The 565189-nt window shown below is 37.9% G+C and overlaps 5 protein-coding genes and 1 non-coding gene across 9 annotated transcripts; 2 read left to right on the top strand and 4 right to left on the bottom strand.

The window, feature by feature from the left end:
- Positions 1 to 22026: 22026 nt before the first annotated feature.
- NIT2 (nitrilase family member 2) lies at positions 22027 to 38319 on the bottom strand. Of its 2 annotated transcripts, XM_004771932.3 has the most exons (10): positions 38222 to 38319; positions 36000 to 36118; positions 34389 to 34509; positions 33105 to 33193; positions 29726 to 29819; positions 29079 to 29153; positions 27707 to 27785; positions 26151 to 26249; positions 24029 to 24084; positions 22027 to 23699 (listed from the first exon to the last, which is right to left on the bottom strand). In XM_004771932.3, the coding sequence occupies exons 1-10, from the start codon at positions 38247 to 38249 to the stop codon at positions 23608 to 23610; spliced, it is 852 nt and encodes a 283-aa protein (XP_004771989.1). In that variant the 5' UTR covers positions 38250 to 38319; the 3' UTR covers positions 22027 to 23607. The 2 variants fall into 2 exon arrangements, with proteins under 2 accessions (XP_004771989.1, XP_004771990.1); XM_004771933.3 differs by lacking the exon at positions 29079 to 29153.
- A 5380-nt stretch (positions 38320 to 43699) lies between these two features.
- On the bottom strand, positions 43700 to 107662 carry TBC1D23 (TBC1 domain family member 23). 2 transcript variants are annotated; one of them, XM_004771930.3, is made up of 19 exons: positions 107396 to 107661; positions 86103 to 86214; positions 84637 to 84742; positions 83477 to 83681; positions 79282 to 79405; positions 76296 to 76420; positions 76158 to 76204; positions 75253 to 75356; positions 73806 to 73928; positions 72365 to 72457; positions 70058 to 70228; positions 60994 to 61036; positions 58953 to 59062; positions 55444 to 55583; positions 53965 to 54009; positions 50392 to 50480; positions 48159 to 48294; positions 46206 to 46400; positions 43700 to 45363 (listed from the first exon to the last, which is right to left on the bottom strand). In XM_004771930.3, the coding sequence occupies exons 1-19, from the start codon at positions 107446 to 107448 to the stop codon at positions 45282 to 45284; spliced, it is 2103 nt and encodes a 700-aa protein (XP_004771987.1). In that variant the 5' UTR covers positions 107449 to 107661; the 3' UTR covers positions 43700 to 45281. The 2 variants fall into 2 exon arrangements, with proteins under 2 accessions (XP_004771987.1, XP_004771988.1); XM_004771931.3 differs by lacking the exon at positions 53965 to 54009 and having other exon boundaries at positions 107396 to 107662.
- A 34157-nt stretch (positions 107663 to 141819) lies between these two features.
- On the bottom strand, positions 141820 to 168342 carry LOC101686923 (cell cycle control protein 50C-like). Its single transcript, XM_004771927.3, has 8 exons — positions 167140 to 168342; positions 165224 to 165422; positions 161292 to 161402; positions 154524 to 154625; positions 153376 to 153463; positions 152818 to 152958; positions 146985 to 147194; positions 141820 to 144342 (listed from the first exon to the last, which is right to left on the bottom strand). Exons 2-8 carry the CDS (start codon positions 165413 to 165415, stop codon positions 144152 to 144154), a joined length of 1035 nt encoding a protein of 344 aa, XP_004771984.1. The 5' UTR covers positions 165416 to 165422; positions 167140 to 168342; the 3' UTR covers positions 141820 to 144151.
- Positions 168343 to 168467: 125 nt separating this feature from the next.
- CMSS1 (cms1 ribosomal small subunit homolog) lies at positions 168468 to 551718 on the bottom strand. 2 transcript variants are annotated; one of them, XM_004771920.3, is made up of 10 exons: positions 551496 to 551717; positions 204254 to 204339; positions 188748 to 188819; positions 186846 to 186975; positions 182368 to 182427; positions 181122 to 181224; positions 177900 to 177960; positions 177378 to 177465; positions 171065 to 171153; positions 168468 to 168774 (listed from the first exon to the last, which is right to left on the bottom strand). In XM_004771920.3, exons 1-10 carry the CDS (start codon positions 551557 to 551559, stop codon positions 168691 to 168693), a joined length of 837 nt encoding a protein of 278 aa, XP_004771977.1. In that variant the 5' UTR covers positions 551560 to 551717; the 3' UTR covers positions 168468 to 168690. The 2 variants fall into 2 exon arrangements, with proteins under 2 accessions (XP_004771977.1, XP_044944194.1); XM_045088259.1 differs by lacking the exon at positions 182368 to 182427 and having other exon boundaries at positions 551496 to 551718.
- FILIP1L (filamin A interacting protein 1 like) lies at positions 237590 to 544892 on the top strand. The gene is given in 6 exon segments (XM_045088258.1): positions 237590 to 238024; positions 431507 to 431759; positions 432473 to 432646; positions 436782 to 436960; positions 521604 to 524376; positions 540974 to 544892. Coding segments are annotated over 5 exon segments (3561 nt in total). The 5' UTR covers positions 237590 to 238024; positions 431507 to 431516; the 3' UTR covers positions 541166 to 544892.
- Positions 332945 to 333052, top strand: LOC123394584. Its single transcript, XR_006609343.1, has one exon. It is a non-coding gene; the product is annotated as a U6 spliceosomal RNA (small nuclear RNA).
- Positions 551719 to 565189: the final 13471 nt, after the last annotated feature.

The following is a 565189-nucleotide window of genomic DNA, read 5'->3' as shown; positions in this document are numbered from 1 at the left end:
TCAAAACAACAAGCAGCTGTTTTGGTTTTAAAACAATTCAGATAGAATACCAGTCCTCTGGAAACTCAAAATTGTAGTTTAAACTGTCCCGGTATATCTCAGCTGTCCTCATCTTAAGGCTATTTACAGGCAGGAAAACCATATAGTTAACAAAACTGGGAAACTTTTGAGTATAAAAGTATTTAAGTTATGAGGCACCTGGGTGGCTCAGTGGGTTAAGCGCTGCCTTCGGCTCAGGTCATGATCTCAGGGTCCTGGGATTAAGGCCCGCATCGGGCTCTCTGCTCAGCGGGGAGCCTGCTTCCCTCTCTCTCTCTCTGCCTGTCTACTTGTGATCTCTGTCAAATAAATAAAATCTTAAAAAAAAAAAAAAAACTACAGCTAACATACTCAAATGATGAAGAATTCATAGCTTTTCCTCTAAGATAAACAAGACAAGGATATCCACTCAACACTCTTGTGTGTCCAGCACATTATAGGAGGCCTAGCCACAGCAATAAGAAAAAGAAGAAACATCCAAATTGAAAAGTAAAATTTAGACTTTTTGTGGATGGCACAATCCTATATACAAAAAACCCCACCCAGACTCCTCTGAAAAATGACTAGAACTGATAAATGAATTTGATAAAACTGGGATACAGAGTCAACATACAGAAATGTTGTATACACTAAATTAAGTAGCAGAAAGATAAATTAACAAAAAACAACCTCATTTACAGTTGGATCAAAGAGAATAAAATAGGATTAACCTTAACCAAGCAGGTGAGAGACATCTGCTCTGAAAACTATAAAACGATGAAGGAAACAAAATGGCACAAATATTCCATCCTCATGGAATGGAAGAACCAATCTTGTTAAAATGTGCATACTACCCAGGGCAATCTACAGATTAAATGCAATGCCTATCAAAATACCAACATTTTTCACAAAAGTAGAATAATTGTAAAATTTGTATAGAACCCAAAAAGACTGAACAGCTACAGCAATCATAACAAAATTGGAGATGTATCACAATCCCAGACTTCAAATTATACTATACAGCTGCAGCCATTAAAACAAGACAGTACTGGCACAAAAAGTCAAATAGATCAATGGAACAGACTAGAAACCAGAAACCAGAACCAAATTCACCCTTACACAGCCATTTCAGTTACAATGGAGTCAAGAGGATACAACATGGGAAAAACAGTCTCTTCAATAAATGGTGCAGAGGAAACTGGACATCTACATGCAAAAGAATGAAACTAGGCCACTTTCTAATACCATACACAAAAAGAAACTCAAAATGGATTAAAAATGAGACCTGAAATCAAAGAACTCACAGAAGAAAACAGGCAGTAATTTCTTGGACATCAGCTATCACATTTTTCCAGATCTGTCTCTTCAGTCAAGGGAGACAAAGGCAAAATTAAACTATTGGGACTACATCAAAATAAGCTTTTCCACCGCAGCAATATCTTCCTAGGAACATCGCCAAAGGCAAGGGAAGCAAGGGCAAAAATGAACTATTGGGATTTTATCAAGATCAAAAGCTTTTGCACAGCAGAGGAAACAGTTAATAAAACCAAAAGACAACGGACAGAATGGGAGAAGATATTTGCAAACGACATATCAGATAAAGGACTAGTGTCCAAAATCTATAAAGAACTTAGCAAACTCAACACCCAAAGAACAAATAATCCAATCAAGAAATGGGCAGAGGATGGGGCGCCTGGGTGGCTCAGTGGGTTAAGCCGCTGCCTTCGGCTCAGGTCATGATCTCAGGGTCCTGGGATCAAGTCCCACATCAGGCTCTCTGCTCAGCAGGGAGCCTGTTTCCCTCTCTCTATCTGCCTGCCTCTCCGTCTACTTGTGATTTCTGTCAAATAAATAAATAAAATCTTAAAAAAAAAAAAAAAAGAAATGGGCAGAGGACATGAACAGACATTTCTGCAAAGAAGACATCCAGATGGTCAACAAACACATGAAAAAGTGCTCCATATCACTCGGCATCAGGGAAATACAAATCAAAACCACAATGAGATATCACCTCACACCAGTCAGAATGGCTAAAATCAACAAGTCAGGAAATGACAGATGCTGGTGAGGATGCGGAGAAAGGGGAACCCTCCTACACTGTTGGTGGGAATGCAAGCTGGTGCAACCGCTCTGGAAAACAGCATGGAGGTTCCTCAAAATGTTGAAAATAGAACTGCCCTATGACCCAGCAATTGCACTACTGGGTATTTACCCTAAAGATACAAACGTAGTGATCCGAAGGGGCACGTGCACCCAAATGTTTATAGCAGCAATGTCCACAACAGCCAAACTATGGAAAGAACCTAGATGTCCATCAACAGATGAATGGATCAAGAAGATGTGGTATATATACACAATGGAATACTATGCAGCCATCAAAAGAAACGAAATCTTTCCATTTGCGACAACGTGGATGGAACTAGAGCGTATCATGCTTAGTAAAATAAGTCAGGCGGAGAAAGACAACTATCATATGATCTCCCTGATATGAGGAAGTGGTGATGCAACATGGGGGCTTAAGTGGGTAGGAGAAGAATAAATGAAACAAGATGGAATTAGGAGGGAGACAAACCATAAGTGACTCTTAATCTCACAAAACAAACTGAGGGTTGCTGGGGGGAAGGGGGTGGGAGAATAGGGGTGGTATTATGGACATTGGGGAGGGTATGTGCTTTGGTGAGTGCTGTGAAGTGTGCAAACCTGGCGATTCACAGACCTGTACCCCTGGGGATAGAAATATATATTTATAAAAAATAAAAAATTAAAAATTTTAAAAATTAAAAAAGAAAATACTCAAAGGACCCAAACAGACACTTTTCCAAAGACAACATACAGATAGCCAACAGACTCGTGAAAAGATGCTCAACCTTACTAATCAGGAAAATGCAAGTCAAAACCACACCTCGTACCTGTCAGAATGGCTAAAATCAAAAAAAGGAAATAAAAAGTTTTGGCAAAGATGTTGGGGGGAAAAAGTCACCCTGCCCTGTTGGGAAACTGTGTGTAGCCACTGTGGAAAACAGTATGGAGTTTTCTCAAAAAATTAGAATTACCATATGATCCAGTAATTTCACTCCTGGATATTTACCAAAGAATACAAAAACTAATTTGAAAAAATATATACATCTCTATGCTTATTGAAGCATTATTTATAATAGCCAAATTATGGAAGCATAATTTATTCAAGATAAATGAATAAAGAAAATGTGTATATATATATAGTGGAATATTACTGAGCTATAAAAAATGAAAGCACACCTTTTGTAACAACATGGATACATCTAGAGGCTATAATGCTAAATGAAAGAAGTTAGAAAAGGAAAAATACCGTAAGGTTGCACTCATTAAGAATTTAAGAAACAACAAAGAAAAAAGAGACCCAAAAGCTGACCCTAACTATAGAGAAATAGTTATCAGAGGGAAGGTGGGAATTGGGGGGTGGGAAGAGATGGGTAAAATAGATGAAGAGGATTAAGAGTACACTTACCATGATGAGCACTGAATAATGTACAGAATTGTTGAATCACTATATTTACACCTGAAAGTAACACTGTATGCTGATACTGAAACTAAAAGATTTTTTTTAAAAAGATGCAGTATATATATGTGTATGTACATGTATATATGTAATTCCACAGAATGGAATATTACTCAGCCATAAAAAATGAAATCTTGCTATTTGCAACAATATGAATAGACCTAGAGGATACAAGCCTACGTGAAATTAGAAACACAAATAGCATGATTTCTCATATGTGGAATTTAAGGAAAAGAGATAAGAGTTAAACAAAACAAAACAAAAATTAATGATTTCCAGAGGGGAGCTGGGTATTGGATGAGTGAAATAAAAGGGATTAAGACTACACTTAGCTTGATGAGGTCTGACAAATGTATAAAACTGTTGGATTACGGGACACCTGGGTGGCTTAGTGGGTTAAGCCTCTGCCTTCAGCTCAGGTCATGATCTCGGGGTCCTGGGATAAAGACCCGCATCGGGCTCTCTGCCCAACAGGAAGCCTGCTTCCTCCTCTCTCTGCCTGCCTCTCTGCCTGTGATTTCTGTCTGTCAAATAAATAAATAAATAAATAAGTTTTTTAAAAAACTGTTGAATCACTATATTGCACATCTGAAACTAATAAAGAAAAAGTTGAGATGTCACTGCCAGTACATAGAAGAAACATCAAAAGGAAGACACTATTTCCAAACATTTTAAAAAGTATTAAAAAAAAAAAAACAGGTGATATGAAAATAACTATGTTCTGGTTTATTTTAAGGTGACAGTGCACAAATTCTATTGGGGAGGGGGCATTGAAAGCTATTATTCTTAGACCATTCTAGATGGTCTTCATGCTAGAGTTCATTCAAGATCCTGCTGATCACTGGGACAGAAATCGTGGTGCCTAGCCCCAACAAAAGGAAGGGAGGGAGTTAAAAGTGGGAATAGGTTAAGGAACAACATGACTACTGCCTTTGAGAGCTCAGACAGCTTAATTTTTCCAGTTCTTTTGTTGGCACTAGAAGAAAACAGGACTCTGTGCAAGGGTTGTCCTAGAGGCCATGGGAGGGCTCAGCAGAGAAAGCTCATGGAGCAAATGTGGAGGAAGAAGACCATGACTAAAATGGACTCCTGGGCATCATTTTGGAGGATGGAAAGTTTAAAGCAAAGGGGACTAGATAGAACAGATGAGTTCTCCACAGAGATATCCCCATCATCGAAATTATAAATGAACTGCTACATTAAACATCTTGTACCCAATTTTATTTCAGCATGTCTGCTTTATATCAAGAACTGTGAAGGATCTAAGATTTTACCATTCTTGCAAACAATTTGCCATTCTTATAAATTAGTTTCACGAATGATGGCAAAAGACTTGAGATCCTAGGTCAGAGACAATGGACTTAATTACTTAAGAATGGCAAGCAACATGAGCTTCATGTTTGCTTTGCTTCCCTTGTACCCCAAATACTATGGAGATGACCTGAAGTAATCTAGATGGATGCTGCACAGGCAGTGGGATAGTGTCACACATGAAAAACTCAGAGCTTAAGAAAGAATCTTAATGAGCTGACTGCAAGCAAATATGTCTGACTTTGGGGGAAACATTTTTCTTACACTGGTTTATGAACAAACCTGTCCTATTCTCCAGAAAGAGACATTCTCTACCTTCCCAAACCGTTCACTATACAAACTTTTTTGAAAGGACACTCTGGAAGAAAAGCTATCAATGCCTCTGTTCACAAGGCAGAAACTTAGAGGCTCACCAAGAAATGACTGCCTATCTGTACATGTTTTTACCTTTAATTCATCTCAAGCTTTATCCTTCACCAATTATAATATCTATCTTGGACAATAGCATGGTGCAGGGAAAAGTATAACTGGCCTCAGCATGAAGTGACCTAAGTTCTAACAATGCTTTTCACTGTGTGATCTTAAGTAAATAATTGTCCTATCCGGCTCTAAATTATGCAAAGCTACATCATGTCCCAGATCTTACCCAATTAGAATCCCTTAGGGTAAAGAAAAGATTCCAGAAAATGTAGAAGTCATTTAGCCAGAAAACTTGTACATATATTAGTGCAATCTGTAGGAATAAAGTCACTCCAATTTAACATGTTTTTACTGAGCACCCATCACAATGAGGACTAGCCATAAAAAGATAAACATAAAGGCTTTGAGGAGCTCCAAAACTAAGATGACAAAATTGGTGCAATAAAGCTCAATACAATGTGGGATGGAAACACATACAACAGTAGTGAATTCTGCTAGAACTTGAGGGATAAACAGATTTAGGTAAAGATTCTTGCTAGAAAATGGGGGAAACCACCAGAATTTAAAAATAAAACCAAAGTGAAGACACATTATGAGTATGAGATGGAAATAAGCCACCCAAATTAAAAGAGTCCAGCAAGATGAAACTGTTGTTTTTATTTTAACTGGTGAGGAGATGCCAATAGTATACTCTCAGCATATATTTGCGATTTCAGGGCACCTGGGTGGATCAGTTGGTTAGGTGTCTGCCTTCGGCTCAGGTTATGACCCCAGGGCCCTGGACTGAGTCCTGTATCAGGCTCCCTGCTCAGTGGGGAGCCTGCTTCTCCCTCTGCCCCTGTCTCTCATGAATAAAAAAATAAAATATTTATTTTTAAAAAGACTGCTTATAGATGAGATTACTTCAGGAGAAAATAAAAAGGGCTAAAAATAATGGGAAACATCAACATCTAAAGAACAAACAAGTTGGCAATGAAAAGTTGTTAGACCACTAACCACACACAGTAAGACCAAGGTCACAATGACGGTGTTAGGTTTCAAAGAGGTCAAACGGACAGGTCTACAAATAGATTATCAGTAATCTTTGCTGAAGAAGTGTCATTGGAATGGTAAAGGCAATCTCTGGCTACCAGGCTCTGAAAAGTAACTGAAAGACAAGAATGGACTAGTGAGCAGAAATTACTCCTTTAAGAAATGGGGTAAAAAAAAGTTCTAAACTAGGTGAACCCAAGGAAGTACATTCCAAGACATAATTAAAATGGCAAAGGTTGGGGCACCTGGATGACTCAGTTTGTTAAGTATCTGCCTTCAGTTTAGGTAATGATCCCTGGGTCCCTACTTGCACAACAGGGAGCTTGCGTCTTTCTCCTCTTCCCTCTGTTTACAGCTCCCCCTGCCTATTCTCTGTGTCAAATAAATAAAAATCTAAAAAAAAAAAAAAAAAAAAGGAAACCCCATAAGGCTATCAACTGATTTTTTCAGCAGAAACTTAGCAGACCAGAAGAGAGTAGTAGTATGATACATTCAAAGAGCTAAAGGGAATAACGTATAACCAAGAATATTCTAGTAGGCAAGGCTATCATTCAGTACAGAAGGAGAGATAGTTTCCTGACATAAGTAAAAGGAATTCATCACCACTAAACCGACCTTACAAGAAATGTTAAAGGGACTTGGGGTGGGGGGGGGAGGCAAGCATAAATAGAAAAGTAAGAAAATTATGAAGAAAGATGTAAAATATGACAACATACACACAAAATGTGGAGGAGGGAATAGAAAAGAAGAATGTGTCAAACTTAAATGACCGAGTTAATGTAATTTGTTATATATTTAGGATCCTATATATGAACCTAATGGTAACCATTAACCCAAAACCTGTAATAGATACACAAAAATAAAGTCAAGCCTAAGAGTACAGAAAGTCATCAATCACAAGAGAGCAAGAAAAGAAACAAAGAACTACAAAAACAATTAGAAACAACAAAATGGCAACAAGTACATACCTATCAATGTATACATTAAATGTAAATGGTCTATATACTCCAATCAAAAGACACAGGGTAGGGGAATGGATGGAGAAAATAAAATCCACCTATATGCTGTCTACAAGAGACATGTCAGATCTAAAGACATATATAGACTAAAAGTGAATGGACAGCACAAGATATACCATGCAAACAGAAGTGAAATAAAGAAAGCCAGGGTAGCAATAGTTAGACAAAATAGACTTTAAAACAGACTGTAACAAGAGGGACACTTGGATGGCTCACCTGATTAAGCATCTGCCTTTGTCTCAAATCATAATCCCAAGGTCCTGGGACTGAGCCCTTTGGCAGGCTCCAGGCTTAGCCTGCTTCTCCCTCTTTCCCTCTGCATCCCTCTCACCACCCCCACTTGTGCATGTGAACTCTCTCTCACAAATAAATAAAATCTTTAAAAAATAAAAATAAAACAAAGACTATAACAAGAGACAAAGACCACTACATAATGATAAAGGGATGAATCTGACAAGAGTACATAACAGTTGTAAATATGTATGCACCCAACACCAGAGTACCTAAATACATAAAGCAAATATTAAAGGATATAAAGGAAGAAAATGATAGTAATACAATAACAGTAGGGGACTTTAACACCCTACCTGCATCAATGGATAGATCATCTGGCAAAAAATCAATAAGGAAACTGTATCTTTTCAGTGACACATTAAACCAGATGAACTTAACAGACATACATAGAACATCCCAACCAAAACAACAGAATACACATTATTTTCAAGTGTACATAGAACATTCTCCAGGACAGATTATGTTAGGCCACAAAACAAATCTCAATAAACTCAAGAAGACTAAAAGCATATAATACCTTATTTCTAACCACAACAATATGAAACAAAAATCACAAGAAAAAAAAATGGAAAAAAAAAAAAACAAACATGGAAGCTAAACAACATGCTACTAAAGAACCAATGGGTTACAAAGAGAGAGGAAATAAAAAAACTACATGTGGACAAATGAAAATGAACCTACAGTAGTCCAAAATCCTTGGGATGTAGCAAAAGCAGGACTAAGAAAGAAACTTATAGCAATATAGGCCTACCTCAAAGAATAAGAAAAATCTCAAATTAACAATCTAAACATATACCTAAAAGAACTAAAAAAAGAAGAAAATCAAAACCCAAGATTAATAGAAGGAATGAAATAATACAGATCAAAGCAGAAAGAAATGAAATAGACTGGAGGGCGGGGAGAGAACAACAACAACAAAATATTCATCAAACCAAGTCAGTTCTTTGAAAAAATAAAACTGATAAATCTTCAACCATATTCAGGAAAAAGAGAGAGAGAGAAGACAAAAATAAATAAAATTGGAAATGAAAGAGAAGTAACAAGTCAACATCACAGAAACACAAAGGATTACAATGCTAGGAAATATTATATACCAGTAAACTGGACAACCTAGAAGAAATGGGTAAATTCCTGGAAACATGTATTCCTCAAAAACTGAATCAGAAAAAAAAAAAAAAAAAAAAAAAACAGAAAATCTGAACAATTATTCGTAATAAAACTGAATTGGTAATCAAACTCCTAACAAAGTCCAGGACCAGATGGATTCACAGGTGAATTCTACCAAACATTTAAAGAAGAGATAATAGCTATTCTCTCAAACTATTCCAAAAATAGAAGAGGAAGAAAAGCTTCCAAACAGTCTACAATGCCAGCACTGCCCTTGTAAGAAAACCAGACAAAGACACTACTAAGAAAGAAAATTACAGGCCAATATCTCTGATGATCATAGATGCAAAAATCCTCAACAAAATATTAACAAACTGTATTCAACAATACATTAAAAGGATCATTCATTGCAATCAAATGGGATTTACTCCAGGGATGCAAAGATGGTTCTCTATTTGAAAATGAATCAACATCATACACCAAATGAATAAAATGAAGGATAAGAATCATATGATCATCTCAGATGCAGAAAAAGCATTTGACAAAATTAAACATTCATGATACAACCTTTCAGCAAAGTAGGTTTTCAGGGGACATATCTCAACATAATAAAGGTCATATGTGGGAAAATACAAAAACAAAACAAACAACCCTACAGCTGAATCTATAGCTGACATCTTATTCAATGGTGAGAAACTGGGAGCTTTTCCTCTAAGATCAGGAATGAGACAAGGATATCCCATATTCTTACTGCTTTTACTCAATGTGGTACTGGAAGTCTTAGCCACAGTAATTAGACAAGGAAAAGGAACAAATGACATCCACATTGGAAAGGAAAAAGTTAAAACGTCACTATTTCCAGATGACATACTGTGCACTGGAAACCCTAAAGACTCCACCAAGAAAAAAACATTAAGAAATAATGAATACAAAATTAACACAGAAATCAGCTGCATTTCTTTACACTAATAATGAAGTAGCAGAAAGAGAAATTATGAAGACAATACCATTTACAATTGCATAAGAAAGAAAACACCCAGGAATAAATTTAACCAAGGAGGTGAAAGACAGGTTCTCTGAAAACCACAAAAAAAAAAAAAAAAATTGATGAAAGAAACTGAAAATGACACAAATGCAAAGACATTCCATGCTTGTGACTGGAAGAACCAATCTTGTTAAAATGTCCATACTACCCAAAGCAATCTACAGATTCAGTGCAATCCCTATTAAAATACCAACAGCATTTTTCACAGAACTTGAATACTAAAATTTGTATGGAACCACAAAAGACCTTGATTAGCCAAAGCAACCTTGAAAAAGAACAACAAAGCTGAAGGTATTACAATCTCAGATCTCAAGACATATTACAAAGCTATATTAATCAAAACAATATGGCACTGGCACCAAAAAAGATCAATGGAACAGAATAAACATCCCAGAAATAAAACCATGTTTATGTGGTCAATTAATCTATGACAAAAGAAGCAAGAACATACTCTAGGCAAAAGATAGTCTCTTTAATAAATAAATGGTGCTGGGAAAACTGTACAGCAACAAGCAAAAGAATAATACTGGACCACTTTCTTAAACCATACACAAAAATTAAGCTCCAAATGGATTAAAGACCTAAATATGAGACCTGAAACCACAAAGTCCTAGAAGAAAATACTGGCAGTAATTTTGCTGACATCAGCCATAGCAACATTTTCCTAGATTTGTCTCCTCAGTCAATGGAAACAAAAGCAAAATTAAACTACTGAGATTACATCAAAATAAAAAAGCTTTTGCACAGCGAAGGATACCACCAAAAAAAAAAAGGGGGGGGTAGGGGGCAACCTACTGAATGGGAGAAGATATTCACCCATTTCAGCAAAGTGGTATATCAGATATATCTGATAAGGGGTAATATCCAAAATATATAAAGAACTCATACAACTCAGCCCCCCAAAACAAATAAGCCAATTAAAATGGGCAAAGGACCTGAAGAGACATTTTTCCAAAGACAGACAGATGGCCGATGAAGACATGTTCAACATCACTAATCAGCCGGAAAATGCAAACCAAAACCACAATGAGATACTATCTTATACCTGTAAAATTGGTAGAATCAAGAACACAAGAAATAACAAGTGTTGGTGAGGATGTGGAGAAAAAGGGACCACTTGTGTGTTACTGGTGGGAATGCAAAATTAGTGCAGCCACTGTGAAAAACAGTATAGAGTTTCCTCAAACAAATTAAAAATAGAATGCCTTTATAATCCAGTAATTCCACTACTGGGTACTTAGCCCTCTGCAAAAGCAAAAAACAAAAAAACACAACCATGAAAACACAAATTCAAAGTTACATGCACCTCTACATTTATTCAGCATTTACAATACCCCCAAATTGGAAGCAACCCCAGTGAACATCCACAGAGGAATGCATAAAGAAGATGTGATCTATGTATACAATGGAATACCAGTCAGCCATAAAATGGGTAAGAGCCTGCCATCTGTGACAACATGGAAGGACCTAGAGGGTATCGTGCTAAATAAATCAGAGAAAGGCAAATACCATACGATTTTACTTATACATTGAGCCTAAAAAAGCAAATGAATAAAGAAAAAGCAGAAAGAAACCCATAAAGAACTGATGGTTGTATGGGTGTGAGAGAGCAAAATGGATGAAAGGGTAGGAGATACAGACTTCCACTTACAGAATGAGTAAGTCATAAGGATGAAAGGTACAGTGTGGGCAATATAGTCATTGATATTATATCAGCATTGTATGGCAACAGATGACTGCCGCACTTGTGGTGAGCATAGCATAATGTAGAGACTTACTGAATCACTATGTTTTACACCTGAGTTAATGTAACACTGTGATAGATAGACAAATTAATAAAAAGAAATGTGGTGAAAAAAATAGGACTACTTTACAGGATGGTATGGTTTTAAGGGAGAAACTTTGAGAATGAATCTACAGACACAGCCGTAATAACACGAGCATAAAGGAACACATTTATAAGGTTTTAAATATTTCAGGAAGAGCTAGGAACCAGAGCACTTAAAATATTACTACAACTTGCCCACTGTGCTCCATTCTTCCAGATGCTTGTTCACTTGGTGAATTATGAACCAGCTATGAAGTAATTATTGAACAAGAAGTAATCTCTTCCTTGCCTGATTGAGTTTTGGTTATTTGATGATAGATCTGGAGCTTAAGATGGTTGTTGTTGTTGTTGTTGTTGTTACTGTTGTTGTTTTAAGTAATCTCTACACCCGAAATGGGGTTTGAATTCACAACCCCAAGATCAAGATTTACACATTTCACTAACTGAGCCAGCCAGGCATTCCCCTAATTTAACTTTTTAATTCTTGATTTTAACAAACCACTTTATTCTAAAGCGCATTCTCTCTTCCAATAACTAGCTTTTACTTATTCTTCAATCTTTGCTCAAGAAGAAACAGAGCTGAATGAAAATAATAATTTAACAAGAAATATGTAACTATAACACAAAAGTGGTTATAAGGCATAACAGAGAAAAGCCCATATGAAACCTGCTGCACTGGCAATATTTTTGGCCAGTGCACACATCACAAAACACACAGCTTTTTCCTTGCCATCCCCTGGCTTCACAAGACCCATTCACCATCAAAACACACCCCACAGTGCCTAGGAGGTAGCACAAAAGACTTAAAACTACTGCCGGTAGACAAAACACTGATCCTGAAACCTAAACTCTTGTCTAAACCCTTTTTCATTTGGTAGACCTTGCACAGACCTAACTTTTGGTGGCTACACGAAATCCTTCCCTAAACAACTACTGGATGTCACAATCTACCAGTTAGTTTAAACCCTGTAATGTTAGTAATTTACTCATTTGCAAGCAATGCAAAACCATTATCTGTTAGCTCTCCACTTTAAATAGGCCAGTGTTTAGTGGCACTTTCATAACTACCTGCCATATCCGGACTTATTTCAACAAAAGACATCATTACTGTAAGGGAGTCACTTCAATTAGTTAAACCTGCTGCCTTATTTGAACTGCAGGAGAAAGATTGTGACATGTAATGGCAAATTTCAAAGTATAATGCAAAAAAGTATCACTGCCTAAGTCAACAAGAAGTGAGGGACTACAGGTGAATGACCTTTGATCAAAACATTTTCATGGCCTTGAATGCAGTATTCTACTGTTTCAAGTGGACCAAATCCAAGGGTCATTTTGATCAAATATCACTTTTTTAAAAGTGGAATCAGGGGGGACATTACCACATACTATTTAAGAATAAAATGTTACATACTAATGTAGATGCCCACTTCACTCATTCATTTTACAGTCTTCGATGCATCAGAAGGCAAGATCACCCAAAACACCACCAAAAGGACAAGACAACATGCACTTAATGAAATACAAAAATAAGTCTAGCATCCATGTGCTTTATCTGTTATAGGAATGCTACATAAAGCTAAAGTATCTTTCCTTTTATAGCGAGGATGGCTTGTCCATTGGTTTTTAAACTATTCTGAACTGTTCTTCGAAGGAAATAGCATAAAGAATTGTCTGGGGACTAAGCAGGAATTCAAGGTAGAGGGCTCCTAGGCTTGCCACACCCACATCAGTCAGCTCATTCAGATGTGGGGTTTACTGCAAGATTATCTACCAAAAAATAGTTTCATACTAAAATGATGAAGTTTAAATATTTACTGTGGGCCTACTAGGATACAGAGCAATGACTCTCAAAATCTAGTCCATGGTTACCTGAAAGTTCCACCATCCTTTAAAAGGATCTGTGAGGTTTAAAGTATTTTTATAAAATACTAAGAAGTTATTTGGGAACTTCTAGTTGTAGCCAAGATGGGAATTATAGGGATCAGATTTACCCTTCCATCTAAAATAAATGGAAAAAAAAGGACCCCATATGAAACAGTATTTTTCAGACATCAGACCTCAGGACAGTGATCCAAGAGAAGGTAAAAAAAAAAAAAAAAAAAAAGACAAATCCTATAATTGCCCTAGCTTGACTTTCCAGTTTGCAGCACGGAGAATGGGAACACAGTGGAAAGTTAACAGTCTCCCTGAGTTGAGAAGACTAAGTTGAAAACCCTGGGAAGCCAAGATGGTAAGAATTCACATGGCAGAGGTACTGGGGAGGAGAGAGTTGCATACAGAGGAAGCTCAAGAGATCTATAAAGGGCTGTGCTCGCATCCTCAGCTGAAGTACTGATAGCATATGGATATAAGGAAACCACCTAAAGCATGGGCAGGAACCACCTGACAGTGACAAAGAAAAGACAGCCACTGATACATCAGACAAGGATAAAGAAAAAAACACACCAAAACACAGAAAGTAGCCAAAAGGAAATACACAGAAAAAATACCAGGGTGGTGTGCAGCAGGGAGGACAACAATAGTATCCTTATTGGGAAATTTTCAAGCAGCCTGATGCATATGTAATTAGGGAAGGGTTCATAACACTTTAAGAAATCCTACCCGAAAGACACAAAGAAATGGAAAAATGTTCCATGCTCATGGATTAGAAGAACAAATATTGTGAAAATGTCTATGCTACCTAAAGCAATCTACACATTTAATGCAATCCCTATCAAAATACCATCCATTTGTTTTCAGTGAGATGGAACAAATAATCCTAAAATTTATATGGAACCAGAAAAAGCCTTGAATAGCCAAAAGAATATTGAAAAAGAAAACCAAAGTTGGTGGCATCACAATTCCAAACTTCAAGCTCTATTACAAAGCTGTCATCATCAAGACAGCATGGTACTGACACAAAAACAGACACATAGATCAATGGAACAGAATAGAGAGCCCAGAAATAGACCCTCAACTCTATGGTCAACTAATCTTTGACAAAGCAGGAAAGAATGTCCAATGGAAAAAAGCTTCTTCAACAAATGTTGTTGGGAAAATTGGACAGCCACATGCAGAAAAATGAAACTGGACCATTTCCTTACGCCACATATGAAAATAGACTCAAAATGGATGAAGGACCTCAATGTGAGAAACGAATCCATCAAAATCCTTGAGGAGAACACAGGCAGCAACCTCTTCCACCTCAGCCGCAGCAACTTCTTCCCAGAAACATCGCCAAAGGCAAGGGAAGCAAGGGCAAAAATGAACTACTGGGATTTCATCAAGATCAAAAGCTTTTGCACAGCAAAGGAAACAGATAACAAAACCAAAAGACAACTGACAGAATGGGAAAAGATATTTGCAAACAACATAACAGATAAAGGGCTAGTATCCAAAATCTATAAAGAACTTAGCAAATTCAACACCCAAAGAACAAATAATCCAATCAAGAAATGGGCAGAGGACATGAACAGACATTTCTTCAAAGCAGACATCCAGATGGCCAACAGACACATGAAAAAGTGCTCCATATCACTCGGCATCAGGGAAATACAAATCAAAACCACAATGAGGTACCACATCACACCAGTCAGAATGGCTAAAATTAACAAGTCAGGAAATGACAGATGATGGCGAGGATGTGGAGAAAGGGGAACCCTCCTCCACTGTTGGTGGGAATGCAAGCTGGTGCAGCCACTCTGGAAAACAGCATGGAGGTTCCTCAAAAAGTTGAAAAATAGAGCTACCTTACGACCCAGCAATTGCACTACTGGGTATTTACCCGAAGGATACAAATGTAGTGATCCGAAGGGGCATGTGCACCTGAATGTTTATAGCAGCAATGTCCACAATAGCCAAACTATGGAAAGAACCTAGATGTCCATCAACAGATGAATGGATAAAGACGTGGCATATATATGAATACTATGCAGTCATCAAAATAAATGAAATCTTGCCATTTGCAATGAAATGGATGGAACTAGAGGGTATTGTGCATAGCGAAATAAGTCAATTGGAGAAAGACAACTATCATATGATCTCCCTGATATGAGGAAGTGAGATGCAACGTAGGGGGTTTGAGGGGTAGGAAAAGAGTAAATGAAACAAGATGGTATGGGGAGGGGAGACAAACCATAAGAGACTCTTAATCTCACAAAACAAACTGAGGGGAGCCAGGGGGAGGGGGTAGGGAGAGGGTGGTGGGGTTATGGACATTGGGGAGGGTATGTGCTATGGTGAGTGCTGTGAAGTGTGTAAACCTGGTGGTTCACAGACCTGTACCCCTGGGGCTAATAATACATTATATGTTTATACAAAAAAAAAAAAAAGAAATCCTACCTGATGTTCTCAATTTGATGAAAATTATAAAACCAAGGATGCACAAATCACAAAGAACTCCAAAGCATAAGACACATGAAAAAAAAAAAAAATACCCGCACTAAAGCACATCATAATCAAGTTCTATGAAATTAATGATGAAGAGAAAATCTTAAAAGCATGCATAGGAAAAACAGACATTACAGAAAGGGACAAAGGATAATAATGACAGTACACTTTGCCTCTAGAATGCAAGCCAGAATATAGTAGAGCAGCATATTTAAAGTATTCAAAGGAAAGAAAAAAAGGGAATTCTATAATGAGTAAAAATATATTTTAAAAAGTGAAAGCAATATAAAAACTTTTCAGATATACAAACGTTGAAAGAATAAATCACCAGGAGACCTACACTACCTAAAATGTTCAAAGAAGTGTTTCAGACAGAAAAAACAAAGGATCTACTCTAATGAAGAGTACCAGAAATGGTAACTATGTTGGCTACAAAAGATGTTTATCCATATTTTTCTTTTTTTTAACTTGTTCTTTATCTATCTTTAAAAGATTACTGGGTGTTTAAGACAAAAATAGCAATGTATTGTGGGGTTCATACACATGCTGAAGTACAGTGTATAACAATACAAAGGAAGGAATAAAATGAAGTATACTACTTTAAGATTCTTACATGTCAACTGGCATACTACTTGAAGACTAACTGTGACATTAAGAGTATATACCATAAACCATAAAGCAACAAGTAAAATAACACAATAATTATAATTTATAATCCGACAAAGGAGACAAAATCTATCACAGAACAATATTTAGTTAATCCAAGAGAAAGAACAGGAAGATAAAGGAAACAAAGAACAAATGGGATAAATACAAAATAAAAGGATGGTAGATTTAAATCAGCCATATCAATAATCACAATGAACATAAATAGCCTAAACACCCAATTAAAAGAAATATTGTCCAACTACATAAAAAGGCATGACCCAGCTATGTTGCTTAACAGAAACCCACTTTAAGCATGAAGACACATGGGGCACTTGGGTGGCTCAGTTGGTTAAGCATCTGATTCGATTTCAGTTCCCATCACAGTCTCAGGATCACGGGATTAAGCCCCACATAGGGATCCATGCTGAGTGTGGAGCCTGCTTGAGATTCTCTCTCACGCCCCTCCCCCAGACTATTCACTCTTTTTCTCTAAAATAAATAAATGAAACAACAAACACGAAGACACAAAGAAGTTAAAATTGAAAGGAAAAATTGAAAAACATAAATCATGTTAATCCTAATCAAAAGAAAGATGGGCATTATTAATATCAGACAAAGTTACTTCAGGGCAAAAACATACTTTTGTTTCATAATGGAAAAAAGGTCAGTTCAGTGAGATGATATAACAGCCCTAAATGTTTATGCACCTAATAAGAGAGCTTCAAAAAATATGAAGCAAAAACTGATAGACATATGATAGAAAAATCCACAATTATAATCAGAGGTACCAACAATTATTTAATTATTTGAAAAATTAGAAAATCAGTACTGATACCTAAAATATTATCACTCAATATGACCTAATTGACATTTATAGAATATCTAAGAGCAAAATATACATTCTTTTCAACTGCACAGGGAACATAGTATATACTAAGATAGAGCATACTCAGGCCCATAAACAGTCTCAATAAATTTAATATGATTCAGCTTATACAAGGTATGTTGTATCACATACCTTGTGATAGGATCACAGAAGACAACAAAGAGAAGTTAGGATTTAAACTGAATGACAATGAAAACACAACATATCAAAGGTAGGAAATTCAATTAAAGCAATCCCAGGCCATTTATAGCACTAAACACCAATCCTGGAAAGAAGGAAGTCTCCAATCAAAGATCCTTAAGTACACATGTCAAAAATCTAGAAAAAATAAGAGCAAATGAAATCCAAAATAAGCAGAAAATATAAATGAGCAGAAAGCAACAAAATCAAATCTAAAAAAGAGATTTAAAAAGAAAATCAATGGAATTTAAAAATGGTTCTATGAAAAGATCAATAAAGCTGATAAAGCTCCAACCAGAATAATCAAAATTAAGAGACAAGATGCAAATTACCACACAGTTCTCTCAGACCAATGAAGAGGGAAAAAAACTTCCCAAGTCATTTTTTTAAATGTTTTAAAGACTTATTTTTTTTATTTGAGAGAGCATATGGGGGAAAGGGACAGAGAGGAAAGAGAGAGTCCCAAGCAGACTCCCTGCGTAGAGCCGCATATGCAGCCCAATCTCCTGATCCTGAGATCACAGCCTGGGCCAAAACCAAGAGTCAGATGCCCAGCCAACTGCACTACCCAGGCACCTTACTTTCCAAGTCATTTTAGGAGGCCAGCAGTCCCTGGTATCTAAGCCAGAAAGAGGTATTACAAGGAAACTACAGACCAAACTCCCTTATGAACATAGATGCAAAAATTCTTCAAATGTTAGAAATCAAACCCAACAATAATTCATTATGGTCAAGTGAAGTTTATCCCAAGGATGGAAGGCTGGTTTTACAACTACAAAATCAATCAGTGTAACTCACAATATAAACAGCCTAAAGAAGAAAAAAGACATTTGTCTCAATAAAGACTGAAAAGGAATCTAAAAAAATCCAGATAAAAACTGGATTCTATCCTGATAAAAACTCTCACCAGACTAGGAATAAAAAGGAATTTTCCCAACCTGATAGAGGGCATCTATGAAAGGCCAAATTTTTTTCTCTAAAATCAGGACCAACACAACTTACAACTACTCACTACTTCTATTCAACACTATTCTGAAACTTCAAGCCAATGCCACAGGCCAGAAATGGATGAACTAATGAATGAACAAAGAGGAACCAGACTGGAAAGGAAAAAGCCTATTTATTTTACAAAAGGCCTTTATTTGCAGACATGATCATCTATGTAAAAAAATCATATGGAATTTACACCCAAAAAACTGCTTGAGTGAGTTCAGTGAGGTTGCAAGATATAAGATCGAATACAGGAATAAAATTTATTTTTACCAGCGGTGAAAAATTAGAAATTAAAGTTTACAAAACAAGACTACTGCATCAAAAAATCTGTAGTCTCTATGGATAAAGCTGACAAAAGAGAAGTTTGGGTTTTTTTTTTTTTAATTTTATTTATTTATTTGACAGAGACAATGAGAGAGGTAACACAAGCAGTGGGAGTGGGAGAGGGAGAAGCAGGCTTCCTGCTAAATAGGATACCCGATGTGGGGCTCATCCCAGGACCCTGGGATCACGACCTGAGCCAAAGGCAGATGCTTAAGGACTGAGCCACCCAGGTGCCCTGACAAAAGATACATATTACCTTACAGAAGCAAACAAACATTCCTAAGAGAAATTAAAGGCCTAAGTAACTGAGGACATAGGTCATGTTCACAGGTTTGATATTAAGAGGTCAATTTTCCACCAAACAGCTCTGTAGCTTCAATGCAATCCCAATCAAGATTCCAGGAGACTTTTTTTTTTCTGTAGAAATTTACAGACTGATTCTGAAATGTATATGGAAATACAAAGAGCTTAGAAGTTGGAGGACTAATACCATCAGACTTTAATATTTATTTTAAAGCTAAAATAACCAACATAGTTAAGTTACTTTGTAAAAATAGATGAATAGATTGATGAAACAGGAGAATACAGAGGTAGATCGAGATATATATAGCCAACTCATTTTTCATAAAAGTGCCAAGGCAGGGCGCCTGGGTGGCTCAGTTGGTTAAGCATCTGCCTTCAGCAGCTCAGGTCATGATCAAGTCCCACATTGGGCTCCCAGCTCTGTGGGGAGTCTGCTTCTCCCTCTGACCTTCTCCCCTTTCATGCTCTTTCTCACTCTCTCTCTCTCTCAAATAATTTTTTAAAAAGTACCAAGGCAATTCAATGGGAATAAGGTAAGCTTTTCAAGAAATGGTGCTGGAAAAAATAAAAGAATCTTTTTTTTTTTTTTAAAGATTTTATTTTTTTATTTTAGAAAGAGAGAGAGACGGTCCAAGTCCCTACTCCATTGTGTCGGGTATACTTGGGCCCAAGCTTAAGCTTGTCGAATAAATCCTCATGTGATTGCATAGGTGTTGGCTCCTTGGTGGTCTCTCAGATGTGTAAACTTGGCCATTACATCTGGAGGTTCCACCGAGATCTGGGAGACTCCCAGAACACCAACCCAGAGGGTCTTGCGCCCACTGGACACTATTGGAAACATTGGTTATTTTACCAAGACTTTGACTGGAATGTCATATTTGAAAAGACTCAGATATGACCAGACAGCTTAAAGGAACTAAGGTTGACTTTATGAAACCTGGAGCTTTATGAAACCTTGCTTAAAGAGTTCCCAGCAGCCTCACCAGGTATTGACCTAAGCTGAGGGCCCTCACGAGACTGGGCCACCCCCGGACCCCCGCATCAATATCGGCCAGGTGACTGGGTGTACGTCCAGAGATACCAACACCAGACACTTCAACCACACTGTAAGGGACCCTACATCGTGATCCTGACCACTCCCACTGCTCTCAAGGTTGACGGGATTACTGCCTGGGTCCACTACACCCACATCCAACCAGCTGACCCACACGCTGTTCTCAAGGACTTTGTCCCAGAATGGAAAAGTCAGCCCGACAAGGACAACCCCCTAAAGCTAAGACTGCACCGTTCTCACTTACCCCACTAATGTTGCTTACTTTTGTCAAAGACAGAGTCAGTACAGTTCAGCTCATGGTACTCAGACAGCAATACCAACCACCAGACCTTGTTGCTGAGACCAGCCTGGACCCATGATTGGGTCCTTCCTTAGGTTCCTCTGAGAGGGGGAAATGTGGAAGCTGAGAAAAACTAAGGCCATCCCACCTCAGGTTTAGCCTTAGCATAAGTACAGCCTTCTTAGCTCTGGCAGCCATCTCAGATCCCTGTGCCCAAGGGCTGAACTTTCCCCTACTTTACTTTAGTTCTAAGGGCCCCCACTCTGCTTTAGTAACAAGAACCCCCACCCTGTTTTGGTTCCAAGACCCCCACACTGCTTTAGTAACAGGAAGCCCCACACTGCTTTGGTACCAGAAACCCCCACCCTGCTTTAGTAACAGGAACCCACAAATACCCCTGCCTTTAACTAAGCTCAGGGTCCAAGTCCCTACTGCGCTATGTCGGGTATACTTGGGCCCAAGCTTAAGCTTGTCGAATAAACCCTCGTGTGATTGCAAAAAAAAAAAAAGAGAGAGAGAGAGAGACAGCACCAGTGAGAGGGGCAGAGGGAGAGAATCTCATGTAGACTCCAGGCTGAGTGCAAAGCCTGACATAGGGCTCAATCCCTACCCTGAGAGCATGACCTGAGCTGAACCCTAGAGTTGGAGGCTCAACCACCTGTACCACCCAGGTACCTTAAAAAGTATCCTGACTCTTACCTTACACCATATATAGAAAACCAACCATTCTGAATGGATCCAAGACCTCAATAGAAGAGCTAAAACGATAAAACTTCCACAAAAAAACACAGGATAAAGTCAGTGACATCAGGTTTGGCAATTTCTTAAATGCAACATAAAGACAAACTTTAAAAGAAGAAAAAGCAATTAACTGGCCTTCAGGGTAATTAAAAACTACTGCTTTGAACTACTTTTTAAAAAATGAAAAGACTTTTTTTTTTCTCAGATTTGGAGAACCTATTTGCAAAACATAGTATCTGATTTTTATCCTGAGCATAGAAAGAACTCTTACTAATCAGTAAGAGGATAAATAACCCAACACAAATATGGGAGCAAGCTATGAAGAGACACCACACCAAAAGGGATATACAGACAGCAAACCACATGAAAAGATGCTCAGCATCAGTAGTTATTAGGGGATTACAAAATGAAAAAACCACAATGAAATAACATCACACACACATTAAAATGGCAAAACTTAAACAGTCCTCATTACCAAATATTGCTGAGGATGTGGAGCAGCTGGGACAGTGACAGACCAAGGTGACGAAGTTAAATGGGACAGTCACTTGGAAATACAGTTTGGCCATGAAATACACATAGGACCCCGCCGCTCCACTCCTAGATACCTACTCAAGAAAAATGAACAACTCATACAAAACGTTTTTAGCAGCTTTATTTCTGAGACCCAAAAACTATCCCATTACAGTGTATCCGTATAGCAGACTGCCACTGAGCAACACAAAAGAAATGAGTGATACACACAGGGATGAGTCTGCAAACATGATGAGTGAAAGAAGACACAAAGTATACACATGGTGTGATTCCACTTAGTAATTACAGAAAATTCAAACTCACCTACAGTGATGCATCTAGTCAGGGGAGTATCTAGACAGGACCATACAAGAGCACAAGAAAACTGCTGAGGATTGGGGGAGGCTGGGAGGAGTGAGGGTTGCATATTACCTTGATTAGAGTGGTTTCATGGATGTATACATGTGTCAACTTCTACCGAATAATACATGTAATTTTAAAATGTCATTTCCCTTTTTCACTCCTGTGTTACTCTGAGTATACAATGCTGGCTTCCAAAGGTTAAATGACAATGGTGTCGTCATTCTCACAGCTAATAAAATGTGTGCTCATGCATTCTTTTGTTTTAAATTTTTGTTTTATTTTCCAGGATGGTAAATATATATGGAAACAGTGGTGTGCGAGAGCAGGACTGCCCCAGCTCACAAGTGCGAACTGTGCTTTTATTTCCAGCTCTGTTTAGAGGTGTTGTACTGATAGTCTGAACCTTGGCCATGGGGCAAAAGTATTAACACCATGGAAACTGGCAAATGCTACTGCAAAATCAGGGCCTTTCGGGGACAACTGGTTGTTAAAACATTTACCAGCCCAACATATAACATAAAAATAAAGTGCATTGGAATTCTTAACTTTTAACTGTGGAAAAGGATACTGAAAAACCCTCGGCTAAACATCTGCCTTTGTCAAGCTAGAAGGTGTTACTAGGGAGGAAAACAAAAAGATTTTCAGGCACTCACCCCGTCAAGAAAATCTTTTGCAGAGGTTTATCTTTAGCTGCCTTGACCAAATGCCACCACTGCCATTCTCCCGTAGGATTCACAGTTGACACAACCCTTCCCCTAAGACCAGGAGGGTCTGGGCGTGATTCATGAGCTCCTTCTTGAATTTGAAGAAAGAACCCCCAGGCAGCTAGGAAGGACTGGGGCTGCCATCTCCTCCAGCAAACACCAAGGTTCCATTGCCTGGCTCCCCACGGCTGCGCACAGACTAAAAACGTAACTTGAACATCCTCCTCGGAAAAGGACTAGCACTAGACCAAGGTTTCTCCATAACAGACTCCCAACCCCAGCAATGAGGTAAGAGGCGTGAGTGACACATACGTATTTGTACCACGTGAGTCAACCTGGATACCAAGGTCTGGTACTGTTACCAACTACTAGGAGGCACCGTAGTCTGGAAGGGGTCCAGCCATCCTCTCCTCCTTCCTCGCTCAATGCCAGAGCCCGAGTCCTTTTTAACTATTTAATCTGGTGTGAAAAGTACCCTGTGCTGATGCTCCACCGTCTCATTAGAGTGTTCCCAGGAAGGGAAAAAGCTGAATTTAAAAACAAACAAACGAACAAAAAACTCTGAAGAATTCAGCAGGGAGAGGATTACGTTGCAGAAACATATCCTCCTGTTCCATGACATGTTAGAAACATAAACCTTAGGGCTTTTTTGCCTCCACTGCATAGAGGTCTGATCGTTTCTGGCTAAAAATAGGGATTTGCTGGCGTATTTCAGCCAACTTCTTCAGGTCTGCAAAAACAGGAAAGTGTACCATTACTAAGATGTAACTCCCCACTAACCAATGAGAATTTCTTCCCCAAACAGTATAAAAACCACCAGAGTCTCAGCAGATAACTCAATAATATCAGCCTTGTTCAGAGGCCCAGGTGGCCTGGCACAGCCCCTGGAGTCATTTCAAACCAAACCAAGAAATCCCAAGCTGAGCTACAGCCCCCAGGGTCTGGCCGGAGAACCACAGATAAAAGAAAAGGAGGCCCAAGGGAGCCCCTCCAGGGTCCGGCAGCTTCAGAGCTACTAAATCACCTCCCACGGACCTAGCTGTGCCCTGCAAATCTCACCTATGTCCGAACACACAATGGTCTCTCCGGTGCCAGCTTTGGCAAGGACGTCCCCCCTGAAAGAGATTGAGGAGGGAGTGAGTGAGAGAGGCTGATGCTTGTGGGCCCCAGGGGTAGGAAATGGAAGGGTAAGACAAGACGGGAGGGGCATAAATTCCTGCTCTACCATTCAGGTAGCTGCCGTGGCCTTGTGGAGAGTCATCTGCTATCTCTGTTCCCTAACCTATAAAGTGGAAGTAAGAGGTCTGTGAGGACCTAGAGGATTATGCAGTTGGTTTTGTAAACAGCCAGTGGCTAGGAAATGGGAGCTATTCCACGGTTATACACCTCCAGAAGCAGAGCTCCCTATAAACAATGGGAAGCTGTCTCATCCTTCCTGAGTGCAGCAGCAAGCCTTTTGGGAGGGTGGTCTGGCCCTCCACACCTACCAAGGCCAGGGACAGAGGCTGGGTCTGAGCAGAGCCCAGCAAGGCCTGGGTCTCTGGTCTCGTGGTTGTGGTCGCTCGTTAGCCCATCACTGGGTTTCAGTATCTGAAGGAAAGAAGTGGTGGGGAAACCATACCCCAACAGGAGAGGAACCCCATGCTTAAAAATAGCAATCCTCCTCCCTAAATCTGGGGAAAGCCTGATCTGGAAAACCTACTAGTCCTGAGTCTCTTGGCCCAAAGCAGGACTTCAAAGATATCTAGTGAAATGAAATTTCTCCAATAAAGTAATCTGACCTAACAATCTGACACAGTGACTGGTTCCGTCTCCCAGATGGCCACAAATCCATTTCTGGCACAAATGAGCTACAAATATCATCATTAATGCCATTTAACTTAATTCTTCTTTATTCTTTTCTATTTCTCCCCCCATTTGCTCTGGCATTCAAAGATCTCTCTTTGGGTTAACCCCAGGCACCCATCCTGATGACTATATAAGCCAGAGGGCCCCCAAATCCTACAGACAGATTTCTGAAAAGGAACAAAGATAAATCTTGTAGACTTCACACGTCAGAAGCAGCCAGCTTGATCAGTCACAAAGTTCCTCGGGAGAACGAGCAGGGGAGGAGAGCAGCCCAAGAGGCCAGGAAGCCTATCACTAACATCTGGACAGAGAAACTCAAACCAAGCTGGAGGAAATCTTCAAGCCAAGTTTATCATTCCAGCCTGCCAGTGCCTCCCCAATCCTAATGTGCCTGAGGCTCCCTGGTCATACTTCCAAGGCCTTCCCCATCACACACTTCAATCTTTGGGTCCTGTAAAATCAGAAGAGGGAATTTCAGGGATCCCACAGTAATAGATAATCCTTCTCAGCCTTGTTGTTGGTATATTTACCCTGAAATTAGAGAAATACACATCTCTGTGTGTGTGTGTAATCATACAAATATGTGAGAAGTGGCATGGCATAAGTCCAAGTTCTGAAGTCAGGAGTCCTGAGTCTAAACTCCAGTCCCAGCCACTGTGTCCCGCGAACTTCAATTCTGCCACTATAAATGGAGCTTAATTTAGGAAAAGCCTCCGTGAGTTCACACGGAGACCACGAGTGTGAAAGCACTATGAGGACCACACAACTACAGACCTTGAGGTCCGGACAGTGACAAATGACATGCCTGCGCAGCTGGGCAGACTTTCTTGCTGGTTTCCCTAGGACGATGCTTTTCCCTCTCACAGAGGTCAAAGTCCGAGTTTTCCTTAATTGAATTCATCCTCCTCCATCCTCTATTCATCAGGCAGGGAGCAAAACCCTCACCCTGTAACGAATTCCTGCTCTAGAACCAGTCACCCAGCCTAAATTTTAACCAAAGGCCAAGAGTCTGGAAGCCCTTTTTATTAAAATCACGCACCCATCTGTGCTGCCCTGTTGCCCCCATGTGAGCCAAGTCTGACTGACAGCAAAAGCCACTCAGAAACTCAGAGGAGGGCCAAGGTCAAGCACTCAATCAGGACAGCAGGACCATTTCTTTCTCACATGGTTTTCAGGCGGCAGTGTCTCTCAAAGACGAGGCGCAGACCTGGCGGGCAGTGAGGATATGGGGGCGGGGGGAGGAGCAGGGCTGGTCAGGAATCAGAAAACCCCCCAACCAGAGTGCCGCCTCCCTTAAGCTCCTGGTGAGCGTGTCCCTGCTTAACCAACTCACCAAGGACTCACAATAGTGCTGTGTCCCCAGGCAACATACGAGGCCTGATCATCCCGGGCAGGAGATGCTGTGGCCACATACACCTGATTATCAACAGCCCTGTGGTCAACAGATAAAAAAAGAGGTAATTCATACCTTATAGACCAGCAACATCTTTCTATTCCAAAAGTACAGATCCTTCTTTTAAAAACTAGGACAGGACAGGCTGGCTCAGACATGGAACGAAACAACCAAAGCCATGAAACCTCTTCCTCTTCAGAAAGTATGTATCTTAATGCATAAACCAGTTCTCAGCTGGGGGGTGATTTTGCCCAGTGGAGACATCTGCCAATGTCCGAAGACACTGACTTTGACCTTCATACTTTCACGATAGGGGTTGCTACTGGCACCTGGTAGGTGGAGACCAGGGATGCTGCTAAACATCCTACCATGCATGGGACACCCCCACAGCAAAGAACAGTCTAGTCCAAAATGTCAATACCACCACAGTCGAGACCCTGGCCTGAGCCAAAACATATACCTGAAAAAGAGCAAGTCAAGGTGGCCAGAGATAATGGACTGGCCTTGCTGGGGCCATATGCCTTGCTGGGCCGCATGGCACTTCCAGGCCTCAATGCCTGAAGTCCCACCAGCTCAAATTAGATAATAATTTCTGGTGGCGGCCTGGGTACATCAGGCCACCTCACCTGGGAGCACTCCGGGCTCAAACAGATCCAGGTCGGGCCATTCCAATGTCTCTCAAGCTTTTGTTGCTTTCTACAAGACTGCATTAACTAATATACATGGTACCAGATACCCCACCCCATCTTCCATCAATCACCCAGCCAAACACCTCTGCTGCCTCCTGATAAATATATCATTTATATATATACATATATATCACCATCATTTATAGACAGTGAGAATAGCGGCTCCATCTGAGCAAACAAGGAAAGGGTTGATGGAAGAAACAAAAGAGATCTGGAAATGTTCTGTGTTGACCTTGGTCTCAGGTGAATACATGTGTAAAAATTCACTGACCTACAGACTTAAAATTTGTGTATCTTTCTCTAAGGACATTATACCTCAATTAGCAAAATTGTAATAAAGAAAACCAGCACTTTTGACCAGTATTTCATTTCAGTTTTCAGCACACGTTCAGACACACACAGTCACACTCCTCTTCCCTTCCATGTTACACTCACCTCTGCTATCTGCCCTTTTCCGCTCACTCCCCAACCTTATGGGTCTCAGGATACAGCTACTCTGACATGCCAAAGACACTATACAATGGCTTGGACTTACAGATTAGAAAAAACAAGAGCCTGTAACAAGTGTTGTGGCAGAGTATTCCAGGATGGGCAGAATGGTGTAAATGTTGGGGCAAGATAAGCACCCCTATCTGAACAGCACCGTCAATGGGGTGATTCATCTCTTCTGACTGCATTTAGATGTCCAAGCGTGCTGGGTCAGGGGCAGCATTCTGCATCAGAAAGGCTGGTACTCCCACCAAACTGGAAATCTTTGCACAAAACAACACCAAGACACCTGAAGGTCTGCCCAAGATGCTTTCTTACCGGCCTCGTTGAAGCAACTCCCAGTGGGCTGGTCCAGTGGTCATATTAAAAGCTCCGGGATATACCAACAGCTGGCAGCCTTGGGAGAGAAAGGCCAGAGAAGAGTGGGTCCAGGTCAACACCCCACCACACTAGCTCCCCATTTTGTTCCTTAGCCGGGGGGGGGACCAAACTCAAACTTTCCCAAGCCTAATAAGAGGTCCACCAAGCCAGACACTGTCAGGAGTATTAAGCTATGGCTCTGAATTCATTTAGAGACACACACATGCTTACACATACATACAAAAAGGGTGGTACTGATGACCCAAACCATGGTATGGTTAAAAAATATGTATCATTCAAATTTCTCACAGCACCATATGGTCAGCTCCACATGGCCAAGAACCACATTTTTTTTAAAAGATTTTATTTATTTATTTGACAGAGAGAGACAGAGTGAGAGAGGGAACACAAGCAGGGGGAGTGGGAGAGGGAGAAGCAGGCTCCCCACCGAGCAGAGAGTCCGATGCAGGGCTGGATCCCAGGACACTGGGATCATGACCTGAGCTGAAAGCAGACGCTTAACGACTAAGCCACCCAGGTTCCCACAAGGACCACATTTTGTAATGCTTTTCAAATGAAACGGAGGGCAGAGTGGGTGTTCTAATGCTTACTGAGAGAGCTTGAGAGTGTCTGCCAACATAGAGCCCACGCTCTTCCATCTTTTTTGCTGAGCAGGCCATCAAAATATTTGCACCCACTCTGCTTTGATAGGTGAAAGTCAAGTCCAATCAGAGTAGCCTGGACAGTCTAGTAGGGATGCTCACATTTGTTGAGTACATACGAGGAGCTAAGTTCTCCCTCCTTAATCTCCACACCATAGCTATGAAAAACTGAGATCCACACTGCCCTAAAAATTAAATAATTTACCCAAAGTATCATGTCAATTAAGAAGAGTTGGAACCAGAACCCAGATCTTCTGACTTGGTCAGTATTCTTGCAGGCCAGCAGGACACTTCTCTGGACTGGAAGGTCACAGACTACATTTCTACTGTACCCAACAGCTAGGATTACTGAGTGTGAAATCCAGGACAGACACCATAGACCACCATAGTGGTATCCAAGTGACTCTTTCCAAACACAGTAGCAAGAAGGGCTCAACGAACAGAGCAATTTAGGAGCACGGTTCCTGCCTTAGCTGCACGGTGTGCTGAAATACAATCTCCGAAAAACCGTACTGCCCACATGCAGCAAAAGTCTCAGCAGCCGGACAGGGTGGAGAGATGAAGACCTCTTCTCTAGTTTTTCTGCCTAGGGCTCTCTCGAACCACAGAGACCAAGGCAGAATCCCATCGCTAAGCACCTCTACCACACAGCCATGCGGCCATCTCACCTCTCTGTGCGTAGACTTGTGCAAGCTCTGCAAAGCGCATGTCGTAGCAGATGCCCAGGCCCACTCTGCAGTAAGCTGTTTTTCAGACAGAAAATGCACAAATGAGAAGTCAACTTCTTGCAACATGGCGTGGCAGAGTAAAGCCTCTGTCTAAGATCACCAAACACTGATGGCAATCCATGAACCCAGGGCCATGGATGGAGAGACTGCATAAGCTTAGTCCTGCTTGGATCTCACCTCATAAAGACATCATTTATCTTAGATTAGAAATGAGAAATTCATCCTGACTGAACGCTTAGTATCTATGTGGGAAGTGTTCAATCACAGCCTAAGAGGTAAACTCTGGGAGCAATCATGCTGTGACCAAACCATAGAGCAAAATCCAGTCAAACCCTTAGTTTTCCAGTCAGCCTACCCTTTCTAGATCTCTGACTGGTCTCTGCCCATCTCCCTCTGGTCTTGCAGTCAGGGTGTGTAAAGAAGTAGGGGGGGGGTGCGGACCATAAGAGGGAGAAAAAAGGAACACATGATCGTCTTTTTTTTTTCCATTTTATTTTATTTTATTTCTTTTCAGTGTTCCAGCATTCACTGCACATGATCATCTTCTACTGATACTACTAAAACAGGTGAACAGGTCTGGTACTTACGAGTATCAAATGTGGAGAAACTATCACCGGGACTCAGTGTTTCAGATTCTTGAAATGTAATTTTCCCAGGCACATCAATGTCAAACAGATGGAGCTGCACCACAAGTAACGAATTTGGTTACCTCTACTCCAGCAGGGCTCGTGGCAGTCATGACAAACATCTTTCCATGGCCAAAAGCTGGGAAGCTCTGAGATCAACCACGCAAATAGCAACCCCCACCTGCCCACAACCCACCCCACAAGCTGACATATTATCAAAATGAGTTCTAATACGCAAAATGGGAAAATCATGCTATAGTTATGACACTTCTTTCCTAGGTGGTGTGCAAGCTGAGGTCTAGGTTTCTTTTGGGAAGCAATTAGCATGTTATTCTTTTACTCAGTGTAAATGCTCAATGAAGTCATCACAGAATCATAATCAACCTGACAAACTGACAGGAGAGGTAGAGAGCAGGACAGTAATTAAAATAGGTAAAATTCTCCAAATTAAATACAGCAATATATAAAAAGAGTAACACATCACTTCGAAATTGGGTTTATTCAAGGAAAGCAAATGTTTAACATTAGGAAATCAATCAACGTAATTTACCACGCTAACAAAATGAAGGAGAAAAGTCATAGGATCATCTTAAGAGGGACACAGTGAGCATTTGGTAAACTTCTACATTCATTCTTACTCTAAAAACAAAAGAAAAAATCTGCTAGGAAGGGAACTACCTTAATCTGATAGAGTATCTGGAAAAAAAAAAAAAAAAGGAAGGACCATCATACTTAACGGTGAAATATTAAAAGCCTTTCCACACTGAGATCAGGAACAAGACAAGGACACTGGGTGAATTTCCTGTTTAGACCCTTTCAGCTGGAAGCAACGTCCCTGCTGTTGCTAGAAGTGGTGGTAAAAATCACCTATAACCATACTGGCCCAAGGAACCAGAGGACAGAGCTTCACAGCAGCTCGGAAGTGAGGGAGAAATCCTGAAAAGGAGAAAGCCAAAGAGGAAGAGCCCTAAATTCTACATATAAAAATCTGTCCAAGTCTCTGGCTGAGTACTGAATTAAAGATGTGCAGGGCTGACTCCAAGCAGTCCAGCTTAAGCTAAACAACTTAGAACAGAGTAGCCAAAGTTGCTGCCCACTCCCAAAGGAAAAAAAGTAGGGTGTTTGAGTACAAGCAAGTTAACTACTTACTAAAACAAAAAAATACATTTTTCAGGTAATAGAAGCTGGAATCTCAACAATATATAATCCAATATGCAACTCAAAATCACTAGACAAAGAAACTAGAAATGTTACCGAACTTTAAGGAAAAGGCAATCAATGAAGCAGACCCCAGCAAGACCCAGATATGATAATTACCAAAAGCAACTACGAAAACTAAGCTTAAGGGTCTAAAGAAAAATACACTCTTGATGAATGGACATACAGGAAATATCAGTAGAAAAATAAGTTTATGTGACTTTATGTGAAATTTTGTGTTTATGTGAAATTTTAAAAGATTTCACTGGGTTGGCATAGAGGAGACTGGGGCTTACAGAAGAAAGATTCTGTGAACTTGAAAACAGATCAATGCAACGTGTCCACACTTTAGAATACTCAAAGAGAGAAAAAAGGTAGGAAAACAAAACAAGAAGAAACGAGTCTTGGCGACCTGGTTTAGTGGAACAGTATCAAAACTGAAGTCCAGTATGAGAATGGAACAAAAAATTATTTATCAAAATAATACCCCTAATATAATGAAAGAGTTATAAAGAAGCACAAAACAGGACACATATAAAGAAAACCATATCTAGGCAGGCACATCAGAGTCCAAACACTGAGAACTAAGGATTATGAAAAAAATTTTGAAGGCAGACAGAAAAAAACAAAAATTACATACAGGAGAATAATACAAATCACCACATATCAGAAAAATTTTAAAAGGAGGCTAGAAGATACCTGGAAAATGTCACTCAAATTGCTAGGAGACAAAAGAACAGTGTCAACCCAGAATTCTATTCCACCGAAAAGATCTCTCAAGAATGAAGACAAAATAAAAAACTAAGGGAATTCGTATCTAGTACAACCTCACTACAAAAATTCTAAAGAAGGTCTTTCTGTTTGAAGGCAAAGGTACCAACCAGATAGAACTATGCTCTAAGGGTGGGGGATGGTGGGGGGTAGGGAAGGAAAACATGAAACAAGATGGTACTGGGGTGGAAGACAGACCATAAGAGACTCTTAATCTCAGGAAACAAACTGAGGGTTGCTGGAGGGGGAGGTAGGGATAGGGTGGCTGGGCTATGGACATTGGAAAAGGTGTGTGCTATGGTGAGTGCTGTAAAATGTGTAAGCCTGATGATTCACAGACCTGTACCCCTGGGGCAAATAATACATTATATGTTAATAAAAAAAAGAAAGATAGATAAATAGATAGATATCAGAAAGGTAAACATTCCAATAAACAAAATATTTTTATTTCTTTAAGATACACAAAACTACTTAAAAATTGTGTTTTTACAATCTATGTAGATGCAACATGTATATCAACTCTAACAGAGAAAATGGGGTGGGGAAGGGAATGACCTATACAATTGGGAAGCTCTTAAATTTCACAATGAAGCAGTATAATAGTAATTCTAAGGAGACTGTAAAAAGCTAGGGTACATGTTGTAATCCTTAGGGCAACACTTAAAAAAAGTAAAGAGGTATATAGCTAAAAGCCAAGAGATAAAATGGAATTCTAAAAAACACTCAACTAAGCCAAAAGAATGCAACAGGAACAAAAGGAAAAAAAGAAAAAGAAAAATGTCTAATGGCTAAATCCGACCATATCAATGATTATATTAAATAGAAGTGAAGTAAGCACTCCAGCTAAAAGGCAGAGGTTGTCAGAATGAAGACAATAACAAGACCCAAATGTAGGCTATCTATAGGAGAACCATGTTAAATATAAAAACAAATACAGATTGAAAATAAGGAATTAGAAAAGGATGTATTATAAAACACTAAGTATAAGAAGCCTAGAGTGGCCAAAGGAATATCAGAGATAAACTTTAAGACAAAGAGTATTATGAGGGGGAAAAAACGGATTTTATAATGCCAAAAGGATCAATTTACCAGGAATATTTAACAATCCTGAATGTATATGCATTTACTACAGCAAAGATGTCAGCTTTCCCAACAAGATCTCACTATATTCAATGCAATTCTAATCAAAATTCCTGTAGATTTTAGACTTGGCTCAGTCTAAAATTTGTATCAAAATATCAATAGCCAAGATTCGACAAGTTGACTGTCAATTCATCTAATGCCCCATGTGTGTACAATATGGTGAGAGGGACTAGGGAACTTTACAGCAAATTCTCAATCAGTTATGCGACTTGACACATTCCCTGCTTACCTTTCTGTATTTTACCAGTAAAGTTCCATCAGGCCCAAACACGGTGCAGGTGTTATATAATTTCCCAGCATCCTCTTCAGGAATAGAACCTTTCATTGAGAGGAGAAACACACAGGCAAAGATTCTAAATAAAGCATTCTTTTACGATCACCAGACCAGCACTTGATAAACAGTCACTTGGGTCCAACAATAAAGTATACTATCTTCTAAGGGTTATTAAATGGGTTTTTTTTCTTTGTGAGGATGATCTTTCAGAGATAAACTCCAGACTACAGAGGAAGTATAATAAAGTCAGCCGCCAAAGGCAGGTTTCAAAAATAACCAAACTGTTTCTGAATTCTGCTTTGACCTTGGCCCTACACCCCATCTCTAACACTAGAGCAACACGGAGGAGTCACTGTTGTGCAACCTGAATCCACCAGGTCCTGAAACATAACTGTATCCAAAAGGCCTCGAAATGGGAATGTAAGCTGGGCCTGCCTTCAAGGAATGTAGTTCCTGCATTTCCCTTTTCTTGCTTTGTCTTTTCTTCACCTCTCATTCATTCTAATTCTTAATATAACAGAATAATTTTGCTATATTTATTACATAGTTTTACTGTATTCTTTCTTTAAGCAAACAGAACATTTTAAAATGTATTTCAAAACCACTAATATAAAGCTACCTTGATGTGTATGGCCTCTTTGTGAAAAAACAATTTCTTAACTTTGTATTAGTACAATGAAAGACACTCCAATATGGTTTTTCTTTCCACATTTCCACTTGCCCCTGTATCTGCATTGCTTCTCCAGGGAAAAACCATCCTCATCAGTTTGGTGTGTCCTTATACAACACTTACTCTGTGCTACATATGTAAAGACACACGGAAACACATAACCTCTTGTGTGAGGGATTCATCTGAATGAGTACCTGTTCACATCATATTGAACTTTCTTCTTCCATGTAATGGTATATCCGGAACGTTTTTTCACATTATTATGTAAAATCCACCTCATTATTTTCTTTTCTCTCTTTCCCTCTTTTCCTGAATATTATTTATTTGAGAGAGAGAGTACAGAGAAAGAGGGAGAAGCAGGCTTCCCACTAAGCAGAGAGCCCGATGCGGAGCTCAACCCCAGGACCCCGAGATCATGACCTAAGCAGAAGGAGCCACCCACGTGCTCCCACCTCATTCTTTTCAATGCTAAATTACACGCCTTGCATTTCATGGTTTAAATGTAACAACAGAAATTATTCAGATGCTTTCAATGTTTAGGCCATTATACCGTGAGGGTAGGAAGTTACCTCCAATGAGATAAATGCCGCACTCCTTTGCTACTTCAGAAAGCTTCTGTGTGGATTCACCAGGAATTTTTTCCGCATATTCAGGAAAATATTTCGTGCCATATGGAGAATTAAAGCATTCCTAGAATAATGTTGGAGGAGAAAAAGGGGGGAAAAAACACAAAAATATCCAACTCACTTTAAAGTTCTGCTTTAAGAAAGCAGAGCTGCCTCTTGTAGCTCTGCTCTCAAAGGGGTAAAATACAACTGATAAGAAAAAGAACAATATCCCTGAGATAAAGAGCCTGTGGCCATAAGCAGAACTCCTGAGCTGGCTCAGGTGGGGCCAGCAGATACAAGTCCAGTGTGCTCCCTCGAGTCCTTGTCAATCTAGCAGATCTGCCTCTTCCTCAGCGTCTACAGAACAAGATCCCACCCTTGCGCACCCAGGCCCCGTGACAGCTCGGCTCAATCGCAGGACTGTGGCTGTCAGAATGAATCCACAGGCTCAGAATTATCATCTGTAGAATGAGCGGTTTCTGACTCCCTTCCAGCACTATCATGCTGATTCTGCGAAATCTCATTCCCCAGAATATGTCTTTCTTCCACGGCTCTGTGATAATGGAAAAGCAGACACCAGACTTTGACTTTCCTTCATTCATTTGCATCCACGGGCACTGTGCACCGCGCACGGTGCTAGGAAACTCAAACCAGAGGACAGCCGGCTTATACAAGCCACGTGTGAGAGAGGGCACAGGCAGAATACAAGCGCTTTCACTCCAGCCCCCAGCAACTGAAACCAACAGGAGACCATGGTCAGGATACCGATACAGGGAGGTCCCAGAAATGTGGCTGTAAGGCAGGCCGGATTCACATTAAGATCTCGTGTTCCCTTGTTAAAGATTCCTACCCACTGGCCACATCTTTCATGGACTGGAGCCTAAAGTACGAATGGTCCTGTAAATTCTCTAGTTGACTGAAGCAGGGTTTACAAAGGGCTACTTCCTCCCCAGAGTGGGAGCAGGGGAGCAGGAGAGCAGATGAGGGGGCTGCCTGGAGTAGTTCTGCCTCGGATCCTAGCGGTCCTTAGCCACAAGATGCAGTACCACAGGCCCCAACCTGTGTGGGCCCCTTCTCTGGGGCTCACCCTCCACCTACTGACAAACAAATGGGCTGCATCCTTTCCCTGGCTCTGTTCTGAAAGCCATCACCTGGAAACACACGCAGGGTCTTACAGGCTTGCTCCAGGCTCCCACATTTAGGGAGGTGCTGCAGGCTTCCTCTGTGTCTCTAACAATTTCCAGTTTTCTACAAATGTGGGAGGCTTAGCACCAAACTCTATCATGGTCATGTAAAGACTTCATTTCACAAGGAAAGAGGGTAAATATCCAAGGCACTGACCTTTAAGTAAGTCTTACAACCTCCCAGGATTCTGGAAAGAGGAGATGACCCTAAAGTTAAAGACCTGTAACCATGCTGGCACATTATATCACAAAGACCATTGCTAGGGTCATCTTCCATACAAACACGGAAGGACCCCCGGACCCAAGAGCACCACCAGCGCTAGCAGGCAGGATTCTACTCGGTCCAGAGTGTCCAGAAAGAGGTGGCCACCTCCGCCTCCATACTTACTGGCAGAGAAACGATCTTGGCTCCTTGTGCTGCTGCCTCCTGGACGAGGCCGCAAGCTCGAGTGACATTATCTGATTTGACGGAAGAAACCTGAAGCTGGATGAGGGCCAAGCGGAAAGCTGAGGATGAAAAGAGAAAACCCTCAGAAGATCTGACTGCCGAATCAGAGCAATTCTCAACCGGAGGGCAATTCTGACCCCAAGGGACGTGTGGCAACGGAGACATTTTTGATGGTCACAACTGTTGGGGTGCTACTCAGGGACGTGGCTCAACATGCCACAGGCCATAAGACAGTCTTTCACAATAATTATCCAAGCTGAAACGTGACTGATGCCAAGGCTGAGAAACCCTGGGACAGAGCAGCCCCCACCCGGGCCACGTCCCCACCGGGGCCCCCCAGAGCCTCAAGTTGCGGAGGTAAAGCCAGCTTCTCACATACTAATGAGAACATGGCTTGAAGGAAGGAGGCTGAGTTTGAACATGGAATTATCCCTGTTTGACCTTGGGAATCAACCTACCCCTGGTCCAAGTATCAAGCCCATCTCACTGCAGGTGAAATCCCTTGGATATCACCCATTCCCCATGAAGTAGGGCAGTGGGCCCATGGGAAGGAGAGGCGCCGGTCTCTGCTTCCCTAGCACCAGCTGGGGCCTGGTGTCACCAGCTGGCCAGGTGCAGGAGGGATGGGGGGTGGGGAGTCTGGCAGCCAATGAGCAGCACCTGTGCTTAGTCACAGGCCGGGCCTCCGGGCACCTGTGAGATTTTGCACTCACTGAATATTCCTGTGCCCCAAGGAGCACAACAGTAAGTAGCAAATAAGAAGCACCAGGAGAGGCTGAGAGAGAGACTACAGAAGGAAAAGTCAGCAGTGTTTTTTCCTGCTACGTGAGTAAGGGGCTCCACATTTACCTCGAGACTGAGTCCCACGGATTATGTGGCCAACAAGAAATGCTGTCAGCCAAGGAGGTCAGGGGCTCTTCCAGGCTTCTTAACCTCCTTGAGGTAATAGCTACAGCCTACATGAGCTCTCCCTATATTCTTTAGAGTTCTCTTGTAGCTCTTAAGAATAATCACCTACTGGTTAATCATTCTTTATAATAAAATTTTCCCCGTTCAGGGGTGCCTGGGTGGCTCAGTGGGTTAAAGCCTCTGCCTTCGGCTCAGGTCATGATCTCAGGGTCATGGGATCGAGCCCCGCATTGGTCTCTCTGCTCAGCAGGGAGCCTGCTTCCTCCTCTCCCTGCCTGCCTCTCTGCCTACTTGTGATCTCTGTCAAATAAATAAAATCTTTAAAAAAAAAAAAAAATCCAGGTCTCCAGACAATGAGTCCAGAGCATTTCAAAGCCTCCCAGAAAAGAATCTGGCAGAGCCTGGGGACAGAGATCGCTACAAACGTGCCCCTGGGGCCGACCCAGGATAGAGATGTGTAAGTAACATGTAATACCTAACCTGAAAGCTCAATGTCCAGATACAGAAACAGTCCGTCCCGTTTTCTTGATCAGAAGAGAGCACTGTCCACTGGCTGTGGGGGTGTACACCAGGGGGCAAGTTAACCAGTCCTCTTACCACACAGCCCAAACAAAAGAAAACACACGCTTCATTTTCCAGGGTTCCAACCGCAATCAGGGTTGATGTCTTTGCAAAACGCAAGTCCAAAAATCAGTCTGGGAGGAGAGTGAAAGCCACCCCGCTGGAGAGTCGCACTTTCTGATGCAAAACCAAAGAGCCTCCAAGAATCCCACCAGGCAGAGGTTCCCACACTTGAAGTATCGTAATCACCGAAGGCTTTACTGAGAGTGCAGTCCTCGAGTTGGGGCCGGGAAAGCGGGGTGCGGAACTTGGATTTGAAGTGAGCACCCGTCTACGCGCCTTTTCCCGCGCCGGGGAACTTGCAGGGGGCGGCCCCCGAACGCACCTAGAAGCACGGGACGCAGGAGCCCAGCGAGGAGGAAAGCGCGGGCCCTGCTGGCCGGGAGGCCTGGCGCTCCCGCGGCCGCCCGGCCCTCCCGGAAGCCTCGAGTCCCCGGGAGTGCGCCGGGCCGCGGTCCGCCGCCGCCAAGCCGCCCGAGCCTCCGGCCCCGAGAACGCCGGGCCGGGGAAGGCCTGGAGCGCGGCGGGGACACGGAGCGGCGGCGAGCGGCTGAGCCCGGGAGACCCGCCGCCGGCTCCGCCACCTAGGTGTCCCTCCCCTAGGGCTGAGCTCCGGCCGCCGCGCTACTTACTGGCCATCGCTCTCCCAGGTAGCACCATCGGTAGCGCGGCCCGAGAGGAGGTCTCTGAAGCGGGAGCGGCTACACGGCTTGGGGCGGGGCAGAGCCGCGCGCAGGAGGGGGCGGGGCCCTAGGCTCCGTCCACGCCCCGCCTCCGGCTCCGCCCAGAGCATGTCCGCTTCCTCGCTCACCTCAAACACCTGTGAGTCCTCCGCTGTTTTGCACTAAGATGAAGCAACGAGAAACGACTAATGACATCCCAATCCGGAAAGGGGAATGCCTCAAAAGCCAAAGGGCCCAAGGGGGGCGATCTAAGTTGGGGTGGTATTTAACAATCGGCCTCTCCGATGGTCAGCAAAAAGACCGAACCTCTTGCCGGCTAGATGACCTCTGGCCGGGAATAACACTCTATTTGGTGATTGCCTTGGGCTACTTGAACCTGTCGCTGTGAGGGGGATGGAATTACCTAGGTTGCTTTAATCACTCAAGACATCTGCGGGCTCTGACCACAAGGCTGCTCCGTCATGGGGGAGGGAGAAAAAGAAAAACAGTTCAAATACTGTACCCTTTAAAGTTCAGTCGTCTTGAAGAGGGAAAGCTAGGTTCTTGTCTCAGGGAATCCGAGAATGAGTCTCGCAGACAGTAGAGTGAGTAAAGCGATAGAAGTTTATTAAGCAAGGATACAGGGAAAAAAGCATTTAGGAGTGAGAGGGGTCCCGACAGCACTGCCAAAGAGAGCCTTCACTGATAGTCTTTGATTTAGAACTGGCCAGGCACCTTGTGGCCTTATTCTTGTGATGTCTTGGTTTGAGTAATGACTAGTGATAACATCTTTAAAAGCTTCTTTTTTAGGGTCTGGTTATTTTTTGTTGGTCACAGATGACTATTTTAAGGCACTCCCCCTCCCCCTCACTCCTAGGGCAGGGTGGTTTGGTTTGTTCCTTATCTCTGGTTCCTTTACACCTCAGCATTTTGGGGATTTCTGTGAGCCTGATCCCATAGCCCCCTACCTATCTCTCCCTACCCAGCCCTGCCTGCATCTTACTCTGTTACTGAAATACACTGATACTGTTAGGACTTTTGCATTTATATTTATTAGGATTGCTTTTTGATTTTTTAAAAGGATTTATTTATTTGAGAGAGTGAGCGTGGGGGCTGGAGGGACAGAGGGAGAGGAAGAAGCAGACTCCTTGCTGAGCAGGATTCCTGAGAACATGACCTGAGCCAAAGGCAAAGGCTTAACTGACTGAGCTATCTACTCACCCCAGATTGCTCTTTGAATTTTGTGTTTCATGTGTTTCTGTTGTTGTTGTTAGGTTTGGGGATCAAAAATCGTAAGACAAATAAAAGCTTGCTATCCTTTCCCCCCCCCCCTTTTTTCTTGCTATCCTTTTCAATGCTCTGGAGTAGTTTATTGAAGTAGATCCTAGTTTGTTTGGATCCTAGTTTTTAAAAGGATACTCAAAACATTTTTGGAATAGAAACATTAAAGTATGAACTGGATATTTGATACCTTAATGACTTTTGTTATTGTGCCAATGTCTTTTCGCTGAGAAGATGCATGCTGAAATATTTAGGGGTAAAGTGTCAGAAAGTCTGACTGGAAAATGGTAGACAAACAAAACGTGTTTATATACCAAATGTGGCAAATTTATTAAATCTAAGAGGAGAACATATAGCTGTTCATGGTACTATTTTAAGACCTTCTAAGTTTTAAACTATAAAATTTCAAATTATAAAACGTTCATAATAAAAAGTTGGGGGAAAATAATAGTAATTATGGTTTTTTTTTTGAAGATTTAACAGACTAGCTGGGCCTGGCTTTACAGCAGGAAGATAATAACCTTTTAATTTCTGCTATGTTTATTACCCTATTAAGGTTCCTGAGTCAATATTGGCCACTTATCTGCCCAAAAAAGGTCACCCATTTCATTTAGATTTGTAAGTTCATTGGCATAAAGCTGTATCTGACAGTAGTACCAAACATGGCTGGACATGTTATTAGAGCATATAGGTGGAGATGCCCACTAGGCAGTTGGCCATAAGCCTCAAACTCAGATGTTCAGGCTGGAGACTGATTTAGGAGACACCAGCAATTTAAACTAGGACAAAGTTCTGAGTATGGATGACAACATGTGAGTGGACTGTGAAAAGCACAGGCCTAAGTAGGGCCTAGTAAGGAGCCACCTAAGAGGTAAGAGAAGCAGGAGAGGGATATCCAGACCAAGAGTCTGTGGGTGCTGTGTTCCCTACATCGCATTCAGGGAAGCTAGTGACGGGTTCTAGAAAAGGGAACAGTTAAGAAATACGAAAACTGTTTTTGAGCATTCCTTTAGAACTTTCTGGGCATAAGGGAAAGCTAGTCACTGGGTTCCAGTTCTGGCTCTGCCACTGATGGAGGGTAAGGCAAATCACCTCATTCTCAAGAACTTTTCATCATCTGTAGCACAAAAGATTCACAGGCAAAAGAAGAGGCTGGAGGACCGAGTTTGTGCAGTCTTTCCTGTCACATCTTCACCCCCTGTGAACCACAGCACCTCTGCCTTCATGTTTCCATGTTCCTTTCATCTGACATTTGAAAAACAGCCAAAGAATAAAAGCACTACACTAAGTAGATCCAGAGCCCAGCTCAAAATCTGGCATTGCCAATCAAGTCTCACAACTCTACTGATCATTTTCCAAGCTGATACTGGTTAGATTTCTATTTTTACTCCAGAGGAGCTTTTCCGGCATCCCCAGCTGCCTGGAAGTCATCTCTATTTATATGTCTTGACATCAGTTTAAACTCAACTGTCCAAAACTAATTTTATCATCTCTATAAGATCTTCTCCCAGCTTTGCTCTTAAATATAGGCACCACATTTGTGCTGTCTTCCAATTCTCCCAGTTCCCCATGTCCTCCCTTCAAAAACTGAAATCACCCCTGTATCTTTCAAGTCTTTTATTGTCCACCTCTGGTTAAGGACAGGGCCCTTTCTGACTCTCCTAAAATACCCCTTGATTGCTGCCTCCTTTTCTGTCCCTGTGGCCATGGCTAGGCTTTCCTCATTTGGAGGCGACTGCTTTAGGCAACTTAACTGGTCTCTTTTCCCTCAGCACCTTATCCTCCAATTACTCTTTGTAGTATTAGGGAAGTTAGTCTAGGAGACATAAAGTGAAATTCTGAGTGGTGATTTATATATACAACAGTGAGGACATAAAGTTCAATTCTGGGGGGTGAGGTAGATATCCAATAGACTAACAGTTACAATAGTCACTAACAGTTACAATAATTAAGTTACTAATACAACTAATAGTTACAATAACTAATAGAGATGAAGGGCTGAAGGAAAATGTACGATAATACAAAAATCAAAAGATCCAACTTGACAATTATCTTATTGGATTTAGAGCTTGGCACAAATTTCCAACAAGTGATGAATGGATAGGGGCACCTGGGTGGCTCAGTCGATTAGCCATCTGCCTTCGGCTCACATCATCTCAGGTCCTGGGATTGAGCCTGCATCAGGCTCCCTGCTAAGCAGGGGGCCTGCTTCTCCCTCTGCTCTTCCCCCCCTGGCCCGTACTCAATCTCTAATAAATAAATAAAATCTTTTTAAAAAGTGATGGATAAATAAAACATGATACATCCATAATGGAATATTCTTCAGCCATAAAAAGGAACAAAATTCTGGTACATACTACAACATGGAGGAAGCTTGAAAATATTATTCAAAGTGAAAGAAGCCAGACATAAGACATTGTATGATTCCTTTTATCATGAAATGTCCAGAACAGGCAAATCCATAGAGACAGAAAGGAAACGAGTGGCTGCCAAGGGCTGGAGGGAAAAAGGAAAAAGGAGAGTATGGATCTTTTTTTTTTAAGCTTTTATTTGAGAGAGAAAAGAAAGAGAGTACATGAATGAAAGCACACAAGTAGGGGAGGGATGGGAAGAGGGGCAGAGGGAGGGAGAAAAACAGATGCCCCCCCACCCCGACCCCCCTGAGCAGGGAGCCAACTCACGCTAGATCCCAGGACCCTGGGATCATGGCCTGAGCCAAAGGCAGGTGCTTCACCACTGAACCAACTGAGCCACCCAGACATCCCAGGTATGGATCTTTTTTGAGCAATGAAATGTTCTGAAGTAAAATAGTTGTGATGGTTGCACAAGTCTGTAAATATATTAAAAACCGCTTTGTTGACCTTCAAAAGGTGAACTTTATGGTATATGGATTATAGTTCAACAAATTATTTATTTTTAAAATGTTTATTTATGAGAGGTAGGGAGAGAGAGAGAGGCAGAGAGCGAGCAAGCAAAAGAGCGGGGAGCGACAGGCAGAGGAAGAAGGCACCCCACTGAGCAAGGAGCCTAATTCAGGGCTCAATCTGAGGACCCTGAGATTATTACCTGAGCTGAAGGCAGATGCTCAACCAACTGAGCCACCCAGGTGCCCCCAATAGATTTTTTAATTCAAAATGTTAAGGGTAGAGTTGAACCATTACTTTCATCACACAACCCACAGAGTTGGGTTTTCCCCAAGACAAACTGTCAATTTTAAAGAGATATGCCAATCTATGGCTGGTTAGTTTAGTATGTTAGATTATTATATGAGCTCAGGTCATGATCCTAGAGTCCTGGGGTTGAGTCCCGCATGGGAGGTGGGGCGTTCCTGATCAGTGGGGGTCTGCTTCTCCCTCTGACCTTCCCCTCTCATGGTTGCTCACTCTCATTATCTCCCAAATAAATAAAATCTTTTTATTTTAAAGCTTTTATTTATTAGACAGAGAGATCACAAGTAGGCAGAGCAGCAGGGGGCAGAAGCAGGCTCCCCGCTGAGCAGAGAACCTGATGCGGGTCTCGATCCCAGGACCCTGAGATCATGACCTGAGCCAAAGGCAGAGGCCCAACCTCCTGAGCCACCCGGGTGCCCCATAAATAAAATCTTTTAAAAAAATATATCATAGGGCGCCTGGGAGGCTCAGTATGTTGAGTAGACTGCCTTCGGCTCAGGTCTTTCAGCCTTCGTTTTCTAATCTTGAAAATACAGAAAATACTAACAACTTCATCATGTTGCAAACTCTGCAATCCTTGAGAGTCCATAGAGGTGGATATCCCAGAGTGAATTCTAGTTCTGTAATTAGTGGGTCTGTTAAGTTAAGATGAGCTACATAAGTGCCTAATACAATCAGTGACATGTGTTTTCATTTGATATTTATGACTAGTAACCGCAGGGTTACTGCAGATGAGGAAACTAAAGTTTAGGGAAGTTACATTGGTCAAGGCAGAAATTTATTACATGTCAATTTAATGTCATTAAACCACCTCTTTCCTCCTTCCCCATACAGATGAGCTGAAATAGAAATCTAATACTTTCAATCCTAAAACTTAAACATTAAATTCCACTGAAAGGATAGCCATCAATTTTCTAATTTTGTGTTACGGACAGAGATTTACAAATGGGGAGCGGGAGGGGAGAAAAACGTCAAAAAAGAGTCATTAAGAACAAAGTTATGAGCAAACTGTACTGGTTTATTTACAATTGTAATTTATAAACAGTAACACAAACATCTTTACATTAATATTATGAAAAAAGTCCCATGGCTGAAATGGGCAAAAAATGGAGACTTCAGGGCATTTCTAAAGGGGGCGGGTGCCAAAGAAAATAAGAAAAATGCAATACAACCGTCGTGGGTAGAGTTATAAATATCAAGTACTGCACCAGGTGCAATTTCATGCAAATGTCTTCAACCACTCAAGTAAACGGTTTTTATTTAGATATTAGAATAAAATATCTTGAACTATGTTGCCTGTTATTCACTTGATTTCCAATAACTGGCTATAAATAGAGTACATCTAAATATTTCTCCTATCAACCCCTTAGAGATAATCCATTATATTTTAGGACATGGTAAATTGTTAGGATTTGCTAGTTCCCATAAAGATTTTATAAGGAGTCATTCCATAGCCCCAAACATGTTCCCAGATTTTCTCTCACCAAATGTGTCTAATATAGACCTCAATAAATTAAACTGAGAAAGCTGCAAAATGAAGCAGATCACTTTTTAGTTTTGTCATATTAAAAAATAAAAATAGTTTCAAACCACCAGAACTTTAGCAAGAGAAGACAAAAACCAAAGAAGAGGAAAAAAATTTGGAAAGAGATGATAAAACAACTGTACTTTATATAGCTCTCTTATTATTTGGCTTTCATTTAAGTGGACACTAATGTGGTCACAGACCATAACCTCAGTAAGGATAAATCAATGTGTGTACAATACCCTTCTGAAATATCCTAAATCAAATATTCCACTTGTAATAAAGACCAATGACATTTTTATAGGTACAATTCTTGTCCCCAAAATGTTTATTTTAATCTTAGTATGCCTACCTACTTATTATTATACTTTTAACTGCTCCTTAGAAACCATTAGGATGAAGTTTATTATGTGAAGCACCCAGTGTTCAAATCATTAGCTAATGATGCAAAAAATGATTTAGATACTGATGCTTCACATTTCACTAACTGGACTGCATTTCTGAGTTGGCTGGAATCTTCATCCACTTCACTGAAAAGATTTCACTTTTTTTAAGGACAGAAACAGCAAGCTGTTAATCTATGTAATACTCTCAGTTTCTGATACTGCTCGGTGGATAAACTAAATGTAGCAATTAAAGGGGTCTCTTCAGCTAATTCTATCTCTAATTTTCATTGAAGACATTGCAAGTATATATGTGTATGGGTCTTTTTAAATCTGAAAGTGATACATGTTCCCTTTTTAAAACACAGTTCTTCAAAACAGAACTGCATTCTGTACCCTTAGTTCATAAGGGCGTAGGGTCAGTTACTTCAAAGTCATTTAATAACTGACCTTTATAAATCATTTTACAAAACTGAAAATGCAAAAGAAAATTTAAGAAAAATTTTAACTGTTCAGAAATTGATTATAATAATTCACACATACTTAGACCTGCAATTCAAGCACCCCCATGAGCAAATGAAAGGTCCTCAGTTAGTATTCAATCAGGAAAATATGTCCTTGTTTCTTTCTCTTGGTTGCCTTAATTTCTTTTGAAGTAATTCTCTTTTATATTAACTTTCCAAAGCATCCAAAACTTTCATGATCTGTTGTTTTATGGCTTTGGTAGCATCTCCTGCATTTGGAATCAAATACCTGGGGGGGGGGGAAGAATATACATATGTATTAATATAAATTGCTTTCATTCCAGGACTCAGTTTAGATGTCACTTCCAGTGGGAAGCCTTCCTAACCTACAAAGCAAGCAGACACATCCTCATATTTACCATAACTTATCCAATACACACTCGAAAGCACATTTTGAAAGAAAGAAAATCTAAATGTCAAAGCTACATGGTTTTTCATATAGTGTACAGCCACATGTAATGAACCACGCATCAGGAGTCAGGAAGGCTATATTTGGTCTGATCACAAGCTAGGTGTGAAGATCTGCAAGTCATTCAACTCCTCTGGGGTTCACATTTTTAAAAGATTACAAAGATGGTTTAATTTTGAGATCAGTGTGGTCCTACAGCTCTTGGTGCCAGTACACGAACTCTTTGTCACTGGTCCACATTAAGACAAGAAGGAATTTATACCAGATTGTAAATTAAATATACAACACAGGACAATGCTTACTTTGCTGACACATTTTCAAAGCAAGAATTTTTTTGATGAAAGAAAACAGAAACACTGACTTATATTCTAAAACAAGCTTCCTACCTGTTTACAAACCAGCATTTAGTGCAGCAATGGTACAGATTATTTAAAGGCCCTTCAGTCAAAAAGTTTATGAAATTAGCTATGGCACTCACTGGAACCACGTGCTGATTAGCCACAAATGACTAAAGATACAGAAGGAAAAAATCAGCAAAGAATGCTGATAAAAGTGGCTCTAGTATGCTAGTCCACCACCTACTCCCCAAACAGAGAAACAAACTATGTTTAATAATGAACTAATTCAACAATTCAGATAACATCATCCTAAGAAAATCTTACCTTTCGATTGCCAAGATTTCTATTCCTGAAGCACTGCTGTTTCCATACTTGAAGGTAATTAGCTCAGGGTGTTTTTTTTTAGATGTAATTTTAACTACAGAATTTAGTGCTTGTCGAGACTGTATATAAGCCAATCCTTTCCGTGAAAGAATCTCCCTTAAACAGTACATGTGTGTTGCAGTAACCAACAGATGACTTGAGAGGGGAAAAAAACATTAAAAAACAAGAAGAATTTTAAAGAAATGTCATGCAAAACAGCTGTTAACACAATAAAAAATATTCAATCTAGATGAAATTACTTTTGAATTAAAGAATACAGACAAAGGATCACCTAAGAACAAAAAGGTACCCAGTAACATTTTTAAATTCCTTTTAATGGTATGAAAAATTAGTATTTTATTAACAGAAAATCCTGTTAACTATATAAAAGCAAGTTTTATATTTTATATAATAAAAACTACAATACAATTAGAAATCATTAAAATAATATTTTTAGAATCTACTCTGCATGATATATGGAAGACAATACTTTTCAAACTTTCCCAGAGTTACTATCTATACTCATAAACTCTTCTCACTCACTATACTACAGTATATACTCTACACTGAAGACCACTAAGCAGTAGTTGGGCTGCCTTACATGTTTTATAATATTCTGTAAGTGGATCTTGAACATAGAATGGGCATAGAATTATTGTGTCTCAGCTTGTGTCCCCCTCTTTGTGTCTCAGTTCATTTATTATAGGGATATACTCATACGCTTTTGTGTAATACAATAAGACTAGCATCAGATAAGTCCAGAATGCAGGACATTCTGCAGAATAAATGGCCTAGCCTCAGGATTCATTCATCATAGAGCAAAGGGGAGGTGCTGATAAGGGTAGTGGTACTGTTGGACATGGCATGAGACTAAAGCGATTAATGGCAAATGCAATGTGTAGACCATGACTAGATCCTGGATTGGGAAGAAAAAAAACCAGAGACTATAAAAGGTGCTGTGGGGGAACTCTGAAAAATCTGAGTGTGAACTAACTGTATGTTGAATGATGCTCATTTTAAGGTTTTTGAAGAGTTATAATGCTCATATTCTTGGGTGACTTATGCTGAAGCATTTAGAGTAAAGTGTCATATCTGTAAGATTCTTCTGAATGGCTTGACAAAAGAGAACTGTGTATATTCTTGTGCCTATATATAGATAAAAAATGGAAAGATGGGGTAGTACAAATAGAAATTAAAATCCAATGAACCTAAGAGAAGAATCCTATTCCACCACCTATTCCCCCAGATAGAGAAAACAAACTATAAAGATGTTCAATGTACTGTTCCTTCAACTTTTTTGCTTAAAATTTTCAAAATAAAAAATACGTAAGAAATACTTTTTTTTTTAAAGATTTTATTTATGTATTTGACAGATAGAGACAAGTAGGCAGAGAGGCAGGAAGAGAGAGAGAGAGAGAGAGAGAGAGAGAGAGAGGAGGAAGCAGGCTCCCTGCTGAGCAGAGAGCCCGATGCGGGGCTCGATCCCAGGGTCCTGGGATCATGACCTGAGCTGAAGGCAGAGGCTTTAACCCACTGAGACACCCAGGCGCCCCCGTAAGAAATATTCTTAAAATCAAGACATGTAGAGGTGCCTAGGTGGCTCAGCCAGTAAAGTGTAAGCTTTAGGCTCAGGTCATAATCTCCGGGTCCTGGGATCAAGCCCTGTACTGGGCTCCCTGCTCGGTGGGGAGCCTGCTTTTCCCTCTCCCGCTGCACCTTCCCCACTTGTACACTCTCTCTCTCAAATAAATTCTTTTAAAAAAAAGAAAAGAAAAATAAAAATAAGAACATATAATACAAGTTGACAAAGTGAAATTATATCTTATACTTGCATAAAGAAAATTTCTTTTGCAGGTGTTTTTTTATTAACTAAATTTAATTTTATTTCAGCAGAAGGCATTTCTTAAAAAGTACCTAGGAAACATGTGTCCACTTTCTTTAACTTCTTTACAAGGAAAATGATGCTTGACATCTGGCTTGTTGATCCAAGTCTGGATGTTTACAACCTCTTTTCTGTCATCATCTGACATTGAAGAGCTATCAATTTCATCTACAGAGAATTAAAAGTGGGAATTACCAATTTTATAAATGAGACATTTCTTAAGAGCCTGAAAAAGATTTCAATATTTTAAACATATATTTTGAAAAACAAAACAATTCTAATCCTGCTACTGTATTTCCTTATGCCACTGGCATAATACAGAAATACTATTTTCAAACATTAGGCCACATAGTAAGAAAGTCAGATGAAAATACTAAGAATACACTTGTAACACTGTGTGTCAACTATACGTGAATAAAAAATAAATAATGTAAATAAATTTTTAAAAGACAACTATCTGAGGAATTTCAAAACTTTTGCTTTATGTAACATGACTCTAATCTATGTCTAGACCCTAGAGAGATGGCTGAATTGTCCAATAATAAGCACCTATCTTGAGGGCAAAGATGGCAGAGTTCCTTTTCTCTTGCTGGTTTCAATTTTAAGAAAAACAACAAGAAAATCCATCCTGGGATAAATAAATAAAAATCTCTTTAGTCTTTTATCCTTTTTCATGCAGAATTTTAAGACATTCTAATTATTTTTTTCTAATTTAACAAAGGGGAATTATAGTCACTAGTGTTAATAATTACAAATGTTCCTCCCTTTTAAAGAAATACTTCAAAATATAAAGAGACATAATAAAAAAGGAAATTTCATATATCTATACACTTTCAGCCTAAATAAAAAGTAGAACCCTTATATGTATCTCCCCATTCTCATTCCTCTCCCTTGTTCACTAAGAAACAGTGACTATTGATTATGGTTCCATTCTTGCCTTTAATCATACATGAATATCCTCAAACAATATACAGTAGTGTTTTGCACTTTAAGTAACATTTATATAAATAGCAGACTGTTTGACTGTATTCTTCCACAACTGCTTCTTCACTCCCAACACTGTAAAATTTATCCATGTTGATACATAGAGCCCCAGTTTTCTCATTTTCATTACTGTACAACTTCCCTAATAAAAATATATGTGCAAATACATGACACATGAAATTATACCATAATTTATTCATCCATATACCTCTCAGAGGAATGAAAATAGTTCAAATGAAAACTGTTAACAAAAGAAGAAATATTCAGGGAGAGCTAGAGACTGATAAAATAACAAGAAGATAGCAACAAAAAGAGAGGCAAGAATAAAAAGAAACAATTAGAAATAGCACACAGAAAATTTCATTTACCTTAATGTAAGTTTTTGGGAGGGGATTTTACAATATTTATTAAACTTGTCAAATGTGGTTCCCTATAATCTAACAATCTTCCTGCTCAGAATATACCCTCTGTATATACTTACAAAAGTTCAGATAGCTCTATGTATAAAAATATCTGTTGTCATTTGAGACAAAAAAAAAGGAAAACTATCATGTGAATTGTGAGAAAAATGATTAAATAGATTATGGTATGCTTACAATGGTGGAATATGGGCTAAGATGGAAAATACGCAACATGTATTACTAAACAGAAAAAGCAAGACGAAATTTGGGAGGTTTTTTCCTCTTATTTTGTACGTTTACTGTTTTATTTTTCCTAACCACTACACATATTAATATTAATATGATTACTTAACCACCGTAATCTTGGCAGCAGTATTATGAACCGAGGTAATAAATTATTTTTAAAATAAAAAGGCAACCACCAAGAATGATACATTTTCCTGGCACAATATCCCCATCTTGTGGCCCTTTAGGATACTGCCTCCAATTCTCTTTCCAGATGTCTCAATTTTGGAATTCTCTGATTTTTGACGCACAACTCTCAATCTCCTAGGTGGATGGATTAATGAGATTTAAATCAAATCCCATGGACTTGAATACTATTTCAACACTGATAATTCCCAGATCATCATTAGTTTATTAGACCTCCTCTCTCTTGGGCTAAGGACTCCTATAATCCACTGCCTACACATCATTTCTGCTTGAATTCTAACAGGCGTAACTTAAGATGTCTAAAACCAAACTCTTAGTAGAAAAACTACAGACTCTCCAATCTAGAGAATTTTTTTTTGAAAGCCGTTGTTGGCTAGCCCCAGAATGCTCTCTCTAATCACTGCTAGTGCCTGCGAAAAGCATCTACAGATAAGTGTTATTACTACACCTGTGTCGTATTCTTCTTCATCCCCAATGCTGAAAACAGGCTTTACACCACGGTAAGGCTTGCCCACTCTGTCACTGCTGCTCACATGCCTATATTCAAAGAATTTTAGAAGGCAAATCATCACTTAAGTAGTTACCAAAGATTTTCACCAAGTATCATATGAATATTTAAATAAAATGTACATATTCTTTGTCCTTAGCCCCCATATATCATGCTATTTAGAATAGTTATGTTAGGGAAACTCTAACAAGGTAAGGAAAATATGTTAGCAAAAGTGGCATTGTGTCTTAATAGACTGAACACTTTCGATCTGTAAAACTAAAAAAAAAAAAAAAAAAAAGTTAATATTTATATTAAAACCTTAGATAAGTCATTTAACCTCTCTGTGATTCTGTTTTCATATCTCCAAAACAGTAATAACAACAATATCTACCCTTCAGGGTTACTGTGAGAATTTAATCAGTTAATATTTTGTAAAGCTCTTAGAATAATGCCTGGCATATAGCACGTCTGTTAGAGAAAACAGATTATGGAACCAAATATTCAAATTCCAGGAAAGTGTGAAGTCTTCCTCATATGGGAGTAAATACCTTGGGGTTTTTCCTCCCATTTTTTTTTTAATCACAGTTTCAGTTGGACAACATTGTGATTCAACAATTCTATACATTACCCAATGCTCACATTATAATACTCCCATTCTTTTATTACTGTTACTTTTGTAAGAGAAACATGCTACTTCTTTTATACAAATGTATATAAACCATAAAAATTAATCTTTCTTTTTTAAGTAGCAGAAGCATAAAGAACAAGTAAACTCAAATTTGATTAGTTCTGCAACAAGTATGACCTCTGTCTTTTTAATATAAAAATTTATACCTCAGTACTTTTTAGGTAATCTCAAACAAACCAAAAAGAAAAATTAAAATATTTCAACAAAGTACATGCTTCTGGGGAAAAAGCATTATGTTATTTGTAAGATAAATGTTCCATCAAGATTACCTATGATAAAAGAAAAACTGCCTTTTTTTGAGTCATATATCAAGAGGTAGTCCAATATGGAAAAAATTCAAGTTACATGTCTTTAATCAATCTTAAAATTCAATTTTTCCAGAATATAGAGATTAAATCTGTATTTTAAATAATTTAATACAGATCTTGAATAAAAAATCTTATCATGACCCAATTTTATTGAAATAGGCTTAAACCTATTTCTCCCAAAATAACTTTCTTCAACAGAAACCTCATTAGAAAAATCAATTGATAGCTGAACATATAACATTCTTTGGTAATTATAAATTAATCATACATAGTAGTTTAAATTAAATCATAAAATCATTTGATTTTAGGTTAAAACATATCTAATATAAAATTATCCATTATCCATTAAACTATGCTCATTAGAGAAAATGAAATAAGTAAACAACTATGAAACATAGATTGAGTTTTCTTGTAAAAGACAAAGACAATATAGCTTTGTCTAAATATACTTTAGTGCCATCTAGGTTATAAAATTGTATGAGATTATTATTGGTTCTTTCCTGATAGTAAAACATAATTAAACAGACATAACACAGAAACAAAGATGTTTACAGTAGATGCTTGATCCAGAAGGCAAGTATAAATAAAGCAAAAATCAAAAATAAATAGGAGGGGGTGGAGCCTGGCTGACTCAATCAGTAGATGTGACTGGATCTCAGGGTTTCAAGTTTAAGCCCCACCTTGGATATAGAATCTACTAAAAATTTAAAAAAAAAAAGTTTTAAAGCTATTCATTACTTTTCTAGATTTATAATACAATGCATTTTTTATAAAATCTATAAAGATTACTGAAATAGTTCTTAACAAACTGGCTAAAAATTAATGGAATTCAATGGCTGGACTCTTTAAAAAGCAGTATACTATACATTTTTAGCTGAAGTAATAACAAAAACATCTGTAATATAGTATGGCCAGGTTTCAATTTATTTACTGTGCTCAGAAGAAACCCAGTTCTTTCTAACTTTCACTAAATTCTGTTTTTGAAATAGATATATTTGTCTGTAGAACAAGAAGATTATTTAAATTTTTAAAAACTTAAGAATTTGGAAGAAAACTTGGTAGTTAAAATTAGACTAATTCAATGGTCCTATAATAAGAGAAGGTAGAAAGGTGATTCACAGAATAGCTTATAATTTTAAAAGAAGCAACTACCTTTAAAAGTCTCAGATAAAACTGTAATAGAAGCTCTAAAACTGGCACTGCCAGGAACACTCACAGTAAATAAAAACTCTTTCCAACAAGTTAGGAGTAAACTACTGCTTTTAAAAATGCTACTTCTAGATACCGAAAACATTAAAATGACAAAAAAAAAAAAAGTCAATTCCATTATTCCAAAGCTTAACTTATATTTAAAATACAACTAGAGGGGTGCCTGGGTGGTTCAGTCAGTTGGGATGCTGACTCTTGATTACAGCTCAGGTCATGGTCTCAGGGTTCTGTGATCAAGCCCTGAGTCAGGCTCTGCACTCAGTTGGGAGTCTGCTTGAGGATTCTCTCCCTCCCCCACCACCTCATTCCCCTCACTCGTATGCTCTAAAATAAATCAATAAATAAAAAGAAACTAGAGTTTCTTTTAAAATGTCCATAGATATTGCTGTAATTGATACTCTAAACTGCAGAAAAATTCTGTGGGTATAAAAACTGTAAAGCCATATAAAAGTATGAAGTTAATAAAGTTCTTCTGTGCATCCTAACTGAAGATCCAGTAGATATTTTAACTTTACACTTGCATCTTACTGGGGCAGAGAAGAGATGCATTTATACATTAACATGTACCCCATGAACTAATTTCTTTCATGGAAAACCAAAGAACTGTGGTTCTTCAGAACTGATTTATATATGCTTATTCACCAACCTAAATACACATATCTAATTTTAAAAATATTTTTTAAAAAGATTGTAAAATTACATAACAAGGGGCACCTGGGTGGCTCAGTGGGTTAAAGCCTCCACCTTTGGCTCAGGTCATGATCCCGGGGGTCCTGGCCCTACATTGGGCTCTCTGCTCAGCAGGGAGCCTGCTTCCTCCTCTCTCTCTCTCTGCCTGCCTCTCTTGCCTACTTGTAATCTCTGTGAAATAAATAAGTAAATCTTTTGAAAAAATTACATAACAAACCTGAACTAATAATTTTGAATCATGACATGTGCCTTCTCTCAGTAATATTCTCTAGTGTTAGGGCAGGAGATGGAAGCATATGATTTCCAAAGCTACCACCCTGCTCACTCTGAGACTAAGTATTTTCTTTGTTTCACCTTCCTCTCTTTCAGAATAAAAGTTCATGGATTTGAATGTACTTGATTTTTATCTGAGGAATGGGACATACAAAGCAGCATGCAAGGAAAAAAAAAATGATCAAGCAAAAAACAAATACAGCTCAATCAAAATCACACACTCCTAAAAGCAGAGTAAGAAAAGTTTAGCATTTTAAACAGCTGCATGAAATTTTAGCTAACAGTGGGAGGCTTATAGAAAGCATGAGGCATGCTAAAAAGGAAAAGGATGGTCCCAGAAAGCTGCTCTACTCATTGGCTTACCGCTCTGTACATGCTCTGTCTGGCCAAGGAAGATTGAAAGACATTCTATAGCAAATTGAGGCAGAGGACAGAACAAAATGATTATTAAAAACACAATGGATTTAAAACAAAATATAGTATAATCACTTTTTCTAGCCCTGAGCATACATTATAAAGAAAACGTTTTGATCATCCCAAGTACAAAGAAAAATAAAGAAAAACTAGTTTCAAAGGATTTTTTTAAAACAAAAACAAGTCTTTTCAAGTTATCATTATCAGTTATCATTAGTTCATTTAAAAAAAAGTTTATATGTTCATGCTATAAAATTTTAGCAATAGTACTCTAGTTCAGAATGCACTAACTTTAAAGTAAAAAAGTTACAGGCTTTTGCGAACAATTTTAACGAGCAAAAAAGACTCTTAGGCTTGATAAGTATTATAAAATTAAATATTAAATATTATTTATCAGTGGACCATTTTAGACAGGCACAGTTTTTTTGGATTTGTGAAAATAACCTATTCACTTCTTTGCTATTAAAGGAAACAATGTACTTTTGTATGCATATGTGCTATAATTAAAAAGTGGCAAATAATAAATTTCTGACATTCATTTCTTAAAGTCAAACACTTCAACTTTCCTAGGACACTGCATGGAAGACATGAGACTGAAATGAAATAACACACTTTCCAGATTAGGCTTGCTTAGCAACAAATTCTGTGTTGGAATTATTAGGTTAGTTTTGAACTGCAGGAACAAGAAAAATCAACCAGACTACTATTGGAGGAAAAAACACTGAGGACTCTACAGTTCCAGTAAGAAGCATTAAAACACACATTCAGAAGCTTATCATTTGTTAGCTACACCCTTCATTTGTAACTCATGGGAAAACAGGGTCACTTATAGTCTGTGAACACAAATCTATGAAGATCTAAACACTTAAACTAAGAAAATGGGTTTCTGGGATGCCTGGTAGGCTCAGTTGGTAGAGCAGCTAATTCTCAACACTGGGGCTGTTGAGCTTGAGCTCCACGTTGGCTGTAGAGATTACTTAAAAAATAATTAATTTTAAAAAAAGAAAGAAAGAAAATGGGTTTTTGCTTTACTTGACATGACCAAATTTTCTAGGTTAGAAATTCCTAGAGAAGAGGAAGCTCCTCTTTTGAGATTACTGCATTTAGCAGATAGTTCTCATCCATCTGACATGTAGGAAACAGTCATGAAGTGTAATACATACAATAGCATCTTAATATTTTTTTAATGAACCGCATAAAGGGGCAGTACCATTATCTGAGTTTCATTCTGATCAGGAGAGAGAAATAGTAATAGTCAAATTTCACAGCAATAAAGAACGTCTCTGTCATTATAATGAAAACTGAAATTATCTAATTAAAAAATATACTTTATGATTCTTCTAGAACACATTCAATTCAACTAGAACTTACTGTAAGACACATTTCTTTAGTTACCCATCATAAACTCATACCATATAAGCAACTCACCGATCCACAGGAGTTGATGTATTCTCAATAAAACTGATAACTTTTTCCCTGACATTAACAGACTTCGTCTTCAAAGCAACAGTCATTTTATTTACCAATGATTTCATTCCTCTATCATTTGAGCCATTAGAAGATTCACCCTGAAAACAAAAACAAAAAAACAAAAACAAAAAAACCTTACTAATAAATTAACTGCTCTCCTAATGATTAGCAGAGACATTACTGCTAAAGGTTATCTAGATGGTATGGACTAAACTGTGTCCATATGTTAAAGTTCATTCTAGTACACCTCAGAAAATGTATGCAGAGATAGAGCCTTTAAAAGCAAATTAAGGTTAAACGAGGTCATATATAAATCAGTATGACTAGCATCCTTATAGGAAGAGGGGGAGACATCAGGGATGTACAAACACAGAAAAAAGGCCATGTGCACCCAGACAGACAAGAAGGCAGTCATATGCAACCCAGAGAGAGAAGCCTGAGGAGTAATAAAATCCGCCAATCCTTTGATCCTAGACCTGCAGCCTCCAGAACTGTAAGAAAATTAACTTCTTTTAAAATTAACTTCTTTTAAGTTTAAGCGAACTACTTGGTTGTATTTTGTTATGACAGCCCCAACAGACTGATACACTAGACAAAACAATTTTAGGGACAGGAATGAGAAATAGAAAAATGAGGCTATATGTTGCATATAAAGTGTGTAAAGTCTGAAACTACCTTCATTATTCAGTAAGAAATAAAATTACTGACCTTTTCTTAACTTCAATTACACCATAAAAATAATCAAAAGTACAATCAGGATATCATTCATGTGGCTAAATTTTTAAACATCTATTCCTTATAAATTTTTGCTGTTTAAATATTTTCACTTAGGCCTTTAATTTCTCAAGAAAAATTATTTTTATGTACCTAATGTAATAAGTGTGAGTGTAATTCTTAAACTGTTTAACGAAATTGCTCCATATTCCCTAAAGGGCTAGTTGGCAAGAGATATCAGAATTATGCCCATCTTTTGTCTGTTAATTACTCTTTAGAACTTAAGAAAGGAAATAGTTAGAAAGTGCACTAGGATTTAGGTATTATTAGATGGAAAATTATACAGATTTAAAAAAAAAAAGAAATGCTTTTAAATAAGCATTTAAATTTTTTTAAGTTTTTCTTTTAATTACAGTTAGTTAATATATAGTATAAAATAGTGAGGCGCCTGGGTGGCATAGTCAGTTAAGTGTCTACCTTCAGCTCAGGTCATGATCCCAAGGTCCTGGGATGAGCCCTGTGTCACCATCATTGGGCTCCTCTGCTCAGTGGGAAACCTATTTCTCCTTCTCCCTATGCCCTTCCCCCTCCCTCAAATATATATATATATATATATACATTTGAAGGAAATACTTCAAAATACGAAAATATAAATAGCAGTTATTTTTCTTTATACTTTTCAAATTTACAGATGTTGTGAAAATAAACATGCGTCATTTCAATTTTTAAGAGAAAGAAGTCATTAAATAACACAAAAACCATATTTCTATTTCCATATCCAAATTTGAAACCAAACTAAACTGATGAAGGAAATTAAATTCTTTGGTACTTTTTAATATACTATATAACATCTTTAAGAGGGTAAGTGCTATGGTGAGTGCTGTGAATTGTATAAGACTGATGATTCACAGAACTGTACCCCTGAAACAAATAATATATTATGTTAATTAAAAAAAAATTTTTTTTAAGTTTCTTTAGAGGTCTCAATCATTATTTTTCATATCTGAAAACAGGAACTTGAACAGAATTACTATCCAACACTATGGATGGCAATATAAATTAAAATAATGTTTTTTTGGTGGGAGCCTGGGTGGCTCAGTCAGTTAAGCATTTGCCTTCAGCTCAGGTCATGACCTCAGGGTCCTGGGATCCAGCCCTGCACTGGACTCCCTGATCAGTGGGGAGTCTGCTTCTCTCTCTCCCTCTGCCCTTTTCCCTTCCCCACCTCATGCTCATGCTCACTCTCTTTCTCTCTCTCCCAAATAACTAGATAAAATCTTCCAAAAAAAAAAAAAATTATGTTTTTTAAAGGCCAATCTGATGACAATGTAGAATTCTAAGAATTCTGATATATAATCTTCTGGTCGAGTTATTCTATTCCTAGGACTAAATAATCATGGCATATGTAAATATACTACTACAAAAATTAGTTATAATAGTGTTTATAACACAAAAAGACTAAAAGCAACATAAATATTCAAAAACAGGGGACTAACTGAATAAATTATAATACAGCCATTCAGTGGAACACTATTTAGTTATTCAAAATAAAAACAGAAAATGTTTATTAAATAAATGGTGATCTCACGTGAAGAGCTCTTAGATACCTAGAGGATTACTCTAAGACACATTTCTTTAGTTACCCATCATAAATTCATACCATATAAGCAACAAATTTGTTGAAAACAAATTTCAGAGGTTTATCTGCTAATAATTTGACAATAATATGATTTGACCTATATGGCTAAAGATAAATGGTAATTAATCAGATATAATTTTATAATAACTGCTATTAAATATGCGACACATACAACACAATACATACACCTGCACATTTAATCCTCACAACACCATGAAGAAAGTTGTGTTATTATCATCTCAACTGCACTGATAGAGAAACCAGAGCTGAAAAGATCTTGCTGGAGATCATGAAGAATGTAAGTTCTGGAGATAAAACCTGAACATCAAGTTAAGTCAGACTGATAAACCTAAGCTAGTAATAATCATAACCTGTATTGCAGTTTCCTTTTATTTCTGTTTTAAAGAATGATCATTAGGTAAATGTGAACTATTACTGAAAATATGTAATGACATCTAATTCAATTGACATAAAATATTTTTGAAAGAGCACAAAGACTTACTGTGCAAATATTTCTGAAGAAGCACAGAAAAGTGAAAAGTAAATTTACCCACTACAGGAAAACCTTGTAGTAGTAACATACATCTTTATAACTAAAAATCAAATATAATGGGATTCGCAATCAGTTCTTATCTCCTTCTGACCAGCCCATTCTCAAATGTGGGTGGACTGAAGTTATAATCATGTAAATTTGTGTTGGGGAGGGGTACAAATATGGTCTGCAGGAGATGTGACCATAAGCCTCAGTATTCTTTTGGCTCACATTAATTGGGAGAGTCCTAGAACCAGATCACTTGGGAGTCCCAGCTAGTCACAGGACTCAGTATTATCTCCACCAATATCTAAGCTGAGGCAGAAAATGGTCACTACATGATAACATACTACATCTGGATAGGGAGAAATCTGAATTCAGCAGGTGGATCTCCAGAACTCTAGCTAGTTTAGATGTGCAGGCCTGTTCCATCCTTACATTAACCCTGCAATAACGACTCCTCTAAACTCTACGTGTTTGAAATATTTTGACCCCATTTCTATTATGGTGAGGGTTTAACACTTAGTCACCTTTTCTGGGCATTCACCCAAATCTGGTGACATATTCTACATATACACTTACATCAATAGAAGAATTGATACTGCTCCTTGAGCCTGAGGTACTAGCAATCCAATGGCCATATCCATTTTCTGGTCCATCCACATTTATGTCTGCCAGGTGCTGCTGCAGTGCTTAAGATAAACAAGAAGGAAAAAAAAGAACAGGTCACATACCAACCCCTCTTTAGAAAGATTCTTTACCAGAGAATTTAATAAACATATCATAGCTGAATGAAAGAGGATCCAAAGATTTAATTACAGGTACTTTTTTCTGTACCTCAGGAAAGGAATGAAGGACTCTAAGCTACAGAAAGCCTTCCTTCTCTCCTTCTAAAGCCCTCTGTACAACTACAATTTTTCATAATTGACCTTAAAGATGGCAGTAACTATATACAGACTTGATGTTTTCCTCTTTGGAATGGAATCTTTTAAGTATTAAGAGATAATCTCAGCAACAATTTTATGACATAAAGGATGAAAAGAAAACCTATGGTAGCTTTTGTTCTATCACAGACATCTAATTAATCTTTCCCACAGTAAAGAATGCATTAATTGCTATGGAGAGATTCTTGAAAAAGAAATAATCCATAATTAGAAAAAAACTTCTAAAACCTAAACTATACTATAAAAGACTGCATCTCAGGGAGGCTGGTGGCTCAGTTGATAAGCATCAGCCTCTGACTCAGGTCATGATCTCAGGATCCTGGAACTGAGGTCCGGCCATCAGGCTTCCTGCTCAGTGGGGAAGAAATCTGCTGCTTCCTCTGCCCCTCATCCTGCTTTCATGTGCTCTCTTTTTCTCTTAAATAAATAACAATTTTTTTTAAGAAAAATAAGACTGCTTTTCAGATACTTTTGATAATAAGCTTAATAACCAAGTTCTGTATTTTGCTGTCAAAATTCCTAATAAATCACACTGGGGCTAAGGCCAGTACTTGCTTAACACTACTTATTAAAATACCCCTTTTTTAGATCACTCTGTGTGTAAACCCCAAAGGATGCTAGTTATCAGGCCATGATATGTAGGAAATCATCATAATCCTTGCTAGTATCACAACAGATCAAAGGAAAGAGACCCTAACCTATCATATTCCAAGTTATAACACAAGATTAGGTCAAAAGTTAATCCTTATGAGGCTCTCATGATTCAAGCTCATGACTCTACTATTCAACAAATACTAATTTGATTTTACTATTAAAGGCTCTTTATTTCTTAACTGAAATATATTTGACCTATAACAATGTATAAAATTCAAAGTATACAACATGTTTGGTTTATATATTATAATATGATTTCCATTTCAGCAATAGTTAGCACCTCTATCCATCATATTATTACCCTTTCTTTTTCATGGTGGCAATAATTAAGATTTAGTCTTTTGGCAAGTTTATTTTAATACAGTACTACTGTCTATGTTCACTATACTTACAGTACTCCAGGACTTATTTATCTACCGGTCACAAGGTTGTATCTTTAAATAACATCAACTGTAAAAAAGACAGGCTTTTACCCTGACTTAATCCTTCACAAATTCTCAAATCTCTGCCTGCAGAGATTTGGCAATTATTTTACTATCCTGGATTACCAAATATTAGTCTGAAGATTTGAAAATGTCAGTTTATTTCCTTTATTCCATTCCATTCCATATTTTTTTAAGCTATTAATTTCAAGTAGCTCAAAAATGAAATAAAAACATAACAAAAAGGAGAGTATGAAAAGTATTCCTCCTACCTTTGTTTCCCAGTCCTATCCATTTCACCTTCTCCATAAAGACAAATCATGTAGACAGTTTTTCTCACATCTTTATAAAATTACTTTTTACAAATACAAGCTTGTTAAACATATCTACTGAAATAAACTTCCATTAAATATTTGCTCATTTAAAGTGTCTATCGTGTTTGTCTGTTATCTGTATGTCCTGCTTGCCTTGCCTTTTCTGAAAATACAGAATGACTTAAGAGAGAGTTTATTCACTAATTAATTTGGTCACTACAAATCAGGTCTGGTGATAGAACTGCCTCTGAAAAGCGGAGGCAAAGCGATTAATAAATTAAAAACTTACCCATAAATCCTCCACTGGCGATGCTCACATATTCTTTGTTTTTCTGTAACAAAAAACCAAAACTTAAATTATTCCAAAATGCAATTTAATTAAAACCTCTCATAGTCCTATAAACATTTACAAATGTAATATGAAGTTATACATTAGATTTCTGGACTTTTTTTCTTTAACATTTTGGAAGCTGACAAAAAGATAAACATACATTTAACTTAAATATTTTAAGGTCTGGTGTTAAGATGGAAAGAAGGGGACAACTTCATAGCTACTACCAAGACTATGATTTTATTTGTATTCTAGTTCCAATAATATAATAAAGAGTCAAACCAAAACCACTTAAATTATATTTTTGGATATAATTAGCAAAGTTTTTAAAAGCTTTTAAAATGTGTTGTGTCCTTCATAAAAGAGAAATAAAGAATATTAGAGCTAATTATGAATAAGAAATAATAGAATGTTACCATTTTACAAACTACTATAAAAATTAATGGATCTAGGGGCACCTGGGTAGCTCAGTGGGTTAAAGCCTCTGTCTTCAGCTCAAGTCATGATCCCAGGGTCCTGGGATCGAGCCCTGCATTGGGCTCTCTGCTCAGTGGAGAGCCTGCTTCTCCCCCCCCCCCCTGCCTACTTGTGATTTCTATCATATAAACAAATAAAATCTTTTTTAAAAAATTAATGGATCTAATAAACAATGGCAAAGAAAGAATACGACATAAAGAAAAAAGAGATCAGGGCGCCTGGGTTGCTCAGTTAAGCACCTGCCTTCAGCTCAGGTCATGATCCCAGGGTCCTGGGATCGAGCCCCACGTCAGGTTCCCTACTCAGCAGGGAGTCTGCTTCTCACTCTCCCTCTGCTCCTCCCCCTGCTTGTGTTCTCTCTCTGGAATAAGTAAAATCTTAAAAAGAAAAAAAAAAAAAAAAAGAGGGGGAGAGAGAGAGAGATATCTGGGCAGTATGTCCCTCCCGAGGAAAACTCATACCACCCAGGATTTCCTGTCCCTGACCAAGTCTCTAGATCTAATTACCAACTTAGAGGGAATACCAAGGACAGAACCTGCAAATGCAGCAGTAAAACCTGAATGTGAGGGGAGGAGTCAAGATGGCGGAGAAGTAGCAAGCTGAGACTGCTTCAGCTAGCCGGAGATCAGCTAGATAGCTTATCTAAAGATTGCAAACACCTGAAAATCCATCGGCAGATCGAAGAGAAGAAGAACAGCAATTCTGGAAACAGAAAAACAACCACTTTCTGAAAGGTAGGACCGGCGGAGAAGTGAATCCAAAGCGACGGGAAGATAGACCCCGGGGGGAGGGGCCGGCTCCCGGCAAGCGGCGGAGCAGCCGCACAAAATCAGGACTTTTAAAAGTCTGTTCCGCTGAGGGACATCGCTCCAGAGGCTAAACCGGGGCGAAGCCCACGCGGGGTCAGCGTGGCCTCAGGTCCCGCAGGGTCACAGAAGGATCGGGGGTGTCTGAGTGTCGCAGAGCTTGCGGGTATTGGAACGGGAAAGCCGGCTACAGAGACAGAGCCGACAGTAAGCTCGCAGCTCCGTGTTACCTTGAACAGGTCACAGGCTCGGTGAGCTCGGAGCGCGGCCGGAGGTCAGGCAGACGGGAGTAACTGGGCGCGGTTCTCTGAGGGCGCACTGAGGAGTGGGGCCCTGGGCTCTCGGCTCCTCCGGGCCGGAGACCAGGAGGCTGCCATTTGTATTCCCGTCCTCTGGAACTCTACGGAAAGCGCTCAGGGAACAAAAGCTCCTGAAAGCAAACCCGAGCGGATTACTCACCCCGGCCCCGGGTAAGGGCGGTGTAATTCCGCCTGGGGCAAAGACACTTGAGAATCACTACAACAGGCCCCTCCCCCAGAAGATCAACAAGAAATCCAGCCGAGACCAAGTTCACCTACCAAGGAGTGCGGTTTCAATACCAAGGAGAGCAGCAGAATTCCAGAGGAGGAAAAAGCCAAGCACGGAACTCATGGCTTTTTTCCTGTGATTATTTTTAGTCTTGCAGTTAATTTAATTTTTTCTTTTTCATTTTTTTTTTTTTTTCTCGCCTTCGGGTAAAATTTTTTTTTTAACTGTTACCTTTTTCTTTTTTAATGATTTTTTACTAGTTTATCTAATATATATATATATATATATATTTTACATTTTTCTTAGGTGTTTTCTTTTTTTAAAAAATTCTTTTCTTTTTTTTTTTTTTCTTTTTTCTTTCTTCCTTTTTGAACCTCTTTTTATCCCCTTTCTCCCCACTCACGATTTTGGATCTCTTCTAATTTGGTTAAAGCATATTTTCCTGGGGTTGTTGCCACCCTTTTAGTATTTTACTTGCCCCTTCATTTACTCTTATCTGGACAAAATGACAAGACGTAAAAATTCAACACAAAAAAAAGAACAAGAGGCAGTACCGAAGGCTAGGGACCTAATCAATACAGACATCGGTAATATGTCAGATCTAGAGTTCAGAATGACAATTCTCAAGGTTCTAGCCGGGCTCGAAAAAGGCATGGAAGATATTAGAGAAACCCCCTCGAGAGATATAAAAGCCCTTTCTGGAGAAATAAAAGAACTAAAATCTAACCAAGTTGAAATCAAAAAAGCTATTAATGAGGTGCAATCAAAAATGGAGGCTCTCACTGCTAGGATAAATGAGGCAGAAGAAAGAATTAGTGATATAGAAGACCAAATGACAGAGAATAAAGAAGCTGATCAAAAGAGGGACAAACAGCTACTGGACCACGAGGGGAGAATTCGAGAGATAAGTGACACCATAAGACGAAACAACATTAGAATAATTGGGATTCCAGAAGAAGAAGAAAGTGAGAGGGGAGCAGAAGGTATACTGGAGAGAATTATTGGGGAGAATTTCCCCAATATGGCAAAGGGAACGAGCATCAAAATTCAGGAGGTTCAGAGAATGCCCCTCAAAATCAATAAGAATAGGCCCACACCCCGTCACCTAATAGTAAAATTTACAAGTCTCAATGACAAAGAGAAAATCCTGAAAGCAGCCCGGGAAAAGAAGTCTGTAACATACAATGGTAAAAATATTAGATTGGCAGCTGACTTATCCACAGAGACCTGGCAGGCCAGAAAGAGCTGGCATGATATTTTCAGAGCACTAAACGAGAAAAACATGCAGCCAAGAATACTATATCCAGCTAGGCTATCATTGAAAATAGAAGGAGAGATCAAAAGCTTCCAGGACAAACAACAACTGAAAGAATTTGCAAATACAAAACCAGCTCTACAGGAAATATTGAAAGGGGTCCTCTAAGCAAAGAGAGAGCCTACAAGTGGTAGATCAGAAAGGAACAGAGACCATATACAGTAACAGTCACCTTACAGGCAATACAATGGCACTAAATTCATATCTCTCAATAGTTACCCTGAATGTGAATGGGCTAAATGCCCCTGTCAAAAGACACAGGGTATCAGAATGGATAAAAAAACAAAACCCCATCTATATGTTGCCTCCAAGAAACACATTTTAAGCCCGAAGACACCTCCAGATTTAAAGTGAGGGGGTGGAAAAGAATTTACCATGCTAATGGACATCAGAAGAAAGCAGGAGTGGCAATCCTTATATCAGATCAATTAGATTTTAAGCCAAAGACTATAATAAGAGATGAGGAAGGACACTATATCATACTCAAAGGGTCTGTCCAACAAGAAGATTTAACAATTTTAAATATCTATGCCCCCAATGTGGGAGCAGCCAACTATATAAACCAATTAATAACAAAATCAAAGAAACACATCAACAATAATACAATAATAGTAGGGGACTTTAACACTCCCCTCACTGAAATGGACAGTCATCCAAGCAAAAGATCAGCAAGGAAATATAGGCCTTAAATGACACACTGGACCAGATGGACATCACAGATATATTCAGAATATTTCATCCCAAAGCAACAGAATACACATTCTTCTCTAGTGCACATGGAACATTCTCCAGAATAGATCACATCCTCGGTCCTAAATCAGGACTCAACCGGTATCAAAAGATTGGGATCATTCCCTGCATATTTTCAGACCACAATGCTCTAAAGCTAGAACTCAACCACAAAAGGAAGTTTGGAAAGAACCCAAATACATGGAGACTAAACAGTATCCTTCTAAAGAATGAATGGGTCAACCGGGAAATTAAAGAAGAATTGAAAAAAATCATGGAAACAAATGATAATGAAAATACAACGGTTCAAAATCTGTGGGACACAACAAAGGCAGTCCTGAGAGGAAAATATATAGCGGTACAAGCCTTTCTCAAGAAACAAGAAAGGTCTCAGGTACACAACCTAACCCTACACCTAAAGGAGCTGGAGAAAGAACAAGAAAGAAACCCTAAGCCCAGCAGGAGAAGAGAAATCATAAAGATTAGAGCAGAAATCAATGAAATAGAAACCAAAAAAACAACAGAACAAATCAACGAAACTAGGAGCTGGTTCTTTGAAAGAATTAATAAAATTGATAAACCCCTGGCCCGACTTATCAAAAAGAAAAGAGAAAGGACCCAAATAAATAAAATCATGAATGAAAGAGGAGAGATCACAACTAACACCAAAGAAATAGAAACTATTATAAGAACATACTATGAGCAACTCTACGGCAATAAATTTGACAATCTGGAAGAAATGGATGCATTCCTAGAAACATATAAACTACCACAACTGAACCAGGAAGAAATAGAAAGCCTGAACAGACCCATAACCAGTAAGGAGATTGAAACAGTCATTAAAAATCTCCAAACAAACAAAAGCCCAGGGCCAGACGGCTTCCCGGGGGAATTCTACCAAACATTTAAAGAAGAACTAATTCCTATTCTCCTGAAACTGTTCCAAAAAATAGAAATGGAAGGAAAACTTCCAAACTCATTTTATGAGGCCAGCATCACCTTGATCCCAAAACCAGACAAGGATCCCACCAAAAAAGAGAGCTATAGACCGATATCCTTGATGAACACAGATGCGAAAATACTCAACAAAATACTAGCCAATAGGATTCAACAGTACATTAAAAAGATTATTCACCACGACCAAGTGGGATTTATTCCAGGGCTGCAAGGTTGGTTCAACATCCGCAAATCAGTCAATGTGATACAACACATCAATAAAAGTAAGAACAAGAACCATATGATACTCTCAATAGATGCTGAAAAAGCATTTGACAAAGTACAACATCCCTTCCTGATCAAAACTCTTCAAAGTGTAGGGATAGAGGGCACATACCTCAATATCATCAAAGCCATCTATGAAAAACCCACCGCAAATATCATTCTCAATGGAGAAAAACTGAAAGCTTTTCCGCTAAGGTCAGGAACACGGCAGGGATGTCCATTATCACCACTGCTATTCAACATCGTACTAGAGGTCCTAGCCTCAGCAATCAGACAACAAAAGGAAATTAAAGGCATCCAAATCGGCAAAGAAGAAGTCAAATTATCACTCTTCGCAGATGATATGATACTATATGTGGAAAACCCAAAAGACTCCACTCCAAAACTGCTAGAACTTATACAGGAATTCAGTAAAGTGTCAGGATATAAAATCAATGCACAGAAATCAGTTGCATTTCTCTACACCAACAGCAAGACAGAAGAAAGAGATATTAAGGAGTCAATCCCATTTACAATTGCATCCAAAACCATAAGATACCTAGGAATAAACCTAACCAAAGAGACACAGAATCTATACTCAGAAAACTATAAAGTACTCATGAAAGAAATTGAGGAAGACACAAAGAAATGGAAAAATGTTCCATGCTCCTGGATTGGAAGAATAAATATTGTGAAAATGTCTATGCTACCTAAAGCAATCTACACATTTAATGCAATCCCTATCAAAGTACCATCCATCTTTTTCAAAGAAATGGAACAAATAATTCTAAAATTTATATGGAACCAGAAAAGACCTCGAATAGCCAAAGGGATATTGAAAAAGAAAGCCAACGTTGGTGGCATCACAATTCCGGACTTCAAGCTCTATTACAAAGCTGTCATCATCAAGACAGCATGGTACTGGCACAAAAACAGACACATAGATCAATGGAACAGAATAGAGAGCCCAGAAATAGACCCTCAACTCTATGGTCAACTAATCTTCGACAAAGCAGGAAAGAATGTCCAATGGAAAAAAGACAGCCTTTTCAATAAATGGTGCTGGGAAAATTGGACAGCCACATGCAGAAAAATGAAATTGGGCCATTTCCTTACACCACACACAAAAATAGACTCAAAATGGATGAAGGACCTCAATGTACGAAAGGAAAGGAATCCATCAAAATCCTTGAGGAGAACACGGGCAGCAACCTCTTCAACCTCTGCCGCAGCAACATCTTCCTAGGAACAACGCAAAAGGCAAGGGAAGCAAGGGAAAAAATGAACTACTGGGATTTCATCAAGATCAAAAGCTTTTGCACAGCAAAGGAAACAGTTAACAAAATCAAAAGACAACTGACAGAATGGGAGAAGATATTTGCAAACGACATATCAGATAAAGGACTAGTGTCCAGAATGTATAAAGAACTTACCAAACTCAACACCCAAAGAACAAATAATCCAATCAAGAAATGAGCAGAAGACATGAACAGACATTTCTGCAAAGAAGACATCCAGATGGCGAACAGACACATGAAAAAGTGCTCCATATCACTCGGCATCAGGGAAATACAAATCAAAACCACAATGAGATATCACCTCACACCAGTCAGAATGGCTAAAATCAACAAGTTAGGAAATGACAGATGCTGGCGAGGAGGCGGAGAAAGGGGAACCCTCCTACACTGTTGGTGGGAATGCAAGCTGGTGCAGCCACTCTGGAAAACAGCATGGAGGTTCCTCAAAATGTTGAAAATAGAACTGCCCTATGACCCAGCAATTGCACTATTGGGTATTTACCCTAAAGATACAAATGTAGTGATCCAAAGGGACACATGCACCCGAATGTTTATAGCAGCAATGTCCACAATAGCCAAACTATGGAAAGAACCTAGATGTCCATCAACAGATGAATGGATCAAGAAGATGTGGTATATATACACAATGGAATACTATGCAGCCATCAAAAGAAATGAAATCTTGCCATTTGCGACAACATGGATGGAACTAGAGCGTATCATGCTTAGCGAAATAAGTCAAGCAGAGAAAGACAACTATCATATGATCTCCCTGATATGAGGAAGTGGTGATGCAACATGGAGGCTTAAGTGGGTAGAAGAATAAATGAAACAAGATGGGATTGGGAGGGAGACAAACCATAAGTGACTCTTAATCTCACAAAACAAACTGAGGGTTGCCGGGGGGAGGGGGTTGGGGAGAAGGGGGTGGGATTATGGACATTGGGGAGGGTATGTGATTTGGTGAGTGCTGTGAAGTGTGTAAACCTGGTGATTCACAGACCTGTACCCCTGGGGATAAAAATATATGTTTATAAAAAATAAAAAATTTAAAAAAAAAAAAAAAAACCTGAATGTGAGAAACTCTCTGTAAGATAAAGCAACCGGTTTTTCCAACAAACCAGCATGATTTTGGGGTCCTGGGATTAAGACCCATATCAGGCTCCCCCTGCTCTGTGGGGAACCTGCTTCTCCCTCTCCCTCTGCCTGCCATTCCCCCGCTTGTACTGTCAAATAAATAAAATCGTAAAAAAAAAATGTTAACCAAGTGCAACATCTTGTCTTGGGTCCTGGGAAAATCAGGGAAACATGAACAAGAGTTAGATTTTTAATAATAAAGTGTAAAAATGTATGTCAGTATAAAGAGTGTATAGGGTTCAATTCTACCTACTTTTGAATTTGCTTGAAATTTTCCATAATAAAAGTTAGGGAAAAAATTTCTAAAACCACATCAAGAACTTGAGTTATAAAAAAGAAGTTCACAGTATTTTCAAATTCTTGCCATGTGACAGGTCTTACAATATACAGTTTATACCAGAATATTTTAAAAATAGGCTAATTAAACTTGTAAGTAAAATGTCTGAGTTGCTATTTTTGTTTTTGTGTAAATTTCGAAAGATCTCTCCATTAATAAGGTATAAAATTATCTTATCATCTCCTTCCCCCAAATACCGTGGTTCCTTTGCTGATTTTTGTCTTTTGAGGATTCCTTCTTTTAGACTTATTTTCTCAAACCAAATTCCCAGTAAAATACAACATGAACAGAACAGGATCCAAACTGAGTGGCTAATGCAACTAGCCTATGGTCTTCCTGATTCCATAGTTCAGGGTCATAAAAAATGAAGACTTTAATGTTTAAGCTATCAAAGAATACCTAATAAACAACTATTTTTATAAAGAAAGAGCCATCACTGAGTAAAGCTTTGTAGAGAAGATAGAGGAACAGGTTACATAAAATCACTAATACAAATTAGCTGTGCTGAAGACAACGTTCGAACACAAAAAGGAAAGGTGGCTGTATGTAATAAATATATATATATATTCTGTTTCACAGTAAAGATACTAAAATGAAATACATAGTTACTGTTTCAAATACTAGAGAATGAACAGACATAAAGAACAGCACAACAGAATAATCCAGAAATAGATCCTGATGCACTGAGGAATTCAGTGTATTAAAAAGGTGGTATTTCAAATTGATAAGCACAACTGGGTAGCTTTCTGGAAAAAAAAAAACATTTTTTTATTCCTACTTCACTTATTATATGAAAATAAATTCCATATGATTCAAGATCTTTTTTTTTTAAGATTTTATTTATTTATTTGACAGGCAGAAATCACAAGTAGGCAGAGAGGCAGTCAGAGAAAGAGGAGGAAGCAGCCCGATGTGGGGCTCGATCCCAGGACCCTGGCATCTTGACCTGAGCCGAAGGCAGAGGCTTCAACCCACTGAGCCACCCAGCCGCCCCTATGATTCAACATCTTAACACAAAAAATAAATCACACAAGCATGTAAGAAGACATGCAAGACACAAAACCTATAAGCTGTAAAGAAAAACTACGTAAAAATTTGACAATGCAGAGAACAGTACAAAATTACCCATAACAACTTCTTAAAGGTGATAGCAATAGCAATAACCAAACAAAACTGAAAAAATTTGTCAGCATACCTGTAAAAAGTGTGCCAGGACCATGTTCATATACATGTCTTCTTCCTCTCTACCACTGCCCATAAAACAGAGGTGCTCCCCACCAGCAATGGAGCCGGACTCGATGGACTGCTTCTGTGCTTCCAGCAAAGATTTTACCGACTGTGCAAACTCAGATGGATTCTGGAGCATCTAGACAATTTTTTAAAAACTAAAAATGTGGCAAAACGGTATTGGACAAACATTTCCAAATTTGAAATATTCTTCCAGGAAAAAAAAAATTTTAAATAGCTACCAGAAAAACAAAGGAATAAAGGCTCTTATAAATAAAAATGCTGGGATAAGAGAAAAGAAATGTATATAAAGGTACCTATAATACACTAGAACAAAAGTTGAAGATTCACAGAAAGACTAAACATGCAAAGAAAATATTCTAAGAAAAAATGGTTTTGTTGTTTCTTAAACAAGCTATGGTGTCATTAGGTATGATAACAAGAAAAGTTTAACAGTGAGTGGAAGGGTCCATAACTAAAAACAATACATTAAAATAAGATATATTTTTTAGTTTCCACTTATATGGCGAATGATGTATTTCTTAGAAGATAGTCAGAAATAGAAACCATTTTTATTAGCTACTCTAAGTTCTAGAGACAAGAGGATGAAAAATATTAATCTCTTTTCCTCAAGGAAATAAATGTAACAATAACCATAAAAATCTGTTAAAACTCTTATAATAGGGCTATATAAAAAGCACAGTGAAAATCCAACAGAAAAATGGACAAACCAAAGAAAAGCAATTTGTAAAGCAAAATACAAATAAACAGTACACTTATAAAAAGATGCTCAACATCACTTATAATTACCACTGTTTTTTACGTGCCATTCTTGTAAAGTAAAATATAATTGGTAATGTTCTATAATACAACAGCATGGAACATTCTCACCTACAGCTGTAAAGTGTAAGCTGGTTCAGTCTCTTAAAAGGATGATAAAGCATTAATATTTTACTACACCCTTCAAACCAATGGTTCTACTTTTGGAAGCCTATTTTACAGAAATATTTGCACACATATATGTTCACAAAACATATATAAGTATCTAACTACAGCATTGTTTACTACAAGAAAACTGAAAATAACCCAAATACATATCGACTGGGCAATAAATGACGGTATATTTGTACCGTGGTTCACTATACAGTCATTGCCTGTCTGGCTCAGTCATTGTGTGTAACTCGATCGTGCGGTCGTGAGTTTGAGCCCCATGTTGGGCATAGAGCTTACTTTAAAATGTGGGGATATTAAAAGAACTTACTTAAATGGAAAGATCTCTAAGAAATAGTCTGCTGAAAAAGCAAGTGAACTGTTAAGTGAAACATCAAATGAAAAAAATGTAAACAAGAAATATATAAATACATATTAAAAGGCCTGGAAGATTAAACAAGCCAGTAATAATTAACTCTAGAGATATTCTTTTGAGTTTTTGAAGAAAAAAATAGAATATTCATGCATCACTTGAGCAAAATTTTAAAAAAAGCATAAATGAAGGACCATCTAACTCCTCCTAGACAAATCAAGGATGAGAAAGGCTCAGGGTTCACTTTCAGGATGCAAACCAAGCTTGATCACCTTCCTTACTTAAAGCACTCAAACCCATCATTGTCACCTTTTTCAGATGAGATGGGAAGAAGGGCAAAACACACAGTTAGCAAAAAGGGTTACACCTCTTTCGGTCTTCTCCATCCCTGCGGCTCTTATAACCCAGAACGGTTTAAGTGATGTCTATCTCTCTCTTAAGTATTTCTGACAATATTTAATATTTATTTCATCTACTCTTTTAATTAAAGTGACCCTTGAAAAGCAATTTTAACAAGTGAGCACTGATAGGCCAGATACTACTCATTAAATATTAGTTTATTATATGTGTAAATATTCATAATGAGAAAAAGGCTTATAATAAAAAGTTTTAAAACAATAACCCAATTATAGTAAGAGCTTATATTTATAGAGTACTTACTAGATGCAAGGCGCTATGCTAAGTGCTACATCAAACGACTCACAGTAAGAAGTTCAGAATTTACTGACGTAACAATGGTAGGCAACAGCAAGCCACAGTTAACTGCTTGCATCTACCCTTTCTCATACCCAGAGTGACCTGGTAAAAAGGAAACCTGAAAACAATACTTTTGTTATAAAGGCAGAGACCCCTCTTCAAGCAGAAAGAAAATGTCCCCAATCTGGTACATGTATATTTATTCATGAACTAAAGAATAAAAAACCTATTTATTCTCTTACTCCATAAAAAATTTTAACTAGCATTTATACTAACCAGATCTGAATCTAAGTGGAAAGCAGTTGATAAGTGCCCAGCATTATACTGTTCTGCAGGACGGCAATCCACGACAAAGAACCGGACTCCTTCCTAGGAGGAAAACGACATTTGACATACTGAAATTTACCATGAGGGTCACATTTTACACAATATAATGTTACAATTAGCCAAAGGAGAGGAAACAGGTTTAAAAAAAGAAAAAAACAAACAGATCTCACAGAATTAGGACCCAGTTAGAAGCGATGCAACAGAATAACCTCAAGATCTTAAATGACTATATTCATTTTCAACAGTTAAAACACTTTATATATACTGTTCTTGACTTGGAAGTCTTAAAATATGTAGCAGAAGAATGTCAGTTTGAGCTATAAAACTGTATCAGAATTTAACATTTTAATGTGTATCATGTTACATATATATTTAAAAACTACATAGTTATAAACAAAGATCTAGATACAATTACTATTTCTGCAAATAAATCCACAAGTTGGCAGCAATTCAATTCATGTAAGAACTAAACATCTTGGGGATGAGAGGAAGTTCTGCAATGCTGCAATGCCAGTATGACCTGAAGAAACTCACAGAAGGATCTTTAAACTGGATTATAGGTTTTCATTTGTTTTTAATACTAGTTCTAATACGAGGTACCTGGATGGCTCAGTCAGTTAAGCGTCTGCCTTTGGCTCAGGTCATGATTTTGGGGTCCTGGAATTGGGCCCCACATCAGGCTCCCTGCTCAGCAGGGAATCTGCTTCTCCCTCTGTCCCTTCCCCACTCGTACTCACTCACTCTCTCTCTCAAATAAATATAACCTTTAAAAACAAAAATACTAGTTCTAATAGGAAAAACATGTAAATGTTTGTTTTTAAAAAGATGTATTATAAAATGCCTGCCCTTCCATGTCCCTTCTTCCTCCCTCCATCTCAAAAATACACAAAAACAGCCCATGGTTAACTGTTGCACTACTAGTAATAAAGAACATATACTGAAAAAACTGGCTCATGAGATTTTTATGAAGATAGTAGCAGACAGAAAATTATGGTATATTCTCAATTTTCCTTTGTTATATGCTCTATGGCATTAGACCACCTAGTTCAATTAGCTGTATAATTACAAGAATTTAACCATTATATGCTAAATTCACCTTTTTAAGTACTTTATACAGTACTCAGCTGCTTTGTTAAAATACGAAAAAAGATTTGGCAATTTACAATTGCCAAAGAGTAATTGCCCAGAATCGTAACTGACAACTAAAATAACACACAAGCCGGCAGTTTTAAAATGAGCACACAGATTAAACACATTCATCATTCAAAAAAGCAAAACAGCTACATGGTTTCAGTAAATTATTTTTGTGGGAAGCCACAAACAGGGTGAAAATGCTGGTTCCTTGCATTTAAAAGGGGCATTCCTCTGACAAACTATGGGTTTTATTTACCCCTTGAAGCTGATTTGCTTGAAGGATCTCTGACACGGAGATGGCCAGACAAAGAGCCTGACTCAGATCTGCATCATCATCCTTAATTCCCAACAGAGTACTACCAAATAGATGGTGATTATCCTGTTTGAAGAGAAATGTTTAAAATATCACAAAGAAAAACAAAATTAATCTTTCTTCCAAAAAATATTCTTAATAAACCATAATGAAAGGTAAAATAAATACGTTTAGCACTCCTGAGTCATGTGACTTTTAAAACTTAGCACTGTATCATCTCAAATATTGATGCAAAGGCTACAAGGCTATATACAAAGTCCCTGTCACAGTTCACACAAAATAAAAGACTATGAAAAAATAAAACATTCTACACAGCTATTTTCTATAATATGAACTCTAAACACTGAATTTTTTAAAAAATGGTTATGACTTTCCATACTTTAACATAATAAAAGGCAAAAATTATATAATACACTAATCTACAGCCTGATTTAACTAGCAATTGCGAGTGTATATTATTTATTATGTCTGAAGAATAAAAGCTGTTCCTCTTAAGTCTGAAAAGGAGTAAGACTTCTTTTTCATCCAGCATCCTAACCACTACCCTATCATCTGACTTGTCTGACATTGTTAGGAATGAGGTGGTCTACATAAGGCAATTATTAAAACAGCTGAAATTATCCCTAGAAATGAACCTCTTTTTTAATTAGTTTCAGGGGAAATGTTTTTAAAAGATTTCTCTTGTCTGCTTTCTGAAACATTACACTGAACATAATTTAACCTCATCTTGATGTTTCAGTGACATGACCACCAACTAGTAATCATTATCACTGAATGCCTTAAAAAAATAAATAAAAGACAATAATGCTCTCATAGGCACCTGAAGTAAAACAAACCCATTTACTTTATAAATGGTACTTCTGTGCCTCCTCCACTATTAGCTTTTGCTTCTTGGAGTTTTACTTTCTAGGAACTCACACCATCATGTTTCTAAACTGGGTGTCCCGTCACTTTAAAGCACTTGAGAAAGGTTCTAAGTCTCTATGCAGCTAAGTTACCCCTTTTGTTCACGAGACAGCTCTGCATCATTAAAACTGCACAAAGCTGAACTCCAGATAAAGGAGACATAAATATACATCCTCCATCAGATTTTGGAAATTTTTTAAGTCAAGAAAGCACTAATAAGAACTACCTCAATTTTCTCATGATCAAAAATAATAATCAAAGAAAAAATTAAATAATTGCTAGCATATTGTTATACTATCTTTCTAAATTTTTCTGTTCCTCTAGTAGGAAGAGTATTTACAGTGAAAAATCACATAAAACTGCAATACATAAAAAGAAAGAAAAGAGTGACAAGCTAGAGGATTTTAACTGAAGTGGACACAACACAAACAATAAAACAATGTACTAAGTATGAAATACTGAAGCTGGTAATTTCATTTTCTACCTTCCTAAAAGACGCTGGTGTTTTACTGCAATAATACTGAGCCAGAGAGAAAAGATCTTCTATATCTTCTAGATTCAAACTGGATGGAGTGTTTTCCAAGAACTCTGAAAAACGATTATAGATATGAGAATATTTAAAACATTGTGATTACTACAATCATGAACATTATTTACATATTAAAGCTAGAGTATTTTCAACATAATAAAAACTACATAAATGGAATCTTAACAGTGATGCCTTTAAAACTGTTTGAGGAGAACCAGAGTTCCCAAAAGAGCTAAACTGTTAATGCAATTCTGCTGTTAATGAAAGATAGGTTCAAGTAATCAAATCAAATTCATTAGCCTGGATGGCAGTATTGTTATTTAACACATACTAAGTGCCACAGCCCCTGGAAATAAAAAAGAACTAAGAAATAGTTCCTGACTAAGGAACTCTGTCTTGTGTAATAATAAATTGTTATAATGTAGGAAGATAAACACTGTAATACAAATAGTACAAAGTGGCAGCAACATAGAGAGGAAGTAACTTAATCTGTGTGAGTGCTAGAATAGGGAGAACCAAAAAGAATCAAATTTCCACAATGGAAATAATTGTGAAATCTGAGTACTCAAAGGTAAATTAAGAAAGAAAGAGGGGAAGAAGGGAAAGAGAGGAGGGCATCTGAAAATGAACAATGAAACCAAAATACCAGTATATGAAAGGGAACTGAAAGAGTGAAAAAACATGGAAGAAATGAAAGAGGATGGCAAAATTGAAGGAAAATAGTCCTTAAGGTTTGCACCTACAGTGTGTATGAGTTGAATGAAACCTCAGAGTTCTGTAGACTAATCTTTTAAAGATGAACCTGAGTTTTAGAAAATAAAGTGATTTGAAATATTTTCTCTACAGTAAGTGATGCTTACGGATAACTTCTTCTTTGCTGTCTGACTCCTGTGCTAAAATAACTTCTCTGTAAAAGAAAAACAAATGAATTTGAGTTAAATATTAACAGAGCACCTTGAGAATACAAAGGAGAAAAATCTAAGCAACAGCATACTTACTTTGCATTAACAAGGATTATTAACATTAAGAAATAAATAAAAAATGGATCTGCTTGTTGTAGATATCCATCCCATATTGCCTGAGTGACTTCAATGGAACAGTAACATGCAAAAAGGCTTCCAAGCTGTAATCAGGAAATGAAATGAGACATAAACCACTGGAAATGACCTGTTCTTTTCAAAGTATGAAAGCATATGTGTAAGTAACATTATATCAAATTATCTGCACCTGAGACATAATGTGTAGCTTAATTTTACTGTATATAATGCAAAGATAGAATATGTGGATTCAAGGCACAATGAAGCCACTTACTAGCTGTGTGAATTAAGGCACTTTACTTAACCTCTAAAACTTCCATTTCTACTTCTTTAAAAAAAAAAAAAGGACTACTGCTACCTTTCTTCTACCATTGTTGGGAAGAGAGAGATAATTAACCTAGAGTAACTAAAGTAACTAGGACCTATCTGCCATAGCATAATAACTAACATAACTAGAACTATAAGAGTAACTAGCACAATTATTACTATACTTAACTTATAAGGTAACTGTAAGGATCAAACATGGTTTTAAGAACACAGAGAAAAGTTTTAATAACAATATAATGGTGAATTGCTGCCAAAGCTTACTTGTCCATTATTTGAAATAGGTGAGACAAATTTGTATCAATGTTTCAGGAGCTCTCTGGTTTTCTATTTCAAATAAAAGAGTTGTTTAAGTTTCTCTAAAGCCTGTGTTTTAAATTGCATAAACTCAGTGATATTTTTAAAGTTCGATTTTCATTACATACAGAAACAGTTCCATCTAGAGGTTTAAATTCAAAACATTTTTAATGGCTAATGGGAACATAAACATTAGTGCATATTTCAGTAATAACCTACTGTCACATATCCTTTATTAGCTATCACTTATTTTAAATAGTCTCATAACGGGTCTTCAAAGTTGCTATTTTTATCCCCAGTTTATAGGTGAAGAAATAGACTGGTATTAAATAACCTTCCCAAGCTCATGGAGGTGGCAAGTGGTGGTATTTGCACTAGAAAAATGACCTGATATTCCACAGCCAGCTAACTGCCATTATACTTGACCACAAAGTTTTCAAAGTATATAATGATACTAATGTTTTTTGTTCTTTTAAAAATTACTATTATAAATAAGATTACTATTACAAATACCAAAGATATAAATACGAACAGAATCACAGTATATGATTACTGTTAAACTCATGTAGGCAAACTACAGCTGTCCCTGCACTGCTCACAGTTACAGGTTCTCAATGAGATTTAGGAATTAGTTTTGACAGTTTCACCTCATGATTTAAAAAAAAAAAAAAAGGACTCCGTTCCATAAACATGATACTAGTAACAAAAACAAACTATTTGGTGCACACACTGAAGACAGAACAGCTATTTCAGTACTTCATTAAAAATCTGCTACCAGCTCTGAGGACTAATTTAGAGATCTGACAACAGAAATGGCAGAAGTGACAGGAGAGACCTCTGTTACAGATATCAGAATGCTCAAAAGAAATAGTTTTTTACTTCAACACAAATAAGTACATTGAAAGGCAATACATGTATCTCAGAGAAATCATAATTTTACAGGTATTTTATTATTTTAACTCAAAGCGACAAGACTGGCTAAGAACTAAAGAGTGGGCTGCTGTAGTCTGAGTTTTAATATGCTAGATTGAAACCAGTTAGAATTCTCAAAGTACCATTTCTTGATTTACTTATTATTATTATAATTCCCATTATTATTATTCCCATTTTACAGATAAAGAAATTGAGGCTCAGATGTATTATTATTATTCCCATTTTACAGATAAAGAAATTGAGGCTCAGAGGCTAAGTGTCTTAAATCACACAGTAAGTGGCAGAAAGAAATCCTTTCTGAAGAAAAGTTAGGTTAAGACATGATCAAGGAATATGTTTAATTTTTGAATATACATTCTTCTAGCACCCAATCACTGTTTTAGAAAAATGATCAAGTTAATCTAGAAGAGAGTTTCACAAAGCATAGTCTAAGGAGTCCTAGAAGTCCCCAAGAGTATTTACAGGGGAGTCCATGAGGTCAAAACTATTTTCATAATAATCATAAACTTTAATTGCCTTTTTCATACTCATTCTCTCACAAATAACAATACTTTTCCAGAGGTTACACCAACTGTAGTATCATCCCAGAATGAATAAAGAAGCAGATATGAGAATCTACCTACCTGTGATCTAGCCAGATACTGAGATTCACAAAAATATAAATAATGCCACCATTCTCACTAATTTTCTTTTGGAAAATACAGTTATTTAGCATTAGAAAAACAGGCCATTTATGTTAATATGTAATAGATTTACCACTATTTCTAAATGAATTAATATTTTAAATTTCTTAGTTTTAATTTCTAACCAACATAATCCATATAAACTATGGATCCTCAATAGATATTGAGTATAAGAGGTCCTGACACCAAAAGGTCTGAAAACCACTGACCTAGAATTAAAAAACTTCCCACTGAAAATAAAACAAAGAATAACAGAGCTGAGACGTACTTTATATTTTTATACTGATCATTTGATAATCTTAAGACATTTTCCTTATGATTAGATATCAATTCTTATACACAGCATCAAAAATTTAATCACACAAAGTTTTAAAGTAAACTGATACATATCACATATTTACATATATTCCATGCATATATTTGCACATATTGCATTCATCTATTCACACTGTATATAGCACATACATATGTAATATATGTGAGATGTATATAAAACAACAAAAGGTTAAACTTCATTTTAAACACTCTGAACACAGTTAAGAGCTAAAAAAGAAATTTTTGAAGTGCCAAAAATTTTACTCCTTTGGTTTAAGTAGCAAAGGTCTGTAATTTAGTACTTTTCTTTCTCCTCCTTGGGAAAAGAAAAAAACCTAACTATAGTTTAATAGAAAGCTATTTTTCATTAAGTGTTCCTACTTTCACTTTATTACCCAGTTGAGTGCATAGGAGTCTGGAGTAATTTTCTTTGTATCAAGAAAAGAACAAAGTTCAGGCTCATGGTACTGGATGAGTAATCGGAAAAGATGAAATGGTCTTCCCTTCAGAGAACAATCCCTAAAAGAGAAGAGAAGCAAGATGTTCAGATTAATGGGTCAGAAATGTCATATTAGTAACCAGTCCTCCTGCAATACCCACCTCCTCCCCTCACCCCCAAAACACCTGACCATCACAGCATTCATAACAAGTCTATCTGATACAATCAGGTTCAGAACACCTAATATACTTGACTTGACAGAAAATTTGTAGAAACAGCAGGTCTACAGCCAACTCAAGGGAGACTCTCTCCAGGTAAGCCCAGGTAGCACTCAAATGGAAGAACTGCGGGGACCACTAAAAAACAGCAGGACCATTTAAGTTATTCTGATAAGTTCTGGATCCCAAAAGGATATCTGTAGAGTTCCAAATTAGTCCAGCCCTCTTCTTCCCTACCAAGTAAGAGGAAACTCCTATAAAGGCTTCAGGTTAGCTCCACAGTTAACATACTCAATGTAGGGATGGCCTTTAACAAAGGCAAAAGTGGGAAATGGCCACAGATGAACAAAATACTGGACCAGAGCATTAGAAGTTGTTGAAGTGGCCTGGGTACTAGTGATCATAATGAACTCCAAGAGGTACAAAACACTTAACGGAGCAAGTGTACTACTTCTCTCCTTCTTCCCTTCCTAATGAATCAATAAAAATGTAAGCAACTCAAACTACAGGCCATCTCAATAAAAGTCAGTATTTATTGAGAAAATACCATGTGCCAGACACTGTAACAGGCATTCTACAAAGTTATCTGATTTTATCCTTACAAAGCAACCCTATGAAATAGTTACAAGTTTTTCCCTCATTTTACAGATGAGAAAACTGAGGCTTAGTTGTGGGTAAGGAGCTTACCCAAGGTCACATAGTTAAGAAGTCAGCTAAGACAACACAGAAACTGCGTTAAACTACCATGCCATACTACTCTTCACTATACATAATTTGGTATCTCAGCAAGTGGCATTTTGGTATGGGTACAGTCTCTAAAAAAAAAAAACCTGAATTGTAAAGAAATTGAAATAAAGTAAATGCCATCATGTGAAAAAGCTAATGAAATGAAGGTCACAGTTTTGACATAAAAGCATTCTGATAAAGAATGCTGTCAAATGCTATTTAAGTGGGAATATTGAAAAATAATTTCAATAAAACCAAGATCTTAGAAGAATGCCAGGATTTGGAATGAACTTCTATCTATCATTTTTTGATACTGTAAATGACAGAGAAGTTTTGTTAGAGAAAGCCCTAGGTTATTAATTCAGATGCCCAGAGACAGAACTGAATTCAAACTGGCAAGATTTCCCCCTCCTTTGTCTGAATACTCTCCCCATTCTATAAATGCAAGGCAATTGACTGCTAAGGCAAAACACAGAAACAGTTGTGTAAGGACATAAAAATGTAGAAACAACTGCCAGTTTGTGCCTCTAGCAGGACCTCTCAGGGAGGCAGCCATTGCAACAGCATCTATTCATTTAATAGCTGTGTATTGTTACTGCAAAGCACTGTGCTTGACAGGATTCTACACAAGTTAGACTGAATCTGTAATAAGAAGATATATTACAGTGGAGTTCTTCTAGCAGCATTTTGTGGGGCTGTGTTCTATCCAGGGGCATTAATGCTAACCCTAGCTGGAGTGCTATATTACAGTTGAAACTCAACAGAAAGTAACTGGAGGAACCTAACAAGACAGTGTATTACATGGTTCAATGTAAATCCATCTCCCCCAATATTACTACCTATCACCACCAATATCCCCTAGAGAAAAAGTTGGAACATCATGTCCCTTGCTATCACTAGCTTTGTTACACTGAATGGTGGTAAAATATAAGCTAAAATATAAGCAATTGAGAGACTTAGCATGACTCACAAATATGAATTCCAGGCTCAGCTCTACCATGACTGTAGTAGGCCTGTCTCTTGGCATCTCTGGGACTATTTTCTTACATGAAGGACTATGGCTTCAAGGTAGCCCAGAGGTTCTCTACCCTGCTGTACATTAGAACACCTGGGGAGTTTTTAAAAAACATGCCTGGGCTCTATTTCGTCTGTTCACAGTTAAAACTTCAAGGACCCACATGTTTTCAAAGTTCTTTGGCTAAACAGACATTTCCCCAAAGAAGATATACAAACTGCCAATAAGCGCATGAAAGGTGCTTAACATCATTGACTATCAGGGCAATGCAAAGCAAAACCATAAAGAGATACCAATTCGCACTCATTAGTTTAGGTACAATAATTTTTTTTACATGTTGACAGGGATGAGGAAAAACTGGGATCTTCATTCACTACTGATGGGAACGTAAAATGATACAGTTGTGGAAAAGGCTGGCAATTCCTCAAAAGGTAAAACATAAAATCACCATATAATTCAGCAATTCCACTTCTCAGTATATACCCTAGAGAAATGAATTATGCGTCCACACAAAATCCTGTACACAAATATTCACAACAGCATATTCATAAGAGCCAAAAAGTAAAAATAATCCAAATGTCCATTCACTGTTGTAAATAAAGTATGTAAATAAACAAAATAACTAAATAAAATGTGGTACATGTGGTAAAATGTGGTATAAATCCACAAAGACAGAAAGATTGGTGGTTGCCTACAGATAAGAGTATTGGAAGAAAATGGAGAGCTGACTACTAAAAGGAATGAGGTTCCTTCCTGGAGTGATGAAAATGTTCTAAAAATGATTGTGGTTAGGGTGGCACAACTCTGTGACTATACTAAAAACCAATGTATTGTACACACTAAATAGATGCATTTTATATGTATGTAATATATTAAACTATTAAAGAAAAAATTCTTCAGTTGATTCTAACAAGCAATCAGGGTGAATAACTGTGTTAGTTAAAGCACAGGAGTTCATCCAAATTTAGGTTCAAATCTTGACTCAAACATATACCAGAAGTGTAATCCTGTGTAGGTCTTTAATCTCTTTCTTTGCCTCAGTTTTTGTAGTTGTAAATCAGGATACCCACCCTTTAGTGGCCATTGTTTAAATGAGAAAACACACAAAGCACTTGCATTTAGTATAATGCATATCACAGAAAGCAATAAAAAATAGTAGTTATTTAACTACCAAGCTCCAGAATGGTAGATATCTACTTTGGTTACATTTTGCAGTCAGTTGAGAAGCGCTGAGAAAACAATGATGCTTGGGTGCCCTCCTCAGAGATTTGATAATCAGGTACAAAAAACAAGCATCAGGATTTTTCAGAGCCCCTTCAATGATTCCAATGTGCATCCAAGGTTCACTATGCAGCCAAACCACTGATCAAAAGTTCCTTTTGGCTGTGAATTCCTGACTACCTGAGCCATAGCACTAGGAACTACAAGAATTCTTTCTGGCCTCATGAGTGCAGCCCCTGTATTCCCTCCCCACCCTCCCTACCTGCCCCCCACACCAACACTACTACAACCATCTAAACAACTACAGCCTAAGTGTCACTTGCCCAAGAAGGCCATCTCTGACCTCCAGGGCAAATTAGGTCACTCCTATTAAATATTCCCATAGCATTCTAGAGGCACCTGGGTAGGGGTTAAGTCGGTTAAATGTCCAACTCTTGATTTCGTCTCCTGTCATGTTCTCAGGGTTGTTGAGATCAAGCCCTGTGTCAGGCTCCACGCCCAGTGTGGAGATTCTCTCTCTCCCTCTGCCCCTCCCACTGGAAAAAAAAATTCCCATAGCATTCTATATTTCATCTTCCTAATACTCAGCATACTTCTAATCACTTGTTTAATACCTGCTTATCTAAGATTACATTCTAAGCTGTAATGGCAGCACCTCACTTAAGGAAGCACTCCAAAATTTTTACTTTCCATGTTGCCATTATAATGTTATTTTTATTTTAAGGAAAGAAATTAAAATAGGGATATTACAAAAAAATTGGCATAAACTCTACAAGCATAAATTCTTAAAATTCATAAATTTTAAAAATGTCTACAACCACAAAAATAAAGTCTAATAACCATTAAGACTCAAAACAACCCTAAAAATTATTTGAACCTCTTTACCACCAAAGTAAATCTTACAACTTTAATTCAAAGCAAACTAGACTTTTATTCATTTTTAAAACTAGGATAACTAAATCACATTTTACCTGGGAATGTACTTATTCATGATAGCATAAAAGCAGTTGTATAAATCACTGCGAGGCAGTTGAAGATGCACCAATGGTTTCAGCAGATGTATCCAGCTAAGAGACGTGCTGTATTTAATGTTACGTGATTTACAGTAAAAGGTAATTACAGATTCAATATCCAAAAGTAATTCTGTTGCCTTCTCTTCTGGCACTGGAAGCTGTTCTAGAAAATAAGTGTCAAAAATAAGTTACGAAGGTCCTGTCAGAGACTCCATTACTGCACATAACACTTGTTTACAAACATACGATACTATCTTAGTATACCTAGCGTGTGACAAGGACAAAATAAAACTACATGAAAGTACATGTTTCCTTATATTTATCCAGTATTTACTAGCTATTCAGTATTTACTAACTCAATAATACTTGACCTATGTATATGTTGAACATAAGAATAAATAATCTGAAGTAGAGAGATAAGAAAGATAGGCTTAACCCATATTCCAGGAAAGCAAAAAGGTTTTTTCGAAGCAACAGATTAGCATCTACCCCATAATGGGCAGCTGCCTCTATAACTTTGTCATGGAAGGTCATCCATTCTCTACCACCAAATTCCCTTTCCTTTGCACACACCAGCAATGTTTCTGTTGTGGTTAGTACACCAAAGCCTATCTAATCAAAGCTTAACTAAAATGTGATGAAAAAAGTAACAGAAAGACACCAAAAACTGTAGATAAATTTAAAATATACACTAAATTCATTTACTCATGAAAAAGACCTTGTGGAGTGATTAGAAACCTTTCACCCATGACTTACAATAGCTTTTTCACAGCAGATCATTACCTATGATGTATAGATAAACTTGTGGAATGCAGACCCCTTTAACGTGGAGACTATAGACAATTATACAGATCTTTACACAAACACACAAAAAAACCCAGTTTTAAAACTGTAAAGGTACCTGAAGAACTATTTTTAAAAAACTCTGGAAATTGGACTCTCTTTCTTAAAAATACTAGACATTATTTCATGAGAATTTCAAAAGATGTTCTATTTAGCAGTCCTTCACAAACACAACATACCCCAATTATAACAAGATGATTCTAACAGAGTTACTCCTCTACCTCAAAATAGTATTTTCAAAATTTTCACTGTTTGAAAACAATTATTAAACTTACCAATAAACTCAAGACAATCTTTGTGAATAGCATTCTGTTCTGGCAAGTCTAAAATACCATCCCATGATGCCAAACTATCACCTTTTCCTGCAACATTTAGAGCAATCTGGAAGAAAGATAAAAGCAACTAGCTTCATATGCCATTTTTCATTCTTCGAAAAAATGCTGTAATAATGGAAAGTCCTGAATTTAGAAATAATAATGCATACTTCTAAGATTACAAAGTAATGTATTTATGCTCCAACAAATGCTGATCCTTGATCCCTTAAGTCATACCACAATGAACACACTTATTTTAAGTGTGTGCATTAAATTTTACTACTTCATATCAATCCAATGAATAACCTTTATTTCAAGCAAACATCATCAATGCTATAGATTGAATGTTTGTGTCCCTTGCCCTCAAAATTCATTGTTGAAACCTAATCCCCAATATGATGTTATAAAGAAGTGAGGCCTTAGGGAGGTGATTAGGTCATGAGGGTGGAGCCCTCATAATAGAATTAGTGTCCTTATAAGAGACCCCAGAAAGAGCCCCTGTTCCTTCAGACATGTGAGGACACATTAAGGATTCACTATGTTTTTGTGTTTTTTTCAGTTTAATGGTATTATGTTTATTTTAAAAGAGTCTTTACCTTCTAGACTTTCATAGTAAAGTGCTTCAGTGTGCTACCAAGGATTTGCTACCAGCAGGTGGAGTGGGGAGGAAAAGATGGAGATACTAATCAAACAAGATAGGCCAAATGTTAATAAAGCTAAGTGACAGGTCATGGGGGTTCATTAGACAAGTCTCTACTTTTGTGTTTTAAATTTCTATAATAAAGCATTCAGAATTTTATATACAGTTATAATTCCATTTCTGTTACATACATATGTGCAGAGAATAAAATATAAAAAGATATATACCAAGACATAATTATGTGTTTCACCTATAGGTGATAGCAGATGATTTTCATCTTATCCTATGCTTTGTATATTTTAACAAAGGTGAATATTTCTTTTGCAATCAACAAAATCTTAATTTAAATATTTTTAAAAATGGTAATACACATACATTGGAGAACAGCTGAAGAGAAAAATAAAGCAAAGTAAAATATCCTGTAATTCTAACACCCAGAAAGACCTATATACCCTCCCCATCTTGTCTTTAACGTAGCTAAGGTAATTCCAGCTGCAATTATAAATCCTATTTTACTCATTGGCTGCACTGTCCCATTTCATTTAACAATCTTCATAAACATCATTTCTAATAACTACAAAAGAAAAACATTGCCTTCCAAAACCTGAATTATTAAATAACCAAACATGACAGAAATACACATTTCAGTAAGCTGTTCTGTTCGATAAATTATCAAGATGCAGCATGCTCATAAGATAATAAAGTTTTCTACAACTTAAACAAGTGAACATAAAAATTCTCAAATGTTATTCTTAAGTGATTACATTTTGTTTTAGTTTCCAGTTACCTTCCAAACTTTGGCCCTCAGATCAGCAGGCAATGGTCTCCCTTGAATTATGTTTCTCAAAGTTTCAAGATCGCAACCTCCTGCTTCCAGAGCTTCTTCAAGATCTTTTTCCCTAAAAAAACAAGTCCTTAATAGATCAATTTTACTTCTTATTTTTTCTTATTCAAGATTCATTTATAAGCTTGGCCTGTTAAAGGTTGTGTCTACTAAAAGAAGGTTCTCAGCAGCCAAATCATAATGCCAAGGCATACAAGGCATTTTATCCGCTTGAAAGGGAATCTCAGGTTTCATGCAATTTACTCTTGTTTTGCATTTATTTCTAACAAGCTTAGTTATGTTTTCTAAGATTGAAGAAATTTAAAAAGAGAAAACAGGGCAAGCAAGCTGACAGCACTGAAGAAAAGTCACAGTAATAGCACTACTCGTGGTAGTAGTCATGACTAACAGTTTATATAGCACTATCTTTGTACCAGGCAGTTCCAAACTCTTATGCCTGCGTTTTTCTAATTCTCACAACAACCCCATGAAGTAACCACAATCATCACTGGCCTCAGTTTACATATGCAGAAGGTGAGGAAAAGAGGAGCTATACAGCTTATGACCATTTATCAAGTAAATACTAGAGCCAAGACTCAAACTTCAGTAGTCAGGTTCTAGAATTTATATACCTAATATTATGCTAAATAGTGGCAAGGAGGAGAAATCATAAAATTCTGCCAACAATTCAAAGCACTACAATATGGGAACACTCAGCACGTAAGTTATACAAATATAACACCTAGAGGAGTGCCTGGCTTAGAGCGTCCAATTAATGTTAGAGGAATAAAAAAGCTCTAATGGCATCACTGCCTTACATATTAAAGCAAAACAATACAACATCATCAAGTAAATCATCAAGCAGTTATGCTCAGTCTACTACATTTAAAGAGAAAATTAAACACAAAATAAATTTTGTTTGTATATAGTTAAAAAGAATACACTTTTTTAAAAACTTTCACAAATGGGGGCGCCTGGGTGGCTCAGTGGGTTAAGCCTCTGCCTTCGGCTCAGGTCATGATCCCAGGGTCCTGGGATCAAGCCCCACATCGGGCTCTCTGCTCCGTGGGGAGCCTCTGTCTCTGCCTGCCTCTCTGCCTACTTGTGATCTGTCAAATAAACAAAATCTTTAAAAAAAAAAAAAAAACTTTCACAAATGTTATGAATTGATTTTTAGCCATGAAATAGCCACTTAAAATAACTAATTCCCTCAGAATTCTCAAAAGCTGAAGTTTCATTCTTTATAATTTAAATATTCAATACATTAAAAAAATCTATACAAATAAAAATCCACAATTCAACTAGGTAATTTCTAAAATTCTTGAAAGCAGCCAAAAAGATAGTATCCTACTATCATCAGGAAACCAAGATTTTATCAAATTTTTGTGTTGGTGGTTTTGAGAAAAATAATTTACTCCCATTTCACATCCTCTCAGTAAGACCATGTAAATCTCCCCTACTGATAGGATTCCAAAAATCTTAGTTTAAATGTATAAATTTAAACTAAGAGAATATAAGAGAGAGAATATAAGCAAGGGGAGCAGCAGGCAGAAGGAGAAAGAGAAGCAGACTCCCCAATGAGCAGGGATCCCAATACAGGACTTGATCCCAGGACCTTGGGATCATGACCTGAGCTAAAGGCAGATGCTTAATTGACTGAGCTAGCCGGGCACCCCAAGAAGTGTTAAGTTTACTAAAGTGCTGCCCTGTTAAGAGGAAGGAATTAAATGAAAATGTAATCACTTAGGCTCATATTCAACACAAATGTAGTGATCAAACTTGAGAGTTTTCTTAACAAAGCTACTACAAATTCATAAGGATAAGAAACTAACAAGTAACCAAGCAAGAAACATTTTGTTCTTTTGCTATATAGTCACCAAAGTGTTGGAGGAGAAAGTGAGGGAAAGAGATTTCAAGTCCGTTGTTGAGAAATGGTTCAGGCCTATAGCTGATGAAAAATGGGTTTTATCTATTATCTTCTGGCCAAAATGTATGAGAGAGCCTGTTAGAATCTGGAAGACTGTTTGCAACCATGAAAAAAAGAAAATGAGTAAATGTTGTATTTTTTTAAATGCTATATTTTTAATGATAAGTATATAAATGAACTGAAAACACCAATGCATGAGATAGAACTCTTCTACCAAATAAATGAAGAATTAGAATTTTTCCATTTTTCAGTGCAAAAACCCTTGGTTTCTTTATGAAGAAACTGTGCCAAATCCCTTACTATTCCAGACAACAAAGTCAGTATTGTGGGACAAAATGCCCACCCCTCAACATTTTTAAATCATAACAATGTACAAGCATATCCCTGTTGATACAGCTGCTGTTGGATTCTTTGATGCTGCTCCCAGGGAACCACAAACGTGGTCTCTAGTAGTACAACCATGAGCAAGAAGCCAGAAGATGCTCCAAACTAAGTAGTAAAAGGAATGTCTCACAAATTAAGTAATTAAAAGTAACATTATCTCCTGAACAAGGTATTCAAAAAGTTCAGTTATTGTACCTTCAACATTACAAATGCACTTCTAAAGCAGGAAAACAGGTGAAAACAGTGAAGTTAAATAATTCATATAAGGCTCAAGTTCCTATCAAAAGATAGAAACTCTATGGCACTTAGCTCTTAAACAAAATTTTCCTTCCCCAAACCCAAGTTTCCTTCTATTTTTGACTATGCAATACCTAACATTCAAAAGCAAGACACCTGTCTGGTGGAGTATAATTGGGTGGGTTACAGTTTTTTAAATCTTCTTTGGTGACGGTGGCTTCTTACTGACTTCACAAACTAAAGACTGGTAGAAATGTACTGCACACTCAGGCAGGTCCTAAAATAGAAAAAGTACAGGCCTTGTCCATTCACCCTAGTTAAGTCTGAAAAATAATTGTCAATTTTGCTCAGAAGGTTCATGGCAAAGTAAATTCAAAGCTTCGGGTTTGCAAAGTAAGAGAAATGAATCTCTTCCCAGATCTCTTTTGTGACACTAAAACCGTATCTGTTAGAATAATACTATAGATTACTGCTGATGATCGATCAATGACATATTTTTAAAACCTAAATAAAACATAATAGAATATCCCCTCACCTAGATTTTGTTCTGGCAAAACAAACAAACAAACAAACAAACAAAAAAAGCCAGAATATCCCCACACCACAGATTTTGTTCTGTGGCAAAAATCACCTAATCTAAGCATTGTAACCCACACATTGTTTTAGAATTATAGCAAGGAAACAATGTGACTACATTCATATGAAGTTAGTTTAATGCTTATTCAAGCTAGCAACTGGGTAAGACTTTTCTTCTTCAGTCAAATGGGAACTTCTAGCATAAGGAAGTATTTGGACAATGAAAGTTAAGAAGACATGGTGGTGCAAGGGGGGGGAAATATGAATTTTCAAGCACTACCAAATTAAACATGGATTTTAAATGCTTCTAGGATTAATAAATTCAATTTGAAATTCTGTACATAATTATGAATATGTACATAATTATGAATAAGCCATAAAACAAATCCATATGAAAGTTTAACTTTTTTTTTTAAGGAGTTTATTTATTTGACAGAGAGACAGCGGGAGTGAGAACACAATCAGGGAGAGTGAGAAAAGGAGAAGCAGGATTCCCGTGGAGCAGAGAGCCCAATGCAGGGCTTGATCCCAGAAGCCTGGGATCATGACCTGAGCCAAAGGCAGACACTTAATGACTGAGGCCCCCAGGCGCCCCAGAAATTATAATTTTTTTAAAAGATTTTTTTGTTTATTTACTTGACAGAGATCACAAGTAGGCAGAGAGGCAGGTAGAGAAAGAGGGGGAAGCAGGCTCCCCACTGAGCAGAGAGCCTGATGTGGGGCTCGATCCCAGGACTCTGGGATCATGACCTGAGCCGAAGGCAGAGGCTTTAACCCACTGAGCCACCCAGGTACCCCTGAAATTATAATTTTTAAAAGCAACTAGATTATATATGCTGTGTTCCTAAAAGTTTAGAGTCACAGAAAACCTGCCATGGTGTGTGTGGAGGGGGGCTGTATATTACACTTTTCTAAATATTTCACTTATTTATTTGATAGAGAGAGCACAAGCAGGGGGTGATGGGGCAGGGGAAAGGGAGAGGAAGGCTCCCCACTTCATGGGGAACCTGATGCAGGGCTTGATTCCAGGATCCTGATCTCTTGACCTGAGCTGAAGTAAGACACTTAACTAACAGCCTCCAAGGCGCCCCTACACTATTCTCTAAATTGTTTTTCCCCTAACCATATTCTAAAAGCTTCTCTTCCCTATAATTTCAAAAACTGATGAAATACTTTAATTAGACATACTCCAAACAAGAGATGAAAACACGACTTAGTTCATCTCTCCTTTTTTAAATGTATACCTTTCTGCATTCAAACTCCATATCCATTATCAGCCACTCTCCACTCCTCCCACCCTGCTCCCAGCCTCTGACAACCACTGATTTACTTTGTCTCAAGACATTTACCTACTCTGGACATTTTATTTTTTAAAGTTTATTCATTTTTAAGTAATTTCTACACCCAACATGGGGCCCTATGAGCATGACCCCAAGATCAAGAGTTGCACGCTATGCTCTCTCAATTAAGCCAGCCAGTGCTCCAATTCTGGACATCTTATATATGGAATCTTATTTATGTCGTCTTTGTGTCTGGTTTATTTCACTTACCATGTTTTCAAATTCTATGTTTTAGCATGTATCAGAACGTGATTTTTATTGCCAAATAATATTGCACTGCATGTATATACATTTTACTGTTTCTTTTTGTGCACGTACGCACGCGAGAGAGAACACAAGCACACAAGACTGAGCATGCACACAGTGGGGTAGCTGGGGCAGGGGGAGGCCAGAAGGAGAGGGGGAAAAAATCCCAAACAAGCTCCACGCCTAGCTTGGGGCTTGATCTCAAGACCCTGAAAGCAAGACCTGAGCCAAAATCAAGAGTTTGACACTTAACTGATGGAGCCACCCAGGCACCCCTCTACTACATTTTATTTATCCATTCATCAGTTAATGGGTATTAGAGTTGTTTTTAACTTTTTGGCTTTATGCCCCATCATTTCTCCTCCCTCTTTCACCCCTACCCCTCCACAGAGACACTCTCGCTATCCTCCCCACTTCCTGCCTAATATCCAAATCTTTACCTTAATTTAACCTTTCCAAGGCATCTGACAACTCTTCTTCCTTCAAAAAAAATAAATAAATAAACAAATGACCTATAAGTCATGAAAAGACATTCACATCTTTAGCCATTAGGGAAGTTCATTCCAATTGTAGTATATGTGCTGCCGAAGTGAGCACACCATTAAGGAAGTTCAAATCAAAACCATAATGAGATACCCATTTCACATTCACAAGATGTGAACATACAATGGCTAATATCAAAAGGACACATTAAATTTCATACCCATTAAGATGGCCAGTATCAAAAAAAGGACAAGGATGTGGAGAAATTACAATCCTTGTGCAGTGCTGGTGGGAATGTAAAATGGAATAGCCAGTATGGAAAAAGTCTGGCAGTTACTGAAAACTTACAGAGAATTACCATATAATCTAGCAATTCCACTTCTGGGTATATATCCAAAAGAACTAAAAACAAGGACTCAAACAGTTATATGTACATCCACATTCATATCAGCATTATTCACAATAGCCAAAAGTGGTAACAAGCCAAATGTCTACCAATGGATGGGTAAACAAAATGTGGTATATAGGGGAGCCTGGGTGGCTCAGTGGGTAGAGCCTCTGCCTTCAGCTCAGGTCATGATCCCAGGGTCCTGGAATTGAGCCCCGCATCAGGCTCTCTGCTCAGCAGGAAGCCTGCTTCCTCCTCTCTCTCTGCCAGCCTCTCTGCCTACTTGTGATCTCTGTCAAATAAATAAAATCTTTAAAAAAAAAAAAAAGTGGTATATACATACAATGAAACTATTACTCAACCTTAAAAAGGAAGGAAATTCTGACTGACAGTACAACTTGGATGAACTCTGAAGACAAGTGATAAGTGAAATAAACTAGTCACAAAAAAGTAAATAGTATATGATTATATTTATATTAGGTACCTAAAATATTCAAATTCATAGAGATAGAAAATGTAAGTTACCAAGGATAGAGGTAGGAGAGGTGAATAGGAAGTTATTGTTTATTAGTTACAAAGCATCTGTCTGGAATGATGAAAAATCCTGGAAATGGAGAGTGGTGAGTGATGGCTGTACCTAACTGTGAATGTACTTAATGTTACTGAATCGCACATGTTAAAATGGTAAAACTTAATGTTATAAATGTTATATATATTTTACATTTTATAAGTTTTACAAATAAAACTTAATTGTTATATATTATATAAATATATATGATTTTATGTTTTAATATATTTTAAATATATATATTTAATGTTTTATAAATATATTTAAAAAGACAACAAAAAACTTGTACATCAGTGCTTATAAAGGTATTATTTATAATAGCCAAAAGGTAGAAGGAATCCAAAAGTCCATCACCTGATGAATAAATAGAATATAACATATTCATACAATGGAATATTACTCAGCAACAAAAGGAATGAACTATTGATACATATAACATGTTGATAAAAACTGAAAACATGCTAAGTGAAAGAAATCAGACACAAAGGCTACATACTATGATTCCACTCACAGGAAATGTCTAAAGCAGGCAAATGTACAGACAGAATCAGTGGTTGTCAAGGGTCTGGAGTGACAAGGAATTAGAGAGACTGCTGATGGGTAGGGGGTTTCTTTTAGGGGTAATAAAAATAGTCTAAACTTAGAGCATGGTGATGACTGCCTGACACTATGAATACACTGAAACCACAGAACTGCATATATACTTCAAATGGCTAAATTTTAAGGTACATAAATTATATGTCAATAAAAACATTACAAAAGAAGTAACTGGATCAAGGCGTTTTAATTTAGGGCTTTCAAATGAAGCTACTGTGTCAAACCCTCATTTACCATTTCAATGAAGGAATTTATCATATGAAGGATTCAAGCCACACCTTAGGTTAAGGGGTAAGAACTTCCTTGCCTCTTCAATTCCTCAAGTTAACAGCAGTTCATTTAACTACCATTGTGGGAAAGGAACAAACTCCTAAACGTCGTCGACAGGGCAGCTCAATAGCAAGACCACCAAGAAACTGAGAATATAAAGTCCTTCAGGAAACATATTACAGAGAAAATAATATAAAATTTAAAATCAGAAAATGTGACATCAGATTCTATACACTTAACAGCTATGTGACCTAGAATACAAACTTACTATTCACCTATAAGATGGGGATAGTATCAGATAGTACCAGTACCATGAAGCAAGAGGTAGGAAGTATTCACACAGCATATGAATTATCTTCTGTTCTACCAGTGTATCCCTCCCACTCCTCTTTCCATTCCATCTTAATGCCTACAGCTTGCTTGAATCTGTCCTTTTCAACTCTCTCTTTCTGGATAGTCTCCATAGGCAATGAAGCCTTCACTGTAGTTGTCAGACAGTAGTTGCTCACATGAACCATTTACGGGTACATATGACACAAATCCTGAGACAAATGAAACAATAATAAAACGAAGAAAAGAGAAAACATGTACGTAGGAACACTAAGTCACTCTTCACTTAGTTAAGGATAAATATTTAAAGGCAATAGTAACACTCAATAAATGTTTTTTTAAAGAAATAGAAGGCATTCATACAAAATAATGAAAAAGCCCTAGAATTAAGCAATTAGTAATCATTCCCAGCAACTTACTGATAGTATGATTTCTCATAGCCTATTCAACTTCAGAATAATACTCCTGTCACCTGAGCATATTGAGATAAATTTCTAACTTTAGACAGGATGTTCTCTGAATGGAAAAAAAAAATTTTTTTAACCCATTAAGCCTCTCAGTCTACCAAGTAAACCAAATCAACTTCACCAGTTTTCCAAATCCTTAAAATCTAATCCTTTTTTTTTTTTTAGATTTTATTTATTTATTTGACAGAGATCACAAGTAGACAGAGAGGCAGACAGAAGAGAGATGGGGAAGCAGGCTCCCTGCTGAGCAGAGAGCCCTATGCTGGGCTCCATTCCAGGTCCCCGGGATCATGACCTGAACCAAAGGCAGAGGCTTTAACCCACTGATCCACCCAGGCGCCCCCAAATCTAATCCTTTTTGAAAGACCTGAATGTGAGACAGGAATCCATCAAAATCCTAGAAAACACAGGCAGCAACCTCTTCGACCTTAGCCACAGCAACTGCTTCCTAGACATGTCTCCAAAGCCAAGGAAAACAAAAGCAAAACTGAACTATTGGGACTTCAACAAGATAAAAAGCTTCTGAACAGCAAAGGAAACAGTCAACCAGACTACAAAGGCAACTTAGAGAATGGGAGAAGGTATTTGCAAATGATGTAGCATCCAAAATCTATACAGAACCTACCAAACTCAACACCCAAAAAAAAAAAAAAAAAAAAACCAATCTGGTCAAGAAATGGGCAGAAGGGGCACCTGGGTGGCTCAGTGGGTTAAGCCGCTGCCTTTAGCTCAGGTCATGATCCCAGAGTTCTGGGATCGAGTCCCACATTGGGCTCTCTGCTCAGCGGAGAGCCTGCTTCCTCCTCTCTCTCTCTGCCTGCCTCTCTGCCTACATGCAATCTCTCTCTGTCAAATAAATAAATAAAATCTTTAAAAAAAAAAAAAAAAAAATGGGCAGAAGACATGAACAGACTTTTCTCCAAAGAAGACATACAAATGGCCAATAGACACATAAAGAAATGCTCTATATCACTTGGCATCAGGAAAATACAAATCAAAACCACAACGAGATACCATCTCACACTAGTCAGAATGGTTAAAATTAACAAGACAGGAAACAACAAATGTTGGCGAGGATGTGAAGAAAGAGGAACCCCCTACACTGTTGGTGGGAGTGCAAGCTGGTGCAGCCACTATGGAAACCAGTATGGAGGTTCCTTAAGACATTCAAAATAGAACTACCCTATAAACCAGCAATTGCACTAATAGGTATTTACCCCAAAGATACAAATGTAGTGATCTCAAAGGGCACCTGTACTGCAAAGTTCATAACAGCAATGTCCACAATAGCCAAGCTGTGAAAAGAGCTGAGATGTCCATCAACAAATGAATGGATAAAGATGTAGTGTATACATACATACACATACCACACACACACACACACACACACACATATGTGTGTATATGTATATATACACATACACAATGGAATATTACTGAGCCATCAGAAAGGATAAATACTTACCATTTACATCAACATGGATGGAACTGAAAGGTATTATGCTGAGTGAAATAAGTCAATCAGAGAAAGACAATTATCATATGGTTTCACTCATATGTGGAATATAAGAAACACTGTAGAGGATCATAGGGGAAGGTAGGGAAAACTGAATAGAAAGAAGTCAGAGGGGGAGAAAAACCATGAGACTCTGTACAGGAAACAAACAAGGTTGCTGGAGGGGTAGCACGTCAGGGATGGGGTAACTGGGTGATGGGCATTAAGAAGGGCACATGATGTGATGAGCATCGGATGTTATATGCAACTGATGAATCACTGAACACTAGATCTGAAACTAATGATGTACTATTGTTGGCTAGCTGAAATTAAATTTTTAAAAAATCTAATCCACTATAAAAAAAGATCACATGGGACCTAGAATATATGTTAATCACCTAAAGTTCAAAGAGAAACCATAGAGAAAAAACAATTACCAATTTTTTATTAAAAATTTTTAATTTTTAAGTTAATTTGGTACCTTAAAGTGGTCGGGGTCTAAGATACATTATTTCACTAAAAATAAAAATTTTAAAGCTGCGCTATTAAGGTAATCATACAAGCCCAAAGCCTGCTATGTAAACATATTAAACATGTTATTTCTACTGCATTGGCTATTACTCAAACTTCTGCGTCTGCTAGCAGTATTAAACAGAGCCAAGAGATAAAATGGACTCAAAACTTACAGCACTCAAAAATATAAAGAACAATACAGACTGTGATTATTGTTTCCTCAAATATTTCCACATTCACTTATTTAACAGGTCCTATGCATGACCTACTCCCTTTTGAAGTTCTCTTTTCCCCCTCCTTTTCCAGTTCAACTCCTTGCAAACAGTAGTCACCACTCACCTCTACTTAATCTCATTCACTCAAATCCCACCCTTACACTGTAATTGCTCAAAAAAGTCATTAATCATCTAATTCAGTCCTTGTCCTCTTTACATACTCTGCAAAGTTAGATTCTCTCCTTAAAACATTCTCCTTAAGTTTCCGATATTTCCCTATACTTCTCTAACCCTTGCTGTGAATTTTCCTTCCCTGCCCAAAGTACTCTTTTATTCATACCTTCAATAAATATATATAAAGCACCACCACCTGCTAGCCACTATGTGAGGAACTGGAGGCAATGAACAAAAAGTCATGCTCTCATGTAGCCTATACACTAGCTGGCAATTCCAAGTTTTATTTTAAGTCCTGTTATCTGAAACCTGCTCAAAAATGGTGGGAGCAGCTCCTTCTGAAGTGCAGCCTATTTTGATTTGTCCAGAATGTAAATCACTAAGAGCACAGATTAAACCATGACAGGCCAGCCTGCCCACATATATATTACATCCAGGCACAAGCCTCTGATCAATTACTGAAAACTCAAAAATGATCAGCTAACTAGTTCTAAGTACCAGCAGATTGTGTAACAGATTGTGTCAAGCTGCACATGTGAAGTTGTGGTTCCATGACTTACTTTGTGCCTCCTTATTTCTGGTTATGTCTTAATGTCCAGGTCCTGACACATCAGCATCAAAAGCTTGGTCTGAACTTACTTTGCTACTATTGCTAGCAAACTGGTTACAAATTACTACCACACCAATACTCTTTAATTAGTTCCTGAAAATTTTGTGTGCTATTTGATAGAAATGGAAGTAAGACAACTTTGTTACACATTCACTCCTACAGTAGATATGAATGAAGTTCAATAACCACTATATGTACTGTGTACCTTATTTTTATTTTATTTATTTATATATTTTTAAAGTAAGCTCTATGCGGGGCTTGATCTCATGACTCCAAGATCAAGAGTCCCATTCTCTACCAACTCAGCCACCCAGGAGCCCCATGTGTAACTTACTTTTAAATACCAACCTTGAACCATCAGAACTTTTGTTTTAAAAAATGGTTTATTTTATTTACCTATTTATTTTGAGAGAGAGGGGGCAAGCAAGCTGGTGAGTGGGGTTGGGGGACGCAAAGGAAGAGGGAGAGAGAGAATCACAAGCAGGCTCCACAGCCAACATGGAGCTTGACGTGGGGCTCCATCTCACGACCCTGACCTGAGCCCAAATCAAGCATTAGATGCTTAACTAACTGGACCACCCAAGTGCCCCTCAAACCATCAAAACTTTCTAACAACAAACAGTATGAGACATATTAAGAAATTACCATGTTACCTTACAGTCTGTGAGAACACAATATGGTTAATTGTGAAATCTTGATGTTATCTGGATTTTTGTCAGAATTAAACACACTTATTACAGCATTTTAACAAGATGTATATTTGAATGCCAAGAGAAGAAAAATCCCCTTCACCAGTTTTAGGGGGAAAAAAATACATATATATCAGTGAAACTTTGTGTCAGGATCAGATCCACAAAAGCAGCTTTGGGAGATCCCCTTACCAAATGATACATCCTCTCAGAATTTATATTTAAGCAGGATTTTATGCTAAGTAAAAAAAAGTATAAAGTTAGTCCTCTACTCTTAACAAGCCAAACAAACATGGTATCTACATTATTTCAGCAGTCTGCAAAAGGCAAAGGAGACAGAGATCATAGAACTCTCCTCTATCAACTGCTAAAATTAACTAACTACAAATGGAACAGATGCTTTAATCTTCACTTATTTTTTATCCATAATCCATGCAGATCAAATCTCACCAATGCTACCAAAGGGGTGCGCCCCTTCTGCTACAAAAAAAACTCGGGAATTTTTGCCTAAGCAAAAGAAAAAAAAAAAGCAGCTTAAGCAGCTCCTCTTAACTTTATGTATAATGTTGCAATGCATTTGCTGTAAGACTTTGCTTGCAAAATGAAAGAATATCTTCTTTACTAATGGGAAGTTGACTTTAAAGAGTGCTCCAAACCCTTTCCTCTTTCATGCTTCCTCAAAATAAAAAGTTCCTAATAAACTGTTCTTTTCTATACATAAGAGGTTACTTTCCATTACTTCTTTTTTTCAAGATTTATTTATTTATTTTTGAGAGAGAGAGGAAAACAACTGCATAATCAGTTGGGGGAGAAAGAAACAGACTCACTGCTGAGTGCAGAACCTGATGGATGTGGGGCTCCATCTCAGGAACCTAAGATCATGACTTGAGCTGAAATCAAGAGCCAGATGCTCAACCAACTGAGCCTTCCAGGCACCCCGACTTTCTAGCATTTTTATTGCACAAAGAAATGCACCAGGTTTCCCCCACCCCACCAAAGCAGTAGTTTATTTGGAAAATAGAGTATGCCCTTTACCAAAGAGAAAGAATGGGATGAAAACATAAGTCAACATAAAACAGCACATTACTTATTTCTATCACAAATTTCCAATTTATCTAAAATGTAATGAGAAATGAAATACTACCAATAATCCTGTCCTTGAAACCATCATATTAGAAAATAAAGGAACACTACTGCAAATGAGGTGATAAAACTGCATGTCTTTCCAAGGGCACCCTGCCAGAAGAGATTAGTTTGGCAAAGAAATACACAATAGATTTTTTTTTTAAGATTTTATTTTATTTGACAGACAGAGATCGTAAGTAGGCAGAGCAGCAGGCAGAGAGAGAGGGGGAAGCAGGCTCCCCACTGAGTAGAGAACCCCGGAAGCGGGGCTCTATCCCAAGACCCTGAGATCATGACCTGAGCCAAAGGCAGATGCTTAACCCACTGAGCCACCCAGGTGCCCCACACAATAGATTTTTTTAACTTGCATTGCAATCATCAATAATTTATTTGATTAAAGAGAATCTCATATCAGCGAATCTTATATCAGTGGTTAAGTCTAAATAGAATCTATAAAATAAAGCTCAAGAATTGCTAGTATTTAATTGCACCGCCGTATGAGATAAATATATTCTTCTATGGGTCACCTTAGTACTTCAAAACGGGCCAGAAACTCCTGAAAAGAGGGGAAAAAAAGGAAACTCCTGAAAGGGAAAAGTAACCCAAGAGAGTTATCTTAAAACCAAGTTTCTTGGGGCACCTGGATGGCTCAGTCGGTTGACCATTTGCCTTCAGCTCAGGTCCTGATCCCAAGGTCCTGCGATGAAGCTCTTCATCAGGCTTCCTGCTCAGCAGGAGGGAGGATCATCTGCTTCTCCCTCTCCCTCTGCTCCTAATTACCCTCCTCAAGGGCTCCCCTGCTCTCAAATAAATAAAATCTTTAAAAAGAAAAAAGAACCAAAACTCAAGTTTGTTTCTCCAATATCCCTAAATAAAACAAAAGAAAAATTACTAAGCTGATGAATTTACTTAACTGTATAATTACTTCTATTTTCTAAGTATCATTATTATGTTTTCACAGACTGTAAATAAAAATTCTATTTTATACATAATATAGGTATACATATTACTCATATAACATATTTAAGATAATTATACAAATACATTTAAATATATTTAAATACACTTCAGATATGTACATATTATCTAAATATAAATATATAAGCATAATATCTCAAGATCAAAAACTAATCTATTTATTTTTGGCTAGGGTATGAGAATATATTATGAAAACTAAAGAGGTTTAAAGCTATAGTATAGGGGCGCCTGGGTGGCTCAGTGGGTTAAGCCTCTACCTTCGGCTCAGGTCATGATCCCAGGGGCCTGGGATCGAGTCCCGCATCAGGCTCTCTGCTCAGCAGGGAGCCTGCTTCTCCTCATCTCTCTCTCTGTCTGTCTCTCTGCCTATTTGTGATCTCTCTCTCTGTCAAATAAATAAATAAAATCTTTAAAAAAAAAAAAAAGCTATAGTATATAATGCTCTGTATCACATCCCACCATATCAGTCCTGAACTGTCCCTTCTTGTGCATGTAAGACAGACAAAGTGGTATACAGCTTATGCATATCCTTATAGCTTTACAGGTGCCACAGATAAATACATATGTTCAAAAATGCACATGTTAGACTACTGTGTCTTTCAAATCACAGATTGAGTATAGGACTAGCATATCTTAATTTTTATTTACTTTTATTTTTTTTAAGTAGGCTCCACACCCAGAGTAGAGCCCAACACAGACAGGGCTTGAACTCACATCCCTGAGATCAAGACCTGAGCTGATACCAAGAGTCAGACATCTAACCTACTGAGCCACCCTTGTACTCCAGGACTACCATATTTTTAATTGGGTTCTCTCTAGGTGTCTGTTCAAGTATATGTGAAATACATAATATTTACGCAATCAACTTTAGAAAGGGCACAGGGCTGAAAGAGACAAAATTTTAAGTCCCAGATTTTCCACTAACTAGGTTTGTCATCTGACCATCCCAAGCCTGTCTTCTCATCTCTAACCAGAAAACTACAATAATTCATAACTTCCCCTTCTCAAGGAAATGTTGTAAAAACCAAACAAGATAACAAATACAAGCATTACATTGATATAAAGTCCTATAAAAACATATAGTACTTTCTTATATTCTGCTAGAATTATTAAATATCACCACAGCAAGTTTTTATATTTTATGTAACATAACGTATGTTTTATGTATGTTTTTTAGTTTTATGTAACAACTGCTTTAAAGCAAGAAAAGCACACACTACAGCATTTCTATCCAACTATGAAATGCTGTATTGGCTTAAGGATAAGAAAAAACTCCTTTAACCCTCAAGAAAAAGAGAGGAAACTTGAAACACATGATTTAATTATTTAATTACTGATCATTTTCTCAGCTCAGGTCAAAGGTCAGACAGACTTAAAATTTCAGGAAATGGGTTTTTTCAGGAAATAGGTTTTTTTTTTTTTTTAAGATTTTATTTATTTGACAGAGATCACAAGCAGGCAAAGAGAGAGAGGAGGAAGCAGACTCTTTGCTAAGCAGTAAGCCCAATGTGGGGCTCAATCCCTGGACCCTGAAATCATGACCTGAGCCGAAGGCAGTGGCTTAAACCATGAGCCACCCAGGCACCCCAGAAAATAGGGTTTTTTTAAACTGGCTCTTAACTTACTGCTCTTACATTTCCACAAGAAACAACTTGCTCTTGTAAGTCTAACATGAGGGACTGATTTATTTTCCATTCATAATTCTCAATACCTAATTTATTTTCCATTCATAATTCTCAATACCTAAGTAAGTTACTTCAAGCACTGTCCCCTTTCAAGCTATATAATCCTATTCAAGCAAGTCAGAACAATGCAACTTCTGGCTTCTGGTTTTAAATCTGTCTCAAATTTTTTCTAAAACACCACATAGCAGCTTGAATATAACCAGAATTTAGTTAATGTCTGCTGAATGCCTTGCTAAACTCTGGCTTTCTTTTTGATACAAAGGGAAGTCACTGTTTTTAGTTTATTCCAAGTAGAATTCATATTTTAACGTAAGCAGCAGAAATGATTTGCCACACATAGTTTATCAATTCTGTTCAGAAGACACCTACTCATAAGTTCGCTGTGTATTGCAGCACACTTAACAGGGTACTCCTGAATTACCTGACTTGCCTCTAAGATCGGGAATATACCTGTACTGTTTTCAATAAGTACAAATAAAGGAAAGTAAACCAATTGAATACTTTTTTTTTTTTTTTTTGGCATGCAAAAACCAGGTACTACAATCCAAAGGAGTAAAATCCTAGAAGTGAATTATTATTTAGGAATTACCTTTAAAAACGTAAAATATGGGGGCGCCTGGGTGGCTCAGTGGGTTAAAGCCTCTGCCTTCAGTTCAGGTCATGATTCCAGGGTCCTGGGATCGAGCCCCACATCAGGCTCTCTGCTCAGCAGGGAGCCTGCTTCCCTTCCTCTCTCTCTGCCTGCCTCTCTGCCTACTTGTAATCTGTCAAATAACTAAATAAAATCTTTAAAAAAAAAAGTAAAATATGAATTATAAGAAAAACATTAATGTAAATACTATAAACAAAATAAGTCTTTTTAATTTCTTTTTTTAACATCTTCTTAATTTCTAATCATTGTCTGCATTCTACTTAGTTTACAAAATCAAATAGTTGTCACTTAAAAACCCCTAATTCAAAACAATAAGTTTTATTTTCCTTTTCATTTTTTTCGTTATCTGTAAGGTAATATATCCAGTCTGCCCAGAACCACAAGCTGTCAATATTCCTCTAAAACAACAAGTTCCGGGACGCCTGGGTGGCTCAGTGGGTTGAGCCGCTGTCTTTGGCTCGGGTCGTGATCCCGGGGTCCTGGGATCAAGTCCCGCATCAGGCTCTCTGCTCCGCGGGGAGCCTACGTCCCTCTCTGCCGGCCTCTTTGTCTACTTGTGATCTCTCTCTCTGTCAAATAAATAAATAAATAAATAAATAAAATAAAAATAAAACAAGTTCCATTCTCTTTCATATTAAATGTATTTCTTTACTGATTGTATCATTTCTGAAATTGCAATCACCTACTCCTTAAATCTCTCCTCATATTTCAATGCTTATGAATTGGGAAGCACTGAGAACACTATTTACAAAGTGCACAGAACTTTGAAAAAGACCCTATTATTCCCAAGACAATTCTATTCACATTTCAAATGAAAAATAAAAGCTTTACGAACTGCTACTTTTACAATTTTAAGAAAAGTTTAGCAATAATTTAAAAAGTTTAGCAATAAATTAAAATCATGACTTTAAAGTATATACTCCACAAAAATTTTAAACTGAACGTAGAATACCAACAATTGTAAAATTAAAATCTACAGAAAAAACATTTTTTAAATTATGACTTTAGATGTTTAGGCCTTATGTTGGGAAGAAAGCCTCAGAAAATGAGAAACTTTTGTTCAAATTCAAGGCTGACTACTTCAATATCGAGAAGATAATTATCAACCTTTGAATTGTAAAATTAAATACTTGTTTGATTTTTACAAAGCAGTAGCTTGTTTAAATTTAAATAATTTCAAACTCATGGGCACCTGGCTGGCTCAGACAGTAGCACATGATACTCTTGATTTCACGGTCATGAGCTCAAGATCCACAGTAGTAGAGTTGACTTAATAGAAAAAAAAAAACTTGCTATAAACATTTTTAAAAGATTTCTCCAGACCCTCTGAGTTTGTGTGGCTGCAGTTTCAGAAAGTTAGAGAGCTATTTTCTAGTATCTTTGGTTTTTCATAAAAGGTGAGTGTACAAGCAATTACACAGTTCAAAAAAACAATGGAGTTAGAAAATGTATATGAAATGATAGGTTGGTATGTTATTGCACATGATTTTACAAAAGTCACTCAGACAATAAACATCCACTGAGCCACCTGCTATCAGTCACAGCCCTTGAGAAGTTCACTATGTAAACAGCAATGATAAATCATATTAATGAGATAAATTACAGCATAATGTGTTATGTGAAAAAATAGAACTGAAATATATAGAGATAAATTCCTCTGGCTAACTCATTTCAAGTTATACATCATCTAGAATCTTGCTAAAGAATATGGTCCATGAACCAGCAAAACTGCCATCATCTAGAAGCTAACCAGTCAGAAATACAAAATCTCAGGTCCCAAGCAAATCTACTGAATCTACATTTTAACATGATCCCCAGGTAACTGTAATGCACATTTAAATTTTGAGAAGCAATGGCGTGGAATATAACTGAAAATACATGGGTAAGTGTTATCTTGTACTTTTAAGATCTTTGGGCTCCATCCTCAACCTTTTTACAAATGTACACACGGTTTAACACGGTTAGCTACCCAGTATCACAGATTAAGAACAAACTGAGAAATACTACTAAGAAAGAAAAGAAAACAGAAAAAACTAACAAAAAGCAATCTCAAAAAGAGATGGTTGTATGGGGCCATTCATTTAATGTAGCAACTATCTACCCATTCTGCCTAGATAGGTCTCACTGTATTACAAAAGTATAATAGTAATTTATATTCTTTTTTTTAGATTTTTTTTTTTTTTAATTTACTCATTTGACAGAGATCACAAGTAGGCAGAGAGGCAGGCAGAGGTGGGGGAAGGGTGCGGGAAGCAGGCTCCCTGCTGAGCAGAGAGCCCAATGCGGAGTTTGATCCCAAGACCCTGGGATCATGATCTGAGCCAAAGGCAGAGGCTTAACCCACTGAGCCACCCAGGCACCCCAGTAATTGATAATCTTAAATGTGCCTCCTCTAACTAGACCACAAATTCCTTGAGGACAGGGACCTAGTTTTTTTCTTATACACTTAACTCTGTAAACTGAATGACCCTAAGTCACTGAGCTAAGTTTAGGTTAGGCAATGAGATATATAACACATTTCAGGAAATATTACAATAAAAATGTGACTTGGAGCTCCTGGGTAGCTCAACCAGATTAGCATGTGACTCTTGATTTCAGCTCAAGTCATTATCTCAGGGTCATAAGATAGGAACCCCACGAGAAGCCTGGTTAAGATAAAGGCTCTTTGCCTCTCCCTCTGCCCCTCTACCAACCCCCCCCCACAACACACACAAACACACACACACTCTCTCTCTCAAAAAAAAAAAAAAAAAGTGACTTTTTTTGGGGAAGAGTAAACCCTCCCCATTCCATAACAATCCATTTACCAGTCTAAGAACAGAGGCTTTCCAAATCTATGACTCCAAATCCAAATGTCTTCTCTGACTATATTCAAACTCACTCCGAGGGGACATCCCGGAGTGGAGTAAGCAGAGAAAAGAGAGAAAGATTACATGAGAATGGAAGGAGAGCAGAAATCAAGGAACACCTCGGGGTTCCTCCATTCATGAAAATAAAAACAACAAAAACTAAAAGCCACACAAAAGGTACAGTAGCCCTAGAAGAGAACAAATACTACCTTTAACAACCATTAATTCCATGTTCCTTGCCTCTGTGAATCAGACTCATACTCACAATCCTCCTAAGAACTTCTCAAAGATATTTTAACTCTAGAAACATTTCTCATGGTGAGTGAGCTGAATAAAGTCAGTTTATGATATAAAAGATTAACACTTCCAAGACAACAAATTTCATGACGTTCTAGTCCTCACTCTCCAAACAATCATTAGTTTTCTTGCCTATGTCCATGCTCACACTATTACCCCACTCAGAGGCCCTTCCCATCTGTTACTCTGAATGTACTATCCAATGTTAGCCACTAGCTATGTGTAGCTATTTAACATCTGCACTGTGGCTAGATCCAATTGAGATATAGGCTAAAAGAAAAATACATGTTGAATTTTGAAGGCTTATTACCAAAAAAGATATAAAATTATCTAATTGGTTTCTTCCAACAATGATATACTGAAATAGTATTTTAGATATAATAAAATAATTTCAACTGTTTTTGTTGTTGTTGTTATCATTATTTAATTTTTAATGTGGCTACTAGAAAATTTAAATTAGAGGGCACCTGGCTAGCTCAGTTGGTGGAACATGTGTCTTTTGATCTCAGGTTCTGAGTTTAAGCCCCAGGCTGGGTGTAGAGATTACTTAAAAAGTTTAAAAAAAGGGGCGCCTGGGTGGCTCAGTGGGTTAAAGCCTCCGCCTTCAGCTCAGGTCATGATCCCAGGATCCTGGGATCGAGCCCCACATCGGGCTCTCTGCTCGGTGGGGAGCCTTTTCCTCCTCTCTCTCTGCCTGCCTCTCTGCCTACTTGTGATCTCTCTCTGTGTCAAATAATTTTTTTAAAAAAAAGCAAAAAAAAAAAAAAACTTAGAAAAGAAAAATTTAAATTACATATGTGGCTCACATTCTATTTCTATTGGACAACACCAGTCTAAATCCTGTTGATTCTTCAAGGCCTAATTCTAATACCTTTGCTTCCATGAAGCTTTCTCCAATAACTGCAAATAGAAGTGGCTTCTGTCCCCCCCTGAAATCCCGTAACATTTTCACTCACATTCCCAAAGAGCTGGATCAACTTTACCTTGTTATTGAGTGTAACTGTCACAGCTCTAATATAAGCAAATTGAAAAAAGAAACTAAATGTATGCACCGGTAAGTTTTCCTCCTACACCTTGGAGAGTACATGCATGCACTAAGGTAATACTGGATGTCTGCTAGTTGAAAGTTGAATTTCTCAGTTATTATCTATCCCTTTCAATGATTTCCATCTCAGGATTAAAATCCGTGTCTAAAATGTCTTGCATAAACTTTAGGAAAACAGCTTTATTAGATGAGCTGTATACATGTCACATGATGAAAAAGCAAATCTAAAACTATCTAATACATGCGGTCAACATACTTAAATACAAAAATTCAAAAAGCCTCTAAAGGTTTCATCTTTTTTTTATGATATTAATGTCCCTAAAAATATTTTGTAAAGATCCACTATTTCAAAAAGAGGAGCCCTTCCCAAAGATTAACGACACTGGGTGACAAACTCCACTACTACTGCAGGTCCCTCCCCGCTCCCCAACTCTGGGTATAAGTCAGGTAAGCATGCAAAGGCTTGGGAGCACCTAGAGCAATGTCCAGAAAGCATCCAAAGCTGTAAAGACTGAGCTGTGAGGAAAGTGACCAGAAGAAAAAAGACGACTTGTGTGAGACGAATAGTGGGAACTGCTGAAACGCAAAACAAGAAATAAACGCTAGAATAAAAAAAAAAAAAAAAAAAAAAAAACAGCTCAACTCTGTGGGAAGGATCTTCCCTGAATATGTCTCTCAACCTCTAGGCAAAGGCTGCGGTGGTCATTTCAAGGGTCCTGTCTTCAAATGGTATTCTAGTGCCTCACATCTGTATCCGCGAAACTTCCTTCCGAACCAACCTACTCTAACTCCCAAGGGCCACGTATTCCGGCCAAACCCAGCCCTGAAGCCACCCTCTCCAGCACGTTTTGGAAACCGATGAACGAAAGCGGAGGACCGAACTGAGGCCCAGTACCCGGGTGACACCCTCTCCCTTGGAATCGGGCCTTAGCCCCTCTGTCTTGACGGAATTGGCTGAAAGAACCCGGCCGGCAGAGGGGGCGGGGCACGGCAGTGGACTTTGTCTAGGAAGGGTCTTCCCGTTCCATGCTGGAGCCTGCTGGTGTCTCCCGGACGGGCAGGACGGTGAAAAGGAAGAATAGAAGGGCAATAAGAATCAGCCCTGGGCTTCACTCACCAGCCGTCACCGCTTGACGTTGGCTCTGGCAGGACCTCTTCTCCTTCCGCCATTGCTGTTGACGTCCACGTCACTTTGCCGAAAAGTGGACCCGGCGCCGGGACCGACTCGGAGACCCAACGTCGTAAAAGATCCTCGGAAGTCTGAGACTGAGCTTCTGGAGAGGAAAAGAAAAAGGGAGGAGGGAAGAGACGGGAGGAACGCAACGTCACGACAACCCCACCGCGAAAGCCAGCTTGGGGGAGGAGACTTGGTCAAAGCTGTTGCCCTCTCAAAGACTACGTGTCCCAGGATGCCCCGGGGGCCCGGACGGAATGCGAGCGCCGGGAGAGTAGGCGGAGCTGGGTGAGGGAGCGTGACCTGGTAAAAGGCTCTGGGAGCGTCGCCTGTTAGCGTCCGTTTGGCTTCTTCGTTACCTCTTGGCGTCCTACTTAGCAAAGTCAGAACTGGGAACCTTAACTGGTGGAAAGAATAGGAGAGGGGGGAATGCCACAGGGAAGGTGGAAGGTAGGAGGATAGCCACTTTTCAGTCATTTCCGACTGTAACAACTGGGTTTGTGGAGAGTTGGGTCTGAGGAAAGGTCACGCCCACTCCTGTTTGTGGGGCGCGGTCAAAAGTACAAATGGAGGCCACGTACTTTCTGCCTGAATAAAGTTGTTTGAAAACAAGCGCTAAAAACAAAGGAAATATGCTCCCGCCTACCCCCTTGACACATATCTTCTTAATAACCTGGAAGATTAAAAATCCAAATTTAGATTTCAGAATTCCTGGAGTTCCGAACAGAACTGCCACGTTTCTTCTCTTCCCACCCTGCTTCTTTTCCTCTTCGCAAGTATGGGCACCTTGGCCTCCACATCCAAGCTCGGGCCACATCACTGACATCGAAGCACCAGCCTCTTGTCTCCCCTTGTCCATAACTGGCGTGCACAAGCGCAGGAGGATGAACCTAGGGAAATGCTTTTACAAGCCCTGAAACCAAAACAAAGGGAAGTAGAAAGGCATGTAGCAATATGAATAAATGGACAAAACAGATTGCGGAAGGTTAGGTAAGGTATGGTGTCGTTTCTATTTGGTGTTAAAAATGGGCAATACAATACACTGTTTGATGAATAGGTGCATATGTGCTTTTTAAAAATGAAGGGGAAAGATAGAAAAACTGGAATGGCATTTCTCATACAGCCAGACATTAGTTAAAGCAGTGAAAACATTTTATTCAGAAACTACTGACAGTAGGAGAAAGAGAGGAGCTCCATTCCAATTGGTGCAGAGGTGATTAGAGGTTTAAAAGGGAGAATGAGGGAGTAGGGAGAGTGGGAGCTCATTAGAGTCAGAGAAGTGAAAAATTACAAAGGGTTAGCCAGTGTGATTGTGATTATGCCCGCTGGGTCTGCTAGTTGGCAGTTTTTGAAGTTAGGATTCTATCCTCCCACAGAGGCTGGGAGATAAGGCCCTATCATTCCAGATGATGACATTTCAAAGAAATGACTCTTAGGTCCTTGAGAAGGACACTTTTAAGTTGTAAGAGAAACATATTCACAGTTGTAAGCCCTTTCTAATAAATGCTCCAAGAAAGAGAGGTCAGCAACATATCAGGATTGGCTAGAACGAAGAGTGAATTCCGGCGGTTGAACTTTCTCAATCAGGCATTTTAATGAGGAGCTGGATTTCTGTGGGAGGCCTGGAGTCCTCCTAGGGACATGGTGTTAAGTTGCTAGAAACTATGCTAGAGTTTGGTCAAGTCTCTTAGTGCAGCAGTTTGGACAAGTTGTTATCTAAGAAAAGTTCTGCAGTTCTCAGAATTACATTTAGGGGAATGGGAAGAAATGGCTTCAGTTATATTTTTAATATTTTGTTTCTTAAGAGCTGAGAAGTGTAGTACAGAAGGTTTTCAATGTTCTTTAAAGAGTCTAGACTCTGGTATACAGAATTTTTCATAATTTTAAACCTATTTGACTAAAATAAGCATTAACAACCAAGAACATGTTTACTCTCTTCCCAAAAGGGGGATGATGCAGAGCCACAGGTTACTATACCCACTTCCAAGCCCAGGATCTTTGCGTGATGTTCAATCCTTCTGTGGGGAAGATTTCTTTTAACATGGAATGAGGGTTTTGATAACAACCATCAAAAAGAATAAAAGGCATGCATCCAGGTCAATTTACCATCCTAACCTCAAGACTTACATACACTGTATCCCTTCAACTGTTGGTGGGTTTTCAGAAGCTTTTCTAAAATGGTTTTAAAAATGATCACGTTGGGGGAGCCTGGGTGGCTCAGTGGGTTGGACCTCTGCCTTCAGCTCGGGTAGTGGTCTCAGGGTCCTTGGATGAGCCCCACATCGGGCTCTCTGCTCGGCAGGGAGCCTGCTTCCTCCTCTCTCTCTGCCTGCATCTCCGCCTACTTGTGATCTCTGTCAAGTAAATAAATAAAATCTTAAAAAAAAAATGATTATGTTGGGGTGCCCAGGTGGCTCAGTTGGTTAAGTGTCTGCCTCTGGCTCAGGTCCTGATTGCCAGGGTCCTGGGATCCAGCCCCCAACCCCCAAATCAGGATCTCCCTCTGCCACTCCCCCTGCTTGTGCTTTCTCTTTCTCTCTCTGTCAAATAACTAAATAAATTTTTTTTAAATGTTTCAACTTATTTTTTTAAAAACTATTATATCAGTGACTTGACATGCTATTGTTTACTGGTTAAGGCATTTCTAATCCTCAATTGTAATATTCGTGTTCGTATAATTAAATCAGTGATTGCTTTATACTCTGGTAAAAGTATTATTTCATTAAAAATATCTCACTTGACGTTTCGAGCACTTCTTCACTTTGTAGAAGTAAAGTCAAAACTTCTGACTTCCTCTCTTTTTAATAGGGCCGGAGTCAGCTTCATGAGCATGCAACCTAGGCAACAGCACAAGACCCTGTGCTTAGAAGGGCCCTGCACTTGGTTTAGTGCTCTGCTATTGCCATCTGGAAGCTCCTAATGATTTAGAAACAGGAGGTCTCTTGTTTTCTTTTTGTATAGGGCCTCCCACAAATTCTGTAGCCAGTCCTAGATGGGGTTAATATGATATGAATATATAACCCATTGGGAACAAGATCTCACTTGAAATTGGCTAATGATAATATTTTCGTTTGTTCTTTACTCATCAGCCTGTTCTGTGTTCTGCTGAGTTCACTCTGAGTTCATGATACTCACCAAGATGATGACATCCTCTTCCTTCAGTGTTAATTCTAGAAATCTGATTGTTAGGTGAAGTCCTTGAAACTTGGTATGCCTTTGGTTCCTCTTTCTTGAGCAGGTTCTACTTGTTTACTTTCCACAGTGTATGGTGTTTCCTCATGTTTTGCTTGTTTACATCCAAGCTACAGTTCCGATAGATCTAGGTTGGTAGGTGATTCCTCTGGCCACAAAGCCCTTTGTCCTCTTTATCTTGCTCTGGATCAGGGTCATCCACACTTTACCCTTACCTTGTCTCATCTTCTGGAAGGACAAAAACCACACTGGGTTGTTGAACTCCAAGCTGCTGAGTTATTACTGACCCTTGCTGATGGGTTTCTTACCATAAGCCCTTCTTCTTTCTCTGGATCTTGTTTGTCCACATTTTCCCCAATACACTTCACTTCCTGAGATGACAAAGACCATGCTATGGCCACAGAGCATTTCCTAGCAGCTGCATATTTTTACAGGTGTAACTTCTGAGTATTTTGTGCTTTAAGAAATCTCATTGTCCTGCCATTTACCTCAATTGTTATGACTTTTATTTTTATTTTTTTAAGATTGTATTTATTTATTTGACAGAGAGAGACACAGCAAGAAAGGGAACACAACCAGGGGAAGTGGGAGAGGGAGAAGCAGGCTTTCCAATAAGGAAGGACCTCGATGCGGGGCTCAATGTGTGAAGCTTGATCCCAGGACCCTGGGATCATGACCTGAGCAAGGCAGACGCTTGATGACTGAGCCACCCACTCACCACTGTTACATGCCTTTAAAATATACCATGGGATTACAAGTAGATCTCTCCTTTAAAACAACAACAACAAAAAAAACTTTTCAACAGCTAGAGAAGAAATCATCTGTCTGTATTTTCTTACATTTCTCTTTTTTCCTAATTTTAAGAGGATTTCATCAATAATACTAGGAACTCTTTCTGTTTTTGTACTTCTCTGTATCCCTCTGGAGCAGAGGGAGTTGGAATCTCTTTTTGTATAGACCTGATGCCGTGCTAAGGTGATGCTGATAGGGGTGACCATCTGGAACTGTGCAGAGTGCAGGCATTCTGAGATGCGTGTCCAACAAAGCCACACCCAGTCATCCACACAGGGTGTGTTTGTGCATCTAATTGTATCCTCACACCCAAATAAGTATAGAATTATGCCATATTATCCTTGGACAAAATCAAGTTGCAATTTTCATGAAGGAAAATTTAAGTCTCTTTTTTTTTTAAGTCTCTTGGTTTTAAATGAAACTATAAAGAAACAAATATTTTTCATCTATTATTTGCCGTTCTATGCCATAGAATTATATAATTTACATTTTATTATATGTACTTAATGCCATAGAATTATATAATTTATATTTTATTATATATACTTAATTCATCCTTGACACATAGTTTATTCTCAATAAACAAACAAGTATGTTACTATTCTAAATAAACAAATTCTCATTTATTTGTTAAATGAACTAAAGGGTTCCTTTTTTTTTTTTTTTTTAAGTATTTTTGAATGGAAGAAGTCATTCACCTATATAACTGATTGGGATTGAGGCAGGTAGAGATTGTGAACTCATTTGTGTGGCCAGTTGTTATGTTAGTGTAGTAGAGTTTATTTCACTTTTCACTATGATATTATTATAACATTTCTTTTAAGAAAAGAGGAATGAGGCTAGCTCGATTCATATTTGAGTAATCTATTCTTGATTTTCATGTATTCCTTGGTGTAGAGGAAGACCTAATACATTGTATTAATCTATTGCTACATTAAAACACCCCTAAACTCTGAGTCCTAAAACTCATTGTCTCACAATTTCTGTGGGTCAGGAATTTAGAAGCAGGTTAGTGGAAGTTCTGGGTCAGGGTCTCTTGAAGTTAATCAGGTTTGCAGTTACAAAGTCATCTGAAGACTTCACTGGGGCTGGAGGATCTACTTCCATGGTGGCTCATTAACATGTCTGACAACTTGGTGTTGACTATTGGTGGGAGTCCCAGGGTATTCTCCAAATAATTCTTTCCATGGGGTAATTGAATGTCCTCTCAACATGGAGCCTGGCTTCCCCTGGAGTGAGAGTTTGAGAGAGACCAAGATTGAAGCCACAGTATTTTTTATGACCTAGCCTCAAAAGTCACACACCCGTTATTTCTGCAATATCCTGCTGGTGATAGAGGTCAGCTCTGTTCAACCAATATCCAACTGGTTACACAAACAGAGCTGTGTAACCAATATCGAGTTGGTTAAACAGGTCAGCTACAAAAAATCTTGAATACCCAAAGGCAAGCATCGCTGAGAGCCGTCTTAGAATCTGTCACTTGAGGTAGTATTAAATCCTGTACATCATCACTGTCCAACCAAGTTGCCCCTGAAATCCCTGCCCCTATCATCTCAGCTCTCCTTGAGCTACTCCTCCTTTGAATCTGTGAGGGACTATTAAGAGGCCCCCTCCTGTGGGCCCTGAGTCATACAGCATCTTGTACTCTTTCACTCTGAGAATGATAACCACTTAGGTTTCTTTGTAGCCTCCATTACACCAAATGTAAGGCTGAAAGTAGAGATGGTGTCCAAAAGTTCCTGTTGAATATCAAAATATTGATTTCTGTTTCAAAATACTGATTTTTGAGTTTCAGAATTCCAAACTTTCCCGGGAATTTTTCTTTTTATCTTACAAGGACAGATGTCTTCACAATTATCAAAATTACTTCAGTTATTTGTAACTTTAAAATCCCATTAGGACCTGCATTCCAAGATTTTTTAAACTACTGTAGCTTAACAATTTAATGATGAACAAAACAAATTAATACCCATTTACAGATGACAAGTCTACAGTTGGCAATAATTTCAACATCTGCTTTTAATTCACTTAAAAGTGTTAAGCAAACAGTGATTAAAAAAAAAAAAAAGACCTGGAGACTATAGGATTTCTTCATTATTCTTCTAGTAGTTGTCTTTGCTAAACAAAGTTGACTCTTAATAGGTTATGCAGATGGACCCAAAGTAAACATTTTGATGGGGATTGACCCATTCCTGGGTCTGGAATGGTTATGTTTTAATGTGGGAACCTATCTCACACTTTCCTCGTTCCAACTTTATTCTCAAATATTCCAGACAAAGGGCTCTTATTAGGGTTGAGTCACTGCTGGTTGGAAATAGGAACGGTAAACAATATGTTAGCTGCAACTAGCTTAAATATTAAAAACATTGCTTTTGGTGAGTTCACACATACAATCTATATACAGTATTCTTAGAGAATGGCTGTGCTATTCTATATGTGTGATCTGTCTCCATTTACCTCATACTCTTGTACTAACTCTTTTTTTTAGGTGTATGTCTTACCAAATATAATAGCAAGGAACCATCTAGTGTAATTGAAAGTAGTTACATGATATATGCTTTTAACAATATGTGTAAAAAATACAGATAGGTTACATTTTCTATGAATCCGTTATTTCCAGGCTGATTTTTCCAGTACCCATGGTAAGTTGTACATTTAATCACTGTCATTTCTACATGCCCAATTCACTTAAGAAGAATACAAAGTTAAATAAAAAGAAATTTTAGGAGGTAATGATATGAAAATGACCACAAATACAAAATCACTTTTAAACATTTAAATTAAAAAATTTCTTTCTATAATTTTTCCTCACACTTTTATTTTGAATAGTATCAACTACATCTCCGTTGTTAATTCCTACCTACAACCTGGTAACTCCTATATCTGTATTTTTGCCCTAGCCTTTCTTTTGTACTATCTGTAAATCTAGCCACCTACTAGGAGCTTATACTTGGGTGACCAGCAAATACTCCAAACTCAACAATTCTAAAACCAGCTCATCATGTCTACCTTCCTAGGCCTTGCCATTTCTTTACAGGTGATTGGTTTTATCATATTTCCAGTCATCTACGCCAGAAACTTGGGAATTATTTTAGCTTCTTTCCTTCTTCCTTTCCATAAGTCATCAGGGTTAATTGATTTTTTTTCTTCCCTAAACATATTTTGGGTTGAGTCCTCCTTCTTCATCCTTGCCGCTTTTGTTCCTTGTTATGTTTTATGTGAAGATTCCTTAATTAGCCTCTACCTTCTTCCAGTTTCCCCCAAACAGTCAATAGCTTCTACACCAGGAGTTCAAGCTGGCAGCATTCAGACTGGATTTATTTAGCAGCTTTCATTTTGTTGTAATTTTTTTTTCAAGATGTCTTGTAGTATTTTATTGCCAAAGTTTGATATTTTTTTAAGATTTTATTTTTAAGTAATCTCCACACCTTATGCGGGGCTCAACTCACAACCCTGAGATCAGGGGTCACATGTTCTACTGACTGAGCCAGCTAAGTGTCCCTGTTATTATTTTTAATCACTTGGATGTCTTTTTAGTTCCCCTATGACTCCCTCATCACTTTAGACCATACCCCAATTTACACACTTGTTTTTGCTTTTTCAATTTACACACTTAATTGTTTCGTCCTCACAAGTATTTGAATTTGTGCCTCTTGTTGCATATTTTCTAAGATGGAAATGTACCTCAGATCCTTTGGTTGCTCACCATCCACTCTAAAGAGTGTTCAAATACTTTACAATGATACAGTCCTCTCATAATTGCAAGTACAGTATTTACTTTCTTTTCTTATAACATATACAACAGTCACTCCATAAAGCCTCAGGGATACTCTGCTGCTCTGTGACTTTATGTCTTTGTTAAAAGCTTATTTCCTCTTGTTAGTTTCTACTAACTTCGCTCAGCTGGTTACGCCTCGCCTTAACACTCAGCAACATTTCCTCTGTTACTCTTTCGCTCAAGCAGAATTATTCATTTCTGCTTTTTGCTACCCCTCCCCTTAAATACACCTCAATCACTGCATTTACACACTTTAATTATGTATTTGTATATTTGTTTTCTCCAGTAGAGATGAGATCCTTGAGAAGAGTTTAATACGTTTACGTTTCCAGTGCCTGGTATAGTACAACACATAGCTGTAATTTGCTGTATGAATAAATGAATGAGTGGAGAGTATATAACATTATTACTGCAAACACATACAGAGCGTTTACTGTGTGGCAAGTATTGTTCTGAGCACTTCCACTAATTCATTTAATCCTCCTAGCCGCCCTATGAATTAGCAGTGAATGAATATGAAGTCTGAATTTAAATTAAATAGGCAAGTGGTTTTCTATCTTCCCAATTTAAGAAGCACTTTAGAAGTAGAAATGATTGTTGTGTTTGTATTAAATAAGAAAATAAGTTAATGAAGATACAAAAAAGATGAAGAAGGAAGGCATTACTTCAGGGTCCTTATTATATGTCACAATTAGGTGTGATTGCTCTGTTGGATGTTCCTGTTTCAGCTTAATGAAATTCGTCCAGAGTGAGGCAAATCTTAAACCACCATTTTTAGCCTGAAACAAAGAATTTCTTCCTGATATAAAAATATTATTATTTTAAAAATTATTGACTTGTACGATTATTGACTTGTTATATTTTATGATAATTTGTCCGCAGAGACAAAGCCTATATTCCTGCATAAGTAAGATGCTTAAATTTTGCCTAGTCATAGTTTACAGAGTCCAATGAGGCTCTACATAATCTGCAACCCTAACATTCCCTTCATCTGGAAAGCTCTTTCCCCAGATATCTTTTGAGTTCACCTGGACAGATAGTGTTCAAGTAGGCCAAAATAAAGGGAAACATCTTCAGGGTTGGAGTGACCTAATCAAAGGCAGAAAACCACCAGGCACGTTGGTGGTTGGAAGACTAGGCCAGTGATGGTACAGACAACTCAGCCAGGATTTGGTAGGGAATGGAGAGGCAGACACTTAACCGACTGAGCCACCCAGGCACCCATCATTTATTTATTATTAAATAAAACTAAAGAGTTGGGAGGAAAAACAGTTGCAGAATTGTGTCTGATACTTCTTTTGCTTTTTCCAAAAAAAATGGAGATGACCATTTGAATATGCACATGGAAAAGTCTAAACGAATAAGTAGAATTATTTATTTTTTGTTTTTAAAAGATTTTTATTTATTTATTTGACAGAGAGAGTGAGAGAGAGCACAAGCAGAGGGAGTGGCAGGCAGAGAGAGGGAGAAGAAGACTCTCTGCTGAACAGGGATCCCAACGTGGGGCTTGATCCCAGGACCCTGGGATCATGACCTGAGTTGAAGGCAGCTGCTTAACCTACTGAGCCTTGCAGGCATCCCACAGCAAAGTTTATTGATCAATAGTAAAGTGATAGTACAAAGCTCCCAAAGAGGGAGGAGACCCAAGAGGATTGCCCTAAATGAATATGATCACGTTTAATAGGAATAAAGGTTTGGAATTTTAGAAAAAGCACCTAGAGATTTTCTTTTTTTATTTTTTTTAAGATTTTATTTATTTATTTGACAGAGATCACAAGTAGGCAGAGAGGCAGGCAGAGAGAGAGGAGGAAGCAGGCTCCCTGCTGAGCAGAGAGCCTGATGCGGGACTCGATTCCAGGACCCTGAGATCACGACCCGAGCTGAAGGCAGCGGCTTAACCCACTGAGCCACCCAGGCGCCCCCACCTAGAGATTTTCTTAAGGAGGTCAGCAGTTCTTAAGGAGAATCAGTCACTGATACTGAAGGTAAGATCATAAAAGTAGATCAAAGCAGGGCTCCTGGGTGATGCCCTGTGTTAAGCATGTGATTCTTGGTTTCAGTCCAGGTGGTGATCTCAGGGTCATGAGAGTGAGCCTGCATCGGGCTCTGTGGTCAGTGTGGAGTCGGCTTGGAGTTCTGACTCCCTCTCCCTCTGCCTGTCCCCTCTCCCACTCTTGCTCTTTTTCTCTCTCTCTCTCAAATAAATGAATGAATCTTAAAAAAGAAAGAAAGAAAAGTAGATCAAAGCAAACAGGAAAACGTGCAATGGACTTAATGCATGAGATAAAGTGGGATGTGGTATATTGGAATATGAAAACTAATGGACAAGGCCCTGACTGCTTTGGCATCTCATGAACATTCTAGTCCCCTCTCATACCACATTCTCCTCCCCATCACACGGGCTTCCTCTGCCTTCCTTTAACAAACCTTCAACACATGGGCTGTCTCACAACAGCCTGAGCTGTCTCTGCCTTGAAAAATACCCCCACCCCAGCACACACAGACCCCAGCATGTGTACACCAACTCTTTCTTCACATCTCAGTTCAAATGTCACTGCTCGGAGAATTAATAGGGCAGTGTTTTGGAATATGGCAGGCCCCTTTAATTCTACATGTCTCTATACACTATATGTGATTTGAATGGGAGGATTAAGAATTAAAAATGGGACAGGTACGAAAGCAGAGGGTGAGGTGTACTTGAATAATATTCATGTTTTGAAACATTTTTTCCTGCTCTATATTGGCTTTGTCTACCTGCTTCTTCTACCTCTAAGTTCCCTTGTGATTTTTCGAAGATGTTTCCTATGCAGGGAGGTAAGGGAATCCTGAGATGAGTAGCCTGGGAATGCCTTCCGCATTATTGTACCATTTCCTCTGGACAAGTTCCTTTCTGTGGTCATTTCTTTTTTCTATAAATTTTATTTATTTATTTGAGAGATGGAGATCACAAGTAGGCAGAGAAGCAGGCAGAGAGCGAGGAGGAAACAGGCTCCCTGCTGAGCAGAGAGCCCGATGTGGGGCTCGATCCCAGGACCCTGGGATCATGACCTGAGCTGAAGGCAGAGGCTTTAACTCATTGAGCACCCGGGGACCCCTCTGTGGTCATTTATTGAGACTTGAGTATATACCCAGTTTTGTCTGAGACCCTGGGTGGAATGAGCTTATCTAACTCCACTCTTCCTGCTTTTAACTCTTCAATTCTCTTATTCAGGGCAAGCTCAGCCCACACAATCTTCTGAACACTGGAATAACGCGGATAGTTTAACAAAAACCATACACAACAATGTGGGAACTTCAGCCCCAGGGATTCTGACTCTGCTGGTCTAGGGTCACACCCAAGCACAGTGGTATCATAGAAGTTCCTCGGGTGATGCTAATGTGCAGGCAGCATGGCTCAGTGGGTTAAGCCTCTGCCTTTTAGTTCAGGTCATGATCCTAGAGTCCTGGGATCGAGCCCCACATCGGGCTCTCTGCTCAGCGGGAGGGGGGGGCCTGCTCCCCTCCTCTCTCTCTGCCTACTTGTGATTTCTGTCTGTCAAATAAACAAATAAAATCTTTAAAAAAATAAAAAGAACCACCAGTTTAGATTAATCCTGAAACAGCTCTGCTTGGAGAACTGGAAAACACCTGACTTCTGGAGATCAAAGCCTGAATCGTTCCAGTGGCACTGGTCTCCCAGATGGGGTCAGACCTGCTTCATTTGAAAAGCTAGAGGCTGAAGGCAGAAAGCCTAAAAGGTGATAGTGAAGGCATCTTCCCTGGATTAAGGCTGATGACTTTAGACCAGAGCACTTGCTTATAGGAAATAATTTGATTATTTGTACAGCTGGAATTAAGGTCATTGATCACTGGTCATGGAGGAGAGGAGATGATTAAATGCCCTTGGAGACATATGCTAACTTTCAGATTCTGCTCTCTGCCACTCCTATGTCTCAAGACTTTAAGAACAAGGAAATGTTATTATTTACTTATTTATTTATTTATTAGGAAATGTTATTTTAGGAGTTTAATGCACAGGGCACCTGAAGCCCTGGAAGGTTATGATTTATTTGTTGGCACAGTCCAGCTCTCACTGCCCATGAGATTTATTTGTTGGCACAGTCCAGAGGTTACCACCAGTTGAAACTGTAAAGCAGGACAACCAATTCCCAGGCCTGGCTCAGCCACTAATCAGATAGATGTAGCCTGCTAAAATCACCTCTGCGCTCAGGGCTTTGGTTTCCACACATCAGGTAAATCGAAGGTCTAAGAGATCTACCTAAGCCACTTTCAGCTTTAACAAGTGTCACTAGGTGGCACTCATGTAACTTCAATGGGACCGGTCGGTGCAACTTGGTCACCAGGTGCCTGTCCCTTCAAAGACCCAGGGACGCGTGAGGTGGGACTTGGGAAATGATGCAGTTTTAGGAAGATTGCTTGGGCCTCCTTTCATCAAGAAGAGCTTTTGATTCTGTGGATGCCTGTTGCATTTTACCAGCTGCTTTCACTAATGTATCTCTGATTCCATATTCCTTTTTTCAATCATTTCAAATTTTAAAATGTGTCTTATTTCTGTGGCTTAGCTCCATTTGTAACATTGTCCAGACACGCATGCTGCTGTGACATAAAAGCAAGTGGTATCACCTTAGCAAGTACTTCGTTCTCCCAGTCATGTGACCCTGCACAAGTCACTTCTAGGAAAGAGATCCTACACTTCCTACAGAAGTTCCCAACACTGAACTTCAAGCAAATGGGAATCTTTTTTTTTTTCTTTAAAGATTTTATCTGTTTATTTAACACAGAGAGAGACAGTGAGAGGGAACACAAGCAGGGGGAGTGGGAGAGGAAGAAGCAGTTCCCGCTGAGCAGGGAGCCTGATGCGGGGCTGGATCCCAGTATTCTGGAATCATGACCTGAGCAGAAGGATTGAGCCACCCAGGCACTCCAGCAAATGGGAATCTGACCTGTGATGAATCACCACTGGACAGGGTCACCTAGATATGTTTCTTGTTCAAAACCTTGCCATCCGCAGCTCGTTTGTCCTGGTGTTTCCAGGAGGTTCATTCCAGTCCAGGTCCACTTCAAGAATCCAGTCTGGTTCAACCTGGCTTCCGAACCTGACCTCAGAGGTAGGGCAGTTGGGGGTCTCCATGACCAGGATACTATCCAAAAGGTGTTACTTTCTTCATTTCTTCAAAAGCCATCCCAGTCACCTTTCAGATGCTTTCCCTCCATCAAGGACCACCGTGGTAGTATATAAGGATTCAGCAAAAAAATAAATATGGGGGAACTGAGTTTGGGATCTAACTCTGTGAGATCTGAAATTTAAGAAGTTACATATTGTTAATTCATTTAGGAATAAGAGGTGGATTTCAGTGACTTCATCACCTGTCAATATAAGAGACCTTGGAATTGTACGTACTTCCTGGGTTGAAGTATAGTCACAACTTCCAGGGTATAATGAGGTGTTAAGATTAGGGTGAGGGAATGAATGTACATACATGTACACACCAGTAGAAGATGGAAAAGGTTTAAAGCCCAAATACACCAGTGGCATTATGGGTGACCTTTATTGTCATCTGTATATGTCTCCATATTTCTATATTTGTTTTGAGTTTTATTGTTTCCAAATTCAAAAGAAAGAAGAAAAAAATAAATGGTCAGAATTCAACAAAGGAACCGTTATTTGTAAATTACTCTGCTTATGGTAAAAGAGCTAGTGTGGTTTCAAAGGGTGTTGTACTACTTTCTTTGGATATGGAAATTACTGGACTCTGGTCTGTTTCACTGATGGCAAAAAAACACCTGAAAAACTCTTAATAAGATCCTCATAAATATACACAAAAGGAAACCTTAAAATGAGAGTGGGTTAGAAATAATTTTTAAAAATAATGTATAATTTTCTTCTTTAATCAAAATGTACTACTATAAGTATGGAATTTTTTTCTTCACAATGTTTTACATTTCAACCTCATGCTAAATCTACAAAGTTGGGCAGAGGCTCAGTTGTGGCCTCCTTTAGCATTTTTTTATTGCCACTTTTTATTCTCAATATCTCCAAGGTAAAGAGCACCGGGCTTAGAAAAGACTTGGAGGAAATTAGGGCACGACTTTGGCACAGCCTAGCAGCATAAGCACAGTCAGTTTATTTAAGTGTTCTGGGTTACAGTTTTTACATTTGTAAAGCAAGCATGGGTGCTCTTACTACCTCTAACACCTCAGCTGTTGTAAGGACAAAATAAGAATATATGCGACAATGGGGCACCTGGGTGGCTCAGCCTCTGTCTTCAGCTCAGGTCATGATCTCAGGGTTTGCTCAGCGGGGAGCCTGCTTCCCCCTTTCTTCTCTCTGCCTGCCTCTCTGCCTACTTGTGATCTCGGTCTGTCAAATAAATAATTAAAAAAATAAGAAGAATATATGCAACAAGACTTAAAAGTTTATAGATGGGTTCTTTTGGCAACAGATGGTAAGATGGAGTTAGGAGTACAGAAGGTTATCAGGGGGGAGTGACACCTGTAGAAGGAAAGGGGAGTGAGCAGGACTGAGCAGGTCGGAATGCACTGCTTCCTTTGCTAACCCAACAAGGAGCAGCAGAGCGATGGTGGTCAGTCCAAGGAGTGCCTGTTGGATGGGAATGGCTAGTTCCTTGTACCACTGCCCTGCTCAGCCACTGTTTGGGGGACACCCAAAGAAGAATGTGAATGTGAAGAGTGTGGACTCCGCTTCAATGCAGAGCAGATCTTGAAGGAGCTAACAGCGGAGGCACACATTTTGAAATTCAGTATTCCTTTCTTGAAAAGGAAGACCTGAGTAGTGGATCTTATGTCCGCCACAACTGGTCCCCCTTATGACTCTACCTGGGACCACCACTTGAGACGGCGAAGAGGTTATACCTTGAGATTACGAGTTCCCTTCCCCTGACCACAAACTTCTGTTCTTTGACACTGTACACACGCTCTCTGAGCGCTGGGCGTGCTCCTCCTGCCCTCCCTTGCCCCTGTTCTTCTAACTCCTCCTCTCTTGACAGTCACATCTTTCTGATCTCTCTTGCCTCTGTAGCAAAATTCATCAGCTTGGTCTCAAGACCTTGCATTTTATTGTTGCCTTCTCTTGCTCGTGCAAGAGTCTTTCATGCTTGTCAGACTGTCTTTCATGCTTGTCAGACTGATTTCCAATTTTGAGTCACTCTATAATCTGCTATCTTCCAAAACATGAGTGATAAATCTTATTGGAGAAATGCATGTAAATCTACTGAATGATAAACTACACTTCCGTGACAGCCAATTTAATCAAGGCATTTACTGAAGCAATACTTTTATCCAGTTCTTATTGTCTCTCTTTGCACTTATCTAATTTTCAGGAGATAATTGACATTTATCCAATACTTTCTTGCGCCACAGATAGCTCTGTATTTGAAACACTGACTTCCATTCTTCTCCCTCCAAGTTTTATATGGCTGGGTGATACAACTCTGACTCCTGTTCAATACCCAGAGTAGTACCATAAACTTATTTGGCTCTAAAAAAAATTGTTGAATGAATAAGTAATTGAATGAAGAAAAACTAAATTTTTTATATGCCTATTGCATACTAGGGCCAGTATCAAATATTTTATGCATGTCATCTCATTGAATCCTCACAGCATTACTATTTTGTAGGTTTTGTTTGTTTGTTTTTTAAAATTTTATTTATTTATTTATTTATTTATTTATTTATTTGTCAGAGAGAGAGCACGCACAAGCGGGCAGAGTGGCAGGAAGAGGTAGAGAGAGAAGCAGGCTCCCTGCCGAGCACAGAGCCTGATGCAGAACTCGATCCCAGGACTCTGGGCTAAAGGCAGAGGCTTAACCAACTGAGCCACCCAGGCATCCCCCATTTTGTAGGTTTTAATAGTCTTGTTTTATAGATTTATTTGTTGCCTGTCTCTCGTCACGAAGTGTAAGTCCTCGAGGGCAAAATCGTGTCTGATTAATTTCTGTAGCTTTGTAGTTCTACTTCCCAAGCAATGCCTGATACATAGATGATGCTCAGTGTAAGTTAGATAAGGGATGAGATAAGTGACAAAACCAACAAATGACAGGTCAGTGTCAAGGCTCAAACCCAAGTCTGTTCAACTCTAAGCCTGTATACTTTGTGGCTATGTCATGTGGCTCTGTGTGTATTAAATGTTGTCAACTGCCCAAGGCCTCACGATAATTTTAAGAATAAAATTTGAATCAGAAGAAAATGATCTTTCATACCATACTCCAGTCAAAATCATGAACATAATTACAGTTGTCACTTGCTTTATTTACTTCTAAAGAATATACCTAATATTGTAGGAAGGATAATTGGCTGGTTCATGAATTTTCTGTTTCCTCTTCAAACATCTGCTTATAATTGTCTTCTTACCTTAATGCGAGGTCATCCGTGGTTCAATAAATGGTACTGTGTTTGAGCATCATTTGGGTGTCAGTTGAATTCCATAGCCTTGTCTCTCTCACCATGAGAAAGATATTAGCCAAAGTTTGCATATGCCAAAAGTGAAGACAAAATTATAAAGCATGAATTAAATAAATGACATTTAGCAGAAAATTATAATTAAGTTTTTAGCTAATTTTCCTTTCTGCTAGAATTTTGCTTTTAGTTCAACAATACCATTTCACAGTCGTGTACACTATGGGGCAAGCCCCAGAAAGCTTCTGGACAGTTTGTAGTTCCTAGTGGCATGCAAATCTTTAAACTGTATATTGAAATTGAACAATAGAGTAGAGATTCTAGATTTCTATTTCCACTACCACTTAATAAAGGAACCAAATAACTGTGAATGCATTTTAGAGATTAATGAGAGCTTCATTCATAAAGCATTTTAGGAACCTTTCAGTGTAAATGCGAACTATTTTTAAATCTTGTGATTCCATAATGAAAATGTTTTCCTGAACAATTTGGACTGCTAATAATTCTAATGGTTTCCCTATTTTAAGTACCTTTCAAAAATACCCACAGCATGTCTTTTAGAAATAGATGGGCAAAGAAAGAAAAAGAAAAAGTAATAGATGGGAAAGTATTAACCAAATGGAAGCATATATTGAAAGGTTTCTGCTAAAACAATGAAACCAAAATAATCTGTAAAATGAGGGAGTTGAACTAAATGATCTCGAAGGCTGCTTTCAGTTTAAGGGGAAAGAAAACCTATGACTCTAACTCTGAAAAAGCTTAGCCAAAGTTAAAGCCTGACTACAATTCACATGTCTTGTTTTTCATGCCTTATATGATAAATTCTGGCTCATTAATGTAACTCATATCTGGAGGGAAGTTAGCAACCTATGTGAACTCATCCACTTGTTTTTATTAACTTATCATTTCATCTACATGTTTAATAAAATGGTCATAATATAACAAGAACTTCCAGTTAAAGGAAGAGGCATTTTCAGAAATGTGTTTTCCTTTTTTTTTTTTTTTTCCAAAGTGGTGACAGAATTTCAAAACCCAGTTTTATATTCCACAGTTATAATTTTATGTCATATTTCTATGAAAAAAAAGAGCTGCTATTGCAGCACCTCTCCCAATCATAATAATATCTTACATTCATATCATGCTTTATAGTTTAACAAACTTATTTTTTCAGTTTTTAAATTTCCTATCACATTCACCTCATTGTCTCCTCAAAACTTTCTCATCACTTCTTGAGCACCTTGTCTCCTGGTCACCTCATCCTCCATCTTTGATCACCTCAGTGGCCCTGAGGAGAGAGTTTGGCAGATATTCTCATTCAGAGATGAGGAAAGCAAAACTCAGGGAGATGAGGTAACCATCTGGTGGGTGATGAGGCCTCAGATTACAATTTATATTATGTCTGTAAAGTTAATTTGAGTAAAGTTTTTGAATGAAAAGGAATCATTTTGGTAACTGAAAACAGATATAAAGCCTGACACATAGCTAAACAAGTATTTGTTGAACTAATAAATGGACTTTAAATTTTTAATAGGACCTCATTTTTAGAAACTACAATTCTTTGGCGAAACAATAAGGCAGCTTATAGCAAGAACCATAGGAATGTATGTTGGATACCCTTTGATCCAGGAATAATACTTCAAAAATTTTTTCATAAAGAAAAAGGGAACCCTCTTACACAGTTGGTGGGAATGCAACGTGGTGTAGCCACTCTGGAAAACAGTATAGAGGTTCCTCAAGATAGTAAAAATAGAGCTACTGTATGACTCAGCAATCACGCTATTAAGTATTTACCCCAAAGATGCAAATGTAGTTATCCAAAGGATCCAAACTATAAACCAGTGTTCATAGTAGCAAAGTCCACAATAGCCAAACTATGGAAAGAGCTGAGATATCCATCAACAGATGAATGGATAAAGAAATGGAATATTACTCAGACATTAGAAAGGATGGATACTTAACAATTGATATCAATGTGGATGGAACTGGAGGGTATTATGCTGAGTGAAATAAGTCAGAGGAAAACAATTATATGGTTTCACTCATATGTGAAGAATATAAGAAACAGTGCAGAGGATCATAGGGAAAGGGAGGGAACACTGAAAGGGAAGAATTCAGAGGAGACAAGCCATGGAGTCTCTTAACTATAGGAAACAAACAGAGGGCCGCTGGAGGGGAGGTGGGTGGTGGAATGGCGTAATTGGGTGATGGACATTAATGAGGGTGTGATGTGATGAGCACTGGGTGTTATATGCAACTGATGAATTGCTGAACTCTACATCTGAAACTAATGATGTACTATCCGTATAATTATTAATACTATTGTAAAGCTCTCTTTACTTCCTATAAAGGGGGGGAAAGGCACAGTTATCACAAGGCACAACATTTCTTCACCTATAATATAATAAAGAACTGTTTTAGCTCTGGCCAACAAAGTGAAAAGTAACTTAAGTAACTTGAAAGTGTCATTTATTTTTTCTTTACCTCACTTTTTTTTCATTTATAGAGACATGATAATACCTTAACAATTTACTAGGATTTGGGTATCAATTGAGATTAACCATAAAATCTCACTGGAGTCTACTGTAGAGAAAAGTGCACATTGTAGAAGTATACAGCTTGATGAATCTTTACCAACTAAACATGCTCATGTAATAAACATACAAGAGGGGAGGCAGATGTTACCTTAAAGACATCCTTCATACTCCTTCAAGTCACTGTTCCTCTGCCAAAAGAGTATTCACAATCCTGACCTCTAATACTATACATTTTGCCCGGGCTTGAACTTTATATAAAAGGACTCATACACTATGTACTCCTTGACACCTGACTTGTTCTGCTCACCAGTGTATCAGTGAGATTCATCCACATTGTGTGCAGTTATGGGTCATTCCTTTTCTTTGCTGTATGGTATTCAGTTTTATGAAAATATTATAATTTATTTATATATTTTCTGTTGATGGACATGTGGGTGGTTTTCACTTCTGACTTTATGAACTGGAAAACAAATATATTCATTTTTCTTGAGTATATATCTAGAATTGTGATTGCTAGGCCATAGCTTATATGTATGCTTGGTTTTAATAGATAAGCTAAACAATGATTCAGAAATAGTTGATCCAGTTAACACTCCCACAAGTAATTTATAAACATCTTATTGCCACACATCTTTTGGTGTTTAATTTACATAAAATAATTTCTTAAGCCATAAATCTCCTTCAAATCCAAGATGTTGGGGCACCTGGGTCCCTCAGTCGGTTAAGCAGCTGTCTTGGTCTCGGGTCGTGATCCCAGGGTCCTGCGACCCACCCCTGTAGCGGGCTCCCCCACTCAGCAGAGAGCCTGCTTCGCCCTCTCCCTGCCGCTTGGCCTACTTGTGCGCGCGCTCTCTCTCTCTCTCTCTCTCTGTCAAATAAATAAATAAATAAAGTTTTTTAAAACCCACACACACACACACAAATGTGAGGTGTTTCCAAGCTTTATTTTGCTAGCTTGTCTTGTTCCAAAGTAACTTAAGGTGACTCGAAAGTAACACTGTGAACATCTCCTTATTACTCACAGCTTCTTCCTGGACTGGTACTGCTCTCTGCACAGCCTTAATTAAGCTTTGCCTTTGTTCTGCCAAATAAAAGCAAGCTCAATGACCAAACTGAATTAAGCTTCACTAATTTTACTTGAGTGTTTCTCAGAAATGCTAATTATACCCCTTAATTCTATCGACAACAGACTAATTTCTCCTAATTTGGAAAACACAGAGAAGCTAAACTTTATACCACAGGCCAGAAAAATTTAGCACACAGCATTACTTGAAATGTAAACCCAATTTCCCATGCAAAGTCAATAACTCAAACACTAAGAACAGAATTCATCTGATTTCTTTTATGTCCACTGTCTGGACTCTGGGATCACGACCTGAGCTGAAGGCAGAGGCTTTAAACAACTGAGCCATCCAGGCGCCCCACACCTGCAGTTTTTTAAAAAAGATTTTATTTATTCATTTGAGAGAGAGAGAGACAAGCAAGAGGAGAGGCAATATTTTTACCTGCATTTTACTAGATTTATACTACTTTTTTTAAAAAAAGATTTTACTTATTTATTTGACAGACAGAGATCACAAGCAGGTAGAGAGGCAGGCAGAGAGAGGAGGAAGCAGGCTCCCTGCTAAGAAGGGAGCCTGGCGCGGGGCTTGATCCCTGGACCTTGGGATCATGACCTGAGCTGAAGGCAGACCCACTGAGCCACCCGGGCGCCCCAGATTCATACTACTTTTATTTTAAATATTTTTGCTGGCTGAAAAAATAATTCAAACATTACAGAAGTGAATAAAGGAAATTATTAGTTCTTCCCACAGCTCCTCCCACCACCACCCACCTCTGTCACAATGCCTGTCCTCAAGGGAAACTGCTCAACAGATTGCTATAAAAACACCACAAACTTTGAAGCCTACATACACATAACATGTATTTTTAAATATTTCAATAAAAATTATATCATCCTGTTGTATTTCTTTTTTTTAAGATTTTTATTTATTTATTTGATAGTGAGAGAGATCACAAGTAGGCAGAGAGGCAGGCATAGGGTGGGGGGGAAGCAGAGTCCCTGCTGAGCAGAGAGCCCTATGTGGGGCTCGATCCCAGGACCCTGGGATCATGACCTGAGCCAAAGGCAGAGGCTTTAACCCACTGAGCCACCCAGGCACCCCTTTCCTATCGTATTTCTTAAATATCTACTTAACCATATGTCACATGTGGTACCTCTGGAGCCACCTCATTTTCTTGAGCAGCAATATAATATTCCTTTGTTTGGCTATAATGTAATCTATTTAACCCCTCATAAAGAATATTTTTATTGTCGGGGCGCGTAGGTGGCTCAGTGAGTTAAAGCCTCTGCCTTCGGCTCAGGTCATGATCGCAGTGTCCTGGAATAGAGCCCTGCATCAGGCTCTCTGCTCAGCAGGGTGCCTGCTTCCCTTCCTCTCTGTGCCTGCCTCTCTGCCTACTTGTGATCTGTCTGACAAATAAATAAAATCTAAAAAAAAAAAAAAAAAGAATATTTTTATTGTTTCTAATTCTTTAATTCTATACATATGCTGCAATAAAGATATTTGTTCATATTAAAAAACAAAAAAGAGGAAAGGCAAAGGGAGAAGGAGAAGTGGACTCCCTGTCGATCTGGGAGCTCCACGTGGGGCTCGATCCCAGGACCCAGAGATCATGACCCTAGCCAAAGGCAGCCGCTCAACCATCTGAGCCACCCAGGCTCCCCTACAACTCCACTTCTTATGAAGTTTTTATAAAATACCTTCTGTGTGCCTGACACTGAGAACATGAGAACACAGAGGTAAAGAAGAGTCTTTAAACAGTTCGCAGTCTCTTGAAGGAGTCAGGTACACATCTGACTAAACCAGATGTGTACACACATCTAAACCAGCAATATGTACACACGAAAGGATCTTACTTTGTTACACAAGTGGGTGGAGGTCAAATGAACAAGATAGTTTATTCTCCCTCCTACTGTACTTCCATTTACATTGTTATCTCGGTCTTAGGTAACAATTATAGTAATTTATTCAAGTGGAAAGAAAATCACAATCTGGCAAATACAGTTGACTCTTGAACAACATGGGCTTAACTGAATGCCTCCACTTATAAAGCAGATTTTTTTTAAGTTTTTTTTTTTTTTAAGATTTTATTTATTTGACAGAGATCACAAGTAGGCAGAAAGGCAGGCAGAGAGAGAGGAGGAAGCAGGCTCCCCGCCAAGCAGAGAGCCCTATGCAGGGCTCCATCCCAGGACCCCGGGATCATGACCTGAGCCGAAGACAGAGGCCCCAGTCCACTAAGCGACTCAGGCGCCCCTAAAGCAGATTTTTTTACAGTATTTACTCTGAGTGTAATTTCTCTTCCTTCTTTTTTTAATAACATTTTCTTTTCTCTAACTTATTTTATTGAAAAATATGTGTTAGGGGTGCCTGGGTGGCTCGGTGCGTTAAAGCCTCTGCCTTTAGCTCAGGTCATGATCTCAGGCTCTCTGCTCAGCAGGGAACGTGCTTCCCCCTCTCTCTCTCTGCCTGCCTCTCTGCCTATTTGTGATCTCTCTCTGTCAAATAAATAAATAAATAAATAAAAACTTTTAAAAAATGTGTTAATTTACTATTTTATTGGTAAGGGTTTTAATAAACAGTAGGCTATTAGTAATTCAGTTTCAAGGTTGTCAAAAGTTATACACAGGTTTTTGACTGGATGGGGTGGAGGAAGGTTGTCCCTCATAACCTCCACACTGTTCAAGGGTCAAATTTGTAGGAATGTAACATCTGTGATGGAAAATGTTCATCTTTCATATTCTTGTTTCTTTGTTTTGGTTTAGGGTTTTTTTTTGTGGGGTGGGAGGGTAGTGTGCTTTCACAGTTATTCCTGGAAATCACTTGACTCAAAACTCATGAGCTGCCTTCCACTGGGTCATTTCTAGTTGATGCGGGATGAGATGCTTCTCCAAGCAGGTTGTTCATCAGCCTCACTGTGTCCACCCCACACTTTCCATCTCCAACCTCCTTATTCAAAGACTTGTTACATATATTTGATAAGAATTTAGCGGACATTTTCTCTTTATTACTCCATATGTGCAAAAATAAAATAGGATACCAACAATTAAACTGTTAGGAGATTGGTACAGTGTACAATAATGGTTCCCAAAGCTTAAAGTGCATCGGTATCCTGAAATATTCTCAGCGCAGATTTCCAGGTCTGACTCTAAGAGACTTTGACTCAACAGTCTGGCCCAGGGCCCAGGAATCTGCATTTAACCTATCGATGCTGATGGAGATGACTTTTGGACCTTATTTTGAGAAACCTCACTTTGGTTCCCATTTAACAATGATGAAAATGCTTTCCACACCTGAGAGGATGCAAATCTGTCTGGCCCTGTCTTCACGCACATAGCTACTATGTGCTACCCCCCCATCTCTCTCTTTTTAATTAATAGACTTTGTTTTTTAGAGAAATTTTAGATTTACAGAAAAATTCAGCATAAGTTCAGAAAGTTCCCATAGGCCTCCTAAAAATACCCTGTGCTCTATCTATTCATTCTACCATCCCTTTCTCAAATCCTTGGCACTTACTGATTTTTTTTTTTTATTATTCTGTCAGCATTTGATATTGTCAGTGTTTGGATTTTAGCCATTCAAAGAAGTAAGTAGTGGCATCTCATCATTGTTTTAATTTGCAATTCCCTAACGACATATCGATATTGAGCATCCTTTCATATGCCTACTAGCCATCTGTATATGTAATTACTAATATCATCTACTCCCAGTCTGTATAAATATCTTTATTGGGCTGATGTCTCTTAATTCTTTCCAGTCCCAGGTTGCTGTCGGCTTTAGACTGTTCCCAGTAGACATCTTGTTCCTTATATCCTCTTTATTCTTATACTTCATTAGAACTAAAGGCCCCGGATTTTTCAAACAATACACCAGTTCCTCTAGAGACTTTGACTTGGGCTGCTGACAAAGAAATCTTTATTAAATCCTTGAAAATAATATTATTCAAGAGACACACAAGGGAAGTAAGTGATGAGAAGAGGAGGTGCTATTATGAAAGTGGCCCCAGGACATTAGGTTTATCACAAAATCCTTTCCATGAGTCAGTTCATCTTTTCCATTTTAGTTTTAGGAAGGATATTTGACCCCATGGAATTAGGAGTCCTTTCCTACTTTTGCCAAACTCCCAACACCAACGAATATTAGGTGAAACCTTATCCAAATTTGGGGCTCTGTGGACCACAGAGGACCCTCTCCCTGAGTTATTGCTCCTGAAACTTTCACACAGCTGTCTCTGGAGAGCACAGAATGGAGGCCAAGTTTCTTGGATGAGCTGCAGTCAGTTTTCCAAGGATGTGGTTGATCCCAGAAAGTGCACAGCTAATTTATAAGAGACTAGGAAGAAGGCAGCTGCCTTGAGAATAACATATTGAGGATTTTGGAGGTCAAGAACTGACCTCAGTCCATATGGGAAACTTTCACTAGTGTGAACTGAAGAAGCTTGCATGAATCTATAGGCCATCTAAAATCTCTGACAATGCTGTTTTATGTTTTAGAATGAGGTCAAAGATGAAAATCTTGAAATACAGACTTTGTCTCCACATTGGCTGGGAGATTGATGGTATCTGAGCCATCTGGAAGGACGTTGGGGAATCAGAAACTCATTCTTTATGCTGGTGCTGCTCCTGATCCTTGGATTTAACTATTATTTTCAGTTTAACAGAGTCCAATAGGTCTATATATTTTAATCCTATAGGAGAATTTTTCCATAGTCTTTGAGTCTCTAGAAGCCAATAAATCACATTAAGAGGCCCAGAATGTCTGTCTTCCTTTCTTTTTAGTGCCTCTACAAGATCATGCATTGTCTCATAGGATTGGTATGTGACAGATTCTATTTTAGGTCTTCCGATGATTCCTTCAGTCTTTCTTGAGAATCAGAGTTCAAAAGAATCCATGCAACTGGAAGTCACCCCCAGACCCCTGAATCTCACAGTCCTGGTTTCAAAGAGATCAGTGTCTTCTTAAGGGCCATGTGGAGGCTCCAGTGTATTTCCCAGGAGAATGCATTCCTTGTATTAAGAAGTTATCTACAGAACATCTTAAAGAGTTCTATTCGCTGATGTAGTGACATAAGAAGACTGTGGCTGAAGGACTTTCTGAGTGGTTAAATAATGGGACTGTTTCAGTGAACCCAGTAAACCCTGGTTAATAAAATTCCCCATTGATGTGGAGACTATTCATTTCCAGTGAAACTAGCAAGACAGGAATCTCACACAAGCATGCTGTCCTAACTTGTTGGAAGATCCTGCAGCTGAAATCTACAGCCACCATCACTCCATCTCTTTTTGATATTCAGCTTGTTCAAATGCTTAGCACACACGTAAAAGCTGCTCAAAAAGGGTTTTCAGGATCTGTCATTCTAAATTCCAAGCATGGTACACTGACTCTGAGATTTTTTTGGTTGTAGTGTAAAATATACATAATATGAATTTTACCTTTGAAACCATTTTTAAGTGTATAGTTCAGTGCTATTAAGTATGTTCATAGTGTTTTGTGACCATCTCCACCATCCATCTCCAGAACTCCCCCATCTCTAGCTCCGGTTACTGTTCTACTCTCCATCTCCGAGTTTGATGACTCTAGGTGTCTCTTATAAGTGGAATCATACAACATTTGTTCTTTTGTGACTGGCTTATTTGATGGAGCATAATGTCTTCTAGGTTTATCCATATTGTAGCATGTGTTAGAATTACATTGCTTTTAAGGCTATTATAATATACACAATTATGTATTATAGTGTTCTATAGTGTATTATTATAGTCTCTCTCTCTCTCTCTCTCTCTCTCTCTGTGTGTGTGTGTGTGTATTATTGCTGGATCATATTGTAATTGTACTTCTATATTCTTGAAAAATCACCATACCATTTTCCACATCAGCTGCACCATTTTACATCTCCACCAGCAATGAGTTCAACTTTTTTTCACATCCTTGCCATCTCATATTATTTTTGTTTGCTTGTTTGTTTGTTTTGGGATAATAGTCAACCTCATGGGTATGAAGTGATCTCTCTCTCTCTGCAGTTATGATTTGAATTCCCCAATGACTAGATAATGATCATCTTTCCTGTGTTTAGTGGTCGTTGTGTATCTTCTTTGGAGATGTCTATTTGAGTCCTTTGCCCATTTTAAATTGGATTTTTTACTGTTGAGTTGTAGCCTTTAAAAATATATTCTGGATATTAATCCCTTATCAGATATAAAAATTGTGACAATTTTCTCCCATTCTGGGGGTCATCTTTTCAATCTGTTCATAGTCTTTTTATGCAAAACAGTTCTTATTTTTGATAAAGTCCAATTTATCTATTTTTTTTCTTGCCTGTGCTTTTGGTGTCATATCTAAGAAATCATTGTCAAATCCAATGTCCTGAAGTTTTTCTCCAATGTCTTCTTCCAAGAGTTTTACAGTTTTAGCTCAAACTTCTAGGTCTTTGATCCATTTTTTTATATATATATGATTTTCGTGTGTGGTAAAAGGTAAAGTGTACAAATTTCCTTTTTCTTTCTTTTTTTTTTGTACAGGGAGATTTAGTTTTTCTAACACCATTAGTTGAAAAGACTGTCCTTTCCCCCATTGAATGGTCTTAGCACTCTTACTGAAAATCATTTGAGCATACAGAGAGTCAAGCTTACGACTTTTCAGTTTTACAATGGCATGAAAGCATTTAGTAGGAATCAGACTTTGAATTTAGAATTTTGATCTTTTTCCAGGCTAGCAATATGCTGTGCAATACTATCATGATGTTGAGCAGTAGCAGTGAGCCAGAACTCCCACCAGCCACATGATCACAAGGGTAAACAACTGATACACCTGTAACTGTTCTGTGCCCATACATCCATTGCTTTTTCACTTTCAGTACAGTATTCAATAAATTAGACGATATATTTAACATTTTCTTATAAAATATGTTTTATGTCAGATGATTTTGTTCGACTGAAAGCTAATATAAGTGTTCTGAGCATGTTTAATGTATTTGGTGGGTTAGGTATATTAAATGTGTTTTTGACTTGTGTTATTTTTAACTTACAATGGGTTTAATTGGACATAACCCCATCAAAAGTTGAGGAAAATCTGTATCTGTGAGGGCTTATTTCTGGATTCTCTATTCTATTCTATTGGTCTATATGTCTATCTTTTTGACAGTATCATGGTGTTTTGATTGCCATAGCAGTGTAGTAGGTTTTGAAATGAGGAATGTGAGATTTCCAACTTTGTTCTTCTTTTTCCAGATTGTTTTATCTATTTGGGGTCCCTTGAGATTCCATATGAATTTTAGGATGATTTTCTACTTCTGCAAAAAAAAAAGAGTGGATATTTTCATAAGAATTACATTACATCTGTAAACAATTTTGGGTAACATTGACGTCTTAAAAGTATTAAGCCTTCTAATGAACATGGGTGCCTTTCCCTTTATTGATGTCTTTAATTTCTCTCAGCAACATTTTGTAGTTTTCAGTGTATAAATCTTTCACCTTTTTGGTTAAGTTTATTCCTAAGTATTTTATTCTTTTTGATGCTATTGTAAATTGAATTGGTTTCTTAATTTTGGATTGTTCATAGAATATATAGAAACACTACTGAGGGGCGCCTGGGTGGCACAGTCGGTTAAGCGTCCAACTCTTGATTTCAGCTCAGGTTGTGATCTCAGGATTGTGAGACTGAGCCCTCCATTGAGCTCCACACTCAGTGCAGAGTCTGCTTGGAACTGTCCCTTTCCCTCTGTCCCTTCCCTGCTCAAATAAATAAATCTTAAACAAACAAACAAAAAACCCCCACACAACTGATTTTTATTGTTGATTTTGTATTCTGTGTGTGTGTGTGTGTGTGAAATTTTTAGGATTTCCTACATAAAATATCTTGCCACTTGTGATCAGAGATAGTTTTATTTCTTCCTTTCCACTCTGTATGCCATTTACTTCTTTTTCTTTCTTTCTTTCTTGCCTAATTGCTCTGGCTAGAACTCCCAATACTGTGTTGAATAGAAGTGGTGAATTTCATAGTGGACATCCTTATCTTGTCTCTGATCTTAGAGGGAAAAGTTTCACTTTTTCACCATTGAGTATGATGTTAGTTGTGGGTTTTTCATATATGGCTTTTATTATGTTGAGGTAATTTCTATTCATTCCTAGCATGCTGCATGTTTTATTATGAAAGGTGTTACATTTTGTCAAGTGCTTTTTAGGCATCAATTGAGATCTTGGACCCTGAGATATTGTAATCTGGGAAGTGGTTCTGATTCTCAGCCCAAAAGATATTGGGAGAGGCCTCAGCAAATAAGAAATTATAGTTTTATTTCATAGATTGTTCTCTTTCATACTTCTTAGGAAAGCCAACCACTATTTTTAGATATAACAGTCAGATACAGATATTCCCTTTCCTTCACCTGGCTACCATTTTCTTAAGCCCAGCAATAACTAACTATAGCATCCCCTCTTTCTTGCTAACAATTAGAAGAAGAAGTAAATTAGAAGAAGAAGTAAATCAATTTAGACTTATCTATGACTGTCTAGAAGTCATTTTTATGGGATGGATTTGGTTTTTAAATTCTCATACTGTAAAACTGACTTTTTTTAGGAGTGTACACTTCTATGAATAAACACATGTGCAGATTCATGTGACTTCTACCACGATCAGGATGCTGAATAGTTCCATTACATTTTGCATTCTATCCCTTTATTGTCACTTCCTCTCCCTGTCTTAAATTCCTGGCAACCACTAATCTTTGTCATTACTATCATTTTGTCTTTTTGAGAATGTCATAGAGTGTGTAACATGTTATATCTGTGAGTAGTAGCTTAAGTGTGACTGACAACTTTTTTAGCAATCATTTTGAACATCAGAATTATCTCAAAACATGAGCCTGGTATCATCAGCATCATGGTAGGAGACTATTATCATAGATTCAGTATGTTTTATCAGTCTCCCAGAGCACCAGCCTCTGAACTTCCAGCAGTCTGCTGAGAAGAATGTTAGCCAAATCGTCAGAGTAATGGTTGAGGACTGGGACCAATCTTTTAGCAACTGGGTCACAAGAAAAATAGGAAGGGAAGTACCATCTGTGGTACATGGTCATTTTATGGACTACTACATGCTCTCTTCCACATTTGAAGGACAGTGAGGAAAAAATGTATTAAGCTGAAAACTGTGGGACTGATTTCCAACAGATTATAAAGCAATTATGTTCTGTTTCCACTGTGATGGCCAGTAAATTAACTTTTTGGTCTGTTAGATGAAACACATCTAGTACAGTAAAATGGAAATAGTCATATTTTATCTATTATCATGCTTTTGGCTGAAAGTAACAGGATATCCAGCTAAAAGTGGCTGGAATAATAAAGGGTTTTCTTATCTCACATAAAAAGTTCTCTAGAGGTAAGTGGTTCCAGGCCACTGAATCAGTGGTCTCAACAATGTCTTGAAGAATCCAGTTCTTTCCATCCTTCATTCTACTATCCTCAGTTTGAAAAATTTGGGCCCTGGGGAGTTTTTTCTTCTTGGTTGCAAGATGGCATCATGTCCTCCTACAACTGCATTCGTAAGTAGAAAGCAAGCAGAAGGGAAGGTGACAAATCTCTTCTGATGTGTGCTTCTTTTTTTGTTTTGGAGGAAAATCTTTTCCCAAATCTCCCCAACAGCTTTCTCTTAAGTCCTATACCCAGAACTGGGTCCCTTGGTTATTCCTACCTGAAGGCAAAATATGTATCTAGCATTTTTATATTTATCACGTGATGTGGGCTTTGACAGGAAGAAGATGAAGGGAAAGGGAAATAACTTCTGGAAGGGTAAAAGATCTGCCTCTTCCCATTGTTGTGAAGATTAAATGCAGTAATGTGAGTATGCGCATCTAATTGGACTGGGCACATTAAGGGCTCTCCACTCTCATTTCTTTGTTTTGTTTCCCCCTTTCTTCCCCTTCAGGTTTCCTTCCTCAGTCTCCACCTTTAAAAGTAAAGTGGAAATCCAGAACCTGTACTCACCTTTCCTAAACAAAGGCACTGCTCGTCTCTTTCACCCCAACCTACTTTTTGGATTTCTGCAGTTCTAGAGTCCACAAACTTTTTGGAATTTCCCTGAGCTCTCAAGAAAGTTCCTGACCTCAGACTGAGGAGTACATTTTTTATGGCCAGCCCATGGATGTTGATTATAAAAAAAGAAACTAAAATGTCAACTATGTTTCAACTAAAAAATAAACGGAGAAGTCTTTAGAGAACAAAAAAGAAAAACACAACAGAGTGTAAGTTATTTCTGCAGCACTAGTCTGCATGAAAAATCATCTGTTTCAATGGAGTGAAGCTCTTTTGAGAAAAGAGCAAAAGGCACCCTGATGCCTATCTGGTCCGAATGCTGGCTCTGTGAGCCCCGTAAGATGTTTCTTGCCATTGGAGCAATGACTTGAGTTTTTCCATTCCAACTGTGGCGAAAATGAATAAGAAAACTGGATCCTGCTTCTGCAAGCAGGATACAGACTCTACACTAATCAAAAAAGGAAGATTCATTATAAAACGATACTTTACTATCCAGATTCTGAATCATTTCATGGACTGCCACAGGATTAGAATGGGGATATTGTAGAAGCTCAAACCTTTGAAAGGAAGTTTTTTTTTTTTTTTTTTTTTTTTTTTCCTAAATGAGCTCCTCTTGCTGCTCTCTGATTCACTGCAATCCGGATCTCACAAGTTCACCTCTTTCTCTTTTAATCATATTCCAAGGTAGTTACTTTAAGGGAGCATGGGCACGGTGTGGGGTTACAGATAAAACAGGGGCTGGGGCTCAACTGAAAATGCATGACGTGAGAAGTGCCAGTGAAATGCTGGCGCTGTAAACAGGGAAGAGGAAAGTAACGTTTCTAGAAACCGGGTTAGTAGCAATAAAGACTTACAAGGGCCGTGCGCCATTTGCCAAACCGAGGTTGATTTAGCAACGGATTCGTGAACCAGTCCTGATGAGAGGTACTCAGAGCTGAGCACCTCAATGACGTCCCTGGCTCCAAGATGCGTTTCCCTGTTGTGCTCATTGGTGAAGCCCACTGAAACCTTCTGCATTGCTGTCACTCATGAACATTCATAGACAAAAAATGTTGACAACTACTGACCACGCTGCTGTGGGATTCTGCTGGACACAGTGCAAAGGAAAACCACCAGCAGCTGTCTGAAGCTGGGCTTCTTTTATTAATGTTTGGTTAATAGAGCCTTTACCATGAAACAAACCAGATGAAAACCAAGCCTTCATTAGGAAGGCTTAGCACAGGCTGTGACAGATTATGTTGTGACCAAGTCAGGAGGTTTTCATTAGCTTGCACACTGCTCTGTGCCCAGCATGGACTTAGGTGCTCCGGGATCATATAGAGGGAGTTGGAAAGGGAGCATGACCTCTCTTCCTTCCAGGAGGCAGACTGACATTCAGGAAACTGAAAGAATCCTATGTAAGGTGAGTGTGGGATTCATGCTGAATTGTGTGGGACAGGTATGAGAAGGTTCAAAAGGACACAAACATCCATGTGAGCTGAGCCCCTTGAGAGCAAGAGCCCCAGCAGGCTCATTTTGGTATCTCCAGCATTGTGAATTTGTCATACAAAGTAGGGGTTTAATTGATGAATTTCAAATAAAGTTCAACTCTATATTTTTATTTACCCATAATTTCAATCCTACCCATTTTTTTCCCCTTTTAATTCCATTTATTTGTCAGAAAGAGAGAGCACAAGCAAGGGGAGTGGCAGGTAGAGGGGAGAAGTGGGCTCCCCACTGAGCAAGGAGCTGTGCATGGGATCCTGGGATCAAGACCTGAGCCAAAGACAGTCGCAGATGCTTAACCAACTGAGACACAGGGCAGCCCAGTTCTACCCAATTTTATACTTGCTGTCTCTGCCTACACACTTAGAATATACACCTAAATTAAAGCGCCTCAAAACACCAATGAGGTTTCTAAACAGTCACACTCAGACACGCACAAACACACGCATTCACGTATAAACTCTCATTGATACTCATTTTTATTCTTGTCTCTCTTGATCTCGTGCTCACTTTTTCTCACTCCAGAACTGTTTCCAGAAGTTGGAGAAAGAGTTGAGTAGCACCTAGTTTTTCCAAGCCTTCACCTACCAGTTCACAAAAGCACAAGAATGAAGAATTAGAACAGTGGAGGACGAAGACAAGAGCATGATGATGGGGGAGAGAAGAGAAAGATTAGGAGAGAAAGAAAACCAGAAAAATCAAGCTTCCTATTGTGAGTAGGGAATTAATTGTAAATGATGATACTTTTACCCTAACAAAGAGAAGGAGGATGGCTCCCAGATTTTATAGCAGGGTGAGCGTCTTGCAAAGACTGACTGCTTTGGGCTTATTGACTTGTGGAGAAGCAGAAAAAAGGAAGTACACTCACATCTCCATTCTGTCATAAATTCCAGTGACTCATAGTTCTTGAATAGTTTAGTTTCTTGCATATATACTTAGATTTTGTATAGGTCTTTCCCACTGAGCCAACTCTCGTATAAAATGAGATGAGTAGTACTTTTTTGGGAAAAGAGTCTATTACTTAGTGAATGCAGATGCCTTCTGTGGTGATTGATTTTATGGGTCAGGTTCATTGGGCCATGGTATATTTGATCAAACATTATTCTGGATGTTTCTGGAAGGGTGTTTTTGGATGAGACTTAACATTTAAATTGGTAGATCGACAAGTAATCTGCGACAAAGGAGGCAGGAATAGACAACAAAGAAAAAATAGTCTCTTCAATAAGCGCTGCTGGGAAAACTGGACAGCTACATGCAAAAGAATGAAACTGGACCACTTTCTAACACCATACATACACATGCAGTCACATACACACATACTTTAAAATGGATTAAAGACCTAAATGTGAGACCTGAAACCATAAAACCCTAGAAGAGAACACAGGCAGTAATTTTTTTGGCATTGGCAGTAGCGACATTTTTCTAGATATGATTCTTAAAAAGCAAAAGTAAAAAACAAACTATTGGGGACTATATCAAATAAAAAGCTTTTACACAGGAAAGGTAACCATCAACAAGATGAAAAGGAAACCATCAACAAGACAAAAAAGGCCACCTACTGAATGGGAGAAGAGATTTGCAAATGATATATTCTTAAGGGGTTAACATTCAAAAGATATAAAGAATTTAAACAACTTAACATATTAAAAAATGGGTTACAGGGGCGCCTGGGTGGCTCAGTGGGTTAAAGCCTCTGCCTTTGGCTCAGGTCATGATCCCAGGATTCTGGGATCGAGCCCCACATCCGGCTCTCTGCTCAGCAGGGAGCCTGCTTCCCCCTCTCTGCCTGCCTCTCCGCCTACTTGTGATCTCTCTCTGTCAAATAAATAAATAAAATCTTAAAAAAAAAAAAACATGGGCTGCAAATGACATGTCAGATAAAGGGTTGGAATCCAAAAATCTATAAAGAACTCATCAAACTCAATACCCAAAACCCAAATAATCCAGTTAAGAAACGGGCCAAGGACAAGAATAAACGTTTTTCCAAAGCAGACATCCAGAAGGCTAACAGCCACATGAAAATATGCTCAGTGTTATTCATCAGAGTGACAACCAGAGCAATACAAATCAAAACCATAATGAGGTACTACCTCAGACTTATCAGAATAGCTAAAATTAAGAAGTCAGGGAACAAAGATGTCGGTGAGGCTGCAGAAATAACATATGATCCAGTAATTCTAATACTGGGTATTTACCCAAAGAAAGCAAAAACACTAATTTGAAAGATATCTGCACCCCAATGTTTATTGCAGCATTATTTATAATAGCTAAGATATGGGTGCAACCTAAGTGTCCAATGATAGAGGAATGAATAAAAAAGATGTGGTATAAAGCTATACATATATAATTACTCAGCCATTAAAAAAGAATGAGATCTTGCCATTTGCAACAACTTGGATGGACTTAGAGGATATCAAGCTAAGTGAAATAAGTCAGACTGAGAAAGACAAATATGATATGATCTCACTCATATGTGGAACCTAAAAAACAAAATAAATGAATAAACAAAGAGCAGAATCAGACCTATAAATACAGAAACAGATGGTTGCCAGAGGGAAGGTGACGGGTGGATGGGCAAAATGATGAGGGGGAGTGGGAGATACAGGTTTCCAGTTATGGAATGAACAGGTCATGGAAATAAAAGGCACGGCCTAGGGAATACAGTCAATGATATTGTAATAGTGCTGTATGGTGACGGACGGCAGCTGCACTTGCAGTGAGCATAGTATGACATACGGAGATGCTGACTCACTATGCTGTACAGCGTAAGTAACACTGTGTGTTGACTATTCAAATAAAAAAAAGTTTTTTAAGTGGCATGAATGGACAATAAAATTTGAATACTTACAACATATATAATACTTTTTGTTTGCTTATTTATTTTTGAATATATTCATCTAATATCTGGTTAATATAAAACAATATTCCTCCCAAAATTTTTTTTAAAGATTTTTTTATTTTTTCAGTAATGTGTACACCCAGAGTGGGGCCTGAACTCACAACCCCAAGATCAAGAGGTGCATGTTCCCCTCGCAGAGCCAGCCAGGTGCAACCAACCCCCTCAAAATTTAATTTAAAAAAACTGACTAAGCAGACTGCCCTCTATAATGAGAGTGGTTTCATCCAATCAACTGAAAGCCTGAAGATAGAAAAAGGTGGCTAACCTCTCTTGAGCAAAAGGGAGTTCTCCAGCACAGACTTCAGGATTCATTTGCAACACTGACTCTTCCTGGTTTCTCCAGCAGACTGTCTTTCCACTTGTGCGCATGCACACACACAGTTCTGTTTCTCTGGAAAACCTTGACAAATACAGCATTCTCTATGCTGATAAACAAACTTGAGATGCAGCAAACGTGTTCATGCCTTTCTCCAATCAGCCCCATAACTGAGAAGGTGAGAGTCCAGCCTGGTCCAGGTGTGAGCTCTGTTCTTTCTTAGCTGTCTGCCCTGGAGAGTTCACCTAAACTTGAGAAACAATCGCCCAGGAGACAAGAACAGTGCCAACCCCTTGTATATTAGTTTTCTATGACTGCCGTAATAAATTACCACACACTCAATGCTTAAAACAACATAAATTTATTCTCCTACAGTTCTGGGGGTCAGAAGTCTCAAATCAAGATATCAGCCGTACTTCTGGAGGCTTCAGGGGAGGAGGTCTCTTGCTTTTCTCAGCTTCTAGAGGCTGCTTATGTTCTTTGGATCACAATGCCTTCCTTGTATCACTCCAAACTCTTGTTTCCACTGCCACATCCCTGTTACTCTTCTGATCTCCTGCTTCTCTTATAAGTATCCACACAATTACATTGGGCCCACCCAGGTAACCCAGGATAATCTTCCCACACAATACTCTTAGTTTAATTAAAGTCTCTTAGTTTAATGCAAAGTCTCTTTTGACATCTAAGGTAACATTCACTGGTTCTGGGATTGGGCTGTGGCTATCTTTGGGGTGGGAGGTAAGACATTATTTGGCCCACCACACCTTGATACCAGAGGTCACTGGTTACAGATGAAAGGTTAGATGTGGGGGGAGGGTGATTCTGAGATTTCAGCATTGGGATTTGAAATTTGGTCTTTTTGGAAAAGTACTCAAGTATTCAGTGAATGCAGAAAGTTGCAACAAAGAAATGCTTTCTTGGCTGCTAAAGAGACAAATACATGTTTGTACTGTATTTTTCTTTAAAAAATGAAAATTCTTCTAGAGACATCATAAAGATTCTTCCATCTTAAAAAAGAAATATTAAATGATTTTTAAAGGACAGTATTCAGATCTATGTACACAAATCTGTGGGGACTCTTCGCCTGGCAGCTTTACCAAGTACTTTGTTCAGTTTCCTTTAAGTTACCTTTATCAGGAATTTGAACTTTTTTTTAAATAAAGATTTAGTTATTTGCCAGAGAGACAGAGAGAGAGAGTGTGTGTGTGTGAGAGAGAGAGAGGGAGCATTGCACAAGACCAGGGTGTGGGGTAGTGAGACAAGCAGACTTCCTGCTGAGCAAGGAACCCAGTGCAGGACTCTATCCCTGGACTTCTGGGATCATGACCTGAGCTGAAGGCAGATGCTTAACCGACTGAACCACCCAGGCATCCCAGGAATTCAAACATCTTAAGATGGACCCTGAAAAGCTCCCTCAACACATGTGATTCAAGTATTATAAATACATGTCATCATTTGCATTCCAGAATATGTCATCCCAATATAAGTTTGAGACTTGTTTTGTGCCCTTAAATGATGAATACAACTTTTGAGAGAATCAGTAACTTTCAGTGCTTCCCTCTTGGCTACATGAATAACTTCAGGGAAACCTCTGGCCTTTCTTTTTGGTGAATTGCTGTATTGTGCGTGTTCCAGACACTCCACAATCTTTGCTTGGTATATTCTTAGCAAAGAAAACTTAACTTTGAAACCATAGAAACTGAATAAATCAGTTTTCAAAAATCATCCTGATGGCTCAATTCGATGTTCAACAATTGTTAAAAAGTCTATAATTTCAACCAGGCAATGAAGACTCACGGTCTGAGCCTGATTGAGGTTAAAGGATTCATCTAATTTTGAGGACCCCAGGCTTAATGATGGCACTCTCTCCTAGGCATTCACCTACCTCCAGGTACATAGCCTTTAAATAAATACCCGAGACTTGGTTTAGAACTCAAGGATGATTTATCTTCTCCATTCTAAGGACATTTTACTATACATAACTATGCCTTTTCCTCTTCCTCCTCCTCTTCCTCCCTGTCTTCCTCCTCTTCTTCACTGTGAATCTCTCATTATTTACCTATCTGGGATTGTACTTGGTCGGTCAATCCAGTTCCCCCTAATGAAATATCTCAGTCATTTTGAGCCTAGTCACAAATCTTTGGCTCTGTTAGTTACTTCACTGTCCATTTCTTTGTTTTCTGCTTTTCTTCTTAAAACTTGACTTTATTGCTGGGTGAAGAACATTTTCCTGTCTTTCAGCATCAAGTGAATTGCCATCATGGAAAAGAAGGCCAACCATGTCACTGCTCCTGTCACTGTGTAGGCAAGACCTAAGAAAAGGTTACTGCCTCCACTCCATGTCAAGGTGGAAAGAACAACTGATTTTTCTCCTCTAAACCTGGTTACTGGAAAATCTAAGACAAGAAGACCTGTTAAGGATTATTTCAACACTTCTCAGCTCTACCACTGTATATCCTAAATATATTAGGCTGAACCATATAAAATTGTTGTGTTTGTAGGTTTAAAAAATGGTTGAATATTGAACTTCATGTTGTCTAATCTTTACCAATGTTGTATCTTCCTGGAATGAAATTAAGCAAAAACAAGCTTTCTCTCTACATAGTTGTAATCTATAAAAGAGATTCTGACACAAATAGATCAGACTGACTTACAGACAACTAAAAAAATGGACAAATATATTTAATTTCCTTTGGCAGACCCAAGGAAATGAAAAGAATACAGATGTGCTTTACAGCAAACCTAAATTTTTGTTTGTGAATCAGGAGACCCAGGGTAGTCCTTCATAACTAAAGTTTGAATTCCTACCTTGTAGAAAATTCTTCAAAATTAGTGAAGAATAAAAATAATGAGATAGATGGCAAAACATTTTTGGTGGGAAAGCTAAAGGTGGTGCATTCATTTGGGTTTTGAAAAGGCAAACATCCCTCATTGCTGGGGAGAATATGTTTGAAGTGGGTTTGCTATCGTTAGCATTTTAATGATGTCATTTTGATTATGCATGTGGCCTGAGGTTTTTAAACATCTGGTGCCTTTTGTAAACCAAACTAATAAACAAATAAAGGCTTCTCATAGCAACGGCACAGAACTGCAGCATTTCCCAGCAAAGCTCTTAAAAGGCCTCAAATCACTTGGCAACATGCGATTTAAAGGCACAAGGAAACTGGTTAGGAAACAAGTTCTCTCTCTCGTTCTTTTCCATCAAAATCCCTCACTGTCACCAGGTCCCTGCATGCCACCTTGACCCAGCTGTGTGTTTTCTCTTCTTTCAGTTCCATTAAGAAGGTCTTTTTCTCAGACACAGAACATCTTTTTCCCCTTAGGAGTGGCATAGGTGTCTGCTGCAGCTATGATTTAGTCCTTCTGCTTGCGTGGCAGCAAGGCCGTGAGGCAGGCTGGGTACTACTCACACCAGGGCTCTGCTTGGGAGGTGCAAGTGTAGGGCTGAAGCTCAGGGTCCAGGTTCTGCCTGCAAGATTTAGACTCAAGAGTCATCAGCATTAAAATAGGACTGTGAATGAAGTCACTCAAGAAGAGCTTGACTCCAGAGAAGAAACAGTGTCTCCTCTGTTTGGAATATGGAGTCCCTTATGTTTCCCTCAACTCAAAACCCCTGGGCATGCATGGTGAGGACAGCAGTAAACGATGGGCTTCTTTCTTCCTGTTTTGTGACGGCAACTCTACCTGCTTTACTGATACGGGAATCATAGACAAAGTTGGGATCAGAAGGTCTAATTTGGGAGACCACTGTCAAGCACCTTTCAATCTCAAATTGGGGGGCGGTGGCTTGCTGAAATCCTATTAAAAAGGTAATATTCTATGGTTTACTCTTAGATCTGTATGTATAAGGCTGCATAAGAGAAACAGGTCTGTGGCGTTCATTTTTATTTAGGGAGAAATGAAAATGAAGGAACTGAAGGCAAACCATACTCATCAGTGAACAAAAAGGAGGCAACAAGCTGAGAAGCAGAGAGGGTATCACATCAGTGGTGCATCTCTGACTGAGGAATGTCTCCCCACACCCTCCACCTCCCTGTCCCCACCTGGTCAGAATGGAGATGTCCCACACTCTAGGATAGGAAAAAAAAAAACGTGGAGTGGGGAACTAGAGCTCATATAGTCATTCACTTCTTCTAAACGATTTCTCATTCAAGCTCCCCGAGATGTAAAGAAACTACTAAGGCGGTAGACAGTTTTGTGGTAAGATCCTCTGGCCTGCTGGGAGTCCCATGAACAACTCCTACTCAGTGGCCCTGAGATTGTGTATAAATATATAATTTTTTTTAAAGATAATGTTTGGCTCTCATTTTGAAGTTAAATCTTTTTGTCTTTAAGTCAAGAGTTACATTTGTACTTTTGAATTAAGTGAAAACATTCAGAATCCCACATTAAAGCCTGTGTCTCCTAACTTGGACCTTATGTCCTTAACCAAGGCACTGACTCCTACCAGCTGGCTCGGTATCAAAGACAGAAGAACACAGTGTTTTCAGAGCAGAACTTAGAGCACACATCACGTGGGATGGATGGACTGCACCTGCATCTTGAGTCCAGGGCTCCTTTGGTCTATACTTTTGTTTAGATTAAAAGGTTCTACAGTGTCTCTCAATTTTCATTATTTTTAGCATATATTCTAAATTTACTGCTTACCAAATCACTCTCTCTCATTTCCCTGGTCTTCTACCTTATCCCATCCCTCTCTGTTACACGTCTCTAGGTCCACTGTATTTAATCTTTTGGGGGAATAGAAATAGTCCTTCCTTATTTACCTATCCCTACTTACCTGATAGTGCTATTAACTGTTATTCCTAAAAAAAATTTCTTTTAAAAGTACATATTTGATTATATATAAAGTGGAGACTAACAGTTCTATGGTGACAAGTGACAGCACTACCAATTAGAGAACTATATATTTCTTCTTTGTATACACAGATTAGATTGTAGAATCGAAAAGTACAAAACAAAATAATTCAACAACTAGTACCTAGACCAATGCTGATTTTTCTTGATCTTCAGGAAGAAGAGTGGTATAAAAGGATACTATATGTAATGTTAAAACTATAGTTACCAGCAGGCAAGCCTTCAGTAAAGTACTGTATGCGATTGAGTCGACGGTACAGTTTTTTGAAAGTGGGAAAGGCGGCTGCCCGCATCCACACAATGAAGTCATCATTGAGGAAGCCATTGTTTTCTGGATCCTCTTGATCTAGTTCATAGACAGGCTTCGCCCAGGATGGAGGCTTTGTGGTCCCTGTGGGAAGAAATCACTGACATGTTTGACAGAAATCATCTACACCCTTCAGTTTTCCTTAGAATAGAGAGGATGAAATAGTTTTGCTTTCTTGAGAAAAGAGAAGTAATAATTAAGACTTTAAAAAAAGTGTGTATGTATAAGCTACCTAAGTATGCAAACTTTAAAAAATAGTGGACTATAAAAACTCTAAGGAAATGTAGGGGAAATAGTGATGATTTGTCATAGGGTTACAATAGAACAGAATATCAAATTATATGTCTATTATTTGTTCAACTACATTAAATGCATATAAAGCACTGAAAAAATAGACCAAAAGGATAATCGTGGTTATATTCAGGGATAGCATCACAGGGACTGTCGTCATTTTCTTTAGCTTCACTAGCAATTTAAAGACAGGAAATTAAAACAAGATGTGATCATTTCATCTAAAGCTTGGGTAACAGGTGAAGAAAACAAATGACAACAACTGATGATGCAGCGGAACGAGGAACTCTTGCTCAGAGCAGATAATGTGCAGACTGAAAACATCACTGGCAATCTAGGAATATGCATCAGAAATTTCAATATATTTTGCATATGTTTTGGCCTAGAAATTCTACTTCTAGAAATTTATTCTAAGGAAATAATCATGTATGTGCATGAAGACTCTGTTAAATAGATATTTTCTGCTGCAAAGTGCTTAGAGCTCAAAGCTGGAAGTAAAGAGGATGAACTGATAAAGAGAAGGCAGAGAACAAAGATGTTACGAGCCTGTTTTTTTTTCCCAAAGATTTTATTTATTTATTTGACAGAGAGAAGGAGATCACAAGTAGGCAGAGAGGCAGGCAGATACTGAGGGGGAAACAGGCTCCCTGCCAAGCAGAAAGCCCAACGTGGGGCTCGATCCCAGGACCCTGTGAGCATGACCTGAGCCAAAGGCAGTGGCTTAACCCACTGAACCACCCAGGTGTCCCAATTACAAGCCTGTTCTAAAGCCAGGAGGCCTAGTAGATTTGGGTGTTGTAGGACTGTTGGAAGCACAGGATGGAAGGCCAGTGCCAGGAAATGAGTCTATTGAGTTTACTCTCCTTCTCATACTTCCCACTTTAGCATGGTGGGCTTGTCTGTCTCTTCCACTATACAGCATGCTCCTCACTATAGTGTCCTTTTTTCACTGGCATTTAGTCTAGTGCCTGGCACAGAGCAGGCATTCAACAAATGCTTGCTAAAGGAAAGAGTGACAGAAGATAATAAAATCCATATTGAATTTTAAAGAATTAGTCAATAAGAGAAAATTGCTTAATGAACTTTTTCATTCTAGAAAATTGGTTCTAGTAATTGCAGAATCCAAATGCAAAAGAGGAAACCACTCTTTCTCAACTCGATTGACTAAACTGTTTTCTTTTAAAAGAAACCTGTCCTGTTTTCTAAGCACGGGACTTGTAAAACCAAGTGCTCAGTTTGGTTCTACTAATCTGCTTAAGTATGTTTGTACACTTAAAACTTCCTCTGGAAAAAATTCCTTTGCTGAAGAAACTTCCTCTGCAAATATTGTGGAGCTCAACTATTTTGGCCCTTCCCAAAATTTCAATCATTGTTGCTAGAAGAATTTTGATGAAAACTGAAATTGCCTCTGGTACCTCCACCGTGGACCTCACCCTGTCATGAGCTCATGTCCCAAGGTAATATGTCCTATAAGAAACTGACCTTCATCACCCGGGGAGCTTGTTAAAAATGTAACTTTAAGCCTGCTTTTCCTTACCAACCCCTGATCCCAGTTCATCCCATTTCCAGAGAGTATGAGAAGTGTGATCTAAGAGGCACCAACTTGCTTCCTTTTCCAAGTTGGGTCATTCGTATTTATCCATTTATTCAACAACAAGCATTTCTGGATTGGTCACTATGTATCAAGCACCAGAGATAAAAAACTTCCTAATTTCCTCAAGGAATTCACAGGCTGAAGAGGGATGACAAGTATTCAAATAGATAATTACAGGATAATGTGGTAACTTTTACAGTAAAGGTAAAAACGAAGTGGAGCAGGAGATGAGAGAACACCAAAGACTCTTTGTGTTGCAGGCCAAGGTTATGTGGCAAGACAAAATAAGAGAATTTTGCCAAGTTCCTTTCAAAAACTAGGGATTCAATTATAGATACAGTGATCATACGTGCCAGTTGTCTAAGATAGTCCAGCATATGTCTTTTGTCTGTTATCCCACCTGACTTAGCATTTATCCCAAACAAATAATGTACATATAATTTCATCCTTCCACCTTCCAGCCATTGTCTTAGCTAATAGTGTGCGAAATACCCATGTGCAGTGAATGGAATGCTTACTTTAACATGTGATTAATGAAAGATAACCAGAGATCCTTTCAATCAAAACATAGTATATTCCTGTGACGCCTCCCAGCTGCTTGACACTCCAGCTAGTTAGGTCATGGCCTCTGTGTTGACCAATGAGACACACGAAGCTGCCAGCCTACAACTCAGTGGGATCAGTGGGAAATTATAGGTTATGTTATACACACATGACATAGTGTGGGAGATAGATGCTGAATGTCTTGCTGGGTGTACATTTGAACCCTGTTGCAACTGTGGTTTTATCACTTATTATAGGGTACAAATGTATAACTATTTTATTGTTTGGTATCAGTTTTTATTTGCTAGGAAGTCCTTTTAGCTGTAAAGAGCTAAAAAATAAAGCATGTATGTTTAATGTAAAATTAAGTACAGTTTCTTGAGAAAGTTGATAAATGTGAAACTTGCAGTGCTGGTTGACAATTACCACACAAAGGAACCATTGTGATGTCAATGACCAACTGAAAATTAAAAGACATGAGTCTCCTGAAAAACATCAACATCTACTTCAGAGGTTTGTGGTTATTTTTAGAAGTATATCCGACAATGCTTTGCCTCAGGTAGCTACAGAAGGTCCATTTCTTTGTCATTATGTGAGCATGACTTTTCATTTAGATCAACTGAGCTTCCCTTTAGTTTTTTTTTTTTTTTTGGTGGGGGCTAAACAAAGGAAAGCTTTAATGTGTTGCCTCCATTTGTTCTTTCGTATAAAAAGAAATTTGTACACAAATAAATGAGTCCACTTTCACATCAGTGTCTTCAAATGCTTCAAAATAGAAAAATCAGTTAATTATAATAATTGTTTGATTTTTTTGGTGTGACTTTTCATGCAATCATAGCAAAGCTTTTTGATACTCAGTCTTGAAAGATTAAAAATTCTAACATAATAAATATTGCTATAAATTCAGCTAAAAAATGAAAAATCAAGTGTAAGTTTTTGGTTTTGCGGTGACAGCATAAACACAAATTTGGTGGAGCACAACATCAGAATAAAGATAATGTTCTTGATAAATCGAGAAATGTACAGATCAATGTACTTTAACTTGGTTGTGGTAGATACATAATGTGTCACTATATCCAAACAAGCTACAGTATTTTACTAATTAAAAGAAGAGCTGAGGTTGTGCAAATTAAATATTTTTGTATATTCACAGAGAAACTGAACTGTAAAATTTTTACAATAAGATGGATGATAATTAAAAGAAACACTTCAGGATGGTAGTATATGTGGTCCATCTTTGCTACGCATCATCAACCAGAAATGCTTGAGCCTTTGAAGAACTAGTTTGTATATGAAATGATGTGTCCTATAATTATCCTAAATTTTTTTGGTAAATGAGCCTCTAACTTTGGGTTGAATTTTAGTCAAAGTAATTTAAAGATTTTAAATGAAGTATCCAAAATATGGAATGCCAAAAAACTTAGTTTTTGATTTAGTGAATTGTAATTATTGAAAGACAGTTTTGCAAACAAGAAGATATTAAAATTTACCCCCATGAAAACAATGGAATAACTGAACATGTTATATAATGAGAGTTCAAAATGTGGACCAATTTAATTTTTAATTCTACAATCATACTTCACAATGTTTCAATTCAGGTAAAAGCTCTTTTCATGGAGCTCCTATTTTTAACTGGATTAAATTTTTTCTTTAGGGTGCCTGGGTGGCTCATTTGGTTAAGTGCCTGCCTTCGGCTCAGCTCCTAGAGTCCTGGGATTGAGTCCCACATCAGGGTCCCTGCTCAGTTGGGAGTCTTCTTCTCCCTCTTCGTCTTCCCCTCACCCTTGCTCATGCTCTCTCTCTTTCTCTCGCTCAGTCTCTCTCAAATAAATAAATAAAATTGTCAAAAATTTTTCTCTACCAGAATGAAACGATATTAAGATTTTATAGCATCTAAATTTAGGAACACACTTAGAAAGATAAGAGATAGAAAAAAATGTGAGGTAAAAAGACAGTGCCTATGAAAATATTTAGGTTATAATACTAGCATATTTCAATATAAAAAAATGAAAATGAAAATATCCTCCATTTAGTAAAATTGGCTATGAGCATAATAGGTACCTCAGCACCTATAGCTACCTTCTCAGTTAAGAAAATAATTAGAGTTAAAAGAGAAGAATCAATTAAAAGGGCCAACAGTATCAAATTGATTAACCATAAAGTTTTTTTTTTTTTAAAGATTTTATTTATTTATTTGACAGACAGAGATCACAGGTAGGCAGAGAGGCAGGCAGAGAGAGAGGAAGGGAAGCAGGCCCCCTGCCAAGCAGAGAGCCGGACGCGGGACTCGATCCCTCGACCCCGAGATCACGACCTGAGCCGAAGGCAGCGGCTTAACCCACTGAGCCACCCAGGCGCCCCAACCATAAAGTTTAACTTCAAAAAAGACTGCAGATAATTCTGTAAAATAATTAAAAATATTTTAATAAATTTTAAAAAATAATAAAAAGAATAAACTCATTAGAAAAATACAGGGGCATGTAATGAAGACAAATATGGCCAAGAAACTGATTAAAATTATGTGACTGTATATCCAGAATAGTAATTCTGCTTAGGTTATCTTTTAATGTTTTAATAATAAAGTCATTTTTTTAGTTGGCTTAGTATACACAGATATGTTATTTTAATTTTTGAAATAGTTGCCTTTTAAAGTAGTTTGTAAGGGCACCTGGGTGGCTCAGTGGGTTAAAGCCTCTGCCTTCAGCTGAGGTCATGATCCCAGGGATTGAGCCCTGCATCAGGCTCTCTGCTCAGTGGGGAGCCTGCTTCCTCCTCTCTCTCTGCCTGCCTCTCTGCCTACTTGTGATCTCTATCTGTCAAATAAATAAATAAAAATCTTTAAAAATAAATAAATAAATAAATAAATAAATAAATAAAGTAGTTTGTAATGGAATTATTGTATAGGTTCATCAATATGGTAATGTCAATTTACTGATTAATAAATTCAAATTTAAAATAAATATTTAACTTTAGTTTTTCTAGTGCTCCCTTTTCACTCTCAAAAGTGCACGAGCTTAGACAACAAATTACATGGTCACCCTAATTACAAATAAAGCAACAATTTTCTTAAAACATTGCTTTTTTCCTAATGTCAACTGAAAGGAACCAGGGCACCCATCATTTCATGTTTCTGATAGGTACGTGATGGAGATGTCCACAGGGAGGGGAAGTCAGAGCAAAGGGGAAGTCAGCAAAAAAAGTAAAGAAGGAGGTATCTTAAACATTTCCTCACACATAAAAACTTGAGAAAAGAAGATTTAGCTAATATATGGGTCTTACCTGCAAATGCGATAGAAAGATTTTTGGATCTTGGATTCTGAAATTTGACATACTTATCTGTCCACCATGTAATTCCACTTCTTAGCATTGGGACTTCAATAGGTATAGAGGAATTCAGGTTGTATGAAAGAATAATGGTATCTGTAAGGAAATTAAAAACTGTGCTAGAGATGCAAGCAAGCATTTTTGCTCCACTTCAAAGTACAAAACCAGACACAGCTGAAAAGTAAACTAGGGTTTTAGCAGACTCTCAACATGCCTACATGTAATAGATGTTGGAATTAGAAAACTATTCTCTTTCTTGCCAAGGCCCCAATTATTGGAAAATACTCTAAAGCTCCATTGAGCTCATGTTCCCTAACTACTTCAGATCTCTGGTAAGGGAGAAGTTATTTGCAAATGAAATACGATAAGTCAGTGGATAGTGTATACACAATTTCTTTTCTTTTCTTTTTTCTTATTTTGAAATGCTACTCAGTTGCAGAGGTGATCTTCTGGACATTTAGGTTATTACTGCTTATGAAAAGGCACACCATGGAGACAGGAAAAGTCACCTACCATTGAATATGCTGTTGGCAATAGCACCACAAGGAGCGATTGGAGTCCCATCATGGGACCTGCTAAATGGAGCACAGGTTCCAACATCCTGGAAGCAAGATGATACAGTAAAAAGAAATGCTTTGGTAAACTCTCTTAGAATGTTAAAAGTGAGAACACTGGCAATGTAAATTAACCCACACTAATAACAAGATTGTGGACTGCTACCTGTTTTTCCCAGATTTCTGGCTGATGTAGACTAGGAAATTTTTGAGTTTTGGAGGTTTTGTGTGTATGTGTGTGTGTGTGTGTGTGTATGTTCGTGTGTGTGTGTGTGTGTGTGTGTTGTGTATATTTTTTTCCTTATTAACAATATATAACATACCAAATACATCTGCAGGAAGGAACTTACTTTGTGGGCTCAGCTAAATATCACACTAAGGCTACACCCAGAATATATTATTAAATCTTTTTTTTATTGAAGTGTAATTCATATTCTGAAAATGATACAAATTGTAGTGAGTCTATATATTAGGTGACTTATCACAGGGGATCCATCCACCTAACTACCACAATAGATTTTTAAAAGAGTGGTGGCCAAAAAAAAATCATCTGATTATCACTTTCATATAATAATCTCATTATGGAAAAGGTTTCCTTCTAGGGTTTTTGTTGTTGTTTGTTTGTTTTTGCTAGCATGCTGAGTATCATTTATCAAGAATAAAAATTTATACTTCTAAGAGTGAAAGGGTATTTAATTAAACCAAAGGCTCTTAATCAATCAAGTAGAGCTTGATTTCCTTAATTTCCTTAACCTTGGGTGGAGTGAAGTCCCGAATTACAGGAAGGACAATGGTAGATATACAGGGAACTGGACTGAGACCAAACACTCAAGGTTACTATCAAAATGGCTGGTGCATGAAAGGATAACCATTTAACTGGACAAGATTCGTACTACTGTTCTGAAGAGGGAAACTACTCCTCTCATTAGCAGATATATAGAATACCCAGCCCATTCATTTTATGCAAAAATGAAATGAACATTCTGTTTTATAAAGCTTTAGATTTTTAGTTTATTTTCTGATAACCTCTTTTAGACTTAAAGACCCACCAGGTTTTTGTTGTTTTTGTTTTTTTTTAAGTATTTACTAAATTAACTAAAGCCTAACCTTTAAGTCTGTACCCATCAGTTGGCTATTACTTCTGGACAGAATATATCGATAGAGATTCTGATAGAAGCCGTACAGTTTGTAGTACATATAAACATTACCCTGTAAAAGGAGAAAAGCAAGAAGAATTAACTGGAATATTAATAAACATGGACACAATTTTTAGAATAAAAATTATCACAGAAAGAACGAATAGGAACTGGAAGTTTCTTTATATCAAGCAGAAACCCAAGAAATTATTTTTTTAAAAATTGGTGTTGGAAAATCCTTGTCTACACAGAATTATTAAAATCACCAAATAACTTATTTCCAATGTTTTTGTAAGGGCTGCTGTGCTTCCGCCGTGAAAAAATCTTAAACCCAGATTTTGTATTCTCAATATATAAAATTGATGCTACAGATTCCATTATTTTCTAACAATACCAGGAAAAATGCTTTGCCCAGGGGTTGTGGTAGGCATCAAAGTCAATTATTTCAAACGAAATCCTTGAACATATTTGAAGTTGGGGCCATCCGGGTGCATGTGAAAGGCATGAGATTGCTCCTTGTAGTTTGGCTCTGGGGTCTTTGTCTTTTTATCCCCAGAATCTAGCACAGTACCTGGCACACAGTGCTTGCTCAAGAAATGGTGAACCATTTGTTATGGACCAAAAAAAAAAAAGAGGGAATAGAATAATTCATGGATCTGAAAGAAAGGTGATTTTCACCTTGGCAATAAGTCACCCTGTTGCCATGAGAGATGGTCCTTTTCATCTATGCTACCCTATGAGGCTGTCTAGTCATAGGCTACCATCATGCTTACCTTTACGGTGACATAGCAACATTCTCCAGGCAGACTTGATACAGATCTTACTAAACAGCACATATAATGCAAATGGAAATGCCCAATGTGGCTGTTTATAATTAATATATGACCTACCTCCAAAATAATGAAGGCCTGCATCCAAAAAGATGAAGGCCTTTATTAAGTGCTCCCCATATGTTAGCCGTTATATTCCGTGCCAGAAATACAAATGTATTCTTTTATAATCTCTGGGGTCAATTGATTCGCGTATACCATGAAAAACTGGCACTTTGAAAAGGCTTCTGGTCTCCCCCTAAGGACATGTAAGAGGATGAATATGGAAAATGTGAGCTGGTACTCAGGGCAGGCTGGAAATAAAGGCCATGGTAAGTGTGACCATTTACAGAAAACAACAAAGGCTTAAGAACTTAGTCACTTGTAAGAGAAAAGTGTCTGGAATACCAACAAGGAGAGATGTTGGGTCATGACAAAGAGGCAGGCTGCAACATCATAAACAAGAGACCCTGGGTGTGAAGGCATAGCGGGAATGACTGATTACATTTCCTCACCCAACAAGGGAACCTCTACTGCTGACCCATAACTACAGAAAATATGAAACCCACAGAGTGGAATTTACCGTACATTTTCTTGGAGGCTAAAAAGAGAATTTCATTTACCCAAAGTGATACATTCACATAAATTACAAAATAAACAGGCAGAGCACACTCACACCACACCAGGGACAGAAGTGTTTTAATAACCTTTTTTTTTCAGTGATTCTTTGTCCCAAATTTAGCTTAACAAGGCCTCCCAGAGCATCATCTTTTTTATTGGTCCTAGAGGCACAAGGCACTCTATGGTGTTTCTTCTCTTTAAATTCAGTGGCACTCTTGTGCAGGATTCCTAGTTTAAGGCAGTCTTGTGTGAACTCATTGCCTAGCATGTGTGCTGTGTGCTAACTGGTGAACCGAAGGCTCTGTGGTTGCACTAACTAGTTTGGCTGGATTTTTATGAGAAAGTCTTTGCCTGAAAGGAATGGTTAGCAGCTGGTAACATTTATTTGACTTTAAGGTTTCAAAGTACACAGACAGATGGAAACTGAAACCCTTAAGATTCGATCTTTTGGATTTTTTCTTTAAAAATGTAAGTACTCTGAGCCTCCAACTCTGTCACACCTTGATTTCAGACTTTTGACTTCCAGAACTGTGAGAGATTAGTTTTCTATTGTTTTTAGCACCCCGTGCTTTCCGGCCAAAATTAGGCAACACTAATTTTCTTTTTCAGTTGAAGTATAGTTGATACACAATGTTACATTAGCTTCAGGTGTACTACATAGTGATTTGACAAAGTCTAGACATTCATTATGCTGTGCTAACCACAAGTGTAGGTACTGTCTACACTAACAGTAACTCAGGATGGTGAGTTGAGGAAGGCAAGAAAGGGCATACCTATAAAGAACTAGAATTTTGACCTATAAGGACACACACATAAAACCTCCCTCACTGACTTTATGCAGATATTATTTATAATCCTAGTACAACTCAGTAATTCTCTTATAGTTTATATCTCACTTACTCACAAAATTGCTTAGCCCTAGCCATAATCAATCTGGATGTATTCAGAATATTACTAATGCCAACATGTTTTCATTTGGGATCAAGAGAGAAATAAGAAAAAGGTCACATAAAACCAAAGCTTCCTAGAACATAAAGCCATATAATTTAGCACTTGATCTTTCCTCTGTTCATTTACTCTTCCAACATTTTCTGAGCACCTACTACATAAATATACTGTGTTATGCACTGTGGAGGAAGCAGAGATTCATATGTTCATTCAACAAACATTAATTGAGCACCTACACTGTGCCAGGCATTGTCACAGGTGCTTGGGACACGATAATGAGAGATAGACAATAAACAATACATATCATAGACTATTAATTTATTTGGCAAATTAGAAGGTGATACGTACTATGGAAAAATTGAAATCACAGCAAGTTAACAAGGATCGGGAGTAGTACAAGAGTGGGGTGAATAGACAGTTTGTAGTGTGAAATAGGATTGCCACAGTAGGCCTTATTGAAGTGAAGGTTGGACCAAGCCCTGAAGGAGATAGGGCAGTTGGCCAAGTGAATATCCGGTACAGGGGGCAAGGCAAGAGAACACATGACTAGTTGAATGAGTGAGGATTCCAGTGTGGTAGGAGTGGGGTTGGGGGAATAGAATGAAGGTTTAGGTCAGAGAGGAAATAAGAAGCCAAATCATGCAAAGCCTTGAAGGGACTTAAGCTTTTTCACTGAATGGAAAGAGGAGACATTGCAGGGGTTTCTTTCTTTTTTTTTTTTTTTTAAGTTTATTTATTTGTTAGTAATCTACTCTCAGTGTGGGGCTTCAACCCATGACCCAGAAATCAGGAGTTGCATGCTCTTCCAACTGAGCCAGCTGGGTGCCCCCACTTCAGGGATTTTTGAGTAAAAGAATAACATACGACTTCGACTTTAAAAAGCTCACCCTGGGGGTGCCTGGGTGGCACAGTTGGTTGAGCAGCAGACTCTTGGTTTCTGCTCAGGTCGTGATCTCAGGGTCGTGAGATTGAGCCCTGTGTTGGGCTCTGTGCTTGGTGCAGAATCTGCTTGAGAGTCTCTCTCCCTCTGCCTCTCCCTTCTCTCTCTCTCAAATAAATAAATCAATCTTAAAAAAGAAAAACTCACTCTGGTTGCTATGTTGAGACATGGATAGAAGCAGGGAGACCTGCTAGGAGGCTATTTCAGAAATCTAAGGGAGAGGTGAATATAGCATGGAGCTGGGTGGTAGTGCACGAAGTGAGAGAAGTGGACAGACCCTGGATATATTTTGAAGGTAGAGCCAACAGGATGGATTGGATGTGAAAGAATAAAAGGAATGACAATGACTACTAGACTGTTGGCCTGAGCACTGGAAGGATGGAGTTGTTTTGTTTTGTTTTAAAGATTTTCTTTACTGATTTGACAGAGAGAGAGAGAGGGAACACAAACAGGGGCCACAGGAGAGGGAGAAGCAGGCTTCCCATTAAGCAGGGAGCCCAGTGATGCAGGGCTCGATCCCAGGACCCCAGGATCACGACCTGAGCTGAAAGCAGATGCTCAATGACTGAGCCACCCAGGTGCCCCTAGGACGATGGAGTTGTTTCCAACTGAGATTGAGAAGTCTTTGGATGGACTGGGTTTTTTGGTAGGGGCAGGGAGTGGTGCAGTGGATAAGGGAGAAGTGGAAACCAGGAATTCAGGTTTGGAAATGCTGAGCTTCAGATATCTATTAGATATCCACATGATATTAGGAAGGCAGCTGGACATACAAGTATGGATTGGGAAGAGATGTTTAAGCTAGAGATATAAAATGATATTGGCAGTAGATGGCATCTAAAGTCTGGAGGTAGATGACATTTTCAAAAAAAGTGAACACAGTTAGAGAGAAGACTAAAGACTAGGACTAAAGTGCTGCCTATCTCAACGTAAGGAGTTTGGGGTAAACAGGAAGAACAGCAAAGGAACCAAAGAGGCAATCGGGGGCTAGGAGGAAAACCAAGACAGTACAGTATCTTGAAAGCTAAGAGGATGAGGGAGTGATCACCTGTGTCCAGTGAGTGACAAGGCACTAAGGTCTGACTGCTGAAACCTGACTGAGTAGATTTAAGAGAAAGTGAGAAGAGAGGAACTACTGCCAAGATAGACAACTCATTTGAGATTTCCTGCTAATGGGAAATAAGAAATGGACAAATAGCTGGCAGGGAAATTGGGAGAACAGAAGAGTGGTTTGTTTGAAGAGAACTGAAGTAATATGTCTGTAAGCTGGGAATGATTGAGTAGAAAGAAAAGCTGATGATATAGGAGAGGACGGAACTGTTAATTTAAGACCTTATAAGGGCAAGAAAAGAAGGCATCTCAGGACAGGTGGAGATAAGCCTGCAGATAGGAACAGGGATAGTTGACCTGGTAAAGGAAGGGCGTGGGGAAGGTTGAGCGTGTAGCGCATGCACTTTCGAGTAGGTAGTTGTGGTGCAACATGTAAAGCATGGTCTCTATCCTCAGGGAGGTTCCTATAAGTAGAGGAAGTGAAGCCACAGGATATCATTCTACAACTGATTATAATAAGTTCATCGGAAGAATGGAAATTGCTCCCAGGATATGAATGTGGGCAAATTGTTGCTGGAGAAAGGAGTGAAAAGGAGGGTCAAGGAATGCCCAGGGATGTTAGGGTTTTAAAACAAGTGGCAGTGAGTGGGGAGACTTTCTAGGCAAAACAATAGCAGAAACAGAGAGAGTCATATTGTGGGAAAGCAAGTTGGTCTGCTGGCTAGAGTACAAGGTCTCCTTCTTCCTCTCTCTTTTTATGAAAAGGTAGCTGGCCCTCAGGTGGTTGAAGAGCAACCCGAAAGAGTGCTTTTTTGGGGGGGCGCAGAGGATGGTGAACTTATGTTGCAAACAACAGCTGGTTTAACGTAGGGGAAGCCAACGGCAAGTAGGTAGCTCTGATACTGGACCAGGAGGCCCGAACTGAGGCCATGCCAAAGAAAACAAAGAGGGCAGGGTGGTTGCAGAGATGGATTGAAGAACAGTGTCCACCCATCAGAGGCTTAGATGAAAAAGGAGTTGGCAGGGTAAAGTCAAAGAGGAAAGTTTGGAGTCTCGGTGATGGGATCTTTACCAGCAAGGGAAGTAAGGAGGGTTTTCCAGGAGATGATGATGAGTCTCATTTGGGGCCAGCCGAGTCGGAGGTGGAAGCAGGGTCTTGAGGTGGGAAGCTCAAGGGGAACGCTCAGTGGGATGCTCAAGAGAGAGCCTGCCTATACTTAGATTCAGCCCAGGCAGAGTCATCTGAAAGGGAGAGAGGGCGATCGACCAAGTCAGAGAGGAGGACACTGTGGGGGGAGAGGTGTGGAGTCTAGAGGACAGGACAGGATCTTGAGGAGTTGAAGGGAACACAGTTTTTCATTTATTTGGTTGTCTTGACTACCAGGTAAAATCGTGGAGGCTCTGAAAAGATGCCTCTGGGGTCTCCCACTATAGGGACAGTAACTGAGGGATGACCCCAGCTATCACTGCTCTGAAATCATCCTGCGTTTGCACCAAGGCCATGCTGTCCCTGGTGCTCTCAATGGCTGAGCGTGGCAGGGATACTGAGGCAGACTCCGTCAGGGATTCTCTGTTGGCCTTGCCGAAAGTTCCTAAAGAATACACTGGAGTCCAATACCTTTCTCCCTAACTTCCTTCCTTCCTTCTCTGCTTCCCCTTTCTTCACAGGGTCAGAGCTGTGCTGTGATCTAACAGCTCTTCCAGCCTCCTCTGGCTCTCTCCCCATTTTCCCTCACAGGCAGTTCCCCCAGTAAATCTCTTGCATGTCTAATCCTGTCTTGGCAACTGCTTCTCAGAGGACCTGGACTAACATAAGACTTTAATCAGCCCAAGGGCAGGGACTTCTTTTAATACTTCTTTCACATTTCTCACAGTGCCTCACAGCCAGGCCAAGAGTTGCCTTAGGGATTAGGCAATTGCAAATGTAGAATGACTTGAGGGGGTGGGGAAAGGGAGGATGGGGGAGAATCCCAGCAGGTGTGTGACCCCTGAGACTAACCTTGTCCAAGTCACTTAACCTCTCAGCCCATTAATTTTCTCACTATAAAATGGGTGGTTAGGTTCAATGGTCTCCCCTTGTGTTGACATTTGGAATAGAATCTGATTGATATTAAGAATTATGTTACGAAGTGGGGTAGGTAAAGAGTCTGGAAACTTAGAAACAAAGGAGAAGAATAACATTCCAAAATAAAAAAGTTGGGGGGAGAGTCGTGCATGAACTCGACACTTTGTAAGGTCCCTCACCAGCACTCTGTTTCATTTTTTGTATTTTCGGTTTTGGAAAGCTCTTGGTGGAAATCATGAACTTACTGCCAAGTGTGAAATGGGAATAGATCAGTGTACAGCTAATTGAAGACTCTTGAATTTCACTTACCTGCATTGTCTCTGAAAGGTAAAAGGGAATAGAGCAGGTGCATTCTTTGTCAAAATTAGTGGCATCTTCTCGCAGTTTTGCACAATTTCCACAGATTTTTGTGTATTTAATCTATCAGGCAGGCAAAAGAACAATTATTAATTAAAAATTACACGAGTTCATATTTTAAAAATCAAGTCCTGAGTCCACCTATGTCTTCACGCTCTGTGTCAAGGGCATGGACTCTGGGACATGAATGAAGGATAATCTCCACTGCTGGGCACAAAGTGTTTCCAGAGATGCTTGGAAGGAGTGGGCCCTTCTACAGACTTTCATTTTCAGACCTGGCAGTATTTTGCCACTGACCTGGAATTCAGTGTTTCTATTGTACATTTATGCAACTGTTGAGATGTATGCTTGTGTCTCCATCATAAAGAGGTGTCATTAGGAAAGTATTAGACAATGACTCACAAGAACTGGGTCTACAGCCTGAGGCTAATCAGCTTTATGGGGAAGTCACTTCACTGTTTTTCCATTCTATTGTATGGAAAATATTTATACTAATGAATTTTTCTACATAACATCTAGAGGAAGTTATTAAAAAGGACCAAACACAGAAAAAGAAGGGCTTCCAAAATGTAGGGTTATTGATATATGTGGAATAATTCTGATTTTAAAATGTTGTCATATTGTGTTTTTTAAAAGTTAAATTCTGTTTAAAATCGTATTGTGGACTTGTTAAAAAAGGGTGCTGTGTTCCAAACGAGCAAATCCCATGAGCTCTGGTTAAGAGCCTCAGTTATGTAAAAATATAGCTGGAAGAAGCTTAAGGAAGGAAGGCTCACAGAGGCTGTGCACTTCCCCTTCTGCTCTTTCCTCACTGTGCTGAAGAATAATTAGATTATGGGAATGGGGAAGAGCAGAAAAGCAAGGAAGTGGCCTTCTCCTTGATAAACTGCCAATGGGATGTAGGATTCTTTGGGAGGGAATACTAACAAGAAAGATAGCATTTTTTAATCCTTGCAAACCACTGGGAGTTTTGAAGCCAAAGAGCCAAAGTGTTAGCACTACATTAAAGATTAGCCAAAAAGCTACTTAATTGTATGTAGATCCTTATATTTGTTATTATTTTATATATGTATGTATGTATGTATGTGTTTTTAAGTCATTCTTTAAAAACACAACAAGGCGTGAGCTATTATTTTGGAAAATATTGATGTGCTGTGTGTGAAACTGCATTCTAAATTTTAAAAAGCTTTAAAGAATAGGGCTGTACCATAACTGACCCCATACTAAACTGTGACTGAGGAAACTAGGGTTCAGTTCGGTCAATCTTTGACTTTGATTTAAATATTTAATCTCAGGGCCCACATTTTATTGATCAGCATCATTCTGTCTAGCAATTAATTGATCTGTGAGCTTGCTGTTGTAGTATTCATTCTACTCCATGGATTCCTGTTGGATTTCTATTAATGCAGAATGAGGAAAAAAAATGTGTTTCATGAACAAGTGATCAATGAGTAGATGATACCTAAGGTTGTTTTTTTTTTTTTTAGATTTTATTTATTTATTTACTTATCTACCGATTTGACAGTGAAAGCAGGAACACAAGCAGAAGGAGGTGTAGGAGGAAGAAGCAGGCTTCCCGCATAGCAGGGAGCTCCATGTGGGGCTCGATCCCAGGACCCTGGGATGACCACCCCAGCCAAAGGCAGACGCTTAATGACTGAGCCACCCAGTCACCCCTCTAAGGTGTTTTCTAGTTCTAAGTTTTATGTGGCAGCCAAACTACAGAACCAGCCCAAGTGTCCATAGACGGATGCATGGATAAAGAAGAGGTGAGATATAAATATAATGGAATATTACTCAGCCATCAAAAGAATGGCAGCTTGCCATTTGCAATGATGTGGATAGAGCTCGAAAGTATTTCTTAAAAATTCTATGTATTTATTTATTTATTCATAAAGAGTGAGGAGGGAGGGACAGAGGAAGAGGGACAGAGAATCTCAAGCATCTCTACTGAGCTCAGAGCCTGATGCAGGGCTTGATTTCACACACCTGTGATCATGATGTGAGTGGAAATCAAGAGTCAGACACTTAACTGACTGAGCCACTCAGGCACCCCTGGAGCTACAGAGTATTATACTAAATGAACTATGTCAGTTAGAGAAAGACAAATACCATATGATTTCACTCATAAGTGGAATTTAAGGAACAAAGCAAATGTGCAAAGGAAAAAAAAAGAAACAAAAAAACAGACTCCTATTAAGAAACTGGTGGTTACCAGAGGGGAGAAGGGCGGAGGGATGGGTGAAATAGGCGACTAAAGATGGAAAAAATAATAAAATCAATAAATACTTATTTATGAGGAAAACATATCTATGATCTACTCTCGTGAATGACTTTGTAAACCTATAGCTCTAAAATGACAGGAAAGATCACAATCTGTTTGCTCCTCATAGAAATTTGGAGAGGCAGGAACAATTATTCTTGCTCAAAGGGAACTGGAATAAAGTCACTTCATCCTTGTAGCCCAAGGCAAAGTGAGAAGAGGAAAACCACTTAGAACTCTTCTACTAGGTCTGTGCTTGATCACACCGGCCTGAGGTATGCACTTCATCTTATCACCCAGTATAATGAAATACGTCCATGTGCAAAAGAGGATCTCACTATCACAGTGGTTTCTGGCTTTCTTGTATAAAAGCAACATGTCCTATCCTAAGTGACTAGGAAAAAGGTCAATTTGAAAATATCCTTAACATGATAAAAATCATTCGTGGAAAGCTGTTTGCAGAGTGGCTAGTGAACTGTGGAGTGAGGTTCCCTTCAAATGCACGAGGTGACATCATTTAGCAATGGCTGCCTCTTAATGAAGGCTGCACTTCACAGTGAGTGAGGGTGGATAACTAGAAGGGAAGAAGCAAGGGAAGGGGGGGAGGGAAATCAGAAAGAAAGGTGTTGGTGAAGAAGAAAATAGAAAAAGCAAATGGGATGAGCTGTTTGTGGAAAAGGCAGTTTAATTTTCTCTTGCCATTTTTCATCTGCTATTTGGTGGACCCTGGTCATTTAAATCTCACACTGGAAGACTCAGAAGGACCTAGGGCCATTTAATTCCTGGGGAGATAAACCGCTGAGAGTTGGTAGCAGAAAATATAAGTGGAAAGGCATTAGAGCAGCGTGGTTTGGTAAGAGGAGTGGGACATGACATGGTGGTTTCCTCTTTAAAGCCCTGTTTGCCCTGATCCATTCTTCCACTAAGTTTGGGCCCATTATGTACTGGGCAGTGTGCAAGGAAGGGGTTGTGGATGTGGTGAACAAGGCAGCCATGGCTGAGCTCTTTGCTCTTACCACACACGGCCTTAACTACTCTATCATTAGCTCACTGAGGGCAGGAACCAACTCTTACTTATCTTACTCATGTGCAAACTCTCAGTCTCCAGCAGAATTTAGTTAATATTTCTAAGTATCCTTAAGAGGCCAGAAAGATTTGGGTTCTTGGCTTTCCTAGATTAAAATAATGATCTCAGAGGGAGTTCATGTGCAAAGGGAAAGACACAATGCTTGAAAGTGGGACAAAATTGAAGACCTCTTTGTCTCTTTACTTTTTTATCCATATGATTCACAGGCATCTGGCAGTCATTTGACCCTGCCTCTCCTTCTCCTACCTCTAACAATCCTTGGTCAGTTCTCCAGCCAGCTTAAAAAGCTTCTGGGTTTGCCAGGCTCCTGTAAATGATTGGCTGAGCAGACCAGCATGAGAGTGAGTGTACTTAAGAGGAAGTAGGAATGAATAAAGCCAACACACAGGCAGCCACCATCTGCACTAGTTAACTGAAAAAGGAATGTTCTAGTCTCATTTATCGAGGGGCCGTGTTCTCAAACTGACCACTCATTTATAGTCCCCAAACTGAAAATTCCTAGAATCTACATTAACAATGTAAGATGGGACAAACCTCTATTTCCTTGATACTCTTTGCAGACAATATAAGAATGATGCCGACACCAAGGCAGAATACTCCTGTTGCAAAAAAGCCAGAGAGGACTCCAGTGGCTGTGAGCTGTAGCCGGTAGGCAGGCAATTGCTGCTGCTTCAGGGCAGAGTTGTCTGGCAATCGGGACTGACTTTCCTCAGATGTCCTCTTCATTTTGGCCCTGCAGGTGACTGAGGTATACTTTCCAGGCATTTAAAACATTATTACACATAGTGATACTGCATAATGCTCATACAAAATGAAGAATTACATGAAGTTTCCTTTTAGTTGCATCTACTTCCCAGAATTATTCCTTAACAGAACCTGATATTCAGCAGGATATAACACAGCTCTCTTCAATCAGCCATTGGTATATTTTACTTTAGGCTCAAAAAGCGTGTGCTAAATGCCATGCCCAGGAGGAACAGTCCCCAGCAGGGTCTGCACAGACCAACAACCAGTGACATTGGGAAGTAGTTATAATGGGCTATTTCTGGGATGTGGTGACTAATTCAGGGCAAGCCCTTCCTGAAGGGGAAGCATGGATTTATCTTTGAGAACTTGCCTAAAGCCTTGGAGATTAATACAAAAAATAAAAGTTAGGGCTATCAGCTTTTTTCCAAATGTGGCTGCTTCTAACATAAATATAAACTAAGTTGGAAGAATGCTCTCAGATTACAGCTAACTTTGCTACTTGTGATAATGAGGAAGAGGGAAGCAAACTGGGATTGTGGAACACAGATGTCTAATCTCAGCAGCTGCCAATTTTTTCATCCATAAGAAAGACTCCAGTAGAAAGTGTTCATTAAAAACATCTCCTCCTAAACTTTTTCCAAGCATGTGCTTTAGAGTAGCTCAAATGAGGCAAGAGAAAGGAAGAGGAAGATAGACACTCAATTAAAAGTTCAGTATTGCAATATGGTATTATTGGTTTGGTTTGGGGTTTTTCTCATTTATCAGAAATCCCTTAACATTTCATTGGGCTGTTAATAATTTCTTTTCTTTAAGATGTATTTAAGGTACAAATTTAGGATTTAAAAAAAAAGACAACTTCCTAATCTTCCTTTTTTTATTAATATTAGGCAGAGAAGCCATGCTGGATTATTTTTATTTTTATTTCATTTTATTTTTTAAGGGGAGGCAGAAAGAGAGGGAGAGAAAGGATCTTAAGCAGGTTCCACACCCAGCAAGGAGCCTGATGCTGGGCTTGATATCATAACCCTGAGATCATGACCTGAACCAAAATCAATCAGATGCTTAACTGGCTGAGTCACCCAGGTACCCTTGGACTATTTTTATATTAAAGAAGGCAACAACTTTGGCAGGTGTACCTAGTTTAAAAGAACACAAAATAAATGCAAAAACTCATACTAGATGGAATCCAATTCAGACTCGAAGCTTTCCACTTGCAAAACTGAGAAAAGCAAATGCCGGGGGAAATTTTCAGCATATCACTTGAATCTGGCTTGGAGACGGTGGCAGGTATGGCTGCTGGTATCAGCTTTGTGAGAAGATGGCAGTGAACACTTCTAATTCACATCTATTTGTTTTACTAAACAAACACGGACAAGAACTTAAAGGCAGCAACAGCTTACAAGATTAGATTAGATTAGATACGCATGGTTGGCCTACAAAATAATCAGGTACGTTTGCCACCTAGGAATTTGATCCAACATTGCGTGGGATTATACTACATAGATAACACCTAGCAAAAGGGCATTACAGTAACAAATCTGTAAGAACAGAATTTCTGAAGCTTTTTATAAAACAACAAAACCAAACTAACCCAAATCTCAAAGTAGGAGAAACTTTCATGTAGTATATTAGTCAGGGTTCTCCAGAGAGACAAAACTAATTGGAGGTACGTAAAGAGATTTTATTAGAAGGAATTGGCTCACGTTGTTATGGAGGCTGGCAAGTCCAAAATCTGCCAAGTTGATGTCTTGATTTGAGTCTAATGGCCAAAAGGTGCTGTAAAATCAGGAAGAGCCGAGGTCCCAGTTTGAAGACTATCAATAGGAAGAGCCAATGTTTCAGTTGGAATCAGAATTCTTATTTGTGTGGGGGGGGTGGTTTGTGGAGGGTGTGTGGGGGTGAGCAGTGTCCACCTTTTGTCCTATTTAGGCTTTCAACTAACAGGAAGAGGCCCACCCACAAGAGGGAGGGCAATCTGCTTTACTCAAGTCCTCCCCTTAAAATGTCTACCTCATCTAAAAACACCCTCATAGAAACACTCAGAATAATTTTTGTTTGACTGTCTGGGCTACCTGTGCCCAGCTGACATATAAAGTTAACCATCACAGGTATTAAGTGAATACATTTCTGAGGTAACATTCCTAAGAGAGCCAGATCTCACTTTACAGGCACTTTTATATTTACATATTTCTCTTCTAAATAAATATACTTCAAGGATACAGATATACTTCATATACTCTGTTTTTCAAGTTCCTAGAACTGGGTTTCCTTACCCTCAGCACTACTGATTAATATTGTGGGCCAGATAGTTTGTTATTGTGGGGGCTGTCCCCTAGGATGGTAAGATGTTGAGCAGTACCCTCGGCCAAAGGATACTACCTACTAAGTAACAGCCAGTCCCAACTCCCCACTAGATGCTAGCAGTATCCTCAGAGTTGTGACAATCAAACACATCTCCAGACATAGCAAATGGCTCCTGGGTGGGGGGCGGGGCGCAGGGAGGCAAAATTGTCCCTGGTTGAAGATCCACAGTTCTAGATTGATATGGATATGACAACTTACTAGCAGTTGTTATATTGTGGTATCATGAGAAATTTCAGAGTGTGATTTTTTTTAAGTCTTTGCTTTCATTTCTCTCTAATGTTGTGTAGTAGCTTTCCCAGGTATTACCAGACATTTTCTGTAAATCTGAGATTATTTTAAAATAAGGTACAAAACAATTAAGATAGTTGTAGTTATATTGTTATCTTCCATATATTTGCCAAGTGCCACATACACCCACAACTCTTTCTATCAGCACTACTGCACCCTTCACACTAGTACCAGGCTTCAGTTTAGGAGTCTGTTCCACGAGTACTGTCATATGGAAGCCTCAACAATCCTAGGAGGGATGGTTCCCATTTTGCAGCTCTTGAAACCAAGGCTCAGAGAGGAAAGTGGCTTGGTTAAAGTTGCGCAGATGCTCTTTCCCTTCTGCAAAGTAACATGAGAGGTCAGCTGGTGAAAGAAAAACTGTCTGCTTAACAAAAAATCATACACAAGCTGGTGATACTTTATTATACAGAGAAGTTGGCAAAGGATAGTTCCATTTCTGTCAAAGAATCTCCACCAAAAATTTCTAGTGATTCATGGGGTGATCCAGTTAACATAATAAAACAATAGCTGATATTTACTGAGTCCTTGCAATATTCCAGAGCTACTAAATGAGATGCAAATCCCACCATAAAAACTGGAATTTTCATTAGGACCCAGACTTAGAAAAGGCCGAGCTTCAAAGATTCAGACTTGCATAGACTGAGGACTCCCATTTCCAGAAGTTCAAAAACCTCCTTTCTTATCTAAATGAGAGAAAAGGAAAAAAAAAAGAAAAAGAAAAGGTTAAGATCAAGAAAAGATGGTCTTGGTGAATAAATTCAACCAACTGGACTTCCTAATATTTGTGTAGCTGTTATAGCCAGCATCAGGGGGGGTAAAAATCTTAACCTGTGTTTTATTCAGAATTGAAATATTTACTTAAGTAAAGGAAGAGGTACTTAATAAAACATCCATTTCATTAAAGGGCCCTTTTGTAACCATTCAAAATAAAATCTCATAAAAAAATCTTATATAGGGGCGCCTGAGTGACTCAGTGGGTTGGGCCTCTGCCTTCAGCTCAGATCATGATCTCAGGGTCCTGGGATGGAGCCCCACATCGGGCTCTCTGTTCAGCAGGGAGCCTGCTTCCTCCTCCCTCTGCCTATCTGCCTACTTGTGATCTCTCTGTCAAATAAATAAATAAAATCTTAAAAAAAAAATCTTATACAAAGGTTTTCAGAATACCCAAAGTATGGTGAGATCGCACACATATTTCAAAATAGAATAGCAGATAATGATGACATCAACATAATACAAATAACTGGGTGACAAGGTTTTTTCTTTGGCACAATTCCTCCTTATCATTAAATTTAGAAAACTTTCAGTGGATTACTCAGGTTTCACATTATAACTGAAATAATCAGATATAGACTTAAGTTCCTAACATCAAATTTGCGAACTGGTTTTAAAAAACCAGTCACAGGGTACCTGCCTGGCTCAGTGGGTTAAAGCCTCTGCCTTCAGCTCAGGTTATGATCTCAGGGTCCTAGGATCGAGCCCCGAATCGGGCTCTCTGCTCAGCAGGGAGCCTGCTTCTCCCCACCTCTCTGTCTGCCTCTCTGTCTACTTGTGATCTCTGCCTGTCAAATAAATAAATAAAATCTTCAAAAAATAAAAAATCAACATTAAAATAAAAAACCAGTCAGTTCAGAGCATAGGTGTGTGTGTGTGCGTGTGCGCACACATATTTGTGTATGTGTGTAGGAAACTGAAAAAATTGTCTTTTAACCTGTACAGATTTCTGAAGTAACTCACTGATCAATCATGATCAGGTTCGTCATTCTGGGGATATAGTTTTAAGTGATAAGTTAATTTATTCAGCATGTTTGGAGGATTAGTTCCAAATCTCTTTGATAGTCGCTGCCATGATTAATTAGGTTGATGACTGGCAGCCATTTTTATTATTGGATAAATCTTTTTCTCTCTCCAACAGATGCCTTTTTTTTTCTTAAAGACTTTATTTATTTGATAGACAGAGATCACAAGTAGGCAAGAGGCAGGCAGAGAGAGAAGAGGCGGGAAGCAGGCTCCCTGCCAAGCAGAGAGCCCAATGAGGCACTCAATCCCAGGACCCTGGGATCATGACCTGAGCAGAAGGCAAAGGCTTAACCCACTGAGCCACCCAGGCGCCTCTGTAACAGATACTTCTAAACATTGGGCTAGATTGAAAAATTGTCCCATGATACACAGTAGGTGGCAAGTCAATTTTTCACATTTTGATGATAATGGATTACTTTTATTTATTTATTTTTAAGATTTTATTTATTTGACAGAGAGAGAGAGAGATCACAAGTAGGGAGAGAAGCAGGTAGAGAGAGAGGGGGAAACAGGCTCCTCACTGAGCAGAGAGCCTGATGTGGGCCTTGATCCCAGGACCCTGAGATCATGACCTGAGCTGAAGGCAGAGGCTTTAACCCACTGCACCCAGATGCCCCTGGATTACTTTTATAATATAGAATGAGCTAATGCTGTGGCCACAAAGGCACTTAATCAGTTTTAATACACCGAGACATCAAAGTAATTTCCCCACTAAAACAAAAACAAAATAGCACTCTCTATTAAGTGAGTTTTGGGGCATGGGAGATGCAGGCCACAAGGCAAGTTTGTGCCTCTACTCCCTCACACATTTTTAAGGATGAAAGACAAAGATGACTATGTCTCTCTAAAGCAAAACACACAAAAATGTGCCAAGTCCTCCAGATCTTCCTGTTTCTCAAAGGTACAATATAGATGTGGTCCCCAGTGGGGCAGAGGCCCCTGGTCATATAAAGAAGAAACAAAGCTGATTCCTATAAAACAAAGGGAAAGGATACAGTTAGGTTTAAGCGGGTGAGATAGACTCTGTAATTGCAGTTACTTCAGAGTTAAAAGATAGAATTCATTTCAATGGCCAGAATGTGCTTGCTCCCCATGTCAAAGATTTTATTACTATGTCTGAACTCAAGTTCAAGTTGAAGAAAAAAAGATTAAAAACAATTGCTGGTTACACAGTACCTCGGGAATGTCCATCATTCTCCTCAACTTCTGATCTCTCCAGTTCCAGTCAAAAACGAGAAACTTTAAGGGGTTCAAATTAAGGCCACCTGAAAGAAACATAGAGAGAGTTGCTACAGCAAACACCTCATGACATAAGCTTATTCAAATGACTTTTTAGTCTCCTGGTTGCTTTTTGCCTCATTTGCTGTCCTCTCCCCCAGCAACTAATCTCTGCACACTGAAGGAGGTGGCCCTGGCTGATAGAAAACAAATACAGCACTCAGATTGCTTTCCTTACAATCTTATCACTGTTTCTGAGGGAAGCAGAGAAGCTGCTAAGCTTGTCAATTGCTCAAGTGCAGGCCAAGAAACAATCCCAAACCTCCATTTCAGGAAGCCCCAGAGGGTGAAGTCTCATTCCTGACAGGAATTTGGTAAGATGGATCCTGCAGCCTGGGTAGTGGCCTTTCAGAGGAGTTGAGTCCAATGCAGTGTGAATGACTGTGAGGAGGCGAATGGACAGAAGGATGAGGGTGGGGTTCAGGGGTTAATTTTAGACAGAAAAGGAAGTAAATATGAATAGGCTTTATTCAAAGTCTGTGATCATTTGAGAAGACTAGTAAACCACTTAAGGACTCCATTTCTACTATCTTCCTCTGTATCTAGAGATAATTACCGAATGAGGGCTGGAGGAGACCTCAGAGTCTGTCCCTCAGAGGTCTCAGAGTTTGGCACAGTTTTTCCCACTCCCCATGTTCTTTCCATTGCCCCAAGCTGTTTCATGTTACATGTGGAAACATAACTGAAGCCTTCCTTTACTCTGCAGCGCTTCCCCCTCAACTCTTCTCTGTGATTATTTCAATATTTCCCCTTCTGCTCCAAAGACTTTTCTTCTTATAATTCCTCTTACTTATTTAAATATTTTATTTATTTACTTATTTGAGAGAGCGAGAACACACAGGGACCTGAGTGGTGGGGAGGGGCACAGGCAGAGAGAGACTCTCAGGCAGTCTCTGCACTGAGTGTTCCCTGACCTGCTTCAGTCCTACCACCCTGAGATCATGACCTGAGCTGAAATTAAAAATTGGATGCTTAACTGACTGAGTCATCCAGGTGCCCCCATAATGCCTCTTATTTAAAATTCTCTCTGTGAGGTACTCAGTGGAGACTGAGTCTGGGATCAAGCCCCATATCAGGCTCCCTGCTCAGTGGGGAATCGGCTTCTTCCTCTGCCCTCCACCCCACTCTCTTGATTTCTCTTACTCTCTCTCTCTCTCAAATAAACAAATAAAATCTTAAAAAAAATACAATTCTCTCTGCAAAATTAAAAATGATAACTTGAGGGGCACCTGGGTGGCTCAGTGGGTTAAAGCCTCTGCCTTTGGCTCAGGTCATGATCCCAGGTCCTGGGATTGAGCCCCACATCGGGCTCTCTGCTCAGCAGGGAGCCTGCTTCTCTTGTGATCCCTGTCTGTCATATAAATAAATAAAATCTTAAAAAAAAAAAGATAACTTGAGAAGGACAATGGATTGGTAGTCTTCCCTTAAAAATAACTTACTATTGGTGGGAGAACACACAGATACAGCCTTTCAGGAAGGCACTTGAGCATTATATAATTGGAGCTTTAAAATGCTTACTATTTGGGGCGCCTGGGTGGTTCAGTGGGTTAAAGCCTCTGCCTTCGGCTCCGGTCATAATCTCAGGGTCCTGGGATCGAGCCCTACATCAGGCTCTCTGCTCAGTGGGGAGCCTGCTTCCTCCTCTCTCTCTCTGCCTGCCTCTCTGCCTACTTGTGATCTCTGTCAAATAAATAAATAAAATTTTTAAAATAAAATAAAATAAAATAAAATGCTTACTAGTTGCTAAAATATTTTTCTTTCTATGACAAATCTCAGTAAATACATAAGAAACATAAGGGCGCCTGGGTGGCTCAGTGGGTTAAAGCCTCTGCCTTCAGTTCAGGTCATGATCCCGGGGTCCTGGGATCCAGTCCCATATCAGGCTCTCTGCTCAGCGGGGAGCCTCCTTCCCCTGCTCTCTCTGCTTGCCTCACTGCCTACTTGTGATCTCTGTCTGTCAAATAAATAAATAAAATCTTAAAAAAAAGATACATAAATATAGTTAGTGGAGCACTAGGCTAGCTCAATCGGTAGAGTATATAACTCTTAATCTTAGGGTTGTAAGTTCGAGCCCTACACTAGGTGTAGAGATTACTCTTAAAAAAAAAAACCAAAACTTATATAGTAATTGCAAAGATTATCATTGCAGTATTATTTATAATAGCAAAAAATTATAAATAATCCAGGTATCCTACCATTACACACACACACACACACACACACACACACACACACACTTGGGATAAATATCCAAAATATATAAAAAACTCCTGCAAATCAGTGGCCAAAAAAACCAAACAATCTGATTTAAAAATAGACAGAGGAAATGAATATAGTTATTTTTGCAATGAAGACATCCAAATGGCCAACAGGTACATGAAAAGATGCTCAGCATCACTAATCATCAGGGAAATGTAATTTAAAACCACAATGAAATATTACATCACACCTGCTAGGATAACTATTACCAAAAAAAACCCCACAAGAAATAATATGTGCTGAAGAGGATGTGAAGAAAAGGGACCTGTTGTGTACTGTTGGTAAGAATGTAAATTGGTGTAGCCACTATGGAAAACAGTATGGAAGAACTCTCAAGAAATGGAAAATAGAATTACCATATGATCCAGAAATTCCACTTCTGGGATTATACCCAAAGGAAGTAAACTCACTATCTCAAAAAGATATATATACCCCTGTCACTGCAGCATTATTTATAACAGCCAAGACATGGAAGCAGCCCTCAGTGTCCATCAACAAAAGAATGAAAAAAGAAAAGGTTACACACACACACAATATTGTTCAGTCATAAAAGAGAAGGAAATCTTGTCATTTGTGATAATAGGGATGAATCTTGGGGGCATTATGCTAAATGAAATCAGTCAAACAGTCATGCAAATATTGCATGATTTCACTTAAATGTAGAATCTAAAAAACCTAACTCATAGATACAGAGAACACATTGGTGGTTGTCAAAGGTGGGGGGGTGGTGGTTTGGGGAAAATGGGAGAAGGTGGTCAAAAGGTAAAAACTTCTAGTAGTAAGGTAAATAAGTTCTGGGGATGTAATGTGCAGCACAGTGAGTGTAGTTAATACTTTACCTACATATGAAAGGTGCTAAGAGAATAGATCTTAAGAATTCTTGTCACAAGAAAAAAAATTATAACTATTTGAGGTGATTGATGTTAACTAAATTTATAGTGGTAATCATTTCACTATATATGTATAAAGTCATATTGTACATACTGGAGTAATACAAGTTTATATGTTAATTATGTCTCACTAAAACTATAAAAAACAGTAGAATATTATGTAGAATATTATGCAGCCATTAAAAACAAAAAAAATTAAAACTATTTCATGGCAAAGAAAGTCCTCATAAGATATTTTAAGTGGAGGGGTGCCTGGGTGACTCAGTTTGTTAAGTGTCTGCCTTCGGCTCAGGTCATGATCCCAGGGTTCTAGGACTGAACCCCACATCCGGCTCCCTGCTCAGCCGGGAGCCTGCTTCTCCCTTTTCTTCTGCCACTCCCCCTGCCTATGCTCTCTTGTTCTCTCTCTGTCAAGTAAATAAAATCTTAAAAAAAGAAAAAGAGTTGAAAAATGTAAGTGGAAAAGACAAGTTATAAAATTATTACATATTGTTTGATTTCCACTTATAAAAATATATAAATACATAGAAAAAAAGACTAAAGGAAATATATTCAATATTAACTCAAAGTGATTTATTTTCTTTTCTATACCTTTTTGCATTGTTGAAAAGCTCTTATTGTTAGAAAATCTCCTTCATTATTAAATTAAAACAATATACTTCTGTCTATAACTGTACAGACCCCAATGTCATGGGATATCTTTGGAAGTCTGGAATCTTTCCTTAATATATCAAATATATATAAACATCTTAAGTCATAAACAGCTACATAGAATGAGTTATGTGACATTTGCTCAGCTTTGTTAGATTCCCAGTTTCTAGAGGGCTAGAATTGTTCTCCCCCCGCCTTTTCTTAAGATTTTTTTTTATTTATTTGAGGGAGAAAGACAGAGACAGAAGTATGAGTGGGGGAGGGAGGGGCAGAGGGAGAGGGAGAAGCAGACTCCTTGCTGAGCAGAAAGAATCAACAGCTCCTTAAATGATTTTTCCACTTCTTAAATAAAATAAGCTTTCACAGTGAGACCTCACAACTCTATGGAAATCAAATTTCAACAATAGGTAGAGCTTTGTTTTCTCTCTTTCCCTTTCTCTCTTTTTAAATATGGAGAAGAATGACTCTTTTGCATGGGGCCTTGGTGACACACAAGAAACCACCTCGATTCTAGAGAGAGGTGACGTGAATCTCTGGCTAAGAGCTGTGGGAGAAGCAGGGTTTACCCCTGGGCTCTCCTGCTGGCCAGCCAAACTCTCCCAACTCTATGTCTCACAAATATGCTATGCGCACTTCTCATCTGTTCCTTCACTTCAATGTCCTCCCATGTCCATAAGGCAAAAACTCAAACTTTTCAGCTTAGTGTTTAAGACCCTCCTTCCACACTGACTCTTTCCAACCGAATCACCAGCTAAGAAAGTCCTTGAAGTTTCCAACCAAGAAAGTTGGTTTCTTTAATAAAAATAAAAACTAACATTTGATTTCTTAGGGTGTGAAACTCATTGTGTCAAACTCTTTATTGGCATTTTATTATCATACTAATCCTTTGAGGAAGATATTACCACCACCTCTGTCATTTGAATACAGAAATAGATTTAGAGAGGTTAAGTAACTTGCCAAGGTCACAGGGCTGGACTTGGGATTTGACTCTGGACTGAATTCATAATAGGGACTTGTAACCTCAACCCTGTATCTCAGTCAGGTGTATCTGCCTGCCCTCTTCTGACTCAGCAGTTCTCCCATTCCTGATTGCTTTTTCTCACATCTCTGTACTTCAAAGATCCTATTTTAATCCTTCTTACACTTTAAAGATCAGTTAAAGATCCTTTCCTCTCTAAAGCCTTCCACACAGATTCAGCCTCCATAACAATGTATTTTAACTCCTATAGGACTTGGAAGTGCTCATTTGGCCCTTGGCATTTACTGCCTCATGTCCTCAGTCTCCATCTATGCACATTTATTTCTTCAAGGATCAGAAGCTCCTTGAGGGGGAGAAGCTCTGGAACTAGAAAGCCTAGACTGAGAAACTGTGGGAAAGCCACTTCACCCTTCAGAGCTTCAGGGTTTTCTAAGAAATAAAAATGCTAGCCTCCACGGGTGCCATGAATATTTAATGAGACACCTAAGAGTATTTAGCGTAGACCAGTGCAAGTATGAACTAAAAAAAAATGTTTCCATTCCTTGTCTGGAGCTGCTAAGTTTGTTACGTCTTTGTAATTGCACAGCCTTTTTAATATAGTGGGTTCATTTAACCCTGGATGGCTTTCATCTGGAAAGAAACATAAGTATTTTAAGCTTTTGTTTGCTTCTTGGCAAATGCCCATCTTTATATTGGGTCATTACATTGATGAACCCATTTCTGTTATCTATCTATCTATCTATCTATCTATGAATAGCTCCAGTCATAAAACAAAGTTCTATTACTATATTAAGTAAATAATTTGGAAATGAGTATTGAAAAGAAATCTTCAATCAGTCTGGCAGGTAAAACAGGTAATAAGATCATCAGCACATTAACAAGTTTTAGGCTATTCACTTTAAGAAAGCTAACAAATTATAAAAACCTACTGGTGGACGCCGTCTGGAATACTTTCTGGGCAAAGTACTAAAAGAGAAATGCATTTGGGAGAAATATTCTAGAATACTTATATTTCATCCATAGAAACTGCATTTTTGTTTCAACATGTTTTATATGAAGACTTCAACTGAAATGGCAGTCTTGGGAACCAAGATTCAATTAATTAAGAGGGATATACTAACTCATCCAGCTCTACAAATTCTAGAGGTTGCAGATTGGTGGAATGAATTGTGGATCCACTAACCTGCTTAAAGCAAGTGGAGTTTGAATATATTTAGGTGGGCACATGTACCACAGTTCACCACAAGCCTTACTATTAATCCCTATTGCACTATACCTGCTGGCTAGATTTACTGACAAAAGACTGTTTCCAACTCCCAGATGAACACAGAAATCTGGTTTCACTGCATCACAAATGTGGTTTCCTAAACTCACATGGGTTAAAAGGGAAAGTCCCAGTTCTGAGTAAGCATATCAGTGCCTCTTTTCATACCTTGTTTAACGAGTTCTTTAATTCTCCCCGGTGTTCCTACGCCCAGGTGTACCACACGCTTCTCCAGCAACTTTACCTGCTCTTGGACCTATTTATTTCAAGATGAAGGAGATGAAAGGCAAGAAGAGTCATTAGAAAGGGCAATCATAGGCATTTCATCCAAAAGCTAAAGAAGTAAAAAAGCAAATAGGACTACTCTTGTTTAGTCCCAACTTCCAGTGCAAAGAAAGTTAATTAACATCAAGATAGAAAAGCATCACTCTCTAAAACTGGCAAATCTTCAGAGAACCCAGGGGTCAAACCTCAGCTTCTGTGCAGGAATCTTGGAGCACAGAGGAGTAGCGACTTTTGTTGGGGGAGGTGGGCATGCAAAGGCAGGGGATGTAAAGAATACAACATTTGTTAAGTATGTTATATAAGAAGGCACCAAAGAAAACGCCTGCTAAGGAGTTAAGAAAAAGCTAGGAGCAGCCCTTAAGGATAACTTACAATACCTATCAGGAACCATAGGCCCTTACTTACCTTAATGTGTTTTGCAAATAATTTCATAACTTTGCTGTCTCCTCTAAATGCTGTCATTGACCTAATTAAAAAAAAAAAAAGATTAATGCCTAAGAAAACTTACTCATTGCCGGCTTAAGTATTATGTCTTGCCTTAAAGAGAATATATGTGTTTAAGTATGTAACTATGAGCATATGCATATGTAAATATACACCGATACAAAACACTGAGATTTTCAGGTTGGCCCATGGATGGAAGGAAAGTGAGGGATCCTTTTATTCAGGCATATATCTGGGTTGGCTTCTACTTTTCATACACAAGGTTAACTTTACTTAGGTTTCCTTGATAACTGAAACTTATGGATCTGCCCTTCATTTGTAATATAGAATTTCCATATTTCAGGTACCTGGCAGAGAACTCATTTTTAAATTCTGCAGTATAGTTCTCATACAAAATTTGGTTGCAAGAAGTATCTTGGAGCAGTGATGTCAGCCTATGCTCTGTGGAGCCCAAAGGCATCTACAAAAGTTTGTATGTGACTGCCACGGGTGGGTTGCTGGGAATGAGCTGACAGGGAGGAGAAGGCTTATGTCTTGCAATCAGAGGAATCCCCCACTTTTATCTACTTAGCAGAGTGAGCTTTTCTGCAAAATTTTATATGTGTTAATGCTCCTGGCATCAACAGGTATAAAAGAACAATCAATCCTTTAGTTGCTGTTTGGGAATAGAACATGAGAATATGCTTGGAAATATTATTGTTTTTTATATATATTATTATGTTTTGAGAAATGTAGGAATATATGAATTTGTAAGACTGTAGGAATATATGAATTTGCAAGATAGTAAAGAATAGGTATTCTTATAAAAGTTAGAATTATTCACCATTAGTTTTTATGAATAGGGCTTGTTGTGCGAGCTCAGAAATCTCTTTTTGCAAATCACCTAACCTTGAAGTAGATCATAATATTACCAAAGACACAGAACACAGAATTGGTAAATGAAGTGTGACAACACAGGGCTTTTATGCCCTTCAGAATGGTATTTATGTACAGTAAAAGCCCAAATCAATGTGACAGTTTGTTTTTAAGAGGCCATCTCCAGGCCAACCCCTTTGCCATTAATGTTTGAATCTGAAATGAACTCTGTGGTTGTAGTTTTTAAAACACTGAAAAGTCAATGTGAACTACTATGATTTCAGAACCAGAAAGTATAGCTGCCCAGAAACAGATGGAGTCTTGAAGATCAATTGTGTTTGGAGCAGAAATAGTTGCAAGAAACACTTTTATTTTACTGAGAGTCAGTGTGATACAATTTAATGTGTGTGCCTCGTGGGGAAAGGAGAGTTTGAAGAACTTAACCACTTTTATAAATTTGTAAGATTAGTTCATTTAGAAAAATACATGCAAGTAACTATTCAAAGTCTACATTTGCACCTTAATTTATTTTCTCCAGGACCTGAACTTTCCTTTGTTTTGTCTCCTGTCAAAGCCGGTACAAAGCCTGGCCCTGGAATAGGGCTAGCTAGTTCCAGTAAATCCCAATTTACTCTGATGGCCCTTCTCTGAAAAATCAATGTTAACACTGATCCCTTGGAAGCCTTTTTGTTTTTTCTACAAAAACTACAGTAAATGAAAAGGTATGTGAAAGCACCTAGTAAAGCACTGACAAATTATCTTTAAAACATAATTTTTATATTTAAAATCGGTCCATTTGGAATTTACTTTGGTATGAGAAGTGAGATAGGGATCCAACTTTACTTTTCCAGATGGCTACCCAGTTGTTCCAACACCATTTATTAAATAATCCATCTTTCCCGTCTGCTTTGTCACTTTTGCCATATGCTCCGTTTTCACATGCATATAGGCCTATTTCTGAACTTCCAATTCTGTTCCACTGGTCTGATCTGTCATGCGTATGCCAGTTCCATACTGTTTGAATTAGGGAGACTTGGTAACATATCTATTGGTAATCTGGTAGATACTATAGGTATAGTATCCACTTAGAACTATAGCTTATCTTTAACTTTTGAACTTAGCTTATTGAGTTAGAAAACCAGTTCTACTGAAGTTTCACTGGGAATCTGTGAAATTTATAGATTTTTCTAGGTAAAACAGGCATCTTTGCAACAGTGACTTTTTTTTTAAATTTAAAGATTTTATTTATTTATTTGACACACACAGAGAGAGAACGAGCAAGTATAAGCAGGGACAGCGGCAGAGGGAGAGAGAGAAGTAGAAGCTGAGCAGGGAGCCCAAGGCAGGACTCAATCCTAGGACTCTGGGATCATTACCTGAGCCAAAGGCAGATGCTTAACCAACTGAGCCACCCAGGCATCCCTACACTGATTCTTCCTATTTAGCAATATTGTATGCCCTTTTGTTTAAGATCTTTTGAGTTGTGGGGCACCTGGGCGGCTCAGAGGGTTAAGCTTCCGACTCTTGATTTCAGCTCAGGTCACCATCTCAGGGTGGTGAAATGGAGCCCCACATCAGGCTCTGTGCTGGGCATAGAGTCTGCTTAAGATTCTCTCTCTTCTTCTCCCTCTGCCTCTCCCTGCCCCCACCACCTCTTAAAAAAAGATCTGAGTTGCTTATGTAATATTTTCTTTATATGGATTTTGGTAGGTTTATTACTTGGTAGTCTATTTTTTCTTGTTATTATTTTAAATTAGATCTTTTCTTCCGTTATTTTTTCCGACTCATCATTGCTTATATTATTTCTTGGCTTTTATTCTTGGCCTCTAGAGTGGCAGAACATGTGTTCTCCACACAAAAGCCAAAGTGATCCTTTAGATTGATTATTCAGATCACGTGACTCTTCTGCTCAAAAATCTTCCAATAGCATTATATCTCAGGACCTTTTATATTTTCTGTCCACTCTGTCTGGAATGTTCTTCTTCTAGATATCTACATGGCATTCTCCTTCACTTTGTTTATATCTCTGCTCAAATGTCATTCTCCTTAGAAAAGCTTACTGTGACAACCCTTTTAAAAGTAGCCCTCCAACCCCATCCTTCCTTTTGCCATGCTTTATTTTTTCTTATGTAATTTAATATTACCTGACATCATATTGTGTATTTATTTGTTTATTGTCTGTCTCCCTCACCAGAAGGTAAGTTCCATGAAAGAAGGGATTCTGTCTATTTTGCTCATTGTTACATTTCCAACATATAGAACATATCAACTTGACACATCTCAGTTACTCAGAAAACATTCATGAAAGGAATAGGTGAGGTATCTAACCTAATGAGCTCCAAGGCCCGGACAGCAGAGCTGCAGATGATCAACATCAGGACTGATTTCTTCTCATTATGGTTTTTCCGAAGTTTTACCCACTTAGGGCAGACTGGGGGAAAAAAAAGTAAGAAAAATATTACTCTAAATATTGTAAAATAGGGCCCCTATTTATTTTAGCCCCCTGAGTATCCTCCAATTACCCTTTGTTAGTGTTTAATTAGTTATTGTCCAGATTCTATTCTCTGGTTATTCAAGATATTAGATTAAAATGAAAGATCATTAACTTATATCATAGAACACATAATATGCCAAGTAGCTAAATGTGACTAGTTTTAGGACCAAGTAAAAAAAAGTTTGGAATAATACATTTTTGATAATTTTATGTTTGATGCTTGATGGCAAAGACTAAATAGAAAAAGAACTCAGATTCAATAATGTTAAATTTTAAGGAAACACTCAACACAAGATAAAAATGGAAATGACATTAAAATAATAGCAATCATATATTAAATATGACACTGTTTAGTTCTCATAACCCACTAAGGTTGATTCTACTATAACCTACATTTACACCTGCTGAATTTGAGGTGCAGAAAGGTTTAAGAACTCAAGTTGAGTGCCATCAGAACTACTTTCAGTTTGAAAAAAGAATGTTAAATCTCTATATCTAAACTATTTCATTATCAGTCATAATAGATGACTACCTAATATGAATAATCTGGCTATTACTGGAAAACACAATAAATATCGAAAAGATGAAATTAGGTTGTGTGATAGTCATGGTCTGAGTTATGAGCGTATGAAAATAAGAATTTCAGGAAATAAGAATTTCAGAACTTTACAGCCAGAATAAAGATCACATGTCCAACTTCCTTATCTTCCAGGTAACAAAGTCAAGTCCTGGAAGAGTACTCAGTGACTTGCCCCTGGTCAAATAGCGAGAGACTTAGAACTAGAATGATAATTAATCTCTGGATTCCTACACCAATACTTCTAATGTATTATAAAACAAAAATGAGATAAAAACTCAAATTCTCAAAGCCAGGGCAAAACAAGAATAAACTTAAATAAACAGAAATTGATATCAAGATGTACCTTAAGAAAAACCTCCATTTCAAGTCCATTTGAGGTGGATAGTTTTGCTTTTAAATGTAGTTTCAAAAGTTGTTATTCTAACTAGATGGATCTTATGTTTTAATGGAGTAATAACAACTTGGTGAATAACTTAAAAGAAAAACCATAGGTTACTTACTTTCTTTTAGGTATGATGAGAGACTATGAGTCAAATCATTGGCCTTGAGGAAACAGGAGTCTAGAATATGACAAACATGCTTTGTAGAGGATTTTGCAAACATACACATGATCAGAACAGATCCATTGTGAATGTATCTTCTGGAATAAGGTTGTAAAACATTAGTGAATGGGGCTTATTATATATTTTAAAGTGTTGTCCAGTATTTAAAACAATAGCAGCAATAAGAGCAAGTAAGCTTTTAACTGTCAATGATTTCTTTTCTTTTCTTTTCTTTTTTTAAAAAAAGATTTATTTATTTATTTGACAGAGAGAGAAACAGCAAGAGAGGGAATATAAGCAAGGGGGAGTGGGATAGGGAGAAGCAGACTTCCCACTGGGCAGGGAGACAGATGTGGGGCTCGATCCCAGAACCCTGGGATCATTAACTGAGCTGAAGGCAGATGCTTAACAGCTGAGTTGCCCAGGCACCCCTGTCCCTGATTCTTAGAGTAGTGAAATAGAAGCTTGTTCTATCATTCAATGAACTTATGAAGAATGTTTATTTTTCAAATCATGGAATAGGCAATATACAAAGGTAAAGGGGAAAGAGTTAACAAATCTAGGTAGAGAGGCTCAAACTCACTAGTCATCATAGAATTGCATATTACAATGATGAGGATATACTGCACACACCCATTAGAATGATAGCAGTTAGAAAGAGGTATAATACTGACTCTTGTCAAGAATGTAGGGTGATAAGCCTCTTGTGAAATGTAGGTGGAGGGGCAGCTGGGTGGCTCAGTGGGTTAAAGCCCTGCCTTCGGGTCCTGGGATCGAGCCCCACATCAGGCTCTCTGCTCAGCAAGGAGTCTGCTTCCCTTTCTCTCTCTCTGCCTACCTGTGATCTCTGTCAAATAAATAAATAAAAATCCAAAAAAAAAAAAAAAAGGAGATGTAGGTGGAGGTGTAAACTGGTAATAGCTATTCTGGAAAGTAGTCAAATTAAGTTGTATTTACTCTATGACCCATGATTACATTCCTGAGTAAATAATGGAAAGAAATTCTTATATGGTCTATAAAGAGATAAACGAGTATATTTATCCTATTATTATTTGTGATAGTGGGGAGCAGGAAGCAACCTAGGTGTCCATATCTGAGAAAATGGATGACCAATAGGTGGTAGATAAAATCACTGGCATACTGTTTAGCATTAAGAAGCAAGGAACTTGATGTGCATTAAGCCATATAGGCATATCTCAAAAAAGTGCTCAGAGAGGAAAGAGACAGAATGAGAAGGAATGAGAAGTTCAGCACATTGTTTAGATAAATTGTAAAGTGTACACACATACAACAACATGCATTTTACAAGCATATATACATATTTAAAAGCATGTATTAACACATTAGAGTGAATGCTCTGGGGAAAGTAAAGAGGAGTGTGGACTGAAGAAGAGTGGGAATAATGCATCAAAATACAACACAACACCAGAGTAAAAGACAATATAACACTAAAATAAAATATAAGGGCCTTGCTCAACCAAGGTCTAGTAATTATGTAGTATTATTTACTCTGTACCTGAGATGTATTAAAAAGCAGGATCATGTTTATTATTCTAATTCTTTCTATAAGAAAAAGGTTTTCTATGAACACAGTTGAGTGCTAGGGAGTAAACTATTACTAAATTTAAATTAATTTTAACATTAATATTGTGACCCAGCATATGTTACTCACATTATGTGAGTTAACTAACTTCAAAGATGTTGCTTCCTATACAGCTGTAGAGCCTTTGATGTTCTTAAAACTGTAATTTCCCAAGTCTGAATATGATCAGACTCACCTGGAGAGCTTTACCAAAGATACTGATTCCTAGGACGGACTCTTTTTGTTAGTAAGTCAGAATTCCTTAGGGGTGGGCCTGGGAATTTGCTTTTTAATTTTTGGGTGATTCAGTTGCTGCTAGCCTACAGGCATTTAGTACTGATCTAAACCACACTGCAGCTCTCAGTAGTACAGCTGAGTTAACTCCAAGAAATTCTTGCCTCAAAACTAATTAAGTGCCCATGTGTATGACATTAACAGTATATAGTGAACAATATTAATCGAAAAGACATGTTCCTGCCCTACAGACACAAATAACCTCAAATCAAAACCAACTTAGACACTCAGCAAACTAATAGGAACAGTACCTCATTATCTATATTCACCTTATATTTGTGCTCCTGCCCCTGCCTGTTCCAAATAACCCAGAGTGTGTCCCTTCTCTTACTTACTGTGGACTTCCTCTCTGTCCTTGGTTTCATATGTAGCAAACTGGGCCTTCTCCTAAATGGTCTCTTGATGCTTTTACTCACTGTGTCTCAGAATGGCCCAATTTCTTAACTGAAAATGAAAACCTGTTCTTTTTGTCTATAAAAGTATTTTTAACATTTTCCTTCCTTCCTAAACCAAGCCATGACCATACCTTCCTGTTTAACTATATAACTGAACTGTAATAGAGCAATAATATAATGTAAACTCACTCTGGAAATCCAATGACTTTAAAGGTTTCTTATGATCTCTGTATCTCTATAATGCTAGAAAATTAAGATTTATGATGTTCCATAAGTATACACAGCAGCAGCAATCCCACTATCTCACAAATCTTTCCTGAGTAGAAGGTGTACGCTAACAAAGAATGAAGGATAAAGCAACCACTGAGTCAAACTTCAGTTAAACTTTGAACAGAAGCTCTGCTATAACACTTCGTTCCTATGATACATCAGTCAGGACTTAGCTCTTCTCAAAGGAACTATGCCTAGACAGGAGTGGTTTCTAACTGTTAAAAAAAAAAAAAAAAGTACAAGGAATACCCTTTTAGGGAATTTAAGGAGTTCATTTCCACAAGAGCAAGATCTGGAGCTTTAGACTCCTCTGGGCTTTGTGAGTCTAAAACTCCAGATCTTGCTCTTTTGGAAATGCACTCCTTAAAGTCCTAAAGGATATTCCTTTTGGAAAAGAAACAGACAGGGGCACTCCTGTTTTCAAACTTAATGTACTTTTTTTTTTTTTAAAGCACATCACAAAGGAATTCTAAAAATTCAGGGAATGGGATGTTTTTCAGCTCCTTAAGCCTCTAGAAAGCATAAAGTTGTAATGGAAAAGGGAAATCAAGCTACCCTTGACTTTTTCCAACAGTAGTAATTAGATATCCCTAGTAATCTATAAAAAGCTCATCTGAAAGAGTGATACCCAGACCTTGTGTGGTTTGATTTTGTAACAACATCTCTTTACTCTCTGCCCCAAAGAGTTAGAGGATGTATCCAAGTTTTCAAATTAATTAAAATCAGTTGTTTTAAGAATTTTGCAGTATTTTTAACTTAATTATAAATATTCTAAGGCAGTAGATCTCGAACAACAGTAGGTTTAAGAATCACTTGGAGTGAGGTGTCAGCTTTGCTAAAAATGTGTAATTTTATTCCTATCTTTAGATAGTTTGCTTGAAAAAGTCTGGCCTGAGACCCAAAAACACTACCATAAAAACAAAACTATAACTAGAAATCTGTGATAAGGACAACAAAACTAAGAAGCTTATTAAAGCTAAAGTTGGGCACCTGGTGGCTCAGTTGATTGAATGTCTGATTCTTGGTTTCAACTCAGGTCATGACCTCAATGGTCATGACACTGAGTCTGGCATTGAGCCCCTGACCAGTCATTGGGCTCCCTGCTTAGCATGGAGCCTGCTGGAGACTCTTTCCCTCTCCCCTTCTCTCCCAACTTGAGTGCGCACACTCTTTTTCTCAAATAAATAGATAAATCTTTAAAAATAAAAAGCTAAAGTTTTTGTCTATAAAGGGTGAGTAAACTATGTTTCATATCTATACTTTTAATGTGTGCTTTATTTTTATTTTAATTTAGCTTCTATCTTCAACTAGGGATTCTTACTCCTTGAAGAATGCTAAAACAATGCACACTCAACAATTCGCTTTTTTAAAAAAATTAAATTACAAATCTTTCTTTAGACTGAACAGATACCATTTAGCATCTTAATGAAGAAATCATTCAGGGATGCCTGGGTGGCTCAGTTGGTTAAGCGGCTGCCTTCGGCTCGGGTCATGATCCCAGCGACCTGGGATCAAGTCCTACATCGGGCTCCATGCTTGGCGGAGAGCCTGTTTCTCCCTCTGCCTCTGCTGCCACTCTGCCTGCCTGTGCTCGCTCTCTCTCTCTCTCTCTCTGGCAAATAAATAAATAAAATCTTTAAAAAAAGAAAAGAAAAGAAATCATTCAAAAGTTACAACTATGAGGTTGAGGAAAGGAGTATTAGCACGTGAAAATACACTGATTCACTGACGGAGATACCTAGCCATAAGATACATAGTGTAGGAAAGAAAAACCCTTTTTGCTCCTCCTCATCAGGAAAGTTGATAGCAATAACAATGAGTTCTGCTAAATGACTAACTTCAGAACAGTAAGGGGAAAAAAAGGAGGGGAAAAAACCAAACAAGTCTGGCTGTACCTGGTAGGTTTAGTTCTTCTAATTCAATCACCGAACGATTACTGCTGTAATAGTCCTTCATCAGTTTCTGTAGGTCTTCAGGTGTCCCTGGTTTTGGCTCTGATTTTGCAAGAACATCTGTAATTTTCTTCTAAGACATGAGAAGAAAGGAAAAAAACCCAGGAAGATAGATTTTAGAATGATGTTAGCTTAGAATAGCTAAGAATCCTCTGGTACTTAATTAAACTGCACACAGATTTTGGTGATAACTGAGTATGCATGTGAGTTCTAATAGATACACTTGAAAAAACTTGAATACTTTTTGGACACAACTACCGCTTTGAAAAATGAATGGGATATCTAAAAGTCTCTTTGTAACTCTTGGTCTATGGCTTCTAGGAGAACTGAAATTTCTGTAGGAGTCTCCATTAATACGGCATTATTTTCTGTTAAAAGTCAATTAATCTTGTTGCTGTGGAAACCTCTCTTTAATCCTTCGAAGATTTTTATTCCCCAGAGTAGAATTTTGAGAATTTTTTACCTAACTTGGTTTTTAAGGCACTGAGTCTCACTTTGGGTTTCTTGGATTAAGGTAAAACCTGCAGGAGTAATCTGAGCATTGGAGCCCACTGCAAAGGACTGTAGACTCTTGACTGTCAAGTCTTAGGAGAGCGTCTTGAAGTGGCCCCATGGAAAGCAGAACAGGAATAACTTTACAGCATTTATTTTGATTTGAATTTACTTGTGCAGCATTTATTGAGTGCCTGCAATGTACTAGGAGCACACCACTGTTCAGTTAATTTTTACCACAAACTTCTCATTTCCTTCTAATGTTTCACCAAAGATCCACAAAGAGCCACTCCCTACCCCCACCTTTCCACCTCTTTCAACAATATCCTCATTTCTATACCACTGCCAAGAATAATCAAAGTTCTGTCAAATGAATTGACTTTTAAAATATGTCATCAGTAGGCACAGTTTAGTATGACCTCAGCCAAGGCTAAAACTATCTAGCAAGAGTTTTGACCTTGAGCCACCAAGAACTTAACACTCCTGAAGGCCATTAGTGTACAACCTATCAAAGAGAAGTTAAAGTCACTTCTTTAAGGACTTGCCAAACCTCAGCCAATTTGGCATCTCCCATCTTTCTATTTGGCCATTTGTGAGCAAAGAAAACATATGCACACATACTCTGAACTTTCTAAAAGCTTGCTGTTAAGTAATTGGTTTGAATCCATCTTCTTTACTCTAATCCCAATCATATTTCCTCTGCTGAATTCAACAGTAGACCCTGTTGGCAGGGAGAGAATTACACTGGTGTTTTCACAACTGTGGTGGAAGGTCAAAGAAAACCACACCTTCTCCAAGGTTGAGCCATAAAAAAGTCTGTACAGGAGCAAAAGAGTCTTCCATGCACTCAGAGGCAAGTATTAAAATGTAAGGGGAGACTTTTGCTTTAAATTATGGTTCCAAATTATGGTCAGAAGTGCCATATACTATGGTCATCTGGTTATTATTTTCTTTTTATTAATATTGTAAGTATAAGGTTTAAAAAACTGAAATGGATATGAAAAGAAAGTTGGTAAATTTCTTTCCAGCAGAGCCAGAAGGGCCAGAGGGCAGAGCAGCTTTGGGATCCTTTTAGAATTAGAAATCCGTGTCTTCTAACGACAATGAAAACAAAGGTGGATAACAAAGATGTCTGGTGCTCCACAAGATTGAAATAGGAATCAGAAGAATTTATTTTTAGCTCCAACAGAAACACTTAATACTTGTGACCTTAGGAAAGTCACCAAACCTCACTGAATCTTACAATCTCTAAAGTTGGAATTATAACAACTGCCTTATCAAAGTACACTATATAGAAATGTGAGGTAGATCACCTGCAGTTGTAAGAAAATTGTAAGAAAGTATGAATAATACCTTTCTTCTCTTCCTTGTCTTGGTGGCATCTTCTTTTGTTTCCTTTGGTTGTATCAAGAAACATTCTTTAGGCTGTAAAGAGATACAGATGAGGAAATTTTCATGTTAGCATGATGACAGGTCAACTAATGGTAGTAACCCCAGAGTACGTAGGCCATACAGGTATTCTTCGTAGTGTCTTGGTAATATTGTACAGACAGTGATGCTGGAAGACCAACAGGCTCTTAGGCAGGGGCTGGGACGAGGGAATCAAAAAGTGCCAATGAAAAATCAGAAAGTGCCAATGACTTGAGACTGGAAAAATCTTTGAACAAAGGTGAAAATGTGTGAGTGAGTGTGTATGTGTGTTTGAAGTGGTGGTGCAGGGTATTAAAGATTGAAGACAGTGGCCAGGTTTATAAAATACAGGCAGAGTAGATGTGATTAAAATTAAGATGTGGTAAGAAAGTCTTTGACTAGAGTGATTGCATTTGCCATGAACTAGCAATGTGTGAGCTTGTATTTCCAAGTCATTGGTTTACTATTTTGCTATTCATTCCTTTCCTCTTTCAATAAGCATTGAAAAACGGAAACTAAAAAATTACTTACATTTTTATAAAACCAGCTGCACCAAATGCCTTATCTATAGTGACTATAAAATGATGTTTCTGCTGATGTTCTAATAAAAGTCTCAGCACAATGGCATTTTGAGTAATCAGTTTTGCCTATTGCCTTGACCCCTGAGTACCCTATATAGTTTAATGCTATTTTTACCCTGAGTTTTTTTTTTTTTAATGTAGAAAAACAGGAGATTTGGATTAAGACCTTGATTTATAAAATAGAATGCCTCAGATTCCTTATTTATTAATCATACACAAGAATATAAAATGTTTCCTGTGCTGGCTCTTTTATGCAACATTTTCAAACAAGTTGCCAAGTTAGATATAAAATATGAGTGAAAACTTATTCTCAGTTTTTCCTGGATTAAGTTTCCATCCCAACTAGAAAGTACTCAGTTTAAGCTGGTAAGCTACTAACTAAAACAATCTTGTCTCTGCTGGCTCTGTTTAAAATGATTATAGATGAAGCTTTCTGTTAAAGTTTGCAGACAGCCTGTGATTAAGAATGCCTATGGTTTGAAGCCATATATATATATATACATATATATATATATGTATATATATATATATACTTTTTTCAAGACATGGGGACAGGACCAGCAGTTTCTAGACTCGGTTTCAGTTAGTAGAAAAGCAGATTCAAAGGTTCGGGATTAAAGTAACATGGGAATCTTGAAATTTTAGCTTCTTCTCAGTTAAAACAAAAACCTGCCAAAAGCAATTGCATCATAGCTAAAGAAAAGATATTATGACCTCTCTTATTTTGAAAGTTAAGCTGTCTTGTGGATGCAGATACATGCCAATTTGATGTTGGTACATGCCAATTAGAAACTGGGCCAAGGCCACTAATATGTCACAGAAGCTGCCAGATGGTCATAAGAGTCCAATTACAGGCCAGGCCAACATTCAGTTCATGCTTGTAAGGCAAAGGCCTGGATATGATTAGCAGATCCCTCAAGGCATACTGTAGTATCTTGTCACCAATATCAAGGTTTTTGGGAATTAGATGTAGAAACCTGTTCCATTTTGTTATTTAGCATTTAGGGTGCTCTCTAACAGTATGTTCAATGTGCAAAGTTGTATTTATGTTAGGTTTACAAAGCCAAATAACTCTAACATGACATAAATTAAATCTGGAAATGAGCTCTGTTATAGGGATATGGCCTGTCCAATTCTGGAAGAAAAAAATAAAACGTAATTCTGAATCATGCATAGGAAAAAAGAAACATACTCGATGAACTTGTTTTAGTTAAGATACTGCACGAGTTTAAATGTTAGGTTCAAATTCTTAGATCATTCTAAAGGAAATACAGTATATTATTTGTTTTCTGGGAGCAGTTGCCTTACATGGTTAAGGGTGGATAATAATGAAGAAGCTAAGTTTATGGAGACAATTTCAACAAAGGTGAGATGGCTTTATGAAAAATACAAAATCCATTTCATTAAAAAGTCCTAAATATAGCCATGTGCCTTACAAATACTGAGGTTTATCTTCAGAGAGACTAGGTAAAAAGATATAGAAGACTCAGGCCAGACTAGCTAACCATTTCTGGAAACCAATTTCAATAGTATATTTCTTTGACAGTTGATAAGAAATTTCTTTTTTTTTTAATTTTACTTTATTTTATTTCTTTTCAGTGTTCCAAAATTCATTGTTTTTCATTTCTCTTCATTTCTTTACACGAAATCTAGTAATTTTTTAAAGCATAGCTTAAATATGTAGTTTAAAAATTTAGAAATATATATGAAAAATTAATCTTTAAGTGAAGCATTTGAGGCATATTCTCAAATCCTTAAAGTGCCAAAAACTATATCCTTTAAGAATGATTCTTCTAGTTAAACATGGCAAATCAACTTCAAAAATGCCACTAAACTAAAAATGAAGGCAACTGAAAAAGGTATAAATTTATAAGGACCACACAATCAGGAGAGAACAATAGTAGTGGAGAGATTTCAACAACATTTTAGAAAATGGAAAATGATTGAAACTGGATGGAAGTGATTTAGCAGAAAGGAAGAGCTAGCACCTAGGTTTCTGGAGAGGTGGAAGCTAATAGTCGGTGAAGTTGTTTGACCTACTGGAGAAAGGGTTTAGTAGTTGGAGACACAAGGTACTACAGACAGTAAAGAGTTTTAAAAGAAGGACTTTGGTTGAAAGTTTATATTTAGAATGATTAGTCTTCTTCCCACCCCTCATTGGCTATATCTCCTGCCCAGAAGCCAAGCAACTATCTGGTTAATGCTTGCTTTCATCTTGATCTTCCTGGCAGCAGACAGAAGGTTTATTCTCTGGAAAGAACAAGAGGACCCAGAAATCTGGCAAAGGAAAAATAGGACACAGGTTGAGACTCACTTCCTTTTCCTAGGCAAATTTCAAATGTCATGAGCCAGGCTTATATATTACATGCAGGAGCCTACTGAATTTTTCTCTGGAAAAATGAAATGGACTAAGAGAGATGCCACAAGAGAGTGACATTTGGTGGGCATAGTAAATACAGCTTGCTATCCTAGTACTCTGCTATGAAGTTCACTAATCAACAAGCCTCACACATGCACAAAATATTCCATCAGCTTTTTAGTGTCTCTTTTTAATATGAATCGACAGCTAAGTGTCCACCATGAGAGCAAATAAACAACAAAAAGATAAAAAGTTCAAAACAATTATAATCAATATTCTCATATAGATAAGGGAAGAATTTCAGCCATGAGACATAAAAGAGAACAAGAAAAATCAGAATAAAAATGTAGGAGGAAGGCTTGAAGATAGAGGAAATCTCTCTAAAAGATGAAAAATGTAAGAATACTAGATAGAAAATCAGCCCAAGAGATTCAACATCCCAATAAAAGGTATTATAAGAGGGACCATAAAAAACACTGGGAAAGGAGTGATCAAAGAAATAACAAAAGAAAAACTTTCCAGAACTGAAGGAAACTTTCTAGAATATGAAACTCTAAACTGCATGCCCATTATGTATACAATATAATGAATATTAAAAATATCCACACTGAGGAGCATCATTGTGAAATTTCATATCATGGACAAACAAAAAAGACTAAAAATTTCTGAAAAGGAAAACAATAACTTACAAAATACAAAGATCCAGAAACAGAATTGTGTTGGACCTTGCAGCAGCAATAAGGCAAGTTAGGACTTAATACAACAATGCCTTCAAAATTATGAGTAAAATCTATTTGCAAATGAGACTTTTATACCCAGCCAGACTGTGAGTCAAGTTAAGAGTAAAATAAAGGTATTTTCAGGTATTTTAGGTCTCAAAAAATTGATTTCCCATCCATAGATAGTAAAGACTATATTCCAGCAAAATAAAGGGCTAAATCAAGAAAGAATAAGATATGGGATTCAGCAAATAAGGAAATACTAATACAGGAGTGTTGAAGGGACAGTAAAGAGAAATCTCAATTGGTCAACACACCAAGAGAATAACCAGCTCAGAGTGGAAAAGGAGTACAGAGGCCTGCAGGGAACAGCAATGAGTGATCTATTTGAGCATATGGAAGATATTATTCATGGACATGTGGAAAAGATATTGGAATATATGGAAAGAATTAACAGTAGGAACACAACAAACTAGGCAAATGAAGAAATGAGGTAATTATTAATGCCATGAAAACAAAGAGTTGTATAAGAAAGGAGGAATGATTATAGCTTTCCCCCCATCAGCAGTGAACAGTAGTTTCATGATATAATCATGAGATACTGATGACTGTTTTAACCAAAATGTGATATTGTGTTAGCAGGGGAATTAGCAGTTAGAGAGGGAATACAGGGTAGATGGGAGAGCTGTGTCCTCATATGCTACCTCAGGAAGTTAAAAGATCATGTCAGGAGCTGATAAAAAAAAAAAAAAAAAAAAAAGAAAGAAAAAAGAAAAAAAAACAGTACAAACTATATATTAGCAAATATGAAAAATAGCTAAAAGCTAAGGGTAGTTTCCTCTGAAGAAAGACTTAGCATGAGAGTAGAAAAGGTGATGCTGCTTTTTTATGAAAATGTTTTAATAGTGTTTGATTATCACTTTGGTAAAAAAAAATTAAATTCCCATTTTACAACAAAAACAAATATGTTCATTGTAAAAATAAAAAAAAAATTAGAACTTTTTTTTAGTTTCTTTTGGGTTTAGTCAAAAATTATTTAGTACATACCCATCAAAATGCCTCAAATTAAACAGTGATAATTCCAAATATTTACAAGGATATAAAGCAACCAAAACTATTATACATGGATGGTGGGAGTACAAAAATGGTACACTGGTTTTGGAAAAAAGTCTGTCAGTTTTTAGAAAACTAAACAAGACTCAGCAATTCTACCCCTATGCATTTACTCAAGAGAAATAAAAATGTCTGTTCACAAAAAGACATGTATGTGAATGTTCAAGGCAGATTTATTCATAATAGCTCCAAACAGGAAGTAGCCTCAGGTATCCATCAATAGAATAATAGATAAACTGGGGAGTACTCATATAATTGAGTATTATGAAGTGTTAAGAACTGAATTGTACCCCCTCTCTCCCATTCATATTTTGAAGTCCCAACCCTCAATGTGATTGTATTTGGAGACTGGGACTTTAAAGAGGTTGTAAAAGTTAAAGAAGGTCCTAAGGGTGGGGTCCTAATCCAATAGGACTGGTGTTTTTATATGAGGAGGAAGAGACACCAAGGAGACACACACAGCAGAAAGACCACGCAAGGACACAGTGAGAAACTGGCTATCTGTAAGCCAAGGAGAGAGGCCTTGGGAGAAACCAAACCTGTTGACACTTTGATCTCGGACTTCTAGTCTCCAGAACTGCGAGAAATAAATTTCTGTTGTTTAAGCTACCCAGTCTGTGGTATTTTGTTATGGCAGCCTGGACAGACTAACGTGCTTAGCAATGAAAAAAAAAAAAAAAAGAATCACTATACATCAACAGGATGAACCTAAAAAACACTGCACTGAATAAAAGCCTTGAATGAAAGAGCATATCCTACATGATTTCATTTACATGACATCAGAACAGTGGTTGGCTCTGGAGCATGGAGTCTGGAATAGCGATTTGGAACTGGCATGAAAGGATTTTTGGGGTGACAGTAATGTTCTTTAAACTGTGAGGTTTTTTTTTTTTTTTTTTACTTTTACAAGGTTTATTTGTTATTTTACAATATTTTTTAAAAATTTATTTATTTATTTTCAGCATAACAGTATTCATTATTTTTGCACCACACCCAGTGCTCCATGCAATCCGTGCCCTCTATAATACCCACCACCTGGTACCCCAACCTCCCACCCCCCGCCACTTCAAACCCGTTGTTTTTCAGAGTCCACAGCCTCTCATGGTTCACCTCCCCTTCCAATTTCCCCCAACTCCCTTCTCCTCTCTAAATTTTATCAATTTGTCAAAACTCTGTGAATGGTACCTTTGACATTTATGCATTTGATTGCATATCAACTTCACCTCGAAAGGAAAAAAGAAAATCTTTAAATACTGAACTTCACTTAATGATATACATGCTGAAATGTCTGGGAGGAGTGTACTGATTTTGCCAATTATTTTGAAATGTGGCAAAAATTAGGTGATTGATGGATGAATAGTGTTTCTGAACACACTGTAAAATTTTGGACTTTGAGGACATTGAGGGTGAGTGCCGGCAGAAAGTAAGGAAAATCTTATCAGAAACTGGGGGGGAAGAGAATCTTTGTTATGTGGTGGTACAAAGTTTAGCAATACTGTTGTCTGCAGGCATGTGGAAAATAGAAAATGTGTCTAATGTTATGGGTAATCCAATGAAGGAGATTCAAATAGTGTTGAGGGTGTCACCAACTTTCTTCTATGGCTTACAGTCAAATGGAAAAGGAAGAAGTTAAATTGAAAAAAGGACTATCGAAGAAGTCAAGGTATATGCGTGCAAATCCATCAACACCTCAGAAAGAACAAAGGTGGTACCTCAGAGTACTATTCGGTTACATAAGAGCTCTAAAGAAATTAAAAGTGTGTCTCACAGATTCTCTCAAACATGCCCTAGGAAGCTTAAGAAGTACTGTTTCTCCATTATCTAAGCAGGCATCCATGGAAGAGAAAACTTTATCTGGAAAAGATTTGTGGGGGTGACTTCTGCTCAATGGAGTAACCCCAATAAGAACCACAGAAGACCTACAAAATTCTTCAAGGTGTTATATATTCAGAAATACCTCTAGTTTGAGCTGAAAAGGTGAGAGATGAAATACAATGAGGAAAAGTCATTGAACCCTGAGAATTCTACTGTCAAGAAGCAGGCTGAAAGAACTGTTCATTGTAAATACAAGCTACGTCTCATTAAAAAAAAAAAAAAAAGAAGGATGACTCAGAGGGCAACACAAAGAACCCAAAAGCATAGCGGAGAACCATGGAATGACCTCGGGAACCTGGGCCTTAACACTTAATAAAGAAACTCTCAACATTTTCAAATGCTGTAGGACGAATGGCTCCTTATGCTAATTACTTGAGTAGAATTGTCTCTAAAAGTTAGTCTATGCTTGTATTTGTTTCCCAGGCTGAGAAGAAATGTACTCAAGGAGCTATACTTAAGGAACTAAAACCAAGGACCCTCAAATGCCCCTGAACCTGATTAGAAAATGAAATTTTAAGCACTGAGCTCATGCTGTAAAAGGAAGGGACTTTGCTTTCCTTGGGAGGGGTGAATATATTATGCATATGGGAGGGATAAATTCCTGGGGACCAGAGGGCAGACCAAGGAAGCTAGATTCTAGAATAGCTATCAATGATCTCCAGGTATTCATACTCACCTTTTGAATTACTGACTCGATTCCTTTTTTTTTTTAAGATTTATTTATTTATTTGAGAGAGATAAAGAGAGAGAGAGAGGAAAGGGTGGAGGGAGAGGAAGAGAGAAACTTAAGCAGATGCTATGCTGAGCGCGGAGCCTGTTGCAGGCCTTGATTTCAGACCCTGAGACCAAGACCTGACTGAAACCAAGACTTGGATGCTTAACTGACTGAGCCACCCAGGTGTCCCAAGAATAATCTTAAAGATGAAGAGTGCGAGAAATATGAAATTATCAGTGCTCAAATAAATTAATATTAAGAAAATATAATTGTTGAGAAAGGTGACTAAAGAGGGAAAAGAATAAGTACTCTTACTGAGGAGTCCTTTATGATCTGAGGAGCTAAGCAAAAGGCTACCTTAAAAAAAAGATGCCCAGTGTGGTTTCTGAGGGAGAGAGGATGGGTCACGGAACCATGGCTATTGACCTCATGGAGCCATCAATGAAAAGTCACAAAACCCCTCGTAAGGAATTATATTCTGGGAACCATAATTACAAAATCACTAGGGTTGGCTCTGAAGTGACTGATGTTGAGGAGGGAAGAGGGTGATGCAATCTCTAGAAGTAGGGAATTCATCATCTTTTTGGAAGCAATATCTGGAAAAAAAGAAGTATTGGCAAATCTTTATACTTACATTATTAAGGAGGCCAAAGATGATTATTTAGATGTGAAATGGTTGCTAGAGATGATGTAGTTGTATGGGTAAAAAACTTTTATAAAGTTATAAATCTGCTGCTTGAAAATACTGAACAGATGAGAGGCATGGACTCAGTAATAGAAATGTGAGGCCCAGCTATGGCAAAAGAGGGAACTCGATCTAACCCAATATATATACTCACCTGTTGATATTTAAGGCTAAATGCATATTATATCAGGTGGCATAATGCCAGGAAGTTCCTATAAAAGTATAAAAAACCCCTTAAAGAACAGCAAAGCAGGGCACCTGCATGGCTCAGTTGGCTAAGTGTCTGCCTTTGGCTCAGGTCATGTATGGGATCAAGCCCCCATACTAGGCTCCCCACTCAGTGGGGAGTCTGCTTCTCCTTCTCCCTCTGCATGCTCCCTCCTCGCTTGTGCATGCACTCTTTCTCTCAAGTAAATAAATAAAATCTTTAAAAAACAAGGAAGAGTAAAACAATGAAACAAGTTTGAAAAAAATTCAAAACTTAAATATAGCACAAAATAATTTCTCTTTTCTTTTGTTTTGAGCCAGGGGAAAAATATAATAAGTTACCATTAAAAAACAAATACTCTGTTACATCTGTCAAATGAATCAAGTGGCTAGCACTGTGCTAGGTACTATAGGGAAAACAAAAGAAGACCTTGTCCGCCAGTCGCTTATGAACAAGTTGATTCTCAAGCTCTATGTATGTAAACAACTCTAGAAGGATTCGCAAGGTCAGCCTGCCAATAAGAAGGTCATCCTTAGGGTGGTCAGATGATTTCCAGGGGAGAAGAGTAGCTGGAGAGAGAGAGGATGGGAACCCACAGAGGAGCAAGAAGGGCTATTTGTGCAGTCAAGGGCAGTGGAAGAGAGATCCCAACTCAATCAAGGGTGGGGGGGTTGGAAGAAGGACACTGGGTCACCAGAGTCTAAGAAACTCCTGTGGGTAGTAGGTGGCTTACAAGTGGAGACACAAAGGGCTGAGAAGGGAAGAGTAGTGAAAAAACTAGAATCCTGGTATAATCATCTAATCTTTCATTTCACAAATAATGCCAATTGAGGGTGAGGTTCTGTGCTAGGTGCTGTGGAGATGCACAGTTAAACTCTGTCCTGGAGGTATACAGCCTGGTATGGGAACCAGGAGCAAGATGAAGAGCACTCATATGAGGCAGTGGGGAACAAGAAGTTTTTACTGAGTTCTCTGGCTAGAGAAATTAGGACAGACTTGGAGAAAGGGGTTAGGGCATTTGGTCTACCTAAAACTTGGGTTCTTTAAAGTAATTTGGTAGTTAAGGACATTAGAGTGTGGTTAAAATGAGCACTACAATCTTAAACTTTTGTAATTTTTTTTTTTCTTGGTAGAAAATAGCAACAGCATGGGACCAAAAAAGCACATGAAGACATGTTGAATCCAATTTTCCTAAATTGAAAGAGAAGGGACAGGTAAAAAAGGGACAGATGAAAAGCAGCAGCATCCTCAGCTCCTGGCTCACAGCCAGCCAAGTGGGACACGACTCCCATGTCTGTGAACCTCAGATAATTTGTAAAACAGGGTACTCCCTACCTCACAGGGCATAAGGTATTCCCTACTTCATAGGATCATTTAAGTCATTGTGTCTTGCACATTGCTTATGGAGAGTCCTCAGTAAATGGCATTTACTATTGTTCAAACATAAGTTGAAAAAGATAGGTGAATGCTCAAGAAATGGGGAATGTATTTCGCTTTCTCCTCTCCCACTTTTCCCTCTTCTTCCTATGATTCTCTGACATTTATCTAACTTGATGGTTGTAAGAAAAGAAGAGCCAAGGAAGAAGGAGCTTAAAAAAGGTAAAATTTAGCAATGTGGACAAAAAGACCATAAAAAGAAGTAAAGGCAGAGACTTGGGCAAATTTAATTTTTCTTTAGTGAGTCTTGAAAAAGTAAGGAACTAGCAAGAAGAAAATCAAGAAAGAAAGTAAGGGAAAAAAAGCCCATGGGGGTCTAAAGAAAGATACTTGGAAATAGAGGCCAGAGTCAAAGAAGGCATGACTATGGCGTGGTCAGTATGATAAGCAAAGGTAAAATTAAATTCCACGTTGGTGAAATAAATCAAAAGGCTAAGGATGTTAACCTGTAGGCTTTCTGACGGAATGGCTGAAATTAAAACTGAGGTGGGAGTCTGGGAAGATGGCAGAGTAAGAGGATCCTAAGCTCACCTCATTCCATGGATACACACCCAAGTAGCAGCCACATCAGTGCAATGAACAAAAAAAAATGACCCAGAGAAAGATTAAAATCACACCATGCACCTTTTCTGACTACAATGGTATGAAACCAGAAATCAATTACAAGAAAAAACACAAATACATGAAGCTTATGTAACATGCTACGAAACAATGAATGGGTCAACCAAGAAATCAAAAAGGAAATAAAAAAATAAAGGGAAACAAACGAAAATGACAACACAACCATTGGCAATCTTTGGGATGGAGCAAAACTATTGAAAAGGGAAGATTATAGCAATATAGGCCTTCCCTAATAAGCAAGAAAAATTCCAAATAAACAACCTAACCTTAGACCTAAAGGAGAAAGAAAAACAAAAAACAAAAAAATAAAGCTTAAAGCCAGTAGAAGGAAGGAAGTAAAGATTAGGACAGAAATAAATGAAATAAAGACTAAGAAAACAACAGAACAGATCAATAAACCCAGGGTTGGTTATTTGAAAAGATCCAACAAAATTGATAAACCATTAGCCAAACTCGTCAAAAACAAAAGAGAGAACTCAAATCAAGTCAGAAATGAAAGAGGAGAAATAACTGACATGACAGAAATACAAAGGGTTATAAGAAATTATTATGAAAAATTATATACCAACAAATTGGACAACCTAGAAGAAATGGATAAATTCTGAGGAACATATAACTTCCCAAAACTGAATCAGGAAGAAATAGAAAATCTGAACAGACTGATTACTGGCAATGAATTCAAATTAGTAATAAAAAAACTCCCAACAAACAAAAGTCCTGGACCAGATGGCTTCACAGGTGAATTCTACCAAACATTTACAGAAGAGTTAATACCCTTTCTTCTCAAACTGTTCCAAAAGCTACAAGAGGAAGGAATACGTCCAAATTCATTCCATGAGACCAGCATTACTGGGATACCAGAACCTGGTAAAGACACTACAAAAAAAGAGAACTGTTGGCAAATATCTCTGATGAACATAGATGCCAAAATCCTCAACAAAATATTAGTAAATGGAATCCAACAGTACATTTAAAAAAATGACTCACCACAACCAAGTGGGATTTATTCCTGGGATGCAGGGTGGTTCAGTATTCTCAAATCAATGAATGTGATATATCACATCAACAAGAGAAAGGATAAAAACCATCTGATCATTTCTACAGATGCAGAAAAAGCTTTTGACAAAGTACAACTACCCATTCATGATAAAAAACTCTCACCAAAGTAGGCTTAGAGGGAAGATACCTCAACATAATAAAGCCCATATAAGAAAAACCTGCAGCTAACATCATACTCAATTGTGAAAAACTGGGAGTTTTCTTCTAAGATCAGGAACAAGACAAGGATATTTACTCTCACCACTTTTATTCAACATAGCACTGGAAGTCCTAGCCACAGCAATCAGACAAGAAAAGAAAGAGATATCCAAATTGGTAAGGGAAATTTCACTATTTGCAGGTGACATGATACTCTATATAGAAAACCTGAAAGACTCCACCAAAAAACTACTATAATGGACAAATGAATTCAGTAAAGTAGCAGGATACTAAAGTAATATACAAAAATCTATTGCATTTCTATACAACACTAATGAAGTAGCAGAAAGAGAAAATAAGGAAACAATCTCATTTACAATTTCACCAAAAATAATAAAATACCTAGGAATAAACTTAACCAAGGAGGTGAAAGACTTGTACTCTCAAAACTATAAAACACTGATAAAAGAAATTGAAGATGGCACAAATGGTAAGATATTCCATATTCATGGATTAGGAGAACAAATTATTAAAATTTCTGTATTATCCAAATCAATCTACAGATTTAATGCAATCCCTATCAAAATACCAACATTTTCTACAAAACTAGAACAAATAATCCTAAATATGTATGGAACCACAAAAGACCCTGAATAACCAAAGCAATCTTGAAAAAGAACAAAATTGGAGACACTGCAATCGTAGATTTCAATACATATTACAAAGCTATAGTAATCAAAATGGTATGGTACTGGCACAAAAACAGTAGATGAATGGAGGAAAATACAGAGCCCAGAAATAAACCTATGTTTTTATGGTCAATTAATCTATGACACAGGAGGCAAGAATATGCAATGGGAAAAAGACAGTCTCTTTAACAAATGGTGTTGGGAAAACTGGACAGCTATCTGACAAAGAATTAAAATCTGACCACCTTTTTACTCCATACACAAAAATAAACACAAAAGGGATTAAAGACCTAAATATGAGACTTGAAAGCCCAAGATTCTTAGAGGAAAACAGACAGTTATCTCTTTGACCTCAGCTACAGAAACATTTTTCTAGATATGTCTCCTTTGGGTAGGGGAACAAAAGCAAAATCAAACTATTGGGACTACATCAAAATAAAAAGCTTTTGCATAGAGAAGCAAATCATCAACAAAACAAAAAGACACCCAACTGAATGGAGATGTTTGAAAATGATATATCCAATAAAAAGTTAATATTCAAAATATATAAATAACTTATGCAAACTCATCACCAAAAACCCAAATAATCCAAGTAAAAATGGGCAGAGGATATAAATGGACATTTTTCCAAAGTAGACATACAGAGATGGTCAGGAGACACATGAAAAGATGCTCAGTATCACCAATAATCAGGAAACTCTAAGTCAAAACCACAATGAGATATCCCCTGACATCTGTTAGAATGGCTAAAATAAAACACAAGAAATAACAAGTGTTGATGAAGATGTGGAGAAAAAGGAACCCTCCTGTTACCGTTGGTGAGAATGCAAGCTGGTGCAGCCACTGTGAAAAACAGTATGGATGTTTCTTAAAAAGTTAAAAACAGGGGCGCCTGGGTGGCTTAGTGGGTTAAGCCACTGCCTTCGGCTCAGGTCATGATCTCAGGGTCTTGGGATCGAGTCCCGCATCGGGCTCTCTGCTCAGAGGGAGCCTGCTTCCTCCTCTCTGTCTGCCTCTCTGTCTACTTGTGATTTCTCTCTGTCAAATGGATAAATAAAATCTTAAAAAAAAAAAAAAAAAGTTAAAAACAGGGGCGCCTGGGTGGCTTGGTGGGTTAAGCTGCTGCCTTCGGCTCAGGTCACGATCTCGGGGTCCTGGGATCGAGTCCCGCATCGGGCTCCCTGCTCGGCAGGGAGCCTGCTTCCCTTCCTCTCTCTCTGCCTGCCTCTATGCCTGCTTGTGATCTCTCTCTGTCAAATAAATAAATAAAATCTTAAAAAAAAAAAGTTAAAAACAGAGTTACCGTATATTCCAGTAATTCTACTGGGTTTATCAAAACAAAAACACTAATTCAAAAAGTTATATCTGCAGCATTATGTATAGCCACCAAGATATGGAAGCAACCTAAGTGTCCATCCATAGATGAATGGAAAAAGGACATGTCTCTCTCTCTCTCTCTCTCTCACACACACACACACACACACACACACACACAAAGACACACAAAGACACATACACAGACACACAGACACACACACAAAACGTAATATAACTCAGCCATAAAAAAGAATGAAATCTTGCCATTTGTAACAACATGGATGGACCTGGAGGGTATAATGTTAAGTGAAATAAGCCAGCCAGGGAAAGACAAATACCATATGATTTCACTCATATATAGAATTTAAGAAACAAAGCAAAGGAACAAAGGGCGAAAAAAGAGACAAGCCAAAAACAAACTCTTAACTATAGAGAATAAACTGGTGGTTGCCAAAGGGGAGATGAGTGGGGGAAAGGGTAAAATAGGTAAAGGGGATTAAGAGTACACTTATGTGTACTCTTATGGTGTACTCTCATGTACTTTCATGGTGAGCAGTAAGTAATGCATAGAATTGTTGAATCATTATACTGTACACATGAAATTAATAGAACACTGTTAATTATAGTTGAATTAAAAATGTAAAATAAAATAATAGCAAAAAGAAAAAAACAAAACGTAAAACTGATATGCAGCTTTGGAGCAAAATATTTAATGGCTGGAGAGAAACTGAGGTGATTACATATTAAATATGTGTATCTTTCTGTAGTCCTCTATCCCAACAGGAAAAAATAACAAAATAAAGAAGATGAAGTGTTATTTACTATAGTAATCATCGCTTTGGTGCTTACTCTTTGCCAACCACTGTTTGAAGTGCTTAACAAGTATTAGCTATCTATCTATCTATCTATCTGAGAGAAAGAGAGCAAGCACAAGAACAGGGAGCGCCAGAAAGGGAGTAGCAGGGTCCTTGCTGAGCAAGGATCCTGATGTGGAACTTGATCCCAGGACCCTGGGATCATGATTTGAGCCAAAGGCAGATGCATAATCCACTGAGTCCCCCAGGTATCCCAAGTATTAGCCATTTAATCTCTACTGCAAATCTGTGAAGGAAATATACTTATTATCATCATTTTACCAACGAGGAGACAGAGGCACAGAGAGTTTAACTTGCTCAAGGTTGCACTACTTGTTGGTAAACTGATTCTCATAATTATCCTGAGCCTAGTTACAAACTGGGTAGAGTCACCCTCTCATGGGAATGAGTTTAGGGCCACTTATAACAATAATAAGACCACAGATCACTGCTATGAAGAAGATAATAATTTTAATTGACAGTAGGTAATCCTTTTAAAAAAATCACACATGGTTACCAATCAGGTTTGAGGGATACATAATATGAAAGGGCTGCAAATGGATGTGAGTGGCCAGTAGAAAGATTAAGAAGGAAAGAAAAGGTTCTAAGTCCAGGAAGCAAAGTGTATCAAATGACTTTTGGTAATACTGAAGGTAGAAGTCTCGTGATAAATATTCGTACAGTGGACCACGACTCGTGTTAGGTAGACATGAGACCCTTAGAGTCTGCTGGCATGGTGCTGTAATCACGCAGTGGTATGATAAGTAATTTTATATATCTTTATACTATTTTTCTTTTCCTAGGAACTGTAGCAAACAGTGTACTACTGGATCTTTGGTAAAGATGTGGTACAAGAATCTAAGATAACATTATTATAAAATACATGTATATTGGAAAAAAATATTAGGGGGGAAATAGACCTTGCTTATCATCAATGAAGCATGTTTTTTCCCAAGGAAAGAGGATAAAAAGCTTCCTTCAAAGTCCACCAACAACTGATGTTAAAGAACAGGGAACGGTATAGAGGAGTAGAAGCTGATTCCAGAATTTAACAGTTGTGACTCCTACAGTACTGTCACCTGTTTGGTCTTCTTTGACAGGGCTGGTACTGGAGCTGTCTCCTGCTGCATTTCTGGGTCTCCTCCTCCTTCACCACCTGATGCTTCTACAAAATATAAAGTTTAAAAATTAGAAAAGCATCTCTCTCTCCTTCTTTCTCCCATTGCTAGTACAAACTTGGTACCACCTCTCTAGAAAGCTCTATGCCTTGATTCAGTAATTCTACCTCTAAGAAGCTGAATTCAAGGAAACAATCCAAAATATAGAAATTTAAGCACCAAGATGTCAGTCTAATTCATAAAACTGCAAAACTGAAGATTATCTAGATGTCTTACTTTTGAGAATGTTTAATTATGCAGCACCTAAACTGATTTTACAGATATTAAACTCCTCATTTTCAGATAAGAAAACTGCTGTTTAGAGGGGTAAGGCAATTTGCCCCAGGTTACACACCTGGAAACCCCAATCTATTTGAGTCCAAAGTCTTCTCCACAAATGATACTGCCTGACCTGAAAAACAATAGCTCTTGACACCTGTATGCTAGCCCGAGGGGGAATGTTAAGAAATGGTGACAAAAAGATTATAGATCATGAGAAACAATTATTTTGAATTTCTAAAATCTTTCAACAATGGAAAAAAAAATTCTTACTCTAAGAGTCAGGAAAAATCAAAGTTTTAGGTTTTTCTGTCTATAAAGCTCTCTTGAAGAAACACAGCAACCACAGTCTCTTCCCATAATGCCATACTGCCTTCCAGATTTTAGTGGTTGCTTTCCTTATCTGTCTATCTATCTATCTATGCTTCAGATCCCTATTGCTTTTTCTTAATCTAAATTTTAGTTAGTGAACATACAGTGCAATATTGGTTTCTGGAGTAGAATTCAATGATTCATCACTTATGTACAACACCCAGCACTCATCACAGCAAGTGCCCTCCTTAATACCCACCACCCATCTAGCTTATCCCCCACCCAACTCCCCCATCAACACTGTTTGTTCTCTATAGTTAAGAGTCTCTTACAGTGTATTTCCCTCTCTCCCTCCCTTTTTTTTTTCTTTCTCTCCTTCCCATATGTTCATCTGTTTTCTTTAAGTTCCACATATGAGTGAGATCGCCTGGTATTTGTCTCTGACATTTCACTTAGCATAGTACTTTCCAGCTCCATCCAGGTCTTGCAAATGGCAAGATTTCATTTTTTTTTTTTTTTTAAGATTTCATTTTTTTTGATGGCTGAGTATTATTCCATATTGTGTGTGTGTGTGTTTGTTTGTGTGTGTGTGTATACACACACTCCACCTCTTCTTTATCCATTCATCAGTTGATGGACACTTGGGCTCTCTCCATAGTCTGGCTATTATTGATAATGCTGCTATAAACATCGGGGTGCATGTACCCCTTTGAATCTGTATTTTTTATCCTTTAGGTAATATTTCATAGTGCAATTGTCGGATTATAGGATAGTTCTATTTTTAAATTTTTGAGGAGTCTCCATAGTGTCTTCCAGAGTGGCTGTACCAGTTTGCATTCCCACCAACAGTGCAAGAGGGTTCCCCTTTCTCTGCAACCTGGCCAACACCTGTTGTTTCTTGTGTTGTTAATTTTAGCCATTCTGACAGGTGTGAAGTGGTATCTCAGCATGGTTTTGATTTGTATTTCTTTGATCATGAGTGATTTGAACATTTTTTTCATGTGTTGGTTAGCTATCTGGATGTCTTCTTTGAAAAGATGTCTATTCATGTCTTCTGTCTATTTTTTCTTTCTTTTTAAAAAGATTTTATTTATTTATTTGACAGAGATCACAAGTCGGCAGAGAGGCAGAGGGGGAGGCAAGTTCCCCGCTGAGCAGGAAGCTGGTTGCAGGGCTCAATCCCAGGACCCTGGGATCAAGACCTGAACCAAAAGCAGAGGCTTTAACCCACTGAGACACCCAGGTGCCCCTTCTGCCCATTTATTAACTGGATTGTTTTTTGGGTGTTCAGTTTGATAAGTTCTTTATAGATTTTGGATACTAACCCTTTATCAAATATGTCACTTGCAAATATCTTCTCTCATTCCATAGGATGCCTTTGTTGATTGTTTCCTTCCCTATGCATAAGTTTTTATCTTGATGCAGTCCCCAAAATTCATTTTTCCTTTTGCTTCCCTTGTCTCTGGTAATGTGTCTAGTAAGGAGCTGCTACAGCCAGTTAAAGAGGTTTCTGCCTGTGTTCTCCTTTAGGATTTTGATGATTTCCTATCTCACATTTATGTCTTTCATCTATTTTGAATTTATTTTTGTGTATGGTGTAAGAAAGTGGTTCAGTTACATTCTTCCACATGTTGCTGTTCAGTTTTCTAGACAAGTGGTTCCTCCCCTCCTTTTCTAGACAAGTGGTTCCTCCCTTTAAATACATTTTTGAATTTTTAAAAGGCTTTTACTCATTCTCTTTGAATTTCTCTACCTACTTCAAAGTCATCCCAAAATGTGAATTTGTGAGCAACCTTGGTCGGAATTCCTATTTAGGTCTTAATTAACCAAACTGGTAATCTTGTGCTTTTAAATGTTTGCACACTGTGGTGGCTAATTTTATGTGTACCCAGATATTTGGTCAAACATTAATTTGGGTGAGATTAACATTTGAATGGTAGACTGAATAAAGCAGAGTGCCTTCCATAGTGTGGGTGGGCAGTCTTATTAGATGAAGACCTGAATAGAACAAAAAGACTGAACCTCTGCTGAGTAAGAGAATTTTTTCTGCCTTTGGATTTGAACTGAAACATCAGCTTTTCCTGCATCTAGAGCCTGTCACGCTTCAGACTAGAACTACAGTATCAGCTGTCCTGGTTCTCAGGCCTTCTGACTAGGATTGGAACCTGGGTTCCAGCTTGCCAATTCACACTGCAGATGCTGGGATTTGCCAGAGTCACGGATTGCATAAGCCAACTCCTTCTTTTATATACAGACAGATACAGATGTAGATGTAGATATATAGATACAGATATGTATCTCATATTGGTTCTGTTCTTTTAGAGAACCCTGATTAAGACATATACTTTTAACTGTATAGCATGGAAAAAACAACAAAAAAGGATTCTACCCATGGAATAACAGCAGATAGGTGATTAATAGGGCTTTTAAATGATTATGTTGGCATTAAAAGTATTCATAGAATTTCTGTTTCTGGAAAGGCAGTAATAGTTGTAGTAGTAGTAGTAGTAGTAGTAGTAGTAGTAGTAGTTGTTGTTGTTGTTTTCCCTATTCCTCCTGCTAAGTACAGCTAAAAATCCTGGACCTTATATATAAAACAAACATAGGAAGTCTCTTAAAGGTAGAGAGAAGACAGTCTGGGACCTTTGGGTATAAGGGAAAACACAGCAGTTAGCTCCCTGCATTTTCTTTTTGCTTCATTATCTCAGGCTTAGGGTTAAAGAAGCCATAACTTGGAAATGCCAATGGGAGCAGACCAAAAAAGCCCCAACAAACATCTGTTCTGTTTGACTAAATGACCAGGAAAAGGGTCACCTAGCAAGACCAAAAATGTTTAGATAAAAACTATCTATGTTTAGACAAAAAACTGTGGACTTGTGCCCATTAGCAAAGGCTGAGTGGGGAGCCTAGACTTCCACCCTTGCCAGGCTGTAATGAGGCAACCCAACTCCTCCTCCACCTGCCACCAGGGCAGTATCAGAGATGATCAAGCAGTGACTGAAATCCCAAAGGGATTTTCATCTCTTAAGGGTAATGACAAACCCCTATTCCCCCCTCCTATCACTACCACCACCATTGCAGTATCAATAGAGACCACATGGTAGGCCTTGAATTCCATCTCCTCAGGGAAATAATGAAGTGAACCTTTCCCTCCCCATCATATATTGCCCAGTGGTAAAAAGGCCTCACCTACCCTAGTGGTTTTAGCAACCACTTAAAAAGCTACACAAAAAAATATACTCAAAAACACTAAGATAAATCAAAACAGAATTCCAAAATGCTCAAGTAACACACAAGAAGGCAGGACAGAGAAAATTGAGAAATTAAAAAGAGCAAACAGAAAAAAACAGAATAAAATGTTAGATTTAAACCGTTACGTATAAAAAATCACGTTAATGTAAATGGCCTAAAAATGCAAATTCAAAGATAGAGATTGACAGAGTAGATTAGAAAACATGACCTAACTATATGCTATTTACAAGAAACTTACCTCAAATATAACAACATAACAAGTTGAAAGCAAAATGATGGAAAAATTTTAACATATAAATATTTAAAAGATATTTTAAAGATTTTATTTATTTATTTGACAGACAAGAGACGGCACAAGCAAGTTGGAGTGGCAGGTAGAGGGGCAGGCAGAAGGAAACAGGCTTCCCACTGAGCAGAGAACCTGACATGGTGCTCAATCCCTAGGACCCTGGGATCCAAACACAGATGCTTATCTGACTAAGCCATCCAGGCGCTCCACAAATTTTTAAAAAAATATTTTATTTATTTATTTGAGAAAGAGAGTGAGAGAAAGAGAGCCCAAGCTGGGGAGAGGGGCAGAGAGAGAGGGAGAGGGAGAAGCAAGCTCCACACTGAACAGGGAGCCCAAGGTGGGGCTTGATCCACCCAAGCACCTCAACATACAAATACTGATCAAAAGAAAGCTGAGTGGCTACATTAATATCAGATAACTGACTTCAGAGTAAGGAAAACTACTTGAGCAAAGGACATTATATAATGATAAAAGGGTGGATCTATCAAGAAGACATAACAATTCTTAATGTGTATGTACCAAACAAAAGAGCTACAAAATATATGAAGCAAAATATATGAAGCAAAAACTGATAGAAATGAAAGAAGAAACAGACAAAAGTACAGTTCAGTTGCAAAGTTCAACAGTTCTCTCAGAGCAAGGATATAGAAGAATTAAGTGATAACCATTTCCCAATAGGATCTGATCAACATTTGCACTCAACATTCAGAATACACATTCTTTTTAAATGTTATGGAACATACCCTAAGATAGATCATATTCTAGGGCATAAGATATAAACAAATTTAAAAGAAATGATGAACAGTATGTATAAAAAAACTTACAGAAAATATTGTACTTATTAATGAAAGACTGAATGCTTTTTCTCTGATTGGGAAAAAGGCACAGATGTCTGCTCTGACCAGAATTATTCAACATAGTGCTAGAACTTTTAATCAGTGTAATAAGGAAAGAAAAGAAATGAAAGTCATATATGTCAGAAAGGAAGACATCAAACTATTCTCATTTGCCGATGACATGATTGTTTACATAGAAAATCCCAAGAAATCTGAAAAAGTTCCCCCAAACCCCTAAACTGTGCTAGAACTGAGTTTAGCAAAGTTGTAGAATAAAAGATAAACATGTAATTTTATTTTTATATGCTAGCAGTGAACATATGAACACAAAAATTAAAAACATAATGTCATTTACAATTGCTAAAAAAACAAAACCCTAAAATACTTAGGTATAAATTTAACAAAATATGTATAAGACTTTCATGTTGAAGAACAGTGATGAAAGAAATAAAAGAAGACCTAAATAAACAAGAAGACATAACATGTTCATAGATTGGAAGACTAACCATGGTAAAGATGCCAGTTCTCCCCAAATTGACATACAGGTTTAACATAATTTCTATAAAAATTCCAGCAAGACTTTTCTCTAGATATATATAGATTATTATAAAATTTATGTAGAATGGGAAAGGAACTAGAATAGTTAAAGTGATTTTAAGACTTACTACATTATATAGCTATAATAATTAAGATTGTGTGGTATTGGCATAGGAACAGACATTTAGATGAATGGAATAGAATACAGACCCAGAAAAAGACCCGCACAAATATACCCAACTGGTTTTTAACAAAAGCAATTTGATGGCGGAAAAATAACCTTTTCAACAAATAGGGAAAAAAAATTCATAAGCAGAAAAATTAACCCTTACTCAAGTTTCATATCTTGTACAAAACTCACCTCAAAAATGGATCACAAACTTATACATAAAATGTAAAACTCTAAAACCGTTTAGAAAGAAAAGGAGAAAATCTTTAGGTTCTAGGGTTAGGCAAAGCTCTTAATTTTGCAACTAAAAATGCAATCAATAAAAACAATAATTGATAAGTTAGATTTTATCAAAATTGAAAACTGCTTTGCAAAGACCCTGTTAAGAGGATGAAAAAACAAGCCACATACAGGGAGAAATATTTGCAAACCACATTTCTAACAAAGGACAGATCATTAACTAGACAATATTAAGAATTCTCAAAATTGAATACTAAAAAACTAGACAAATGAATTAGGAAATGGCAAAAGATATGAACAGACTAAAAAAGTAAGTACACAAAACATGTTCCATATCATTAGCCACTAGGGAAATGCTAATTAAAGCCATTAGATATTAGATATATGAAAGTGTTTAAAGGTCCATCCTTTTCTTCAGGAAGCCCAAATTATTATGCTGGAAAAGCCAACAGGTGTGTGGTTGGCTGTGGACCAGACCAGAGTACCATCCTATTGCTGGGGGTACCCCTGTCACTGATGTTCTCACTAGGGCAGCCAGGAAGGCAGCTGGGTTCAGAGATATGTAGAATTTAGAAATTCAACCCAAGGAGGCCATGATGGACTCTTCAAAAATCAAAGCTTCCTGGGTAAGGCTGCCAGATTAAATTTAAAAAGTACAAGTTATTGGATAATTTTTAGTCTAAGTATGTCCCATGTATTGCATGGGAGATATCCACATAGTATTAAAATCATTCATTGTTTATCTGAAATTTATATTTAATGGGGTGGCAGGTATTTTTATTTGCTAAATCTGGTAACCCCACCTGGGGAATTTCTTTCCCCATCAAAGCCACCTTTAATCCTGTGAAATTTCTTATATTGGCTTCTATTCATGGAGCCTCCTTTTACTTAACATCTTCCAATCCATCTTCCTCTGGGACCTTTTAGGGAACCCCTGGCTGACTACACAGCCCTCCTTCTTCCTATTGTTGCGGCACTTCTACATCACATTGTGAATCAGCATATAATTTTATCCTTCCATACCGTGTGTCCCAAGTACTTAGCCCAGCGTTGATTAACAGTAAACATAAAACCACTTACATAAATCTTTTTATTAACTTTAAAAGTCATTTTAAGATAAAATGGATAAAATGCGAGTAAATAAATGTTAGGATCAAACCGTGATGTTTAAAACTCCAATAATGCTTTAAAAAAAATTCTGAATTCTTTCTCCCTCCATTGCCCAGAATCTGATAACTGAAGAGTATAGTCTGTATTTAAGTAATCTAACTGAAAATAACGTATTTTTAAAGGTATGTGACTCTTATGCAACAAAACCCACGAGAAATATTTAAAATACCTTGTTAACCAAATGCTCTAGATTTGTATTCTCTGAGCCAAAAAATATTTCATCTGAAACCTTTTAACATATAACATGAGATCATCTCATATCACTGTAGGTTGAATACATTAGTTGTTTCTTTAGCCTGTGATGTTTTTTGGTTCCAAAAGAGAAAACTGCTTTTCTGAAATAAGGATGCCAGTTCTGTGATTTCCATGAAGAGAGTATTAAAAGAAAAGTATGGGACCCAACCTATCCAGCCTGGCTTCAGCTCCCAGGTTCCTCTAAAACTGCTGGCATTTGAGGATATTAAGCCAGACCTATGCTAATTAGTCCCAGCGATTGACAGTGCTTGTGGAGTGGAGACAAGACAGGGTAGCCTCATTTCCTTCTTCCTGAGAGTATACTTTAAAAAAAGAAAAAGGAAAAACAATACCACCAGATGGAACTGCCTGAACTCTTCTTCCAATAAAGGGGTCAAGTATACTGTCCCTTTTCGACCCAAAGCAGAAAGAGCAAGCAAAATTAAAAAGTTGCACATATTTCCTCTTTTCTTCAATCCCTGCTTTCATGTTCTTTACGAGAAATGTTGGAAGTCCAATTTCCCAGCAATTTCCCTTAAGCTTCAAAGCACTTGCTTGCATGAACCCCTTCTAGGCCCTGGTAAGGCCCTTGGCAATGGATCACACAGTTAAATTTTCTTAGAAAATATGCAAAAGAAAGATATATTGTGGTTCAAATAAGTAGACCACTATCTATTTCTATTCAGAATTCACCTCTTTCACATATTCCGTAATGAATGATGTTGAAGTGGAAGTGAACATTCTGGGGCTCCAGATAGAGGAAGTTGGTTGGGCATGCATTTAGTTTGGAGTTTAATGGAATATTACACGGTTCACAATCATATAGTCTACAGCTAAATTACTGCTAGCTCTCCTAGTATAGGAATGCTACCTAGAATACTCCTACCACCCTATGCCAACTCACCAGACACTGTGACAAAGTGTGCAAGGTCAGAGGCTGTAGATCATGACAGAAACACACCTGTAGCACCCTTCCTTACAACTATGCAGGCACTGGAGGAGAACCAGTATGTATGAAACCAAAAACTCGTCAGTGGAAATCCTTCTAATCATCAAAAATACAAAACTATAAGCAGAGAATTAGGTTCCCATTTTTCCTTTAGGAGCACAATAGATAGTGTACTTTGTATAGTTTTCAAGAAAACATACGTATGTTTTTCTATTTGATGGGGACAAGTATAATAAAAAATTTCAGAATTCCCGTGTTTACATCAGTGGTGTTGTAATTTCTTATTTAAAACAACTACTTTCATACTTAATTTTGTATCAGTAACTTTGTATTCTTTTTCTAAGAGAGGGCCGCTTAAATTTATAAGCTCAGGCCTCACAAAAACCTTGATCTGTGCTTGCTAGTGACCTGCTGAACTCTATTCTCAGTTTCTGAGCAAAACAAATTACTGAAACACACAATAGCAATGGACAAATTTCAAAGGCATGATGCTAAATGAAACACAAACCAGATTAAAGAGGCTACATAATGTGTGATTCCATTTATTTAATATTCTAGAAAAGGAAAAATTATAGGAACCACAGAAGAATGGCTACTGGGGACTAGAGATGGGATACTTCTCAGGAGTGATGGAAATGTTCTACAGTTCACAACTGTATTTATTCATCAATCAAAGTTCACAGAACTGTACACAAAAAGGGTTAATTATACTGAATGTAAATTAATCCCCAATTAACCTGACTTTAAAAAAATGACAGAAGCTAATTCATTAAACAATCTGTAACATTTACACAATGTCAAACAACTAATAACTAACTAGCAGAGCTGAAATTTAAATCCCAAGATTCTATAATTTTAACACCCATACTACCTTTGCATGAAAAGATGTTGCTTCCAGCTTAATGATGCTTCCTTTAAAAAAACCAAATTATTTATTTATTTGAGAAAGAGAGAGCATGAGCAGGTCAAGGGGAGAGGGAGAGAGAATCTCAAGCTGAGTGCAGAGCCAGATGCTGGACTCCATCTCAGGACCTTGAGATCACGGCCTCAGTTAAAATCAAGAGTTGGACTCTTAACCTACTGAGCCACCCAGGTGCCCCAGTGATGTTTCCTTCTATTCTGTGATTGCTAAGAGTTTGTTTAAAATCATGAATAGCTGTTAAAATTAATGCAATGCTTTTTGGTTTTGCATTTATTGAGAGGATCATGCAGGATTTCTCCTATAATTTGTTAATGTGCTGAATTATAAAAATAAGATAATGTTAAACTGTTCGTATTATTCCTAGGATAAATCCCAGTTGGTCATGAGATATTTATATACCCTGATAGTAGGTAAAATGTGTCAATAAAACAAACAGAGTGTAGTATTCTTCCAATGGATATGTTTTAACAAATACTTCAGTTTCAAATGGTTATATGATTATCGACATTTTTCTATTTATTTTTAATTTCATTTTGGTAAGTGAAATTTTTGGCAATTTTATCTAACTTTTCAAATTTATTGGCATTGATCATTGTATGCAGTTATATCCTCTTTTTCTTGTGTCCGATTTTATTATTTACACCTTATTTTTTCTGGTTCAATCATGGACAGGTCTTTAAAACAAACAAACAAACAAAAAACCAGGTTTTGTATTTATAGATGTTTTCTATTGCATCTTTGATTTCTACTGAACCAATGTTCTTAACTTTCTCTGGGTTCACTCTATTGATTTTCTGTTTTGCAGTTGGATATTTAGCCCACTAAATATTTTTTTTTCTGATATAAGCATAAGTGTATGAATTTTCTCTAAATATAACTTAAGTTGAATACTGTATGTTTTAAATGTATATCATTTTCATAGATACTCAATTCTAAATATTTTAAAAGTTTCTATAATGATTTTTCTTTGACTAATGAGTTATTTGGAAGTGCATTTTTAAATTTCCAAACAGATTTTTTAGTTATCATTTTTTGGTACTGTGGTTAGAAAAATGGCTTGCATACCAATTCTTTGATATTTGTTATGACTTGTTTTATTTTCTAGCACAGGGACCAGTGAGCTTATTTATTTATTTATTTATTTATTTATTTATTTGACAGACAGAGCTCACAAGGAGGCAGAGAGGCAGGCAGAGAGAGAGGAGGAAGCAGGCTCCCCGCTGAGCAGAGAGCCCGATGCGGGGCACGATCCCAGGACTCTGGGATCATGACCTGAGCCGAAGGCAGAGGCTTTAACCTGCTGAGCCACCCAGGTGCCCCGGGACCAGTGAGCTTTTTAGGTGAAATGCAATATAGTAAATAGGTATAGGGTTTGCAGAGCAATAATGTCTACTCAAACTCTGCTGTTGTGCAAAAGCAGCCCTAGACAATATATAAATAAGTAGGCATGGCTGTGTTCAGTTAAACTATTTATAGAAACATATCCTGTCTGAATTTGGTCCACGGGCTTCAGTTTGCCAGGCTCTGGCCTACTACATAAACAATTAAAAAGGGTTTCAAAGCATTTCTGAATAGAATATATAGTTTCTCATTGTTAGGTGCAGAGTTCTACATGATCATAGATATCTATGATCATAGATAAACTTGTTAATTATGGTTTTCAAATATGTTATATGTGTATACATTTTTGTTTTATCAACATGTGCATTAACATCTCCCACTCTTATTTTGAATTAGTCCACGTTTTCTAGCAATTCTACCAAGTTTTATTTACATATCTCATAGGTATATTGGTGCAGGTAAGTTTAGAATCATTACAACTTCCTATTGGTTGAATTGTTCATTAAGTTGTGGCTCAGTTTTTAAAAATGCATCTTGTTTAATTTAGTTCAATTTCACTTATTTGAGGGAATGTTCTATATTTCTAGAGGGGTCAGCTGTTCTCTGGGAAATCTAACTATACATGATGAAAAATAATACTGGAGACACAGCTGTACTTCAACAGTCTAAAGTGTTTTTGCTAAAATTACTCATCCCTAAGAGCCAGAATGTTTTATTTGGCTAGGAGAATCAGGACTGGGAACTATTCTTCAAGAAGCTTGTTCCCAGCTCATTAAGGGACTCCCACCAGCATCACTGAGAAAGAACACAATTCCCACATCCAAAGAACACGACCTGTGAAGAGTGAACTCAGTGAAGGCCCTAAAGGCCACAGTGGCAAAATAGCAGATAGGGAAGTTGAGGGAAGAGCAAGGGAAGGACAAACAGTGATAGAAGGGGCTCTCAATTCTGACTCCACTTATACTAACAGTGGTCATGTTCCATCCTTTGTTTTGTACACTTTTCAAAATAATTACTACAGCTATACCAAGACTAAAAAATAAGTACTTATAATCAAGTAGGTCATGCCTGAAAAGACTACTATCTGTAAGCGTATCTCTCATTTACTCTGTTCAGAATGCTAGCTCTCCCTTTGTGCTTGTCATCTCTAGTTTTCTTCAAAGCCTTACGCCCATCCTCCAAAATTCAACTCAATCCATCCTTCAAAAGTAGAAACAAGACTATTTTAGGGCTATAATCTAGCAAGTAGTTGCAGCTTTAACCGAGAAAGGAAAATGTGGAAAAAGGAAAAGAAAAGGAGAGCAGGATCTAGAATGCAAAGGAAGAATTCAGTGACAGGTGGCAGGAGGAGCAGCAAACCTAAGGCTCAATTCATGGTACCTGATTGCTTTGGGAGCAGCTGTTCAGAGAAGCTTGGGCAGGCTCAACCTTTAGTCTCCCGGCCTTTTCTGGCCACGAGTCCCAGGTTCAGGTTTAAGGACACTGGACGATTCAAAGTCTTCCACAGGCTTGTAGTGGTTCCTCAGGCTTTATGTTTAACCTGGCATATGCCTCTCCAGTTTTGTTTTGTTCTGTTTTTCCTACCTGCCATCTTTTCCTTTTTTGCTTCTCACTCGCATATACTGCAAGAAACTGGGCATGTTCTACCTCTTCCTTCTCTCAAGATCTTCTCCTTCTCTCCAAAAGATCTGACAAAACAAATGCTTGTAAATATAAAACCATGTGAGTTGACACTATCAGAAATTTTCTTGTCATTTTGAATTGGGATGGGGAATGTAGGAGGGGGGATTCCTTTCCCCCTCTAATTTTGCCATGTCTACTGGCAACTGCTACAGCCTACTCTACATTCCAATAATGCTCTTAGTTTCATAGCTGAAGATGTCCCTAGCAACGGATCCAAACTTTGCTTACAAAATATGGTACCAGTTCCCACAGAAAACTTTAAATTTAGTAAATTTGGAATGAAATGCTTGCAAAATTCTGAACTGGAGTAGCTTGGTGGGTCCTGAAACTCGGAAAGAAAAAGTCAAGAGAAAGTACTTGGAAAGCAAAGTACAGAGACTGATAAGATCACCTCAAAAATGCATGGCTGAAGAAAAAGTTTCACCTTCTTTTTGTGGAGAACTTAAATGCTACAAAATTTCTGTTGCCAGTTCCATGTCAGCAGAACCAAATCTTCAAGTTAGTAATCCTTTTCTTTTCTCTTTTTCCTTCCTCCCCTCCTTCTTTCGTTTCCTCCCTCCCTTCCTACCTTCTAAAAAATGCACACAGAGTTCCTCAGGAACCACCAGCTCACATCAGGGCCAAAGCACTCAGAGCCACGGGAACCTGACCTTTTGTGCAAACTCTCACAATGAAGCTTGGGCTACAGTAACAGAGAAAGGGCCGTTTAATGTAAAAAATCATGGTGTCACAGGACCTGTTCTAGCTTGAAGTTACAAAAATGCTGTGAAGATCATGTAGACGTCAGAGGACAACTCTGCAGGCAGAATGGCTACCTGGTTGTTGTCTGTCCAACAATCAGGCATTTAAAAAAAATCTTTTTTTCTTTTTAGATGAAAAAAAAATAGATAAAAAGCTTGGGCAAGATGGCCTCCTCAATTTTAGTCTTTAATGTTGAGTTCATTTCTTCTTCCTAATTTGAATGTTGATATATTTACATATTTGGGGGGCAGTTTTCAAACTATGACTAATTTAAATTTAACTTTTTCTAGTCAACTTTTGCAGTCAGAGTTAGGTAAGTAGAGCCATGGCTGCTGGCAGTGGCAATCCGGGTCTTAATAGAATTATCATGTTTACTGGATGAGCATGCTTGGTACATTTGGAAGCACTGTTATATAAATTCTTTGTTCCTCGAATAGAAACTAATATAATGATAAAAACTCTTACAACGTCCTTATTTTGTGCAGGACAGTGTTCTAAATGCTCTACATACATTAACTCATTTAATTTGCATATCAATCTTATGAGATTGGTACTGTTATTAAAATCTCTTTTACAGAGGTGAAAACTGAGGCATTTGCCCAAGGTTAGTGAGAGAGCTGGGATTTGGATCTAGGCAGTCTTAACTTAGGGTCCCTTAACTCCTATGCAGTACTGCTCATCTAACTTGAAAAGCAAACTTTATAGCTCTTCGGTTGTACCAGTCTCTCAGCTGGATATCAGAATCCACGGGGCTTTGTGCATAGAGCCTAGTTGAATATAATAATGTATGTTCTTAAATTTGAATACACTCATCTAACTGGAGCAGAAGCTGATGCGTGTGGTGAGCAGCTCCCCTTCTCCAAAACAAAGCCCTGTACCCATTTAGTCCAGATTATGTCAGTAACTAATTCTCTCTCACCATCCCTGCTTCTATCCTGCATTTCAGCTGGGCAGAAAATATATCCTGGCCTGCTAGACTACTTCTGGTTTATGCTTTTCATTCCCACATCCTGTCTGGTTCGGTATTTGCTTTGTCCTTTAATATGTTAATATGCACTGCTATTCTCCAAGTGTGGGAATGGAAATGAAGTCACCCTTAGGCTTATTTTACCCCTGAACTCTGCTCTTCGCAGCACAACTGTTAACAGCTCCCAGAACAGTGCTCTGTGTACACATTTTGGGAAGTGCCAGTATAGAGGAGTGATGAAAGAGGTCCTAGAAGGCTTACATTCTATTCCAACTTTTGTGATCTTGGGAAAATCACTTACTTTATGCCAGTTTTCTCATTTCTGGACTGATGAAGTCATACTGCTCTGATTTATGATTCTCTTCTGGTTCAGGCCAATTTCTATTAAGAATGCTATATATCCTGGACATGTCAAAATTTCCAGAGTGAGGTAGAATGTTGAAGTATAGAAGGATAGGGTAACATTTTAAAAAAATATAGGTGAACATGGCCTGTTACATGGGTATGCAAGTTACATCATGTCCCCTGAACAGAAATTTCATAAGGAAAAAGCCTATGAGGTTGTAGCTAGACCTGCTACCCACTCACTCTTGTTATAAAGTGTGATCCCAAGGAAGAGAAATGTTACAATGTAAAAGCACAGTTTCTGTTAAGACTTCTCTGTAGCCTTCAGAGACATCAACTACCTATTAGATTACTTCATGTATGCCCTTAATGTACATCTTATGAATCATTAAAGGTGGATGTAATGTTCACATGCCCTGCATCAGAATGCTTAACTTTCTTACCCAGCTTTTCAATGGAAAAGGCCAGAAATTACCTGCCTTTTTGTGTAATTTAGAACAAGATAATTTATTTGCATCATCATTTTAGATTCCTACTGGAAACTGGGCTTTAGGATATTAACCTATCAACTAATTACCATCTACATGAAAAATACATAGGATTTGTGTTTGGAATGGTCTTTAAGAACCGTAATTCTGAGGTTTTACATGACAGTTTGGTATAAAACTGAGATGTAACAGTCTAATGGGGTGAATAAATAAAAGAGGCTAAAGCAAAACTTGAGTTTGTCAATTCTATACTATCAATTTGGTGAGGTCATCACTAAAAATTTTTTTTAACCCTTTTTTTCTGATTTAAAAGTAATATATACTAATTGTGGAAATTTTAGAGAATTTGGTACCGTTATAAAAAGATGGCTCCAGTAAAACAAGAGATCCACTATTACAATTTTGAAACATTCACTGCTGCCTTTTGTTCTGTCTCTGTGTTATGTATATAGGTATACACAGTAGGTATACTGTATTATGTATATAGGCATACAACTTAACATATTTGAAATTACATATCTTACATAAGTACTGACCTTTTAATATTATCTCATGAGCACTTTTTCATGTTAGTAGTCTTGAGGAACATTTTTAAAAAATATATTTTATTTATTTCAGAGAGACAGAGCATGAGCAGGGGGAACAACAGGCAGAGGGAGAGGAAGCAGGCTCCCTGCTGAATGGGGAGCCTGATGCAGGGCTGAATCCCAGGACCCTGGGATCATGATCTGAGTCGAAGCCAGAGGCTTAATCAACTGAGCCACCCAGGCATCCCTTGAAGAACATTCTTGTTGCCACTGTTTGCCTATACTCTATTTGTTTCTCTACCATTACTTACATTATTTCCAATATCTGCCTTTGTAATAGATTTTTAAGATTTTACATATTTCTGATTAGATTTTATTTATTTCTAATTAGAATAGATTTCTAAAGGGAAGTTACATTGTAATAAGGTATGTATGTTAATGTATTTATTTTATTAAAAAATTTTATTATGTTCAATTATCCAACATATAGTAAGTACATCATTAGTTTCTGATGTACTGTTCAATGATTCATTAGTCGCATATAACATCCAGGGCTCATCACAACATGTCAGGAGAAAAAAGAGGGCCCGAATAAATAAAATCAGAAATGAAAGTGATATTCATCACCCAGTTACCCCAACACTCCACCCCCCTCCCTTCTATAACCCTCAGTTTGTCTCCTGGAGTCCAGAGTCTCTCATGGTTTGTCTCCCTCTCTGTATGTTTTTTAAGGGTCTTAACTGTTTTCCATAAAGTTTTAGGGCACTTTGTAAGTCATCAACATCTATTAAAAAAAAAAAAAAACAACAAATCTGTTTCATCACACCACAGCAAGTACTGAATTTTTAAGCGTTGCCAATAGGTAAAAGTGACTGCATTTTAATTTGCATTCATTTGGTTATGACTGAGAGAATAGTTTATTCTTCTTATAAGCCATGTAGTATTTCTTACATGAATAGAATATTCTTAACCTTTATTCATTTGTCATGAAGGCTTTTAATGTTTTCCTTATCAATTTGTGTGGGTCTTTTAATGTTGAGGTTAATTTTTAAAGTTGTTAGATCTTTTTTTATTATTGAAGTTTAGCTAACATACAATATTTTGCTGTTCAGCTTGGATGATTTCCATTACCCTCTTCCAGATCATTGACCCATTCTTCTGCATTCTTTTAATCTGCTGTTGCTTCCCTCTGATATATTTTTCATTTCAGTTATTGTAGTCTTCCACTCTGATTTTTTTAAAAATATTTTCCATCTCTTTGTTGCAGTTCTCACTGTGTTTATCTATTCTTTTCCTGAGTTCAGTGAGAAGTGTATGGTATGACCATTACTTTGAGCTCTTTATCATGCAGATTGCTTATCTCTGTATCATTTAGTTCCTCTTCTGAGGTTTTATCTTGTTCTTTGTTTGGAACGTATTCTTTAGTTTCCTCATTTTGCCTGACTCTTTGTTTCTATGTATTAGGTTGATGAACTATATCACTTGGTTTTGAAGGAGTGGTCTTATGAAGAAGATGTCCTGTGGGGCCCATAAGCACAATTTACCCCCCATATCCCCCGTCACCAAAATGAGGCACTCTAGGGGTGTCTCATGTGGGCTGTGTGTGCCCTTTGGTGGCTGGGACTGGCCCCCTGGGCACGAGCCACTTTGGGGGGATGCCAGTCTTTGCTGAGGCCACCCGGAGGCTATGGAAGGAGTTTCTTTGGCAGGATGCCTGTCCTGGCCAAGGTCACTGCCGGGTGTGGTAGGGCTGGAGCTGCTTTGAAGGGGTACCTGCTGGAGTGGGTGGGTTGGGTGGGCCAGTCTGCAGTGGAAGCAGTGTTGGCAAGGTTGAGGGAGAGTGACAGAATTAGCATCTGCCAGTGTCAGGCCAGCTAGGCAGAAGGGCAAGAAAAATGGTGCCTGCCAGTACTTGTGTTCCCAGAGAAAGTTCCAACAGACCCTTGCTCCTCTGGCAAACACTCTAACGTTAGTCAACAAATCTTCATTACGTCCCAGGCACTTACCAAATTGCTGTCTCTGTGCTGGGTTTTGGGTTGAATGAGTTTGTGCACAGACCCTTTATGAAAAAGAGTTTTGGTTTCCCATCGTCCTCAAGTTCTCCCAGAGTTAAGAACCATTTATTTTCAAAACTAGATGCTATGAGGGTTCCTCATTCCAGTGCAGGTCCTCAGGGCAGGGGGAGTGTACCCAATGTGGGCCTTGAACCCCTTGCTCCCCAGAGAGACCTCCATCATGCCTGTGATATCCCTCCAGGATTGAGTTACCGTATCAGAGGTATGGGTCTTGATCAGACCATGTTACTGCTACTCCTATCCTTCTCAATGTGGTTTTTTCCTTTATATCTTTAGTTGTGGAAGAGCTATTCAGCTTGCCTTCAGATTATTCCCAGAGAGTCACTCTATATGTAGTTTGAACCTTGGTGTGTACATGAGAGGAAGTGAGGTCAGGATCCTCCTACTCTACCATCTAATCAAGATTCCAGATTGTCTTATCTTTAAATTTTTTTTTTTTTTTTTTAAAGATTTTATTTATTTATTTGACAGAGAGAAATCACATGTAGATGGAGAGGCAGGCAGAGAGAGAGAGAGGGAAGCAGGCTCTCCGCTGAGCAGAGAGCCCGATGCGGGACTCGATCCCAGGACCCTGAGATCATGACCTGAGCCGAAGGCAGCGGCTTAACCCACTGAGCCACCCAGGCGCCCCGTTATCTTTAAATTTTTAAAGTTGTTTTTGATCTATGGATGTCTTAAATTATAAGGAGATCAAATATATCGTATTTTTTCCGAGCAATTATGTTTCAAAAGTTCTCCCCATCCCAAAGTAGATACTTTCATCTAATCTTTTTGTACAGCTTAATCTTTTTTTAAAAACATTTAGATCCTATGAATTAGTTTTTTGTTGTATAACATAAAGTGAAGCTCTAACTTAGTATCTTTTCAAATATTTAATCAGTTGTTCTAACATCTTCCTGAATCATTCTTCCCTTCCTTACTGTCTTGTTATAGTTCTTTCATTTAATCATAACACAAATCATACATATGCTAGACCCTAGCCATTACATTAATCCATCCATTGATCTACTTGTGAATCTTCTATGGGCTTTCTTCCACCTACGTCACGCCACTGAAATTATTCTTGCTAGGGACACCACTAATTTCTCAATTGTCAAATTGGATATGGCACAGGGTTAAAAATAGAGGCTCTTTTGAGTCAGGCTCCCTGGATTAGAACACCATCTCTGCCATTTAAAGTTATGTGGCCTTGGAAAAGTTACTTGCTCATTCTATGCCTTGGTTTCCTCATCTACAAAATGGGAATATCATAGGGTTACCTTATAGGGTTGTTACATGGAATACTGATATAACGAATGTAAATTGCTTAGCACACAGTCTGGCACACAAATAAACTCTCAGGAAAAGATCATCATAACCATCATTTTACTTGATTGTGCTGGGGCTTTTGACACTAATGTCAACCCTCAACTTTCTGACACTCTTCCTTTGTTTTCTGACACACTATAGTTTGGTTCTCAACCCATAACTTCATGTGCTCTCTTCTTGAACCTAGTTCTTAAAATGCTGTCATCCTCCAAGGCTGATCTGAGTCGAAGGCAGAGGCTTAACCAACTGAGCCACCCAAACGTCCCTTGAAGAACATTTTTGTTGCCATTGTTTGCCTTTGTTGCCATTGTTCTCTACCAGTCTATTCTCTGGTGACATATACTCTCGATGTTCCTTCTTCTAAGCCAGGAACTGGCAAACTTTTTATTAGAGGACAAGGCAGTTAATAATTTATGTTGGTGGGCCATATGATCTCTGTCAGAACGACACTTTGATTGAAAGTATCCATTGAAAATACATAAATGAGTAGGTGTGGTTACGTTACAACAAAACTTTATATATAGGACCACCTGGATGGCTTAGTCAGTTAAGTGTATGCCTTCAGCTCAAGTCATGATTGGCCTGGGATTGGCCCCTTATTGAGCTCCCTGCTGAGCAGGGAGTTTGCGACTCCCTCTCTCTTTGGCCCTACCCCAGAGAGAGAGTACTTCTGCTTGTGCTCTCTCTAGCTCTCTCTTTCTCAAATAAATAAAATCTTTTTAAAAAGTTTATATATGAAAACAGGTAGCCATCTCAGGCCACAGTTTGCCAATTCTTCCTTCAGGTCATAACAGCTTAGGTACCCCTTGATTAGAACAATCATCACATTGCATCTGTCCTCTGGACTGGACTGTGGGCTACCTGAAAGCAGGGTGCTCTTTCATCCTTGTTTGCTCTGCATGTAGCACAGAATCCACAGATAATATTCAATCCACATCTGCTGAAACTCTGAATAAGATGACCACACAAAATCAATCTTAAGAGTTCAAAGCTTTGTTGTGCTGTAAGGAAGAAGGCATTTCTTCCATGTGAGACCTCCAGTTAGCTACCAAAATAAATGACAGAGAAGATCCCATGGCCTGTATAACACAATGAAACAACTAGCAGAATTGATCTCTCCTTCCCAAATGTGAGGGAAAATTCAGGTCCAGGAAATTCACAATTTCAAGGACCAAGTAATATTGCAGACATCAAAATAGAGCTGCTCAGTGTGATCTATAAAACAGGACATATTTTATAGGAATTGAGAAACAGCTGTTTCCCCATTTCTGTTTTAAAAGGGGTAATAGGCTACAGGGCTCAGGAGTATATGCTAAGCATATGGAGAACATTTATTTGCTTAAAGAAATGTGACATGAAACTGGCAAAGGGCTCAATTTGTAAGAGATAATGTTCTGGTGGGTGAAATTAAGAGGATAAAAAGGATATATAGAGAGTCATTTCAGTATTGTGATTAATGAAAAAGGAAACACCAATAAACACTGAAGGGAAAAAAATAAAAATTTGAAGCTGAAAAGAACTAAATATGCTCTAGGGAAGGCACTAGCTACAAGAACCAAGTATCACTTGCAATATTAATGGCTTAAGTAAAACAAATTTTAGATAAAGATGACACTAGTTTTGGGAAAAGCATGGAAACTGAAACCTTAGTCAAAAGTAACAGTGTGAATATTGAGTTTCTCTAAATATAGTGTAGAAGATCCTTATAAAGTTAAGAATACCTGGAAAATATATTAGAGACTCTGGGGAAGAACTTTAGATTTCTGGAATATAGAAATAGGTAATAAACAAAGAAGCATGTTTAACTTTTTCCTTTTAATTTCCATGCTCAAACTTACCAGCAGTATATTTTTAGTGTAATTAAACATTTGCTGAACTCCTTTTATGGAGATTACTCATTTTGTGTGACTCAATACATTCTCTCAAGTGGCAATTACCAGACAGCATTCTTGATAATTTCTTACAATCATAAAAATCACTATTTCTGTCAAAAAAATACCTAAGATTTCTTAGATAGAACAAAGCTAATGTCAGTTTTCTTCAGCTTTCTCCTTCTATCCTAAGAATTATTAAGGATTCATTGTGTGGCTGCATGGACATTAAGTCATTCGTCCTTCAAATATTTAATAAGCACTTGCTATGTACTGGGTATTGTGCTAAGCCTAGAGGAGACAAGATGAATAGGATATAGTGCTTACTCCGAGGAGGTGACCATATAGTGAGAATGACAGACCTGTATAAACAATTAAAATGCAATGTGATGGAGAACATATATAAAGTCATTAGGGACTTGGGGTAGAGGAAGTGGGACTATAAAGGAAAAGCACTAGGGAGTTTTCTAAGGTGATGAAACTGCATACTGATTGTGGTGGTGGTTATACAAGTCTATATGTGTGTTAAAATTCATAGACTAGTATGCTAAAAGAAAAAAAAAGGCTAATTTTATTGTATAATTTAAACATTAAACTAAATAAACCACAGTGTGATAGATGGCATCAATAGAAAAGAGTTAAATAAATTTTGGTGTATTTGTATGATGAAATACTATTAAACAATTAAAGCAATGGACTACCAGTAAATGTCAACAGCATGGATGAGTCTTACAAGCACTGCTGAGTGAAAGAAGCAGGATACAACAAAGTACATTCTGTATGATTCTATTTATATGAACTTCTAGAGTGGGCAGCATTAACATAGAATGACAGAAATCCCACCAGTGGTTAGTACTTGTGGCAGGATGGGGTGGGGAGACTGACTGGAAAGGGCCCTTGGGGAATTTTCAGGTGTGACTGAAATGTACTAGGTCTTGGTCAAAACTGACTGAATAGTACACTTAAGATCTGAGTACCTCAGTAAGTGTAAATTATACCTCAGTAAAAAATATGCATTTAGCTGTCTTGGCTTATCTTTCACAACATACAATTTCTAATGGTGTTTAAAGTTGTTAAAAATGTTAACCGCTTCTCTATCATATGCTATCATTTTCTTTTTTTTAGAAAAACTGGAATTTCTATGTTTTTTTAAAATGAAAAACACAATACCCAATAATAAATCTTATACAAACAGTGAAAGTGGAGCGCAGAGTACGTAGCAGTAGGGGACAAGGAGGACAGAACACTACTTCCTGTTAGTGGGAGGATCTGTTGGTGTCTATTAGGAAAGGCATTCAGAAAGAAGTTAATCTCATTTGAATGTTGAGGAAAGAGTAGCAGTTCCATGCACAAACCAGGAAAGAAAGAGCATTCTAGAACAACATGTGCAAAGTGGCAGACATGAAAAGGCTGGGGGAAGTCATTCTGGGTGAAGAATACACAGGTGTGCTGGGGGAAATGAGGCTCTAAAGGAGGCTGGGCCCTGACTGTAAAGATCACCCCTCCCCTCTCCTCCCCCGAGTGCCTCAGTGTTTTGCACTTTACATGTACAGTTTAACTTAATCCTCATAATCTCTATTTTTTAAAGCCAAGGTATGGCAAAGTGCAGGGTCTGGCCCAGGCCCCTCAGCCACTATCAGGGGAGCAAGCATTCTCACACAGATAGCTAGGACTCTCTCTCATCCTCAAGAGTGAACTGTCTGTTTTATGCCACATTGGGGAGTCTGGCCTTGATCATGATGCTGATGGGATCTGTGGGATGCTTTACCTGGCCAGATTATACTTTAAAAATCTACTTTATCCTTTGATAAGAATGGATCATTTGGGCTGTAGTTCTTAGTCTTTTGTTCCTGCCTCATACTTAAGAGCAGAACTATTTCTAACAAGCTCATTAGTCACAATGGCTCGGAAGTGATCACCAAGGGCTATCCTCATACTCTCCATTCAATAAATCTGCCCCTGCCAAGAAGTTCTAATTTTCAGATTAACAATTAGATGATGATTCCATAAGTTTCTAAGTGGGAGATGGGGTACTCTTGGGGGCCCTAAATCTAAAAGGGAACATTTATGCAGTGGAGGGACCTATACTGTGGAGTTTTGTTCAGATGTCCACATCAACCATCCCAGAGGATGCTGAGACATTGAAGTAAATAGGATTCACTGACCAGATGTCTTCCAGGTCTTAATCTAGGTTTCTAAGTAGAACTCTGCCAGGCTTGGAGGTTTCAGAGCCATCCTTGAAGAGAGGCTATTGTCTCTGTGTTGCTCTGAGGATTATGGTTCGTTCTCTGCTGGAGGAGACTCCAAGAAGACTCTCAGAAAAGACACTTCACTAGAACGGAAGGTCCTTCTACTCTTTGGAAATGAAGATTGGATCAAGAGCTTGGCACTACATAAATGCCTTAATTAATAATGGCTTAAAAATAAACCGGCAAAGCTACACGGAGTGCTATAATCCATGAAGTGTGTTCACATTTGTTATTGAAAAATAATTTTGAGTCCCACAAAAATGCTGGAGATTTGTATTTTATAGATGAGGAAGCTGTGCTGACATTTATATAGTTTGCCTGCTGTTATTTTTCCCTGGGTTCCCTCTTTCCTGCTCTGCCCGATTTCTTTTATTTTTAAAAAATAACTATTCAACTGTGGGCCATCTTATCCTAGAAAAGATTTAAGGTAGCTTATAAGAAAAATGAGGCAGTATAAGTTTAAAGTGGGAGGAAATATGAGAAAAAAAAATAATTAGACCTGAAATCAATCCAAGAGTTATAGTAAAGATACCATAATGATCTATATATTTGCTATTGACTGGGCACAAATTTAATTCTAAGGTTTTTAGGAGCCAATGAGAAAAAGGAAACCTTGTCACACTATTCAGAATAGCCATAGGCTAAAACAGTAACAACAATAAAATAATCACTCAGGAGAAGTACAACTATTTTTGGTTCTTAATAATATCCACACAAGTCTAATACACAGCAATTTTCTTTGATAATTTGCAAGCTTTGAACTAGGCCTTAAGAAGTGATTTTGGTTCTCACACTGTCTTTTTTAGTATACACGAGAACCTACCATGTCATGTTTTAAAGAACATGAAAAGTACACCATTTCTCTGAAGTCAGGCAGCAAATTCCGGAGCAGGAGACCTCAGTGAACAACTCAGTTGTTGTTGAAATAGTTTCAGGACCCATGGAGATGAGCAGGGTGACTTTTTTCACACTTGCTCCAGGGGAAGAGACAAAAACCTCACCTACCATGTTATAGAAAGAAACATGTCTTCACTGATTTGTTTTATCCTACTTCGTAAATTGTTTCAACTTCATGATAAGGACTCGATGGCAAATATTATTATGATCTTTTACATCTTACATCCCTTATGATGACTGTTTTTAATACATTACTTCTGAATGTCACTTTCTATGCTGTACATCTTGCTGCATTCAGGCCCAGGGCCAGGGTTTATTTATTTTGGCTATTTTATACTTTCCTTACTCAACCCTCCAGCTTCCCTTACTTTTATGCCAAGGAACGGACACAGAGTTTTTCCTTTTTATAATTCATATATGCAGAAAATACATCCAAGTCAGAAGTGCCCCTTTCATCCACAGGAAGAGTCTGGGGCCACCTGACTCATTGACACAACAAGCCCAGAAATAGAAAAAGAGATCTGGCTGAAAGGGAGAGATGAGTGGAAACTCCTAAGCTAGCATACAGCTAAGGTGCTATGTCATGTGAAATTAATTCTCTTAAGTCAGCAATTAGAGTCAGGTTACAGCCCAAACATAATTCTGCCCACTAATTACCTGACCCATTACAATATTTATTTCACTGAGAGAGATGCCTAGCCATAACTTCCAAGGGTGGGCTTGGGGGCAGATAGAAGGAAGCAGACTGCCAGAGAAATAGCAGTTCCTTTTGCAAATAGATGTGTTTCCCAGGTCCCTAATTGAAATGATTATTTCCTGCCTAAGTGAGGGATCAGATGTGCCATGTCCCTCCCTTTCCAGCAAAATGAGGCACCTGGGATCACAGAGCTCTTTAGCAAAGTGCAAAAGATGACTGAAGAAATGAACTGAGTTATGTTCTGTTATGAGAAGCCCTGAGGTGAGATAGTAACAAAACTACCCTTTGTATGGGGAAGAGGAAGCAGCCAGGGCATGAACTACGTGGCTAGAGTGACACATGTACGTGTGTACCTTTGGGCTTCCAGAGATTTATCTCCTCCCAGATAAAGACACTCAAAGTGGCAATAAGAAGGAGATCACCAGATGAAAGACACTGGAATAACACGAGTACTAGGAAGAGGATGACTCTAAAATATAGGAGTAAATTAGGACAATAGCCTTTACTTAGGAAGGGTGTTAAGCAGTGCCTGAAAGGTTGGTGAGGGTGAGGAACAGAGTGGAAAGAGGTGAGGCTAAAAGCTGGTATCTCACAGTGTAAGACTCATACATATCTAATCAATTTACAAATCACTGCCATTAATAATGAAAATAACAGCGGCAGCAGCTATTGTCACCATACGTTGAGTGACTATGCTCTGTGCCAGGCACGCACCAAGAGTGTTATATCCATGACCTCAAGGAGGACTGCTCTCCCCTCTCTTCTCACATGGCTTCTAGGTGGTCCTCTGCCATTTGGGGTTGTGTTTCTATTTCCTGGATGTCCTTCATGTTCAAGCAAGCAAATGGCACCTGAATAACAACACTGGGTGGTGAGGACTTAAAGACAGGGAAAGAAACACCCTAAGACTAGTTTGCACCAAGACTTTGATCCTAAGAGGCTGCTGAGAAGGGCAGGGGCACCAGGAGTGACCTGTAGGTCAATGGGAAGGCCTGAGCTCCCCAACCTCTTGCTTTTCCCCATTGTTCTCATTTCTGCCCCCAGATCAACACATCACTGAAAGAAAAGAAGGGAAAGACTGGTGCCTGTAGCTGAAGTGTGCAGCTTAATGGCCAGAAACCAGACTTGTCACATGTAATCAAATCATCATAGTGTTGGTGACAGAGTTAAGACAGTTGAAAAAACAGTTGCTATTCCAACTTCCAATTTTCAAGTTATTGTTGGGGCTGGAATTTCTCTCACCTCAAGAGCTTTTACTTTGGAAAATCTCCAAAGCACATTTTTAGCCATATTTGAGTAACTGAAACACGAAAGAAATAGTGATTTTTTTTCTAGGCATATTAAACTCTAACCAGATGCACTTAAAAAAAAACTTTTTGCATGTACACAGCACCTTTTATTCTAGCAGAGAATCATTTTAGTCATTCCTGACCTATATCCACCATAGACTGAAAATACTGTTTAAGAGCCATGGCTGCCCACTGATACATACTTCTATATAGAGAGGAAGTCGAGGACCCTAGTGGCCTTTCTAATTCTCCCTCTCCATTCACACCACTGGGAATCAAAGTCAAGTCAATTGAGGAAACATTTACTGAATCCTTTCTGTGTACCAGGAACAAAGTTCAAGAACAGTGGCCAGAAGGCATAAGCTTCACAAACTTGCAAAGTGAAAATGACATCTAGGATTCTAACAAAAAAGCATTAGGATCTGGACCCTACCTGAATGGTTCACCTGACCCTTTGCTTCTGACAAAAGGCAGTGCTTCTGGCATCTTTTCTTCTACTAATCACCGGGCAATGAAATGATTTGGGCATTTAGGGGAAAAGCAGTGATGAAAAAGTAATGACAAGTTGCCTAGAGTCCATGAAATCCCGGGTCACTACCCAGGGATGACCCCAGAGCAACTGTCTGGCAGAATCTTGCTCAGGCAGTGTTTGTCCCCCAAGTAACCACTCTGATTCCCTCCACTCACTACATAAGAGCCAGAAAGATCTTTTTAGCATGTACATAAAATTATGTAACCCTACAGATTAAAAATCCACAGCAGTTTGCTTTTATACTAACACACCCACTCCCTACCAACCCCCACACCCCTGCTGTGACTGGTCATGCACTTACCCTGCCATCTCCCACTATACCATAGCCACAGTGAAATGCTGGGGTTCCTAAAACATACCAATTCCTTTCTCCCCTCACAGCCTTTATGCTTACTGTTCTCATACCTGGACCACTACTTCTGGTCTAACTCCTTCCCACTACTCAGGTCTCAGCTTAAGTATTACCTTGTCAGGGTTCTCCTCTGACATATAAAGTAGGCCCTTCCTTTCCTCTTTGTTCTCTGCCAATCTGATTTTCTCTTACTTTCTACCCTAGCACTATCACAAACTGTTAACTATCTGATTTATTAACTTCTCTTTATTTGATAAATAGACTTAATCAAATAAATTTAGTATTTGATAAAAAATTTAAAAACAAATTTAAAATAAATTAAAAAAAACTTAAAAAATTTTTTTATGAATAGACCCATAGACTTTAAATTCCAAGATGGCAGGAACCAATAACATTTGCTTTTTAAATAATCATGTTCCTGGGCGCCTGGGTGGCTCAGTGGGTTAAAGCCTCTGCCTTCAACTCAGGTCATGATCCCAGGGTCCTGGGATGAAGCCCCACATTGGGCTCTCTGCTCAGCAGGGAGCCTGCTCCCCCCCCCCCCTGCCTGTCTCTCTGCCTACTTGTGATCCCCTGTCTGTCAAATAAATAAATGAAATCTTTATTTTATTTATTCCCAGCACTCAGGATTCCCAGCACTCAGTGGCTGGCATACAAGAAATAATTGTTGAGTAAATGAATGAATAAAATTGCAAGTAGTAAAATGTATAAAACAACATAAAAGGAACATCCTTTTATTTTATTTTATGATTTTACTACCAATAGATACTATTATACTACCGTAAATGTTGGATTTCTACTAGAGATTTTTCATGTATTTATTTTAACCAGGACCACCCTGACTGAACTTGAGAGGCTTAGAGAATGGAGAACTAACTTATGGCTACAATTAGAAAGCTTCAAAATGACTGTTTTAAAACACAAGGTTTGGCACACAATGCATTTTGAATAGGGGGAGATTAGCTCTTTCTCATTTAAAGATGTTTGTGGTTGAAAGCAGAGTTTCTACTACATATGTAGTATGGTGTTTCTTAAGCAAAATTACAAAAGAACCTTAAAATCAAGTGCCAGAACACTGAGAATGAATACCACAATGTGCTCCTGGGAAGCTATTGTGAAGCTGGTCCCAGCAGAACACTCTAGTCTCCATGGCATTTGGTTCTGACCTGGGATGCCAAACCATGGAGTTGCCTAGAAACTCAGAAGAACCTTGGTGCTAGTCCCTGCTTTCCCAACCCAGCCCAGGGGCTAAATGGGAAGATCTTGAGTCTGTAGGCTGTGTCCTGCCTGGTTGCTGGAGAAACAAGTCTGATAAGCTAACAGCAATCTTTCTCCAATCACCTTCTGATCTGTTCAACTCTTAGGATCAGTCCCCCCCCCCCGCCCCCCGCCCCCTCCACGCTCCGTGGTTTCCTCAGTGTATTTTACTTCTCTGCTAGAATTGTAGCTCTCTGCTCAGCACCTAGTTTATTTGGATGAGGTTCAGCTTCCTTGCACAATTCTCATCTTTCCATGTCTTCTGCTCCCCATTCCACAATTGCTGCTTGGGATTGGCCTCAACCCAGGTAGCTCACTTGGAACCACTTTGTAGATACCTGCTCAGATTATCTCCGCTGTGTTAAAATACCCCATTGTCAGGTATGCCACTGGTCCCCAGGCTGTGGCAGCTTCCCCTATTCTTCATTTCCTACGCTAGGCTGGCCTCTGAGGTCCCAGGATCCTTCATCAGTAAAAGGGCATAGAGGTGACACCTGGGTTCCCTTCAGGGCACAGTGATAACCTTATTTAAACCCAGGGATCACTTTAGGGAAGCTGCTGGCATAGAGTCGTCTCTAAAGCTTTCTGTCAAGTAGAGGGCACCAAGTGGTGTGAAAGTGAAAGCTGAGTCACGAAATTTTCATAAGTAAAACAAGTGGCTAAAATTAGATGCGCTCTGAGTTCCTTTTCAGGTGAAACATTCTAGAGTCCCAGAAAAAGGCCTCTGGTTTCAAATCCTGTGGATTTCCCACTACACCTTCCTGTTTATAATTTTCTGCTAAAATGCCACTGGTGGCTTGTCACTGTCTACATGATCGTTAACATCTAGCATCATAGTATCCAAGGCCCTTCACATTCTGGCCCAAATAAATATTCTCCTTTACACAATACAAAACTGGACACCATACCCCTGTACTCCAGGCATGGGAGCAACTCACCATTGCTGAACCTGTCACGTGCTTTATTGCCAGTGTGCTTATGCTCACATGTCCCCTCCCTAGAATGCCCACCTTCTTACCCTTTCCCTGGCAGAACCAACTACTTCTCCCCCAAGGTGTCCAGTTCAAATAGCCCCACCCCATCTTCACCCTGTGCACCTTCCTTGACCTTCAGTCTAGGAGGACTACGCATTATGTTTAGCCCTTGTTATACTGCTCAGCCGATTAAAATTAGAATTTTGACATGTGCCTCTTCTACTAGACCATGAGTATTTGAAAGACAGAGAAAAGGTAGCATTTTATTTTTGCTTTAGAGTACCAAGACCTAGCACAGTGCACAGCATATCATGTACTCAGGAACTATCTCTTGAAGTGAAGTGAAAATTGTGCTTATGGGCATATATACCTGTCTTTTAGGTTACCAGAGACAACAGTTACAAAGACAAAATTTGAGCTGAAAAATTGAACAAGTTCTCTGCTGATACAATATATCTATACGATGGGCACTTAGTAAGGAAAATGAGACTAGGATGAAATAACGTTTTCAAAGAAATGAAGGGCTGAGAAGGGAGAAAAGCCTCAACTCATGTATTTTCCTGTTCACAAAGGAACTTTCTAGCCAAGCAGAAAACACTGGTCCAATCTGAGGTGTTGTTGGAATTATTTCTTCTCCTCTTCCTCTAGTTTTCAGAGAACCAGTGCCCATTTGGAAAAGTAATATGGACACAAAAGTGAAGAGAGCTATGTAGTGATACACCTCGACAAGGCCATCGAGTGATGACAGCCATGCAAAGAGAAACGCATTACATAATGACATGAAAGCAGGACACTTGAGGAATGTCTTAGAGCTAAAACAGCTGCCACCTGGTATTTGGCATTTGTAAAGTATATGAAGAAATAGCCCCTGGAAACTGAAGAGTACAAATTATTTGCAACAACAAGATTCAGAACTCAAGAACATGTTTTCCCCGTCTTTCTTTCTTTCTTTCTTTCTTTCTTTCTTTCTTTCTTTCTTTCTTTTTTCTTTCTTTCTTTCTTTTTAGAAGTTAACCTATTAGTATCATTTTCACTTTAGAAAAATGTGAAACTCTAAAATATATGCGATTCCAAAAACAATGGCCATAGGTGGGCTTCAGAGGAAGTAAGGGACACCCTTCATTATACTCGTTTTCCTAATCAGACTTGTTTACTTGAAGATACTTTTCTATTTTTGATTATCCAGACTTTTCATTTTTATAGGTAAATCATTAGTTCTATCCTTACAGAACATGAAGGAAAGAAAAATATATGGAAGTTTAAATCCAACCAATTTACTGCTGATAAAAGTCTGTTAGGAAAAGAATTTAAAGATTTAAAGTCCTGGAATTTAAAAGTGACTGATGGCTTTAATATGTGTACTTTTCTTATTTCTTTCCTATTCAGCTTACTGAGATGCTGTTCTAAAGTTGCTTTATTCTAGAGCTGCTTCTTTCCTTTGTCTGTCTCATCAAGGTGTTTGGTGATGTTTCCTCTACCCAATACATGCTTACTGTGTACTGACTGCCAGGGGTGGGGTTATAATGCTGAAAGGTGCATTCTGCACTCCAGGAACACCCAGTCTAGCAAGGGAAAGACAAACTATGTTGCCAATTATGGTAATGTGCATTGAGGGTAAGGTACATTTAAGCCCTGGGAGCAACATGGAAGAACATAATCCACTGGGATGGGGAGAGGATAGTGGGAAGGATGGAACCTGGGATCTGAAGAAAAAGTGAGGCATGCCCAGGAAATACTGTCTCTGATGTCCTGTGATCCAACTCTGCTAAGGAGAACCCATTTCTTTTTACAACTCATAGAAACAGAAAAAATGAATAACAAATCAGTATAAACCTCACCATATTTTTGAGAAGTAGTACTTTACATCTCTGTCAACATCTTGAAGACATCAATAGTAATGACTGTTAGAAGAGTCTAGCAAAAAGTATAGGGTTAGGGCTTCCTGAATCACTTTCTTACTTTCTGGCACAAGAGTTACCAAAAGCCATTTCCTTGAAATATTAAGGGCTGATGGGCTAAAAAGACTGTAGGGCTGATGAAGCAGCCACCAGGGTTGGAAGACTGGTTTCACCCAGGGGCAATAAGCAGATAAGTAAATGGTCTGAGAATAATAGAAACCACGCTATCTCCATTTATAAACATGGAAACTTCTAAACATGAAAAGAATAAAAGCTAAAATACCCCTATGTTAGATTAGAACTGGGGCTATCAATGTGATCTCCTAGTATTTAATACAGAGAGAGGGAGAGAGGGAGGGAGCGAACAGCAGACATGACAACAGGTGTGTGCGTGTCTATTTCCTAGCTCTTTGGGCTTAGAGGACCTAGAAACAATAAGCACACCTAGCCCAGTGAATACACCCAATGCTCAGATCTTGGTTGCTATATGCTGTTTTCCATAATGGACTCAGATCTCCTTGAAGATATGGCTAATTCTGGGTCTGGGTAGAGAAAGTAAAAGATGTATACGGTACATTTTCTTGTGCCAGAAAGTATGAAAGTACTCAGAAAATGATGAGGACTTGTCAAAAGAACACAAACATCCAGCTTGAAGGATCTCCCACTGACCAAATCTGAGATCATTTTGGTATCAAAATAGTGATATTAATGGATTATAGCCCACTGAATAAAACAGAAATCTCTAAGTGCATATTGATATAAATGAATACAAAAATAGGGGGGCAAGGAAAGCTCTTTGTTATAGTAGAAAGTTTAGTTAAGAGCAATATATTTACATATTTTGTGGGAAGTATCTTCCCACAAAATATTTATTCATTACAAACAGAAAAAGTATAACTCAGAGTGGAGATATCTGGCAGACACCACCTTAACCAAGTCGGGTTGGTATGGACATGGTATATCTATTTATGTGTCTTGTGATATGATTATAAGAATATAGCATTGCTTCTGTGGTATTCCTGCCAAAAAGTGCACAAACTTAGCCTTGTAATGAGAAAACATCACACACACCTACATTGAGGAACATTTTACAAAACATACTTTTTTCATATTGTCACATGACAAAATGCAAGGAAGGACCAAAGAACTGCTTGAGATTGAAGGAGAAACATGACAACTAAATGCAACATCATCCTTTCCAAAAGAAAAAAGAATTTTTTCCCCTGTAAAGGACATTAATGAGACATTTGGTGAAAAGCTGAATGAAAACTATGGATTAGAAAGTAATATTGTATCATTGTTAGTTTACTGAATTTGACTGTTATACTGTGGTTATTATAAGAATGAACTCAACTCATTATGCTGCATACCTGACACTAATATATGTCAATTATATCTCAATAAAAGAAAAAAAAACAAGATGTACTTGTCTTTTAGGATAATCACACTGAAGTATATGGATTGATTCAGAAAAAATATATATGCACACATAAACACAAGGGAGGGAGGGGGCGAAGGAAGGAGGAGAGGAAGAAAGCAAATGTGGTAAAATGTTAAAAACTGGAAAATCTGGGTGAAAGTATATGTGAATTCTTTATTATTCTATTATTTTTTCTATAAGTTAGAAATTATTTCAATGTTAAGGTTAAAAATAGTATAGGCGATGGAGTAACTCAAATCCAATTCTGAATTTCCAGTCTGGTATTTACCATCCATGAGACTCTGGGGAAGTTACTTGATTACTTTCAGCTTTGGTCTTTTCATTTGATCACCAGTACAGGACTTACTCAGAGGGATGCTGTGAGGATTAAATAATGCACAGATTCAGTGCCTGAACGGTGGTGGGCTTATCTGGAAGAGGACCTGACACCTAACTGGTGAGGCAACACATGCTTGCTGAATAAATGAACAAGGTCCTTCTTCCTGCCCCTCCTCCTCCAATAGGAAAAAGTAATACCACTTAGAGAAAATTAGTTTCTTCAAATTTTAGTAATGTAAGGTATGAGATTTTTCTTAACACGTGAATAATACAAAACCAAAACTTGGATTAATAATAATAAATAACATCCTACATTTGGATGTTGTATTAGAGCTTCCTCAGCACTTTGCACTCATATCTCATATGACACTGAATGGAACAGGCAGGCATTCAAGTTAAAGTTCAACGTTGCGTTAATAATAGCAAATCTCTACAGTGCCTTGGGTTACAACTGTCAAAGAAGAGGTCATGCCCTTCTTACTTAAATCTCAAACAAGGCTTCATCAGTTCATGGTTGCAGGGTACAAAATGAGGGACAATCTAATGTTCACCTGGGCATTTATTTCTAGATGCTGCCACTGCTGATTGTGGTTCACAGTATATTCAGGGCAGTGACAAGGCAGAGAAAGGGACCCAGGTTGTCCTGGGAGGTTTCTTCTCTCAGCCTAGATGTGCAATATGAATTTGAAATTACCCAAGAGGGTGTTTCAGAGCTGCCTGCCAATGGGTGGTGTCTTCTAATCTTGAGAACAGCTGCTGGGCGCAGGCATGCATACACACACACACACACACACACACACACACAGACACACTCACAGAGCCTATACCTGCCTCTACTTGTCTGTTCTGGGCAGATGGCTCTCAGTTTTTGCCTTGCCTCATCCTGAAGCCCACTTCAGTTAGACCCTTTCTTCTGTGGAGACTGGCAAGCTGTAGGGTGAGGGATTCGGCAAGGCTGCCTGTCTTCAGAGTATGAAGGACACTGCCTGGAGAGGGAAGAGGGTTATATTTTGTGTTTGGGCCCAGTCAGTACTGGGCTCCCCACTGCCTCTCCTTTGCAGAACTGTCAGTGGCCTCTGGTTGCAAACTCTCCGTGGCTTTGTAGCCCACAAAACAAAAACTGAAAGACTGTCCAAAAAGAAAAGAAGAAAACATTGTTGTTGGTCCCTGGATTCCACTATTGGATTTTGGTGGGGATGAGAAGAGGGAACTACTGGGAATAATCAAGTAAAGGTACCTCCTGCACATAAGGTAAGTGTCCCTATCGCTGCTCAGAAGAGACTTCAGGGGTATGTTTCTATCTTATCCAACATCCAGGAGCAGGATCTTCTGGATATTAAACAAGGGAATGCAGTCAATCTTAGGTACAATTAGGAGCTTATGACAGATGATTGACTTTTAGGCTAATGTGAATAAGAGCCACTTGCAAAATAGAGGAACTGTCTTGACAGCAGGTGAGTTTTGCTAAATTGGTAGGTATGAGAGAAAACCAAAATGAAATTTGAAATTGTTATCCTCTAAGAGTAAGACAAATGGTCAAAAATTAAAAAAAAAAATAGGTTTGGGCAAATGACTCTCCTTGTAACAGCTTGCTTTTGTAAACTGCTGTGTATTATCAATATATAACTTTGAGATCATTAAAATGTGATGAAAATGGGAGAAGTATATTGGATTGGAGAGGAGGAATTCTTTTTTCATGGATATAGAGGAAACCAGCATCTCAAGATGGCAACTAGATTGCATTTTTTTCCTTTACTTCCGTTCACATTTTTTTGATGAATGGGGGGGTTGCTGGTGGTGCATAGAACAGAAGGATATTTTTGAGGTATGGTATTTAGAAGATCTTGGGAAATACCTATCAACTCAGCTGGATATGACTGGATATCTATGGGCACATCTCACTGTCGACAGGAAATGATGCCAGATTGTTGCCAAATGATACCACAGAAAGTTCTGCTCACTATACTTGCTCAATGGAAATATTATTCAATGTTTAGGGTAGTTTAGCCTCTGTAGTTTTAAATATAGGAGCCTATTTAGCATAGATAAATGTTCAGCTAAAATGCTTGTGACATAATCTGTTATTCCTTTTCTCTTAATGGTAATTGATGATCACATGTCTTTTCAATGTATGCACAAATCTTGGGAAGATTACAAGAAGCGCAATACAAATATTGCTTGAAACACTTTACCATATTCCATTTATTAAGTTTGTATAAAGGAGGACATAGGGTAGTATGTTACTGGAGAGAATTCTTTCAATTTATGACAATATTCCTATAGCTATAATTGAAAATGCTTTTTCTATGATGAAACTTACCAATATAGCAACCTTCTATCCCTCAAAAACAAATATTCCATGTAAATATATCTCTACTGTTATCAGTTAACATTATTATGAAACTCCAATTACACTTAATTAAAAATCAGCATAAACACTTTAAGAGCTCTTTGCTATTGAATATTTCTAAAGGCAGCAATAATTTTCATGGGCTATTTCCACTTCTTTAAAACAAAGATGTAGAACAATTAAGACAGGTCACTGTGATGAGAGTTTTCCAAATAATTTCCCAAAAGAATGTAGGGTTTGGGTTCTTAAAATAACCAATGCAAAGCTGCACTATAAAAATTCTGGGGAAATAAAAAGTACACTTATTGGCAAAGGTAGCACAATTTTTTAAACAGTCTAGCCTTGTCCATGTGTAATTGTCTTTTTCGCTTAAACTGTCACTGTATCAAAGAATTTGTTAGTCAAGAACTGGTTTTAGTTAGGTGGCATTGCCACTGGAGATGGAAATACTTGTGTTTTCAAACTGATGGTGCATTTAATAGAGCACTATTAAAGGAGACTGCCAAGAGTTGGGCAGGTCCAAGGATGGGAAAAAACAAAAGTAAAGGGCCTTTAAGTCTTTTCTTCAGAATAGAGTCCCATTTTTTGTCACTGAAATACATGCCTCACCTCTCCAATATGTTGCATTAAAAACATTTAAAGAAAACAATGTTAGTTCCTTTTATTTTCCTTAGAATAGAACTAGTGACCATCAGCATGAAATAAGCATTCATGCTGAAAACAGAATATTTTGTTTCATTACAATCAGGGGAAACATTTTCATAGTAAAGGACTTAATTTGTTTGCTCATTTGTTCATTCACTCAGCAAATATTTTGGAGTGCTTACTATGTGCCAGGTCTTACTATGTGTTGGGTTACTGGGGATAGAGCAGTGAATAAGGCAAACATAGTTTTTACATGCCATGGGAATAGGGATCTTCATAGAGGGGCTGATGACTAGAGATCTGAACCTGTATATTATGAATTCTTTTTACCATGGTAAATATTTTATTCTTCATTTCTGATTAAGTTAAGGACCAGAAAACTTTCCTCCCTACTTTAAAAAGGGTATTTAGTGTCTGCAAGACAATTCCAGAGACCAATTTAGCATTAAATAACCAGGTTGGTATACACATTTTAGTAGAAATACTTGAGACTTCTTTGAAGGATGTTGACATTTCTCTTCTAAGCTACAAATGTTAGACATAAAAGGTTCACATAACTGATAAGTGTTTGCTTCTTCAGAACTGGGTTAGACAGGGAGTCTCTAAGGAAGACATCAGAACAAAATCTGTATGATAGCCTCATAGCTATCTGGGGTTCAAATCTGACAGAAGTTCAAGAAATTTCTGTGTAATCTGTTTTTCAGAGACAGTATGTCATTGGAGGCTACATACGAAAGAATGGCAGTACCATGTTTCTCACCCTGAGACTTTTTATGCTCACCTTAATCATAACAACAATGTCATTTTACCCTATGAAGTGTTTTACAGCATTAACAGAATTCAGTTATCACTCAACTTGATCCTATAGTTACCCTGTGTGATAGAAAAGGTGGGTATCATCCCCTGTTCAGCAGATGGAAAAACCAGGTTTTAGACACCTAAGGGATTAGCACAGCTAATTTTCTCTTTAATGCACAGTCTCATAAGTAATTTCTCAAATGAAAGAATGGTAAAAGTCTGAGTTTTCAACATGAGTATTCACAACCCCAAACTCTACTATTTGCAGGTGATAGCAGCCAATTGGAAAGTTTATTGACAGAGGAGAGCTTCAGGACTTCCCCCAACCCGATTCTCTTCTTACCTCTATTTCCCTTCTAGGTACTCACCCCACAGTTCCTTCCTCTGGCTCTTGAAAAATCAGTTTAGCTGCCAAAAGAAATGTAAGCTACTGCTTTCTTCTTTTTAGTACAGGAGCAGTATGTCAGTATATTCACCTACATGCGAATGCAAATGTAACTTTAAACTGCTGGTTAGGGCCACCAGCCCAGCAACATAAAACATCGTCTCATCGGATTATACCAATTATCCACCAATCCAGATTCTGCTTAGGTTAGAAGCATAAGGGGCCCCTTGAGAGAAGCATTTTATCATGGGTAAGAGAGAATATCTCAGGAAAAAATTCTCTATGGGAAAAAACAGTAAACATGGTTAACTGAGAGCTACAGCAAGGTAAACAGAGCTGAAGAGAACAGTCTTAATGAAGAAGGTCTTTCCAATGAATTTTGAGAGAGCACCCTCATCTGCTGGTAACTAAGCTATTGAAAGGTAGCAGTATGTAAGATACCACACATAAGTGTTACTATCTCTTAACAGCTACCACCCATCAAATACACAAGACTTCATTTCTTTCTTACATTTTTCCTGGAATTTATTATATACCTATTTAAGTTTGTTTGGAAACTTTGCTCCTCATGTTTGTGGCTTGGAATGAAATGTCACAGGTCTTCATGGTGGATCTAGGGACAGTCCCTTGACTAGAAAAGTAGAATTCAGGGGATGATAGCAACGTAGATAAAGAAGAGGCTCTTCCTATGCTTCTCCTTAGAGCTGATGCTCCTGGCCCTGGAACAGAAAGTGATAGGGGCAGGTGCCTCTGAACCATGGTAACAAGCTGCCAGGTTGTAAGCAGGGACACCAGCATCTTGGTTTTCAGCTGCTCTGAACATCTTCATGCGAAGCTATTTTAAGAACCTTTTGCATTTGATGAGGGAGCATGTGGGGTTAAGCCTTGTGTTTTCCATTTCAGTTTTAGATCCTAAGCAGGTGCAGTTTGTAGTTCAGAATTGAAAATCGTATTATTTTATTTCCCCCCAACTGTTGGAGGCTATGGAGTCGTGGATCAAACCAGGCCCTGACTTGTGTCTCCTTTAAAGTCTGGACACCTTAATAAGGGGTTAAGGACGGGAAAGTTGAGTAAGACTGAGAAAGGGTCTGTGCTATATGTTGTGCGCTCGCCTATGTGACTTCCCACACACTCTCCCTACAGAACGGAACAATGTGGTCAGGGTCATGAATTCTTAGTTGGTCCTTGTTCCTGTACTTCCCATAACCCACTCCCTGGTTGATTGTTTTGCTAATGGATTTAGCCGGGACTACCTGGCATCAGGAGGTTTGCCTGTAGTTAATGTAAACTTGTTATAGAAATTCGCAGTCATCTGACTAGGTACTGATGTATTACTCCTCCTATTGTGGTCTGCCTTATAAATGCTTGTAAGATGTGGAATAAAATCGGCACTGTTGGACATCATCCTCAGTGTCCCTCCTGCCCCCATCTCTTTGCCTCTTAATTTCTTTTCACTATCTTCTTAACCCTCACATTTCCTGGCCGATTTGTCGCGCCGGCCGCGACACCCAACCAATTAAAAAATAACTTTGTATTAGGGGAGAAAAGCCCGTGATTTAGATAGAGACTTGTTCCTTAAATAAGTTAAATGTGTTAGTACTTGAATTAAAAAATCACTGACCTTTTTCATCATAATTCTTGTTTGGCAAATTTTGGTTAAGATATGAAAGAATAAAATTTATTTGGCTAGAGTTAGAACAATATATAAATATCTGTGATAAGGACCATTAGTGTAACTACATTCTACTTACTATGCTTGTAATATTGCTGACAAGGGTACCATTGTGTATTAGGAACATTTAGGATTGTCTGAACAATATCAAACTGTGATTTACCACTTAACTTTCACAATTAGAGAAAGGTATCCTCTAAGACTCAATCCATTTGCTGAAGATTCACAGAATTAAAACAAAGGCAAAAGCAACACAAAACAAAAATCCTTTTTTCTAAAAATGTTTTTTTTAATTAAATTTAATTCTTTTTCAGTGTTCCAAGATTCACTGTTTATGCACCATACCCAGTGTTCCATGCAATAGTGCCCTCCTTAATTCCCACCACCAGGCTCACCCAACCCCCCCCTTCAAAACTCTTGTATCTGCCAATTCTTCTAAAATTTATACAGATCTTTCCTAGTCTGTTGAAACTTTATCTCTAATGGTCCACCATACATTCTTGCATCAGAACTAGAACTGCCCATTCTTAGTTCAAAAAATACATTTGTGTGGTTCAGGAGATTCAACAAGCAGAGGTGTTAGAATCTGCTGCTTGGATCCAACTCTGGGAACTCTGGGAACATAAAGGATAACCAATTTTCCTGGTGCATCTGGGAGTGGAGAGATCCAAAAATCCAGGACTTTCAGTGCTAAAACCAGTACTATGCTGGGAAAACCAGGGTGGAGAGTGACCCTAAATGGAGGAGAACACACATCTGAAATGACTAAGCTATAGATATTTACTGTTGTAAAGAAATGGAGTATAAAAAACTAAGTGCCCTAATCCTCAGTCTGGCACACTGTACACAAGGCAAACTTCCTGTTTAAGGAGCAACTGGGGCAGCGAGATAGGGGTTTGGTCGCAGGAATGATCTACTTATAAACTTTCACCCTTCCTAACACAAGAGAATATTTGAAAGCACAATAACAGAGCATCATTTTTAACTTGGGAAAGTCAAGTTTCCCAGTGGATTTGCCCAGCTTCCCACTGAAAACAACCCAAACTGAGACTCTGAGATTACAGAGATATCCCATTACATGGGAATGTGGGGCATGAGATGTTTCAGCTCCATTCTTCAAGTTCCCCAAACTACTGGAGGTCTATTCGTGACTTTATTTATCTTGACACCAGCTCAAATTCAGAAGACATGTCCTCATATTTCCTCTCTAAACAAGAAGAGTAAAAATGGCTACCTCTGTGGTCTGAATGTGTCCCCACCAAATCCTTATGTTGAAATCTTATCCCGTAAATGTGGTGGAATTAGAGGTAAAAACTTTGGAAGATGTTTAAGTCATGAGTCCTCATGAATGCCCTTATAAAAAGAGGCCCTAGAGAATACCCTAGCCCCTTCTACTTTGTGAGAAAATGAGAATTCGTTGACCCAGAAGAGGGCCCTCAACTGACCACCCTGATCTCAAACTACTACTACTTCTTCTTCTTTTTCTTTCTTTCTTTTTTTTTTTAGAGGGAGAGAGAGAAAATGAGTTGGGGCGGAGGGGCAGTGGGAGAGGAAGACACAGATTCCCCACCGAGCAGGGAGCCCAATGTGGGCCTCCATTCCAGGACCCTGGGATCATGACCTGAGCTGAGGGCAGTCACTTTACTGACTGAGCTACCCAGGTGCCCCTTAAACTTCTAATCCTCAGAACTCTGAAAAGTAAATTTCTGCTATTTATAAGCTGTTCAATCTGTGCCTAAGCTATAGCTAAGGCAGTTACCAACATTTTGAAGGGTGGGTATGGGTAAAGAAGTTACTAAGGACTCTATCTTGGATTTGGAGGGGTGGTGGTGGTCATAATGAAACATATTTGTAGATGCAGACTGCAGTGTATCTCTTTCCTCAATGATTCTTGAATTTGATGCTAATATAACTTAACAACTAACTGACATATCACTAATCTTAAAATGTTAAGCAACAATATTAACAGTGGTTTCATTTGTAATTGCCAAAAACGGAGAACAATCCAAATATCCATCTAGTGAATTAATAAATTTTCCATTATATAGTATACTCATACAATGAATTACTACTCAGCAAAATTAAGTAAACATACAACAATATAAATGGACTTCAGATGCATTATGCTAAGTAAAAGAACTCAGACCCAAAAAGGTAAATAATGAATGAATCCATTTACATAACAGTGTAGAAAAGGAAAAACTGAAGAGACATAAAGCAGATCAGTGGTTACTACTGGACCTCAGGGGAGGGGCTGACTCAGAAAGGGGTGAGAGAAAACGTTTTGGGGTGACAGAACTGTTCAATGTCTTAACTATAACATCATTGTATGGAGTTGTCAAAATTTGCAGAACTGTACACTATAAAGCGTGGATTTTACTTCATATAAATCATACCTTAATAAAATAAATGAAAAAAAGAGGTTAGGGATCACCATCTGTGTGGCTCTATATTAAAGCCTTTTACTCTAAACTTCAAGCAGCATACTGTTCTTTGATGTTATGTATTGGAATTCTTGTAGGTTTTCAGTGGTGGGGGAAAAAAAAAAGAAAGAAATTACAGAGTACTGAAATAAAGGAAAAGGAATCCCTCTAAAATAACTGATCCAGTCTACCCTCCTCATTTTACAGATAAAAATGGAGGCCTGAGAAAGTTTTCCCAAGGTCTCAGAACTAGTTAGAGGCAGAGGCATATGCTTGCTTTCAAGAGATAGTAAACAAGTATCAACCTACACAAATTCAATGCACTACTCTTGTGTAACACAGACTGTTAAAATTGTACTGTCTAATAAAGAAAGCCATAGAGCAAAAAACCACTGTAAAATATTTCAAGTAGCTGTCTTCCAAATGTGTCGAGAAATTGGCCAAAGACTGCTGGCTTCTGACAAATATGCAATTACAAGGGAGTATCAGCTGATGGTAACAGTCAGTAGACATTATTGCATGTCCTATATCTGCCAAAAATGACAGTCACCACTGCTGCCACTACTACCACTACCACTTACACCCAGTATGGAGGGGAATCACAAAAACAAAAGATGACCCAGGCCATGTTTGGTAAGGACACACATGTATTCATTGGTTTACTTATTTATGTAACAAACAAATGCTGCGCAACTTCCTGGATCCTACAATCTAATGTTGATCTTGGAATTATAGTAGCAACTAGATAAGCAGCAATACCCAAACAATAGAACAAAGTAAGGGATGTCCGAATGGAGTACATCATTACCAAACAGAACACCATTTACAACTAAACCTATAAACAGATGTGTTCATTATCATTATACATAATGCCTATGAGTGTGGATTTTCCCAGATGGCATCATGGCTCTTAATTCCAGTTCCGTGTGATCTTCGACAAGTTACTTAAATTCTCAAGGCCTTAAGTTTCCTTAATCATAAAATGGAGTTACTAACTATACTTGCCTTGTTGGGTACACTAAATGAGAAATCTAAAGTATTAAGTACAGTTAGTGTCACACAGTAAGTGTTGATAATCAGGAGCTATTATCATCATTATTATTATTAACATAGAAAACACACCATAGCGTTATACATGGTATTAGTGTTCTAACAAAATTTAGTCTTGAAAATGTGGTATGCCAGGTCCTCCTGGGAAACTGATAAATGCCACAAGGACCCAGAAAACACACGAAACTTGGGATTCCCTATTTTAAGAGGTCTTCTAGACCATATCTTGAAACCCAGGGAACTAGCATTTAAATAAAGTGTTTTCTTCAGGACCCTAAGAATCACTGCTCTAGACACTTCATTTCACATGCACAGACAGTATGAATTTAAAATACCAAATTTTGTGCTTTTGGCACTTAAAAAATAAACCCAGAAAGCTGATTATTAAAAGCAAACTATAAATTTCCTTGATCTATGTTACAGAAGTAACTCCTTTCCCTGAGATTTCCTAGCCATTAGCAAGTAACTATTTTTTATTTTCAATTCTCTTGCTCTTTCTGCCCATAAAATTTAAATCATGTATGGAAGTTCCATATGCAAAATGTGATAATTTATGGGCCTACAGGCCAAAAGATTCTGAGGAGACAATGAAATTCCTAAATGTGTGCAAATTATTCCAGAATGGGAAATGACTCTTCCTGTGTAGCAGTAATTATGTAACACTACCTTGGGAGAATGTTAACATGTATTAAATGTATTAATGTATTAAATTACTCCTTTTAAAATGAGGGACTTCTAGGGGTTTTATTCGTTTTTTCCTAATTTGGAAAGAAAGCATTTGTAAACACAAAACAACAAGTTTTACTATCCTATTGTTAAGTGGGTAGGTCAAGTTTCAGAAAGACTGTACTAATGCATTAAAAGCCCGCCAAATGGAAGTAGAAGGAAGGCTCCAGTTCAAACCATTACACAATTGTGGATCTAGCACCCTTAAAGTTAAGCAAAGTGACTAGGAAATTCCACCACCAAGAAAGTGCCAAGAGGCAATAATGCCTACTGAAGGGAGAAAAACTTCAGTTTACCTCAAATTCACACGCACTTAGTAATTTTCCCAGATGGTATTATAAAACTGCAATCATGACCTAAATAATCTAGTTATTTTGGCACATGACTTTATTATTATGTTCCTTTCCACATCTGGATAGTTCATTTGTACAAGGAAGGCAATTTTGGTTGAAAAGAGAACTCAAAAGGTCCAGCTAGGTCTAGTGGAACTAATCTATGTATAAACAAGGATTTTTTTTAACAGTATGGAAGAACATAAAGATTTTCACCTGTACGTCAAGCATTAAAACAGTAGTTCAGTTTGAATTGGTAGCTACAAATTTACATTTCTTGGCTCTGTCACAAAACTGACAAGGATCTTATGCTTTTAGAGTTAGATCAGATACATGTTAGTGGCAAAATGCCAGTTGCCATTTTTTGGGGCTTCTGTATTTCTACCCTTTGCCCTAGTGACCAGAAGATTGTTCTTAGAGTTTCCTTTAGCACATTTATGCTATCTTACTAACTTTCAGTAGCTTTTATTCTTTTTAAGCAGCAAAATGACCTCTGGTATTTAGTATTTTCCAAACATGTGAAAACATACTATAGGAATCCGAGTACTGGTTAGATTAGTGGAACAATCAGACACCACTTGAGTGAATTCAATGGGCTTTAAAACATCTGAAGGATTCCAAAAGTAGCTTTCAGGAAGGTGAGGAAGGTAACCACCATAACCCAGCAGAGGCAAGGGAGCAAGCTTCTGGATCCTAAAACTTTCACCAGGGAAACACTATTACAGAAGACAATGCCCACACATGAAGGCAGATCTCCTTTTCCAACTAAGAAGCATTCTCCAGCTCTCAACAATTATTTGGGTAAAGAACCAGAGAGGGGTTTATTGGTACAGTCTTTCACCACATGGCTCTAGATGCTCTGCCACCATTTGTTCTATTTCTGCTAGAGACCTTCTTGCTACTGAAGGCACATGCTATCTTGCATAATTCTGAGATTAATAAATCTGGCCAGATGGGAGGGTTGTTGGAACAGATACAGATTAGCCAACATGCAGAATGGGTGCAGGCTAGTGGCCTAGAGGAAGACTGAGCTTCCACAAAGTCTGACATCATCATCTGCTAGTGTATATCCTTGGGGATGTTCCATAGTCTGGAAGCCTGTACTTCTGCTTGTAATGGTATCCTGATTGTACAAACTTGTTTCTGTGTCTTTTAGATGAGTCCACCTCTTGTGATTTGCTGAAGTGGTATCTAGGTCTGACTGTTCCATCAATCCAGGCTGTCCTCTGACAGAATTTCATATTTTCTGTATATCATATGTATAGCACACATATTTATCTAATCAAAATCCAGAGGAGGTATATTCTGACTGCCTTGGTTTTTTATTTTCTAGACTCCCATGCACAACTCTATCTAAACCAATAAAATGTATCTGATGGCAAGAAGCTATGTAGAATGAGTAGCTTCCAAGATGGTTTTAAGAAACAGTGAGAAGGGGCGCCTGGGTGGCTCAGTGGGTTAAGCCGCTGCCTTCAGCTCAGGTCATGATCTCAGAGTCCTGGGATCGAGTCCCGCATCGGGCTCTCTGCTCAGCGGAGAGCCTGCTTCCCTCTCTCTCTCTGCCTGCCTCTCCATCTACTTGTGATTTCTCTCTGTCAAATAAATAAATAAAATCTTAAAAAAAAAATAAACAGTGAGAAGAGGAAGCTCATTGATAAAAAGGGTTTTGTTTAAGATCACAGGTGCCTTTGGCTAATTTTCCTTTACTATCTATGTAAGTAATAAACTGTCTAAAAAAAAAAAAAAGGGTTTTGCTTGGTGGAAGGAGAGATTACAAGCCATTTTCAGAAGCTTAATTGCATCCTAGGAGGTTGAAAACCTGAGTAGGAGGTATGCCATGAGGAGAAAGGAGAGTGAGAACAGTAGTAAGTATGGGTTTGCTGAAAAGGGAAGTAATCTTCTGAAACATCTCCTGGGATTCCATCACCTTGACCTTGTAGTTGCTTTTCATTTCTGCTTTCCAAACTACCTTTGTATAAGGATTAATGACCTTCCCTCAGCCCATTAATTCAGACTATCATTAATCTCCAGGAAATACTTGTCAGTACTGCTTAAAGGGTACATGAGAAATGTCATGTTTTAGGTTAAAAATGGTTAATCTTACAGCCCTTTAACTGCCCTTTTCAATGATTAGAGTCTACTTGGAATTCCCTTTGTTCCAGAATTAGTTAACATTTTAATCACAGTATTACATATAAGCTATGAAGTTGTCTGACTGAAATTGCAATTGATCTGAAAGAAATGCCTTCCTGGAGCACAAACTGAATTTTTAAAAAGCATGTGTCAATTCCTATAATACATATGTGTATCATGTACTTGGAAACTGAATGTTGCTTCCTTAAAATCAATATTATTGGTCAGCTTCAATTATAGGCTATTTCAGTTTTGATCTTTGGTAGGCAAATACATTATCTACTAACTCAGCTTTGTCAAAAGGCTAGAAAAACTAGCATAGGCATAAAAAACAGACATAGGCATAAATACTTGTATGCTTTTAGAGTACTGTTTCTGAGACTTCTACACTTCTTGTTAGGTGTTCATGTTAACATTGCCAAGACAAGGTTAAAAGTACAATAGCTAGAGCCAGCTATAGTAGAAGAAACAACTCAAAAATGACGTTTATTATAAATGTAAATTGTATCATGAGAAGACAGTTAGGTAAAGGCAGATATTTTAAAAGAAAAAAATAGAATGGAAAGCACAGGTAGGGGTGCTTTGGGTGGCTCAGTGGATTAAGTGTTGAACTCTTGATTCCGGTTCAGGTTATGATCTCAGGGTTGTGAGATCAAGCCCCATGCTGGCCCCATGCCCATCAAAGTTTGTTTGAGTTTCTTTCCTTTCCACCCTACCCCATTTGCATTCTCTCTCTCTTTTGCTCTCTCAATTAAATAAATAAATAAGTAAATAAATAAAATCTTCAGAAAAAAAATAAAAGCACAGGTAAGGTTTTGGCTGTTACAGAGAGAAGTGACTATAAAGGTATGAAATATGGAAGTGAAGAACAAGGAGGGATAAACGTAGGCAATGAATAAGGTATACTAAAAACGGTGGCACTCAGTTGATCAGTCTCTGGGGTAAGGGAAAATAACAGTGGGGACTGTTTTCATCCTCACTTTTCCTGAATTTCTCTTCTACTTGAAGAGAGCCAACAAACTGAGGGCATTGGTGTAAATCACCAAAGCAACAGGGCTAAATTTACTGCTACTCCTGAAAAATGGTAAGAGAACCTCAACCCTAATCTTTGGATTCCTAGGCTTTGCAAAAGCAAGCCTTAGCCAGCCAGCACAGCTCTGGATTCTTCTCTGCCTTCATCACTGTCCTCTGGGTCTTGCTAAGACAGGCCTGTGCTCCAAACCATTGTTCTTTAAACAAAGCTGTAAACTGCTAACAGTTTTGTTTAAAAGTTTGTAAAATGGTAACCACATTGCTACATCTCTCTGGAGTATCTCAAACAATATGTGGTTCAAATTTCTTGTTTCAGAAAAAAAAAAGAATATAAGAGTTCCTTAATAAACAAAGGCAACCAATGTAGTTAGTAAGCTTTGTGTGACCACAGCTATGTCATCTTGGTCTTCTATTTCTTACTTCAGGCAGAGGTCAGAGTGAGCCATTTAGTGAAGGGACATCCAACCAGTCCATCTGGATGCTCTGTCTGAGCCATTTTCTATGTAGACCTCACCCTGCAACTTGGCATGACTGATGGTGGTGGGTAGGTAGAGAGAGCTACCTTCACTATAGGCTGCTCTCTCCAACCCAAACACACATAGACAGTACTTAGCTTCATTTCTGGGAAATGAGATGTCACCTCTCCTCAGAGGATGACTAGGAGTGCAAATCTGGTGACCTGGTCTCTGGATCTACAAGCAAGTAAGGTGTGAAAATGGACAATTCTATTAATTGAAAATTTCTGCACTAAGGCAGCTGATTAAACAAGCTACTGGGAATCTTGGCAGGGCTGTCCATGCTCCATAGGGGTTGATCTTCATATAAAGATAAGCTTTTCCACTGATAATATCTCCAACACACAGGGTTCAAAAACTCTTTTCTTTAGGGAAGAAGAAACAGGTTCATCTTAATGCAATAATTTATTTGAAGAAACATGCTTATTGTAAAGACAGGCCAAACCCAAATGTTTTCATGTTTATATTTCCCAGGGAGAAGTCTGTAATAGCCTCTGAAAGTGACCACTGTAGGGTTTCTAACACAGTCCATGCTAATAGTCAACATGTACGTTCCTATCCTTCACTATCCAAGCCTCCTTTCTTTTTTTTTTTTTAATAATTTTTAATTTTTAAATTAACATATAATATATTATTAGCCCCAGGGGTACAGGTCTGTGAATTGCCAGGTTTACACACTTCATAGCATTCACCACAGCACACACCTTCCCCAATGTCCATAACCCGACCACACTGGCCCCCTCCACCCCCCACAACCCTGTTTGTTTTGTGAGATTAAGAGTCTCTTATGGTTTGTCTCCCTCCCAATCCCATCTTGTTTCATTTATTCTTTTCCTACCCCTGAAACCCCCCACGTTGCCTCTCAACTTCCTCATATCAGGGAGCTCATATGATAATTGTCTTTCTCTGACTGAGTTATTTTGCTAAGCATAATACCCTCTAGTTCCATCCACATCATCACAAAGGGCAAGATTTCATGTCTTTTGATGCCAAGCCTCCTTTCTGCTCCATGCTCACAATGATTGCTGTTACCTGCCCAATCATTACTTCCAATTTTCCAAGAAGAACCAGACTCAAGATTTGAGTAACAAACCCCTAAAGACTACAGAGAGGGACCCATATTTATGTAGATTTTACAAAAATAAAATGGCTATCATGTCACTGGTTTTATTCCATGCTAATACCTGTGTAGTAGTCCCAAAGGAGAAACAGCAGCCTTCAGAATGGAGCTGTTCTGCTCAGGACTGAGAGTACTACATGTGTCTTCTGGGGACCTCTTGCTGCCATTCTGAGCTGAGGAATCTTCACCATCTGAGGAGGCCACTCTTAAAGGGCCACTCACTTTGCTTATGTCATGAGACGTCTCATCACCATTTTCCTTTCAGATGCTCCTGGCCTGGGCACCTGGGTGGCTTAGGTGGTTAAACATCTGACTCTTGATTCAGCTCAGGGTCATGAGATCGAGCCCTGGCATCAGGCTCTGTGCTCAACATAGAGTTTGTTTGGGATTCTCTCTCCCACACCTTCTGCCCCTCCCCTGCTCTCTCTAAACAAATAAATTAAAAAAAAAAAAAAAAAAAAGAAGACTGCTGGCCTAGGATCACAGAGTACACAGGAATATATAAAAGCCGTGGGAGGTATTTCACAAAATCTTAATCTACGCACCCTTGTTCATTTGGTTGGCTGAACATTTTTATAGCATATAGCATCCCACCCATCAATCACCACACATTTTCCTCCTCCACTGGTACCCACACAGCCATGAGCAGAAGCATTAACATTGCTTCTTCCTCTGAACTACCTTTGCCAATTATTCTGATCTGGCAGAACTGGGAGGTAGATGGAAAGGCTATTTTTGATGAGATAGCTTAACAACATTCCCCAAACAAAGTATTTCTCCCACATATTCAAAACATTAAAAAACATTAAAAAAATTTTTTTAAATTTATCTGAGAGAGTGAATATGGGGAGGGGCGGGGAAGGGAAGGAAGGGACAGAGAGACAAGCAGACTCCCTGTTGAGCACAAAGCCCGAGTCTCAGCCAGATCCCAGGACCCTGAGATCATGACCTGAGCAGAAGTCAGACCCTTAACCGAGCCACCAAGGTGCCCCTAAAACAATTTTAAAATGCTTTAGTCTCTGATCCCAGAAAAAAGGAGAAGATTGGCTTTGCAAAGTGATGTCTTTGGTAGCCAAGTAAAGAAATAACAAATTCAGAGGAATCGTAATGTCCTTGGACTACGCAGAACACTGAATAGCTACTGAAGGCAAAGCATTCTGGGGGATCCAGAATGTAATCAGTACTCTCCTTGCCCTTGAGGTATTAACAGTTTAGTAGAGGTAGGAAAAACATAAAAATTATTATACAGTGCAGAATATGGGAAAGTGTCATGAGAGAGGTACAGATAAAGTGCTGACAGGGTTCAAAGGGAAAACAGAATTCCTATCTGCAGAGATGCAGAAATCACAGTTACAGCAAGGATCCAATTTTTACAAGCATCCTATACAAACTGAAGGCTTTTAAGGCTATTTCCCCTTCTTTTTTCTTTATTATCCTTTCTGAGGACATTTATTTATTCTCTTACTGCCCCAATCACTGATGTGATAGACTGGATCAGATGGCACATGTGTTACTTTGAAGGTCATATTTATTTTTAAGGCAATCAAGAATTCCAGGGGAAGCACTTTAGTGAAAGCAAGGCTGTGAGAGTCATGGTTTTTCTTCAGCTGCTCACCCTCTGTCTTTTCTTTGCTTCTCCTAATCTAATCCCCTTTGAGGCCACACTTACCAGAGGCAGAGCTGGACTACTTCTCTCCTGGAGAATCAGAGCTTGCTTCCAGAAAAGTCTCTGGTCCTGACCTGTGCCCACAGTCGACACACTACCTCTCTGCATGGGCTATGGGGAGTTGCCATTTCATCTGTAACATTAAGTGTTCCTTTGTAAAGGAAATGGGACATTAGCTGTGCCTGGATGGCAAAAATATTTCCTTTCTCAGTCTCTGTTATAAAGCTGTCTTGGACAGTAACTGGTAAACCACCACCTATTTTTTTCACTACAGTCCAATGAAAATTCCAATTTGTACCACATAGCTCCAGATGTCCCCAAGTACAAAGTGGCCACTGGGTCCCACCCAGTGGTCCCACGCAGCATGCAAGTGAGGCCAGTGTCAGCCCACACTTCCTTCTCTGCTCTCTACTACCTGTGCTGAAAGACTGACTACAGACATCTCAGGAAGCTAAGCCTCTTCAGAACAACACCCCCAACCCACCCCTTCACAGCAGTGCTCTACCTAAACCTGCAGCCAGAAGACTGCTAAGCTCGGCAGGTCTAAGACTGCACTAGAGGTCTAAGCAACTCCAGTTCTCATAGCCCTGGAATTCTCATCCACCAGTAAAAACACAAGCATCTCTGGTTAATAGTGTTTTCTTCTACTATGTTTCCATTCCCATTTAGTGCTGCTTCCTTCCTTGGGTTCTTGTCATCCTCTCTGACTTCCCTCCAAATCCTTTCCGTAGTGCTCTCTCTGACGGCATGTGGAACAGTGCAAAAGCACAGCTTCACACTCAGGTAGATCTAGGTTCAGTGATCCTAAAGTAAATTTGCAGCATGACCCTAAGTGATGCATATGGCCTCTCTTATGCCTTATGCCCTCATCCGTAAAATCCAGATGACAGCAATTAGTCTGTAGTGTCCTATGAGGATTAAATGCATAAAACAGCCACGTACAGTACCTAGCACAACCTAGGTGCTCAATAAATGACATATATTGCTATTACTGGACCCCTGCTTCATTATCCTTCTCACAGTTCCTTTCCCCCCACCCTGTTCCACCTTCCTCCAGGACATTTAGCTGCTCAGACTCTTCTGAGAAGACTGTTCATGCTCTCACAGCCTAAGCACCAAGTCTGGGGTGGTACCATTCTCTAGGTCCTGCAATGCTACTTTCAGGCCACTTCTTTCAACTATCGTATCAAACCTCCTCCTCCCTAGAGGCTCATGTTATTGCTCCATACCACATCTGCCCAGTTCCTAGTTCTGCCACTTTCTGAACTCTCCCCATCATTCCGCCTATTTAATAAGGGCTTTGGCAACTGGGTCAAACTTTTTTGACTCAGTTTCCCTCCTGATACTCCCTCGACTTGAACACGGGTGGTTTTTACAATGTGGCTTTTGAGTTTTTGACTCCCAAACCTTGTGCATAGCCCCCTCAGAAATCCAATTCCACAACTACACCTGGAATATTCTCCCTCTGCACACCTATGATACTTCCCTGTACTTAAGTGGTCCAGGAGTCCGTCTTTTTCTTGGTGAGCTATTGGTTCCTCACTGCTGGAGACCTATTTATTTTTTAAGATTTTCTTTATTTGACAGAGAGAGAGCACAAGCAGGGGGAGCAGAAGGCAGAGGGAGAGGGAGAAGCAAATTCCCTGCTGAGCAAGGTCCCTGAAGTAGGAGTCGATCCTAGGACCCTAGGGTCCTGACCTGAGCAGGACAGCAGAAGTTTAACTGACTGAGTCACCCAGGCACCCCTGCTAGAGACCTACTTTATTTAACTTTTTACCTTTATCCCTAGGACAGACTCTGGTATATAGTGGGTGTTTAATAAATATTTATGGACTGGTTAATTAACATGGTACATTTGCATAGTCTTTTTAGAGCTTACAACATGTTTCTCTATTATTTTATTTCATGATCACTTTAGGCAGGTAGAAACATTATTGCAATCAAGGTTATGTAGTTAGACCACAGCAAACACCTGCATGTTATATCAGCTATAGACCAGCTGGGGCTTTTCCTATCATCTCAGCTATAGTAACAGCCCTGTTCCTCTACCTTGCTTGCCCTTGTTTATTTTTTAAAATTTTTTTTTAATTTTAATTTTTTTTTTTGTGGAAACTGAAAAGAAAATTTGGAAAGACGATAGCTTGTTCATATTAGGTACATACAAATAGTTTTGAGAGGATTATGCATCTCTGCATTCCCAAGTGTCTTCTGCCATTAGATTTTCCATTAAACTCTCAGGATCTTCTTAAAGAATTATGTAATGTTATATTTCATTGCCCCCACTGTGAACACTAACATGATAAATGTTCAGTCTATTAGCCACATTAAATAGATTTCAAAACTGGAAAATGTAGAAACCCCATCTTGAGTTCTCTGATTAATTAAATCCTGGACTTAAGCTTCCTGATAAAGCCCACAAAATGACAATTCAAAACTCCTCTGGGTTACCAATGAAAAATGATCATTGGCAGAAATCTGAAAACTTCTTTTTCATACACAAAGAAGAGTTCTTCAGTTGGAAAAACAAAAATTCCTTCCTGAACCACTCCATGCCATAATCTATGAATGGATAAATCTATGAGTTCTTAACTGGAATCTGATTCACATTCCTAAACCATGAAGTGTCTAGTTTCAGAGAGGGAATACAAAAATCTTCCTTATCTGGGTCATTTGTGGTCTTTAAAATGTTTTCCTAGTTTAAGGAAGCCATTTTTAAAAAGCGGTTATAGTTAATGGCTTCTTTTCATGGTAAATTTCCACCCTTGTATATAGCAAGGATTTTTGTGAAATTCAAGTTTCTTTAGGAAAGTTCTGCTGTGCTAGATGCCAAGGGATACAAAGTTTTCAGGGTTCTAGACACTTATACTCTAGTAATGAAGAAAGATATGCACAAAAATACCCATTGTACAGGAAAGCTTCCTGGGCATGTATTGACATTTATGGGCAACAAGAGGTAAAGTTCAGTTATTATTAATAAAAACCAATGGCAATGATAGCTAACATTTACTAAGTGCTTGCTACATATCAGGTATTATACTGATACTTTGATGAAGTAACTTATTTAATTCTAAGAATGTTGTAAGATGAGTATTATGATTACCTTATAGATGTTATAGATGAGGACTCTTAGTCTGAGAGAGATTCAGTAACTTGCCTAAGGTTGAAAAGCTGGTAAATGATAGAACTGGGATTCAGATACAGAATTTTTTGGGTCTAAAACAAAGTGCTTATTCCATCTCATTATGTCCTTCTCCTAAAGCATCTCATCACCAAGATAAAAATCACTTTATTTTTCTTACTTATTTTCAGTGTGAATCCACTACCTGCTGAGGGACACACAGGTGGGCTTTCAGTGGGCTGAGGTGCAGATAGCACAGAAAAGGCCAATGGCTTGGCAATAACTAATTACAGCATAGCTAGGAGTCAAAGTAGTCATTGACCGATTGTCTTGTTGCTGAACTGATTTTACTAGATTTTTCAAATAGCAATGTAGCAAATATCAGCATTATGCCTAGCTAAGCAATAAAAATTAGTATCTGATCAGATATGCCATTATTGATAAAATTTTAAGAATCAACAAATTAACTGATAAAGGTTTCTATTGAGTAAACATATTACACAAAGCAATACAGAAAAAAATGCAATAAAGCCACTGCAACTTAGAAGGTAGCAAGAGTAAGAGTTGAATGTTTTGTTGAAATGGAGGCCCCAGTCACGGGTCAGGAAAAATTTAAAAACCAGGAAATAAGTCTTTCGGCATTAGCTAAGTTACCAAGAATATTAAAATTCATAACTAGAGTCAATTAAAAATTATGTTGAAATAATGATTTGAAAAATGTTTATAATATACACTTTTATGAAAATAGTTGGTTTGAAACAGTATGATCCCACTTTTAGATATAAATATAACAAAAAATGTTTACTACTTGTATCATGATAACTATAAGATGCTGATGAAAGACATCAAAGATCTAAATAAATGGAGAGACATACTATGCTCATGGATTGAAATACTTAACATAGGGAATATATTGATTTGCCTCCAATTGGTGTATAGGTTTAATGCATTCTAATCAAAATTCCAGCAAAATTTTCTTATACACAAGATAATCCTAAAATTTATAAGGGAAGGGAAAGGAGCTAGAATAGCTAAGACAATGCTGAAAAAGGAGGAAAAAAATGGTTGGAATCAGTGTACCATATTTCAAGATTTACATAGGTATAGTAATCAAGCCTATGTGTATTGATAGAGGGATAGACACATAGATCAATGGAACAGAAGAGAGAACCCAGATTTAGACTTGTGCAAATATGCCTTGACAAAGGTTCAAAATCAACTCAATCAAAAAAAAAAAAAAAAAAAAAAAGGAAAGAAAAAAGAAAAAAAAGGTAAGCCTTTTCAACAAATGGTGTTAGAGCAGTTGGGACATGGTAGGGGGCGGGAGGGGAGAACTTCAGTTTAAATCTACCACTTTGAGCAAAAAATTAACTCTAAATGGATCAAGGACTTAAATGTAAAATATAAAACTATAAAACTCTTAGGCAAAAAAGAAAATCTTTGGATACTATGTCTAGGCAGTGTTCCTATACTTGACACCAAAACTAAAATCCATGAAAGGCAAAATGGATAAATTAGATTTAATTAAAATGAAAAACTTTAGATCTGTGAACAACCCCTTGAAAAGGATCAAAGGACAATCTTGAGACTGGGAAAAAAATTACAAACCACATATCTGACAAAGGACAACTACCTAGAATATATAAAGAACTGCCAAAATTTAACAGTTAAAAAAAAAAAAAGGAACAATCCAATTAGAAAATGGGGAAAAGATATGAACAGAGATTTCACTAAAGTAGATATACAGATGGCAAAGAGGCATATGAAAAAATACTCCATATTCTTAACAGAGAAATGCAAATTAAAGCCAAAATGAGATATTACTAAATGCTATCAGAATAGCTAAAATTAAAAAATGGTGACAACAACAAATGCTGGACAGAACCTAGAGAACCTAGAGAACCTAGATCACTCATATATCGTTGAAAGGAAAGTAAATTGATACCATCATTCTGGAACAGTTTGGAAGTTTCTTAAAAACTAATATATGACCAAGTAATTACACTGCTGGATATTTATCCTGGAGAAATGAAAACTTCTTCAAACAACAGCCTGTATACAAATGTTTATGGCAGGTTTATTTGTAATAGTCCCAAGCTAGAAAAACCCAATGATATTTAATGGTGAATGCTTTGGGTACACCCATATGTTAAATATTATGCAGTAAATAAAAGGAGCGAACTATTAATACAGACAACAACCTAGATGAATCTCCAGAGAATTATGCTGAGTGGAAAAAGTCAATCCCAAAAGACCATATACTATATGATTCCATTCACACAACACTCTTGAAATGATAAAATTACAGAAATGGAGAACAGAATCGTGGTTGCAAGAGTTTAAGGAGGTGGTGGAGGTGAGAGGGAAATGGTTGTAGCTATAAAAAGTCACCATCCTTGTGGTGATGGAAATGTTTTATATCTTGACTGCATCAATGTTAACATCAACGGTTGTGATATTGTACTATAGTTTTGCAGGATAATGCCACTGGGGGAAACTCGGCAAAGATTACATGGAATTTCTTCATATTAGTCCTTACACTTTCATGTGAATCTATAATTATCTCAAAGTGAAAAGTTAAAAAAAAATCAAAAGTATAAATTTTGGTTTTTACATAAGAAAAAGAATGAGAAAACATGTATCAGAATCTTTACCTGTAGGCAGTAGTGAATCATTGACTTCTATTTTCTTCTTTTGGATTATCTTTTTCTACAGTATTGTTTTGGTCATTAAAAAGTTAAGGAAGACATCAGCTATAAGCACAGAACTAAGCTCTAATGACATGAACTGTCTAACTCAGCATATTTGGTGACATGTTAGGTCAGGGGTTTCTGTCTTGATTTTGATATTTTAAAGGGTCCTGTGGCTAGTGCATAAAGTATTTAAAATGAGCTATCCTTGCCTTTTTAAACTTCATATTTTAATTCCTTCCATTCTGTATTCCATTTCTTTAGTTACCCAGTAACTTCTAATCTCTCAAGGTACTTATGAAATCACACAGATTTCTGAAACATGGGACATTCAGCATAAGGCTTGATCCATACATGAAGTTATGAGTATCCAAGAGAATAACATATTTATGGACAGCCAACTAAATGGAATTTGACCAGAAAGTTCCAGCAGTATAACTGGAGTGAGTTTGTCTCATGAGAAGAATAGAACTATGATTTTAATACTAATGTAACAATTTTTTTCTGATACTTAGTCACTTAATTCTAAAGGATGCTGAATGCAGGAAAATAAGTCCTGAGGATAAGGTAGGATCTCAAAGTAGGTATGTGTAATTCTTTCTGAAGGGGGGCCTAAAAATAATGACAGTAATAATAACTTACTTTTGCTCTATACTTATTAGATTCCAAGAACTGTTCTAAGAGCTTAACATGTATTGACTCATCTAATGACTGTAACTAAGTCCTCCTCAAATGGGTATATCTATTGGGTATGCAAATATTTTGCAAGATGTGCACAAGCAAGGGTATTTTAAGGAAATTAGTCTCTAGACCTTAGCTTTCATTTGTGCTTGATTTTTTTAACTGCTTGAAAACCCACCTGTATTCACATGAGCTCTTTCACTTTGCTGAAAGGCAAGCTCTTCATTGAAGACAAATCTTATTAAAGTTCATTGTCCTGTACCCTGTTGTTTTTGGAGTATACAAACTTCCTGGAACTCAAAACATATTATGATTAGAAACACTGCTGGTTTTGTAATCAGTGTTGAGATGTTCTGAATTCTTTTTTCTTTTTCTTTTTTTTAAGTTTATTTATTTAAGCAATCTCTACACCCAGTGTGGGTCTCAAACGCACAACCCTAAGATCAAGAGTCACATGCTTCTTGACTGAGCCAGCCAGGCACCTCAAGATGTTCTAAATTCTTAATAAAAGTCAAAATAGAATAGGTTAAGGATGCTCTTTCACATCTTATGTGTATGTGTTCTAGGAATGCTAAATTACTCAAAATACATACCTAAAACACAACCCTTTTTCCATGACTCCTTTCCAATTCTTTGAGTTATTCAACAAGATAGATGAAACTACTTTTTTCTTACCAGGTCAACTATGTCAGTCACACCAGTTCTCATCTTATTTCATGTTATACAGTATTATTCCTTTCTGTCCTTTATCAAAACAAACTTTGAAACCCTTGATGAAAAGTTTTAAATTTCAACTTAAAAATGTGTGAGGAGGTATACAGTTTTGTTTTTTTAAGATTTTATTTACTTCTTTGAGAAAGTGAGCAAGAGTAGAGAGCACAAGCAGTGAGAGGAGCAGAGGGAGAGGGAGAAGCAGACTCCCCACTGAGCAGGGGGCTTGATGGGGGCTTGATTCCAGGAAGTTGGGATCATGACCTGAGCCAAGTCAGACACTTAACTGACTGAGCACCCAGGTGCCCCAGGGAGTGTGTAGTTTTTTTTCTAAGTATTTTGGAAGTACATTTTTGAAGATCCCTGCTCATAACAACCCTATGTAGTAGATAATAGCAATTTATCCCCATTTTACAGATGTGGCACAAATGAGGCCCAGAGAGGTTAAGCAAGGTGCCCTAGAACATAAGCTGTTAAAGGTCATTGTTAAGACTACAAATTCTGGCCCCAGAACCTGAGCTCTTAACTACCACATTATATTGCCTTTAGAATTTCAATTAATATTACTCAGGCCTGACATGGAATCACAACAATGTATGATTCGTGAAAGGAGATAGCAAACAAAGTATTTTGTTTTAAGGAAATGTCTACAAAAAGTTTAGCTTGTGTCTAATGATACTGGTAAATACTGGTAATGATACTGGTTACTAGTTACCAATATTTCCAAATAACAGTTTTCCAATATTATTTCTATTTTCTTCCAGAGATGGCAGAAACAGGGGTTTGGGATGTTCAAATGGATTCAAATACAAGGATCATGTGGAAAATTGAGGATCCAGTATGTTTCCTTTACATAAGTCAGGTGCTTAAATCAGAAAATGTCTATACTTCTAGGGACAGAATAACTTATGATGCTTACTACTTAGGAATATGTTAGGTACTGCTAAGTATCTTCAAAACTGGATGTTTCTTCCTTGTTATATAATTTCCTACACTGTGCTTCTTCCCTTATAAAACATGAGCTCTTTCTAATCAACTTAATTCATTTATTAAAGTTCATGTATTAAAGCATTTTATTTTGGGGAAGAGGACACTCATATACACACATATACACCCCTCCACCCCAAAGATAGGGTTCCAGGAATAGCATTTTCCAAACGACCTTGGGTTAAAATTACTTGCAAGCCCAAATTGTCTTGCAAATGTTTAAACCTCTACATTAAGTTCAAGTTTTCTTAAAACATGCTTTAGACTTCATGGGATGGAATGAAGCAGGCCAACTCTGGGGAGGATTGGAGATACTGTATTTTTGGAGTAAGCCTGACCTGGAACACTGGCATATCAACACAGAGCTCCTTGGAGAGTGGAGGTGAGACAAACTGTACAGTCCCTTTGGGGAAGTTCTCCTTAGCATTGAAAGGAGCTACATCACGTAGCTTTCATTCTTCACCTTGACAAAACTCATGCTGAGAGCGAGGCAGGGGAGGGAGGCAAAAGGAAATGCTAGTAAGAACATGACTGCAACCCCAGGATAGTTTACTTGGCTTTTGAAAGACAGGCTGGTAATGCGGGGAAAGAGCCCAGGTAGAGATCCTGGAACAGCTTCACAATTTACCATCCTGGAGGCCTGGGACAACTCACCCATCTTTATGGTCTGCCTTGCTCTGAAAGTGTAACTCAGAAAATATGAGGTGAAACTGACGTGGTTTTGGAATATATGTGAGGTTCAGAGCTCATGACCAAGAAATAATTTTTGAGATGTCTCTGGTGCAGAAGTGTGGTTTATTAAAACACGGGGACAGGACCCATGGGCAGAAGGAGCTGCGGCACTGGGGTGTTGAGGAACGGCTGATGATATACTCTGGATTTGGGGGAAGTAAGTAAAAGGAAGGTTTCAAAAGAACTCTACATGCTAAAGAGGACTGACCTGCAAGATACCTACAAGATACCAGAGGCCTTGCCTTTGTCAAATTAAGGTTGTTTTCCCCTCTAGCAAGGAATTAACATTAAGATAGTTGGGAGATTCCTGGAAGAATGCCCCACATGTTCCACCGAGGAGTGGGGGTGGGGGAGGTTGCAGGGTGTCAGCTTGTGCTTTGCCTTCAGCTAGCTGCCTGCTCCCTCATCAAAACTGCTTCTCAAAATTTATTAGAAAATGTTATAAAGTAGAGAAATAAACTCTTCCCTGAAAAACCGCGATGAGCATGACTGAATCTCTTGCTTGCATTCCCAGCTGCACTTTTCCAAAAGGTGTTTTCAATTATTTTCAGTGAGCTAATGTTCCCTTGACTATCTTAAAGAGCAGGACAATTAAGCTTGAATCTTGAAGAAAACAATAGAAACAGCTGCACAATGGACCCAAGCTGACAAAGATGCCTGGGGCTGTACTAGAAGTGGTTCTCACTGAGTGCTTCACTGTCCCGAGAGCAACTGCCCTGGAGCGAGTCCTCCATGAAGGAGCTCAGCTGGGGCCACGACACCGATGGAACCGCAGAGCAAAGAGCTCTGAGAAAATGTGAAGACGGTTTTTTCTGTGGCTACACATCCATTTCTATTATGAGAAAAACTTGCTGGTTTTGGGGTGGGGTGGGAAAGATTCCACCCTCCTCAAATTTTGTTTAGAACTATGAGACTTTAGAGATCATCTAATTCAATCCCTACATTTCACAGTTGAGGAAATGTAAAATGACAAACGAGCTGACTTGCTCTAAGTCAGCTGGACTGCTAGTGAGTAGGTAGCAAAATGGAAACTAGAACTCAGCTGTTTCTACTACATGTGCTACTTAAAAAGCCTGTCCAAATCTTCCTCAGTGATGCACTGGAGTCTTCCCTTCCAGATTACTAAAAACCAATGAATTCTAACTTTATACAAATGCCTAATGAAATTGGTGTTCTGTAGCAAGGTACTTTTCCCCTCAAAAGTAAGATATCAATAAAATGATTTAGTCATTGAATACCATATACAGAACCATAATTAAGAAAGCTTAATTTCACTCTGTTAAACCAAAGCATGATTATTTTAGGAATGTTTTCTGCTCCAGGGGTACCTGGGTGGCTTAGCTGGTTCAGCCTCTGGCTCTTGGTTTTGGCTTGGGACATGATCTCAGGGTCCTGGCATCGAGCTGCTCAACAAGGATCTGCTTGAGATTCTCTCCCTCTCCCCTCTGTCCCTCTCCCAATTTCACAAGTTCTCTCCTTCTCTCAAATAAAATAAACAGAATCTTTAAAAAAAAACAGAGAAATGTTTCCTGCTTCATTATGCTTTTTGCTTGACATAAGACTTCGATCTATGAGTGAATGCAGAAAAACCTTCACAGCTCCATCTCCATCTCTTCTTTTTAAGTTAAGTCCATTATTTATATAAAGTTAGTAAAACAAAAGAAGCAATTTAACTTTCCACAAAGTAGCCATTATTAATAGGAAATAATTATATTTATTTGATAGAGAGAGAGATCACAAGTAGGCAGAGAGGCAGGCAAAGGGGGGGGGAGCAGGCTCCCTGCTGAGCAGAGAGCCCAATGTGGGGCTCCATCCCAGGATCCTGAGATCATGACCTGAGCCAAAGGCAGAGGCTTAACCCACTGAGCCACCCAGGTGCCCCTAGGAAAGAACTATAAAGCCATGTAAGTTTCCTGGATAGTTTAGCTTGCATATATCATGTAGTAGTAGTAGTAGGAAAATGTAATTGAAGCCTAATAAATAAAATAATTCCTGTAGGGCAAATATAGCCCAAAAAACTGGAAAGCAAATCAATATAATTTCCAAATTTCTTTAGGCCACTGAAAACAAGGGATAGGATAGATACTGAAATGCATGATCAAAGTAGCCATGTCTAGATACCTAGTGTTAACTATATCAGATCAATTTTTTTTTCTGTTCTTTATTTTTTATTTTTTTTAAATTTTATCAGATCAATTTTTAATCTGGGACACTTAGCTAGCAGGAGATGGATAAAATGGTCCTAGATGGTGCTTTGTAATACTGATGCTTTACAGAGCAGAGATGGGAAATCTCCTTATTTCATCAAAGGTTACTTTCTCTCAGGAGAGTGTCAGCCATGACTGATTCACACACATGCAATCTGTGACTTAATTGGTGCTTTTAAAAAACTGAGTTCGAAGCCAAAAAATATTCTTTTAAGTATTTTTTAAAGTTTGACAAACAGGAAGAAAAGACCACATTTAATAACTATTACCTAGAGAAAAGAAACTGGCTCCACATTGTAATGAATTAAGGGGTTTAAAAGACGGGAGAAAGAAAAATAAGAAGAAAAAAATTTCAGGGCCCAAAGGACATGAAGTCAGGATTAGAAAGAGAAACAGGAGACTAGTGGAAGTACTGAAGAAGGAAAAAGAAAAGTCTACAGAGGAGAGAAAGTAAAGAACAAGAACCTGGTGCTCCTGTAGGACTCTGGGAAACTGGTTATGTTCCAACAGTTTTGAAAATGTAAACATTTTCTCAGTAATTTATTATGAATTATCAATGTATAAAATATTTATTTTCCACAAATGTTAATATTTTAGATATGTGAAAGGGAATGACTTAGGTTTTAGAAATTTATCTTGAAACCAAAAAGGCATCTGCCCGTGTATGAGGTATGCATGGATATATTTCTTTTGATAATTAAGAACTTAACTCCACTGCATTATTTTTAATTTGGGGGCTCTCATTCCATAATCAGATGTTTTCATTCCATAGTGCCTGAAGGCTAGAGTGGAAACCTAGATTAATTTCAGATATGATACTATTTTTTCTGTATCAAATCAAACTTTTGACTTAGGAGAGGTTCAGGGAACATACATACTGAGGACCTCTCCTCTTTATTGCCTCCTTTATCCCAAAAGCTTTCAAATTTAATTGCAAAAGCCTAGAGGAATTATTCTTCAAAATTTCCAGTTGAAAAGAGGAGAAAATCTTTGCAAACTTGAGTTCAGTAAATGTTTCCTAGATATGATACCGAAAGCACAATCCATAAAAGAAAACATTGGTAAACTGGACTTTATCGAAATTAAAAACTTCTCCTCTGTGAAAGACACTGTTCAGAAAAGGAAAAAGCAAGCCACAGACAGGGAAATAAGTCTTTGTATATCATATATATGAAAAAGATTTCTATTCAGAATATATAAATATGTCTCTCTCTCTCTTTTTTTGTTTCAAACTTTTAATTTAAATTATAGTTAGTTTGGGCGCCTGGGTGGCTCAGTGGGTTAAGCCTCTGCCTTTGACTTGGGTCATGGTCCCAAGGTCCTGGGATAGAGCCCCGCATCAGGCTTTCTGCTCAGCAGGGAGCCTGCTTCCCCCTCTCTCTGCCTGCCTCTCTGCCTACTTGTGATATCTCTCTCTCTGTCAAATAAATAAATAAAACCTTATAAAAATAAATTCTAGTTAGTTAACATATAGTGCAATATCAATTTTAGCAGTAGAACTTAGTGATTCATCACATCACTTATATATAACATTCAAGGTATAAAAATAAGTTTCAAAGCCCAGTAGTAAGAAAACAAACAATGCAGTTTAAAAGTGGACAAAAGAGGGGCGCCTGGGTGGCTCAGTGGGTTAAGCTGCTGCCTTCGGCTCAGGTCATGATCTCGGGGTCCTGGGATCGAGTCCCGCATCGGGCTCTCTGCTCAGCAGGGAGCCTGCTTCCTCCTCTCTCTCTCTGCCTGCCTCTCTGCCTACTTGAGATCTCTCTCTGTCGAATAAATAAATAAAATCTTTAAAAAAAAAAAAGTGGACAAAAGACTTAAATAGATGTTTCACTAAAGAATATACACGGATAACAAATAAATACATGAAAAGATGTTCCATATCACTGTCATTAGAAAAACGTAAATTAAAACCCCAAGGAGATAGGAGTGGCTAAAAACCAAAAGAAAATAAGCAAAACCAACCAAACAAAAAACCCAGACAGTACCAACTGCTGGTGAGGATGGGGTGCAACTGGCATTCTCACACACTGCCTGTGGGAACTGAAAAGAGTACAGCAACCTTGCAAAAACAGTTTGGCAGTCCCTTATAAGATTTTAATAATATAGTTCGTAATAAAGTACAGTAATCTCACTCCTAGAGAAACACCCCAGAGAAGTAAAAAGTTCTGTTCACTTAAAAACCTGTCCATTCTTAAAACAAAAACAAAAACAAAAACCTATCCATGAATGTTCTCTACGCAGCAGGGAGTCTGCTTCTCCCTCCCCCTTTGTCCCTCCCCCAGCTCTCTCTCTCTCTCTCAAATAAATAAAATCTTTAAACAAACAAAAAACCCTGCCATGAACATTTATGTTGATTTTACTCATAATTCCCCCAAACTGAAAAGAATCTAAATGTCCTTCAATCTGGTGAATAGGTTAGCAAATTTGGGTACATCTATATAATGGACTATTACACAACAGTGAAAAGGAGCCAACTACTGGTACATACAATTTCAACAAATCTCAAACATGTGCCAAGTGAAAAGAAAAAAAAACCTTAAAAGTGCTATGATTTTACTGGTTTCACATTCAGGAAAAGGCAAAATTAGAGGAGAAGAAAACAAAGTGATTGCCAGGAGCTGAGAACAGGGAGAAGGGTTAATTTAAAAAGCCAGCAAGAGGGAACTTTTTGGGGTATTCAGTATTTTGATTGTGGCCACAGCTTTGATAGCACTGTAACTCACAGACTCTACAAAAGAAAGTGAATTTTACTGTATGTAAACTTAAAAAAAATGAAAAAAATGGATCAACCATTGTTTCCACATCACCAGAGATTTTTATCAAAAATGTGAAGAGGTTTCACACTAAATGGTTGTAACAATCCAAAGGAATAGACATAATATTGTGGACTTGAGCCTTGTGAATAATTTTTAAATGTGTAAGATTTAAATTTTAAACAAGTATTGAGTGTTACCCGGGACCAGGTCCTGGGAGGATGATAACAGTGCAGATGTGAGTAGGGCTTGTTTTGGGTCCTCTACAGTATTAGAACTAAAAGGGGCTGTGCAAATGTGGATGCTCAGTCAAAGGTCTTTCTTGGTAACGGCACTTGAAATGATATAATCAATGATGCTGACATACAAACAAGTATAACTTTGTGACTTTTCTGTCCCTTTATATGTGGTGCTGACAATGATTTCAAATTATTCTGCTTAATCAGCTCAATAGGTTAGCTGTTTGAGACTGCTTAACATGAAGCAGTCTGTGGTCGATCAAAGACTTCCTACCACTGCCAATAAGGAGATGTAACTATGTTATGTGTTTTATGCAGGTTTGCTGCTGAAAGGTACATGTTTATTTCATTAAAAGTTATTTTATTACCTGGGAGAAACCAAATGTCAAGTTTAGCTCTCTAATACAAATCATATTTTATCCAAATGCACATGTACTTTTGAACTATAGCAGCCATTTGATTAACTCATCCAATGACTAAACTCATGATCCTCTATATTAAATGTAGTGACCTTTATGACAAAGAATCTAACCTGGAGCTACGTTATCCATTAAAATACAACCTGGGAGTATGTTACTCTTCATGAAAAAGTAACCACCTCCATTCCTGCTAGTGGAAGTCTCCAGAGAAACTTGAATAAATAAAAGACATATGTAATATATTTGAACACTTAGGAAGGAGGTCATCAACATGCATAGCTCTGATTCTCAGATGATAGACAAAAATGACAAAACACTGAGGTGGCTGAAGAATACTTCAGAAACATTTCAGTTGGAGGAAAGGTACTTAGTTTCCTCATGAGAGCTGGAAAGCCTATGTTCGAGGATGTTATTTGCCCACATCTTAGGGCTGTGCAGACATGCAGGATAGAAGAGGGCAATAGAGGGGTCTTGGTGATAAGAGAGGAAAGAATAGGAACGCTTTTAATTCTGAGACAAAAGGATAGAAACTTTTGGACTGACATGCAGTTTTGATAAATTACAAGTACTCAGAAAAAGCATAGCTCCAAATGGGCAATATATGTATAAAAAGACCCTACTGTACAGTAAAAATCAGTCATTTTTTCCTAAATTAGGAAACATAGTAAGAAATGAATTCTTAAAGTAGGAGGGAAGACACAAAATACTAGCTGCCTTGGTGAGAAATACTCTCGTTAATGTACAGTCACTATGTACTATATTAAGTCATCCAAAATATTAATGCTCTTTTCAGGCACATGATTATGCACTGCCTACACAATAGAATTACTCTAAGTACCTTTAAAGCAATTCCATCCCCTGTGATTCTAATTCCATTGATCAGGGTTGTGTCCAGGCATCAACAGCCTTTTTTTTTTTAAACCCAGCAAGGGGCTTGAACTCATGATCTTAAGATGAAGCATACCAGGCTCTACCTACGAAGCCAGCCCCCAGGCATCAGTTTTAAACGATCCTCCTGTGACTCCCTTGACCTGAGTGGTCAGGGCTGTGAAGCACTGACTCAGGGGATAGATGGATCTATCTGGAAGGATCAGCTGAGGACTTCAACCATGCATACATATTTAAAAGTGTGACACACTTCAAACTTGACAAAAATCTGAAGCTAAAGAGATGAAGAGGGAATAAATTAGTACACTATAAAATAATTCCTGGAGTCATTCTTTAAAAGTAGTTTTTAAAATAATGGCTGCTTTATAATTCATTAATTAGATGCTAAGCTGGAATTAATTGGGAATAAGTATTTTAGCAGCCGTATTCCACCTAGACTAGTAAAAGGGAAGATTTGCAACTCTGAGATGATATGAGCCAACTAACAACTATGATTTGATTTATAAATACTCTGTTTTTACCTGACATTTCAGAAACATATCTAAGTGGAAGAATTGAGGTCCACCTGTATATCCATATGCTTGTGCTTATATACATAAGTGATCTCTCTAATTTATGATTTTAAATTCCTTGCATAAAAAGGATAAAACCACAGCAGTTCCTGTTTAGAAAGCTACCCTGAGTAGACACAGCCATCATAAAGGTTCATACTTTTCATCATATCATATTATCTTCCAGTTTTCGGTGGATTCTCCCTTTAAAGAATTCTCTGAATCTTTCAAAAACTTTACTAATTCTCCTTGAGTTTTTCTATGTATCTCTAAGTGTGTCTAAAATGTGAATCTGTAAGCAACCTTGATCAGAATTCCTAATTAGGACTAAATTAACCAGTTAGGCTGAACTGAGCTTATAAATATTTGCATACTTTTAAGCCTGTAACATCAAAGAAATCTCCCCCCAGGGGGGTAGTGAAAAATAACAGATGGAAGTCCAAGAAGACATTTTCAAATGAGCCATTCAAAAGGCTGGCATTAAACCTATTTATATTTGTGCATTAAATAACAATATGAGCTTTTGGTTAATTGAGGTACACATGAGGAATCTAGAAGCCTAGACATCTATCAAATGGGGTGGGAGAGGAGTGTCACAGTCCAAGGTTTTCCCTTAAAAACTGAGTATTCTGGCATGAATGTAGCAGGGTAACTAGAGTCTTAATGCAAGCATTGCTATTATTATTATTATTTTAGTTTTAAGTTTTTATTTAAGTTCTAGTTAATATATAGCATAATATTAGTTTCAGGTATACAATTTAGTGATTCAACAACTTCCATACACAGCAGGTGCTCATCATAGCAGGTGCATTTCTTATTCTCCATCACTTATTGAATCCATTTCTCGACACCCCTTCTCTCTTATAGCCATGTTTGTTTGCTATTATTTTATGAAAGGAAGAAATAACATTAATTATCTGTAACTTGGTGAAGTGTTCTCTGCAAATCAATTGAAAATTGCAGAATACATAATTTTTATTTTGTAATTATGCTCATAACTTTAATATTTTTGATGTGCTGTAGATCATCTATGGCAAGAATTAAAGAAATGGTGATATGTGTGTGTGTTTTTTAAAGATTTTATTTTTTTATTTGACACTGGGTGGGGAGCACAAGCAGGAAGATAGGCAGAGGGAGTGGGAAAAGCAGGGACCCTGATGCAGGGCTCAGTCCCAGGACCCTGGGATCATGACCTAAGCCAAAGGCACAGGCTTACCCAACTGAGCCACCCAGGTGCACCAAAGAAATGGTGATGTTAAAAATATTTTTTATCAGGTTAAAAACAGAGCTCAGAGATCAGTTAAGCCTAATTATTCTAGTACTTTTTAAAAAATCTTTAATGTCACATTTTTAAAAATGTGACAGTAAATGTACACTTCATATTTCAAAGGAAATAAATATACTTCTAAGCAAATAGTACTTTATTCTCAGCAAAAGTCATCTGCTTTTTATAGCATCAGAGACAACCATCATATCAAGCAGGAAAAAAAAAGTCACAATGATTCTGATAGTCTAAAACAGTGGCTTTCAAATTTTGGTGTGTGTCAGAAGTACCTGGAGAACTTGTTAAAATAAAGGTTTATGATGGGACTCACTCCTAGAGTTTCTGGGGCTGGGCCCCAATTTTTCATTTCTAACAAGTTCCAGGTAATGCTAATGCCACCAGGCAAAATACTTTGAGAAAACAAACTTTGGGAGCTATCCAACTAAAATAATCTTTTGGCAATTAACTAAGTAAAGGCTTGGTAAAGCCTTTGGTAAAGGCTTACAAAAAAAGTAGCTACAGGTTCAAGCACTATTTTTTTTTAAAAGATTTTATTTACTTATTTTAGAGAGAGAGAGAGAGAGCACGCACATGAGTGGGGAGAAGAGTATAAGGGGAGAGAATCCAAGCAGACTCGACACTGTGCCTGGAGCTCAACTTGGGGCTTGATCCCCTGGCTCTGAGATCATGAACTGAGCCAAAACCAAGAGTCTAACATTCAACCAACTGAGCTACCCAGGCACCCCAAGCATTCTTGAGATTCTGTTAAAATTCTCTGAATCATGTTCTAGACAACATTGATCCTCTCAAGTACTGACTGCCAACATCTCTGACCCTGAACAATAAAACCCACACATAACTTTTTAGAGTTTTAAATTGCTGGTAAAGAATTGTAATTTCATAAATACAGCTAGTCAAACATATACATTCCAAATTACTAGATTAAACTTTAACTTTTTTAAACATTAAAACCACAAGGGCCAGACTTCTCCATTTATTCTTATTTCAAAACCTCAGGCAAGCTAATTCTATAGAATTTGGAATGTGCAATGGTTATTCTCATAAAATAAACCACAAGGGGTGAATTATATCTCTTCAAACTAGGTGGTGTCTTAAGTCAACAAGGTTAAGTCTTTGACTATCATGCTGACAAGCAGATTTTGTGACATTTGTGGACCTCACAGAAACAGAAATATGTAACAATAAATTTAAGCAAATGTATAAAAAATGGGTATGTTTGTGGTGTCTATAAAGAGTCTCTAAAGAAAATCTGTTGGAACTTAACTATGTGACTAAAAGTAGTTATCCTGGGGGACTCTTTCCCAGAGCTGCATTCTTCTGACCAGAAATATGAATGCCATGGTTCTGTTAAAAGCCTTTATAGCTGGCTCATGCCTCACCCAGATACTATGAGCCATCTTCTCTAAGACATATCTTACTGATAGAAGAGAATAAAAACCATCAACGAATTGCCAGCCTTAAGCTACATAAGTTTAATGAGTGAGTTTCCTAGTTGTAATGATAAAGACAAAGGTCTCCCTAATAGCAAAGAGAGCTCCTTTTAGTTTTTGCTATACTGTATTTGCAAATTCTTGTCTATGAATTATATAAGTAATAAGTAGTATTTATTTTTTACATATGCAGTTTCAGAACATTAAATACATGGATTCCATTCTGTGAATTCTACACAGCACATTTTATTGTACATGACTTCCCAGTTTAACAATAACATTCTTGGCTTGTTATAAAACAACAAAATGAGAAGCAAGATGCTCTTGTATTTTGCAACTCCATTCTAAAGATTCAGTATAACTAAAAATGTCTATCTAGAAGCTTGCCAGTCCTGTGTAATTATACTTTCAGAATGTTATTCAGTACTTTTTTCAAAGATGGAGAGGGAATATCATAAGACACTGGGGCAGTTCGTTTTCAAATAAAATAGTCTTAAGTATAAAAACGCCATGCGTCATACTCTCAAATGGTTCCCAATCAGGGGCTATTTAATAAAATCAAATTACATTTGCATGTAGGCTTTAAGGAGGCAACAGTTAGGGTACAGAACCCAAGATCTCAGCCCAAATCAGGATCTTCATGAGCTGCTAATCCCTAATTTACCTACAAAGAGATCTTTCTATACAAATATAAATGGGAGATATGGGGTGCCACTTTTAAGTGGCTGAAGTTGAAAGATAAGATAAAGTCTGCCCAAGAGCATGATATTGGGTATTCAATGAATACTGTTAGGTTTCCAAGGACATAAAATTAACCATCAGTATATTGGTTAATGATGAGTGGTGGTATACAACCAGTTTTATATGAAAGGTGATCCACTGTTCTCACCCTTATTGCTAACAACAACAAAGAAAGTCTTCTTTAACTGCATCAGGGTTGATTAAGATCAGGTAGGAGATAGGCAAGGATTATGAAAAATGTTGGATTATAAATTGTACTAAAAAATCTTCATCTCTTGTGTTAAGACCAGTTGGACTCCCAGTAACCCCAATCCCGAGAGAGTGAAGCTCCATCCTGAGAAAGGACTATGGACCATGAAAGTGGTCTGGAATCCTGCCACTCTTCTAAATTTAGGGAGCTTCAATGAGGGGTTAGAATATCAGCAAGACTAATGGATATAACATTGGCTGTTGACAGTGCCTAGAACAACACCTTCCTCATCCAAGATGCTCAATAGCTACTTCTTGAATGAAAGAATGACAGAAATATGTAACTACCTTTTGCAAACACAGGCCTAAAACAAATTTGTATTCTAAACCCATACTTTAGGGGGCATCTGGGTGGCTCAGTCGATTAAGCCTATGCCTTCTGCTCAGGTCATGATCCTGTGGTCCAGGGATTGAGTCCCACAACAGATTTCCTGCTCAGCAGAAGCCAGCTACTGGCTGCCCCTTCCCCTGCTTGTGTGCTCTCTCTCTAGAACAAATAAATAAATAAACAAAAATCTTAAAAAAAAAAAAAGTCCAATTCTAAATACTAAATAGCATAATTTGATACTGTTAGTATAATTTAACAATCTTTTATCTGGACATTATACTACTGACATTCTACTTTAGAGTCTGAATAAATGAAACTGGGTTTCACCAATATCTATTTTAACAATTCCTTATGGTTCTTTAAAAAAAAACTTCTCAATATTGACAAATCAATCAACATGATATAGCACATTATCAAGAAAAAAGGATAAAAGTCATATAATCATCTCAATACATGCAAAAAGTGTATCTGACAAAGTACAGCATCCATTTGTGATAAAAACTCTCAACAAAGCAGATTTATTATTCTTTTTTTTAAATTTTTTAATTTAATTTTTTTTTAAAGATTTTATTTATTTATTTGAGAGACAGTGAGAGAGAGCATGAGCGAGGAGAAGGTCAGAGAGAAGCAGACTCCCCATGGAGCTGGGAGCCCGATGTGGGATGCGATCCCGGGACTCCAGGATCATGACCTGAGCCGAAGGCAGTCGTCCAATCAACTGAGCCACCCAGGCGTCCCAAGATTTATTATTCTTAATGAACTTATTTTGTTCTGTATTATCAACATTCCAAGTTAACTCTCAGGGATAAAGGTTATCTTTTTAAAAAAATTTTGTTAAAGATTTATTTATTTATGTTAGAGAGACAGAGAGAAAAACGGAGAGAGCGAGTGAGGTAAGGGGCAGAGGGAGAGAATCTTCAAGAAGACCCACTGAGTGTGGAGTCCAATGCAGGACTTGATCCCACGACCCATGAGATCATCATCCAAGCCAAAATCAGGAACTGGGAGCTTAACAGACTAAGCGACCGAGGTGTCCCAAAGATTATCTTATATATAGTTCTTTTACCTGGAACGTTATTCTTCCCCTCTCTCAATTTACTTAAATCCTCTTTATCTTGAATTTATACTGCCTTGCATTAACTTTTTATTAAGGCTTAATCCAACCTACTTGTTTGAATGCTTTTATTTTTAAAATCATGGGCGCCTGGGTGGCTCAGTGGGTTAAGCCGCTGCCTTTGGCTCAGGTCATGATCTCAGGGTCCTGGGATCGAGTCCCACATCGGGCTCTCTGCTCAGCAGGGAGCCTGCTTCCTCCTCTCTCTCTCTCTCTCTCTGCCTGCGTCTCTGCCTACTTGTGATCTCTCTCTGTCAAATAAATAAATAAAATCTTTAAAAAAAAAAATAAATAAAATCTGGTTGCTGCCCCCAAAACACTCTAAGAGAGGTGCAAACATTTCTGCTTCTTGGATTGTAAGAGAGAGCAGACTTCAATCCTTTCCTCAGGATCTACTTAAAAATACCATGCATCACTGGGCACTCACAGGGATAATAGCAGAGTCTCTGCATAATGGTGTGTTGTCACAGACATTCAATGTCTGAATATCTGTTTTTCTCAAAGTCATTGCATGTCATGTAAGAACTATTCCAGCATCCACTCTTCTTTCTTTCAAAAGGCGCAAATTTCAAAACACAGCTGTCTGTGACCTTGGGAGACCTAACCAGAATTTGCAAACAAGCTTATGTAAGCGTCCTCTGGCCAGCCTTGTTAAGTCCTCTCTAAGTAAATGAGAGCTCTTCTTTTCCCTCTGTGTGTGTGTGTGTGTGTGTGTGTGTGTGTGTCTGTGTAAATGAGAGTTTTGATTTCTACATGGAACAGCAAGAGGTCTTCTTCAGGCATCTCCTGCCTGGACTGTAATTTGAAAAGTATGCTTTGTTTGTAGTATCCTTTTTTTTTTTTTAAGATTTTATTTATTTATTTGACAGAGAGAGATTACAAGTAGGCAGAGAGGCAAGCAGAGAGAAGCAGAGAGAGAGAGGAAGAAGCAGGCTCCTTGTCAAGCAGAGAGCCCGATGCAGGACTCGATCCCAGAACCTTGAGATCAAGACATGAGCCGAAGGCAGAAGCTTAACCCACTCAGTCACCCAGGCGCCCCTGTTTGTAGTATCTTTAATTGTGTAAGATGCAATAAGAATAGCAGAGCTGTAAAACACTGTCTGCATAATGCCTATTGAGAAAAATCTCAGAAACTTGAGTAGACATTACATTAATAAGTTCCTCAAATGGCACTTCATAAATGTGGAGATGGGAGGAGAGACAGAAATGGGGCCAAACCATACTAACAGATCTGTGGGATTAAAAATACCGATAGTAGAGTACACATGGAGTTCAGTCTAGCAAAATACAATGATGTCCAAGCATCCTGGAAAAAAATTACTCAGAAGATTGACATTCTCTGGATGGAACCTCAAAATCATGTCAAAAGCAACTGGATAGATACTGTAACCCATTGAATAGATAGATTTTGCAATGCAACAGAAATAGCAAAATATAAAGTCTATGTCAAGCTGCCTGTGAGAGGGTTTCAGCAAATGCTGACAGTGGTTAAATAAAAAACAAAACCAAACACAAACAAGCAAACAAACAAACAAACAAAATAAAACAGCCAAAAATGGTGAGTAAAAACAACTCAGTTCTTGGGTCCAAGAGTGTAAGCCCCTGGACTTCTGCTTTGGATTTCAACAGTCTTTCTGAAAGATGAAAAGCATATGAGAGACCTTTAGAAGGGAAACAAAAAAAAAAAACTAATGGATATAGGCATATGATGAGAGAATCAAGGAATGAAATAGAGTTAACTCTGCTGGGCAGTGACAAAAGAGGTATTTAACTCTGATCAACATTATTGTTGGGGCACCTGGCTGGCTCAGTTGGAAGAGCATGTGACTCTTGTTCCCAGGGTTGTGAATCTGAGCCCCATAATGGATGTAGAGATCCAACATGGGGCTTGAACTCACGACCCTGAGATCAAGAGTCACATGCTCTGGGCACCTGGGTGGCTCAGGGGATTAAGCCTCTGCTTTTGGCCCAGGTCATGATCTCAGGGTCCTGGGATTGAGCCCCACATCAGCCTCTCTGCTATGCAGAGAGCCTGCTTCCCCCGCTCTCTCCACCTGCCTCTCTGCTTACTTGTGATCGCTCTCTCAAATGAATAAACAAAATCTTAAAAAAAAAAAAAAAGAGTCACATATTCTTCCAACTGAGCCAGCCAGTCACCCCTGTTTACAATTTAAGGGTGTTTCAGGAAAGATTATTAACAAATATATTTTAGTTAGGCATATGGCAGATGAAAAAGTGAATTAACCAGAACCATCAGCCTTTTGGAAAGCCATGTAGTTGAAAGAAGCCTTACAGTCATAAAATTTTAGAGAAGGAGTAATCTTTGAGATGATCCAGTTTGATGTCTTCAAGGTGAGGTCTGAGGGCCAGCTAACTCAGAACTGCCTGGAGAGCTTGTTAAAAAAGATTTCTCAGCTCCTACTAATACAGCCCTCCGGAATCCTAATACCCAAGGGGTACTGGCCTGAGAAGCTTGCTGAGTTTAAGGGCCTTCGTCTATAGAGAAGGGATCTAAGGTCCAGAGAGATAGGATGCCCAAGGCACCAATGAGTCCCAGTTCCTGGTCCAAGACTATTACCATTAGCCTGGAATGAAACTCTTCCCAAATCCTCCCAAATTGCCTTTATCATACTGCATTTTTTTCCCCTGAGAATTTAATTCATAATCTATACACTGCTTCATTTAATTCTTGGGTAATAAGGAATGGAAGATGAAAGAAAATAGAGAACAAAGATTAGATAGGAAGTAGAAAGGAAAAACTCGGGCAGAAACAGGAGTCAGAAACGACTAACATCTGATTAAGATGACATAATATTTACACGTGTGAAGTTAAATCATAGTCTGAACAGAAAGGCCTTCAGTCTGTTGCATTGTCTTCCCCCACACCCTCCTGCAAAACACCCGAGACACTTAGAAGGAAAAAGACAGAGAAACTGGTCCTAATAAGAACCTTAGGCTAATTAATAGGTTTGGCTTAATCCCGTTGGTCTTGCTGAAGTTCATCTTAAAAGAGTGATTTTAGGAATGGTTGAGACCTTCTTGGTCCTACTTCTGAATCTGCCATCTTAGAAGAGATGGACATGAGAAGGGTAAATGGAAATGTTCCCTCTGGACCACCAGAGTGATGGCACCATGAAGATCCATTTTCCAAACCCTAAATTATTTTTAAACATAAGTGCCATGTAAAGCAGAGAAAGAGAACCACAGGATGTTATGTATGCAAAGGTTTTTCTTACAGTTTTTCAACTCTCACAAACTTACTATTTCAACAACTCAAGAACTGCTACTCAGGGTTTTAAATAAATTAAACTGAACCCCCCATCTTCCTAACTCCATAATCATGTGACAGTTTTATAATTCCACTACTTTTTAGATTCTCTGATTTATAATGGATTTATTTTTTATTTTTTAAAGATTCTATTTATTTGACAGAGACACAGCAAGAGAGGGAACACAAGCAGGGGGAGTAAGAAAGGGAGAAGCAGGCCTCCAACAGAGCAGGGAGCCCAATGTGGGGCTCCATCCCAGAGCCTTGGGATCATGACCTGAGCCAAAGACAGATGCTTAACGATTGAGTCACCCAGGTGCCCCTGATTTATAGTGGATTTAACTTCTGACTTCTTTTACTTTGACTATCAGGAAAAATAAAGATTTTTAAAAGTATAATAAAGTGTCCATGGAAAGAGAATTTAGAAAAGGAAGAGAGGTTCAAAGAGTAAATGAATTTACTGTTTCTTTAAGGAAATTCTTACAGATAGATTTATCAGATGAAGTAGTCCAGTCAGTTGGACAACTTGTCAACTACTTATCAAATATAGCTTCATTTTAAAACTCACTTTAACATGGCTGTTCATGTGTTCACCAAGGTGAAACAACAACAACAAAATATCACAAACTTTGTCAATCCTAATAAGTTCTCTACCTTGAAACTCTAATCGTATGATCCCAAATTGAAAACATAATAAATATTCCACTTATTTTTTTCCCTTTCAGAGACACTGTCAAAATGTTTTAGTGTGCTTCCTTACTGAAGTTAAAACTGAATAAATTTAGCTTTACTTTATAAAGAGATCTCTTGGTGGGATGCCTGGGTAGCTCAGTTAAGCTTCTGCTTTCGGCTAGGGTTGTGATCTCAGGATCCTGGGATGGAGTCCTGTTTTGGGCTCCTTGGTCAGTGGGGAGCCAGCTTCTCCCCCTCCTCCTCCGCCACTCCCCTGCTTGTGCTCTCTCCCTCTCTCTGACAAATGGATAAAATCTTAAAAAAAAAAAAAGAGTACATTTTGGTCCTTCCTCATATCTAAGCTTCCTTAAAAATGTGAAATCTCTGCCTTATTATCATAAACCTTTTATTCCTACAGGGTGAAAGACAGGGATGAGAACCAGACTATAGGTAGTCTCAGCAACTTTTTCTATGACAGTACGTGGCTTGTTATGGATAGTGCTCTCATCTCATGATTAATTTATTACTTAAGAAGCAATCATGCTGCAGTGATATGGTGTCTTTTAGAAAGAGTTGGCCAGAGTGTGTTTCAGGTTGGCCATTTCTGGTTTGATAGTTCCTAATGCTATAATGGGAATATGGATTTGACCTCAAGGGAAACCAAAACAAAACAGAACTAACACAGATCAGTAAAATAATTCATGAAAAATATAATAGGTTAAAATATGCCTATAAATGCAGCTTTATTTAAAAACTCATTATTATAAAAGAGCATCTATGTTTGACATGCAGAGAAAAAAAGATTGGGAATGTAACTTCAAAAGAAAGATATATTCCCAAAGCACTTTTTACTAGTTTTCAGGAAAAAGAAAAGTTCACTTTATTACAATTTGCCAAACTCACTGGCCATAGAATGGACTTCAAAAGGATTTCTGGAACATGATAAAACATCCATAGAGAAGAGAATGGAAGGAAGATTATGCATTCAAGTTACATTTTAGAGTGCAAAAGGCCTCTGGAAAACACATTTCAAAGAAAAAGTTAATACAAAGGAAGAAGGTCCCTGATTTCTTACGAAGTCACAACATGAACATTTGTGTCTGTTTCCAGAATGCAGGGAGAAGATTCAGTAGCAGAAATCTTTGCCATACATTTTGGAGCAGCTTTGAGAGAGCAGCAAAGAGCTCCCCACAGTCTGCCTGGAGGGCCCAGAGAAGGGCTTTCCAATTTAAGAGCTCTGGTACTCCTCTGCAGGATAAACAGCTCTGGATTCTTCTTTAATGACAACAGCATATCAGCCCCTTTTGAGGTTACAGCATACATAAACAGGATCTGCCTCATATTTTCCAGTTGAGGAGGAGGGAAGGCAAAAATAAAAGGAAAAAAGAGCCCCCATGAATCTTTTCCTGTAGTTAACTGTGAAGACAACTTGCTTTTACTCACATGCAGGACTGAGAAAATGAAAGGAGAACCACAGTACTCGAAATGCCCCCAGAAAGAAAACAGGAAAACCACTATTTCCTCTATGTGTGAGAACATCAGTGGGCAAAGGGAAGAAAAGGAATGCTGAACTCTAGGGCTTTAAAAGAAAAAGGATGTAAGTTTAAGAAGAGTAGGTGAGCTGAAAGTATACTTAATAAAGTTTTCCTAGTTCCAAAACCCACACAGATACCAAAAGGGAAGTTTTGCCCAGCATGCACCCTGCTCTCTACTTCAAATGTTAAAGTGGACACTGGCTGTCAAGTTAGTAGGGAGACCAGCAGGTCATTTCCCAGGATGCCTTGAGGTCAGTGCTTGGCACTGAAAATTTCCCCACCTTTGTGATGCCCCAACAAAATGCACCAAATGGAGATACTTACAGAATCCATGCTTGTACCCTTGGCCCAATATGAACTAAAGGTCTAAAGGAAAAACCTCAAGATTCCTGTTTTCTTAGTTTAGGTCTATACGCCACCTCTAATCCCCCCTTCCCCATTTCCCTCCTACCAACAGTTTCCAGGAAACTGCAAATAAAAATTACCTCACTTGTATTTAAATGTGCACATTAGTGATTTGAAAGCTTGCTTCACTATGCTATAGTAGGGGTCAGCAAACTTTTCCTTGCATCATTCAAAACACTGAGTCAATAGAATCAGTCACTAAAGAAAATAAGAAACCAGGACCACAGGTAGAAGAGAAGCCTAGAAGCCAGCCAGAGGAAACTCTGGTTATTTAAGTCCTGACCTTGAGTCCAGGAGAGCTCTCAGGACCATGCTCCAGTAAGACTGGATTTGGAAATGCAGGGAACCAAATGGGCAGGTGGCCACTGAGAAAACTGTCTTCATCAATTCTAGGCACATTCCATTCCTCACCAAATAATTCATGGGTTGAAGAAATAAGACCTGAAGGATCTTGGCACATGAGATTTGAAGTGAAGATCAGTGAACCTTCAGTTCATAGCTTAATGCCTAGTCCACAGTCCTAAAATATGGTCTGTGCAATGCTGAAAAGAGTGGTAAATCCACCTTGTTCATCTGGAACAATGACAGTCCCTAAGGCCATCAGAGGTGAATTTTATCCTGACAGGTGCTTATTAGCTTGCCATAGGGAAAAAGTCCATGAACCACTGCAGATAAGAGTTCTCTGTATTTCAGTTTCAATCTGTGGATCAAGATACCAAATTGTAAAAATGCAATTAATTAGTTTATACGGTAAAGCCACCCTGAAGACACCCGATTGACAGGTCAGATTTCTTACGTTCACACCTAAGAAATAATGCAGTTGGGCCCCCGATGAGTGTGAACCTTAAGAATTTTAATCACCTCTCCAGGTTGAAAGTTTTCACATAGCGGCTCTTTTTAGGAGGAAACCAAGAGCCAGAGACAGCTAATAGGAAAAGAGACTGGGCAGGAAAAAGAGGATGATGAGAAGTGAAATCAGAAGGGAAAGGTAGATATGGAGCACTTGGGAAGAAACAGCCTTGGTCAAGAGAGGGCAGTTTTGAAACGGGTGAGAAAAAGGCCTACCCAGAAAGATCTGTTTTGGGTTAGCCTCAAAATCTGGCCCTAGGACATCGAAGTTGGGACTTGGCTCTGACTAGAATCAGTAGTAAGGAAGATTCAAACCTTTGGGCTTTTCTGAACTTTTGTTCCTAGTTTTAGTGAATGCTTGGAAACAGTGGGGGTCTTAGGAAGAGAATAATAGCTACTTAGACTGCTTTTCTCAGGTTGGCACCAGGTACAGCAAGATGGCTGATAGTCTTAGCACGGACAGAACGTGTATTGAGAGTTCCCTCCAGGGAGTAGGAGATGGTGATCCCTGTTCTGACTTTCTTCTTGACCTGCAAGTTTCTCCATCATATCCAAATAGCTGTGTAGCAAAAGCAGGTTTTTAATTAAAAGATGGAGTGGGTGAAACAAAATCAATTTCTTTTTCTACTTCCCCAACGTAAATCAGTAGTGGTATGTCTGAAAGAGGGGCAATTATAAAGACTTGACATAAAAAGGAAATTTGTAAGTGCTAGTTCAACCAAGAAAAAGAGCAGCTTCTCTTTAAAAACAAATGGAAGGTTTTTTTTAATTAAAAAATTAAAAAATCCCTCTGCCCCTCCCTCCTTCTGTGTGTGGGTGGACGAGTGCTCTATTGAATAAATAAAATCTTAAAAAAAAAAGCAAGTAATCATTTCTGAAGTATTTTATGAATTTTATTTACACTACATTCTTTTAGTATTATGGTGACCAACTTCTCTCAAAAACTTTCAAGAGGGAAACAGCTGATCACCCCCCAGAACTAATTCCAATTAATGTCCTAGAGCAACATTAAAGTTTTCTCAAATTAATGGGATGCAGATCTTTGCTCTGGCCATATCAGGGATAAGTAAAGAGCATCCAATGTTAGCCACTTGGTAATAATTATCCAAACCCATGGCCTCTTGGAGTGCCAGGCTGACTCAGTCGGTGGAGCACGTGACTCTTGATCTGGTTTGAGCCCCATGTTGGGTATAGAGGTTGAAAAAGTAATCTTAACTCCCCCCCCCCCAAAAAAAAGCCAAAGCCATGGCCTCTTTTCTGCATACATTATGGCAGTACTATGTATCCATCCAAAATCAAAGGTTAATTTCTAATGCATGAGTTTTCTATTTGAGGATCAAAAGAGTTAAGTACTATTTGAAATGAGAAGGAAAAAAAGGAAAAAAATCTCCCATTGTACTATAGACTTGAATTATTCTATCAAACCAGATTTTTTTTTTAAACTTTGCCTAAATGAGCTGGAACTCCTTTACAGCTTCAGAGCTCTCTATATTTCACGTCAGGGCAGGTATCACCTCTCTCTCTTATGGCAAATCCACGATTTTTCCTTATACCTTCACAAATGGACTGGTTCATCACCCACCCTCCCCTCCAATTCTGAAATTTCTGGCACAAAAGAGATCTGTCAAAACAGGTTACTTGTATTTTTATTGGTTCCTCCAGACCATGACGACATTTCCTGAAAGGCAGTGCCAGGAAACTATTAATGTCTGTGAAAACGAAGTGAAAGTTCTTATAAGCAAAAACTGTCTGGTGCCCCATGAGACTGCAGCCTGAAGGAATCACTAGTCCTTAGACTATAACACTGGTTCAACTGCCTGCTGTGTCAGAACTCTAAAATACTGCTCTCAGAGGACAAGAGGAAAGTGTCTTTCCAAAAAGAAAGGTCTGGGAGACACAACTGGCTATTTCTTCCCTTTTTCTTAATCTTTTACTTCTCTTGAGTTGGGGTAGCTGAATGGGCAGCTAATGGTTGGCTCATTTAAGGCTGCTGTCCCACAAACTGGTTAAATCATTCAAGTAGGTAGTGGATTCTTTCCCAAGCAGAAGGGGTAATGGGGCCAAAACCTGGAAGATGAGAGTGTAACCTTCCCTACAAATGGGAAGAAAGAATTCATTCTAACATCCAGGTGCAGAAAAAGAAGTTTACTTTTATAAAGGACTACAGTGATTGTGCTAACGCTAGAGTCAAAGAGTGAGCACTTGACACTGCCAATCATAAAGGAAGCTAGAGCTTTACAGAAGGCTGGAAATGAAATTAAACAAAACTTGTTTGAGGTATTGAACTAGAAGACTTTCAAATATTTCAATTGATACACAGTAAGCGCCAAAAACATGTGGGTACTTGCTAAGGTTGTAACTGGATTTGTGGAGCAGAAAAGCAGCTCACCGCGCTACCATATCCCTCTATTTAACAGTGCCACCTGCTGGGTGAGGGTGGAGAGAGCTGAACTTTGTTTCTTTGTTTTATGGATTACCCATAGACAATCTATGAATTCACAGAAAGAAGAGTCTTCACTCTTTCCAGTATACACAGAACACTGAGAAACACTGATCTCTGTACCGGTAAGTTCACAAAGAAAGGGAAAGCCCTGCTCATCTTTCTTGATGTCCTAGCCATTCATAGTCCAGTCATACATTAAGTGTCTCCTTTGAAATGTCCAAACAGGAAATAAAAGCATTAAGATAAAGAACATAAAATATAGCTCTTGAATGTCCATTTTAATAGCCAGGTCATCTGAATCATGACCTCTAAAAGCTGGGTGGTTTTTTCATTATCTTTAAGAGAACACTGTAAGTGTTTTTCTAGATGAAGTTGTTCTTTCTAGATGAAGTTGAATCTATTCTCATAATTAACCCACTTTAGGAGAACATTAAATATCTGGTCCCAACATAGTAACCACCTAAACTAGAAACATCTAAGAAAAAAGTGTGGCTAAAGAAACTTTCATTTTCACATAAAGCACTAGGTTCTATCCCTGGAATGTTAAAGAGAAATTAATCCATATCCTAAGCACTGTTCATTTCATAATGAACAGGTGTGCTGATTTCTCCTCACTGAAGAAGAAACTAGAGGTCCACAATGTCTCATAAGAAATTCCTGGGCCACATGTGTCTGAGAAGTTTTCAGATTTTAGAAAGGTGAAATGGTACATACATTATGCGTTACATAACACTGCCAGCAAGTTCCTGGGCAGCACCCACTAATTAAACATTAACATTCTTGCAATAAGATATATTTATTTTCACACTAACTGGTTAGACTCTAAATAAACTTGTGTCAATTCAGATCAAGTTTTGTTGTCAAATGAGTTTGTATAAAACTACTTCACAGACTTGTACTTTTGGATTTCAGTACTGAAGATAAGGGATTATGAAGCTGCACAAGTCATTCTTGATTATAATGAAATAGAGAAAAAGCAGTAACCAGCACAGAATTCTTTAAAACACTGAAATACTGCTGTTCATCTTGGCTGGTTGATTTTTGGAGATGTTACTTAACATTTTTAGCCATGGTTTTCTTACTGGTTGCACTGGGGAGGAATGGTGGTGGGAGCAGCAGTGGATGGGGGTTCCAGATTAGGTGGAAGGGATTAAGTAGTATTGATCCAATGCATACAGAGTTTCAGCCCTATGCTAACTGTGTCTAGTTTTTTAGTGTTATAAACAATAGTGTGATAAACAGCCTTGTAGCTAAATCTTTATACATGTCTCCTATGATTTATTTGGGATAAATACCTTAAAATGCAATTGCTGGGTCAAAGATATTCTATCTATAACTCTGTTTTTCCTCCACCCACCCATCCACTTAGCTTTATGATAACATTTTGAAATTATTTTAAGGGAAATTTATACTCCCTATAGCAATGTGCAAAAGCACCTCTTTCCCTATATCTTTGTCAATACCAGGTACGATCATTAACAAAATTTGCCAATTTGATATATGACAAATGGTATTTCTTTGATTAAGTGTGCATTTTTCTAGTTGCCTTGCATTTTTTACACCAGCTCCACTTAATTGGCCACAATTTTATGAAGAAGTTATTCCAAAATTCTCATCATTAGTTGTAGAGCAATGTCTTTTTGACTTAAGAGTTATCTTCCTTCTAGGACCTCTTGGGAATTTTGAATTGTGTTGAAGAGGTCCTTGAAGGATCCTTGGTGAGGCCTTTGGGTCACTGGGATAGAGAGTGACATAAAGGCACAAATGAGTTGCAGGGTGTAGGGACAGCTTTGGTTTTATTTGTTTGCTATATCATGCTTCTATATAGTGCTTCTCGGTCATACTAAACATAGAAGCTTCCTGGATGGCCAACAAAGCCTCTTTGAAATAGAAGCTCATATGGTTTAAGGCTTGGGGAGCGGCCACAAGGGCTGTATTTTAAATTACTATTCATCCCCTACTCAGTGCCTAGTACACAGGTTTTAAACTAGTTAATCATTGATCAGTTTATTATACAAACTGGTATACTACTGACTTGGATAGCCAGATAATCTTGTGAATTCTAGGTGTTCTTCCCTCACTATAAGGGCTTGTATTAGCATTGAAAAAAATATGTATTTGAATAACATAGCTTCAAAATTCAGATGATCTAACAGCATTTTGGATGAAGTGACTTTAGGTCAAACTTTATTTGCAAACCACTGTTCTCAGTTATGTATACCAATGGAGGAATGGGATGAATCAGATCCCAGGATTCAACAGATATTACAAAAGCCTTGACCTTTTTTATACATTAGAACTCTTACCAGGCCGCTTAGTAACAAGCTATCCAAGGTATAAGCATCACATTCTCCCTATACTCTTACCTGGCACACAGGAGAGGCCCAAATAACTTGAAATGTGACAATGCTGAGAAAGGATAAGAAGTGAAAGGGTTAGTATAATTCACTCTGAATAGGGATCCCCTAATTTAGCTCAACCGTGATCCCTGGAAATATCCCTGCTCAGAAATGAGATTTGATAATGTATGCAGGGCCACTGAGAGGCAAAGCTCCTGTATTCTATGTGACTGGTGCTTCCAGAGTGTACATTTTAGAGATCCTCTAGCTGATAACCTAATCATAGTCTGGGCCTGTCCTTCTGTATACAGAGCACACTTGAGCAGGCAATCTACGTGGCATACACATTTTGGGTCTTTCTCTGAAGAAGACAGACTTCTCTTTGAAGCAGAATATCCTGAGAGAAAACAAGGAATAACTCGCTATAAATATAATCACACAAAAATCTACAAACTGACCCAGAATTTCAGGCATTGGTCTCAGCCTGGGCTGTTTAAGAAGCACAGCTTTCTGCATTATCCTTGCTTTAATCACCACTATCCATGACATCACTATCAAAACCATTTATTTAGTCTGTTTTCAAGCTCCCCATATGGCAAATGACTGCCTACATAAACAAAACAATTCTGTTCTTTAAGAATTCTTTGCAACTGGGACCCCTGGAGAGAGAAAAAAATGTAATTGCCATCTGAAACATACTGAAGTTTCTGTAAATGGTTTTATAAATGAATGATTGACTTTCATTAAAAGAGGAAGGAAAAAAAAACCCCACAAAGAGCTGCAGGAGGCATTTCTGAATCTTGGAGACACAGTAAAGCAAAACCATGATACTCCCATCAGTTCTTAGCTATTAGAAACCCTAGTCTGAATTTAGTCTCTGACAAGTGGGCAAGATACAATGGATGATAATCTCTTTAAGTGTAAAGACCACATCTCTAATTTCTCATGTCTCTTACAGCAGTGGTTCTCAAACTTTAATATGCATTAGAATCATCTGAATGACTTTTAAAGATGACTACAAGGCCTTATCCTCAGCATTTCGGACGCAGAAGGTCTATATCCTGCTGCTCCAAGAAACACATTCTCAAAATAAAGGCTAGTGCAAGAGCATGGTATTAGGCAAATGGCTGGACAATAAATACTTATTTTTAAATTCAATTAAACTTCAAAAATGATGTTTTGTTCCCCATGCCAAATCTTAGTATATGTGCTGCTGAATCAAGCAATCCCCATGCCAAATCTGAATACATACTGACATGCTGGTGGACTGATTAGGAATAAGAGCATGGTCACTGGTGATACTAAATGACCCATATGATGATGACATGGCAAGGAAAACAAACCAAAAGTGTAATTTGCAAGTCAGCATCAGAATGATGACAGCCATGGGCATTACAGCAGTGGTAAAATAATTAAAGTGAGTACCTTTTTAGTTAGGGAGAAAGAGTAATATGAAAAGTTGAAAACTAAGATGGAATCTTTAGAAAAATGGCTTTTACATTTGACAACAATTTCTAGGATGAGATAGCAGGAATAGAAGAAGGAGTATAGATTTATGAAATGGTACAACAGAACTGGTATTGAATCTAGACTGCTATAATGTTAGCAATACGGCTTTTAGCAAAGTTACTTATCTCTCTGATTTCCCACTCCTCACTTGTCACTTTGGATGATAATGCCCACCATGAGGACTGGAACAGCTTGGGAACTGAAGTTATAACAATGGTTCTCAAACTTAATGCTAAGAATTAGCTGGGAGACTCTTAAAACTTAGAAACCTCTTGAAACACCGGTTGCTGGGTCACACGCCCCCGGAGATTTGAATTCAGTAGGTCTGGGGTTGGGGCCTGATAATCCTCATATCTGATGCTGATGCAGCCCGTACTCAGACAACACTGTGAGTAGCAGCAGGCCAGCGATCCACATTTACTTGCCATTAACACATAACATCAAGTAGATTCCTCAATGTATAGATCAATGATATCAATTTCAATATTCTATCTCATGTCATTTGAGTTCATGGTTCTCAAACTTATCAGACTTACCAGAAAACAAGAACCATGTCTTGTTTTTCCTTCTATCACACATTCTGCTATGCATATGTTAACATATTGATATTCCATGCATATACGAATAGTGACAGGAACACGTTTGTTTATTTAGGTTTTTTATTTTTTTTGGTTCAAATATGCCCTCTACCAGCCTACTTAATGTGTGAAAATCTAACTGCTGAATTTCTTTTAAAAATTGTTGTTTGGTAAAATAAATCTTATGTAGATGGCAACATGGAACTTACTAAAAATTTCCTATGTATGAATATGATCTATCAACACGCTCTCAGTGAATACGAGGTTAAAGAAAATCAGCCAGTGGAAATTGCAAGTTTCTTTAGGGCTGTAAGCATTTTCCAAGACTTCTGCTTGTCTCCCTTCCTCCACTCCAGGGACTTCTATCCTCTAGAGTGCCAAGGGGTTTTTAAACTTCTCCATATTTAGTATTGGGCTGCACTTGTTAAAACATTAAAAAAAAAGAAAAAAAGAAAAATGGTTTATATACCACAAATTAAGACAATAAATTACAGCATACTTAATCCAGCATGGTGCTTGCAAACATACACACCAGTCCCACATCTGATAAGTGGCTTTAATGTTAAAAACAACAAGAGCAAAAAAGTATGTGTATGTGTTGGGGGGGGGCGGTGGGTAGTTGGAAAAAGAAGGGCAGTGGGGCTGGAGAACTGGTGACAAATTTGTCCCTTAAGATATACAGGAAATACTCAGAGGTTTTGTCTACTTTGTAAATTAAACTGCAAAGCAGAAGCTCATAAAATGTTTATTTTGATACATCCTCTGTCTTTCCAATCTACCATATCCTAATAACATTCTCAGAAGAAAATCCAGTAACTCTAGAAAGAAAAGGTGGCTCCTTAAGGTTTATAACAGACTCAAACTCACATCTAAAATGTCCTGTCCTCTAAGATCTCTGAAATCAGAAGGAACAAAACAAAAACAAAACAAAAATAAGACAAGGGCTCTTCTACCTGATTTATGAAGGTTCTACCTGATTTACGAAGTTGAGTTTTAAGAGGATTAGAAGCACATTTTCCTGTCCAAGGTGTGAGCATATAGTTATGGCAATGGTTATCATCAACATTATTTATTTTTTACTCTTGAGGGAAACCAGTGGAGAGATTTCAACACTTGATTAGGTTTCTTACCCATACTTCAAATAACAGAGAAAAATCAGTTTATCTTTTTAACTGGAGCCCTCTTTACAGAAAGAAGTGGTGAGATGCTTTTAAAAATTAGTTTTCCTCTGTGCGCTGAAGCCCAGAGTTTTGATGAGGTTTTAAGTAGGCTGACTTCTTTTCCTGGGACCTTATAAATTGGAAAAAAAAAAAAACCAACCAACAACAACCCCCCAAACAAAATCAAAACCAAAAAACTGGTGAGTCAACTTTTTTTCTTCAGTAACAGAGGGAAAGAAAAAGAGAGAGAGAGAGAGGGCAGAAGGAGAGGGAGAGAGAAAATCCCAAGCAGGCTCCATGTCTACTGCGGAACCTGACGCGGTGCTCAATCTTACAACCTTGAGATCGTGACCTGAACCGAAATCAAGAGTTGCACACTTCACTGACTGAACCACGGAGATGCCCTTGACTTTTTTTTTTTTTTAAGATTTTATTTAGTTATTTGACAGAGAGAGAGAGAGAGACCACAAGTAGGCAGAGAGGCAGGCAGAGGGGGAGGAGGAAGCAGGCTCCTTGGTGAGCAAAGTGCCTGATGAGGGTTTTAATCCCAGGACCCTGAGATCATGACCTGAGCTGAAGGCAGAGGCTTAACCCACTGAGCCACCCAGGCGCACCCCCTCTTTTTTTTAAATGAAAAAGTCATGCTTCCAAATTAAAATAATCCTTAAAATAACTTCTAAAAAAGACTGTCAAACTTTGGACCAGAAAGTATTCATCCCTATACCTAAGGTGCTAGTTGTTCAGGGTGGGTAGAAGTTCAGGAGTCTTTAAATTTGGTTTATAAATTTCCTATCTATCTATCTATCCATCCAAATACATATATGAAAGTTAAGACCACTATTCTTTGAATTAAGTAGTAAATTTCAGATATTTTAATAATTACACTTATAGTAATAATACAGCTATTCAGATATAAAGCAATAAGCCACTCACATTTTTAATGGTTTAGTCAAATCATTATTAAGGATGGGGCCAATTGTAAACTTTTATATATTTTTTAAAACTGGGGAGACAGGGAAAAAGGGGAAGAAATACTGGCTATTATTTGGGAACAACTAGAGCAGAGGTGGAGTCTTGGGGCAAAAAGGTTTTATTTATTTATTTTTTAAAATTTTTTAATTAAAAAATTTTTTAAAGATTTTTATTTCTTTATTTGACAGAGATCACAAGTAGGCAGAGAGGCAGGGGCATGGGGGGGAAGCAGGCTCCCTGCTGAGCAGAGACCCTGATTCGGGGCTTGATCCCAGGACCCTGAGATCTTGACCTGAGCTGAAAGCAGAGGCTTTAACCCACTGAATCACCCAGGCACCCGGTAAAAAGGTCTTAGATGGCCAACAAATAGCAGGCAATGACCCTGGTACCTCAGCAGTAAAGAAAACAAGATGCCAAGTGGTAAAATAACAAAGAAACGTTTAATCTAGCTTAAGTTCTTTTGATTTTAGCAGCAATGACCTCCAAATTCCATCTCCATCTTTTTTTTTTATGATTTTATTTATTTATTTATTTATTTATTTATTTTTTTTTTTAAAGATTTTATTTATTTATTTATTTGACAGAGAGAAATTACAAGTACACTGAGAGGCAGGCAGAGAGAGAGAGAGAAGGAAGCAGGGTCCCTGCTGAGCAGAGAGCCCGATGCGGGACTCGATCCCAGGACCCTGAGACCACGACCTGAGCCGAAGGCAGCGGCCCAACCCACTGAGCCACCCAGGCGCCCCTTTTATTTATTTATTTGACAGAGAGACAGTGAGAGAGCATAAGAGAGGAGAAGGTCAGAGGGAGAAGCAGACTCCCCAGGGAGCAGGGAGCTCGATGAGGGACTCGATCCCAGGACTCTGGGATCATGACCTGAGCTGAAGGCAGTCACCTAACCAACTGAGCCACCCAAGTGCCCTCCATCTCCATCTTGAAGATGTCTGGGAACTAGAATCTTAGTCTCATGAATCAAAATGAAACTTATCTATTCTATGCTCTTCTCCTATTGAACAAAAGGTCTATTGGCTCAGAGAGACTAGATGAGCTGCTCAAGATTGGCTTCATGATGTCCAATTTGTCCAAGAAACTCAGAACTGGGAGACGAGATATTATAATAATCTAGGCAGGAAGGGATGAACCTTGGAACACAGTGGTGGTAGGCTGAGTGTTGAGGAACAAGGACAAGCTACTTCACAGTGACATATCAGTCTAGAACACTGGATTTCCTTAAGCCGAAGTAAGATACATGGCTATTAAACTTTTTTATGATTTGAAGTTTGATATTAGGATGCACTTTTTTTTTTTTAAAGATTTATTTATTTGAGAGACAGAGAAAGATGGGGTGGGGGGCAGGGAGAGACTGTCACGTAGACTCCCTGCGGTCTGTGGAGCCCAACTCGGGGCTTAATCACACTTCCCTGAGATCAGGACCTGAGCCGAAACCAAGACTGGACACTCAAATGACTGAGCCACCCAGATGCCCCTGATAATAGGAAGCATCTTAGAATCAATGTCAAAAGAGTGCCAGAAGAAGTGATGTAGCTGTCACTGCCCATGCAGGTGCCAACACACAAATATATGGGAAGAGATAGCAGCAGTTTGAAACTTGGACAGGCTGGGGCAACTGACTGTATCAGGAACAGGCTGTGTGATAACATGCAGTGGCACCCAGGGCAAATGGAGAGTAATGGATGCTAAGAGTGAAAAAGTATTAAATCTTCTGTATTAAAAGAAGACAAAACCACCACAAATAGTGAACATTTCCAGATATTCAAGTACTTTTGGGGAGGTATTAGAGAGTGGTATTTAAAAGTGAAGGCTCTCAATTTGGGGAGATGAAAAAGTTCTAGAGATGGAATGGTGGTGTTGGTTGTATGACAGTGCCACTGAATTGTGTACTTAAAAAAGGTTAAAACAATAATTTCATGTTTTCTATCTATTTCACACACACAAAAAAAGTGAAGCCTCCAGAGTCTGTCTTCTTGACTTCAAATACTGCTTTTGATCCTTCTAAATTATGAGACATTTGGTTAATGTAACAACCTCTTTATGGTTTCATTTTAATACCTCAAAATCGGGAGGGTAATGGGATGTACCTCATAGAGTTGGTGAGGATTAAATAAATGAATATGTTAAAGTATTTAGGTAGTGCCTGGAATGTAATAAATGTTTAAGAAGTATTAGCTCTTGTTACTGGTATTATTATTATTGCTCTTATGATAAGGTAAAATGGGTTTTTATGAAATGGTTTTAAGGTGCCTGGATGGCTCAGTCTGTTAAGAGTCCAACTCTGGGTTTCAGCTCAGGCCAGGATCTCTGGGTCTTGAGATGAAGCCCTATTGCGTAGGCATCCCACTCTCCTTAGGTATATGAGTTATTTAGGAATAGCTCAGCGGTAGCCAGAACATACTTCTCTCCCACGCCTTCTGCTCCATCCCCCTGTTTGTGCTCTCTCTCTCAAATAAATAACTCTTTAAAAAAAGAACAACCCTAACAGTATGCCTGGGTGGCTTAGTTGGTTAAGCATCTGCCTTTGGCTCAGGTCATGATCCTAGCATCAGGCTCCCTGATCAGCAGGAAGCCTGCTTCTCCTGCTCCCTCTGCCCTTCCTCCCAGTGATGCTCTCCCTCTCTCCCAAATAAATAAAAACCATAAATAAATAAATATTAGTTCTGACTTCCCCCCCACCAAAAAAGATTTTATTATTTATTTATTTATTTGACACAGAGAGATCACAAGTAGGCAGAGAGGCAGGCAGGGTGGTGGGGGGGGGGAGCAGGCTCCCTGCTGTGGGGCTCGATTCTAGAACTCTGGGATCATGACCTGAGCTGAAGGCAGAGGCTTTAACCCACTGAGCCACCTAGGCACCCCAGTTCTTGCTTTTTTGTCTTTCTCCTCTCATTCTCTGGTAGAGTACTAGTAAGAAATAAAATGATGAAAATGTTGAGTAAAAAGAGGAAGAGTAAGTAAAATGAGGGTCCTAGAAAATTAAAACCTTGCATAATCACATCTGGAATGACTAAGAGTTGCCTACTTTGGCCAAACACTGAAATTCTAGTTCCTAAGCAAAGTCATGTAGCGTCCTAAACCAGCTGTGAAGATTTTCCAAAGTCCATGTCTGTCCCACCTTAAACTAACCAACTCCCACTGTCCAGAGATGGGGCCCAGGTAACTGTCCAATGATGTACAAGGAGAGCCCATCATCTCACAAATACACTCAACTGGGCACTTAGGGATGATTCATTTTTGGTATGTTAGGTATATTTGGAAGATCACTATATAGTCTCATATCTAAAATTTTGTACTCTTTCTTACTTTTTAAAAATTTTTCTAATAGTGCTCTTCTGTTTTGATTGAAAAGGCCATTTCCTCTATGCACCTCTATGGGATCCTTAAAAATTTCTTGCTAATAAATGTAATAATATAACATAATAAAAGTATGTATGTGGCTACCGCTGAGCTATTCCTAAATAACTCATATACCTAAGGAGAATATAGTTCTGTACCTTCCCATCCCCATTTTAGAGCCACATAGATATGTAGCTTGTATTAAATAGAGCTTGGTATTAGATAGATGTATATATCTTAAAGGCCTACCTTATTTCTTTTTTAAACAGTGGTTTTCACTTAATGAGAGGTGGCAGCAAGGGCCCCCCCCCACCCCCCGCCTTGCTACTTTAATCTGGTCTGATTTTGTTATACTGTTCTGTTTTAGGGCACTGGCATACTTCAAAGCTACCCTGCGAGAGGGAGGCTTCTTTAGGTGGAAAGTTTTGGGATGTGCTGTAGAGGGGGTGTAAGAGGAAGAGGAATAGAAAACGGGGTAAAGCACTGCAGCAAGAGTCTCCTGATGGTTTCTCTTTGCATGCTACTTTGTCCCTTTACCCACAAGAGATTTTATTTATTTTATTTTCTAAAATTGCAGATCAGCAAATCCTCGATGGCTCCCCATGACAGAGAAGGTAAAGCCCAACCTCCTAGTGTGGCACTGGAGACTGTCGACCACTAGATCTCAGTGGGTCAACCAAATTCCCAACATATATCCTCCAGTTTTCTTTTTGTCCCTCAAGATGCCCAGCACAGCTGAGGCCACAGCACCTGAAGCCCATCACTGTCCCATCTCCCCAGTCCTCCTTCTCCTTTCTCTGAACTCTAGCAGGAACAGTCTGTGTCATTCATTATGATTCTTAGTCATATGGGCTGCATTTTAAATTAATGATTTCATACATGTGTGATTTACCTCACTAACCAGACCAAAACTCCCTAAATTAAAGGACCATGGGTTGAATTCAGCCCACATACATGTTTTGTTTGGCCTACACAGTGTTTTTGAAGAATGTGAGTTAGTTGCCAGCATTTAAAAAAAACCTGGAGATGGCACATAATAAAAATCTGGATTTCTGACTTCTCTAGACAAACTGGAAGCTCTCACAATGCTGGGCTAGCATTCCAGGATGGTTCCAATAAGCTGGAGCTGCATCAAGACTGATCTCTTCAGAAGTGCCATGTCCTTTCCATTTTGGCGTAGTCCCAGTCAGCCCTCTGTCCTGTAGCTGGCCTCTTTCCACTCCCTTGTATACCGTCCCGTCTCCCCCTGCCATTAAGTATGCAACCTCTGAACTATACTTTAAGTCCTTGGAGGACATGGTCTTTGTCTTCATGTTCATCCCTCACCTCCTCAGTGTCTAGCACACTGCTAGTTATTTACATAATAGGTGCTAAAAAACTATTCCCTGAAGGGAAGGAAGAAAGGCCACAAGTGGAAAGCAGATGATAGCATGGATCAGGGAGATGAAAATAAAAGGAGGTCAGGGTAAGGACACATGAGTGAAGGGTTTTACAAGATCTCAAGAAGAATGTGAAATGGAAGACCTTGTTCTTTAATAGCATCAAAGGGCAGTGATTTATAAAGCTCTTTTTAAAAATTGTAAGAGGTATTTTGTTTTTTTTTTAAATGATAGCTTCCCAGAAGCTGGACAATGGAAACAACTTAGATTATCTAGAGGCTCTTCAACTCTGAGTATACTTTCTGTGTCAATAGTAAATTGAGTCAGTACGACCTTTTTAAAAGGAAAACCATGAACTCTGGAGTCTTACTTTGTACTGCTGACTGGGAAAAAGAAAAATTACCCTGAAGGCAGCCTTCATTTCATTACCATTTACAAAGTCTCAAAAGGAATACACTGTAAGAGCTGCATATTACCAAGGACCAAGGACCTTTCCCTGAACTTGCACCAAATGTCTTCTGCATGCATTCAAGCTGCCCCTTTTCACTCAAGTGTGAGTGAAATTCAGAAGGTCAGAAAGAAGAGTTCCAGAATACTAACCCCATTGCTCAATGATTAAACTTTAAATTAAACTTCACAGACGAAACTATGACTCCACGGGATAAATCAAGGCTTTACTCAATGTTCCAACAGGAGACATTTTATAGCTTTCCCCTTCTACTGAAAAGCCTGTGCAGTTCTATTGCTGAGAAGATCAGGAAAAATTGGTCTGACTGATCTGTTGATGCCTCTGGGTTTGAGAGTATAAAGTACACTGAGGTGATGGTGAGATGTGGGGAATTCAGAGAAGAAAAGAAGTGGACTTTCAACTTGCCCACTATGGGAGTTTGTGTTTGAACTAGAAGTTTGACAAACTAAAGCTGAACAAAAAGCTTTATATTTGGGATGTGAGTATCTCAGGCTGCTGGGGCAGAGAGGAGGTTACTAATGGTAGACTTACAGAAGCACCCAAGAACAGACATCTGCCTCACTTCACTGTTTGTCAGGTTTTCTCTGTCTGAGAAAAGAGGTGACCTCATTTTTCATCAAGAAATTACAACTTAAAACCCATACCCACTCACAAGCATCTGATTGTGGAAGGTTTCATGCCACAGTAAGAGCTTATCACAGTTTCTAAAATCCCAAACCGTATAGTATCCTAAGAGAGGCAGTAGGGTGGGTCAAAGCATGGATTCTGGGGTCAGACACACTTAGACGGGAGTCCTGGCTTTGCCAGCCAGTAGATTTGGGACAGATAACTTCTCCCAGCCACGGTTTTCTCAATTGCAAAGAATAAAAATAGTACATATTGCATGGGATTACTTTGAGGTGTGAATGAGAGATTGCATGCATTATACTTAGCATAACATCTGTCAGAGAGCCTCCAATAACAAGCTGTTTTCATCAGAGTCTCTCAAAATGTAGAAAGCTTTATATGGTCAGTTGGGTGAAAGGTCATCAGGATCTTTAAGGAATGCATAAATCGTCACGGCACTGTGCTCACAGTTGGTAATTCTAAACAAGTTTGAGGTCAATAACCTCTGTCAGAATTACATGGGCTCTGAGTGATTTTCTAGTAGGAGGAATAGGTTATGCTGAGCTAGTCATATGCACACTTCTGCCCTCTGTGATCAAATGCATGCATTTCTGAACCAGCTGGGCAAGCTGGGACTGTTCTGAATAAAGCCAACTGTCCCATATGGAGCCTGATCCCACTGTCTTGGATTTTAACCAACTGAGCTAACTGGTAACAGATAACCAAAGACATATTCCCTGCTTGCAGGAGGCCAGCAGACTTTTACAGGGACACATCACGAAAACTTGAACAAGATGCAGCACATAAAATGCATTTTAGTAATACCCAAGAACATGAGTTTGGAAAAACCGCAGCTACTCTGTCCATTCCAATTTATAAGTAGATCCTACTGCCTGAGAGGTCTAGGCTTTTATTGGCCTTCTTCCCTGATGATGTAATGAGTATCTGAAACTGACATGCCTAAGGCTGGACAAGAAGCTTAGTACTAGAGATCACGTCATCTTTCCTTAAAGTGATATCTCATTGCATTCTTGGTTTCCTGTAGAATGATCAGACACATGTGGAGAATGCAAAGTTGCAGAATATTAGAGAAGTTTATCTAGTTCACTGGAAAAGTAAAGAAAGCATACAATATGCAAAGATTATAACAACTAAGGGCTGGCTCTGCCAGCATCAGTAGAAAAACTGGAGTCAGAAAAGACTCCAGGTCCAGGGCTTTCCATTACATTCTGCCACCCTGAGAAATCCAATCATCACTTCCTCTTATAGAGCTACTTCAAAGTTGTAGACAAACCACCTGTTTATTTCATTTATTTTTTTTTAATGGTCTGAAGCTGTCCCCTGATTGTATGGCTATCCAAAGCAATGAGCCATTTGTTTATAGCTGTCTATAAACTGAACCTTAGCTGTATTAATTATGACATCCTTTTTCACCACTAGCACATAAGCCAGCAAGTGCTAGAAACATTTATCACCTAGATGCTATTTAGCTCAACTAGACTGTTATGAACTTTCTTTATCTTTGTATCACCAGCTAGTAAGTTTAGCAACTGCAATTAATTTATTTTAATACTAAATAACATGTGTTTAAAATAGGTATCTCTAGGTTATTAAATAAATTTCTAAAAAGCCTCTCATAAAATTTTACTTTATTTTTATTTATTTGTTTGAGAGAGAGAAAGAGAGAGAGAGCGTGGAGCCGGTCAAAGGGAGAAGCAGATTCCCTGCTAAGCAGGAAGCCTGATGTGGACTCCCATCCTGGGACTCCAGGTTCATGATTTAAGCAAAAGGCAGTCGCTTAATGAACTGAGCCACCCAGGTGCCCTCTCATAAAATTTTAAAAGGGTGAATGTGAAGTCCAGAATAATTAACAATATTTATGGAATGATGTATTAGAGATTCATCAGTTCATCAGCTGAAAATGTTGTGAGAAGATTTCAGAGCTGAATCAGACTTGGTTTCCAGCTAGGAGCTTGCTATACTCTCAGCCAATAATAATTGTTGGTCCCTAACACTTTTCTATTATAAAATATACCTGAACAATTTTCCTCTACTGCCTACCTTTCCTCCCTTTCAAGCCCTAGCTTAAGATTTTGGTCCATTAGGCTCTTATAACCTTGGTTAAGTATGAACCTCTTTTCATCTGTGTCTTTACAGCCAGATCTGTCAGGATCTTCTTCCTTGAATGCTGTCTTAGTTTGGGCTGCTATAACAGAATACCACAGACTGAGTGGCTTACAAGGAACAGAAATTTGTCATACTTCTGGAGGCTGGAAGTCCAAGATCAGTGTGTCAGCATGGTCAAGCTCTGGTGAGGGCCCTCTTCCGACTGCAGACTACTGACTTCACTATCCTCACATGGTGAAGAGCCAAGAAAGGAAGCAATCTGCCTTATGATTTTTGTAAGGTCACTAATCCTATTCATGAGGACTCTACCCTTATGACCTCATCTAATCCTAATTACCACCCAAAGGCCCTCCTTCCTAATACCATCCCATTGTGGGGAGAGGAGGGTTTCAACTGTATGAGTTTGGGGTGGCAAGGTACATAATTCAGTCCATGACAAATGCATAAGACTAAGCCAGGGCTCTGTACATATGGGGGGCCCATGATACAATCTATTCTATCAGAAAAATGAGAGGACTGTAGAGTTAATCTTTGTACTCCTTGGAGGGTAGTGATAAAAAAACCAATATTCATCATATTGTAGAGGGCTAAATTTAACATAAACTAAGCAGGAATGTGTACAATATTGAGAACATTATGCAATATTAAGGCTAGACTTTTCTTGGGTTATATAACTCTCTTTTCTAAATTTAGTCATAAAAATTACCCTTTTCTCAAGAGTGTTTGAGAACTAAAGAACTGGGACAGGAAGAGATTAAAATGTAAATGTGAAAATAAACATATCAAGATGTTAACAATTGTTCACTCTATTTGGTACAGTTATGAGTAATTTTTATTTTTATCTTTGTATTTTTGTGTATTTTCTACATCCTCTATAATAAGCATGCTACTTTTATAATCAGAAATTCCAAGAAGCTTTAAAATAAAGGTAAAGATGGGTTTTTTAGGATTTACTAATATGAGGAAACACAAATTAGGGTTTTCCTACCATTAAGGTGGTGACTGTCATAACATGATAATATGTTCTGTGAATTCTAGAGAGGACAAAGTAGCCACATGAGTCATACAGTGAATATAAAATTCCATCGGCTGAATGAATCCAGTGTGCCAATGACATTGGAGATAATGAAAAACTAAGAGGGTGTTTTAGTGATATTGATGATTCCAAGAAAGCTAGAGAGGCATTGTTCAGGATCCCAAAGTCAGTGGTTTAGGCGATAGCCCTCTACAGAAACACTATGAGTGTAAGAAGAAATTGATGTGATGAGAATAGGACAGAGAGAACTGGGAGATCCTAAACCCAGAATAGAGGTTGCCCAGAGATGATCTCTAGGGCAAGACCAGTGATTATAGGAAAGGTAAGAGTCTAGATAGGAGACTTCCAGAAAGATGGTTCTAATCTGAAGTTGGAATAATGTGGAGTAAATGGTAGAACATGGAAGCAGAAAGGGTTAAGTAAAAAGGGCCATAAGAGGCTCCACAGGCTAGGAAATCACATTTAAAAATTATAGGAAGGGCCTGTGCTGTAATAATGAAATCCAACCTCAAGAGACTAACATGAGACTTAGTTTGAAATTACCTTCCACTTTGGAAATTTTCAATTCTTACATCTGAGTTCAACTGTAACACCTGAGATACTGAGAAAAAAAGAGGGGAAAGCCTATGGAATTCTGATGCCCTGTGACTGAAGGTGTGCACCTTACCACTGAACTTGGGGGTATTGGTGGAAAAGACAGTGTAAATCAGAAGGAACGAAAACCAATGATCTATTCTCTTTGCCTCAGTGTGTTCAATACAGTTATTTGAATCACATCAGGAAGAAAACGAAGGTTGAATTCTTAAGTCTTGGGTCAGGGGTAGACAGCTCAAATGCCAATAACAGCCAGATAGGTAACATAAATGAATGAAATGGTTTAGTTCAAACTGGCCCACTGTGCAGGTGAGAACCCATATTCTATCTGAAGGGACAGCTGCAGAAATGTGAACACATCTTCTGTGTTTTCAAAAAAAGCCAGATACCTGGGTTTCTTTATGGTATCTGCTCTCTTTAGCAACTAACTCAACCTTTTAAAAAAAAAAAACCATCATGTCAAAGAAAACATTCCTGGGAAGGAATGTGGTGTCTGGTCTAGTTTGTGACCTTTGCCCTGGGTCCTCTCTTCAGTATAACTGCATCTTTGGTTAAGGAGGGGAGTTAAACACTATACACTATCTTAAAAGCATACAATATTTGACCTTTGGCCAGCCTTTAGAATACTAGCAAAGCTCAAGTGGTAAAAGAATCTGGGATAATGTAGCTCTTCACAGCTAATGCCTTAGGGAGATTATTATACAAGTTTAAGTAAGCTTAATGTCCAGATGTACAAAGAACAAAGTAAAGAATTTGGGAAGAAGTGAACTGTGGGCCAGAATCCATGCTTGAAAACACTTGAATGTAATTTACTTTGATTTGCAGTTGCATATGAATACTGGAGAACAAAACTGGGCCCTGAGGGGCAATTTTATAAAATGATACAGACTCAGCATATGCTATGGCAGTGACCAAGGAATTGATTAGTTAGGGTTTCTGTGGCTTTGGATAGATTTCCAGGTAAGAGACAATATGGAAAAAACAAATAACTACATCCTAAGTGGAAGGAAAGCTCATGGATGCTTTGTTTGATACCAGACAAGTAAAAATGTTTAAGTGCAGACTCCTAAATGCTCAAGAAGTTGAGCAAATTTAACAAGATTCTTACTACCTATATCAGGTGTGTGTCTTCCTACGTCCTCCCATTCATGTTTACTGGGAACCTCTGAATATGACTTTATTTGGAGACATGGTCTTAGTAGATGTAAACAAGATGAGCTTATAGTGGATAAGAGTGGGCCTTATCTAACCCAACGATTTGTGTCCTATAAGAAGAGGGAATTTGGACACAGACTACACACTGAAGGAAGACAATCATGTGAAGACAGAGGCAGATTTTGGAGTTACTACCACCACCACTACCACCCATGGACTGTTGACAGCCACCAGACACTACAAGAAGCAAGGAGAATTCTTCCAGAGCCTCTGGAGAAAGCAAAGCCCTGCTGGCACCTTGACTTCAGCTTTCTAGCCTCCAGAACTGTGAGAGAATAAATTTCTCTTGTTATAACCCATTCAATTTATGGTAATTTGTTATGGCAGCCCTAGGAAACTATGTCTTTTCAAGCCACTTCTGGGATAGAAATCTTGCTATGGTGAATTATACAAGGACTTATAATTGTGGCCCAAATTGGAGCAGTATGTAAGGTATAAGAGATAAAGGCACAGGAAGCATATGGTCAACAGAGCATGAAAACCCTCGTTTCTGGAGAGAATAGAAATGAGGAATAATGATTGGTAACCAAATGGAGAGCAGGAGAACTCCAACTCCAGTGGTCTCATACATAGCATTTATCTCAGAGTTGAACTAAATTTAATTTCACTTAGGGGAAATTACATATTGCAGATTTTAAAAATTCCAGTCATCTTATCCTTGCCGAACCTAGTTTCCTTTCTGTGAAAAAAAACCAAGCTGTAGAAAATAACTAAAAGGCATTTTAGATTTTTATAAATGTAAACAAGATTAAACATTAAATTTATTTATAACTGTGCCACATTCCAGATAGAAAAACTGAAACAACTGAAACAAATTTATATGACTATTACGGGGGGAGGGGATATCTACCTTCATTTTTGCTTTTGTAAAATTTTTAAATATAATTACTTTGAAATTAGTTATAGGAAAAAAAAATAGCATTAATTTATCCATGGGTCTTTGGTGTTAATACTTTCTCTTTGGTTTTGCATCTTCATGCCTGAGATTCTCTTTTTCCAAGCTAGCATAGAATTTCTAATTTAAGCCCAGAGAAAGGGAGGAGAGGCTCTCTTAGTCTCATGTAGAGTTTCAGTTAACAAAGTGACAATAATAACACAAATGATGCCATAAGGCCCATCCTCCAACTGGATGCACTGAATTTTAGTAGGATACATGTATACATGTACACATCGCCACCAAAAAGCATAACCATGGCCACTATCCACCATCTACCTAGACCTTGGACCAAAAGCTCCTCCTGTAGTTTTGGGACACAAAGACGAATCTCTTTTAAATGTGCTGTTCATTAGAAAGGTATTGCTCTGTATCAATCTTTAGTTGATTTCCGGAATGTGGATGTCTGCTCAGGTAAAACTGCAATGAAGTACATTACTACAGCACATGTGTGCCATGGTCAATTACATGTCAAGGAAAGATTAAAAAAAATGGGGTGCCTGCGTGGCTCAGCTGGTGAAGGAGCTGACTCTTGACTTCAGCTTAGGTCATGATCTCAGTGTCTCTGGTTTGAGCCCTGAGGGCGTCTCCACACTCAGCAAGGAGTCTGCTTGAGGATTCTCTCTCTCTCTCTCTGCACCTCCCCCAACTCTTGTTCTCTCTCGCTCTCAAACAAATAAATCTTAAAAAAAAAAAGAAAGGAAAAACAAACTTTCAACAACGTCTGCTCATTACAAGTCTGTATCATTGGATCTTGGTCAGCTCTGTACAAGCTGGACTCTCTGACAACAAGTTCTAGTCCTTGGTAGCCTAACAGATAACACATAGGTCATGATAATTTAATGGATAATTTTAAGGTGTGTTGGTAAGTTGTGTGTATCTCCTGTGTGACATTTTGTATTAAATATTTATAATATTTATGTATAAATATGTAAAATATTTTATAATATATTTCACATTATGAATATGATTAAACATAAAAAATATATTTATAAATATATGATATATAAAATATATTAAATTATGTATTTGTAATATATAAAACATAACAAAATATATGTTTTTAGGAATGTGAGCAGTTAGCTTTTATTAGTTATTCAATTTTAAAATAAAATTATTTGTGACCTTTTTTGAAGATTCTGGATTAGTCTAATTGCATAGCATATATTGAGGCATCAAAATGAATTTTAAAAAATTGCAATAAAATAGAATGTGGAAAAAAATAAGATGCTGGGGCCAAAAGAAAACAATTATCATCCATTCAAATTTATGATTCATGGAAAGGGTTTCATTGGTATCATCAACTGTCTTGATAATAAGTAGATATGTTAAAATTTAACAATGAATTTACACTTAACAAAATATAACTTACATGTGTTTTCTATATTGAGGGTGGGCATAAGATAATTTGCTGCCTAAAATAATTTGAAAACAATGAGTTTCATAGAGGGCATTCCACAACTGCCTATGGCCAAATTCTGACTCTGAAGACTTTCATCAAGGAAATACTTTTTGTGCTTTAAGATACATGTACTTAGACAGTCAGGTTTCAAGGTCACAGGTGATAATTTAATGAGACCTGGAGGAAGTCTACCAAGACTTCTGTTAAAAAAGAAATTCATGAAAATGTGTCTGATATAATTTGGATTTGTTCACAAAAAATCAAAACATTCTATTTTAGGTTAAAATCAATTTTTGAAAATATTTTATTTATTTATGTGACAGACAGAGATCACAAGTAGGCAGAGAGGCAGGCAGAGATGGGGGGAAGCAGGTTCCCTGCTTAGCAGAGAGCCCTATGTGGGGCTCGATCCCAGGATCCTGGAATCATGACCCAAGCCGAAAGCAGAGGCTTTAACCCACTGAGCCACTGAGGCACCCCGGTTAAAATCAATTTTAAGAGATTATATACTTTCATACAGAGCATTTCACACAAATCTAATAAAGGTGTTTTCTCTGATACTGCCCAAGCTCTGTCAATATAAGCTCCCAAATACATTAGAAGGTGCTCAAGAAATGTTGGTAAATGGATGAACAAATAAAATCCACTTGCTCCTGCACACTATCTTATGATGCCATAGGTTAAGCTGGGTGATTAAAATAGCATGTTTCTTTTAATTTAGGGCACAAGAAAGCTTAGAGCTAAATTTGTGAATTACTTCTACAATCATAAAGTATTGGGTAGTATATATTTCTGTTCCCCACTCTTATCTCCAACTTCATATTCCAATTACCCCAATTCTCTCAATTAATTACTTAATTCTTCTGAATAGCATGTTCTTTGGAAGTGAGGTATATACAGATAAAAGAAAAAATGAGTGGCTCAATCGGTTAAACATCTGCCTTCAGTTCAGGTCAGGATCTCAGAGTTCTGGGATGGAATCCTGCGTCAGGCTCCCTGCTCAGCGGGGAGTCCTTCTCCCTCAGCTCCTCCCCCCAACTTGTGCTTGCTCTTTCTCTCTCCCTCTCTCTTTCTCAAATAAATTTTAAAAACCCTGTTTTTTTAAAAAAAAAAAAAAAGAAGAAGAAACTTTCTTAAAACCATAACCCTCTAGTACCTTATTAAACTCCTTTACAACACTGAAAGATTTTTAAAAAAAGCCTTCCCCAAACTGACTCTTTCATCTTTGATAAGTTCTGGAAAAACCTAAGGTTTCATGGGAAAGTTAGAAGAGCAATGGCCTAACTTCTGATATTTATTGGGTCTGTTTGTCCCTTAAAAGAGATAATATTTGTCTAAAGGAGTACTAAATGCAATAAAAGATTGGTCTGTTTGCTGCCAAGGCTTATACTAGCCACTTTTCTATAATGCAGAGAAGCCAAATGTTCCCAAAGGCTTATCCTGAAATGCTAGGGTAAGAAGGTAAAAGAAATAAAAGAGGAAAAGGGAAAGAGAGCTAGCTGTCTGTCAGCATCAGGCAAATTTCTACAGTTTTTCTCAGTTGAATTTAGACATGAACTCTGTTTTGGCCTAAAAAAATTCACGCCTTTTTTTTTTTTTTTTTTTGGCTATGCTCTTTTATTCATTTAGGTTTGAAAAATTACTATTGTGTATGTGGTAACTTTTATTCCATGATACATACAAGTGTTTTTCAACAATTGTCCAAGTGCATATTTAAACAATTAGTTTAGACCATCATGTCAAGCCTTATACAACTCTGCACAGCAGATTTTCTTTAAAGAGTGAAATACAATTTAACTAGGAGAAAGTAAATTTAACTAGGAGAAAACCCTGAGACTAGACAGGAATGCTGGAATTCCAGTCTTTGTCCATGTATAGGAGCTGAGTAACATAAAACCCACCTGAACCTGACTGTTTTCTTTAGCTGAGATGTCAACAGAGTAGAAAAGATTCCTGATTTGGGTTATGTTTTCTCTCTTTAAATGACAGTCCAGAAAGTAGTGTAAGAATCATCTGGCACCTCCGTTGCAGTGAACAGAAAAGTTTCTCCCTTCACACCCCATGGTAGGATGTGTCATAATAACATTGCACCCACAGATATGGCTTCAGGGTGGCCCCTAAAATGGAGTGAGCTGTCTGTGCAGGCAGCTTGCTCTGGTTAGCTACAGCTGCAGGGAAGAGCTGGCTCCACTCTCCCTTCCTCCTCTTCCACCCCCAACCGCCCAAACAAATGCTTCAGGCAGCTGCCATAAACTTGAGTGGTGGCAGTACCCAAAGCTCTGAGGGTGAGGGAAAGGGAGAAATAAGAGGGGTTCTGTAACTAAAACAACCAAATTCAGGGATGAATAAGTGAGCTAACTTTAACTCTGCTGCTAGTTTTCCTGGTAAAATAGAGACCACGGAAGGTATGTGGTCCAGACTTGTCTACTTCCATAACGGTTGTTCAGCAAAGCTCGGGATCTTGTCATTTGAGAGGAGGACTGATAACAATGTGGGAAGACAATGTAAGCTACAGTTGACTTGGGCCACAGCTAGATGGTCCATAAATCCCAGTTTGCCTGAAACAGTCCTATATTATTAACTGAGTCTCCTTTTACTCTCAAACGCTCTAGTCCAGTGTTTCTTAGGAGGGCATATTTATGATGTAGGGGGACAATTCTTCTTTTCATGAGTCTGGTTTGCTCACTGTAGAAAATTTAGCAGACCCACCTCTGCCCACTAAATGCCAGCAGTGTATCTCCACCCTATCATTTTTTGCCCACCCTGTCATTTTGACAACCAAGAATGCCATCCTTCTTTTCAAATGCCTTCTAGGGAGAGCAGTAAAACTCTGCTGGAGAGCCACAAAATGCTCTCACAGTTAAGAAATAAGAAAGCTGGGGGGTGGGATTGTGGACATTGGGGAGGGTATGTGCTTTGGTGAGTGCTGTGAAGTGTGTAAACCTGGTGATTCACAGACCTGTACCCCTGGGGATAAAAATATATGTTTATAAAAAATTAAAAATTAAAAAAAAAAAAAAAAAATAAGAAAGCTAAGGAGGTTAAGGGAGGTGAAATGGTTTGATTAAGACCACAGAAGAGAGGCCGAGGCATTGTTTCTTGTCTTGTATGCAGTGCTCTTTCAAGGACAATTCTATTGTCCCATGACAGACAACTGTAGTTGAATCACTGCTTGCAGAGGCACCAACTTCAGGGAAAGAATTTACATGTGGTAATAACAATGCTTTATTTGTGACCACTTAATCATACACAGTCAGTAGCTTCATAACCCTTGCTGCTTCCAGAGGCTATCAATAATAATGGTTTTTTCAAGTAAGATGTCATACTTTAGATTTTTAAACACATAAAATTTGAAGATAAGTCATCAAAACTTTTCAGAAGGGGAGCAGAGGCCTGTTATTATTTTTTGAATAAATGTATCTTAAAGAGGGTTTAATAACAATTAACAACAATAGCACCACTAAATATGCTTTTGAAGGACCTTTTCTTCAAGGAATTAAACATTTTTTCTTTCTTCTAAAAACATTTAAGGAAGGGTGCCTGGCTGGCTCAGTCAGGTAAGTACCTGCCTTAAGCTCATGGCAGGGTCCCGGAGTCCTGGGATTGAGATGCCCTACGTTGGGCTCCAGGCTCAGTGGGGAGTATACTTCTCACTCTCCTTCTCTCTCTGACCCTTCCCCTCTGCTTGTGCTCTCTCTCAAATAAATATATAAAATCCTAAAAAGAAAATGTAAGGATACTATATTCTCAAAAGATGCCAATAACAACACCTTACCTCTGTGGTTCATATTAGTTTCTCTTCCACAGTAAGATTTAGTGCTTAAAATAACCCTAGGAGTGGGGGCAGAGCAAGTGTTGTTAACCATTTTACTGATGAGGAAACTGAACTAAAAAAATTTTAGTGGCTTGTGAAAGGGTTAGCTTTCAGACCTTCAGTCCAGTCCTCTACACTGTATCTTGAAAACTCATGTCAGGAGCACTGTTGAGAGTCAGCTAATAGATTTATTAGATTTCAGCCTCTTTCTCCAGCATTTAGGAGAAAATATTATTATTTCCTCCACATAATTACTCACGGTCATTTGTATTAGCTAACAGCAGAAGTCCTCAACCATGGGTAATGGGCACACTGGCTCACTCACACACTCATCACTCGCCGGGCACCTTGTGTCAGGCCCGGTTGAAGCACTGGCGATACAATGGCTAATCAGACCTGGCCTTGCCTCTAAAGGGTTCAAAAAATTCTTGAGAGCCTCTTTAGTACTTCTTCAATTTGATCAGAGTTGATTCACTTCTATTAACTTGTGCAGATATGGCCAAATGGCTGATTGTGACTGGCCGGTTTTGCCTAAGCCAGGATCGTATCCAGGGATGCCAAAGTGAGCTCTCTTTCACTAAGCCCTTCCCTCAAAAACTCCCAACAACAACCAAATCTAATAATTCCAAATCCTGAGGACATATAGTCTTTATGCATAATACAAGTTCTAGAAATAAACCTATGGTACACCAGTTGACTAGTACTGGTAAACTAAAAATAAGCTGTTTATTTGTTTTCGGTGACAACATGGAGAATTAGATGAAGAATAAGCTGATGCCTTTAATTACATTGCCAAAGGAAAAATAATTCTGAATTTCTCTTTTTAAGACATAATTTGTGGCAGAAAGAGAAGTAGATTGTCTAGAATTGGGCTTTTTTACAACTCTAAAGTAGTTACTGGGATCTAAATTGCTGGAATATCCTGCTCTGACTGAGCAGTTTCAAATATTCTAGAGATTAGATTCATAGGGTTATCAGTGCCTTGGAGATCTGATTAGTTGGTTACTGTGAATACAGATAACTGTGCAGCTTGGGGGAAAACCAAGCTGTTGCCATGCTACAATTCCTCACCATACCCTTGCCTCTCCATTCCCTCTTCTTAAAAAACAAATAAGCAAGCCTGTGGCAAATATGTTTCTATTTTCCTCCAAGAATGCAGACATGACAGTTTCTTCCCCTCCTCTTCTCTCATCCTTCCCAGCTCCATTTCCCACCTCCCCACTGAATGACCTCATCCCTGCACAGAAAGGACACCAGCTGCAGGGAGGGTCTGCCTCTACCAAGCAGGATTATTATCATCATTATTAATGCCAAGAAGCCAGACAGCCTTGTCGACATGTGCAATGTGTTACAGTTCTGTGGTCTCCCCACATTCACAACCAAGCTGCTGTCTGGAAATGTAAAGGCTTTGCCTTCCTAAAAATAATGTTACCAAAAGAACATTTAGATATTTCTTAACAAATCCATCAGTGACTATAGCAACAATGATGAAAACCTGCCAAGCTGATGAATCTGGTGATAGCTTCACAAGTCATTTTGGCACAAAAGTCTCACTTAAGAAAAACGAAGACCCCTGATTTTTCATGGGGAGAATTATAGGAGATTGTTTGCAAGGGAAGGGCTGTCTAGAAAATAAAAATTAGAAAAAAAAATCCTAAAATGCTGGCACAATGAAAGCTAATGTTTTGATATCAGACATATCCCTATAGATTCATGTTCATTTCTTCATGCATTCATTTACTCTTCTCCATTCTCCTCTCTGTCAATTAGTCCCAACTCATTCCAGCGAATGAGGCTGTGGGATTTTACCACGTAATAATAGCAATTACCATATAGTGAGGGCAGACTGTGAGTTGGACATAGAGCTAATATGAGGTATCGATGTGTCCCAACTTCTTGAACAGACAGATCATTACTTCCATGTTTTAGATGAGACAACTGAGGGTCAGAGAGGCATCCTGGCTCTCCTCTGAAAACATGCTCTCTTCCTAGGTGATCTTATCCATACTCATGGCTTTAAATATCACCTGGAAGGTATTACCCAATTTATATCTCCAGCCTAGATCTCTCTTCTGGGCTCCAAATCTGTTTCTACAATCACATGTATGACATCTCCACCTGGATGAATCACAAACATCTCAGATCAAACATGTCCACAACTAACCTTGGGGTTATTTCTGCCCCCATCCCACCCCATCCCTAGGTGAGGTAGGCACTTCTCCAAAAGTTCTCACATCAGGAAATGGTGCCTCGTGTTAGAAAACTGAAAGTTATCAGTGACACTCTCTTCTTCTGCAATGCTACCAATCCAAGCAGCCACCAAGTCTTATAAACTATGCCTTCCAAATCTGTCTTGAAACCATCCATTTCTCTATTGACTGCTACCATTATTTCTCACATAGAAAATGGCATTAGTCTCATCGGTTTTCTTCTTTCACTCCTCTAATCAATTCTGTGATGAGATACAACAGAGTGATTCAAACGCGAATATCATGGCTGAATCATCACCCCCTCACACACAAACAAAAAACAAAAACATTTCAGTGGCTACTCACTGCTCTTACTAAAGGCCAAAATTCTTTTCAGTGCCAAGACAATGGCTTGGCACTGTCTTAATCTTGGCTCCTCTACTTCTGTATCTTTCCACTTTCATCTTGGTCATTGGGCTCCAGTCTAGCTCATTTTTTCTCATTCCCACTTTGTACCAAATTCCTTCCTGACTATGGGTCTTAAAACACGCTGCCCTCCAATCTGTGATGCTCTTACATTTCTCCTTCTTTTGCCTATTCTTTGAACCTCAATTTAAATATTTCACAAAACTGTCCTCCCTGCTCCATTGACTCAGTTAGAGTCCCCCAGTGTTTCTTGTTTACCGAGAGGGAAATATTCACTTAAATGTTTGTGTTTCTTTGACTTCTCTAACTGGGGTATAAACCCAACACAGTGAAAGACCTTGTGTGTCTTGTAAACAAGAGTACTCATTCTCTTAAAAAATTATGTAAAGCAGAAGAGTTCTTTATAAACTCAACATACCATAATTGGTTTCAAGGATGTAAATTTCCCAAGTCTCAAAGCCCTAAGTTACTCAAATGGCTTGATGGATGAATAGATGGTTGAAAGGAATGGGGTTTGGGAGTACAGTGGGATTGGGAGGAACCTGTCTCCCATAGCACATGTGACATAAGAAACATCAACTGCCTTGCATGAGTAGTCATAATAAAGAACTAATGTGGTTGAGAGAGAGAAGACTTTAGTGATCGTGGAGCTGCTATAAGTCTGAATGAAATGAGACTGAAAAACCAAGAAAACAAATCTCTAATATAGCTGTAAAGAACAAAGGTAGAGATTTTGAAAACACAAAATATAATCATACTCCTTCTTTCCAAGCATGTATATTGTGTGTATGTGTTGAGGGTGTAGTGCAGATAACACAGAATGGGGTAAAGAATGGACTACTAGAAATGTCTGAAAGAAAGCCTCTCTGGGGTTTGAGGACTGGGGGTTCATTATTTTCCATCCGACACCTAGCATGTTTGCCTCCATTAGTTCTACTATAAAAACATTTGCGGCTGGGTGGTCTGTCACGGACCCTCAGATGGATGCGAGATGAGCAGAGAAGGTTTGGACCATAAACCTTAAAGGCAAAGATTACATTATTCCCTTGTCTTTATGGTTCAGTCAAGTTTTCTTCTGAAAAAGTGCAGACTTCCCTTTTTTCCCACAATGAATGTGGACTTGTTACATCTGCCCTAGTTGTCAAGGTCTGGGAACTTTGGCTTTGTTCCTCTTCTTCAATTATTTCTTTTCTGAAATGTCCCAGCTTCTCACAAGAAACACTAAAGTGTTAGAAACTTTAAAAAGTTTATTTCTCATGTTGCTGTCCCTCTGTGTAGATGAAATAGTAATCACAACTGGGTTATCAGCTTTTTTGGAAAAAGAAAAAAACAACCTGCTCTCCATTTTCCCTTCATGTTCTCCATAAAAGGCAACAAAAATCTTCAGCAACATGGTTGGAGTTGTTCTGATTAATTACATACTCTGTAATGAACCACATAAGGAGTACCATCTTTCAAAGAATTAAAATAAAATACACTTAGTAGTAAAATGATACAGGACCATAACAATACCTTTCTTTGATTAGTCAGAAGGGGTGCACGGGGGTTGGCTAATAAAACATTAGATTAAAAAAAATTAGGTAACAGAGTTTATGGTATCTGTTATTGGTTGGTCACAGAGGCCACTATTTGTTACTGACTGATTTCTCATACAAAAACATGAAGCTTCACTTTGAGTTTGACATTTATGGTACAAAGTTCTGTGATTAGATAATTCTCTTTGTATAGGGGGTCTCTTTTAAATTTCAGTGACTAATTTTTTCCTCTAGTGTCATAATTTTCAGCTCCTTCGACATTTAATAATAACTTTAAAGATAAAAGTCTGCATGTTTATTGATCTGACAATGTTTTAGGGAGGGTCCAAGATCCTGAATTTATGACGAAAGAAAGACAAAGGGACGCAGAAGGGGATCTCTGTTAGAGGAAGAGGAAATGACAAGACTGTGTGACAGAGAGGAAGGAATGGGTATTGGCTAAGACATTTTACGGGCTGCAGGCTGTGCCTTTCTATTTTATCTTTCTGCTGCCATTATTTTTTAAATCAAATTGTAGCTGGGGTTAGCATATGATATACTTTCATTTTGAAAGAAGAAAAATTTGAGAGAAATCAAGGCACAAAGTGAGTTTTTCTTACAGTTTAGAAGTTCCCTAATAGATCTAAAATCATGTCATATGGCATAAAATACCTCATTTCACCCCATTCCTGGGCTGTATGCACTTAGTCTCTGCTCCCAAAACAAAATACATACAACTAGCTCTATTTTTTTCCCCCCGTAGGGCAATTGTTGATTAATGAATCATCTTTCCTGTAATTTTTATTTTTTGTAGACTTAGTTTGGCTAGGTTCCCTGGCATTCCTGTTGAAGTATGTAATGGAAAATTTGACCTCATACTCTTTGCTTTTTTGTAACATCACAAAACACTGATAAAACAGGGCTACAAAAAGTAGCTTGGAGATGAAGGGATGCACAGAAAGAAAAAGCTCAGTATGGAAAGGAACAAAGATACACTAAATCATCTGGAAAGTAAATATTTAGCCTCATAGACATGAAGTTACATTTATCTTCAAGAACAGCTCATTTGTTACAGCTTAGGATGTCACAGTGTTTCCGTCATAATTCTGCTTTTCTAAAGAGACTGTAAACCAGACATAAAAAGCCTTTCTCAAAATTAACTTGGAACATAGGGAGACCATTTTGTAGCTCCTATAAGTTTTTCCCAAAATAGTGATTTAGGGTGGGATAGGCAAAATAAAGGTGTCAGTAAGTGATTTCTTGTACTTAGTTATATCTGAGTTGAAATAAAACTTTGGCAATCATCCTTCTGTGATCACATCCAATTGTCTATGGAAAATATAACAGCTCATACAGAGTCAACTTTGGTAACTGTGAAACTTGGGATTTGGCAGCAGAAACATGCGTTAGAATAGGTCCTTCAGCAAAATTCACAGTAGAATGAATGAAATGGTTATTAAAACTGTCTTTGGACTTTTGATAATGAGACTTTACTTTTTAAGATAATGAGACTGTACTTTCTTCACTAAGGCAAATAAATTACTTCTTTAAAGGCATAATCCTGACTGGAGGGGATACCTATCCAGCCACTGGCTACATGGCCTAAGAAAATATCAACTTGACTATGATAGGACAAGGGAACCGTATAACCCAGCACCAACCTCTCAAAATGTTACAGCCCCCTGTAATAGGACATCTAAGATGTTTTGTGATAACATTGGGTGATGTTGTATACTGTCAACCTTTATAGTCCCCATAGCTGCCAGAATGCATATAAATAATGTTCAGTTTATTAATCATCTAAGACGTGCTGAAAAAAAGAAAGAGGGTAAGGAGCAGATGTGAAGAATGTAGTACAAACCACTACTCACTTACTCAGGTTGCTGGAAAAATGGACAGTTGTTTCTTGATGCTAACTAAGGCCTTTCTAAAACACCATTGTCACATCTGTGTACTTTTCCCTATAATAATGCACTGTTATTAACTGGAACTACACAAATAATTCTCAGTGGAGAGAGCTTTAATATACTACCTATGGGCTGAATGAGTACTCCTTAGTTGAATAATAATGACTTTCTTCTTTTATAAAGAGGGAGTTAAGAAGAACTATAAAATATGCAAATAAGCCACAAGAGAAGAGTTTCTCTCTGTTGAATTTTATGTGATAACAGATAGTTACCTGTTCCAGAGATTGTTGTAGGTTCCTACTTCTCACTGACTTTGTTAGATGCAGGAGGAAAAAGGAGCATGAAGACTGATTCTATTTATCCACTTATAAAACGCAGGTGGATGGAGAAATAAAATGTTAACTACAAAGAGAACCATTAGGGGAAAAATTACTATTTGCTATTTAGTATCCTGTTTAAGGTAAGTATGAGATCTTGGTGATATAGTAAAATATCAACCCCAGGGAGGATATCCTTTTAGATTTTATTGGATTTCTAAAAAATTTCTTGGGTTATATTTGGTTTTTGGCTTTCCTGAGATACTCCTGGTATTCCACATATTAGAGGAATGTTAAATCTTACAGTATTTAATTTGAAGTAAGTTTTATCCTTCTATTTCTCATGGGGTATTAAATGCAATTGATATTTGATAGGACTACATTGAAATCAGCTTTATATTTTTCAGTTCTTTAATATTCCTGTAGCAGGTGAGTATTCTATTCCTTTTCATAGGATATATATACTACTATGATCAAGACACTTAAGAAAAAATGGTTTTCATCACTACAGTGAGACATCTGGCAGCACATTTGTGTTTGATGAACCATCAATATAATTAACTATGCAATAATTTCTATAGTAATAAAACAGGTGAAAAGTATAAATTTCTATTTTCTTCTATAAAGACTAAATTTAGGTATTTTTCAGCTCTGTTAATGCTGAAATTAACGGACATGTACCTCAACACCAAATTATCATCTCTTTGGCCAAACAATTTTGTGTACATATATATCTTTTCAGAGACATTTTATACATATGCAGACAAATATGTGTATAGACTTTATTCCTTTTAGAATACGCAAATGGTAGCATTCACTACATACTGTTTTGTATTGTGCTTTCTGGATTTAACAATATACTTTGGGGATCTTCTGCCAAGTAATACATTAATACCATCCAGTCTTTGTTTTTGAAGGCACTGTATTTCACCAGCATTAACCAGTCCTGTGGAAGTATATCTAGGTTATTTCTAATCTTTTGCCATTACAGATAATTACAGATTACAGATAATATCTCTTCACTTTAAAATTAAACCAAACTGGAGGGGCCTGGGTGGCTCAGTGGGTTAAAATTAAACCAAACTGTTTACAAGAAACTAGATTTTACTGACTAGTTTTGCTTATTTCTACTCTCTACTTCAGTTCTCTTAGTAGCAAAATGTAGAAAAAAGGAAGAAAAAGGAAAGATGGGGTCTTAGCTAATCAGCTTTTGGATAACCAAATATCTCACACATTTTTTTTTTGTGATTAGTAAAGCAATATTTTCTGACTCATTCATTATTATTCTTATTATTTCTATAAATGTTATATTTTAATGAGAGGAAAAGAGCGGAAAAAAAGGAAAAATCCAAGAGATTCAGAGATAGTGGAAGAAGCAGATCTAAAATGTGGTTTTGTGTGGCCTGAAAAGCTACTCGGGTAAGTAGAAGAGAGAAATCTGAAGTAGAGCCCCAGATCTGCATAGGCCTTATCTATATTTTGGGGGCAGGTTATTATCACCATCATTTTCTTCAAAAACATTTAAGCATACACTCATACACAGCTCTGTGTGTATGGAAGCTCTGTGCTTCCAAAGCTAGCCAGATGGATACAGCAAGTCTTACAACAGAGGTAAACCTAAATTCAGGTATACCTCAATTTATAGATGGGGGTTTGGTAAACTGTGCTTTAATGTTTATTAAAATTTTATAAATTTTATAATTTTTCCATTTTCACATTATTTTATTTTTTAGAGAGAGAGAGAGAGAGAATGTAAGTGGGGGCGGGGGAGAGATAGGGGAAGAGAATTCTAGGGAGGCTTCATGCTCAGCACAGAGTCTGATGTGTAGCTTGATTTCATGCCCCTGACATCATGACCTGAGCTGAAAACAAGAGTTGGATATCTAGCCACCTGAGCCACCCAGGCGTTCCAAATTTTATACTTTTAGCACGAAGACTACCATTTAAAAAAATTTTTATAGCAAATTTGTTGGGAGAAAGCAATTTTATATTCCTTGGTTTACTTTTGGGTAAGACTTTAAGATCTATATTTTGAGTTGGCTTTATTTAAAGTGAAGATAACTGTTGTGTGTGTGCATATGTGTGTATTTGCTTTTAGTATTCTAAATTTAATTCTGAAATGACTTCAAACTTGAGAAAAGTTGCAAGAACAGCACAAAAACTTTTTGATGCACCAGTGCTTTACCAATTGTTAAAATTTTGTTACTTTTGTATTATATTCTTTTCATAGATACAAATCATTTGTTTTCTAAACTATCTAAGTTGTGGAAATCATATCCTTTGTCCTTAAATATTACCAACATATAGTTCCTAAGAACAAACATAATCACTTACCTAATGGCAGTGCAATCATCAAAATCAGGCAATTTACATAGTAACAATATTATTATTTAACCCAGAACCTAATTCAAATATTTCCAATTGTCCCAACAATGTTCTTTCTGCATTCCTCCCCCCCACCCACCCACCCAGTTCCGATACAATCCAGGATCACACATCCATTTAGTTTTCACATGTCTTTGGTTTTTTTTTTAATCTGAAATAGCTCCTCAGCTTTTCTTTACATTTTGGGACACTGCCATTTTTTAAGAGTATCTTTGAGTTTGAGTTTGTCTGATATTTCCTCAATATTAAGTTAATTATGCATTTTGAGAAAGAAGAATATCACTGATATCTTTTATCCAATACATAACATCAAGAAGCACACATGCTGTCAGTTTATCTGATTATTCCTTATGGTAATTTTGATCACACGGTTAATGTGTTACTACAAGGTCTCTCCCTTCAAAAGCGATTTCCCATGGCTATTAATAAGTAATTTTTGGAGACATTCTCTGGGATATGTAAATAGCCTGTTTCTTAATAACTTTCCCTTTCTAGTTTTAGCAACCATGGATACTTCTAGATTGAATCAATTTATCCATGATGGTTGCACAATGATGATTTTCTCATCTATCATTCATTCCACATTTATTGCCATTCTACTGTAAAAAGAGCTTTTCCTTCTTATTCATGGAGTATCTATTTATTTATTTTCATGAATTCACAGATTTTTATTTTATATTGTGAATTATATTTCATTATTATTATTATTAGTTACTTTGTTGCTCAAATTGTTTCAGATTTGTGGGAATCCTTTCAAGCTTGTTCCTGGGGCCTTTTGACATATCCCTACCATTTTCTGAGCACTTCATAGTATGCTGGCATGAAAAGATGTCTCAAAGTTCATCTTAGTTTCCCTCCCCCAGTCCTGGAGTCATTTCTCCAAGGAACACTGTCTCCCTGTAGTGGGAAAAGAGACTTAGAAGCCAAAATCTTGGTGCCATGTGTGCTCATTGCTACTGGGCATCCCTGCTTTAAAGCCTTTGTAGTGAAAGGAAGCAGAAAACTTTTTATGCTTTAAAAAGGTCTTGATAAAACTGGTTCCAGGGACTCGTATAAGGTTATTCCTTTTATGTTAGCTTTTGCTATGTTGAGAACTGGTTCAGGTATTTTAGTGTTTGGGTATATGTTATCGACTTCCATTATAATTACATTGACTATTAACATTATTACGCCAAATATTTGATGAAATCTCTGAAAACAAGGACCATGTCTTATTTATTCATTTTATCCTCAAAGCTTAACAAAGCTCAAATCATATAATAGACAATCCATGGAAATTACATGATGTCTAGGATTTGCTTTCCAAGAATCCAGTATAGGGGAAAGGAATATAGACGTAGTAAAGACGGCCATGAGTTGATGACCCCTGCAGCTGTCACGTGGGTTCTTTTTTTCTCCATATATGAAATTCTGCATAATAATGAGATAATTTAAATGACTATCAGGACAACATGGATGGATCTCTAGGACATTATGCTAAGCGAAGTAAGTTAGACAAAGACAAATACCATATAATCTCTCATATGTACAATCTTAAAACAAGCTCTTATACACATAGAACAGACTGGTGATTGCTAGAGACTGGAGTGGGAGAAATGAGAGAAAGGGGTGTAAAGGTACATACATACATATGTAAATTAAAAAAATGTAGAAAGTTCAAATCTGTTCCATAAACATAAAAAACACAGAAATTTTAGCTGATGTCATATTTTAATTTATTCTTACGTATAAATGGCTTGAGAATATTGCTCTAGTTCTGTGTCAGATTTTCTTAGATACCCTTGGCCTCAGAGAGAAAGGAAAATTAATGAGCATAATGAGCATAATGCTATGCTGTTCTAAAATCTCTATTTATAGAAACTCAGAGTCTTCCAGTTATTTTTTCTGGAATCCCAACAGATGACCCCATATATAACTTGAAATTCCAATCTCTGGCTAGATTGTTCTAAGTACATATGACCAGAAGAGGGCTGGTTGTCATTCCCAGAAATACACACAATAATTCCTTTCCATTCTGTATTAGCTAACAGAGTGGGAAAAATATCCAACAAATTCACATTTATTCAGCAAGATCTTTTGATTAAGAGATTAATAGATGTTTATAAAGCTCCTGAGTAAAAAGGATCCACACTTTTTGTAGGAAAGCTTCAATATATCCCTAGAATATGGGGGCAGGGACTAAAAATTATTCTGAAGAATATGGCCATGATCTTCCCTTGGCATTTCATTTATTTTTGGTTACCCCCAAATTTAAGAAATTCATTTAATTCCATAAACATAACTGAGGCTTCACAAATATTGTGATCATATCAAAATAGTCTTAGATTTATCCTGATTTTATTTTTTTAAAGATTTTATTTATTTATTTATTTGTCAGAGAGAGAGAGGAGTGAGAGTGAGCACAAGCAGACAGAGTGGTAGGCAGAGGCAGAGGGAGAAGCAGGCTCCTGGCTGAGCAAGGAGCCCGATGCGGGACTCGATCCCAGGACGCTGAGCTGAAGGCAGCCGCTTAACCAGCTGAACCACCCAGGCGTCCCAAAAAATGTCCATGGTTTTAACTGCCATACCACTAATGTAGTCTTTTTTTTTGTTTTTAAAGATTTTATTTATTTATTTGACAGAGAGAGATCACAAGTAGGCAGAGAGGCAGGCAGAGAGAGAGAGGAGGAAGCAGGCTCCCTCCTGAGCAGAGAGCCCGATGCGGGACTCGATCCCAGGACCCTGAGATCATGACCTGAGCCGAAGGCAGCGGCTTAACCCACTGAGCCACCCAGGCGCCCAATGTAGTCTTGGAAGCATTAATCTGAGACACAAAAAATTTGGATAATTATTTTGAATGTATATACATTTATGATATTAGAACAACCCCTAAAAAAAATAAAGTAAATAGGCTTTAGAGCTACTTGGAGAAAGACAAAAACCTAGCATCTTGCTTCGGAAATATATGAAGATGGCTTTTCTTGACAGTGCAAGTTGTTTTCTTTCTTTTATTCTTTTTTTTTTTTTTTTAAAGATTTATTTGTTTGTGTGTGAGAGAGAGGGAGAGAGAGAGTGAAAATGGGGGGGGGGGAGCAGAGAGAAAACTCAAGCAGACTCCCCACTGACTGTGGAGTCTAGAACTGTGAGATCATGACCTGAGCTGAAACCAAGACTTAGATGCGTAAGTGACTGTACCACTCAGGTGCCCCAGCCCAAGTTGTTTTCTGATACTTAAATAACAGATAGTCAAAATATTAAAAAGGGAAAGTAAAAAATTACAGTCACTGAGATATCCTATTTTTGGGGAAAACCCCACCCCAAACAGATATATGTACATGCATACACTGTTCAGAGATGAGAGTGGACATTCTCCTGAGGCTGTTTATTTAACAAAAAGTCTTGGCTTATAAAGCATATCCCACCTTCCCATTAGGAAAACTGACATTGATATTCTTTATCAACAATATTTCAAGACAATCTCTTTTTAATTATGAGCATTTCCCCACCACAGCACTGAATTCACTATTTCACCTAAATAGTAGATATTTTGTCATATTTAAAAAAACATGTCTTCTCAGTGTTACTGATAAGGAAATATGCTAAAGTGACCCAGAGCAGTCAATTCAGGTAGGATTTAATGCCTCAAGTAATTTTCTAACTTAGGCAACAGAAAGAGCCTTTGGGGTTACTGGAACTAAATGACAACCTTTTAATCAATGTTGATTCAAAAGGTGCATTCCTTCCTAAAGCTAGTGTGAAAGTGCTAGTGAATTCTATTATGTCTGGGCAAAATCAGAATGCGAACATTCTGCAGCCTGTATGTTTTAAGTAAATACAGACCAAAGAACTTCATACTGCTGCCATGAGCATATATTTTCTCCAGACAATAAGTGGTACATTAGCACATTTTGTCTCCTGGCTGCAGCTTTTTTTTCTCCCTGGATTCCTGGAAATACTCATGGGACAGTCTAGAAAAATCAATGTTGTAATCATTAAGAAATTATCGCTTGATGGAGTCTTGTGTCTATAATCACCAGCATCCAGTCCTGTCAATTTCAATGGATGATGAGACAAATTTACTTTTTTTTCTTAAGTGTATTAATGGGTCATTAATGTAAGCAAAATAAAGCATGGCAGGGTGAATAACAGCAACCATATTTCTTCAATCAAACATCCATACTGTGTGCGTCTGTTTGTGGTTTCAAAGATCTGGATTAAATAACATGAGTCACATCTGAAAAGGCTCCTAAAAACTGGATTTTGGTATCACTTGGTCATACATAAAATAGCTCCCTTTACACTACATTTCCACATTTAGAAAAAAATGAAATTGTTCCCTCTGAGATAGCTACACTACATTCTTGACCTCTGATACCTAAAAGCCATTCATGGAAAGAATAAAATTTAGGCAGGGAACCTGGGTGTCTTAGTTGGTTGGGCATCTGCCTTTGGTTCAGGTCATGATCCTGGGGTACTGGGATCAGCAGGGAGTCTGCTTCTCCCTTTTTTCCTCTGCCCCTCCCTCTGTTCATGGTCTCTCTCTCTCTCAAATAAATAAATAAAATCTTATAAAAAAAGAATAAAATTAAGATGGATAAGAACAGGGGTAAGTCACTTCATATTCTCAATATAACATTCAATTATGATTGGTCAAGGAGGTACTTTCTGAAATTCATTAAGCTTTCCAGTTTTCCCACTGACTATTTAGAATGCTCCTAACCTAATATTTGCTTTCTAGGTTACGGGGTAAGAAATTAGGATAGGGCAGCTGAGGGGCAGTAAATGTTTTGGTGTAGGTAAGTTAACATGGAGCTCAAAGTTAAGGAATTCGGGTCTTGTAGACAGTGTTTGCTGTGGAAGTTTTATAAGCATTAGTCATGACCTTCAAGAAGATAACAGCAAGCTCTGTGATTTTCAAAGGGGATGTGGGAATGAGGGTTTTGATGGAAACTTTCCAGAGCTGCAGCTGCCGAGTTTGTGGGTTTTTCATTGGTTGTCACTTGATAGAGGTAGGGTGGAAAGAAGAATTCTTTGAGGGCAAGTTCAGACAGTGAATAGTTCAAGGTTGCAGCCTGCCTAGAAACTGCAAGCAATGAATGGACACACAAACCACAAATGTTAGAAGACACAACTGGTGGGAGTTTTTAAGGTGTTGAAATTATTCTGTTACTGTACAATAACCACACAGAGTAAAATTAACATAAAATATGGATAGTTAGCAATATAGTTGAGGATGATTTTTCCAAATTCTGTTTTTTTCCCCCAACATTTCTTATCATAGCAATGGTACAATGGAAACAGCATAAACTTTCATGTCAGGGAGACAAAGATTTGGCCCTGCTACTTTGTGTGTATATGACTAGGTCTCAATTTCATCCACAACAGGAGCATAATAGCTACCTTGTAGGGCTGTTATGGGAATAAATGCGACAATGTATGTTAGATAGCAGCAGACAGTAGCTGCTCAAAAAAGGTTAATTATATTATCATTATCATAATAATGAATACTCCTTTGTTATGAACAACCACACTACCACCTATGCAATTGTTACAGGTGAGTTGACTTACAGAACAAAAGCTGTATTCAACTGCATGTAAATCTTTCATACTGTTTTAATAAATGGTCCTTTATGGTTTTAAGTTTATGGGATTTTTAAATTTAAAGTTTACCAATATAGCTTTTATGTCATAAAAACAGAGAACTTTATGGGTTCTTTCAGCACGGCAGAAGACATATTCATTAAGAGCTTTACAATGACATGCAGTACTTTGTGCTAAGGAGGAATATGGCTAACTGCCTCCTCCCTGGCTCAGACAAGATTCCCTATGATTCAGTGATAACGAAAACCACGAGCTGCCATTCCTAATAAAATGTCCTATTGGCTCTGTGTACTATATGGTAAACTCTAGGTCATATATTCTTTTCTTATTTCTACTTTTCTTCTCTAAGGCTAGCTAAAACCTGCCTTTCATAAATTTTAAGACAGTAAATTAAAATAAAGAATGTGGAATTTGACCTAGTACTAACCCAGATTACCTAAAATAGAATCAACCATTGGGGTATCCATCTACTCTTTCTGCATAGGCAAACCCAACAGTCATTTCCCCTACCACATTTAAATCAACTGTCCTTCAGGTGTCATATTCTATCTCTTCATGTTTTAACACCTATGGGCTTCTCAATTTATTACCCTAGGGTAGGGGTTAGCAAACTATGGCTAGTGGGCCAAAAGCTGGTACACAGTCTATTTTTGTAGAGCACACAAGAAAGATTTTGACATCTTTAAAGGATTGGAAAAAAGTAAAAACTAAGGTAATTTGTTATGACATGTGAGAAATACATAAAATTTAAATTTCAGTGCCCATAAATACAGTTTTATGGAACACAGCCCTGCTCATTTGTTCATGTATTGCCTGTGGCTGCTTTTGTGTTATAATCATAGAGTTGAGTAGTTGCTACAGAGACTATATGGTTGAATAGCCTAAAATATTTACTATCTGGCCTTTTATGAGTTTATCAACACTGCCCTAAGGGTTCTTTCTCTTGCACTAAAATAAGGCAAATTCATATAAGAGATACTGCCTAATCTTCCTGTCCAGTCAGCTTTGGAAAGGAAATAAAGCCTAGCTTGAGTTTTCACCAGGGTGGAATGAGACCATGAAACAACAACAACAACAACAACAAAAACAAAAACAACAAACCTCACACAGGATACAGGGGATATGGGTCTCAGGTTTTGTTTTTATGTTTTTATGTTTTATGTCCTAGAGATTATGTGTTACGTAACTTCTCTTGTCCTATAACATGGCTTCTCCCTTGTTGGGCTCTCAGTTTCCTTCATGTTTGAAAAAAAGAGTCCTTCACTGCCTTAGTGAATCACTATTATAGTACATGAAACCCTGCCAACATCGCGTTCCTCACTCCACTTTCCAAATCAATCCAGGATCAGTGGAAATGAGGGGAAAGAGGATACTGGAAAACTTCCCATAGGACTTCAGGATGGAAGCGTAGGACCCAGTTTTAACCCTATGGAGATGGGCCCCTGATGTGACCACATATCTACTATAATGAATAATTCATCCCAGTCTCCACTGGAGAAAGGGGCTACCTTAAGGCATAGGAGACTGAATCATTTATTTTCTAGAAGTTCCCTATTATAAATACAACTGTTAAGCACATAATCTAAAAATATTTATGTCTGGGAAGTTACTTTCTAGATTATAGCTAAAAAGCTGGATAAATGGATGGAGATGGGATGGGTAGAGATAACTTTATATTAAAAAAAATACAGCAGTATCTAGAGATTTTCTATTCACACAGACATTATCAGTTGGCAAATAAATTTCTAATCAGTTAATTCTCATGCATTTAATAATGTAATATAAACCTATAAATTCTCATTTCTAAGCTAAGAATAGACTATATATAACTGCATAGTCAAGAAATTTTCTCACAATTTACTTTAAAAATCATTTATCCCTTATTGGGTTACAAGTGACCAACTGCTTTTACCATTCCAAGTCCTTGCTGCACAATAGGAAAGCTAATTTCAATGCTATGGATCTTCCCTTCACTAACTATGTGGCTAGTTTGTATTCGTGTGGCAAAGGAAAATCAGTTATTGGGTTTCTGTCAAATGTAGAAGCTTAAATTAGTTATGGGTACAGTGATTACTCATCATTCCAAGTGTTGAATAGAGCTCAGAGTCTTGGCTTGCTCTCTGGTCATACTGTATTACTAAGCAACTTCGGAACAGGTGCCGTCAAAGGGAAGACAGGTTCTGAGAAAAGACTAGAGTGGATAACACAAGCATGAATTAGAATGAACAATAATTTTTATAAGTAGAGAGGACAAATAATTACCTACTACGATGTAAAGCATCTAAATTTATTAAAATTAGAGTTGCAAAAGCTCTTAGCGTACAAGTTTCCTTTTTGAGGAAAACCAGCATGCATGCCAGGTAGCCATTTTCCAGGTTTTGCCTGATCACTCACTTCTGGTGGCAGTGTGTTCCCCTTCTTCACCTAAGCCAGCTCATTCTATTGTGGTACAACTCCAGTGACTATATAGTCAAAAAATGCCCAAGAAAGTATGGAAAAGAATACTGAGCAAGAAAATAAAAGCTCCAAATCCCAACCTCAGTCCTACATTAACTCTATCTATGTGACACTGAGCAAGTCTTTGGTACCTTCTGGACCTCAGTTTCCTCATCTGTAAAAGAGAGGCTCTATGGTCCTTTCTAGTTCTGAATTTTTCTAATTCTGTAATTTCCATTAATGCTACTAAATCAGTTGTGAGAAAGCTACAAAGAGCTCTTAAATTTTTCTTCATACAGTTCTCACTTATGTCACAGTGGGCTGTGAACGTTTCATGACTTTCTAAACTTAGTCCTAACACAGTTTTTCCGTCAGCTTTCCAGATTACCTATAGCTTGAATCTGCTTGGATTCTTCATATCTCAAATGTTATCACATCCCAGAATCTGCCTTTTTAGTCACCAGATGGCAAAGGTCAAGCTACAAAATCCCTCTACAAAATCCCTCAGTTTGGCTTGTGCAGTTCCAAAGTTAAAACAAAACAAAACAACTTCAGTAATGTTTTACTGTTCTCGTATGCTGAACTAAAAGAGCCTTGTTCTATCTTCTATAGAATGTTAGTAAACTGCTCAATATTTGATCCCTTTTTTATGATTAGAATACACAGGCCCAATAAACCATGAGCTCAAGGACAAGTTATACCTTTTATAAAAACTGCAATTAATGTACATTTGGTATAGTGTAAGTATATATAATTATTTTTTAGAAGCAAAATGCTATATATTTCAAAGTGATAGTAACTTGGCAAAGTTGCAAATACAACAGTAAAATGAATGACCATTTAGCATTTAATGTATTTAACTAAAGTAGTTAAATACATTAAAAGTATTTAACCATTAAAAAGACTGTGCCTGGGAAGCATTACTTTATTGAACAATCATAACCAAAATCTAGTGTTAACTAAAACAAAACTTATTTTCTATACAAATAAATACATTTAGTTATTTTAATAAGATATTTTTATTTATTTAAATATTTTGTTTATTTATTTGAGAGACAGAGAGAGAGCATGAGAAGGGGGAGGGGGAGGGGGAAAGGGACACGCAGATTCCCTGCTGAGTGGGAAGCCTGATGCAGGGCTTGAACCTAGGTACCCCTTTAGTTAGATTTTTTAAAAATAAATTTTCACATTTTTGTTATAAATGTGAAAATAAACTAGTTTTTTCAGTCATTTAAGTCCCCCCCAACTTTTTTTAAATAAAAGGAAGGCTGTCTGGGTGCTGAAATAACCACTAATAATTGACACATTTACTTGAAAACATCCCCAGGATGTATATGTGTCATACTTGAGTAAAAAGTTATATTAAAAATTATCACAAATCAACAAGTCAGGAAATGACAGATGCTGGCGAGGATGCGGAGAAAGGGGAACCCTCCTCCACTGTTGGTGGGAATGCAAGCTGGTGCAGCCACTCTGGAAAACAGCATGGAGGTTCCTCAAAATGTTGAAAATAGAACTGCCCTATGACCCAGCAATTGCACTACTGGGTATTTACCCTAAAGACACAAACGTAGTGATCCAAAGGGGCACGTGCATCCGAATGTTTATAGCAGCAATGTCCACAATAGCCAAACTATGGAAAGAACCTAGATGTCCATCAACAGATGAATGGATCAAGAAGATGTGGTATATATACACAATGGAATACTATGCAGCCATCAAAAGAAATGAAATCTTGCCATTTGCGACAACATGGATGGAACTAGAGCGTATCATGCTTAGTGAAATAAATTAAGCAGAGAAAGACAACTATCATATGATCTCCCTGATATGAGGAAGTAGTGATGCAACATGGGGGCTTAAGTGGGTAGGAGAAGAATAAATGAAACAAGATGGGATTGGGAGGGAGACAAAACCATAAGTGACTCTTAATCTCACAAAACAAACTGAGGGTTGCTGGGGGGAGGGGGTTTGGGAGAAGGGGGTGGTATTATGGACATTGGGGAGGGTATGTGCTTTGGTGAGTGCTGTGAAGTGTGTAAACCTGGTGATTCACAGACCTGTACCCCTGGGGATAAAAATATATGTTTAGAAAAAATAAAAAATTAAAAAAATTATCACTATATATAGTTCATAGTAATGACTTCTGAGTCTTCCATTGGATTTTAACAATAACATCCAAATTCCTTACCTTGTTCTACAATTTTTGGCCCTGCCTACCTCTCCAATGTCTTTTCTTACCACTTGCTCCCATTTCTCTAGTTTTTTTCATTTGTTCTCTTCCAAAGCACAAAGGTTTTTTTCCACCTGAGTGTCTTCACATAAGCTTTTCCCTCTTATTTATTGCTTGTCTAACTCTAAACACTGCTTTGTGGAGAAAGCAAGAGTTTTGTTTGGCCTAGAGTTGATGATATTGGTTTTTTAGATTCATTCATTCATCAAGCATTTACTGAGCACCCACTATGTGTGAGACACATTTCTAGATTCTAAGTATACAACAATGAACAAATATACAAAAAACAAAGTCCTTACCCTTTTGGAAACTGTATTTTAATATGGAAAACAGGTAACAAAGAAGAAAATACATAGTATATGAGATCATGATATGTACTAAAGATAAAGTAAGGTCGAGAAGTAGAGAGGGAAGGTGTGTGTGTGTGTGGCTTCAAGTTTAGATACTGTGGCCGAGGAAGGCCTATGGAGTAGATGACATTTGAGCAAGGGATTAGAGGAGCTGACTGGGCCATGGAGATACCTGGGGAAAACCATTCCCAGCAAGGGAAGAGCAAAGGCAAATGTCATGATGAAGAAATGAGCAGGTTTATCTAAGGAAAAGACAGGAGGCCAACTGTGGCTGCAGAGGTGAGGTTAGAGAGCCTCATGGAGCATTGGTAGGACTTTCGACTTTGCTAAGTGAGATGGGAAGCCTCTGGATGGTTGTGAAAAGAAAAGCAACAAGACCTGACTTATGCTTCAATAATATCTCTCCAACTATGGGAAGGAATGCATAGAAGGGAGACCAACTGGGAGGCTATTGCAATAATCCTGGAAAGAGATAATGGTGGTTTGGGCTATAGTAGTACAACAGAGATCTGTAAGAAGTGATCAGATTATGAATATATATTGAGGGTACACCCAACAGGATTTCCAGATAGATTAAATGTAGGTTTTGAAAGGAAGAGAGGAGTCAAGGAGAGTCAAGAGAGGAGTCAACTCCAAGGTTTCTGGCTTGAGCATGTGTAAGAAGGAAGTTGCCAGCATTTAAGATCAGGGGACTTAATAATCCAGACTTCCAGCTTCTCTCAAAACACTAGAAGAAGGTTATTGGTTTATAATGAAATGCTTGGTAATAATGTCCCTGTGAAAGACCTGATATGTTTCCCTTCAGCAAACACTAGAACACTAGATGGTCCAATGTATACTTGTATTTTTCACAAGACAAAAATCAGCTGGAGCTGGGAAGCAAATGCCCCCTTTGGAGCACTCTCCCTATTGTCTTAGACCTGGCCTTTTGGGCAATAAACAGCCAGCTTACAGCTTGACCCCTGCCCGAAGTTCTCTGATAAATTCACTGTCTTATGATACAACATACCTTGCTACTAATTCTGACAAAAGAAAGGAAAGGTTTTGACAAAGTATTTATTTTAAAACAGGTATAAAGAGAGCACCTATTATTCAAGTTTTCTCCTTGTCAAATCCACAGGGATTTAACAAGAACCTGTGACAGAGGTCCACCCTCTGTCTTCCTTCGTAGTGGAAAGAGAAGCCCTTAAAGAAAAAACCCTCTTCTGCATATTCTGACTTCATCAAATCTGAATCCCACTCACTTGACAGTCCATGTCCCCACTGCCCAATAATAAAGTATGGTACTGGACCATATCTGACTGGACCTGATTTCTAAATAACAGTGCTCTGGGACCCCGGTCAGTATGAAGGGTCATTGGTTCCAGGCTGCTAATATCACCAACGAGCTTGTTGGCTGGTAAATTGCTTATCTTCTTTGGACTTCCGTTCCCCATCAACAAAGAATGGAGTTAAACTATAGTATGGTTTCTCCAGATCTATGTATGAACAAATATCCTGCTCTAGGTGGTTATTCAGTTTCATTTACATAAGGGTTATTGGCTTATAATGAAGTGCTTGGTAGAAATGTCCCTGTGAAAGACATGATGTTTCCCTTCAGCAAAAAAACAAAACAAAACAATGTACCCCTAAATATCTTGTTTTGTTTTGTCTATGAGGAAGTTCGGTTCAATACAATTTTCAATTATAACAAAACCATTTTTACCTCCGTATTTGAGTACAGCATTTTCCTTCATATTCATCCTAATGGTTTTGATTTTATTTTTAACTGCCCAGGTGTAGGTACATTTTGACTCTAGGCAACATCAAATGTTTTCCGAAAGGGGGTGGGGCAAGAGGTAAACATTGGAAGAAAGGGGCAGGAAAAGGAAAGTGATTTTTAAAAAAGTCTTTCCATCTGATATTAGGAAAGTCAGCACATATGCTTTGTGAAAGAGAACATATAAATATAAACCTTACAGTGCTGCCGCAAGCAGCTTTCTCTGAGGTCTACACCCTATAAATGTTCTTTTTTTTTTTAAGATTTTATTTATTTATTTGACAGAGAGAGAGTGACAGAGCACAAGCAGGGGGAGTAGCTGAGGGCAAGGAAGAAGCAGGTTCGTCAAGCAGGGAGACTGATGTGGGGTTCGATCCCATGAGGACCAGGACCTGAGCTGAAGGCATATGCTTAACCAACTGAGGCACCCAGGTGCCCCTGAGGCTAACACCCTTTAAAAATTTGCTTTTAAATGAATAAGAGCAGCTATGAACAGTATGGGGCTATAGATTGCTAAGGGGGACAAGCCCTACTGAAAAATTCTTCCATGCAATCTCTTTCTCTTATTAGTTACGGTCATTTAAAGAAAAAATTGATAAATTTTTTGACCTGGATTAACTCCCTATAATAAAGAAGGATCAGGGCGCCTGGGTGGCTCAGTGGGTTAAGCCGCTGCCTTCGGCTCAGGTCATGATCTCAGGGTCCTGGGACTGAGGCCCGCATCAGGCTCTCTACTCAGCAGGGAGCCTGCTTCCTCCTCTCTCTCTCTCCCCGCCTGCCTCTCTGCCTACTTGTAATCTCTGTCTGTCAAATAAAAATAAATAAAATCTTAAAAAAAAAAAAAAGAGGGATCAGTTTTGATATCAAGGAGAATTAAAAATTTTTTTTAAGATTTTATTTAAATCAGAGGCTTTAACCCACTGAGCCACCCAGGCTCCCCTTAAAAATCAGTAATCAGTTAATCAGTAACATAAAAACTATGGGTAAAGTAAGCATCAAGACAGATACTTTGTGGTAATAAATCAAAGGACACTCTATAAACCTGCATTCATAAAGGATCAGGGTATCAGTCCTCCTTTGGTACCATGGGAAAAGGCATATGCTTGAGGCTTGAGAAAGTCAGGACACCCAGGCTCCAACTAGTTTGACAACCTTGGGCAAGTCATGTAACCACCTTGGGTCTCACCTGTAAAATGAAGAAAATGTGGAGAGTACAGAGTCAGACTTTTTCATAACTGAACTCCACTTACTCAGTTCTGTCCCTTTGTTTAACTCAGGACTGAGCCCATATATACTGAATCCTGGAGACTACGAGGCTATTGTCTAGTATGCCCCATGCATTTCTTCCAACTGTTTCAACAATTACATTTATTCCCAAACCTGTTTATGCCTGTTGGATTTGTTATTGTAATTATATAATTTAATCAAATATTAGGTAACGTGATGAAATATGACAGTGAAGGCAGGAGTTGTTTTTATGCAAAAACACTAACACTTTGAGAAGACCTGATAAAAGCATATCATTTAAAATAGCTATCAAGGGTGCCTGGCTGGCTCAGTCATTAAGCATCTGCCTTTGGCTCAGGTCATGATCACAGAGTCCTGGGATGGAGCCCCACATTGGGCTCCCCGCTCAGTGGGAAGTCTGCTTCTCCCTCTCCCACTCCCCCTGCTTGTGTTCCATCTCTCACTGTCTCTATCTCTGTCAAATAAATTTAAATAAATAAATAAATAAATAAATAAATAAATAAATAGCTAGCTAGCTATCAAGGCAAATATGGGTTAGACAAATCTAAAAGAATAGAAAATAAATTGTTAAATCTAGAAGGATTCCTTCTTAAATCTTATTTCTACTTTAGCAAAATTGAAATAGGGAACCTAGAAAATGCAATCATTAAGGTATAATCAATGCAAGAAAAATATTAGGAAATTAAAATCAGCAGACCTATAATCAAAGAAAAGGCCTTGGTCCTACATCAAGGTTTCTACTGCAATGGGAGGGAAGTAAGAACCACAGCGAAATGTTGTAGAGGCTCCCATCTCTTATTTAAAACCAGATGAAACAGGCATTGATGACAACAAAAGTACTTCCCAGGAGAGGCTAGGGAAGGAGAGGAAAAGTGGAGGATGGGGTTAGGTTTGTGGGAAGGACAGGCCTACAGACACACAGATATCACTTTTGACAGTCTCACATGTCCCTGCCAGTCTGCCAGCTGAAGGGAGAATGAATCCATTTCTGGATCACAGGTTGGTCTCTTAAGCTCTCAAGAAGTAAACATCTCTTCAACTACTAGAGTTAGTAGTTAAATTCTGCATTTGCTTCCTCAGTTTTTTTATATATATATTTGATAAATTACTTAATGAGTAATAGTGTATGTTGGATTTACCTGGGCAAAAGACATTGAGAATGAGAACACAGGATGATCTGGTTTCGTGAGAGTAAGACTTGCAGAGCGTGAATAGTCCTAGGTAGAAATAATAGTTTTCAATGGCAAGACCAGGCCTGTAATTTTCTGCAGCACACCATGACCTCATGGTTTATATGAGGCCAACTCCATAAATCAAGCTTTACCTAATTAAAGATTCTTCTGCAGATCTACATTATTAGAACAAATAATTAAAACTGCCTAGGCAATAATACAAGCCAGATATGTTTACAAAAATGCTCTCTTTTCCCCTTAAACTCTTTGTCTCACTACCACTTACAGACCTTTCACATTTAGTAAATTATAGACTTAGAGCATTTCTTTCAGTCTGACTTCACTTTCAAGGAATTCTTCAATTAACTTTACGTTGCTTTAAGCTGTTCATCCAACGAGAAAACAATCTGTGGTTTCTGACTCCTTTGCGTGCCAATGGCTGCCATCCATGTTTGACTTTCAGACACACTGTCTCTTGAGAGCCAGGCTCTGTTTTCATAAAACCAGCCTGTTGTCATAGCATTTTGACAAGCACTATAGAAAAACAAGGAACAATACTCCGTGGTGGCTAAACTGAGAGAATTACCACTGCAAGGGTGACTGCACTGGGACATACATGACATCCACACCCAACCACCCGGCCTGAGCCAGAAGGTAACACATACTCCACTTTCATCTGTGACCTTTCCATTTTCAGGCACCATCTCTCTACCACCAATTCCTTTCTTTCCCCCTCGTCTTTTTCCCAAATAGCTAAAACACCCAAAACTCATGGAAGGGTATGGCTACTCTAAACAACACGTAAAAATACCAGTGAAAATCTAGGAAGCAAGAGATTACACTGTCTTTGCAATAGTTACAGCGCATCTAGTTATCAGATCTTCAGCCAAATAGTGTAATGAAAAAACATGAGCTCAGAGGTGGGCCCTCAGTTCAAAACTTTGAATTTTCTCAGACTCTGGTGTAGCAACCTCGATTCTCTGCCTCTTCAGGCTTACACACTAATAGTTCTGAAGAAATATTACTAAAAGTAATAACTGGGCAGGGGAAAATAACAATGGGAACAAATGACGGAAATAAATGATGAACAGATTATATAGATATATATTATAATAATAAATATATAATAATTAATAAACAATTAATAAATATATAATATATGTATATACATTATATAGATTATATAGATCTAGAATAGAATTTATAATAGATTTTCTGCCTATCATCCCTGAGTCACACGGAATGGAATTTCTTTCATTTTCCTTTCATCCTTGCTTAGTCAGTTTCTGGGTGTCTCTCACCTGAGTTCATTCTATGGAAGCACCTGTGAATTCAACAGAATAATAAACTGACAATGATATTTTGAAGGCCTCTTGGATAATCAAGCCCCAATACAAAATGCATATGCGGGGTTTCAAAAATCATGCTCAATGCTATTCCTTTAATGGGATGTACAATTCTTGAATAATAGGCCTTTCCACAGCAGAGGAATGAACACTGGGAACGCCATGCCATAGGCATGTAGGCAAAGCCAGGGGAACTAGAATGAATGCAAAGGCCATGTTCAGCCCAAGGGCTGACAAAAGACTCTGCACTGGTTCAGTATGAGATGGCAATGGATGGGAGGACCAATGGAAGATTTGCTCTTTTCTTACAACAGACCTGTGCCTTGACTCTGCTTTTAATGCTACTGCTACTGCACCTGAATCAAAAGATCTGTAGGATCCCTGAGAGACCCAAACTTATTCTAATGCTATTCTTTTCCCCTGTCTTCTTTTCTATCTTTATTTAAAATCCCTATGAGAATTTTATTATATATTTCATTTCCACGCAATCAAAAGTTCTTTGTGGGAAAAAGATTAGTGTAACTATGTCTGTCTTGTGTCTTCTCCTTCCTTTTCTCTCTTCCTCTTTCATTCTCTCTCAGACACATGTACACACACACACACATACACACACACACACACACACACACATCTAGCAACCAAGCTATTTTTCGTTCTCTGTTAAAAAGATCAGAGTTTCGTGCTCACTTCGGCAGCACATATATTAAAAATTGGAACAATACAGAGAAGATTAGCATGGCCCCTGTGCAAGGATGGCACACAAATTCGTGAAGCGATCCAAAGATAGAGCCTAAAAGTAGTAGATCAGAAAAGAACAGAGACAATATACAGTAACAGTCACCTGATAGGCAATACAATGGCACTAAAGTCACATCTCTGAATAGTTACCCTGAATGTTAATGGGCTAAATGCCCTAATCAAAAGACACAGGATATCAGAATGGATTAAAAAACAAAACCCATCTATATGTTGCCTCCAAGAAACTCATTTTAAGCCCGAAGACACCTCCAGATTTAAAGTGAGGGGGTGGAAAAGAATTTACCATGCTAATAGACATCAGAAGAAAGCAGGGGTGGCAATCCTTATATCAGATCAATTAGATTTTAAGCCAAAGACTATAATAAGAGATGAGGAAGGACACTGTATCATACTCAAAGGATCTGTCCAACAAGAAGATCTAACAATTTTAAATATCTATACCCCTAACGTGGGAGCAGCCGACTATATAAACCAATAAATAACAAAATCAAAGAAACACATCAACAATAATACAATAATAGTAGGGGACTTTAACACTCCCCTCTCTGAAATGGACAGATCATCCAAGCAAAAGATCAACAAGGAAATAAAAGCCTTAAATGACACACTGGACCAGATGGACATCACAGATATATTCAGAACATTTCATCCCAAAGCAAAAGAATACACATTCTTCTCCAGTGCACATGGAACATTCTCCAGAATAGATCACATCCTGGGTCCTAAATCAGGTCTCAACCGGTATAAAAAGATTGGGATCATTCCCTGCATATTTTCAGACCACAATGCTCTGATGTTAAAACTCAATAACAAGGGGCGCCTGGGTGGCTCAGTGGGTTAAGCCGCTGCCTTCGGCTCAGGTCATGATCTCAGGGTCCTGGGATTGAGTCCCGCATCGGGCTCTCTGCTCGGCAGGGAGCCTGCTTCCCTCCCTCTCTCTCTCTGCCTGCCTCTCCATCTACTTGTGATTTCTCTCTGTCAAATAAATAAATAAAATCTTTAAAAAAAAAAACTCAATAACAAGAGGAAATTTTGGAAAGAACCCAAATACATGGAGACTAAACAGCATCCTTCTAAAGAATGAATGGGTCAACCAGGATATTAAAGAATAACTGAAAAAATTCATGGAGACAAATGATAATGAAAACACAATGGTTCAAAATCTGTGGGACACAGCAAAGGCAGTCCTGAGAGGAAAATATATAGTGGTACAAGCCTTTCTCAAGAAATAAGAAACGTCTCAAGCACACAACCTAACCCTACACCTAAAGGAGCTGGAGAAAGAACAAAAAAGAAACCCTAAGCCCAGCAGGAGAAGAGAAATCATAAAGATCAGAGCAGAAATCAATGAAATAGAAACCAAAAAAGCAATAGGACAAATCAACAAAACTAGGAGCTGGTTCTTTGAAAGAATTAATAAGATTGATAAACCCCTGGCCAGACTTATCAAAAAGAAAAAAGAAAGGACCCAAATAAATAAAATCATGAATGAAAGAGGAGAGATTACAACTAACACCAAAGAAATACAAACAATTATAAGAACATACTATGAGCAACTCTATGCCAACAAATTTGACAATCTGAAAGAAATGGATGCATTCCTAGAGACATATAAACTACCACAACTGAACCAGGAAGAACATCTTCCTAGGCACATCAGCAAAGGCAAGGGAAGCAAGGGCAAAAATGAACTATTGGGATTTCATCAAGATCAAAAGCTTTTGCACAGCAAAGGAAACAGTTAACAACATATCAGATAAAGGGCTAGTGTCCAAAATCTATAAAGAACTTAGCAAACTCAACACCCAAAGAATAAATAATCCAATCAAGAAATGGGCAGAAGACATGAACAGACATTTCTGCAAAGAAGACATCTAAATGGCCAACAAAAAAGTGCTCCACATCACTCGGCATCAGGGAAATACAAATCAAAACCACAATGAGATATCACCTCACACCAGTGAGAATGGCTAAAATTAACAAGTCAGGAAAAGACAGATGCTGGTGAGGATGCAGAGAAAGGGGAACCTTCCTACATTGTTGGTGGAAATGCAAGCTGGTGCAATCACTCTGGAAAACAGCATGGAGGTTCCTCAAAAAGTTGAAAATAGAACTACCCTATGACCCAGCAATTGCACTACTGGGTATTTACACTAAAGATAAAAACGTAGTGATCCAAAGAGGCACATGCACCCGAATGTTTATAGCAGCAATGTCTACAATAGCCAAACTATGGAAAGAACCTAGATGTCCATCCACAGATGAATGGATAAAGAAGATGTGATATATATACACAACGGAATACTATGCAGCCATCAAAAGATATGAAATCTTGACATTTGCAACGACATGGATGGAACCAGAGGGTATCACGCTTAGCGAAATAAGCCAAGCAGAGAAAGACAACTATCATGATCTCCCTTTTATGAGGAAGTGGTGATGCAACAGGGGGGTCAAGGAGGTAGGAGAAGAATAAATGAAACAAGATGGGATTGGGAGGGAGACGAACCATAAGTGACTCTTAATCTCACAAAACAAACTGAGGGTTGTTGGGGGGAGGGGGGTTGGGAGAAGGGGGGTGGGGTTATGGACACTGGGGAGGGTATGTGCTATGGTGAGTACTGTGAAATGTGTAAACTTGGCGATTCACAGACCTGTACCCCTGGGGATAGAAATATATGTTTATAAAAAATAAAAAATTGAAAAAAAAAAGATCAGAGTTTCATAAAGCATCATTCTTTCTTTAAACTGAAAGTCATTGGTCCTATTGAATTATCTTCATGTCTATTCTGAGATTTAAAAAATACTAGCATCCAATATACTTGTTGTAAAATTTACTAATTTGTTCAAAGCACTGCTTTATGAAGGGCCAGCACTTTTCTAAATGGGGTCATAATGCAGATCTTGCTTCAAACTCAAGAGCTCAAGAGCTCTTCTCCTTCTTCTTTGTTCTTTCTGACACTTAGATTCTATGAAAAAAAAATTATAGAAATTTTCTCTCCAATAAGGCAATTTTGAAATTTGGGAAAGAGCTCCTTGTCTCCTGGAGCTTTTTGCATAATCCTGTGTACCATTAGCTTACTTCTTGGAGTGAAGATGGTAATGATGCCTAAGTTGAAGGAAACAATCGACCAAGAAGAACGTAGTTGAGGACACAAAAACCTAAGTATCATTTCATAGCAACTCCAAAGAATGAGCTTATTATGTATAATGAGAGTTCTAGAGTGTGTCACCAGAAACTCGAGTTCTTTTAAATTTTTATTTGATGCCTAGAACAGCAGTGACACTGGAATGACCATGTTCTCCAATTTTGTAGGTGAGAACAGTAAACTGGAGAAACGTGCTGTGAGATTTGAGGTCTAGGCAATGAAGAAAGATCAAAATAGTTTTTTTTTTTTTTTTTTAAAGATGGTATTTTAAGTCATCTCTATACCCAATGTGGGGTTTGAACGCATGACCTTGAGATCAAGTGTTGCATGCTCTGCGGACTGAGCCAGACAGGCTCCCCTAAAATAGTTCTTAGTATTAAGTATATAGCAGTATGTTTCCTGGCTTGGTAAACTTTAAATTCAATAATTAAAGATAAATGATTAAAAAATGTAAGACTATTTGAAAAAATGTTATCAGTCATTATTAATTTTTAACCTACTGTTCCTTCTGATGAGAGTAAGGTCAGAAAGGCTACCTTCTGAGGTACTGGTGGCTCAGCTGGTTGAGTGACCACTTAGTTTCAGCTCATGTCACGATCTCAGGGTCAGAGATCTAACGCAGCCTGTCTCTGCACTCAACCAGGAGACTGCTTACAGATTCTCTCTCTCCTTCTCCCTTTCCCCCTCCCCCAGCTCATTATCTCTCCCTCTCTAAAATAAATAAATAGATGGATCTTTAAAAAAAAAAAAAAAAAAAAAAAAAAAAAAAAAAAGGAAATGCTACCTTCTGGTTAATTTATATTTTTAGGTCTTTAGATTTTGGCAAAAGATACCACCGTATCTGTAGCCCTCAAATAAGAATGGCCAAAGTAATGCTGGGTCTCACATGATCTATTTCAGACCTTCAAACCACCCAGAGCCTGATGGATTGATTCTGTTTCTATGCCTCTGGCATCTATCGTCTTTTGGAAGTTCAGTGATTATAGAGGGGATATTTTGGTTTTCTACTGTAAACTTGTACAGATTTTGAACTTGGGGAACTTACAGCTTCTGGCTATAAACTTGTCTTCTACTACTTTTTAGGGTAACTGCAAATGATTTATTTGCAGAAGAGGAAAGTGAATCACAAAGAATGATATGAAATATAAAGTGTCAGAGTAATAAAATAAATGAGGATACAAGGGTTTTAAAGGTTTGCAGGGAAATGAAGACATTACATGCCACAAAATTTTATAAAATAAGATTACAAGGTATATGATATGCTAGCAAAATTCTTGATTATAGTAAGGCCTTCCAGGGAATAAGAAAACTTGCATGGCTAATACCCAGGATGACTACTGAGTCAGAGATATTACTCAGAACATAAAATGTCATAAAATATATAGAGATTTCAAGCCAGTTTCCTTATTCCACACTCTTGTCCTCAATCTCATGTTAGTCATTTCCTCTAAAAAACAAAGAACCACTGCAGCTTTCCAGAATTCTCTTCCATTAAATTCTAAGTGAATAACTAAAAAGAAGAAAATCAAATGAAAGTAACCCATGAAGTTAGATGACAACATAAGGAAAATTCTTACTCCTTAATGTTGTGATAACAGCTTGAAAGAAAGATTACAGAGTGAATCACACTCATGAAAATACACATCAGCTTACATTTATATATAGTTTTAAAATAGAAGACTTTTAAATAGAAAAGGGATGAAAAGATAGTCAGTAGCTTTACTCTAGAATCCTAGAAACAGTTTTAGAGAAAAAAAGATCTGCTACCGCCTTTAAGGAGACCAGAATATCACAATTTAATTTGAAGTGGCAGATAACCCAAGGATTCTCAAGTTTCTTCATTAACTGACTCTTCAAAAATGATCTCAATATGCATGCTGCTGGTAATACAAAGTACATACAGAGGAATTTCATTCTTTGATTACTATGGTGCTGCTTCTTTTTCTTATTTGGTACGGTGGTGACAAGTAGATTTAGAACACATAAATAGGACACAGAGTTGAAAGGATGTGATGAGCTAACTAACAGTTACTAATAATGGGAGAGGTAGTTGTAGTACAGGTATGATTAACATTGGTCATTAGGAGGTGCTAAAAATGTCATCCAGCTTTACTGTTCTAACACATTAATTCTTGCAGGTCTGTATAATGTACACAGTGGGTCTCTCCAGCACTCAATTCATTTTTGGCTAAATTGAAAGTTAGATAGAGCCATAATTTAACCATTGTAAATACTGATTTTTAGTGATAAGACATCTTTAGAACACATCATTTTGACAAAGGAGAAAATAAAAATGAGCCTGGTATAGAAGTCTTTTATTAACAATTTTATGGTATGAAAGCAATTTTACTATATGTATTAACTACAATTTAAATAAAAACTAAAAAAAGTTTTATGATATATATAATATATATTATATACACACACACACACACACACACATACACACCATAATATACCATATGGTGTATATATATATATACACACACAAACCGTGAATTTGAAAAACTAAAAAACTAATAAAAACTCATTATAGGTCAAAATTAAACCAAGTCTCAGGCAAATACAAAATGGCTCATAAGGAAGCTGTGGACTATAATTAAATGGAGATTTCTGGATTAATATTTTAGACAAAACTAATTCTCACTTGGTCAGTGGATAACATAGACCGTGGTGTCATAAAATCTGAATCTGCTTCGAGAAGAACTACTAAGCAAAGGGATAAAAAAAAGTCTGCTTGATGAGTTTATAGCAACGTTTCACATATCTAAAATGTTAGGACAATTCAAGAGATTTCAGAAACAAGTAAAAGGATAAAAAGGACTCTTGAGCAGCCAAATGTACAAATTTTATGTACTTCACATATTAAAGAGATTCCTAGTGTACTCTTCTTATTTCAATGCATATCCATAGGGCTGGGTATTTTAATTTCCTGCTCACAGAAGATCAGAAGCACCACTTCTAGGAGGGAGGTTGAATGGGGCACCCTCATAGAAGTCTGTCAGTCTTCACAGCTAGGAAATTAGAAAAAGTATAAAAAGATAACCCAAGAGCCTCAAACACAGCATTCAGCAGCTGTTTAGTATAGTGGTAGACAGACTGAAGTATCCAAAAGGGCCTGGGAGGATCATCACATACAAGAGGTGCTAAACAAATATTTACTGAAATGAAGTGGACTGAACGATGACCTTGGGTCACTGAAAAAAGTTTAAATTATGGTCAACATATGTTCTTTTAAAGAAAAGAAATGGAAATATTTTAGAAAAATTTTCACCAAATATATACTTTTAAAGTTTTGTAGCTTATGTAGCTTATGATTGGGGAATAACTTCCAAGTGTTGAGAATATTTTATTATCTAAAATCACCATTCAGAGAATTCTAAAGAGTGGAGGTTTTCCTCTAGTACAAATATTTTCATAACATATTTTTCTGAGTGTAATCTTTAAACTTATAAACTTAATAACAAAATGTGGAAATATGGTAGAAAAATTGTAATTTACATATATAATTTAAAGTAAAATAAAAAAGTTCTTCCAAGACAGATTTTAACTCCATTAACTATAGGCCATACTTACTTTTTCAAGTAATCATCTTCACTAGTTATAGAATCAAAAATATTGTGTATTTAATTATGTAATGTAACATAAACTTGCTATAAATATTAACACATTTTATCATATTGGTACAAAGTTTTAAAATACATAAGGGCTACACAATAGTTTGGAACAGACAAATAAACAAGACAGATTAATACACACACACACACACACACACACACACACGCACTTTCCTTACTATTTCCCCTTCTTTCTTCCATACATCTTTCTTATCAGGAGTTGGAGACAGCACAGAGGAAGATTGATTAGAGGAATAATGATTAAAAATTCTTAATTTCAGAGAGTCTAGAAAGGGAAATGCATATACAATTAAAAACAATAAAAGTGAATTATAACCTTCTAAAGATGCTATTACTGTTTTTATTCTCTGAAGTGTATTCTAAATTAAGTTAGTTCAGCAAAGCTAAACTTGTTTGTGTAGGACACTTTAGAGCTTTTACCAGATTAATCTTATTTGCACCGTGGCTCTTCAAGAATACTGATTACTGTTGGGGTGTCTGGGTGGTGCAGTTGGTTAATTGACTGATTCTTGATTTTGGCTCAGGTCATGATCTCAGGGTTGTAAGACTGAGTCCCGAGTCGGTTCGGTGCTCAGTGCGGAGTCTTCTTGGAATTCTCCCTCTCCCTCTCCCCCTCCTTCTTATGCTCTAAAATAACCAAATAAATCTTAAAAAAAAAAAAAAAAAGAATAGTGATTGCTGTTTTTCTTAAATTTACTTGACTTCTGATAGTACAACCCTCAGAATTGGTGTTCCACAGAATACACACTGGGAAACATTGATGGGCACCATAACAGGGTTTTCAAAGGCTATGTCTCATTCTCATCCTTTTAATTCTGAGAACTGAATTCTAGAACACAGGGGGAGCCTCTGATTTTGATTTTCAACTCACAAATGATTATGACTCATGTTGTCTGTTGTTGAATCACAACTCAGGATGCCCATATGCTATGCATTTAATACATATTTATGGAAACAGACAGTACTAAATAAGTATCACATCAGCCCTCCTATTAGTGATTCTTGATCACCAGTGGTACTATTTTCCATAAAACAAGACATTGGTACAAAGTATAAAGTAGACTTCAAGTTCAAAACAGGAAACAGGATCAGAAAACAAATCTAAACTGAAGCTAGCTGGGAGACTGTTAGTATATCAAAAAGATGCATATATTGGGGCACCTGGGTAGCGCAGTTCTTGGGCATCTAACTCTTGGTTTCAGCGCCGGTTCTCCAGGTCATGGGATAAAGCCCTGCGTCGTCTTCTGCATTCAGTGAGAGTCTGCTTGGGATGCTCTCTCTCTTTCTCTCCTTCTGCCCCTTCCTCTAGTGATCTCTGTCTCTCTTTCTCTTTGTCTCTCTGTCTTCAAGCTGGGAAAGCCTTCAGACAAACCACAACAATGGAATTACGTTGACCTATAATGTTCGTTTCGGGTTTACGACGTAGCGATCCAACACTTCTATACATCACAAAATGCTCACCACAATTTTATTTGACAGAGAGAGCACAAGCAGGGGAAGCAGTAGGGAGAGGGAGAAGCAAGCTCCCCACTGAGCAGGGAGCCCAACCCTGTCTCTCAGACAAATAATCTTTTTAAAAAAAAGATGAGCACAAGTGGCACTTCCTTCCTTCCTTCCTTTTTTTATTTTTAAAGACTTTATTTATTTAAAAAAAGACTTTATTTATTTATTTGGGAGAGAGAGTGTGAATTTGTGCATTGTGGGTGGGCATAGGGAGAGAGAATCTCAAGCAGACTCCCCACTGAGTGCTGAGAGTGACCCTGGGGGTGGTGGTGGCTGTGCTCAATCTCATCACTCTGAGATCATCACCTGAAGGGAAATTAAGAGTTGGATGCTTAACTGACAGTCACCCAGGCTCTCCTAGGTGGTACTTCTTAATCAAAGTGATCAGGGTGATCTATTTGAAGTAAATTAACTATGTTCAAAAATCAGATAATGATTGGCTTGAGGTGTTAGGGATCTCACAGATTAAGAGAAAGCAAACTGGGCTATAAAAAACCTTGTTAGTGCATCTGAAAATAACCAAGGGAAGTGTTATTTGTTAGAAACCTTAGAAGAAAAAAGAGAAGTATCAGCCTGTTTTATTCCCTTTATTCTCATGTCATGTTCAAACAATTTCTGAGTTGGAATTAGTTGCCTTATGTATATCCCTGTATATATATACATATATTATGATCAATAACAGGGAGGGCCTAAGGATATAAACAACTCTAGCTCCCAAATCAGATATAAAATATCATCCATTACAAATTAACAGGGCTATCTTAGAAATTTGGTTAGCATGAGTCAGATTAGAAAAACCATTATTTTTGAGCATTTATGTTTGAGGGACACACACACACATCCACCCACACAGACATTCACACATCATTTCATTATTTCTTACAACTCTCAAGTATGGTTGAGATTTTACATTTGACAGTACTTCCTCTAACTAATCAGATGTTAAGTGATCAACTACTATGTACCAGGCAGTATGGCAATAGTGACAGATATAAAAATGAGTAAAACCAGTCAGTCTCTAAATTCATGGGGCTTTCAGTCTAGTGGAGGCAAACAGAAGAGGATACCAAGGCACAGAGAATTGAAGAGCCACTTTCTTTTCTATAATGTCAGTTATAGCTGTGGCAACTTTTTACCTCAATAATCACAGTATTCAGTATCAAGGACCATGAGAATTCTAGAAGCAATGAGCCTGAGATTGAGAATATTTAAAAAATATTATTCAACTACTTAGAAGGAACTTATTTTAGAAAAGAAACAAAGAGTATGGTCATTCTATTTTCTATTACTTATTTATTTTCTAATATTTATTTATTTAACTTCAAACAGTCTCTGCTTATTTTATATAATACAACTTATTGGCCTTGAATAAGATTGCTGTTAGAATTTGCTTCGTGGATCCAGAAACCAATCCATCACTGGTGTCTTAGTCTTGATATCAACTCATTTTATAATTGAGGAAAAGACATGTGTCTGTTCTGACGACAGTTTAGCTGAGCTGAAATTGAACTGAGTGTATGAAATACTTTATTTGGCATGGGGTGGGGGAGTCTAAATTCTTCCATAAACATCAGAACTTCTCCCAGTCTTTATAATATTAGGGAGGATTCTTATTTCCAGATGCTCTTACCCTTTACTAAGTGACATGTATTTTTTAAAAAGCTCCTTATTTTGGGGGTACCTTGGGTGGCTCAGGTTGTGAGATTGAGCCCAGTCTTAACCTGGGGCTCCGTGGAGTCTGCTTAAGACTTTCTCTCCCTCTCCTTCTGCCCCTTCCCCATCCCCACTTGCTCTCTAAAATAAATAAATAAATCTTTAAAAAAAAGAACAAAAGGGACGCCTGGGTGGCTCAGTTGGTTAAGCCGCTGCCTTCGGCTCAGGTTATGATCCCGGGGTCCTGGGATCGAGTCCCACATCGGGCTCCTTGCTCAGTGGGGAGTCTGCTTCTCTCTCTGCCTCTGCCTGCCTCTGCCTGCTTGTGTTCTCCCACTCTCTCTCTCTCTAACAAATGAATGGATAAAATCTTTAAAAAAAAAAAAAAAAAGAACAAAAGACCGAAAAACTCCAGACTTTCTCCAACGTTATAAAATACTAGAATGCTGGACTTTTCTTTGGAAATACAAAAATATTTTGTTTGGTTTTGGTCTTTTAATGATATTAATGAGAAAACCAGAGAGATTCTGAGGAAAGAAAGAAAATAGCACTGAAATTAATTTATTTTTATGTAATTCATATATAGCAGAACTTACAAATAGTTGACAACATATTAAGTCTACCAGTTTCCTTCCTAGTGTAAAGATATAAAAGGAAAAAATAATTTTTGTATATTTTATCCTTTTAGAATATAAAAGACAGATGAAAGTATTAGAAATCCTAAAACTTCTATTTATTTTTAATTTTTGGAATACTTGAGTTAAAAGATACTAGTCACCCCTTTGCTTCCCACTCACCATTTCCTTCACAAAGGTTTTTAAAAGAAATAAAATTTAGCTACATGATTATTAATATGGGAATTATCAGAATCTAAGTATGAGAAAGTATCTCTACAATATATTTCCAAGCACAAGGTAATTATTACTAAAATGGGAAATTCTTCATTTAAAAATATCTCTAATATTAAAATATTAAAACTCTCATTTAAAAAGTCATCCATCCACTCATTCACTTAACCAGAAGCAGAATGCTTTGCAGAATAGAAATTGTACCCACACTATATGCTCTTGGACCTATCATGTGGGGTCTATCTCTGGGTAGAAGGAACTTTGTTTTAGCCACTAAGGTTTTTTAACAGAATGCCAATGTCATCCTATCACTATTTCATTCAATAGTCAAGCTTCTCAGTCAGCAACAAGAAATGGCAATGTTCCATGGTCTTATCAGGATTTGCAACTATGAATATAAGGTATTTAGTTTAAAATTTTAAAACTGTAGAGGGGCAACTGGGTGACTCACTCATTAAGCATCTGCCCATCCCTGGGATGGAGCACTGTTTTGGGCTCCCCGCTTCACGGGAAGCCTGCTTCTCCCTCTCCTGCTTTCCCTGCTTGTGTTCCCTCCCTTGCTGTGTCTCTGTCAAATAAATAAATAAAATCTTAAAAAAAAAAAATTAAATCTGTGGAGATGGAAGAGATAACACAGTAGCAGAATCAAAGGGATACGGCATCTAACTGGTTGGAGTATTTTAAGCTATATCTTTTTGTTAACTTAATCTCTACTCAACAAATCTATCAATAGATCAATGTGTGTGCGGTTTGATGGAAAGACAAATATTCCCCCAAGGGAAAGCAAATTGCTAGGATTCATGACTCATCTACCTTTGCAGAAAGTGTACCAAACACAGACATCCTTCTTATTAGTGAAAAGATACAGAACATCAGGGAAAAGTTATGTGATGTTATGATGTCTTCTTTTGTCCCTCTCATCATACTCACTTTTGGAGGCTTCAATCTTCTATTATTATGGACTACAACCTCTGGTACTATCTCTGTGCCACAGAATCCTGGTTTTGTACTTCTAAAATTGTGTATTTTGCTTCCATTTGATAACTGTGTTTCAAAATGAACAAATACATGAGGACTTAAAACAGTAATTCAAAAGAAAAGCTCCCTCTGACGATGGTTTTTCCCAAGAGGTAAAGCAACCTTTTGAGGAATGTCAGATTTTCACCAAATACAACTGGAAAGCCACTACTCTAACCTTGGTTGGATTCTCTGACAAGTAAGTAAGTAAGCCCAGTCCTTTCTAAATACAATTAAATATATAGTAGTCCCCTCTTATCCACAGGGGATATGTTCAAGAGCCCCAGTGGATGTCTGAAATTGTGGATAGTATTGAACCTATATATACTGCCCCCCATGGATACATACCTATGATAAAGTTTAATTTATAAATTAGATTCAATAAGAGTTCAACAATTAATAAAATAGAATAATTATAACAATATATTGTAATAAAAGTTATATGATGTGGTCTCTCTCATAATATATCTTACTGTACTATACTCATCCTTCTTGTGATGATGTGAGATGATAAGATGCCTACATGATGAGACAAAGTGAGGTAAATGATGTAGGCATTGTGATGTAGTGTTAGGCTGCTCTTTACTTCTGATAATATGTTAGATACAAGATCATCTGCTTCTGGACTTACGGCTGACCCCAGATAACTAAAAGCACAGAAGGTGAAACTACAGGTAAGAGGGGACTACTGTAATAACTCTTCTATTTCCTGAAATTCAAAAAGGCAAAATTCATGAAAATAGCTTTGAAATGTAAGTTTCTCTCAATAGTGTTTTTTAAAAAGATTTTACTTATTTATTTGAGAGAGAGAGAGAGAGAATGAGAGAGAGCAAGCATGAGAGGGGGAAGGTCAGAGTAAGAAGCAGACCCCCCTGCTGAGTACCTGATGCTGGGGGTGTGGGGACAGGACTCAATCCTGGGACTCCAAGATCATGACCTGAGCTGCAGGCAGTTGCTCAACCTACTGAGCCACCCAGGTGCCCTCAATAGTGTTGTTGTTGCCTTTTTTTTTTTTTCATATCAAAATATTTAGTTATATGTCCTTTCCCTTGTGTCCTAGGCCACCTTCTCTCTTTCTCTCTCTCTCTCATTCTGTGACTCTCGTTCCTTGCCTCCTAGACAGAATATACTATGGAGGTCATTGTTGTGGGCGAATACAGACTGAGAAATCACAAAAACAAAAGTTTACGTCATTTGATAAAAAAAATAATACTTTACCAAATGGAAAATTCCATGAAATGAATTGACACTCCAATCAGATGACTTACCTAAAAATAAGAGAGATAGAAGAAAGTAAGAACCTGGTGTCATATTTAATTCTTGATATACTAGATTCTAAAAAGACATAGCAACTATCTTAACAACTGATGGACAATCCAAAACAAACAGAAACTATACCAGGGCAGGAAATACCAATTCCTTCAGAAACAGTAATTGTTAGAAAGGAAATGGCAAACAGGGAGTGAAAGCAATGGGGAATGGAAGTGGGATTTACTTTCAAATCACTTGATTCTCATATATATTTTTAGCAGGCCTGTTTTGAAAATGTGAACACATATGTGTATAAAGGCCATAGCTAATCGGTGGCAGTGTATGCCTACCACTTTCTCTCCCAAGACCCCTGGCTACTGTCTTAAAAAGAGACTGTCAAAGCCACAAACTCTCAAATATCTTCACCTCGTCTGACTCAAGAAAAAGGTGCCACTGTATCAAATGCTACTGTAATTTCCTCTGTTGACTTTCTTTCCCCCTTAACACTTGGATTTTTTTGGCTGTTTGCTTTTTTATTTTCCAAAGTGAACACTGATATTCATGAAATGTGCCAGATTAACAACTGGGGGGAAATTAAGAGCTTGCTCTATCAAGAGAAATGGCCCAGTGTAGTGGAGGTGATGAAAATTTCTCTGACACTGTGCTTGTCTATATACCTTAGCTCTGACCCACAGTCACCCCAGCTCTCCAGTTTTCATGGTCCATTAATGCCTCTGACTGCTCAGGTTGCTAACATGGGCAAGCAGTCTTGTTCTTGCTTTTAATGCAATCAATATTATTACTACTACTGTGAGCTCTAACTTCCTCAAACTATTTGGGAATTTATATTAGCTGTTAGTTTGCCTTAGGACAACAGGAGAATAAGTTGAACTGAAAATGAGTCTCATATTCTTGAGTAATATTACAGGTTTCATTAAAATCTACTAATATCTTTAAATGGGAGGCAAAGTGTTGAGTGGGCAAGTTGAAACAGGCCTTACTCAATACAGTCTCTGCATTCAATCTGAATTCTCATTTAGGGACATTCAACATTTAATAGACACACAGCTTTCATTTTTCCTTCTCCATAAGTCAATGTTATTATTCATTAGCAACTATGATGAAAGTTTGGTGGATGCTGAAGCTAAAACTATCATAAATGAGATCTGAAAATCATGTCAAAGAGAGAAAAACATCTCCTCGTATTTATATAGGTATTCCAGGTTCCTGAAAGGTCTGGGTACTTTGTAATTCTTAATCATTAATTAATCTCTTTTATGCTCAGGGATTTATGAAACCATTTTGCTTCAACTAGGCAGATACCCAACAACTATTTAGTGCTGGCATTTCCTTTCTGTGCCCAAGCAAGACAATAAACTTTTCCTATCTAGAATTTATGACAATAAGGGAAGTAAAGCTAGCAAAACACATGTTAAATATTAATGGAAAAAGGAAGTACAACACTGAATGCTAACTGACTAATAATTACTCAGTAATTATTTGGAAAGATCACAATATTAGTCTCACAATTATTCCATCTTTGCTATTGTACTTCTTTTTGACAAAGACCAAAGTCTCTGCAGTTAGAGTAAATTTCCATCTTGAAATGGCTAGCACTTCCTGTAATTTCTAATCTCTAGAAGTGTTAGAGAATTGCAGGGTACCAATGACTGTAGCAACACATGGTAACAATTAGATGAAGGGTGCCCTGGCTGCATCTCACATGGAAATCTTGGAAAATTTGAGTTTGGGAACTTTGGCTCTTTTTTTCTTTGCCATGCACAGACTTTATCAACTGAGTCCTTATGGCATTAAAACATTTGGCACTGGCTCAAGTCTATGCTATTGCTGGCAGGAGATCTAATTGGGAAGCAGGGGTGGAGTAGTTACCTTTATCAGGAAAGACTTTAACTTTATGGAAAGGTTCTTTCCTCCCCACCGCTTAAGCAGCTTTACTGAAAGACTTTATCCCAGATGTAAGAACAGAGATTATCTTCAAGAGCAGCAACAACTTATTGTAATTATGTTAGTACAAAGATTGAGAAGGTGGAAATGGAAAATGTTTTGCTAACTTAGTAGATGAGAAGGGCAACATCCTTTATATAGGTCCCATGGCCAGGTTGTGCTGGGGAAACCAAATCCAACCCCTAATCGCCAGAGAGGTCTGAGTTTCCCAAACTGCAAGAAAATTAGAACCTCACTGCCTAGAAAACTAACAATCCCATGCTACACAATAACCAGTGAGTGAGAGGCCATGAGAATCTGCTCACCAACAGATACCAACAGACTTTTATCTCAGTGGCCACCTCTTGCCAATTGCTTGTTATCACTAGATGATAATATATCTATCTTTTTAAGATTATATATCTTTTACAATGATTCCTGTAAGTTATAATTCATAACAATGACTGTCAAAGCAATAGGCCCATTTTGCCTATGCAACACTTTAGCTTCCCTCCATGAAGTATTTGTCGGATTTAAAGCACTTTGAAGGTTGGCCTTCAATTGCAAAAATAGCAATACCTGTATACATTATGGGCCAATTCTAGCCTTTTCTATGCCTTAGACACCCAACTGAAAGTAAATTTTGTCATTAACTAATTCCCTTCTTCATTATATAATGGATTTCTTACTAATTTCTAACTGGACTACTGCATCCTTTGTAATCTGGTTTCTCTCACTGTACTATCTTTTTTTCTTTTTTAAAGATTTTTATTTATTTATTTGACAGAGATCACAAGTACGCAGAAAGGCAGACAAAGAGAGAGAGAGAGAGGAGAAGCATGCTCCCTGCTAAGCAGAGAGCCCGATATGGGGCTTGATCCCAGGACCCTGGGATCATGACCTGAGCCCAAGGCAGAAGCTTTAACCCATTAAGCCACCCAGGCGCTCCTGTACTATCTTTTTGAGGTGCAGAATGTATAAGCATGGATCTCCAGAATTTGATATTTCTTACAAAATAGATCAGTGAACACAGTAAAAGATCATTTTTGTGGACATGCCACTAAGGCTGTGTTCTACATGGTTTTATAGACAAATGAAAATTTTAAGCAATATGATATTCTGATCTCAGAAAATAAAAGATAAAAAGGCTAAATCTGAGAGACTCAAATCATTGACTCAATTGGTCATGGAGAGAAAAGAGGAAAGTAAATAAAGGCCTTTGCAGCAGAAAATAACAGGTGATTTTTGCTCTTCTTACCTTTTCAAACATCTGACAATAGGCTAATGAATACCAAGGACACAAGAAACATACTAAGTCAGGGAAAATTAGAGGCCACAAGATGGTGTAAATCTCATATAAAAAAACACCAGCTAAGGCACTGAGAGAGCCAGTAAATAAATACTGAAAGAATTATGAAGGTGACTATTGCTCAGGTTTTGAATAAAGAGTATGTAAAACAAGACCAAAGAAAAAATATTTCAAAAACCAGTTTTCTTTGCTGAGGTGGGAGAGGGAGGCATAGAGAAAGGGACAGAGATAATTACAGGTTCCACCCCCAGAATGGAGCCCTATGTAGGGCTTGATCTCACATGATCTCCTCCTGATATCATGACCTGAGCTGAAATCAAGAGTCAGATGCCTAATGGACTGAGATACCCATGTACCCCCCAAAATCTGTTTTTTTTTTAAAAAAATCCCTCATAATACATATTAGAGATAGCTCAATTTTAAGAGTTTGCAAGGGTTTAGTAATCCAAAAGTAATGCATCATGGTCTATCTATCAAGAATGCTTGCTTACTTTGACTGAGATGGTACAATTATTATTGGTTATCTGATTGAATACAGACTCAGGACCATTTGTTCTTAGCTTTAATTTCTTAACTGAAGCAGCAAACTCTAGGAGTCACTATGCCGAGGGCTGAGTGCATCCCAAGCTGGATTTTCTTGGGAAGAGAAGATGTAAGATAAACAAGCTGGATTTTCATCATTCCAAAGCTGAGTTTAATAATACAGAAAGGGTAAAGCTAAAAGTCTGGGATTTGAATGATAGAATTCATGATTATATAGAGAAAATATATTTTTTTAAAGGAGCCTTTAGGGCATAAAATTACAGATGATCACCTTATGAAAAGAGGTGAAAGGTGGGACTCAAATTTATCCCTCTATGGGCAGTAATGATGATAATGGGGAAGGAGGAAAGCAGTGTATTAGTTAAGTACATAACAGTGCCAATAACAAAGAAATTTAGGGGTTATTTAAGAAATGACTTATACAATGAAAACAACTCAAAGACAACAAAAACAAAATTTAAATAAGAGCCAAAGAACAGACGAGGGCTGGAGGAGAGATTGGTTCAGTTTAGTTTCTGAAGTTCAACAGGGGCAGCGGAACTGGAGCCAGTCTCTCTTACTGCCCTTACCCCTCAATTTCCCAAATACACCTACATTCCGTGCAGTTGATAACTAGGGCAAATGATTTCACCCAGGGCTTTCTGATCTAAAGTGTTGGTCTTATCAATTTGCTTTTCTCTTTTCTACTATTCATTCTTGTTCTGGTATATAAGGATTAAAAAAGCAATAGTGGGTTAAAGTCTCTGCCTTTGGCTCAGGTCATGATCCCAGGGTCCTGGGATTGAGCCCTGCATTGGGCTCTCTGCTCGGTGGGGAGCCTGCTTCCTCCTCTCTCTCTCTCTCTGCCTGCCTCTCTGCCTACTTGTAATATTTGCCTGTCAAATAAATAAATAAAATCTTAAAAAAGAAAGAAAAAGCAATAGTGGACATGGCAATCAATGAGATGCAGCTGGCCTGTAGCAAAGGGACTGTGAGTAGGAAGAAGCTGTATTTTGGAGGCAAGTAGAACAAAGGATTAGGATCTTCAAAGCCAAGGAAAGCTTCTCTCTGTGTTTTTCCCTCCTTTTCCCTCTTCCCCTTCTTGGGAAAAGATAGAAATTTCACAAAACACAAAGCCTTTCTGAATTCATAACAGTCTCCTTTTTCTCACGTTCAAGGGTGTTTATTACTACTGTTAAAATTTTACATGTATCTTGTTTTTATATTTTTCTCCTAAGAGCTTCAAAGAAGTTTATGGATTTTCATTAAAACAAGTATGCCTGGCCATAGTTATATTGATAAAATTTAAATTTAGAATGATCGGAATTTGATTTAGTAAATGGTTATTTTTCTAGGATTTGCTTTATTACACCATACACATATTTCCTAATCCAGTGGCTCTTAAATTTTAGGTTTCACAAGAATTCTCAGGGTTGTTTATTAATATGCATATTCTTTAGTCACATTTGATCATGGATTTATATTTATTTGGTCTAAGGTGGGGCCTTGGAACTTACATTTTTAATAAGCATCCAAGGGAATTCTTAAACACATACAGTGGGGATAGAGAGGCCCCACTGTGAGATTCTGTCCTAATCTGAGCACTCCAGCCTCCCAGGTTCAGTTTCACCAAGACAGCCTATTTCTTAGTAACGGTAGTCAAGCAATCTTCTGGAGTTCACACTCATAATAAGTCAAAAATACAAAGTGAGCTATCTGAGAAAGCAAATTATCACCAGCAGGATTTCACTTTTAACAATGCAAGGTGTTATTAGCTATACAAATACAGGAAAGAAAAGGAGGTGCCTTGGTTTTAACTCCACTTCCCTGAATATGATGATGGTTTGGTATTATGAATGAGTTCATTTTTCTGTTCATGAGAGCTGAACTTTTATGGGTTTTCCATTTACAAATGCTGACTTCTGAGACTCTCTTCTGCAATCCCATGACAGCCTTGCAGAACCAGCCTTGATTTCCCAAATTGCAAGAAAATTAGAACCTAACTACTTAGAAAATAACTGCACAAAATCCAATATGGAATGGGTAGAAGGATATGAGAAGCTGTTTGCCACAAGACATCAATAATTCTTGCCTCTACTTCCTCAGAGGCTGGATCTCTCCCACCACTGGGAGAATCTCAGACAAGCTCAGAGCCAGAATTCTTCTTGACGACATGTTCCTCTTCTTTTTAACCTCCATATCCTATTTTTTGTATACTATTGTCACAAACCTCTTGTCCTCAGATCTCAAGTCCCAGCCTCTCTTTCTGCTGCAGCTTTCTTGGATTTATGATATCCTGCTGACTACTCTGATCTGGTATTAGAGGATGTTAAACTTGTGTCTTGCTTCTGACTTTATGACTGATCACACTACCCTCTCAAAAATCACCTGTGACTATATTCAATGGGGCTTTCTTAATCCTCTGTCTCTCCCTAGTATGCTTTTGGGTGATCTCGTCATGCCTTTCCTCCTGTTGGTTCTCCCCCCCTGGTTTCAGTAACAACACAGTTCTCTTATGGGCACAGTGAGTATTTGATCTGCTTGGTATCAGTCCTTCCAACTCAGCACAACAGAAAATGAAAGATTTGTTTAGCCACAATATACACAATGTTGCTGAGCCCAAGGCGCTTCAGTTCAACTTAAACAAAATTTCCCTGCCTGATTTCATGCAAACCAATGTTAATCTACAGGAGCTGGACTTTACTTGGGGTTTAGGCTTTCAAAGAATATGTAAGGAAAAAAAAAATCAAGTTTTGTTCAAAATTACCTTGAAAATCTCCTAGGAAGGTCCCATGTTAGAAGACAACATACCTTAGTAGGTATAACCCAGGTGGCCTTTTCCTCCAGCACTGGTACAGATTACTGTCTTTGGTTGAATACAAGGATGCTTATGAGTACAAAAGCTGGCTTTTGTACAACAGGATACATGTTGTACAAAACAGTCCACTGACCAAGGCGAGATGCTTACTCTGAGAGGGAACGTGGAACAGACACAGGCTGAGGAAAATCAACACACATCCCCTAACTCAGGTTCACTCCTAGTTATGGATTCATTGAATACAACCAGAATAGACTTGTCTGCACAATGCAAATTATGATTCCTTCTCTTTTTAAATTCATTTGATGGGCAGGTATAGTTGAATTCAGGCAAATTTAGTGTTTATATGATACAACTCTACCAGACAACTTGAGTGCTGTTGTTCAATCAATATACAGATGCCTATACTCTTGACTTCTAGTGCCGCAAGGATAAACAAAGGATTGAGGCAGACATAATATCAAGTATGATGATCCACCTGAGAGAAATGAACATTTTTCTTTCAAAAATTCCCTGAGTACATAAAAATCAAAGAAACTTGTGATGTAGTGGAAAAAGTACTATATATGGTGTCAAGAGACCAGGATGCCACTCCCAATTCTGACACATATTAGTTAAGTGAACTGGGCCAGTGTTTTTACCTCTCTAATGGGTACATGTACTAACTGCTTTTGAGGTTTACAAGAAAAACAGCATGTGAAAGCATGTGCCATAGTCACTGATACTGGTAGGCACTTGCTGTAGGTTTGTTTGCTGTCAGCCAGTAAACTGAAGCTGAGAGGCAAATTAGCCATATAAGGAAGAAAACTACCAGCACTGACAGTAGAAGGCACATAATAGGTGCTATGAAGTAAGTTAAGAGAGACATCAAGTTGATTTGATTAAGCCAGTATATAATTTTCTTGTTCTAATATTCTTTTATTTTCTCCACATGGTCATTGGTACAAAGTCCACTTATGGCTTCATAAACATTGGCTTAAAACAAAAATGCTTCTAATCAGATTTGGCAAGAAAAGGAGAGAAACATAGGGTGAGGTAAGCGTGAGGCTAGTGCTGAATAACAGGGATGGCAGTGCCTCAGTACATGAGTCACACAGACACCGAGCGGTACATTGCTAGAGATAATTTGCAGGTAAATGCTGCACTAGCCATTACGTCATCTCTCCTCTGCCCTTTCTTCATCAATCACATTGCCTAGAATCTGATGCAATCCAGCAAGAATGTCTGATTTACAGACAGCAAGAGAGCCTCAGAACACACACATACTCATCAGAGAAAGCAGTATGAACCCAAACTGAAGTTTTTGGAATTTCTCTTTGTTTAAATTGCCCTTTAGAGGGGAAGTCTTATGGGTGGGATATGTAACTACTGATTATGTTCTCTATCTAAAGGTTTACAGGACTAGGCTTTATCATTTTGGACGAGTTACGCTAGCTCTGCGGGCCCCTTCTACATCTACCCAATTAGATGATCTTCAAGGTCCCTCTCAGTTGTGCAATTTCATCATTAAAAATTCAGGCCAATTACACAGATACAGTGGACAGATAAACATCTAGTTGTACAAGGCAGACACAAAATCTTATTTGTTCTCAGTTATACAGATCATTCAAGTTTTTGGCTACTGCTGTCCCAACTCTGAATGATGAGGGTGTGAAGCTCTGTATGAATCTTGTGAAAGCAGGGAAAAAGTGGCAGGTAGGAACTGGTACTTCTAGAAAATGTGAATGTTCATACCTGAGATTATAGGGACATTCTATCATACAAGCTTAAAAGCAAATGCTCATGGGGATATAATATATTAACACTTATTTTCAGTAGCGGCAATGGTTCAAAAAACAAGGAGTTGCAAGGGATGCAAAAAAAAGAAAGAAGGGGTAGAGGAAGAGCACCCCAATCTCCAAATAATTTGTAACTTAAGAAGGATGCCATAAACCAAATTCAGGGCCAGTCAGTACATGATTTATCCAAGAGATAGCAACTTGAGAATTCATATAACACCAGTTCCATAGGAAGGAGGAAGTCAGTCATTAGAGACCAATACAGAGCAAAGAGGAGGTGGTCAGCCTCCAGCAAGTCTGACCCATTATAATGCTTTCCACTGTTATGGCAACACACTTTTTCAAAGCTGACTAATGCAAACAAACACTCAAGAGACCTGTCACCGGAAGATTCGCAATGGAATGTCCAGAGAAGGGTGTTTGCAGCAAAATTTGGGACTGGGGGAGAATAGATAAGCCCAGTGGGGATGAAAACCAAATGCCTTGTGGTGCTTTCTCTTACAACCATCACTGTGTGGGGTCCCCACCTTGCATGCTGAGTGGCAGGGGGCAGTTTCACCCCACAGCACCTGGAGCAGCATTCAACAAGGGTTCCAGCCCTTTAATTGTTCAGCCAAATGATTTATAAAGCTTGGCAGCAAAGACAAGATAGACTGGTTTACATTCAAAGGATTCAACTTGCAGGTATTCTGAAAATCTTGGCTACATCTTTAATGAGCACTGTTCTCCTTGGGAAGGGAGACAATAGAAAGGGAGAAGATGTGACCTGCCTGACAAGAAAACGGGACCCAGCTAGATGGAACATGTTTCTCCACTCTTTCCCCACTATCATTTACCAAGGCTTTGGTTGACCTCCTTCTTTCTTACTAAAAGCAATCAGACAAGTACATTCTATTCTTTCTTTACCTAGTGTAAAATCCCAGAATCATTAACATATTCTCATACACTGGACTCAGTTGGTTTGTTCTGATTGTTTACTGGTGATTTAATCTTTTGATCAATTAGGGTAGGAATTAGCCAACTTTTCTCCTAGAGAATATAGTAGATATTTTGTGGACTATATCCTTCCTTTCTTCTTCTCTTTTCTCTTTCTTTCTTTTCCTTCTTTCCTTCCTTTCTCTCTCTCTTTCCCTCTCTTTCTTTCTGACTATATGGTTTCTGTTGCAGCTACTCAACTCTATCATTACAGCACAGAAGTAGCTATAGTTTTTATGTGAAAAAAATAAGCATAGCTGTGTTGCAATAAAACTTTATGAAAATAGGTGAAGAGTTGGATTTGGCCTGCATATTTGCTGATTGTTGAACTAGTATGTATCCAAATAGCTGAAAGGTGATAAAATAAAAAGGTACTACCAAATTTATCACCACTTAAAACAACTTATTTATTAAAAGATTTTATTTATTTATTTGTCAGAAAGAGAGCACAAGCAGGGGGAGCAGCAGGCAGAGGGAGAAGCAGACCCCCTGCTAAGCAAGGAGCCTGATGCAGGACTTGATCTCAGGACCCTGGGATTAAGGCCTGAGCTAAAAGCAGAGGCCTCTGCTCGGCAGGGAGCCTGCTTCCTCCTCTCTCTCTCTGCCTGCCTGCCTACTTGTGATCTGTCAAATAAATAAATAAAATCTTAAAAAAAAAAAAAAGAATGTGTGTGTGAGTACTTATGTGTATGTAAAATACACGGTGATTCAAAAGAAACTGAACACTTTAAAAAAATCTAACACTCAGTAACTAGATTATTTTATAAAAAATGTAGTTTGCACTAAATTTATCAAGTTACCCTTACAGGTGTCTTGCCATAGGGCAACTCCAGGCTTTGACTACAGGTTTTGACTAGTTACTAGTTGACTAGTTACTGAGAAATGTATTTCTGAAAGGGTTCAATTCTGTTTTAACCAGCCTGTCTATTATTTGTGTACACATTATAAAATACTTTAAATGATAAACACTAAATTATAACCAATGGTTATTCCTGGAGTATGGGGCAGGGGGTGTTAGAAGTTTCACTTTCAGCCATGTTCTTTGAATTTTTTACAAGCATATATTACTTTGTGAATAAAGAGGTGTTTTGTTTTTCTGTCGTAAAGAAGTGTTATAGGTAGGCAATCTGTGGTACTGCAATTTAGAACTATGTCTTGACTTGAATCATCTACTGAGGCTTTCTGTAACTCCCTTCTAAATATAGCATTCCTTGCTTTCAAACTTTCACCTGCTTTTATTTTCTTCCAATTCTCTTTTCCCCTCTGTTGACTCAGCCTAGCAGCAGTAACACATATTCTTAGATTTACAGCTCACATTCACTCACCAGGAGATGCCAATAAATATCTTATGAAGTTCCTAACCTAGTAGGAGGGACAGATAATAAACCAGAAAAACATAAATACACAAGTTATTTTCATATTGTGGTAAATTCTCTGAGGGGCAGGGTAATGAGTAAAGCCCAACTGAGAAAGTTACATTTAGGTACAGACCTCAAGGATAAGAAGGAGGCAGTCTTGTGAATTAAATTCTAGGCTAAGTTTAAAGTTATCTGGTCTTGACGCTTAGTGTTTTCATATCCTGGTTACACATTAAAATTAATTGGGGGTGGGTGCCTGTGTGGGTCAGTGGGTTAAAGCCTCTGCCTTAGGCTCAGGTCATAATCTCAAGGTCCTGGGATGGAGCCCCTTATCAAGGTCTCTGCTCAGCGGGGAGCCTGCTTTTCCCCCCACCCCCGCCTGCCTCTTTGCCTACTTGTGACCTCTGTCAAATAAATAAATAAAATCTTTAAAAAAAAAAAAAAGTAACTGGGGCACTTCAAAAAATACTGATGCCTGGGCCCAGCTAGGAGCCAGTAACTCTCTGAAGGTGGAGTCTGGTATTGATTGCTTTTCCTCTTCTTTTTTTCTTTTCTTCCTTCTTACCTGCCTACCTTCCTTTTTTAAAAGCCAGGACTGAGAACTACTGTTCTAGAGTCTAGACACTTCTATACCAGCATAAACAGAGTCCTTCAGAGATTAGAGGGATGCAACTATCGTGAACCCAAACTATAAAGTTTCAGAATGTGTGGGGCTTTTTGGTTTTAATCTAGCAGGATTAACTGAATGCACTGTTTGGTGAGGTGATGAAGCCCTGGGGTTTCTCCCTTTACTGCTGAGCAAGACACCACAGAAACACCCAGATCCTTTAATTGGGACCTTTTGCCTGAGCCTCTGGCAAATTGTAAAGCAAATGAACCTTCAAGTGTCAGACTTCTTTGATGTATTTAGCAAAGGGCTCACTGAAAAGGCTAGACCCTGAGCTCCTCCCTGACCAGCTAACAGATTCAAACCTGGCTGAACCAGATAAATTCCCATGGTAGATTTAGCTTATATGGTATTGTAAGGGTATACATGTTCTCATATTTATATGCCTCCATCCACCCAATTCTAAATAAAATTGGTAATAGATGATAAGGAAAGTAAGGGTCATTAGAATTGTTGATAATCTTCTAAATAATTTTAGGCAGTTGTTGAAATTTCTTTTCTTCCATTCATCCATTCATCCACCTATCCATCCATCCATCCATCCATCATACACCTACCAATGTACACATACTCTGTACCTCCCATTGTGGTACATGGGATATATATGCCTCCCATTCCAATGGGAGAGAAACACAAGTAAGAATCATGTTAGAATGTGACATGTGCTGTGAGACAGCGTTCCCATCCTTCCTATTATCTCTGTAACTTGCAGAGGTATCTCTTCTACTGTGTAGAGCTCATTTCACTTTCTATGATTTGCTTCAATATGTTTTTCAACTAAAGCTCCCTAAAACACAAGGACTATCTAAGTCTTTATCTTCAATACCAAATATAATTCATGGCATAAAGTAAGTATTTCACAGCTGTAAACGGAATCAAATAACAGATACTTAAGAGAGATGTAGATATAGAGTGGAAGAAGGTCTGTGGGAGTCAGGGAAGGCTTCGAAGAGGAGTGATATCTGGGATGAACCAAAGGATGAACCAAAAATCTGGTAGAGGTTTCCTCTGGGTATGTGTTTGGATTTTGTTCCACGGCAGTGGAGAACTACTCTTGAGTTTCTAAGCTGAAGGGAAAGACAATGTGATAGAATCAGATTTGGGCCTAAGAATAGCCTCTCTGGAAGCATTATGGGAAGTGCAATGGGAGGGTGGGAAAGCAGCAAGTCTGGGGGCAGGGAAGGTCGATAGGGAGGCTGCGATACTGCACTGTTGGCAAAGATGGATCCAGAGCAATTCAGGATGTTGACTTAACTGACAGGATGTAGGAGGCTGGACTTCATGGCATGTGTTTTCCATACTCATCTCACTTCTGAGTTCATCTATTTCTCTTTTGGTCAGATGCCCTCCTTTACTATTGCTGTGAGAGAAATTACTTTGTCCTGTCCTATCATATATATTGTTGAGATAACCTAAATCTTCTGTGAAACCAAGTGGAGACATATCTATCTGTCTGTCTGTCTATCTATCTACCTATCTATTCATCCTAATTAATTAGATACAGTGGTCCAGAGGGAGAGAGAAGTTTGGGCTTCCTACACAGGAGAATGGTGGGGTCATTCATTAGCCAAAGCGTGGACTAGGGCAGAAGAGGGGTGGTTTGGGAGAAGAAAATGAGTTTCATTTGGGCATTCAAGAGGAACTGGTCAGAAATCAGTCAGAAATATTGGCTGGTGCTCAGAAAGTGTGAGACACAGGTTTGAGAAATGGAAGCATTTACATCACTACTAAAGCCAGTGGTGTACTATTAGGCTAACTGTTAGAAAACAAAATAAAACAAAAAAGGCAAAAACAAAAACAAAAACCCAAACCTCCCGGATCTGCAGCATTTACTGGTATCTGTGACATAATTACTCCTACCTTGGTCAATTTCAAGCTACCAACCTGATGGTCAATGAACAAAGAATTGAGAAGAGATGTGCATAACATGTCCTTAGGAGCTGACTCCAACATACCAGTGGCTAAGGCCAAGAATAAACAAAATTATCTGATAAAACGAAGAGCAAGAGAGCTGAGAATAAAACTCTGGGAAGTACGGATATTTAAGAAATGGAGAGAAGATAAGTCAGGAGAGGGGTTTTAGCAAAAGTAGTCACAGAATTAGGAAGCAAAAGGAGTTAGAGAAGGTAAGGAAAGAAAAAATTCAAGATAGACAGAGTGATCTATAGCGTTAAATGCTGTTGAAAGGAGAAGATAATGAGGGAGAGAAAGAGTACACTGGGTATATCTATGAGGATGTTGCTCATGACCTCTGTGGTGGGAGCCCAAGCTTGAGCTGAAGAATAAATGAGATATAGACAGGGAGGAGATCCTACTGGAGGAAGGAAAGGACAGATACAGGGAAGGGGCTAGAGGACAAACTGGGTATGAGGAGGTGGAAGAAATTTAAGGGAGCTTTCTCCTTTTCCCCATTCTTATTTTTTTAGATTAGCATATAATGTATTATTTGTTTTAGGGGTACAGGTCTGTGATTCATAGTCTTACAGAACACATGGCACTCACCACGACACATACCCTCCCTGTCTATCACCCAACCTCCCCATCCTCCACACCCCCCTCCATCCAGTTACCCTCAGTTTGTTTCCTGAGATTAAAAGCCTCCTATGGTTTGTCTCCCTCTCTAGTTTCATCTTGTTTCATTTTTCCTTCTCTTCCCCTATGACTCTCTGCCTTATTTCTTAAATTCCACATATCAGTGAGATCATACGATAATTGTCTTTTTCTGATCGACTTATTTCACTTAGCATAATACCCTCTAGTTCCATTCACATCATTGTAAAGGGCAAGTTTTCATTTTCTGATGGCTGCATAATATTTGTAATGTCTCACTGTATATAAACACCACATCTTCTTTATCCATTCATCTGTCGATGGACATTAGGGCTCTTTCCATACTTTGACTATTGTGGACATGGCTGCTATAAACAATGGGGGGCAGGTGCCCCTCTGGATCACTACAGTTTTATCTTTGGGGTAAATATCCAGTAGTGCAATTGCTGAGTCTAGGGTAGCTCTATTTTCAACTTTCTAAGGAACCTCCATACTATTTGCCAGAGTGGCTACACCAGCTTGTAGCCACTTTCCCACCAATAGCAAAGGAGGGTTCCCCATTCTCCATATCCTTACCAATATCTGTCGTTTCCTGATTTGTTAATTTTAGCCACTCTGACTGGTGTGAAGTGGTATCTCATTGTGGTTTTGATTTGTATTTCCCTAATGCCAAGTGATGTTGAGCACTTTTTCATGTGTCTGTTGGCCATTTGGACGTCTTCTTTGCAGAAATGTCTGTTTATGTCTTCTGCCCATTTCTTGATTGGATCATTTTTCTTTGGTGCATTCTTGTTAAGATGGAAAAGCGAACATGTTTTTATATGAGAGAAGGAGATGGTAGAGAGAAAAGGGGAGGCTGAAGATACATGGGAGAGAGGGTCAACCTGAAGATGTCTGTCCTAGAGTAAATCAGCAATCATGGTTAAGAATATAGATTATAGATGAAGTGGAGTCACCTTGGGTTGAAGAAGGAACTCTCTTTTCTTTGGAAATGGGATATGAAGGGATTATTAGGAAAATTACTAGCTTTGAGTTTAATCTCCCTTTCAATAGCCCAAAGAAATCTCAAAAAGTTATGTGATCAAAAGGTATTTAGGAGATAAGAGGAATATGAAGATGATCAAAGATCTATACAAGCTGTAAAAGAACTGAGCTCTATAAAAATATGAATAGGCTGCATTTTTCTCTTAGAAAAGTGGTGCTACCCACAAATCCTACTTCCCATGGTAACTATGTTAAGTAAATGTCTAATCCAAAAAATGCACATTTTTTGGATAAATATATCCAAAGATTTTTATAAAATATGATATATCTATATAGATAGATAGATATATATATCTCTTTTCCATTCATAAAATATGTTGGTCCACACACATTTAAACACATGAAAAATGGATGAAAACTTATCCAGCTTAGTGAAGATGTTTTCAGTAGGCTACCCTTTAATTACAAAACATCACAAGAAAATACTTTTAGATCCTAAATCTAGGCAAGATTTATCTTTTACAAAAGTGTATTATTTTATGGAGCTAAGTATAATTTTTTAGATAGTAACAGATCCTGTTTATATTAAATACTCTTGGAACGATCCAAAATGTTATTCCCAAATCTTAAAAGACAGCATGCACTTCTGCAACAGACAGAAAAAATACTCTGAGTAATATAGTAATGATTCTGAGTATATATAACATTAACTGGTTTCAATTCTATAATCTAGCAAGAGCCTGGAATGACACTTGTGAAAAATTTTATTTGACTTGATTTTGACTCAATGTGGAAAGCCCGAGCCCATTTTTTCAAACTGATTTTCTTCAGGACACATTATATTTAATTTACATTTTAATAAAGTTTGTGTAATAAGAAGGTGCCCTATGAGTTAGGTTGCCAGATAATGGCATTCCAAGGGTTATTAAAACTCTGTTACCTCATAGTATTCTTATTTTATCTTTTCATAAATATTCTCCAATTTCATAGCTGTGCAGAAAGTTTTTAACTATTAACAAATCTATATTTCACTTTAGAAGAGTTAACAGTAGGATTACTGAAATATTCTTCTTTTGCAGAGCACCCCGTTATCCTTGCTGCTTAGGCCCCCTTCACCCTCTCCCCTCTTCCCTCAACCTACTGTAAGAATTACTGGGGAGTGGGGTCCTGGCAATTTTGAAAAAGATCTCTAGGTATTCTGATATGTAGCTAAGATTGAGAAACATTCAGGTATGAAAAAGAACAATGGACTTGGAAGACTTAAACTCAAAACTTGCATTTGTCACTTCAATGTGGGCTTCATGTTCTCAATATACTTGTGAGGATTAAATAAGAGAACATGTAATATCACTTCATATATTTTTAACGATGGGAATATTTCTTGGAAAAGTTATTATATTCCTAAATTTATTCCTAAAAATCTCACTGGGGACATTCATTGACTGCTCTAAGCCTTTGGAGAGATATACGCCCCTGCAAGTACGTATCACAATTTACAAATACGTGGATCAGCCATTTGAAATGGTCATACTTGTTTCTAATGAGAATATCCTCTCCTTAAATAAGAAATGGTCTGCTTATTTGTACAAGAATGAGAATATTCTGCTGCAAAACTAGGGAGTATATTAACTGCTTTATTGAGCGTTAACATGGGGTGAATGCTTTCTTGGTTTTGCATCTGAAAAGCTCTTTTAATTTTCCTTTGCCCTTATGGGAACTCATAGACCAAAGTACTTGTGTCTCTTGCTGTTTGGAGATATTTCTTGAGTACTCTTTTATTTCCTTGTTTCTCTGCCCTTTATTTTTAGCCACTGTTTAAGCTCCTGGAGGGAAGGCACATGCTTTATACTTTTTCCAACTCCCCTCTACTTAAAGAAGGACTCAAAATGTAATTAACTTTTTGGATAAAAATATTTAGAGACATGTGCTTGTTCCTATTCCCCTTCTTCATGGAATTACAGAAAGATAGTATCTTTTACAAACATGGATACATGTTTGTATTTATTTTTTCCTCACTTTTTTGGTTTTTTTCTCCCTTTGGGCATCTGACAGGAAACGGATTTTCAACTCTGGCTGTATATCAGAATTACACCAGGAAGCGCTGGAAAAATACTGATGCCAGGACATCACTCCCAAAAATCTGATTTAATTGGTTTTAAGGGGAACATAAGCAATGGTATTTTTAAAAGCCTCACCAATAATTCTAATTGCAGCCAGGGCTAAAAATCTGTTGGTGCACATAACAGGTTTTCAATGTTGATTTGAATTTGTATATGTTGATTTGAATTTGAGAGGACGTGTGATTGGGATTAGGGGGTTGAACACTCCCTGCTCACTTAAAAAAAATTTTTTTTAATTTGAGTATGGTTGATACACAATGTTGTATCAGTTTCAGGTATACAGCAGAGTGGTTCAATTTTTCTATATGTTATTATTATGCTTACAAGTATAGCTATCATCTGTTACCATATGAGGCTATTATAACATTACTGACAATATTCCCTATTCTCTGTCTTTTATTCCTAGACTTATTCATTCCATAACTGGAGGCTATATCTCCTACTTTCCTTCACCCATTTTGCTAATTCCTTCCCGTGTTTACTTTGTTATCTCTTCAGATCTTAGCAAGTGCCTATAAGGTCTCATATTAAGTTTGGTGGGATGGTAACTGGGTGGGTAAATGAATCAATGTTAAGTTCTCTAATATACCATGGTTCAGCTGTGGTTGCTAATTCAAATTCTGATATGGAAATACAATGTCTATATCTGTTTTTGTCTTTCTCTTCTCTCTTGACCAACTTACTCACTTTACGGTGGAAATGCCATTAATGCATTTCGTTCATCACTGTGCATCTAAGTGCTTAACGCAGTATCTGGTATGTAATAGCTGCTTGGAAAAATATTACTTCAATATATTTCTTTCCCTCTCACATCCAAACATATAAATACAAATACAGAGTTGCAAAAATAATCGTTTTATGAGATTTTAAGATTCAGCCTTACTATTACACCCAGAAATAAACCACAGGCATTACTGCTCTCATTGGATATGATTGACTCTTTCGCTAGTAAGTAGGTGCCAAGTACTTGAGAACTATTCCAGTTTCTTTATTCACCTGGAATCAAAAGACTGACTATGTATAGTAATGAGTTTCAGTAAAACTAGTCTGAATAAGTAAAAGCTTGTTATTTCTACTTTCCTTTCTATCACATTAATACCTAACTTTTAATATTAACACATCAATAACATACCACCATATTAAAACATGGTTTACCTTACTCTTTGTACCTTAAATGTTCTTCTGCAGGAAAAGAAGGAGACTAAATTGATGAATATTTCTTAAAAACTGCTTTGAGTTGTTAAGAAACTCATTTCTATCATTTAAGGATTTTTTTTATAAAGACAGGGCAACTTGCATGAGCAGTGAAATGCAGGAACAGGAGGATTAGGAGAACAGGGTCACAAGGAACGGAGTCAAGAGCTGGAGTCAACTGGTGAAACTGGCCAAAACAGGTGTTATGGTACTGGGGCTCCAGAAAAATGGGGGAGAGGTACAATAAATGAGTTATTAGACAGGAAGAGATGGTCTTCTATCTGGGGGATCTTCCTGTTTCCTCCCTTGGGTGCCCTTCCCACCCCTAGTTTGTTACCCAGAATCCCAGTCATGTGGGCTGGAGTCCCTGAGATCCCAGAGCAGAACTAGGAAATGGAGCACATAAGGCAGAAGTCACAACACCTAGCTCTTAATTTCCAGAGACTCACTTTGGACTTTATGAGTTTTGGAGTCATAAATCTCACTTAAATTTATAGTTCATTTATCTCCAAGATAATAATAATACTCCCTTCATACAGTTATTGTAAGATCCAAATAAGAAAACATTTATGAAAGTGTTCTATTTAGTGTGAATCACTAGCTAAACATTAAGCTAGTTTTCTCTGATTTTAGACTGATTTGTTGAGGGAAAAAAATCCCAATTTTTCCTTTGTAATCCATGAGAAAATGTACCTGCTCTGTATAAACACAGCTACACCACACTTCTAACAACTCCATATAGATATTTAGAAACACAGAGAGTTCCCAATTACTTGATACTCTGAAACAAGTTTTAATAGAAATCAAGATAGAAGCCAGGAGAATGAAGGCCCCGGACAGAATTAGGACCAAGGCACAAATCACAAAATGGAAGAACTGGTCCCAAGAACAACTAACTTGTCAATGGTGGGAGTTAATGTGTTATATTATAACAGATGTTTCTGTAAAAACTATAGAGGCAGTCTACACAATTCCACTTTTTCATGTTTAGAGGAAGCAAATAGAAAGAATTTTTGTTTGTTTGTATCACATAGCTGCAAGTCAGAATTGTACTAAAAAATGTGCAATATGACTTTAGATATGGCTTTTATTTCTTTAAAGATTTTATTTATTTATTTGGCTATGAGAGAGAGAGACAGTGTATGCAGGTGGGGGGAGGAGCAGAGGGAGAAGGACAAGCAAACTCTATCCTGAACATGGAGCTGGTCACAGGGCTTGATCCTGCAAACCCAAGATTATGACCTGAACAGAAATCAAAAGTTGGACGATTATTCGACTGAGCCACCCTGGTGCCCCTGGAAATGGATTTTGTGTATTTGTTTGTTTATTTATCTGAGAGAGAGAGAGAGACAGAGACAGAGACAGAGACAGAGATAGCAAGACAGAGCCCAAGCAGGGAGGAGAGGGAGAAGCAGGCTCCTGATGTTGGGCTTGATCCAGTCCCTGGGAGGCTCAGTCTGTTAAGCATCACTGAGGTCATGATCCCAGGGATCTGGGATTGGAGCCCCGCATCGGCTTCCTGCTCAGTGGGTAGCCTGCTTCTCTTTCTCCTGCTGCTCCCCCTGCTTGTGCTCTCTCCCTCTCTCTCAAGTAAATAAATAAAATCTTAAAAAAAAATAAAACAAAGCTTTTTTTATAAGAAAAACTCAGAGGACTGAAATTTCAGACTTCTAAAAACAAGTATAGCTTGGATTAAAATGAAAGATCTCACAATAATTCCTTAAGTTTTTATTCATTTATTATAAAATAAAAAAGTTGTTGAAATAGAACAAGTAAAAACAAGATTATTATGAAGCGTGTATTGACTAACAATGAAATTACAGCTTATCTCTGTATTCTGGTATACCAGCTCTCTTTTTATTTCAATCTGATTAGCAAAAGATAGGTATTCCTCAGAAACAGAATAATGGCCTGGAAGAATACCAGCCTCAAAATCTCTTAAGAATCCAACAGGATGAGAGATTGGCAGCTCTGTTTTAAAACTATGTGCATTTTTGTTTGCCAGATAAGTTAATGAAATATTTACTGCTACAGTTTTATTTTTAAGTTAACAAAAGCATTTTTGCTGACTTGCTCATTGGGCATATGCACACAATTTAAAATGGAATTTCAAAATACTTTTATTATATGCACCCATGAAGAAAATAAACTGAGCTCTTAAGATGGTGCTAAACTAATTCTGACTTATTTTTTTTTAAAGATTTTTATTTATTTGACAGACAGATCACAAGTAGGCAGAGAGGCAGGCAGAAAGAGAGAGAGAGAGAGAGAGAGGAGGAGGCAGGCTCCCTGCTGAGCAGAGAGCCCGATGCGGGGCTTGATCCCAGGACCCTGGGATCATGACCTGAGCTGAAGGCAGAGGCTTTAACCACTGAGCCACCCAGGCGCCCCCTGACTTATTTTTTTTAAAGGATTTTATTTTTAAGTAATCTCTATGCCCAATGTGGGGCTTGAATTTAAATCCCTGAGATCAAGAGTTACATGCTCTGCTGACTGAACCAGCCAGGCACTCCAATTCTGACTTTTGATTCATTTAAATAAAGAAGTGTTAGAACTGTAGGCCATGTGGCTTTCTACTTTAATAAGATTAAGGCTATAGGGCTCAAGCTTCTTTAAATCTCTTATACTTACGTATTTCTTTGTACAGTACCCCAATACAATGTTACACTGACAACTAGATCAGGATTTCTCAACCATGGTACTACACACATTTTGGACTGGATAATCCTCTGTTGTGGGGGGTGTCCTGTGCATTGTAGGATGTGTAGCAGCATCCCTGGCCTTTCTATTCACCAAATGTCACAGCACCAACCAACCCTGTTGTGATAACCAAAACTGTCACAAGAGTTGCCAAATGTACTCTGCAGGGCAAAGGTAACCCACTGACAACCACCTAACTAGAGGAAGAACCATTCTCCTTGTTATTAGAGTTCTTGGGCCCATATCCATCACCACTTCATTTTCTCAGCCAATTTCTCTCCCTCTCCATCTGCTACCTGTAATTCCTCTCTTGACAAACTAACATCTCAATTAGAAAAATGTAAACATACTAATCAACAAAACTCAAATACGTTCTGCAACTCATGTAGCTACTCTCCTGTTTTCTTTCACTAGGAATTTTTAGAAAGACTAACCTTAATGAGCACTTCTCAAATTGTGTTGTTAAAAATAACAACTTCTTCTCTTTTAAAAGGTATAAAAGCCACTAAGCGATATCATTACTCTCTCTATTTTACTGTGGTATATCATTATGACAATGGAATATTTTTAATGTAGGAAGCTTCATGAAAAACCATCTGATAAAGATGTATCACAACCAATTTACATACTGATACATGGACACCATTTATCAACCATCCTGTTGATGTAAGTTACCTTTACATCTTATAGTTTCAATAATTTGGGATATTTGGTTCTTATTAAAATAAAAATGATTTAAATTTTCTACCCTATAGACTCTTATAAAACTTAAAAACACATATGAAAGAAATTCCAATGTCTCATCGCAATCAATTCATCTGTGAATACATTGCTTGCTACTGACTTTGGCCCATGTGCCAACTGTGTCTTATGAGGTCATATGAGAATAGCTTTCAATGTGCTTCATGGATATATGCAATAGGACTTTAGAAATGACCTCTGAAACAAAGATCTTCTTATGATTAGAGAAAATTCAGACTTATTTTAAAAAGTATGGTTTGGCTACTTCACTTTCTTAACCAAGTGAGCCACTCCGGCCCCCGCTAACTCACTTTCTTGAGACTGATTATCTTACTAGACAACTGATTCCATTTTTGGAGCTCTGAAACAGTGTTTCTCAACCTTGTTTTGAAACTATGACCTCCCCTAGGATGATTTTTCACTGAATCCTCTCTTTATTCTAATTAACCCAAGTCTTACTGAGCTTTACTTTTGGTAGTCTTTTTTTTTTTTTTTTTTTAAATGACATACTTGGGGCATCTGGATGGCTCAGTCAGTTAAGCGTCTGACTCATGATTTTGGCTCAGGTCATGATTTCAGGGTCATGAGATGGAGCTTTATATCCATCAGGCTCTGCACTCAGCAGGGAATCTATCTGAGATTTTCTCCCTCTGCTCACCCACTCCCCACCGCATGTGCTCTCTCTTTCAAAATAAACAAATCTTTAAAAAAAAAAGACATTTAAATTTGTTATTTTTAATTACATTTGTCCTGCATCCCTTTCCCCTATAACTTCCTCATAGGCAAAAACCTTCGAATATTTTTATTTAACAAGATTTACCTTGCTCCCACTAAATCTTTTCTTCCAAGAGCAGTGTCCTCAACTTACTTAACTCTGGAATCCCATCTGTCCAAATTCCTTATCACTATGGTCATCTATTTCTTAAATATTTCTTTTAAGATATGGTATCCCAGATTTAAATGTATTATTTCATAGATGCATAGAATTATGAGACTATTTTAATTTTTATTCTGTACACTGTGCTTTGGGATGGTGTTTGACAACATAGAATGTCCTCAGTAAATATTAGCTGTGTATATGATTCTTGATTTTGTCATATACTTAGCTTCTTAATCAGGCAGGATTCTGAGTAAAAAACAGGTTTTTCTATTCTTCTTACCACACAACTTTCCTTTCTACATGAAGGGATCCTTCCCCCACAGTGGTTTAAGTGGTTGGCCTGAGAGGAGGTTTAGTTTATTTGGCTAAGGTGCTCATTCTTTCTAAAAAACACCCTAAAGGGGAAGGAAATTCTTAGCAAAGATCCTCTGAGAATAGAAGCCCCTTTGTAGTGTGCAGAAGGACTTGCAGTGACCAGGGATAGAGGGCAAATGACCACATCAGAAACTTATCAGAAAGTTAATGCAAGTAATAGAATTTCATGAATCTTTAGAGTTCACAAAAAAGTTATCCAGGGCTCATGAGCTAATGCAGACTAACTGGTGCCTACTGTTTCTGCTCTGCCATTATCTATCAGTAATAAATGGTTTAATCCTAAAAATATATTATGTGGTTTTCATTCTTGGCTCTAGATTGCTTATGGAGAAGACAAAATATAACCTTTAATTTGGTTTGACAAGACATCCTACATAATAGATAAATGAATTGCTACTAGTAAAATTGTACTCAAAAAATGCATTTTTGGCTCTGAAACAATCACATTCCAATTTCACTTAAAAAAAATCTGCTTAAGGGGCGCCTGGGTGGCTCAGTCAGTTTAGCTCAGGACTCTTAAGTTTCCGCTCAAGTCATGATCTCAGGGTCCTGAGATAGGGCCCCCATGCTCTATGCTTAGCACGGGAGTCTGCTTGTCCCTCTCCCTCCCCCCTGGCCACTCCCCTGGCTTGTGCATGTGCCCTCTCTTTCTCTCAAATAAATAAATACATAAATAAATAAAATCTTTAAAAAAAACCTGCTTAAGCCAAGCAGAAATATAGATCAATTATTTCATATCAGCTTGTTTTATTTTACCATGTGCTTTGTACTGAACACACACACATATACAGACACACACACATCCTTTTTTCATGCTGATTAACATGTCACAGAGATCAAGAGATTAACCAACAATAAAAGAAAATCTATTAGATAACTGATTTATATCATGTAGTATAGGCATTTTTGTTGTTGTTTGTTTTTTGTTTTTTTCCTCTCTTACCTTCCTCCAGCCTGTTTTCAGGTCAAATCCATGTTCTCACTTCTTTTGGCAAGTTATTCTACATTCTAAAATCATCCCATCACATAGGCTATTCATCATTGCTTTCATCCTCTGATTTCAACTCTTCTCAGGACTACTGTAGAATCACATGGAATTTTGGTTTGAACAGTTGGGAATGGAGATTCTAGGTAAACAATGTGATGCTTCAATTTCTCTACACCTGTCTTGGCTACTCCAATAATTCAGAGAAGTTAGAAAACAATGTCCATGAGAAATTCTTTTCAAAAGGCACTACAGGCAAGTGACGTAATGGCTGTACAAAAGCTCTGAATCCTCTGAAAAAAACAATGCATTCTTGATATGTTCATTATTGTGTTTACCATTCCTAAGGGACAAAAACCAGCATCTTCCCTCGTATTCGTAGAGTGGGTACAAAAGCATAGCTAATGTGGGGGTACTTCAAAACCATCTGTGCTATACAGTCTCATACAGCATTCTATATAATACTTTGATGTAAAAAACATGCTTAACACAGATGCCTTCAGCTAAAAGCCCATAATACATGGATTTATTTATTTTTCATTACAGTATAAATTACCATTTCATAGGGTTGGGCTGTTCAATTGTCATCACAAATTTTGTAAACACATTTTTGAAAAATGAGGAAGGATCATTCTATGAAATGCTACATATGGCATTAAGAGTCATGTAAATGAACAGTGCTCTGCAAACATGGTCTAGAATGCATGAGAAATACCTAGAATGAAACTCATTAACATCTTACTGGAGGTTGTTTCTGTATAGTGGATCTTGGGTGATTTTTACCAACTTCTTTCCATCCCTCCATATTGTTTTAGTGTTTTAAGCCAACCACCATTATTAGGTTTACAGAAACAATAAGACTATTTAACAACCATCCAAAAAATGCCAACTTTTATTTATATATATTTATAAAGGGCTAACAGAACATATTGTATTTGTCAGAAAAATACAATACAAAAATCATTATGCCTGGGCTTTCACTAGTATTTAGTCCCCACGCATGTGTAAATAAACACCTATACACACTTTTTCTTCTACAGAAGGAAGATGAGAAAATAACAAGGAATTTGGAATCAGGCAGATCTGGTTTAACTCCCAATTCCAACTAAACTGCACAGTGTTGAGCAGTCTATTGAAACACTCCAAATTTTCCACTTGTAAAATGTGGATTCCTATATTCATTAAATCTGTACTAAATGCCAACTATGTGTCATTGTGGGTGCTCAGAATACTAATGAGAATGAGTAGGGAGACAGAATATACAGATGAGGAGCTAAAGCAACCTGTCAATGCTGTGACAGATACTCGCACCAAAGAAGGCTGAAGGAAGAGGGTTTGACTCTTCCTAATTAATTTAAGGAAGGCTTAACTGAACAGGTAAATTCAACTTAGTCCTGAGGATTAAGCTGGAGTTTGTTAGGAGGCTAGAGCTGGGCGGCAGTGGAGGCAGGATGATTAAAAGCAAAGAAGTGTGAAAGAACTAGGGTCAGGTATCAAAAAGCTACAAGAACCATACCTCAACATACAGTCCTTGTGAGGCTCATCAGTACAATGCAGGGGTAATGTTTTCACAGTGTGGGGTGTATGTACCCACACAAATGGAAGAGATCATTTGTTCTTGAATTCTTGGGATCATCTCTGCCCCGTGTCCCTAACCCCTATATCTCATTAGCAAGCCCAGTATCTCCTCCTTCTCACTATTCTACCAAAATTCATTATACCTCATTTGGCTGAAAGGATACACAGCACTTAGCCAGTATTGAATGCTTTCTACCACTGGACTGTAGTCTAGTATGGCTAAGAAAGAGGCATTGGCCTGGGAAGTTCCTATCCTGGTCTACTGCTGAATTGCTAGAGAGGTTGACAAGTCACTTTCTGTCTCATGTCACTCGTACCCAATAATGCATAAAGAATAACAATGAATACTTACAGAGCTTCAGGCATAGTGCAAGCTCCACGCATAAACTGCTGTGGCCTTCTCGTACCAATCTTACAAGAATGGTACTATTATAAGCCCCCAAATCCCTTACGTACAATTCCAAAAATCTACTGAAAAAGCAGTGAAATCCAGTAGTTTTAAAAATAAGTTTGTAACAGATTCATTTGGATAAAATCTGAAAAAGAATATCATTTTTATTTCACTTATAAACTCTCATATCACCTTCTGTGGAAATACAAATGTGCTGTTTATGAGACACTGCCTAAAACCTTGTTGGGGAGCTTTTCTAACACATCTGATTATTGTACAATATAATCTTTCTAAAAACTGAAAACTTCTGAATTTCAAAAAACCTAATGTAAGAGTTTCAGATATCATGGATGAGCAAGCTCAGATAGAGAGGTTAAATAAGTTGTTCAAAGCCACACAGCTAAAATTTAGTAGCACCACGTCTCAAGCCCAGGCAATTTGGCTCTAGCTCCTAGAATCCTAACCATTTAGCTGAGTTGCTCTGAGGGTCCAGTAAATGCCAAAGACCTCCAAAGCTCTAGGGTACTATAAGTCTCACTCAATAACCCTTACTGCTTCAACTAAAGTAGGCTTCTCATTATTTCTAAGAGTTATCCTCTGCCTACAACTTTTAAGTAATCTTCGCTCAGTAATCTATCCTACAATGCTGTTTTAACAATTCCTATCCATTCTTTCAGGCTCAACTGAAATGCCATTATCTTTAAAATAATGTTCCAAATTCTCTTAATCACAAATGAGTTTTCTACCTCCTTCTTTGTATCTCTTTCTTCTGGTGGGGGAGGGTACTAGACAAATTCAACTCTTATTATAGTTATTTGTGGACTTACCTTGTCTCTCAACTGAACTATGCCCTCTTTCAGGGCTGGGAAAGACCACATCCCATTCATCTTTATATCTCCATAGCACTAGACCAGGTCTATGAATATTGTCTTTGTTCCATAAATGTTGGTTGCAAGAAAAAAAAGCGAACAGTATTAGAATGACTTTTGTAGTCATACAAATGTGTATAGATGATATATAACTCCCCCAAAATGACAGGTTTAATTTTTTTCTTTTAAAAAACTACCATTTTCCGAGGAATTTTCATGAAGAAAGGATTTATTCTTGTTTCCCATGAGATTGAGCTAAAAAAAAAATCAGGGAAAGAAAAACAAACCATTTCTATTTATGAACCCCCAGACTCTAAGGCTGGCTCATCACCTTGAACTTCAGTTCCCACACAGAAATTATTCAATTAGAGAAGTGAATGAGATATAATACCTTTAGAATCTTCCCACCCTCAGGAATCTGATTAGCATCTTTTACCTTTGAGCTCTAAATCAAGAGCCTTTTTAGCATCGCCTCAAAAGATGGCCATAAAGAGAGAACACAGTGGAATTTTGGGTCATTTTTAGTTTTTTCTCATCTTACATAGTTTCTAGGAAATGATAAGATTTGAGAATTTTTATTTTGTTTCCACAAGGGAATTACTGAAGATGACATTTTATGTTGACATACTATTCTGAGTATATAAATTCTAAATACTTTACTATTAAGAATTTATTTCTAATATTTTCCAGAGGTAGGTTTAAAAAATGTGCTTTCTTTTTAACTGTCCATCTCTTATTTTATGTAATGAATGACTTTAGGTAGAATTATGAGGGACTTCAAAATGAAATAGTAATCTTAAAGAGGACCAGCTGACATAATAATTTGCACATGGAAAGTTGGCCTCTATTTTTCTTGCAGGTTTTTTTTCTTTTAGTTAATGATGTATATATGTATATTATGTACTTTTTGAACTGGCTTTCTAGTAATGGTTTCCTCCTTATTCTACCCACATTTATAAATGACTGGCTAGGATTAAGCCATCAAACAAAATATGTTAACTGGTCCATAAAGAAACCCATCCAACAGTCTTGCAGCAGTGTCATGCTCCTTCAAAAGCTTCCAATCTATTATTTTTCTGATAAAACGTGGAAGTTAAATAGCTTGGTTAACGTATTTTATTATTTTTGCTATACACTTTAGGATCTCTATGCTAAAATCAACAATTTTGTTGTTGAAATGTATTCCATGGGGACACCAAAGAATTTTATTCCTTTCAAAGGCTTATAAAAACAAATCATTTAGGCATATTTACAATCTTTCTTCATCTCCTATATTCAATCCATCCAACTTCTTTCTGACCCCACTTGCATGGCCTATAGACCTTCCTCATATCACACTGAACGATGGCAACATACCTTTAATTTGTTCCCCCTGCCTCAGATGTCTCTAATTTACCCTCCACTCAGCTGCTGGAAGGACCTTCAAAAAATGTGAAGCCACTCATGTTATGTTATTTCTTGGTTCAAATCTGTTCTCTGGTTTTCCATTGTCTCTGGGATGGTCAATCACATTGTGTGACAGACTTTCTTTCCATGCTATGGTGCCCACCTGCTCCTTTAGCCCTGTGATCCTTACAACAGAATGGGGGGGTACAGTTCATGCCAGGTTGCTTCATCCCTCTATGCCAGTGCCCATGCTGTTCTATCAAGAAGCAAGATATAGCAGAAAATCTCAACATTTAACTATCTCTCTTGACATCTGTTGATTGGGATAAAAGATATAGGGGCCCTGGTAAACATTTAATCTCAACTCAGGAGGTCCAGTCTCTGGCTTTCCTGGACTCAGGTCATTATGGCAACTTATACTGGTCTCCACTTCATCAGCAAACTCAACAGGATCACTTTCTTTGGTGTTCTCAAACCAATTAGAAAATGACTTTTGGAGAAGCTCACCAGAAGTAATAGATTCTATGTATACTGCTTTTATCTCAAACTGACACAGGTTTTAGTATTTGGCACCAGTAATTCTGAAATGCTCTATAGTAACAAATCACACTATCATGAAAATATTCACATTTTTCATTCATTTAACAAGGTTGCACAATGTGGTTAGGTTTCTCTATCATTACTTGGAGGAAAAAATCAGCAAAATTTTCCTATGGAAAATAATAGCCAAAAAAAGGCCAAAAACTGTCAAATTATGAAAAAAGTAAAGTTTCTTAAATATGTATAGAGAATGTCTTCAATTTATGCTATATGTACTAAATAATGAGGGCCACTCTTTGGAAGAAATATGATTTTTCTAAGTATATATTTAAGTTTAATACTACCACCTAGAGGTGTCTGGTTGGCTTAGGGAGTGAAGCAGGGGACTCTTGATCTCAGGGTTGCAAGTTCAAACCCCATGTTGGGTATAGAGATTACTTAAAAATAAAATCTTCTGGGACGCCTGGGTGGCTCAGTTGGTTGGACGACTGCCTTCAGCTCAGGTCGTGATCCCGGAGTCCTGGGATCGAGTCCCGCGTCGGGCTCCCAGCTCCACGGGGAGTCTGCTTCTCTCTCTGACCTTCTCCTCGCTCATGTTCTCTCTCCCTGTCTCTCTCTCAAATAAATAAATAAAATCTTAAAAAAAAAATTTTCTTACAAAAATATTACTTAATATTAAATATTACCTAGTCCTTAAGAACTATAAGCTCACAGATCTGGTCTCTTAAGACAGGAAAATTTCAAGTGTGTGTGTGTGTTTAAGATTTTATTTATTTATTTATTTATTTAGAGCATGAGTATAGGGGAGGCAGGGCACGGGGAAGAGAGAGAGAATCCCAAGCAGACTCCCCACTGAGCATGGAGCCCAGTGTGAGGCTCAGTCTTACCACCCTTAGATCATGACCTGAGCCAAAATCGGGAATTGGATGCTTAACTGACTAAGCTACACTGGCACCCCTCAAATGTGTTTTTGGCAAAATATGGCTTTCTAGGAAAGTGTCCATTTTTTACTACTTCGTAATGTTTTATATCTGGGTAGACCAAATAAAGATACCTGAGACTACAGAGAGAATACATGATAGCGTTAGACGCAGTGTGGCTTTCTCTCCTTTCCATTCTTCCATGTTTAGCAAAAATAAAACCAATAGGCATACCTCAAAAGTGAGTAATTTTAAAGTCCTTTCAAGTTCCAGTTCCTAAGGGTTTGATTTAATATAATTCTCAATAACTTGACTTTTCTAAAACGCTGCTTTAACATAAAAAAATAAGTCACTTTGCTTAATTTCTTCATCGTAGAAATATCAATTTTTCATTAAAAAAGCCCAAGCCCCAAATAATAATCATTAAAATTAAATACTATCCTTTACGGGCTTTTCTTTTAAAGCAAAGATTATGACTGTCATTTAAGCACACACAACACCTCAATTGTGAGCATCAAGACCTGAGAATGCATACAAGCAGGAGGCCATGTATTAAGCTACTTAATCTCCTGGTCTGTGCCACCTAGGAGAATCTGTTCAAGGAAGAATAAAGTGAAAATGTCCACCGTAGCAAGTGGAGATAGTAGGATAAGACTGTTGATAAACACAGTATCTTAAATCCACTCAAAAAGAAAATAGGAACAGACCCAAACCCAGCTATTTTCAACAATTAAGCTACAGTTGTTTGGCCTTTATTTTCTGACCCTTAAATACTTCTGAAAGTAGTTAACTTACTAAATATCATTGTATGCTGAAGGGTAACTGACACATTTATCACTTAATCCACAAGTGGAGAAATGGAAGTACAGCTAGAGAAAAGGAGAGAGACTGAGAGACAGAGATGGGGTGGGGAGGAGAAAAGGAAGAGAAAGGGAGAGAGATATATTGTATAGGAAAAAGAAAGACATTTTCACAATGAAATCAGACTTTCACTTTAACATTCTACCAGTATAGTTCATAGTTCATAGTGAGAAACCCACACTCTAGAACCAGAATGCCTAGGTTTGACTTCTACTACGTGCTCTCACATATATCACATGCCTATTCCCTTTATCTGACTGATGAGGATGATAACAGTACTTACTTCATAGGTTTGATATAAGGATTAAATTAAATAATATATATGTAAAATTCCTAGAAAAGTATGTGAATTGTTGTAAGTTCTGTTTAAGTGTTTGCCATTTTTATTTTTATTGTTATTATTCTTTCTACTAAGCCAGTGAAAATTAAATTTATTTTGGAGGCTAGGGTAAGGGCATGTATATTTTGGCAGTGGAATTCTTTCTTGAAAACCAAACGTTATGCAAAACCTGTTTATTTAAAACAGATAAAGGCAGTTTTCACTCTTAAAAAAACAAAGGCTTTTTAAAAAAAGCAAATCTAATTAACTGAAAATCTTGAAACGTATAGCAAGGCTTTTTTTTTTTTGCCTCAAAGTAGAATTATTATAGATATTTAAAAACTGCTAACATGTATATATAAATCAAGAAAAGAACAATATGTGCTTATACTGTAATGTCATGGTGTAGCATAGTAGTAGCCATCCACTTATTATTGCATAAGTAACTGGTGTGCTGTGAAGGTAGGTGTTATTGATACTGCCTGATATTTAATTGACTGCTGTGTATTTGTGCTTGCCAAGAGTGACTTTTGCTTTTGCAATTTTACATGTATGGATACACATGGGGCTGTATTTGGGTATGCAGAGCCACACCCTTCCTATTCAAGTTTATGCTGGCATTCAAGTTTAAAGATAATGTGAAGTGGTGACAGACTTCATGAGATCCAAAAAAACCCCCAACATAACAAATTAATAAAACAACATAGTTATTTAAATTGGTAGCTCTCAAATGTGATACCTTCAGTATGTAAGACATTTTAATGATTTATTAAAATTTCTAAACAGGTAAAATATTTGTAAAATAAAATTTTAACCACATGTTATAGAACTCCTGAAGCACTTCTTAGAACATTTTGAAAGGTAGAATGCGAGTTGGGGAAAGGGCAGATGAAGAGAGAGAAAAATCTCAAGCAGACCCCCTGCTGAGTGCTGAGCTTGATGCTGGGCTTGATCTCACACCCTGAGATCATGACCTGAGCTGAAATCAAGAGTTGGATGCTCAACCAACTGAGCCACCTAGCCACCCCTCAATAGAACAGTTTAAAAATCACCAGACTAGAATTCTGATTCCACCTAGCATATAGAAAGCTGGAAAGAATGCCACATCCTAAAAAGAAGGAAAACGTGAATAAAATATAAAATAAAATATAAAACACAATATTCCTTAAGCCCAGAGAGCTGAGTTCACAGGCTAAATAGCTTGAAGTCTAAGGATCTTGCAAAGAAATTTGGAACCTGTGTACTGGCTCACCTGTGGCAGGACACAGAACAAGAGACATCAGCCATTATAAGCAGCTAAGAATTCTGCTAAATATTTAAGATATTGCTAAAGGACAATTGCAGGTTAGAATGAAAATACAGGATTCTTACAAGCTACAATTGCAAGGGTGTTCAAACCTACTTACAGACTCTCCTCCTAGGATTTCCACCAAGTTCTGATGAGAAAGATGGGGACAGGGTGGGAAACCAAAGAAAACCTCTGAACAGACAAGAACAAGACAGAAGAAACGTTTGAAGGAACAATGGTCAAAATTTTTCCAAAAAACAATTAAAGACATTAGCCACAAGTCCAAGAAACCCAGAGAACCCTGAGTAGGATAAACAACAAAAAAATAATATATTCAAACTACTGAAAACTAAAAATAATGAGGAAATCTGAAGGCAGTCAGAAAAAGAAAGAAAAGGAAAAGACACATTGTATAAGGAGGAACAAAGGTAAGAATTGTAGCAAGCTTTCTGCCATAAATTATGCAAGTCAGAAGACAAAGAAGTGACATCCTTAAAGTGCTAAAAGAAAACCACTGGTCTGAGACTCTTATTATTTTTTTGGAGTAAAGCCTAGACCCAGCAATCTAGTAATCTTGCTGTAGTTCCCTTGTGGAGTTACTGTTCCAAAGTTCATGGTGTCAATATATTTGTTTTGGATACAGCTTAAAAATTTACCCAAATCATCTAATGACATCATCATATCACCATCCACTTCTATCTTTACATATAATTTCTATATGATTGCTGTTTAGTTACAAGCAGAAATGTGTAGTATATGTAGGTCACAGGATCTTTTTACTCTCTTTAAATAGACCAACGGTAGCACATATTTATATAGCCTTACTAAGTTCTACTTTCTAAAAGCTTTATACCTATTAAGATACCGTATTACTGTTTGCTTGCTAGCCCAAAGGAAATATACAATAACATATGTTGGTTTTTTACAATTTTCTTTCTACAACTCACTGTATATGTGACTTGCACATCTGAGTAAGAATGTTACTTTTGTTATGGCATGACATGAATATACTCAGGAATGCTGAAATGTCTCTTTCCCTAGATTATTCTATCTAAAATAGAACTCTCTCTTCCTCTGTGTCTCCTGGTACTGGGGTCACCCTCTATTGGCTTATTCCCATTTTTTTTTCATAGCACTTATTACTACATGAAATATTATACACTTTAAAAAAAATTTATTTGCCTGTCCATTGTCAGTCTCCTGAACTAGAATGTCCAACAGCAGAGACTCTCTCTTTTGGTAATGCACTGCTATATCTCCAGTACTTAGAATGGTTCCTGGAACTAGAAGGAATTCATTATGCATTTGTTGGATAGATGCACACATAAATGGGTAAAGTAATAAATGAACAAATAAGAGAAATCACTTTCATTTAAGGCATCTGGCAAACTTGGAATGGCGAAGAGCAGAAGCAGGTGGAACCTGAAAGCCTGCTAAGTAAAAAGTGCTTCACTGGCTTAATGGAGATCATCTAAGATGTTCAGCACAGTTTCTGGACTATTACCAGACATTCAATATTATTGATTGTAACTACTGATTGTTGCTCTTATCTCAAGGGCTTGTCTTAACAAACCTGTGAGGCTGCTACTATTTTCTGGTTTTGCACATTCAAAAAGTTTAAAGAACACTTTCATGTTTACAGAGTTAGGAACTGGTAGAGCTGAATCTACCCAGGTGTGCCAGACACCTGAGTCCATGCCCAGAGGTGGAAAAGAGAACACTGAAATGTTCATTGTCTATCTCATTGAAGCTTGCTTCATGCACTCATTGTTAGTTCATCTTGCCTCCTGAGGGCTAAGTTATAATCTTCAACTGAATATAACTGAATGAATTTTAATTATATGTCATAAAATGATAGGCTCCTTCTTTCTAATTTGGGTTTTTACTCTTGCTTTCTAACTTGTTGACCTGACAGTGTTAGCCTTAAAGTCAATAAGGAAAAAAAAAAAAAAAAAAAAAAAAAAAGCCTTTACTAAAGTTACAAAGAAATATCCAGCTTTATGAAGCCCACTAAAAACTGCAGGTCCACACCATAATAAATCAACTTGTGCATGAAAGCACAAACTGTATATACTGGCACCCAATTCAGCTAAGATAAAAATGACAAGTCTTTCAATGATAAATTGTCCTCTCCATATCATCCAATGGAAATATTCATATTGTCCAATACCTACAAGCAATTAGAAGGATTGAATTTAACTTTAAAATTAAAAGGCCATTAAAATGGAACCCAGTTCCCCAATCTGTTTCTGAAAAATATTCAGAGAACCTTCTTGGTCTTAAGCTTGGAAAGAATATGGTACATAGTTTCAGATTTCCTTTTATCACAGAACTATTCAGCCAGCTATTTGGAACTGTAGACCACAAAAACTGGGATAAAATACAATTGTAAACTATGTAGAATCTTTTACAAGTTATTTATCAATTGTATATTATTAATCAAGGACAGCTAAACTTTAGAGCAAATCTGTGGGCTCCTTCCTGGTGGGGGGGGAATGGCTAAGAAAAGAGGTACTAAACATTTGACAGGAGGCCTGCATCCAAAATTTCTGCCTTCCTCACTACTACCCAGACTGGGGAAGGATGTACACATAAACAGGGTTAGTTTAAGTGCAAATGCATTTCTCTCTTATCATGTGTGTAGTGTGTCCATTATTCTCCTAACCATGATGGGGGAGGGGTGCTGATTTCAGTCTATTTTTTACCTACAGGATTTGAGTATGAATTCTGTAAGACTGGAAGCAGAGATGTTTGTAAGTTCTATATAATTAAGGAGACATTAAATGTCTAACAATAAGATCTGGCAATAGGATTTAAAATGTCAAAATAATGCCTGAAATTAATGTAACATTGTCAGTTCAGTACACTCAAAAAAAAAAAAAAAAAAACAAAAACCAAAACCCACAAAAAACTAAAAAAACTAAATAAAATGGGTGCCAAAGTGGCTCAGTGGGTTAAATGTCTGACTCTTGATTTCAGTTCAGGTCATGATCTCAGGGTTGTGAGATTGAGCCCTGCTTTGGGCTCTGTGCTCAGTGTGGAGTCAGCTTGTTCCTCTCCCTCTGCTCTGGCCCCCACTCATGTTCTTGCTCGTGTGCTCCCTCCCTCCCTCTCTCTCTCTCTCTCAAAAGAATAAATAAATAAATAAATAAGATCTTTAATTAAAACTTTTTTTAATCAGAGAGAGAGAGAGATGGTGCAAAAGTGGGGAGTAGCAGGCAGAGAGAGAAGCAAGCTCTCTGCTGAGCTGAGCTATGTGTCCCATACAGGACTCGATCCCAGGATCGAGTAGGCTGTAAGTAAGTAAGCTGACTGTAGGCACTGCTTAACAGGCTAAGCCACCAAGGTGTCCCATAAATAAAATCTTTAAAAAAAATAAAAATAAAAATCTAAAAATAAAATAAAATAAAATAAAGGGGCACCTGGCTGGCTCAGGGGGTTAAACCTCTGCCTTCGGCTCAGGTCATGATCTCAGGGTCCTGGGATCAAGTCCCGCATCGGGCTCTCTGCTCAGCGAGGAGCCTGCTTCTCCCTCTCTCTCTGCCTGCCTCTTTGTCTACTTGTGATTTCTCTCTCTGCCAAATAAATAAATAAAATCTTTTAAAAAAATAATAAATAAAAATAAAATGTTAAAATAAGCAAAAAAAATTTGCATACGTATTTAGACCTGTATATTTTAGATTTGTTTTATATGAATGAACATATAGTTCAATATTTGGAGTGACTCAGTTAACACTCATATTGAAATGGGATTTACAGAATTAAGGTTTTAAAACAAACCTGTTTTTCAAGTATTTTTTTTGCATTTACAAAAAAATCATTGTTAACCTACTGACCGCTTATTAAAAATGAATTCTCAAAAAAGTATTTAAAAGTTTTTAAGACATCCACTAATTCCTTATAGAGATCACAAGAAGAGAAACATTTTTATTCATTTTCTTTATGCTGTGTTTACATAAGTCTCCAATTTCTCCCAGAATTCACTGAGTTCTAAACAGATCTTGAAATCCAAACTTTAGCTTTAAAAAAAAAAAAATTATTTATTTATTTGAGAGAGAGAGTGAGAATGAGAGAGCACAAGTAAGGGGAGCAGCAGAGAGAGAGGCAGAAGCAGGCTTCCCGCTGAGCAGAGTTGGATGTGATGAGGGGCTCTAGGGCCCTCATGGGTCATGATCTGAGCCGGAGGCAGATGCTTAGCTGACTGAGCCATCCAGGTGCCCTCAAACTTCAGCCTTTTTCTTTTTTTTTTTTTTTTTAATAGGTAGTCCCATTTTGCCCTTCATTTTTCTTAAAAATTGTCATTCCATCCATTACTATTACAATTCTGTACCTAATTTGTGACTAGATAAAAGGAAAGCATTTAGTGGTTTCTCCTGCAAATTCTCTGGCCTGTTTCTGCCTCTTGGCTTTTATTGCCATAGGTGTGAAGATCAAAAGATGCTCTTTGCTGAAGTGTTTACTGCCTATAACATACCCTCTCACAACAAAGGACTTCATTATTTACATCTAACATGAAAGAAACAGTTCTAAAGTAAAAAGCCTGTGTAGACAGATGCAAGTGATAGACTTTTCCTGCCCCACACTCATGGAAATTCATATCATTAACACCCAGTCAATCTAAATGTCTTCAAAAGCAAAAAAACATATCCTAGAGAGGGGATGCAACTCTGGCTTTCTAAGGCAGTTCCCTGGCTTCACTGGTACCTTCAATCTTCTCCAAAAGGGTGGTGACATGGGCTTATTTTACAAGCACAGAAAGATCTCGCGACAGCCTGTGGAAACATGAACCATTATTTACACTGGAAAGAATGACTGGGAGCAGCTGTGCCCAGCAGTAGACAGCACTAGAGGCAGAAAACGGGACTGTGTCGCCAATCTGTTATTATTGTAATAACTAATGGAAAGGAATAAAATGGATTACTAGTGCTAAATCAAACTGGGAGGTTTCCGATGCTGCTGCAGGACACTGGCTTCTCACGGTTTATGATATCACCAGACTTCCTGATGAATTTACAGTCTGGTAATCCTGTCATGGCATTAGTTTTCCACATGCAAATCCCTGGAATATAAGTAAGTTCAGCAAATGAAGAGGACTAGAGTATTCCACTGGGCCAACTTTATTTCAACCTAAGGGAAAGCAAAGACTGAATTTCTTCCTATTCCTTATTGAATTAATAAACCCATGAAAATATTCGTTTGAATGGCATCTTTTTCCATACTTTGCGTATTTGTCTATATCTTTTTGTCTCTGAAATATTATCCTTTTCTTGTCAGAACCAGGTCCTTTTCATTAATGATAATATGTACTGATGCACTTACAGTTTAGCCAGATTATATTACTGATACTTAACCACTTAACCCATTTGTTGAATATACAGTCTGTCAGTGTGCTAATTATGCCTAACCCACATTTTTCATCTAGGCCACATATACTTAGGTCAGGAACTAGGTCTATATGATTCTACTCGTACAAGACCCACCGGAAGATTGCAAAGGGGTTTTTTAGGATGACCTAAATTCAGAGGGCCCAAAGTGATAGATCATTCATTCATTAGTTTATTTATGCTAGGAAGCTACTCTGCTCCCTTTTGTGGGAATGATATTGCAGGGAGAAGGCTGCTCTCAGCAGCTGGAGAGTCAGTGTGTACCTGAGACTCTACCCCAGACCTTCCCATCACTCCAAGAGTAAGGCCCTGATGAAGGTCCTGGCTCAAAGCTATAGCCCACCTAGGACACAGTTCCCACACTCTTGTAGTAATTTAGGTTAGGAGTGGCTACAGGACAGATACTGATGGGGGAAGTAGCAATTTTATAAGTGAGGTTCAGATAGATCAAGCAATGCCAAAATATTTTCATCTGCATCTCCTGTGAGACCTGGTTCTTGAATCCAAGACTTATATTTTTACCTGGATTTTACAGACATCTCATACTCAATATATAAAAAAGAGGACTTCCCATCTCTCCTTCCAAATCAGATTTCGTTTCTTGTGTGGTGATCTCAGTTACTGGTTCCAGTACCCCACACTCTCTTAGACACCCAAAACTGCCAATTCCTGATAAGTACCTTGTGAATACACCCTCTCTTCTTAGTTACATGGCTAGGACCACTGCTAAGCATATATTCCTTCACGTGGATGACTGCAGCAGCTGCCTAACTCATCTTTCTTCATCTAATCTTTCCCCCTTTAATTGCACCCTTGTTGACATTTATCTCTAATTTGTTCATGGTCTTTTGCTGCTTAAAATCTTTCACGGGCTGGGTACAGCATAGAGGATGATGTTTAAGTTGTTTAAAGTGGTAAAAAGTCCTTTAAGATTCACTCACTCCAGCTTCTGACTTGACTTCTATCATTCTCACAACTACTTCTTCTTTTTCTTTTTAAATATTCTGATCCATCTCAAACATAAAATGTCTTTGTTTTCTGAATGAACTTTGTTCCTGGATCTTTTCCAAAATCTTCTAACCATTGTATATGCATTCCCTTCCCTGCTTATCCATTAGCAAACTCCTACAAGGAAACCAGGAACACACTAGGTTTCCATCAGCCAAGGAGGTGGATCAAGTGTTCTGCAATTAGGAGATCTGGGAGTGAAGGGAAATATACAGAGAAAGGGGTAGGGAAGCACAAAGCATGTAGGTATGAGACTTCAGGAATAATGAGGGAACCATGTTCATTTCCTATACAGAATTCATTTGAGTTTATTATATAAGCAAGAGGAGTACAGTCTCACACACGTCACGAACCCTAAGGCTTAAAGGCCAGTAAGGGTAGGGTAGGTATTCCCTATGGGGCGGGGGAATACCTACCCTGACTGCAGCCTCTACAGTGAGACCACCAGAGTCAAAAACTGGGCTTTACTACTTATCAGAGGACCTTGGGCAAGTTACTTATTATTTCTATGTTTCTGCTTCCTTAGCTGCTAAAAGATAATCTACTTCAGAAGGTCGTTGTGAGAAAGAATGAATACATGCAAAGAATGAGGTTGAACAATATGAAACTGCCATTTTTATAGGTCAAAATTCTCAAATATCAGGAAATTCTTATGGTCCAACCAAACACTCAAAACAATGCCTAACAAACTGCAGATACTCAAAAAGTGTTATTTCTTCTCCTAGACATTTATAAAACATCACTCCCTAATGCCGCTGGTTTAACAGCCCCTGTTTGTTGAGGTTTATATCACACTGAGGTTCCCTTACCAATCTCCTGGTCCCTTTGCAACATTTATTCAAGACTAGGGCACTTGGCTTATTATCTTTAACATCTCCCTTGTTCACTCGCCAGATTGGGTGACATTACCAGCCATCTAGACAATACACCCGATTCTTTACCTTCTTCACATCCAGGGTCACCCACATCCAAGGGTCATGTTCTGGAACTGATTATCTAGTGGAATTGCTTCCCAGTATTACCGGTCATCTGAAGATGACCACAATCTCTGATTCTTCCAGTCCTCTCATGCCTTTGCTCTCACCACTTCTACTCTTCAATCCCAGGAAAACCATAGTTTCTTGACCCCTCTCTTGGCCTCACTGCTATACACTGCTGTGACAGCAAGGCTCATGACCCATACCACTTTCTCACTAATTATCTTTCAATACATTGGATCTCTGCTTTTTTGTTTCCCTTGTTCTACAGCCTCATTACAAGGATCAACTGGATCAATTCAAAATTACATTTCCTATGTTTCTATGACCGAGCTGTTGAGCATAATTGGAGATCAGCTTTCACATTGTTGCCACTATAAATTTTCATCCTTAGTCTCAAGGAGGCTATCAATTCTGCTCAATCTCTTACTCATCCATGCTTAGCTTGTTCTTATTTCACTCAGCCATGTTTCCAAGCTGTCACAATGCTCAAGACCCCAACAATGTCACATCCTTCTCAGCAGATGACATCATCTTCTACTTCACTAAGATAACTACACATACTTTACTTCCACATCCTTCCCCCCTCCCCTGATACCTCTGAATGTATCCTTGCATACACTCTTCTAGTTCAGAGGATAAGGTAACCTTCCACTGGTTCAAATCCCTGCTTTCTACACTTGGTCCCAATACTCTCATCCCTCCTTGGACCTTGTTGTGTCAATTATCCTCTATTTCCTCAATCTTCAACTGCTCACTGTCTATTTGCTCTCTTCCCTAAACCCAGAAGCCTATTTAAACTGTTCATCATATTTAAAAAGGTTTTTTTTTTTTTTTTTTTTTGGCTTCTTGAACTTGGGTTGCCCCTTAGCGACCACCCCCTTTCTTCTTTTCTAACCCAAGTGACTTGAAAGAGAGATTTGTGCTTACTCTCTAAACGTTTTCACCCTTCCTATTTACCTGACAGTTACAATCTGACTTTTGCCCTGACCATTACATTGAAAACTCTCATGAGGCCACCGATAAATCTGAAATGTCTTCCCTGATGAATATGTATCAAATCTCTCTACTATTTTTCTTATTTCTTGGACTTTTTCCATTCCAGGCTCCCTTGTGGGCTTCTCTTCTTTTGTTTGCTCCTTGAATGTTTGTATCCTCGAGGTTTCACCCTTGGTACTTGGCTCTGCTCATTCTATATACTCCCCTTATAACAGTCTCATTTGTTCTTGATTTTAAATACCACTGACACCATTTCCTACTCTGTATTCCCAGCCCAGATTCTCACCCAATACCTGCCATATTTATTTACTTGGATGGCCCACAGGGACTTAAACCCAACATAGCATTTTTTCAGTATTTTTTCCCTAAATAGTAATTATTAATGACCTATACTTCATACTAGTATTCAGCAGTAAACAAGACAGCAGAACAAGTCCTTATCTTAAGATTTATTTCTCACTACTACCCCCAATTAAACTTTAGGTTAAAATAATACCAAATTGTTCATAGTTTGCCATTTTCTGTTGAAAGAAAACTAAACATTGAGGGCCTTTGGACAAGCTAATTGTCTAGCCTGCAATTACCTTCCCATGTTCACTTCAATTTATAAGACTTTAGGAGAAGTCTTGCCTTCTAAGACGTCTTTCTAAATTCCCATGCAAACTAGGTACCTTTGATTATTGCAATGACTAAGGATGTGCTAAAACTACCTATTCATACCCGTCTTCCCCACCAGATCTCCAGAGCAGGGACCAGGGTCTCTCCAATAAATACCAGACTGCTTGGTACACAGGTAATAAATGTTTGTGATTACTCAGCTAGATACACTCTTTCCCCTCTTTAAACACCTAAAATACTGTGATACTTTTCTAACTCTCCCTAGTAATACTGCATATATCTATTTGTAAATCTCATTCCCTTTGCTTTGCTAATGCCAGTTTAAATTTCTGCACATGCTTTCCCTCTTTCATCACATCCCTCAAAATCATGTATGTAATAGGCAATCAAAAAATATTGGTTGAACTGAGTTGAAATTAACAGAGAAAACATTCCCATATTTACATCTTTTATCTCTGAAATCCTTTAGTGGGGTTCTGTAGTTCAGGGCTAAGATTTCCCAGGTGTCTTTATGCTACAACCAGGATCCAAAAGAAAGTTATCAAAAATATTCTCACTGTTCTTCAAGCTCTGGATATGTCGTGAGAGACCACCACTCTAACCATATATGTAGGATCTCCCATCCATGTATATGGATTCACTGTATTTCCAGTTCATAAAACAAGGAGGATAGTTGGGACTATTAGAATAAAAATTCATTTGGCCCAGTGGATTGCTATATATTACACACCCTCCTGAAATGTGTTAAATCCAGCCTCTTACGACCTAAATTCATTTCTAAAAATTTATATACTTATATTCATTTCTCATAAGAAGCTTCCATCTCAATGTATGTAAAATGTTTTGAGCTCTCTATGAAAGGAAAGATGTAAACACAAGATGTTATTACTAACATTATCCTTTAGATAACCTCATGAGGTAAATATTGATGTCAGAGAAAATATTATTTCACAGGCAGACAAGTGAGCTGATATGCTCAAAGTCAGAAGTAATTGTAAAAGTCAAGAATATACTTTTTTTTTTAATATAATTTTTTATTTTTTCTAAACATATATTTTTATCCCCAGGGGTACAGGTCTGTGAATCACCAGGTTTACACACTTCACAGCACTCACCAAAGCACATACCCTCCCCAATGTCCATAATACCACCCCCTTCTCCCAAACCCCCTCCCCCCAGCAACCCTCAGTTTGTTTTGTGAGATTAAGAGTCACTTATGGTTTGTCTCCCTCCCAATCCCATCTTGTTTCATTGATTCTTCTCGTACCCACTTAAGCCCCCATGTTGCATCACCACTTCCTCATATCAGGGAGATCATATGATAGTTGTCTTTCTCTGCTTGACTTATTTCGCTAAGCATGATACGCTCTAGTTCCATCCATGTTGTTGCAAATGGCAAGATTTCATTTCTTTTGATGGCTGCATAGTATTCCATTGTGTATATATACCACATCTTCTCGATCCATTCATCTGTTGATGGACATCTAGGTTCTTTCCATAGTTTGGCTATTGTGGACATTGCTGCTATAAACATTCGAGTACACGTGCCCCATTGGATCACTACGTTTGTATCTTTAGGGTAAATACCCAATAGTGCAATTGCTGGGTCATAGGGCAGTTCTATTTTCAACATTTTGAGGAACCTCCATGCTGTTTTCCAGAGAGGTTGCACCAGCTTGCATTCCCACCAACAGTGTAGGAGGGTTCCCCTTTCTCCGCATCCTCGCCAGCATCTGTCATTTCCTGACTTGTTGATTTTAGCCATTCTGACTGGTGTGAGGTGATATCGCATTGTGGTTTTGATTTGTATTTCCCTGATGCCGAGTGATATGGAGCACTTTTTCATGTGTCTGTTGGCCATCTGGATGTCTTCTTTGCAGAAATGTCTGTTCATGTCCTCTGCCCATTTCTTGATTGGATTATTTCTTCTTTGGGTGTTGAGTTTGCTAAGTTCTTTATATATTCTGGACACTAGTCCTTTATCTGATATGTCGTTTGCAAATATCTTCTCCCATTCTGTCAGTTGTCTTTTGATTTTGTTAACTGTTTCCTTTGCTGTGCAAAAGCTTTTGATCTTGATGAAATCCCAATAGTTCATTTTTGCCCTTGCTTCCCTTGCCTTTTGCGTTGTTCCTAGGAAGATGTTGCTGCGGCTGAGGTCGAAGAGGTTGCTGCCTGTGTTCTCCTCCAGGATTTTGATGGATTCCTTTCGCACATTGAGGTCCTTCATCCATTTTGAGTCTATTTCCGTGTGTGGTGTAAGGAAATGGTCCAATTTCATTTTTCTGCATGTGGCTGTCCAATTTTCCCAGCACCATTTATTGAAGAGGCTGTCTTTTTTCCATTGGACATTCTTTCCTGCTTTGTCGAAGATTAGTTGACCATAGAGTTGAGAGTCTATTTCTGGGCTCTCTATTCTGTTCCATTGATCTATGGGTCCCCAATATGGCAAAGGGAACGAGCATCAAAATTCAGGAGGTTCAGAGAACGCCCCTCAAAATCAATAAGAATAGGCCCACACCCCGTCACCTAATAGTAAAATTTACAAGTCTCAGTGACAAAGAGAAAATCCTGAAAGCAGCCCGGGAAAAGAAGTCTGTAACATACAATGGTAAAAATATTAGATTGGCAGCTGACTTATCCACAGAGACCTGGCAGGCCAGAAAGAGCTGGCATGATATTTTCAGAGCACTAAATGAGAAAAACATGCAGCCCAGAATACTATATCCAGCTAGGCTATCAATGAAAATAGAAGGAGAGATTAAAAGCTTTCAGGACAAACAACAACTGAAAGAATTTGCAAACACCAAACCAGCTCTACAGGAAATCTTGAAAGGGGTCCTCTAAGCAAAGAGAGAGCCTACAAGTGGTAGATCAGAAAGGAACAGAGACCATATACAGTAACAGTCATCTTACAGGCAAAACAATGGCACTAAATTAATATCTCTCAATAGTTACCCTGAATGTTAATGGGCTAAATGCCCCTGTCAAAAGACACAGGGTATCAGAATGGATAAAAAAACAAAATCCATCTATATGTTGCCTCCAAGAAACTCATTTTAAGCCCGAAGACACCTCCAGATTTAAAGTGAGGGGGTGGAAAAGAATTTACCATGCTAATGGACATCAGAAGAAAGCAGGAGTGGCAAACCTTATATCAGATCAATTAGATTTTAAGCCAAAGACTATAATAAGAGATGAGGAAGGACACTATATCATACTCAAAGGGTCTGTCCAACAAGAAGATTTAACAATTTTAAATATCTATGCCCCCAACGTGGGAGCAGCCAACTATATAAACCAATTAATAACAAAATCAAAGAAACACATCAACAATAATACAATAATAGTAGGGGACTTTAACACTCCCCTCACTGAAATGGACAGATCATCCAAGCAAAAGATCAGCAAGGAAATAAAGGCCTTAAACGACACACTGGACCAGATGGACATCACAGATATATTCAGAACATTTCATCCCAAAGCAACAGAATACACATTCTTCTCTAGTGCACATGGAACATTCTCCAGAATAGATCACATCCTCGGTCCTAAATCAGGACTCAATCGATATCAAAAGATTGGGATCATTCCCTGCATATTTTCAGACCACAATGCTCTAAAGCTAGAACTCAACCACAAAAGGAAGTTTGAAAGGAACCAAAATACATGGAGACTAAACAGCATCCTTCTAAAGAATGAATGGGTCAACCAGGAAATTAAAGAAGAATTGAAAAAAATCATGGAAACAAATGATAATGAAAATACAACAGTTCAAAATCTGTGGGACACAACAAAGGCAGTCCTGAGAGGAAAATATATAGCGGTACAAGCCTTTCTCAAGAAACAAGAAAGGTCTCAGGTACACAATCTAACCCTACACCTAAAGGAGCTGGAGAAAGAACAAGAAAGAAACCCTAAGCCTAGCAGGAGAAGAGAAATCATAAAGATCAGAGCAGAAATCAATGAAATAGAAACCAAAAAAACAATAGAACAAATCAACAAAAGTAGGAGCTGGTTCTTTGAAAGAATTAATAAAATTGATAAACCCCTGGCCCGACTTATCAAAAAGAAAAGAGAAAGGACCCAAATAAATAAAATCATGAATGAAAGAGGAGAGATCACAACTAACACCAAAGAAATACAAACTATTATAAGAACATACTATGAGCAACTCTACGGCAATAAATTTGACAATCTGGAAGAAATGGATGCATTCCTAGAAACATATAAACTACCACAACTGAACCAGGAAGAAATAGAAAGCCTGAACAGACCCATAACCAGTAAGGAGATTGAAACAGTCATTAAAAATCTCCAAACAAACAAAAGCCCAGGGCCAGACGGCTTCCCGGGGGAATTCTACCAAACATTTAATGAAGAACTAATTCCTATTCTCCTGAAACTGTTCCAAAAAATAGAAATGGAAGGAAAACTTCCAAACTCATTTTATGAGGCCAGCATCACCTTGATCCCAAAACCAGACAAGGATCCCACCAAAAAAGAGAGCTATAGACCAATATCCTTGATGAACACAGATGCGAAAATACTCAACAAAATACTAGCCAATAGGATTCAACAGTACATTAAAAAGATTATTCACCACGACCAAGTGGGATTTATTCGAGGGCTGCAAGGTTGGTTCAACATCCGCAAATCAGTCAATGTGATACAACACATCGATAAAAGTAAGAACAAGAACCATATGATACTCTCAATAGATGCTGAAAAAGCATTTGACAAAGTACAGCATCCCTTCCTGATCAAAACTCTTCAAAGTGTAGGGATAGAGGGCACATACCTCAATATCATCAAAGCCATCTATGAAAAACCCACCGCAAATATCATTCTCAATGGAGAAAAACTGAAAGCTTTTCCGCTAAGGTCAGGACCACGGCAGGGATGTCCATTATCACCACTGCTATTCAACATCGTACTAGAGGTCCTAGCCTCAGCAATCAGACAACAAAAGGAAATTAAAGGCATCCAAATCGGCAAAGAAGAAGTCAAATTATCACTCTTCGCAGATGATATGATACTATATGTGGAAAACCCAAAAGACTCCACTCCAAAACTGCTAGAACTTATACAGGAATTCAGTAAAGTGTCAGGATATAAAATCAATGCACAGAAATCAGTTGCATTTCTCTACACCAACAGCAAGACAGAAGAAAGGGAAATTAAGGAGTCAATCCCATTTACAATTGCACCCAAAACCATAAGATACCTAGGAATAAACCTAACCAAAGAGACACAGAATCTATACTCAGAAAACTATAAAGTACTCATGAAAGAAATTGAGGAAGACACAAAGAAATGGAAAAATGTTCCATGCTCCTGGATTGGAAGAATAAATATTGTGAAAATGTCTATGCTACCTAAAGCAATCTACACATTTAATGCAATTCCTATCAAAGTACCATCCATCTTTTTCAAAGAAATGGAACAAATAATTATAAAATTTATATGGAACCAGAAAAGACCTCGAATAGCTAAAGGGATATTGAAAAAGAAAGCCAACGTTGGTGGCATCACAATCCCGGACTTCAAGCTCTATTACAAAGCTGTCATCATCAAGACAGCATGGTACTGGCACAAAAGAATATACTTTTAAGAGTACTGTGCTTGTATTCATTGCCAGATCTAAGTCAAGCTTTTCAGTGTCTTTCTGAAGGTGTGAAGAGAGTCTAAGAACTTTATCCTTTCTTTTTTGGTCTGTTCTTGCCCCAACATTCTTTCTCCCACCAATTTTCCTTCTCAAAAGGGAACCAAAAAAAGAACATGATAGTTACCTGCAGCCATCTAATCACCCACCCATGCAGTATCTGGGGTAGTACTAAAGTTCAGTCTGGCATAGTCCATGTAACTTCTATTCAGGGGTCTCAGTCAAGGGAGCCCAGAGCTTGCCTGCTTGAGTTAATTCAGTTCAAGTAAATTGCCGTATTGTCCAAGTAGAGCATGCTCCACTGAATTCATTTTCTTTAGTTATATCTAGTACAAGTGATCCACAGAACTTAACGGAGAACCCACTCTCCAAAAGTTTTTCAAATATTAAACAGTACATTTCTAAGGGCGATTCTAAGTCTCCAGATTATTTTGATAGACCCAACAGCAATCATTTATAGAGAAACATAAATCTGCTAGACTGAATTATGCCTACTTTCATGCCCTAAAATTTTATATAAGAACAACAGCAAAATCACAATTATCTGGAAAGACTTGGGCCTTAGGCTGAACTTCTCCTTAACAAAAAAACCCAGTAACTTGTTTCCTATATTAATGGAGAGGTGCAGAAGTTTGTGAAAGTGGGATACCTGGTCTCTAGTATTATGGAAGGGTATACCACATCATTTATAATAACTGATAAAGGACTGACTGCATATTCAAACTGGGGATTCAGAGATGGATAGAAATATAAACTATCAGAATTTGCTGAGATACTAGCTTTAATTGCTAATAGGCATAGATGCAGTGCAAACAGTGGGAAGGGAACCTAAAAATTCATTAGGCCTTTTTTTTGTGTTAACCTCAGTCCAGGTAGGCAGCAAAGAGTAGGATGAAGATTTATAATCTAGAAATGACAGGCTGAGTTTTATTAAGATAAAAACCATACTTGTACTTCCCACTGGTTGATACATAATAACTACTGGTAGTTAACAACTGGCTCTCTGGGGAAAAAAAAAATCCTGATCAACATCTGCTTTTCAGGGGCGCCTGGGTGGCTCAGTGGGTTAAAGCCTCTGCCTTCGGCTCGGGTCATGATCCCAGCATCCTGGGATCGAGCCCCACATCGGGTTCTCTGCTCAGCAGGGAGCCTGCTTCCTCCTCTCTCTCTGCCTGCCTCTCTGCTTACTTGTGGTCTCTGTCTGTCAAGTAAATAAATAAAATCTTTAAAAAAAAAAAAAAACATCTGCTTTTCATGGTGTAAATATTCCCATGATGGCTAATTTCAAGCTACCAAAATGATATCACTGAACAAGGAGCTGGGAAGAGAAGAGACATAAATAACCTCAAGAGCACAATGTAGTAAAACAATTAGGAAGTGATGAGTTTTGAGCATTTATCTTTGAAGAACTCATTTATTTAATTGTAATTACAATAATTTATTTTTTAATAATGACTGCTTTTAACAAACAGTTCATAAAGTTCTTGAAAATTTACCAGTCATGAACCAGCAAGGCCGCGCTCAAACATACCACTGGACTCACACCCTAGTTGTGGCAGGGGGAAAGGGCAGTAATCCATACCCATGTTTATTTAAAAAACTGCATCTCATTTTACTCCAAGTTGTCCTTTTCCTGTCCTGTCCTAGACTTAAAATAAAAAACAACTATTCCAGGTTCACTGTGCCCCTCTCTTTGCCCTCTTCTCTGCCTCCAATGACCCTCAGCGACTGATCAACCCCTATAACAGGAAGAATGACTATGCAGCCTGGTGAAGTCTGATGAACTGGACTTGCTGATCACTATTAACTTTATAAACAGTCAATAAATGCCACTACCATTATTACTGTTACTCAGTGCTCTTCCCTCCATACCTACAGTTTGATTCAAGATGTCAACACATTAAAATGGCATTTTGATGCTTCGAAGTAGTATCTGTATCAGCAAATTTTCTAGTTAGGTGGGATGGGACGTGCAGAAAGGAAGGGTTGGTGGTAGAGGAGCCTACTTTACCCTAGAAGATCTTCCCAGAGTCTACCATTTCAACTCCTAGTTCTTCCTTTCAAGCTTCCAAGCACCGAGTCTATGCAGCCTGCTTAGGTGTCTTCCCAATCTCTTCCCGAGTGAAGAAACAATTTCTCTAAGGACTTGTTTAACTATAAATTGTGATTTTTAAAAATTTATCTGTTTTAAGAGATATTGTGAGAGATATCCCTGTAAATATACCAATTTCTCTGTTAAAATACAAATAAATCCAGACAAGTATCTGGGACAAATTCAGAGCTACAACTTTATTATTTATCTCAACTCTAAAGGTCTGGAAAATCAATCATGACCTTGAGAGAACATGTGCTATTTCCACAAAACACATAATGGTGGAAGGAGCACATGCCATAGCACCGAAGTGAGCAATACAGATAAATGTGACAAACTGTATGGATAAAAACTTATTCCAACCTCTCATTACTGATAAAAATTATGAAACTCCCAAATATACGAAGAACACAAGAAATAAGGTCATGAACCACTTAGCCTCAAAAGAAAAAATACCTGACTAATATATTTGTTGTTCTACAATTTAGTATGTTCCTATCCTTCATCTTACAATGGGGACTCCTTTGACATGTCTGATTAGTAGGATTTATATTTCCTCAGAAAACATATTCTCCTGGACTAGAGTAATCCTCCAAGGTAATTTCTAGAAAATACATTCATTTACAAATTTATTTTGTAAATACAAATCCAGATTTTTTGGTAAAAATATTAGATACTCCAATAAATACAGTAAAGAGGGTCATGTTTCTTTTCTGTTTGAAGAATAATGTTCATACACGAAGACCTAAGCCAGGGAAGTTAGTGTGTACTATGGAAATGGAATCCAAGTGATGTAATGTTAACTTAGGGAAGCGTCTTCCAATCGTTGCTAGAAATGCAGTGGATGACTGGTGTATGATGATATGATCCCCATGGGAAGCCTGGCAGTACCTGGGCCATTGTTTTTAGGGACTCTGCTTCAGTTGCTCTCTAAAAGCATCCTCTATTTACCCTAAAATCCTAAACAAACAACACCATTTTCTCTGTGAGTCATATCAGGAAACACAGGTTGGGGAACACTAGCTTGGGGAACACTTCTTTTTGGTTACACACACACACACACACACACACGACCACTACAAGAACTTGATTCAGTCAGCTGCATCTACATGATACGGTACAAAGAGCAGACGTGGGAATTTAGGTGGCGCTCAGGTCTCCTCACTAAGCTAGTCCAGAATCTTCAGCAGATCACTTATACCAGTCAGACCCTCGACTGCCTCACCTGTAACAGAAGAGGATTGGCCTTGATCTTGGACGTGCTGATCCAACTAAAGATCCCTATGTCTGCGAGTACCATATACCTCATACAGAGCTAGGTAATGTAAGGGAAACTTAGAGACAGACACAGACATTGCCCCTATCCTCATGGAATTTGTATTCCAGCTAGAGATAGGATTTTTAATGAAGATAAACAGTAATGAGTAAATATAAAATCTAACTGAATTGTGATGAGTTAGAGGACTGAGAATTATCATTGTGTATAACTCATTGATGGCACCTCCTACTGACATGTAAATCTGCAATGTAAATTTGCATCACAGAACTAGTCTATAACTTCTGCTTTTATTTAATCATGCAACAGAATAATCACCATGTTCAAATATTCAAACATGGGTTTGAAGATTATAAAACCATGTGTAATGAAGAGATCAGCTTCACTTCGGTCTTACCTAGCAGCTGTGCCCTGGCCTATTTAACACTTTCGTTATGAAACATTTCAATTACATCCTTAAAACACTGATGCATATTCAGAGAACAAAGACCAAGGAAAGGAGGAGTGGTGAGCATATTATTTGGAAAAAAAAAATTTTCAATTATTCTACTCACTCAATATTCTTTGCTACCTTTCCAATGCTTTTTTAAATTTGCTCCTACCTCACTTCCTTCTGTACCCACCGGGACCCTAAACCCTTTTTTCCTCTGCTAGATCCTTACGCACCAACCCACTCCTACTTTCCCTTCCTTTCTTATTTAGCAACATAGGGTCATCACTTCATGGATCATTAATTCAATCTCTCTCAGTTATCTTTATCCCTTCTGTTCCCAGAAAGTACTTGCCTGTACACACTTAAAACAGAATCAATCAACCTAGAGAAAAAATCACACATGCTTGAAAGCTGGAAGCAACTGCACATTCACAGTTTGCCAACATTAACTGACCTGGCCTGGCAACACTGCTGGGCAATTCTGTTTCCCTAGAGGTAAGCGCATTTCAAACCTTGCCTGATTCACAGTGTTAGCCTAATCTTCCTGTCCTCTTTAGGCAGGCTAAACTCTCTTTGACAGTGGCAGGAGACAGGGAGATCAACTGAAGCTGCAGGCAGCCACAACTGCTAGTAAAACCCAGGCCAACTGCTGAAAGCCATCAGGAGTGTGATCTCTTCTACTAAACAGCAATGCCTTTGGGTAAGGCATGAACTGTGGATTGGTGAATATTTGCTTTTCAACTGATCATGACCACAACAGTCAGTATATGGTTGTGACCATCAACACCAGGCAGGAGCCATTTCTAAAGATGTCTTTAATTTCACAGGCTCAGTAAATGTCCGTTATCTATAACCTAAATCTTGCCCCACAATGTTCTTAGGGCCTAAATAAAATACTTAGCGTTCCAACATATGGCAAGTTATTTAAATTCTCTGTGTCTGGGGACAATATTTACCTCATGTGGGTATGAAATCTGTTAGTATAACAAGGCCAGGTCCACTGTGATCTATAAGTGTTTACTACTACTGTTACAGTTGTTGTCCTATGCATGGAAGTCACCCAAATATTCTCGCAGTTTTAAAAATGTTAAAACTGTATTATCTCTTCCTCTTGTTTCTCCAAATATATGTTGGGGAGATGGTCTTGCTACTGAATGAGCCATGGCTGTCTAGCCCTAATTAAGGATTGAATACACTGTTTCTCTATCAACAAAAATAATATGCAAAATATCCAGACCTCATATAGAACCTGCTATGTTTTCCATAGTTATTGTGTAACCAAGAGAACAATAAATACCTTTCCTAATGAGCACTTATCATTCTCTACTTTCTTGTAATGTCTGACCTCATCTCGCCTCCCCTACCACCTGTCAGTCCTAATTTCTGCTCTAGCACCTCTGCATCTTTATCCCCACTCATCATCTCCCAAAGAGTGTATCATCCAGACTGAACCTCTCTCACTTCCCTCAACTCCCTACATACTCTCTTACCTTAAGCCTTTCCAAAAGCTTGTCCTTCTACCTAGAATACCTTCCTTCTCTCATTTATCCTGCTCCCTTGGGGGACTCATAGTACTCTTCTAGACTTTGATTATATGATGTGTCCTCCAGAAAACTTCCCTTGATACCCTCAAACCCCAGTCACCAAGACTGACTTGGTGCCCCTCTATAGCCCCTCAATGTTATTAATTACACCAGAAGATCCCCAAATGCGGAAGTAACAGCCATTTTTGTCCTCAATGCTTCCCTAGTTTCTAGCTGTATCTGACATAAAGTTTGTACCTTACAAACAGACAAATGAATTAGAATACCAAGAAAATAATTCGACAGATCTTATTTTGGCACCTAAATAGGGGACACGACAAGATTACTGTCAAGATGTTTTCAACATCTTCAAATATCATGGAAGGAGAATATTTATTCTATGTAGCTTTAAAAAGAGGCACCTGGACCAATGGTATAGGCTCTAGGGAACTGAATTTCAAAACAATGCGATGGAGAACTTTTTAAAATGCAGAGCGTGAGACGCTTTGGTTGGTGTTCAGCTGCATATAATTGGTGGGGTTCACAAAGGGCCTGGCAAAAATGAATTGAGCGATGCCTAGTCTCCTTGCAAAGTTAAGATTCTGTGACTAATAAAATTCTACTTCTGAGCTCCTGTGTATGCATATGTAGGGTAAGAGTTACCCCAGATATAAGAAAGAGAAGATGAAAGGTCATATATTAATGCTACCGTGGGCCTACCACACCATGCAGTACTGGGGCAAAAGAATAGTCAGAGGTTTTAAATAAAACAAAGTAATCCAACCCCAAACCCAGCATTCCAACACAGGGGACAAGACCAGCAAGAGGCAAATCCAGGTCCCCTGGGGCATTCTCCACACTACCTCCTTCATCCTGAAGGAGGCAATTTAACTTTACAACTTTCAAGCAACTTCCCACTAAAGTGGTTTCAACTTTAAATTTATTGCATTTTCCAAGGTTACCTCATTCGGGCTGTGCATAATCCACAGGGACTCAAAGGGCCACACTGTAAACTGTTACAATAAATATTAACGAATATCGTGCCTGATAAAACCTGCAATCTGCACACACGCACACATGCACCCACACAAAACGGGACTTTTCACCTTATATGGTTACTTAAAAAATCAACTCTTTTTACATTCCACTTTGTTGGTCTGCCAAACACGCAGAGTACATCTACTTTAAAAACACCAATTAAAAATATTAACAACACAAAAATATATAAACGGTGGTTCAGAGCCAAAGGCACATAAATTGACATGGATTCAGACAGTAAGCAAACATAAAATGAGAAACAGAAACTACTACATCATCCAAAAGGAAGCATGAACAATAGCCTTAAATGTGAAAGTGATCCTCCCCTCCCCCATTCCAGTTTCCCAACTTCTCCACCCCACAGGGTAAGCTAATGGTTATGTGGCAGGCAAAATGACTAAAAGAGAGGAATAGAGGAAGAGGCCCATGAATAATTTGGGGAAGACCTGCAGTAGTTAGGGAGGAGTGGGAGGCAATCTCATTTCACACTGTAACGTGGGACAGCCACAGGGCTTCTGTATTACTCACCAGAAATGCTGCATCTATAAGTGTCCAAATATTTCAAATACCTGGGCTGTATAACTGAGGAGCAGCTGTGGAAAGAGGGCTGGGCTGGGAGCTACAGCCTTTGGACTGACATTAGTATTATTATTGTCCAGGTCCTGTCCCTTAACTTTTCTAGGCCTTAGTTTCCTCATCAGTAAAATGGGGATCCTAAAAACCTACCTCATGGCATTCATGAGAGGAATAACTAACTAAAACCAGGTGTGCAAAGGCGACTAATCTAGCTAGAAAAACACGGAAAATCTCAATGATTTTGTTTGGAGAGAAAAGAACTGCTTGCCTCTGGTACCCAGCAGGCTCAGTTACCCCAATTTTCTGATGATGAACGTAACCCAAGTCATGGTGGAGCCGATCACTATAATAATGAGCAGCATGACACTGTGCACACTGTGGACAATTACTGTATGAGAGACAGAGGGAGGCAGGAAAAAGTGAAATATGAAAGAACTAGGTATAAAAAAAAAAGAAAGAAAGAACTAGGTATAATCCCAACATTCAGACACAGACATGCATGCTCAATGCCATTCCTCTGCACCTCCTAAGGGTAGTCTGAATCTTTTTTTTTTTTAATTTATTTTTTTATTTTTATTTTTATTTATTTTAAAGATTTTTATTTATTTATTTGATAGACAGAGATCACAAGTAGGCAGAAGGCAGGCAGAGAGAGAGGGAGGAAGCAGGCTCCCCGCTGAGCAGAGAGCCCTATGTGGGGCTCGATCCCAGGATCCTGAGATCATGACCTGAGCCGAAGGCAGAGGCTTAAACCACTGAGCCACCCAGGCGCCCCGGGTAGTCTGAATCTTATTCCTACTACAGTAAATGAGCTTGGGGTCTCAGCCAGGGAACCATGCTCAGAATCTTATTGTTGGGTAATTCTAAAAAAATAATTATATTGCTACAATCCTTCCTTTCATTGTTCTCTACTAATTATCCCATACCCTCCAGAAGCTGATTTGGTAATTCACTGGAGACTCACTCTTGCTCTATCTTTGGAGGCTATTAAAAATAAAGTGTCTTTATTACTACTAAATTTTTTTCCAAGTTCTCTAAACCTTCTTTATGGGCTGTAGGTTTCTGGTCTGTGGATTACTAAATCAACTTATGAGTCTGCACAAGAAAATTTATACCTAGAAAACCAAGATTCAGTAAGTCCAGAGAATTGATGTAACCCAAAGAATGAATGAGAACCAGACAAAATTAAGTAAACTAATTATTCTTCGTTTTTTTTAATATTTACAAAACCTAGAATATTTAAAGTTTGGGGAAAACTCTCCTTGGTACATAAAGCATGGCATAGTTCTTCTAGGTTCACAAATATCTCCTTTCTCTATAAGTTCTGTGAAAGGTAGGATCATGTCCTATGTAAGCACTTTCCTGCTATGCCTCAGTAACACATTACTTCTTTGGTCTGTATAACAAGCTCCCGTTCTTAACTTCATGGTTCTGCCAAGTGGGGGCAAATAAAACAGACACTGGGTAACCGATTACTTTTACTTTTCCTTTCTCTTACTATTCCTTAAATTCAAATTAAACCTTCTTCATTCTATTAAAAAAAAAAAAAAAAAAGAGCCAAACTCATAGAGTATAAGGGTAAACCAGATCAAGAGGGCAGATGGCTCTGTTTTGTAGAAGGACAGTGATAGGCAGACTGACTATAGCAGCTTAACTTTCAGTGTGAGGGTGTTACGACTTTGCAAAGGTTCACAGCAGGCCAGGGGAATGGGGGGAATTCCAATGATATAACCATATTGAAGAAGTGATTAAAAGCACTACTTTGTTAAAGGCTTCTGATATCACTACACATAATAAGGATCTTGTATATGTATGTAAATACTTAATACATAAACTTTGTGTTAACATTTAAACAAATGCCATAACCATTTATGAAAAACTAGAACATTCTGGCTCCAAGTCTTAATTGGGTTGGCCTAGATACTTTTTGTTAGTGCTTAGAGTGTGTGGAAATCTGAATTTTTAAGAATAGGCTGCTATGCATACACTACATGTGGTTCATTCACTACTTTTACTGCTTTCCATACTTTTTTCACTGGCTTACCCTTTTGCTTGTACCGATATCACACTGCCAAATCAGAATGTTCTGATGAATGTTTTCAAATGTTGCTTTATGTAGCATCTTTTGTTGTACAGCATGTGAAAAATAAACTTATAAATATAAACATAAGTACTTTTATTCTTACAGTGGGGAGTATACTAAGAAGGGAGGAGGAGTAGAAAACGGTATGGAGATTTCTGGCCTGGATAGCTGGGAAAAGATAGCTATTATTAAATCCAGCTAGAAGACTGGGAAGAAACATGAAAACTAAGAAGAGATTCCTAGGTTTGGAAATTAGGAAACCACTGGTGAGGGCCGAATCTGGACTACAGGTAGGGTATGGGAAGTGAAGAGGCTAACAGCATGAGTTCAGGCAATGTGAAGTAGAGAGAGAAATGGGCAGTTAGAGGGGAGAGTCATGAAAGCAAAGATTTTATTAGGAAAATGGGATCTTTGGACATGTTACGAAGTTATAGAAAAAGAATCAGTAGTGAGAAAGAAACTGCAGGTACACACAGGGAAGGAGGTATCTGACAGGGAAAGATTCCAGATAAGATGCCTATGATCCAAAGCTCAGATTGGGGGACAGGCTTGGAAACCAAGAGGAACATCCTTTTAAGACAGGAAGAGAGGAAAATGTATGAAGAATGGGAGAGGTTGGGAGGGGGTAGAGGGAAGAGAGGAGCAATGGATGATAATTTGTGAAGGGCAAGAGTGGCTGGGGGAATGGGAACAGTAGAAAATCTTTGGAATCTTGGTTTAGGAAGCAGAGTGAACAAAGAATGCATGAAACTATTATTGAGCATAAGGGCCCATTTGAAATTGGAAGCTAAGAGATAGGTTCTTTTGATTGGTCAAATCAGTTGGTCATTGAACATTTACTGAGCAACTCCAAAGTCCCAGGCACTGTGCTTCCCTAGTCAAGGACTCCAGGCTCTAGTCAGGAAGTCAGGCAAGTAAACAAACATAAGGCAATGTAGCAAGCCCTATGTTAGAGGTCTACGTGGGATACAAGTAGAAGAAAGAAGATGCATTTAGTCCAGGGGAGTGGCGGGGAGCAGTTTCCTAGTAAGGGAGTTGCTTAAGGTGTTAACAGTCCTATCTGTAAACTGAGAATGGAGAATGGGCCATTGGGAACTCTGTGTCATTGGCCTCCAGAATATACTAATGAGGAAGGCATATAACCATGCCTCATATGAAATCAACTGATTCCACACATTGGCACTGAGAGATCTTGACCACTGATGCTTGAGGATGTAATTTTTATGATCACCAGTGAGTTAGGCAAGCCAAAACTAACAGAGCTCCAGAAGAATACGACAGAAACAAAACTTTCACAAGCAACACAGTTTCTGACTGTGGCTGTATATCTTGTTAGAGTCCTCAAGCATTTCTGGAACTATTCTGGTGAACTAGTTTCTTGACTCAAATTGGGCCACTAAATTCTGGTTTAATAATTATTTTTATTCTATTATGCCCCAGCACCAATCACAAAACAAATATTTTTCTTAAATGCCTTTGCTAAAAAAGTCCATTATCTGGGCTTTGTTTTTCATCTTAAAAATGCTGTAGGTCGGGGCACCTGGGTGGCTCAGTGGGTTAAAGCCTCTGCCTTCCGCTCAGGTCATGATCCCAGGGTCCTGGGATCGAGCCCCACACCGGGCTCTCTGCTCAGCGGGGAGCCTGCTTCCTCCTCTCTCTCTCTGTCTGCCTCTCTGCCTGCTTGGGGTCTGTCTGTCAAATAAATAAATAAAAAATCTTAAAAAAAAAATGCTGTAGGTATCTTATCTTTCCACAAAAAACAAGTACTCCAAAGGCCTCACTGTTTATACTCCTTGTCATTTACAACTCTGAAATCAAAGTCTGCCCTCAGCTTTGCTAATGGGTTCTGTTCTGTCCTCTGTGTGAACATAACCACTTCATTACTATAAAGAGTTTCTGAGTTCTAACTTAAGATTTCTTAATACAAGAAAACAGCTCACCATCACTATAATGGTACAGTCATGGAATTGATAGGGACCTTGAAATTACTTGTGTAATAGCTTAGGTGATGAAGGACAAATTACCCAGCACTTGATCTAACTTCTTGTTTCAAGTGAGAGAAGACACCCTTTCATTTACTATTAACAGAATCTTTGTAAGAATCAAATAAAATAGTGGAATGGCAGGACTTTTCTATGCAAAGTGGTTTTGCTTTTGTTGTCCTGAACTAACTACAGCTAATATTTACTGAGGGGTTATTATGTGCCAGGCACTGTTAAACACTTTCTAAGGATTAATTCACTTTGTCATTATTTCCTTTATTTACAATAATCCTAATACATTGCTGCCATTATTATTCTTACTTTACAGTGAGTAATTAAAGATTAATGAAGCTCACAGCCAAGTAGAGTGTGAGTTCCTATACTGATTTTGCCATTAACTGATGTGTGACTACCCATCTATAAGTTACCTAATCTCACATAATCATACATCTGTGTGTAAACTGGGAATTATCATATATCTACCTCACAGAGTAGATGGGAGGATTATGTGGGATACTGGCTTAAAGCACATCGGCCATGAAATCTCTTTTTCCTTCTTGGGGGTACTGTAAAGTACTAGAAAGAACCTGGGCTGTGGAATCAGATGACATAAGCAAAAGCCAGCTCTGCTACTTGTTAGCTATGTGACATAGGGCTGTATGTCATCTCTCAATTTCTTCCCCTAAAACACACACACACACACACACACACACACACACACACACGTGTATCTATACCTCCCAGAGATACTGAAGGAGTAAGTGAGCTGATTCCTCATAAAAGAGCTTACTTAGCCTAAGACTGCTATAAGCCAAGATGCCATCTCCTATTCCTCCTTGAGGGGCACATAATCATTTTCTTAAGAGTACAACAAAAATATGGAATGTGACTTCTAGGAAGACTGCAGGGGAGGTTTAAGAGGCCTGCTATGTGGGAAAGGAGGCCCTGGTTAACCAGAGAGCAGCTCAGTGTGGGAGGTGTGCCTTGCTGCCTTCCAATTCCAGCACAGGCAGATTATTTTGGCATCAAGGAGAAGACAAGTTCCCATAAAAGGGTATAACTGAACAAGGTAGCCAATTGCTCATGTGGATGCTGGAGGCAGTTCTTAACCAACAACAACTGAATTCCTAGGAAGGCTACCACTATAGTTTCATATCAATGAAAAGCCCCTGCCTATAGAAATGATGAGTAAGAAATGTTTCAAAGATATTTATTGCATCTTCCTATGAACAGGACAATGGGGAGGACCCTTATAAAGATACTAATAAAGTCCTCTTAGGAGAGAAGAGATAAGTTGGATTTATTCTTTTGAACATAGAGATTTAGGACCCCAGCCAAAGGTAAAATGGTCTACTGTGTCATGAAACAGAGACAGATCAACTGTTATCTTTCTGGTATACAATTTTTATACAGCTTCAATACAGACAAAAGAGGTAAAACCATCTATATCTTAAATGACTCTCTCAAAACCTCCACACCAGCAACACTACTTCACACCTTAGAACCTCACTGATAACCTGATTTTTCAGTGCATGATAGATCTAGAAGCAAAAAACCAGAAATAGGATAGGACCATAGAAGCAGGTAAGAGGAGCAAATAAATATTTGGTTATAATTTGACACAGAGGAGGTAGAAAAGAAAATACAAAAAATATTATTTAATACCACTAATGTGTTCATATAACAACACTGAACTTTAAAGCAGGAAGTATGGATTACCTTTAAAAATATCCATTAAAATGTTACTAAAAGAAAAAGTTGTGACATAGTAAAACAGCAGTTGTTGGAAAATTTATCTTCATACACTACCTGGCTCAATAACAAAAACCAAATCAATAAAATGTTACTCTGTATTCTTTCTAAAGGTACCTACAATTCTATTGCCCATTTTGTGGATACACTTATACAGTGTCCTCTTTGTCACTATGCAGCAGAAAAACAATTCAAAATGTTAAAATTAACATTCTCAACCACTTCAACTTCTCAAATTAAAAACATGAGAAAGTTTCTTATGTTTCCTCTTAGGAATATTAATGAGAAGTTTAGCAAAAGACCTAAGCGTTTCTTTCTTCTTCACTCAGAATTGGTAAATAGAAAAAAAAAAAAAAAAAAAAAAAAAAAGATAGACATAATAAGGAAATCTGGAGTTGGAAGACTAAATTTGTACTTCCTCTGTAGTTCTATGTGTATGTATGTGTTTAAAAGCTGTGTATCTATTTCTTTAAGAACTGTTATCATAGTCTTTTCTAGCACTGGAAACTTAATAAACTGAGAATATAAATGGTCCATTCAAAGTGGCTTCTGTTTCTGAATGACCAAGCCAACCAGGATCCACACAGATCCCCAATCTTCCTACCCTCCTCCCATTGTCCCCCAAGACTCTGATTTCTTTAAACAGGTTCTAAGAGTTGAAAATTTCTGGATTTGGGGGTAAAATAAGCCATAAAATTCTTTTGGTTCCTGGACTGAACAAAATGACTGCTGAAAAATAGTTAAGGAAAATATTCAAATTCCTCAGTGTAATACCATAATTTGTTCATTATAAAAATAATTCAGACATCCAGGTAAAGCTAAAAATAATTCCACTGAAACTGTCCTAGTTTGATTTAGGACACAAATTTTGTAATCAGGGACAACATCAGATCTCAAATAGGAATTGCTCCTTATTCTCCTTATTAAATTAATGAAGAAATCACATCTACAGGAGATTGTGGTCTATGTAATATCACAGCTCTCACAGCCTCTGGTGGTATCTGTGCCCCATCTATCTCTTCTATTCAATTTCTATTAAACAGCTTCAGAGTTGATCCAGGTCTTATGCACCATTATACATATCCCTTTGGAATAATGACTCTGTAAACAAATTTCACAGAAAGGGGTGGGGAAATACTCTTTCTGATCAACTTATTCATAGGCTCCCTCATAAATGTTTCATAACAACATCTAAGGCAGGGGTCAGCAAAATATGGCTATTTTGGTTAATAAAGTTTTATTGGAACACAGTCACGGCCACTCATTTGTGCATTGCTCTATGGCTGCTTTCTGGCAAGACAGACTGAGTAGTTGTGAAAGAAACTGAATGGCCAACAAAGCCTAAAAAATGTCCTGTCTGGCCCTTTCCAGAAAAAGCGTGCTGGCTTCTGACCTAAAGGCACCTCTTGGTCCAATCAGTCACTGAATGTCATTATATCCAACATTATATCCATTATATCCATTGCATGTCTAATAGCCAACAGCTTTGTAAATATATGAACTCTGCTAGGTTAAGTCCATGTGAATTTTGCCGTGGAGACTAGGATAAAACAAAATCTGGCCGTTTGATGATGAGACAAATTCAACAATTGTTTAATTGATTGATTGATTCATTCAAAAGAATTACATGCTATGTACAAAGTACAAGAAAGTTAATGGTGAACAAAGCACGTACTTCACTTGTGGTATTAACAGTCCAGAGGAAGAGGCTGAAGTTCTTTAGATAATACAGATGTATGTAAAATCGCTGCTATAAGTGGTGTAAGAAAGACGTCATCGTGCCACTAGAGTGTATAACGGGATTGTAGCTTAGTTAAAAAGGTCAGGAAGGACTTCTCAAAGAAGTGTCTCTAGAGCTGAGGGTGAGAGCTGAGCAGGAGCAGTTACCCAAAGAAAGGGCAGAGGAAAGAGGTGCAGGCAAAGAGCACAACACAGGCAAAGGTCCAGGGGCAGGAGGCATAGTGGCAGGTATAAGCTACTAAAAGCAGGCCAGCATATTTAAAGCAGAAAGAGTGAAGAAGGGAGTGAGTTGATGTGAAATTGTTAGCCAGACCAAGCCCTTTCAAGGGCCTTAAAAGTTCTATTAACAAATTTTTATTTATTCTAAGGGCAAAGTTAAACTTAGTAATCCTTGGGTGACATCCTTCCACCTCGGGGCACTACTCTCTTCATGATCAGTTTTTTTTCTTTCCTTTTAAAATTCTGACCCAAACAAGGCTTTATTCTGAATATTCACCTAAAAGTTCATCATTCTATTCAATGAGAAAAAAATAAAAAAAAAAAGGAAAACAAGATAATAAAGAATTTACTTGTACATCTTAAACTAATATAAGTGAATTATATCTCAAAAAAACCCTGGGAAAAATAATAAATAAATTAAAAGCAAAAAACAGAAAGGATTTTCCAGTAGCTTTTATTAAACACATATAAAGAGAATTATATGGGTTGCTTCCATCCCTCTTTCTGTCTGGAGTGGTGATATCAGGGATTGTGTTGGATAGGGATATTTACACAGCCATAGGCTGTTTCTGGTTGAGAACAGTAACATTTTCAGCTTTAATTATACTATTTGATGAATAGCATTTTGTAGCCGAAAGGCAAGGGAACGCACCTGGGGAGACTAGTGAAAACAGGAGGTAATAAAGAGAAGTGACAAAGTCCCAAGAACAAGACATGTAACCAAAGGTTCAGCCACTTAACTGTGTGACCTTGGGCAAGTTACTTAACTTTTTTGAGTTCTAGTTTTCCCATTTGTAAAAATAAGGACAATTAGATGTCTATCATAGAGTTGTCATGAGAATTCAGTAAGATGATGTTAAAGCTTCTAAAATCTACCAGAAACTCTAATACTGTTTTCTTCCCTTTCTAATAATATAGTCTATTTCTGATGTACATTATGAAACAGGGAAACCAAGGTAATCAGCAATAGAAGATATAGATAAGGAAGTATAGGTAGAAAAAGTCTTATCTGCAATATAGTAGGTCTTCCCTTATTGGCTTATAGTGCTTTGTAAACCTCAAGGACTTTTATTCTCTAACCTAATTACTCAATGACTAATACCTTAAAATGATCTTAATCCCAATCTTCTAAAGCAGGTCACAAAAATACGTAAGCCAAAGGTAGAGTCATACCTTTGATTATGGAATAAAAAGTAATTCCAGATAATATTTAATGAAATATTCAAGATCACTTATAAATAAAAACAACAACAAAAACAACAACAGAAGTCAGCATGACATCTCCCTCTCTTCCCAAGATGTGGGTGTATAGTGCACACCCAGATGCTACCGTATGTCATTGGTAATCACTATGACTGGTTTGGAGGGTGAGATTAGATTAGATTAGATTACCAAAGGAAGCAATTATTTCTACAGATGAAATCAGTCTCACTCTGATCCTCAGAACTCAGAAGAATTAAAAAATAAAAATTATACCTTAGCTATAGAATGGCTTAAAGAGCCACTATCAATGTACTGAGTAACACTAATCAACTTTTAAGTGTGTTATTATACCTTTTTGATTAGGAAATACTAACTTAAGCACCATGTACTCCTTTGTACCTTTTAGTAAAACATACAGCTATCTTAGTGCTCCCAGAAAGAGCCCAAGGTTGCTAGTGTTTATTTTTCTTTCTTTCAACTGCTAAAAGGCATTGATGTAAGGTAATATTATAGGTAAAAATATAGTCATAGATTACTGCCTTCCCCAAATGAAGAACCAAACCGTGCTATACAACTAAGCATTTAGGAAAAAAAAAAAATGAAGGATAAATCTAAAGGTTATTTAAATAATTAAGCAAGAAGCCAGTAAGCAATATGGAAGGTCTTATTTAAAGTTATCTTATTAAAAACAAACAGAATAGTACTAATACATCAAAACAGAGTTTGGAGAAACAGGTTAAGGTTTCTTTGTAGGCCTAGCCTCAGCAATTGTAGAACCAGAAGCTTACAATAGTAAAATTTTGTTCAGTTGTACCCTGATGATAAATCTCTCTGGTCATTTACTCAGTTGGGTGGAGGGGTGCAGGGGGTGTTTCCTTGCTTCATATTTAGAAAATGTTCCTCCCAAGTCTTTGAAATTTACCTACCACAATTTATTATCAGGTATCATTCCCCTAATAACAGCAACCTGGGAAATAAAATGGCAAAGGAATTCGGGCCACATCTTAAAAGAACTGGCCAAGTTAAGACCATACAGCTACAAAAAAATGAGCACTCATAGAGCAGATGTGTGCTAGTCAGGGAGGCTGTACAGAGAAGGTGCTTCATCCCAGTGCCTGCTGGGAAGAGCCAGGCAAAACCATCTCCAACCTCTTCCAACTCTGAAGATGTTTTATGATTCTTAGATGGTTTTCTAGACCAATTTGGATCTTCTCTGGACATCCTAATCCATGTAACAATTTAACTTTTCATACATTGCTTGGTAACCATGTTTTACACACAAAGTCTGTCTCTTGATAACAAAAGAATATTAACATGATGACATAGTCACTCTAGAGACCAGAAACAGAATGCTATTGCCTTAAAAGGAAAAAAAATATTCTTATCTTACCACTACCAATGTCTACACAGCTTTGCTTTTACTTTTGTCTGAAATATATTCCCCCAGTCTGATTCTCATCTTTTGAATTAAAGTCTACACAATGAAGTAATCTGTAAATATAATAATAGTCTCTTCCATGAAAAGAAAAACATTTGTGAAAATAAATGTCCTTTCACTGTTAAATTACTTGGATACATATTCCAATTTCAATTTCATTTTCAAATTCTCAACTTTCGGGGCTTAAATAGATGGTACAGTGGTATACTCAAGTAGTCTCATGATTTCTTCCTTTTTCTTTTTAAAAGATTTATTTATTTCTTTCAGAGAGAGAGGCAGGGGAGGGGCAGAAGAAGAGGGTGAGAGAGAGAATCTGGAGCAGATTCCTGGCTGAGCAGGGAGCCCAACATGGGGCTTGATCTCATGACATAAAGATCATGACCTGAGCTGAAATCAAGAGTTGGATGCTTAATCGACTAGCCACCCCTCTTGGGATTTCTGTATTTAATTTTTACTTCCTTTTTTTCTGTTTTATTGAGAAATAATAATTGACATACATGACTATATAATTTTAAGACATACAGCATGATGGTTTGATTTACAGATACTGCGAAAATTTTTACCTTTTATTTATTTATTTTTTTTAATATTTTTATTTATTTATTTGACAGAGAGAGATCACAAGTAGGCAGAGAGGCAGGCAGAGAGAGAGAGAGGAGGAAACAGGCTCCCTGCTGAGCAGAGAGCCCGATGCGGGACTCGATCCCAGGACCCTGAGATCATGACCTGAGCCGAAGGCAGCGGCTTAACCCACTGAGCCACCCAGGCGCCCCAAATTTTTACCTTTTAAAAAGTGTTCCAAACAGTTTTCATATTTTTAATTTGGTAAAGAGGAAAGAATTCAGAGAGAAGATAGAATAGCAATTATGAACTGTGATTAAATCCTGCAGAGGCCAAAATCATGACTTTAAAATAACAAATAGATATTTTTCTGAGCCAAGGCCAGTTCTCAGGGGTTTAGACCAGTTAGAGTCGAGGTAGGAGGTCAAGGTTCTTTGTTAGCTCTGAATCCCTTCTAGATCTACAGGGCTCTAAGGCGAAAGTGGAGGGAGAAGGGAAGGAAGGTGATGATTAAAATATTCAGTAACAGGAGAATGATTACATGAATAATAGCACCGTCATACAATGAAGTACTATGCAGCTTTTAGAAATTGTCACATGGAAGAATAGTGACAATGGATAATGTTCCCAAAACAACATGCACATTATAAAAGACACAAAAGAAAAATGCCTATAGGAAGTTATAGAAAAAAGATGAAAAGTAGGAGTCTTAGCATGGTTGGATTAAGGATAAATTTTTTTATTCTTTATGTTTGCTTCCCTATTTTCAGTGCTTCACACATATGTATTACTTAAAAAATTTTTTTTATTTGAAGGTAAATGTTGACAGAAAAGGAAGAAGAAAACAACAATAATAAAGCACTCACAGCAGAAGGCAGGCAAGTGTTAGCACCTGTGCAATGAATGTGCTGTACTCTTCCAACGGAGAAAGTGCCTGCACTTGGCAATTTGATGCTTTATATTATAGAGTCAGCAAACTGCTATTTAAAAACTGTAGCCAATGTGCTGGAAGCAGCAGTCTCTACTGAAGGTCAAAAAAAGAACACCCTAGATGCAGGCCTCAGCATGTAGCCACCACTAAGGCAAAACTGCAATTGTTTGTCACCTGAAAGTAATTATGGTATGTACAGTAACTTGTACCAAAGACAGTAGGGTGGATACATGAAGTCTCTTATGACACCAAAAAAAATAAAAAATAAAAAATAAAAATAATATGCACCCTTTAATTTTTAAGATCAACAATCTGTAAGGCCAAATGCCTTCAGCTCACTCCTCAGCTCCAACTGCAACTAACACGGAATTCTGATCCAAGCATGAAATGATGTGGATCAGGGAAATCATAGCACTTTTAAATATGTTTGTTCAATAACAAAAAAACAGGAGCCCCATATTTAGCTGCTATAACAAAGATCTTTGAACACTGTTTATCCATCCTTTCCAGGATGAGAATTCCTTTTCCATAACAAAAAGTTTCCTAATTCCCCATTCACAGTACTTGTAGCTTTTCCTACTGACAGACTGAAAAAAGAGAGAACCAAGAAAGCCTACAACAAATTAAGAAATTATTTAAATGGCTTGTATGCCATCAATCACAGTAGTATCTATAGCTATTCTGGAAACACAATATGAATGCTTCTGAAATACAGATTGGAATAACCCTTTGACAATTTTGAAAGCTCCCAGGGGTTCCAGGTTTACATGTTGAGAACCATTACTGCAAAGTATATAATACATAATGAACCAAGACCACAGTCTCAAGAACTTTATCTTTCCAAGGTTATCACTCAAAATACAACTATCACACATTTATAAAAGAAATACACAATTTCATGGTGAGGTGCTAAGCAGAAGAAAAAATAGCTATGAATGAGTCACACTCTGTGGGCACCGAAGTGTGTGTGGCACTTCTGAGCCTAGGGGTTTCTTCTGTTGGCTCTGTGACAGAGGTTTAGCATAGGAAGTAGGGACATGAGAACCCTGATATGGAGGAGAGGGGATACTTTTCTAAAAAGTGTGGGATAAAGTTGCCTTCTCTTTCCTTATAAAGCTTTCCTGTGTCAACAGTTTGCCCTCCCTCAACCCCAAAGAAAACAGGGGTGGCCCCTAAATGCCAAAAGAATAATTGTCTGGGCTTTGCATGCTGAAATTGACTTGGCAAGGTCTCCCCCATGCAAAGAACACAAAGAGCTTAGTTTAGTCTGTGAGTAAATGCTTCACAATCATTACCAAAACATCCAAAGCAACATGCTTAAGGGAGGGTAATGAAGCTTTGTTTCTCTCCCTTAGTTTTACTCTTCTGACATCCATTTATTTACTTAGAACTCCTAGCAGCAGCCAACCTCTTTGGTCAACATGCACTCTTGGATGCCTTGGGCACTTTCTAACAAAGGGCTATATGGAACCACAAATGGTGGGTAAAATCTCCAAGTTCAAGCTACCCATTCCCATGGACTCTAAGCATCTCAAGTCCAGATCTATTCAACAGAGCTGGAAAGAGGGCTCTGTAATAAATAAAGAGCACGGAAAAGCACTCCTTCATACAGATAATGGCCCTAGAGGCTTCAGAAAGGACAGAGGACATGAGGAGAGCCCTGGTGTCAGTTTGAAGAATCCTGAAAGCAGTTTGATCCAAACTTAGAGTCTAGCCAAAGCCACACTACCTAGAGCAAGTGTGGCTGGATGTGGTTTTCTTGAGGCTTCCTGATGCTCCTTCATGCTTTTTGACTTAAGCAGACCTCCAGCTTTATTAACAACTTCCTACCACCTAGAATAAGCTGAATAATGGAGAGCAGCAAAGGAGCATGACCTTAACTCACACTGTGCCCTCCTATCAGACCAAGCCCAGACATTATTTCTTTCTCCCTGGTGGTGCCATGTTCTCCTGTCCTATCACCATGTCATGATGCAGATTTCTGGTGAAAGAGCATGGACATCTTCAATTTTGCTGACATAGTCAAAAGTGTGCCATGAACACTGAAGAGATGTGTCTCCCCCCCCCTTTTTTTTTTAAAGATTTTATTTATTTTATTTGAGAGAGAGCAAGAGAGAGCATGAGCTGGGGGAAAGGCAGATAGAAAAGGAGAGGCAGACTCCCTGCTGAGCAGGGAGCCCTATGTGGGGCTCGATCCCAGAACCCTGATGTCATGACTCAAGCCAAAGGCAGACACTTAACTTACTGAGCCACCCAGGTGCCCAGATGTGTCTCCCATCTTTACACAGAGCATTATTCCAAATGATAAAGAATTCAGGCAATAGAAAGTAGGCTTGCAGAGACTGGGCAGGCTCTGAAGCCAACTGGAACTCCTTCTGTGTCACTTACCAGTTCTATGGTCTGAAGCAGATTGTCTTAACCTCTTTAAACTCTCCCATAAAGCACTGATTAATAGTATCTGCCTGATTGTGCATGCAAAAAAGGGAAAATGAGTATAGTGCCTTAGAACAGTGCCTGACCAGTAAGAGTAAGTTTTGTGTTGCTGCTGTGTAATGCTATGTTAGAAACGATTTTAAAAGTCATGGTTGGTGGAAGAGGCAGCTAATGAGTTCATGGGTAAGCATACCTTTTTGAATCAGTGCTCTTTCATCATCTTGTGTGGACAGTTATGGTCAGTTAGGACCAAGAAGCCAGTCAGTTTATGTTAAGTCTCTCTAAACTGCCAGGATCTCAATTCCCCATTGCTGCTCTGCTAAATAACAGGCACCAGTTCCTGGCCAAAACCAGTTTCTTCAGCTTGCCACTCTTCACCTTGGCAAGGCACAAAATTACTCACTCTCTGAAAATACCAGTTTAGCACTGACTAAAAGAACTACCCCTGTTCAGCAAGGTAAGGCTGAGTAATATACTCTCCTCATGATGCTAAAATCCATTACTTATTTCTTATCTCATCGCAAGAGGGAAGGCATGTCTGATGAACCAGGAGATTAAAATTGTATCACTGTATCTCTACCATGATGAGTTTTAGATTCCTATCATATGCCAGGCACTGGGCATAGTACCTGACACACACAACCTTGAATTGTCCCAATAACACTGCAAGGCAGAGTCCTAAAGAAATGAAGTAACTGGCGTTGAACTGGACAGCACGTAGAAATGGAGGCAGTGCCATTGCTGGCCCCAAAGACTGTGCTCCTTCTCCTGCCACACACCATGTTATTTTCTACTTTTCTGCTTATATTGGGATTCTAAAAAACAACCAAAAATTCTAGGATACCAAAGATTTGATATATAACTAGAGTAGATGGAATACTAAAAAAAAAAAAAAAAAAAAAAAGCCCTAAGGTATAAATTCAAACAGGTCATTTTGTCAAAGGTTTTCCTTTATAAAGCTTATTCTGAAAGAGTATCATGGCTGACATATACTGGAAAGGTCTTCAAAACCCTTTCAAAGACCACATACAAAAGCTAAACCCATTTTTTTAAGGTCACAATTGGTTCTCTGACCAAAAACAGTATTAGCTGACCCATACTCTAAATTGATTCATTGGATTTGGTTTCAAAAACTTTCCCCATTGTCAGAAGTCAAATTCAGTTTCAACAGACCAGAATTTGCCATGGATGAGGGATATTTCAAAATAAAAAACTATAAAAGTGGAGTTCTGAAACTGTTCTGACCAATGTCTATGCTGTTAAAATGAGGTCACAGCAACTTTCTCCTTTTTGAAATAATTTTTTCAGCTCCTGGGATATAGCTCACTTTTTAGGTTCTTTGTCTTCCTTGTGTCTGACACACAATCCTTGATGCCTGCCTGCTTGCTTGCTTGCTTTCTTTCTCTCTTCACCTTGCAATATTTTCTTCTTTCTAAAAAGAACCATTTCTTGAAATGTTTATGCATCCAATACTATGTGTCCCTGATGCTTTAAATCTTTTATTATGAACATTTCCAAATAAAAAGTAGGAAGGAGAATATAATAAAGCCATGTACCCCTCCGCCATCTTCAACAGTCTGCAATACGTTGTCATATTTATTTTACTTTATCTCTGCTTTTGTTTTTCCTAGAGTACTTAAAAGTAAAGCTCAGGATATCATGTTATTTCACACTTAGATACTTCATTAGGTATCTGGAAAAATAAAAAAGACATTCTCTCATATAAACACAATGCCATCGGCACATTATAAAATTAACAGTAACTTCTTAACACCATCTCTTAACATCATCTAATACATAGTCCACATTCAAATTTCATTGATCTTCTTTCCTCATACCCCAGGGATAATCACTTCAGCTACTGCTAAGGTAACCTTCTATTGCCTTGTTAATGACTTTCATGGCTTCGTCTCACTTATTTTATCTCTCTTCTGAAAAAAAGTCTCCAAAATGTGAAAGCAGTGTGACTGAATATATAGGTCTCTTTTTCAAAAAAAAATTTTTTTTAACTTATTATACATTGAAAATATTTTCACATATTATTAAATATTCTTTGAAAACTTGACTTTTGCTGGCAGCCTAAATAGTCAGTACTGTATATTCCATGAATTTATTTAATTATTCTCTATTATTTGTTGGATACTTCATTGTTTCATCTTCCTTATTATGAACGGGCTTGTTAACAGCCTTACACATGCCCATGGTTCACCTTCTATCCTCACCTATCACTAATGAACACCTCCTTGGCTTCAGCCATAAGGATGATTTGATATTCACCACATACGGTGTTTTTCATCTATCTTCAGTCTGTACATATGACTTGGACACTCTTACCCTCTAAGGTCCAACTTCCCTCTGAGGTGCTTTCACTAAGTCCCTTTGGCAGAGTAGTCATTTTCTCTCAAATGCTCTCAAAACACTTTATATACTGGACATGATTTATAGTATTTACTGGAATTCTGTACTTAATCTTGAACCTGTATTTTTACCACACTAAGCTGTGAGCTTCTCAACACTGCAGTTTATCTATAAAACAAGGAGAATAATACTATTTTTAAAGAGAGGTAAAGAACAGAAAGTATGAATCATATCATTTGGCAGAGAAATGGAGTTTTACAAAAGTCAGTTTCCTACTTTTCCTCTAATAAGAGAAATTATAAATGTGTTAGACTACACTTACATGCCCAGGAGGCAAGGAGTTAAACCTTTCTCCAATTATAGGAAGATAAACTGAACACAGGGAAATGCTGGGAAAGGGGAAGTAAAATGGCTACAAGATTGAGTACAGCTCAGGGACTTCAGCAGTTGCAACATTTTCTCTATAACAATCTCTCTATTCTAGTCACAGGTCCTTAGATAGAAGAATAGAAAGGAAAGAAGTCATGTTAAAATCTGTAGATGTGCACTCCTGATCTCTGAAACTCTTGTTCACCTCTGAGCTCTTTATTATGCTGGGTTGGGCTAGCCAAGATAAGGCCTAAAGGTAGTCTCAGGCCTACAGTCACTAGCAGGTTAAGGAAGAGGTTGGAAAAAATAAAATTTGTGGGAGACTTCGTGTACTCTGAAAGATGCATTTGTATCTTTTAGGATTCTTATGAGAGCTAATAGAAACAGGAATTGGTTTCCGAAAAGCATTGTTGCTGTGGAAACATAAACAGAGCTGTAGGCAAGATCTGGATTCTGGTGCTGGCTATGACCACGGGCACATCAGTTAACCTCCCTGGGCCTCTGCAGAATAAAGAGATCTGACAAAACTGGTTCTGAGAGCCAAAGGGACAAAAATTCAAAGAGGATAGAAAGGTTAAATGACTGGCTCAATTATCACTGTACTTCTAAGAAAAACCAGAGAGCGGAATTGGAAAAAATATGAAATATGATGTAGTTTGAAAACTGTTAAAAGAATCAGATGATTTTCAAGAGCTCTGACCTAGTGCTGTGAGTGTGGCATTCAGAAATGTATTTAAAGCTAATATGGAGTATATTTAAATAATTTTCTTTTTCTGTTCTATTCCACCAAGGTCTGGAAAACTTTCCCAGCCCTGTGTCAACCTTAAATGAGAAAAGAATCTTTAAAGAGCCACTGATTTGTAATGGAAAATTTGGATAAATGAACTATTTATACTCTGAGATTTTTATATTTCTTTTTGTCCTTTCTTCAGAACACACAGCTAAGAAAAGCCATGATGTAAGTCTGCTCTATTAGACCTCATTGGCAGGCTGTTTATTCTGTATCTACAGTGTAGCATTTCTCTGACTACCCACTTATTTAGTGGACAAACCACCAAAGAACAAGCTTATAACAACAACAATGACAACAACAACAACAACAACAACAACAACAAGTGTGAGCTTGGATTAATCTAGCATGAGCCTGGAGAGAAAGAGGTGTCAGAACACCTAAGTTTTCATCATCTCTGGTCCAAGGTTTATTAGCCAAAGTTATTTAAGCTTTCTGAATTTCATATTCCTTATACTGCAAAACAGGACAATTACCTATCTACTGATGTATCAAACAATGCACACACAAAAGTATTATTATAAGCACTCACCTGGTAAGCTAAACTGGAGTAAGTCTTCGTTAAATGTCTACTATCAAATTTCTGGATCTATACTTTATTCAAATTGAAATCCAACATCAGAAGAACTACTGAGATCTTCCGTAAATATATACACTCACCAATTCACTGCTTTAGTTCTGTTTAATATATGGGAAATTATGCCCAACTACTTCATGTATTTCTTTAAGAAACAACCTGGCCTAATGAAGAGTAGGTAGGTCTAACTGGGTATACTCAAAATGTGTGTGTGAGACCATGTGTTGGGTGACAGAGATGAGACAACTTCGTTTGAGAAGTCACTGAAGAAGCTGACCAGGTTTCATTTGGGAAAAAGAATAGAGCCCTTCCCACTGAAGGTCTAATGGTGTGGCACAAGGAATAGTCTTGTTTGATTTACTTCTGGAGGCAGAAGCAGGATAAATGCAGGAAGTTCCTGGGCGTTGGATTTAAGCTCACAAGGAAGTACTTTCTGACACTTGGAGCCACATAACAACTGAGCAGGTTATAAAAGAAAACACTGATTGCAGCGTACCGTGGGGGATGGATGAGATGACTACTATACTGCCTTCTAAACCTTATATTTGATTCTTCCCTTTCTGTGACTTTGACTTTTCTATGAGGACACAGAATTGTTGGGAATATGGCCTGAATCACTCCCTCCCCCCACAACCAACTTCCATTCCCCTCTCTGAAGCATTGTCCATACTCTCCCTACAAGGAAAAATACCATTATGGAAATGTTTGAATGATTTTAACTGAAAATGGAAGAAAAAAAACCCAAAAGGGGCTAATGCTAAATTAGGGTATCCGGTTTTCAATGTGTCTTTTTTTAGCCATCAGATAGCTTTAATGCAGTTGGCTGAATTTAGTGTCTTCAAACGTGGGTGGCTAGGGCAATAAAAGGAAAGAAATTTTTTATTTTTTTATTTTTTATTTTAAGAGAAACCAAATAAAATACTCAACAAGATTTTTTTCCCTAATGTGGCCATGCTAGCATAACCTGGCTGTTTTGCAACTGGGCACTATTAACATCTATTTATAGCCAGTATTTTCATAGATGAATCACATTTACCATGAGACAGTTAATATTAAGGGCTCAACCAGCTCTGCTGAGAACCCCATAATCTTACTACATCTCTTTCCATTCCCCTTTGAGGGAACTAAGTTATAGCTGAATAGTTCCATGCAGAAAGATGGGGAAATCCAAATGGAAATGTAAACGTAGTAGACAGCATATTCCCTAAATTAAGCAAAGTATGGGATGTTAAACACATTCAAATTTTAGGCCCTGGATCACTGAGATGAGCATCCTACAATTAGCACAGACTCACTCTGCATTATGTAGCCATCCTGTAATCAGAGTAAATCAACCCTCAAATTTCCTACTGAATCAAATTTAAATGATACTGCTTTATATAAAATGTCACATACATAAAATCAGAACTAATGATTGTCAAATGTGCTGTCAAATGAAAAGAAAGCATATAGTGGATCCTCAGTTTATTTTATGTGTGTATGTGGGGAGGTGAGGGTAAGGAAAGCCTAAGGTTGGGGTATCTATGATGAAACATTTGCAAAATTCAGTGACATTAACTGGAAATTTCTGGCAAGTCTTGGGGACCTAGAGTCACTTCTCCACAGTGTGTGCACACACACATACTCTCTGAACTTTGTATAGGCACCAGTACTACCTTGATACTGATAATCATTTGTCTATGATATCTTCTATGAGATTCTTCACCCTTACCTTTCCAAGCTTTTTCTTTCTTTCTTTTAAGACTTTATTTATTTATTTGACAGAGAGAGATACAGGAAGAGAGGGAACACAGCGGGGAGAGTAGGAGAGGGAGAAGCAGGCTTCCCATTGAGCAGAGAGCCCGACATGGGGCTCAACCCTAGGACTCTGGGATTATGACCTGAGCTGAAGGTTGATGCTTAACAATGGAGCCAGCCAGGCAGTCCTTATCAAGCCTTCTCTTAAGAGTATTTAGTTCAAGCTAAAACTCGTTAAGAATAAATAAGATAATACAAAGCACTTAAAACAACACTTGGCCTGTGATAAGTGGTCTATACATATGAGCTATTTCTTACTAGTTTCTCAGTACAAGCATACCTCAGAGACATGGCAGGTTCAGTAACAGACCACCCCAATAAAGGGAATATTGCAATAAAGTGAGTCAAATAAATTTTCTGGTGTTCCAGTTTACAAAAAATTAGGTTATATTATACTACAGTCTATTAAGTGTATAGTAGCAGTATGTCTAAAAAAACAATGTATATACCTTAATTAAAAAACTATTTGTTGCTAATAAAGGCTATCCATCATCTGAGCTTTTAGTGAGTTGTAATCTTTTTGTGGGTGGAAGGTCTTGCCTCAATGTTGATGGCTGCTGACTGACCAGGATGGTGGTTTCTGAAAGCTGGGATTGCTATGGCAATTTCTTAACATAATACAACAGTGGGGGCGCCTGTGTGGCTCAGTGGGTTAAGCCTCTGCCTCCGGCTCAGGTCATGATCTCAGAGTCCTGGGATTGAGTCCTGAATTACACCCTCTGCTCAGTGGAGAGGCTGTTTCCCCTCTCTCTCTGCCTGCCTGTGATTTCTCTCTGTCAAATAAATAAAATCTTTAAAAAATAATAATAATACAACAGTGAAGTCTGCCGTGTCAATGGACTTTTTTTTTTTTTTTAAGATTTTATTTATTTATTTTAGAGAGGGAGACAGACAGAGGGGGAACACCAGCAGGGGGAGTGGGAGAGGGAGAAGCAGGCTCCCTGTGGAGCAGGGAGCCCTATGCAGGGCTCCATCCCAGGACCCTAGGATCCTAACCTAAGCCAAAGGCTGATGCTTAATGACTGAGCCATTCAGGCGCCCCTGGACTCTTCCTTTTACGAAGGATTTCTCTCTAGCAAATGATGTTGTTTGACAGCATTTACCCACAGAACTTCTTTCAAAATTGGAGTCAAAACTTTCAAACCCTGCTGCTTTATCAAATAAATTTATGAAATATTCTAAATCATTTGTGGTCATTTCAACAGTCTTCACAGCATCTTCACCAGGGTAGATTTTATCTCCAGAAAGCACTTTCTTTGCTCATCCATAAGATGCAACTCATCAGCAGTCCAAGTTTTATCATGAGCTTATAGCAATTCAGTCACATCTTCAGATGCCATTTCTAATTCTACTTGCTATTTCTACCACATCTTTGGTTGCTTCCTCTACTAAAGTCTCAAACCTCTCAAAGTCATCCACGAGGGTTGTAACTGATTTCTTCGAACTCTTATTAATGTTGATATCCTCTTTTCATCAACCATGAATGTTCTTGGTATCTAAAATGGTGAATCCTTCCCAGAAGGTTTTCAATGTACTTTGCCCATATTCATCAGTGGAATCACTAAAAAGGGCAGCAATAGCCTTATAAAATCTCTCTCTTAAATAATAAGACTTGAGGGGCGCCTGGGTGGCTCAGTGGGTTAAAGCCTCTGCCTTCGGCTCAGGTCATGATCCCAGGGTCCTGGGATCGAGCCCCGCATTGTGCTCTCTGCTCAGCAGGGAGCCTGCTTCCACCTCTCTCTCTGCCTACCTCTCTGCCTACTTGTGATCTCTCTCTGTCAAATAAATAAAATAAAAAATAAAATCTTAAAAAAAATAATAATAAGACTTGAAAGTCAAAATCACTCCTTGATCAGGAGCACCTGCGTGGCTCACATCTGACTCTTGATTTTGGCTCAGGCCATGAACTCAGGGTCCTGGGATGGAGCCCAACGTTGGACTCCCTACTCAGCAGGAAGCCTGCTTCTCTCTCTCTCCCTCTACGCCTCCCCTGCTTGCACTTTCTCAAAAATAAATTAATCTTTAAAAAAAATTACTCGATTCATGGGCTGCAGAATGGGTGCTGTGTTAGCAGGCATGAAAACAACAATCAACTCATTGCACATCTCCATCAGAGTTCTTGGGCAACCAGGTGCAGTGTCAATGAACAGTCATGTTTTGAAAGGAATCTCTCCTTATAAGTGGGAGGTCTCAACAGTGGGCTTAAAATATTCAGTAAACCATGTTGTCAACAGATGTGCTATCATCCAGGCTTTCTTATTCCATTTATAGTATAATTCTTAGGGGCCCCAGGAATTTTTGGAATGGTAAATAAGCACCAGTTTCAACTTAACGTCACCAGTTGCAGTAGCCCTTAAAGACAGTCGGCTTGTTTTTTGAAGTTTTAAAGCCAGGCATTGATTTCTTCTCCCTTGCAATGAAGGTCCTAGATAGCATCTTCTTCGAATAGGAGGCTGTTTCATCTCCACTGGAAATCTATTGTTTAGTGTAGCCACCTTCATTAGTGATCTTAGCTAGGTCTGGACAACTTGTTGCTTCACTTGGCACTTTTATATTATGGAGATGGCTTCTTTCCTTAAACCTCATGAACCAACATCTACCAACTTCCAACTTTTCTTCTGCAGCTTCCTTACCTCTCTCTGTCTTTATATAATTAAAACAAGTTAGGGCCTTTTTCTGGATTAGGTTTTGACTCATGGGAAGGTTTTGGCTGGTGTGATCTTCTATCTAGACCACTAAAACTTTCTCCATACCAGTAATAAGGCTGTTTTGCTTTCCTACCAATTCATGTATTCACTGGAGTGGCACTTTAAATTTCCTTCAGGAACTTTCCTTTTGCATTCACAACTTGACTGTTTGGCACAGGGGTCAGCCTTTCAGCTTGCAACATTCCTCACTAAGCTTAATCATTCTATAGAGGTATGTGCAACACTTCCTTTCACTTGAACACTCAGAAGCCATTATAGGGTTACTAATTGGATTAATTTCAATACTGTGCATTAGAGAATAGGGAGACTTGAGAACAGAGAGACAGAAAAATGGCTGTTTGGTGGTGCAGTCAGAACACACACAACATACACTGACTGAGTTCATCTTAAGTGGGTGTGGTTAGTGCTGCCCCCAAATAATTACCATATTAATGTCAAAGAGCACTGACCACAGATCACCATAATAACAAAACAGTTATGAAAAGGCCTGAAATACTGCAAGAATTACCAAAATGTGGCCATGAGACATAAAGTGATTAAATGCTATTGGAAAAATGGTGCCAAAAGACTTTTTCAACAGAGGTGCCACAAACCTTCAACCTGTATAAAGTGCAGTACCTGCAAAACACAATAAGTGAAGAGCAGTAAAATGGGGTACACCTGAAACTGTTTTTCTAACTTTTTAGCCAGATGAATCAGCTTTACAATTAAGCAGTTCCTACTAAGAGCCAATCAGCTCTGCTGACTGCATGATTCAATCGTTTACTGAAAGCCTGCTGATGTCCAAATCTGTTGGGCGCTAGGGATACAGACATAAACAGAGGGCCTTTGCTCACAAAGCATGACTAATAAATCTATCATAACAGGTACCCTTACTTCCATTTTATACTTGAAGGCTTGGGGAGGTTTACTAACCACGTGTGATCGAAGGCCACAGCGCTAACATATTGGAGTTGTGATTTAAGTCCAGATCTATGTAAATTCCACAATCTCAGATTCCTTCTATTATGCTATGCCTATGCCACACTCAGGTATAAAAATAAGCTAGAACAAATCACCTAGCACAATACCTGTATAGTGGGTACTTCATAAATGTTTGTGAATAACTTAATGTTGGATGAGTATTTTTTCTTAACTATGTAAGATCCTAAATAGATAGAGCATAGCAATTTACTGGATACTTTGGATCCAGGCTGCCCACGTTAGGATGTGCCACTTTTTAGCAGTATGAGCTTCAACAAATTATTATCAGTTTTAAGCCTCAGTCTTCTCCTCTGTAAAATAAGGATGAATAACAGTTTTTTGAAACTAAATGAGTTAATAGAAGTAAAGCATTTAGAACAGGCCTATATTTAGTAAGTACTGAATAAATGTAAGCTATTGCTATTATTATTTTCTTCCCTAACTTGGAGTTTTGATCAGCTCATTCAGTATCATTAATAAGTAAACAAAACCAAAACCAATTTCTTTCACTGAGACTTTTCCAGGTTCCTTTATACAAGTAAAATATCCTCTTTTCCAACATTCAAAGAGGAAAATAAACAGGTACATGGAGAATAAAATTATGTCTTAATAGTACCCAATTATATACAGTAAGCAATTTTTGATATATAAAATTAGTAAAGAATGATTAAGAAAATTTAACTTTTATAATAAGGAGTTGGCTTGAAGTTTGTATGTATTAGAGGTTGAATAGGCCACTATTTACATTTGGCTACTTCCTTAACTAAATTAAGTAAATAGCTTCAAATTCTTTACTTGTTCTTCTCCTGCATGGACACATCCATACCAAAGATCCACCATGATTTCAACCAGCTTAAACCCAAGAAAAACTGACCGAGGTCACCACATAGGAAAACAAAACAGAATCTGCTTCTCAGGGCCAAATGAACTGCATTTGTATCCATAGATACAAGACAACAGAGAATTACAGAATTCTAAAGTGGGAAGCCCCAGGACCTCAGAGATCATCTAGTCTCAAGCCTGAATCCTACTGTCAGGGGAATTGTTAGGGGGTGTGGAACAAGACAGAAGTCAAGGGAAAGAAGCCCTGGTCCTTGTTCCATCCTGAATGATCTTTTAGGACTGACCTAGCTGAATATACTCATTTATAAGTGACAACCCACAGCCTGGCAGAGCTGAGATCAGAAGCCAGGTTTCCTGAATCCCAGTCTATCAATTTCTTACACTTCTGAGGGCTGCCATTCGATGGCTATGTTAGTTATAGATAATGCAATGGGTTGTGTTAAACTGACAACTAAGCCAGATTTCTCTTTCAAAAACAACTAGACTTAATGTTACTGCTAGCACTTTATGAAAAGAGCAAGGCATCATTATTTGGTATAAATTAAAGCAACTTTCCATTCTTTTTTTTTGGGGGGGGGGTTAACCTGAAAATCCCAACCCACTGTTGCTATTACAAAATTTTTCTTTTCCTCAGTACACACCCCTGGGCCAAACATAGATGCATTAAAATTTTGCCAAGAGAAACAATGAAGTCACTGATAATACAAAGCATGAAGTATCATGAAATTCACATCTTTGTTTTCTTCCTCTCCATACTTAATTACTTCTCATTACTGATCATTTTGTGGTTGTTGGCACAAGCGCAAGGAAACTCCACCACTGTAAACATGCAGAGACCTATAACACCTCAGTAGACCAGAAGTCTGCACACGATGGATCTGTTCACAAATCCAATGTGCATGTCATCAAGAATGTTGATGCCACCAATCCCAGCCCCCAAAGAGGATTAGCAGTCTTCGAAAAACTCTAATCACTTTAAAAAAGAATAAGCAAAGTATCAACATATTTTAGGTCATTCCTTTTTATCACTTACAAATATCATCATTGCCAGAGCACTTGTGGTTTCTTGGAAGATTTCACCAAACCCACCTTTTTAAAAAGTGAGGCACGGGAAGCTGTGATGTATACAGAGTTTCATTCAAGTTTTCTGCAACAGCTTGGCTTGCCTTTAACTCAAAGGGGACTTATGAGAAATGCTTTTTAAACTATTCTTCTAAATAGAAGCTTACATTATCTTGGAATTCTGGAAGGCAAATCTTGGATAAAATTAATCCAGAGGAATCCTTATTGATTAGCAGCAGAACACAAGTTGATTCTTATCAATAGGCTACTGTTGGGGCACCTGGGTGGCTCAGTAGGTTAAGTGGTTTTGGCTCAGGTCATGATCTCAGGGTCCTGGGATTAAGCCCTGGGCTCCTTGCTCAGCGGGGAGTCTGCTTGTGCCTTACCCTCTGCCCCCCCACCCCCGCTCATGCTCATACACACTCTCTTTCTCTCAAATAAATAAAATATTTTAATAAAAAAGGGCTACTGTTCTACATATGAATATGTGGGTAAGAGAAAGCACAGGAATGCATCATAGAAATCATTAAAACCCTCAACAAAACCTTAAACTTCCAATAAACTAAAAGAAGTAAAACCAAAATATATTTTACCCCTTTTCAACTAAACATTTAGGGGCATCTGGGTGGCTCAGTTGGTTAAGCTTTATAGACTCTTTTTTTTTTTTTTTAAGATTTTATTTATTTATTTGACAGAGAGAGAGATCACAAGGAGGCAGAGACACAGGCAGAGAGAGAGGGGGAAGCAGGCTCCCCGCTGAGCAGAGAGCCTGATGTGGAGCTCAATCCCAGGACCCTGAGATCATGACCTGAGCTGAAGGCAGAGGTTTAACCCACTGAGCCACCCAGGCGCCCTAAACTTTAGACTCTTGATCTCAAGCTCAGGTCTTGATATCAGGGTTGTGAATTCAAGCCCCATGTCAAGCTCCATGCAATGTGGAGCCTACTTAAAAACAACAACAAAACAAAACACTAAACATTTATTCAATTTTCATAGAAACCTGAATCTGTAAGTGTGGTAGACCTACAGTTTAAAAATAAAATGGCTATAGTTAACTCTTTCCAACCCTGTTCCTCTGCAATGTGACCTTTGCAGCTCCAACCATCAAGAGGTGAAATCTCTGACTCCAGTTCTTGAATGGGGGTTGGCCTTGTGACGTTCTCTTGACAACAAAAATAAGGTCTTAAAAATTCAGCTCTCGTACTTTTGGAATGATACTCTGAGACCACCATTTGGGGAAGCCTTGTCTAGCCTACCAGAGGCTGAGAGCCCATGTGGAGCAGAGATAAGACGACCCAGCTGAGGTCTATTAGCCCAGCTAGCTGACAGACAGAAATGTGAATAAGCCCATCTTAGAACATTGAGGCCCAGCTGAGCTGCAAGATGACGTGAGTTGCAGAATGAACCACAGAATTTTTAACTTATCATTTAGCCATTACCTAAGTTTTGAGGTAGGCCACAAAGCAGAAGAAGAAACTAGTCATCTTGTGAAATACCCACTATATATGAAGCATCAAGTCAGATACCCTATGGGAGACCTAAATGGAAATCAATAATATGAGACAGAAGATATGGGTGGTCCTGTCCTTCAAGTGTGAATATATCTATAAATAAAGTAGCACTTAATAATGATCTATTTTATCAATTTTTTAGTATATGTGCTGTTGAAGTTAGCACAATAGTTATCTGTATTAAATATATCTGTATTAAGAACCTACCATTATTCCTACAGGACAGAGAAAGGGTCTTCCTAGAATGTTCAAGATAATCCCATAGAGTAGGAAAAAATAATTAGATATATTATTTTTTAATTAATATTTTTCATTTTTGAATGTTTTCATATTGTACATTATATACATGTTTTCATAAGATACATAGCATATGCTATGTATATGTATATATGCTAGTATATAAACATTATTTATGTATACATAAAAATACATATAATGGGGTTTTCCAGAGTCATATCTCCCACAGATCTTCAACTTTCCATCCCTACACAAAAAATATACTTCTCTATGCTTTGCTTTTCTCAAATAAATGAATTCCTCCTCGACTATATAGAGAAGAATCTGTGATAACTACTATTACAGATCACTGTTCACCTATACTGTAATCACTTAGCAAGGTTATAAGCATGTTTCAGATAGGGTGTCTATATTCATTCTGGACAAGGTGTCTGTAACTGTGTGTCTCTGGCAGTACAGCATATGGCATTATGGCATGATTTTTAGTACAGTTTCTGGAGCCAGGGTACATGGATTCAAATCACAGTTCTTCCAGTTATTAGCTATGCAAACTTAAAAAAACGATTCTCAGCTGAAAATTATTACAGCTGAAAATCATTACAGCTGAAAAATTATTACTGAAAATTTACTGAAAATTATTACTGAAAATTAAATAAGGATTATTTCCTTAAGAATTGTCTTCTAACTATAACCTCTTTCTTGGTGGTAATCATCAGACCTGGTTTACTGCACATCCACATAAAGCATTTAGATTTCTGTGGATTTATGTAAGGTGAAAATCCACAAATCCATTTCTTCTTAATATACTATTGATAGCCTATAGATAATACTATACAATTGAAAGGCACACTGGCAAGAATTATTATATATCAAATCAGAGAGGGAGACACCTCCCTATTTCCCTCACTTCACAACTAGGGACACTGGGCTCACAGAGGATCAATGATTTGACTAAGTCCCACAACTGATTTGTGACTGAATTCTTTTTTCATTAGTCTTCTGTCTAGTTCATTGCACTTCTCATAACTCCATTTTTAGGAACTATTTCTAGAAATCTTTCAAGTAAAAGTGTATCATTTGTAATAAGGGAAGTAAGGAAGCCACATCATAAATAACCACCTTAGTACATAACACACAGTGGACTTTCAATAAATGACTGGTAGAGTACAGGTAGAGGGATGAACAAAGCCTAGCTGGCTGGCTCAGAAGTCCTCAAGGTTTCTAAAGTATTCCAACAGGGCTCTCAAGTGGTGCCAGCAAACTGGGGCTGTTGAGAATCACTTCCCTCTCTCCCTCTCTTTTTAAGATTTATTTATTTATCTGAGAGAGAGAAAGTGAGTGTGTGCACTTGAGTTGGGGGAGGGGCAGCAGGAGAGGGAGAGAGAATCCTCAAGCATACTCCCCACTAAGTGTGAAGCCTGACATGGGGCTTGATCCCACTACCCTGGGATCATGGCCTGAGTCAAAACCAAGAGTTGGATGCCTAACTGACTGAGCCACTCAGGTGCCCCTGGTGAGAAACACTTCTTAAACAGAGTACCTAACCAAGACACAAAGCTATTCTTTTAATCTTTTTTTTTTTTTTCCTTCAGCACTCACACCTCATATTTCATTAAATGAAAGAGATAATCAAATAAACTTGGCTTTTCTTCTTGAATTCCCCCCCCAACTTTTTAAAAAAGATTTTATTCACTGAATTTTTTTCCTAACTATAAAGGTAATATAGACTCACTGAATAATTTTTGGGAATAAAAATAAAAGTTAATAATAATATTAATAAAAGTAATTTTTATTTAGAGTGCTAATTTTATATGAGGCACGTTGCAAACATTGACATGTGCTGACATGTAATCTTCACAGTAGCTTTAGGTTACAAATATTCTACTACTATCATTCCCATGTTATAGATGAGAAAAGTGAAGCACAGAGGTATTAACTAACTTGCCCAAAGTTTTACAGCAAATTAATAATGGAGTAGGGATCTGAACTTAGGCAGTATGGTCCTAGAGTCCATGGTCTTCTGCACTCTTTTGTACTGTCACTGATCAAGTTTTGGTTTCTAATGCAAATTATAAGAAAAGAAAAACTAAAAATTGATAAATTTAATAAATGAAAATTTAAAATTTCTATACCATAAAATACAATAAATAAAGTGAAAATGCAAGCTACAGACCAGAAAAGATAATAGCAAAACATATAATTAACAAAATGGTAATTATATACAATATGAATTTCTACAAATCTATGAGAGAGACAACTAACAAAAGAAAAATGAGCAAAGATCATGAACAAGCAATATGAAGAAACCCAAATGGCCTTTCAATACAAGCAAAGATGCCCATCACACTAAAAATTATACGATACAAATTAAAAAGTCAGATACCATTTCATTTATCAAAATGGGAAAAACTGTAAATTCAGTAATAGGAATTGCTGATGAAGATATGGAGCAATGAGAACTCTGATACCCTACTGTTAATTGGTATTCCACTTAGAGGAGCAATAATCCCTAGTAATGCTGAGAGAACACATGTTCCGCAGCTCTAACATCCCATTCCTAAAGAATATTTCCAGAGAAATGCATGCACACAGGAAAAAAATAGTGATGTTCATTGCAGCATTTTTTCTAATACTGAAAAAAAAAGTAAACTATTTAAACAACTACTGACAGTAAAATGTGTAAGTAAATGGTGGACTACTCACGTAATGAAATACTATATAGCAATAAATATATATAAACTAAAATAAAATAGAACAAGGAAGAATCTAGAAAATACAGAGTGAAAAAGCATGTTTCAGCAACACACAAAAAAATATGCTATTTACATAAGGTTTGAAAGTACACAAAGCAATACTATATATTGCTTAGTATGTATATACACGTTCAAAAAAAAGTATAAAACGTCTTAAGGGAATATATATACCAAATTCAAGATGGTTACTTTTGGGGTGGGAAGCATAGAGAATAGGTTAAGGAAGAGAGAAACACAGAGCTTCAACTGTGTCTATAATACTTATATTAAAAAATCATTTTCTAATGTATATAGTAAACTAACACTTTATGAATTTGTGTGGTAGCATGTAATGGCTCATTATACTTCCCACACTTTTCTGTATGCTTTGGTTTTACAGATCCTTAAAGAAATACTATTTTTAAAAATATACATATATTTTTTAAATTTTTAAATAATCTCTATACACAATATGGGGCTTGAACTCACAACTCCAAGATCAAGTCCCACATTCTGCTGACTGAGCCAGTCAAGTGTCCCAGATATATTTTTTTAAAGAAATATTATTGTAGAATGTATGGGGAAAAATCTTATTATAATCCAAAAGCACTTCACTAAGATGATAAAAGTTTCAAGGTTTTAGGATTAAAATTAATAATATATACATCATTGAAGTAGACTATAAGCTCAATTAACATTTGTCTTTTTGTTAAAAATCTCAAAGGTGAAACAATTTTTCTTGCTATTATAAATTAATTTGGGTAATTATATAATCAGATATAAGCTATGTATACCTTAAATATGGATTTATTTTAATTATTTCCATAGGCAGGATTGTCCCTATTTTGGAGATGAGTGTCCTAACTATAAAATCTTGATGTATCCAAGGACAGATCTGGAATTTTAGCAGAATGTCAGGGATACAGCCAGGGACCAACCCATCATTCCTTTAATATTAGACTTTGTTGTCAAAACAAAGTAATCCAAAGTATTTTCTAGCAGTAATTCTGATGTTTCTATTTTAAAGCACCAAAGACTAAGACATTCCAAAAAATTTTTAAACTTCCAAAGGAAAAACTATAACATGAATATGCAGAAATTTGGAACAATTAGCAAGTTTGCCATTTTACAATTACGTTAAGTACATCTTAACTCAAGTAAACACTTAGGCGTTGGTCAGAGGTATGACCTGAATCCCTGACATGAAATACTTGGTGAATGAAGTTCAAATATAGTCTGTTTACCCATGGACATAAGTGGCCTTAGTCAAAGCAGAACACCTTTTTTAAAATTTTTATTTAAAAAAACAGAAGTGTAAATAAAACTGTGATTTATGAATCTACTAATGCTGTTCTCTGCTGTAGACTTCAGAAAGATTGAGTCTTTGGCTGCAGCAAATACAGCAAGAGTGCAGACCTGTTAAAGCAGTAATAGGTGCCCTTATTAAAACTCTACTTCCATTAAGAGGTACACACTGTTTTCCTTCTTTCCAGGCTTTAAAGAATGCGTTCCAGAAGCAGTGACACAGAGGGCTCAGCCCTAAAGCAATTTCCAAGACATAGTAAAGACCATGATTTCCAAGGACCTGAGGACATGAAGCAGAGACAGCAAGACAAAGACCCCACCAATGAGTCAGATGCAATTCTTTCCTGTCCTAAGTCACAAGGTGGTGTCGGTCACCATGGAGAAGACCTCTCAAGAGACGATCTTTTATTTCTTCTGAGCATTCTGGAAGGAGAACTTCAGGTCAGCTGGGTTAGAATTATCCCCATGTTCAAAGAGAAGGCTGCTCGTGAATTTGGGGTGTATGCTGCCATGGAAATAGATTGTCTATGGTTCTACCTGTATGTAAGTGAAAGAAAGTACACAAATACAGAATTCTCTTATGCCAACCGAAAGGGCAATTAATCATATCTGAAAGGGCTGTCATTATGACACTTAACTGGCAACCATCATGTGAAAGATCACATCCTCTGCCTGTGCTGCTCATGAGATTCAGTGCACAGGCAGGTTGAGTAACAATGACTTCGAGATTGGCTTAAATAACAAGAGGCACTTTTATACCCCATGTAAATTGGCTACTCAACTTGCCCTAGCATTATTAACTCACATAAAAAACAAGAAACAGTTACTACACATATAAGAGAGTCTTATTTCCTACCCCCCCAAATGCAAATGTCAGTCCATTTAAAGGGTACCATGTTATCTACTTGTCAAACAATAAAAAATGTGGGGTTCCCCCAATGTTTATAGTGCTCACATTTAAAATATTATTAATGTGTAATTAGATTATAAGAAGGATGAGGGACATAGTTTAACTGCCTTTTGTAAAAGGTGTTATAAAGAAACATGACTCATTTTTTATTTGAAATAGAAGGAAAAAACCAGCTCTCAAGAACCACTTTCAGAGAATGCTGGTAGATAAAGCAAGCTTTCTGAAATGGCTTTTGTTCCTACAGGCTCGAGATGAAGTCATAGGCATTTTAAAGGCTGAAAAAATGGACTTGGCTTTGCTGGAAGCTCAGTATGGGTTTGTCACTCCAAAAAAGGTGTTAGAGGCTCTCCAGCGAGATGCTTTTCAAGCAAAATCTGCCCCTTGGCAGGAGGACATCTATGAAAAACCAATGAATGAGGTATGTATCGCATTAGGGGTGTGCACCTGGAAGGTGGAAAAGTTTACTAGCCAGCCAAGCACTTGGCTTGGAAGGTGAGCACGACATATAATTCTTTTTTGATTATTTACAGTTTTATGTTCTCACACATTTAAAATCTACCCAAGGTAGATAAATACGACATGTTCTACAGGAAAGAAAAGGAGAACAAATCATAGATGGGATGTTTCCACTAGGTATCTTTCTTGACATCAGACTGAAAGCTGACAAATACAAGAGATTTTCTCTCTCTTACATACACTGAGAGCCAAAGACACTTAGACACACACACATGCACACACACATGCACACAAGGGCAGCACATTATGGGGACCTGAAGGCTATACAGGCTATAATAAAAAACAGAAAAAGCTTAAATTTCTTTAAAAATACTGAGGTATTATGTCATAGAATTTTTTTTAAAGATTTTATTTGAGAGAGAGAATGAGAGACAGAGAGAGCATGAGAAGGGGGAGGATCAGAGGGAGAAGCAGACTCTCTGTCAAGCAGGGAGCCAGATGTGGGACTTGATCCTGGACTCCAGGATCATGACCTGAGCTAAAGGCAGTTGCCCAACCAACTGAGTTACCCAGGCATCCTATGTCATAGAAAAAAAAATTTTTTAAAGCCTTTATTTATTCATTTGAGAAAGAGAGAGAGACATCACAAGCAGGCAGAGAGGCAGGCAGAGAGAGAGGGGGGAAACAGGCTCCCCACTGAGCAGAGAGTGTGATGCAGCACTTGATTCCAGGACCCTGGGATCATGACCTGAGTCAAAGGCAGAGGCTTAACCCACTGAGCCACCCCGGTGCCCCTGTCATAGAGATTTTGAGCATGAATGGAAATGATCAAAGAACTGTCCAAGCAATGGAATTTTAGAAAGCATGTATTTTAGATAAGTGTTATCCTTTTTCCTTCAAAAGTTTAATGACAGCAAAGATCTTTCCCCCCAACAAGTGTGCCCAGCAATGACAATAGCAAAGATGCAAAGTCTCAATACCACTGCACAAAGATTCAGTACTGCTTGCTCTTTTACTTGCTGACATTTCTGAAACCCTGGCATCCTTATTTTATTCTTCTATTTTCCTCTGAGACCTCAATGGAAAATTTCACAATTTTTCATTTTTATAAAAAGGAAACAACTAAGAGCATGAGTTAAGGCTGGAGAGAGTGAAAGCAAGTTTTGGACAAATTTCCCTCACATAAGCTCTGGCAACCTACCTCAGGACTGACCTCTAATGTCCTTGCTATTCTCGTCTTGGGTGTCTCATGAGAGAAGATACTGTCTTGCCAAATGCGAAGGAGTTTGGTCAGATGGATCTGCTTCTCTGAAGGATAAGGATGCAACCACCCAAAGTCTGTTGACTTGCACTTTAATTCAAATTTTAGAAAGAAGAGCTGAAGCTGCATTCAAGTCAATTACGTGAAGACTGCATCCTGGCTCCCAACATAGTGACTAGGAAATGGCATTAGGCAAAAATTCCCCAATTTATATAAGTGCAATGCAAACTGATGATCACTGACTGTATCCTGATAAAACTCCACAAATGGCACAATCCCTCAACACCTCAGTGTGAAATGAACAGAATGACTCCAAATCTATGCTAAAATCATGGGAAAGTTTTAATTTCACAATAATTCTATTACATATATGCAAAATTGAAAATACCCTGACTCTCTACAAATGCTTGTCCCTGAAAGTTACCCATAATTTAGCCCTTTATAAATCCAATCTCTTGATTACTCTCACAAAACATACACATACATACTCCTTTACACATACTCACTTATCACATTCCCACTTCCATGATGTGTCCACTTTTCTTCTCTTGCCTTTTACTTCTACCTTATAGACTTCTCTCTCCCCAGCTATGAGTCTATCCATTCCTTGAAGCCCATATAACTCTACCTACCCAATAATCCTGTTGTCTACCCACTTCTCTATCTAGGAAGTGATGGGAGAAATTTAAGTACCCAGTGAATAAACTGTATTAAGGGAGAATTTTAAATAGAGATCCCTAGACAGCTTTCCCACTGAGACCATCCATGGCTGTACCTGAGTTATAGCAGAATAAGGATCTGCATGCTAAGTAATTATTCTTTTACTTTTTCCCAACCTGGGATGTTAATAACCCTGAATTTTTTTTTATTCACAATGTACTTTTTGAAGAGTGTAAAAATCTCAACCACTCCTACAGTAAACTAAAGAGGACTTACCTATTCTTAAGGCAAAATAGCTTAGAAGACCTAACTGCTCTCAGTTACATCACATGGTAGGAATACTGACTTAAGATGAAAGACTGGTATTGGCATTGAGCTAGAACAAAGAATAGGAATGAGAAAAGGGGGTGACTGGTTTGTCAAGAGAAAGGGAAGATGTTAAGAACTCAGAGTCTACAACAGTTTTAACCTCCTATTCCTTTCCAACCTAGGGTTCTATATTAGAAGTTACCTTAAAAAAAGATACTGAGTTAATTGCCCAAGATATTCTTAGTTCTTCTTAAAAAAATAGCAAGGAAAATATAATATTTTGGATTTATCAAGGTATTATAATAAAAGAATCTGCATACTCTATTAGCATCACAATTCTCCAAGTACTTATTTAAGTAATTGTATAATTTAGCTTTTAAATTTCATTTTATTCTTTTAATTAATATTTACTAGAGAGATGATGAATAAAAATAGTTATGTCTAATGTTGTTGTGTTTAGTGTCTGTGTGACAGACAACAAATGATCACATAAGCCAAGTATACAATTAAACACAGTGTTGTTTTCTATGGTGAAAACCACAAAGCACTATGAGAGTATAATGGAAGATCAAATTAATTAATTAATTAATTTTAAAGATTTTATTTATTTATTTGACAGACAGAGATCACAAGTAGACAGAGATCACAAGTAGACAGAGATCACTGCCTGTGTTCTCTTCTGGGGGTTTTACGGTTTCAGGTCTCACCCTTAAGTCTTCAACCCATTTTGAGGTTGTGTGTGTGTGTGTGTGTGTGTGTGTGTATGGTGTTAGAAAATGGTCTAATTTCATTCTTTTGCATATAGTTCTCCAGCTTTCTCAGCACATTTGTTGAAAAGACTGTCTTTTCCCCATTGTATACTTTTGCCTCCTTTGTCATAGATTAACTGACCCTATAAGCATGAATTTATTTCTGTACTCATTAAGACAAGTGCACACCTAATCCCCTTCACCTATTTCAACATTCTCCACTCCTACCCCAACTTCCCCTCTGGTAACCCTTTGTTCTTTGTCATTAACAGTCTGGTTTTTGGTTTGTCTACCCCCCACCCCTTTGTTTGTTTCTTAATTACACATACAAGTAAAATCATATGGTACTTGTCTCTGACTGACTTATGCTGCTTAGCATTATACTCTCTACATTCATCCATGTTGTTGCAATAGGCAAGATTTCATTGTTTTTTTATGAAGATGCTAAGAATTGTTAAAAATTCAATGTAGGCCCTACCTTCAGGGACTTCACAGTCTAGTAGGGAAGACAAACACGTAAGTCAGGTACAGCCTGATCATATCTTAATAGAGATATAAGTAGGCCACAGAAACCAGAAAGGACTTGGTATTGACATTTGTTCACATTAGTACTACATAACCAACAAAGAATTGATTAATAAGAATTTTAAAAATATGCAAACACCTTGAGGCATAATATGATGAAAAACAGACCAAAGGATCCAAGAAGCCTACTCTAGGGAGGGCTGGGGCAGGATAGAAGTTAAGTTGCCTCAGAATCAAATATTATGCAAAGATTCCTTCTTTATGTCATTCCTCTGACAAGGTTTTTCTGAAGAGAGAAGGAAGTGTCAGAAAAGGGATATGGGGAAATTATTCTGATATCCACAGAGGAAACAATTATTTTCTCTGTGTGAAAAAAAACAGTTAACAGTAGAAAGATTACATTTGTGTTGAGATGCATCAAAAAGTATCAATTAACAAGAGTAATGATAAAGAAAAAAACCAAGCAAAAAGATGAGAAACCCACTGCTAAATTACTTAGTCAAAACTTAGATATTCCTAAAACAGTGAATGAAAGATGGCAGTATTTTGAAGGGTTTGCAGTTAACACACTATAAATGTATTTTCTTTTGTAGTTGGAGAAAGTCATGGAAAAATATAAAGAATCTCATAGACGAATCCTGGAACAGCTTTTAATGGCAGAAAAATCTCATAGGCAAACCATACTGGAGTTGGAAGAAGAAAAGAGAAAACACAAAGAATACATGGAGAAGAGTGATGAATTCATAAGCTTACTAGAACAGGAATGTGAAAGGTAAGGCTACTGTGGACATGACAATGATCCATTCTGCAAACTCTTACTAACCTTTCACTATGGGTTCAACATTGTACCAGGGATACAGGGATGAATATGACAGAGCTTCTGCTCTTAAAGTTCTCATGGTACAGAGGGAGGAAGAGGATGTGTTTAAAGATAATTAGAATATAATGCAATAACCAGGTATGATAAAAACTATGGAAACATAAATGCTGGGCACCTTATTCTGCAAGGGAGTGCTTTGTGAAAGGGGCAGAGGAGGTAATAGGGGTCTAGTCCCTATGCAAACAAGAATGGAAACTACATACAAGGCAGGGGCAGAAATAAGTGTCATAGCATAGAGATAAAATAGTATGGGTAGTGAGGGAACTCAACATGACCACAGTACAGGGTGTAATTGCAGGATGAGAAAAGGCAAGGCTAGCCACAAGCAGATGGATTTTATACTGTTGGCAAGAAGGGACAAATGACAACTTGTGAGAAGAGGAAGGAGTTGATCAGGTATGATTTCTTGAAGAACCATCAGGGCAACATGGAATAAAGACAGGAGCTTTAGACTGGGGGAGGGTATATGTTCCAATGGCTATGGGGTTAGAGAGAAGAGGGTATGAATAAGAAAATACTTATGATGCACAATCAATACTAATGGGTGACTAATGAGACTAGAGAGCAGAGGAAGAAATACAAGGGAGTTTTGAGAAGCACTCCTGGCTAGTCACCAGGGTACATTACATAGGAATGGTGCAGAGCTTTTTGCTGGTGGAGGAGATGGCTCAAAAGTGGGGGTAGGTCCTGTTTTAGACATGCTGAGTATGAGGTACCTGGTGTATTCTGATGTCCAGTGGGGAGAATGATATATCTAATTAAACAACATACAGTTGGAAATACGGGTCTGGAAAATGTTGGGCCAGTGATGTGGATTTGCAGCCTGGTGATAGCTGAAGCAATGAGTGCTGGTATGGTGAGGAGAGAGAATTCTGGAAGGGAACTCCAGAAGAATCAATGGCTCGCTGTTTTCTGAAGAACTAGAAGGGAAAGAACGCAAAGAAACCAAACAAGGAAAGACTTTCAAGCAATACAGAAAAGGAGAAAAAAATGTCCCAGGACTTTGCAACAAGGAAGACACTGGGAAACTTTATGAGTCCTTTCAATAAAACAGTGAGGGCAGCAGCCAAATAACAATGCTTTGAAGAATAAATAAGAAACGAGAATGTAGCAGCTTAAATGTGAACCATTATTTTGAGAGGTTTGGCTGCAAAAAGGGAGAGATTTGTTGGTAAACATTTTGTAACCATATGAAGGGCAGATTATTTTGCTCAATTTTGTCCCTCTGTTCTGAATCACCTTAGAAAATATGAGCCTTCATTTGAAATGGAAAAGACAATTAAGGCTCTATACTGATAATACAAAGATAGAAAAGAACCAATCATTGCAATATCAAATTTTACTGAACTGTCATTTCACTTCTGTTATTCCATGTGTACTTCTGAGTTACAAAGCTAATGGTGCTGCATTCTAACAATCACAGAAAAATGCAGAAAAAAAATTATTTCTCTAAAATATTAGTAGTTTCAGTGCTTTTTTTAAACTACTTATAATTCATATTTTAGCTAGGTAACTGAAGTTACACAATAGCTAGGTTAATGGCAAAGTTTCATTTCTTACTTCATGGTAGACAGTTGGTCTGATTCCCAGAGAATCCATGGCCCTCACATCCAGTTACTTTTTTTCCACATTCATCAGGAGGTTTGTTTTCTACTCACTACATGGGGGTGGGGGTGGGGGTGGGGGGAGTTGTTACCTTGAGCTTCATGAACTTGAAATATCTTGAGGGGAAGATTAAAGGAGTATGAGAAGTCTGGCACCAAGGGAAGATTTGACTCAGACATTACAATGTAAGATTTGTTATTCAATGAGACAATGTTATATTAAATATTATTTCGAACCCCTGTGGTTTGGCACCCGTGGCCTCATTTGGCCTCCACATTTATTTGGCACTAACTTGCTGAACACAGACACTTTCTTTCATCTTTCATTATTATGAACATTTATTGACTACGGTTAGAGTGCTGCTTGCCATAGAACAAAGAAGTACTGGTTGTCCCTCTCCAGAGGGCTTACCACATTAACAAAGAAGGCAAGACATTACAGATTTAGGGTAGGAATGTGGAGGGCTGTCTGAGGTACAGTTTTAATATTCACTGCTGTACCTCAACTATCTTCTAGTGGAAGGCTTAGGAGGACATCCAGAAATAATGCTGGGAGGCAGATGAAGATTATTTAAACTAAGAAAGGGCAAAGAGAACAACTCTGAGAAATGGGAACAAAAATTCAGTGGGAATAAAGGCCATGAGCTAGAGGAAAAGGAAAACAGTGAGACAAATGTAAATTGTATCCCATGAAATCAATATATTAAGAATGGAATTTCTACATGTATCAAGGGGGCTTAAGAGGAAGAATTTAAAAGATCATGTTTTTTAGCCTTTGGACACAAAGTTTCTTCATCTTAAAGAATAATGAAAGTGGGGCGCCTGGGTGGCTCAGTGGGATAAAGCCTCTGCCTTCTGCTCAGGTCGTGATCTCGGGGTCCTGGGATCCAGCCCTGCATCGGGGCTCCCTGCTCAGCAGGGAGCCTGCTTCCTCCTCTCTCTCTGCCTGCCTTTGTGCTTACTTGTGATCTCTGTCTAGTAAATAAAATCTTAAAAAAAAAAAAAAAAAAAAAAATAATGATGAAAGTGAACATACCATTGCCAAAAATAGGAAAAACTGACTGGAGTGACTCTTATTCCTATGTAGCAGCCATTCCAGAAGATATGAAAATCACCTATTTCTGTTTGCCAAGGAACAGCTTTCAGATGGAACTCTTGGGATATGAGATTGTTAAATGTATTATCAACTCACATGATATACAGACAATTCTTGCCCTATTCTGCCCATACCACATCACAGCTCCCGTCATCTTGGCACCCTTGTTGCACTGGTCCTTCTTGCTCCCCTACCTTCAACAGGGAGACTGTGGGCCTGAGGACTTCTCCCTGCTTTAGGGCCATTTGCATCAAAATATTACATGAAATCCACCTAACAAAACAAAGTGGGGAAAACTATAATAATTTAGGAGGTGCTTACACGAGTGAAATACCACTCATTTGTTTCATTCTCTGACAAGGGACAAAACAACATGTGCACCATCATGGAGTCCTTCTAACTTTATTGAGAGTACTTCCTCTTAAGCACATAGCCACTCTTCACAAAAGCAAGATGAACTTGTCTTAAGGGGTCAAAGAATAATGTTTATTTCCTTCCTCAAACAAAGTAATAGAAGCCACTCCCAAATCAGTGACCCTCAGTACAGAGAAACAAAGACAGATATCATAATCCCCATAAAAAGGGAGTTGGGTGAGGATAACTATAAAAGACTATCTGACTGAAACTCTGAAAAAAACACTGCAAATGTTACTCGGTTGGTAAGTGTTGGATAATATCTATGTGGAAATAAAATAAAAATTAAGAAATACATGATTGAGATAAGTTAAAGAGACCTTAGAGGGTATAATAATGGATTTCAAATTTAGGCTCAATTTCTGTGTTTTCCTGGGAGAATCTGTTTTATGTGGAAAACCCTAAAGGAGACTGATGTCACAGGTTTTTAGGCCAAAATGTTTGCCAACTGATGTAGTTGTCCTAATCAGTAAACAATTGGTTTTCCCACTGAGGGAGGATGGGGGCAGGGATGAGCTCAGGAAACCATTCCCAAGCATGTTAATGCAAAGTTTCCTTTGCTGTAATCTGGGCAGTTTGGTCTGTCCATAAGGTAACATTATCCACATTTCATGACCACTTTTCTGTTCACTGACCAGTTCCAATGTGTGGATATGTGTGTCACTGATGACCTGAATTATGACTTGGCTGAATTACAAGTGGAGTCTATGTGAAATGTTTTATATAAAAGCAATGCCAGTAATTTTTGACCTTTCTGGATGGCTTCACAGGAAAGCCAAAACAAAAATCACTTTTAGTCAGTACAATTTTGCAAAATTTTCCCATAAGTGAAATGCCAAATCTGTCTGTACTTTCAAAAAACCTTGCATAATTTCTTTTTCCTTTTTCAGTTTCAGTGGGGGAAAAGGCTATGAAGAAAAAAAAAGTTCCTTTTTTTTTTTTTTTTGAAATCATGCATTCTTTTTTAGAATACAAAAACAAACCATGTATATTAACCATACATGTTATTACATTTTGGGCCTTGAAGTAACCACTAAAGTGGGAAACAAATATTATGGTAACTCTGTATAAAAATGTGGCTTCAACTGTAAATTTTTTTTTTAAAGCCTTAAATTACTTTTCATAATATCTTGGCCAAATGGGTTAGCATTGATACTCTGACTTCAAAAAGCAAGAGTTCAAATGCTGGCTTCTCAAAAGTCACAGAGTGAAGAAAGAGTCACAGGTAGAATTTATTATTCCTGTCCTGCCCAAGAGTTACTAGATAGAACAGTGGCCCCGGAGGAAGAAGGGTCTTTAGAGTAAAGTCACCAGGGACCCAGCTTCAAGGGTTGCTGCCCAGACCATAGCTTGGGCTAAGTCTTTTGTTGTTTAGGCTTTAGTGAAGTACAAAGCACTTCTACCTCTCCTTTGGCTGAGGGAACTTTATAAAAAAAGATTTCCGTCATCCATCCTTTCCCATTATGACAGGCCTATTTTGCAGATGGGCATCAGACAAAGTGACTGAAAAGTTGAGCCATATTCACCTTCTTGTTAACTGAGGGTATTTGAGTACCTTAAAAAATTTTTTTTTGGGTGCCTGGGTGGCTCAGTGGGTTAAGCCGCTGCCTTCGGCTCGGGTCATGATCTCGGGGTCCTGGGATCGAGTCCCATATCGGGCTCTCTGCTCAGCAGGGAGCCTGCTTCCCTTCCTCTCTCTCTGCCTGCCTCTCCGTCTACTTGTGATTTCTCTCTGTCAAATAAATAAATAAATAAATAATCTAAAAAAAAAAAAATTTTTTTAAAGTTCATTTATTTAAGTAATTTCTACACCCAATGTGGGCTCAAACTCATGACCCCAGGATCAAGAGTAGCATGCTCCTCCAAAGGAGTCAGCCAGGCATCCCTATATGTGAGTACTTTTAAAGGCTTTTGTTAAAAACATCAAATCTTCTTTTCAGGGGCTTTGGCTATCTCCCTCATATATATGTAAATGATAAATATATTTCTCTAAATTTTTAGTTAATTAGTTAGCTAGTTTGTACTGCATGCCATTCATTCAATCACTCAAGAACAACCAACAGCCAAAACAAAAAAACCCCAGCAACAACAATTAATGAAATGCGTGCTACATGCCAAGTACTATGGAAGACACTAGGTGAAGGAGGTAGATATGGTTTCCCCCTGTATAAAACCCTAACTAATTTGTGCATGTGTAAAACAGAGACATCACTGCAGAATTTAAGGCTTGATACTGAAGCTTCTAAGGTACTAAGCAATCATGATGGGTAGGGGAAAAAAGGCACCATTATAGTAAAATGACATAATAACTTGAAATGCTCATGAAAATAGAACATTCAGGAGAAATCAACAAACACATTAAACTAGAGTACTTTATTGGAGAATTCAATATCTTGCAACCATTGCCATTAGAATTTTTAGCTTCTTTGGTCTTAAATCTCAGCTTTTAAGACTCTCCCATAAAGTATGACACAATGGGTATAATGTTTTAAAAAATAAACTAAGTCTACTTAAAAAAATCTTATTTAGAAAGCCAGCAGTTTTAAATTTCATGCACACTAAACTATTGTTGTAGAATACATTGTACTCAAATGCAATCATTTCCTTTCTGTTTTCTGGCAAGGAGTTCTATGTATTACATATTCTCAAGACTATGTCTTGCAAGTAGTGAAATAGATGCCAGATCTCCATTTGACCTTTGTCATGGGTATCCAGTTCTTCATCAGAACAAAATGGAGACCTACTATAAACATTTACTTCAGTATCATAATTCTACAGTATCACAAGTGTTCATACACTCCAGACCTAACATAGGATCTGGGAAGGGATACAGAGAAACTAATTACCTCATAAAGGTACTGAACACAATTTAGGACTGTACACAATAACTTAGCTTTCAATAGATGTCACAGAATCGTACCTCGCCACTACACAATTCAGTGCTTTTCATATAGCACCATTTAATTATAGAGGTCAAAATTCAGATATAGTAATGACACTGTGTTTCGACTGCTGTTCTCTCCCAGAAAGCTGAGCCAAATTTTACAAATAATTTTGCATCTGTATTTGGATAAGCAATGATTAGTGAAGTTATTACTCACAAAATAATATTATACATGTTATAAAGCAGTTAAAGAGGAAACCTAACGAACACAGTGAGGGATGAAGCAGGAGCTTGAAGATAGGGGACTCTGGTCTATAGACTAGATTTGTAGATAGTGTGTAACTTTGGACAAATTCCATTTCTCCAATCTTGGGTATAAAACAAATGGGGCAGACCATATGATATGTATTTCTCTTTCAGATCTAAATATCTGTGGTTATGTGATTGCTCTAAGTAAGTACCTTTTACTTTAAGCCTATGATTCTAACTCATACTATCAAAAGAAGCCAGTGAGGATGACAATGTCTTTACCAACTTCAAATCCAAGTCTGTATTTCCATTCTTAAAGGATATCTAGATTTAGGTATGCTGTACTACTTCTCAAATATCACATATCCAAATTGAACCCAGTATTGCCTTTGCAAATCCAGGTCAGTTTATAATGTTTCTATTCCTATTAATGCCACTTCAAAGAATTGATCAATTGGATAACTACATAAAAGTTACAGAAGTCTCTGAATCCTGAATTTAAACTAGAAAAAGACCTAACAAATCTAGACCAACCTTCTGATTTTTGAATTTAGAACAGTGAGGCCCCTCAAGTCCTAAATAAGAAATCACAAAATCTTGCTGCTAAATAGTAGTAAAACCAGACCAGAAGCTAGCTCTCCTGATAGCATATTTGGTGCTATTCTCCCTAGAATCATTATTATATGCTGAAGTTTTGTGCTTGGTGTTGTAGGGGGTGGTCCAGAAGAATTTTAAGACATAATAATAATACAGTTGAAAAGACCAGATACTCACAAATAATATGTAGGTGATTAAAAGAAGACTGAATTGTTCATTCTGTGGTACTGACACTACTGTTGAAATATTACAGAAAGTCAGGCAAAAAGGGTATTAAGGACTATAATTATTCAACAGCCAGCTTAGCCCTAGGAGAATGGAGGGCATACAGTAAACACTGGATAAACATCCAACAGGCTCACAGCTACTAGTTTAACAGCCCTACAGAAGAGGAAGCCAAAGACTGAATGTGGAAAGGTGACCTTAAACTTGTGTTCCACCTGACTATAAAATACAAAGAGAAAGAAGAGTCATTACACCATGTCAAAATGAAATTTTTGCCTCATAAATGGAAATTAAGGTGGAACATTAGAATGAAACTGTATCCTGCATTTGCAACTTGCAGGTAAATTTTCCTGGCAAGTGTATTATTCCCTCATGAGAAGATAAAGTCAAACAGCCAGCTGTAAGGATGGAGATGCCTGGCATAAATGATGATTAAATGAGGAGTAAATATCACTGCACAAAAAAGCATTTTCTTAGCAGGGTGTATGCTATTGGGGTTAAAAAGTATAGACTCAAGTCAGAATAACAAAAGTCTAAGCCATGGTCCCATCCTCTCACCAGCTTTTTGACCCCCAACAAAGTACTTAACCTATTTAATCTCAGTTTCACTGTTAAAAACAGATAAGCATATCTTATAAGTTCTTGGAATTATTAAATTATAAAGTGCATAAAAGTGCTAAGTATGGTGTCTAACACACAGGAAGCACTCAGTAAGCACTAGCATCTTTCTTCACATTTGCCTTTGTTTAAAGGTGGTTTTTTTACATACTTGGTGACACATTGGCATTTTTCAGATTTCCAGGGAGGCATTTAATTAGATCCTATACTGACTCGGGGGGTAAGGACGTGATGATGAATAGGAGCTTTCAAGGGGTCATACACTTCAGCATAGGAGGAACAGACAATAAAACAGTGCAGTGTTGTGTTACAGGCATGATGACAACAGAGAACACTGAGGCTGCGCAAAGGAGGGATCACTCTCTAGGGCTGCTCATACCTTCTTACCTTCAGAGTAGAGGTATTACTAAACTGCCTAATGATCTAATAGTGTAACACTGAACAGAGCAATACAGTGCTCAAGGAAATTTTTTTCCTTTTAAACCACAGAGACCTATTTCCCCATTTTGGAAATCATTTTTTTTTTTTAAGATTTTATTTATTTGTCAGAGAGAAAGAGAGAGAGCAAGCACAGGCAGACAGAACGGCAGGCAGAGGCAGAGGGAGAAGCAGGCTCCCTGCCGAGCAAGGAGCCGGATGTGGGACTCGATCCCAGGATGCTGGGATCATGACCTGAGCCGAAGGCAGCTGCTCAACCAACTGAGCCACCCAGGCGTCCCCTGGAAATCATTTTAATTAGAAAAAACTAGAAATGTTAATGCAGTGGTATCATGAAGAGGACATGCTAGCATATATATGAAATTAAGACTCATGCAATATGGCAGTTTTTAAGTGCACCAGAAGATTCCATTGCTGCTCTGGCCTGCCAGTGTCACAAGATCCCCACAAAATCACGTCATTTGGCCTAAAATGATTGTGAAGAATCAAATATTCCCACTATTAGGTAAGGGGCCTGCATTTGATTTGTTTTGTTCATAGTTTCTCCTGCAAGGTCCAGAGTATGAAGAAGTGCAATAAATATTTGTTGAATAAGTGACTGAAATTTAAGAGAAGTTGTTAAACTTTAATCTATTATTTTATATTAATATCTTATCATAAATTAGCTTCTGGATTAATTCTCTTCACTTAGTCCAGCTTTGGAGAATAGTATATGTATATTAAAAAAGTCGATTTTGATAGATGAAGAAGAACAAGCTTGAGAGCTTTGGGGTTGTCCCCGTGAGAGCAGATATAAAAGAAGGCAGGTCCTTTATCAAGGCACTGGAAGAAAGAAAGATCCCAAAAGGGGATTTTAAAGTTGAAGAACAGTGGAAAAATTAACCAAAAAAAAAAAAAAAAAAAAAAAAGCTAAAAACAACTCTCTCAATTCATATTTTTCACAGTTGCTGTACCCTATTTCTATTCATTAAAACATTCTATCCATCATCCTAAATCACTACTTCTCTATACCATAATTTTTAAGAGCATGACTTCTGCTATATCATACAGATGTAATTTATTTAACAAATTCCCTATTTTTATATACCTTCCACTTTTTCACTTTTATAAGGAAGTGACTAATAGCCTCATACTTCAACTAATTTTTACACCTTCTTAATTGTTGACTTAGAAAAATAATTCCTTAGATATGGGTCAAAAGTTATGAACCTTTTAGGGATTTTGAAACCTGTAGCTAACGTGTCCTCTATAAATAGATTGTTTATATTATTACTAACAATGCAGGAGTGTACCCATTTCTTATTTTGTAACTTTGCCTGGGACTAATCTTGAATCTGACCTCATTTTAAACATGACTTAATGTTAAAAAGTATGTAAAGCGGATGTTAGTAACATGAATCAGACTTTCCCACTGACTTGGGCTTTTAGAGATGTGTTACTTCTGAAGGAAAAAATTCTAATATATCATAAAAACACAAACCTAACATTTTTCTTGAAATAGTATTTTTCTGTTGTCAATATAATTTCAGTATATTTCCTCTTCCCTATCAAATTCAGGTTTGGACTTCCTAAGACTGTTTGGGTTTCTGTTTGCTTCTTCTCTAAAAGATCTGAACCCTCCTCTTTCCATACAATCCCATGCCAGCCAAGCTTTCGAGTCCAAATCCAGGATCCTGGCAATAGTTTATAACACAGTACTAACATTTCATGGTCCTGACAAGTTTGATTTGTTCAACATCGTGGAATCCAAAATTCATTTTGTCAAATTCCACCACTGAAAATTCAGTTGATTTGAAGTGTTTGAGAATTTCATGCCAATTTCTCCTATTTAACTCAATTTCTACTTGCAAATTCTTGCTTCCTCACATTTCCTATTTATCATGCACATATATTTATGCCCATAGCATTTTCCCATTTGTTTCAATGAGTTTCCCAGTAACAGCTTAAAATATTTGAGATGCCTGAAAACAGGTAATTTATATTTCTTCAGAAGATGTTTCAGAAGCAGTGCCTAAGTGGCTTGGTCAGTTAAGTGTCTCTCTTAATTTCAGATCAGGTCATGATCCCATGGTTTTAGGGTTGAGCCTCCATCTGGCCCCTTATCAGGCTCCGTACTCAGTGCAGAGTCTGCTTGGGATTCTCCCTCTCCCTCTGCACCTCCCCCTACTTGAGCACTTGCTCTCTCTTTCAATATATAAAATCTTTTAAAAAAAGGAAAAAATAATGTTTCAGAAGAAACATGTTAGCAGAATTTATGAAGACATTATGTGTTTTCTCAAAAATAAGTAATTTCTAATTTACAGTTTTGTCACTTTATATCATGTATTAAAAAAAAAAAATGGAGCAGAGGGAGAGAGAAAATCTGAAGCAGGGGTTGATCTCATAACCCCGAGATCATGACCTGAGTGGAAATAAAGAGTTAGACACTTAACCAACCTAGTCACCCAGGCACCCCTATATCATGCATTTTTGTTTTTGATGTTAACTGAAAATGATATTCAAGACTTGTCATGCCATAACAGTGGAATATATATAGTAAAAGAACACAGAAAAAAAGCAGCACATGTGGTTGCAACTACACTGTTTAGTGGACATACCCTTCGAAGATATCAGAGATCTCAAAACTGAATATTTACCAGTAGTGTCAACACCGAGGACCTAATATAAATGACAATTAAAGAGAAAAACAATTTCCCTGTGAAGCACATCTGTCATTTGCTTTATGTCAAATTACTTCTTTTCTAAACAGATTTGCTGACTAATCGAATCTCCAGCTAATAATGTATCCAAGAACGTGCCAGTTTTTCGATAGCCATACCTTCAAACATGTTACTTTAAGCTGTTAGGACAGCATTTCGATTAAATGAATGGCCTTTTTAATGTGTTTATTTGTGGAGACCCAGATGGAGAACTCCTGTGGCCTCTTCATGCAGAAGAATTCAGTGGCTTATTCTCACCATTCCTTTGAGGGCTAAGATTTTTATCAATAAACAAAGTAAGAGGCACAGAATAACAAAAATGTTGGAAGGAAAAAAAAATCACTCAATTTTCATCTGTGTTGAATTCTAAATGAGTCATGCCTCAATAATAACAGAGCAGAGCAAATCAGATAAAACTTCATCACAAAGAAAACCTCTGGATGGCAGGAATTAATTCTAAACTGGAAGAGTTTAATATTGAAACATGCTTCCCCCTCTCCTCTAAATAGGCCTCTATTTTTCCACACTAATTTTATTTTGTTTGTTAGGGAAACATGAGGGGTAGTCACTTAGTTCCCACTTTCAATTCCAGAAAGAAATCTCAGAAATTCAAGGAGATTTGTGGTTTCAGAACAAACTTTTCTTGCACCATGGCTGAGCACTCATAACCCACCAAATCGTGAAAGGACTCCCCCAAAGTTGGTTTCTTTGTACTTCAGATATATTTCAAAGATATATATAGAAGAATCCATCTTCTAAAATGTTTTAGAAATAAGGTTCAAGTTCTGCTTTTATTGAATTGAAAATAGCCCAAATTTCCTTACAGATGCTACATTTATTAATAATTACTTTCATTTAAAATATAACCGAGGGGGCGCCTGGGTGGCTCAGTGGGCTAAAGCCTCTGCCTTTGGCTCAGGTCATGATCCCAGGGTCCTGGGATCAAGCCCCGCATTGGGCTCTCTGCTCAGCGGGAGCCTGCTTCCCTTCCTCTCTCTCTGTCTGCCTCTTTGCCTACTTGTGATCTCTGTCAAAATAGATAAAATAGATAAAATCTTAAAAAAAAAAAAAGGATAATGGAAACATAAATGTGTAAGGGGTGGGGTGCAGTCCTCAACCTCAAATGTCTTCAGGGGTCATCTGGCTAAGATAAATGAGAAGAAGAGGCTGGATATACACAATAGGGAATGGTGGAGACCTTGAAAACCTGCAAAGCTCAAGTCCATTTACTAAGCTTTCTGAATAATCACTTCAATATCACCAATAAATAAGAAACAGGCCCTAGAACACGGTTGATCCAGATATGGAGAAGCCAAATTTAAGAAGCTCAGCTTTGGAGAAGAGGATATATATGATGAGGAAAGAGGACAAATGTTCTTTGCATCCTATAACAGCAGATCTATATTAAATCAGAAGGATAAGCACTGGACACAATACATATGTGATGAAGAAGTCTGTTTATCATGGCTTCTTGTCTGTCTTCTCCCCACTTACACACTTCTGTAAGGAGAGCAGAGACGTCTTGTTTTGTTTATCTCTGTAGCCTTAGCCCCTCACAGAAAGTGCCCAATTGGTATGTACAGAATAAATAAATGTATTACTCTCTCTAAACATACCCACTAACATGAACACTGTAATTGGTAGCAGCAGCTATGGGGACTTCAAAGGAGCTCTTGTTTTTAGTGAAGACCTCTCCCAAAGATCCCCTGCTCTTTGGTGGCAAGAAGAGAAATGTGTTATTCTTCTTCATGCTTCTAAATGTTTTGATATTGACCCAAAGACAGGAACTTCCTTGCACCTTTTCTACACGGCTGAATGAATACGGAAACATTAAATTTCTTCAAAATTAAATACATATATATACACGTAAATGCATTTAAAAAACCCAAAACAATAAAATGACAACACAGGGTTATAACCAGCAAAATCAGTACTGTGAGGATTCTGTGTAACAGCCTGGTTCCATTAACAAATGCTGTAAATTATGTATAAGGGGAAATTACCAAGGGGAAGTTTATAAGTTAAAAGAAATTTAGACATCCCCATAAAGCGTAATGGATGATCTTACTTGAGTTTTGATTTGAAGACATTATAGGAGGGGGTGGAGAGAATCAGGAAAATCTGAACCCTGGAATATTTCAGAATATGAAAGAATTATTTCTAATGTTAGGTGTGTTAATGGTGTTGTGATGTGTATTTTAAAAAATCATTATTTTTTAGAGATATAGTCTGAAAATATTTTAAAATGAAATGATAGAATGTTTGGGATTTACTTCAAAATAATTTGAAGTGGGGAGCATTAGTGTAGGGGAGGAAAATAATTTCCTCTCTATACTTCTGAGTTCTTGGCTGAGACCCTCTGTAATAAAAGACAGGTTAACAACAGAAAAAACAAACTGAAGTTTATTAACATGTATGCCTCAAGTACATACATGGGAAATAACCAGGGAAAATAAGTACCTCTACAAGATGACTTAAGCTGGAACCTTAAATACCATCTTCAGCTAAAAGCAAAAGACAGGGTGGGTTGGGGGAGGGGCAGCTTGTTAAGGACACTACCAGAAAAAGCAAGGGTAAGGTCTGTTATGCAGATTTAAGTTGGTGTTTTCTCCACTGGGAAGACTGCCTTGTGATTTAGTCATCTTTCCTGTCCTGGTGCTGAGAGTGAGATACCCTTACAAACAGAGTGTCCCTCCATAAGTGTAAATTTCTCTTACAAAAGGTTAACTCCACTCTTATCTTTAGAACTTCTGCATCTGCTGTTTTTCAAAATAATCGATTCAAAATAGTTCTTATGTCAAAGAGGCTTATTTTGGAATGGCATATTCTGCTACCCTTCAGCAGGGTGGTACAGAAGAAACAATATAGGCCAGGAGTTGATAGTTATTGAAGCTTCATGAAGAACACATGGGGGTTCATTATACTATTATCTCTAATTTCATATGTGTTTGAAATAAGTAAAAAACAAATAGAAGAACAAGTAATATATGAAAATAGAAAATTTAAATGAACAGGAAAGTATAAAATTAAAACCTTCCTCTCATTTTACTTCCTACTCCCCAAAGTAATCCATAGTTGTTTCCTGTGCATTTTTCTAAAAAATTATTGTAAGCCTGTATCAGCAATTCAGGAAGAGAGATCATACCATATTCTTCCTACTTTTTTTTTTTAAGTGGCTGCATATTATTTCATTTTATAGATGCAGTTCATTTAGCCAGACCCCATATATGGACTTTAGATTATATTCCCCTTTTTTGGGCTATTAAACATTGTTCAGCAAATTGACTATCAATGACTTCAGATGCCTCTTAATTCCAATCTTCTTTCAGAGGTAAGTCAGTCATTGGTAACTTTGTGTTTTTGTTTTTTGAATAGTAAGGAATTAAAACCCACAAGAAAAGAAGCCTTTATGGAGGACCCTAACGGCATCACAGAAGACTGTAGTGGTGGTGGGAGGAGGGGGGCAGCACTGAGACTCTCATAGAGTCAGGTTTACAGATCCCACCCAAGTACTTGTTAGCACCTTCCCCAGAGGCCTTCGGATCTCCTAGCAGAGCAAGGCTGTAAAAGCAACAGAAGCAGGGATTTGATCCAAGAGCAGCAGTTCCTGCAGTTCCAATGAAATTTATACTAATCTGCAGCAGTCGCCTGATTAAGTGAATAAAATGACCCCTGAAGAATCAAAGCAGCATACACTTTCTTTATGCTTTCCCAAATACAAGGGATTATGCTTATTTGGATAGGGGACTGACACTGAGGTGATGGACATGATCCACGAACTCCAAATTGTCCCTAAACATCTTCTGGAGAATCAGAAATAAAGCAAAATTAAAGGTAAAAGTATATGAACCTGCCAGTCATTGTCCATCTATGGCCACTTTCTTCTTTCAGACAAAATCATATGGGTAACTTTTTTTTCTAAACTACTCCAAAATTTATAGTAAGACTATAGATCTTAACATATAGTAGTTTTAATATGCTAACACAGTTGGTAGATGAAATAGTTTGTCTTCAAAATATAAAATTAAGATAGAATATATAAACATATGAAGTAGCACATAAAATCATCACAGAAGGGATGCTTGGCTGGCTAAGGCAGTATAATGGGTGACTCCTGATCTTGGAGTTGTAAGTTTGAGTCTCATATTAGGTGTAGAAATTACTTAAAAATAAAATCTTTTTAAAAAACCATCATAAGAACTTAGATCTAGGCGTGAATATAATAGCTAATACACAATCCTACAAAATAAAAACTAGTGTTTTCCCTTTTAGGAGAGATGAACAATCTCTGATCATCTTTTGCTTTGGAAATTAAACTAATACAATGATAATAATAGTAATAATTAGATCTTAAGAAATCTACTAGTACTAATAAATGAGCTCAGCAAAATCACAGTATACAAGATTGATATACAAAAATCATTCATATTTCTGTACAGTAGCAACAAGCAAACTAAAAGTTTAATTAAAAAACAATTCCATTGCTTCTATAATAGCAGCAAAAAGAAAAAAAAACACTTGGGAATAAATTAAATAAAAGCAGTGTAAGACTTAAACTTTTATTTTTTTATTTTTTTATTTTTTTATTTTTACAGACAGAAATCACAGGGAGGCAGAGAGGCAGAGAGAGAGGAAAGGAAGCAGGCTCCCTGCTGAGCAGAGAGCCCGATGCGGGGCTCGATCCCCGAACCCCGGGATCATGACCTGAGCCGAAGGCAGAGGCTTTAACCCACTGAGCCACCCAGGTGCCCCGAGACTTAAACTTTTAAACTATAAAACAATATTGACAGAAATGAAAAACCTAATAAATAGCAAGACATCCCATATTTATGAATCAAAACTCTTCATACTGTAAAGACGGTAATAACCACCCCCTCCTGCTGAGATTGATCTAGAGATTGAACACAATCCCTATCAGACAATCATATCCTTTCAGTTTTGTTCAGCCATAATAAGGATAAAACTGTTAATGATAATGGATATTTCTCATGAGATACAGGTTAGCTGTTTTATTAAAACTTTATAGAGGAAGATCCTTTAATGCCAAATCATATTCAGGAACCAAAGCACAGGGACTTGGAAATAGGTTACTGGAAATATTCCAAAGGGAAAGGATCAAGGGAAATGATATTTTTTGTGGAAAAAAAAAAAGGAGAAGAGCATTTTGTTCTATGAGAAAAAAGAAAAAAGGGGGAATCTATAATCTGTTCATTCACTCACTGACATTCACTTAACATAATACTATGCATGAAACTAAGAACTGGGGACAAAAAGAGTAAGATATAGATCCTATCTTTGATGCACCAGTAGAAAATATAAGTGTATGAGGTAGTTAAATGTGGGCTGCAATTGAAGCATATACACAATACTCATGGATCCCGTCTGAGGCATGGATTAGTTCTTCATGGAGGGAATGGGAAGGTGTCCCATCAGGGAGCAATTAACTTGATGTCTGAGTAGACTTTCATCAGGCAGAGAAGAGGGGAAAGGATATTTCAGGCAGAAAATTGCACCCACAGGTACAAAGGAATGAAAATGACAAGTCTGGAACTAAGTCTCTGTTGAGGAATTAAGCCTCTGTTAAGTCTCTGTTGAGGTGAGGGCTTAGGTTGTGCAGACCATGTGCCATTATCCCAAGTTTACTCTTTCTTCTGAGACCAAGAGAAATGTGTTGCACAGAAAAATCTCAACCCACCATCGGGAATTTGTCAGAGCATCCACAGCATACACAAAGCATTATGTTAGGTATGTCCAGAGTCAAATTTGGAAAGAGCATAACAGTAATAATATTAACAACAATCAGAGAACCACAACTATAAGCAAAACACCAAAGGTGATAAGGTCTTCAGAAATGGATTCCTTGTTTTCTATTACTGTACAACTTCCTAATAAAGACTTAGCAAAATTCACAGCAAAATGGGATTGGAGAAGTATGTGCCCTAATCTCTTAGGTATTAAGTATGCTACCTAATCTCTTTTGCCTGGCCTAAAATTGGTTAATACAGCAAAATATAAACAAATGGCAATGAGATAGAACTACCTGGAAAAGAGAAAGGAATAGGAGCGTCTATTTATTTTGACTATACCCTGAACTCTGCCAAGAAGACGTTCCAATCTCCATCCCTTTATCCTTGAACAGATATTCAGCAAACCTTTCATAGAGAATATCATCATCTTAGAGAATATCACTCTTTGACCATCTTTGGAATTGCCCCCAAATTTGTTGAACAAACTTGATTAAAAAGATAACTTGAGTTCTGTACAGATGTTTTAATCCTCAAAATGGGCATAAATATTCTTGCTATCTACCTTCCTTGCACAAGGGGTAACTGAAAAGAATGTGAACAACTATTTGGGCAAAGAATTTGTGATCTAACAATTAAAAGTGAAATACAAACCCAATAAAATGTTTATTTACATATGGAGATAATATCTAGAATTCCAGAACATTGCTTTTATTAATTGAAGGGCAAAGTACTAATATTTCTCAGATTACCTTTAAAAATGGTTTCCTTTAAGAATGGGAAGGGGTGTCATTTATGACAACATGAAGGTATTATGCTAAGTGAAATAAATCAGAAAAAGACAAATACCACACGTTCACTTACATGTGTAATCTAAAACACAAAACCAAACCAAACGCAGAGTCATAGATACAGAAAACAGATTGGTGGTTGGGGAGTAGGAATCAAGAAGGGGATCAAGAAGTATAAACTTCCAGTTATAAAATAAATAAGTCATGGAGATGTAATATACAGGATAAAGGAATATAGCCAATAATACTGTATTAACTTTATACAGTGATGGGTGGTAACTAAACTTATTAAAGTTATCATTTTACAATGTATACAAAAGTTAAATCACTATATTGTACACCTGAAACTAACCTAACATTGTATGTTAATTATACTTCAACTTAAAAAAAAGTACATAGACAAATTAGGGAAGAAGACCAAAGTTCAAAGTAAAATAACAGTGGCACAGGTATTGGATACAGTAGTATGCTTATGACACCTCACCCAGCACTTAACAACTGTGAAGACATGTGTTTGTTTCTTTTGAAAGTTCTTAGGGATAGGAAGATTTATTGGTGAAACACTTCACCTCTCAAAGCTTACAGAACTCTGTTTTTGTTGCGTTAGTCTCACCAGAATTCTGAATGTGTTTGCATTCTATCAGTCGACAGTGTGAGTCAGCCTGTCCCAAACTGGTTCTCTAACCAGAAAACTGAGACGTTTGATGACACATTTAGGTAAACATGCTCACTGGATGAAGTTATTTAAAATTTTATAGCTTTTTAATCCTCTCTAAGCCTCTGAAATCCATACAGGTTTTTAGAGAAGATTTAAATTCATATGAGTCAAAGAGTAGAAATTATATGTAAACCAACACTATTAAGAATTCCACGAGTTCCTAATAACTAAGAACGTCTAATACTTGAAAGAGCAATGAGGGTAATCTGACCCCAAAATGAGACACTTAACTGTTAACTATTCAGCCTTACTTCTAATTGAAATTTCAGCTCTGAATACTCTTGTTGCCCCAACAACTGAAATTTCTCATCCATTCCGGTCAGATGACGACAGCTCTTCCTTGACAATGATAAATGAACTCTGACTTTGAATGGTTCACTAAAGTGTAAGACTTGTAGACCACGACTCTCATCACTTACTCTCCAGGCTATTTGAGAATTCAATAGACAGTGGAATGCAAATGTCATAAAAAAGTAAGTCAAAGTTACTTAAATTAACTAGAACTGATAGCAGCTATAAGAGCTAACTAAAACTTGCAGAATTATGGACTTTCTAATCCATGCAAATGAAAGACATACAACACACAGACCCAAAGATTTATTCCTTTTTTGACACTCTATTCTTAGCAATAGTATTACTTTTTTATGCAAAGATGACTCTTCAGGTGAATCCACCCATTCTCTTGCCCTGGTGAATTTCTGCTTTACTTAAAATAAACCTTACCCCTGCCATGAAAGAGTATTTCTGCCCCAAAGTTAAACTTCTTATCATTTACTATTTCCTTTGGGAGTAAATTCATAACAAATAGCTAAGGTACAAGGGACTGGCTCTAAAACCTTTGGATACGATGATTCTTCCCACTCCCAGTTCCTCCCTCCTGCCCCAAGCATTCCACATCACTCTTCCTTGAATATATGAAACACAACACACATCAAAACTCAGTTTATTGGTGCACCTGGGTGCCTCAGTGGGCTAAGCCGCTGCCTTCGGCTCAGGTCATGATCTCAGGGTCCTGGGATGGAGTCCCACATCGGGCTCTCTGCTCAGCAGGGAGCCTGCTTCCCTCTCTCTCTCTCTGCCTGCTTCTCTGTCTACTGTGATCTCTCTCTGTCAAATAAATAAATAAAATCTTTAAAAAAAAAAAAAAACTCAGTTTATTTTGTAGGTAGCACCACCAAACCCTAGCTCAGATTAGCTCTGTTCCATTTTCAGATGCTGAAGCAGACAGAGAATTTTATAAGGAGAGACCAGAACTTAAAAGATGGCTCTTTGCATTTACTTTATCCACAGTCTCAATTCTAGTCCCTAAATTATGACATGTTATCTAATTGTTTGAGAAATGCTGCAATAGAACATTCAGTTCTTAAATTTCCCAGGTAAGCATCTTTTGGTAATATTCACACCACACACACAGACACACACACACACACACACACACACGTGTGCACATACAAACACAGAGTAATAGTCCCTCAGTAATTAAAAAAAAAAGCATAAAATGGCTACTTGGTAAATTATTAAGGAAGAGGAACTGGGATCAGAGTAAGCCCATACAGAACTTTAAACACCTAAAACTGAGAACTCATTAAGAGAAAGACCACACACCCATACACATGAATCCTTTCTTTGTAGACAATAGATTCTATTTTGTATGTGCTACACAAAAACAACACAAAGAAAGATCTCTTATTTTTTGTTAAATATTTATTTATTTATTTCAGGGGGTAGGAACAGAAGGAGAGAGAGAGAGAATCTCAAGCAGAGCCCCCGCTGAGTGTGGAGCCAGCCTCAGGGCTTGATCCCATGACCCACAAGATCATGACCCCAGCCAAAACCAAGAGTCACTCAACCAACTGAGTCACCCAGGTGCCCCAAGATCCCTTATAAAGAACCTGATAATTAGTGGTAATAATATTATTAATGATAGTTACATTTTACTGAATGTTTACTGTCAAACACTGTGCTAAGCATATTAAATGGATTATCTCATTTAATCCTCATAACATTGTTTAAATGTAGGTCCTGTTATTGTCCACATAATATTCAGATAATCAAACTGAATCTTAAAGACACTATGTAACTTTCCCAAAGTTATACTGCTGGTAAGTATAGAAAAGAATTAGGATTCAGGTTTTTCTTTCTGACTTCTCCACTGGTCCCCAAAATTAAGTAAGTTATCATTAGAGTTGCCAGGGGAACTATTTAAAAGTGCAGATTTCTGGTTCTAACCTCAAACATACTGATCAGAATCTCTCACTGTTGTATTTGAAGGTAGGAACACAATGGCATCTCAAATATGGTTCAAATGTTCTTTAAAGATGCCAAGAGAATCTGAGTGAAGCCAGCTGTCACATAGTTGTCTAAGTCAAATCATTTGCTTCAAATAGAAAATAGCATCTCTTTTTCCATCTAAGTCTTTTCTCACTGTATAGCAGTCAGAAAGGGCCTGTATGCTAACAGGTCTAATGAGGTCATGGTCATATTATGTCAGTAATTAGTACCAAGATACCCAGGTACATAAGCTGTGTTACAGAAGATGAAAGTGATACAGCACAACCAATCTGCTGATTAAGAACTGCTGAGTCAGAATGTCATTGCAGAGAAGGCACAGAACCCATGTAGAGAGAAATTCTCAGGCTACACTAACTGCATGACCAGATTAACATTTCTTATCATGAAATATATAGTTTTACCTTCTGAAAAATTCACTTATCATTTAGTTTATTTATTCATTTATTTCAAAATGCTTACAAAGTACCTATCACAGGCAAAGCAGTAGACCAAAGAAATGTTCCCTGTCCTCAGGAGCAGAAAAACATGCAGGCAGTAGGGGAGAAAAAAAAAAAAAAGTGAATACTAATTAGGGGATCAGGAATGGCTTGAAGGAAAACGTAGCCTCTGAGCTATCCTTATTATTTAAATAATTTAAAAATATTATTTTAATAAACTTAAATGGGTTCTGTTCTGTGGGATCATTCAGAGTACTGTCTTCATGATCAGAGTTGAAATTCTATTATGTCTGTTACAGTACATGGTGGGGGTGAAGAGGGTAAAGGGAAGGATAATATACATGAAAGATATCTTGTTTTCAAGATGGAGATGACCATTTCTTCTAGTTATATTCTACTGATCTAATCCAAACTCACATAGCCAGTTCCCAATACAGGGCAAGCCAGAAATGACTGGATGGACAGCCATATATGCCCAGGAAAAAAAGAGCCAACTGATGTTTTAAAGACAATTAACAGCCTGTCACAATCTTAGCACAACTCACTTAACCTCTCTGAGCCTCAGTTTATTTTAACAATCTTAAAGAAGGTAAAGATCTCTTGAAAGGACAGAAAAATCAACAATCATAAAAGATTAATAAACTGTACCTTATTAAAATTAATAACTTCCATTAATCAAAATGTAACAATAAGGGCAAGCCACAAATTGGGAGAAGATATGTGCATATGTATAACCAACAAAGACCAACATTCAGAATACATAAAGAACTCTGAATCAATTAAAAAAAAAAAAAAGACTGACAACCCAATATAAAAAAGAAAAAGACTTAAGAGACATTTCATATTGGGACATCTAGGTGGCTTAGTTAGTTAAGCATCGGCCTTCGGCTCAGGTCATGATCACAGAGTCCTGGGACTAAGACCCATCTTTGCTTCTCCTTTCCCTCCCCACTGATTTGTGACCTCTGTCACGATTTCTGTCTCTCTCAAGTAAATAAAATCTTTAAAAAACAAACAAACAAAAAAGACATTTCATGATAGAGGGTATCCAAATAAGCATCTGAAAAGTTAAATGTTATTAGTCATCACAAAAATGCAAATTAAAACTATAATGAGATATAGCCCTACCAGAAAGGCTAAAACTAAAAGGACAATACCAAGTGATGAGGAAGTGGAGCAAGAGGAATTTGCATGTATTTTTGTTGGCAATATAAAATTCCATTTATATGAAATTGAATTTCCATTATTACGAGAATCCATTTACATGAAGTTCAAAACAGACAAAATTAATCTATGGTAACAGAGGTCAAAATGGTGGTTACCTCTAGTTTGCCCAAGAACCTTCTGTATCCATTACTAGAACTGTTGTTTCTTAAAAAAGTCTTCTCTTACTCTTGAACCATTCATTACTCATAAAATACTGTTTTGAAGCTCATCATCAGCTTTTCCCTGAATGTGCTCTAATATATCCTTCTTTAAATGGTGCTCAGAGCTGAATATAATGTTCTGTATGTGATGTGGCCGTTAACAAAAGAGAATGAGGTTATCATTTTTCCTTCATTTATATAAATACTGCTATTTATTTAGCACGGAAATAAATTAGGTACTTTTGGTAGTTACAAATTATCACTTAACATATTGAGTTTATTTTCAATAAACCCTTAAGTCTTTTTTGTACCTGCTTAAAAAAAAAAAAAGGTGGTTGCCTCCTGGGAAGACAGTAGATATCAACAGGAAGGTGGCAAAAAGGAGGCCTGCTAGGAAGCTGGACATATTCTATATTTTGGTCTGGACAGAGTTTACACAGGTAAATACATATATAAAAATGTAACAAACTGCAGACTTAACATTTGGCACATTACTAAATATAAATGATACCTCGATGAAAGAGAAAAATGGAAAAATAATGCTTATAAGTTGTAACATGAAGTATGTTACACAATCTGAAGATGCAAGAGGTAGAAATGGTAGTTACTGGACTTAGTAACTCTTATAAGCCTTGGTGACAAGAAGATTGATCCTAATAACAGCAATTGAAAGGCTGGGATAGGCAGCTCTGGAATGTTGTCCTTGAGAGACTGTTGAGACCTCTAGGAGTTACTGCAAGATGGGGCTAGATATAAGTCAGGCAAGCAATGGCTAATGATAAAGATGTGGGAGTTTTAGTATACAGAGGCAAGTTGAAACAGTAGAAATAGATTAGCATACCAAGGAGGAAGTGGTTTAGAAACGAAAGGGCTGGACTGTCCTGGCAAATGCCAACATTTAGAATATAAGAAAAGGAGGATAAGCTATCAAGGAAGTTAGAGAAGAAGCAGTCTATGATATAGAAAAAGAATTTGGGAGAGCCCAGTGTCTTGGAATCCAAAGTGAGAATTTCAAGGAGTAGGTAAGCAGTTAACTGTATTAACTTGCATAGAGAAATAGGAGAGGATGAAGCCAGATGATGAAGTAGCAGAGGAGATAGCCTGTGGGGGGATCTGATGATGAAGTCACCAATGACCTCTGCGAGAACAATTCCATCAGAATGGCAGGTGCCAAAACCAGATTTCAAGGATCCAAAGAGGGTAGTGAGCACTGAGTGTAGTAATATTCTTTCAAGAAGCTTGTCAGGAAGTGGAAGGGAAGAGTGAGGCTGGTCAGCTGTAGAAATGATGAAATTGAGGGCAAAGAGCCAAATGAGACTAAGGATGCCGGAATAACAGAGGACAAGCACTGCCAAGTTCCAAAGAAGACAAGTGGGCATGGGAGGCAAACAGGAGGCAGTCATTATAAGCAGTGATGGGAGTTAAAATAAGCCTGAATTTCAGGTTGGCTGAGAAGCAAAGAGCAGCCATTTTAAAAAAAGGCAGGGGGGATGCAAAAGAAGAAAAAAACTTTAGGCTTCTAAAGTTTGGAACAGAAAGATGTCAACTGAACAAAAATTAATGTTTGGAAGGCTCTTTTGCCTCATTTTAAGGGAATATCCTATTTTAAAGGAGCATGTTAAACCTATTTTTAAAGGTCCTATCTTAATTTAATCATTGAAAAAACAGAGCCAAAAAAACTGCCCTGATAGAAACTGAATAAATGTTTACCAGGCAGGTTCTACTACTTAGTTATAAATACTTGATTGGAAAGCAGTTTTTCTCTCTCCCTACTGAAAGATCTACTCCAAGATTAGGAACACAATACTAGCAAAAGATGGAAATAACAAAATAAGCACATTGTAATGGTGAAACAATCTGGTCTATGGTCCTTACAGACCTTTGTTTATAGTGAGAATAAAAACCACACACTTATCGTTAAGAGTAACAAAAACAAAAACATTCATCACACTCACTGCTGCCAGAAATGCAGAGTGGTTGTCTGAAAACTGCACAGCTCATACCAGGTAAATGAATTAAGGCCTACTCAGATTCTGAAGTAGGAGCATTTGCTTGGAAAAACAAGATGCATATCTCAATAGTTAGTTTTCCTGGCCAAAGATCTTGCTTAACTTAATTAGCCTGGGCTTGTTTCTATTACTTGAAGCCATACTTTTCTATTATCAAATGAAGAATTTTTCATTTAAGACAAATTAGTACAAGTAAATGAAGCAGCAGGGGACTATAGTTTTATCCTTATTTCATTATTTGAGCCTGGGAAATAAGAAAGAAGCACTGCATAGTTTTCACTGTGAAGCCATTAGTAAAAACAGAAACAAATACTTTTTTGGGTCAGGTCACTGATGAAACCAAACCAGGGTCCCTGTCCCTGAGGGTGGCAGCCAAGCAAGTCATGTAAAGGGCCTGGGAAGATTAAACCTTAAACAATAAATTACTTTTAACAGTCAATTTTGGATTCTTCTGCAAGCCTATCAAATTCTTCCAAACCTATTTCTTTTATAGCTCACCCAAACAATATGGCAAATGCTTTAAAACAAGCCCATGTGTGCACATACACACATGTACGCACATTTACTATATGCCAGCCACTGTTTTAAGTGGTTTTCAACCAATCCTTAATCCTTGTAACACGCCTACAAAATAGGTACTATTATTAGCAGCATTTAACAGATGAAGGAACTGAGGCTGGAAAAGATAAAAAAAGGTGCTTAAGGACACATAGCCAGCAATGAGCGAGGAGGAACAGAACACAACAATTTGAAATTTGTCTATATGTATTCTTAACTCTGAAGCAATATGGCCTCTAAAGTACTGTTCATTGAGTACAAGCACTTCTGTCAAGACTCTGATTCTAACAATTCTAAGTTTAGGTGAACAAGAATATGTTTGCCCTGACACACTAATTATGATTTTAATATATTCTTTCTTCCACTTTAATCTTTTTTTTTAATTTAAAATCTAATTTTTGACTATCTTCCAATGGAAGTCATCTCATCACCATTTTGTTTGCACTGTGTGAAAACTTCAACTCTGGTTATTAAACCTTTTTCAAGACAGGTAACTAGAATGGCAGAAAACATAACATGGATATGCTATATTTTTAATCGAAAATACTTATTAACAGTTCTGGTGGTCCAGCATCTACTGGTAACAACTGACTAATCCAAGGTTTCTTTCGTGGATTGAAACTATAGTTTTCAAACACAACTTGCTGATAACTAGATACTTACATATCAGGATAACTTCCTTAGGGATGATATCTATCACCATACTATAGAATCACTCTGAAGCCATTTAATTTTCATTACCTTTTCCATGTCCTTTCATGGAATTGCATCTGAAGAAATTGGTTCTTTTTTTCTTCTTGGGTGAGAGAGAGGCTCGAGTGAGTTGGGAGGGGGGTGAGGAGCAGAGGAAGATGGAGAGAGAGAATCTTAGGCAGGCTTCATGCCCAGCATGGAGACTGACATGGGGCTTGATCTCACAACACTGTGATCATGACCTGAGTTAGAAATCAAGAGTCAGATGCTTAACCAACTGAATTACCCAGGTGCCCCATGAAGAAAATGACTATTTTAGCATAAGAGATGAGTATGAGTAGAATATCTGTACAATTCAACAAATATCTATTGAGCACCTACTCTTTCCTAGGTATGCTGAGTGAGATATAAATGGTCATAAATGGCCCAATACTTTTGTCAGGAGACCATGGCTCCAACTGCCTACTCAAGAAGTGCCAGATAGTACTACGAGTATCTTGGTTACTCATATTAAGAGTTAAATATACTGACAGAAGGTTTTCTTTTTTCTTTTAAGTTTAAAGGTTTTTTCAATTTTTTTTAAATCAATGGAGCCCAATGTAGAACTTGAACTCAAGACCCTGAGAGTGACACCTGAGCCGAAATCAAGAGTTGGGACACCTAACTGGCTAAGCCACCCACAAGCCCCAATAAAAGTGTTACTAAAAAAAAAACCCAATCTAAAAAAATATCTAATCTAACATTGTAAATATCCTCATTACCTAGGTTAGTGAAAGTCAGTCACTTAAATATATTGCTCCTGAAAAATTAAATGTAGTTAGCTTAACACTGATTTTTAAAAAGCCTCATACAGTACTGGCAGACACACCATAGGAAATTAAAAGCCACTCTTTATGTTTTGCTTATTGGTATCATTATTATCCATAACACATATATTTTGTGTATCTGCTACATGCAAAACACTATGTGGAGCTTTACTAGGGACAAGATATATGGTACTATTTACAAGGAAACAAACATATAAATATGGTACTTTTTACAGGAGAACAAATATATAAATATAAATATATACATATAATAATTATTCTTTAACTCATTGGAATCTCTGCCATTTGTCAACAAGATAATGCAGACAAAAATATCTTACCCATTAGGTATATCCCATCCAAAGTTTACAAAGAAAAAAAATCACTTGGCAGAGAGCAGAGTTAACACAAATTGTTTATCAAAAAGACTGAGCTATGTCTGACTATTTAACTTTAGAATACACACCGCTGGTACTGAAGCAGCATAAACCATGCAGTGTCACTGTCAGCACAAATCACAGCTCTTGATGTGCAGTGAGTTTTCCCAAAGAACTCTGGCTAATAGCCAAGCAAAAGTACATAATTTAAAACACTCAATCAGTTTCATTCTGAGGCAGTTTGTTTAGTGTTTAATAGCTTCCCCAGAGACAGGCAAATTACAAAAGCGCATTGTTTTGACATGAGCTCAAATGAGTCATCGCTCGTCACTACATTTTTGAGGATTTGGCATTAATCTTCTGAGATGATAAACCATAAACATTTGAAATAAATATCAATTTTCCTAAACAGTTTAGTACAGCCAGGCTACTCTTCTTATTGGAGCAATAAGCTCATAACCCTAAAAGAAAGCATTATCCTAGTCCCACTTGTAGCCATTTTGTTTTTCCAAATAAGTTTCCTTAGAATTTTCACTGGCCATTTAAGGCCCAAAACTAAAGCAATGCTAAAACTTACTTGATTTTTTTTTAAACAAATTAAAAGACTGATATATACAATTTAATCACTGGGTATATTCTATATCCACTGTCATCTGGTATTTCTAACCAGTATTCCTTGCAAAGAAAGCGGTTCTCAACAATAAACAATGCAAACTGGCTTGGGTTTCAGCTCCCGCATGCTCAAGGGTCCAGATCCTACTACTTTCATGCTGTGGCTCCTCAGGAGTGCTCTAGGGCCCATACCAGTTGAATTTTCCTTTAGACCATGGGACTAAAACTGTGCTAAATATTAGAATCACCAGGAGCATTTTAAAAATTCTGATACCCAGAGTGCATCAATGAAGTCAGAATCTCTAAGACCTAGGCCTCAAAAGTATAGAAAGCCTTCAGGTAGCTCCAGTCTGCAGCAGTTTGAGAACAGTGCTTTAGACTTGTGTGGGAGAGCAGAAAGAGGCAGGGCTAGGCAATGACTAGCACTTTTGGTACTGTATGGTTATTATTATTATTTTTTAAAGATTTTATTTATTTATTTGACAGAGATCACAAGTAGGCAGAGAGAGGGAGGAAGTAGGTTCCCTGCTGAGCAGAGAGCCTGACATGGGGATCGATCCCAAAACCCTGGAATCATGACAGCCACCCAGGCGCCCCTGTATGGTTGTTCTGATGAGCATTAAGTATGGGGAAAAAAAGATTGGGCTAAATAACTATTATGAAATTATAGCTTGCTTGTTTATAGCAAAGACTTAAAAGCATGGGTTCTGGAGCCAAACTTCCTGGGTTGGAATCCTGGTTGTTTATAACCTCTCTGACTCAGTTTCTTCATCTATTCAATGAGAGTAATAGTAGTATCTATCTTATAGATTGCTGTAAAGATTAAATGAATTAATCTATAATCTGAACATATAAAGTGTTTAGAATAGTATTTCACTCAGAGTAAATGCCAGTTATACATTATTATTATCTTCATCATCACCATCTTTGTTATTTGTACTCATTAACACAGATGAGAGTTAAATGATTTCTCCTAAATCTAAGAACTGAATAGCTTTGATTCCAGAATTTAGTCATGAATTTTTAGAATGACATCACCATTACATGTGTATAGTATTTTTAATTCTGTAATTCATTAATTCTCTAAATATTTACTGGGTACCTACTATGTGACAATACTAGTCTAGATGAGTGTTACATCCTATATTTTCCAAACACTTTCATGTACATTTAGTTACATTTAGTTTACATTTAGTTTATCCTAAAATACTGCCAATTTGGTTCTGAGTATAGAATTAGAGGGTTTTGAAGATCCAGTACAACCAGGACACCACAGATGGTATCTTAGGAATGTATAATGAGAGCTAAGTAGTTATATTCTTAATATATATAGGTGCTTCTTTAAGTACTTATAGGCTACAACTCTAATACTCACAATAACTGAATGAGGAAGGTACACCCATTATCCCCATTTTATAGATGAGGAAACAGACACAGTGAGGTTACATAAATGGTAAATGAAGAACTAAAGACCAAATGCAGGGAGTCTGACTCTAGAGCCCTGCTTACCATCCCTGGGATGTTAATGTGCATTAAAAGTGCCTGAAAGATGCCCTGAAGGTGGACCACAGTGGAGTCACATTCAAGATGGGAGGCAGGAATCCAAAATGTCTATCATAACAATTTCAGGAATTTCAGGTGCAGGAACGGTGCACTTTTACTGTTATTCCTCACATGCTATCTTAGAAATATTTTGTTGAGGAATGCAATAGGGGCTAGGAATCTGCTAGGGAAAAAAGGCAACAGCAGTTATCACAACACTTACCATACAGATTTCATAAATAGCTAAAACCTTTATATACAATAACTTCTAATTATTTTAATTATAGTCAATATAACTCATGGACAGCCTGATGCCTGGGTGGCTCAGTTGGTTAAGCTGCTGCCTTTGGCTCAGGTCATGATCCCAGGGTCCTGGGATCAAGTCCCGCATCGGACTCCTTGCTCAGTGGGGAGCCTGCTCTCTCTGCCTCTGCCTGCCTCTGTGCCTGCTTCTCTGCCTGCTTGTGCGCACTCTCTCTCTCTCTCTCTGACAAATAAATAAATAAACAAAATCTTAAAAAAAAAAAAAAGAATTAGGTGGGATATTTCCTATATGGTCTTAAAATATGTGATTTCCGTTTTTAACTCCAGTGCCTTAGTAATGCTCAGTAAGGCTAAAAGGATGTAACACAGCAAAAACATCCTTAACATCTGCAAAGTATAATAATTCGGTACTGAAAGCTAGCAATCTGGTTTTGAAAACTATAGTCAAATGTTACATTCAAAATAAAACTAAACAGGGTTATATGGGTGGCTCAGTCAGTTAAGTGTCCAACTCTTGGGTTTCAGCTCAGATCACCATCTCAGTATCCTGAGGTTGAGCCCGGTGTTGAACTCCATGTGCGGCGGGGAGTCTTCTTGAGATTCTCTCTCTCCCTCTGCCCCTTCCTCTGCCTGTGTGCACTTGAGCTCTTTCTCTAAAATAAATAAATCTTTAAAGCAAAATAAAATAAAATTGAACAGACTTTTTATATGCTGAAAAATAAAGATCAATGAACACCAGAAACCACTTTCTCTTAAAATACTATCTTTAGATTGGAAAAAAAAAAAAAACGAGTTCCTCTAAATAAATTCACACATAGGGGCACCTGGGTGGCTCAGTGGTTAAGCCTCTCAAGTTCCTGGGATCAAGCCCCGCATCAGGTTCTCTGCTCAGCGGAGCCTGCTTCCCCCCCACCCCACCTCCCCTGCCTGCCTCTCTGACTACTTATGATCTCTGTAAAACAAATAAAGAAAATCTAAAAAAAAAAATTAAAAAAAAAAATTCACATATAAAATCTCCATCTAACAGACTCAAAACACATGTTTCTAAGGCCTTAAATAAAAGGAGTGATTACATTTTTTTCTCTGTGTGTGTTTGGCTACTCTCAGGTGATCTGAAATGCCAACAGAAATCTGATTCATTTTAATATTAATACTCATCTTATAATAGAGTAGCTTGAAATATACCTAAACTTCTGAGAGTTTCAGAGTCAAAGACTCAGACAAAGTGTTCATGGAATATTTCTCATTTAATTACACCTTTTTCTGATATTCTTGTATGATAGACCAAGACACTTTAAAATAAACAAAAAATACTAGGATGATATGAAAAATGTATATACATTTTTATGTATAAGTATATGCATGAAAAGTCCATCTGTTAGAAATTTGTTACTACAAAAGAAAAATTTTGTTAGCTGACCTTTTCAGGTTTCTATTTTTAAAAGAAGAGATTCTGGAAAAGATGAGATTAGACATAAAGAATCAGAGCAAACAGCCCCTGAGCATTGTGTAATTCCATGTTGAGCAATTTATTTGACATATTTTTCATTCCACATACCTACAACACACCTCTAAAAATAATGCTATCTACAATAAAGAAATACAGTTACTTTTTTCTTAACAATTTCTTTAAACTGTCCAAACATGAAACAAAACTAATAATGTATCACATCTAAACTCTCAAATAAGTAACATTTAAACCAAAACTTCTTTCTGTTTTGAGAGTCTGATAAATTAGACTAAATCTATTTAAAATACATTTTGATGGCTAATTCAAGAAATAATTAAAAAAAAAACCCAGAATATTAAATTTACTATTAGCATGAGGAATCCATATTAGAGATGGGGTATCTTTTCTTAATAAGTCAGTCCTCAATTATTCAAGGTGATTAGAGACAAAACTACATTTAGTCATGAACACTGAATATTTTCATGATGGTGTGTTTTGCCATGTGTACTTAATCAGAATGCTTTGACATGCTATGGTGATGGTGTTGGGGAGGGTTCTCTTATGGAATCCTCCTAAAATCCTCACCACCCATCCTTGATATCCTCCTCTGGGCAAGTTAGAATAAGAGAAAGTGATATGACAGGAACATAGAAAACTAAAATAATCAGTTTAGAACCTTACTGCTTCCAATTAGTTTTAGAAACTAAACTTTTTTTTTCTATTTTCACTATTTTAGACTTTCCCTAGAATTATAGCATGTCACTTCAGAACTCCACCAAAAGGCATCCTATTGTGTTGACAATAATATTAATCTTCAGATAATATAAATTATTCAAGATCTAAAAAAAAAAAAAAAACTACAGAACATTCAAAATTTGGTTTAGGCAAATTAAACACAATTAGTTGAGATATAAAACTGTAAACTTGTGGTTGTCTTTTGCCTGCTTTGTTTTAAATTTATCTATCACCAAAGATATAGAATAGTGGTCAGCAAACTTTTTCAATAAAGGGCCAGGTGGTAAATATTTTAGGCTTTGCAGGCCAGACAGTCTTGTTGCAACTACTCAGTTCTGTTGTGGAATAGGAAAGCAGCCACATGTATTATGTAAACAAACAGGTGTGGCTGAGTTCCAATAAAATCTTATGGACACTTAAAATTTAAATTTCATATTATTTTCACATATCATGGAATATTGTTCTTATTTTGACATTTTCAACTATTTAAAAATGTAAAAACCATTCTTAGCTTGTGAGTAGTACAAAGTGCTTGGTAGTGGGCAGGCTATAAAACTTAGTCATGTATTCTCTCTGCCATGTCCTGCTTTATTTTACATGTAAATATATAGTTGACCCTTGAAAAACTTGTGTTTAAACCGTGCAGGTCCACTTGTAAGTAGAATTTTTCCCCCAATAAATATAGTATGATACAGCAAAAATATTTTCTCTTCTTTATGATTTTTTTTAAAGATTTTATTTATTTATTTGACAGAGAGAGATCACAAGTAGGCAGAGAGGCAAGCAGAGAGAGAGAAGAGGAAGCAAGCTCCCTGCTGAGCAGAGCCTGATACGGGACTCCATCCCAGGACGCTGAGATCATGACCTGAGCTGAAGGCAGAGGCTTAACCCACTAAGCCACACATGTACCCACTTCTTTACGATTTTCTTAACAATAGTTTTTTCTAGCTTACTTTACTGTAAGAATACAGCTGATTGTACATATAAAATAAAGAAATACATATTTGTCACTGTTTGTTATCAGTAAGCCTTCCTGTCAACAATAGGCTGTTAGCAATTAAGTTTTGGGGAAGTCAAAAGTTATGTGTGAATTTTTGACTTGTACAGGGGCTGAGTGCCTCTAATCCTTGCCTTGTTCAAGGGTCAAGTGTATACAGAAATTTCTAACTACAAATAAAACATTTTGTTTATATTATCTTCTTAGGTATCCCCATTTTTAAAGCATGAGACCAGATGTAAAAAATCATACCAATTATACCAGTCATAGTAAAACAGGATATTGTGAGAGAAGTTATAGAACAGTTGGATTTTGTAGAATTGACATATGTTTAAATCATATTTACAGATATACACATATTAATAAGTCCTTTATTCATGCTAACATTATTCACTGTTAAGTCTCAAATCAATAATAATACCAGTTGATTTTTTCCCACAATCTGAACAAAAGTCTTTTTTTTTTTTAAAAAGATTTTATTTATTTATTTGACAGAGAGAGATCACAAGTAGGCAGAGAGGCAGGCAGAGAGAGTGAGGGAAGCAGGCTCCCCACTGAGCAGAGAGCCCGATGTGGGACTCGATCCCAGGACCCTGAGATCATGACCTGAGATGAAAGCAGAGGCTTAACCCACTGAGCCACCCAGGTGCCCCAAAAGTCTTTTTTTTTTTTAAAGGACTTTATTTATTTAACAGAGAGAGAGAGAGTGCGAGCATGAGTGCACACAAGCATAAGCAGGGGGAGCGGCAGGAAGACAGAGAGGGAGAAGCAGGCTCCCTGCTGAGCAGAGAGCAGATGTGGGGCTCAGATGAGATGCTTAACCTATCAGACGCTTAACCAAATAAGCCGCGCAGGTGCCCTGAACACAAGTCTTATTAAGCAGTTAACTAAATCTTAGAAACAAATATGATGATATCGTCATAATAATTTCTGAACAAATAAAACAAAAAAAAATTTGTTCTGAGAAACAAATTATGTTTCTAACACTTTTCTCTAATAAAACAATAGGTCATAATTAAATTGTAAAGACTGGAAACACACTTCCTAACTAGTAGCCTTGTATGACATACAATTGGAAATGAGCTTCAGTGCCTTTAATATACATTGATATTTTTCTGTTAAGAAAAAAAAATTTTTTTCAGAGTAGATCATTGTGGCTCTCAGTTGGTTAAGCATCTGACTTCAGCTCAGGTCATGATCTCAGCCTAGGACTGAGCTCCACTTCAGGCTCCCCATTTAGGGTGGGAGTCTGCTTCTCCATCTCCCCTTGTTCCTTCTGCTGCTGGTCCTCTCTCTCTCCTCCTTTCTCTCTCTCCCTCTTTCTCTCTCTACAATCTTTAAAAAAAAAAAGTATATCATCGTGCTTTCACAGTATGTAACAAAACATCAAACTTGTGTCCTTTAAGGTAACTTTTGGAATCTCAACCTCTTGAAGAAAGATTTAGTTGCTATGGCAAAAAATCACAAACATTGTCACTGTAGAGTTCTTTAAAAGAAGAGCATGCTTGAAGACAGAATTTGGGATCCATTTCTCTGTTCTTAGCCCTTCAAAGTGATTGTTCTCAAGTGCTTCCTCACTTTTTGTTTTTACTACTTTAATAAAGGGTCCTATTTCCTGATTAGGTTCTGTCTTTCTCCTCAGGAAAATTTTCTCTCAAGATCCCTGTATGGAGCTTCAATAGCTTAGTGTGACAGCCATTCACAAACAAAACAAAACAAACCTAGAAAATATATACATTCCACACACAGAAATGCTGGACTAATGGGGCATGCAGACTTTTAAAGTAAAACAGCCCTTCAATGGACGACCATACCAATTATGTGGCTAACATCAGGGAAACAAATTTTCCCTTGCCTTCCTATTGCCATATGCCTGTCATTTTCTCCCTATGATTTCCATTCACTGTTTCAAACATATGTTGCCACTTATTTGCCAGGAAAGAATCTCCGAACTACCCTTTATGTATGATGAAATGGCAGACGGAATGGAGCCAGAGAAAGCACGATTAGCAGTTATTCACACTTCTGTTTTCTCTTAACTTCCTTTTCTCTAAAGTGTATTTCTCATATGCTGGGAGGGATGTGTAATCATAAAGACATCTGTGATTCATGCTTTAGAATACAGAACAATTCCGTATAAGAGCAATGGATCTCTTTTCCACTGACCTGCATGCATGTCTCCTCTACAAAAGCCTATCTTTACAGTTTAGAAGTTGGTCAAACATAGGTGAGGGGCTCCTTTGTAAAACTCTCAGCAAACAATAATTCTTTTCTTTTCTAACAAGCACTGCTAGAATTTACCCAAGATTTAACCACAGTCTTTTAACAAGGCACCTGTTCCATGGGCTCGGGTTGCTTGGGGATTGATTGCCCTGTGTCAAGAGAAGAAAACACCATGGAGATTAGTTAAGAGGAAGGGATTTTCCAACAGAGATGAAGGAAATTTATGGAGATAAAATGTGGAAGTCTGGTTTTATATGTACACTAACAAGAAATGAATGCTTATTTCAGTCTGCACTGATTATCCTCTTTTGGCTTACTAAAACCCATCTATAGGTCAAGAAATATTGCCACGAATTAATAGTAATGTTACTGTTGAACTCAATTCCTTAAATTATATCTGGCACATACTACTAGGATCTTTCCTTCTTGTTGAAAAGGATATAGGCCAAAATACAAACTCTTGTCCATGAATAGAAAGGAAAAGAATAAAGGAACCCACAAATATTACCAATCATGTTTTAGGATATAGTCAATAAAAAAACAAAACAAAACCAAAACAGTCTTGCTGAGCAATAGCTCACTAAACCTATGAAGCCAACTGTGAAGCTAGTTGAATTATGATTCATCCTTTATTTAAAGGAGGATGTTTTCAGCTTTTCCAGTCATGAACATGGGTAACTGCAAGCTGCCCAAAAGAATATGCTGTCATGCCTGAACCTGGGAGAGTTAAGAATAAAATATATTAAGTTTAACTATTCTGGCCACATAAAATACATATAGGCATTCTCTGGGTTATGAACACCTGACTTGAGAATGTTCCCTCTCTGTAAAAAGCCAGCCCACATTCTGCTCAAAAGGATGACACCTGGAGGGCAAGAGTATTTCCAGAGCTACTTAATTCTCTTCACGCTGGCTGGCCAAGCGCTGCCATGAATATGGCAGGGAGGTTTCACCTGGAATCCAAAGTGGGAACCTGGAACACATTTGCTAATAAATATCATGTTATATGTAAAAAACAGGCTCCCAGCTAGTCCACAAAAAGTTAGTTGACCTGAAATACAGTTAAAATTTGCATGAATATTGTCCTCCACCACATGCTGTAACAATCACATTATGGATAAATCTTGTGAGCTATAATATTACTATATTATAGTATCACCAAGCCATTGCAGCTACCTAAATACAGGTTTTTGGCTTTATTATGGGTTTAGTAAGCCTTCTTGTGCTAGTCTAAGAATCAGTTCTCTACTTAGTAACATTGTTTCTATGAGGAAATATCTTACAAATAAACTTTGAAAGTCTTTTTTGCAAAATGGGAAACTTCCTACATTTTGAAGACTGAAGTATTCACTTCTTGCTGGAAGAACACAAATTGCCCTAAGATATATAAATTCAGCATTATCACATGTTTCTTTCATGAACAAAAGAACCATAAGCAACAAAGACTTTCAAAGCATAAGAAACAAATAACCAGAAATGGTTAGTCATAAAATGATGAGAACAGCACACCAGCACACAAGAGTAATGTAGCCAGCGGAAACCACCCTACCCAATGCCCCCACCTTCCTACCCTGTTCAGACCTGACACCAAACCAGTTCTTAGAGACTGTACATCTTTAGCATCCACAGAGGAGCAAATGGGGTGGTACTTTAATTGAACTTTTTAGGTGGCACCTTCTCTCACACCTTTCCAAACGTAGAATTTCTTCCTCTGCATGGAAAGGGCACTTTATTTAAGCACCTTGCATACTTCACTTAGTTGTTAACCAGTCTATCTCCCCTTCCCTATTAACACCTCTCCAATCAACCCTAGCTATAAATTCCTTGAAGCAGGCGATTTGTTTTATTTTCCACCATATAGCACAAAACTTTGAATGTAACAGTAGAGAGGAAAGGAACGAAGTTTACTGAAGACTGTTATATGCTGGTTCTATGTTAAATGGCTTTCTTCCCATCAAATATGTCTCATTTAACATAGTAGGCACTTAATAAATGAATGCTGAATGTATAGTCACCCAGCTTCAATAAAAAGAAAGCCATAAAGAAGTTAAAAGGAACATCTGTGGGTTCAGCAAAGAGGGAGTCAGATATTTTACCTTCAAAATGCCTTTGGGGTTGGTGGTAAAATCTAATTTTATTTTAAAATACCTATTTATTCTATAAAGGGATGTTGGTCAACAAAAATCATTTTCAATTAGCACAGAACTTTATTTAAGTATAAATCAGTCATCTACAGAGCATAAAGGATTCCACATGGAGATTAAAGCAGCTGGATGTTACTTTACAAAGATAGCCAACTCTGATAACTTACACTAAAAGAAGTAGCTATCTTCTTTCATCAAGCAAACTATATAATTCTTAAATGTCTACTATGATAGGAAAAAAATCCATAAAACCTCATACCTTAGCTATGATCTAGTCTTTGGAGAGAAGGCTTGAAATTCTATAAAATGGATAAGATATTTTTGAGCTTACCATTCAAAAGTACCCAGATTCTAAAAATGTTGTTACTGGGGGCACCTGGGTGGCTCAGTCAGTTGAGTATCCAACTCTTAGTTTTGCTCAGGTCATGATCGCAGGGTCCTGTGATGGAATTCCGCTGGGTTCCCCACCGGGCTCCCTACTACGGAGAGTCTACTTGTTTCCTCTCTCTCTGCCCCACTCCCTGCTCACGCACTCTCTCTCAAACAATCTGAGGAGAAACCTTTAAAAAAATAAAAATGTTAGAAATGGAGATAACTGAAAGCAAAAGGATGTGTCCTGATAGACCCCAGATTTGCTCATTGAAACACCTTGAGAATGAACAGGTACACAGGGCATCCTGCATTCACCAATTCATCCTGCATTGCCCATCCTAGACCACAGTCATCACTGTAGCCCTCTACCTCTTTGGGAACAGTCTGTGGGTTTTATCATATGAAAGGCAACCACAAGGTCAGAAAACATAAAGATCTAAATTGGGATGAGGGCTGCGGACTTGTTCACCCAATTTTTAAAAACTTCTAAGTCATTTCCTCCTGAAAATCATCTTCAGGATCTTATTCCTCCAACTCCTCACTGAGAAGAAAACAACTACAATAGAGTAATAAGGCACATACATACACATGTAATATAACACTTGTACACACATGCATGCACTCACATTTATCTAACTACTGAACAAAGATGAATAAAAATATGTGAACAGAAATAATGGTTTCTGTGATATTTACAACAAATTTGGTCACCAAATCATATAAAAAAAGCAGTGATCTGACAAAATACGGTAACATCCCAATAAATAGCCTTAGGCAGGTGATCTTTTTCTTTTAATTAGGAAGTTTATAAACTTGGTTTTAGCAAAATTAGAAAGTACTGCCAGCAGAACACTTAAAAACATTTCTATCCACTGAACCTCTTCAATTTTGTTACTACTATTTTGTTTCTACTCTAAAACTAATTTCCATTTTTTAAAAGATTTTATTTATTTATTTGATATAGAGAGAGCACAAGTAGGCAGAGCAGCAGACAGACGGGCTGACAGAGGGAGAGGAGAAGCAGGCTCCCTGCTGAGCAGAGAGCCTGATGTGGGGCTTTATGCGGGGCTCAATCCCAGGACCCTGGGATCATGACCTGAGCTGAAGGCAGACGGTTAACCAAGTCACCCAGACACCCCTAATTTCCACTTTTTAAGGGTAAAAGAACGATAGTGAATTAAGGGCAGGAACAATCTGAGGAGAAAGCAAGTAAGTAGGCTTACTACATGAACTTCTAAATCAGAACTATACATATAGAAACATGAGTTGGTAGGTCAGCCATAATGATAAATTTCATTATTACTTATAGCTGGGATTCTTAAGAAGCACGAACACCATATTCTCAAAGCTTATGAAACATTACATTGATCCTAAAAGTAGAGATACACATTTTCACATAAGCTAAATAATTTTCCACATATAGCATTTATGGAGTCAGTGGAGTTAAAGAGGCCTAAATTCACTTTGTCAAACAGATTTAATATTCTGTGAGAATAGAATATAAATTTAGCCCACAGAAAAATGCTATATTATGTCTAAAGAAAATGATCAACAAGTGACACAGTATTAATACTCACTTTCCACAGGAAACAATAAATATCTGACTTTACCAATAAAGCATTACATCTAGTAGTTCTTAGCTACTAAAGGCTATGATAAAGAGTCTATAAAATAATGGCAATGGTTAGAAAATCAGTGGGGATTCTTCCTCCCCAAAACTATAGTTATGTTTTAGTTTTGAAGACTGATAGGTTTAAATGTCATAAAGCTTTAATCCTAATCACCTCTAATTTTTTGGCCAGAAAAGAAAAAGAAGTCATACACCACAGGACAAAATAGAATTTCAAATATGAGAGTTTCCTAACTTTTTTATTTTGGCCTTAAAGTTCACTTTAATAGAACAGTGAGCCACTCACTCACTCACTCACTCAGAACTATGTACGGTATAGGTCATGGATCAATTTAAAAAGAGCAGTACAAAGGTCCAGACCTTCTGACTGAAGTTTGTTCATGCAATTCACCCAGTTTGTGAGCATTGCTGAGAAGTGCTGAGCACAGCATTTCTGCAGCTCTTTCTGGAGTTAGCATCAATTGGGGTCTCCATACTCTTTACAGAGATAACTATAGGTCAACAGCATACTCAGAATTTAAACAAAAGAGAACTTCTAATAATAATCCATTGCCCACATGACTTACAGGAGTATGACACACTGTCCAGGTTAAGAACAAAATCTAATTGGTCTATGATGTCATTCACCTTTTTTCTGACAGTTCTGGACAGTAAGATAAAACAATAAGACTTTGGAGATGGGGTGGTGGGAAGAGTTATGAGAAAGGTTACCAGCTCCTTAGGAGAACCCAGAAGAGATAGTTCCTATTCTAACTCTGGGTGATGCATGTGATCTACCTCTGGATGTGATGCCTGGAAGTGCTGAGGCCATTTTGCTACCAGGGTGATGATGAAACCATCTAGGGGAAAAGTCCAGAGCCACAGAAACCAGAGAAGCAGAGAAAACATGTCATGTCTGGAGCCTGTCCCAAGTTTGGATTTTTTATTGTAAAATGATATATTTTGCCATTGTTCGAGGCAAAGGGAGTCCAGGTTTTCTGTTGATTATGGCTGGAAGCATCCTAGCTAATGTATCGTCTCCTTTCGGTTACTCACATTTTAGACTACTTAGATGACCTGGGGCACTGTTTTTAGGACAGTTCTCAATGGAGGCAAACAAATTAAAGTCACCATATCTTGGAAGTTCTTCCAAGATTCAAAGCTATCTTCTTACATTCCATGTTATGCTGTACAAAATTAGAGACTTAACTGGTGCTCTGTGAAAAGTTCCTGAGTTTAAGATGGGGCTACCTTCCTGAAAGTGGCATCATTCCTATAAGAATAATTTCACTTGGAAGCACTTAGAATTGAGACTTCGATAATTTCCGCTTTCTCACAGTGGTTCAGTAAAAGTATAGAGGAAGCTTCCTTTAACTCTCTTAGACTATCTCTCTACACTGGGCTCCGAGAAGTATGTGTTTGCCTAAACTAAGTAGTAACTGAAAAATCAGGAAAATAATTACATTTGCTATAAATGTAACTAGTAAGTGCCAGTGGATCAGAGCTACTCTAGACAGCAGACCTATGTTCCTATTAATGTATGGACTTAACAAAGACTAAAACTTAAAAAGTTTTGCTAAAAATTGAGCTTATATTTGAGACAATGTTTAGATTATTTGGCATCTGAAAAATTGCTGGTAGCCAATTAGTACAGTGAACAGTGAACAGAAATGCTGAGGTAAGCTTAAACTCCATTTCTTAGCAAAAAGGAACAAACAAGTGACTCTAACATATTAATCTGAAATATTTCCTACATAGTTTTCAGCTAGATTTTCACTATTAGACTATATTGCGCTAATATCCAATTCCAATGTTAAAACTGATTAGCTACTCTAAGTTTTTGTCTTACAAAAAAACCCTCCAAAACAATACCACCACCACCAAAACACCCAAGGTGCTAAGTAAAATGAATAAAATATTTTAAAATATACATCCTTGAGACAGCAAGTTATTAAGGAATATTCAAAGGTTAAAGACTGAATAAAAGTGAAAACTCAGCAGTGAAGTTAAGTAACAGCTATTGCTTTGAGAGCATTTTTAAAATTCTGTAAACTTGTATTTTAGTTTTTATGGCATCAGATGGCACAGAGGACAAAGCCCAGGGTCCTCCCAACCCTACGTAGAGATAGATTGCAAAAAGCTAAACCATGAATGTAAAGGTGACTTAGAAACAAAATCAACCTCTAGGCACTGTAGGGAAAACTGCTTTCCTTGAACTATGGCATTTGGAGTAAGAGGAGAAATAAACTCCACTGATTAGTTATAATAAGAAGTTAGCCCGTATGAGAATTGGCAGCCCAAACTCATACTAACTGGGTGGTCTAAAACCAAAAAACAAAAAACCCTGCATCTAGAGATTCTAGGCTGAAAATACCCCCTGACATCTGGCAAAAAACAAATGTAAATCCTCCCTAGAGGAAGCCACTTTCAACCTAGGGTTCAAAGAATTCCCGCAAATAGAGTTCTAATATATAAGTTCATATTTTAAAATCTGAAAACACATTAAAAAATAATGCACAATAGTGCAACTGCAGGGTCACAGGGAAGCTCTATTTTTAATTTCTTAAAAAATCTCCACTGTTTCCCAAAGTGGTTATACCAACTTGCATTCCCATCAACAGTGTAAAACGGTTTCCCTTTCTCCACATCCTCTCCAACATTTGTTACTGTCTTGTTAATTTAGTCCATTCTAACTGGTGTAAGGTGGTATCTCAATGTGGTTTTGATTTGAATCTCCCTGATGGCTAATGATGATGAACATTTTTTCATGTGTCTGTTAACCATTTGTATGTCTTCCTTGGAGAAGTGTCTGTTCATGTCTTCTGCTCATTTTTGACGTAATTATTTATTTTGTGTGTGTTGAGCCTGAGGAATTCTTTATAAATTTTGGATATCAGTCCTTTGTCTGTAGTGTCATTTGCAAATATCTTCTCCCATTTCATGGGCTGCCTCTTTGTTTTGCTGACTGTTTCCTTTGCTGTACAGAAGCTTTTGATCTTGATGAAGTCCCAAAAGTTCATTTTCACTTTTGTTTCCTTTGCCTTTGGAGACCTATCTTGAAAGAAGTTGCTGTGGCCGGTCAAAGAGGTTACTGCCTATGTTCTCCTTTAGGATTCTGATGGATTCCTGCCTCACGCTGAGGTCTTTTATCCATTTCTAGTTTATCTTTATGTATGGTGTGAGAAAGTAGTCAAGTTTCATTCTCCTACACATAGCCATCCAATTTTCCCAGCGCCAATTATTGAAGAGACAGTCTTTTCTCCACTGGATATTTTTTCCTGCTTTGTCGAAGATTATTTGACCATAAAGTTGAGGGTCCATATCTGGGCTCTCTACTCTGTTCCATTGGTCTATGTGTCTGTTTTTGTGCCAGTACCATGCTGTCTTGGTGATCACAGCTTTGTGGTAAAGTTTAAATCAGGCAACATGATGCCCCCAGCTTTGTTTTTCTTTTTCAACATTTCCTTAGCAATTCAGGTTCTCTTCTGGTTCCATACAAATTTTAGGATTGTTTGTTCCAGCTCTTTGAAAAATGTTGGTGGAATTTTGATTGGAATGGCACTGAAAGTATAGATTGCTCTAGGCAGTACAGACATTTTGTATTTACCCTAATGATACAGATGTAGTGAAAAGAAGGACCATCTGTACCCCAATGCTCATAGCAGCAATGGCCGCCACAGTCACCAAACTGTGTAAAGAACCAAGACAAATGGATAAAGAGGGTGTGGTCCATATATACTATGGAGTATTATGCCTCCATCAAAAAGGATGAATACCCAAACTTTTGTATCAACATGGATGGGACTGGAAGAGGTTATGCTAAGTGAAATAAGTGAAGCAGAGAGAGTCAATATGGTTTTGCTTACTTGTGGAACAGAAGGAATAACATGGAGGACATGGGGAGATGCAGAGAACGGAGTTGGGGGAAATTGGAGGGGGAGATGAATCATGAGAGACTGGACTCTGAGAAACAAACTGAGGGTTTTGGAGGGGAGGGGGCTGGGGTGTTGGGTGAGTCTGGTGATGGGTATTATGGAGGGCATGTATTGCATGGAGCACTGGGTGTGGTGCATAAACAATGAATTCTGGAACACTAAAAAGAAATTTTAAAAAGATGTACAATGATTGAAAGAGAAATGAGAGTAGAACCAGAGCTGTTGATAAATAAATGATTTCAGATATCTACATTATCAGACTTCATGTAAAACACACTTAATATGTTAAAGATAAAAAAGGGATTGAAATTTCTAGTTAGAAATTTCTGATTAGAATAGTAAGACTATAAAAGATTAAACAAACTAGAAAAAACCCCCAAACTTTTGGAAATGAAAAGCATAATTGCACATCAGCATTGAGAATTACTAAACTATAAGAAAAATCTGAAGAAATTACAAAATGGAGCCAGGAGAGCTAAAGAGATAAAACAACTGAAAGAGTAGTTAAAGGATATGACAAACAGTCTAATTAAGACCATCTAATTAACATGTGTCTCAGTTTTAAAAGATAAAGAAAGAAAAAAAAATTTTCAGAAGATACATTTGTCAAGTTAACTTTGGTTAACAATATTCTAGAACTTAAGAAAGACACCAATCCACAGATTCAGGAATCTCAATGAAACCCAGGAAGGACAAAAGAAATCTGTACTTAAGTACATCATAATGAAATTGCAAAATATCAAAGATGAAGGCAAAATGAAAGAGCAGCCAGAGAGAATAGGAATGACACAGTAGATCAATGACTGACTTTTCAACATTAACACAGGAAGCCAGAAGTAGCATCATATCTTCAATGTGCTGACAGAAAACAGTATCAACCTAGAAGTCTCCACTCAGTAAAAATCTTCCTAAGAACAAGGGTAAAATAAAGACATTCAAATAAATAAAAAGAGTGCACAAAGAGCAGACTTCCACTAAAGGAACTTCAAAAATATGCATTCAGATGGAAGAAAAGTGATCCCAGGTGGAAGTGTGGAATAAAAGAAGGGATGATTTGGAAAGAAAGTGGTAAATATGTTGGTGCATCTAAACCAACACTGACTAAAATAACAATAACAGATGATGATAAAATCTTGGAGAATTAAAAAAGAAACTAAAATACAAGACAACATAAGACAAGTAATTTATAAATCAGAATGGTATACTCAGAATTAGTGTTTGAAATTATTTAAGTTTTGGGGGGATTAAAATGCTGATTAACTTTAGACTGATAACTTTAACTTGTGAGGTAGAATTTATAGGGCAATTAATTCCTAACAGAAGAGAAACAGTTTGTAACTTCTAAAGTAAAAAGGGAGAAAATAAATAAAAATAAAATTCAAAATAAGCTAAGAAATAAAATAACTAAAGTAAAAAAGGTGGTAAAAATAGAAACATCAGATAAGATGGCAAAAGTAAAATCCAAATAAGTCAATAATCGCTGTAATACAACTAAATGGTCATGTTAAAAGACAAAGATTGTCAGACTGGATTAAAACAATTCTAACAATAATAATTCCCAACTGCATGCAGTTCATAAGTGACTCACTGGAACATAAGAATATAGCAAAGCTGAAAAGGGGTTGGAAAAAAGATATCAGGCAACTACTAACCAAAAGAAAGGTTACATAGCTATGTTAATATGAGACAAAAGGGACTTCAAGGTGGAAAAATCTATAGTCATTATATAATATAAAGGAATTCTATTTCTGAGAAATAGTTTGAACTTACATGCATCTGAAAATAATGTAAAGCAAGAACTGTAAATATGTAAAGCAAGAACTGACAGAAACACAAAGACAGACTAATCCATCATCACAGTGGAAGATTCTAACATATATCTCATAGCCGTTAATAAATCAAGCAGCCAAAAATCAGTCAGGTTGTAGAAGATTCTAACAACACAATAAGTAAACTTTATCTAGTGAGCATTGTTCTTAATTCCTACAGATTATGCACTATACTCTCTTCAAGCAGATAGGGAACTTGTAAAAAAAACTAACTACCCAGTGAGACCATAAAACAAACCTTAAAAAACTTCAAAAGGTAGGGGCATCTGGGTGGCTCAGTGGGTTAAAGCCTCTGACTTCAGCTCTGCTTGTGATCTCAGGGTCCTGGGATCGAGCCCACATGGGGCTCCTTGCTCAGCGGGGAGCCTGCTTCTCCCTCTCCTGCTCCCCGTTTGTGTTCCCTCTCTCCCTGTGTCTCTGTCAAATAAATAAATATCTTAAAAAAAAAGACAAAACCAAACTTCAAAAGGTAGATAACATACTGACTATATTTTCTGACCATAATATAATGGGTGATAAAAAGATCTCTCCCTCTACCCAAAAATACATGTTTAAAAATTAAAAAACAATTCTAAATAACTCATGAACCCAAAAGAAAGATGAAAGCCCAATAAAATCATGAGGTAGCCGGAAAAAACTACAGTTCCTAGCACAGCTATTCTAAATAATAAAATTTATGAAATACTGAAACTGACCCAAACAAAACAATCAGAATTTCTTTTCTTAGAAGATGAAAAACTGGGGTGCCTGGGTGGCTCAGAGGGTTAAGCCTCTGCCTTTTGGTTCAGGTCATGATCTCAGGGTCCTGGGATTGAGCCCCGCATCAGGCTCTCTGCTCAGCAGGGAGCCTGCTTCCCCTCTCTGTCTGTTTCTGCCTACTTGTGATCTCTCTCTGTCAAATAAATAAATGAAATCTTTTTAAAAAAAAAAAAAGAAGAAAAATTGTTTCAACAAAAAGCATTCTGAGAAGATTCTTTTCTCAAGTTATCATACAAAAATAGCAAATAAAACTGCTGATAGCTAAATAGTTAAGAAGGTGTACCTAAAACATAAAGATCCTCCCTCCATTTTCAGTAATGGATCATATAGATACCTCTGCAAAGAACATCATTAAAATTAATAAACAAACAAGCAAACAAATCATTTGTTCATTCAGTGATTCATATTCAGAGTGTCGTATATGTGTGTGTGTGTGTGTGAAATATAATCAGCCTTGGAAGATCTTTACCCAACTACTCACTTTTTTCTGGGAAGAGTCTTTGATAAATTATTACTAGCCAAGTAAATGGCTTAAGAGAGCCATTAGTTGAACAACCATTCTAATATTTAATAAGACTAAAATAAGGCTCAGTCAGTTGGGCGGTTGCCTTCGGCTCAGGTCATGATCCCAGGGTCATGGGATCGAGTCCCACATCAAGCCACCTGCTCAGTGGGAAGTCTGCTTCTCCTGGCTGCTGTTCCCCCTGCTTGTGTGCTCGCTCTCTCTCTCTCTCTCTCTCTGACAAATAAATAATTAAAACCTAAAAAAAAAAAAAAGACAAATAAATTGTCTTATTTAATTAAAACATTATGGATCTATTTTATTTTGAAATTCAGAAAAGGTCTTTAAAATGTTTCAGAAGAGGCTGTTCCATACCCTCACTTCTCCAAAGATTGTACCTTTAAAATTTAAAGGTACATTTAAAATTGCTTTCAATATATTACTCAGCTGCTCAAAAACTGCCAATGGCACCTTGTTGTCTGTAACACTGAGTTGAAATCCAAACCACATTGCTTGAATTATAAGACCCATTTATAGTTTGGCTCCATCTTATATGATCACTCTCTCCTCCAGGGCTGCAATGTCTAGCACTTGCACAGCTGCCTGTAGAGGGTCACCACTGTTCAACAAGAGATAATCAGTGACCCCATTCAATCCAGGGTTCCTTTGGTCTATCATTCTCCTTCATGGAATTCTTTAAATACCCTTCAAGAGCCAGATGAACTTTAACTTCTGTTATGAAGACCTTCCAGATATTTCTAGGCCTAACATACTTTTACCAAATGCAGCATCCCAACTCAATTGCCTTTTAGCTTTTCTTCATTTGTTTATCTACCCATCAAATCTGGGTAGGGTCATGCTTTATACTCTCTTCCTCCCTTGCCATGAACTCAGCATAGTAATAAACAGACACAGAAGGTGCTCAAACAATAGTTGCTGAATGCCTCTTGAAAGAATATAGTAGATGCAGTCTAGGCCTAACTCTTGTATAACTATAAATCACCAAAGACACACACACACACACACACACACACACACATTATTACCTTTAAAAATTCCAACTTCTTTAATTAAGAAGGGAAAATATTGTATCTTTTTTAACCTATTTAATTACATTGCAATAAGCAAATATTATGAACAAAGGGTTTTTTTTTCTTCCAGGAATTTTAATAATATTTTCTCATTTGTACTACCTAATTGAAGAATACAGCCTTTTTATCTTCTTAAGAGCATAAATGTTTTTAAATGTACAAGTGGAAGCCATGCATCAATGCCAATCACCCTCCCACCAACCTACTACTAACATACTGGCATAAATGAATATTGATAATCATTGTGCACAAAAAGTGCTATTAGTTATTGAGGTCACCATGACTAGATGAAAAGATATTTCACTTAGCCTTTGGGGAACAAATTCCCATTCCTGACCTAACAGCTGAGTTCCACTGTTTTTCATTTCCTCTTGTAATTATTGGTGAGTGTACATGAAAGTCTGCATATGTACATGTGTAATGTGTGTGTGTGTGTGTGTGCACGTTGAGCAGGGAGGAGGAAAGAAAGAAAAAGAGTTAGACATCTGTTCCATAGGTTTTTAGTAAATTGTAGCCATAGATAGAGGACAAATGGATGGATGGACAGGTGGATGCATACATGCATGCATGGATGGAGACTGTTTTTAACCAAAGTGAGCACCTCTCTGAGGTGAAGTGAGACCTAAACCACTTTCCTATTTTAAGTCTATTATATATTTAGAAAAAGGAAGAAATGCCAAATGTAAGTTTATGAACTCCTGCTAAATTTTAACCCCTTGCATTTAATAAAGAACTCTTATTAATTTCTGCAAAAAAGGTAAGATGATGAAATTTAACTGGGTTATTTATAAGATATACCTGAAAATTAATTTATAGCACACTTAAATGGCACAGTATAATAATGACACAAATTAGCAATCAATCATATGATAAATCTGTACTCTATCCACCTTATCAGAGTACATCAGTGCTTGAATACAAATCTCAGTTTCTCAATTTGAGGTCACTGATCATCAGCATCAGTGATTCTCGAGTTTCCCAGTGCTAATAAATGGGTTGGGACTTAAACATACTGGCATCATTAGGGCAGTAGTCATTTGGAGTAATTTAAAGTTGATTCTGCATGTTTTAAAACTCAACTGGAGCAGTAGTCATTAGAACTGATTATGGTTGAAAAGCAATCACTGTTTTTTAAGTTATGATTTGCCAAGAAGCCACTGTTAGGCCATAGCTGATTGCCTGAGAAGGGACGCTGCTCTTGAAGTTTTTATTCCTTGAGTCTGTGGGTTGTCAGAGCAGTATCATGATAAAGTTTTCCCCTTTGGATGGTTAAATATACCCAAGGGCAAATTTCCTTAGCAAATAATATTTGTGGTCAAGGGAATTAAAGAAACTTGATTAAATGAAAGAAAGAATAGTTTCTAGATTAAGATTTAATTAGTATTCACTTGATTTAAAAGCACAAGGACATAATCTATCACTGTAAATTGTATCCTATAGCATCTTGCACATGCATTTGTCTCAGTGGAGCTGTGAAATAAATGGCACATAAAATAAATCAAAAGCTAGTAAGTCAATGAATGGAAGTAGTCAGATAATGAAAGATCATTACCTCTTTTCTCCTGCTTGATCCAAAACAGTCTCTTCTATTCATCAGGTTTATGGAGTATCTACTCTGTGTGGAGTATTATTGTTCCAGCCCTCATATAAAATCTCAAAAAGCAGGAAGGAGGTTTGAGATATCAAGGCAGAGGGCATGGCACAGTGACTGGCACATGGTAGGCTCTCAATAAATGGCAGCAATGCCTTTCCTTTCCCTTCCTATTCTCTGCATCTTTTTTATATAAATGGCATATTTGAGCTCTGAAATCTAAATCACAGGACTGAGAATATATCTGATAAAAGTCTTAAATTTATATCATAATCTAAAAAGATAAAGAATTTACAGATTCAGAAGTTGGCAATAAATGAAAGAAGTTTAAAACACTGTATGATAGGATTTTACATGATCCCTTCAATGTGGTTTCTATTAATGTTATTGTTGTTTTAATGCTTATAGGGGCATAAACAATTAGAGAGGCAGAGAGGGAGAGAGGGAAGGAGGGAGGGAGGAAAGGAAGGAAGAAGGGAAAGAAGGAAGAGAGGAAGGCAGGCAGGTGAGGGAAGCTGGGAAGGAGGTAAGAGGAGGAGAGAGAAAAAACTGTACAAAGCAGAAATACTTTAGAGTTCTATAGTAGAAAAGGCAACATACTCTGGCCTGAGCCCTGCCCCATCTGTGTATCGATAAACAGAATACCGCACAGTGTGGCTTTCACTTATATGAACTATAAGATGAGGTGGCTGACCAAATTTTCTCCAAGATCTATTCTCACTCTACCAACCCATAGTGCAAGCCCAGTGAACTAGGTGGCAGATAAGAGAAGTACAAAGTTCTATGCCTCTGTGTTATAGTGTTTATCCCCTAAGTTCAAATCCTACTACAAGACACTGAATATGATTTCTACCAGTTTCTTGCTGAAGTCAGTCTACAGTTCAAACCCTGGTGCCACTGTGACATTGGACAGGTTACTTAATCTCTCTGTTCCTCAGTTATCTATCCTTCAGAGTCATTATGCGGATCAAAGTTGATATTATATGTAAAACATATACTGCATAGCATCTATTAAACATTAAATGTGCCATCTACTATTGTTATTATAACAAAGATGTAATACAAACAAAACCAGCAGAGGATAGAAGGGATTAGCTTTCATTATAGAGGCAATACATGAAGAAAATACTTAGGTATGTAGTTGGTCATTAGGAGGCTGGTGATCAGTAAGCTCAATGACAGTAGTCTGATGTGGTCACCAGAAAATGTTAAGAAAACACAAAAGACTTTACACGAAGTCTGTAAAAGGGAAGATGATCCTAATAATATACTGAAGTAATTTGTTCATTCTGAGCACCAAACTTTTAGAAAGAGAGTATGAAAAGATTCAAATTTTAAAAATAGGAACAGTTTAAGATTTAGGACAAATTGTCTTCAAATATTTAAAACACTCTCATGTCAAAGCAATGCATTTATTCAGTAGGACTCCCTGGAAAAACCAAGAATAGTCAGTAGCAGTTAGAGGACGCCAGTTTTCAGTAAGGAATGAAATGGATTTGTTGGGGAAGTAAGAAATCCTTGGAGCTATTCGGTGCTGACTAATGACAAATGGGTGTGCAAGTACCAACTCCTGGAAAAAAAGTAGTTCTCACTCAAGAGAGAATTCAATCTAAGGATGAACACAAGACGTTCGACATCCCTTCCACCTGCGTTTCATGATGTAAATGTCTAGTAACATAAATTGTAATAGCATTTCTCATGTATAGAATGGCCCCCTGGCACGAATGCAAGATAATGGTGTTAAATGAGAGCACAGAATTAATATTAAAAATTCAGATCTTTCCATTACATTTTTGGCTGGAGTTGTCAAAGCATGGTCAATCTTAATCGCATGAGTTGATTACCAGTCATATGTAGATCTTCAATTTGAAAGAAATGCAACAAAAATACTGTATTTTTTGCTCATAAAGTGGATAACAAGCTCATTAATGCTCCAAATTATTTCTGTAGTATAAACCTAAGTAAATTACTCTAATATTAATTATAATTTCAAACATATTCTGACAGTACTAATGATACCGTTTAATTAAGACAGTTTTGATTTTTCATGTTTCCTAAAAGAGATATGCAGATCTGTAAAACACAGTTGGCTGGGTTACCAATTTACTTTTGACCTCAGGCCAAGTCCTTAAACCTCTCTGAGGTCCAATTATCTCATCTATTTAAAAAGGGGGAAGAAGGGATGGCAATAAGTAAAGCAAGTATTTTCCAAGGCCTTTTACACTCTAAAATGTGCTTTTATGAAATGATCATCCTTCAAAATAAAACTCAAAGCATAGTTTTCTTTATTTATATATATATATATATTTCTTTATTTGTTCATCATTTTCCCCATATTTTCCCATTATTTAGCCATAATACAGGGAATTGAAGCATTTAGTTTATAACACCACCAGTGACTGCTCTATGAGAGAGTTTTATTCTGTCCTTCTGGGGTTTGGAAGAAATTACTTCACTGAGGGAGGGGATTTTACAGCTAGAAACCATCTTCAAACAATAATTAACTATAAATAATGGACAAAGCAGGTTTGGAGACAGGAAGGGAGAGTGTAAAATGTCTCTTTCATAAATATAATCTTGGAATGAACCATTTACTTTACTTCCTAACTGCTTTATTTCCTCAGGCCTTCTAGACCCACTTCAGTGAATTTATATTAAAAGCTAATCCTCCTGTTTTGCGATACTTGAGTTTCCAATGATGAAAGAAAAACATAAAGTCAACCCACCCATCTGCTTTTCACTTTTACCTAACTATTCCAATGATATCCTAAACTATACCAGTAACTCCCCCAAAATAAAACCTGTTCAAAAACCTGTATTTTGAATCTATAGGTCTTTCTTTATAAAATTTAGCCTGGAATCAACCTTCACAATTATATTCTGTGGGACTATTTTCTTTAAAAATCAACTACTTAAAAAAATGGGGTACAAACCATTAGACAAGGTCCCTTTAAAGAGGGACTGGGCAAAGTGCTGAGAACAATCTGTACTGGCAAGGGACAAAAAAGATGACCTAATAGGTCTTTTCTGTCTCTAATTTCTGTGATTCGAGGATTTTTTTACTCCTGCAGTAATATTTGTGAGTTTAACAGTTTCTCAAAACTATTATTAGTTACCAAGGAAACGCAAAATGTTTGCAGAAATAAATAAGCACATGGACTGGACCTAAATAGCAGGCTTTTCCAGTTCCCTACTTAATAATCTTATGGTGGTGTCAGATTATCAATTCTTTATTCTCTCCAAGTCATTCTGTTCACCTACTGGCATGCTCACTAGAATCCCCTAGCCAAGTCATAGCATCCATGTAAACCAAGAACAGGAGGTTCCTGGATTAATAGGAGAGTCTCTATTAAATGTAGGCTTTGCTGCTTCACTTGTGGAGGAACAAAAGCTACAGCACTGTCAGAGGGAAAGTAGGCAGTGGCTGGCTTTGTGGCCACCATTTCTAGGGACAATATGCAAATACATGCTTTTAAATGACCCCCTGTCTACAGAAAAGCAATGAACATGATTAAAATATATAAAGATAAAAGAACAAAAAATACATATATAGGCCATAGTGGGGTAACACAGATATTTTATAAATGTTTATAAAGAGTAAAAGGGAACACAGTGCAGTTGACCCTTAAAGAAATGTAGGGATTAGGAGCACCAAATCCTGTGCAGTCAAAAATTTGCATATAAATTTGTCTCCCCAAAACTTAATTATTAATAACCTACCATTGAACAGAAGCCTTACTAATAACATTAATAATTAACACATATTTTATAATACATATTATATATTATAATCTTGTGATAAAGTATGCTAAAGAAAAATATATTGTTAATAAAATCATAAGGAAAATACACTTATAGTAGTGCACTGTAAAAAAGTCTGCATATCGGGGTGCCTGGGTGGCTCAGAGGGTTAAAGCCTCTGCCTTCGGCTCAGGTCATGATCCCATGGGATTGAACCCCGCACTGGGCTCTCTGCTCAGCAGGGAGCTTGCTTTCCTTCCTCTCTCTCTGCCTGTCTCTCTGCCTACTTGTGATCTCTGTCAAATAAATTAAAAAAAAAAAAAAAAAAGTTTGCATATATGTGGACCCATGCAGTTCAAGCCTGTTTAAGGGTCAATTGTACATCTAACTGTTAATAGTTGGCAGTATTCATGAGGTAGGACTAGATGTAAAATGTCTTTTCTACTTTTCTGCATTTTGCAAATTATCATGGACACTGAACTGTTCTATAATTGATTTTCAAAGCCACAAAAAAATCATCTAATTAACAGTCTTCCCATTCACTAGTATTACTACTGTATTACCACTGATACTTACTGTAATCAGCCTGAGTTTGCTCTCAAGAGTATTAGTCCCTGTTGTAAAACCAAAGTCAGCTGAAGTATGAATAGGAATAGCTGAAGGACTTCTGGAAACTTCAAGGACTACAGAGGACAGGAGATTTGGGTTGCAGATAAGAGCAAGTGGGTCTCTATGAAACTTCAGTTCACTGTAACCCATTAACTATTGGTGAAAGGCTCTATCTAGGTGCACAGTGCAAGTGTTGTGCTGCCTAGAGATATGGTAGATTTTGTGTGGGCACTTATTTTTTTTTAAAGATTATTTATTTATTTGACAGAAAGAGAGTGAGAGAGAGCGAGCAGAAGCAGGGGGGAGTGGCAGGCAGAGGGACAGACGGAGAAGCAGGCTCCCTGCTGAGCAGGGAGCCCAATGACATGGGGCTCAATCTCAGGATCACAGGATCATGACCCAAGCCAAAGGCAGATACTCAACCAACTGAGCCACCCAGGTGCCCCTTGTGTGGGTACTTACATGTACAAAACTAGGCAGAAGACACCTGGGCAATAGAAGAGTAAAGGAATAGGTTAGAAAACTGATCCTTTAGGGTGCCTGGCTAGCTCAGTGGGTAGACTGTGCGACTCTTAATCTCAGGGTTGTGATTTCAAGCCCTAGGTTGGATATGGAGACTACTTTAAAAATAAAATAAAATGCTATTTAAAAAAAAGAAAAGAAAAAAAGGAAAGCGATTGTTTTTGGCATGGAGAGAAGGTACTTTTGCCCTGAGACTTCCCTTTTGGCTCTACATTCTACAGCTGCCCACATATGGTGCTCAGTCCCTTCCTTTAAGCTGTGTAGCTGCAGAGGAGAGATCAGCACTGGATACATGGCAGGCTAGCCTGATGCTCACAGTCAACACTGCTTTCGAAGAAGCCTGCCAGTGAGGTATTAGAATGTTCCCTGAGGTGGAATACTACAATGCCAAAGGTTTACACTAGGGCTAATCCAACTTCAGCCTAAGGTAATATGAAACTATAGAAACTTTTCCCATGCTATCCTGGATCTGTCCCCACTATGCTCAGCTTCTCATATAGGACATGCCTGTGATAAGGATTGTTTTCCTTTGTGTGTTATGGTGTTTTCACATACACTATTTTATAGAGGCAAAGGAGCAAACATATCACATTCAAAGTAAGTGTTACTATACCATAAATCCCAAAAGAGTTCCCAGGGAGCAGAGTACATCATCCCTTAACTGATGAAAGAAGCAGTAGTTAAAATTGTGGGCAGCTGGGAAGAAAGGTGTAGTTAATTATGAATACTGCTTCTCCCGTACTTATCTGAATGAGGAAAAGACTTCACCAGCCACAAGAAGAAACTAAGGCAGGGAGACGGGATGTGAAAGAAAGTAAGAGTAGTTACGTCGCAAAGAGAAACTGGCTTTGACATGCTTAGTAACATGTTGGTAGTATTTCTAAACAGTTAAATGACAATACTGTGTACATGGCTAATAACATCGGTAGCTGCGATCAATGTATCGAACTCCTGGCATTAGCTTGAACCATGGGAAATTGCTGATACTCAACTGTTTTTGACTAACAAAAGTGATTCCTATGGTTCAATTAAACAGATACATTCTAGTTTCCACCCTTGCTGCCTACAAACCCTTCTTCCTCATTAGAAAGCAATTAGATTGGTAGAAAAATTCATCTGAATCATTTCCAAATAACAACCTAAAGCTACTACTCATTAAAATTAAAATTACTCCTTATAGAGAGGACTTAAATTTGTAGTTATACTTATTTGTAGGAAATTTTGGATTATAAAATAAGAAGAGTCATATAGCAATTGGACAATAAAATTTTCAGTAAAAATGTAAGTAAAATTTTCTCAGCCAAGACTGAGGCACAGTGGTCATAATTCCATTCTTTTGATAAATATATGTCAGAAGCCAAGAAAATAAAGTTTATATCTCAAAGAGAATGTTCATAGGGGAAGAAGGAAATAAAAGTCTACCTGAGGACTCCTGTGGCCAGTAGAACATAGTAACAATGACTGGTTGGAGTTTCCAATACAAGACCCAGAGTGCTCTTTCTTGTGTCAGATAGAGATCCCCCCTGCTTAAGACCACTGACTTTCATCTGTCGGAAAACTGTCATAATGTTCTAATTTTATTAGACCAAAACATGTTGCCAACATTCTCAAAAAAGCTGTCTTAGTCAATATACAAATTCTCAAAAAAGCTGTCTTAGTCAATATACAAATCCATGAGATCTCCAATGTGAATGACTTCCCTAGGGTTATTCAGCACATAATCAGGGTGGCTCTGGTGGGTGGCCTGCAAAGGTCAGTCTTGGTTTTCCTGGTATAACATTCAGTCTAGAAAATAAAAATAGAAACTTCTGAACTAAATCCAAGCATTTCTTTACTAACACTTCTGAGAGATTCTGAGCAAAGCATTAAGAGAAGACTAAGGCTGTACACATAAACACTGGTTCAAATCACTACATTTGTTACTTTATTAGCAATATGACCTTGGGCAAGCTATCTTACCCTTCCAAATGTGTTTCTTCATCTGAAAAGTATGACTAATACCAAGTTACAATGATGGAGTACTTGTAGAACACTAAGCACTGTGACTAGCATGAACTAAAAAGCTCAACAATGTTATTATTGGTTCCTGAAGAGTGGTATACACCATGATCTCAGTCAGAATGCTGAGTCATAGCTGGATCAGAGATCACTGCTTCAGGGAGTAACGGGACACCAGGAAAGGCACACAAGGAGTAAGGAGTTCTAATCCTCTTTTCTCTTGCTTCAAAACCCTAGACAAGGATTGTATACACTTAACTTCTCTGTTCTTCAGCTACTGCAGTTAAACAAAAGAAGGAAATAATGCGGCACAGTTTACAGGGGAAGTGGGAAATCAAAAATACGGAAGTAAACGCAAAGCATGAGTACAAAAATGTGGGAAAGAAAAGAGTCCAATGTTGGGAAATCTCTGCACCTATAAAGGGAAAGGAGGCAAAACCAGTTATAAAAATGTTGGCGTAGGTTAAAGATACTTTGTTACCAGTTTGAAGCTGAGATACAGGAATTTATGCAACTTTCACCACAATCATTTTATCTCATTTATAATGAATCAAATCTAGCATACAAATCTCAAAGACATGTTTAATAAGTAAAGGGCAAGTACAGGAGACTAAAAAGATTCAAATACCCTTCACAACTATAAGGTAGAAAAACAAAACTAAAAAACTAATATCTAAAATGGTAATAAAAAAGTATAAATCAAATATTAAATTTTAACCTCAATTGAAGGGTATAGTCATTGGCTTCTCAAAACGGTATATATATAAAAAGCAGAAGTTTAACAGGCTTCTCAGTAGAGAGTGATCTAGAAGGCCTATCAAAGTGAGCTCACAGTTTAGAAAAGATGACACACGTTTTTGTGCCCCATATCTTTTTTTCACCATTTTCACTCACTATATATTCTCTGCAACCAGCCTTCCTTTACTCCAAACTAAGGAAAAGAAACAAAACTATTTTCATTATTCCTGTTTGACAAAACATATGGAAACAGTAATTCTATAAACCTATGTACATCATAATAGGAAACAATCCTATCTTAATGTTTATTTTTAAAGAGTTAAATAGACTTAAGTCACTAAAACTACTCAATTCATTTGAAGCTTGCAAATAAGGCAGCCATAGCCCTAATTCACTAAGCAGATTCACCTAGTTAGCTATAACTTCAGAGATTACTTCTCTTATTAATGTGCAAAATAATTAAGAGGCTAGTTCTCATTTCCCAGAAAAAGAATTTATAAATCTGCCCCATACTAGAGGTTTAATTCAGTCATATTTGATCAGTTTCTTTTTTCTTCTCATGTCTTTGTTTGCTGGTAGAGGAAAACAAATGGATTAAAACTGGTCCTCAAGTTCTATTTTTATACTTTATCTTGAAAGTATAGCACAAAACATTTATTTTTTTAATAAAACTTTACCTGACAAATAAACATTAGTTTGAACTACTTTCGTTAAAACACAGGCATGCAGAAATGAAGAACTAGGAGGTTCTTTCAGGAAAAACACTGAAAAAATCAGATTTCATCTGGCCTTCCCATCATCACTTGAAGAATTGTTTGGTAGTTACATCATCAGGAAATAAAATACTATCCTCTGAGGACCCCTACTCTTTACAAAAAGGAAAGAGGAGGTTTGAAGTCTAAATCACCCCCGGGGATATCTCCAAAAAAAAATCCCAAAACCAAAAAAAGCTTCTGGCTCCCTCTCTCGCCTCCCCCCAGCAACCAAAAAAACAAATGTAACAACAATGTATTTACAAAAGTTTAAACAAGAATACAGGATGTGCATTTAAGAATCTGAAGCAATAGCAAGAGCTTTAAAGCCCTAGAAGGGAAAAAAGTTACTAACGGATGGACCATGACCCCCAGTGACTTGGTTAGCCAGGCAGGAGGGCGCCGGCGTCCCGGGCCCGCCACCCATTCCCTCCCCGCAGGGAGCCGGGGACCGACAGTCCGTTCACACGGTCCGAACGTCGGCGGACCTGGGGCGCATTGCCGCTGCTGCGCCGTCACCGCCGTCGCCGCGGATCTGGCTGTCACCCGCGCCCCCACCGCCTGCGCCGCACACGCGGAGTGCCTTATAAGGCAGCGCAGTGACGTAACGCCCTTAGGTCGGGCGCGCTCAGCGCCCCGCTCGCATTGTTCGGGCGACTCCCGGAGCGCGCACAGCCCGCTCGCAGCGCCGCGAGAGTGCGGCCCCCTTCGGTCCCCGCCCGGCCCCGGCGCAGGCAGCTCAGGTAAGCCCGGGAGAGCCGCTCAGCTCCAGCAAGGGGCACTGCTGTCAGAAAGCCAGGCGGACTGTAGGTGTCTTTTAAAGTTATCAGCATCACAAACTGCAGACAGGTTTCGAAAAGCGCGTCCAGTGAACCCTAGGTTCAAAACCTTTTCAACTCACACAAAACTTAAAAAGTTTACTCTGATAGAGAAAAGAGATTTGGGACTTGATTTTAAATGATGAGTGCTGGTGGATGACTACATATTACAAGCTCTCTCCAAGTGAGCCACAACTGAATCCTGCCTGTGTTCAGAAATCTTTGGGAAAGGGTGGTGGGAGGGATATATTGTAATACCACAACTAAATCTGATCTTATCTCTCCTCGGACTTGAATTCCCTTATGTCTAACAAGAACAAAGTGCCAAACACTACCAGATGGTAGTGGATTTATTAGAGCCTATTCTCACCCCCTCCCCCTTTGTGAATTTGCATATAAAAGACTAGAAATCACTGTTAGAAATATATCCTGAAATTAGGATGAATGTAACATAAAAAGCTAAGCGCTTTTTAAGCTTCAAAAAAATCCTACGAACTCTAATCTGTCTTAAAAAGCATTTGTCACTCTGAACATGGACATAACTCTCATAATTTTGAGTTCCAACTTTTTATTTCAATCAGTGGATAATGACAAACTGCACTGAAAATTGAAGATAATGCTAGTTTCTCTAGAGTAATATTTTGGACAATAGTTTGTTATGTAGAAATGCTCATTTAAAAGGTAAAGTCTGTAGAAGAATTTTGGTGATCAGTGGCATTCTGAACTTTATGTTATATCTAAACCCTGAACAGGCTATTTGCTATAAATGAACACTTAACCATATGATATTGAACACCTGGATGAACATCTGCATATTTTACTTTACCTTTCAGAATAAAAATTAGCAGAAGAGTTAATGAAGAAAATATACTATGTCACATTAAAACACTGGAATAGGAGATGAAAAAATCATTTATCATCAAACTTTATTTGCTCTAAACATATACTGTAAAATAAAACTTAAGAAATGTATCACAATTATTTCCCTTTTTAAATAGCCTCTTTATTTTATTTGTCACTTGAAACAGCATTTTCTATATGCCCCAAATTTGGAATTTATCTGTGTTTCTAGTAATTCCTGTGGTTGAGTATTTTAAAACATATAATATTGGTGCCTATTACTTCTGCTTCATAGGAGTTTTGTGTTTGCTAATTTTGTTTGGAGCAATGCAAGATTTTGGCTTCGGTATTCTAAAACAAAAATTGTATGTTATTTGGTCTGAAGATAGGCTATATAAACTGCAGGTTAGTACAGAAAAGGAGGATTTCCCTAAAACTGTTATTTCAAATCTAGGGAAGCCTACCATAATGAGAAGAAAGAGTGGCCAACACCCAGGTCACTGTAAAGTACGTAATATGCAACACAAAGTTGCTTATTTGATATAGGCTGTAATTGGAAATGGAAAAATTCTTGCTTTGGTAAAAAGGTATTCCACTCTTTGGAACTTATGGAAGAGGAGGGAAACAAAACCCACCAATTATTGTTTCAGTTATACCCAGAGTGCCATCTGTACCATAAACTATAGCTCAACTGGTGAAAATCATAACCTCTATTAAATCTTTAACAGCTGTGTTTCCCAGGGTCTGCACTTTATTGTTTTAAATAGGCAAGCATAATTTTTTTTAAATCTTTAAGTGACACACTTCAATATTCCACACTTTCTTTCCATTTATTAACTATAAAGCATGGCTTAAAGAACAAATCACCCATTAAGACCCTTTTAAAACTGAAAGTTAAACAAAATTTATCATGGATACATTATCACACAGTGGGCTCTCTGAATAAGCATTAGTCCTTTGGACAATCTATATGATAGAAAAAAACGTTTTAGTAGAATGAATATAAATTTTTATGTTTCCAAATGAAGCACATAGTAATTTTATGCTTAATAAATTCATTTGTCCTTTTATGGCAATTAAACTTCAATGTGAAGCAATGGTATTTTTGTGATATTTTCCTAATGCTGTGAAGAAGTCTATAGAAAGAGCCAACATGAAAACACAAATCAAGCTCTGAACTTCTTAGTTTTCAAGTCCAGTTGCAATTCCCATAAATTTACTTTCTCAAAAGGCTGTGAATTTTGTTTTAGGGTTCTTTGCTGCTCCTTCCCTCCCCGCCCCCCAAAATTAACTGGTAATAAATGGATTTTGAGGTGAAAAGTGAAAATGGAAAGAAAACCAAGAATAAAATCCCTTTTTTTCCCTCTTAGGTCATGTTCTGTCTATATCTAATGTTTCAGAGCAACGTGAATGCTTTTACAAGGTGAATAGAAAAAATACAGCCTTCTCTTTAAGGGGAAAAGGAAGGGAGGCAGGAAGAGAACTATTTATAAAAACTGGATATTGTGGAATAATAACCAGAAGATGTAAAGCAATATTAATCTCAACCTGCTTCACGTACTGAAATCTGTTGTTCACATAGTTGGTCACTATATTAGAAAACATTTGACACATCTTACCTTATCCTCTTGAGTATATCATTAATTTTAAATGGTTTTTGAAGTTTATTTGTCTTTGACTACGAATGTAGATTCAATGTAATCTGATTGGCTACTTTCTGTAAATTATGTTTTAAATAAAGATTTAAAGATGAAGAGACGCTGCATAAGCGGCTAGCATCACACACTTTAAAAGAAATATTTCTGTGGCTGCTTCTGCCATCACTATAATATCTATAGGCCCACCAACTCAATCACTTACATTTAATATGGGCTTATCAGTTTCTTCCTCGAATGGTAGGTGCACTAATTCCTAAAGGCACATCCCAACACTGTTGTAAGCCCTCCTACAGCCTTCTTTTTCTTAAAAAGCAGAGTTGAGATGATCTCTCCCTGGCTTTCTTCTGTACTAATACTACCTCTGATTGGGAAAGCTGAGCAAAACAAAAGTGGAAAAAACTCTCCAAGGAAAGTCCCCTGGTTCTTTCTCAGATATGGGAGAAACATTCCCTTTTCATGCTTGTTCTCTCAGATGCTTTAGCAAATTAAGATAGGACAGGAGCAGTTTTAATTCTGAGCCCCCAAACAGAGAATGACACATTAACAGTGTTCTATCTCCAGTCTGACCATCTCACATTGCTACTCCCTACTGGTTCTAAAATCAGATTAACTCTTAAACAGACAATTACTATTTTTAAACGATAAACATGAGGAATGCTGTGTGTGTGTGTGTGTGTGTGTGTGTGTGTGTGTGTTATGGGGGGATAAGGAATTATGTAAAGCATTAGGTATGTAAGTGTACCATTAGGTCAGGTTAAGGTGTAGCCAAACCCAACTTCTTGATTTTTGTTATAACTTCTGATTCTAGCCTAAAGGACAGTTTTAGCAATAAAAAAGAACATAAACACTCAACTCCACAGATGTGAGTTTGAGAAGAAACTTCTTAAGTTTTTCTATAAGGACAATGGGATCCCCAGGCCCCAGAGAATGTACACACACTCTCTCTGTCTCTCTCTCTGGCAAGGAATGTCCACAGAGCTTTATAGCTAGAAGAAGCCTGCCATCTGATCCAAATGCCTCACCTTACAAAAGAAACTGATGTTCACAGTGTGACTTGGCTCAGAGAGTTACTCAGAAGCAGAGCCAGGGCCCCCTGCATTCTTGAGCTACAGCCTTTGCTTTCTCCTTAAATTAGTTCTAGAAAGAGATGAGGGACGAAGCCCCAGAAAAAGCGTTGGCACTGGAGGTGTTAATTTGGATATAAAACCAATTTTAAAAAAAGGCAGAAAGGTTCAAAGTATTGTTAATAAGTATAAGCAGTAAGAAGGCAAGGGGAAAGAAGGGAGGTGAAAACCAGTAGAGTTCAATTAAGCTATTACAATGGAAGGGAAGTGATAAAAGGAAGACAAAGAAAACAAATAACTCCACCTAAAGGTCCTGGGGGTGTGGGGCACAAAGCTCACTCTGCTTAGAAGCTGAGTGACTTCCCAGAAAGAATGTATGCTCTGTGTCAAAGATATTCAGGTCTGAACCACAACTTGATAACTGACTTCGATCAGCATCTTCCAAGTAAGCATTCTGCACTCTTCATACCTCCCCAGCTAGCAGGTTCCCTTTCAAAACTCAGTGACTCAATGCCTTTAAAACAGCCTCCTCAGGAACTGCAGACTAACTAATGAAGGTTATAAGCTGTAACTAGAAACCAAATTACCTTTTACAAAGTATACACTTTGATTGTGAAGTTTTTGTGGGTAGTTCAGTGACTCTGCTAGGTTTTACAAAAAAGGAGTGATTTTTCTGTAGTTTCACTTAGCTAATTCCAATGTCAATCTTTGAAGCCAGCAGAGGGCTTGTAACTCTTCTTCAGCAGCAAAGATTTACTGAGTATCTTTCAGGTACTGTGCTAAGCACAAGGCAGGACAACAGGCCCAGCAACTAATTTCTCCATACACCATAACATGTCACTACCCCAAGTTCACCTACTAACACTCACAGGCATGTCTAAGAAGCTCTTGCACAATGCTCCTGTACCTGTTTTTTTTTTTTTAATGGACTGAAAAAGTGACATAAGAAAGACAGGTCAGCTATACATAAAAATTAAGTGAAGGTGAACAATGTGGGACTCCTAAAGAAAAAACAAAATCAATCAGAACAGAGTCAGTCTTCAAGCTTGCTTGTATATTTACTGATGATACCAAATTGGCATGGACAAATAGTGTTATCTCTGTGGTTAGACTAAAGAGTAGAATAATGGTTCATAAATCCAAGTTCCATTCTTTTTGTCTCTACCATAGCCTTGGCTCCCACAAACCCCCAAAAGGAAACACTCATCCAGCATAAGCGTATCTCAATACTGGGGAAGGATAGAATAAGGAGCAGTAATCACTAAGGGTATTCTCTTTAACTGGAACCGAAGACTATATAAAAATACAAGCTACTGGTCATATCACTACAGAAAAATTAGCCAAAGAAAATGGGAGGACTCTGAGGGGAAAAAGTCCACTCTTAAGCATAGAGAAAAGATTAACAAAACTGCAGTATTTGAGCCTGTGAGAGCACCAAATCACTGCACCAAGAACAGCCTCAAAGATGAGGTCAGCCCTTCAAGATGAGTGGCTCAGACAGAAGCAAATCTGCCAGACTTACTATATCTCATGGCCTACCAGTCTTGGAACAAAAGTTTAAAGGTGAACTAAGTTTTTCTCCCTCTTTTATTTTATTTTTTTTTTTTAAGATTTTATTTATTTATTTGACAGAGAGAAATTACAAGTACACTGAGAGGCAGGCAGAGAGAGAGAGAGAGAGAAGCAGGCTCCCTGCTGAGCAGAGAGCCCGACGCGGCACTCGATCCCAGGACCCTGAGATCATGACCTGAGCCGAAGGCAGCGGCTTAACCCACTGAGCCACCCAGCCGCCCCTTTTCTCCCTCTTTTAAAAATTCTTTCTTAATAAAATTTTTTAAGTGAACCAAAACAAAAAACAAATATTTGAGCAGAAATCAGAGAAGGAATGTGAAAGAGTCATCACATTTGGGCTGACAAGACTTAAGTGACTGCTGCTATTATATGTGAAGAAAAGGAGGTACTTTTTGGCCTAGAAGCTTGAGAAGGGCAGAGAAAGTTCTTTCTTGCTAAAAACAAAGGGCCATGTAGTGAGATGCTGTTCATGTTCCTTAGCCTTAGTTTGTTAGTCTGTTAATTGGGAATGGAAGAGGAGGTAAATCACTCTGTGGAGTTTTGTGAGAAGTAATTTGTTGTGACTAAAGGGAAGATTATTTTTTAAACATAATATTGATTCATTTATTATCAAGATAGTTAAACACCTGTGTTACTAAAAGAAATTTTTTTACTTACTAAAGAGTAATTTTTTACTTACTAAAAAGAAAATTTTTAAGGTTGCATATTATCCTTTAGGTTTTCATGGAACTAGATAAATGGGGCATACAGATCTTTCAGTGAAAGGTGAGAAAAATTTCTTGTCAAGTGATTTGGGGTTCCACTCAATTCCCCTAAAATTATGCTTCACAAGATTCTTCTTACAATTCCGTAAAATTCACTGGGCTTGGTAAAGATGCAAAGAATCACAAGCAAAGTTAAGATTCTTTGGGGGCCTTCCCTCATCTAGACTTTATTTAAATTTGTCTCCAAGTGAATTCCTCATTTTACTAAAGGGTTGTCCTTCCTCAGAAGTGACAGGAACAAGAGGAACAAATCTTTACTTCTTCTTCTGCTCTAACAAGGGCAAATTCTGAGTTATGCTTCCCTAAGAAAATGGTTCTTCTGAACTCTCAATCATTTGGTCATCAAGTACATACTGAATGCAAACCTATGTTGGGGATACAGAGGTACCAAGTCCTTCACAGAGCCTGGAGTTAGTACAAGAGCAAAACTAATACCCCAAAACAAATTAGAACGTGATATAAAACAATATAAAGTATTTGTGTCACAAAACTTGTAAGGGCTTTGGGGACTCAGAAAGGGGGCATCAGCCAGACAAGTTAGGGAACAAACATTCAAAGAAAAGATAGGAACTGAAATGTAAATGGAAGGTATTGAATGGAGCATTCCAAAAAGGATAGCAGATATATTCCTTGGAAGTCTACCATGGAAAGGGAATCTAAGGTTAAATTAAAAAAAAAAAAAAAGGCTGAAACCAGGATCCGAACATCCAAACTATGATTTTTAAATCCAGTATATGGCCTTCAGACCAACCTGGACTTAAATAGAGAGGACGCCATCTCCTTAAAGTGAAGATTAAACGTGACAATAAAGCACTTGGCACAGTGCAGGACCCAGAGTAGACACTCAATAAATGGTACCCATGATTCTTCTAGTTATGCCAGTCTGCCCACAAGGATGGTGCTCCATCATCATGTAGGCTATAGATAGGGTTCCATCAGGTTGAGGCACAAGGGGCTGCCTGAGCACAAAGAGAATGTGCTTTGTAGGATGCAGTCTGGAAGAGCTCATGTTCTCTTATACCCAGCCATAAAGTGAAGTAAAGGGTTAAGCCTTCTGGAGAGAATCCATGTGTCTAGTGCCTAACCTCAGCTAACTCTGAAAAGTGAGGTTATCTTTTATTCTGATTTCCCTGCTAGAAGGGAATCCCTCTTATGAGAAACCCACATGAACCTTCTAAAGGGTGTTTAGTCACCTGAAATAAGAAACAAGTTGCTGAGTAGTTAAATGACCAAAAAGCAAAAGGCTTATTAAAAGCTAGCCTAGGATCTCCCTGTTTTACTTCAAAAGTCCTACCATGTCTGGGAGGCACACAAATAAAACAAATGGGTAAGACAAACCTTACAACATGGGCTGAAGAGCCTATATCATCACATCCTAGCCACAGACAATAAATCCTAATACTCTAACTATTAGGACTCTTAAGTACGTCTTCCTAGGTGTTAATTTTTTAGTTTTAGCGTACTTTCAAATTTAGCATAACATTTTAAATGTCAGACACTGAAAAGATTTATTTCTTTACTTTCATAGCATACTTAGATAACCTTGAATGACAGTACTTGACATATAAATACGAAAAATAAATCTGAATCCCATGAAATTCCAATTAAGGTCCCATGTAGTTATGAACCATTTGGACCTTGATAAGTCAGAAAATCTCTTCTGATGAAACAAAATACACATTTTTTAACATATGAATTTGCACACAATGCCGTACAAAAAAGAAAGGAGGAAAGGAGTTTAAAGGTTGGTGGGGTTTTTATTCTGTGGAACTGATATCTGAGCATCATTAAAGGCTTTGTAAACCTTACAGATCGAATTATATAGCTTTCCCAATGTTGTAGCTGAGGTGATAGGCAGATAAGATAAGGCAGAGTCACAGAGCTAAGTCAGTAGCACATTTTGGTCTAGCATTCCCTGTACATTAGAAACACAGCTCTTCTGAAGGTGGCTTTTCTGTTGTTTGAAAATTGGGGTTTGCTTTTCTCTTTGTTTTTATTTGTGAACAAGTGAACTTTGAAAATGAAATCAGTATTTTCAAAAACACTTTTTTCAATTACTGCAAATCTGAAATAGTTTGACCTTTCTTAAAATTCAAATCACAAGGTCAGATATGGACAGAGTATCAATGAATGGGTATTCATATAGCATATATACAAGGTTTATGACATTCTTTTTTTTAATTCCGCCACTAACAGATTTCTCACAGGGATAAACTAAATGGATGAAATTTGCTGAGGAGCAAAATCAGTAGCAGACCTAAAGCCGGGGGAAGCAGAGTGTAAAGTCACTGCTTTCACCTCTAGCAGGTCTGTTGCTAACCACTGTAGTATCTTGATTGAATTGCCTCTTACTACATAAGATTAATATTCTCTAGAACACATTCATCTGAAAAGAACGCAACTTAAAGAGATAATAGGATCAAACTCTGTGTTCATGGATTCTGTCTTCTCAATACTCGGGAATGGTAGGAAAGGAAAATCTAACCCAAATGCTTAGAACTGTCAGTTGGGGAAAATTAAACAAGGCTTAGATGGCCAAAATAACTTTAGTTTTTACAATGCACACAGGGGATGCAAAACACAGACCACACACACACACACATACACAGACACACACAGTCATTTACATTTCAAGGGATTCTAGATTAAAATGTTCCCACCTGTCTGTAATTAAGCTTTACATACAGCCCATGCTCTAGCTCTTTAAAACATCATGGACAGGGGCGCCTGGGTGGCTCAGTGGGTTAAGCCTCTGCCTTCGGTGCAGATCATGGTCTCAGGGTCCTGGGATCAAGCCCCCATCTCATCGGGCTCTCTGCTCAGCAGAGAGCCTACTTCCCCCTCTCTCTCTGCCTTCTTGTGCTCTCTCTCTCTCTCTCTGTCAAATAAATAAATAAAATCTTAAAAAAAAAAAATCATGGAGAGAAACCAGTCACCCTCATGAACTAGAAAAAGTGGGTGAGGGGAGATGGAGGATGTTCACTATGGTTCATGATCTAATTGTTTGCTCAGGAGGAAGCCAAGCCAAGCATCACCTTCATCCTCCAATTGCCCTGACCTGTTACTACTATTTGGTGCTATCAAATGTTCATAGTTCCTTTGCTCCTTATTTTCTGATCTACTATAGCTAAAATGGAAGGTGTGGGGTGGAATTCTCTAGGGATCAAAATGTTTCACATTTTACTCTTGTGGCTCCTATGTAGCCTGTTTATCATGGCAAACTGTGTGACTCAGTAGTCACAATAAAATATAAGCCTCCGTTGTTGTGGTTTCTAAATTTCTGAAGTTTTAATTTCCCACTAACAAGTTAGGAAACGTTTGGTTTCCCAAGCATACCACGTTAGCCACTGCCTCTGTAAAGGCAGCCAGACTACAAGGAGGTGAAAACCAGTGAACTCATCCATTCTGGCACAAGGCTGCTCTCTGCTTTGGCCTTTTATGTTAAATCTGACAAACTGAACACCAGTGAATTAACGTATGAAAGCCAAAGAAGAGAGGAAAGCCTTTTTTTTTTTCCCCCTTAAAGACTTACAGGAACTAGAGGCTTAAAAAAAATATTTTTTGGCTCAGAGTAAGATTTGAAAAGGATATAATCTTTGTAACTTTTTAAAAGAGAGAAAATACAAGAAAGAAAAGCAACCTACCGAAGAATAAGTGTTTAGAGAAAGGAATTATACTAATCTTCCAAAACACCTATTTGCTATAGCTGAATGAAAATAACCCATGATCTGGGAAGAGAAAAAAAAAGGGGACTAATGGAGATTTTAAAAGTTCTGCAGCTGTATCAGAATGCTCTTCTAAAGAATCCATGTCTGTTTACCTCAATCCACTAAGACACGTAAGAAACAACCAAATATATATGAATTCTGAACAATAAGAGAAATACCTATAAACATTCTTTAAAAGATAAAGCAAATGCACCCACACTTTTAAGGGTATATGGTATTATGCCCTTGAAGTTTGCCTGAGAAAAAGGCTGCCTGTTAAAAATATTTTCCGAGAACTTTAAGTTCCTTGAAATGTTCAACGGAAATGGTATTTATGACAAACCCTCCTCCTCTGGGGAACATGAGATATTTTTACTGGCAAAGTCACAATTTTTTAAACCATCCAAAAATATTTATGAATTTATGCCAAGTGATTGAACTTGCTTTATTTTTACAGTAATTAAGAGAATATTTATTAATGTCTCATCATCAAGGCTCAAAGTAATCATGAACCTATACAGAAATACTGTGACAAAACAAGATTTTAAGTGGCAGTGATTTTCTATACCTTTGACAGACAGACTGTTACAACACAATTACTGACTAGAGAGGCTGGGACGTAATATATATGCAATAGGAGCTGTGGATGTATGTCTTGGTGATGAGAAACAGTATTTGTTAAAAAAAAAAAAAAACTGTACTGGCATTCTGGTTCTGCCAATTAACCAGCAGAACCTTTGGCAAATTATCTAACTTCTGAGCCTCAGTTGCTTTTTTTGTGAAATGAGGACAATTAACACTTGCCTTCTATGATTGTTTCCAGGACTAGCATGGTACATGGCATATAATAATTGCTTAATAAACAGTAACTTACTCATTCACTGTAGAGGGAAGTAACTACTTATGATGTGTCTACTGCTTATAGTTACAGCCTTAATCCTTAACACAGTATTCAGTTCAAAAGCAGAATAGGTATTTGTTCAAATATTTATTGAATACCAATTAAGTACCAAGTATTGTTCCTGAACTAAAAATATAGCATTGAATAAAACTGACAGTAACTGACTAGTTATTGAGTAAAGCATACACACACACACACACACACACACACACACACACCCCTACCCACTTGCATTAAGTTTACATTCTAATAGGAGAGCCAGCCAATTAAATAAGTAAAATATAGTATAGATGGTACTAGATGAGATGAGGGAGTTGGGTGGATCCTTGGGGAAGTAACCAGTACATAAAACACAGGCCCTGTTGTGTTCAAGGAACAAGGAAGGTGGTGTGCCTGGAGCAGAGTGAGCAAAGACAGGAGTCAAGAAGCCAAGGTGGGGTGTGGGTGTACAGGAATGAACAAATGAACACTAAAAACATGGGATGGGAGAAAGAGGAAACTCTTTCAAGGTCAGTACTCTTGGCTTTCTAGCATGTAGTCTGATTTAAGTGTGAAGAACACAAGCTTTATAGTCAGTGTTCTTTGGTAATTATTTAACCTGTCTAAATTCTAGTTTTTTTGGTTAGTACCCTCATCTATAAAATGGAAGTAATACTTCATAGCATTGTTATAAGGATTAAGTAAGATCAAGTGGCAAAGAGTAGACCTTTAATCGCTTGTCTTGTTCTATAAGCTAAATCCTACACTGGATAGTAGTTGGGAATTGGAGTCTTCCAGTTTCCAGTTCCAGGATTACCATGATAATGGCCTTGCATGCTATGCAATCTGCCTGGGCCTCAGTTTCTCAACTAAGAAGATACAGATGCTACACACAGACATTTTAAAGACAGATATACAGTAATCAAGGTGCTGTTGTAAAAATTATAATAAAATAATACTACTATTACAATTTATCTTAAAATTATCTTTTATATGAACTTTCTTTTATTTTAAAAGTTTTAAAACAGCAAAAGTATATGATTCCCTCTATATTATTTGATTTTAAAAAGCCTACAAATTTTATTTCTTTAGCATGAAGTTGTGAGGATTTTATTTAGCAGTGATGCTGATTTTTATTCCTTTTTCCTACCCCTGCTTAAGAATCCTGATGTAATGGAAAGATCTCTAAGAAAATGTTGAACTGCAAAAATCAATGTGATAGAGGAACAGTTACAGAATGCTATTTCTTATATAAAGAATAAGAATCTTTATTTATATTTGCTTGTTTACTCATATAAAAACATTCTAGAAATACCTATAAGAGAAAATACGTACAGTGGTTATAGGTTCAGAAAGGGGTATGGGCAGATGAAGGATGAGGTGAGAGAAAGATACAATTTACCTTTTAATATACATAGTTTTAAACACGTATTATATATTTAAGAATGCCAATCTACCATCCAAAACTGAAGTTCAGACTTGGTTAGAGTTAAAACTGAGCAAATTAATTACAAAGTTAATTATATAATAATATGAAAACCTCAAACAACTTGCTTCTCAGACAATTCGGGTGTTCTTCAACCTATTACTTTATATAAAGTAATATATATATATATATATATATATATATATTTTTTTTTATGAATTGCTCAACAAAAAACATTATAAAGCATCCTCAGTAGTCTCTCCACATTTTTCACGAGAGAAACTATACCTGGCAGGAAGCAGCATATACAGAAAAAGACTGTTCCCTCCAGGTCGGCACCAAGTAGTCAGCCCACACTGTCTCTGAGTACCCAAGTAGACAAGTCTAAGAGTATCTGATCCCAGCAAAGAAGGTCATGTTCAAACTCCAGGAATGAAGAACAGGGGTAAGATGAGCAGAACATTAGATGGGTTTGGAAAGGAGAGCTACTAGCATCCATTGTAATATGCTGGCATTTCACTGAATGATGCACATTCATGACATTATTCTTTACCATGAAGGGAGAAGAGCTGTGGCATAGATCTGTAAACCAAAGAGAAATGGAAAATACTGGCTAATCCCACATACACTTGAGCAGCAGATTATGAAAAGCACTGTGAATATCAGAGACAACTAACAAAGATCTAATAAAAGTTTCCCAAAAAATTACCTATGCCCTAAAATGGTCATTCTCCACTAAAAATGACTTTTGTCCCCAGGTTTTTTGCAATGTTGGGGGACATCTTTTGGCTGTGACAACTGAGTTGGGGATTACTGGGTTATTCCAGCATTGAGTAGGTAGAGGCTAGGGATGTTGTTAAATATCCTACAATGTATAGGACAGCCCCCATAACAAAGAATTATTCAGACCAAAATGTCAGTGGTGTCAAGGCTGAGAAATCCTGGCCTAAAATGACAGTCAATGTGCTAACTATGTATGTGGCTGAAAAGATCCATCAATGGCCTGAAAATAAATCACGGTAAACAGATTAGGTAATCATATCTTTCACTCTAGTATACATTCTGACTCTCTCCCCTAGGTGACTCCTACTTTAGTCCAGACCATTGTAGCTGAGGTACTCTTCTATTTTGCCTCACCAAGACAGTTTCTTACTTCTAATAGCTGATACACATTGTGACAGGTAGAATGCTAGGAGCTTTTATATGGATTGTTTTACTTAATCCTCAGAACAACACTATTATGAGGGAGTCTCCAGTATTATCCCCATTCTACAGATAAAGTGAGATTCATAGAAGTTAAATTGCTTTCTCAGTTGTACTAGATAGAAGCAGGAAAGCCAAGATTCAACTCTGGCTTGAAAAATGAACCCCAGAATCTGAATTTCTCCTTCTGGCACTACCCTACGTCCCTTCTATTGCCTCTTTTCCACTGATGCTGCATCACTGGCAAGTATACTTGCTCCCTGTCAGGTATCCTGCCTGTCCCTTTCTACTCTGCTACCTGGCAGTGTTTACTGCCATCTACTGCTAGAGCAGTAGAGAGGACATGAGCCCTATCCTAAAGAAGGCTACCTTGGGGCAAAAGGCTAAGATTTAGAACACAAATCAGAAAGAGTACAAAATCAACCACAGAAAGAGGGAGGAAGGAGTGGAAAGAATGATAAAGTGTTAGGAACAAGCCCAATATTATCACCACCATCACCAACTTAAACTTAAAGGCAGCTATGTATGCTGTGTCCCAGACAAGGCACTGTGAATAATACAGGAGCAAACTCATATCTGTGGCAACCCAAGGCATCACCTGCTAGGTAGTTTTTTGAATGCTTCTCTGTAGAGAGAGAGAAAGCAGCAAAAGGAAGCCATCATGGCTGTCGTTAGCCCAGGTAGGCCTTAAAAGATCAGGGAGATGTCCACCTAAAACTCAGTCAGCTAATGACCTGAAGTCTCAATCTGATGAAAGACTGGGCTAGGGATTTTTTTGGATGTGTATGTTTTTGTTTTGTTTTTGGCATAGTAGCAATCGAAATGAAAAGTCTGAAAAAGAGAAAATGTTAAAATAGTGATCTGAGGGATCTTTTTCAAATAATTAAGAACCTCATTCAGAGTATGTAAGGGGGTAAGAACACAAAAAGAAGAATAAGCTCCTTAGTGTAGCAGTGTATTCGCAGTTTTTTTAAAGCTCCTTCTTTATAGCTGTAACATATTCAAAGCAAGGCAAAAAAAAATCCATTTGGGTAGATATTTTTATTAATATGAAAATTAAAATGGGGGGTGGAGAGGCATCAGATCAATGGTGTTAAATGAACATACATCATCCAATGGTTCTTTCTACAGAAAGCTCCTTAACTGACAATAGAGCACTAAAGAGATAACACATAAATCAGTTTCTAAGTAATTAGAACAGATTATATGTGCTATCTCTATCATCACTTCCATGTTCTGATTTCCTCTCTCAGGCCTAAACTGAGCACTTTTCAAGTCCGCACCTGGCCCTTTGATTGGGTGTGGAGTCTTTTCTAACCCAGATTCTATGGTCTCAAAATGAAAATACTCTCCTTATAGCCTTACTCTCAAAGCTCTGTGCCTGTGAGCTCTCAACGTGGCCTTTTTCTGGTCTGAAACCACACCTTTCAGCAATTTTTCTTTCTAGGGACATTGGGTCCCACTCAGTGTCTTTGTTTTTTTTTCCCTGTTTTTAAGAAAGAGTGAGATTTGCCCCAACCCCTGTCCCTCTGTCCAATTTGAGGGTTTCACAGGCTCCTGTAAGGATCCTGTTTTTCTGCTAAAGGCTCACAAGCTCCTTATAATTAACAGGTCATTTGACTATTTTCACCTTACTATTTCACTTCCTGTAATCCCTGGGGATCCAAACAAAATTGTTCAGATAATGCAAAGTCCTGACTCACGGTGCCCCATTTTTACAATATATTCCTCTGACACCAGCTAAAACCTCCTCTGTCACTTCATGCCCCAATTCTTGTTTCACAATGAAGGAAAGCAGTAACTCAGCTTGCTGGATCTGGACCCATTTATGGTGTCTCTAAATGATCTCAGTGATGATGACAGGATCTTCAATAATAAGGATATAAAGCAGACACAGATGTACACTCATACTCAGCTAGCAGATGCCAAAAAAAGTGTTACTGTTCTTCTAGATCTTGCTGACCAAGTCAAATGAATGGAGCATTACATTATGACTATGGTATGCTGTAGCTGTAATTTTTTAAAGAACTTCTGACTTGTGAGAGAAATAAAAGGAAGTAGCATACATTGAATAAAAAAGACTGGTCATAGCTATTTTTATGAGTGCTCCTAAAAATCAGACTAAACAGTGAAAAGTCCCATTGAAAAAGGGAGTAGAGCAAAGAAACATAAATTACAAGCCTGATTATCAAGAACCTATCTCAGCCTAAGGAAGCTTTCCAAAAAATTGCATATAATTACTCTGCAAACTGTTTAGAGCTCTGTGGTTATTTAACTATGAATGTAGCTGCTATCAATGCAATGTGACAATTAAAATTATATACTAATAAGAGTTGCTGAAAGACATGGTAGAATATAATCATAACCACACTATTAAAGTCTAGCCATGAGAGCAGATACAAAAATGAATAAATCAGCATAATGTACATAGTTTCTGCTTTAGTGATTAACATTTAAGTCAGGAAGAAAACATAATGTATTAAACTAGTTCTGAAAGAATAAAAGCAAATATAGAAACTGAGGCCCATCAAAGTGAAGTTACACACTTAGGACTAGAATGAACAATATTTCATATATCCTAAGAAAAGATCAAATAGAATTTGGTATATCACACCATGTGTTTGTTGATGGGAAACTACTATAAGGTATAACCAGAGCTATGAAAAGTATACAGGTTTCCAGGTTTTGACAGAAAAAGGGAAACTGACAAATAACAAGCATGTTATCTTGCACATGGTAGGTCATCACTGTAACGGCTTCATAAAGATCTGAAATTAATTAAATGTCAGCTGACTTGCATAGCACTGTGGATCGATGCATTTTAAAAACCAGGCAATTCAGTGGTTTCCATGACCTTATATCAAATTATGGTTTCAAACAAAACACAGTGTTTTAGGGAGACAGTTTTGTCATTTAGGATTTTTCTAAGAACTGAGAGAGAGGTATTGAAGGCAGAGGATCTTCTATCTATCCAAGGTAGGGAACAAACAACTAATTTTATTAATGATGGAAACACTGGAGCAGTGACTAGGTCTGTGAATCTGGATGAAGTGAAGGGCTCACTCACTGCAGAAGCTGACAACCCAAACTAGAGGCTTTTCCAGAGAAAGACGTAATTGTCATTTATACTTCAACTGTCTATCCTCGAGAGAAATGGTTCTCAAAGTGTGGTCCCTTTCAAGAGCTCTGCAAGTTCAAAGTTATTTTTACAGTATCACTATCTTTTTCACTCTCATTCTCTTACAAGTGTACAAGGAGTTTTCCAGAGACTACATGATGTTTTGTGATGTCACTGTTCTGACAGGTTACAGAATGTATGAAAAAGAACTGAGACCAGCTGTCCTCAGTTAAGCCAGACACTGGAATTTGCAGAAACAGGAAACAATGCAACACTTCCCACTTAGTTTTTTGGTTTGAAAAAGTTATTTTTCATAAAACATGTTGGTATACAATGGGTTATTATTTTTAATGAATAAATACACAAACATTAAAAAAATCTTAGTCTGAGTTTCTAATATAGTCAATATTGAAAAATATAAGTCATATAATCAAAGCTCTTTAGAGTCATCAATAATTTTTAAAAGTATAAATGAGTCATGAGACCAAGAAGTTTGAGAACTACTGCTCTGGAATCTTTACTGAATTGCACTGGAACTATCTGCTCATTCTTCCCCGACAGCCTACAGATGCTTTGAGAACAGGAATGAACCCTCCCCTGTTCATCTCAGTATAGCTCCAGTACTAACTACAGTCCTTTGTTGTTTGCAAATTAAATGAACAAGTCTTGCCATATTCATAACATCAAAAACTTAAATTCAAGATCCACATAATAAATACAGTGGAGTACGTATCTCCTAAAAATGACAGGTGAGAAGGTAAGCAGACTCTGAGGTTGTTCTCTACTTACTTCTTCAGCTAACAGAAGCAACATAATGCCATTAATGGCTTGTGGAATTGGTTTTATTTCTTTTTTTTTAATTTTTTATTTTTAATAAACATATATATATATTTTTAAAGATTTTATTTATTTGTGAGAGAGAGAGAGAGCGCACAGGCAGACAGAGTGGCAGAGGGAGAAGCAGGCTCCCTGCGGAGCAAGGAGCCCGATGCGGGACTCCATCCCAGGACGCTGGGATCATGACCTGAGCCGAAGGCAGCTGCTTAACCAACTGAGCCACCCAGGCGTCCCATAAACATATATTTTTATCCCCAGGGGTACAGGTCTGTGAATCACCAGGTTTACACACTTCACAGAACTCACCAAAGCACATATTCTCCCCAATGTCCATAATCCTACCCCCTTCTCCCAAACCCCCTCCCCCCAGCAACCCTCAGTTTGTTTTGTGAGATTAAGAGTCACTTATGGTTTGTTGGTTTTATTTCTTGATAATCACCGTACATTTATTTATATGGGCCAGGTGTCAAAAAAAAAAAAAAAAAAAAACTGGAAAAGAATCTGGAAAAATAGAAACAATTGATATATTAGGGTGGTCAGATTATAGATGAATATTTCCTTTCCAATTTCATTTACTGTTGCTGATTAATGTTACTTGTGTAATATATTTGTCCAGCAGAGCTCTGGACTCTAACGAAAAAATAAAAGAACTGCTCCTTTGTTTGCAGAGATGAAATAACCAAAGGAGAGTGAGGGGCTTGAGGTGGACATTTATCACCAATCTCTCTTGTCAACCAAGCAAGCACATACAGTTCTAATGCAGGAATCTGAAAGAAGAGATGTTGCAAAAGTCTTAATTCTTTCTGAAAACACCAATGGGAAAACCATTTATACCTCATTTTCTTAAACACTTGAAACCATGCACAGAGTAAACACTACAGCATCTTCTTTTAAAAAAGGAATAAAATTATTCAGGGCAATACTACAATATTTCCAGAGGAAGGTATATTTGTTCATTCCTTCATTCATTCAAAAAACACTCATTTGGGTAAACAAATAAAACAAACACTTCATACCCTTCACATGTAAGGGGCTTTGTGGCAGACATATTTGTAGAAGAAACAAATGAATCAGACATGTGCCCAATTCTTAAGAGGCTTATATTTTAGTAGGGTTCATTGTAATGCAGATAAGACAAAATCAAAAGTGTTAAAAATGATAAATTATAATGGGTATCAACATTAGAACATTTTAGACAAACCATCTGTTTCATATGTGTTATCAATAATACTTCATTTGGTGTCTCACATAGAGGAGACAAGATATAGTCACACATGTGTGCTGACATATGTGTATGTAAATAAAAACTAAAAAGACCCTCTGAATGTGTAATTTGTAATAAAGAACCAACCTTATGGTTAGTACCAAAGAACATTCAAGATGACAGATGTGATATTTTTTAAAAAACAAGGAACTGGTATTGCACATAACAACAGTGATAAACCACAATAAGTTATAACAGTTCTAAGCCATAACAGAAACTAAAGAAAAGCTGTAATGAGACACTGCTTTAAGCTAGTTTGGATTTAACTACCTCCATTTGTGTCCATAAAACCAGCTTCCACAACTTGTTTTTATTGGACAGGATTCGGTGACTATTCCTATAATCCTGTGCTATCAGTACTTGAACATGAATGTAAGTACTCCAAGACAATAATCTTCGAGACTGGGGTACACCTACCCTGAGGGTACACAAAGACTTTCCAAAGAAAGTGTCTGTGCTCCCAGCTCTGCACCAATCCTTTCAAAACAGTCTTCCAACTTAAAATTTTACCAAATGCATCTTCCTGGGCTGGAAACTTATCTGGAGCACACCGCAGACACAGGGACAACTACAGAAAGACTTACGCCTCAGAGTCCCATGAAAGCAGCACAGCAACAGCTTCAGAACCACTGGGGGAAGCAGTGCTTGTTTCTTTCTCTGGGAACAACTCAGGGCAAGCTGCTGTGCCTTATCCCTTTTAGGAGTAAAATGGTGACCAAAGAGATACGTATTTACACATTTACCTAAGTTGAGAAATGAAGTCAGACTATTCCTGAATATCTGATTTAGGTGACTGGTTTGCCAAGGGTGACGTTTTAGATTTTAGATTATATGGCAAATGTTAATATATATCTTCTGCAGTTATTTAAACCTTGAGTACAAATTTGTAGATGGCAGCTTTAAAATGTGTTTTTTTTTAAATTTTTAAAGATTTTATTTATTTATTTGACAGAGAGAGAGAGAGAGAGAGAGAGATCACAAGTAGGCAGGGAGGCAGGCAGAGAGAGAGAGGGAAGCAGGCTCTCCGCTGAGCAGAGACCTTGATGTGGGGCTTGATCCCAGGACCCTGAGACCATGACCTGAGCTGAAGGCAGAGGCTTAATTCACTGAGCCACCCAGGTGCCCCTAAAATGTGTTTTTAAAAGTCATTTTAGAATAAACTATCAGAAAATCCTTTTAGAACTATCAGAAAGATCAATTAAGGAAACAGTCCCATTTTATAATAGCAACAAAATGAATAAAATGAAAAAAATACTTAGAAATAAATCTAACCAAGGAGGTAAAAAAAAATCTGCAGTGAAAAATGTGAAACACTGATTAAATAAACTGAAGAAGACATGGAAATAAATAAATGGAAATAAATGGAAAAATATTCCATGTTCACAGATTATAAGGATTAGTATTACTTTACAAAGCAATCTACAGATTCAAGGTAATCTCTATCAAAATCTCTATGGCATTTTTCACAGAAAAAAAAAAAATCCTAAAATATGTATGTAAACAAAAAGACCCTGAATAGCCAAAGCAATCTTGAGAAAGAAAAACAAAACTGGGAGCATCATGAACACTGATTTCAACTATATCACAAAACTACAGCAAATAAAACAGTACAGTACTTGCATAAAAAGTAGACACAGACATCAATGGAACAGAAAAGAGAATCGAGAAAAAAAAACCTAATATGGCCAATTAAATTTTAACAAAGGAGCCAAGAATACACAGCAGGGAAAGGACCTCTTCAAAAAATGGTTCTGAAAAAACTGGATATTCACATATATAAGATTAAACTGGACCACTATTTTATTTTATTTTATTTTTTTTTTTTTTTTAAAGATTTATTTATTTATTTATTGGACAAAGAGATCACAAGTAGACAGAGAGGCAGGCAGAGAGAGAGAGAGAGAGAGAGAGAAGCAGACTCCCTGCTGAGCAGAGAGCCCGATGTGGGACTCGATCCCAGGACCCTGAGATCATGACCTGAGCCGAAGGCAGCGGCTTAACCCACTGAGCCACCCAGGCACCCTGGACCACTATTTTATATAACACACAAAAATCAACTGGAAATGGATTAAAGATTTGAATGTAAGACCTGAAACTATAAAACTCCTAGAAGAAAATAGTGGGTAATCTCCTCCCTATCGGTCTTAGCAATGTTTTTTGAATTTTATGCCAAGAGAAAGGAAATGAAAGACCTGTACTCCAAAACTATAAAAGATTGATAGAAGAAATAGAAGATGACACAAAAAATGGAAAGAGATATTCCATGCTTATGAACTGGAAGAACCAATATTGTTAAAAAGTCCGTACTGAGACACTTGGGTGGCTCCATCAGTTAAGCATCTGTATTTGGCTCAGGTCACAATCCCAGGTTCTGGGATCAAGTCCTGCCTATCAGGCTCCTTGTTCAGTCAGGAGCTTCTTTCTCTTTCTGCTTGCCTCTCCCTCGCTTGTGCTAGCATTCTCTCTCTCTCTTTGACAAATAAATAAATAAATTCTTTACAACAACAAAAAAAAGTTCGTACAGCCCAAAGCAATCTACAGATTTAATGCAATCCCTACCAAACACCAACACTTTTCACAGAATTAATACCACAATTTGTATGGAGTCACAAAAGACCCTGACCAGCCATAGTAATCTCGAGAAGTAACAATAGAGCTGGAGGTATCACAATCCCAGATTCCAAGATCTACTACAAAGCTATAGTAATCAAAACAGTATGACACTGGCACAAAAACAGATACACAGATCAGTGGAACAGAATAGGCCAAGAAATAAACCCATACTTACATATGGTCAGTTAATCTATGACAAAGGAGGCAAGAATACATAATGGAAAAAAGAGTCTCTTCAATAAATGGTGCTGGGAAAACTGGACAACTTATGCAAAAGAATGAGATTGGACCATTCTTTTATACCATACACAAAAATGGAACTCAAAATGGATTAAAGACCTAAATGTGAGACATGAAACCATAAAACTCCTAGAAGAAAACATGGGTAGTAATTTCTCTGACATCAGCCATAAAACATTTTTCTAGATATGTCTCCTCGGGCAAGGGAAGAAAAGAGAAAAACAAACATTGAAACTCTGTCAAATAAAAAGCTTCTATACAGCAAGGAAAACTGTCAACAAAACAAAAAGGAAACCTATGGAATGGGAGAAGATACTTGCAAATGATATTTCCAATAAGGGGTTAATATCTAAAACATATAAGGAACTCATACAACTCAACAGCAAAAAAACCCCCAAATATATTAAAAAATGGGCAAGGAACCTGAACAGACATTTTCCCAAAGAAGACATACATATAGCTAGCAGGTATATGAAAAGGTGCTCGACCTCACTAGTCATCAGGGAAATGAAAATGAAATATCACCTCACATCTTATCTACTGTCAAAAAGATAAGAGGTAACAAGTGTTAGCAAGGATGTGAAGAAAAGGGAACTCCTGTACACTGTTGGTGGGAATGTAAATGGAACCATGGAATGCAATATGGAGGTTCTTCAAGAAATCTTTAAAAACTACCCTTATGATCTAGCAATCCCACTTCTGGGTATATATCCTGAAAGGTAATGAAATCACCAGCTCTGAAGAGATATCTCAACTCTCATGTTCACTGCAGCATTATTCACAATAGCCAAAGTATGGAAACAGCTGAAGTGTCTGACAATAGATGAAGAGATAAAGAAAATGTGATGAGATGGAATATTATTCAGCTTTAAAAAAAGAAAGAAATCCTGCTATTTGCAACAGCAAAGAGAATCTGGAGGGCCCTACACTAACTGAAATAAGCCAGACAGAGAAAGACAAATATTGCATGGTATCACTTACATGGGGATCTTAAAAAAAAAAAAAAAAAAAAAGCTGATCTTTATATAAACAGAAAGTAGAGAGGTGGTTGCCAGGATGGGGGCGGGGGCAGAAAACAGGAAGAAGGTGGTAAAAGGGTATAAACTTTTAGTTATAAAGATGAATAAGTTCTGTGGATCTAATATATAACATGGTGACTACAGCTGATAATCCTGTATTGTATAAGTGAAATTTGTTAAGAGAGTAGAACTTCAGCATTCTCACACACACAAAAAGTGAATATGTGAGGTGATGAATATGTTAACTTGGAATCCTTTCACAATATATACACGTATATATGTATGTGTGTGTGTATATATATATATATATCAAATCATGTTATAGAATTTATATATTTTATAGTTTTGTCAATTATACCTCAATAAGCTGAGAAAAGGTAGATAATATTTGCTAAATGAAGTGCTATGACTACACCATATATGAACAAACTAGTTGTACATAATAAAATTATTTTAGGAGATAGAAGAGCAAACATTTAGAAACCACTGCCCTATGAGATATGAACTAAAGAGAATTCAAACACAATGATTAAGATAATTTTTCTTTGGGTTGATAGTTTCTCCAACACAGAGAATGTTTCTTGAAAAAAACAGTGTATGTGGACCAGGGTGAGGTAATAGTTTGTGTTCTTTCCTGGAGAGATAGTGTGGCATTGGGCTTTATACCTTCCTGACATTCCTGAGCTTCAATTTTCATGGTGATCCAAATGAACCTTAAACTGTGAGAAGCACTGGTAAAGAAGAGGCCATTTGTAGGAAAGATATAATCACCAGATATATAAGCAACTCAGGTGGGAACTTTTTGATGCACCTGCTTAACTAAAGCTGAGTAAGGCAAAATAATGAAGAGTTTAACCCTAATGATAGACTGACATATATAAATGTCCCTAAGCACACAACTCACTGTCCTCAACTAGGGAGTTTGTTGCCCCAGGAAGCACTGGGCAACGAAAGTCCAGAAACATTTTTGGTTGTCACAAATGGGGAGAGGAAGGCTACTACTGGCATCTAGTGAGTTGATACCAAAGATGCTGCTAAACATCTTAAAATGCACAGCACAGCCCCCACAACAAAAAATCATTTGACTCAAAATGCCAATAGTGCTGACTATAGAGAAACCCTAGCATAGATTATGCAAACATCCCTACTTAAAGGTGTGTTAACTGGAATTGTTCATGAAAAAAGGAGCAATAATTTGACTACACAGCTCTGAGGGGATAAATTTTATATCTGGGCATTCTGCATCTCAGGGTCTATGCAGCTTTCAAGACTATGTGTACCTTGGCTAAAAGCTCTCAAAATCATTTTTCTGCTATTTCTAGCAAACTCAAGAGTCAATGATAATCTGTATTAGCATATAAAATCAGTCAGGATCACTGCCTAAAACCTGTTACTATGTGAAGCAAAATAATGGAGACAGAAAATTAAGGTACTATTTCATTTAAAACCTAATCCAACTGAAGAAGAAAGCAGGTATAGGGCCCTTAACTCCATACCCTCCTTAGCAAAAGACACCAATAGTCTATACCTTCATTTTCCACGTCCACAATCCCTTGTTTGCAATTTCAAAAAGCTAATAACTATGCAATATTCTTTTCTAAATTGTGGATGCACTTCTTACCTGAACTCATCATCTGGCAGCAAAGTCTGAATAGAGGCGAGGCTATTCATTATCTTAATTACCCCACTTAGTGTAACTATTCACAGGGTTCACTGCAGAAGTATTCAGAGGTTTGCTTAGGAGGTGGCGCCACAGGATTTGCTGGAGCTGTATATATGATAGATGCTCCTTACTGCCCTTCTAAAATTTGAAAAGCTGTAACTTTGAAAACATTTGGCTTCAAAAGTTTTATATACATGATTTATGGACCTCAAATGACTAAAATCCAGTCAACAGCAAATATTTGCTGAAAGTATTCATATACATTTGAAGAAAGAAAAGACACGCACATACACAAATCCCTACATTAGTAATTAGCAGTATGACAATCAGTTTATTTAGGGCACTGTGTAAAAGTCAGGCTTGCAGCTTCAAATCCTACAAAGTCCTGCTAACTCTGCATAGAAATGCCTTTCTTCAAGTCCATAAACTAACCTCAAACTCAAATTCAGCCTTCTTGGTAAAAAGCAAGAACAGTGAATGATTTAGGGTAAGCCCCTTGACTATACCAGAAGTGCTAGCTCCTGAGTTGATGGTTGGGAGTATAACTCTTTCTGCATATAAACTCTTACTTCCCTCCCAGACAGGCCTTACCTGACCAGCCTGTTGACTGTCTTATGGTGTGCTCATGGGACTGGCCCACAGAAATAGCAGGTTGTTAGGAAATAAGTAATAAGGAATTACTGAGAGCAAATGTACTAAAATTGTCAGTTTTATATGCCTACCTTATAGGATGGGGGATTGGGAACAAAAGGGGATGCCAGCTGATTTCCAGAAACCATCAAAAAGATACTTGGCCTTGGAACCATGGTGGAAAAAGATGCATCATGCTTGTTGCCAAAAACAGTGAACGCAATAGAAACAATTCAAACTTCTTCATCATCTTTTTTTGCCAGTTATAGCTCTGCCAAGGCTCACTAATCACCATTCAGTTCTTATGCTTTTTTCATTACACTGTCAAATAATCTTCCCTCTTTTATATCCTAAGAAAATACATGTCCTTCTCCTGAAAATGAAATAGCACATTGTATTATTCAATAAGTTGAAAACAAATCCTGAAAAGTTTTTGTGAAACTGTTCTCTAATAAAACTCTAAGAACTATGATGTAAAGCACGGAAAATATTTTACTGCAGTTATACTCAGTACATTGTTAATTATTCTAATGCTAAGGTAGGAGGAAGAAGCACTTTGCCAAAATTTTTATAACTTTCACCACCAAAGCAGTTTGCCTGTGGACGTATCTACCAGTGCGTTGTGAAGTCTCATGACCATTCAGGAAGGAGGTGCCATCTTTCTCTTCTCAGGTGTCTCAAATAGGGAGTGGGAAAGGGCCAGAGGCCACAGGCAAACCTCCTTCTAAGACTGTGGATGAGATCATCATCAACCCCACCCCAGCATCCAGCTCAGCTTCTTAAGATTTTCACAGGCTCCAGCCCTCAGACCAGCCTCCTATCAGGTTCTCAAAACAGGAAAAAAATAAGTGGATCATCCCCACAAAAAAAAAAAAGGGGGGGGGGAATTCTTACATTATACTATTATTTTAAACATGTTCCTGTTATGTAGTATAATCAAGGGAAAGAGCAGATTAGGATCTCAAGAATGACTTTTCCAAGAAGACTATTCTAAATTAGTTTCCTTTTAAAATGTCCTTACAAATCCTTAAACAATTTTCAAAAAGAAAGTTTTATGGCAAGGATTAAACATATACATTACATAATTAACTCATTCCTAATAGAAAAGATAGAGTAAAATATTGTGAGCTCTCTGTGCTTTATCAGAAAACAAACTTTTCACCATGACAAGTCCTTTAGTTCAGTTCTTCAGGGATTCCACTCTATTTTAGCTTCTGTATAAAAGTACTGCAAAGCTGTAATTACATTCTCTGTAATCAGCCCATTCCCAGTGTAATCAAGAGTGCCACAAATTTCAAGTTATGATCTCATTGCTGAGGAGGAAAATGTGTGGAAGAGACAATTTATACTACATGTAAAATGACATTGTGTTACGCCAACAAATTTAAAACATTAAAGAAAAAAGTAATATTATAACAGAATCATCATTTACAAGGGAACTATTATGTTCCTGATAGTTTTTTTTTTTTTTTAAGATTTTACTGATTTATTTGACAGGCAGAGAGAGATCACAAGTAGGCAGAGAGGCAGGCAGAGAGAGAGGAGGAAGCAGGCTCCCTGTTGAGCAGAGAGCCTGACGTGGAACTCGATCCCAGGACCCTGAGATCATGACCTGAGCCGAAGTCAGAGGCTTAACCCACTGAGCCACCCAGGCGCCCCCTGACAGTTTTTCTTCCATCATTTCTACCATCTGACTAATCAACTCTTTCCTATTAAACCCTGTACTCTTGCCGTAAGGTATGACAACTCAACCCCTTCAGATGCCTTTCAATTCCCTTCATTCAACTGCCAGTCACTATGGGGATAAAGATATATGTGAGGTGAATGGTTCCTGGCACAATGTTATGCTAATGCAAACCATATTTTAATTGGCAGAAAGGTCCATCAGTGAAGTGTATAATTTCTAAGCATTGTGAATAAAATTTCATCTCAATAAAGAATCAAGAAATTGAGTATCAAATGTAATGTGCCACATATTATAAAGGTTCAGGCAAAACATTTTATAAATGTAACCATAGCCACATTAATGAGAAAGGACAAGAGCAATAGCTGACACTTACCAAATCTTTACTTTGTGCCAGCACTATAAGAATCTTAGACAAATTATCTCATTTAATTTTCACAAATGGCCAGTGAAGTAATACAATTATTGCCTCCATTTTTCATATCAGGAAGCTGAAGCTCAAGGATGTTAAATAACTGCCCAGGTTAATTAGCTGGTAGAATACAGCCAGTATTGAAGCCAGGTCACCTTGAAACTCCGTTTTTTACAGCTTTCAGGCTAGACTGTCTACTGATTGTATTACACAAGCAATTTAAACAAAGTATTTTTACCTTTACTCTTCCACCAAGGCTCCTGGTGAACTACAACTATTACCAATCAACAAGGGGTGGGGGGAGAGGGAGTAGTGAAAGTAAAAAAGCAAGATAACTGCTTATCAAGATTCTCCTCTCCAATCAAATTCAGGAATTCCTTTCCATATTCTGTATAGCTGATCAATCTTTTAAAATTATACAATTTTTTAATGACAGCTGATAAGTTACTAAAGCACCAATCACAAAATAGAATGCATTCTTCTATTTTTCAGATTAAAGAAGTTGATTGACCAAGAAACCAAGTCCCAGGAGAAGAAGGAGCAAGAAAAGGAAAAGAGGGTCACCGCCCTGAAACAGGAGCTGACCAAACTGAAGTCTTTTGCTTTGATGGTGGTGGACGAACAACAAAGGCTGACGGCACAGCTTGCCCTTCAAAGACAGAAAATCCAAGACCTAACCACAAGCGCAAAGGAAACACATGCTAAACTAGCCCTCGCTGAAACTCGAGTTCGGGAAGAAGAGCAGAAAGCAACCAGACTAGAGAAAGAACTGCAAACACAGACCACAAAGTTTGACCAGAACTAAGAAACAATTATGGCAAAGCTCACCAATGAGGACAGCCAAAATCGTCAGCTTCGACAAAAGCTGGCAGCACTTAGCCGGCAAATTGATGAGTTAGAAGAGACAAACAGGTCTTTACGAAAAGCAGAAGAGGAGCTGCAAGATATAAGAGAAAAAATCAACAAGGGAGAATATGGAAACTGTGGTATCATGGCTGAGGTGGAGGAGCTCAGGAAACGTGTGCTAGAAATGGAAGGGAAGGATGAAGAACTCATAAAAATGGAGGAGCAGTGCAGAGATCTCAATAAGAGGCTCGAAAAGGAAACATCTCAGAGTAAAGACTTCAAACTTGAGGTTGAAAAGCTCAATAAAAGAATTATGGCTCTGGACAAATTAGAAGATGCCTTCAACAAAAGCAAACAAGAATGTTACTCTCTGAAATGCAATTTAGAAAAAGAAAGGATGACCACAAAGCAGTTGTCTCAAGAACTGGAGAGTTTAAAAGTAAGAATCAAAGAGCTAGAAGCCATTGAAAGTCGGCTGGAAAAGACAGAATTCACCCTAAAAGAGGACTTAACTAAACTGAAAACATTAACTGTGATGCTGGTAGATGAAAGGAAAACAATGAGTGAAAAATTAAAGCAAACTGAAGATAAGTTACAAGCTGCTGCTTCTCAGCTTCAAATGGAGCAAAATAAAGTAGCAACAGTTACTGAGAAGTTAATTGAGGAAACAAAAAGGGCACTGAAGTCCAAAACTGATGTGGAAGAAAAAATGTACAGTGTCACCAAGGAGAGAGATGATCTAAAGAACAAACTAAAAGCAGAAGAAGAGAAAGGAAATGATCTCCTATCCAAAGTTAATCTATTGAAAAATAGGCTTCAATCATTGGAAGCAATTGAGAAAGATTTCCTAAAAAACAAATTAAATCAAGATTCTAGTAAGTCCACAACAGCATTACACCAAGAAAACAATAAGATTAAAGAACTCTCTCAAGAAGTGGAAAGACTGAGACTGAAGTTAAAGGATATGAAAGCCATTGAGGATGACCTTATGAAAACAGAAGATGAGTATGAGACTCTAGAACGAAGGTATGCTAATGAGCGAGATAAAGCTCAATTTTTATCTGAAGAGCTGGAACATGTTAAAATGGAACTTGAAAAGTACAAGTTAGCAGAAAAGACAGAGTCCAGCCATGAAGAGTGGCTTTTCAAAAGGCTTCAAGAAGAAGAAGCGAAGTCAGGGCACCTCTCAAGAGAAGTAGATGCACTGAAAGAGAAAATTCATGAATACATGGCAACTGAGGACCTCATATGTCATCTCCAGGGAGATCATTCGGTTCTACAAAAGAAACTCAATCAACAAGAAAACAGGAACAAAGATTTAGGAAGAGAGATTGAAAACCTCACTAAAGAGTTAGAGAGGTACCGGCATTTTAGTAAGAGCCTCAGGCCTAGTCTCAATGGAAGAATCACCTCTGACCCTCAAGTATTTTCTAAAGAAGTTCAGACAGAAGTAGCAGACAATGAGCCGCCCGATTACAAGAGTCTCATTCCTCTGGAACGAGCAGTCATCAATGGTCAGTTGTATGAAGAGAGTGAAGACCAGGAGGAGGACCCTAATGAGGAATCTGTGCTGTCCTTAAAATGCAATTCATCTTCTCCCTGTCCTGTTAACAGGAAGCTATGGATTCCTTGGATGAAATCGAAGGAGAGCCATCCTCAGAATGGAAAAATACAAACTAAACCCAATGGCAATTTCATGCAACCTGGAGATCTAGTCCTAAGCCACACGCCTGGGCAGCCACTTCATATAAAAGTTACTCCAGACCATATTCAAAACACAGCCACTCTTGAAATCACAAGTCCAACTACAGAGAGTGCTCACTCTTATACAAGCACTGCAGTGATACCAAACTGTGGCACCCCAAAGCAAAGGATAACCATCCTCCAAAATGCCTCCATAACACCGGTGAAATCCAAAATTTCTGCTGAAGGCCTCATGAATATAGAGCAAAATATGTCCCCAATTACTACGGCAACCTTTGCCAGAGCGCAGACCCCAGAGTCTTGTGGTTCTATAACTCCAGAAAGGACAATGTCACCTATTCAGGTTTTGGCTGTGACTGGTTCAGCAGGCTCTCCTGAGCAGGGACGTTCCCCAGAGCCAATAGAAATCAGTGCCAAGCATGCAATTTTCAGAGTCTCCCCTGACCGGCAATCATCGTGGCAGTTTCAACGTTCAAACAGCAACAGTTCAAGTGTGATAACTACTGAGGATAATAAAATCCACATTCACTTAGGAAGTCCTTACATGCAAGCTGTAGCCAGCCCCGTGAGACCTGCCAGCCCTTCAACGCCACCACAGGATAACCGAACTCAAGGCTTAACTAATGGGGCACTAAACAAAACAACCAATAAAGTCACCAGCAGTATTACTATTACACCAACAGCCACACCTCTTCCTCGACAATCACAAATTACAGTAAGTAATATATATAACTGACGACTCTCACCCTCATCCAGTCTATAGTGATATTGTTGCAAGGAACTCAATCCTTTTTAATTATCCCTCCACATCCCCCAAAAGACTGACTGAACTTGTTCTTTGGGAAGGTTTGTGCATGAACTATCCAAGAGTATCTGAAACTAACTAAGTGTTGCCTGCAATAGTCATATCAAGTGTGCACTTACTGTATATCTTTTCATTTACATACCTGTATGGAAAATATTTAGTCTACACTTGTATAAATACATTTTTATGTATTTCATTTTCCATAACTCACATTAATTTCACTGCAACTTGTCTTGATGAAATACCTTAACATTTTAAAGCAGTAAATAATGTTATTTTTACCATTGCTTGCTGAATTTATTTTTTTTTTTGGTCATTTTGTGTTATATTTTTGCATGTATAATAGAATTTTACTTTCTGTTCATAAGGTCTATTAATTCTTCCTTAAAAACAAGTAGGACCGACTTCCCACCTCCCATTATAGTCAGCTTCTGATCACATGTTATTAGAGGAAGAGGAAGTGGTTGAAATAAATAAAATTTATGTTTCTTTGATTTTAAAGTGAACTGTAAGATCTCTCAGGGGCAAACTTAACTTCCAGTATCAGATGTATTTCAGTATCCCTGGTGCCCGGCAAAGTGCTTAGCACATATTAAGAACTTAATAAATGTTTACTGACACTAAGTGAATAAAATATTAAATAATTTGCTTTTATGAGCACATATAAGCTGATGGTGAAAGTAAAAATGAAATGTGACAGGAAGCCAGAAAAAGCACATTTGAAAACACAAGTTACCTTGATAATCAAGAGTTAACTGTATTTCTACTACAGGTGAAAACCCCCATAACGTATGTATTTGCATCTAAATATGAAATAAGCCACTATGATATATGCCCTTGAACACTGCTTCAAAGCAAAAATGTCATTCTTATTTTTCTTTCCTATCTCTTTTCTAAAATAGTTTGGATGATTTAAGGTAGATGCTTCCCACCTTGCTTGTAAATCAGCTATATTCAGAAGCTTACAATATAATTGCATTTCTCCCTACCTCTAAACAAGCAAATAAAAGCCAAAGATAGTTTTAAATACAAGTTATAGAAAAGGCATTTTTTTAAAAAAAATCATACATTATGTTAGTCGAGGAAAATTTAGACAAAAATTCAGACAAAATAGTTCATTACCAGTTTCCCTTTTTCCAACCTCATAAATGTTAATTTCTTTTGGTCAATTTTACTGCCAGCTACTAATTTTAAACACAATTCATTTAGACACCCAGGCAAACTGAAAATCTTGAGAAGTAAAAGAAATCTTCCACAATTATCCTCCTTTTCCCTGCAAAATCAATTTCATGATAGGAAAGCGAAGATTTGTTGACAGAAACACTTCCATGGTGATGAACTGCAACACCAATGCTGTGGGCTTGCATCATCATTAAATAAATTTGGATGAAAGCTGAGGCTGGTGATGAATGAGAAAGCTTCTGTTTAAACACATTTATCTTGGGAATCGGCAGTGACCCAACTGTATTACAAAATACATGATGGTCTAAAGGTTTTTCAAAACGATTTTTATTTATTTATTTTAAAAGGTTTTGTTTATTTGAGAAAGAGAGAGAGAATGAAGAGGGGGGGCTGGAAAGAGGCAGAGGGAGAAGGAGAAACAGAATCCTTACTGAGCAGGGCTCTACCCTAGGATCCTGAGATTAGGATCTGAGCCCAAGGCAGATGCTTAACCAACTGAACCACATAGTTGCCCCAAAACTATTTTTATTTTTAAGTCACCGTGGGCTAGAATTTTAGAGGAAACTACATACTTAATTTAGCATTTTTCAAAGTAGACATTGATAATGCTATTGCATAAGATGACATTGTATAATAGTAGACATTGATAATGCTATTGCATAAGATGCCACCCAGCTGCTGAGGGGAGATCCATTCCTGGCTCACCTGTTAACTAACAGGGTTTGAAAAGCTCTGGGCTCTTCAATAGTTCAACCCTTTTGTAAGGATTCAATTTCTCATGTGAGCCAGAATAATTCTCTACAATAAAGTTAACACCATGGGATCTGTGCTCCATGATTACAATGCAAATTCTCATTTCATCACCTGCTCTAGGTATTTACTATAAATAGGCATCCCAAGTGATTAATGTTACTAGAAGTTTATTGGACTTTCAAGGAACTGAACCTCTTTAGAGGTTCCTCTACTGGGAGGGTTACTTCAGTATAATAATTCACATCACCATCAGAATTTAGGAACATTGTCATATTAATAACATATATAGATTATTAAAAGTGTTACTAATTAAAATTTATGGTAAGGACAGCACCATTTCTGGGGGGGAAAAAAGCATCTTCCCCTTTCCATAAAATCACACATTAAAAAGGAGCATCTTCCCATCACACATTCTAGACTTTTGGTCCTTAATTTCAAAATTAATTTTTTACTTAGTTTTTTCTAAAGATTTTATTTATTTATTTGACAGAGAGAGTGAGCACAAGGAGGGGAAGCAGGCTCCCCACTGAGCAGGGAGCTGGACATGGGGCTCAATCCCAGGACACTGGGATTGTGACCTGAGCTGAAGGCAGATGCTTAATCCAGGTACCCCTCAAAATTAAATTTTTATATCCTGTATATGTTTGAAAGGTTATAGAACTTTCTTTTTCATTTGTATATAATCACAGAAAAACCTTGAAAGCTAGGAAGGAGGAAGGAAGTGACATTGGAAAATCTTCAGATGAGATATGTAAGGGTGGAAATTTGTTTTCTTGAAAGAAGGAGGCCAATGAGAGACTCACAGAAGACAGTTTTTATATACATCTGATAAAATATCTTTCATTTTATATGAAGTCCCAGCTTCAGAACCAATTTTCATTTTTACTCAGTCCCCTATCTCTTTAAATTTTTAAGTTGCAGCATCCTTCCACAGATTTAAATGATTTTCCATATTCTTCTGTCCTTTTAAGAACAAAGGCAAAATTTCCCCTAAGGATGCCTCTGTTCCCTGGGGGCAATGGCAAAAATAAAATCATCACCCTTACTAGGACAATGTGAATTACTATAGTTGGAACTTTACATATAAGGGAAGGTCTCTGTACATTCAAGATAATGACAGGATTACATAAATATACTCAGAAGGTCTCCACAACTATAGTTCACAATGCCAAGACATTAAGACAAATATTCATGACACCCAAAGGATAAAAATTAGGTTGCACTATAAGATGGTCATAAAAGGGGTATTTCATTAAAAACTTTTTTAAACTTGGAGCCTAAGCATTTAATGATCTTTAATGAATTAGAATTCCGGACAAAAACACGTTTTTGGTAGCTTCTTTGATCCTGAATCTTTACAGAGTGAGTCTCCTTTGAAACTTATTAGATAAAGGCAGGGAACGATCTTTATAACAACATTCTATTTCCCTAAGCCTTGGTTTCTGTTATTGTTTTGCCCTCCAAAAATCATTTTGCTTTGCAATCCTAAGAAAAAACAATCAGGCAAAAATGTATGCCCCAAACATTAAGATCTGTGTTTCTCAAAGTAAAATCCAAGATACATGTATGAGAATCTCGATGGTAGGGTAGGACCCGGGAAGCTGCACAAATACCTCTGCTGATTAGTATGTATTCTAAAGTAGGAATTCCACTGTTTTAGAAATTTCCACATTGATAAACATTAGCAAACGTGTTCTGACAGTAGCCCTGCTCTATCAGAATGAATTATACCAGTCCAAAAAATTGTGACTATTCTGCTTTCTAGTGGCTGGCATAACAAACAGAAAGCTCATTTCCCAGATTTTCTTTTTACTCAGAAGAAAAGCTTAATAAAAACTACCATTTATAAGGTGGAAAAGTTCCTACTTTTACAACTGTACCAAAGCATAGATGCCTGAATCTTTAGCTGAGCAGTAGCAGGCTGTCTGGCACCTACAAGATGTTCTTCCCTCAGATCCAGGGCCCCCCAAAGGCCTACAGCATTTCTTGGGAATGGTCCAGAAACACACTAAAGACAGCAGTTTGGATGAACCAAAACAAAGGACTCCATTCACCTTAGGCCACAGTGGAGCAAATGCCAAGAAAGAGCAAAGAAGATAAGTGGTTCAATAAAGTCCCCAATCTCAAACCTCCTCTAATTCATTTTCATTTAGATTGAACTCCAAATCCCTTCCTTTCCAATGGATGGACCCTTCCACTGTGCAGTGAAATATATCAAAGCAGGCATGCCCTCAAGGCAATACTGTAGGGTAAGGAATCCTTAGGGAGTCCAACCAGTTAAGTACTTTATCATTTGATAATGAATTTTAACCCTGTTCATATGGTAGCATATATAAATTTGTCAACATTCCATCAGAACACTAGTTTTTATACTTAAAATGGTGGCATAGGGACACCTGGGTGGCTCAGTCGATTAAGCGTCTGCCTTTGGCTCAGGTCATGATCCAAGGGCCTGGGATCAAGTCCCGAGTCAGGGTCCTTGCTCAGCAGGCAACCTGCTTCTCCCTCTGCCTACCACCCCCCCTGCTTGTGCATGCTCTCTCTCTCCCTGACAAATAAATAAATAAAAACCTTTTAAAAAAAATGGTGCCATAAAAATGTACTCTGGGCTACAGTCAGCTATCCTAGGTATAATCTTCTTTACTTGTAGCTTCATTTTAAAATTTCACTTTTTTTTAAAAAATAAAATTATTGATCAAGAAAAATAAAATTTGTCTGATGAAGGCAATTTTTGAAAGCTTTTTTAGCTTTCTTATTTTAGTAAGTTCCTTTCCCCCCCATAGCCAAATGGTCATGTATGATATTTTTGTAATATCATCTAGGATTTTTTTTTTGCCTCTGAGTTCTATTTTGCTTTTGAAGGCCTAGTCATCTTTGCATAACTAACAGTGTATACAGGCTCTAAAGACCTACAAAGGCTGTTTCACTTTGCATCCTCTAGGCCTCTGGAAAGGTGGAATGGGTTCCCTAAGTGACATGCCACTCATATACCTCAGTGACACGCATTGTGTGTTTTCTTCAAAGCACCACATGGACACAACTGGTTAATCTACTGACCATGACATACCAAACTGCCTACCTTCTACCTGACACGGGGGCAGGTAGGGAGATAAAAGATTCACTCACCCTGAAGAGTTTATTATTCTGAGCAAAGGAAGAGACGAGAAAGAAAAGAGGAGTAGATAATATTTAATCAAGTGCAAACTAAATTCACACAGTAAACTAGAGATTAAGCAGGACTACTGTAGATTAACAAGGCTTCATAGAGCAAATGAGGCTTGAAATAGGTCAAAGAAAGATTTAGAGAAGTGGAGGGATGGGGTCAGAGGGAATATTTGAAGCCAGCAAACAAGTTCAGGTTCCAGTTCATGCCCTTCCCAGCCAACTATGGGGCCCTAGAAAAGTTACTTAATTTTTGTGAAATAAAGAGAACTGGACTTGGTGATCTCTAAGATCATATCTAGTTCTAACTTCCAGTGATTTCTGAATTCTCTCCCTTTTTAAATTGCTTAAAATTCCTTTGGGAAATAAGGCAGGGCATAAATAAACCGATTATCTGCAGAGTTTCCTTTCAGAAATTAAATTTCTGGGGCGCCGGGCTGATTCAATCAGTTAAGTGGCTGCCTTCAGCTCACATCATGATCCTAGGTTCCTGGGATCGAACCCTGCATTGGGCTCTCTACTCAGTGGAGAGCCTGCTTCTCCCTCTCCCTCTGCCTCCCACTCTGCCTACTTGTGCTCTCTCTCTCTGTCAAATAAACAAATTAATAAATAAATCTTTAAAAAAAAAAAAGAAATTAAATTTCTTCTTCCTCATTTTCCTACTTGTAGGTGTCCTAACTACTAGATGGTCTCCAAAGATGTCTTTTCTTCTTCTTCTTTTTTTTTTTTTTAAAGATTTTGTTCATTCACTTGAGAGAGAGAGATAGCACAAGCAATGAGAGGCAGAGGGAAAGGGAGAAGCAGACTCCCCACTGAGCTGGGAGCCTGAAGTGGGGTTTGATCTGGAAATCATGACCCGAGCAGGAGGCAGCTGCTTAACCATCTGCGCCACCCAGGTGCCCTGTGTTTTCTATGAATTAGTCTTTTAGTCTTCAACATACCAGCTCTTTTCTTATTAGAGCAAACCTTCTCAACCTCAGGACTATTGACAGTTTGGATCTGATGATTCTTCGTTGTAGAGGGATGTTCTATGCACTCCAGGATGTCTAGGAGCATTCTTGGCTTCTACCAACCAGATGCCAAGCAGCATCCTCCAACTGTGACAAACAAAAATGGCTCCTGATGGCCAAATGTTCTCTGGGGGGTAAAATCACCTCCATTTGAGAACCACTGCAATAGAGAGATGGACTAACTAACTATAAGCCAGTTCCTTTTTTACAGGACTTGCTGGTGGGAAAAAAATCTAGCAGCTCATTTGAAAATTACGTCTGTTATATAGAGATGAAAATCTTGAATCTGACTAAACATAAGCCTCAAAGCAACTTTAAAAATCTGCACTGAAGACTTGAGTTACATAAGGATTGTTTCCACTAATTTGACAGACTGGCCCAAAGCATGTGTGTATTTGATATTTATTTTTGTGTTAATATATTGTACCTTTGTTTCTTTCAATACCATATTATAAACTTGAGTTTTCCGATGAGCTTTGCATTTCTCACATGCCTTCAAGAGAAGTAAAGTGTAGAGAACCAATCATGTTTGCCTAAGTGGGTGAAAAGTCAGTTTTAGGAGGATGCCCATGATCTTAAGAGATAACCCTTCACTGTTCAGCCCTTTCCAAAGAGTCCTCTATGAGAAGTTTCAATTCTCTCTGTAGTAGCTTATAACCACTAGAGGCACAAATGTCTTCTATTAGAATACAAGCTTTATTCATTCTTCAACAAATCAGCTACAAGAATGAACCAACCAACATTTATAAAGCTCCTAATATTACTCATTGCTGTATAAGGCAGTTATGCAAGTGTCTAGGGTGGGAACTGAAGACTACCTTAAAAGGTAATTAAGATCATAACATAGGGAAGGGATTCTATAGATAGTAAGTACTATAGGAATTTGGAGGAGGAGCCCATTACTATAGGGGCAAGGTTTGGGGGTTAGGTTTCAGAAACAGATGAGAGATGAGGAAGAATATGATAAAGAGAGGATAAGAGGTGTTCCAGGGAAATGCCTACAAGAGCAGAGATGTGATGGCAGATAGAAAAGGAAAAAAAAACCAATGTTCATGGAATAAAGAGCAGCACAGTATGGCTGCAGATGAGAGGGCTAGAGCAGGGGGTAAGACTTGAAGGGTTTGGTCCTGTTAGATTCTGAAGGGCCTTGAATATAATGTTAGGGAGCATTCTATCACACCTCAGAGAAGTGAGATAATGGAAACAACTAATTCTTTATACACTTATTTCACAACAACCCTATAAAGTAGGTATCTTCACAATTTTAGAGATAAAAAAATTTTAATTGTGAGATGTAAGGAAAATTGCTTCAGGTTGTTCTGTTAGTATGTGATAAGAATGAGACATTATAACACAAATCTTGTCCATTCTCTTTCCATAGAAACATACTGAGAAGCTACCGCAGTGTAAGTGGAAAGCACAATAAATTGCATTTGAACCTCTCCATTACCTCAACTTACAGGTTGCCTAACATTACATCCTTGTCTCAAAAGTCTGCCACTTTAGCCAGAACACTTGGAGTGTCCCTAAATATGCACAGGACTTTCCCCTACCTCCTCCCCACTGTTCTACATGGATAATTTTCTCTTCTCTCATCAAGTGACTCACACTGAAAAGTCTGGCTCAAGCCTTACCTTTTCTGAAAACTTCCATGATCACCACAGTCCAGAGGGATCTGATTCCCCATCCAACTCCTCCCATTTCCCTGAGGTTACTGTTAGGGGAATAAGTAATTATGAATGTGAGAGGCCACACCTTACATAAATGGGCAGGCATGGGGAAGACGGACTTGGGGATGTGCTGTGGATAGGACATGGGAGAAAGCAAGAGCAAGGAGAAGCACAGTTTCTCATCATCAGGAAAATGTCAGGCATGCAGAAAGAGCGTGGAGTATGAGGTACCTGCAAAGCAACAGAAGTGAACAAAAATGATCCACAGAGGAAGCATCACAACCATGCACATCAAAGCTCATAAGAAAGTAGGTGCCTTGATAGTCTGAATAGTGATCCAACACTTCCAGAAAACACAATCAAAAGATCAAAGTCTAGCCACTGTAGATAAGCACCACCAACTTAGCCCAGAGGTAGTGGGACTTCTGCTATCACAGAAGACTAGAAAATCTTCCTGGATGGTATACCCTAGTTTAGGATTTCCATTTCTCAAGCAACATGATATCTTAAAAGGAAAGAATGATGATCCCAGAATCATCTTAAAGGAAAAAAAAAAAAAAAAAGGGAAGAAGATGCGCTATTTATCCTCCCAGGTCAGTGGGAAAAGTATTAGGGTTCAACCTTGTCAGTCTCTAAATTCCGCTTCCAATTCAGGATTAAATCACTGTAAACCACAAATAAAATTGACATTTTAGAGAAAGTCTTCAAGTTGGTCTTCAATGTATCTCTTGTAAACAATTAAATACGTAAAAATACTTGCTTCGATGCAGCCACTCTTCAAACAACCTACAATTCCTCAAGAACAAATTACAGCCCTTCATTATTAGTGAGCTGACTGCTCACTGCTTCCTCCTTCTCTTAAAAAGAACTATCCCTTTTCTGTTCTTTGCCTTTTAATGCTGTTCTTACGTGAATTCATTGATATTAGGCTTCAGAAAATTACAGTTTTATAGAAAGAGGAGTTAATTGTGCAATAAAAATAGTGACAGATCCCCAAAAGGCCCATAACATAAACATTTAAACACCTAACAATACCTTCAGAGTAACAAGGAGAGGGTCAAAGGGTAACATCTCAGTGAAAAAGGATGACACCTCTCATAGTGACAGGAACAGGCAACACGATTCTTTTTATATACAACTTTTTTTCTAATTATAAGATTAATACATATTTATTATAAAAATTTTGGAAAATATAAATGTCAGGGCTGCTGATTTTAGCTTCTAAGAAGGGTAATGAAAGGACGAGGGAGAACAATGGACAATTATTACTATTTTAATAGGCTAACCTATCAACTATGGCCCTATTCCAGGTTTTCTCAGACTGCCAATGAGGAAGGAAGTGTGCTGGGGGTGAGGGGGGAGCATCCTGTAATTACTGAACGCCCATGTGCCTAAGACTCGCAGATCCCCCCACAGAATATAAGTTTACGTAATCTGTCTGCTCAGTCTAGAGACAATGGCAGAGGGGCCAGCCTGGTCACTGGAGGACAGGGACAGGATTTCCCTTCCCCCTGCTAGCTAATCAGTGCCTGGATAACAATTCAGTCACGATGCATCCTTCAAGAACTGGGAAGAAATGCCTCCAGTAGGGCGCTGCTCTCAGAACTAGTTACATTCTTATCAGAAAGATTGGTGGCCTTGTGGAGGGGCAGAGCAGGATGGAGGGTGGTGGGGATGGGCATGCGAGCACAGAATAGGGCCCAATAAAACTCACTTCTCAGGCTCTGGGAAAGGAATATAAAATTATCTGTCGCAGAAGAGATTGGCCTGTGAAAAGGAATTACATTTTTCCCTTAGGTTCTCAGCCACTTGAATGGTATTGACAATTTCTCTCATGATGATTCTTAAAACAAGCTCTCAAGTTTTCAATGCCTACCAAACAGGTCCACATGGAAGGTCCAGCTACACTTCAAACTTGGCCTCTGCCCACACCCCACTGCACTGCTGCTTTTGGGTTGCTCTTTGTCTTCCTTCTGATGATGGTCCACTATATTACTTGTTCCAAGGTTCAACACCCAGGAGCCATTTTCCACTTTTCTGCCTACTTCCCCTATCTAGTCAGCCACTCTGCCCTAGTATTTCTTTCTCTGCCCTCCCCCCTTTTATTTGTGCTACTACTCCCCAAATCCAGACCTCAGTACAGATGGTAATGTAAGGCAGTTAATCTATTGCATTTAACCCCTTACATCTCTAATCCAATCTTCACTCCTGTTGCTAGTGATCTTTCTACAATACCTTCCTAATCATGGTAATTCTCCAGTCCTCTCCACGCCCCCACCACCAAAAACAGCACTTACTTCACACTGACATTACGGAGTATCCAAAGAGCAAGCAATCTATCAGGCCTCCCTCTTTTGACTCAACTCCCTTTGAAACTGGGCAACCTCTGTATCCTCACCAAAACACGGTACTGACCATCCTCCCACATACCATTGAACTTTCTTGCCTTGTATCTTGCTCCTGTTATTCCTAGGGCTAGAAGCTTATTCTATTGAAACCTTAACTCCTATCTCAAATGCCAATTCCTCTGGAAAGCCTTCCTTATTTTTCACAATCATCCTTAGAGTTTCCAAAATACTTCTGTTTGTACCTCTATTATAGCACTTTATTTTGCCTTTTTTTTAAATAATTATTAGTTATCCCTCCTATACTGTAATCTCTTGAGAGCAAGAATCTACTATCATTTATTTTTGAAACTCCTGTATCAATGTTTCTCAAATGCAGTCACTGACCACCTTTGTAAGAATCACTCAGGACTCTACAAATTTCCACATGCCTAGACCTCTAAAAACCAATGCAAGAAATCCGCATTTTAAACAATCTACCTGGTTCATTCTTGGGCTTATAAAGTTAAAAAACCACTGTACTACATTACCTAGGACTTAAATACTGCTGGCAGTAGGTGTTCTACAAAGGCTCATGAGGCTAACAACGTATCTGGTGGCCATAGCTGGTTTGCATTTGTTCTTCTCATAGACTCACAGTGTTAGGGCCAAAGGACTTCATTTCATTTTTCAATTAAAAGATAGCAAAAGAGAAAAAAGTAGAAAATAGTATGTTTTCAGGCACTCTAAAAAAGATGACGATCAGACCAAGTAGGATAAAGAAGGAAAACGTTGTGCAAAGAGATCCTTTTTCTGGATCAGAATTGCTCAGAAACATGGCCCAGTAAACACAGCACCCACTTGGTCAGCTGCCTCAACTCCCATGCTTGCTAACATGTCTCCCATAATTAATTGGAGAGGGTAAATCAGAAAAACAAGAAAGATAAAATAACCAAAGAAAATAAGTTATGATTACAATCAGGAAATATGCACCTTAAGAACAAATGTAAGGAAAAAGACAAAGTTCTTAACGTTAATATTAGTAAGAACAAACGCTTCTCTGATGGGCCAGGGTCTTTCCTACTCCCCAAAGAACATTAAAGTAGTCATCTAATTCCCAGATAAGTATTACAGATGAGGAAACTTAAGTCTGAAGAGCTAAATGCCTTGCCTGAGGACACAAAGCTAGTTGGTGCCAGTACCAGAATGCACACCCAAGTCTACCTGGCATCACAGCCTCTGCTCTAACTGCTAACTCAAGGTTGTTGTAAAAGGTAAGCCTGTGAACAACTGAAAACACTTAAATGGGTGCAAATGAAGAAATGAGAAAGAAGGGGTGGGAAGAGTACCAAAAAAGAAAAACAAACAAAACATCTGAGGTAAAAATCTGATAAATGAATAAAAAGAAAAGAGGATGGGGCGCCTGGCTAGCTTAGTCATTAGAGCATGTGACTCTTTGTATTGGGGTTTTACGTTTGAGCACATATTAGATGTAGAAATTACTTAAAAAAAAAATCTTAAAAGAAAAAAGGGAAAAGAAAGGGGACAAACAAGGAAGACAATAGCTCAAGGTTACTATATTTTATTTTAGCATACTATTTCTATATGTGATGCTATGTGGGTACTAAATGGAAGTAACTGGGTTAGGAAGGATTTTTGAAAACTATATTTCAGTGTTTATTCTTGGATTGTCCTCAGTGCCCATGGTGTAATTACCACAGAGAGGTTGGATGTAACTAGGTACAACCATAAACCATATTACATCATAAAATAAATGCATCAATTTTCTCTAACCTCCTCAGAAACTAGACAATGCTTTAATAGAAATAATAGCACTGCAACTCTGTTTAAAACCAAATGTCTTCTCACAGGAGGTTAAAAGGAATGAGCGAATCCAACTACAGAGTTTCCTTTTTAAGGAACACTTACCATATAAAACTGTAAAATCTACAGCGATAAAGTTTTATTGTATAATGAGGAAGTTCTGAGAAAATCAAGAGAAAAAAACCAAAGCAGCTTATGAAACTCTAGGATATCTGCCAGATTCATTATCTGTCTTTTCCATTTTTTTCTTCTTTATACAAATTAGTAGTGATTTACCAAACAATACAAAAGACAAAATAAATAAATGCAATAATATTTGAAAGTTTTTTTCCAGTTTATCATTTCCTCCTTTTCATCACCACTTCTATCATAATAACTTATACACTTTCCCATTAAAAAGAGATAAAAACAAAAATACAAAATATTGTTATTCTGATAACACAGCTGGGTTTTTGAGGGAGTCAGGCAGCACTGAATCTGCCCCCACCCTGCATCACCCCAATAACCACATATCAAAATTATAGGAGGTCTTTGGGAGCCTTGAGTCTTTCAATCTGTAGAGCAAAAGGTGTCCTGAGGGGTTGTGCAGTCCTTGGAGTCAGGAACACTCCCAAGGGAACACTGTTTTCTTAGACAATATGTTACCAATACATCTCCAGAAAGTTCAAAGCACTTACAAAATTAATTTCATTTACAGAAAAGGGAACATCCTAACTCCAGCTGTCTAACTAGGATCTAATAGCTTCCCCATAAATGCTGATTTTGTTCTGGTATGCTTTCAGATGTTTATCTTCCATGATAATATGAAAGAGCACAAGCACCCAGTTGAAATTGGGCTACATAATTAAGACTTCAAATAAAACTGAAAACATTTTCACCTTTCTGCACTTCTTTTGGTCAGAAAGGCTCAGTATCATTTAATGACTTGTTGTAACCAGGGAATCTTTTAGATTGCTTGGTTTCTTTTTAGGAACTATGGACCAAATAAGCCAACATTTTAAGAATTTAGTGAATGCATTCCACACATATACTCCTTTTCTTTCTACTGCTCCCTAGATAAAACCAATGCCTCTGCCTCACTGAATTTGGCATCTTTCAGACCCGTTATCCATTCCAAATCCCAATCTCCACGTTGAACTGAGTTAAACATAAAAAAAAAAAAATTCTTTTCTTCTATGAATGAGCTTTCCAACTAGCTTAACCTCCTCCAAGACATCTGCTTTCTGATGAAACCCAGGAGCCTCCAACTCTGAGTAGAACATTTACTGTGTGGTCTTAAAACAGACATATGCATAGATTCCGCCTACAATATGCACTCCAAATTTGGATAAAACTGTCCTGGAGCTATTTGACATAATGTTCTATAAAAATGATTCAAGAGATGACACATCTTAAAGCTCCATACCTCATTTACTGAAACATGTCCAAGTATAAAATTCATACAGGAAAAAAAATAAAGCAAACCATAGCATCATTTTTAAGATCAGTGAACGACATTTAGGACTGTTCTAATAAAATAACTAGCCTTTGCTGCCATCTAGAGGTCAAAACTATGTAGTGAAATCAGAGTTTAAAAAGTTGGCTTGCACTATTGATGGGTCTAGAAACAAGGGGAGCTCAGTAACTTCCTGACAACTGACCCCCACAACGACCATCATGCCAAACCACACTGTCTTCACCAAAGCATAACAATATAGCTTAAAACAAACAAGCCCCATCAATATTGTGTTCCATACCAAATGGTTTATCACTGGGCTTTTAGTTCTGAATAACCTGTTGTGTTCATTAAAAACTCACATGCTCATATCCTACACTCCTAAACAATCAGAGTCAGTTGGTTCTAAGAGGGGATGTAGACACCCACAGTATTTTAAAAGCCCCACAGGTTGATGAAAACCATTGAAATCTCCCACACCCAGGCAGGCCAGAGTTCAAGATGAAAGAAAGTATGCAAGTGTGGGAGAGTTGGGGAGGAGGGGCAAAGGGATGAGAGAGAGAAACCTAAGCCCACTCCACACAAAGCCCAGAGCCTCACAAGGGGCTGCATCTCAGGACCCTGAGATCACCACCTTAGCAGAAACCAAGAGTTGGATGCTTAATCAGTGGCGCCACCTAGCCGCCCCCTGCAGATTTTATTTTTAAGTAATTTTTAAGTAAACCCAATGCAGAACTCGAAATTACAACCCTGAGATCAAGAGTCCAATGCTCCACCAATGAGTCAGCCAGGCACTACACAACTTTAAACTTACTTCTAAAAGAGGTTCAACTATCGCAGTGTTTCTCACAGTATGGCAGGCTGACCACCTGACTCACCCTGAGAGTTTATTTAAAATGAAGATGTCTAGGCCCATCCAAAGATAGATGAGTTATAATTTCTAGGGGGAAGGCCCAGGAATCTACAATTTAAAAAGGATTTCAAAAGACTTTTGTACAATAGGAGAACCCATCTAAATCTTGACAAAGTTAAAGGACATTGCAGAAACCTATCTTAGAAAGGCTATTATTAAGCCTATAATGACAAGATAGGATAACTTCAATTAGTCCATCACTGATTTCAGTTGCAGCTGCTACTACTTGTGGTTGGGAAAATATGGTTGATATTCACATAAACGTTTTGATCTCTGAAGTATTTCCCACTTTTTAAAATCTCTTAATATAATTTAGTGTTGCTTTTTCTAACTGTATACTTATTGTAGAAAATGTAGAAAATATAGAAAATAGAAGAAAAATAAAAAACACCTATAACTTCACCAGTTACTTACTGACAGCACTGGCATATTTTCTCCTCAAACATACATAGTTAAAGCACATATATAGATTTTAATCCTGCTTTTAACATTACTAAACAAGCATTTCCCTATTTCTTCAAAAGCATTAAAACATATACTTTCAGGTGATTATAGTGTAATTTATAGTATAAATTTTTGTTATAAATAATTTAAAAATGAATAGCCTTGCCTACATCTCTGATTATTTCCTAGAAAAGATTCCTAGCAATAAAATCAGTGATACACAGAGTTTGAATTTTAGGTATCTTGATACACTCCACCAAACTATTATTGTAATCATCACTGAGGTCACCCATCTCACCAAACCCTTACTGGGCACTGAGTTTTATTTATTTATTTTTTAAAGGTTCTGCCTATTTGAGAGGTAAAAATGTTAAAATGAGCATTTCAGCACTGAAGATGAGACCTTGAGGACAGGCTGAAAGGTAGTAATACCATATAGATAAGGAGGAGACTGAAAGAGTATGTTGATACTCTGATATGTATCTCACTTGTTATTTTTAGGATTAAGTATTTAAAAAAATGTCAGTAATACAAAAGTCCAAAAACTTTTCTAGCAATCCTCACATTTTTAGCTAAGTCTATGTACCATTTATCTGAAAATCTAAATACAGTTGCTTTGAAAGTTAAAGGGCATTTTCAGTAACTAAATGTTTACATAAAGAGACTTAACTGAACTTTATCAGTACAATAAAAACATGGAAACAAATTTCTGTAGAAACAAAAATAATATAAGAAGGGTTCCCATAAAAACAGTATTAGTAATCCATCATGAAAACTGCAATGCATTTTCAAAAGATTTATATTTTTGAGCTCATAGGAGAGAAAGGATGATGCAACCAAAGAGGGGGGAAATATCATCACCAGCAACTATGGATTATAATGGGAGAACTACAGTTAGCTGAGAACTTTTTCCCATCTCTTTACCAACAAGTACTCTTATCCAAGAGTATTTTTCCTTAATAAATGAAAATAAGAGTGTATTTTTTAAGTGAATGTATACTCAATCATACTCTTTCACACTCCACAATACACTCTCCCAGTCCAGATCATTCAACGTATCTGTGACTCCTCTCTTACTCTTCATATGTTAACAGGGAGTAAATATTAATACAATTCTACCTCCACAAGTTTTCTCCCCCAGACTTTGTCCTTCCTACTCACCCCACGATCCCCTCCAGCATGTATCGTCTATAGAATCAGGTAGAATTTTCCCTATCTAGGCCCAGTCTACAGTCCCATTTCATCTGTCAAATACAACCTAATTTGAAATCACTCCATTTCTTAACCGTGTCTGACTTCCTATCTCAGGGACCCTGCCAAAAATATTCCCTCATTCTGCTGCTGAAAGTATTCCTTTACCCTAGAATGCCCTCCCATTCCTGCTATCAAAAATCCTAAGTCTTCAGAGGCCCAAATCAAATGCTACTTTCTTCATGAAACTCTCTTAGACCCCTTGGTTGAAATTAACCTTTCTTTGACAATCTCAGGACGCTTTGAGATTAATTTGGGACACTCCTCTTGTTTACTTCCCACTATACTATGAGTGCCAAAAAGCAATTTACCTCTGCATTTAGTGCCATCTACTGTTCAGAGCCTTGCACACAGCACACACTCAACACATGTTGACAGAATTGCTTTTCTAATTTTTTTTCTTCAACATGAGAGTCTTTAATCTGATGTATCCCTAGAACCTAGTGCTTCCAAAGAAGCCAAATCCTCTAAACTAAACAATGTCAGCTGCTCCACCAACTATACTATTAACTACCTTTTGTTCTTCTGTTTAATTCAAGATCAAGAAGGTATGCAAGCAGAGAATCCCAACACGGATCCCTAAACCAAAATCTACAGGCAACACTAAGCTTTTCCCTAAAGCTCCCCCAGGGCTTATGGATAAGCCCAGTCACTACACTGGCTGTGGGAAGCTACACATCATAAGAACTGTCACCTCTAACACTTTTCTCCACATGGGAGGGAAAAGGTAAGTCATGCCAATGCATTATCTGGATTCACCCACTTACAGAAATATCCAGAAAACTAAAATTACCAGTATGAAGGCCAAAGAGGAAAGGTCATCTCTCTAAGAAATGGTGAAGCAGCAAAATGACGAACAGTTAATTCACAGGTTGCTGGACCTGGTGAATAGCATCCTGAAAGAGCAGCATATCTGCATTTATTGTACCTATATGTGTGTATATGCATATACACACGAACAGGCCAAATCCTTCCAATTCCTCATTCTACTTACAATCCAGCCCAAAGCTGGACCATCTCTCTATCATTAGCACGGGATAGGACTGAATTCATGAGACCAACTGACAAGTTTTCTGGTGATCTCAGAAGTAAGTCTTTCATTTCACAGAACTTTATTGAATCATATTTTGCTAAGAAGATATGCTAGAAAGAATTCCTAATCAACTTCAAAAAAATCAGATCATTTCCATCAAAATGGCAGGACAATTAAAATCACACTTTAAGGTCTAAAACTGATTTCTTTACACTAGAAGAAAATTCTTAGTACAAGGAAGAAAGGAACCAAAAAATGAGTAATAGACGAATACAACCTTTCTGTGATGGACCTGATAATTACTGGTATGATATGCACACTTGACCGCTGACACTTAGACTTCTGTGTCACTTGTAGGAGGTTGCCCCTCCTATATATGCCAGGCCATAGAATCATATTGCTAGGCTTATTACAAAAACTATTTTAGATGGATATTTCTGCTTTCTAAAGCAATCAGGATATTTAAGAGTCAAAGGTCAAGAATACAGAAATCTTTTAGGGAGAAAGGAATCACTGTCCTAGTTGTTTTAAAAAAAAAAAAAGATAATTTATCATCTCATCAGACATTCTTTAATGACATCACTTCAATGTATCAGTGCTATAGAAAAACAGTTGATTCAGCAAGACTCAAATTCCAATCCTAGCTTTTTACTCATTTGACAATGAGCTTGGAATTCAACAGTCTGAGCCTTGAGTTTCTCATATGTAAAACAGGACAACTTAATAATTCTTCAGGTTCCTTCCAGTTCTGATTAACCATGACTGAATTCAACCAGTCATCTACAAGGTGGGACTCGGGCCTCTGGCAGTACTAAGCTAAAGTAATCCTTTTCATCACACTTACAGCTCTCTCACTGAGGTAAAAGAAAGGTATGTCTATAATTTAGTGTGGACAGAGCAACACAATAATGTTACAAGACAAGGCATTTTTGACATGAGACACAGTTATATTGTGTAAAGCTTCAGTGTAAAAAAAAAAAAAACCTATGAAGAGCATGATGCAAGGTTCTCTGTGATCCTGTACTGAGAACTGGAGACAAGATCCTGGAAGAAATCCTGGAAGGACAGTGCTTTAGCAAGCTATCCTGGGACGGAGCCAGCAAAGTAGGAGCAAAGGAACTGCCATTCTCCACACTCATCCAGCCCGGCCTGCTTCCATGTACTTGTGTCATTATACAAATAACCGTGGACTCACTCCAGTTTTAAGGAGGAGGAGAAGGAGCTGCAAGTCTGAGTACCACTGAACAAAGAAGTCAAAGAGAGGGATGATGTGCAGCAGTCCCAACAGACGAGTAACAGAGGAAGAAGTGAGGGGAGGTCAGGTGAATTAAAAGCCTGAAATGGAAAAGTCTAAGTTGAAAAGTTGTCAGACAAAGAGTGGGAAGAAGCTTAAAAAAATATATATATATAGTAATGGAATTCTAACACAAACATACAGGAGAAACAGTTCAAAAGGAAGTGCAGGGTGGTAACAGGTAAATGGTGCAGTTGGAAAATGTGTAGGATACTTAGTGTTGTGCCTGCAATATGAAGGTAATGTTAAATGAACAGAGGATGAATGAATGACAGAGAAGAGGACCATTCAGTCAAGACATAAGTGAGAAAATTGCTAAGAGATAGCACTGGTATATAGTTACAGTGAAAAAAAGCAGTTATGCTATGTGACTGACATTCAAGACTGATAATTAAGCTAATGGAAAGAAAAAACACTGGAACTCCTGTAGTAGAAACCAAACAGACTGAAAAGAAGCATAAAACAGGAGAAACAAGCATGAAATACTCCCAGAAAAACAAAAGACACTGGGAACATTTTTACCTTGAAAAGGAGCACAAAATATGTTGTATGTTGGATATTTTAAAATTGTCTTTTCCTAGGTTAGGAGACTTCTTCAAGTGTTTTCATGCCGAGCTGGCATAAATTCAGGAGAAGAAAAAAAAAGAGAAAGATATTGTACAAAGTACTAAAAAAGAGTCAGAAAATAGCGAAATTTCTTTGGCAAGCAGCAGAAATCCATATTTAAATGGTAACAATTCTAATCCCAATAAGACAGAAGTCTTTAAAATAACAAAGTTTATTTTAAAGACGATTACCAACCAAAAACCATACTTATTTTAAAGCAATATGTAATAAATGCAATAAAAATGCATAAGTAGCTCAGAACTGGGAATACTATTTGGGGTTTAACAAAATGGTGTTTGAGCTGTAACACAACTGAAACATAAAGAATCCTGTTTCCTGAGAATAATTCTATTTCTGCAGAAAAGTGACCTCTCTGAAAAACAATAAAAATAAAAGAAGCTATCCTAATTCTGGAGTTACTTTACTAAGTTTTTAAAAGAAAGCAGATAAAAATCCAAGTGAAGAAAAACAAATCCAATTTGTAAAAAGAACTTTAATAACCTGATTTGTTTATGCTGGAGGGTTTCCTCAGCCCTTCATTTATTTAGCTTTGGTGATTTCTGAACTAATCTCCTTTTAACTACTTGGAATAAAGTATCTGGTTTTTAACAGAAATGTGACTGATCTAATATATGACTGATAATGATGGGCTAAGTAATGGAGTATCTGATGTAAAATGTAGTTCTCTCTGGGATATGTTTCAAATTCCCACTCTAGGGGACATACCTGGGGCAGGGGTGTATGCAAACTGCACGCCACAGATCAAATTCAGCCCTGTTTGTTTTTGTATGTCCTGCAAGTTAAGAATAGTATTTACATTTTTAAATAGTAGGAAAAAAATCAGATAATAAATATTTTACAAAATGTGAAAATTACACGAAATTCAATTTTCATTGTCCATAGGTAAAGTTTTATTGGAACACAGCCACACTCATTTGTTTACATATTTATTATGTATGCTTGCTTTTATGCAGAGTTGAGTAGTTGTGACAGTGACTGGAAAGCCTAAAATATTTACTATCTGGTTTTTTACAAAAAAAGTTTCTGATCTCTGGTCAAGTATGAATTAGACTAGCAAGGAACTCAGGAATAAGAGCTTAATCAACATTAAAAAAACAGTAATAATTTAAGAACTAAGAATTCTTTGAAAGCTGATGAAAACAGGGAAACTATATTTCAAGCTGTTTGTGACACATTTAGTAAGATGTATAAATCTATGAATGCACTAAAGTGTTCAACTAAAGAACATCTGATAAGAACAGGTCAAAGGATTTGTGCCACAAAATACTGTTGCCATTGAATCTGAGAGGGGAAATGGAAGTATTTCTAAGCCTTCCAAATTCCTGGTCTTTTTCAAGAGATTCATAGACATTTAGCAGAACTATAGCAGAACTACTGTGCACGTTTGGGTAAAGATGTATAAATTTGTACTTTTAAACACTTAAAATTGTTGTCAAGAACCACATGTTTAATCACTTGTAAGAATTACTGAAATTGTATAAATAAAGTAAAAGTAGTCCATGAAGGTTATCTGTGGGTCCATTTGTTACACAGTCTTCAAGTACAGAACACTGACTATTGATGCAACATGTGCTCTTTCTTCTTCTCTTCCTCTCACGTTTTAAAATTTATTCTGTCCCTGTTTTTGCCCTTGAACATCTTTTCTTTTTTTAAAGATTTTGTTTATTTATTTGACACAGAGATAGAGTCAGTGAGAGACAGGAAAGAAGCAGAGAGTGTGGGAGAGGGAGAAGCAGGCTTCCTGCTGAGCATAGGGCCCGATGCGGGGCTCAAAGTGGGGCTCGATGAGGGGCTCGACCCCAGGACCCTAGCTAGGATCATGACCTGAGCTGAAGGCAAGATGCTTAACAACTCAGCCACCCAGGCATCCCTCTTGAACATCTGTCAAAATAATACTACTTGCATTTTGGTTGAACCACACTGATGTATAAATTCCACAATGAAAGCATATGTTTCATCCTCTAATCCACCAGTGTCTAAAGTAAGGCTAAGCATGAGAGTTCAATAAATAATTTTGAAGTTGATTTTCTGTTGTATGTCATTAAAATGTACTACAAATATTCCAAGTCTGAATTCTATATGCAGAGACAATGTTTTACTACTACTTTACATCTACTATGCATGGCTTCCTATAGGTAAAATTAATACTGTAAAGGTCTAACTCTGGTATAAGAAGAGGGGAAGAAACCAAACACTTGAATTATTCAGGTTTAAAAGATCCAAGGCATTCCCCTACTTCATCGTTTCTAGGAGGAATTCAGCATAGATAAAGCAATGTGATTTGAAGATGATATAAAACAATACAAGAACAACGACAAAAACTTTTAAATGCTCATTTCAGCAATCTCAAACAAAATGACCAATTACATTGATTCTAAGTAACAAAAGCTGTCACCACAAAGAATTATCAGCTCATTATAAAGCAAAAGTCTGTTTTCCTCTTTCAAAACAAAATTTATAAAACTAAATTCAAATATGGTTAGAATAAAAGGTTAGTATACAGTTATACAACAAGGATTTTCAATGTATTTTCAGAAAGAGAGAAGCAGCGCCTGTCAAATCTGTCAAAAACCTGAGCAAGATTTTGACAATTCTTCTAGTGAACTAAATTTCTTTAGATGTGGAACTCCTATGTTGAGGTCTTCAAATGTGGCTATGAAACATTAACAATTACTTAATGAACAAATTCTTAATGAGTGCTTTCTAAGGACCTAGATACTACTCTAGGCACTGAGTATACAGCAAAGAACTAGATAAACAAATCCCTGCTCACATTTGGCTTACAATCTCGTGTGGGGGATCATACCAGAATGTAATAATTTAACAACGAAATGTAATCTATTAGCAAATGTAATCATTTAACAAGGCAAATAACAGTTGGTGATAAGTGCCCTGCTGAGAATTACTATAATGTGATGATATAATAGACCAACTAGATGGCTACTCTAGACTGGCTGACATGGAATGCTTTTCTTTCAGTGATATCTGAACTGAGGTCTTAATGTTCTAAGAAAAGGATAGCCATTTGAAATACTGGAGAGCCCAGAAAGAAAAAGGAACACCTACTGTAAAGGACTAAGACAGAATGAAGTTGCCCTGTTGAGGCACAAAATAAAGGCTGGTGTGGGTGGAAGAGCATAAATTAGAGGGGAGTAAATAGTAGATGTGGCAGACATCAGTCCTAATAAGTAACCTGGGTTGTATTATATGTGACAGATGAAGCCACTGAAGGGTTTGGGCAGGAATGAGATCTGATCACTCAAGCTGCTAATTGAACAGTCCAAAGAGGAACAAGACAGAAACTGGGAGCCCTGTTAGTTTACTGCAGTAGTTAAGGCAAATGAAGATGGTAACATGTACTCTGATGGGTAACAGAGGAGAAAAATGGAAAAAAAGCATTCAGGATGTCTTAGAGTTAAAGACTTGATAGATCAGAGAGTAAGGCCTTTGTTTGCTTTCATTTGCATTCGACATTCTAGTAAATAAGCAGACTTCAAGAAGACAGCCAGGTATGTGAGTCTAGAGCACTAGGATGAAGTTTGACTTCCTGGCAAAGATTGTTCTCAAAGCCCAATGATACAGTCCGCTTATTTGTATCTCTGACTAATCAATGTTCTTTAGAAGAGTAAACTTTAGGGTGCCTGGGTGGCTCAGTGGTTTAAGCTGCTGCCTTTGGCTCAGGTCATGATCTCAGGGTCCTGGGATCGAGTCCCGCATCGAGCTCTCTGCTCAGCAGGGAGCCTGCTTCTCTCTCTCTCTCTCTCTCTGTCTCTCTACCTACCTGTGATCTCTCTCTGTCAAATAAATAAATAAAATCTTTAAAAAAAAAAAAAGAAGAGTAAACTTTAGAAGAGTAAGAGTTTATAGACACAATTTGAAAACAATGATATATATAAATAAATATGAGCCTTTTTTAATTGATAAAAGGATTGTTATTTTAGAGATGAGAGTCTTAACATTGATAATCAGAATAATTATCTTTGAGAAACTTAAGTGCACAGGCTGGTTTCAGATTGCCTGCCTATGAATCCCAGCCTCCCCACTTACCAACTAAATAACATTGGGCAAATCATTTAACCACTTAGTGCCTCAATTTCCTAACCTGTAAAATGGGAATAATAGTAAATACATCATAGTGTACTGGTGAAGATTAAATGAGCTAATACACATGAAGCAATCAAAATATTATGTGCCAGTATCTGGCACATAACCACCACTCAACAAATGCAGGTTAGCGTTATTATCTACAGTCTCCTTATACTGTACATTTAAGTGTGTTCACACTTCAGTTTTCTAGTTAGATGCTTGGTAAAGATGAATCAAATATTCAGAATAAGCTAGGGAAGCACATGCAAAATCCTCTTCAAAAACAGAGGCTGAGAATTTGGCAGATTGCTAAAACATCCTCTTTAAAAGTAAGCTGTAGGGGTGCCTGGGTGGCTCAGTTTATTGAGTGTCTGACTCTTGATTTCAGATCAGGTCATGATCTCAGAGTCATGAGATCAAGCCTTGCCAGGATCTGTACTCAGCAGGGACTCTGCTTGAAATTTTCTCTCTCTCTTTCTCTCTAAATAAATAAATAAAATCTTAAAAAAAAAAAAAAAAGTAAGCTATACATGTGCCAGTCATTCCTAAATCTCTTATCTCTAGCCTTGACCCAACCCTGGAGCTCCAGATTCATAAACCCTGCTACCTGCTGGACACTTGACTTGCTAACTTAAGAGGGATATTATTGGAATAAAAAGGGAAAACAATCAATATTCTCTTCAGTAAGTGAATGATCAAGTGACCAACTCCAACTGCAAAAACTCTTGGCTCTGCTCCATAAGTAACAAAATCCCTGCTGGGAATGACATTCTCAGTTTTCAAGCAACACTGAGAAAGTGCCCAGTTTAGTCAACTACATGAAACCATGGGCATTGTATCTGTTCATTTTAGCATTAAGGTTTCGCAATTATGATTCTAATGCATGCATTATTTACTATAAATAACCTCAAATAATCTCTTAAGGTATGCAGGGAATAAGGAAATAAGTAAAATGAAATGTCGGATGTCACTAGATGACTCCTAGACTCTGTTACCTGAACACACTGGCTGAATACTCTTCAGCACACACAACTCTCAGTGGTCTTATCCTGGACCAAGACTCCAATCACCAACAATGATGTCAATAGGGTGACATCCCAGGTAGACTAGGACAGTCCCAGAAAAATTCTAATGGCATGGCCTTTCATTCTTAAAAGTATTTAATTGGGTGAGAAATTATATGTCTATCTACATACATGATTACCAAGAACTCTGTATATCTAGCAGCATGCATACATTTATTCAGCTAATCTCTTTCAAACACCAGGTGCCAGGTCCCATGTTGGGCTCCAGTAAAATGCAGAATTCTAGCACAAGAGTGGAAGTTCTGAATAGCCATAAGATGTATGCAAAAAAAGGGTCATATGTAGATCAAGATCAAGAGCTTTAGTAAGAGTCTCTGAATTACATTTCCTTAGACAATAAGTAGATAGCCGGATATGTTAGACAGATGTTTTACATAGTGTGTATCAGTGTTTGGGAATCTGTATGTTTGTACAGTTTGCTTTCAGAAAACATGCAAAAGAATTCATGACCATGAATGCTGAGCCTTTGTTATAGATGTAGATTGTTAAAATGGCTAAATGCTTCTTGCTACCATAAGCGTGAATGGAAAACAGATGGTAAGGAAAGATGTTTACTTTTATAAGCAAGTAGCACAGCACACAACAGAAATAAAGGCATCATTATAACTATCTTTCCTTTCTCTGACTTAAGGCACTATTTCTCCCATGACTTTCAAAACAAAAATACAGTTCACACATTTTAGGCTGATCTTTCCCCCATTAACATAGGTAGAATCAGGAAATCTGAATTGGTTTGTTGTGATTTTTTTCTGAATTAGAAATACCATACAGATTATTTAGCAAATCCCTGACAAATAATCAAGCATATCTCAAAGAAGCTTACATGCTCACTATACTAAGAAGAAGTTAACAAAGCAAATACCCCTGATACATTTAAAGTCAGCAATTTTAAGAGTTAGAAGGAGTCTAAGAAGCAGGGTGCCTCTAACATACTATCTTGATGGGAATCCTGGTAACTTACATGAAAGATGCTATAAATCCAATGTGTAGAACAGTTGGTTTGTTAAAACCCTTAAAAAGATAATCTCTAAGGACACCTCATTTTACTGATCATGATACTGAGGCCCAGTAAAAACACATTGTAATAGTGGATAAAGTATGACTTTGAAACTCAGGCATACTTGTGTAATCTCTTCCCAGATATCTTCTTTGCTGTGTGTTTCTAAGAACATTACTGAACTTTTCTGTTTCTCATCTATAAAAGTGAAAGTAATACATATCTTTTAAACATATTATGAAGATTAAATGAATTTATGTTTATGAAAATATCTGGCATATTAAAGACACTCAATACACATTAATTTCTTTCCTTCTAAAGGGTGACTAACTTGAGAGACATGGCCGGTAATGGGCAAGAGGCAAGGCTAGAATCAAGAAATAGGATCCCCTTTACCACTCAAAAGGAATTCAGTTATTTCTTAAACGATTTCTATACTTAAATCACATCATAAAATATAGCCTTAAATACCTGAGTTGAGGGGGGAAGGGTTATCAAAGTAAATGTGTAACACTACAGCCTGCAAGAGATATTTCTTAGAAACAAAGTAGCAACAGAGTCAGGAAGTTTACTGGAGGAAGTTATTACACTGGCTACCTTTTTAAAAATGACATCTACTCAGTTTGTACCTGAAGGCAACTCTTCTGGAAACAATGTTGTAGAATTTTGCAGCTTTAATGGACACTTCACAACACATATTTCAAAATTAATATTTGCAGCAAGTATGTATCAAGTGTCAATCATGTGCAGTGCCTGGTGGACAATATGACATGGATAAGACTTTACTTTTTTTTCCCCTAAAAAATATCTTAGAACCTGGTAGAGAAGAGAGGTAGACTTTGAAGAACGATTTCAAAACGTAATTGTATACTAAGCCTCATGGAACTTGAAAGGTTCAAAGTCAGCCTGTGGTGAGCAGTTACTAAATGCCACCTACTTAAAGATAAAATATCCACCACATTGGCAGTGGGTACACGTAGCAAGTTGTTTGAATTAACTAAATTCTAGTCTTGCTTCTGACACCAACTAGCTACATGAACTTGTGAAGTTACTCATGTGAAGTTACTTGTGAAGGTCTCATGTGTCTCTTCTGTGAAATGGCTGAGTTCAAAAGGATGATTGGTTTCTAAACCTCCTTCAGGCTTTAACAGTCCAAATAACAAGATGATGATGATAGCAAGAAAAACCATAGCTTATATTTACCTCGCATATATTCTGTGCCAAGCACTGTGCTAAAGTGCATCATTTGTATTATGTTTATTTAATCTTCATGATAATCTTATGAAATTGACATTATTATCCGTAATTTATAGTTGAGGAAAGGGAGCCGAAGCAGTATTAGTGGGGCCAGAGTCCCCATTTGTTTTTGTTTTCTTAAGATTTTATTTACTTGACACAGAGAGAGATAGCCAGAGAGGGAACACAAGTAGAGGGAGTGGGAGAGGAAGAAGGAGAAGCAGGCTTTCACCCCTCCCCCCGCCCCACCCCAAGCAGGGAGCCCGATGAGGGGCTCGGTCTCAGGATTCCGGGATCATGACCTGAGCCGAAGGCAGATGCTTAACGACTGAGACACCCAGGTGCCCCAGAGTCTCGATTTGAGCAGAACCACTCTGAATCTAATCCAGGAGTTACCCTTAACCACTACGCGTAAACTCTTCTGAATTCACGAAAAATCTACCTATTAAGAAACACGTAAAAGGAAAATCTTTCCTTCAGGGTCTTTCCTGACAGGAGGGTAGACCTGAGTTAAAGCCACACTGTTCACCCAGTAATAAGGCTCCCGCACCACTTCATTCCCGACGCTCGCGCGCTCCCACAGCTGGGCACACCACCGCGGGGCCATACATCGTGACCGCCAGAGGCTCACCTAAGGACGCAGGGGTTGGGGGGGAGGGGTCGGTCAGGGGAGGCCCCGCAGCCGCGCGGGCAGAGTGGGTACCTGGGCTGCTGGCTGCACCTGCAGGCTGGTTCTCCCACCACTCGTCTCCAAGGTCGTCTGCCATCTCCAGTGGGTCTAGTTGTGAGCGGACCACCAAGGGAAAGCGGACAGTGGCAGATATTCTCCTAGACTCCAAGCCGAAAGGCCAGAGTTGGCAACCAGCACGCGGAGCCTCTCCTCAGACACCGTCGCCTCCGCCCCGCGGCAATGACGTCACACCTCCGCCCCGCCTCCCCGTCCCAGGTGCTCATCTCGTCGCAGTTTCCACACAAGTGCTGATGAAAAGACTCTGTCAGGTAACTCAAAATAAATCCTCACAAAAGCATAAAGACAAGAAAACGAAACCCCCCCAAAGATTATTATCTTTTTAAATAACTTCTTTCAAAACATTTTGTGTCTTCTTTTTTTTTTTTTTTTTTTTTTGGTCGAAAAACTATTGACGAAAGTGTGAAACAGGATGCTAAGACAATTGTTCTCTATTCGGTTTCAAAGGACTCCTGCCGCGGGAGAAGAGCAGAGCACGTGGTTGTGTTTTCGTTTGTGTGCGTTGGGGTGTCCGGTGTGTATAGTTTGCTCCTGGGAAACGTGTGCAAGAATTTATGGCCATGAATGTTGAGCCTTGGGTGTAGATCTGTGTGCTGCTATTTTTAGGCAGTGTAGGTTAAGAAAATTTGATTGGTCCGGAAGGACTCGCCCACGAAAAGACTTTAGTGGTTCGGAGGCTCAGAGTCCTTGGTCTCCTTTACTTCTGAAACAAGAGGAGCGAGTCAGTTGCTGCTTAACTACAGGTAAAAAACGTACAGTGTTTCTTGTCTTAAAATTCCAGCGCGAAGTGGCAGAGATAGGATTGATAGATTATGGAAAAGGAAAGTTAGATAAGAAATACGAGCATGGAAGAGGAAGTGTCATGACCAATAAACAGGTTAAATGATGTTCTGTCTCCTACTAACCTGGGAAATAAAAGAGAGACCTCAACGAGACACTGTTTTTCATGCAGTAAATTGACAAAATTAAGGAAGTCTGACATTGCCAAATTCTAGAGTACATGCATCAGTGGGAATTCCTTCACCTTACTGGTGTGAATGTAAATTGGTAATAACCTCTTGGAAAAGCAATTTGGCACAATCTTATAGAAGTAAAACTACACACCTCATGATCCAGCAATTTCCACTCTTAAATATACACACTTGGGAAACGGTTGGATACTACAGAACATTCACAGCAGCATTGTTAGTAACAGCAAAAAAGTGAAAACAACCGAAATATGTTTGTATAGGAAAATGGATAACTATGTTATAATATAGCCATACAATTAAGCATAGGAAATGAATCAACATACGTAATTGGATATATTTTGGAAACATAATGCTGAGTTTTAAAATGTCAGCTGCCATTTTATAATGTTCAAATGCAGGGAAAACCAAAAATTGTTTAGGTCAAAAAGTACACATGTGATTTTAAAGAAAGAGAGTAGTAAACACAAAATTTAGGCTATGGAGTAACCAGGAGATGAGATTAAGAAGAACAAAGGTAAATGTAACTTACTGGCAAATGTCCAATTTAGATAAAGTGGAGAGTTCATAGATATGCATTGAATTCTTATGGTTTATAACTTATAGACATGTTACATATATTTTTGTGGCATTTAATAGTATTTATTTATCTAATTTAAAAGATAAGGGAAAATTCACTTAGAGGAAAAAGACATTTTCAGTAGTTAAATTAAGTGCTATGTAAGAACTCACTAAGAATTCCAATTAGTGACCCAACATCTCAAACAACACTCAAAGCTTCCAGACAGTTCTGCTGCCTTTCCCATATTATTTCCTTTTCCCACTGTTCCTGATATTATCCCAGATCAGTCTTCCTTCTGTGTCCTGGATCCCAACCCCCTTTTACCTTCTAACCTCTTCCACTTCAGTAAATGTGAGTACCATTCTTCTGGTTGCATTGTTGTCATCTGATTCATTGGTAAGTTTGGAGGGATCTATCTCCAAAATATATCCCAAATCTAGCCATTTAACCAACCATCTCATCACTTCCACCACTACAGCCTTGGTCTGAGGTAATCATTCTCTTCTGAGCCACTGTAATAGTCTTCTAACCTGTTTTTCTCTTGTTTTCTCTTGTCCCACCTCAGTCTTGCTTCCACACAGAAAGTAGTCAGAATCATTATGTCACTCCTCTTAAATGCTTTATTCATCTCTTATCACACACCCACTCATCTCCTTGGGGATTAGAATTGCATCTTTCTTGTTCACCACTGTGACCTTAGGACCATGAACAGTACCTGGCACACATAGACACTGACAATATATAGATTGCATGACTGAATTTGAACTTCTTTTATTCTTTATTGTTTTACTTACTAAGCAACCTGTTAAGTTTGTTTCCCAAGTCAGCTTCCTTTCTGGTGACAGATATAAAAAGTCAGCAAACTAATGCCCCCAGCAAATGCAACCTATCACCCAGTAAGTGAGGATAGTTTTTACATTTTCAATGCACTGCTGAAAAACAACAACAAAATAAAACACACCAAAAGCCAGAAAGCAAGGAAGTAAGGAAGAAAGAAGAAAAAGAAAAGAAACATGCAACAGACTGTGTCCCTGATGTATTTATACCTGGTCGTTTACAGAAAAAAGCTTATAGCCAGCCTAAGCTGTATATCCATTTAACTGCTCTATTGATCAGTGAATTGACATCCTACTTTAGAAACTCATCTGTTGTAAAATTCTGTACCCCAGTATTTGATTACCTCATCTAACATGGAGAAGCTCAGGTTGAAATAGATCTGTATCTTCTTCTTTCTGTATGATTTCTAAATGAGTATTAGGAGAATTTACAAGAGGAAGCATTCACTTCCCAGCAGAGTGCACTGAGAAGCCTTCATAAAGGACGTGGTACTTGAATTTGACCTTGTCAATGGATATTGATTGGCATATTGTTTGGACATGTCATTTAATCTTGGTGGGCTTCGCTTTGCTCATAAAGGGAATGAATTAGATAATTCTTGAGTTCTTCCACCTCCATACCTTAATCTTGAATATCCAACCAAGAATTCCAGATATTAGTGTTCATTAGATGCAAAGGATGTGATGGAAATACTGTTTTAGGAAAGCTAAATTGGTGTCACCATGCAGGGCACTTGACCTTGCCCTCATCCCTCCATTGGAGGCCAAGTCTCTCTCAGGCTTAGGGGTAATAATGGCTCTCCACCGTTGCCAGCCCTTGGGTTGTTTTCCTAACCCTACCTCATCTGCATAAATGCTTCCTTTACTAATTTTTTTTTATTTGTGCAACTTAAAGGATGCATTTTTTTCCTGCTTGGATCCTAACTGATAGGTTTACTGCCATAGTTTAGGTTCCCCTAAAAGCAGAACATGGATACAAGTAGTTTATTTGGGATATGATCTGATGTGGGGGAGGGGGCAGAAATAAAGACAGGGAGAGTGAGATAAGGAAGGAAGGATGAATAGTAAATTGGTTATATAACTGGCTCTTTATCCTGTAAGGGACCCTCTGAGAAACAGTGTAGACTGCCTTGGATATCCACAGGAGTAGGATATCCAGGGCATCTGAGTGGCTCAGTCAGTTAAGTGGCTGCCTTTGGCTCAGGTCATGATCCCCAGGGTCCTGGGATCGAGCCCTGCATCAGGCTCCCTGCTCAGCAGAGAGACGGCTTGGCCCTCTCCCTCTGCTAGCCCCACCACTTGTGCTTTCTCTGTCAAATAAATTAATAAAATCATTAAAAAAAAAAAAAGGAATAGGATATTCACTGACTGCCATCCACTATTGGTTGAAGGTTGTCCCCAGGAATTTGAATTTCCAGATACTCTCGGGCTATGCTGCCACTGAAGAAAGCCCTGAGGCAGAAGAGGAGAGTTATGTAACTCAAGATTGCTTGAGGTGGAATTCTAGCAGCTACCCAGAACTTTTCTCCATCGCTGGACTGATTTCAGAGTGGGCTGAGGGGCACAAAAACATCTTCTTCATGTTTGTACTGTTAGTTTCTCGATTTTATAGATGGTGAAACTAAAGTTGGGTAATTAAGTAATTTGGCTCTAGTCACCCATCCAGTAGGTGGCTTCCCATCTGCCCGTGGCTTTCATAACTCAAAGTGATCTGTGACCCCAAAATGACCCATATCCAATGGACTAGGAAAAAAATAGTATAGAAGAGAAAGAAGAACTGAAGTGAGGAACATCACTGTCGATTTGTGAAAAATAGTTTGGAAGTAAAATGGTGAGGAAGAGAGGACAAAAAAATAGTTTTTCAAGTCCTAAAAAGTGAAATATGATATCATCTTTGATGAAACTAGCAAAACAAAAATGAGGGAATAGTTTGGGGGTGAAATGATGAGTTTGATCTTAGACGAAGTAGAATCAGATGACAAGTCAATAAATAATTTAAGATGATAAAAGTGCTATAAAAGAAATAAGCAGCACTTGTGACCTGGGTGGGAGAATTAGGAGAGGAGCATGGCAAGAGAGGAGTATGGAAAGACAGGCAGGGACCCTGAAGGGCTTCTTAGGCATGGTAAGGATTTCAAATGGGAGAACATGAGATATTTTTAGGCCAGAAGATCTGCTTGAATTTTTCAAAGCTGTCTAGAGTGCAGTAGGAGCAGGGACAGACTGGAGACTGTGGCAGTCGCCCAAGTAAGATAGGCATTGCTTGGAGTATGATGGTGAAAATAGAAGTAAAGAGACTGGTTGAAATTGCTTAGACAATGTGGAGAAGAGGAAATCATTCCCAGCTGCAGTGGACAGACTGTATCCCACCTCCCACTCCAATTCCAAATTCATATGCTGAAATCGTAATCCCAGTATGACGGTATTTGGAGAGGGAGGGCCCTCATCAAGAGCCTGACCATGCCAGCACCACGAATTTGGACCTCCAGCCTCCAAAGAAGCTTGTTTGTTGTATAACTACCCAGTCTATGGTAATGTGTATGGCAGCCTGAAATGACTAAGACGCTGCACCTTCACTATTCAGACATGAGGTGGAGGAGGAGAGACCCAAGAGCCCAGGAGAGAGAGGGAAGAGCAGAGCTAGGCAAATGTGATATCATGGAAGCAAGGAAGAAGAGTGGTCCCCAAACAAGGGTATGCTGCTAAGAGTTGAGGAAGAGAGGGGAGAATTATAGGGGTCACGTTCTCACAGAGAGGAACACTTAAAGATCCAAAGCCAATGGGGACATAAAATCTCATGGTAGCAGGGCCACTTCATTCAATGAGATTTGATGGCATTCCTGTCTTGTAGCTTCTATTTTCTCAATGAATTCTGAGACCTAATAATGATACAGGATTGTGGTTCCCAATTCTGGCCATGTAGTGGAATTTTCTGCTAAGATTTATTAAAAATAGAAACTCCTGGGTACTGCCTCCAAGGGGTTCTCATTGAGTAGGTCTGAGATGGGGCCTGAGAATTCAAGAATGCTCTGGAGATCTGATGCACTGCCAGTTAGGGGAATGAGAGCTCTCTGGAATTCAATGGCATTTTAATGGCAAAAATGACAGAGAATAAATGAATTAGGTGGGTTGCCATGATATCTTTCTGCTAATGTGTTTTTCTTGATTTATCTAGTGAACCTTTATAGTGATTTTGTCCACAATAAATAATCACTGAAACACCCTCTCTCCCCTTCCCATCTCCACCATCTTTTACATCTGTGTGAAATCAAGGGTTCTCTTGGGATTTATTTATTTTATAACATGAGTCCATCTAGATTTGGTTTATGTATATGGTGTTAGGGTTGAATCCAATTTCACTTTTCCTCTTGGATAAGCAGTAGTCCCAGCACCATTCATTTAAACAGTCTTTCCTTTCTCCAGTAATTGGCAGTGATAGCTCTATCATAAACCCAGCTGATCATTTGTTTAGGGGACAGTTTTAGGACCTCATGTTCTGCTCCACTGCTCAGTGTCTGTCTTTATTCTGATGTCACATTGTCTTCAATAGCCTTTTCATTATTTTCCATACTTCTGTATCTTTGTATTTACCTTCAGGCTGAAATTCCCAGTTCACGATCTCTTCACTTATAACAATATGCCATGCTAAACCCCTTAGATTTAGAATAGATCATATATATTCTGAGAAAACTGCTCCTGTATTTCTCCTTTACTCTCACACTAATACCACACTGACCATGCCTCTGACACCAGATGTGTGGGGTTTCCATAGATCAAGTAATTCTCTGTGACACCACACCAGCTGGGTGTCCTATAATTCAGTTCAGTTCTGATGCCAACCAGAGTTAGCAATGTGAGATAGCAATGTTGCATTTTTTTAAAGCAAAAAAAATGCTTTGATGTTAGCACAACCCTCAGAGGGTAAGAGCTTAGTCCTGTAACACTGCCCACCTTCCGCCTCAGATGCCAGTCTTAGGTTTCAGGTTGTCACCTGCATTTCTGACCTATTGGCTATAATCAGAGGTTACCATGACCCCCTTGTTGGATTTGATCATTTGCTTGAATAGCTCATAGCACTGAGACAAATACTTTTGTATGTCAGTTTTTTATATGAAAGATATGAACAGAAAGATGAAGGTATGCATAAGGTCCAGAATGGTTCCAAGTACAAAAGGTTCTGTCTCCATGGAGTTGGATGTGTTCACCACCCTGGAAGCTCTCTGAACACCACACTTTTGGGATTTTTTATGGAGGCTTCATCTTGTAGGCATGACTCATCATTCACTTAATCTCCAGCTCCTTTCCCCTTCCTGGAAGTTGGGGAGTGGGACTGAAGTTTCCAAACTTCAAATTATGACTCAGTCTTTCTGGTGACCAGCCCCTTCTAGGAGCCTACCACATGGTACTTTATTAGAAAAAAAGACTTTCTTATCATGCAGGAAACTCCAAGGAATTTAGGAGTTCTGTGCCAGGAACTATGGTCAAAACCCAAGTATTAGAACAGAAGATGCTCCTCGTGCCTTTATCACTTAGGAAATTCCTACAGTTTTAGGAGCTCAGTGCCAGGAACTGGGGACAGAGAATTTGAAGCAATACTGTGAATACCCTGCTCTATTTTCCCTTGGTCCATGTCTAAGCTTCCTTGCAGCTATGGTAGACCATTTTCATCATGCTGACAGCTGCCTTCTTTGAACATCCCTACTGTCTGCTTCTCTGGCATCATGGGAGCTTGTTGAGCCCAAGATTTAAAGAAGTTAGTACTCCCAAGGGCAACTCTAAACCAAACGGGAATAGGCATTAGTAGATAACTGTTCCAGGTTCTCTGTCCTTCATTTTTTTCTTTTATGTATGTATGTATGTATGTATTTATTTATGAGAGAGAAAGAGGGGGAGAGAGAAAGCACAGAAGGAGAAACATACTTCCTGCTGAGCAGAGAGCCTGACAAGGGGCTCAATCCCAGGATTTTGAGATCATGAACCCCTCTCTTTCTCTCAAATAAATAAATCTTTAAAAAAAAATGCTTTAAGGGGTGCCTGGTGAGCTCAGTTGGCTGGGCGTCTGCCGTCTGTGCAGGTCGTGATCCCAGGGCCCTGTGATCTAAACCCACGTGGGGAAAGCTCTGCTCAGCGGGGGGCCTGCTTCTCTTTCTCCCTCTGTCTGCTGCTCTCCCTGCATATGCATGCTCTCTCTCTGTGTCAAATATGTAAATAAAATCTTTAAAAATAAATAAAAATTTTAAAAATGCTAAAAAATTTTTTGAAAGGGCATTTATCAGATGTCAGTTAAGTTAGATGACTCAAAAGGCTACCAGTTGCTGTTGTTGTTTTTAAAGATATTATTTATTTGAGAGAGAGAGATCATGAGCAGGGGTAGAAGAAGCAGACCCCCCACCGAGCAGGGAGCCTGATGCGGGACTCAATCCCAGGACCCTGTGATCATGACCCATGCTGAAGACAGACTTTTAACCCACTGAGCCACCGAGGTGCCCCAAGGCTATCAGTTTTGAGAAAAGAGGGCCCAGCACCACTTCCAGGTTGTAATATGAGCTACTGTTGCATTCAGTTCATAATGATGTGGCAACCTGTAGGTGCTAGGTGACAGATAATGATGCTGTAGGGAATCTGGCTGGACCTAAATGGAGAATCATAGCACAAACTCCTAGAGTTCTAGAATAAGGCCATGCCTTCTATAGCTCAACTATTCAAAATGCAACCACTAGCTTGATACTTAGTTGTCATAGAAACTGAGCATTTGACAATGGAACATCAAATGATTGTATGAACAGAGCTGCCCCTTCAAGATCTGGGTTTGGTAAGGTTGGGTACACACATCAACAGCTACTGAGCAATAGGAATGGTTTATATGAGATACATCTAAGCAGGCCCAGAAGTCAAAAATAAGATAAATAAACAATTGGTTCAGGTCACCATGTCTCTTGTATTCCTCGGCTCACACCTGCGGCCTCATGGGGTGTTCCCTATGGCCAACTGATGATAGAGGAAAATTCTCAAGACTGGTTCAAGCTTGGTATGTTGGTAGAACTGACAATGGTAGGAGATAGAACTGCTGCTATTCTACCATCCCACTTGGGAAGGGGCCATAAAGGACAGTGATGGACAGTGGGCAGAACTTCAATATGTACATTGAACCATCTCCTCTGAATGGCAAGAGGAGTCCGAGATAAGGATAAACAGTCCTAAGCAATAGTGAATGGTGTGGTTGAGTGTGTCAAGGGCCTGTAAGATACAGTATTTGAAGTTCAATAGCAAAGAGATATGAGAAGGGGTATGTGGAGGTACCTAAGGGAGTAGGCAAAAGTGTGTGGATTTTTGTGTCCTATGTCTAGGCCCACCAGAAAGTATCTACCACAAACAAGACACTAAGCAAACAAGCGGACATATGGCACATTGTATTTTCCAGAGATAGCCACCAATATTTCCCATCTGTCATACTTTCCTTACAGTGTAACTTTGACACTCCTACCTTGAGATGTTCATGTGGAACCCAGGTGTCGTGCTATCAGAAAGCCCAACGTAGCCTGCATAGAGAAACAACATGCAAATAACATATGTAGGTGTTCTTGCCTACAGCCTCGCCGAGGTCTCTAGACAATCAGCACCAATAACCAGACCTGTAAATGAAGATAACTCTTGGTGATTCTAAGCCCCAGCCATTGATTCACCCTGTGTTGTAGTCCTAGACATCACAGAGCAGAGAGAAGCCATCCCCACTATGTCATCTACAAAATTCCTGACCCACTGAATTCATGGTAGAAAAAAACCTGCGAGTGGAACTGCTGTTTCTCCTTGCGCCATGAGAGGGAAATGTTGTTCTTTGGGGACCTGCCTATTCCTAGAACCATGCTGGCTTTCCTTTTTTATTTATTTTTATTTTTATTTATTTATTTTTATTATGTTAGTCACTGTACAGTACATCATTAGTTTTTGATATTGTGTTCCATGATTCATTGTTTGCATACAGTACCCAGTGCTCAATGCAATACGTGCCCTCCTTAATACCCATCACCAGGCTCACCTGATCCCCCCACCCTTCTTCCCTCTTAAAATCCTCAGTTTGTTTCCTGGAGTCCTTAGTCTCTCATGGTTCATCTCCCTCTCTGATAAACCCCTTCGTTTTTCCCTTCCTTCTCCTAATGTCCTCCATGCTATTCCTTATGTTCCACAAATAAGTGAAACCATATGATAATTGTCTTTCTCTGCTTGACACATTTCACTCATCATAATCTCCTACAGTCCCATCCATGTTGATGCAAAAGTTGGGTATTCATCCTTTCTGGTGGCTGAAATATTCCATTGTATATATGGACCACATCTTCTTTATCTATTCGTCTGTTGAAAGGCATCTCATCTTGGCTCTTTCCACAGTTCGGCTATTGTGGACATTGCTGCTATGAACATTAGCATGCATATGGCCCTTCTTTCCACTACATCTGTTTCTTTGGAGTAAATACCCAGTAATGCAATTGCTGGGCCATAGGGTAGCTCTATTTTTAATTTTTTGAGGAACCTCCACACTATTCTCCAAAGTGGCTGCACCAACTTGCAATCCCACCAACACTCTGAGAGGGTTCCCCTTTCTCCACAACCTCTCCACCACTTATTATTTCTTGCTGTGGTCAGTTTTTGCTTCCTTCTAACCCAGACAGGTTATGTGCCTAGAGTTCCAGTGAATGTTCCCTTTCTTGCCACAGGCTTGGTGAGGCCATGTGGCTGAAGTAAAACTTAGTTTTGTTTCTTTCGTAACTTAAGTATGTATGGGTTCTATAAAGATCCCTTCATTTATAGGAAGAAAAACCCTATTTTTAACTTCACCTTTGGAACCCTAAAATTGTCATGCACATTTATTCGTGAAGAAGGAAGGAACCTTAAGTCTAGTTTGTACTTTGGAGCCACTGGATGAGGTGGACTGTCTGGCAGCCAGGTCTTAATTCCCTACAAGGTAATATTTGCTGAAGTAGAGAAGGGGCAGTTAAGTGGCAGTCCCCACAGAGGTCTGCAGAGCTTGCCTGGCAGAGGCTGGGACTTGCAGCTTTTAGACCACCATGCTTAGACTCCTTACCCACTTGGTGAACACTGTGCGGAAACTTGGAGGTAAGGGAGGCAGCCGGAGGTCATTTCCAGTTCTCTTCTTTTCCTCCTACTTTTTTTTTAACTACTTTTAAAAATTTTGGTAAAGTGAACGTAACATCATGTTTACCATCTTAACCATTTTTAACATGACAGTTTTTAACATTGACAATTTTATGCAACTATCCCCACCATTGATGACCAGAACTCTTTTTTCTTGCAGAATTGAATCTCTGGGGATGCCTGGGGGGCTCAGTTGTTGGGCATCTGCCTTTAGCTGGGGTCATGATCCCAGCGTCATGGGGTTGAGCCCCATATCTGGCTCCCTGCTCAGCCAGGAGTCTGCTTCTCCCTCTCCAGCTCCCCCTGCTTGTGTTCCCTCTCTTGTTATCTCTCTCTGTCATAAATAAATAAAATCTTAAAAAAAAAAAAAAAAGAATTGAATCTCTGTATCCGTTAAGCAATAATTTAACATTACCACCTTCTTCAACTCAGGGCAGCCACCCTTCTGTTTTCTGTCTATGAATATGACTAGATACCTTATATAAGTGAAATATACAATATTTGTCCTGTGCTTGGCTTATTTCTCTTAATATAATGCCCTCTGGATTAATACACATTGTGGCATGTGTCACAATTTCATTTTTTTTAAATTTTTTAAGCCTGAATAATAGTCATTTGTAAGTGTATACCACATTTTGTTTATCCATTCATCTAGCAGTGGACATTTGGGTTGTTTCCATCTTTTAGTTATTGTGAATAAAGTTGCTATGAACATGGATGGACATCTGTGTGAATCCTTGCTTCCAGTTCTTTTGGGTATATACCCAGAAGTGGAAATGCTGGACATATGATGGTTTTACTCTTTGTTTTTTGAGGAACCACCACACTGTTTTTCACAGTGATTGCCCTGTTTTACATTCTCATCAGCAGTGCACAGGGGCTCCAATTTTTCTCACATCCTCGCTGACACTTATTGCCTGCTTTTTTTTTTTTTCCCACTGGTCGCCACCCTAATGGGTGTAAGGTGGTCCCTTTAGTTTTTAAAGTCACATATATCTGCCTTCTTATCTCCTAAGAGATTTGCTAGAACCTGTCAGTATAGTCCTCTGTAGCCGGCTGTTTCTATTGCCTTTGGTAGTGACAATATCCAAGAAATAACTGAGAACTGGTTATCTCTCTTTCTCTTTTGAGGCAAGCTAATATCCTGAGCCCTCCTTGGTAGTTGCTTAGATAGGTGAGAACTTTTATCTACTGCCTTGAGGCAGTAAGGTGTAATAGCTCAGAATGTGAACTATGAAGCCAGATGCTTGAGTTAAAATCCTGGCATTGCCATTTGTTAGATCTTAGACAAGTTACTATGGCACATTTTCTTTAGCTATAAAATGAAGCTAATGATAGATTAGCATGAGGAGTAACTAGGTTAATACATAAAAACACTTGAGACAGATTCTGGTACATGGTTGGCACTCTGTCAATAGTAGCAATTGTTACCCCTCTCTAGCACACCCTACTGCTTCCTCCACTCTCCCAACTGTTGTAGAAGATCGTTACTATTATTACTTACTATTTTATAATATTTTATATGCGCAAAAGCTAAAATTTAAAGAGGTTAAATACTTGACTCAAGGTGACCAGCTGTTAAATAGAAGAGTTGAGTCTGAGTTTGAGTCTGGCCTCAGAGCCCTTTCCTAACAGGTTCTATATTGATGGCTCCAGTTTGGTAGAGCAAATGATGAAGACAGCTTCATTTTGATGGGGAAAGGTGACTATTATTAATAGACCATTGGAGACTGGTAAACATTCCATCAGATTTTCCCCATTGTGTCTCTCATCTCATGAATAAAGAGCAGATGTGAACACTACTGCCAGCCAGTCGCTTGTTAAATGAAAAGTGACTTGGCCATGCTCATTACAAAATTAACTTTTAGGTCTTAGTTTTAACAAGGCATGTGAAATATGAGTCTCCACAGGATTCATAAATTTTAATTTAGAAGAGCTTTTGATTTTAATAAAAATCTATTTTTACTTGCAGTAAGATAGTAAAGAAAAAAAAAATCTCTGGAATTGTTCTGGATGCCTTAAAGGAAAATTTGATTAGATAGTCCCGTGTTTCAGTAACACAGATGAGAAACTTCTGAATACCTTATTAAAATGGAATGATGTGCCCCACTTTTTATTTAAATTCCATTACACTTATCTCCAGGAATTAGCAAAAAAATGTTTTTCTGTTAATAAAAATCAATAAGAGCTTTTTGATATCATAAAAAAATAACTTGTTTGAAGATCAAATTTATCCTGACCTAAATATTGGTTTTGAAAATGAAAGAAAGCATCAGAAATTCTGTGTAACTCTTTGCTAAAAGAAAAATAACCTCAAGTCTTACTCCATAGATATTTTTCTTCTTCATGATAGAGAATGGCATGAACATTTGTGTTTTTAGAATCACAAAACCATTAAGGAGAAAGTTTTCTGAAATGTAGTGAATCATGATTGATTTGGATTCCATGTTGGTCCTGTATACTTAAAATTCATTGTAATTCTGTATGGATTGGGATGATATCTATATTTGCTGTTATCTATTATGAAGGATTTGTTAAATAAATTCTTGCAGGAAGAAAGGAGGATATTTTAAAGCAATTTGATGATTTTTGTCTGCGAATGTTGCTACTAATTTCAAGCTGGTCTTTTTCTCCCATATTGCTGTAGGCCACCATGTCTCTTCCCAAGCTCATGGATCCACCTTTCATCTCCCTGCCAAATCCACTTGTGGAACACAGGCATCTTACTCCCACTAACAGGGAAGTCCTATAAGTCTATAAATAAGCTGAGCATCTTCTCATTTCCCTGCTTGGAGCAGGCGGTGCTGGTGGATCACCAATTTTTGTCCAGGGTACCATCCCAGTCTTCCAGGTGTATCAATCAGTCAGAAGAAACCACCTTTTGGGCCAAGCTTTCTTCTCCCTCCTAAGGCCATCCTGGGATTGATCCCAAGGTCACCTCAGTCTTTGAACTGTCTCTTTAGTTTTCCATTCTTCTTTATTCCATTTCCTTGCCCTTGAAATAGCTCCATTGTTTTGTAGTCCTTAAACCCTGACACCTGACCTGATATGTAACCTTTACTCATGAGACTAATTTAGGACTTTTTGCTGTCAACCCATTATCGCTTTTCTGAATTGAAGCTGATCTGATCT

This window comes from Mustela putorius, unplaced genomic scaffold (assembly GCF_011764305.1).
Source record: "Mustela putorius furo isolate JIRA1106 unplaced genomic scaffold, ASM1176430v1.1 tig00003834_pilon_pilon_pilon, whole genome shotgun sequence".
In the NCBI taxonomy this organism is placed as follows: domain Eukaryota; kingdom Metazoa; phylum Chordata; class Mammalia; order Carnivora; family Mustelidae; genus Mustela; species Mustela putorius.
This window is presented reverse-complemented; position numbering and strand designations above follow the sequence as displayed.

What these genes read in the sequence shown, in the direction of transcription:
- NIT2 (XM_004771932.3), bottom strand. Translation starts at nt 38,249, where the DNA reads ATGGTGCTACCTGGGAGAGCGATGGCCA. An exon ending in ACCTGGGAGAGCGATGGCCA is followed by an intron (nt 36,119 to 38,221) that starts GTAAGTAGCGCG and finishes TTTCATCCTCAG; the next exon opens with CTTTCCGCTTGGCCCTCATC. An exon ending in AGCACTATTGTGAGTCCTTG is followed by an intron (nt 24,085 to 26,150) that starts GTGAGTTGGTTA and finishes AATCTCTTTCAG; the next exon opens with GGGGGACGTCCTTGCCAAAG.
- TBC1D23 (XM_004771930.3), bottom strand. Translation starts at nt 107,448, where the DNA reads ATGGCGGAAGGAGAAGAGGTCCTGCCAGAGCCAACGTCAAGCGGTGAC. An exon ending in ACGTCAAGCGGTGACGGCTG is followed by an intron (nt 86,215 to 107,395) that starts GTGAGTGAAGCC and finishes TTGTTTTTTTAG; the next exon opens with GGAAAAAGATCTTGAAGAAG. An exon ending in AAGCAAATCAGCTTCAAGGG is followed by an intron (nt 72,458 to 73,805) that starts GTAAATAAAACC and finishes TTTTCCTCCTAG; the next exon opens with GAAGGAGTCCGGTTCTTTGT.
- LOC101686923 (XM_004771927.3), bottom strand. Translation starts at nt 165,415, where the DNA reads ATGAAGAGGACATCTGAGGAAAGTCAGTCCCGATTGCCAGACAACTCT. An exon ending in ACCTTTCAGAGACAATGCAG is followed by an intron (nt 154,626 to 161,291) that starts GTAAGTGAAATT and finishes CTCCTTTTACAG; the next exon opens with GGTAATGTTTATATGTACTA. An exon ending in TCTTTCTATCGCATTTGCAG is followed by an intron (nt 147,195 to 152,817) that starts GTAAGACCCATA and finishes TTCTTCCCACAG; the next exon opens with GGACCACAAAGCCTCCATCC.
- CMSS1 (XM_004771920.3), bottom strand. Translation starts at nt 551,559, where the DNA reads ATGGCAGACGACCTTGGAGACGAGTGGTGGGAGAACCAGCCTGCAGGT. An exon ending in CGGGCCTTGGAGCTCATTAG is followed by an intron (nt 177,961 to 181,121) that starts GTTAGATACCTC and finishes TTTTTTAATTAG; the next exon opens with GTCAATGACAGCATTTAGAG. An exon ending in GAATGATGGACATTCCCGAG is followed by an intron (nt 168,775 to 171,064) that starts GTACTGTGTAAC and finishes TCTCTCATTTAG; the next exon opens with ATAAGAAAGGAGGTTTTTGA.